The sequence below is a fragment of the Falco peregrinus genome, chromosome 3 (genome assembly GCF_023634155.1).
Source record: "Falco peregrinus isolate bFalPer1 chromosome 3, bFalPer1.pri, whole genome shotgun sequence".
In the NCBI taxonomy this organism is placed as follows: domain Eukaryota; kingdom Metazoa; phylum Chordata; class Aves; order Falconiformes; family Falconidae; genus Falco; species Falco peregrinus.
This window is the reverse complement of record NC_073723.1, coordinates 93,888,742-94,371,452: the sequence shown is the minus strand read 5'-3', so window position 1 is coordinate 94,371,452 and position 482,711 is coordinate 93,888,742. Positions and strand designations below refer to the sequence as shown.

Sequence of the window (482,711 nt, the reverse complement as noted above, 5' to 3'; positions counted from 1 at the left end):
ACCGCTCCCTGGATGAACATGGCAATTTCAGTTCAAACAAGGACAGGGCGGCAGAATTGCTTAGTCGGAGCCTTCCTTCCCCCCCCCCCCCCCCCCCCCCCCCCGCCTTTTAATTTATTTCTTAAAAATACGCTATAAATCCTCCCACCCTCCTCCTCCTCCCAACCCCCCACCCCGCAGCACCCCCGCTCCCCAGGGCCGGCGAAGGGGACCCGGCGCAGCACAGCGCGGGGGCGGGCGGCGCGGCGGGCCCGCGGGCGCGGTGCGGCGCGGAACCTCGGCGGAGGGCGAGCAGCAACCACCATTAAGGAGGAGGCTGCGGAGCCAAGCGCCGGGGCGCAGAGGAGCCCTTTCATAATTAATAAGGCAGCTCAGCCGAAGGAGCAAGGGGAAGGGGGGGACGGGGTATTGATTTTGCAGCAGAAGCTGCTCTAACCTCAGCTATTTATAGGCGCCTGATGCCTTTATAAAGAAATACACATCAAAGAGTAAACACGTCCTTTTTACTTATAAGGCGAGAGCCCAGCTGGCGACCGGGGGTGGGTGGGTGCGTGGGTGATGGGGAGGTAGGGGCCGCGAATTGGTTTGAGGTGATTTATTCCGGTGGGGAGCCGTTGCCTGTGCAGTAGCCCTCCTTTGCCAACGGGTAGGGTGGTAGGGTGTCTCTCTCCCTCGCCCCCTCTTCCTGCTCCCTTTCCTTCCCAAGGTCCGCAATGTAATGTGTAAGCAATAGCAAATGTAACAGTTCATAAATCAAACAGTGGGTCGCAAGCCAATCTGCATTTCCCAAACGGATTGAATCCCAGCAACGAATGCGCTCAGGAACTGGAGCCAGGCGCCTTTACCACTGGAAGCAATGTTGATTTTTTAATGATAAAATACATTATGCGTGTATTTGGGGGGGGGGGGGGGGGGGGGGCGGCTTTGCAGAGCTCAGCCTCTCTTCGGCAGGCACAGGTCTGCTTGCATTTCGTTTTCCTTTGCCCTCCCTCTGGACTCAATCCCCACCACCACCGAAGAAAAAGGAAAACCCTGGAGAGCAGAGCTTTGTTTAAATGGTTCGGGTTATTTTCCCTCCCCACAGAGGATCTAGACCTAAATTGATTTTTCTGTGCACATCTCTGTATTCATGAGGTCAGGCGCTGCTCTTATGACTTCCTCTAGCACGAAATGCCAGCTGCCGAGGAGAGAGGGGAGAGAGCGAGCCCTTGCTGGGGTGCCAGGGGCTCCGCAGCCTGCTCGCCCCGCCACCGGGCCGCGGCGACCTGTGGCCGGCGGCAAGCAGCCCTCTTGGCCTCGGGGTGCCCGGGCGCCGGTCCCGCTTGCTGCCGGCACCCCTCGCTCGGCACCGGCAGGCGGCCGGGGGTGCTCCCGCTTCGACCCCCCCACCTTCTGGCTGCCGGACGGGGCCCGTCCGTCGGAAGACGATGGGAGGAGAGAGCTCCCCCCCCCCCCCCCCCTTCCCTTTTCCTCGCCCCTCGACAGAAAGCTGAAGGTCCGTAATAAGGGGGCGATTTCCAGCTCATTAGTGGACTCGAGTTATCTTCGCGTGAGGTTGAATTGCTAATGGTAATCTCTCCGTAATTAGCACATCCCCCAATTAGCCCTCAGTTGAGGGGAATGATGAAACGGTGGCAAACCGGGGAAAAACAGCCGAGTGGGTCGGGAGGGGACCGGGGGCCGTGTCCGGGCCCCTTCCCCCCCCTCCCCTCCCGCCCCCCCCGGACGCGTCCAGGGGGTCTCCCCTTTCGGGCTCCCAATTATCGGCCGCGCATCCCCGGGGCACAAGCCGGTTACCGGCCCCCCCCAGGACGAGCCGGGGCGCAAGGAGGCCTTTGCTGCTCAACCCCCTGCATGGCACCCCCGGGATTTCCCGCACGGGCGAACCCCGCTCCCGCCGGCTCGGCTCCCTCGGGCGGCTGGCAACAGAAGCTCTCCCCGCCGGCAGCTCGCCAGTTTTTTTCGGGGAACACGATCAGCCAACAGACTCCCCCTCTCTGTTCGCTTTTTTAAGAGCCCCTCAATGCGCAAAGCACCGGTTGTTCCCCTTTCTGCTCCTTTCAGGGGTATTTCCGAAGCCTGAGTGCAGTGGTCGGGTGCTTTTAACCCAGGGGGTGGCTGCTCTGTCTTGCTTTGTTTTGTGGCCAAGAGAACACGAGCTGTGCCCGCGGTCCCGGCAAGGGACGGAGCGCAGTCGTTTTGCCTCATGTCGACTGGCACCTGCGGGCTTTGGGAGGGCTGGCAGGAGGGGGCTGCGGGGGGAGGCCGAGGTGTCGCTTGCCAGGCTGGTCCCCCTGCCCCAGGCACCGGCTGTTGTAGCAAAAGCTGGAGAGGTTCAAGCCTCTGAGCATCCCTTAACTCCTGGGCAAACGTGAGCTGGGGAGGTGGGGAGGGGGAAAAATGCAACAGAAGAGCATTTAAGCATTGACAGTAGCCACAGTAAAATTATCACTAAATAAAAGAATACACACACACAAGGGGACAAAGAACAATCATGCATAAACACAGATCAACGGGAAAAAAACCCCCGAGCTGAAACAAAAGAGAAGCCAGTGCCTTTCTAGCTGTCTGGCTGCTCGGGGGTGGGGGGGTTTGCAGCCATTGCGGCTCTGCCTGCCCTAATTCCAGTCCCCAGCTCCGACTGAGCAACCGCGGCCCCGCAGTCCCCGAGGGCCGCGCAGCGCCGGCTCCGTCCTCCCCGCCAGCGCGGGGGGAGCCGCGCTCGGCAGCCGCCGCTCTCTGCCAGCGGCCCCCCTGCACCCCCCGGCTCCGGCCTGCCGGGGGGCTGCGCCCCGCTCCCCCTCGGGCTGCCCTCCGACGCGGCGGGACCGCGCCAGCGCTGGGCGGGGGGGTGGCGGCCGTTTTTTTTGCTTTAAAGGGGGAAAAAAAAAAAAAGTCCCTTTCCCATCTGTTCCTGTTCAAAGGCTGTAAGAGGGAGATGGAGCGGGCCTGTGCTGGGAGCAAAAGCTTGAGCCAGGACACAAGAACCTGCAGAAAAACCTGCGTGGCAGTGAGGGCAAGCAGGTTGGTCCTTACGGAGGGATGGTGTAAAAGTAAGGTGCGGTACCCATATCCCACAGGACTTCCCAGTGACTATGTCTATGTCTCAGAAGCAGCAGTGAGATGCTGTTGGTCCCTGGCTGGTTTGCACAATCTAGGCACAAATGTGTCGGTGACTGTCCCAGCCCTCGTCCTTTCCAGGGCCTTGTTTAAACCCATGCGTTTGCTTTCCTGACCAGTGAAATCCAGTAGGCTCCATGAAGGGCTGACAACCCAAGGAGACAGAGGCTAGTTCAGCCTTCCTATTCATCGGGGCTGATTCATTAACGATTAGTGCCATTAGGTGCACTACAGCACTGCCTGAGGGCCCCAATTAAAGGAAAGTGAGCTTGTTAAATCCAGAGAGCCAGATTCTCCCTCTGTTACTCCCGCCTGCTGCAGAGGTAGTGCTTCCAGGGTGGGCAGCAGGAATAGCCCTGGCTTTCTAGGTAGGCAGCCTCTCTGCTTTCCCCTTCCCCCTCCAGCTTTTCCCTCTGCTTTAGCTGCAGATCCTGCTTACGGGCTGCTGCAGAGAGGCAGGTGCAGGAGGTGGCTAGCAGGACTCGCAGGAGGAAATGGGAAATAAGGTTATTTTTCAGAGCCACTTCATTCTTCATCACAAGGCGAAGGAGCAGATTTGGGTGTTGTTTTGTGGTTTTTTTTTTGTGGGGATGGAGGGGGACAGACAAAGTGACAGGGACTGCAGAGGAGTCTGTTACAAAATCAGATGCAATTTTAGCTGTCCTAAAGAGTTGCTTTAGGCTACAGGCAGCCTGATCGATGGTGCTGTTGGCAAATACACTTCCAGCTGGCTGCTGTCTCTGGTGAGGGACAGTTTCAACCCAAGGCCCATTGAAGTGGTGGTACAGCAAGGGGCTTACATTTGCTCTGGGCTAAGGATTTTCTGCTGCCCAGTTCCACCTGCGAGAAGAAAATCTGGAGGTGATGCGAGAGACACAGCACTGCTGTTGGTGAGTTATTGGCTGTGCCTTTCCCCACAAATCCCCACGGCGGGTCTCGGTTAGGGGATTTCACTCAAAGCCCCACACTCCTGAGCTAAGGGTTTGCCAGTGGGTGGGCAGGCTGTGCTGGCCTAGGCTCTGCCTTTCAGGAGGTACAGCAAAAATAGGTTTAAAGTATTCAAATGATCAGAACCCCAGCCTGTGGCCTCTGCCCTAGCTTTTCAGTTTTTATTGCTTGTTTTATTTCGTTTGTTCATTTGTGTTTGTCTATCTCCAAAGCCGATATGAAGGAAAGATGGCAACAGCCTGCTGAAGGTCAAGGTGAGGCTGACCATCAGTTCACCTGAGTGCTGGTATTCACCAGCAGAAATCCATGCCCACAGGTGCTGGAATTCTCCTCAGCAAGAGGAACAGCAGCGCTACAGCAGTGAAACAACTAGTCCTGACCTTCTTTACGCAGCCCTTCTCTGGGAAAAATTATCCCGAAATCAATATGCATTCTGCCTAGGTAAGGATTTTGAATGCTTAGTTTTGCCTCTGCCAGGGATGCTATCCAAATATGAGCTCCAGGTTCATGCCACCAAAATATGAAGGGCTTCTGTGTGCATCATACTTCACACCTCCAGGTTTGTTGCCTATGATATCACTTTATTAAGGACTGTGAAAAACTTACTAAATCTCCCAAGTATCAAAGATGAAATCTGCAGGGCATCTTTTTTGCTGTGAAGTAGCAGATTCAAGAGCTGATGAGCAGTGCATCCTTTAATACCACTTTAATACCACCAATTTTTATAACACTGTGGAAACAACTGGATATTCAACTGGTGCTCCCTAAGGCAGGGTACCCCAAACCCCAGCCAACCAAACTGAAAAAAAAAAAAGGAAGAAAACATAAGAAGAATACTCTCTGATATCGATAGGAATTGTTTTAATCAGGTTTATCTCTCTTTAAACCACTTATTTTGCTGCATACACTACCAGTAAACTTACCTCAGGACTGGCTAAGTACATGGTCTAATTCTGGCAAACGCACCTTTTCAAGAGTCAAAATGTGTATCTAGTACAGTGTCTCTCTTTGTCAGAATTTCTAGTAGTATCTTAAGAAGGAGAAGTTTTGCAGTAAATTGATAGTTTGGTGTTTATGCTCCTTTTAACGCATTTATTTTGACTGGGTAGTGAAAGAGGTCTTATCCATTCCTGTGCTCCTTTGGGGCACTTGCAATTTTCCAGTCCTCTGGGCACGAGCCACCTTTACAAAGGAATGATTCTGTAAAGCCACTGTCCCATTTAATTTCTTGTATTTCAAGAAATCCCTAAATTATGTTGTCAGGTGAAAAATCCAGAACATATTTTGTTACCATGGAGCATTGGTCACATTAGTTTTTGCGACGCCTTGTTTAAGGATCCAATATGTCAGAAAATTGTCCTACAGCTTTGCTTTTTATTGAGACTTAATAGGTGCCCTTGTCCCTTTTACTAGACCTGTGGTGCAAGACTTGGTTTTGTTCTGTTGCCAAGATATTTCATTTGATCTCCCTCACCCTTACTTCTACTGTCTATTAAATGGGAGTGGCACTCTGAGATCTTTGCCGGGTGAAAAATGCTACATGAGGAGGTAGGCATTATTAATTTGAACGATCTTATTTTATCTTTTAGCTTTCATCAGAAGAAAAACATCTGGATTGAAATGACAACAACAAATGATAGGTAAAGGGGTGCTTCCCCGTGGCTTCACAGATGTGCTGTGTAGGAGAAAACGTTCAGTCCTGGGCACACGAGAGTTGCTGTTCCCGTCTCCCTCCGAAGAAGCCTTGTTTTAAGGAATGTTGTAGCACACCAACCTCATGCAGATGCTGCACTGCAGGCATTTCGGGCTGTGAATTTTGGTCTGTGCCCTTGGTTAGGCTGTCGAGGGCAAGTAGCCATATCTGTCCTTCTTGCAGAGGTATTTCAAAAAATATTTCATCAATATTTCACTGAACACTCAAAGCTGCACAACTCCCCTGTCTCCATTTTAATGTCAGTGGTGGTTAGTTTGGGTTTTTTTTCTGTAAGCTGAGTGATTTCACCTTCTCTTTGAATCCCACCTTGTGTGAATACCTTGGTTTTCTCCATTGCTAGTGTTAACGAGGAACTGTGAGGAGTTTGTTCAGGCTGACTAGTCAGGCAGTCCTGAGGTGGCTGACTTCTAGGAAAAGCCACAGCAGGAATAAGTGAGAGCCAGCCTACGCACCAGGCACAGCTTTTGCTGGTCTTTAGCTGATGCTCCGACTCATGCTCACGTTGAATGAATTGCTGCTGGTAACTGTAATATAGACAAATGCAAAGAAAAGCGAGCTGGACACTTAATCATGGAGCTGCGCTCAGAAGTGATGGCCATTATAAGGCAGCGTCACCAACTGCGGCGGAGCTGTGCCAGCTCATGGCAATTTAGGACTTGCTCCGCTCCTGTTAGTCTGCTGTCTGAAGTTCCCAATCTCGTCCTCTGTGTGAACTAGATCATGCAAATGGGGGTACTGGAGTCACAGGGAAGTCGAGCAGAGTTCCGCATGAGTACTGTCGTGAGAAGGAGCAGCAATTAGCTCGAAATTCACTCTGCCAGCCTGCCGTTTCTGAGCTCTCCCCCTGCTGCTCTGTAGCTGGAAGCCTTGCGCTCTAGAAGAAGGGGAGAAGAACATTTTGCTCACGCTCCTACTAATCATGTTGTCTTGCGAGCTGCTGAATCTGTGAAATTGTATCTCCCGTGGTGTTCAGTGATAATGACCGTCTCCTATGTGGACTCTCTGTTGTCTAGTAATACAGTTGTGTTTCTGCAGTGGATGCACTCCCAGGGTTTTTCTGCTCTGCCCGCCTACGTTCACCACACTTGTAGGCAGCTCAAACCTTTAAGACTTCCATCCTCTGTCAAGTTTCATCAAACTCAGCTCACAGGCTCAAAAAATTATTTAGCAGGGACTGACTGGCACTTGCGCAGACAGTGTGATCTCATAAGCTTCCTTTCCTTGGGAAACTAGGCTACCAGCCTAGCAACGGGGGGGGGGGGGGGGGGGAATGTCATCCTGCTAGCAAAAAGGACCTAAACACCGTGAAGAAGGAGGGAAGGTGGGAGAGGAAAGTGAAGCTGTTCTGAAGAGAAAAAAAATCACTGCCTTGTGGCTGCAGAGCTCTTGCACACTTAGAGGGCTGACCTTGGAGAGGCATGCTGGAGAAATTATTATCCAGGAGATGGCAAGATCTCTTGTGAAAATTAATAGAGGAAAGAAATCACCTGGACTCATCTCACCACCAGGTATCCTAAGCGGATATTTATAGGGCAAGGATTGTGGCCGGTGGTACCCATTTCTCTCTGCTGACTAGAGGAAGACACAGACACACTAGTGTGCAACCTGCGTGCTTGCAGGATCTGAAGGGAGGTGGGTCCTATCCTAGCGGGAATGGTCACCGTACTGCTCTCTCTCCTTCAGAATCAAACTTTTCCACGGTGCTGCTGCATGGTTTTTTACTCCATGTACCACATTTGTATTTTAGAAAAGCTGCTGTGTGTTTTAATAGCTGCAGATGTGTGCATGGTTTTACTGGGCATTTATAAGCACTTATCCTCTGTGCACTAAACCCTTTCCTATCCTTTTACTTTATGGAAGAAAATCCTTTAAGTGAGCTTTAATGATTCCAGTACTACTTCTTCACAAATTAGGGAGCTGTCATCCTGTTTTTATTTGGTATCATACAACGTTTGAGGCTGTCAAAACTATTATATGGCATACTCATATAAATTTATATTTAATTTCAGTAATTATAATGTCACTAATTGTATTTTTACACCTGATACGATTACTGACATTCAGCTCTTGAGCTCTGCTTTGCTCTTTCTAGATTTAGGTGTTCCTTACTCTTTAATCGTCCCCACCTACGGTAGATCGTACACACAATGAAACTTGGAAATAAAAGCTCAGACTTTTCCATTAATTGCTGTGTGCCAAATGCATGGGATAGATTGAAACTCGGGGTGTGCCCAGAGTGCATGGTATGCTCAAAACCCCACTCCCTGTTACTATGCCATTTTCATGAGGCTTAGAGGGGATTGTCTTATCCAAATGTCGCACAGCGCTTAAGCGCTTATACTTGCCTATTGCTAAAGGCCTTCCATTTGCTTTTTTAAAGGGCTTTTTTGCTTGTAGCCTTTCACTTAACATACCCTGAGGATGCTGTTGCAGCCCCTTGTGCCTGGTATCTCAATGCTTTTCTCCTCATGGCCTTGCACTGGTGCATTAGTTACATGGTATTCCCTGAGTAAGGGTTTGCTTCCTACTCCTCAGTCATCCTTCTGTCCTCTTCTCTACCTTCTCATCACGCTGCTGTTGAGTTACAATCCGTAGTCTGTACTGAGATTCCCACACCTTGTCCACTTGGTGCCTTCTAGACTGGTGACTCCATAAGAGAACGAATATGACAGATAATGAGTAAATAATAGTAATTTTAATATATAAGTGTTACCTAGTTACAGATGTGTACAAGGCTTAGCAGCCAACAACCGTGCAACATTTGCACCTAATTACCCATAATCCAGTCTGTGCCAGTGTTGTCATCAGACAAAGATCACTGAAAGGCAACTTGAGCAGGTTTTAATGAAGGGTATAATTTTACCAGGGGAAAATTATAGAGGGTGGTTGTTGATATGACTGTGATCCTCTGCCGCACTGGAGCAGACACTCAGGAGAGGATGTTCACCTCAAAACTCCCAACTGCAACTTTTCTTGGCTGGCCACTGGGTACAATTTTCCTTGTAACGTTAAACTTGATGTATGCTATCAGCTACAAAACTGGTGAATAAAGCATGTGTTTTGTGCTTGTCAACCTGCCTCAACTTTCTCTGTGTTAAAGCCCAAAATAAAAAATCATCTGGGCCATGGAATTCCTGCTCTGTCCCAGCAGAGCTTGAGGTCAGTGATCCTTCTTCTCAAAGATACCTAAGGCCCATTGGCCGCTGGGTTATAGTCCACACAGAAACTTGTTTTGGTTCAATTTTATTAATAGAAAACCTTTTGTGGACAGTACATCTTTATTATTATTGCCATATGTCAATATTATTGCCATCTATTATTTCACTTTAGGAGTGGCTTTTATTATTTTAGCTTGAAAACTGTTCCCAACTGTCTTAAATTAAACCAACATAAATTTAATTTAACCTGAAGGGAATTATTACCTCCCAGCCAATTGCTGTGCTTCCCTCTGCTGCTAGCAGCACATGGTGCAGCAGGGTTTTGTGTCCTGTGACAGAGCCATGGCTGCATCTGGGCTGGAGTGTCCATGCGGCAATGAGCACTGACTTCACTCTGTCTTGCTCTTTTAGCTCATCTGCCAAAACAAGCCCTTTGACTGAGTGACCACCTTCATCACTTGGTACAAATGTATATACTCTATACACCAGATCGTAGCAGTGGGGCCTGAGCTGGATGCCCAGTGAGTGATGAGGTACCGTGATAGTGGATAGTTATTATGCAAACTGCTGCTTGTACACTTTTGCATAAACCCTTGTGTTCCAGCTTCTTTGGAGCAAAGACCAAGAGGCCTGCAAGAGATGCTGTCTTGGAAGAAAAAAACCCAAGACAACAAGAAAAGGTAATTTGCACTGAAGTGTTCAGAGGACTCAACCTTAACAACAAGGTGAGTAACCTAGAAGAGGACCTACAGCCCTTGAAACAAACACATCTGAACAAAAAATATTCAGCCTCCTTATGTCAAGACACTCACTGCCCACAAGTCCCAACCAGTGTCTCCACGACAGGCATCCAGGCAGCCATCAGAAACATGGCTTATGTCTAATGAGTTAAAAATCACCGGTGAGGGTGATTCCATACCTCCTCAGCCTCTGTCAGCATTGCAGTTTCTCCACTGTCAAAGGGATCTTTCTCTGAAACCCAACCTGAATTTTCCACCTCCAGCTTTAGAGGTGACTATGAACAGGTCGGCTGAACGTCTGTCAGGAGTGAAATGAGCAGACTTGGACATCAAGATCTCCTGTAGGCCTCTCCAACCCTCTTCTGTGACTTTCTAGAATTCCAGTGTGAAAAATGAACAGCTATAGGAAATACTTGTTCTTTTAAAATACTTCCTTTTTGCAGAATGTATACTTACAATTAAATAAACAATGTGTTTTGGTCATCAATCATTACCACCACTGAATTTATGAAAAAGTTTGCTAATCCATATAAAAGCAGGAGGGGTCAGCTTTTCTGAAGTCTTAATGGGGCAAAGACTTCCAAACAAATACATGAGGTTGTTCTTGCACTGTAATATGTTACTTTGGGATCAGAGAGATGGAGGAAGTCCCAAGACATGAAGCTGTGCTGGACATCTGCATACAGCCTGCTAAGTACATAAAACAATCAGCACTGAAACAGTTAGCAGTACTGCCATTCAAACTTGCCAAAATTATGCTTCAGAGTTAACACAACCTTAGATACAGCTATGCAGGGCAGGGGCAGTTGCAAGGAAGCCAGTGACTGATCTTGCTGACACTTGGACTAAAGGCTGTCTAAGCTTGTTTTGTTTCTTGGGGCACCTTATGCTAGTTGGTGACAAGTGAAAACCATTGTCCACTCTTTGGGCTGGCATCCCCAGGCTGATGCCCAGGCAGGAGAAGCAGGCAGCTGGCATGCTCAGAGATGTGCCTTGCAGGTGCCTCCTCCAGAGGTTTGTCAGCCACTGGCTGCTGCTGGCTTATGGCAGAAGATAGAGTAGCAGAGATACGGATCCTGCTGGGCAGTCTGACCTGTGCCAGGACTGACTGTGAAACATTTCTCCTCTGGTAAGTGTGGAGAGCTTCCCTGTGTTTATGCAATGTTAGCAAATACTCCAATCTCTCATGTGCCGAGGGAGGCACTGGAAAAAAATCTGGTATGGTATCACTTTAGGTATCAGCCATACAAGCACAGCCTCCCTCAGGCTCTGTCCCTTCTTGCCTGGTGGCACCCGTTCTCTACCAGGTCAGAGAAATATCTCTAATGAAGAGGGCAGGTGGTTGGTGTCTCTCAGTTCCTGGCTTGGGCAGAAAAGTCCTCTCAGTCAGATCTACCATGTCCTCTACTGGCCTCCCTTCCCTCCCAAGGCTTTTTAGCAGCACGCCTTTCCCCAGCAGCTTTACAAACTATATTTCCCTCACCAACCATAACTGTGGTCAGCTGAGACCTCCAAAAGTCAAACCCTAGACTAGAGACAGTGTCACCTGGGAGCACATTCTGGAGACCTGATGGAGTCCCAGCAAAGGGAGCAGATTATAAGGCAGCGGAGCTCTAGTGTTTTTACACTATGACAGGCAAACTTTTGCATCTCGCTTTATTTACAGAAGCTGCTTCAGAAGGTAAAGATGTAGGAGGAAACACCGTTAAGAGGAAGAGACTTACCCTGAGTATTTCCACTCAGTGTACAGGAAAGCTGCTTGGTGACATGCAGGGCTGCATCACAACTTTCTGTGTAAAGAGCACTTGGTTTTAGCATCTGGACTGCACACCTTGCTTGGAGGAGCTGGGGTCAAAACTGGCCTGCACACACTTTGCATTTGGCACCAAAGAAAAGAAGTTCTTGGGACTGTGGAGTCCTGAGACAGAGCTTTAAGTATGTATTTAAAGGTCAGACGCAGCTTTGGCAACTCATTTTAGCTCTTTTCCTCTAACACGTTCCTAAAATGGGCTTAGTCTCTGGATGCACCTGTTAAAGAGTACAGTGCGAATAAAATTTTTTATGATCATAAAAGTAGAGTTCCAAGTCACATTATATCTTCAGAGAAATATAGCTCTGGAAGACAAATTTAGAGAAAAAGAATACACTGATTGCAGCTGGGAGTATTGTGTTTGATAATGGCCATGGCCATGTGGAAGCTGTCTGAGGAATACACAGAATATATATTCCATGTATTATTTTCCAGGTCAGTGAAACTCCAAATAGAAAACGCAACCATCAGGAAGTTTCCTTGGGTTTGTGGCACTGATGGAAATTCTGAGTCCCTCTGGGCTGCATTTTCAAAAGTACCAGATCCTCTCGGTTCTCAGTGTTATCAGTTGGAACTGTGGCTGTTGATCTTCAAGCTTAAGCAAAGCTTGAGTTAGAGACTTCCAGACACCAATGAAATGCCTTGTTCTTCACCTGCTGTGCAGATATGGGTCTGCTGTCGCTTTTAGTCCCATGTTTTAACTGCCTCAGAGCTGGATTGATGGGAAAGTTATCTTTGAAAGAAAGAAAGGTATTAATGATCATGTAGAAAAGAAAATTGTGAAAATAGTCTCAGGCCATTTTGGGTTTGTTTTGTGCTGTATTCCACCACCTTCACCTCTCGTCCCTGAAATGCAGGCTTGGTTGTATGCACTTGTGTTCTCTGGAGCTAGGTTTTGTTCCCAGACTTAGCCAGACTGCCTTAGGTAACATTTTTTTCACTTGCATTGCCAGATGATTTCTGACACGGCTCTTCAGCAGGCGGAGGGGCTTGTTCTGAATCTGCCCTGCAATCAGCTGATGGGGCAATGCTAGATAATACAGGTCCCCAAGCAAGTTTCAGATGCAGGGCTGCAAATTATTCCTCAAGAAGTTTATCTTCCTGTTCTCCCTGTACTTGTCACCCCACACCCCAAAACTGTTCTGGCAGTCTGCTTCTGAAGCCCCCCTTCTGTACCCTCTTTTGGATGCTCAGGTCCCCCAGACAGGCTGAGCCCGGGGGAAAGATGCAGTGGGGCATCTTGTGAGCCAGAGGGCAGGAGCAACCCTCACACAATTACCTTCAGCCAGCTGCCCCCAACAGCAGCCCCCATGCTGGATCCCACCCCACAGCACACGGGGAAGAAACTCGCCCCCCCACACCTCAGGAGCCAGCACATGGGCACTCACGGACCCATGTCCAGCTGACACAGGTCCGGGTGGGACAAGCCTGCGTGTCCCCCTCAAGCACAGAGACCAGCCCTCTGGAAGCACCTGCTTTTCTCTGGGCACTGACCAGGAAGTGTCTGTAGTTGTCTCTGTAGATACCTACAATGGCCTAAAAGGAACAAAGTGTCCAGAGATGTCCTGAAAGTGTGAATAGTTCCCAGAGGCACCTTATTCATGGCAAGGATAGGGTGTTTTCCCACTCCTGCATATAAATTGGAGGTCAGAGACCTAATTTCCTCATACCTTTCTTTAACAGGCTAGTAAGTATTTGTTTTAAAGTGTTTTGGGTTAGGTTAAGAGCATGAAAAATATAGAGGAAGGCCAGATTCTGAGCTTTTTGTGTTTTGGTTTGGTTTTTTTTCTCTAGGGGTATTTTGCTGAAGGATGCCTGAGGAACGCCTGGTGTCCTCGGCTGCACAAAGGGGGCAGGCACAAGTCAGAAGAGTTCAACTGCTTTGCCAGTCGAGTATGAGGTTATGCAATGATAGATCCTCCCAGATGGCTTGTCAAGTACCTCTACTGAGCAGGGAAAATTACTAAAGAAGGGTAGCATCACTCAATAAAATTTGCAAAAGTGAAAGACGAGAAAAAAGCCTTTGCAACCCACTAAATGTTCCTTCATAGCTTTGTTGCCTAACAACAACTTGGTCGAGCAGCAATAATGTCACCAGCCACAGGCTCTTGTGGACAAGTCTCATCTAGCTCTGGGCTTTCATTTGCAGCTGGAACATTTTGTCAAACGCCTTTTAATTTGCTTGACTGCTCAACAGGCAAACACACCAGCCTTTATTCTTAGCCATCCTTTAGCAAAGCAGATAGCTCGACAAATACTAGTGGTTTAAGGTAACTGCTAGTCACCTATTTTAAACCACAGCACAGGCTTCAACATGTACAGTATTCACTGAAATCATCCATAGGACCTTCAGCAGCACTTGCCTGAAACGCTCTCCCGCTGTCACAAGAGCAGCTGGAGCCCTCTGGGAGAGGTTCGAGCGAGTGTGGCTGGTTCACCTACGTCACGCCTCTGCGCGGAGTGGTTTCCAATTGCCTGTCCCTTATTAACACCCCGTGTGGATGCCATTATTGCAAAACCAGAGTGCATTGTTCCTGCTTCACTCAACTCTTGAGCTGCTCTTAAGAAACAGCAACGGCACTTTACATTTGCGCCTTACCTTCATCAGTGATAACTTTCAAGTTCAGGCAAGTCCTGGCGTATATGATTCATTATCTTAGAGGAGTGAGAGCGATGTAATGAATATGCGGAGCATCCTTAGGAAGGATCTTCTATCCAGCCAGCTCATGGAGGGGATCTGAAATGAATTTTAGCTTGGAGGTTTTGGGAAAGAGAAACGGGGTTGTTTTTTCGCTTGATCAGTAAAAACAAAGGAAAGAAACTAAAGGAAATCAAACCAGCGTTTTGATGGGATATGCTGTTTGCATCATCCTTACAGAAGAAGTTGGGGAAAATACCTTTTGACTCTTATATAGATTGTCTCCCACAGACGTTTCTCACTGCAGAGTGCTGCCTGTTTTGGTGGCATTCATGTCTATGGCAGAGGCACTCATGGAGAGCAGTCATCCATCAGATCTACAAATGGAGAAGGAAGATTGCCAAGTTACACAGGCTCTCACCAGTCAGACTGAAGATGAGCAGTTAGATACTCACTCATGCATGAGAAATAAATTGTTCTGGACCAAACCTCTCATACCTCCAGTAGGGGACAAGCACCCAGAGGAAACTGGCACTTCTGGGAAGGGAAAAGAAGCCCACTGCAATTACGTTCCTTATCAAGTGTGTATGTGTGTGACTTGGCTCCCTGAGGGGGTCTACGAGCATCAGGTTTCCCTGGCCCTTTCCACTCTACATAAGCCACACTGTTAATATCCCTATAGCTGTCGGACAGTATTATCTGGTGTTTGTCCCTGGTTTTCTTCTCCATAATGACAGGACAAAGAAGCAGAAGCCAGTGCTGTTACTGCGAGGGCTGCAGTGTTGCAGGGGAGAGATCCTTTGGGCAGATGGACAAAAGCCACGGGTTGTGTGGGCTGGGGGAAGTTCGGTGCTCTTCTGTGCACCAGAGCAGGGTGAACAGTACAAAATCACTGCCACTTTGCAGGGTTTATTCCCTCTGTGCTTTGCTTTGTTTGCAGAAGGAGCCTGGGGACCTCACAGCAGCCGAGACAGATTGCTTGCCTCTCTTGCTTTTCTGAGCCATGTGAATGTCCATTTTTATGGCTGGACTGGTTTCTGAGAGCTGACTCACATCTGGACTATTTTCAGATCCATGTGGGGACTCTCCATGGCAAACTCCATGCTCCTGTACAGCTAATGTCTTTACGTCCTTCTGCTACTGTGGCTGGGGGCTTCCCTCCACTACCCCAAAGAGACCTTGTGCCGCAGTAGATTTCTCTTCTGAACATCTCTGTAGTGCTGATGTAGCCTGAAAAATTAAAAGGAGAGCTCTGGTCCTTGTGCTCAGTTTGAGACTCAGTGCCCTAACCCATTCATCAGTTCACTGAAAATCAGCCAGCCAGCCTGCAAGGTGAGTCTGGAAGGTCTTGTGATGGAAAAGCCCTTGATCCGTGCTCCATCTGCAAATCCCAAACACCGGTGTGTGGAAGGACTCTGGCCCCGAGAGCTCAGGAGCAAACTGTAGGCTCAGTAAGATGGGTCAAGCCACAATAACTAAAATCACTGACCTTGTCTCGTTTTCCTGTTTGTGAATTACCCAAGAACGCATTTGCTGTTTGCAAAGGGTATGTCAACAAGTTCTAACACCTAAAATTTGTGCTGCTTAGCTTTGCTGGTTTTAATGCCTAGAAGGAAGAAGCAAGGCATGGGAATAATAAAGTAGCATAACCACAAACACCATATAAAGCTCTAGTGAGGAATCATGGCAAAAGACACAGCAAAAGTCAAACTCCACTGTGCTTTTTTAATTTAAAATGGGAATTTTTGGTGTGCTTTTAAATGACCTTTGCTTTTGTAATGATCCCTCTTAGAGGAAAATGAGTGCACAGTGAGCCCAAAAGCTCTGTCACTATTCACTCTTGTATGACAGAAAGTCAATGGAAGTGGCTACTGCAAACCAGGACATGGTGGGCAGCGGGGTGGTGGGGGCAGACGGGGGGAAAATGCCAGCATCATATGTTGTCAGATCCCACTATCTATTCCCACCCCCCCATTTGTGCTGAGGTGGGTGCACAGGACCTTTGGGCTGATGACACATGACTTTGCAGGTGCAATGTCACTACTTTGATTTGCATCACAGCACTGTGTTTTTCAGCACAACCAGGGAGGTGGACAAGCATAGCAAAGGGTGGTAATGGGTTTTGTACTGTCACCTGGGACAACATCTCACCAAGTACAGCTTCAACCACAGGGACTTTGCTCACAGATGAGTCCACAGCTCCATTCCCTAGATACTCCTTGATGGGACATGCAATCTTGTTCCTTTCCCAAACACTACTCCCTCCCACGCAAGCATACACATAGAAGCGTAGGCAGGACTTCTAGGTCATCTACGGCCACCTGTTTTGTGCTGTATGGTTAGGATCAACAGTTTGGAGAGGGCACTGCAAACTGGAAATGTTTCCCTAGCAGAACAACAAGGGAATTTGTGATATCAGAAACAGCTTACTAATCTTTTTTACAAAATATCCCGGATCCACATATGATATCTTTAATCTATCAGATGTCAGGTCTCAGCCACATGTTGGAATTCAGTTTGGCTGTGCTTAGCTAGCTGGCATAAAGTAAATTAATTCTTGTTATTTAATAGTACAACGATGAAATATGGGTTACTCCACACTTGACTCTGTGTCCTAGATAGTAACGCATAAATTTTTTAATAGGATCCACTTTCCTTATATTCAAAATCAGTCATGAGAGAGATAAATGAGGCTAATAATAAACAAACATTGCAAAGGCCTTTGGGATCTCACAGAAATGAGGTTCAGATGGCTGCATGATGATGGAGATTCCCCACAGCTCACGTCGAGGAATGACTGCCAAGTGTTAGCAGTCACACAGCGGCAGCTCCCGGAGGGCATTTCTCCACAACAGCAAAACAGCCTCAGCCAAGGGAAAGGTATGCAACATCCAGGTTAGGAAATCCCACAGCTTCTCATTCTGTGATATTAAGATGTTCTTTCATGAAAAAAAATTACTCTACACATGCCTGATTTTCATATTTCTCCTCCCCATGACACTGCAATGGGCCATACTTGAAGACAGACTACTGGGATCATTACCCAGATCAGCTACTGCTGCTACAACTATCAGATGAAATAAAGGATGCAGAATAGCAGTCTCCTTGTTTTTGAGGTAATTAGTGTTGGAGAAGATTTATGACCATTGCATTTATCAACTGCTTAATTTATTGGGCAAATAGCCTTGTGACAGGAACAAATGAAACTGGGTAGAAGCATTCCAGTGAAAGATCAGGCTGGAAAATATCTTTCAAATAGCGATTTGCATGGAGGTGCAAGATTTTATCTTGAAAATGTCTTGTTCACCACTTCTGTAGTAGCTGATGGCATCCTGCATATCATATATCCCTGAGTCTGATCAGGCAACCATGGATTACAGTGGACTCTGGATCAGGTTTTAAGGCTTTAGTGCATATGAAAGGCTAAACCTCTTCCTCAGAAGAGATCAGGCAGCTCACAGGGCAAAACTATAGACCCCCAATCATTCTAGATGTAGAGAAAATAAAGATCTAGAATTATTAGGGACCATTAATAATTATTAGCAAAATCCATCAAAAATATAGGTGCAAAGAGATCTCCTTCCCCAATCTATAGTGCTGCAATGCAGCATCCCTCCATCTCAGGTCTAGAGGAAGACTCAGGGAAGGACAGGCCACTGGTTCCAGCCCCTTTAGACTGTTGCCTGGCATGGTGTGATGGATGGAACCAGAGTGCAAATGTCTCCTCCTGTAGCATTTTACATGTCCCTTCCCAACGGCTCCTAGGGCTAAGACAGAGGGAGCATCACAGGAAGCTTGCTCAGCAGCTGGTGCGTACTTGTGAGGAAGAAATGACATTTTGGAGTCAGGCATTTGGCAGGCTGGGATTTAAAAACATGAAGGGGTTATTGCAGGAAGTTCACAGGCACATGTCATATTCAATGTGGAAAAGATGTCACAAGATTATCGCTGAGGCTAGGTCATAAGCCAAGGGTGACATGTATTTTGGTGGATGATTGCCAACTGAAATGACCATCTGTGTCAAATCAAATCAAACTGGCCATCAGTACCCTTGTCAACTAAAAATAAAAAAAAAAAATCAAGGAAGAAAGACTTTATTTCCTGAACTGGCAGTTCAGTTCCACAACCCTGAAAACCTGGGCTCACCACCAAGTAGATGATGAGCACACACTTAACTTGCAGCATTTGGGCCATCTCTACAAGGTTAGGAGAACTACTGGTGTTCCAGAGATTTGGAATAAAGCTGAAGTGCTTTTGTTGGCAGTATGCTTGACAGTTGGCAGGATCAAAATCTTTCTGACTATTAAAAATATCAAATTCATGTCTATGGATGAACCCAGTTAAAAGTTGGTTTTGCAAGGAAAAGAAATCTTCTGAAATTTCTATTGAAAAAAGTCATTACTCTCAATGCAAAATATCCCACCCCATAAAAAAAAAAAAAAAAAAAAGCAGCTAAGTATTATTTTAGCAAAAGAAGGTTCTGTTTGGGGGAGGTTTCTAATTTTCTTTGACAAAGACAGAGGACATAGTTTTACAATTGTTCACAATGGAAAGTAAACATCTCCCACCTGCTCCTTTTTTGGCTGAAATTATTTCAGCCGTCTCTACTTGAAAATGTCTTTTCTTGTGAGGAATGAAACTGGAGGATGAGCTGTGCCAGCCTAGTCCCTGTGCCCTGTACCAGCCTCAAACCTCATGCCGTTGTTTATTGCTTTGGCTAAGTGGAGGTGCTACAGAAAGGGAAAGACTGCATAGTTCAGGTATTTAAAAGACATGTAGGTGTGGTGCTTAGGGACATGGTTTAGTGGTGGACTTGGCAGTGCTGGGTTAATGGTTGGACTTGATGATCTTAATGTTCTTCTCCAACCCAAACAATTCTATGATTCTATCATTCATTTTTCCACCTGAAAGACCGGGCATCCTTGTTGTCTCTTGGCCTAAGGAGCTGTGCATGGTGCTCTTTCTCTTTTGCCTCATGCGGTGAGGACTCCCCATCCTATTTCAGTCTGCTGAAACCACCACCTTTTCCTAGAGTGCTGGAATTAACATAGCTTAATGAGTTTGCATACATCAGCTAAACTTCCTTCAGTGACATTTAAACTAATGCAATTTATCTCACAGTTGCTGTGGACTAATGCACAGGATCAACTCCTATTGTTCACCTGGTGCCTGGTAATAGGCATTAAGTTGTGGCCACCAAATTCTGTGTCTGAGCCCTCAGGCCCTGGGGAAGTGGCCCCAGCTGTGCTGAGGCCAATGTGTTGCCCATCTTGTCTGATACTATCTTGCCAAGAGTGGCCAGGTTGAATACTTCTGTGGAAAATAACCTCACCCGAAACCTTAGGTATCAAACAGACTGCCCCTCCTGTAGGTCTCATTCTGCTGAAGTTTAAATCCTGAAATTTATGGTTATCTTGGTTTCAGTCTCCCATTTTTCAGGATTAAATTTTCTCAGTCCGGATATCCTTTCCCATCCTGGAAATACTTCCCTTATTGATATCTCCAACCAAAGGAGAATATTTATGTGACACCCCTGAGAAATGTGGGCCACCTGTCCTTGGCCACCAGCTAAGCCACTGCTTGGGCACTACTGACTTTCCACAGGCTTTTCAGGGGTGTACTGAAGTCTCAAGTTAGAGCTTAGCCCAGAATTTCAAAACAAGTTGAAATAATCAACAGGTATGAACAGAAACTCTGATAACCTACGTCTCACTGAAATCCTGATGTTCTCCTATGTCTTGGATGGGTACATTTATTGACCTCTTTGATTCTCCCAGCCTTGGAGGTGTATGATTTTGGTGGCCTGTGTGAGAAATGTATGTCCTGGTGTAGGGGAATGAAGGTAGTGGGTTGATTGACATTGATAATGCGCAGCTGTGGCCTTGCTTTGACGATGTGCAGCTGTGATCCTACAGCAAAGTGGTTAAATAGCTCTAAGGAGGGTAGGAGAAAAACCTAGATGAAGCAGAGACAAGGAGCAGTGTGGCCTGACCTCTGGAGGATGGAGAAACCACATGGACAGTAGAGTTTGACCAATGGTAAAGCTTTTTGCTGCTTGCTATTTTATTTGCATTGTGTTATTTCCTGACCACTGTAACTCAATTGCAATGTGCTGGCAACACAGATTCCACCAGTGGAAATTTTGCTGGGGTTGCATTCCTTGTAGCAAATCAAGTCCTGAATGCCAACCACCTTTCCACATCTGTACATATGTGCTTTAGGGTGAAAATGTTTCGTACTTGGTACAAACCCACATGCAGTTAGAAAAGTATAGGCAGCACACCCACAACTATCAGATGGCAGCACCCATGTTTTGCCAGCTCTGAGGATGAAAGCCTGTCTTCTGCAGAGGAGCAGTGCAACAGCAACATGCCTGTTAACCTAGGAGGATTTAGGGAGTGTAAGAATTACGAGATTCATTTTCTGAAAATACTCAAAAAAAATACTTCTGGGAGAGTACAGCCAAACGTATTTTCACATCATATCCAGGAATATTTGCTGAAATTGGATTTTGGAATGACTGTCAAAAAGTCAGACAAGACGGCTAGCTCTTGGTGCTGATCCCATCAAGTCAGATGACCCAAATGTAGCATTTCGCTGGGCTTGGTCCATGCAGTTTGAAGTAAAAATATACTTAAATGCCTGCAAAGCAATTAATAGAAGAATACTCCTGAGCTACATGGGGGAGATTAATTTTCAATAAAATATTTGTATGATAAGTGATTCATTGAAAATTAGCCTACACCATCCAATCACAAAGTGTTTCTTTTTAGGGAGTTAAGAAAATAAAGGGAATAATTCTCATTACAATTATGGCAAGAGGACTTTGAATGATGATGGACTGAAAAACTTCACATGTTTCTGCATGGTAAAAATTAGTCTCACCTTTTCCTCCTGCTCTTTCATAATTTAAAACTCACTTGCTTTTAAAAGTTCAAGCCTGTCATGTAGTTAATCCTCACCGAGAGCTGGTGTAGGTGACATGTTTGAAAATAATTGGTTTTAGGAATAAGAATGTTATCAGTGCTGAAATTCTCCGTCATCTTTTACTGTTATCCAACTCTTGCAAGTGGATTTAGTAAACACAGCTCAAAACTGTTCTGTTGTAATTTGACTAGAAAATCAACTCTCTTTTTTTATTGTTAGCTTGTATTACCTACCACTATACGAACTTTCTGTTACCTCAGTTGCGCAGAACCACTGACGAAAATCTGTTTCAATTGACCGTTCTTGCAGCTGCCTCAGCTACTATAGTCGAACACCTCTCCATGTTAAAAGAACCCTCAGACTGAAAACTCATGCATTTGAAGATTAGACAAGCTGAGGAGAAGTTAGAAACTGTATCTTTATGTTAAAATACAGGCTTCAATTATGCGGTGACACATTATATTAAAAACAAAAAAAGTGTTCTCCAAATAGCAATTATTCAATATTTCTTCGAAGGAAAACAAAATATGCAGCACACATGACAAACCACCAAACAGAAGATTATTTAATTTTCTCCTGGCTGTTTCTAACACACTCTCACCTTACTATCTGAGCAGAGCTAAAGCAATGATATATTTATTTCCACAGCACTGCTAGGGAAAAGTGGTAGAGGCAGTAAAGTCTTGCTTGTGAATTAAGCGATTTTGAACATCCAAGATGAGATATCTACAACTTCAGTATTCACATATTGTGTTCAAATTGTAGTTCTCACCTCAGAAAGGCAGCCCTGGAAGGAACCTCCTGGATCTTGCAGCCCAGGGTCCTGCACTTGCAGGCAATGGCTTTGTGGGTGTCTCTCACCACTTGCTCAAGCTTCACCTTAAGGCTAATTGGGTTATTCTGGTGTTACGGCACCCTGTAGGAGCTGGTGAGGATCTCTTCATTTTGATAGTAGAAAGAGCTTCTCATTTGCAGCCTAGACTGACTTCCAGGCATTTTAAAATCATTTGCTATCATGTTAAACCGACTTTTTAAAGAAACTCTTTTCTCTCTCCGAGGTATTTGCAGATAGCAATTCTAGCTTTTGTCAGCTTTTTCGTTGCTAGGCTAAACAAGACGAATTCAGTCTTCTCTCAGAAGGCAGCCAGTCTGCTCCCTCTGTTTCCACTGGTGTCCCTGCCCTGCTCCTGTTCCAGTTGAAGTGCCTGGCGTCTCAAATGGGGAAACCACGTCTGAACCTGTGCGCCCATCATATGGTCATCTTCCAAAAAATGTATTATGCTCAGGCTAAGTTAATAAAGAAATGAAACCAGTTGAGTGTGGAAAGGGTCAGGCGGCCTTGATATAGCAGGACCAATTTCACAGGTAACACCAGCAGTTCCAGAACAAGAATGGAGCTAGAGTCCCTGCTTGTGGTGACACTGGGCCACGGACCGGAGATTTGCAGAGACATCCAGTAGCTCAAGGAGCCAACCCTGACCCCAGCTGAGAGGAAGGGGTGAAATCCCCGCTTTCCCTTTATGCTCTTGATTGTTCCAAGTAAAGTCAATGGGTCTGTGGATTTGAGGTGGGGGAGCTGCTGCACTTTGGGGCCTTTTTCTGTTGCCTGTATGGGTTTTCTGACAGAGGAGATGTACAGGATGACACATTTGTATGGCATAGGACAAGAAAAACATAATCTGAAGAGGAAAAAAAGTCTTCCTAGATGTCACAGCCCTCTGGCCAGTCCTCTGTCTTTTTATCATCATCCCTACCTTGAGTCAGTTCCGCAAGTAAATGCTTTACTGTCTCTGTGTTTCTTTCCCTTTCTACACTGCTTTTGTAATGTTGTCAAAAAAAGCAGTCAAGCTTTGGGGATGTTGGGAAAGCAGGGTAACACAGGAACAGATGCATCTGCTGCCACTGTCTCTGTGAGGCCCCAGCAGCTTTTACAGCTCAGACAATTATCACAAGTTTGGCTGTTGCCAAAGCTTCTCTATTCATCATTTTCAATATTTCAAATGAGAAATGCATCCAAGCAAACATAATATCCTCCAGGATATAGGTACACAACAATAAAAGATCAGTCACTTAGAGGTAGCCAGGAAAGCAAACTTTTCTGGAGATGCTGCTATGCAGAACCATGCATAAACTCAGTCAAAATGTCTGACACATATAGCAGTTTCCAGGAAAGAGTTCCAGGCACTGATAAAATTGCTATACCCAGATCTCTTCTCTGAATATCTATTCATAGAAGTAAGTCCCCAGCTGCATGAAGCGTTGCCCCAGGAAGCAAAAGATGCATTGCAGAGATTTTGATCTGGATAGGCTGTTGCTCAGTCTCTCAGCATTTTCAGTGCTGTGAAAAATGCCCTACTTCATCCTGAAGGTAGTGGATAAAAGAAAACCTGGGTCTATAATTTCCATGTTAGCTGTTTATAAGTTTGAAACACATATAGAGGTTCTTCTGAGTGTACATGTATGGGTATAAATACATATACACAGGTCTTTGCATGTATGTGTGTATGTATATGCACATAGACATACGTAGTATGCATTGTATACGTGAGCCAAGTGTTTTATAAAAATTATATACAACAATGAACAGAGGAACTACAAGGAGCAACAGGACTCTGTATTAGGCTAAGTAATGCCAAATAAATGTCAGTAATGCCAGTGCTGACAGGTTGATGAAAATAAAGGTTGCTTAGTCACTGAACTGGATTTTCAAGTACCTACCTACCTGTCTGGCTGTCTGTCTAGATATGCAACAATTAAATAGGTCAACAAGTTACTTGCAAACCCTAATAGCTTTGACATGGGAAGCATGCACCTGACAAACACTTAATCAGGATACTTGCTAATGGAAAGCATATGTTTTGTAGTCAATGAGCAAGAATACAATGCAAAGGATTAGAAAGTGCGTTACATCCATCCTGTATATATGTGTCAAATGTATGTATTCTACAAGCCATGACTCATAGTGTTTGGGTTTGTTTGGGTTCTTCCTGCTGGACAGTTAGACTGGTAATTTTTTGACTGGCATTATAGCATGGTTCAACAGTTTTGATGCTTGTTACACTGACATCTCTGATGGTGAGCAGGGTGATCAGACAGATCAGAAGGAGAGGTAGATCTTGGAGGAAAAGCCAGACACATCCCTGCTCCCTGCAGGTGGGTGTTTGTAGGCCACTGCTGTAGCCCATACACTGGAGTTATTTTGCTGCTCCTTACCCTAGATGTACAGGTTATGGGGATGGGGGAGAGGGGCAGAAGGATTTCACCTCCTGTTATTCTGTGAGTTTGTTACCTCTTTTACTCACTGAGTCCCCATACAGATAGCAAAAGGAACAGGTAATGGCTATCTTCTCCTGCAGATAATGCAAAAGTTCTATTGTGCCTCAAAATTCATCTGGACAAACTTTGTGCCTCAGACAACAGACCTCCTACCGTGGCACCTCAGGGCAGCCTCTGATCTTCATTTCCTCAAGATTTGTCTCCTTTCTACCAGAGCAGCCGCAATATTTGTAGTTGGTGAAAGACAGTGTAAAGGGTTGCCGATACCTGCAGATGGCTACAAGAGTTATGGCGCAGAGCAAACTAATCAGAGAGATACGCACAGCAGATTTTATTTTCCCATCTGTGAGATGCACATTGGGCTCCACATTCCTGTAAAAGAAAACATTAAAATCATCCACTGTCTCTGGAAAATTGCTGCTTGACAGCATGGGGAAATGGGTGTCTCTCATTGACAGGGCTGTCAGCTAAATAAGAACTAGCTCCAGTCAGTGTTACCTGTGCTAAACAAGACTAGACAAGTTGACTATGTATGTGTTTGGATCCCCATGGTCAGGTGTAGCTCCTGGCCCTGGTGCAAGGAAGGAAATGGGATTCCCCCATCCAGCTGTTCGCTTATACCCTTCCACCTTCAGCCCAGTACCTGAGCCTCCCACATCCCTAGGTCACTGTGCAGCTGAATATCTCACACCCGAGAGACATGCTGCTCTATGTCTCTCATACACGCAGTATGGTAATCTGGTAAAATTGAGCATTTCATAAAATAACTGTGGTGCTCGGGCTTCTTACCATACAACTATTTTGCTAGCACTACTGTGATGCACTAGAGCTGCTCTTCAAGAGCCTATTTTTTCAGAAAAGGCAGAGCAGAGAGTGCAAAGCCTTTGTTGTCCCAAAGCAGATGAACTCACCTTCCACAAATGAGTCCTCTGAAAAAAACCCAGACCACGTTACCTCAGATCCTCAAATAAAATTACCATTTTGTGGAAGCCCTCATAACTTCAGTCATTCCATGAGAAGCAGCACCTGCATGTATAAGCACACACATACACACCAGCCGCTCTGCTTATGTGTACGCATGCATATGTACGCACAGCTACTGCATACATCTATGTTTGCGTGCTATAAATAGCTACAACATCTACATGCAGTCTCATAGTTAAATGAGCAATTTTTAATACGCAGATGTAGGTGTGGATAGTATGTGTGTCTCCCTCCCACGGGCATTTGTAACTGCGTGCCTCTCTTTGCATGCATGCACAGACTGTATCTGCATAAAAAGGCTAGAAGCTGGCATCAGCAGCATTCTGCTCTTCCTGAAGGAAGAGCTGATGTGTGTAATAGCTCCAACAGGAGCAGGAGCGGGCAGCTCGTCCCAGCAGTACACTGCAGTTTCCTAGGTAACTGAACTTGAAATAAGGTGATGCCTGGAACTGGGTTTTATCAAATCAATTTGCTGAAGGTGCATACATGGGGGGAAAAAAACCCATGTAGGATCCTACTCACTGTAAGAGCCAACAATATACCACTTATTTATTCTGGTAATTGAAGAGTTTGTTGTCTTTTAATGATCAGCAATGACATTTTCCCATTGAAGCCATCTGTGCGGGCAGGGACGTGTAGAAAATATGACTGTGCATGTTATGCATTATTTACACAAGGCCACAGCTATGTGCTTTGCAGACAAATGAAGAAAAGACATACCCCTGCCCTGGGGAGGCTGCATGATGAGCACAGGTCCCACCTTACTGGTTTCTGGTACCTCACTTTACCCACGTGAGCAGCCAGAGTACAGCAGCCAGGCAGATGCAGGCTAAGTTTCTTCCTCTGTCATAGACTTCCCAAATGATGGTGGGCCACGTGGTAGGGGCAAAGTCTACAAAAATATTTGTGTGCTTACCTGGAGCATCTGGATGAATCTGAGATCAATGGGAGGGAGAGTAATATCTGTAGGAAAATGTGAGGTAGCTTCTCTGGGTATAAGTCTGCCCAAGAAACCTAAATATGATGAAGGCATGTGCTTAGGATCTGGAGCACATTTACCTCTACTGTTGAATTATGTCCATCAGGCTCTTGGCGTGTGCCAGGTAGCACCTAATCAGACAATTCCTAAGCACTGTCTGAGTGTGGCATGGGCCAGGTGATGTAGGGAGCGATACCGAGTGTGCCACTTTAGTATGTGCTCTTGCACCATCCTCCAGCAGAAATTCTCCTCATGCAACCCTTTTGCTCTCACACTAAGCCTCAAATAACTCTGAACTCAGCATCACACTGCTAGAAAAAAATCACTATTAGGATCTGCTTTTTGCCATTTTTTTTTTTAACTAGATGAGACAACTGTACTTGGTCATAGCAAGACCAGGGGAGCACTCAACATAGTTACTCCTATTGTGAACTAAGAGGGACCGAGTTGAGCAAGAGTGGTGGAGTCTCACACTACCTGTTTTTACATTGAAGGAAAGGGAGGTGAGGCTTCCACAAGCCTATTGCCCAGAGCAGGGACAAAATAACCCGGCTAGACATGATTTACATGCAAGTATCCAGCCAGACCCACCTATTCACCAGGGATCTGACTCTAAACTGTTCCAGCTCTGTGAAAGAGGGACTGCCATCATGCCCCTTGACAAACCTGGACAAAGACCAGAGATCCTGCCCATCCAGGTTCAAGCACCCCTCTTCACAACCCTTGTGAGGAATGGGAGTCCTCTACAACACAGGTGCGGATTCAGAGGATGCTGGGCACAGCCCACCATTTCCCAACAAACGGTCTTCCATAGCAGCTGCTTCAGACAGAACAGCAGTAGCCTGGGACTCCATCTGCTCAACACCCCACTGTATCATCAAGCTAGGAACCACCTCTTGCCCATGCCCAGCATGTACATGGGGTAAATGGGATGTCTTTTCCTGGCTGAATATTGGGGAGTGTTTACCCTTCCTCTTTCCCTTCTCTATTGTTTCTATTTTCCCCAAAAAGTAACTTTCACAATGAGAACTGATGTATCCCATCAGCTGCGAACCCTGGAACCCTGCTAATACATCTTTGTGCATGTGAACATCTCAGCATCCTTTGTTGCAACACCTGGGACATTGGACTTCTACTAGTGCGTGATGTTTCAGGCCATCCAAAGGAGATATACTTTATCATTCAGGCAATAACCTACCAACGTGGCTAGCCAGTAAAGACCAGAGCAGCCCAGCACTCCTCGGAGTCATCAGGCAGCAGCCTTGCACAGAGGAATCTGTGTTCCTCTGACAGCATCCTCTGCTAGCTGGTTGGGTGCTGATAGCAACCACAGGCACTGCATCCCCCGTCTGTGTGCAAAAGCACAGTGACCCATTCCGGGAAAGACAGCCTGACATCATCCCAACCTCATCCTGAGACCAGTTAAGTGGTGCTGAGGGAAGAGAAAGAAAACCCAGAGCCTTGTAGAAGATGTGAGTCTGAGGTGACTGTAGCCAGCTAAGGAGAGGACCTATTTTGTAAGGCTGTCCCACAGAGCGATTGTGAGAGAGCAGTTTGTCCAGCAGCCTCCAACCTCCTCACTCCACTCCAACCCACCTGCTGAGCCCATGGTGTTTGTACCTGATCAGAAGGGGTCAGTGACTGCTAGTCCTCAGAGGTGCCACCTCTCTTCTCTGCTGGGATGGGTCTGATCTGACATAGCCAGCCGTGCCTCTGCTGGCTTCAGCCCAAAGGAGGCAGCTGTCCCCTTCCCCCTTGGCCTGGGGAGATAACAAAAGCATCAAAGACATAATACATTATGGGCTGCAAAAGCAGATGCAGCAGCCACTTAACCAGAAACTGCTAACCTGGGGGTGAAACCTGCAGAGCCCAGTTTCAGAGCCTGATCATGTCATGGTGCCTCATGCATGGGCTGGGGGAGAGAGGAGTGGGGGATGTGCAAGAGATGTATCCTGCCCTGGGGACATAATTTACGCCACAGCCTGTGCCTACTAACTTGTGGTCCCATTCAGGGGTGACCCCGTTAGCCATCACAGCCCACATGGTGCTTCTGGCCCTGGGGGCACCCGACAGCTCCGGAAACGTTTGTTACTATTATTAACACAGACGTGGTGTCTGTGCCCATCTGCAGCACTTCCCTTACCTCACCGGGGTGTCCTGAGGACAAGTACCTTAAAGGACTGAGTCAAATGGGGCATCAGAATAATGGAGATCATAAGAGCACTGGTTATAACAGCAGAAGATGATGACACATCAGTGCCTATCTTTCCATCATGTTTTGTTTAGTCTGATGTTTCTAATACCCATGACAGACGTGTGTCTAGGACAAAGGCCCCTGAGGAGGCTGGTACAACAGCACCAGGAAGGCTTTGTGCTGTGGCTGCTGCTGCATTCAAAGGGACACATGCAGTCTTTCAGCATTCTGAACATCCCACGTTGGTCTGCACATGCTCTGCATTTAGCCTCTGCCTTGGTGTGCCTGGCAGTCGTCCGGAGTGCAGAGCCACGCTGCAGTTTGGGCTTTGGCAGCTGCAGGACAGAGGAACCTCCAGAGCATCCCAGAGCATGGTCTACCCTGCATCCCATGCACCATGTGCCCCATAACTGCCTGACAAAGCAGTTCCCATGTGCTGGCAGGCAAATTGCTGGCATGCTCTGATACGGGCTGCCAGCTGTTCTGGAGGCCTTGCTCTTCATGCCCACATATTCAGTGTCTCTACAGCCCTTTAGTCTGGTATTAAGGACAGACAGCCTCGGGGCTTCTCTTAGCTTGCAGTATCCTCCAAAGCTACTCAACACCCCAGGGCGTCAGAAGTCTTTAAAAGACAGGACACTATCCAAGCTTATCCTGTGGCAAAGCAGGCTGGAGCAGTTTAGCAATCTGCAGTACCCATTAAGTGAGACGCTATGTGATTTCCAACGATGAATCCATGTTCCAACAGCTTCTTCCAAACTAAATTAGCTTTGCGATATATGATTGCAAAACCACAGCAATTAGCAGATGGCTCAGGATCAAGTCTGGGACCTGATGTGACCGCAGTCAAACGTGGAGATCGACTTCAGCTTCCAGTTTGGTACTGTGTCATCTTAATGCAAGTGGGGTTTTGGTTTTGCTTTTAACTGATGTCTAAGCCAAAAAAAAAAAAAAAAAAGGAGGGATCTATTTTTATTTAGCAAGATATGCAGAAGCGTTATCAGCAAAAATATTGCCTGCAGTGTAGAGATGTTACATTTCATTTCAGGCAAATGCTGCTAGGGCTGCCTGGGATGTGACAAAACATCTGACTGATTGTTCTCCAAGTGCTACTCTGTAGCCCTTGGAAAAACAACACATTAAGTTTTCACCATAGGCAAGCAATTAGGCATAGAACCATTCAAATGAAATCAAAATCAAATCTGGAGAGAAAACTGCAGAACATTTGCTTGTCATTTTACTTCAGGAAGTTTCGTTACTGCTGTGCTCAGCACCAGCATGGCCGGCCTTGGGACCAGCATCTGGAGGTGGGGTCCTCGGGGCCAGGCTGGAATGCTAGAGAGGGTTCAGCGCTGAGCCTGCAAAATTGTTCACAGGTTGCTGAGCATTCCTTAGGGTGGGATGTTCTGTGCATCCACCTAGCCCACCTCAGGTACACATCCTGTGATACATCGTCCTCATCCCCCTCCCATCTCCTTTGTGGAGGCAGATGAAGAGGCTTTCTAGTCCAGTCAGTTCACGTGGGTTTTTCTGGTGCAGAAGCAGAGCACAGACAGTGGTGGCAGGGGCAGGCTGTGTGTACCTCTATGTGAAATCAGGTCACAACCCAGACATTCACCCAGAACCAAGAGTTAGAGAGCTCTCATGGGTCTCCCAGTTCACCCTTGACTTTAGGGCTCAAGCAAGTTAGCTTAATAAAAGAAGAATCCATGCAGTGCCTTTAGTGATGCTCAGAGAACAGAGTTAGGATAACAATGAGCCCCTCTAGCCAGCATACCAACATGAAATATGTCAGACTGTCAGGAGACAAACCAAGATAAGTAAGAACAAGTAACATGTATTTAACAGAGAAAGGACAACTAACTGAGGGCAGCAGTGGATTCTCCCATTACATCATTTGTCTAAGATCAAGTTGGGGAGTTTCTCTTGAAATACCTGCTTTAGTCTGATCACAGCTCTTGCTCTGAAGTAGAAATTAGTTCAGCGAAGTTCTGAAGTCTGTGCTGTGGGAGAAGTCTGACTGATTTGCCATAATGGTCTCTTCTGGCCTTAAAAGTGGGTGGATCACTACGTTGTCCTTTCCCTTTCATCCAGCCTCATATTTCACTTTTGTTTCTTTTCCAAGTCGTTTTATGGCACTCTTATGAAATGTATGAGTACCTCACAAGCTATGAATCACTTCTGATTCAGACTTTCTTAACAAAGTCTGCCATCCCTTTCTCTCACACGCAGAACCAAAGCCCTGAACATGCAAGTCCCAACTTGCACCAAAACTCGGAGCTAAGGAGAAACCCTCAGCCTGTGCCATCCACTGCTGCCACCACTCCACCAGTGTGCCTCCAAGTCATTGCATCAAACTCCGTGTTTCCCCTTCTAAGAAGAAATTGCAAAACAAGCTGAACAACGTGTTTGTCTACGGTTTTTAATTGGGCAGCGTCTCTTCCTGACTCTTCACAACCCGTTGGCCCTATCAGAGACTGCCCAGATGCCCAGTTACCTCAGACAGGAATCATGGTGGGAAGGCACTTAGGCATTTTCTTTGCTCATCTTATTCCTGGACCCAGACAAAGGTTTAAAGGAATAAGAGGCTGAGCCCAGGGGAGTTGTGTGCAACATGCAGCCCAAGGGAAGCTCTTGCAAAGCAAGCAGAGATACCAGCTCTGCGGAGTCATCTTCCCATGGGCTGGTGCAGAACTCATGCCACACTCACAGTCTGGGAAACCCACTAAGTTTGAAGAAAGAACCCCTGCCTTGCAAGCACGGGGAGGAGGTAAATGACAGGCATGAAGGTGTAGACTGAAGCCAGCTGGACTTCCACTGGAATAAAGATGTGTTTGCCTTCATCATATTCTGCTGCAGCCCCATGCTCTGGGTTTGTTTATATCCACCTTATCAGCTGCAGAGGTGCTCCTAGAGAGAGAGGGTTTCTATTTATAGGCACCATCAGTACATCCCTTGGCTGTAGGGCAATCTGCACTCTCCAGCTTCTCCTGGCTGCTGACAATTGCTTCCCCGTCTGGGCCAGAGAGACACAGGCCCTCCTGCTTTCATAAGAGGAAAAAAGAAAAGGAGTTTGTTCCCAAGCCCCAGCCTCTATCCCTCTCCATAGGAGGATAAGCCATAATGGTTATTTCTATTTTCCTCATTTTTTAAACTCATGTGATTATACTTAATCTAGCCAACAACCAAATATGGTCAATATGCTGAAATGCACTAATACCTAACAAAAATGCTTAAAGCATATGGGAATATTTCATGTCTGAATAAAAAAAAATTCTCCTGTAGAGCAAGGGGTCTCAGCCTGAGCTTCAGACACCAGAATGCCAGGGTGGGCTGAAGTAGTTCCCACCTCAGGGTGTACATCTGCACTAAACTGGAATTGGCTTCCCCCTTTTTTATCCCTCACCCATTTCCCAAGCAGTCACTGGGAGCATTCAGCTAATCAAGACCCAGCTCACTGAGGGATAAATACACACAGCTGATGTTTCTGAAAATCTTATTAAGGATCAAAGAAAAAAGTCTGGGTATCTGCTCCAGCTACCATCTTCTCACAAAACCTGTCCCAGTGCTTTACTGTCACCAACACTGGAAAGCTTTTTTCTTTTACCTAGTATCAACCTCTCTTGCTGCAATTTATGGTTATGACTTCTTGTCCTATCCACTATAGTGGTGACAAGTAGGCTATATGATGAAGAACTGATAAAGTACAGAGAAGTGGGCAGTGAGTTGAACTGAAAACTGGCTGAACTGCCAGGCTCAAAGGATTGCCATCAGTAGCATGAAGTACAACTGGAGCCCAGTCACCAGTGGTGAGCCCCAGGGGCCAATGCAAGGGCCTGGACTGTTTAGCATCTTCATTAATGACCTTGACACTGGGACAGAGTGTGCCTTCAGCAAGTCTACAGATGACACAAAACTGAAAGCAGCAGCTGATATACCAGAGGGTCATGCTGCCATCCAGAGGGACCTCAACAAGCTGGAGAAATGGGCTGAGAGGGACCTCATGAAGTTCAACAAAAGGAAGAGCAAAATCCTGCCCCTGGGAAGTAATAAACCCATGCCCCATCAGTGCTGACTTGATGGATAGCAGCTTTGCAGAAAAGGACCTGGGGGTCCTGGTGGTCACCAAGTGTTGGTGGTCACACAGTAATGTGACTTTGCAAAAAAGAACGCCAAAAGCCTTGTGGTCTGCATTAGGAAAAGCATTGACAGCAGGTTGTGGGAGGTTATCCACCACCTTTGCTCAGCCTTGGTCTGTCCAGGTCTGGGCTTCCCAGTAAAAGAGAGAAGTGGACATCCTGGAACGAGTCCAGCGATGTGCCGCAAAGATGATTAAGGGATGGGAGGATCTGACATATGAGGACAGGCTGAAAGAGATGGGTCCATTCAACCTGGAGAAGAGAAGGCTCAGACAGATCTTCTCCACGTGTCTAAATACCTGATGGAAGGGAGTAAAGAAGACAGAGCCAGACTTTTCTTGGTTGTGCTCAGTGACAGGACAAGAAGCAATGGGATCAAACTGAAATACAGGAAATTCCATTTAAATGTAAGAACAAAACCTTTCTGAGGGTGATTGAACACTGGCACAGGTTTCCCAGAGAGGCTGTGGTGTCTGTCCTTCGAGATATTCAAAACCCAACAGGACATGGCCCTGAGCAACCTGCTTTAGCTGACCATACTTGTAACAGGTGCTTGGATGAGATGATCTCCAGAGGTCCCTGCCAATCTTGGCAATTCTGTGGTTCTGTGACTGTATTTCCTTCCCCTCACAGTAGCATTTTGCATTCTTGAAGGTAATTATGACATATCCCCCTCAGTTCCATTTAGCCCAATCTTTCTACCGGAGACATACCTCACTGTGGACTCCTGGACCTTCTTCAGTCAGTCTTTGCTCTTTCCAAGTGCAGCGTCCCACACAGGACACAGCACTCAAGCTGCACCTGAAGGACAACAGCAAGTTTCAGAGTTAACGGGCCACAGAGAATCAGGTGAGCAGATAGATCTGAGACAGAGAGAAGAAAAGGCCAACAAGCAGGCAACAGCTGTTATTTACATGCTGAATGCCAGCAGACTTGAAAAATTTCTGTTCTAGGCATTATAGGTGAGATATCTTCAGAAATTTTCCAGAACTTTATATTATGCCTGTTTGGGAAGGAATGTGTTTGGTTTAGCTTCTCCTCACTGTCCCACCCCTTTATATTAAAACCTTTAATTGTTCATTTACTTAAACAAGGATGGAACATCAGCTTTTTTGCTTTCCATATGTGTTTTTTGCCATCCACTCCCTTGAAACCCCCAGCAGGAGTTGGCAGCCCTGCCACCTCACCTGAGACCCAGTTCCCCCCGTGCACCCGGCAGAGGACTAGCTTTTCAGAGGGCAGATGCTGCTGCTGAGCTCCCCTGCCCTGTGCCTGCGAGCCTGGCAGGGGGTGGACTCTTCCCAGTACTCCAGAAGCCAGGACGGAAGCCAGGAACCGGGAGCAAGAGCAGCCAAAACAATCAACTTCAATGTGCTGTACTCGAAAAAATACGAGCATGTGTCAAAGTAGGGAGGCTCACAACAAGGAGCTGTCTTGGACCAGCTTGTTTATGGTTTCATCCCTCACCCCTGCCTCCTGCTCCTTTGTCTCTGTTGCCAAATGCAGGTGTACGTAACCCGTTTCAAAATACCGTAGAAACTAAGAGAAGAAAAAGTTCTTAAAGTCATACAAATATGAATTCCTCCCTCACAAAGAAGGCGACCCTCTTAGTACCCTGTCAGCCTATTATGCACGGACAGTTTTCACCCCTGCAGAGCAGGCACCAGATGGGTAAGGGAGGGGAGAAGTTGTGTTTTTCCTTGGCTAACAGCTTTATTCTGAAAACCTAAGGAGGCTGTTTTGAGCTGCTTATGTTTTCTGCCTGCCGTATTACTAAAGGAAACCCAGTGCACAGCACAAAAAGTATTAGGCCAACAGATTTCAAAATGGAGTTAAAAACTGGGAGAAAGCAAGAGAGGATGCTACCTGCAGAAGATGGCAGTAAAAAGTGACCCCAAGCACTCCAGGGTATTTATGGATATACCTGTGCCATTTCCATACAGTCCAAGATCCTACTGCCCTATTTAATCCGAGAAAGTTTTCAAACCTTCTAGCCTGCTTGGGCAATATCCTTTCAAACCAAAGGCTTGAGCCAAGCTGCAGCAAAGCTGCTAGGTTTTTTTTCTTTCTTTTTTTTTTTTTTTTTTTTTTAAATGTTTTTGGTTTGTTTTCTTGCCCCTTCCCCCCCCTCCCCCCCCCCCCCCAAGAGACAAAACAAAATGTCTCATTGTTTGGAAACCATTTAGCAATATGTTTGCTAAATTAGGAAGGGGGAAATCTTGTCTGAAGTCTGATATGTATACTCTGATACTGTACGTATCTTTGTTTCATGGCTGGGTTTAGCTGCAATTTTTCTCTGTGTGTTTATTCTGAATGTAAATATCTGGGTGCAGTACCAATGTGTACTTGTATAATACAAGAACACAAGATCTAAACACAATGTGGATATAGCAATCAAGACAAAAAAGGTCGTTATTTTGAATGAAGCACAGTAACAAAATCAGAATTAAAACCCTGTCTTGTCCCAAGTATCAAATAAACTAGTCAATTTTAAAGCTTTTTTCCCCCTCCCTAATCTTGCAGGCCTATTAACCTAGACGTCGTTAATCTTTCATAAGAAGGGCTCTTAGCTCTTCATCTGCTTGTTTGGTGACAGTGAAAGCACTTCAAGAGGTTAACCTTTTTCCTTGATGTGTAAACAGATTTATGGACATTTACTTCCGGTTCAAGCTTTATGGAAATTTGTGGATATTTATGGACATTTACTTTCTGGTTCAAGCTTCCATTGCACTCTACAAAGCAAAGATTACAGGGACCAACTGTGGTGTCCTGGATGGATCCAGGGCTCCATGTTACAAGGATTATCACTTTGCTCTGCCTGCTTCAGAGGACAGGACCACCTCCTTGACTTCCCTTCTAGGTGAGGTGATGTCTGTAGGGGTGTAGGTGACGCCCTGAGTCTTCAGCTTTCCTGAGAGGGCTGGTGATGCTGCAGCAATTTTTTTTCCTACTAAAATTTCCCAGCTTTATTGAGATCTGAACTCTGAGAGATGGTGATAAATGTAAGTCTGTCCTCTTCACTTTCCTTCCATTTTTACAGATTGCAGGCTAGGTACTTCTGAATTAGGATAGCTATTTCGAGAACAGCAACAATGGATTTCACTCTCTGATGTATTTAATGAGAAATTATAAATTAATAGCCAATCTTCACAGAAGATCTGTGCTAAATCCATGTGGGAGCCTTAGGAACTGCATAGTCAAAATAATTGACTGGCTGTACAGCTGTAATAAACACAATTTAATCTAGGTATATCAGGATGGTCTAAAATTTTAAAAAAGCACTAAAATCACATGGCAAAAGAATTTCATGTGTCCTCAGCAGACCTGGCTATGCCAAATTTAATTAAGGAGTTCTATTTGTGTCAATAAATTATCATCCAAGGTAAAATAAAAGTAATTCAGTTTGTTAAAATTCAATTTTATTTAGGTGCACAATTAGTGGGGTTATCCTATTGCAAAATAATTCAGCCAAGAAATCAATTTTAGCACCAGCAGAGTACAACTGAGTCTATAAACAGTCTCCCAATACTAACTGGATACAGCTATAGACAGGATGTTTTATATAAATGGCATATTTCTCTTTCACATACACACACACAGACAAATAGATATCTTTGTAAACTTTTCCTAAAAATCATTAGCTGAATGCTACTGTAGTACTACTAAAACTAATAACTGTATTTTCTTATAGAAATTGCTGAAGGCAGCTTCAGGAATGAGACAAAGTTAAAAAAAAAATACAGTGTTCATAACATTGTCTGTCTGCATCTCTCCATTTTTTTTAAAGACTATGCCTTAGTCCTATGTTGGCTTTGTACTGTCTTCCTGTAAAATGCGGATGAAATCAGATCAAGAAAATGGTACCAAGTACAAGGCAAAAGGACTTTTCCAAGTAATCTCTCCACCATCACATTGCTGCAGCAAGGCTGAAAAACATTTCCAATGCTGCCAGCTACACCGGGATGCCTGCTAACCTGTTGGTGGGAGAAGCCTCATGGAGGATGGGCAAGATGTGCTTGTGCATATTTTATCTAGGAGGCCTTGATAAACCCACCAAAAAGTGAATTGCAGCCCAGAAAGATAATTGCTATCACTGGGAAATTGTCACATAGCCTAAACCGAGACACCCACGAGGTAATTAAGGCAGTGGCTGCCTAATGTGCCTGCACCAGCAAATCGGGTCACTTCTTGTTTTGCCCAGCTCCACTGGTGACATGTCCTGTAAGCATGTTAACTCTCTTTGGGAGTGAGCATCCAAACGGAATCTCAGGCACCTCAAGACGACAGTGTCTCCAAGAGTCTGCAAAGAGAGGGTACTTGGAAAGCAAGAGATTTGGCTGTCTCCAAAGGAGACACTCCTACTCTGTGTCAGCAGACTTTGCTCTCTAAACCTTTCTTCTTAGGGACAGGGAACGTCATACCCTTCCTGTTACAAAAAGCAATTCTCTGAAGGCTGGAAGAAAAGCCATGTCATTAATATACGCATTTTGAACAGAGAAAACACCATGTATATGAGTGTACACATGTGTGAGCGTGTGTTTTTAATGTTTCAGCTGCTGTGCAGGAAGGCTGTGGTGACTCCAGAGCTTGCTAGGTTTGAGTGGTCAGGAATTAGCCCCTCCACACCTATTTGCCCTAAGATCTCTGCCTGATGCCACCCACAAAGACAATACACCTAGCAACAGCTTTAAGAAGCCAGTTCACTACAGAGTACATCAGGACCCACAACTTTAGGATGAAGAATGATGTTTGTAGGTGTTATATTCTCTTTGACCATGGTTATTAGCTCCTGGGGTACATGGAGGGTCGGTGGTAGGATTTGGATTTATGCTAACGATGCTCAGTTTCCTTCTGGCTTCTACAAAGCCCTCCAAATTAGGCAGAAAGACAGTATTAGAGACCAAGTCCTTCTTTTTGTTTTTATTGCGGTCCTCTTGCCACACTTAAGTTGGGATTGGAATTAGAGTGAGGACTGTGATACTTTCTAGAGGCCAGTCTATTCTAGAGGGCACAAAATGCTAGGAAAAGGACTGGTGGTGCTGTGACCAAGGCCATAGGTTGTTTTTTCCCATAGGGAAAGATCTCTTGGCTATTGGCAGGCCCAGGGGATGGGGTGGGCTTGGCTTTTGTAGTCCACTTTAATGAAGCATACATCATTGTAGGGCTTTCAACAATGTAAGGACAGCTGGTGTTAGCAGAGGTAAAATTATGTGCTCCTTTAGGAATGGGGGGTCACCTCCTGTCTGTGAATGACATTAGAGTTTGTGTTTGGCTTATAGTAATAGCTCGGAGAATACAAAATGTCAGAAGCATAACTACTTCTTGCTATATGCAAGGCCTACAGAGATAGGGAGAGGATTTGTGTTGAGAAGAGGAAATTCTCTTCAAGCGCTTTTATAACACAGATTGGTTCCCTGACTTATAACTGTGATCAGGGTCTGAAGGGTTTGGAAACCTTCATGAATGCAGCACACCTCTGAATGCTCCAGCATTTATACAGCTACAAAGAAGACAAAGGTTGGCAAGGGTCCTTCCTTCTTTTGCTTTTTACATGTTCTTTTACTGCAGGGATTGGTCCCCTGACATCAGACTTAGGGGTAGGGATAAGGTCTGCAAATGTTAGCCTCAAGTGCCCTGTATTACCACACTCTCCGCTGCCCAGAGGCAGAAAGCAGCTGGTTTCTGCAATGATCCATACATTTCCAGAGCAGGAAAAGCGTACAGCCTAAAGCATCAACGGACAAAATGGACAAGCTTGTTCCCACATGTGGCAAGATGAGCTGAGCAAAAGAAACTCTCCAGTGTGGGCATGACTGGGCAGGGGCTGGGGCCATTAGGCTTTGCTCTCTTCTTCTGCAGGGACTGATCACTTGGGGTAGCAATCATGTGAGACAATTTATATTTTTTAAGAGCCCTTTGTGTGTGGTGTGGCCCACAGTCAAGTGAGAGTAGAGACCAATGCTCTATTTTACTATGGGGATTGCTGCCTAGGGTACAATTAAGGTAAAGATTTGAGCTGGGATTATCTTTTCTTGCTCCCCAGCTTTTTTCTGCTGCCTTCCACAGCACTTGTGTGGCAGTTCATTCCTTCTGGAGTAAATCAATCATCTCCCTCCCAGAGGAAATCTGAGCATAAGCAATGGGGGAACAGCGCAGACAGACACTGTGGCCACAGATGCCATCGTATTCAGCTCTTCCCTCCCAGGACAAGCCCCAGCAGTGTCCTAGTAAGCCTTGCAGCCTCCTTCCCCTGTCCCAGGGGACAGATCACATGCCCATCACACAGGCATCAACCAAGGAGTCTGTGACATAAAAACCTGGCACTTAAAGCACTTCGGACGAAAAACCCACCCACATACATAATAGTGATCTTAATGACTCAGTCACAGGGTTTGCACAGTGGACAAGGCATGACTTTGGCCAAGAAGTATCCTGGCCACTCCATGCCAGGGGTGCAGGCTTGAGCACCACAGATGCAAGCCATGTTGCGCCAAGCATTGAAACGTCCCTCCATCACATCTTGCAGAGGCAGCAGTAAGAAAGGAATTGAACTGCTTATAGAAAAGAAGTTCAAAAGGAACCTCCTTCCTGCACCAACCACTGAGCCTACATTTGATGCTCAGTCAGGTGTTATAGATGTCTTTCTTCCCACAACACTTCCTTCCTTCACACAGTTCTCAATTTTATTTTCTGGTCCATAGTTACTTTTGCTGCAGTGTGATGCAAAATCATAGGACAGTCTATGTAATGGCAGGATAATTTGATCCAATAGAAAAGAGGGAAATAATATTCTTACACACAGCCCTCCCCGCCCAAAAAAAAAGAAAAAGGGAAAGAAAGTGATTAAAATTGTGACCTGACATTTGTAATGATTTTCAAGTTAAAACTACTCAAACCATTTCTGTGCACTGAAAAAAACCCTAACTTCATTTTTACTGTAATTTCTGCCCCAAATCTTCTGCATGCTCATCATGCATGAAACAAGTATCAACTCTTAACACCAATTCATCTGTAACACTTTGTGACCCAGAACTAGTATCAGGCACTTGTATTATTTCCTTCAGATGAGCAGTGTCTTTTAACTCATTAGGAACATTCCCACATGAGCAAGAAAATAAAGGTGCCTTGGGGTGAAATTCCAGCCATGGGTCAGAATCTCCTACTGACTGTAGCTGCTTCACGATTTCACCTCATACCACAGACACAAAGCCACCATGCAATAAAACAATACCAAGTCTGCCAGGCACAAAGGAGTTAAGGATCTGTTAAGACCAAGAAACGAGGTGACTTACCAAAACTCATGAAGGAAGCTTGTGGCATGACCTGAACACTGGTGATGCACATCTGACATTTACGTGTTGTGCTTCCAGCCCCCAAGCCACCTTTCCTATTGCTCCTAGACAGCTGTCTCCATCTGCATGGGAAAGAATGGGTGAGTTAAGGTTTATTCTGTTGTAAACCAGTTCAGTTGTCTGTGGTGCTGGTGACACTGGTGAAGAGAAGTTGCCTTTGAACACTAAGGTAGCTTTATGCATGCAAATATTCTTGATTATGAGCATCGGTTGAAAAAGAAAAGAGTAAAATCTTACTAGTTCATTCCTGCTTAAATCAGCTGCCTTGCCACCCTACAACATAAATCAGTATTCAGGAAAAGACATAATATTTACTAAGCTTTACAGTCAACCAACCTTTGCCGAATAGGTACCTCCAGTCTTTTAGACCTTCCACAGCTTTCTCGAACACCGCTGAGCAGGAGATGTCATTGCAACAATCCAGCAATGGGTGAAGCTGAAGCAAGAACCTTTTCTCTCTTCATCTCTGTAGGCAAATGTTGCTTGGGCATGCAGAGAAGTTATGTGTGTCTCACCTCCAGTTACATTCAAAATCCTTTAAAAAGGACATTAGCATCTAAGACCAGAGCCAGTCTGGAGGAAGCTTTCTGGTCACATATGCAAGGAGCACAGATATATTTTTATTTCTCTTTTAAACACTGATTACCAGGAAGCGGAAGTGTTTTTAAATACCTTGGTTCCAGTGTTCTGAGGTTTTTAATGGAAAGTGAAAATCATGAAGGTCATGTATTAATATTTCATTGACCACCAGTCAAAACAGGTTGGCTGGCAAATGTTTTATGCCTTCCCACTCATGCAGAATTGCCATTGCCCTCCATTAAGGACCTGATTCCCATTAGCTTCTTCCGATTGATGGTGGGGGAAGGGGAACATGTGTGTGCGGTGCTGGAATAGGGAATGAGATTTTTGCAACCTCTCATTTAAAAAAGAAATCCTTGGGGGTCTGTGAATGGCAGGTTGTACTAGTGATCTCTCAGAGCCATTCAGACCTAATGGCACGATGACACCAAAGCTAACCTTTCTTACTGGCCCCCTCTGTGTTGAGGATTGACATTGCTGATATCAGAAAGCAGTGATTGCTTCTCCCTTGGTTTACTCTGCTGAGGAACAGGCTGGTTGGAAATCACTGTTTTCTGTTTTGATTGAAAAACTCTGGATATTTCTTCTTTCTTTAAAAGCATACATTAGGATGTTGCCTATCTGGAGATCACTATGGAAAATATTCTAGCTGGGGTGGACTGCCTGCCAGTAAAGACTGATGGTTTGCTTCAGTAAAAGAAATTAAACTAAAATAAGATCTGAATCTGAAGCTCTGGCCACAGCCTGAGTTGAGATGTATTCATGTTTCTAAAGGACTCCTAAAGAAACTTAATTTAATCCTAAAACCAAAAGAAAACATTTTCTATTTGGGCTTATCTTTTTTTTTTTTATTTTGAACAAACAACATCCACAAAATGACAGTAGGAGATCTTTGACTTATAGGGAAGTTGGAAGAAAATACTAGCTCTCTCTGAAACAACTGTGCTTATGAGGCTGTTTGGCTAATTTTGCAGACATGAGAGCTGCAAATAATCACACAAAAATCAGAGTGCCTGATGTGAATCTGTTGCTGCCTCAGACCCATGTTGAGGTTCTGTAACCATAAGGGTGGGCACTTATCCAGCCAGCAATGTTTTCAAGAAGAGTCAAGCACCTATGTGAAAATCACACGTCTTTCTGGATCTGAGTTGCAGGAGTTTGCCCAAGGTTTCGCTCCACTCAGCCCTTTCACAGCACTGTCTGGGTAACTTCTCCTGCCCTTGCAGGCTTTGCTCACATTCTTGCAACCTTTCAGCTCATCTCTATCCCTTTCCAGGAGCTCATTGGTTTGCTGTGAACCTGCTCCCTCTGCCCAGCTTGCCCGTATGCACTACAAAATAGCTTTTCCTCCTGTGAACATCCCTAGGCAGAACATGGGAAAATTCTGCTTTCTGCAACAATACCTGCTAGGGTTCACCCACACCATAAAGGGACAGATGATGGCAAGTGACAGATAGAAAGGCTCCTGTGCTTGGCTGTGCCACAGAGAAAAGATGTGAGGCATCCTTTCATAGGGATGCCCCCAAAATTACCATGTACTGTGTTTTGAATCTTCACAACTCGGTAGTCCCTACCATCTCCACAGATTAAACAAACAGTTCTTGAAGTGAGGAGTGCAGGCCTTTTCTAATATTGTTAGAATAAAAATATTCTAAGGAGAATATTTTGCCTTAACGCTGTCCCATAGGTGTTCTACAAAATATACATAAGCAATAGCTCCTGTGCAACAGTGCACAAGAGTATTAGCAGAGGGTTTTGGACAAGAAGTGGAAAACATCTCTCACTTGAAACTCAAAAGAGCAGAAAAATAAGTCAGAAAAGTACATTTGCCCCAGAAATCATTAACATCAGAACTGATTGTATTATTATTTTTTAAAATAGATTAATAATTGGGCAGAAGGGAGAAAAAGGGGACAGCTTGTCAAACATCTTTAATGCTAGAAAATGAGGGAGACAGCAGGGAATTAATCCTTCTAACTGTTAAGGAAACAGAAATAAGGAAAAAATATCTATAAAAGCTTCATTTTTATTGTTTTTCTAACCTCATTTCCAGTAGTCTTCCTATTACCTGCTCTGTTTAGAGAACCATTCTGCTGTTCCTTAAGATGTTTTTCTCCATGTTAGTTTGCATCATATATTTTTATTAAATCAATTACCATGTAATTTACATCATATTGCTTAATTAAGGGAAAATTGTTTTGCTGAGGAGCCTGTTGGAGGATGAATGGAATCAATCAACTTTAATATAAGACTAGCCTCTTCATGAAGTCATTCATTTCCAAGTTTAGTCCTTGGGAAACAATAAATGGAATGCTATTATACTGACTAGAAAATATGACACTATGGTACATCTTAAATGTTTATGACAAATCTACCGCACTAAGCTGGAACAGGTTTTTTTATAACTCAGGTAAAAAAAAAAAAATAAAAGAGCCTATTTTAACAAGGGCTGGGATGCTAATAGGTGGCAATTCATTGTCCACAGATGATTAAGGGAAAAATGAGGCAGAAGAAAAAGTTCTCAGGCCATCACTTCTGCTGGAGCGTCAGGATTTCAAACACTAGTAGGAGTTAGAAGAAGGTATTGGTGAAATAAAAAGATATTTTGCTCATTTCCCTCCACTAAGATGTGAACTCTGCCATACTTAGTACAGCAGTCATGCTGGAAAACTGGTAATTATAATTCTACCAGTCCTCAGCATTTTATGAGTACCAAGTACAATTTGTTTCTGTGGCATCACGCAATGCTAGGCACTTGTAGATAAATGCATGGAGTGCTGCAGTCCTAATGTGCTTTTTATCTGCACTCTGGGGTACCCCAATGATAATTGCTTCCAGAAGAGGCATCATTGCCTAATAATGCTAATTTACAAAGTGGTGGAATAGCAGCTCTAAACCTGGTTTGGACAGGGAGCTCCTAAAATCTGCATATTCCTCCCTTGCTTCCTCCAAAATTCCTATCTCCTCCTCTCTCCCCTTCTCTACCATGCACTCTATAATAAAAACCTTGACAAGACCATTTCTCCTTACATTTAGAAACACGGGGGAAAAAAGGATGTTCCTCTGTTGTCTGCTTCCCACCTCCACTCCGGAAGCTTGAGAGAAAACAGTTTAGATGACTAGTTTGGCTCCACACTCCTGTGTATGAATTTTCTTAGTGCTGTTGGAAGTGAAACTCATGATACACAGAACAATGTTATGACCCTCTGTTGTCCTCAAGGCAAAGGAGAGTGAAACCACACGTGGCTCAAGGTAGCCATGGTGCAAATGGTGTGGGCAGGTGGTCAGGTCCATGCACACAATAGCAATGACACTGGTGTTGAACCTGGGACTGGGACACTGCCTTGGGAGCAGCCTTTCTCATCACCCTTCACACCACACTTTTGTCTTAGTGGTTTTACTTACCCTGTAAAACCTTTCCCATAGGTTGCTTTTCTCCTTTTTCTTCTTCTTTTCCACCCTCTCTCACCTTTAAGGCATTTTGTTGCTGAGGTAGTGAGAGTATTTTCTTAATGTGATAGAAAACAGGAATTTTTTTGGCCTAGTGACAAATAGCAATTGGTCTTCATTTTGAAGGCAATAAAAAGAAAGAAAGGAAAAGTGATGAAGCCTCAGTAGCCGCTAATACCTCATAACCATTTTTTTAGCTTCAACAGGCTCTTGACTAAAACAGCCTGCAATTTGATTTTGCAGCTTCTGCCTGGTACCTTAGTAAGCGCTGACAGCAGAGCAGAGTACGGGCTACACTGAAAACAGACACTCAGCTGCATATTGATAGAAACAGCACATCATAAGTGGATGTGGAGTTTTAATTCCAGCTTCTTTAATGACATTAACCCTCTGGGGCTCTATTGCTGAAGAAATATTCCTGATTTTGTATCATTTGTATTTCAGTACGCTGATTTTTCATTTTCCAAAGACAAGATGGGCATACTCACGAATTTTCCTTGTCTTAACTAGACATCTCTATTTCAGTATCTTGATCCATTCTGGACAAATTTTTTTAATGTATATTAATCATAAAGGAGAGGTTACATTTATCACAGACCTTATAGGCAATATGTAAAATCCATGCTAATCATGTTTGCCTGCATTCCCTGAGCAGGAAAGGAAAGAAGTAATTTAGCTTCCCGGAGCATCTGCCTGTCTCCTTGCCTGGGACTCCACTCATCGGCACACAACAGGTGAAGAGAAACTCCAGCACAGAGTGTAGTGTCAGCCTGTGCATGGGTTTTTTGAAGAACTCTGTGAGTACTGCCGTGCATGCTCTGTGCTCTGGCAGGGAAGAGAGTAGCAATGGTAGCACATCTAATCCTGGAAAAGGGTTGCCTTTTAAAAGCCTGAAGTTTCCTCACCAGCTAGCCAGGAGATGGTGGAGCCAATAGCCTGATATGATTAGATTGTGACCCCAAATGGGAGAAATTATGTTTCTTGCCACCAGAGAACTTAGGCCCAGCACCTGAAAAGATCAGCCTGTGGGTTTTAGAAAACAAAGAGAAGAAAATAACTTTTCACATGGGATAAGTTTCACCCATGGATCTCGTAGCCATGGATGCCAGCAGGGTAGGTGAGTTCAGACAGGGTCTAGACAAACTCGCATGCGAATGGGTCTATGGGTGGCTCCAGGCACAAGGAGCAGGGAAGACCATTGTCTTCTGGTCAATGGAGTTGGCCTTGGGCCCTCCTGGATGAGACATCGTGTATAAAACATTTCACACTGGCAATGCCTTGCCTCTGTTTTGGGAGACACACAGACACAGAGTAAGGACAGTCAGGTAGATGCTGCAAACATGATGTAAGCTCTGGGTTTCCCAGCTTGGGGGGGCGGGGGGGGGGGGGCGGAGGATTGGTTTGAGCTGACTTGTGCTTGCAGATGACACTCCTCAAGCCAGCGCTTCAGCTGGGAAGGGTAGTCACTTCCCCAGGTGACATGCCAGGTGCTGTCTGACAAGATATATAAGGTAGTGAAGTGTTCTTTTTTAAAGCCTTGTAATGATCCTGCAGTGAAGCCAGAATCCAGATTTTGATGTGTGTGCTCTGCCTGGTGATGGATGAATTCAGAGGAAAGCAAAGGCTGTCCCCTCTGGGGAAATATCTGAGGAGCTGTTGGAGTACACCATGATATACTGAACCCAGAGCTGGTCTGCCCTAATCTAACGCTGCACCGAGTCAGAGGCAGCTGCTCCTCCCTGCTCCCACACCAAGTACCTATATTTTTAATGCCTTCTTTTCTTTCCAACAGGTGTTTAGGCAGGGAAGAGGAGGAGAAATGAAGGAGAGAAAAGGAGGAAAAAAAAGCCCCCAATGCTGGGGGACTCTGAAGTCACTTGTGTGAAAGGAGAAAAATGCCAGTGACAATGTCAGGTCACTTGCAGGCAGCAAAACAACATGAGGAAACATCCATCCAGTGCCTCCAGTTGAAACTGTCAATGCTGAGGAGGTTTTAGTTTGCTTGTAGGTGAGAGAGGTGATGAAGACAAGATGGGCTCTTGCATCATTCAGGAAAAGGGGCAGCAGCAACTGGGTTATCTGGGACTTTCCCAGCTTTTAGCTCCAGGCATGGAAATTCATTCCCCTTGCAATTAGCACACCAGTGATTTTCTAAACAGAATCATCTTCCCCGCTTTCTTTAAACTGCACAGGACAGGCAAGATATAAATTTGGACACCTGTCCTAAGTCTTAAAAACTGTATGAAGAACATTTTGAAGAGTTGGATTTTGGATCAGCAAAATGTGTTAGTGGGCCAGCAATTGTTTAGATATTGGCTCTGTGAAACTGTTGCTCAAACCAGAGCAGGCTTTGCAAAATCTACTGCTAAAGACACAACACCTTGTTCTCATTTAGGTAATCTGAGGTAGGCTCAGGATTTACAGAGGCTGAGGTACAAATTAGTATAATCACGCAGTAACTCAGGTAGGAAGGGATCTCCAGCTGTCATCTGACCCTACCCCCTACTCAGAGCACAGCCAGCTTTAGCATTAGGTCAGGCTACTCAGGGTTTCAGCAAGCTGAGTTTTTAACATCTCCAAGGACTGAGATCCTGCAGTATCTCTGGGCATCCCTTCCAGTGTTTGACCAACCTTGTTGTGAAGTTTTTTCCCTTAAGATCTGTCTGGAATTTTCCAAGTCCCAGCTTGTGTCTTGCAGCCTCTTGTCCTGTCACTGTGTGCCTCTGGGAAAAGCCTGGCTCCTCTTTTCTACATCTTCCCTTCAGGTAGCTGCAAACAGCAATAAAGTTCCACTTCTGCAGTTTCTCATTAAGGCTGAATAAATCCCATCCCCTCAGAGCTACAGCTGGAACAGCTACAAAAGAAAGGCAGAAGCTTCAACTAATGGTACCCTGGGCTGCATTAGGAGGAGCGTTTCCAGCAGGTCGGGGAAGGTGATCCTTTCCCTCTGCTCAGCACTGGTGAGGCCACACCTGGAGTGCTGTGTCCAGTCCCAGGCTTCCCAGTACAACAGAGACAATGGAGCGATTGGAAAGAGTCCACCAAAGGACTGCAAAGAGGTCTGGAGCATCTCTTACATGAGGAGACCTGGGGGAGCTGGGGCTGTTCAGCCTGGAGAAGGCTCAGGGGGATCTCATCAGTGTGTACAAATATCTGATAGGAGGGTGCAAAGACAGCCAGGCCCTTTCCAGTGGTGCCCAGTGACAGGATGAGGGGCAATGGGCACAAAATGGAACACAGGAGGTTCCCTCTGAACATCAGGGAACACCTTCTTACCATGAGGGTGACTATGCACTGGCACAGGTTGCCCAGGGATGCTGTGGGATCTCTATCCTTAGAGACACTCCAAAGCCATCTGGACGTGGTCCTGGGCAGCCTGCTCTAGGCAGCCCTGCTTCAGCAGGGGGGTTGGACCAGATGACCTGCAGACATCCTTTCCCACCTCAACCATTATGTGATTTTACGAACTCCCTTCTGAGACAGCTGGGCTCTGGGTGCAGCAGAGCTTGCAGCCTGTCAGGGAGCAGTGAGAGCAGGGCTGCAGCCTGCGGGACAGGAGAAGCAAAAGCCCAGAGCTCTGGTTTTATGGGTGCCAGCAGGAGGGCACAAAAGGAGAATGAAAGCTGGAAAAAGCACCCTCTGCTGAGGGATGCTTAGTCTGTGGGAGGGCTGGGTTGTTGTTTTTAGGGCTCAGACTAGGGTGAGGGCCAACGTAAAGGAAAACCAAAAGCCTCCACCCCCACTGGACATGTGTCAGTGGGACTGAAAGAAGTTGCCCAAGGACATTGAGAGCTGATAGCAGAATCCACCTCTGAGGAATACGGAGTATCTGGACAGTGGGGACCTTGTCTCACAGGTAAGTCAGTGGCTAGGGTTGAGGAGTCAATGGCTGAGGTTAAGAGAGAGAAGAAAAAACCACCGAGCTACATTTGGTGTGGGGCTGGGCAGGGGCTGCCACAGGAACCTGGGGGTGGCAAAAATAATCAGCCCTCAGGAGCTTTTAATCGTTGAGAGGATGGGGTGCCTACTTTGAGGCCCAGAATAGGGTTAGCATTATTGTGGGGGTTGAGAGAAGGGAAAGATTTACTTTGAGTAGGGCTGGAAAACGATGCCCCAATAAAGCAGGAGGCTGATGCTAAATGCCTATTCTCACTGAATTTATGTTGTGACTTACTACTGACATTTTTGCTGTATGCATGAGTCAATGTAACCTTGCTTGAGATTTCTTACTGGAAATCCAGAATACTCCTGCTTCTACTCTCCAGACAAAACTCAGCCACCTGCCACTGCAGGGAGGGTTGTGTCCTGGTGACGCTGGGACCTAGGTCTTCCTAGTCTCTGCATGAGGCTCCCAGCTGCTCTGTTTGACATATGGAATAAAAAGAAAACAACATAAAGAAATCAAAACACTTTAAAACAACCCCTTAGGGCAGTGGTAGAGCATTTATGCAATAATGTTTTAAGTCAGAACAAAACATTAAAATAAATATTAGGGGTGGGAACTGGAGGCTCAAACCGTATTTTTCTCCTAGCACGTACAGTGGCTGCTGCTGTCACCAGCCATGTGCCCAGGGGAACATGGGTCCCTGACACGCTGAAACAGAGAGGCCTCAGCAACAAGGGACTGCGGGTGAAAGATAATTTTAAGAGATTTCATAGAGTTATAAGCCAACATTTTACGGTGTGGATCCCTCTACTGAGCACCTGAATTCAAATTGGATGTTAGATCCTGCAAGCATTTGCACACAGGAGTAGCTTTATGCAGGCGAGCGGGCTCACCAAACCCAGCAGGAATGCCCTTGGGGGTCTGGGACCAGATGATGCTTGCAGTAAGGGTGTGGTGACACCAGATGTTAGTGGCCCTCCAGTGTTTCTCAGCACTCCAAGGGCTCTCTGCCACCACACAGCAGTGGCTGCGGCATGGGAGGTTGGAGGTCTGGGTGTTTTCTTGTAACTTGGATCATTTCAATAACTGGTTTTCCAGCCTGGCTGGAGAGGAGTGCTGGGGCACTGAGAACTGCAGCACAGGCACCAGCAGGAAGGAAATACCCTGAACTGCTTTTTCCTCCAGGGAAATCTGTTGTGTCACTACCACCTGAGCCCTCACCCCTTCCGCTCTTTGGTTTGTTTTTTTTTTTTTTTTTTCTCCTTACCTTACCCTCTTCTTGTTCAGGCTGTTTGGATGCCATCCAGAGACCAGTGACATTGCAGTGACTTCCTCTGGAATTTAATCCTAATGACTCCTAAACCACCCAGATGGGGTAAATCCACATGCAGTATTAATAATTGTTACAGATTAGCTCGATACTTGCCACACTGACTGTGAGCTATAACATATTGTCACATAGATGTACCTCACTCACTAACCTGTTGCCCTTGGGATGGAAACAACAGTGATGTCTAAGCAGAGAACTGCATTTCAGTGGGAAATCCTATAGCTTTCAGTGCTCCCCCTGTACTGCAGAGTGGCCACATGTGACTGTCCCTGCTCCCAGCCATGACAATGGTGTGCAGCTCCTAGCTCAGCTAACAAAACTCATCCGGGAAGCTCCTTCCTATCTGAGATGACCTTGGTGAAAGCTGGTTTCAGATTAGGATTTTCCTAAGTGTGTAAATTGCAGGAGAGCAAATGTCTGACTAATGTTCAAAAGGACCAGAGTCTGTTTCAGAGTCTCACCCTCTCCCTCAGGTTTCTTCCAGCTCCCTTGCGTTGGATCCAGAGACACTGCAATTGCACTGGAATAACACCACTGGAAAATGAATCTTGTCAGGGGCATGAGGGTGTGTTTTTAATCACTTCATCTCATTAGTGGTTGCATAATGGTTCAATTAATGTAAGGGAGTTGGCAGAAAAGCAGCAGTGGGCCAAGGGGAAGGACACAGCTGTCCTTTCCACAGCAGCTAGCAACTTGGTCAGATTAAGTATGCCAGCAACCAAGAGACCCCAATTCACCTAAAAGTTTCTGAAAATCCTGATCACTCTTTTTTTTAATATTTATTTAAACTGATCACTCCTTTTTTTACCTCAGGTCAAAGTTCTACTTACAACAGTCAAGACTCAGAGAAGGGTAAAAAGATGCCTTAAAACCCTACAGCAAGTTTTTATGGCTCCAGACTAGGAGGTTGTGTTTTGAGAAACCTGATGAAAAGCCAAGATGTCATTAATGTCAATTAGTCTTTTCAAGGTTTCCTTTTACATAATTTTAATTAACTTCTGTTGAGTGTTGATGTTCATCTTCCAAATGGAAATACGTTAATTAGCACACTTATTAAATACTTCTGCTATACCATCAGTAAAGGCTGTTAAATGGGAAGGACCCTGAGCCCAAGCTCTAAGTGATGCTGTCAGGGGAGCTCTGCCCATAGGTGGGTGCCTGCTTGCCTGGTCCAAACCTTTCTCAATTACCTGCACCTGGGATAATGCATGGCAACGAATCTCCAAGGAGGACCATTTCTCAACTGGAGTTATAAACCCTGCAAAGGATGACATTTTTTTTTTTTTAACAGTGGGTTCATACTACACTGGGAAGAATGAGATTTAAAATTAAGCCTTGTTATAGAGCAGCACCAAGCGTTAAAATAAATAGTATGAATATACTTGGTCTGTTACCACACTGAGCAGTCACTGAACAGGGTGGAAGAGCCAGGTTGGTAGGAAGAAGCAGGTTTCAATGCAGCATTTCTCAGGGCTGGTGGCTTCCAGAACTCTCCATGACCCATGTGACAATGTGCCATGAAAATGCAGCCTCTCACACTGAAGCCACAGAGTAAAAGGTCAAAAGGAGATTCATCTTGGGAGGTGATTTAAAGATGGGGAAGTTGCCAGTGACCATACTGGCCCCACGTTGACAACCTGTGCCCTTACAGGCATTTAAGATCATTCATCTTGCCCCTCTATTCCACTCTGGTGAGTGCTGTGTCCAGCTCTGGAGTCCTCACCACAGGAAAGACACAGATCTGTTGGTGAGGGTCCAGGGGAGTGCCACAAAAATGGGCAGAGGGCTGGAGTACCTCTCCTGTAAAGAAAGGCTAAGAGAGTTGGGGTTGTTCAGCCTGGAGAAGAGATGGCTCCAGGGAGACCTTATTGCAGCCTTCCAGTACTTAAAGGGGGCTTGTAATAAAGATTGGGACAGACTTTTCAGCAAGGGCCTGTTGCGACAGGACAAGGGATAATGGTTTTAAACTAAAAGAGGGTAGATTTAGATAGATATAAGGAAGAAATGTTTTACAATGAGGGTGGTGAAATACTGAAACAGGTTGCCCTGAGAGGTAGATGCTCCTTCCCTGGAAACAATCCAGTCCAGGTTGGACAGGGCTCTGAGCAATCTGATCTAGTTGAAGATGTCTCAGCACACTGCAAGGCTGTTGGTCTAGATGACTAAAGGTCCTTTCCAACCCAAATTATTTTGTGATTCCATAATCTTCTAAATTTCAGAGAAGTGGTGCACATTTTTTGCTGCAGAGGTTACAGAAATCAGATTGGGCACCAGCAGCAAGCAAAAAGACGTTTGAGGAACTTCTCCCCTGAGCTCGCTGCAGGGTGATCCAGTGATCACCAGAGCTTGGGTTAGATTTCAATATGCAGGACATCTGTCAGTGACCTCCACCACTAATTTCTCTCTGATATTCCTCCACAGCCCCTGAAATTTCATGCACCTGGTCCTCAAAGGAGAAGGGACAGCTGGCCTGTGGCAGCAGGTGAGCCAGGGCTTGGGAGACCTCTTGGCCTCCCAGATGTGAAGGAACAACATGGCTGAGATTTCCTCTGATGAGTTGGGGGCTGAATGCACTGAGCTGGGACCAGGGGCTCCAGCAGGGCTAAGCCTGGAGCTGCTGGTTAAGCTGCACTGGTAAAGGGTGATAGGGAGTGCAGGGACCAATTGGGCTTCCCCAGACTTGCACCAGGGTTATGGCATAGCCCTGGACCACCTCTCTTCTTAAGGTACGATTTATGTGGGGCCAAGCACCAGGGCAGAATACAGGTAAGGTGGATTATCTGAAATGCTAAAGTCATGCCATGCAGAAGATCTCATCAAAAGTGGCTTCAGGAGAATATAAGGGAATTTCATTTTCTGTTGAAAAAACAAACCAGAGAGTATTAAACTCTAAGTTCGCCATGTATATCCCGGGTGACAAAATAGGAAATTTCTTGAGAGCCAGAACTTCCTCAGAGCCCCAAAGACAGAACCAAAATGACTGACATTTTCTCATACTGTCTGTCATGCATTTGACAAAAGCAGCATAATGCAATCACCTTTTACCTGGTATCAGGAGGGAAGGAATAGCCTGTATAATAAGGAGATAAAGAAAAATTGAAGGACTTACAAAGGACATTGGTGAATCCTGGAAAACCAGACGGTGTTCATTACCAATGCATCAAGACGCTCTTGAGACACACATCCTCAAAGGGGCCACATTATGAACGCTGTTGGGAACAATGACATTCAGAGCTCTAACTCACCCTCATTTAAAAATACCTTGCAAAAGCTGGGGAGGTTGTGTCTTTCTTTTCATTTTGATTTGCAAGAAGAGACCAATGCAGTTATGAACCAAGAGTTGCAAGGCTTACCTCGATTAAGCAATATCAAGTGGTTGTGTGACCTGATATTCTTAGATGATGTTTTCAGTTCTCTCAGCAATGACAGCTCCAAAGTCCCAGAAAATTCATATCTCCTCTGCTTGACTGTGTGAATTCATCTGAAGGAACATTGAAATGACTGCAAAAGTCTCATTCAGGCATGAACAAAAAAAGATGCTACACACTCTCTCTCTGCCTTTGTGGATGGATCATGTTACCTAAAGATACTTCTTGCAAACTAATTTTGCCATCCAGGGCTTACTTTTGTCTGTGGTATGATACCGCCTGAATGATACTGTGAGAACCCCCTATTCCAACATGAATTAGCCCCCTGCTTGCTTTCCAAGGAAAATTCCAGCATACCTGATCAGCAACTGCTTCATGCTATCCTAAATAAAATTAAATGAAAACAAAATTATTGATCCAGGCTGCACACTTGTGTAGACTGAACAAAAATATCAGATTTGTAAATTTTACCTAGAGGAATAAAGTAATTTTAATTTTATGTCTAAGAAAATCCTACTGGACTCAAATCCTAAACCTGTCCCGACTGAAGTCAGTGGGAGTTTTCTGTGTTGTTTAAAGAGCCTTTAATTACTGTTCCATTCCATCGGACTTCCCTGAAAGCATAAGGAGGTTAATTACTTTCTGAGTAGTATCTGCTTTATATTATTATAAATTATTTAGCAATTAATTATGAGGCATTGCCTCTCAGGGTTGTGTGTGAGCCGTAATAGACACCAATAAAGACAGCCTCTGCCCCAAGGAATTTCCAATCTCTTTATTTGTATGACCAACAAGATGTAGCTTCACTTGCACAGTAGCTTGACCAAAACAAATGGAAAATACAGCCGTCTGCCTAGGACTGAGGGACCAGAGGTTTACAGGATGTATATAAAAACATACATGGTTTTTACATCTAGGTGCCATGTTGACACCCCAGGGACGGGGAGCAACTACAAATATTAAACCTTAGATCACTGTTCTCTGAGAAACATACACCTGGCATTTGTTCACAAAATCTGCCTCCCTGGTGGCTGCCCTAAAGGGAATGCCCAGCTGGCACAACTGGAATTGAGCACAGGGACCAAACACCAGACCTCTCCAGACTGACACTGAAAGATGCTAGCAGGGAAAATTGTTGTCCATCCTACATCCCTGCTATGGTTCTGGTTGTGAGTTCTGACTGCTGAAAGGCTGTTAAAAATATATCTCTATCTGAGGAGATATAACAGAAATAGCTTCCAACTATTCTTCAGCTCCTGCCAGTCTGTGCTGCAGTCACACGGGGAGCTTCCAAGCAGGGTCTCTGCTCCACCGCCTCCTGAAGCCTCTCCATTGCCCACACCCTGATAAATGCAGAGGGTAAGCAGTGCGCTCACTATGGGGCTGCACCCTGAATTACAGAGAAGAGACATCCCAAGGGCTGTTCTTCTGCCTCTGAAACTGGTAGTGAGGAGAGGGGAGTTCAGATGTAACAGAGCAAGACAGCATACAGCAGACTGTCAGACTTGACACCAGCTAGGGATTTCACTGTTTAAATCCTAACTTCAGATTCAATCTGTGCAGCAACAGGCTGAGAATGAAGCAGCAGGCAGCTTTTTCCAATACTTTCAAAGTCCAGGTACCCAGCTGTTACACCCACTTGCTGGTCTTCTCTATTTTTTCTTCTGTGCAGCAGACAAGCAATTGAAAACAGCATCACAGCTTAAAAGCTTCTGTGTAAAAACAAATCTGCTCTTCTGCACAATTAGGAATTCACTAAATCAAAGTCACACCGTTGTGAGTCTGGTGCCCTTTTAGAGGGTCTAGCGATGCTACTCCCAGCTTCAGCACCCCGGTGAAGCAGAGACTTTTCCTTGGTATCATGACGTATGCAAAAGCAGCAAGCAGCCTCCTGTGCAAACGCGAGGCTGCCCTACTTTCTGCAAATGACTGCCCCTCAACCATCTTCACCAGACAGTCTGATTATATTTCTCATCTTGCAACACAGCTGTTCATAACTTGTCATCTGCATGAAGAACACTGGCCAAGTATTCCAGCTGTATAATAGCTTTTTATTGTTGATTGAAGTCTCAGCATAAATTGCTTTTCCTTATATCCTTGGAAGTCACACAAACATTGCATGAGGCAGAGTGATGCATTTAGAACCACCTCTGCAAAGTGCCACAGCAATGTTTAAACAAGGGTTGTCTTCCTCCAAATGCTTAGCAGCTCTCATTTGCCAGAGCTGCTTTTGCCGAGAAGATAGATGAGAGATGCTGTTCACTCATCATTGTTGGGCACACTTTTGGATTTGGAGGATCCTGCTTTCCCGGTTGGGAATCAATGACAAAAGGCAAGTTATTTTGATGCCTTTAATTGCTGAGTACAAGGAGATTGGAGGGAAAACAGAAAAACCTGAAAAACCATCAACAGAGGAAATGGATGCCTTTGTAAGGCATAGGAGTTGATCGGTCATTGTCCCTCCCAGGATAAGAAGCAGAGGACATTAAGGAAAACTGGCAGGTTCAAAACAAACACGAGGGAATAGTTTTCACCAAGTGCCTAATGAGGCTGTGGAAAGCCTTGAAATGGGACACTGTGGATGCAAATTTTTACATGGCTCAAAAAGGATGAGATGGCTACTTGGAAGAAAAATCTGTTGAGGACTGTTAAATACAAATACAATACGTCTGACTTGCAATTTGTTGGAGCCTGTGTCTCATTTTCCTGGGGTACATTTTCCTTGTTCATCCACTATTTCCACATTATCCTCTGTTGGCCACTGCCAGAGTAGATGCACCTTTCTTTTAATTCTGCAAGGCAATAGCTTTTGTTCTTGATGTGGATAAATCCAGTGAACATTAAAAAGAAAAAAAAGGTGTAACTCTTAGCTTACCTAAGTCTATGGTGCTTACAACAGTGATAGGAACCTATGTGCATTTCTTCTTACAAACTATAGTCACTGAGAAATCAAACGCAGTTGCTGGGGCTGGCTCTGATACCCTTTGCTGAACTTCTGGCAGATCACATTGCCAGTGCTGTGATTATGTCCATCACCAGGGACTGATTTCCTCAGCTCTAAGAAGAGTTTGCTCTGCACTTCTACTCTATGAAAGTGACACTTGTGGAAATAGAGGAGCTCACCCAGAAACACCTGTAATGTTTGGCCCAAGCTTTTCCCAGAAATGCCCTTGGGATTGAAACACCTCCTAGCAACATGCCAGATAGCTGCTTGGGTACAGCTATCAAAGATATTTCTATAATGATGTTTTATATAGTTCACAAGGATTCTGCAAAATGTGTTGCTGCACGGGTTTTTTTGTTGTTGTTGGTAGGCCAAGTTGGGATGGAGGAAACCAAGATCTGTTCCACTTCACTCTTCTTCAGTAGATTTACCACCACTGAAACATGAAGGCTTATTTCTCTAGCCGGGCTGAGAGAAGACTATATACTGCTATCCAGTGCACTAATAATTAAGACTTTGTGTATCCTATCACCTACCCTGTCTGAGAAAGCCAAAAAGCACACTTTTACTGCAAATTTTTAGACTTATTTCCTAAGGAAACCAGGTCCACTACTAAGCTCTCTGATAATATGTCTGTGTTCCTGTCACAACCAGTCCCTTCCACAATCACTTCTGGAAGTTGTTGCCAGGTTGACAGAGTGTGAAAGATTTAAAAAATCTGAAGTTCCTATATAATTACAGATAAAAGTCACTGAGTAGTGAAAACAAGCATTATTAATCACCTCACTGAGAGGAAAACAGCAGTGCCAATACAGCCCTTACTAGACAGCAGAGTTCAGTCTCTAGACAGGTCCTTAGGAAACTACATCTCATTGCTTCTGCTGCTCAGGGACATACTTTTTATGAGTTAAAGATAGTGCATTTCACCGCCTGCAATCCAAATGAAAAAGACCCCACCAGGCCTTGATTAATAATCCCCACTGACTGTATGATGAAATGAGAAAGTAGCAGCAAGGCTAGATCAGGGAATAAGCAGGGGGAAGGGTTCTCACTGCTGTACAGAAGGCAGAAAATGATTTTGCCCTGAAAAGCATAATAACGTCTTAAGTGAAACGCTGGAGGACATCTAATAAGAAAGAAATCTGACAGAGTGGGAGTGATTGAAAAAGTTAATTTAGCCAGGGCAGAATGGGACAATTGAGGTAAGATAATTAACGATAACTCTAGCAATTGTATCAAAAGCCTAGAGTAACCTGTGCTAAATAGAGTGTTGCTGAGATGACCCAGCTGGCTTTTTGATAGTTTGCCTGGGACACAACATGCATCAGAGACTCTGATGCTTTGGCTCTGATACAGATACACAAGACCTCCTCTCCAGCCCTCCATCAGTGTTTACCTCTACAAGTCCTGTGCATTTGCCTTTTCAAACTGTGGGTCCCCATTCAGCTGCAAGCTGGTACATGTAGCTGCTTGGCCACTGGTGGATGACAGAAGAAATGGGGCTTTCATCACTCACAGTTCTATTTCTTACCCCTCTCTCTGAGGAATGGGTGTCTGGCAACATAAAAAGAGGCCATCAGTCATGTGAAGCCTGACAAAAGAAAATTGCTTGAGAATGCTGACATTTTGCTCCTGGTTTTGCACCTTCTCAGGCAGAGGACTCACTGCAACCATGCTGGGGAGGCAGAAGCAGGATTGGGTAGGACTTCTCCCTGGTGGCAGGCATCAATCCAGCAATGCTGTCCTCCCCCAGCTGCAGACAGGAGGTATCCCTCTTCTGTTCCTACGGGATGCTCAGCACAAGTGTAATGGCAAGGTTTTTAGCCCCTGCTTCTGTGGCTTCAGTGTTCATTTCTCAGTTTTTCTAAAGTCTGTACCTTAAAATGTGCTCTGGTTTACCTGCAGTTTTCAAAAAAAGGTAATTCAGCTAATGGGTTTAGATGTTATCCCACTTCACTCCTGTAAGACTTTTTTTTTTTTTTTCCCTCCAATAAAATTTCTTCTTCCTCAGGCCAGTAGTACTGGAATAAGGACTCAACAAAACTGTCCGGCAATTACCACCGGCTATAATATCCTCTCCACTTAAAGGGTACAGTCTTCCACTTGGTTTAACTCCCCCATGGATAGAAAAGATAAACGTTCCCACCATGAAAGCAGGCATGTCGGCTGCACTGTGGCTAGTTTAACATTGAGTTAACCCCTGGACCAGCAACGATCACATTCCGATTACATCAGTGGAAGACCTGAACCAAAATCTTTCACCCTGTATACTTCAATGCAGCAAATTTGAGCACCTTTACCCCCTCATTTATGCAGTACGGTGCAGTCCAGAGACTCCTTCACTAGTGTCCCAGAGACTCCTTCACTAGTGTCCTTTGGAGCCAGCCACAGCCCCAAGCCTCAGTTAATAAGACTTGCCTCTCAGACAAGCTAGTCTGGTTTTGGCTGCCACAAGCACAGCATTTTAAGTTCCTGAGGTACCTTAAGGAGTTTTGCCCCTCACACTGCTGTCTCCAGGGGCTTTGTTGGCTGTGCAGGGGGTCCCTGACAATTCTAGGGACACCATGTATTTATGGCTGGATGTTTCAATGATTGAGCCATCCGGGTGTGAGAAAGGAAAATGAAGCCAAAACTTGAAAGAATTCCTGGACAGACACAACAGATGGATGAGAGGGGAAGAGGGTATGTCCACAGCCATTTACCCCAAGGAACAAGAATTGATAATCAGGGCTGAAATAATGGAAAAAGTATTTTCTAAGTCAACCAACTTAGTGCTTTGAAAAGGTGTTGCTGTCAGAAGAAAACAGAAGACTTCAGGTGCAAGCTAACCTATTTGCAAAGAATCCACAAGTCCTAAAGCTCAGTCAAGCTTAGAAGGGGTGTCATGAAGCCATTAGGGAGTCTTCTTAAAAAAAATTATGCATCTTTCTGCTTTTCCTAGTTCCCTGTATTTCTGGGCACACATTTATTACCTTTCACTGACAAATATTTCCTCGTAACCTCCTGTCATATTTGCATTTGCAGTCCTCTCTTGACTTCAGTGTTTAGTCCACATCCCCTATCTGCTTCATGAAAAACTTCATTTCCATGGTCCCTGGAAGCTCCTCTTTTATGATGGAATCAGACCCTTTGCACAGAAGATGGTGTGTGGCTATTTCTGTATAGCTGCATTTTTAGTCCCAAGCTTTGACTGGCTGGCATGAAGTAATTTGTAAAAGGACAATAACAAGCATGATGAATTCTAATGCTCTGTGTGTCATGGTGCTTAGATAGCTCATAGATAACTACATCACCAATATTTCACAAAGCTGCAGCAACTCAACTCTCTTAAAAAAAAAACAAACCAACTCACAAAAACAACACTTTATCATAATATTCGTGGACAGGTACCAAGAAAATCAATGGTTGAGGATCTACATCTATCACAGCTTGCAGAAAACCGTCTGTTAATATTGGGTCAAGGGAAGCTGCTCTAATTGTCTGGATTTCTATGTCAGCTCATATTCACCTGACACCACTCACTGGCATTAAAATAGATTTTCAGCCCCCTGCTTCATGTATCATAGGCAGCACAGAAAATAAATCAGCTCTTTTAGAGATAGTGTTCATGACAATGAAGCTGGTGCCACAGAGAGGTTCCCTCATTAGCTGTCTCCCTTGAACCTACTGCATTTCAAGTCCTTTGGGGATCATCAAGATCGCAGAAGGACTGGGGCACCCTGGGAGGTTGGGTAGATTCTGGTAAAACCCCCTGATATCGCTGATACCCTGATGTTCATATACGTATTTATATGTATATATTCATATATACCCTGATATTCACTGATATACTCTGATAGTCATTCCTTCCTTTCTAGCCTGGGAAGGTATCATGTCCCACAAGGTTTGGAGGTATTGAACTGTGCCATAACTTTGTCAGCCGATGTAAGTCAATCTCAGCACTGGAAAGTCACCAAGCATCACAGAAAACCAAGGGTTAAACAATAACTTACTATATAAACATCATTGTAACTAAAGCTTAAGAGCAATTAAATAATAGTGATGATGATGATGTAGTAATCACAGCAAGTACATATATCAAACAATGATGATAGTATAATAGAGACTGCCCAGTGGTCCTCCGTTTGCAGCAAGTCGTGCCTTCTAAGTACAATGTCCAGTGAAAGTGGAAGGCCTCCTGTACTCCAGAAATAATCATACCTCAGGCACATAAAGCATCTGATATTTGGTAGGTGCTGGGAATGTTTCTGTCAGTAGAAGGCAGACCATAAGTCCAAATGGAAAGGGACAGACATTGGAAGAGGAGCACATTTATAACTAGTGGCAGCAGCTTTACCCTGCTGTGGTGATGTGTTCACTAGCCTAGTTGCTACAGAAGGTCGTGAGGTAGTTTGGCCTCAGTCTTTTCACACTCAAAGGGACCACACTGTGGTAATGACAAGGTGAACACGGGAGGAGCCACCCCATGTTAGATCAGATATCCATCTATCTAAGTCTCCCCCAGTGACCGAAACCAAATGCCTGGGCAGGAGCATAGAAATGGGTCAAGCACAGAGTGATACTACCTCAAATATTTTCTAAGTGTTCACTCACTTGCAGCTCAGGGACTTCTTGAACCCAAGGCAAAGTTTTTGTGTGTAATAAATCTCAATGGATTTCTCTTCTGTGAACATGTTTCACGAAACCTTGAGCTCACAGGAACTTCCAGCACCTGCCCCCTCCTGTGGCAAGGAACTCCCACAGCCTGACTCTGTGTGGTGTGAAGAACTACCTCCTTTTCTGGGCTTTGAGCATGCCACATACTAGCTTATGTGTATGGCCTATAGCATGAAGGAAGGAGTGAGGAACTGTCTGAAACGGTTACAATTCTCCCCTCCACACCATTCAGGCTCCAGCAAGCCTCCACCCTATGTCCTTTCAGTCTCAGAGGCTGAAGACACCCAATCTATATATTTGCTCCTATTGAAGAAGCTAGTTCATATCTCTGATCACCCTTGTCATTTGTCCCTGCTGTGGTAGCCAGTCCTCAGTGTCTGGAGCCAAGACATGTCCTCTGGGAAGGAAAATGGAGAGGGAAATGAGCTAGGACACACCCTGGTAAAGGGACTGTGGACAGTCAGGGACCAGCTCACGTTGAAGGCAAAGAGCAGAACAAAGACCGTAGCAAACACAGCCTTCATCCTCTGGGATGGACACGGTGGAAAAATCCACATCTGAATTTGAAAGAAAGTGCAGGAGACTGATGGAGGAGAATTAAAAAGTACATTAGGACTCTCAAGCATGTCACCACAAGTGCTCCATTGACAAGTGCTGTCATACTCAGCTCAAACAATGCTTCAGGGAAGCCAGGGCACACTTCTGAGGAACTGCATGAGAGCCCTGTGAGATCCGTCTATTTAATACATTACAATGAATAGTTAATGACAGGGCACTTACAACAAATGGCAGTACCCACTTCACTGTGAAGCATCCCCTGGTGCAGAGGGAATCCATTGTCTCCCTGGCAATCTCACCTGGCTCCCTGCTTTGTTCCTCCTGCGGAGCGAGACACCTCCTGCCGCAGAAGGTGCTGCTGGAAGATGACACTCATTTCAATAGTCACGTAAAGGAAATTCCTCATGAAATATCTCATTTGCCTATTAAAAAGCAGCAAGGCTCTAACCTCAGGTGGTTTCACCCCTGCAATTTGAAAGCTAATTTTAACCTTCAAAGACTTTTATTTTTCCTCCCAGAAAATCCAGACACTTCTATTTTGAGGCACTCTCTGCTTAATAAATAGCTCTTTACAGAAAACTCTTAACATCTCAGCACATACTCTGGGTAAAGACTGTTATAGCTGCGGAATGAGGTGATGATAATGTACTAGCAGCACCAAAATCTTCTGCCCCCCAAATACAGCCTGCCTGGCTAATCTTTCTCTAACAGATATGCCATCAAGCAGGAGCAACTTTTACTAGGGTATAGAAAAGGGATCAGGGATAGACATTCCAAAACTTTCTCAACTGATAAAATGCCCACAAACAAATCTGTGCAGTGCTAGCAGTAGCTAATCTCAAGGCATTAAAGTCCCTACCATTTCTTAACCCCCCTTGTGCCACAGCTCACTGTCCCTGCAGCTCAGCTGTTGGTGAATCACGGGCACATTTCTCCCCTGCTTTTGTACCAAGTCCTCCAGGTTAGTTAAATCACCATCAGACAACATCTTACCCATCTTTGTGCTGGTGTATTAAGAGTGCTCACACAGTCTGCTACTGTACTGGAGCTTCTGGGAGAGTTATGGTCTAGCTGGCTGCAAGCAACTGCTGGTATGGGGGGCTACAGCCCCCAGCCATGGTCACTGATACACCCATGTCTGCAACATAATAGCCCAAAGGTCCAGGCTTTTCCAGTGGATTTGGCAGTAATTACAGGTGTCTCATCTGGTACTCCTCTAGCTGCAGGACACTGAACAGGCCATCCTCCCTCATTTTCCCTTTTGCATCTGAGTGGCAAAAGCACCAGGTAGGTAAGGTTTTTGCTCTCTTGGCAGACCCTTAGCCAGAGGAAAAACTGGCAGCAGTAGAAAGCTCTGAGTAGCTGTAGGGGAAATGCCATCAACCACAGGGATGTGCTTTTTCTTCTCTCTTTTGCTGCTCAGTGTTGATTACACTTCTGTCACCATGAATTTTCCTGGGCAGGAAAACTCCTCTGTGGCTTCTTTTTGTCTTGCAGCAGTAAGTGCATTAAGTAATTACAAGTGCGAAGAACTGAGCTGGGCCCTTCGTCAGCCAGGCCTGGAGTTAGAGAGTTGCCTGGAGTCAATCCTGAAGTTGCTATAGTGAAACTTTGAAGGATGGCACCACAGGGCTTTGTAAGTGTCCCTGAGTTATGTGATGCTTCTTGCCCATGAATCAGAGGATCATAAAGGACGCTGCTCCTAAGTACCCAGCTGATGACTTGTAGCCTCTCTCACTTAGCAGGCTACGTACGCTGCAGGTATCGGGGGCTCCAATCACTCACCCAGGCAGCCTTCTGCCAGCACACACAAATTGGCTCAGCCTGGCTGCTGACTCTTAAATTAAGCTTACACTCGTTAAGAAAAGTCTGATATCCCTCATCTAAATGTTTGCTTAGCAATGCGGAGTCTTCCCAGCTTACTGAATGCTTCTCTCTGTATTGGGCATCCAGACACACATGCACACACTGCGCTTGGCAGCTGTGGGGAGCAGTAAAGCGCAAGAGGGTCAAGGATGACCTGAGGGAAGAAAAAATTGGCTTTTCTTCCTTCCCTGATGGTCTCAGTGACCTTATGTATTGCAGCTTTCCAATATTTTCTTTGGCAGAGGGGTACAGCATTCTCTGATGTCTCTCTGGTTGTCACTTGTAGAGCCAAACCAAATCCCATGCCTCGGCTGCATCCTCACTCTGCATTCAAGGGTTAGGGCTTACCTGATTCTGGAAGAAGAAAAAAAGTGAACCTCCAGAGGCAGAACTGCAGTCTTAGCTTTCTACCTCCTCCCACAGGAGTCAATATAAAATTATTCCAAGTTTGCCAAAAGCCGGGCACAGGGTGGCTGGCTCACTGGGGGCTGTGGAGGGAGGGTGACACAGCTGCATTGCTTGTTTGGAAGCAGGGGAGACACTGGCATCACCGGCACCTCTGCCTTCCTCCTGTGGGCCAGCACTGCCCGCATATAGATTGGAAAAGATTTGCAGTGAAGTGGACAAAAACTGCTGGTATAAAACCCACTGCAGCCTGCTGAGAATAAATCCCTCCCTCTTCTCCTGCCCTTTCACAGCTAGGAACAATATTAAGATCATGGGACCGAGGATTTCCCAGACCCTGGAGGCAAGAGAGAAAGCCTGGAGAAAGGAAGACTTTCCCTTGGTCAAGGCGGATCACATTAGAGATCACTTAATCAAACCTGACACCCACAAATGCACGGGCCCCGGTGGGATGCACCCCAGAGAGCTGAGGGAGCTGCAGATGTTACTGCTAAGCCACTCTGCATCATCTTGGAAAAGTCATGGAGGACAGGAGAGGTGCCTGAGGACTGGAGGAAAGCCAATGTCACTCCAGTCTTCAGAAAGGGCAAGAAGGAGGACCCAGGAAACTACAGGGGTGACGGAACAGCTCATCCTGGAGGTCATCTCTAAGCATGTGGAGGAAAAGAAGGTTATCAGGAGCAGTCAACCTGGATTCGCCAAGGGGAAATCATGCCTGACCAGCCTAACAGCCTTCTGTGATGGAATGACTGGCTGGGTAGGTGAGGGGAGAGCGGTGGATGTTGCCTACCTTGACCTCAGCAAGGCTTTTGACGCTGTCTCCCGCACCTCCCTCACAGGTGGGCGCAGGCAGTGTGGGTTAGCTGAGGGACAGCGAGGTGGGCTGAGAACTGGCGGAATGGCGGAGCTCAGGGGGCTGTGCTCAGCGGTGCAGAGCCTGGCTGGAGGCCTGCAGCTCGCGGTGCTCCGCAGGGGTCACTGCTGGGTCCGGTCCTGTCCAACTGACTCATCAGTGACCTGGACGAAGGGGCAGAAGCGCCCTCAGCAAGTCGCTGACGATACAGAGCTGGGAGGAGTGGCTGATCCACCCGAAGGCTGCGCTGCCATTCAGCGAGGCCTGGGCAGGCCGGAGAGCTGGCGGAGAGGGACCTCATGGGGTTCAGCAAAGGCCCGTGCAGGGTCCTGCCCTGGGGAGGGACAGCCCCGCGCACCAGCACGGGCTGGGGCTGAGGGCTGGGAGGCAGCTCTGCGGGGAAGGACCTGGCAGTGCTGGTGGGCAGCCAGTTGCCTGTGGGCCAGCAGTGTGCCCTGGTGGCCAAGAAGGCCCACGGGACCCTGGGGTGCGTGAGGAGGAGCGTGGCCAGCAGGTCGAGGGAGGTGATCCTGCCCCTCTGCTCGGCCCTGCTGAGGCTGCACCTGGAGTGCTGGGTCCAGTGCTGGGCTCCCCAGTTCAGGGGAGACTGGGAACTGCTGCAGAGGGGCCAGCGGAGGGCCATGGCGATGGTGAGGGGGCTGGAGCACCTCCCTGGTGAGGAAAGGCTGGGAGAGCTGGGCCTGTTCAGCCTGGAGAAGAGAAGCCTGAGAGGGGACCTTATCAAGGTCTGCAAATACCTCAAGGGCGAGTGCCCAGAGGCCGGGGCCGGGCTCCTTTCAGTGGTGCCCAGCGACAAGGCAAGGGGCAACGGGCACAAGCGGCAACACAGGGAGCTCTGTCTGAACCGGAGGGAAAACTTCTGCACCTTGAGGGTGCCGGAGCCCTGGGACAGGCTGCCCAGAGAGCCTGTGGGGTCTCCTGCTCTGGGGACATTCCAAACCCGCCTGGATGTGACTGTGCAGCCCTAGGAGACCCTGCTTCAGCAGTGGGTTGGACTAGGTGATCTCCAGAGGTCCCTTCCAACCCTGACTGTTCTGTGATTCTGTGATTCTGTGATTTCCAAATTTCAAACATTAAAGTATTTTAACTGCACTTCAGGATAATTCAGCACGGAGCATATGAAACATCACAGGCAGAGAAAATAGCTACTCTGGAAAATGTTTATAATTTTCAGGGATTCCTTTTATTGTTGACTGCATCCAATTACTTCTGCCCTTGACTAAGTGCTCCCTGTTCCCCTGTGTCTCTTACCAGTCCCTGCAGTGACCAAACAGAATAGCACTAGAAAGAATAAACAGCCAAAGCATGAATATAAAATCCCTCAGTTAATTAAGGGGGCTTCTCTGCTTGCTGGTTTAGTACAAACAGGGCTCCTACGGGCAGGGCTGGCCACCGGCACATGCTGAATTGCAACAAGGACACAGAATTTGGTGGAGAAATGCCACTAATGCAACTTAGGGCCTCCCACTGCAGATATCCTTCCTTACGGCTTGCACGCCTTTGAGGGAAGCCCTGCTCAGTCTGAGTGTTGCCATCGATTATTTATGGACTGATACAAACATGTCTAATGCAAGGATTATTAATTTTTTTCCTTAGCACCTTAGGGGCTGTTAGAAGAAGAAGCAACCAGAAACTAGCTCCATTTTTTATTTCCCCCCCTCCTCCTACACACTGGGCAGGCACAGGCACAGCCCTTCACTTGCTGAGGCTCATAAACTGCTTTTCCTAGGGCCATCCAGAGGTCACCTTCTCAAGCTTGGTGACCGGGCTTTCACATCAACAGGTTAAAATGTCCATAAACGCCAGTCCGGGCTCTTTCTAAATGTTTGTGTTATAGACACTTGACATTTATTTTAGACTGACCCTAAGGTTTGGCGCAAATTGTTGTAGCATGGTAGCTTTCAGCTCTGTCCTCCTTGAGACAACAAGGATGACTTTTGACATGGGTTGACTCCTGGGTTAATCCTTGTGTAGATGGGGTAATTTATACTGTAGCTGGTAGCAGCTGGATAAAGCAAACCCAGAGGGCCAGGCAAGGCTTACCTCAGCTGGCTGATGCATCTTAGGGGCAAAGTTTGCCCTTTCCACACAAAGATGTACAAATCTGCTAACGCCACCTTCCATCCTAGAGAAGACAAAGTTTACATGGCTGCCAGATTACTCCTGTGATCACCCTGATGACCCTAAGTATCTGACAATTAATGAACCGAATTTTACACACATGTGAAGTGTACACACACATGCCTGTGCACACTCTCAAGATTTACCCTGAGGAGACTGCCAACCAAAAAGCATTTTAAAGAGGAAAAGGCAACATCCCCAGCTCAGCCTCCCTCTATATGGGCTTGCAGACATCACCAAATACACAGAAGTGTAGGTAGTGCTCTCTAGGTAGCAAAGTGAATTATTTGTGGCATGATTTCCTTTACAGTATAATTAGCCCTTGGACTCATAATTTTTCTGTAGCACACATCCTCTGTCCTGGATGACATGGCTTTGAATGCTGGAGCTTGGTTTCTCTGAAGCCCAGCCATGCCCTTTATTGACAGATATCCTCCAGCAACAAGACGTGTATGAATGGAGAACTCCTGACACGGGGGAGAGATACAGGGGATGTCCAGCCATTCCTGCGTGCCAGGGCAGGATTAATATATCTGACCTGTCTCTGGCAGACCTTCATACACTTGTTTAAGGAATACTATTACATTTCCCCTGCCCACGGCTACTTTTTGCCTTTTCTGCTCTAAACAAACAGTTACCATAACCTTTTCTTCTCTGTCAAGTTTCCTAAACTGTTAAACCAATATGACCTGCTCTTCTTTCCCGTACCTACCAGGCTTCTTGTCCTTCCCCCTGTTGTTTGTAAGTAAGTGAGTTGTAGTCTGAGCTATTTATTGGATGCCTCTAGCCTTGGAGCCAAGGAGAGGAAAGCTCACATCTGTATCGGTCCTTTGGGGCAGCTCTCATCACAGTGAAAATGGAGCCCTTGCCTTCCCTGCCGGCTTCCTGCAGCCATTCATCAGGCAGTGGGAGGCCAGATTACATTACTCCATTGTTTATTGCTCACAGGGTTCACATCATTCTCACAGTACTGTGTTTTGGTTTGTGTTTGTTCTTTTTTTTAAAAAAAGGAAGTACAGGCTACTAAAGGGCATGGAGGACTCCTAGTTCTGGTCCTGACCCGTGTCAAGGCAGGTGATTTCTGCCTTAGGATGGCAATAAGGCATCCAAGCAAAGAGGAGCTGAGGGCTCTGAACCGCAAGGAGGGAAGATGGGGATGGCTGCAATAACAGAAAAATAATAAAGGGGTTTCTCCTCCATAGCCATTCAGTAAGCTCATCATGAATAAAAATAGTCAAAATCCTTCCTCTCTAAGCCAATTTCCATCATAGTGCGCATTCCTTTGCATTCTATGCATATAAAACATATGTTTATATATGTATGTGTGCATGTATATGCATGTACATACACCCACGCATAAGAAATCATGTCCTTCATGGCATATCCTGCTAAGTGGTGATACAGAAATCCTGTTTCCACCACCATGTTTGACTTGCTCTTCACCCAGTTAGATTTGCACCCAGCCAGATGCACAGGCCTAAGACACCTACTTCTGGCTTGTTTTGTCATGTAAGACTGGGACACATTTAACAGAAATTATTGCATCCAGCTACTTGCTAAAGAACACTCACACTGCAAGTTCCCAATCATTTCCTCTCTTACCTTTGCAATACCTTCCCTCCTAGAAGAGCTGAGTAGCAGGAGTTTGTTCCATGCCATGGAAGAAGGTCCTGAAGCTGGAAACAGGAGATCTGGCTGGTGTTGTTCCCTTTGTTATGATTTCTCGTATCACCTTAGGCAAGCCATTTAGTGGATCTGTAGCATGCTTTGCCCACCTGGAAGGGAGCTACAGTAAGAACATCTGTACAGAAGGGTTGGAGGGCACATCTCTACCTATTCCATTTAGCAACTATTTATAGATATATTGTCCACAAATGTGTGCCACACAGAGAGTTGCCAGAGCTGCTTTAATGGGACATGTTGCCACAGACCTGAGACATGTTTCAGCTGATGTTCTTCCTCATCATGGTCTATACCTTGTTTTCCTCGCATGCACTGCATCAGGTGGAGGTGTGGGCAGGAAAACCCTTGGCTGTGCTGAGGAAAAGTGGAATCTCAAAGAGGGTCATGGGTGTAAGAAACCAAATAAGTAGTAATTAAAAATAAGTGGGCAGAGGTTGTACATTCACTTGCCCCATCTGGAAATGTAGTGGTGGATTTAGTATGCCAATACTGACATTTTATCTAACCACTCCTTCTAAAATGCTTTGTGGATGAAAGCCTAACACAGTCAAAATTATTATTAATAATAATACTTCTAGTAGCATTTCACTTTTATTATTACGTTATCATGCATTAATATTATATAAGTTTATTAATAATGACAATAGTCTGTCCCTTAATATGGGAAGGGACATCTTTAGCTCTTTTCAGAATAAAAAGACCAGTACTACTTATTAAAGACTTCCCCTATATGTTAGCCAATAATCACTTTATAATTTTGTCAGTGAAATTAACTGTATAGTCACAGGCTGGGAGAGTCATAATTCAAAACAACAACAAATACAATGCACTCCAGTAAATAGCAGCAGCCCCCCCCACCCCCCCCCCCCACCCCCCCAACTGGTGCAAAATACATAGGGGACCGTGTTGTCATAGTAACTGGCATTACAGCTTGCTTTCGATAATTAATGGACGGCTTTGCTATTACAGTATTCTTGAAATTTCACTTTCCCCTGTGCTGCACTGCAGAATGCAGTATCATTTCCCCATTCATAAATATTTCATTACCACAGTCTGCTGTGTTTCATCATCACTGATAACACTCAGCCTAATCTACCCATTGCTGAATTCATGTAGTCCTGTCGGTAGAGCAACTTTCATTTCCTCCTTCCAGTTCTGCAGTCTTCATTTTTCTTGTTCAGTTTTCTCCTGCTGCAAAACTGTCATCGTAGACTAAGTACAGAGACCTTTATTTTTCTTACTTTGAAAAATAAACATGAGTGGTAAAAGCTCTGCGCAAGTAAATAGCGCACAGACACATGCATGCACAATGTTTGTATCACAGGTATAATTTGTGTGTATTACTAAATGGAGATATTTAGATCACTGATGGAGAGGAGAATGGCAATATGTTATTGCAGAAGGAAACCCAGAATCTGATTCAGCAAAATAGAGGGGTACCTCTGTGCGTTGTCCCTCTGACGACAGCTGTAAGCAACAGAAGTGATACTCCCACTCAGAGGACCCGTTGGGGCATAATATGTTTTGTAAATAACATACTGGTAGAGATTACCCAAAGCCAGTGGGGCAAACAGCGGTGGTACTACAGTTGGCAAGGAAAAAAGACATGGAAAAATAGCTTAATTTCTTCTCTTAGTATCAAAACTCTGAATCAACTTAATTCTGATGCGCACACATACATGGTTTCCACTGATGCCCATGCACAGAGCACTTGAGTTTCCTTGCTGAGCCTTGTTTGACTTTTTTTATAATACGTTTCTCTTTTATGTTGCTATCCCTTTGAAACAAACTGGTCACTAAAGACTGAGAAAGAGTTAGCACTGGCCTCTCTAATGCCACTTGCAAGGTCTCTCCCCTGCAACTCTGTGATAGACTTGCCTTAGACTGCCTTTACAGAGGAGGAGACTAGGGAGACCAAAGGGAAGGAAATGCCACGTGTAATCTGTTAGATAGAACACTGCACAGAATCTGGCCTGTTTCGCAATAGGTATCACAGATGTGATGCAGTTTTCTTCTGGGAAGGGTTAAATCCTGAATAAGAAATCATGGCGTAAATGAACGTTAGTGGAGACCACAGTGTGCATCTCTTGACAGGCACTATATAAATGTACAAGGAAAATTTGTTTCATCTATTCTGCATGTAGCAGAAATAGCTAGGTAAAAAATTGCACAGCCCATGCAATAAATAGCAGTTATTTGCCTATGCCATGCAATCTGCAAGACCTGCTAGGATGTCATTTATGTTGACACATTTAAAGAGAGAAGCTCTGCAAATCCATATTCTTCCAAGCATCATAAAAAAACCTCTACATTTTTTTTCATGTATTTTCAATTCAGACTCTGTAGTTTCATGTAGCAAAAAGGGATCACTGGAAGTGCATTGAGGGAATCTTGGATACTATTTAGCCTTTTGCAAAATAAAATACAATAAACCAAAATACAACAAAATAAATTCAAATAAATTCTGCTAATACAAATTCCACTCCTTGCCAGGAACCGCAATGATCTTCCCTTGCATACTATAAGTTGAATGAATATACAGAATAGAGGAAACTACAACAGTCCAGGGATTTTTTTTCCTCTGCACGGGACATGGCTCTGGTGAACAAACTTTATTTTCAGATGAGCTGGTGGAGTCTTTCACCCAAGTGTGCTGTGTTGGAAAGTCTCATGAAGCCAAACAAATACCAGTCAAAACCAAGCATTCCTGTGCCCATATGCAGCAGGAAAGTTTACAGTATCAGTTAAATATAGGATGAAGACCCAAACTGTCTGTAGTCTGCTGTGTGAATCTTCAAGCTTATGTTAAGACATCATCCCTGGAAAGGGAGAGTCCACATGCTTAGCGTGAGCCCAAGATTTTGCTCATATAATCCAGGCAGACTATGCTGACCTTACCTGAGCATATGACGGCTCTGTTGCTCCAGAGACACCCGGAGTTTGGCCCTTCTGAGCAGAGCATTACTGCTATTGCCAACAGCATGAGCGACAGCAGAAGTTTCAACCCAACTGGGGCCACCCATCTTCATCCTGCTGCACAAAATCTCTGCGCAGCTCTTACAACCAAAAGGCATTAGTCCTGTGGGGCATCCTACGCCCAAGGAAGAGTAGCCAGCAGGTTATTTGCAACGATGCTCATTGCAGGCTGAACATGAGAGGTGGGAAACCCCCCAGCTTGCAAAGCATTTCAGGAGTGAAACGCACTGTGGAGCTGCAACCAGTCTCCCTGACAGCCCCAAAGGCAAAGGGGCATGGGCTAGAAGCCATTCCTGTGAGCAAAAGTGAGCCCTGCTTTCCCCACACAATCACCCTGCTGCCTCCCATTGCATTACTGGCATACAAATAGTTGTGTTCAGCATTCATCCATCCAAGAGCTGTCAGTGTGCAGCTCTTCAACTCCACAGTTCACAGGGGCTTTTTTCTTTGTTTCGTTCAGGTTTAGAAAAGGAGAAAAGCAGGTGGATGAGTTTGTGCAATATATCCCCCTTCTCTGAGAATTTGTTGGTAGTGACACGTGAAGAGAAATTACTCTTGACAATAAAGACTGTGATGTCTTTTCCCTGCTATTTCAGACAGAAAGATGTGCTTGAGTGCGTGGGTGTAAGAGAGAGAGCAAGAGAGTGAGTGCCTGTGTGGGCTTATATGCAATTGCCATTTTATCTTGTTTTTCTTTCAAGTTTCCCTATGCTTTCCCTAGTTTTTAAAGAGATTTCTTAGACCCCTGTCTTCTTCCTCCCATCTTTAGAAGCTCAGTCATACTTTCACGAGCAAGTGTGACCCACCAGGCATTTTTCGTCTTTTCCTTTATAAAATCTACAGCCTCCACCCTGCAACCATGTCCATTTGTACGATGCTTCATCAGCAGGAAAGCTCTTGCCAGTTTTCCCTCCAAACTATAAAACAAGAGCAGCAGAGAGCAAGGAAGTTCATGCCATTTAACATGGCACCCTCTAACCATCAACCACCTTTCTTATACCTTCCAGCTTTCCTTGAAGCAGTTTTTAGCATCTGCCTCTCAGCAGCTCTGCCACCACCACCGGACCATTCAGTGTGCTCTTCCAGGCAAGATCCCCATCACACAGCCCTGTGCCACCAAGGAAAAGGCTTCACATGCCCATCAGGATGCAGCACCGAAGGACCGCTGCATCCCCCCAAACACTGCTGCCAGCTGGAGAACCCGCTCCCGGCAACCTGCAGACAATCCTGAAGGCAGCAGAAACCACGCAAGAACATGGCCGACGTGTAAGGTGCCAACATGGCATCACGGGCCGGGGAAGTCACACCTGATGGCACAGCAGTGCCCCAGCGAGCTGCTGTGATGTGGAGGCTTCTCAGAACTCCCCCAGCAGTGAGCGTGCACTGCGCTGCTGGGCACCTGGGCTTCAGGCGGTGGGTTTCCTGCTTCACCACCACGGTAACGTTCACGCTAGGAATGTTTAGCGTAAAAGGGCAGTGACTAAAAGTTATCCACGCAGCACCCGCCCCGAGAGGTGCAGCTGAATTACATGGACACTTTAGCAGGCAGTTATTAGGCAGCAATACATCACATTGAGCTGGTTCTAGCACCAAGTTTCCTTGGTTACTGCTGCATGTTTCAACAGGCCTTTGGCAGCCAAGGCACCCCTGTTCTCAGCCCTTCCTCAGTGCAGAGGTACTTGATTTTGTCTCTGCACAGCCAAGCTGCACACAACACCACGCACCCTCCCCACTCACCCCCCACCCCACCCCTGCCTGTTTGTAAGACCCTGGCTAATTACAATGAAAACTTTAATAAACACCATGCTACAGGCGTCAGGGTACTGCTCCCCTTCCTTTGCTAAGCTTACTCAGAGAAACATGGGCAACATGAATGAGCCCTTCTGGGGTGGTGTCAGCTCTTGCTTGTCCTCTCCCCGGGGACTTCCTCCCATTGCACCAGGTGCTGGCTGCAAAACCCACCATGAAGGTTTGGGACCAGGTCCCCACAGGGTATGGCAATGCCAGAGCCCACTGCAAGATGCAGACCAAAAGACTTTCTCCATCCAAGGAGCCTGAACAGTGAGGGCATCCCTCCATGCTCTCTGCTCAGGGCTCTGTGGGTGACCGCTGTCCCTGGGGCTGGCTGAAGGAAAGGTCCTTGTACTAGAAATGTAGCTGACCGAGGGGCTAAAGGAGCACCTGGCAGCTGTATGTATGAAATGATGGGTGGAAAGTAGGCCAGCAGATGGTATTCATTAACTTTCAACACCAAGTCCTTGCAGAAGAGCTTCAGAGATGCAGATTCCCCTCCCACCTACCCTATCAACAAAAAAGCCAAGGGAAAGCTACCCTGCAGTTCTCTCACCATCGTGATTTTCCATTTTTTGGCCCATATTTGTTCATTGTAGGTGAGCTGGAGGATTCAGAGGGGAAATCCCAGAGCTCAGAATGTGTCCTGCAAGCTCAGACCCAGAAAACCAGAGATATTTAAAAGTGCAGCCTTGATGCTGTAAGTTATCCTTAGTAGAATACATCACTCTTCCTTCCTTGCCGAGCTAAGCTGTTCTGTCACCATGGTGACTGGCTGAAGTTTGGGGACTGTTTCCAGAGTAGCCCTTCTCATTGTACCACACCAGATACTGTAGATGGTCCCTGTACAACTGGGACATGCCGTGTTGTAAATATAAACATCATCTGGTTAAATACCCACAATAATAAAGCTGACTTATGCAGTGTGTTACCTCTAGAAGTCTCAAAACGTGGAAAAGGAAAACCGGCATCATCACTCCTGTTTTACAGACTGGCAAACTGAGGGGATGTGACTTCTTCATAGAATCATAGAATGGATTTGGATTGGAAGGGACATTAAGGATCATCTAGTTCCAACCCGCCTGCCATGGGCAGGGACACCTTCCACTAGACCAAGTTGCTCAAAGCCCCATCCAACCTGGCCTTGAGCACTTCCAGGGATGGGGCATCCACAGCTTTGCTGGGCAACCCGTTCCAGTGCCTCACTGCTCTCACAGTAAAGCATTTCTTGCTACTAATTAACCTAAATCTACCCTCTTTTTGTTTAAAACCATTACCCCTTGTCCTGTCACTACAGGGCCTACTAAAAAGTCTGTCCCCAGCTTTCCTGTAGGTCCCCTTTAAGTACTGGCAGGCTTAAAGGCACCCGAGACTTCTCTTCTCCAGGCTGAACAACTACAACTCTCGCAGCAGATGCTCCAGCCCTCTGATCATCTTTGTGACCCACCTCTGGACTGCAACAGGTCCATGTCTTTTTTATGTCGAGGGCCCCAGAGTTGAATGCAGTTCTCCAGGTGGGTCTCGTGAGAATGGAGCAGAGGGTGAGAGTCACCTCCCTTAACCTGCTGACCAGGCTTTTGCTGCAGCCCAGGATATGGTTGGCACGGTCTTCATGGTCTCACTGGTCAGTGGCACCGTGGGAAGTAAAAAGCAGAGCCCTTTTTGGTCAATCACACAATGTATTACTGTACTTACACCCTCTTGACTGGTCAGGATCTGCTCTGTGCCTGGATTTTGGAATTACATCCCTCTTTTTACTTAATGTGAATTTAGCATTTAAGTAGGAAACAATGATCTCTGATTCACTCATGCCATGTTTTTGCTGCTAGATCCCCGAGGAGGTCCCTTTCCATCCTTTTCCAGCCTCCTCATACCGGCAGCCATCAAGCAGACAGAGGGAAGGGATCTACAGCCTCTTGCCATCCTTCTCCCAAAACATTCATACCCAGTGAATGTTGTATCAAGTGACAGCAGCTGATGAACAACTCACAGCTTGAGAGATTTTCTATCATGTTATTAAGAAAGGTAGGATGGCTGAGATGCCTAAAGGAAAAAGAAATATGTCTTGTTCACAACAAAAAGAAGCCTAGAAACACGTGTCGTATTGAAAGGCAAATGCTACTCTACAGTCTAAGTCCTGGGACTAGTTGAAAGATTTTAGACAGAGAAATTTTCCATAGGATGGTCCAGAAAAAAATATCAAGCCATTTCAGAGGATCCTTGCAATTCTGGCAGCTCACATGGTGGAAGTTGCTGGTGTAACCATTTTTTCAGGTGCCTTGAGAACCCCAGATCATGAAAGTCTACAGTGGCTTTCAAGCTGACTTCTCACCAGCACTTAGGGAAGTAGCAATTCCTCTAATGGCTCTGAATGCCTCATCAATCTAGGGAGAAAAAAAAAAAAAAAAAAAAAAAAGATTATCTTATCAGTTGTTTTTAAATAAATGTTTTTTGAGGCTCTGATATTTTGGAAGCATGAGACTGGCAGAATTTTGTCTGAGGCCTGAATGTGTATTTTGTTTTGTTGAAATGCTAAAATTTCTGGTAGATAAAGTGAGAACTCTAAGTCCAACCAACCCCCACGAATAATAAAAACATTCAAATTTTGACTGATTTATGCATGACTAGCTAACAGCCAAAAGAACTAAATCTGTAGTGACTACTGAACAAAAATCTTGAATGCTGGATAAATCTGTCTAAAAAATAGAGGTAGTCAAACTACACAGTACCTCAGCTATTCAGTAGTCAATGGTACTTTATACAGGAATGCCTGCCACCTTCATGAACAAACAGATAGCATTTGATTTATTGTGAAGCTAACAAATATTACGTCAAAGATAGTGTTACAGATAGCATAAATGAGAACAAACAATTTTTAATGTCATGTGAGTCAGTTCCATGGTGAGCATGTGGCTCCAGAAGGATGACATGTTCAATATGCAAGTTCTCACCTAGCTCATTTCCTTCCTCTGTCAGCTGAAATGACTCCTCAAGGCTGTCGTATAAGTCTAATTTCATGGGTGATAAACAATGCAGAACATCTGTATTCTGGCCACTTTCTGACTTTTTCTCTTGGATTTGTGACTGCTTATTTAAAAAAAAAACAAACAAAAAAACCTGAGAAGAGTTGTTCACCACCTGAATGATAACCAATACTGTTTACTTTAAAATGGCAATATTACAAACAGTTAATAACATATTTCAGCTTCTCCAAATTGCCTTTTCTGGTTTCGTACACAGACTTTACTATTTCACATTTTCATACTTTCATTTTCCAATAGGGCTTCTTTGTTGCTTTTGCTGGAGTCCCCTTGTCTTCCATGAACTCAGAGCCTGGAAGTCAGGACTCGCAAGAAGGAGATACAAACTACACAGAGGCAGCCTTTGCCTATAGCAGCCACATTCAGGCATCAGGCCCAGAGCAAGATATTACTGCATGAACCAAACACCTATGGCTAACAGCCTGGAAAACACAGCATCTGCAAGAAACACTTGTTGAAAAGCCTCCAAGAGGTAAGAGCGTAAGGGTGATGTGGGCCAAGACAAGCAGCGACGTCATGACCAGCGAGTGACCTCGTACCTGTCCTTGATGCCAGTGGACAGCTCAGGATCATGCTAGTTCAGCAGATTTCTGCCCGCCCCCCCAAAAGCAACCAGGGAAGCCAGGTCAATATTGCCAGGCCCTTCTGCCTTAAAAGCAAAGACATGGTGAAAGGCAGTGGCAAAAGAAGCTCCTGCCTAGATAAGTCATCAGTTAATGAAATTCTGCCAAACCAAAACAATTCTTTTATAGTTACAGTTACGGAAGTTATTCTTTATATCCCATCTTAAACTGCTGCCCTGCATTGCTGTTTGCCATTAAACCAGTTTTTTTCAGTCCAGTGGTTCCTGTATTTCAGTGTCAGCTGCAGCATTGCATGGATTCGCATGTGCACACCCCCTGTATGAAATTTGCTCTTGGATCCTTCTGGACTACTGGGGCTCTATAAAAATAAGTCATCACCATAATCATTACCAGTCTAAAAATTTTCACCCTCCCATTTGCAATGCTATTTTTGAATAGCACCATCGGCCTAAGGAACTCTCAATCTGGCACTTTCCATGACTATTAAACAAGCCTACAGTTTTTTCTTACTTCTTATTGTTCACCTTTTCATTCAGTTTTATCTCCCTGTTACTCTCTGAGCTGAAAACCAGTCAAAACTCATTACAGAGACTATAATACCATAGCAGCTAGAAATTGAAAGGACCTATTAGATCACCACTTTATCCATCTGCCAATTAACGTCTGCTCTCTGGAGTACCTGTCCTAACGCTTTGTCCAGTCTGGCTTTAAGCAGGACCAAGCAGCTGGGTTCCTGCCCTTTCCCTTGGGAGATGGTTCCACAACAAAATATCTCTCACTGTCAGGAATTTTTACCTTACATTCAGCCTGACTGTCACAGTATTAGCCCTTGTTATATCCCTGCGTATCACGCTAAAAATTCCTCTCTTGCGCTCAGGAGAGTGGGAGGGTGTTCGTACTCATCAGAGCGCCACATGTCTCACAAACCACACATTCGTTAGTCATTCCTGAGCTAAGCTCTGCATCGCTTTATATTTGAGCTCATCTACCTGTATTTCCACCTCTCCTGATCAGGTTTGTCACTCTCACTCTCCTCCAAAAATTTTCCAGATTTATCAGTACCTCTCTGGTTATCAAGGGCCTGGTGTTGACTGTACCAGTTATTTTGGGATTTGGGACACCAGGCGAAGCCAGCTGGCAGGTTCAAACCAAACCAAAGCACGTAATCTTTTTAACACAGCTTAGTTAAACTGAGCTCCTTTCCACAAATGACAGAAGTTTGCATGGGTACAAAGGGAAACAGAATAGGTTGACAGAAGAAAAATAATGCACTGAGAGCTCTGACATACATGATCTTAAGTGCCTGGAGTGCCAAGCTATGCTCATCATATTGAGATGAGAAAAACAAAATGCTATTTGGTAAGTTGATGAAATGCTTTCGAGTAGGCTTACCAGCCTTTCACAAGAGGAAATGCGTTTCAGTCACCAGCACATGAGTCTTAGCTCTCGTGGCACCCTATAAAGATGCGTCCGAGTTAAGTTGCTGGGATGCAAGCACTGGCGGTGTACGCTGCCCTCGGTGCAGGGAAGGACCAGAGGGAGAAGCACTGCTGTTCTCTGCACTGTCGTGTCTGAAGCAATGCCCCTGAAGCACCAAGCCTTACCACTAAGCATTTTATCTCCCTCCTTATAGCATATCCAAGGTGCCCAAGAGCTCCTGATTGAGAATCTTCTGGCAGACCAGGCACATTAAAGCCCCAGTAGTGTAGCTCCTGTCACAGTTTCAATACATGCACCAGCTGAGGTCCTTGCAGAAGAGACACTGACAGAGGACCAAGGTCCTGTGAACGTCCTTCCAGTTGCCCCCTTAGCCTCATCCAATGTGTATTTTGAAAAGGAGAGAGGTTTGGGGAGGAGTGGGGAAAATTAAATGCCTGGTGACCCTCCTCAACTCCCAGTTTCCTTCCTTCATCCTTTGTCTCTCAGTCACTGTAACGCTTCTGTTTGATTTTGCAAATTCAGGTGGAGAAAACAGAGTAGTGAAGTGGGGTCTAATCTTGCCCAGTGCTGCAAGGATCAGGTAAAGCACTAAGGTCCTCTCTTCCTCCACTGCTGAGGGCATGCAGCACCTACAGAACAGGACTCTGGTACTGTATCAGAGAGGACCATGGGACACCTGGATTCAGAATTTAATCTGCAGCACCAGACAAGACCCTCAGCCTCTCCAGCCTTCAGTTCATGTGTCTGATAAACATATGGTTTGATCTTAATTTGAAAAATCTTTCAAGATCCTTAAGATCCCGTGGGAAAACTCAGGGTTATTGTCACTATTAAGAAAAAGTCTCACATTTATGACCAAATTTGCCCCTCATTTTTAGGTCTGTCATTAAGTGAGGGGGTTTCATAATAAGCCCACTCTACTCCATTTACAAGGTGTGTGCTCTGGCTTTACTTACAAAATAACTCAATGACGACATAAGAAAGGCCACTGGGATCACCGTGGCCTACTGTGGACCTCATGATCTATATAAGGATTGCACAGAGCCCTTTACTTTGAGGTTTTCCAAATCAGGAAGATTGCAAGGAGGCTTTTGGTTTGGCTCAACATCAGCCTGGACTGTGGATGTGGTTTCCAGGTGGAGATGGCCATGCATGATGCCATCTGCATCTACATCAGACAAACCGCCTCTTCCCTAGCAGCATGTAACTTGCTATCTGAACGCAGGGCTGACCATCTCATATGGATCACCTCACACCTACTCACCACTGGGAAATTTCACCACTTTTCTTCCTGTTCATCATGTCTCCATTGAAACATCGCTGCCAAGAGAGGTACCACTGTGCCTGGACAACCTCTCCTCCAGCTGATCTTCATAGCCCAGGGAAAGTGGTAGCAATCAACAGGCCCTGCAAGTTAAGAGCCACTTTCCCACCTGTTGCCCTGCCCTCTTCAAAGCCTTTTCCTCTTGGCAGGTAACAAGGTTCCTTTCAAAGATTTAACCAATACGTCTTACAGTGGCTCTCCTGAAACGTGCTGAACCCAAGGTAGGAACTCCTCCTCCCTGTCCCAACCATGTGTTGACATCTTTGGCCTTAAGATGGATCTTCTTACAGGTGTCATGGGCAGCCCACCCAACTGTCTGGACAGAAATGGGCTCACAGATGCACTGGGTCCTGCTCAGCTTGGCAAACCCATGCCCACACACAAGAGCCCTTGAGAAGTCCATGTTGCTCCTGCAGAACAAGATCTGAGGTGCAGGCTGGGCTGCCTGGGTAAGGCGGCTGGGCTGGCAGCTGTCCCGGCTGCGCAGGAGCAAGTGAGTAATGTGGAGGGCACCCCAGGAGCTGGGTGCCTTTGAAGTCCTGACTCCCCTGGTGCTTTACTTCACAGGAGCCCTAAGGATGCTTAACCTCAGCACTGTGAACAGTCAAGGAATTCAATCTGTAAAATACCACAGAAGTTGTTAGGGAATAAGCAGAAAAGGTGCAGACATCAACTCCAGATGTGTGACCAAATTGAAAGGAAGCCAGAAAACTACCAAGCAATTTCCCAAACGTGCATGGAAGAGCCTTTTGTGGCAATGCTGTCCTATGTGGGAGCCTCATGGGCTGCACTGATGTGGAAAGGTTACCACTGCACAAGCCTGACCCCTATTAAAGATCAAAGTTGTCTCATAACTTTTAAGAGGCTAGGATATTTTCTTTTTTTTTTTTAAAAAAATATTATTATTTTTTATTGAGGGCAGGTCATTTAAGTAATTCAAACTTATTTTATAAAGTTGGCCATTCTATTAAGTCACCTTTCTTCCTACAAGGTGGATAAAGACCTGCATTGTCACCAGAAGCAGGTGTTGCACAGGAGCCTAAAACAGATGCCAGAGAGTTTTTCAGGCTGAAAGGAAAACGTCTCAAGTGGGAAAGGGAGTTCTCTGCCCAAAATTTGATTGCTTTTTGAAGGGAGAGTGCTCAGAGGACTGTTGGCTCTCTGACAGCAGGAGGCATCAGAAAGTATTGAATTTTTCTTGGAAAAAGGTGATTTTCTGTGTATCGGAGCAAAGCAGCAGGAGAGAAAAGTCTCTAATCACACAGAGTATGGGGAACAACAACTCTGCTTTTGTATCCACAGCACAGAAACAAAGCTCACATCACCCACTCCAACCGATTTCATATGTATGTGTGTGTGTGCAGCACATGAACAACATCATTTGGTGAGGTGCTGAAGATCTCCTTAGCAATGCTGGGCTGCCCTCCTTGTTCAAAAATAAGAGGTAACGCTGCAAGACCACGAACAACAGGAAATCATTTTGTTCTTAACCAAATTCAGATTTCTCAGTTTCTAGCAAGCAGAAAGGAATGAAAAGCAATGCAGACTACATAGCACAAGAACACAGCAGCTTATAAACACACACGGAAGGCTGCTGTTATTATTTATCAAAAATACATTTGTAATCATTTTCTAGAAGTACGTGCAGGGGACCATGCTGGGCATCAAGTTCTTACTAACATGCTGCCTCCTCTGTCTGAACTTTCAGTCAGGATAGACTTATTTACGCTGACAACATTCAATACAACCTTTCTATTTCTCTGTCTCATCTTCTTAAGGAAGCAAGGGTGTGCACAATAGCGACGGGTGCCCATCCTTCCACTGTCAGTGACCTTCTCTGACTTTTGGACCTCCTGGAATAAACCCATCCATGCTAGACTTCAATGTCAGGGTATCCAAGGCATGGCATTCTGGCAAACTTTGTGAAGACCAGCAGCTGTGCTGAGAGGAGACACCCAAACATTGACGCACGTGCACAGGGATCATCAATCTGGTTTGCTTGGCCCCTTGGCCAGCCAGTGTGAAAGCCCTCCCAGCAAGCTTCTGGCCAGGCACTGTGGTAATAAAAAGGGGTGAAGAGCTGAGGTCTGGGGTCATGGGAGGGAGCTGAAATTGGGAGATTGTAGAAGCAAGGAAGCATTTCAGGGGAGGGCCCAAGGAGGTAGGCTTACGTGTCTTGTGAGCACAGGACAGAAATTTGAAGGTAGTCAGGCTCCACTGTGTAGGACAAGGCCTCAAGGACAAGAGTCCAAGTACTGATAGCCTGATGAACAGAGACTTGTTAGAACTTGTAGGGCACAAGCCCTGGGAGCAAAGGAACAAGCTAACTGCAGACCCCTGAGCCGTCACAGTTGAGGAGGCAACCAGACGGACAGAGAAACAAGTAGCCAGATAAGGGAACGGATGGCGCTGATATGTAATCAAGAAAGCTGCGTAGAAAGAAACTCCCTAACCTTGGAATAGAAATTATTGCTATGTCAAGATAAACTAGTAAGTTCCTATTGTTCTAACGGTGTGCCTTAAATATCAACCAATCAGTGTTTTTTACGCTTAAGATTTAACCAATCAGTGTGTAATATGTAGAAGGTAGAAACGTATATATTTGTAAGAAAATCACTAATAAATGGACACTTGCTTGCATCAAGCTGCGTCCCGTCTCTTCATTCGCCGCAAATTGGTGACCCCGACGTGATGCGTTTAAGGATCTAACACGAAGGGCTCTCGAATCGCCTATCTGAGCGACATGCAGCGAATCCCACAGAACTTTGAATCATCTGCTGAAAGGAAGCAGGAGCCGGCCAGAAATCCCTCCGGAGTTGAGAGGTGAGCTGTGGGAAATCCGTAACGGGGAATCAGGCTTCGTCCCCAGAAAGAGACATATATGGACTCATAAAGGGTCTTCTAGTCAGATCAGGGAGTCCGTGCCTCAGTCTCCTCAAATGGTGACCCCTATGGTGGTGTTCCGAAGCCTTGGAAGAATAAGGACGGAAAAAAGACAGCTCGTGGAAGAGGGCTGCGTTCCAGAGGAGACGGCTTGGCTGAACGATCGTCTTGCTGTCTGGACCAGGCAGACAACCTAAACCCTGAGGATAACGCCTGTATGCATCGAGACAGGTGAGCAGCCAAGAAACCTTAGAGATTTTAAATATTTGAAGAAATTTTAAGAAGCTTTAGAAACCTGTACTCATTGAGACAGGCGAGCAGTCAAGAAACTTTAGAGACTTTGAAAGAAATTAAAGCGGTCAGCAGACAATTGTATGATGCTGCCGCAGAGGGGAACTCTGTGTCGGGAATGCATTTAGCACCTTGGTGGCAAATTCTGACTCCTCTTTGCCAAGTGTGGACTAATTCTACTAACGGTGCTAAACCAGAGGAAGCTGTAAATTCCACCGACAGCACGACTTTTCTCAAGACACCGTCAGCGATGGCGATTCCGTCCACACCTCCTCTGCCCCCAAAGCTTCTGTCACTGACTGCAGCGACCCTCACAACACAGGACCAAGCATGGGAACAGGACAACTTGGACAATGATTTTATTGACACTGATAAACCTTTTGATCCAGGTCCTATAGATCTGGAAAAGGAGCTAGACCTTTCCCCCACCCCCTTGTCTCTCCTGATGCATTGATTGTATTTTTGGGGAGGGTGAAAGGGAGTCTGAGGGATTGGTGGCAGGAATGCAAGTGGGAAACACTTAAGTGAAGGGTTTTGGGAGTCGCTACGGCATGTTCAGTATTTTGTCAGACAAATCAACCTGCAGAGTGGCAGCCTGTGCAATACGAGGCTGTTAAAGAGTTAAGCAAAGCAGTGCGGGAAGGGAGGATTTATAATACATTTGCTATGTCCCTTCTTGAAGTGATGGCAGAGCCTTATACACTCACACTGCATGATTGGAAGTTATTGCTTTGTATGGTACTAACTGATACAGTATATGATGTGGTTATTTGATTTTTGCGAGCTATGTGTAGTGGCCTTGACTGAAAACCTTAATCGGCGAATTGCTGTTAACTATGAGCAGTTAGCTGGAGCAATTAACTGTGCCGATTCTGTGACTCAGGCAAGGTATCCCAGGGACAACTGTTTGCAAATGAATGAGATGGCTATTAAGGCAGTCAGGATGCGGGAGTCTTGCCACAGTCTTGCAGGGTCCTAGAGAGTCACTAACTTTAATACTAACTTGATTGATTGGCTTCAGAATATTTTGCAACAAGTCGAACATCAGGAAGTTCAAGGGTTGCTTTTAAAACAACTAGCTGTGATAATGCCAATGAAAATTGTAAACGGGCAACTTTCACAATCGCAACCCCAACATGTGTCGAATGATTGTAATGCAGAACTCACAGCAGACTGTAATTCTCAGGCTGAATTCTGGAATGCAGCATAACAGATTTTTGCTTCTCTAATCTCTTCTGTAAGAATAGTACACGCTCTTAACTTGCTTAGTAAATTAGGCTGCTAGCTTGCTAAACAAAGTAATACTACAAATACTATTTTTTTTTTTCTGGCTTATTAACAGATGTTGATTCTGTCCATCATATGTTGCTACAGAACCGAGTTGCTATTGATTTTTATTATTAGCACAGGGACACGTGTGAAGACTTTGATAGGATGTGTTATGTGAATCTGAGTGACCACTGTGAATTAATTTACAAAAGTATACAAAACTCAAAAGCCTTAAAACAAAGATCTGCAACAGAGCCAGGGGCGGGATGCCTTTGGTCTCTTCTCACGGCTGGGAAACTTTGGGCCATGACTCAAAAGTATTACAGGATTTATTATAATTATCTTTAACCACCTTATTGATGTTTGCCTTGTGTCTCCCATGCTTTTTTTTCCTGTATTCAGTGTTTAGTTGATTGTAACATAAATCGGGTCATGGCCACCCAGCTACACACAACCTTTGCCTTGTCGCAATTAACAAGCAAAAAAGAGGAGGATAGAGAATGTCTGAAGAGAGATGTAGGAGAGGAAGCTGGAGAATATTTGACCTAACAAGAGATGAGAGAACAGCTGGGTATTGTGAAGGAGACTAGGAAAGATAAACATGGTTATCTAGTGTTTAATAGGTGTCTGCATGCTTGTAGAGATATATAGCTATGTAACTACATGAACGATTTCTGCCCTGAGCCTGGTGGCGCACACAGCTGCGGTTTGTGTCCGGGCTCAGATGTAAATAGGGGCTTCTCTGTTATGGTAAAAGTGTCTCTCTTTGCATAAAAAAAGAGAGGGAATGAAGGGAATGACCTCAGAGGTATGTTCAGAGAAGGCATGCGATGTTTTGAACTTTTTGACTGAACCAGTTCTTGTTTGGTGTGCCCTTCCACCTATGTATAATGTTAATCCAAAAGAAGCTGATATTGTTTACACTTTGTCGATCATTGTCTTTCTGTAGATGCTAATGTAGTAGGAGGCTATGATGGGAACGTGTCGCAGCGGTTCTTCTCTTATCCAGAGTAACAGCAGGGAAAGCATTAAAGAGTTAAATCACCTTGTTTGGTAGGCAGTTAAGAATGTGAGTCAAAATTGCCACTGCTTTTTGTTGTTGGTTCAAGGACATGGCTGTGAGGATTTTGATGGTATGTGCTGCGTGGATTTTAGGCGCCCCATTGCAGAAACATGTTATCAAAATCTGAGAAAATTTCGGCCTTTTTTGGCATCCATTCACTCAATTGGCAGTATTGTTTCGTTTGCTATTGCCTTGGTTGCTGTCATGTTTGCAAGGGCCCTGCAGAACATGGCAAACCTGGTACTAGCTGTTCAAAAACAAAAAGGGGAAATTGTAAAATTGTACGGAACAAAGACAGTGGGTTATTTTGACATTGATAATATGTCTTAGTTGGTTTTTTATTTGTTCTATTACTTGTGCCTTGTTTTTGCTCGGTTTCAGGGGTTCTTTTGTGCAACAGGAAGGGGGAGATGTAGGACAAGGCCTCAAGGACAAGAGTCCAAGTACTGATAGCCTGATGAATAGAGACTTGTTAGAACTTGTAGGGCACAAGCCCTGGGAGCAAAGGAACAAGCTAACTGCAGACCCCTGAGCCGTCACAGTTGAGGAGGCAACCAGACGGACAGAGAAACAAGTAGCCAGATAAGGGAACGGATGGCGCCAATATGTAATCAAGAAAGCCGCGTAGAAAGAAACTCCCTAACCTTGGAATAGAAATTATTGCTATGTCAAGATAAACTAGTAAGTTCCTATTGTTCTAACGGTGTGCCTTAAATATCAACCAATCAGTGTTTTTTACGCTTAAGATTTAACCAATCAGTGTGTAATATGTAGAAGGTAGAAACGTATATATTTGTAAGAAAATCACTAATAAATGGACACTTGCTTGCATCAAGCTGCGTCCCGTCTCTTCATTCGCCGCACCACTGGTGTTGCTGTGCAAGGCATGACGTGTGTTCAGAGCCCTCAGTGCCCAGGCAATGGCATCCTGAAGGACACTGGGCAGATGCCTCTGGAGGGATGTTTGGTGATCTCAGATGGCTCCATCGCTCCTGAAAGCTCCTGCCAAGTGCAGAACACCCAACAACAAGGGCCTCGGAGTGGGTACATGAGGTTAGACCTTTGACTCGAGTTAAACCTCTGTCAATCCCCTCGTGATCTGGAAGACACAAACCAACCTACAGACCTACACTTCCACTCCTACAACAACAAGGGCCTCGGAGTGGGTACATGAGGTTAGACCTTTGACTCGAGTTAAACCTCTGTCAATCCCCTCGTGATCTGGAAGACACAAACCAACCTACAGACCTACACTTCCACTCCTACACTGATTTATTCAATTTCTATACCGAGATGTGTCAATAAAGACCCTGTGAATGACTATTAGCTTCTCTACCACCAGTGAGTAAAGATTTGGCATGAGAATCAATAATCCCATCAATTAATCATCAGTTACAACAATAACTGATGACCAAAGAGCCTGGCTGTGCATGCTAATTATTTACTATGTGCCTATGCAAAGGCAGGCAGCCAAATTCACATCCATGCCTCCTAGTAGCATGGTGGGAGGGAGGGTAATTCAGGACTTTGAGCCCAGGACATCAGAAGACAACTCCTCCCGCCCTGCTGCTCAGCTACCCTGTAGTCTCCTACAAAACCTGCTCCCTTCTCCCAAAATGATACCAGTGCCACCACGGTCACTGAGTGCTGGGTTACAAAATGTTTCAAGTACTAAACATTTGGACAGATGCCTAGTGGGACTTTCAAACCTGCACACACATTGACAAAATCGTACAAGCAGCTCTTTGTACCTGCTGGGGTCAAATAATTTTTTAATCCTGACCCTTGGTCTCAACGTGCCTCCCGTCTGTAGGCGGAGACGCAATAACCATTCACGAGCGCACAGTGATTCTACTGAAAAATGGCTGCACAGGCGCCGCATCACGAGATGCATCTAATTGATGCTTAGCTGCAGCAACTACCAACACAGTGCTGCGGGCTGTGTCACACTGCGATACAAGGGAAGCTGCAGACACTAAAACAAAAAGAGAACAATCTACTGCCCATTTAAGTGGCAGCTGCTCTGGATGACTGCAGTGCTGCCCAGCAAATTACTGAGCAGGCAGAGGCACAATTCCCTGGACTGCATGTTAATCACCTGCATCCAGAGGGTGAACACAGAGAGACCCTGCAGTAATGCGGTGTGGGAGCACAGGCTTTAGGCTGTGGTATAATAAATCTCCCTGCCTACAGCCTGACCCTGTTTCTTCACCGAAGTTATACAAAACTTGGATAGCAAGAACTGTAAGGGAAGGTAAGCAAAACTGAAATGAGAAAGCTGGGTCATAGCAGAAGTGATTTTAGGCACATTTTTCCAAGTATAGAAAGCAGGCTAAATCAGACTCCACTCAGTTAACAGTGGGCATAAATGGAATAACAGAGGCCATCTGACAAAAGCACAAAAGCATGAAAACTGCCAAACATGCAAGTGCATCAGATGTTAATGATGGTCAAACCTTATACAACAGATCCTGGAGAAGTCAGTGCCTTCACGCAGCATACGCCCCCACTCTGTGCTGAACTGCAGTCATCTCCTCTGAGATACTCGGCTTAAAATTTGGCTGCAATTGCAGTAATGTTTAAAAGCAGGTAGAGACGATGGCTGGTTTCTTGTGTTCCCTACAAAATTGTTCAAGGTGCTCACATGACTGCTTCAGTTCTGGTGGCCCTTCAGAGACAATGCTCACATATCTTAAAATTTGATCAGGATGTGTGTAATTGTCAGTGTGGCCTGTTCTGCACAGAAAGCAAATCTGTTTCACAGAAACAGACTTCTCTGAGTGAAGATGCACAGCAGACAGTATCCGAAGAGAGCTCTGAGCTTTAAAAATATGACTATTATTTCAGAGCTGAAGTACAAACCCATTTTCTCTCCCTGGTGGTAACAGTTCTGATGGAGATAGTTCGGTGATGTCACCTAACTGGCCTCAAACACCCAGCACGACCATTCTGTGCTCACACTGAATTTGACAGAATTTCCTTGTGCATAAAATTACTTGTGGGTGTATTGGGGGTGGTGGTGGCAGGACACAGAGTGCTTTCTGACCTTGCCTTAACTACTGAGCACCAGCCAAGCTTCAGTCAACCCACAGTGAAGACAAGGTTCTTTAGTTTTACCCAAATACGAACTCAATGAGATGCACAGAATTGTGCTTTTTGGGGCAAGACTCCCCGTGTTTACTTCAATGGGCCACCAAAGAGTTCTGTCTTGACCATGAGTTTTATCTGGGACAGCTGAAATGCATTAGTGACTGCAGATAAAAACTACCAAACAAACAAAAAGCCCCAAACTTCTTTTTTTCCATTTAAGAAAAAAAAGCTAACCCCAACATGGAATTATTCAAGGGCTGAGACCAATTTGTCAGTACTCGAGAAACCTGGCACAGCTGCGCAGAGTAAGGCGGCAGTAAATTCAGCGCTGCGGTATGGCCACAGCCTGCAGAATGAACAAGAGTAACACTCTGAACGGAAGGCAAATGACCACCACTGCCAATTTACTAATCTAGTTTGGATTCTCAGGACAAAACTGCTTTCAGATTTGTGCAACTGTTTGACCGTGCCTGGCAATAGTATGGCAGAGGTCACTGAAATCTCAAGGGTAAAAAACACAGAGCAATTTACTGCTTATCTAGCTTGCAACACTTCTCCATTGTACCGCCTTTAACGAGAACATCAAAACCAGGTAAGTCTCAGTGCACTGTAAATTTGCTGCCAGTTTCCTGGGAAGATCCCAAACTGGGTGTTAAAGCTAAATCTTTTAGTCTTCCAGGAATCACAGATAGCCTGAAAACCAATGGCAACAAAACCAGCACCCAGAATATTAAAAAAGGACGTTAACTGTTCAGTCACAGAAACCCCCAGCTAGTTCTCATGGGGACGCGCAGCTTCTTTTGCTACAATTGACTTTTTTTCTCTTTTATTAAAGGATGCTGTTACAAAACCCAGCAGCACACAAAAATAAACACAGACACTGGATAAGAACAAGAAGCAGGGCCCTGTGCCTGTCACTACGCTAGTCTGTCAGCATGCACGTTAATTACTCAAATGCTGCTCTCTTTAATATTTCCACAAGGCATGGTATCACTTCGATATTTAGGAGCTCATCCACCTTTACTAGACTTGTAGCCCACCCAAGATTGAGGGGTGTTCATGAGACAGACTGTGGAGCAGCAGAAACTAGCAAGTGAACTCACCTTGGCAGCTACATTGTTCTTGGTCTTCAAGCTAGTTCACCAACCTTTATGCCAAATATGTCAAGAAAAGCCAAGTGATAGCTGAGGGTAGCCCCTTCTTTGACAGAGTTGGTCAGTGACTGTACCATGGACCTTCCTCAGTCAAGTTTTCTATACTCCCACCAAGGATCAGCCCAGCCGCTGAGACAGTTATCATCATGTGTCTCTGATCAGCAGTAAAATAAATCGTGGCTATAACACCCTTAGATTCTCATGGGCTCTCAGTTGGTATCCACAAGGGACCATATGGCTTGAGAGTCTATTACTGCCCATAGCGAACTTCCCCAGTAAAATTCAGGTTAGGCTCGGAAGCGAAAGTCACACTTTCCAAAGGACAGCAGCATAAGAATGTAACTCTGATGCCTTTTGATCTGAGGTCTGCTTTGCTAGTGGTGGTGAATCTTTGCCAGAACAATAGGTCTTTAGAGTAGATTAATCCTTGAGTATATATGACAAAGGCTTAACTAACCTAAACATACCCAAGTATTCATATTAAATTGCTCACAGCCAGCCCATCTGATTTTACAGGCCTTTAAATCTTTCATATAATTGAATCACGCTTGCTCCTGAAGAAGCTGCTTGGTTTTTTTTTTTAATCTTAACGGCTTGCATTTTTGTCTGAAAGTTGCTGCTGTGAAAACACCTACTCCAGAAGATGATCCCATGAGAAAACTTTGCATTTCCCCTATCCTATCAGCCTACGAGATTAATCTTTTGAGTTTCAAAGAATAACGTTACTCCACCAAGACCTGGCTGGCGCAGGGAGTCCCTCCTCACCAGAGTGCGGGCAGTTCACAGCCAGACACATCAAACACAACTGATGTTAGTGGATGGAGACTGGCTGATTAAAAACCACCCAAGTTTACTTGCAAAGCCAGACATGACACTCTGCTGCTGCAGTGACAAAGGCTCATTGCCCAATTTTCTCCTTCTTGGGTTCCCCAGATTTCTCTGCCCCTAGACCCGACTGATCAGAATAACGGAAGAAATTAAGGGTTTTGGAAGCAGAAAAGGAAACTTCATTAATCAGTAAATTAAAAGGGGAATCTTGCAATCTACTCCACCCCAGATAGTCTCTTGTTTTCCCAAAAAGACTTTGTTCTTCCACACAGCAGGCAGGTTTTTGTACTTTCTGCACAGGCAATCCCATCAATTAACATCCACGTAATTTGCTGCCCCATGTAGCAGCATCGATCAGGCCCTGTCTTGGAACAATTACTGCTCAGTGCAGTTCAGGGAAGTGCTCCTCCCGTTCAGTAGTCCTCACTGAGAATCCTGAAATGGCAAAGGATGAAGGAGACAGAGAAACATCAAATGGGCTAGGCTGTACTTACGGATCTTAGTAGATCAAGGTTTAAAAATAACCAAGTAGGTTCTTCCAGTGCCTAAATGGCACCCATTCTTTTTGCCTTGTAGAAAGTCTAGCATATTGTTTTCATAATCAAGTTATTTGGATAACACAACAGACATTTAGATTAGGATTTGTTTACACAGCTAAATATGTTGAGTAATGAAATTAAAATGAGCTCTCTGCTTCTGTCACATCTGCAATAGTAACTGGCTTCTTATGGTTGAGTACAAGCCTGCTGCACAGATGTTTCTTGATAAGGTATAAATCAGTGTTAGATGCTGTTTATTGCAGCGCTTTTACTGCCTTCTTCCCTGAAGGAGGGAATGTTGCCTGCACAGCAACCGCCAGATGTGACCTGCAAGACTGTATGAAATACCATTACAAGCAAAAACAGGTCCCATATTCCATATCAGCATCTGAAATGGCTCATCAAGTATTTATCAGACCATTTCAACACTTCTACAGGTCCCAGCATCATACCACTGCCAGAATTTACTTATTATAACCTCCAATGAAAAAGCCAAGCATCCTGTAAAGCGACTGGTGCCTGAAACAGTAGGAGATCCCATTTGAGTTTGGTTTCCTGCCTTAAAGGTCAAATTTCTGAGAAGGCACTGCTGCTAGAAAGCAAGATGTGAGAGATCAAGGCAGCTGCTTTCCAGGGCATAGTAGGGAACAGTTTCTCTTTTCTGCCATCCTGCCCCACGTGGTATCAACCGTTTGATGGTGACAGGGGAACAGACTTATCTTGTGCTGGTGCCTGTGTGAGAAGAACGTAGACAAGGGAGCTCCTTGCCTGGGGGATGCGGCACAGCTCGGAGCACCTTGCTAAGCAGCTCTGCTCAGCCCTGGGGAAGCAGGGGGATCCAACAGGAAAAAACCCACCAATGACCCACCATTTGAAGACAGCTAAACTGGGTCCCACAGCCACGCTGGCTCCTTCTCTGTAACAGATGAAAACAATACCCATGTGCTCTGAAGGTAAGAGAGCCAAACTTCGCAAGCTGCAATTCTTGGAAGGTTTCTTGAAGCAAACCCTGACATCTCTTACTTAAAAAAGAGAGGGATGGGGTTTTCTTCCCTGAGATAATCTGTGTCTCTGATTTGCTTCACTTGTTACACGGACAGAAGATCCTGTCAACACAGAAATAATGCCAAATATTTACAGTCTAATGGAACCCAGGGACCAATTAACAACACAGAAAACCACCAGGCAGTGTATTTCTTATTGTAACAGGAGGGTAATCTTACGTTACTGCTGTTTCCCCATTTCTTAAAATAAAGCGCCGGCTCTTTGTCAATGATTTCTCAGTAGTAATGTTTATTATCTGGTAGTTTTACCATAGCCCATTTATCAATCGTTTTCCATGTGCTTGGGTCAGTCACAAAACCTCTCTCTTTACTTGTACCCCCCAACTCCAGAAAGAAAAAAAAAACCCAAATCAAACCCAACTGCCATTAGGGCTTCAGATCAGTGATGCTAGAACCTGCCCTCAACCCCAAGTTCTCGAACTGCTGATTCTTCAATAGCTTGATGAATGCGATGCACCTCGTCCTGCGTTAAAGTCCTCTCTGGGTGGCGGTAAATGATACGGTAGCAATGGCTGACCTTCTTTGTCCTACAAAATATAAACCAGAAGAGGACTCATAAATATACGTGCCTACAAATGCAAATACATGAGGCCAAACACTTACCCTCTGGATCATTTTTTATTTGTGGTCTAATTTTGTTCCTGTTGCTTGAAAATCACCTTAATGCTAAAACACACTGTCCGGAGAGGTGGGACTGAGCTGAATTTTAATTACGGCAGAGGACTTTGCTGAAGTCCACCTTATATCTCAACTCGTACTGAGGTGTGGTAGCTTCTTACCAGACCAAACAAGCCCAGGAGGAGGGCTATGCTAACACCGTGGAACTGCTGCTGACACCACAGCTCTCCCATTTTGGTGCTCATGAGGCTACCTTGAGGGAGCATTGTGCACACATACCCCCCACAGACCAGCGGGGCTGGTGGCGATGGGCATAAGGAAAATACCATCCAACCTCTGCACACTGGAGAGCACTATGTTGCTAGCTAATGCGGAGCATCTCACAAGCCTCGCCACCCAGGCTCCAGCCCGAGGGAGGACACCAAACACACAGCTGCAAGGGAGAGTAAAGCGTTTATTTTTCAATTCAGGCAACGACTTTGCCTTCACTGGAAATAAGAAACAGGGGCAAAACGCATCTAAATATCCATTTGTGGGAGAAGGACAGGGATGCAGGATGAGGGTGGCCGTCACTCCCAAAGCTGAATGGCTGCACCTGGGCATCGGCCACGCTGCCACCGAGGTGTGGGAGCAGCCCAGCAAACCTGGGAAGAAACGAAGGAAGACATGACAGCAGGCACACATGGCAAAATTTCTCACACCTTGCTATGGAAAGGAAAAGACAAAACAGAACAGGGAAAAGGAACAGAGAAGAGGGAATGATGGGTTACATAAATATTTCAGAGTTGCTGAGTTAGGCAAAGACAAGTTAAAGCAAACCCAGGAGCAAACCGGTAAGTTGAATATCGAGCAAAAAATCCTGCTCTCCATCAAAACCAGGCTGGAGTACACAGCTCTTGCAAGGGCATCTCTACAATGGCAGTGCTTGTATTACTGAATTGAAATGGCACTTGTGGCACCCTTTTTATTTTTAGTTTCAAATGGAACCCATACAACTTCTTCTTTCAAAGGTAAACACACTTCAGTGAAAAAAAGAAAATCTGAGGGGAAGAACAATGGGAAACCAGAGATCAAGTACTAGACAGAAGGATCTCCCAGACTGGCAGAAGTCGGCATTTAATGGCACACAAAGGCATTTCACAAGCTGCAGGTCATCTCTCTCCTGAAAGCTGTTTCATGTTAGAAACCATGCTTATTATGACTATTAGACTAAAATTCAGGTTATATGTGCTCATACACAAAGATAACTCTCAAGATACTCATTTCAACCTCAAATCCTACTAGAAATCGGTGCAGGAAGTTTTTATTTCAGAATTGCTATTTGATACCAACTTTGTCCCACCACACATGGGGGGGAGGCTTGCCCTCCTCCCACTGGCAGTTTACAACAAAAAGGTTATTTCAAATTAAAGATTCCTCCTCCTTTCTTGTGTGCTTTGACGATAAAGGAAGTTAAATCTGACTAGCATAGGAAAGGGCAAACTGCATTATCATAAAGTGTTAAGCTGACTGCAGTTCGTTAAAAACCAGCTAAGAGCCTTCCCCGGGTGCAGGTTAAACGCTGTAGAACAGTGATCTTTGAGAAAAGAGGTGGAGGTGTAACGATGAGGAAGGTGTTGCTCTGTTCTGCTCCACTGCTGCAAAGCAGTCAAAAGGACAGACCTGGGAGAAGCAAGTAAATGGAATCACAAGGGTTTGGCCAGATGCTACACTGTAAGAAGGACATTTAAGTAAGAGAGCAGGATCATGAATTTGGGCTCAACAGAAACACTTGTAAAACCAAGCTGGCAAATACCATTACAGCTGGTAGTAGTTCAGCTTTTAATGGAGCTCCAGCAATCACCTGATCGAAAACATTTGCAAATCGCTTTGGCTGAAAATCTATTTAGATGTTCAGTCAGAGGCTTGATCCTGAAGTCTTGTACATACCGGGAATATATCCCATGATGGAAAACTCATTACCACCATTTAATGTGATGTAAACAGACGTTTGCTTAATGTGTGTAAGCTGCTACAGCACTTTCTTCACTGGTCATGGTTAACTGAAGGTAACGATTTCTCTTGACCTACGTGTTTATGTATCCCCCTCCCTCCATCCCAGCAAGCAGTTCATTCTAAGGCAAATTAAATAGGTCAGAATAGGACGCAATAGTTTCTTGTGGGTGTTGTGGAAAACCAGCATCTTTAGGAAGCATTTAAATTAGGAAAGGGTAGAGGTCTTACAGAGCAGCACTGGACTACAGCTCTGTTAGCTGCAGCTGAAGTTAAAGCATTGGTGCAGGAGAAATAAAACAGGGGTTGCATTAAGTGTAATTAATCTAATTTTAATTATAGCCAAAAAATGATGGATCTACTAATACATATGGCTGGCTAGACATAACTCACATGGTTGGTATGTTACATTTTTCTCCCATCTTTTAGATAGGTTTATTTGCATCTTTGTTACTAATTGCAAGGAGTATAATGTTTCAGTGCTATTTCAATAAAAGATACACTGCAAGTTTCAAAACCTTTGTTTTCATAGTAGTATTGGCTAACTTTTCAAGGAAGATGGGGAAGAGTACTTCTTGGCTTTCCCCCCTGCTTAATACTTACCCCCCTGCCCCCAAATAAAATACTAAGACAATGCGATTAATCACTGCCATCAGCTGCAACTGAAAACAATTACTGGCAGCAAATAATACACGTTTGCCGATTCCCTTTCTTGCTTTCCTTTTGTTCGGCAGCATCACAGAGAATCTGCCTACCTTAAAGATGGCTGTGCTAATGCATAATGACCTCTCTGCTGCATGTCATGCTGCAGCCCGATGATACAGAAGCCGTAGCTCTCTATCCTCAGCAACAGAAAATTTGAGGCCAACACCTAGAACAGCAGTTTCACCAGGTGAAAAAAAAAAAAAGCAGCTTAACAGTGAGTGCATTGGGCTTTATTTACCTAAACTGCACCACCAGACAAGTCCATGCAGTTCGCAGTCACGCGGGCTCCTCTCCCATTAGGCTTCAGCTGATCTTAGTGTCACCAGCCTCCTCTGCACCAGCCTGCGGCTCTCAGGTAATGAAACAGTGAACACAGTGAAGCACTGCTCAAAGGGAAAAGGAAGACCGGGGTTTATTCTGACACCGCATGAGGAAACAAGGTACAGTCTGTGAACAAACACTGGAGTGCAACAATGCCTAATGCTCTTTCATACATTTTTTGGAGGAAAGAGCTTTGCCTCGTGATTTTCAGGAATTGGCATGTAGCCGCCTCCAAGTGCTAGGGACCTGCTCAGTGCTGCGTCAGAGCCGCTGCATGGGGCCAACCTGAAGGCCAGTGTATATATTCCGATATTTCAACCTGATATGTGAACAGGGCAAGAAATTAAGGGGCCTTAGTCTGCCACTAGTCTAAAAAAAACAAACATGAGAGCAATTTGACACTGGGACCAGGGCTAGAATGAAAGGGTATGTTAGGCGATAAAAATGAGTACCTGTGTGTTAGCTTTCCCTGCATGGAGGTCCACTGAAGGATGCTTTAAAAACAAATTGGTGTTGCAGTTTGACCCCAGCTAGCAACTAAGTGCCACACAGCTGCTCACTCCCCCAGCCGTGGAATGGGGGAGAGAATCACAAAAGTCAGAAAACTCACAGGTTGGGATAAAGGCAGTTTAACAGGCAAAGCAAAAGCCGTGCACACAAGCAAAGCAAACCAAGGAGCTCATTCACCGCTGCCCATGGGTGAATTCAGCCATCCCCAGGGAAGCCGTGCTCCATCACATGTGATGGGTACTTGGGAGGGCAAATGCCATCACTCTGAATGTGTCCCCCTCATTCCTTCTTCTTCCCTCCATTTTATACGCTGGGCATGATGCCTCATGGTCTGGAATACCCCTTTGGTCAGCTGGGGTCAGCTGTCCCAGCTGTGTCCCCTCCCCACTCCTCCTGCCCCCCAGCCTGCTCGCTGGTGGGGTGGGGTGAGGGGCAGCAAAGGCCTTGGCTCCATGTCAGCGCTGCTCTGCAACAGCGAAAACATCCCTGTGTTACCAACACTGTTCCCAGCACAAATCCAAAGCATAGCCCCATACTAGCCACTGTGAGGAAAATTAACTCTATCCCAGCCAAAACCAGCACACTTGGCTAGAAAACTGATCCCAGAAGCTACCAACAGCAGAACACCTAAACACACCGGGAAGCCTGTCTCACGTTAGATAAGACTAAGACACAGGCTCATTTCATAACCAAAATGTTGCTTAAAGAGTAAGTGCCTGGTACTGGCATTTGTCTCATCCACATGTAATACTGTGCCAAGAATGAAAATTTCTCCATCCTGTACTTGAAGGGGGAGATAAAAGGGGCAGCAGTGAGTGGGGAAAAGACCCACGTTTTAACTGTGTACTACCTTCCATCCATCTTAACCAAAGCACAGAAGCACAGAGACTTCTGTAGGGAGGTTATTACTGTGGTGAGGGCAACACAGAACCAGACATTGCTCTAGAAAAATGGATTTACTTTGAGGAACAGAAAAGCAGAGATGACAATCTCCCACAGCACCAAGGAGTGAAAAAAGTACCATATCTTTTGTACTCTGAGCAGTGCACTGAGCAGTACTACTCACCACCGTATCTATATTGCACCTTTTCCTACAGAATACTGTTTTAAATGAAAGATCTCTCATTTAAAATGAAAAGAGATTGTAGACAGGTGATGGCTGGTCTCTTCTCCCAGATAACAAGCGAGAGGACAAAAGGAAACGGCCTCAAGTTGTGCCAGGGGACGTTTAGGTTGGATATTAGGAAAAATTCCTTCACTGAAAGGGTGGTCAAGCACTGGACAGGCTGCCCAGGGAAGTGGTGGAATCACTATCCCTGGAGATATTTAAAAAAACATGTAGATGCAGTGCTTAGGGACATGGTTTAGTGATGGACTTGGCAGTCCTGGGTTAATGGTTGGACTTAATGATTATCTTAAAGTTTTTTTCCAGCCTAAATGTTTCCATGATCTACACACAGGGTAATGCAAGTATTTGAGATTATTTTCTCTCTGTTAAGTGAGTCATGTTAAATAGGTTCTTTGAGGGTCTCCCAATTCCTGCCACAGCAGTTTGTATCCCATATCCCCCCCAAAGATTCATCATGTAATTGCCTCACATAAACCTTCACACAGTACTCAGTGACCACTACAGGCTTCACAGAGATCATGTCATGCTCTGAGTATGCACGGAATGATCTTAGGGAAAAGAAAGCCTTGTTTTGTTTGCAACAATGTCCTGAAAGGGATGATGATGGGAAAAAATGAAAATACTGTCTCATGTTACTAGCATCATAGCTGCCAAGCCGTGCGGAGAGCACAGCTTTGGTTTTGCTTTGTGGCTCCAACAGTTCCAGAATGGTTCATGTTGTGATGGGGAGGAATATGAAACTGCAAGAAGACAACAACAATGACGTAATTACCTTTTCCCTTTTGTTTCATGCTTTCAAACCACATCTACCACTATGACAGTAGGTACAACTGCTAAATGTCCTACTATAAATTTTAAATTGACAAACAGCACTCTTTTCTGGGAACCACATCATGGAAAATGGCAAAAGGCTTGTGCTATATACCTTACTGTCAATGGCAAATAATTCAATTACCATGGTGATATGCACGTAAAATATAGCAGTAATTCTCTGAACAAAGGCCCTTCCCAAAGATGCATTCTCATCAGTCCTTTCAAATGCTAATACTCCATTTCTCTAGAAAAGCGTATTGCATATAACAGCATATTTTAAAAAATGGACATGTTTTTGTTTAAGGTGATTTTGATGCTCATCAAAGGCACTAGAGCACCTCCAGCAGAAAGAATTGTTTCAGACCCACAGAAAACAGGCAATAGTAATTTCTGTTGCACATCTTTTCCAGCTGACACCTGGCAGAAGGATGGTTCAGCTTCAAAGATGGTTCAGATCAACATAACCATGTTGAGACTGTCAACATTATGTGACCTCAGTGGATTTTTCCGGTGGCCACTTTAAAAGAGGTGCATGTTCACTGACAGACAGTTGGACCGATATATTGTTCTTCTCTTTCACAAATGGAGACCTAATGGACTTTTTGCTCTTTTTTAATTGGACTTGGTGAAATCTGTATCTGAATAACACACCCTGAACCTGCTTGGCCTTTTCATTATTTCTTTCTTTCTTTAATATTAATTCCATTTTAAGCTTTTCTCTTAATGTAGAAAAAAAAAGTCAAAATTCTGTTAATAGCCAGCTTACTGAGAGAGATAAAGAGCATGGTATGGGATGCAGTGGCAGTTAAGATAATGGAAGATAGATGAAAAATGAAAGCACTTGGAAACTTTTCAGCTTCTCAGTCACTGAGACACTGTTAAATAGCCATAAATAGGATCTAAGACATTGTCAAGTATCCAAAAACACTGGGCTGGTTAAAAAGTTTTGATCCCGATTTTCCTTTTCTACCTAAATCTACCACCTATCTTCTTCCAAACAGATATATACTAAAAAAAAAAAATAAAAAAAAATTCATAAGCATCACCTGAAAGGTAAGTCTCCTGGCTGTCAGATAGACTCACTAACTGTTTAGTGAAACAATTCAAGCAATTACTTTTGTTTGGCCCCCAACAGCTTTTTCTCATTTCAACAGACCACCTCGGTTTGGTGCCACATGCCAGCGAAGGAACAACTAGTGTGAGCAGCACAGGGCTCTCTTCTGCCCAGCTCCCAAGCAGAGGGAACTCTTGCAAATAGACCAAGCTACAGAAGAATCCGAGTGAGTATTTCCCTCGTGCACTGCTACAGTCACCTCAGTAACCAGCCAACGACAGTCACCCCATTTCAGATCCAAGCACTTCCCATTAAAAAGCTCTTAAGCCTCACAGCATCAAAATTAATGGAATCCATTACATGCAAGCAACAATGAAATACCACTAGGGTGAAGAGTAAGGAGAAAAATATCCTCCTCCATTATACCAAAATAAAATCCAAAGTCCCCACGGGATAAGCTAACTGTAACCTAGACTTTTGCTGCCACAGAAGGCCAGAAAAAAAACCTGCAAAGACTTGGGGTGTGGGATTATGTTTTTTTCTCATTTTCATTTTTAATACAATGACTCACTGATTCCTTGAAGAAGGCAGCGATCAATGGTTGTAAAGCAGGTATGAAACCAGTTCTCAAGGGGATGGATTCCAGCATCAGCGATGACTGCTTGTCCTCCAGTCTCCTTCTCTTAGGGAAAATCATCAAGCACAGGTGACAAAATTCCCATCATATCTGATCTATGCCAATACTGAGGAATCCATTCCACACGGACTTAAACTTGGATGTGCCTGAGAGCTATGGCTCTTGTAAGACCAACTTTGTGCTCTCAGTTCACACTGGGCCTCCCCATTTTTCAGGGGTTCACCACTCCACGTAGTAAGTCAGTTCAAAATCCTGCTCTAAATCCAAGAAGATGCAAGAGTAGGCTAGAGGAAAAATATCTTCAGGACTTGTCTTGCTGTCAGCATAGCAATCCTGGAGCACTCACCATGCCAGATAGATGCAACATTATGCACTTGTAATGGAATGCCTCTCTCAACTTACCAAGGCGGAGCCTTGCAGGAATAAAAAAACAGCCGTGCCGTGGGCATGCCCACAAAATCAGAACATGTGCAAGCCTGTGAGGCTCTGGATAGGGTAGGAAAACCTACTTTTTCTTCAGGATTATCACTATGACCGATACAAGGCCTGCACAGGTGGAATAGAGATAGGAAAAAGACAACTTTCTTATACACACACACACACACACATACAAAATCCAATTAAATAACTTCTACCCATTGCGGTGCCAAACGAGAGAAGGTTGTTTGGTAAAATACTTGAGACAATTGTATGTCTAAACATAGAGAAATAATTGGATGCTGAAAGTAAGAGAGAAAAAATGATAGTCTCAGCATCAGACAGGATCGAATACTTGTTCTGTGTACAGCATAGGGTTTTATTTCACTTCACTTTCCCTGGGTTTGACTGAAAAGGTGCCATGTCAAATGCTTTTCAAAGCCTAATCATGTTTTCACCAAAACAAAATGCAAGGGGTAACATTTTTTGTTATCTGTTGTTTAAAAATTGACCACTAGAGGCTTAAACATTCTCCAACCCAGCAAACAAAGAACAAAATAACTCAGTTTGGATATTGTGTCTCACGGGAACTGCCACCTAAGCTCCTTACTTTCTCCTTTCCCGTGTAGCTCAGAACCCATGGCAGGACTACATTTCCCATGACAGGCCAAGGCAAAAAATTCCTATGATGGATCTCCTCTCTCTGGAAAAGAAACTTGGCTGCCATAGCTAATGAGGAATCAGAGCACACTGAGGAGAGCAGAAGCATGCGATACCTGGAAGTCTGGCAGCTGAAGCATTTTGGCTACTAGCCAGAAAATTCTTCCAGTAAAATTTACATTTTCAGTGAGCAAAACCACACCAAATCAATATATTTTCTGTCATTGCTGGCTCTCCTGCTTTCTCCACATTTCTCTTGACCTCCTAAATCCTAGTAATTTAGTGATAGAATGAGGCAGCTCTGGCAGCAACAGGCTCTGTGGGTCTGGCAGAACTTCATGACTTAGATACCTCATCCACAACCCCTTGTGCCCTTCCAGGGCAACTGGCTAGTACAGGAGCGGGTCAGAGACACCATCTATTTGCAAAGAGTAACTCTGGAAGACACAGGGTGTTTGTAGAGTTGCTGTGCTTCTTGTGTGAAGCCATTATATTCATCTCCTTGTGAGCACAGCATACAAGTAGAGCATGTGGAAGAGGTTCTGGCCCTACTTCTGTCAAACAGCAACATTAATGATTCCATCACTGGTCATTAGCCACAACAGTATCGCTCTAAAGTTTCCAACCATTGACAACTGAAATGCCACCTGGAAGCACTTAAGAGTGACAACCTATCTCAATAATGTGAACAAATCCAACACGAGAGGTGAATGTGGACTCTTTCACATGCTATCTAAAATATTTATAGTAAAAATGTTGTGTGATACCTCTTCAGTTCTTCTGAGTGAAAGATCAAAGAAGAGAAGTATAAATATTTATCAGTTTTTTCCCCCAACTAGATGTTAATACTAAAGGCTACAAAAAGTATTACTAAAAATAACATTGCTGTCAAATTAAAACATATTTCATAATTGACTAAAGAGGGAATATATATGAGAATTTAAAACAATTAATTCTCCTATGAAATGAAGATGGATGGGAGTGACAGCTGGTTCAGAGGTACCTTCACCGAGTACTAGCAGAAATCAGGGTCTACAAAGTTAGATGGCATACAAGTGCACGGGCAGGACTGAATGCCATTTCAGACACTTGGATAGATTTCATGTCTGAGATTGCTGGGTTTGCCCTCACCATGCCCAGGAGCTACGTGTTTAAGCTCCCTTTACACTTGCTGAGAGTTGAGGTAAAGAGAAACACGGCTCTGGACTCAGATCAAGAACCTATATGATCTTTCCAAGGTCACATAGCGAATTAATGAGGGGGCGGACGGACGGACCTGGGTAAATGCAGACACAGACCCTTTGAGATACCCTTCTTTCAAGTTATTCTCTCTCACACACAACACACACACACACGTCCAGTCACCCTTCTTTTCTGCAAATTGTACAGCAGCCCTGAAAACAAAGCAGGCTATGGCAGGAAAATCATATGCGTATACTCATCTCACATACAATGGACAGGGCAGGGAAAAGTGCAGAGCCAACATCAGGATAACCAAAGGTGCTGTTTGTTAAGTGACAAACTAATCCCAAATAAGAAGAAAACAGGATGGGGAGAAAAAGAAGGGAGCAGGAAGAGATAACAGACCAGAAGACGGGAGGGACTTCAAAACTGAAAGAAGCAGTTAAAAGAAATCACTGTCCTTTTTTGCATAAAAGCAACAGACATTAAAAGCGCCTGCTCTCCCGGGCAGCCTGCAGGGCTAGAAAGTGACTTACAAACATTGGTACCTACGTCTACAAATATAGGGGGGTTCTCAGTGGGGCTGCTTACAGTATGTGTTAAAGCCGGTGAGAATTCTGCAGCTGCTTGCACAATTAAGTGTTGTTTACAATCTCCTTCCAGTCCATCCATTGTTCTTCCTCTCAGAATTGTCAGGTTTTACTAAGCTTATTCTGGCTAACTGGATTTGTTTTGGAGATGCAGAAATTCCCCACTTTCCCTCCCTAAGGGTAGCATGGTTCCACACAGACAGTCACAAGAAACCTGTTGTCATTGCTTTTCTGACAGTTGCTGCCTTGGGAAGACAACACGGAAAAAGTCCCCAAAGTAAGCATAACTACTGGCCAGCAAATTAAACTACTGTTAGCACACAGGAAAACTGGCTGTTAAACATTTCTCTTGCTGGATCGTGTTTGCACAAGTAATACATTAGGACCATGATGACAGACAAAGAGCCTGTGTCTTGTAGGTGAGGCTTGCCTGATTGTTTTGAATATAACAGTGGGGAAAATGTCACAGCACCATTGAAACTAGCCAAATGATGACAAGATATACCAATCAGGCACACTGGCCAGAATGTTTACAGCTGTCAAAATGAGCATTAGTTTGGAAAATTGACTGCCATGTTTGGCGTGTTGCCCCCTTAATATTATGGGTACTCTTTATGAAAAGACAAATGAAAAGAAAAATGTAAATGTGATAGGATAGGATGTATGCACAGTGGATGCCTCCTGTGGTAAGTTGATAGGAGCATCATACATTTAAACACCATGTGGGCACGAAGACTAAAAGGTCAGGGCACAAAATAAGATGCATCATCCTGTAAGTACAATGAAATTATTGGTCTGCCCCTCAATAAAGGAAATAAAGCCAAGGAGATATTACACTAGGAAGATCAAAATACCATTTTTGCTAAGACTTCACTAAAAAAGGCCAAGTGATCCTCCCACTAGAGCAGGAATTAATACCAGCAAAGGAGGGATAAGATTTCAGCTCAGAATGGGGAATACGCAGGGAGCACTAGAGTAAATCAAATATTCTCGAATTGTCCAAGAGATGAACTTTGCCCTAAGATACTTTAGGAATGAGCAGAAGAAATCTCAGAGCTGTTATGAGTTGCCTTTGAGAGTTCATGGAGGACAAGTAGGGTACCAAATGTTTGGAAAAGGTCAAACAGAGTGCTTATTTTTGAAAATGGAAAAAAAACCTAGGAAGCCATAGGAGCTATGGACCATTTTCTTTTACTTTAAATTCCTAGAAAGACTCTGGTGCACATAACCAAACCACTTTTAAGCATGCAATAGAAATAAAAAAGACCAAAACCAGAAAACATGGATGTATCCAGCAAATCTAGTCAAAACAACTCATTTCCCTCTATAAAAGGGCAACAGACTAATAAGTCAATAACCAATAAATTGCAGGAAGCAGCAAAACACCAAGGCGGGCAGCTGCACATGTAGGGGTGTGTATGTGCATATGGCACGTATCTTCAGTCAGCTAAACCAGATTAAAAAAAAATGGTCTAAGATCAATATGCCACAAAATATGGATCCATTGGCAGCTTCAAGCAGTTTCAAAGTTGAAAAAGCTTAGGAAAATTTTTTACAAAAGGTGAAAAAAAAAGAAGAAAAATACTAAATCCATTTCATAAAACCAGGTAGTACAAAATCCGTCTTTCTAAACGTTTCACCTTGGAGGGAATTGCATGAAGGTAGATGAGAAAACTGGTGATCAATGATTACTACTAAAAGGTGATATTCCAAATGGCTGGAGTAGCTGCCAATAACGTGTTGCTTCTGGAAGCAGTTATCCACAGTTCATAGCCAAATCTGAAGGATCATTCTTGTAGGGTTCTTTATCCTGGCTCTTGGATGATGGAATATTTTCATTAATGGAATAGGGGATGCAACAGAAGTGGGTTTTAACTGGTGGATTACATTAAGCTGGGTAAAACAGTAAGTATACCTGAGGACAAGATCAGAATAATCTTGACAGACTGAAAAAGCTGAAGTGTACAGTTCAACCAGGACAAGTGTAAGCTTCTGTATCTAGCCAAGAAAAAACGAGCTGCATGCAGAGAGGATGGGAAACAACTGGGCATACAGCAGTGCTGCACAAAGCATCTAAGGACCACACAGAATCAGGAGCTGAAGGTGAACCTGTGATGTTGTTGTGCTGCTTTAAGCTAAGCAAGCACCACTCCAGGATGAACTGCTGGAACGCAGCCAGAGCGACATTCTTCTGCCCTACTCAACACCGCTGCTGGCTCAGCTGAAGTACCCTCTCCACACCTCAAGAAAGATGTGAGGCAACTGGAGGCAGATCACTGGGGAGCAATGAGAACAAGCAGATGTCTAGATAACACAAATTATAAGGGAAGACTGAGAGAACACAGGTTGCTCAGCCTAAAGAAGAGAGAGCACAAAAACACCCTTCAAATAGATAAAATGCTGCTGCAGAGTTAGGTAATAATCTGCTCATCAACATTCACAAATGGCAGGAGACAAAAGTAATGAGCTCATATTGCAGAAATGTTCACATTGAAAATATGCTTGGAGAGGTGGTGGGGTCCCCATTGCTGGAAATCTTTAAGGACTGGTTATACAAGTGTCTGTCAGGAATGCTATAAGTAGAGCTGATCCTGTTTTGGAGTAGGAGGATGAACTAGGTGGCAGTACTCTTCAACTCTTTAGCATAAAATAATATAACGGTCTTTAAAATGCAGAAAGTGATTGAGCAGCAAAGATAGTTCCTTGTAGCTCCAACTGAATACACATTGTGTATTTGTTTATCCCATTGCATTAAAAGGACATCAGGAAAAAACCCAGTTCAGGAAGCCAAGGAGGTAGGAAATACAAACCATAGCTGCTATACTTGGAAAAAGAGCTCTATGTTACTAATACTAGATTCCCAGGAAATAAAGCAAGCAGTGAAAAACTTCTGAAGAGGAACAGCAGAGACAACAGACAGAGGGGAAAGGAATCCCCTGAAAATGATGTAACCTTTCTAGGGCAGCAACCCTTCTGTTAGCCTTACAGGCCAATGTTGAAATACAGCAGATAGGAAAGCAAAGAGCTGCTGAGTTACCTGTCACTGCCTAAAGCCAATCAAACAAAACCCCCAGAAAAGTCCACCCTGTAGGAGAGCATCCCAAAGGGAGAATGTCACTCAGCTGTTTGTCCCCTTTGCTTCAGGGCTGAGAGATGCCTTAGGAAAGCTCTAAGGAACAGCCACAGAAGATGCTGCACATCCTTGACAGGCTGAACTGCATCTTTCTCTTTTATGCTTTTCTGACTTTATATCAAGAGGTTAACCCTTTGCTTTCAGTTTCCTAAGTTCACATTTAACCCCAGGGAATCTCAAAATAAGGACAAAGTCTTTCTTCTAACAAAACAATGCTGCAACCAAGCCTGTTGGAAATCTGCACCCCAAGGCAATGTGGGGAAGTTCAGGGACTAGGAGACATCTGAGACACCAATCCTGGAGCGAAGGCGGGCTGACCCTCAGGAGGACAATCACTCTGGGGACTACGGACTTTTGACATAGAAACTGAATAACTTCATGCCCTGTTGCAAGCAGAGAGGCTGAAAAATACAAAGGAAATGTCTGAGGACATACTGAGATCAGCTAACGTCGTAACAGAAACACAGAAACAGAATAGAAATCTCATCTTATGGAGCCTCAATATAGTGCTCTGAATAACCAGCTGTGTTTCCCTCATGCATGTTATCCTGGGCTCCCCATTCTCACTCACTTGCTGTTCCACATTCACTTATTGCACCTCTTCCTTATGCATACAATAGCTGTGAGGAAGGAGCTGTCTCTCATTTTATCTGCCTACACTGCCTTTTGCAGGAAAAAATACTTCATATACTTTTGTAAGAATATGTATATATGTGTACATATACACATTCAAAGTCATTGCTGCAAAGCCTAGCTTTTTATTAACCTTTGCAAGTTTGCTTGGATTGATAAGATCACCAGTTTTGGGGAAATCTTGATGTTTTTACTAAATCTTTTTCAAGGATTGTATGTTGATCTCATAAAAGTTCCATTGCATATGTGTTCTTTCATTCTTACATGAAATATGAAGTTGCCAAGGAACAAATAAACTATTTATGACTTATGCCTGTACAGTAATGAAAAATGGCTTAATGGGGGCACGTACTACTTTGAAAGTACTTCAGTCTCTTGTTCCCTGAACTGGAGACTCCCTTAAACAGGTTTGAGACATATACGCTCCTCTCTCCCCTCCTCAAAAAGATCAAATTCTTGCTTATCTAAGTCATAGCAGAAAGACTGATACACGCCACAGGCTCCTGCACCACGTCCCACACACCTGCCTCACTTGCAGGTAATTCAGTGTAGGCTGCATACAGCTGCACCCAGACAGCACCTATTAATCTAGATAGCTAACTGAAATGAACTCAAGTTATTCGTACATTACTGACTTCAGAGGTATAGAAGAGATTGGTATTTAATAAACATAAGATGCAGCAATTTGGTGGCATGACCTAAAATGCCATCATTTCTGCTAGTAGATCTTCTTAATCTGAACTACAATAACAAAGAAGGAAAGAGATGCTCCTGAGATTACAGGTAACTGCTACACCTGAACAGTCACCTTACCAAGTGTCACCAGGAGGTCTTAAGATCAGCAGAGTTTGTTCTCTGCTTTGCCTATTTCTTGTCACACCTAGCCAGGACGGCTGGTGTTCTAACATTTGTGGTTTTAAATATACGCAGTACCAAAGAATATGAAAATGATTAGGCACCCACTGCTGACAGGGTTGCAAAGCTACTCATGCTCCCTTCTGAATCACCTGCATCCACTGTGTCTCTCCACTTTGCTCACACACACAGTCTTCTCCCCAGCCAGCGACACCACGTCTCTGCAGAGATGGCTGAACAAACTCAGGTGCTGGCTGTGTGGAATCGGTGAGGGAATACAGCTCCTTAAAATGCAAGAGATGACAGAGGAGACACTGTAGCCCTTAAAGAGGAAGAAGAGGGGGACTGCAATATTCCTGTGACATTTTCACTGTAGTCTCCACCAAAAAGTGAAGAGATGGAGACACAGTCTGGACATCCCAGTAAGGTCAGATTGCTGAGCAGTGTGAAATAGACAAAGGGAGAGAGACATTGCAGATGTCACTCCTGAAACCCACACACTTTTCATCCACAGGATTTAATCAGTATCATGATACTCGATGGTATTTTGATTTAACTCTAACATCCATATGAGGAAAGGTTAAAATGATCTAGGACAAACCCACGACAGAAGCTGAAGCATCAGCCCAAAGCATAGGCTGCATGGGGTTTGGACAATTATAGGATAGTCAAAACATTTTAAAATACTTCTAAGCTGCATGAGAGCTTTTTTATATTGCCAGCGCATCTGCACTGGCAGGGACAAGCTTAGTTCTCTTGTATCTCAACAGATCTCAGTTCTGATTCTGTATATCCCGCGATACATCACAGAAACTCCACAGGAAAGCAATGAAAGAATCTGGCTCAGGCTCAGCATTCACCTACAAAGCCCATGCTTAGATCCATACTGTGCTGGATCATCTTTAAGGGACTTTTTGTTTGTTTGTTTAAAGGTTGAGCCTGTATCTATTTTCTTTTCCTCAAATCCTGGGTGAGCATTTCAGTAGCACACAGGTGAGTCAATAAAACTGAGCAGCAGTGCTGTTTGCCCAAACCCTGCTCCAATCCTGTCTCCAAGGTGCTTCTCCCTGCTTCTCAGGTTTGCCCTGCTGTACTAACCCAGCACATCTGCCTGAGTGCCTGCATGTGTGATGAACCACACTAGCGAGCTGACGTGGTTGAAAAATGACCAGGTAGAAAAAGAAAAAAGACCTTAGATTCCCAATCTGGTTCACTGAATGGCCGCACCAGTCACTGTGCCAGCACAGTGCGGAGGTGAGAACAGCACAAACCAAGACTTACATTGCCAGGAAAAATCCATGTGGAACCAGGGGCTAAAATCACAAGCTGGTAATTCACTGAATCCACATAAGCACTAAAGCACATCCTCCTTTTTTTTCCCCCCAAGTTCATGTAAAAATATGTTATACATCATGTTCAAAATGAGACTCAGATATAAGGAAGAGGAAAAAACCCATCTGGCTGTCCCCAAATGCTGCTGAGTCCAATCTCCTGATCAACTGAAGGCAATGGGATGACATCTCTTTCTGCCAGCTGAGGATTCAGCTGACATTTTAAAAACATACAGGACAAGTCCACAGGTAGCAATGTTTTTAAAACTGATCAGCAGAAGCAGCCAGTTGGATCTGCTCTTAAAAATGATAATACACCAGTTTAGTTAGGAAATGAATGAATGCATTCAGGAGAGCATGAGAAGAGGTAAGCAAAAACAGCTGTGACAGCTGAATCTTGCAACAGTGCAAACTGTTTTGCCACCAGTTGAGCCTGAGGTCAGTGGTCTGAGCAGACCATATGTGTGTAAGTTCCTCCACAGGGCCTCTGCTCTAGCAGAAACTTCAGTCTATGCAAGTGAAGTTCTCCCTTCTGGCAAACATAATGCAGATCCTGGGAAGAGAGACCTGTGCTTGTAAGCTTGCTCTTTCAGTATTTCATCAAATACAGCAGCAACGCTTAAGAGGTTACTGCCATTAAAGATGAATCTGTTCAAGTCCATTGTCTTTAACTACTCCCCTGTATTGTGCAGTATTGTAAGCTGACTGATTGGCTTTTGGATGTTAAGAAGCAAGGCTGGATAGAAGTAGGGCGTGGGGATCGAGAGGAAGAAATACTAACAGTGAATCACTCCTTTGCCGATAGAAGGCATGGTTGCCTTTAATGAATAATTACATGGAGATTGTGAGAGAGTCTAAGTGGGACTGTTATGAAACTTAACTATGAGATGCTTTGAGTAATGATCTATAAAACTGCTAACTGGATTCAGTAAGTTGTTGAGTCATTACCATATAAGACTGGGTTGCTCTGCATGGCATACGAAATCCATATGGCTAGAGGCACTGAGTGGTTTGCTTTTGGTTAGAGAAGGAGATGGAGATGAGCATACATGTACATGGATTTTCAAGAATAAGAAATTAGTAATAAAAAAGTAATTAGCTGCAATTACATACCACCCACACTAACAGTATTTTGTCATTTACCTTTTAATTAAAGAAGTCCTGTGACTAAGAATTAGCAGGTATGAAATTAGCACGGATTTTTAATACTTTGGGGAAAAAAACCCCACAGGATGTTCTCCGCACCAATGTAACTCTTATGACATCAACTCAAAGTAAAATGAGGACTGGTCAGAAGGATGCTGGGTACTACATATAAATTAATGACCTTTCAACCTCTTAGAATACGTTTACATTCAAACTGAGATGCCAAATGAATTGAGCTCTTAAGACAAGAAAGAGAAGAACTTATGAAACCACCACCGCAGATACAATTCATTCTGGAGTAACTACTCAAGCAAAGACCCAGAGCTGAGCTAGTCAGACAACTCTACAATCTTTCACCTGAAGAAAGTGTGATTAGTGGAGGAAATGTCACATTTACAGTTAAAAATTGTTTCAAAGACAACTCACATCTTTTGGCACAACTCAGCCATTTAAAAAATATTGTAAGAGAGAGAGGCAGAGGCAGCAAAGAGCACTCCTTTTTATGATTTCTCACCCTTGTATTAAGCCACCAAATTTAGCTTGAATATTCAGTATCTCAGCAGTTGGCACTTCCCAGGCAGTGGTGCTGAATTGCTCTCTTGATCCTCAGGGATGCAGCGCTGGGGCTCTTGGAGACAAAGGTTTCCTGCACAGTACCTGCACAGCACCTACTGCCCCATGTAGCATCAGCCCACAGCCCAGCACGGAGCAGCAGGACAAGGAGCAACGGGGAACAGCAGCTTTTCCACTCCCTCTGCTGTGAAAGGGGAGAGGTGGTCTCAACAGCTTCTATATAGCATGCGGGAAGGGGACAAAGGCAGTCAAACTGTATGGGGGAAGCTTATTTACTAACAAATAAGCTTCTCCGGTGAGCTTCCTCAAAGGTGACATTGACAGCATTGCACAGAAAATGAGTACCTCTTCTGAAGATGACCTTGCCCACTCACCACACGAAGTATCAGAGCATTACTCCCAGCTGCAGCACTGTCTTGAGCAGTGCAACATTTGTGACCATTACACATGGTCACTCTACTGCCCTCATGGGTTTTGCAGTTGTTGGGGTTTTTTTGTGTGTTGTATTTTTTTTTTTAATGGCAGCTAGTCTCAGCCTTCTTTTTCTGGCTTTTCACTCTTTTTATCCCTTCCACTTTCGTTTTGGCTTGGCTTTTGCTGGCATCGAGCTGTGAATCCTGTACATGGAGCCAAGTGAAGTTACTTGGGAAATTCAAAGGAAAAGAGCTGTAGCAATTACCCGAAAAATACTTTTAGCACAGAGGTACCAACTTCATGGTCACCCTCACCTGTAACCCCCTGGAAACACCACGCAAACCACAGAAGCATAGGACAGACCTGGAGAGGATTCACAATTTCACCTCTCTGCCGTGTGTGTACTTGGCACCTCTCAGCTTCACATCAACAGCACCTTCGATATGTCTCTTTTTAACTTCCCAACACTTTTAAGGACCCTTGATAAAGGGCACATTTTTTCCTCCATTATATATCACTAACAGAATACCACAACAGATCAGCTTGGTCTGGATGAACTTGACCCATCCATATTGAAATGGAAATGACCCATCCATATGAAATTCTGATGGCAAATGATCGTAACAGTTAAATTTAGCTTATGGCATAAACCTCCCCCACCCCGCATCACTGGGCTACAGACATGCTAGTTTAAGTGTTGTGTGTCTTACAAAGGTTACCACTAAAAGAATTAATGGACCAGGACGAAATCATATTTTAATCAGGAAGTGAACCAAACCAGCGCCTTGCTGAAAACTTATCCTCTCTAGTGTTATAAACATATTTATGCACACACAGTAATCATGACATTCACTAGCTTTGACCCTTCTATTCAGGACAAGCACACCTGCCTTCTCTCTGTTTTCTCCAACGAGTACATACTAGGCATGATTGGTTTTAAAAGGTAGAAAGCAGCACTGAAAGCAGGCTCAAGGAAGCAAAGCACCGACAGAAATAACTAGCTGGTTTTCTGCTAGAAACCAAGAAGAGCATCTCAAGAATTACAGACAATGCCAAAATCAAATTTAAGTGTACTCACATACTGTGATGCTTGAGCTATGGAGGTTACTGTTACCATTCATCAGCTGAACTGCTGAAAGCAACCGTGTCCGTGTTTCTATGCATACCAACAATACAATAAAATACATTAGCTTAAACTGCTCCAGTAAGAAATATTTAAGAATGTGAAAACTTCCAGCCCATGCAGATGAGCAGAGGTGGCAATTCATTCAGCTACAAAAATGGGATCAATTCCAACGACATGTTAATACTTTATTTATAGCAGCCTGGCCTGCCTAAACTAACATGTTCGTCTCTGACAAACATCAGAAATCTCTGACCATGGCAGGATATCAGAAGGGAAAGCAGGGCTGATATGGAGGGTGAGTGACAAGGGCTTGCTGAATGTCATTCAATGAATCATTTAACTCTTTGCATGTGAAGAGAAATGCAGGCACCTCACTTAGCCTTCCTAAGAAGCTCAATTCAGTAGAAATTCCTGTCCAAATAAAAGGCTCTGCAATCCTTGAAGAATGAAATCTGAGCATTTGACATACCCGGATTTTGTATGCAGGACCAAGCCTGTGAATACCTGTAGTCCTGATGCAGGAATGCTCAACTCTTATGTGAGACAACGTGGCTTCTCTGAGGTCATCTGGCAGTGTGGAGTGGCAACACATACTAAGGAAAAACTCCTACTATGAAGCTTGGAAAATAAGGAGGGTAAAACTTTGTGCATAAATGCTTTACAATGTATTTATTGGAAGTAATATCTGTTTACTTTCTTCTTCATCAGATATATCAATACAGAATAGTCTGTTATGAAACATCTGAGCAGATCAAATGGGTGTTTTAGATTTCAGAACAAGGACTTGCAGTTGATCCGTCACCCTCAAGCTTAACAGGTAAAAAAGTCTGTTTCCCTTCATCCATCATAGTGAGGAGAGCAGGAGGTGCAAACACAAATATGATTAGTCTAAACTGCAATCTTTGATGTGGCAATGGCTGCAAAGGTTACCTGCAAAATTGAAAAGCAGTAACCAACAATTTTTGCATGAAAAGGACAATCTCCAGGAGAAGGTAAAGGGCATCCATGTGACTTCTCCGCTAGACAACCTGCAAAGCCACAGATTATTCTCTTCCTACAGTAAATATCACAGTTTCTTCCTCTGGAAAGAGCAGGCAGCAAGGTCTTCAACAGCAACAGGAGCTGAGGCAGCCCTTGCCCTGCTCGCTCCTGTGCCAGCAGCAGCCCTGCCTTGTGGCCACACAGCCGGCTGTGCAAATGATACCCGGGCGGCCCAAGCACACACTCCTCACCTGCTTTTTTTTTTTTTTTTTTTGGACTTGTTTTCAGCTAGATCAGTCCCCTGATTCAGTTCACTGATTTGGATGTCATAACACACAGGATGGCACAAGTGCAGAAGTGAAGACCAGGAACAGTTAATCAAGATGAAAGTTTTTGCCACAGCCTAAGATCGCAGTTCCAGGACCAAATCCAGAAAACCTGCCAGCTCAGCTCCTACCTGCTTTGGGCTCTCATAAGCAATTGCCAATGTGAGATGTGATGTCTCCAGTGGGACCCATGCAGGAGCAATGCCTGAAAGCCTTAACCTGGCCTTTCTTAAGTCTGACTGAAAACATCTGTCATATGCCTCTAATTTCAGTACGAAATTGTATCACAATGTAAATGATACTGCTGGCTTGTAACCCATATGAGAAACAAAAGAACACCGAAGGGGGTTCACCTTGCAATACATTCATTCTGTAAGCAATTTTTCTTCTGTTCCTTACAGTTGCAGAGATTGATGGGAGAGTAGTAGAGACTTGTGGGATTTGAGATGTTTGGCTGGCTGGCTGCACAAGAGAATCTGATTCACTTGTGTTTCCTTTCAGAAATGCAACAGCCACCAAAGAATCACAAAATAGAGCCATGATTAAACAACTGATTGCAGGAGAGCGTGGGGATGCCCACACACATCAAACTTGCTCTGCTCCTGGGGAAGTTTGCAGCCCATGCCAGGTACTGCAGTGTTAGACTGCTCCCTGTCCTCAAACTAGCTCATGCACAGGCTTTCTAAAAGCAAGGCAAGCTTTTTATTTATGTCTTCCACTTGCATTGACATTTTTAAAGAGATAACCGTGATTTTCCAAATAACTATTTAAAAGATCACAAAGAACCCATATAAACATTGGGATATAATTTGGAGGAAACAACTATGCATCTTGATTTAACTTTCAGGTAGACCTTTATACTGAAAAGCAGAGTAAGTGTAATAGGAAAGATGGAAATACAGTTTTAACTGATGTATGTAATTCAGTACATATATTCTGTAACACAACTATATGTTGTTGTATTTAACAAAACAGCACTCAAGTAGCATTCAGAAAGAAAAAAAAACAACCACAAGCACTTCCAATACTTTTGTTAGCTGAAAATTGCCAATAATTTTTGTTGCAAAAACATTTTCCTTGCACTTTCAATATTCCTCTGAGACAAGAGCGAAAATACTTTAACTGTGAAAATGATCCACTTTACAGGCGTCAAACTATTTTTAAACCCTACTCTTCAGTCTGCTCCTCTATGCCTAGATCATCAGTAATTTATTTGTGAAATTCCCCGAGGAAGGGAATTTGGAAAGGAAGGGTAGGTGGGAAGCAAGAAAAGCCACACACAGACACACAGACACAGAGAGAGAGAGAGAGAGAGAGAGCTATTCCCTACAGGGGAGGTTACTTGGTGCCAAATTTTGACACCTGACACAAAACAAGTACCACCTTACTATTACCATGCTTCTGCTGAAGTTGGTGAGATGCCCAGCACTACCATGGAAAGCAGAACCAAAAGCTAACGCTGAATGTTCAGAATATGGAGGGAGCAGCAGACTTAGCAAAGTGTCGTACCCATCTATCCCACGACATAAATCACTGTAAGGTTGCAGAGGAAAATCAGACAAGGTCTAAGTAGGAGGGCATGTCCATTGACTCCACTTGAGACGAAAAGGAGTAAGACCACAAAATTTGAAGATGGAAGCAGGTAAACTGATACGGGAGATGTGGGATGGGATGGCATGAAAAAGATCACTTGAAGCACTCCCTGAAGCCCTATGTGCTTAAGTCTTAATTTGGGAGCAAATCCAAGAGGGATATGCTTGGAGTCCTGGACTGGGGTCCTCCCCTATCCAACATCAGGTGATACTGCAAGCCTTTCTTTGCTGTCAGTGGAGGAATGACTGACAGATTCCAAAAGCTGCAAGTCCACCAGGCTTTGGTTCTCCTGCGGACATTTCTTTCAGCTGTACTGAGAATACAGCTGTACAGCTTTCTTCCTGCTCCTTACAGTGTGTCAGTGCTGCAGGGAGTATCTTTTGTGATAAGGAATTAAACATCCACTGCCTCAAAAGGCACAAAACTGCTACAGGATCAACAGCTTAAAGACAACTAATACATCTTCTTTTATTTTTTTTTTCAGTGCGAGACTTTTGCAGCTATGACACTATATCCAGGTGCAAAACAAGTAAGCGAACTGCACTTCTGAACACCCGAATGACTCCAGGTGTCATGCATAATGATATGCATACTTGCCAAATGTGGGTGTTAGAGGACTTGTTACGAGTACCTGCCTGTTGCATAAGGTGTTTCCCAAAACCCAGAAGGAAAATTTAGCGCAATACAAGTCCAAGCTCATGTTTAAAGCAGGAATTGTTGATCCTAACTCAATGGAGCACCAGATCTTCATTCCATGGAGCATAGAAAGAAATGCTAGTCAGGTATGTCTCTGGAAAACATGCTTACAGGAACATGTCTGCTTGCACATAAAGGAAGGGCCTACTTTTGGGAAAAGGGTGTCCCTTGAAGATCTCATACATCTGTTTTGATGAACTGCCCTGGAGATTTTCTGTATTGGTTTTTCCAGAAGAGGAGGTTGTACAAAGCACTGCCAAAGCTTGCCTTTCTGCAAAGGTTGCTACCTCTGCTGGAAAAAGACAGCACTGAATACACATTTTAATGTTACACAAGACACAGTTTAGACTACAGCAGCAAGATAGGCAGAGACACAGACATTTCAGAGCCCATGCTCTCCTTGACAAAGTCAAAAACCAAACCAAATATTGAAGAGCCAGCCCTGCTGAGTTCTCCTGCAATGTGAATTGTGGTTCTTCTGTCAGTGCCTAACTGAACAAGCCACAAACACATAAAATCAAAGCAAATACAACTGTTGAGAAAAGCCAGGGAGAATAAAAGTGCTCGTGTGGCAACTTAGTCAGCAATCCGACTCCAAAGAGAGTCTTCCCTCTACTAGTGAAACTCAAAATCCCAGTTCAGGGTTTACGGTCTGACCTTTGGGCAATGCAAAGCCCAGAGCCTTGCACTTGCACAGTGTCTAGAGGAGCCTGGTCTCAGTCATGCCCTCTTTACACGAAATTAAATCGAGCAAATAGTCACCAGCCTCCCACCCACCCCGGTGGGGGGTTACAGAGCTGCCAGTAAGTTCCATTTCACATTTTTCTGCTTCCCTCCTGCACTAGCTCGCTAACAGGCTGCTGTTTTACAGTGCCCTCTTTATGAAGAACTTACCTTCTTTTAGAAGATCACGAGGAATCCTTTTCCACAGGTGGTTGTGGAGACAGAGGCAAAATTGACAGTTAATGTGAGAATGTCACCTGCTGTTTGGCTGGGCTCGGTGCGCGTCAGGAGATGAAGTGTAGACACAAACTCGTGGTTGCTTCCCGCTCTCCAGCTCATCCACTTAAGCCCGTAGATAATAACAACATATTTACATGGATATCCAACACTTGCGCGCTTTTGTCTCTGCCTGCCATCCATCCCAAAGCTGTTTTATTGGCTCTAATGACATAACCTTCCTACTTAGCCATGCAAGGAAGCACACAGGCTATGAAATCGACTTTCACTGCTGGTTTGGATTCTTCTGCTAATTCATACAGTTTTTCATTCCATGCCCTTTAGGTCTATAATAAATATCACCCTTGATAAGTCAGAGCAAGAATTAAGCTAATATTGAAAGAATCTGTCGGACTACTTATTTATTGTTTTAATTTTATGGCTGCCTTGATGTAAATCCTATCAGACATTGACTAGGCCTAAACAGAAATCACTAAATCACCCAATGTCCTAATTCAATGGAAAAGCAGAAAAAGTAGTATATTAAGTACGTTACAAATGAAGTTGTTAAATGATTCATTACTCACTGGTTTTGAAATGCTTTTTGTTGAATAAAACAAAAAAACTATCCAATAATGCAATGTATATATTTTTAGGACATTTACTATGTCATATGTTGGACACACCTTCTGCACAATGGAAGCGTTAACTGTTTAGCATTTAGATAAAGCTTATCTAACATTTTCCATGCTGCAATGTTTTTGTTAAACACTTAGCTGAAGAAACGTAATTGTATTCGTATTCAGGAAGAATCTACTTTGTCCAAGCACAGAATTTTTACTTTCATTGTGGACACTCTGCATAACAATCTGATCTGCAACTTGCATCATCTTATCTCCCTCTATGTTCACTAATAGCTGAACGCGTGTATCAGCTCACAGGATCAGACCCAGAGCTGGACTTGGAAAATTGTTAAGAATTTTCATTTTGTTATGGTTTAACGCAGTAAACCCCTAATATTTTCATTTGTAAAACAGAAATACCACTCACCTAGGGGAAACATTTCTTTGCAAAGGTGCAATTGCGCCAATTCAAGTGGATTTACTGAATTAGATTACAGATGATATTCCCGATTAGCCAGTTTGCCATCCTGTGAGGCTGACAAGGAGCAAAGGACTAAGGAAGGAAAACAGATAAGGCTGCAGGTTGCATTTTAAACGCTCAGCTGCTATGGCTATTGATATTAAGAATGTCCTTTTGATGAGCTCAACATTTATGAAAACTCTATAGCCACACTTACATGCTAGTGAAAGCTGAGCTGCATTGGTAACATTTAATCTCTGGGGAAAGTCTTTTGTTTTGAACACTTTCATGACACTGAAAAAACACCATGTTAATACACATAAGAAAGAAAGAAAAAAAAAAAAAAAGAAAAAAAGGAAGACCCTTCAAAATGCCAGAGCTTGTTCCATAAATCTCTTTTTGCATCCTAACACAGAAACAGCGGCCAATCCCTGTTCCGGCTGGACCAAGGGGAACCCCCCTACAGGAGACTCAACTTTCATCTTTAAAGAAGAAAGAAAAATGAAAAAGAGGAAAAAGGCACCTAGAACTTTTATCTTTGTAATCAAATGAGGGAAACTACTCTGTGATCTATTAATACCTCTGTCCTTCCAGAGAGAGGATAAAAAGTTATTGAAGATGTTTCTAAACTTCTTTGTCACTGTTGCACTGGGGATCGTGTGCCCCAACTTTGCTGGCAGTTCGTTCAGGGAAAAAAGGAAAGCTGATCTCATCATGTCCTTGATGGCATGCTGCTCTGAGAGAGAAGGGACAGCACAGGATTTCAGTCTAAAATTACAGACCCAGATTTTCTCCTTTCCAGGTACTATTGAGACACACGCTTTCTAAACAGACTTAGTCGTGGGAGATTCCTTTCATTGGGAAGCACCCTGCGGTGAAGATACTTTTTAGGACTCCAGCACAGAACATGACAGGGATTAAAAGGCACAGGTAATCTCTGCTGTATTAATGGCCTTCACGGAGACCAGTGATAGCATGAGCAGCAGCATTACTTAGTGCAGCTGTCCCTGTTGGCCTCATCAAGTCCACAGCAAGGTCTGAGGAGAGGAGGTAACACTGAAGAGTCTACGGCTGCAACAGTGAGGCTGGGGACCCCCAGTATAACACGCTGGGGGTTGCTCTAGTTTACGCTTGCTCCCTTCCTCAGCCTCAACAATCCCAGCCCCTCATGTACCATGTGCTTGAGACCCCTATCTTGGTGGCCCTTTGTGGGACTTGGTTTGTCAATGTCTGTCTTGTACTGTCAAAAGTCCAAGTATTTGATTGAGCCTACCTTCCTGTGAAAAAGTATTTTAGGCTGGAAAAAAACCCAAATTCTGCTTTTCATTTCCATACAGCAGATGCTTCTGTATTTGAAAACCCTTACTGGGCTTTATGAGGGATTCCATTCTTTCCTGCTGCAGTGGGGTGCCTTGAGGCTCAGACTCTAAATTCAGAATAATGTGGGAGCTGTGGCTATGTTTTCTTCAATTTGTATCCTCACACTCTCCACTATATCTACATCACATTTATCTTTGGTTCTGTATCACCTTAACCATGCATACAAAATGCCAGCACTGTAATTTGCTACTTCTGCAACTGCTATTCATCCAACAGCCTTCACTTCAGTAAAAAGATAGCTTCCTCCTGAACAACCTTAACCTAGCTAGTGTTTCTTGTAATTTTATTGATTATTGCAAAGTTACCCAAAGATAAATCTAGCCCTCCGAGTTAAACTTCAAACAAGAACTGTGTGCTTCTTTGACCTGGAGGTAGTCATCTGCAAGTGCGTTAAAAATTAGTATTTTGCTAAGCCACAGAAAAAACCCTCAAATAACAAGAGGTGAAATATGGGGACTGAGCCTTAAACAACTTACAGTAACCAAAGGATTAGTGCTGTAAGATGAATCAACCACCCTCTGGTCCTTTCAAGCATCCAGCCCCAGTTCATTGAGAAAGCAGTCCCATGCCCAGTAAAGAACATTTCTCTGGTAACAAGCCAATGGAGGAAGATTTTTCTCATCCAGTAATGGCTGGTGTATGTACCAAAGCAGAATGATTTCATTTATACGTTAATCTTCTTACAAACCCACCAGAGCTCTTTTGCTCGAGATTCTTGTGTCAGTGATTATTTATGCACTTTTTTCATAAAAGATTTCCTTTTAACTGTTTTGAATGTGGTGCCTTCTAATTGCATTGGATGTTCTTGTTACATGCGCAAATCAGCAAGTATGAGCATACAGCCAGCCTTCTCTGCACTACCCATTATTTTACATTCAGCTATCATGTCACCTCTTATCTGTTTCCTTCCCAACCTAAACAGTTCTAATACATTTCACACATCCTCATGTCTTGTGCATTTTAACTTCTCAGACAACTTCTGCAGCCTGGATTTTTTTTTTCTTTTATGTCTGTCAAGATGCAAAGACCAGCTATGAACACACCTTCACATAAAGGGGACAGGCTCACTATATATATAACACCATCATAATATTTACAGCCGCACGCAACCATGTGTCACTTCCTTTAATGAGAAGAAGGAACAATCAAATGGATAGGAAATTAAATCAAAGTATACGATATATGACTTCTTCAGCTGAGAAATAGTTCTCCTGAAGGACTGCCAGTAAGTTGAAAAGACTACTCCCTCCTACATCAGCAGAACTACCTACACATACAAGCACTCGCGGTGTTATCTAGCATCCTTCTTTATGTCAAAGTCATAAACTACAGCGATCCAACTTCCTAGGCCATTAACAACAATTTGTTCCTAAAGTTACCCTGTATATTTAAAATTCATCAGCATGCGCCAGAACTATAACATATTCCTTTCTGATAGGCATTTATCCCTCTTTAGCCATGATCCCCAACAGATTTTATTGTTGTCACTGCTCTCCTGCGCAATGAGTTTAGCTCATTCTAAAATAAGGCTTAAGGGCTTGTAGGTTGCACAGGAGCTGCATTTCACAAGGGATTACGTATTTTCATTATCAGCACAGTCACTTTATTCAGTCTGAGTTTCCTTCAGGAATCCTAGCAGCTTGCTGCAATTTACAGGCTTATATTGCTCCAACCTCCTTCCTACTCAACACGTTTAAGCTTTATTACCCCTCCCAGAGCTACTGTTTGCAGGTATCTCTCTGATAGATGGCACATCTGCCCTACAGACAGCAGAGCAGTGCAGAGGTGTCTGAGCTGGCGGTATTAGACCTACGTTTGGAGCAGAAGCCAGGCAGTAGCAACAGCACAGTGCCTGGTGCAGTATAATTTACCCTACCTCTGCACAGGTAGACCGACCTACACATAGCGCAGTTTTCGGTGGCTAGGCTGTTGCCAGAACAAGGCGACTCACGTAAACCTGGCTGAGGTACCTGAGGAACTCAGAAGCGGATTGAATTGGATTTGCCCCCATGAGCAAATGAGTTAGCTATTCTGAAATATCCGAGGCATCCTTAACATCTCCCTGCTTTCATGGCTTACAAGATTTCAGTGTTTTTTTGTATTTTTATCAGTCTTACTAACACTGCATGTACGTATTCAGACACTCATTTTTCAAAGCCCCTGTCACGCTCTCCCTGCTGTCCACAGACATTACAGGTGAAACACCAATCTTGCTGAAGTCAACAGTGAACTGCTGCCGAGTTCTCCGTGGCCCACATTTCATCCCATAAGGTCATGAAATTGTTCAGACTTGTGACGGTACTGGTTCTTATAGCTCTCCCCACAGAGACCAGTGGGGGATATGAAGACATGGAAGCAGGTTTGACAATCAAGGCATCCAAGACACCTCCAAAGCCTTGCAACAGGCTGATACCAGAGGTGAGATTGGAAACAGTGATACTCTGGCAGCCCAGTGCCCTCAGCAGCGTGGCCAGCTGCAGCTGGGTTGCCTTGGAGAAATAAACCAGCTCTGCAGCCTCTCACCCAGCATCCTCAGAGCCCATAACCAGCAAGAGAGAGTCACGGGAAAGGCTGATGCTCATTAATGCAGAGACTATGACTTCCATTGGCCCCACAGACATTTTACCTATGAAATTTTTATTGCTATTTGTAGTAGCCAACATAGCTCAGCTTCTTCTGTAAGAGCAAAGACAGATGGTGCTTTTGAAGACAGCACATGCTGCCTCCTCTTAAGTGCCCTTTTCAGGTAAATTTTAAAAATGGACCAAGCTGGCACCTGCAGGTCAAACTCTGCAGTTCCTTCAAAATCCAGGAAAACTAAAGCATGTCACACACACAACTACTATAATTCCCCAGGCTGGCACTTAGTCATCAGTCAAAGCTACTCTCACAACACAGAAGTAGATTTCTTTCCTCTCCATTGCTCTCTAATGTTATTGAAATAAAAATAGATGGAACTGTGATTTTTCACATCTGATGCTGAGTCCTTCTCTAAGCACTAAACTTTAGCTTCTTTCAGAAGACGTGTCTTCTATAAAGATACACTACATCTGTGCTGGAGCTTTCTTCGTAATTCAAGCAAAAGTTAGCAGCTGTTACAGCTCACTACGCACACACTGAACCACTTTGTGCCACTTACCACAATGAAAGGTTCATTCACACCCTGTATTTTCTTTATGAAATAGCCTCAAATGGTTTTGCCAACAGCAACAATCGTTTTGAACCAGTCAGTCTTTCTTTCACAGTTGTACATTTTAGCTTAAGAAAGCACCTATGCTTCAAAACTTTTACAGTGCAGGGGAGACACTAGGGGACACAAGCAGCTGCAATGCTCAAAAACCTCTCTGATCCTTCTAGCATTAGCTGTTCTGCAGGGCATCCAAGTTTCATTATGTAGACCATGAAACATGACAGGTTTGTTGGGAAAAAATATATATAATGGGGCATGATTTTGGACTTACTGAAAATGGATGTATTTTCAGAAGGCCTGTTGAGAGCTTAGGAACATTGGGTCTGCTTTCAAGGAGCCTGAGGTCCAGAGGAATGTGCAAGTGTCTACATCCAGCTGACTTCAGAAGCATTGCTGACCTTAACTGATGGTAAAATCACTTTGGGAAACTTTACTCAGTATCACAAATGTAACTATTCCTTCACAACATCATTTCCTTCCAAGCAAATAAGGTACACAGTTCAGTTACCTACACCAAAGTAGTTTGAAACTAGCACATCAAAAAGAAAAATCACTTAGCTTGGATGTTATTACTAATGCAACAGCTTGATGAATTCTGCAGTGAAAAAAACCCAAAAACTCTTGGCAACTTTTTCATATATTTAAATAACTTTTTGAGAAAATATGGTGTTTATGATCACATGGGGAATCATAAAAATAAATACATAAATAAAAATTTGGCTTATAAATAAATTAAATTTAAATCAACAAATAATATTTAGTGATCATAAATAAATAAATAAAATTCTAGTGCTTAGGTTTCATCTGAAATTTGCTCTAAGCTGTTTTGGGTTTCCTTCTTTGCACAAGGCCCAGGAGATGTGGACCCATGTGAATGGGAACAAGCTTTACATGACTCCCCATGATCTGAAAACACCATGTTTTATTCAGTGTAATAAATACTGGCAATATTAATGTTTTGCCTGGTAGACACATTTACAATACTACAAGGATTTTATGAAAACATGTCACTTTCACCTAACCGATGACACTTTGTCTCAAAAATGCATTAACTTATATTCCTTGAAATTCTCTCATAACCAATGATTTTTCCTCTTCATTTTTGTCAGTTCAATCTGTGAATTTAATTTGTACTAGCTACTATACTGACACACTTGATTTTAATTTTACAGGTATGTGTAACGAGTTATTAGCTGGAGGTAGTTTGTCATACAAGCATACAAAAGCATTCAGTGAAATGCCATGGGCATTCAGGAAAGAAACACATCCAGATACAGTGGCTTTTCCTCTGTGACCTGAGGAATCACAATTCGGCCAGCATCCACTAGAAGGACATTTTGAAAGATCATGTTGAAAATTGACAGATCGATATTCTGACACAGCATCTCCCATAGTAAGAGCAGATAAAGCAGCACCTGCATATGCTGTAGGAAACCAAACCGCTCTTGCCTTGTACACGGTTCATTTTGCTTATTAGTTTTAACATCTGCAGTCTGTCTGTTCTCCTTTTCCTCAGGGATTCATCAACCTAGTCTGGCTTGGTCTCTGTGAGGCCCAAACCATGACCTCCTCTTAGGCTCCTGCTTCTTGTACTGTAGATTTCTTTACACCTCATTTTCTAACTGAACCGTCTGCTTACACCTGCACAGCCAAGTTCTGCATCAGGAGGTTGCCATGGCAGACAATCCTAAAAGTGGTAAAATTCTGGCTTGCCAAATAAAATCTCACTCTGAGTTACTTCAGGTGCACCTCTCTGGCTCAACATTTTGCTCATTTGCTCATTGACAGAAGCTTTTTAATTAAGATGTGGGAAAAAAGGAGCAAGGCCAAAGCTGTGTGCATTGAAAACACTAACTAATTTCCAGGCTGGGAAATCTGGCACTTCCAAGGCTTCTGATACCATATGCTGTAAATGCTAAAGAAACAAAGATCATTAATGATGTTGAGCCTCTGGTACCCAGGTCCTTAATACACCATGGGTCTACAGTGTTCCAGCCTCATATTTTTCTATCACCAATAGGACTCCATAAAGTCCAGTCTGTTTCCTTTGTCTTTTTATTACCTACAGCTAGAGTTTCCCCATCTTTCCTCCTCTCTACCTCTTTGTCCATGTGCCCTCTGTCCATTTTGACATTTGTACAGGTTACCTCACAACGAAGACCTGCTCTTGAACACCACCTTTGGATGTTATCACAACCCCACTTGATCCCCACAGCCTGGACAAGCAAACCAAACTACTCCTCTCTGTAGTTCCCGATGGAGGGAGGGATCCCCATTCAACCAAACTGCCATCCTAAGACCAATCAAAGGCTTCCCCACATGGAAGCAAACACTCAGTAAAAGCTGCACAGAATGGGTATGTGATGGCAGATATAAAGTCTTTGTCAACGTGGGGTTGGTACACAGAGTCTGAGCCTGGCGTGGTCCCACAGGAATACAGGGAGAACATTCAACTCCCTGAGAATGAATAGCTCAACAAATGAGTTATTAAGAATTTAACTACACAAATCCCGAGAGAAAACCACTGAAGTTTATTAAAAATGAATTTGAAATCACTCCTCCATATGGAAAAGACACTAAGTGCCAATGTTGCAGGACCTCCCTGGATTAGGAGAATATGTTTATGGGCCACTGGGAAGTTTCTATTCCAGGAAGCCCAAGAGAGCGCTGCTGAAAGAAGAGTCTGCTCCACCTTCAGGGGGAAGTGCCAGACTTGGAATAACACCTCCTGAAGTAACCCACCAGTATCAGCCAAGTTCTTATGGGTTTAAACTGACCTTACTAACATCAAAATCTGGCCCACAATAAGCCACAGTTAAGCAGCTTAAGAGCCAGATCAGCTTCTCTGATTCTGGAAGAAGTGCTTGCTGGCCAGGCCAATCCACTTGGGGTTACTGCTGTGTGCCAGTCTTTGGAGATGCCAGATATTTGGGGGCTGAAAAAGTTGATGATGCTAAGTGCATGGTGTACTGCCTGGTCCCTGGCACACTGCTTGGTACGTAGGCATCTGCAGACACACAAAAACCTGTCCCACACCTTCAAAGACAAGTTTTCTCTAGAAATAGAATGAAAACACCTACACTATACATGGTGATTCTCTCTAGCTAGTGTTTTCTGGGAGAACACATCATTCACATACAGGCACCGTATTTACTTTTCCAACCTCTACTTTTTCTTTCACCTCAAAACAGTTCTGCTTGAAAATGGTCTGATTACAGGAATGCCTACTTACATTCAGCCACTACACTAAAGACCATGACAAGCGCTCTCTGTGTAGTGGACTTCACGCCCTCTGTGTCACTCTTAATATCTTTCCTTCTTGAACAACCTCCCTCTGGGACTCAAGGATCATCTGAGGCTTTGCTTTGCCTTTGGGGTGGCTGAGGCTGTGATGGACTTCTGTATATTACAACAGCTTCCTGAACAAGCCACCTAGGTCCCCTGGCAAAGTTCTTTCTCTGTCCATTTTGAAGAATGTAAATTGAAGAATGCAGTGTATTTTTCAGGAGCAATGTACAGACATTTCCAGCAAGTGTTCTTAATGGAAGGTTCTTTGCCAAGTATTGCTTCCTTCCCTAGTTGTGGTTTTAAGAAAGGACATTTGCTCGCAACAGAAAACAGAAGAGCAGAACTTTCAGTCCTGTACACTTACTCACTGTATCCCCTGGTAGATGAACTAGAAGGGCTTTTTTCCCCCCAGGGTCTACACGTGTAAACATTTAGTAATGAGCTTATACTTACCAGTCAGGATGCTAAAACAGAGTGAAATTCAAACCAAAATCATTCAAAGTGAAAGCACTACACCCAGCAAGTTAAAATCAAGGGCCAAAGGGATTTAAGTGCTGCAGAAACACTTTAGAAAACTACAGGAAGAGCAAGATGGAGCAAGGAACAGAGGGGCTAAAATTGTGAGACGATCAGAATATAGGAAGCAGAAAAAGGTGAAGCTCCCAGCAACATTCCAAAGCAGAATTTAAAATGGCCTGTGCTGCTAACAAAAGATAGGCCATTTTTTTATTTACTCAACTCATATTGATTTTGAAAACTAGCAAGATTATTGCAAAATAATAATAAAAAAACATTTTGAAGCCTACATTTTGATTAGCTTGTGCTGTCATAATTTGCAGAAGCGCATTGACATTATGTGTGATGAGACTCAATAAACAAAATTAGAATAACATGGCTACCACTCAACATTTCCGTAACGTTTTATGCTTTCACACCGTTTTGCAATGTAAACTTAATAAATTAATCTCCGTAAGGTAGGCAAATCTGATTAGCCCTATTTTACAGATGAGTTAACTGAGGCTTGGCAAAAGTGATGTCACCAAAGCAGCACAGAGAGTTGAGAGGAAAGAGTAGCAATTAGTGGAGCAGTTTGTGGCCATGGAGACCCTGCCATTCCCTCTGGCCGATTATTGTGCAGGACTCCCTCATTCCTTCTGCAGTGTAAAATTTAGAGATCTGCCCATCTGTCTGTTAGCGTTTCCTTGTTCCCTCAAAGCATTATTAATGAACACATGCATGCAATCTGACTGAGGGACCTGGTTTGTGCTGCACAAACCCACACCAGGGCCTGCAACCCTCTAGCTTAGTCTGCCAAATTAACCTGGACAGAGAAAGTCTCATGACCTGCTCCAGCCAGTTTTGCACCTAGAAATCCAGGCAGTCCCAAAGACACATGAAAAGGAATAATCCCCAGAGGAGAACAGAAATGGTACCAGCAGCACCCCACCTCCCGCAGACCTTCCTCCTGTCAGATATCATGGTGGGCCATGCCCTGCTTCTCTGGAGGCACTTACACGTGTTGCCCTCTCACTGCTCGACTCTCCCACTGAAAATCATGTTTGAAACAATGACAGCTGCTTTGCCAGCCTTCTACCCATCCACTGTGGAGCCACGGCTTTCTGGATTCATGAAGGTGTTTCACTTTTCCCTGAAAGATTTATTTTGCCATTGGCATTTATTTTGACTAAATATCATGTCACATCACTTCAGTGGCAAGGAGAAGAGAGGATCCCTCTTAGCAATGGCATTTTCTATTATGCTAAAACAGCTGTTGAGGAGAAGCTACATCCGAAGGGAAAAAGGGGGACTTTCTAACAGGCATTCAAAACACCTGAAGTAGTAGTGATGTAGAATGACTTACCCCCATCCAAATATACATTTCCAGATTTTCACCTTTTTCTACAGGCACTAAAATTCTCTACAAGCCTTCAGGATATAAAAATGTCATCCACTATTATATTAGTCCAAAAATGTGACAGAAGTGTCGCTCAAGAAGTAGAAGTAAAAAACCTGCAAAGAACAGGGTTATGAACAAGCACAACATAAACAAATAAAACCTGAGTGCACCTCGCAAAACTGAAGTTGTAGGACAGAAACCACAACAGGTGGGTAGTCAGGTAAATACATGACTATCTGCAGTATCATCATTCAGAAAAGCAAACAAGAAATAACAATGTGATCCCGAGTTTTGCTTTTCTGCCCTTTCCCTCCACTCCTAAAATTTCCTGTATTCTGTTACAGCAACACCTCTTCCAACTGCTGCACTGGAGGCACAGAAAATGTGTGTTGCACACCATTGCAGTAAAGGTGACTTCTAAGAGCACAAGAACACTAAAACATTTGTTTTGCCTAGATTTTTCTCTATTCATGTCCCGGGTCATCTGCTTTTGTGACATATTAACAGTAGTCACGTAAGATTGGGGCTTTACTTATGTCCTCAAGGAAAAAAAATGGAAAGAAATAGATCCAAAATCTTCCTTCATTTGAAAGTCCCCCACTGTAGGTAGGGCAGGTGATTTACTGGAGATCTGTCAGAACTTGTGGACAGAAGAATGGAGTATTTGCACGTGCAACAGGGATAAAATACCACTGTAAAACCTAAGCTCACTTCTATCTGATCTCCTCTCTCTTTAGATTTGACTGCTGACGTTGGTACAAAACAGTATTTGGCAAAGACTATGTATTTGGTCATGAAATTTCACTGGAAAGATCCCAAATGGAGAAAAAATGTTACTGGAGATATATCAGTGGAACATTCTAATTGCTGATACACTTCACACATACACCCATACATTAGCCTAGAGCAGACAACCACCACAGTTACTTTTTGAACACGTTAAAATCTAAAGTAGGAGCTTAGGGGTAGTCTGAAATCATGGTATACATGGTATACAAGATGTATTATGCATATCTTCAATATGAAAAAGTCAGAACTGAAAAGCTGTGTCACGGGTAGAGTGGAATATGGACAGACTGGGTCATTTACTGCACACTTGAAGCAGAGGTCACTGCAAAAGAGAATTTACTTCATCAGAGCCCAAAGTGAACAAATATAAACGGCTGGGACTAGCAAAGCGATGGAAAAAAGAACAGATTGGATCAACTACCCCCATGGGAAAGAGCTTATCTTGAAATACCTCATCTGCTGGAAGCAATGTGACCTGGAAAGAAACTGCTCCACTCAGACCTAGGAGACCAGACCGGCACCCACATGACAGACTGCTGAAAAGAACTTACCCACTGACCTTAGGTCAATCATCTCAATAAAGAAGCAAAGGCAGTCTCTGAGTCTACAGCTGGTATCAGCTACACGAGTTACTGGCAAAGAGGTTTAGGGAGACATTTTGCTTGTCCAATACATTATTTTTTTTTAATTTTACAAAGAGATGTGTCCAAGTCAGAGGACCAGGAACTTGTTAGGTGTCAGGTCAGTCCGGTTATTCTTTTATCTTTCTGCAAACTTTGGAACCTGCACTTCTCATTTTTATCAGAGCACGATGGAGCTTGGTTCAAGCCAATCTCTAGAACGCCCCTTTTGCTCTTCTGTAGTCCCCCATAACATTCAGCAGCCTTGTTTATTTGACTTTTCTCTGTCTCTGGAAGCCAACAGCAGTTCCCAGATGATCAGCAGGAAGGCACGACTGCCTCTCAAAATGCTGAGAGAAGTTTGGTTTTTCTGCGTGATGAAACACAAAAAAGAATAAAGATTTGAAGTTTGCCTGTTAGGATAATCTTTTCTGAAGGAGCTTACGGCATAAGGACACACTCACCCAAACAGCATTTCAAATGCTTACTCACAACTTTCAGCAATTGTTAACATTCTAAATCGATTTATGACTTAAAGCTATAGCAAGCAAACATGGCTTGAGTGAACTGAAAACATCTCAAAACAGTCTGCTCTTCCCTTCAGCCTAAAATAAACTTATCCTGTAGCTGGTAGATTGGAAAGGTGCTGCCAGATGACTTAAAAAGAAAACAAACCCCAAACACTGCTTAGTGCTTTCTTGAATCTTCTGATGCAGACCTTACCTGACATGAGACGTGCTTTATGTCTTCCAAGTGGCAGTGCAAACTAAGTAATTAATCCTTACAATGTGGGACAGGTCAGTAGCATCATACTGAGACGGAGAAGTTAACATTAAAACTCAAAACTACCGCAGTGCCTCAAATGGCATCCTGGGCCCTTCTCATGTCTTAAAGGCTTCAAAATGAAATGCTCTTGTTTCGCATGTAATAAAATTATTTGATTTTGCGCTTTAAAAGCAGCTCCAAAAATCTCTGAGTGGGCTTCAAAAGAGAGAGAGGATTGCTTTCTTCTGTTTGTACATCCATCCCGCTAATCAAAGGTATGGAAGTCATAACATTTGTCTTGCTACTTTGTTTTCAGATTATGTTCTCAACACAACTTGACCTGCACAACTTTTGGTACTTAGCAGTCTTGAACACCAGGCCACTTATTTCTGAAGGCTGAAAATTGCAACTGACAGGTTATTGTAAATGAGAAATTTGTGCCAGGCAATTATGGGATGAACATTTCTCCTTTTAACTCACAACAGGTTTTTTTTTTTTTCACTCCCTTCAGGCAAAGTGTTAAAGTGCTGCTCTGCTCCTACCATCAACTCTGAAGTGACACTGCAGGATCCCAGTTTTGATTCCATCATTTATTAATTTGTCAGTTTGCAAGCAAAGACATTTTGCTAAATGCCAGGCTCCTCCTGGAGCCTCTTCAACATTTGTGTTATCTTTTCACATATCTTTCCCAACAATCCTGCCACTAGAGGATGGTACCGCTGACCATGCGCAACAAACAGAATCCAGCTTACCTTCCCACAGCTGTGCCACCTCCGTGGTGCTCGCCACATTCAAACTAAACTCACTGCAACATCAGGTCTGGGCTAACCCACTGGTGAGGGAAGTGCTGTTTGCAAACAGCCAGGCCAGGGGAAAGAGCTGCAAAAGTGGCTGAGTGAGTGCATAGCATAATGCGTTGGAAGAGAAAGCATAAAATTCTAAAGCTGTAAATTCTAAGAAATTCTGAATTCTCAGAAAACTCAGAGCGACAAGCTATCTCCAGATTGATTTCAGGGAAGGGAGAACAAAGCCAAGGACTTGATCCAAGAGAAACTACTGCAGAAGCTGCTAAAACAGGGCCCTTGTGAAATTCAGAAAATTTCCTACAGTTCTGTCTGGACCATCTTTCCCTGAACTTGTTGGCTCCCGGCTCTTCACTCTGTGCTCTCTTCACCTCAGCTTCACTCTGCCTCAGAGTGCTTTAAGTCATTCTAGTGTTTGTCATCTTCTCTTCTGCTTGGTCTTTAAAAAGCTTTTTCAAGCATACTTTCTTTTTGCAACAACTACTACCACGATGAGGCCCTGCTCTCGGTTGCTTCTCAGAGATTAATCTGTTATGTGTAGTCACCCATCAACATGGGTACTAATAAAATAAACTGTACAAATGCATTTGTTAAGTGTTAAAAACACAAAGATTGGCATAAATTAAAAGATACCGCTAAATGCTAAAGATGGTCTCATGTCAGCCGGGGTATTGCTTATGCAACCATGCACACGCTGAAACAAAAAGGAGCATTCCTGGGATGAGACTCCTTGGAAAGGCACTGGTGCAGTCACCGTCTGCCTGTCTGCTGGGGAGAACTGCACATCCAGCTTGGTAGGCCTGGTCATTATGGGGGACAGCATCTTTGAAAGAAACCTTTACTTTCATCCTAGTTCTTGCTTTAAATTAAAGACTTTTAGATGGCCTCCCAGATACCTGCTCAAGTTCCTTCACCCTACTGCAGGGTGAGGGAAAGGGTCATGCTGCGTACCCCAAATTCACTTTTCTAAGCATTGATCATACTCTAGAAATAGGAAAAGATGGCTTGGTCAGGAGACTGACAGCAGGACTATGACTTTTTGGCTCATTCACATCCTGACACAGTATGTCTTCAGCAAGGATGCTGAACCAGCTTGGCTACTCTTGGTCCTTCAGCTCAGCAGAACTACTTCAGAACTGAGCCCTGGAGGTGTCTTCTGAGGAAGGGGAAAACTGGTCTTAGCTGTGCTAAGCATAGCATTTTGATTGTCTCCTGAATTGTCTTCCCTGACAGAGGCTGAAGGTCCTTCACATTCCCACAGTACTGGTCCACTGCTGATCTTCAGTGTGTCACGCAGCCTCCTTCGTTGCTACCTGTCTGTTTTGATGTGGTCCCTCAAACTTTTGAGGCTGTTGATTCAGACCTCTTGATGTGCACAGTTTACTTATTCTCTGCTCAGCTCATTTGTTGGCCTAAAAAGACATCTCTTTTTAAAACAAAAACAAATGGAAACATTACTATTGATCTTTCACATTACAAAGCCTAAATTTCCAGCTAAATTGCAGCTGGTCATTTTATTTCAGGAGGAATTTTCCACATGGTACAAAACTGAGCTGAATGGTTCAATGCAGACAGTGATTATTAAAAATATATATATATGCAAGCAACCACATTGATTCCAATTTAGACTTGGCAAACATAAAACAACCAGAAAGATTTATGTGGATCCACATATGTAGACTAATGCACATTATCCTCTTTGGTCTCCATCCTCTCACATGCACTATTTGCTCTGGGATTTACTGAATCTCTGCTATCCATATCTTCGTGAAAGCAGAGCTATCATTTTTAACCTCTGTTACAATGCCTAATGAAGCTATTCACAAGGTTACATTCACCATTTTCACACTATAGCCATGCAGACATGCTCGTTTGCTTAGTCCTTGTAATTTCCATTCATTTAAGTATCTGTTCTTCTCAGGATGTATCACCTTACAAACAAACAGTGCTACCATCTAACCCAGTAGATTGATTCAGTTCTATTTAAAATTCCTATTATGGGAATACCTTTTTGCAAACTGTCTGGTAGTGGTAATCACAAAACAACTCTGATATAACCAGTCTCCTCGCACTATCCTCTCTGACACCATCAATAAAACTAAGCAATGTAAAATCCTAATGAGAATGAAGCAACATGTGAGAGAAAAGCAAGGATACTGACAGCTCTCTGTGGGGTTGCTCCTACGTATAGGTACGACGTTACATTGGGAATACTGATGCCATGTATGTGTGTTCATATGTAAATGCTAAAAAATTTTAAAAGTGGGGTTGAAAAACCACAGAATCAGAGAACTCATTCTGAATGTGAATTCTTCCATGCTCCATAGAAATCTGAAGTTATAAAAACTATACATAGGCTGAAACTGTGACTTCAAAGAATTGCTACAAATTCAAATTCATGCTGTCTCTGACAGCACACTTGGTTTCCAAATCTGGGTAATGCCAGTGTGCAGTTCATTCTTCAATAGATAATGAAAAAAGTGGGTTTTTTATCAGCAATAGCGACATCATCCTACAGTGCTGGAGCTAGGCATATGCTGCTAACTCAAGACAGGGTATTGACAGGAAACTGCTGCGACAGATTTGTTTCTCCAAGCAAATATGACAACAAGGTGATGATATCAAGCACTGCCTGATGCAGGGGAGTAAGCAAGAAAAAACCCCCACAAACCCAACCCAAGAACAAGTCCAAAGAATTGTGAAGTGTTCACAGGCTCCACTAGCTTTTCTATTTTAGGCCTCTTTGTTTGTTTGTTTGTTTTAATTGGCTTTTATTCCTCAAAAGGCTTTGGTTACAGCTAAGATTTCTTTACTCAGCATTCATTATATTTCATCTTTGATCTGAGGATGAAAAATTTTGCAGCAAATGCATTGAAGAATTTAACTCTAAGGCAGCTTCTCCCATTATCGCTTCAAACTCTTCTGAAATGCTGGCTTGTAGTTTTTCCTTATGATCCCCTCAACTGTGGATCAAGGGAATTGTTCCTACCACTTTCCAGTTTCTGATGCTGGGGTTCCCCCTTACACTCAGGATCCTCCTCTTCATACTTACCCTATGTAACAAGTCTCAGCCTGAGGACCCAGAGGCTAGAGGGATGCTCCTCTCCCACAGGGAATAAAAATCAGCTCCACTGAAGATGCAAAATAAGTCAGAACCCAAAGGCACAGACAAATACAGGCCTTCTGTGCCTTATACAAGATCATGACCCACGAGATCAACTGATCTGGGCTGTAGAAGTGCCTAAACCAGGCCATACAAGTCGACATGGTAATTAGCGCTTTGCTCAGTCCGAGAGCTGAGCAGCAGATGGTACAGTTGAAGTTGGAGGACCCCAAGAAGAAGTGGGGCCACAAGTTAACTGTACCACAGATGGCGAGACATCAGAGCTGGCCCCACATCAGCAGCGAAGGCCCAGATGGGTTTATTTGCTCAGAAACAAGACTGCTGAATGCAACTTCACTGCTTCCAGGGCCAGTTTGGCCGATTCAGGCAGCGCTGGGTGTTAACAAGCCCTTGCAGACCCGGGCTGGCTCTGCTCTGCACTGCAGTCCACATCACCCACAGGGTGATCAGAAACCATCTACTGCTTGAGGTGCTTCTGTCTCCAGAGCCACAAGTAACAGAGAGCTGGTTATATACTCAGTTCATTGCATTGCTCCCTCCCCTAAACAACTCTGCCAGGAACAGAAATGCGTCTGTCTGCAGGGAAGGTTACTATACCTCTTATAACCCTTTTTTCAAGGTTCTTTAAATATTTTTTAAAACATCATTTTAAAATAGAAAGTATATATAGCGTTATAACTTTAAAAAACAGTCAAAACACAACTACAAGCGCTCCTACTCTGCTCTATGCTTTGAAAGCACCAGTGATAAACAAACATGCTGGTACCGTGTCTTCAGCAAACTAGCAGCTGGGAGGAGTGCACATATTAAACAGCAGAGCCCAAACCCTACTGCTCTTAACCCTTTTCAAAGGCCTCTGGTAGAACAGGTCCAAGGGCGAAATTAGCCCAGATGCCTGACAGACGAAATGCCATCTGTGCCATGAAACTGAGCCTTTCATGCCTGGGGCTAGTAGTTTGAGTAGTAAGTAAAGGTTGTGCAGAGCAGGAGAATTTCCTGCCTAGAAATGTGCTTACCGTAACATGGAGCCTTCCTTCCCTCCTTGCCCACATGATTTATATTCCACCTTGGAGAAGGGAAGTCTTGCTCCTTCCTGAGAAATAAATATGCCTTTCTACACCTTTGATAGACTCACATTCATCACGCAGCTTAAGGTATTCTGACAGTAACACGTGAAATATAATTACATGCCCACAGGCCAGGTGAAAATAAAAGGAATTAATGGACACTACCTGCCCCCTGGGCTGTGTCCTGTGCTGCGCAAACAAAATGCTGAATCGCTCAGATTCGTGCACATGGAAGAGCGAGACTACAGCTAAATAAATAACTTAGTTTTTCATAATCACAAAAAAGTGCCAGTACTGTCTATAAAAGCAGGTAAATTCAGAAAACATAAAAGATAAACTTATATACCAATTATTTATTTGTTCTACTTGGACCATTCCAGGTTTCTTAGTGGTTGACTTCCAAGTTCAACTTCACTGTGGTTCAGCCACAAAGATTTTAAGTGCAGAAGCATCAACAGGCCCCACACTGCAAATGCTTGGGTTAACTGAAAAAGCTCCGCAGAAAACAGATCACTCCTTTCTGTGCCTTCAGACCTAGAGGCTCAGATTAAAGTCTCTCTTCCCTTGTTCAAAATACTAAAATATGTGTTACTAAACTAAAAGAAAAAAATTTTGAAAATGAAAGGAAATTAAATCTGCTGAGGGACATATTTATTTTGCACTCTGGCAATTTTCCTGAGGTTTTACTTCTAATGTTTATTGTTTAACTTCATAAAACTGAGTAGCTAGCATAACAGTACCTCAAATGCATGAGAAACAGCCCATTAAAATATGAAACATCTTCTTAATAAGAATGCACCACAACTCCCCATAAGCTTGTGTAGTTTTAAGGCTAGCAAACATTTCTAACGAACATCAGCAAAGCCAAGTTTTCTTCAATGGTTTGTTACATCACTTCTCTCAAAAAAGGTCTTGACATCACAGTTAAGCAAAAAAGCAAAAGAGAGAACTTCAAATACGGCCAAAGTGTTTCATAACCTTCCAGGGGCTTGTAGAGTGAAGATGCAAGAAAATCCCGGCCATAACACCATGGCCTTCGTCCTCTCATTGACACTTCACTTCTGCTACACCAACCTGGGAGGCACCGGCAGGAGAGTTTCATCCAGCACAAGACAGAATGGAAGAAATGCACAGTTTAAAAAGAGAAAACAAGCATCTCAGTTTTAGGTAATGTTATGTTCCAGCTACTGGTGAACATTTTGAGGAAAAAGGGGACTAAAGACACTAAACAGTGTAATTTTTTTTCTCTGTTTTGTTATCTCCAGATCTGATGTGCAGCACGAACAAGATGAAAAGATTCTTACTTGTACCATGTCTCTGATGGACCAAGAAGACCCTTCAATTTCTTTTAGGTTACCAGCTTCATCAGTTTGCCATCACAGATTAATTCAGCAGACTGAAAACTTTGTTGCCACTGAAAACACACCACCACACGTTTAATTTTTCTTGCTATATAGCAAAAGTCTGCTGAAGATGAGGAACTGACCACAATTCCCATTTTCAGGGCACCACATCTACACAGTCATCAGACAGATGTCTTTTCTTCCTCACAGGTTTCCAGGGAACAATATTGTGCAGGGCACCCGCAGAGCACAGAACAATAAAACACATGTACTCAACGGCAAGTTTAAGATACTAGACCCAGAGAAGGAGAAATCTATTCTCTTCGCTGACCAAAGACATAGGCTATAATGTCTAACTTCAAGGCCCTGAAGTGAAGCATCCCATCACAAGATTGTAAAGACTAATTAACTGATTCCCTGCATGTCTTTGGTTTGGATGTCAAAACAGACTTTTTTTTTTTTTTTTTTAATGTCTCCATTGTCAGAGGTCTGCTGCTTTTCAACCTTCTGGGGAAAATAGAAATCAGGCTTTTTTAGCGTCGGCTGTATTTAACATGTTAAGTTACAAGCTGGTTCCTGAGGTCTTTAGAAAACTTGAGTCCTTCTCATTATTGATCTTTTTGTAGAAACTTATTTCTTCTTCTTCTTTCTGGTTTATTTTATAAAGAGATTGCTTCCAATTCCTCCTGGAGTCATTTCAGGTTAACTCACTTTACTGAAAACACTTGCTTAAATACAACTCACATTTGAAGGTCTTCTTTGAACATGGGCTGGACAGAGAAATTCAAGATGAAAAGAACAAAACTCCAGAAAGTTTAAGATTCAAAATAGGTTGTCTTAGGAACAAGGTAATTGTTTCTCTAAAAATGACAATCTCGCATAGTGGAATCTATAGTTAATTGCAAGAGCAACCTTATCTAAGCCTCATTTGTTTTATACCTCACATAAACTTTTTCTAAAATATGCTATTTCTCTACTGAAAGTCACTTTTCAGCAAAATGACCTTGTCTTGAAATCTGATCTTCAAATTAATAAAACTTTTATTTAAAAAACACACACAATAGTGTAAATGGCCAGTAAGTCTCCCCACAGAAAACTAGATAACTTCTCCAGAATAATCTCTAACTCAGTATAGTTTTTCTATAATTCATTTGGCTAAGACTCTATTTGTAATTCACAAAAAATGTTTGAGCATTCAAGATAATGTTTTGGCTCCATTTCTAAACAAGTATTAAATGTGAAAATTAATGATACATTTCAGGGACATATCAGCTCCTATCTACCTACTCCTATCACCCTGAAATTATCCAGGGACTTTATATTCGAAGTTTGCAAGTTGTCATGGTTCAACCACAGCTGGCAACTCAGCACCACGCAGCCGCTCGCTCACTCCCCTACAGTGGGATGGGGGAGAGGATTGTAAGAGTAAAAATGAGAAAACTTGTGGGTTGAGGTAAAACCAGTTTAAGAAGTAAAGCAAAAGCCGCACATGCAAGCAAAGCAAACCACAGAATTCACTCACCACTGCCCATGGGCAGGCGGGTGTTCGGCCATCCCCAGGGAAGTATTGCTCCATCATGTGTAACAGTTACTTGGGAAGACAAACGCCATCGCTCCGAACATACTCCACTCCCCTTTTCTAAGCTTCTACTTTATACGCTGGGCATCATGTGGTCTGGAATACCCCTTTGGTCAGCTGGGGTCAGCTGTCCCAGCTGTGTCCCCTCCCCACTCCTCCTGCCCCCCAGCCTGCTCGCTGGTGGGGTGGGGTGAGGGGCAGCAAAGGCCTTGGCTCCGTGTCAGCGCTGCTCTGCAACAGCGAAAACATCCCTGTGTTACCAACACTGTTCCCAGCACAAATCCAAAGCGTACCCCATACTAGCCACTGGGAAGAAAATTAACTCTATCCGAGCCAAAGCCAGCACACAACTGAATGTAAATCAGATTCAGTGTATGATATTAAAATGATGACTTAAAGACACCTCAAAGGATAATTGAAAGTTGATTCATCTGAATTTTGTTTCCTTTTCCTTTGTGCGCTGAAAGTCATCACAGCTTCCTGCAATTGCTGCTACGTGTTTTTCAAGAATGTATTTCTCTTTGCTACATTTTGCAGTTAAAAAGAACATGATTACAAAAGTAGTATAAACTAGTATAGGCGGGTGGAAGTTTTCTCTTCCAGACATACTTGGAGTTTACAACCGGCACATTTAAAGACAGATTTACCAGTAATATCCTATTCTGTACCCATCCCTGCAGCCCTCTCACCAGCTGTCACCTGCTGGAGGCCATATGCATGCTCCAGCCATTTGAGAGAGAAGTTCCATGTTGTACAGTCCCATCCCACACATTGCCTACATCACCAGCTATCCTTACTCATTAGGAAAGCTTTTCTGATTAGGTCAGAAGGCTTTGGAGCACTATACATCCTACACACAGTTGTTCCTAAGTGTGTGTTTCACAAGTCCAAAACCACCATCCTGGGGTCTTTGCCTGACTGCCATCCACAGCATAGACAAGAGAATTTCACCCAGCAATAACTTGCTCTGAGATCACTGACTTAGTGTGTTATACTAAAACATCATTTTTCAGGTAATATCTAAATTTGAGTAACCAATCTTTTCTCTCCGCTAAGCTTATTTTCAAATACATAGTTGCCCTTTTCCTTTCTCCTTGTCCAGCTGCCTGATACTGGATGCAGGAACTTTACCCATTTGCCACTGCCTGTAACAGCTTTTAAGAAAAAACTGGCCACAAGACCTGCTTTTCTGATCTAATTAACAAAGAAAAAACATCTGTAGGTTTGCCTTTGCTTTGGATTCTCTTCTCTTAGAGGGAGGTGTTCTACCCAGTATTTCATGGTCTGTCTACAACAAAAAGCAGAAAACTCGAGTAGAGGATTTTTCCTCCTCTGCTACATTTTCAGAAGCCTGTGCTGCTCCAGGTGCCATCCAGAGTCTCACGCTGTACAGCTAAGTGTGCAAAGGGTAATTTTAGCATGTGTCTTCTATTCACTAACTGATCACATAACAAGTGGCATGTTTCAGAGGCCATGAGAGCTCCCTGAGCTGCAGGGCTGAGTGTTCACACACAGCTACACTATGCATAACACCAGTGAACATCATGTCATTTGTCCAATTTTTACATATACTGCAGCTGAATACTAAAAAGGGAATCAAGAAATCACCCGCTTTTGTTTGCAATTTACACAGACATATAAGTACACACAAGCAGAGTATACATCCATAATAAATACATCATACAGCAATGTGAAGCGCAGATCAGGCCACATGAATCAAATTATTGTCATTTAAAATGTTCCCATCCTCAAAAGGATCTGAAAGAAACAGAATGCAGTGAGACTTTACTAATGGGATAAGTTCCCTCAATACAGAAAGTTTTTTTCTGCTCCAGCTCCCTTCTTTATTAGTGCTGAACATCCAAGCACTTGGTCAGCTGTATCACAATTTTGACTGTGTGTGGTTTTTTCCAGTGTACATCATCTCCAACTACCAATAAGCTGCCTGAGCAGATGTGCATTGTCAGTCCATCTTTATTCCCTTGTTTTCTGCCCCAATTCTTCTTCAAAGGTTACCTGAGCAGCAGAAAACATGTAAGCAGGACACTGTCTGCAGTTCAAAATAATCACTGTCTAGTTCCTGCAATGCCAAGACAGTAGAGTAATACAACAATCATTTGTAAATTAAAATTGCACTCTATAGTGCCGTCATAGCACAAAATGAAGGCAATCTCGGTGCTTTTCCTGGCAGGACTGTATGACAGAAGCAGAGGCAGGAGCAGACCAAAGCACTGATCACCTGGAAGAGAATTTAGACAGGATAGGGCAGAAGCAGCAAACAACTGGTACTGAGAAGATTAATACAAATTGACATGTCACCCATACTTACGCATCTCACTATGTACTGCAGATCAACAAAACCTACATAGTTAAAATGCATACACAATGCTTACTGAATATACAGCATTTGGAATTTACAACTCTGATCCATTTTATAAGATGGCTGTGAAAAAATATTTTAAATTTATTTAAAAAGCAAATGATTATTTCAAAAGCAGGATTTTGTATGGAGCCTCGAAAAAAATTTTTTGACAAACTGCTTTATTCCTCCACAGCAAATTACTTCAGCTTTATTTCAGCAGAGGCTATTTCGCAAACGCAAAGAATAAATGAATCCCACAAGCATTACAAAACTTCCGCTGTAAAAATGTAAATTGATTATCCCTCCATTAATATCTCACTAAACAGCAACACTTTAGAAGCAATCATTCTTCTGTTGCTCGCAACATAAAAGCCAAATGATATTTTCTCCATAAATCATCTGGCTATTACAAGATTAGTGTAAAAAGGGGTTGGGTCTACGACAATAAAGTCTTTAGATCATCTTGCAAGCAGGTTTACAAATGCCACACTGGTGTTTTCATCTCTTCTGTGCTGGAAGTAACACCCAACATTTGTTCATATGACTGCTTAAGAGAAGAGCAGGTTTCTGCACTAGATTTTAACTGCTACCACCAGCCTGTGTCTACTTGATTTTCATATAACAGTGATTAAAAATACAAAATAACTTTTAATATTCTTTTATTAGCTGTCCTGTAGCACATCTTTATGGAAGTGTTGGGCCTTCTCCTAGAGTGGATCAAGGCCAATAAAAACAGAATGAAGAATAACAGTGTTTTAAAACATATTTGTGACTTTTTCAGGCCAGCATGAAGATAAATTTCTTTACAGAAGCATCAGTTCCAGCAAATAAAAGTTGCTACCCTAAATACACCACAATGGACAGCCAGATGTCGACTTCCATGACTTGACTAAACTACATGTCCCTCCAATGTTAATCCCCCCTCCAGTGAAATGAAGAGGGAAATCTCTTCTCTTCCTATATAATTGATCTAGTTAATTTCTGATCACCCACCTTCCACTTCAGTAGTATTTTTGCATGCCTGTGCCCAAAATTAAGACATACATTTCATCTCTACTTTGAATTGCATTAACCTTCTGATTTGTACATTCTGTGTCCTCTTCTCCCTTTATTCTAGGGTCATGCATTGGACTTCATATGCATGTTGTATTGCTACACTCAAAATTCACCTCACTTGCAACACAGGCATTATTTTCCATAAAACTGTGACTGATGTGAGGATGTTTAAGCACGCACCGCTTCACTCACATTTATGTATATACAAACAGCCAATTAATACACACAGACACAAGCATGCAGAAGCCTCTGCCTCCGCTGGGAACTGTTGCCTTTCTTCGCTTTTCTAGATTTGCACAATCCTCAGCTCTGCCTTTCCATGCAGCAATTAAAAAAGGTAAAGTATTTCAGGATCTAACTACTTGGAGAGAAGCCACAACACTTATTAATTAGATCAGTATCCAGCTGAGGTCTGTGCATGCTCAGTTTTACAGAAGTATCAACACGATCACGTCAACTCCAGCACCACAGATATAGGTCCTCTGCTGTAATTGCTGCAAAGAGGCTCAGAGTCACTCTGTTGAGGGATGAGGGCACAGTGCTGGCAGACCTGGGTACCCATCCAGTCGTGGCCTAACTCTGCCTGGATCCAGCCTCCCAACATATGTTCGAGCACCATGGATACTGCTCTGACTTGTACCAGCAGGCAGGAATCAGCAGAACTAGGGAAACCTAAGCTATGCTCTCTCCCCATATTCATCCTATTAACACAGGCCACGGAAAGAGGAACGTGTCCCAGACATGATGACAGAGGCTCTACGCTATCAGGGAAGCTGCATACAGCTAATATAATGGAGCAACCTCCTAGGAGCTGACAATGCCGCAACATATTTGTTATTTGATTCTTCTATATCCCTAGTGGCACACTTAAAATACTAAACACTTTAAGCTTCCAGTCTCTCTCGCTTATAATTTCTCTATAGCCAAAGAAGTATAGTCTCATCCAATACTATGCAGTATTTTGCCATGTAATATAAAACTGCTGATCATATCTATTTGCTAGGTCAAGAAAGCTAAGTTACTTCTGCTACAAATGCAGCACTAAATCAGTCATGCATTATAGTTGCATTTTCATCTGCTTTTATGCATCAGTCAAAAAACTGCTTGCAAAGTTCTGAGTACAAAATATTTGCTGATAGCGACACTCAAAAAGAGGAAGAAAGCACATATGTTGATTTTAGATCACAGGTTGACTGTGCAGCGTAGGGAGTCTCTTTAAGGCATAAAAATTGTCTCTTTAAGGCATAAACGGAGGAAATTTGATATGCAAGTCACTGAGAGAGAACCTTACAACGTCATTTTTACAGTCACTATTTCCTGACTCACTTTCACTGGACAAATGCAATTATCTTTACATTGTAGGATCTTTCAGATCACATATATATATTTGGAACTACCTTCTTGGAAACTTATGTTTCAGATCCTTGAAGCGCTGCAAACTTTTCCTAGACTACTCTTTTTACTAATGTTTCTGGACTCTCTGAGCCTTTTCTCAAAACTAGGCCATATTAGAGTTGTGATCTGATGCTCTAACTCATGCTGAGTGGTTCTTTATGCATCAGTGGCCTAGTGTATTCCTTCAGTGAAGAAAGTTAAGGCATCAGTGTCTGACCTTCAGTTGCCCCCACTACCTCAACTGATCACAACACCTTTGCATTCCAATGTCCATGTGATGAAGCAACAAAATTCTCATTTTGAGCACTGATTTTTTAACAGTGCAGACTCAAAACAGGTAAATTCTTCCAAAATTCAACTGCTTACTTACTGATAAGGAAAATTGTATCTCCTTACCTCCACAGTGCTGTCAGCCATCACTGGTTCTGAACTGGTAATCTCAAAATAAATTTTTTGTGGCGTTTCACTTGTTGATTTGTGTGGTTCCCTGCAGCACTGATCAGGTGTCAGGGCTGCTCTCCTGACTCACACTTAATGACAAACTTTGAAAAAATGAAATCTACAGGGACTCCCAAAATTTTAAGATAATTGCTATTCAAGCACCTAAAACCAATCTGAATATTATAAAGACAGGCTGACCTGCTGTTTAGACACCTGGTGTTACACAAGGGTAGAAGGCTGATAAGAAGTAACAGTCTAGTCCAATTCTGTCTGGAAAAAGAGGCATAAACACAGAAATGCTAATGTGAAATGTTGCAATACATGATCTCTTCTGAGATTAGGACAGACCTATCATTACACAGTCATGCGCAGTCTACCTCTGCTTAAGCATACCTCAGCACCCTCCCTGAACCTTCAGTTCTAAGCCTAAGCCACAAGCCTTTCCATATTTTAGTATCACACTAGGTGCCCTAGTTTCTCCTCTAAAAAAAAAAAAAGGCATATCTCATAGACAATACATAATTAAGGCTTTATCAGTTGAAGGTATACCCAGCTGCACCGCAGGTCACCCATTCTGCAATACTCTGCACACTGTATACAGCGAGTCAACAACATGCAAACTATCCTGAATAATTTCTGGAAGAGTCTTTCCTTCTAATGTCCCTCTGCAAGCCACCAGAATTCTGCAATCTGGACTGCAATTCTGCCTGCCTTAGTGAGATGTCCATGAAATCACGGTCGGAGTGACTAGTTTTCTACAGACTTAGGCTGTTACTTTTACAAAGGATAAGGACAGTGTGAAAGAAGATGCTCTTTCCCAGACCTGCTCTAGAAAAGATGCCCTGCCATTAGCTCAACCTGGCAACTCCATCGTGCCAGCAATGGATTATTTATATTCTATTGAGGGCTGCTGTAACACAGCCAATTGGAAAATAACATCAAATCCATTCTTCATTAGCCGCAGTGCACTTTCTAGTGCACATTACTTTTATTCATCCTAGCCAGGCACCCTGTCCTGTACCACCACACAAGCTCTGTTACACACATCGCCACGTTATTCCTTGCTCCACTCTAGAAAAAATCATTGATCCAACACCCAGAACAGGTTTGCCATAGATTGGATCCCAGTAACCAGAAGCAAACTACACAACTCTAGCAGCTGGCAACATGCACATGAACCTGCATAAAATTAAACAGCTGACCTAATCTCTACCCCATGCTTCAAAGGAACCATTCCCTTCCCTCTCTTCTCTCTAGACACAGGAAAGGTCACCTTACATGTGTGTTACAGTCTAGTTGCAGGCAGTGCCTATTACACAGCACATGGGTACAATTTAGTTTTGTATTCTTCTGAATAGATGTCCACATGCATCTACATATCTCCTCTGTTCGCTTTGGTTTATTTTTGCTGTTGCGGATTTTAACATCAGCAGTCTGGAATGCACTGTTGAGACTGAGAATTTAGCTCTTTAGTCCAGATCACTTTGGTTTCATGTAAACAAGTAATGTGATTTGGATTTCATGACAGGCAAACCTCTAAGATGAATAATCAGCATTGATGTTTAGACTATTTTTGGCCACCTGCAAGCCTGTCAGTTCTGACTGGAGGGACCCAGAATATAGGATATACCAACATCAGTGTCCGAAGACTCAGTCACCCAGTCCATCTGGAGTATGTAATTTTTAATGGGATCTTTGTGTTAATAAGAGCTTCCCTTGTTACTGAAGACTAAACGTACAGACTAAATCAGATTAAGTGCTTCTGAAGAATTCAACAGACAATTTGGCAAAAGGCAATTTTCATATTCAGAAGTGAAATTCCAGCTAGAATACTTCTGTTATGTCCTAAAATGTTTCCTGTAAAACTACATCCTAAATCACCTAATGCGTGGTAGTGAGACTTATAAGTGAAGAGGTCATTCTGCCTACGCAGGTGTCCCGATATTACTAGCTACATGCCTTTGAGCTGCTTTATTTACAGATTTCTGAAATTAGGAAAACTTAAGAATCTTGGACTCTGTGAAACTACACATGAACGACACTTGTAGGCATGATTCTTGCAAGACTGGACACAAAGGTGTGCACAGACACCAGAAAGCCTACCTGTGCCACGGAAGGTACCACGCGCAGCCATCCGCGGGCTGGAGCACACCGCATGCACCGTGTGAGCCTACTGCTTTCCGCACCTACCAAGCTATACACCAGCAGAGCTCCACTTCATTCAGGCATCGCTCCACACCCCCTTGGGACTCAGACTTGGCAGCTGGGAAGGAGGCTCAGCAGCCCCAGGCAAAGGCATCGCCGCAGCTCCTCTCAGAGTCCTCCAGCTACTAACGGCCAAGGATGTGCTGCATGTAGGAATCTCTACTAGCTCAGGAGTGGGAAAGTCAGTTCAGGTAAGATTGAAACATAACAGCCAATGATACTGCCATGTGCCTTTTTATTGTCCCCCTCCCCCCACATCCTATGTTATTTAAAAATTTTAATAGATGATTTGGTAGAGAAAAGAGATCATATTTATCTGATGAGGCATTTCCAAGTCAGAAGCAGATATCAAATGAAAAGCGTATTGTATACTCTCTGTCAAATGAAGGCGTACATAATTATTACTAGATTGTCTACTGCAATTTTTATTAAGAAACTCCTGAAACTAAGTGGTATCATTTCTAGATGGAAGTTTAAATTTGCCATAATGAAAGAGTTGTGAAGTTTAAAATAACAAAGAAAGGAATACATTTAACACCTGCTGAAGGAAGTTAAGCAGCTGCAGAATAATAATCTTTCTTTTTACAGAATTTTTAAGTGTGTGACAGGATGAATCACATTTTGATTACATCTTTATCAATAAAGTTTCTCCCTAAGTCCTGATGAAAATGTTTGCAGTCTAACACCTCAAGGGAAAAAAAAAAAAAAAAAAAAGGCTGAGCAGAGAAACTTCAGTTATTTTTATGGAATACAAGTCAGACAAACAGTGAGCCAAGATTTTAGAAAATTGATTCTGTACTTTCACGCTTGGAATTTTAAAATTGGCAAGACTCTCAGCAAACACATGCTAAATTTGGATGGCCATAGTGATAAAAGCTCTGGGAAAAAAATATCTGTTGATAAAGCTGGTTGGCAAATTGTGCCATGTAGGCAATCTCCTATGAAAGTGGAGATAAAAGCTTCAGAGTAAAGAAACAAACTTACCATGATTTGATTAAGTCTAGCACCTACCATTGTCTACAGAAAAAAGGAAAGCAAAATTTTGAGGCTGGAATCTCTCTGGCACCTCACAGATGCGCAGCAGGGAGCAGAAGCTTGTTTTAGCACAAGTGAAAAGAACAGCAAGGCAAGTGAATTGTGAAGGAGCACCAAGCCTTCTGACTTCTGACTTTTTTAGTTAGTCATACACGGGATTTGCAACTAAGGCACTGGTTTTTAATCTGTAATACTGTACGATTTTCAACAGGACTAAGTCTTTCTGCTTAAGCCAAGAACTGGCAAGTACCTGTCCAAAGAAACATGGGAAACAGACATTGACACCAGCCACAGTACTGAAAGAAGTCCTAGAGGCACAAACCACTGCTGACGATTGTGAGGTTTGCGGACCTTTTTTGTTTTTCCTTGTATACAGGGAGATTCACTGCATAAGAAATGTGGGGAATAAATCCACTGCTGCCTTGACCATCTCCTCAAAAAAGGGAGGTTTTACAGGTAAAACACAGAACTAGCAGTCCCATCTCTAGAAGTCTGCACTACAGATTGTCCCCAGTACTGCATGTCCTGCAGTAAAATGGTTTCCAAATTTATAAGCTGATTGGGACAGAGCTGCAATGGAGGTTTAATATTAAAAGGACTCATCATTGCATCACTATTCAACTATCAAAGGTACCTAAGTGAGAAGAGAAGAAGGTTTCTTAAAAAAATTAAAGGCAGAACCAAAGTCCTATTCAAAGTAATAACAGTAATCACAGAATCACACCTGACAGTCTAATTTGTCCCTGAATTCATAAATAAAATTATTATTTTTTCATTCAGCAGTAACCATTACTAAATATCGCCATTTACAATTAAAAGCACCATCATAACTGAAGAGAAAAAGAGCTTTAAAGTAAGATCTTGAGAGAAATTGTTTTTCAAAGGCTGTGAGGGGAGAAAAGCTATAAGAGAGAAATTTTGTAGCTGAAGAGCCTAAATAAGAAACCCACTATCAGAGTGAGGAAGGGGAATCCAAGAGGAGAAAGAAAAGTGTGAGCTGCTAGCGAAGTAGGGGCACGCTGGGTCAGCAAGATAAGAGAGGAAAATGCATAACAGATTTTGAAGAGGGTTTTATTAATCCTTTACAAGTTAGGTGTGTTTGTTAGGAAGTGATTAAAATAAGGCAATATATAATGGAAAAGATTATCTTTCAATAGTTTGATAGGTTGTTGCATAGGTGTTATATCCATTAATTGCTTCAGTACTTTCAATGGAGTTTACATGGCTCAGAAAAAAATATACACCTAGGCAGATGCAGAATACAAAAAATGCACCAGGGGAACCTCAGCATTGTGAGCTACTAATTAACATGCTGTCACTTAAGAGGTGCTTAAAGCCTCCTCCTTCCCTATGACACTAAAGGATTTCGCACAGTGCTTCTGCAGTCGTTCAGCGGAGTGTCTTGCAAGATCAAGGCCTTTGCCAATAAAGCATATCTGTTCGGTAATAGTACTTCTTAGTAGAGCAGTAAGTGTATTTCCACCTCCTGCTGACTACACTGCCTACATAACCAAACCTGCATTCCATCATGTGGAGAGGTGCGAAATAAAGTTGAGAACGTGACAAAAATGCAATAGCTCCTCCTAGGTTTGAGGCTGGAGTTGAGTATGAAGGGTGGGTATGGTCAGAAGCCTGAAAGGAGGGAACTCAACCAAAATCCAAACTGCAGCCAGGAAAGCCTGGCAACTTGTGGTCTGGAGAGCAGCTATGGTTTTTGTCTGCTTTCCTTCCATGGGCAGACAGACTGACTCACACACATACATTCCTTTTATGTAGGAAATAATTGATAACCACTCACGGGTCATTCTGAATGACATTTTGATCTTATATCAAAATCATTCATCTTGATAGAAGAAAGAAATTCTTTTACATTGAGAACAATCACTTACTGGAATAACTTTTCCAGGGATGTGATAGAGTCCCCATCAGTGTAGATTTTCAAGGTGTGATTGGACAGCGTGCTAGATAACCTTATCTGGGCTCCCTTTCCCACAAAAAAAGTTGGACCAGATGATCTTTCAAGCTCCTTTCCAACCTGGGCTGCTTTACGATTTTCAGCAAAATAAGAAAACCACAGAATTAGAATTGTAAGAGATGTTTTCATGAAGGTAAAGTGTAATAATTGAGAGAGGTGTGTGGGATGATCAGCGTAACCAGCTACAGGACTTTGAGTTAGAAACGTGATTTCTGCCTCTTGCCGAGTTCTCCATTTGAAACACACATTATTCTCATTTAGTACACTATGAGGATTAGGGTAGTGTCGATAGTTATGTCTCTCACAGGATGTTGTGAAGACTGATTTGTACACATACATTATTTCAAAAATGCAAGACAGAAGAATAATGTTATGCATCATTAGCACTGGAGAATATAATACAGTTTTATATTAACTCACCATTCCACATACAGCTAGTAAATTGCTACTCAAAAGGTCTCTTCTCCTTCCAATGTTCCTCCCAGATTTCTTCCAACTCCCAAACTGGTTATTGAGCAAGTTGTAATGTCATTTTAAAAGACTAACAGCTTCCCTAGGGGAAGAAAAATCTGAAGACAAAACATCACAAGCAAGTTCTCCCATGAAAACACTTCCATGCAGATACTTAGAAAAGCTGAAATAAAATTACAGCAGAGACAATGGCTTTTCTGGTACATTCTCAACTGTGCTTAAAATGACCAAGAAATGTAACCCTATACAATAAAAGAGGCCAGCTTTATGGGACTGTCTCCTGATTGAATTAAAAAATACATTTGCCTGCTAATGAGAATCTACAAAACTGAAAAAAATACTCTTTCCCCCTCATATGCAACACATTTTTCAAGCAGAAAACACAAGAAATACTGTGCCATTAAAACTATCACTGTGATAGGTAATTACCTGAGCATCATAACCAATAGAACTCCTCTGTGTCATCAAAAGAAATAGAAGACAAAATTAAACCCACCATCTAGCCATAATTTAGTGTTTCATGATTAAATTTATTGAGCCCTTTTCCACAATTGATTGATATACCTTGATTTCACAATTAAATAAATTAAATTATTTGAAATGCTAAGCCATTTTCTCCACAGGACTAAACTGGCATTGTCACCCTGTTTATTTTCACCCTGTTCAGGCTGGTAGAGAGTCTGCGCTATGGATTTTCTGATCCATCTGCACCCTTCTAGCCCTTGAATAAAACCACAGCCTTACACAGAAACGATTAAACACATGTGCCTCCAGGTCTCATACAACAGCTCAATCCCTCATTTTTAAGCCAGCTGGGCTCCTGTTTCATTGTAATCACTATCAGCTCTTCTGCCTATAGGGAAAACAGGACACAGATGACCCCATGCCCAAACGAAATGAACTCTTCTGAAGCCAGGACTGTCTTCTGGCCAAGTATTTTATTTACATCTCATTAAACTAATAGGCATTTCAGTTCCCATTTAGTTCTCCCCAGTTTTTCAGGTGCTGCTGTACTGTGCTGCTAATACTAATGGGCCAGTTCAGATTGCTGACCTCGCCAGCAGTGCCACCGCTCCCTCACACCTGGTGCCACAGGTTTGAAACACCACAGAAGTGTTGTCTTTAAGCCACAAAAGTTCCAGGTCATGCTCTCTGTAATGATGGATTGATCTGACTGATCAAAAATGTTGACTGTAGAGAAAAATGCTCAGGTAATTGGACTCAGAGATCAGCACTGATGGCAAAAAAAAAAAAACATTTTTTTTTTTTTTTTAAAAGCTGGGTAGTGATGGAGAACACAAGGAAGATGGAGGCTAGAGCACAGGCCCTGTGGGGCGGGACACAGCTTGGAGGACCTAATAGCTGCCTTCTAGTACCTACAAGGAGGTTACGGAAAAGACAGGGTCAGCCTCTTTACAGCAGTGCACAGCAGGAGGATGAGTGACAACAGTAAATCAAGACTAACTGAGGTTCAGACCGGATATTCGAGAAGACTTTTTCACCATGAGGAATAGTCAAGCAGTGGGGCAGGTTGCCCAGGGAGGCTGTGAGATCTCCATCCTTGGAGATTTCCAAGAGCAGACTGGATAAAACCCTGAGTGAACCAGCCTGAAGTCATTGTCAGCTGTGCTTTTAGCAGAAGGTTGGGTGACAGAACCAAAATCAGGACCAGGTCTTTAGCTTCAGGGCATGGGAAAGGCTGGAAAACAAGTCAGGCAGGGGCATGAGCATGAGCCAGCTGCAGCAACATACCTTCTGGAAACAGGGATTTTATCTAGGCTTGAAAGAGTACAAAGAGAGGAAACTTGCATAAAGAGTTTGAATAGTTTAAACAACTTATTTTAATGGCAATACTAGGCAATACAATTCTAAGCACAAAGAAATAATCTCAAAGTCTTTAGAATTTTATTAGGTACAAAAATAATCAAGTTATAGAAACGTATCAATGTTCAAAGATAATCACTTTAAAGAGTCCACAATTTAATAAAAAATGTAATACAAAAGTTTACTATACAACTTAAAGTCATTGTAAGTCTGGTTTTTTGCTGTGTAAGTTCTACCTGAAAAGATTATTTTGTCTAAGCAATTTTATAGGAATCGTACAGAAAAATCTCCCTCAGTCATGTTTTCTCCCAGGTTCATGACCAGCTAACTTGCACTCACATAACAGTGTCTGTTTCAGAAACACACCTACCAAATTTTCCAGGCATCAGAGATGGCTCTTTGGTTTTCTATGAAATAGTGCTACGCTGGAAGTTAATAGTAAGTATCATCACACACAGACACATACACTGGTGATAATAAATATCATCATACACAGGTGATGACATAAACAGAGCTCTTTCCGATTGAAAGCATCAAGCAGTGGAACACTCATTTGTGAAGTGGTGATTAAAACAGTAAGAGGATACCGCCCAAAGCAAATACAAAGTGAAGTCAAGCCATACGCTAAGGAGTTTCCTTAGTTTGGTTGATTCTAGTGTGATGGAGTGGTTGCAGCTCTTTGGATCTTGTATAAGAAAAGTTAACAGAAATCAGCAGCTTTTGAGAAAACATAGTGAATATGGAGCTGAGACACCACATGGACAAGTCAGGGGAACACAGTTCCCACTGGGAAGATGGGTCCAGAAACCACAAGCAAAGAAACTGCCTCTGTCTCTACTGTGTTTGCAGAAACTGAACTCTACAGACTGCTGCAGGAAGAAAGGTCTGGCACAGACCCTGGGGCATCTTTCTAGGACAAACAACTCAGCAAGGTTCCCAAAGTCCCCCTTTTTCAGTCCAAAAAGAGGCAACACAAAAAATGACCTAATTCTAAATAGTTTATTTTCTAAATTCTGAATGTTATAGGTTTACTCAATGCTTGAAGAAGCCAGTAAGTTCTGGAGTCCATTTTCCTCCAGTGCCCATACAAATATCCCCAGCTTCTCAGAAATGCTGGCATATGAATCATTAATAATTTAAGGGAGAAGAAGGAATTTCATCAGATAAAGCAGGAGGGAAACACCCACTATTTTGTTCATTTTATTATGTTCAAGAAATGCACAAGTCCATTTGGGAGTTTAGAAGAAAACCGCAATGGAAAGTGATTCTTTAAAAAAGAAACCACCACAGATTTCCCATTGACATCATAATACAATCCATGCCATTTTATCTTTTTTCAAGGGTGCTACTGCATCATTGAGCAACAGAATGCAATGGGGAGTTAGGTGCTGGGGAGGAAAAGGGGGCAGTGTAGGGACAGCTACTGACTGTTATGACAGCTATTGATCTTCTGCACACAGGCATGATGGCTGTATACAGTATTTTTTTGGTGAAGCAGTTCATCTGTCATTTATTCCTCAATCTAATCTCCAAACATACTGCCATTACCCAATTCCTATCAAGCTGTGCTAAATGACTCTTTCCGCAGGAGCTTACAGGGCATGACCTACTCCTCCTCTGGCAGCACCGCAGGCATGTCTCTGTCTGTAGCCCTGACAGCTTTCTGCAGCCATCCTTAGCATCCTTTCAAACCAAATTCTTTCTGTCTCCTTTGGAATTGCAGGACAGGCAGACAATAGGGAAGTGGGAAGATGCTAATTGCAAATTAGCTGTGCTGCAAGTCTTCCCCACCTCATTTTTATCTCATCAGTACCTTCTCACCCCTTGCTTTTCTGGCTGCACTAGACTGTGTCTTCACTGAATTCACAAAAATGCTTGGAATCATTGCTGGTGTGACAGACAAACAGTAACCATATTCTTGGCTTGAAAAAGCAATTTCAAGTCTCTGTGTCCTAGGCGTTTCTCAGCTCAAGGAGCACAAAGTGGATGTAAACACTCCCTTTACAGCACAAAATTTTAATGCAATCAGCTTTCAGAAGATCTGTTTTTTTAAAAAAAGTCAAACAACTGTTTGCAAATATGGGGATACAGGGAAAAAAGGGCAATAGCCTGCAGCAAAAATGCCCAGATTTCAGAGCCCTGAAAAAAAATATATTCTCAAGTTACTGAATTACACCACACAAGAACACATGAACAGCTGTTTTGGGCCAGACCAAAGGCCTATATAGCCCTGTCCTGTCTGCAACAAAAAATATCCCCCTACCACACAAATCCAGACACACAGTTAAACAGTGTTGATAAATGGATACCTTAAGTTAGAAAACAAATCAATGTGCATGTGTATTAGCACAAACCTCTAATACCCTCCTGGTTTCCAATCTGTTTTCAATACAAAGCACTCCTGAGATGCATGTTGCTTCTATGTATTTTTCATGTCCCAGTATACTCCTCCGCATTAACTCATCCAGTCTCCCCACATGAACTTCTGGCATCTTTGTCACCCTCCAGCAAAGATTTTCTGCTTCTGTGAAACTGGTTCCTAGTGGTTTCATTTGAAGCATGCTTCCTTCTTTACTAGAAGGCCTGAAACCATCCTCCTCCTCTACCTATCCTCCTCAACCCGGCCATGACTGTCTAGATCTCTACCATAGATCTCTCCCAGAACTGGTTTCCCCTGAATTTTCTCTGAACTTCCTGCATATCCTTGTTCAAATGGAAATCCTAGCCTGTGTGTAGGCTTTCAGCCTACACACAAAAGGCAGCCTGAAAGCCCACAGCTTCATCTCCCTTCCCACACGCCATTCAAGGACTGGTAAGGTGGCAGCAGCATGGTGGAGCCACAACTTCCTATCCTTGCCACTGGGTATCAACTTTCCAAAGACGAGAGTGGAAACAACACAAGGCCTACGGCACATTTATATCAAGTGCAGCACAGAGTAAACCATTCTCCTGACAAGTGTCAAGGTGGGGGCTGCCCTCCAGCCTTCCCCCTCCAGTGCTAACCTGCCCCAAGGCACCAGAAGTGCCATGCGTGCTTTGCAAATGCAGCTCTGTTCCAGGGACAGGGCGGTATGCACACATCTCTCTCCCTGACTATGCATCCAGATCTGTCTATAGATCAGAAATCATGTTTATTTATTTCAAATGAGAATTCCAATTATAGCACCAAATTATTCTGAGGGGGGTAACAACAAAGATGCTGCTTTTGGTCCAACATGGATTTATTTCAAAGCGATTTCCAACATGATGCTAAGCAGCAGAAGTTGTAGAATCGTACAACACAAGGCGGGCTGCCAACGCCAAGCTCTCTGCAGCTGAGCAGGCAGAAGTTCAACATAAACAAAAATAACTGAAAAGGAAAACTGGAGGGAGAAGGTGGGAAAGGGGCTAGGCAGACAAACAGCAAAGGCCAATCCTGAGGAAAAAAACCCAAAACACCACAACAAAACCACAGAAACATTCTCAGCAAGGAGAGAGTACACCCCCTATTTAAAACACAGCACAAAGAAGCATCCCAGAATGGGCTTGTTTCAGCACTGCTAGGAATTGTGAGAGCCAGCAGAAGATTTTAGGTTCAGCTGCGCCTCAGATAAGCTACTTTACAGGCTCAGAAACTGGGCACACATTTTCAGAAGGCAGGAGGTCAACCATCAGTGTGGCTGAAAGTGAAGCACTCAGGAAAGCAGGAGCAGAATTAGCAGCACATTTTCTAACTCTTATTAAAAGAAGAGCATTTAGTTCACAGAGCTAATTGTTTAAAAATTAAGACAAACTTATTTAGTCACATTTGCAGTTGGGACTCTGGCCTCTCCGGTGCCTGTGCCACTCACTGGGAAAGGCCACAGCACTGTAATTTCAGAAAGAATTTGGAATTAGGAATTTGTGTGATCCACACCCATCAAGTGGCAAACTACAGTGGAACAGGTCAGGTTTTGCAGACAATTTACTTGGTTTATTTACTTCAGAAACATCTGCTATGTTGATACTGTAGTCAAAGCTAACACCTCGAGTGTTTGCTAGAGACTGCTCCTTGATGGGTTCTGCAGCCACAGCCCAGGAAGATCAGCTGCTAAAAACACTGCTGGAAAAGATGGAGAGATGGACTCCTCTAGGCTAACACCGTGACCAAGGGCTGATCTGAGGTGGTCACAAAGAACCAAGCTCTCTTCAGTGCTCCTAGGCCAGTAGAACAAATGCTTTGGTAACTTAAGGGCAGTTTTTACTGAGCTGTTATCATTAGTTGCTATTTTGTGTCATTAATACATTGCACCTTAGCAGGAGTTCAATGGAATTTCAGGGAAAAGGCACCTGAAAAGGCACTACTGCAAATGAGGATCCAAGCTGAGCTCAGGGAGCACTGGAATGAAAGGTCTTAGGTCATTACCTTAAGGAGGTGGTAGGAACGTCTCTTAAAAATGGCTTTGCTACCAGTTCCATGTATGATTTAGATAGTGCTTCTAGTCTGTTGCCCACAAATCACTGAAGTGACCAAAGGAAAAAAATAAGCGCTTACTTCTACGCACACAGAAACAAAATGAGAAAGACCACCCTGCCCCCCTGAAACTAGGTATTCAAAGTATAGTCCAAAATTTTTCACAGAACTGGAGTATCACAGAATGGTCAGGGTTGGAAGGGACCTCTGGAGATCACCTAGTCCAACCCCTACTGAAGCAGGGTCTCCTAGGGCTGCACAGTCACATCCAGGCGGGTTTGGAATGTCCCCAGAGCAGGAGACCCCACAGGCTCTCTGGGCAGCCTGTCCCAGGGCTCCGGCACCCTCAAGGTGCAGAAGTTTTCCCTCCCGTTCAGACGGAGCTCCCTGTGTTGCCGCTTGTGCCCGTTGCCCCTTGCCCTGTGGCTGGGCACCACTGAAAGGAGCCCGGCCCCGGCCTCTGGGCACTCGCCCTTGAGGTATTTGCAGACATTGCTAAGGTCCCCTCTCAGGCTTCTCTTCTCCAGGCTGAACAGGCCCAGCTCTCCCAGCCTTTCCTCACCAGGGAGGTGCTCCAGCCCCCTCACCATCGCCATGGCCCTCCGCTGGCCCCTCTCCAGCAGTTCCCAGTCTCTCTTACTTACTTTTGTTGACAGTAAATGAAAAAAACCCACTTGGGACAACACTACCCAAGATGAATGGTGGCTTTATCCTTCCTTCCCATCTCTTGATCCCTGCATCTAGTCCAGCCTTTGACACAAGAAGTACTGGTAAGAAACACAGGGTAAATAACCAGATTACAAAATTTACTGCCAAAAATATAGGCAGAAATAAAATCCAGCATCATAATAGAGAGTTTATGGCAGGAAAATCCATCACATCATCCCCCAAAAGATCAAGAAATTTGCTCAGCCTGAACATGGTAAACAAAAGCTAGAATCTTCCCATAGGAACAAGAAAAACAAAACATTTAAAATATTATAATACCAGCATAAAAGTCAATGCCATGTGCTCACCTTGGATACAGGCTCACTCTGATCTCCACACCTAAAAAATATATGGAGGTAATAAAGGGTCCTGGAGTCAGGCAGCAGAAGTTATTAGTCAAAGACAGACAACTGAATTAGGAATGACTGACAAGATCGGGGCTGTTTATCTGAAAGATAACAACAGGACTGAATAAATATACACAATATAGTGAAAGTTAATTAAGAAGTATTTTTTACTTGCCCTCCTAATACAAAGACAAACAGAACAAAATCACACTTCAAATTGATACTTTGTTTTTAAAAAAAGTGGATGGATAACCTCTGGAACTCATTGCACACAAAATAATAGTGATGCCAAGAATCAAGGGGATTAATCTGCAATTGGATATGTATACGGATAATCCCTGCAGTTCCACCGTAAGAAATCACTAACAGACGGAGATTAGGGAGACACTCTGTAATGGAGATCTCATTTCCCAACAGTTTAGGGAAGGATTTCACACACCACCTTCTGTAGCATCCTCGACTTGCTACTGCTGGCTACGTGACATCCAGCTGTAAGGATGCGCATAGGATTATTCCAGCACTGTGTTTCCATGGGTGTTCTGCTACCAGAACTGTTCAGTGGCAGCAGGTACTAGGTGCATGCCAGATTTTGCGTCTGAACAGATGTGCATATCCTTTAAGGCATGTTTGGGCTGTTATCAAGCAGCCTTGATTGTAACAGTCAAACTTCTGCAGTTAAGGCGAACTTTTTTGTAATGTCACATACAGCCCTTCCTAATGCTTAAGCAAACTAGTCCTCACTCTTCAGTCTTCTGTGAGTTTGTTTTCATTCTACCATCACATCTTTTAATTTCATGTAAAAGTTATTAATCTTGTTATTTTTTGAGACCCAGGAACAGACTGTAGATAAGAACAAAACCAAGAACAGTACACCTTGATCGCATCTTTGTGACACTACATAAGCAAACTCACAGAGCCTCTTGCAAAGTAAATATGTTCCTTTTTAAGACAGGCTCTCCTAAAAGCAAAAAGATCCTCTGTAAAGAAGGTATCTTTCAGTAATGGAAATGCTGATAGCCCTGTCAGCACCCCTAAATGCCTGTCAATGGCAAACAATAACCCAAACAACGAGACGAAGGAACCTGTTTCCTAGCCAGACAAACCAGGCATGACTGCAATACAAAGTGAAATATCAGCTTGGCAAAGTCAAAGTCAGCAATGGCTAGTTACCTCCTCCCTTCCCTCCCAGCTGCATGCTTGCCAGAGGTGACATTGTCCTATCTAGGAAAAAAACCCCTTCTTAGCTACAGCCTCAGTTGCTTTTTCATGTTCTATACCTGGTTGGTCTGGTGCTACAGTATAAGAAAAATTGATAATGAATCTGCATTTTTATGTGTCCTTAATAAAGTTAGGGATGATCGATTTTTCAGTCAGAGGTGAGCAGTTTTCATTAGGCATAAAAATATGCTAAAGAGAGTGCAGGTGTATTGCTACAACATGTAGGTGCCCTCTTTAGTTCCAAAATACTGGAAAAGTGGAAGGACTTCTGAATGCAACTGTAATGCAAATCTCATTATTAACTACCACTTTACCCTACTGAGCAAATATCAGCATGTCCCTCCTGAATAACAAGAGTCTTTCTAACAGCAATCATCGTATTTCTTAATGGAGAACTGAATTCACTGGCAATAAAGTCCCGGTTCCGGGAAGAGAAATGACTCTGTGCTCTCTGTAGACAGACTGGGTTTTAATGAGCAAGGGAAACACAAAGGGCCTGATCCTAACCCCACTTAAGTCAATGGGATGTTTTCTACTGACTTCAACGGGCTTTGGATGGAGCTCTGAGGTTCTGATTTTGCCTCTGTCACACTCCTAGCTTCACTGAAACCAGCAGGGAGTTTCAGCATCCCTCAGAGATGAACGGTTCTTCAACAACTAATATTACCACTTTCTCCAACATGGAAAATGCCCCATTATAAGCAGGAAAAAATTCAATTGCTGAGAATCTCAGATTGCGTTTTCAAAAAAAAGAACTCTTTGGGATGACACTCAGTAGGCGTATCTTGTCCCAACCCTGATTGTGAAGCAAGTGCACTTAAGTACTCCAAATGTATTATAATCTTTTCCACTTTCACTTACAGGTGCCCTGCTGACAGCGTATTTTATCTTCAAGTCTACTTACTTTAGTAATCGTGTTTTCCAGCACCAGAATGATCTGTTCATGTGGAACTGGTGGAATGTATTTGAACAAACTAATACATTGGAATAATAACTTCCCATGGATGACAGGTTTCACAGGACTTTTTAATTTTACAATATATAATCCCCAGCTTAACAGATACAACCTTTTCCTGTCTGTATGGTATTTTCCTTTCTACTGTTGTGCTTTGCAAGCCATTACTTCAGTGTATGCTGCCTGACCTACTCATCAAGTAAGTTCTTTAATGACCGTAATAAATTACTTGTAAACTTTATATTAAGGACACAATTCTTCAATTAAAACTAATAGTCATGACTGCAGCATCTCTTTACGGTGCTGCTGCACTCTGTTGGCAATACACTACACAAACACAGCCAGGGTCAACGAACAAGTGTTCTTCAGAACTGTTTCATGGTATTTCCTCCATTTGATGGTCTGACCAGTCACAGATTTTATCTCTTGCCCATTAAACTTGCAACAGCTTTGGCTGCTTGGTTATCACAGAATGTGTGCATATATATTCCTTTCCTGTGGATACTTGTTTTTATTCATAATTACAATGAAAATGACAAGCAAACGGTAGATATTCTCTATAACAGGATTAAAGAGTAAGTCCAATTGGTTTGAGTTTACAATTCAAAGCAGATGCATTTTTAAGTAGGATTCCTTTCCTACCAAAAATAATCAACAAAAGAGTAAGAGTCAGAGACTAACACTTGCTAACTTCAAACTGCTACAACTTCCAGTCCCAGCAACCTTCAGGTTTCTAAAGTATTGTCACACTGAAATCCACAGCAGAATTCCTGATTTAAGGACCAAGATTTATCTCCTTTGAGATACAGCACATTCTTGGTGTGTAGCACAACGCTTGACAAGACTGCTCGCCTGCAAGCCGCTTCACTCAAGGGAGGAATGCAGACAGATTAGGAAATACCTGGGTAGGCAGTAGCTCTGCAGGGACAGCAGTGGCACCTGAACACATTCTGAAGTCTAATTATGTAGCAAAAATCATGTGCATAAATGTGGTCATAGTTATTTCTCATATGCATATTTTTTAAACTCTCAGCCAAGATAGAGGTATTTGGTTATTCTTCTTTGGTCTCATTTTCAGAAGTGCTAAACATCAACTTCTGAGAATCATAGCCTTTTAAAGCATCTTAATTCAGTTACCCAGAAAAGTCACCAGTCACGCTTGAAGATATTGGTCTTTTTTTAGTTATGGTGCTTTTTCCCTGTGTCTTTTTTTTCACACCTTGGCTTTCCTTCCACTTTCATTCCTGTCTTGCCCAATGCTCTAAGCAGAACTCAACAGCAGCAAAACCACTGCTTTTAAGGCAAGAAATTTCACCTTGTGAACACATGGCCGTACTCAAAAACAAAACTGCAAGTTGAAAGGCAGTGGAGAAGCGCTCTGAATCCCTGAGCCATCTGGAGGCTTCAGCTAGCTTGCGTTAGTGGATAGGGTCGTTTTTTGGTTTTTTTTTTTTTTTACCTTTGAAAAATTAATACCATTAGTAACAAAAGAACCTCTGCTTTAATTTCTTCCACGTACAGACATTGTTGCATCAGCTAGAAATCAACCATTTTACATCCTGCTTTCTGTGTGCTGCTACAAGGATTGCAGATACGGAAAAAGACAGAAAAAGAAAGAAAAAGAATAGGTGTTGAAACTGGATGTAGGGGGGGGAAAGATTGAATGGGGAAGAAATATTAATTACACAGAAGGTAACTTTAAAGCAGGTATTGAATCCATTCGGTATTTGCCTAGGTTGATAGTTCTCCCTGTAGTACACAGAAATGTTCTTTTCTCCGGAGATATAATACAGTGTATATGATGGAATTGACCTCATGTGACAGAGGAAAGATTAAAGAGAAAATAACATGGGTTCCAAGCAGATTTCAAACCCATTAGATTCAGAACAATTATATACTAGTGAAGCATGTTAATTTACTTGTACCAAACCAGCTTAGAAACTTATCTTTAAAATATTCACCACTGAGCTGAAAGCGGATTTACTTCAAAGTCCACGCAAGGAACTGGGTTAGTAATTGGGAGGTTAGAAGACCTTGAATTTGTGATCTTAAACATCTACCACTTTAGAACTGCACAAACACACATTCCACTTGGTGGCTTGTAATGTGTATTACCATGAGCTACCAGGTTCCTATTCAATTTCAGAAATGGTGTGTAACTGTAATTCCTATTTGAAATTGGACTGTAAAAGCTCAGGAGAACCCACTGAGGAAACTACTGTGTAAAAAGGGAAGTTTGAGATCTTACAGATATTCTATGTACTTAAACATACAAGAAATAGATAGTGCCACACTAAGGTATAAGACGACACCATTTAATATTGTATCCTGCCAATAGAATTGTCTAGTAACAGATGTTTCAGGGCTGTATGAAATACAACAGTGATTTCATAAATACTGCAAGTCCATAATTCATACTGGGATTTCAACATGACCCCAGGCAGATGTCACTTACGTTCTGAAGCACAAGAATTGACAGCCTTTGCAATTTTTGTGTAACCATAGAGGTTTATTTACCTGAAAGAAATCCAGTACTGCAGACTAGTATTACTACACACCACGCTGCATATTTAGTTAGCTTTTTGAATGTTTCCTCTTGGACAAATGCAACAGAGGAAGATGTTCCTACTGCTTTCTGCCACCATCTTCAACTTTTTTAAACACCTCACATGTATTCTCTTCCCTTGATTCAAATGAAATTACATTACATGCAATGACCTTTTTTCTCCTCACATCAGAATATCATCTTCCTCCAAAAGCTATGTATTGAAATACTCACATATCTTTACCTCTTAAAACACTTTGAACAGGGGAATTAGCATTATTATCAAAAATAGCTAACAAAGCACAAGAGATGGGAAAGTTGACTTTTCATACTGTCCCATTAAATCGTGGACATTGTGGCTTTTTGGATGCTCTATGAATGATAGCAAGGGCATGGTTTTGAAAGGTTGGGAGTTCCCACAGTATCCAGTGATGTCGGCGGGGATTGCTAACACTCAGAAGCTCTGAAAATAAGGACTCATTTTATAAAGCCAAACTCAGGAATATCTGCATTAGCAGACAGTAAGAAAAATGTCTGCCTAAGTGACACAACCCACATTTGTTTAACTTGGTGTTAAACTTGGTTAAAGCTGTTGTAAAACACCTGGCTTTACATAATCAAGCCTAGCCATTTACTTCAAGAAAAACTTGAATTCACTGCACTGTCCTAGTTGATTTTCACTTGCTCAATACAAATCCCATCTATCCAACACAACTGAAGGCAACGTTCTTTCCTAAACTGTTAAATTTCCATTGTGGCTTGTCTGGCATATCACTTAATACTTTGGCCTCCTTTGTTTTGCTGGTCCATGGGATGAGGGTGGCAATATCTCAGCTGAGGACCAGGAGACCTTCATATATAAAGGTAATAAAAAACCCCACAAGAACTACGTTATATCAGTCTTCATCTATCTCCTTTCTGGTGTTCATTCACAAAGTCTGAACACAAACTATTCAAATGCTGCAAGTACAAACAGTCATTCATTTCCTTACTGTCCATCTGTCCCACACGTGTACTAATAGGTATGAAAATACTAAACATAAATCTTTGCTTCACCTTCAGAATAATTTTTAAAGGCACCCTTCCCTTGCATTTCTGTGTTATACTTGATAAATAATAGATCAGTTGTATGATGTTAGTGTTAATATTAATGTTACCAGACAGCATTTGAGAGAAGCTGGACAGAAACCTGAATTCCAAAGGAATTTGGAACAGCAGCAGTCACCATCCAGATATATGTTTTGCAGCTCAGGTCCATCTCTATAGTATGCACACCTTACGGGATGCACAGTCCCATGAATTTCTACTCAATTTACCCAGAGATAAGGATGCTTAACACTTGATAGAACTTGGCAGAAATTTTCTTAAATCAATTATTTAAAGTTAACTTGTAGATTAAAATAAAATATCCATCATGAACAAAACAAACAATAGGAAGATACTGTGATCAGTTTCAGGAATGTTGACATTTTTTGTTGTGAAATTAAAGAAAACCTTGTTTCTGCAGTCTAAATACTGACATTTTTCAGCTTGGAGGTAAATAAACTTTGAGCTGCTTAATTTTTTGACTCAGCTTCAGGAAATCCTTCCTAACTGTACAGTTTTTTTCCCTACAAAAATGCGTTCTGGATCCATAAAATATGAAGAGCAGGATTAATTATTTAGTGCTAAATCCATCTCTCTTCTGTGCAGTAATACTAGGAAGTGAAAAGGGGCGTATAAAGACTTCTTCCTCTCATCTCCCATCTTGGTGGCTTTACAGGATATATGTTTGACTGAATCTAGACTAAGAATTAGGGGCCTGGCCACCACATTACCAGCCACAACACCGTTCTGTGAAGGCCTTGTCAAGAGATGAGTGCAAACATGTGCAGGCACCACACACGTGCAGTTCTCAACACACAGAAGACAGCGATGTCCTTCATCATCCTAAGAAATGCTTGGTGAGGCTGTCTCAGTATGGTGGCTGCTTTCTGTGGCTAGAAAGATCCTTGTAAAAGATAAGCAAATGGTACCATCTCTACCTTCCCATGCAGATCTCCATGCAAGAATTCAAAAGAGTTTGAGAGAAACTCAGGATCAGCTACAGACATGTTGCTTCTTCACAGTACTAGCACACTGCAGAAAACAAACATACCATACTTACACACTAAATATAATTTAAAAGCTGATTAAGGAGGAGTGGGGCAAAAGCTATACCAAGGATGTGTCTATTGTTTTAAAGAAAAACTAGCTTCAGATACAGACCTGAGATCTAGACAAAAGAAATCTCCCTCCCTTGCCCATATTCCCTTGCAGGGATTTCCAGCCTGCAGCGTGGGCATCCGTCACTGGTGGCCTTGAGAGGACTGGTCCACCTTGACTTTGACTTCCCAGACTGCTGAGGTAGGATGGCCAGCTACGGTATTACTGGGGGAGAATGGATGGGCAGGGTCAGAGACCAAGAAAAGAGGTATTGCATCCCACCCTCAGGCAGAAAGCAGTGCAGAGTGATGAGCATCCTCGGCAGCAGCAGGCAGGGACAAAGCAATGGCACAGGCAGAGAAAACCATTCCAATGTGAAGTAGAAAGAGAGGGACAAAGCACCAGGTGAAAGAAGGACTCCACTTCTTACACATAGTGAATTCTTCCTCCACCCTAGCTGCTGAGTAGAGCACTTTCAAAGGGCACTGCAAGATTAAACTGATTTCAAGATCTTCAGAGAACACAGTATTTACCGTCTAACGGATGTGATTACAAAAGCTCTCACTCTGTCTCTGACATACTCACCGCCATCGCAAAGCTTCTCAAACTCTAATACGCTCACTATTACATACTATGAAAAACAGTTCTGCACAGTAGTCAGCTCAACCTCTGGTCTACAAGGACAGCAATTCACTAGGATTTCCCCGAATTCAGAAGCACTCACAAGCCCATTGCCATCCCCTGTGCCTCCTGTGGCAGCTGACTCCTTAGCCATTTTTCACCGGCCTGCTGCCTGCCAATAAATCACTGTGCTAATTCCTGTGACGCCTCCCCTGAAGTGCTTTGGGAATTGTGGCGAAGATTTCTGGGCTGCATCTGAGAACTGGTGGTGAATGGCTGACTCCAGGTTGACATGATGAAGAAAGGTTAAGCTCTTGAGCCGAGCAGCCTCTTAGAAATGATTCATTGTGACTTTAGCTATGCCTTTTCTATACAGCAAGGCTATCCTCTGCATGTGCCTGAATACATAAGGGAGTTGACATTTGTCTTCTGTGTGGCTCACGTACTTAAGTTTTCCCCTCTTCTCATTACCCGTGAAGGGTGATTACATTTCCTATGGAATATCACTGGTGATACATCACTCTTCAGGGCTATGTTCCCCCCCACCCTCTAATGGGAACCTGTGGTTACTTCATCTTTTTCCTTTCTCGAATACCAATCCTCCCACAAGCCTGTGAGTTAGCCACCAGCCTCCCACCAAAGAAGAATAATGGGACTCCTACTGAAGCTCATTAATAGTAAATTATTTTCAGTTAGTGAAGACTATTTTCTCGGTGAAGTCTCTGAAGAGCCAGGGACGGTACAGCAGAACACTGTCTACCCCACAATTGATTTGAATACAGTGGTTTGAAGGAAACCTCAGACTTCAATAGCGAGCCATTAAGAACAGCTATTTGTATGGTGCCTGTCTGAACACTGAGGATAGGAGGGAAGGTGGAGTCTGCCTTTCCTAATCAGTTTATTCTTTTTTTTTTTCCCCACCAGATAGTCTTCAAGTAAACACTGGCATCAGAGGTCTGAACTGGCAGTCACAAAATGTGTAAAAAGCTGTAAGTCGCAGAACTTAAACTTTATTGTATAAGGCAAGGATTTGAATTTTATATATTTTTTTCTTTTTCTTATTTTGTCAAACAAAGTCAAGGCATTTACTAGTATTTCTCAAGTCCATTTTTCTGGCTGGTGAAGCAAGAAATGCCCAGCACAAGCAGATGCTAAAGAGTTCAAGGGCACACTGTTCCTACAAGATAGACTTCTCTCATAGTTCTCTATGAACTCTTAGATTTGGGTAGGGAACTGCTATTTGGGAGACTTTCAAAGCAATCAGAGGGAATTAGGTATCTGAATCCACACTGGAATTCCAAAGCTCTAGGCCAAGCATTTAAAAAACTTTGAAGCTGATGCTTAACAAAAATATGCAGACAGATTCCAAGTCTACACATGTATACATAATAAATATTACACTGAAAAGATCTACTTCCATATCGAATATCAATGTCACTTTCTGGCTTATGCTATGAAAGTGCATGCTCATTTTTGCTATCTCTGAATTCACCCAGTAGGTACTATAACGAAGCTGGAACAGTGCTGGTTGAAATTCAGAATTTTTAAGATATCTGGAAAAGTCTTTTTTTAAACAAAAATATGTGCATATTTACTCAATTAATTATCTATAATTAATTTAAATCTGGAATGTTTTTGCTACAGAGGAAAAGGAGGAATTAAAAGCTTCTTGGTTTAATTTCCTCAAAAATAAAAACTAGCAGATGGCTGCCCTGTGCTCTGTGAATGCCCCTGCTACTGTGCAGCATGTCTGGGAAAACTCATCTCCGACAGTCTCAGTTGTGGTGGGGGACAGCGTGGCATCAGATTTCTAGAAAGTGGGAAGTGCAAGACATCCTAGAGCCATGTATCAATCAGCATGGCAACCTTGTAGACATGGAGCCCAAATCTGGGCTCCTTTAAACCTCTAGGCAGCTGGGATGAAAACCTCAATGTCTCAGCCCTCAGGTGGTAGATTACCTGGGCTTTCGTGGAACACGTGTAGATCCCATATGTCTTCCTAAAGCACATCTCCCTGGGCAGCCCAGCCTTTGGTCTAAATGAATCTGGCCAGAAAGACCCTGACCACCTCTAGGCAGGAGCCACTGTGAGAATTGGAGCTGTTATTTCTACACAGCTGCTGTTCAAAGGAGAGAAGGCAGGGAAGAGGAAGAAACCAAAGAGCAGATGGGGCCCACTGACCGTGAATCAAGCAAACACCACTGGCCGTTGGGTTGGGCTGGTGCACTGGGGAATGCCTGACATGCACACGCCAGGAGTGAAATGCACTCTAAAGCAAGCAACCTCAATTACAGGTATGTTTTCTAAACTGAAGCCCGTAAGCCAAAAGAAACAACAGAAAAGGTTGTCATTCATAAGAGGAAACAGGTGGCACTGCTCCTGGTTGGATAAAAGAAGGAAAAGAGAAGAGGGAGCAGGGGTACTACTGTGCTTTAACTAGCCACTATACAGTTATGCTCTAATATGACAGCTGAAGAAAGGCTCAGAAGTCAACCAGCATCCACTGACAGAGCCTCCCATGAACAGTCAATCTATTGCAAAAATACTAGTGTTAAACTCATTTGACCAAACCAGAGGAAAAAAGTCCAGAGCTGGAGAAACAGTTCATTAATCGGAACCCGATCCTCTGCTAGCTACTGTCAACCAAGCTACATCTGGGTTGTTTCTTCTGCAGAGAAGCTATTGCTGGGACTTTGCCAGTTCAGCAGTTAAAGGTAATCTCAAAGAACCCCTCAGCAAATTGTAAAGTGCTCAGGCTGAGAACAACAAGGTGTTCAGGGACTGAACTGATTGTTTTAATTTGCGTAATACTAGCAGCAAGCAGTGCTTCAGAATTATTCTGCTTAATTCACCTTTTCCAGAAGACAAAACCACACCAGCTTCAATAAATAAACCAGACCTCAAAGTATTTGATTTGATCTCCATCTAGATAAGGAAAAATGCAACGGATCTGGCAATAAAAAGGTTATTACACTTTTGTAATGTAAAAACCAAAACAAAACAGATGTTATTACACTGTTTTTTCTATATCCTAACAAGGAGCTAGGGGCGTGCACTGACACAACACAGCAGTCAACAGGATCTGACTCTTCGCTATCAGATCTGCTCCTTTTACTGTTTGGAAAAGAAGAGACACAGGTCATCCGAGTACTCCCAGAGTCTCTAAAGACGGCGCCACTGTGCACCTCCCTCCCTCCCTCCTTCACAGCAGCCAATACATTTCCCCTCACTTATTTAACAGACTGTTACAAATGTGCAGATCTCACCCCAGAAGTGTGCAAGTAATTCACTCAAAGGCAAGAATAAATCCTTTCCTACATAGTCCTCACTTATATTTTTAACAGCGTAGCTGTCAAAATGCAACAAATCAATTTTTTCTCCCCTTACTGTCTCCACACTGCCTTTTCAGGGTATTTTTAGTTGTTCTGATTAAAAATTTACCTTTTAAGTACCACTGAGGACACAGTCCATTTCTTGATTACAGTTTTGTATACTTTTTCTCAGCCTACCTACGTATCTTCCTTACAAAGGAAGATGTGGAAGCATATCCTCTTCCTTCCTTTCTCTTTCTAACAAAAAAGGTATTTATTATCAAACTTTAAAAAATCAGGTCCCAGACCAGTAGAGAAACAACCTCTCTGCAAAATGCAGAAAATACTTATTCAGAGTGAGGACGTGAGGCCATCACACATGACAGGATTATGCAAGGTACCTAGGAGAAGACACATGGCATGCTAAGCTGAAAAAAAACCAAACACATTTACAGGGCTTGCCCAAAGCAAAGATAAACAGTCTCAGCATTTCTGGATTCTCTTTGTGATGCTGCATTGTAGGGGACAGGTACTCACTCCTGGACTCTTCTGTCTGTCCTCTCGATCAGGGACACCTCAGGTCACAAACGTATTGTGCCACTTCTACCCTGTATTCTACCATGTGTGAACAGCCAGTATTTTCTCTGTTACAGTATGCTTTCACTATCATCCCTGGAATTCCGTGTGTGTGCAGTTGTAAAACTTATCTGAATGTCTTAGAAACACAAGATATTGCTCTTACTGGGATTCCGTGCATGGCAGCAGTTTTGATTTGCTTATTCAGTGGGCAAAGACCTTTCTACCTTCCCACTGCCGTTCAGCCAGCCTTTCTTTTTCCCCTATGAAACCCATTTCCTTTCTGAAACTGAAGAAGTCTTGACCGCTGAAAAGGAGATCACTTTCTGATTTAATTTTTGAAGGTCATTCATATTGATTAGACAGCTTAGACAAGTTGAGTAAAAGATATGAAGAGTTGATCAGCCACTGCAAAAAGCAAGGAACACTCCACCCCACCCCCACCCCTGACTTTCTTTTCCCCTTTCAGTATCAATACAGTCCAAAACATTCTCTTTGTTTTTGCAAATGTTTGTTCACTAGAATGTTCCAAAGGGAAAAATGTCAGCCACAAATCCTCACTCATCATGTATTTGCACAGTAACGCTTAAAGGTCCTTAAAGATCTCCAAGGATTTGGAAGAAATAATTCAGGTATCAGAAACAGTGCCGCTGCCTTCCGGTGGCTGGTTGCACGGATCACACAGAATAGGACAACTCAAGGCAAGTCACAGAGGACTGATTTTACAGACCACACGCAGAAAAACATGTTCCACAAACCAAACGTATGAAAATCTAAATGTTTGCAGTTAACATATCAAGCAAAGAGAGCTTAAATCCACAAGATACACAGTGGAAAACATTTTGCTTACTGCAAAGGGACATTTCTTCTCTATTCTACTTGCCCGACAGGCATCCTGCTCCTGTTCTTGCCATAACCACCAAGGTTTCATCCAGTTTCCTTAGCATTTCAGCAAAGCCACAACTTTTTCTTCATATCTGCTGATTTATTCTTTATATGCCTGAATAACCAGTGTGTTACAGCCACATTCTGCATTATTCATCTTGGATGACGTTACACCTTGACTGTGTTATGAGGACAAGCATGATACAACATTTAGATTCCAGGAATATCAGAAAACCCAGGTGACAGCGGGCCTTACTTTCCCATCCACATTCAGTTGTACAAGTCTGTGATGGCTTTTTACACTATGGGCAGTGGGAAGGTATCAACGGCTGACAGGATTATCCTCTGACTCGTTCAGCCTCTTGTACTACTCTCCCTCCTTCCCCCAGATGCATATTCTGAACGCAAGAGCCATATATCTCACACAGGTTGTGTTCCTCTCTCATTCAGGGATCCCCTATTCCCAGATTTCCCAGTTTGACTGTGGATCTAAACCCCCGGGGTGGCTGCCTAGGGTCCCAAGTGCTGTTTGGCAGCTGAGAGCCACCTGCCATCTCCTCTCATGTGATACCTTGGCAGGCACACTCTGTAATGTGGAGAGGCAGACATGTGGAAAGTCCATGCTCCTTTTAGTTCAACACTTTTGACCCAAAAGGAGTATTTGCAGCAGGTAGACCTGTTTGGAACTGCTTGGATGAAAGCAAAGGGAGGAAGTTCTTGTGGATTAGAGGACTGTTGCTGAGCATCCCTACAGTTATCCTGGTTTCCAGAATCACTTTATGCAAAAGCTACCTACCTCAACTTAGTTGCTAAAGCTCAGTTCTCTGCTTGGATCAGAGCAAATGGATTTCTTTGCTCTGTGAGGTCTACCTGTTGCACTGGTGAACAGGAATTTACAGGAATGACAAAATTCAACAGAAGTAAACAAAGAAATGTCTTCATGTCCTAACTACTGCTAGTACATTAGTTGTAACAGGGAATACTTATTTCTCCATCTCAAAGCAACATGCAACTGCAGTGTGAAATAACTCTCTGCTTGAAACATTCTACAATTGATCTAGCCTCACTTGGCTGGCATCCATTACAATTAGTTTCAGTTGTAAGGAAAAGAAAATAAAATTTTTGCAGACTAAACTGAACGAAAAAGTTTATTTTCTGGAAAGCCTTCTTCACATGCTGCACATTACTCAGTTTACCTCAGTGCTGTGTCTTTTTTAGTTAAGTTTACCTAAGATGCATTTAGGCTGGAATGGTTCTTAATTACCCTAGCACAGTAACTTGGCATTCTCCTTAATTTGTGCTTTTCAGCAATGAGAATCCTTCCTGCTCTATCTTTTAATTGCCTGTGCTTTCCTGGAAGATATCTCAACATTATCACCTTACAATGCAGATAATCAAGATTTACTGGTTTTTTTCCAAGACATCTCTTCCTTGTTTAAACAATTACTTGTCTCATGCTTTTTTCTCCCCCTTTCCTTTTCCCTGTAGAGGAATACATTTTTACTGCTAATATACACTGTAATTGCAATGTACTGGAGCATGGTTATCAGTCCAAAGCCCAGTGGAACCTTGAACGGTTTCTGAACCACAGAAAAGTCTGCAAGGTAACTACACAGTATCACACAGCCTCTATAAAGGATCTTAATTAAAAGACATCTTTCTGTGTTCTAAATTAGTTTTATTTATATTGCATTTTCTATTTTCCAATCTTTATAGTCCTATAACTAATAATGGTAGTTTAAGAAGGAAAATAGATGCCAAATGTCCTAATCCCTCATGAAACTTCTATTTTTTAAAGGATTAAAAAAGTCTGAATTTTAAATTCTGGAAGTGACTAATTACAAGCATGAACTTACTCATCTGCTTGTAAGTAAATAACACTGAAGACAGCACTGCAGGCTTCCCTATCCTATACACTTCTCTTCTATCCTCCACAACAAGATTCACTAATAATTCAAAATAATGATTATAAGTGTCTAGATCTGTAACATACAGATCCATAGCAACACTGAGGATCTCTTAGGTTAATTTATGTGTCTAGAGGCTTTTCTGCAACACTGAATTAAAAAAGCCACTATATCGTTTCTGTAATAAGACAATTAGCTTGGAATTAAGACTAAGCAAAACACTCTTCTCAGTCAGTCAGTCTTCCAAAGGCTGTAGAGAACAGAAAAAATAACTTACATGGCTTATGTCATTTGTCCCCAAAAGTTGCATATCTGCCCACACCCTGTTCTAAGATGAAAGGGTGAAATAACCATTATGTTATAGTCTTTATCTACAACTCTTTTTAATGAGGTAGATCATCTCCTTGGAATTACTGGTTTTTAATGGGGCATTAAAAAAGATTTATTTCATTGTTGTTGCAGTTGAACAAACTGAGAGGACTAAAGTATTACTTATGAACAATCCATTAGTGTTACTACCCAAATTCTTCAGACATGAAGGTGAGAAATGTTTCCTCCTTGTAGTGTCAAAACGTACTTGGAGGTCCCCTGAGTGAGGGTTTAATGGCTTTAGAGGACAATGCAAGGGAAGTCCTAATCTGTGTGGCAATTCTCAGTGAGCAGTCATCCTTTCTATCTATTTGCAGAAGTCACAAAGGGAACCAGAGGTGTATTCCTTGCTGATGAAGAAATGATCTTGTACTGAACAACTGTCCCCCCGGTATATGTTCAGGATGTGTCAAAGCATATCAAAGGAGGAAAAAAACCACAGTAAGAAATCCAGAGCAGTGAATCCTGTCCCTGCCTCATCACTCTACTAGTATGGAAGATAATATTCTCAGTAAAGAAGAGGAACATGACCCTTGAGCTGAGCCATGACTGATGCTGTGCTGCTGGTGAGGCCCTCCCAGTATATGCGGATTCCTCCAGTGGACTGCAAAATTAATCACAGAGTAATACTGCCTCTGTCTGAGGGAGCAGGGAACCAGATTTCTCCAAACCTTCAGCCTTGGAACAGCTGCTTACACTACACACAGAATTTTCCCCCAAGAGAAGATGTAACAACGAAGATGATTGCATGTCTGTTATCACCGGGAAGAATGTAGACAAAAAGTGGCTATGAACACAGAGGTATTATACATACAGTAAACATTCCACATGCATGAATGGAAAGGACCAGTTCCAAAAGGGTCTAACATCTCAGTTTTCATCAAAAATGTTGATAGTACTGTATCAGAACCATTATGATAGAAGACAATGAAATATATTTTCAGCAGGATCTGTGTGAGCAGCCTTCAATGTCTATGCACTTGTCCTAACTGATACTATGGTTCAGCCTAGGTGACAATAAGAAGTTATCCATACCTGCAACAAACTTGCTTTTGAATTTCTCTGTAAGATACAGTCTTGTTCTTTACAATGAATAGTACTCATTATCTTATCCGAGCCTATATTCCCCTGCTGGAAACATTGTTTTGAGTATAGGGTTAAGATCCTTTCGCATGATTTGCATGTGAGGACCACTCTAGAATTAACTGCTCAAAGCTTTCAGATGCCCACACAAACTCCATTGGCATTTCTGTTTCTTCACACACCAGGAACAGTCTCATATAACACCACACAAAAAGGAAAAAAACCCTAATAAATATTAATCCATTGAACGACCATGAACTAGGCCATACAATAATCTATCCATCTGATCTGCGACACACATCAAGTTAAAAAGAACAGGGTCAAAGAAAAGTTGTCTATACGTGATGGAGCACAACATGAAGCATTCTCCTATCATCTTCAAGAACCACTGCAGTTAGTTTTACTACCTGCCTTTCTTTGGTACAAAAAAAAAAAAAAAAGTCTCAAAGAAGAGAAATTATTTTAAACCCCAGTTTCAGAAAATTCAGTAGCCAGCAGCATTTTTACTTTTTGATTTGGAAACAACAAATTGAAAAACAGTGCATATGTAACCGCTGATACTTGTCAGTTTTTGACACAAATGATAGTATCATTTGGAAAAGTAACCTCTGCACCAGGTGTCATGTCAGTGTGGCTATATCCATAAGAAAGTATTTTGAAGCCCAAGGGATTGTTCAACAGCATAGATAAGTGTCAAAAAGAAAGGGATGAAGTTGATTTTTTTTTCTGCCCCTTGAACACCAACACTACTATTCTGCAACAAATCATTATTAGCCCTGACATTTACAGTAAAGGTATACTAGTAAATCAGGACTAGAAAAAGAAAGTAAGAGAACAAGAAGACAAACACCAGTCACTCAGTGAAGAGCAGGACCAAAACATCAGACATGTTATGGAAAAGAGTGTCATGCACTGGCAGACGCATTGAGGAAAACAGTTGTTTACAGCTGCTGTGATTAACTGAGCACAGCATATTGGGGTTGTGGTCTGAATAGCAGAAGTTCAGTAGTAGTACAAAACTGAAATATAAGATTTTTTTAAGTAAAAATATTCTTGAAAGTGTTGTAAAAATGTTTTGGAGCTAAAAAAATGAAATGTGCAAACTGCCTAAGAATCAAAAATTTCTTGGTATGTAGAATGCAGATATTTATATTCTGGCCACAGGAACAATGTGTTAAAAGTTGTACTTACTTTGGATGGGTAAATTCATCCACTAGGACAACCTTTTCTACCACGTCTCCACCAATGGTTCGAGCCAAATCATAGAAATCATTCTTCGAGTATGTCTCAGAAGGCAGCCAGAAGGAGATGTCATTGATCAAAGGTGGATATCTGCTGAGTGGCTAAAAAAATTAAAAAACATACATTTGTAAGTGGCTGGACTTGGTAGGTATATCTATAACTGTTTGGAACTTGTGAAACACACAGAGCACACATTTTAGAAGCTTTCTGAAATGCTTTTTGAAGTGCAAACTGACCTCATAAAGAACTGAGATGCAAGATTTTATACTACAAGATGTCTTTTAAAGGTCCCCTCATAACCACTCTGATTCATTCATTCAGAAGAAAAAACTTGTTTTGTTTGCTAAAACCAGCATTTATGAGCCTGAATACACTTTTGGATCGGAGCTGTTTAAATGGAAGAGATCATTTCAAGATGATTATACACTGGGTAAAATTGTACTTTTTAAAAGCATTTTTCAGATTTTTTACAGATTCAAGAATTCTTATACATTCAGGTATAAAATTTGTATGCATTTTACAGCATTCTTATATAGCACAATATTTATTATTGGTACTATCCAATTTCTAAGAAAGTCTTATCAGTAAGTGACTTCTTATTAAAAGGTTACAATACAAAACAGTTTTCTTATAAATACAGATTAGTTCGCTTCCCAATGTTTTTTATAGGCATCCAAACATCTACAACAACAAAAAAAGTATTGCTATTAGCATAATTATTAACTCCATAAGTACCCCAGTGGACTCTTAAACATAAAGGGACATCCTTGCTGCAGACAGAAAGACCTCATCTTGTGTCAGAACAGTGCAAGTCGTTATTTGCAAAAACAGGAAGAGAAACAGAAACAAAACAAGACAATTATTAATTTTTCAGTTTTGGTGAAACTTCCCTGGAGTCACTGGGTTTGAGATCTCTGCTTTTCTGAGATATTTTCCCACTCTGAAGAAAAGAAAATGGTAATGCTCTTCTTTCAGGCCCTCTGGGTCATGCAATCTCTTACTTTTGCCTTCCATTAACACACTTAAGTTGAAATAAGTACTTTTGCGTAAGATTGCCAGGCCCTGCAGGAGAAAATATCTTTTCTTATTTTCCTTATATGTATATGACAGCTGATGTGTACACCTTGGTCTATACAGTGTATTGCCTCACTCAAAAATGTATTCCATGCCTGGGAATGTTTTATGATGGAGCAGTGAAATCCTAAATTATTACCTGCTAAAGCAATAAACCTGTTAAAAGGGCAATTTACAGCACGCCGATTTACTCAAATCCTGTTCTGTACAGTGTAAACCAGTCAATAAATATCTGATAAGGAATACAGTGCAAGTTTTAAATTAATACCCCCCCAGCGAATAAAATTGTGAATCACAAATGATTATCCAACTTGTTAAAGAACTTGTCAGATGAATTCATATTCTGTACACCAAATTAAAAAAAACCTTGCACAATAAATCTACCACACGAGTTTCTGATAAAACACTAATGAATGAAATGTAAACATCTCCCCTGCTACACAAAATTCACAGCTGCAAATGCTGGAGATACTCCTCAGCCAACAACCTGATACATGTGTTAGCACAAATAAAGTTACAGTCCTGCAGTAGACCCCTATATTCTCACCTCACCCCTGTTTACCACTATTTTACCACTGTCGTATTTCAGCAACCTCCTGAACACACTTCAAAGCTTGCGGGGACTAATCCAAAACTCACTGAACTCCCAGCTTCAGAACATTTAATTATTCAACCAGAAGATGTGGCGCATGAGCCTAAGCACAACCACTCCATTTGGGCAGGTGCCTACTTTCATGCCCACAGGTACAAGGACACTAAAGAAAAATAATTACGTGTTCAAGTAACTCAGTAACATCCTAAACCCTGAAAGAAGCAGAGTACCCACAACTCATAGTGAGTGAGTATTTGCTATCAATTTCAAAAGCAGCAGGATTATGTCAGGCACATGAAAACAGCACTCTCTTTCCCACTTAAAATGAGATGTACACCTGGAACAGTCTGACTTACATTATCACTGTCATCAAATTCCATGTGAGCAAAGTTGCTCAAAGATGTAATAAATTATAGGGCCCAGCCCTCTTGGATTATTGAGTCTATAAGAAAATTGTTTCTTTGACTCAATCCATGGTGTTACTAGCCTGGACACAGAAATCTCGTAATTTTGTGTGTGCATGCCTGTGTGTATGCTTGTGTGTGTTACAAAGACTAGAAGGAGAAATGCTTAAAACAATAAGCATTTCTTTTTTTATTTCTAGGTACCTACTTTTTCTCAGAGCCTTATAATGCAGAAAAATCTTTTCGGGTAACAAGCAAGGCAATAATCCCATATTGTACTGTCCCTTCACCACCTGGCTGCAACATCACTGCAGTAAGTATTGTATCAACACTAAAGTTAGTATAAGGATAAAATTCCTTGTTCTCCAATGTATTGATCTGATTGTGGTAGAGCTATATAAGCTATATAATTATTCATTAGCTACACATAAAACGTGAAGAGGATACGACAAGAGTCTCCAACTGGCAGGTCAGAATGAAGTTACTAAGTTTGTATTCAGGCACCTCAGCAGATACATACCATGGGGTCCAACAGACCCCACTGCCATCACTGTCCTCCTTTCCTGGCCTCTCCTGCCCGTTAACAGCAGAGCTGTCTAAAGCCCATGGACTTTGATCCCTTTCCCAGTTCAAGGCAGCAGCCCCGAAGAACATTTCCTTATGAACTTACAGACATTTTAAAGGGTTCTCTTGAGAGCAATGTGTTCTTCCAACTACATTTTTTGCTCTACTATCACCTCCAGCCACCACTTCCAGCTACGTTCTCTTCACAACTTAGGCGTGCTCCAGCACTGTGCTCCAAGAAGTTAACAGGACACCGGCTGGCTCCACTGCCTGTGTGTTGGCCGACTCCTAGCATGCTGCCCAAGCCTGGAAGCCCCGCTGTCCCTCCTTCCACGGCCCGGGCACCTCCCTTCGGTTTTTGAGGAAGTGAAAAGATGCTTAGGGAGAGGTAGAGCTGATCCCACCTGCAGAATGCTGCAGCAAAGTGCTGGCCAGGCCTGGCAGACAGCACTGCCGACGCACAGACAACTCTGCGTCACTTCTTTGGTCCCATCAGATCTTTGTCACTACAGTGCCACTTTAAATGTTCTGTTTACTTTCCATTTCAAACACTGCAGTGCACTATCTTTGACATTTTTCAACAGCCTAGGAAAACAGGAGTGCTTTCCCAGCGATTACACTATCTATACGACTCCAGTGAGCCCGCGTTGTACGGAATATTGCAAATAATGACACTGCACTTTTCAATCATCCAAGGTGAAAGCATTTAGGAGCACTAAATTACTACCATTTTTTAAAATAATAAAATGGAAGCTTATAATGGTCCACCCTCAATGATACATGTTTACTAGTCATTAGTCACATTTCTTTCTCTGGTTAGTAACAAAGCCAAGTGCTCACTAAAATTACAAGCTTTTCTCTCTCAGGATGCTAATTTTATTGCAGAAATGAGTAGCTGGACACCAGTGCTGTATCCTGCTCTGCCAGCCTACCTTGTCCATACCTAGATGCTTCCGAGGGGAACATCACTGAAAGCTCAGGGCTGTGACTTTTCTACATGGGTTTGTGACAGTATAGGGCATTGCTCATCCCCAGCCCTCTTCTCTACCCTCCTGTCCAAGATTATTGCCCCTGCAGTAATCACATCCATAAACATGATAAACCAAACATAATAAAACAAACATGTTCCTGTTCCTCCATGACTGCAGTTCACAGCCTGCTGTGGCCAGCTGAAAATTGCTCCTCTCAGTGTTTTATGCTAAAATATGTTGAAGTATTGCAGCAGCTTGAGGCATTGGGAGACAGCTGTCCTAAACAAGTTCCACCAACTCATCTGTCAGCATAAAACAGCAGATACTTGGTCTCTGCATACACTGCCACACCAGGGCACTACTCTGCACACCTTGGCAGCAGGAATCAAGTGGTAACTGTAAGAATAGTCTCTGTTCATCCACACAGAGCAAAGGATCACCAGCTAGCCTTGATCCAGAAACCACACAGCTGCACAGGAAAGAAAATACAATACGTGGCAGAAGCACCCATCTCCAGAGGAAAACTAGTTGGGGATAATGCACAGCCAGTGCCAGCGAATAAACCAGCACAAGGCCAACCAGTATCTTTAGCCCAGAGTCCCAAAAAATGAGATGAACCTCGGCACTTTCCACAAATATTTGGCATTAGGAAAAAACCCCAACCATACATTTTCTCAGATGCAGTAACCATGAGTGTAACATGCCAAGTGGACAGAAGTTTTGTGCTCTGGCTGTTGCCTCAGTTCCCTCCCTGCTGCCAGCTGCAGATGGGGGGGACACAACAAATGAGCGACAAACACGGCGGAGAAAAAAGCTGTACTTGTATTTTGACAACAGTGACACAAATACAAGGTTAACGATGACATGTACTAAAAACTGGGTTAGCAACTCCATAGCAGCCAAAAAGCCAGCCACGCTTTACTGCCATCACCAGCCTATGTCAGAAAAATATGAGATTTAGCAGCATCGTGGCTGTCAAGTTTTAACAGTCCTGCATTGCCCATGTTTGGGAGAAATATGTACATAAACTATACAGTTTTAATGCAACGTCATATTCTCATTGAAATGAAAGCTACAGTGCTGTAGTAGCTAAGCCTTTCTTAATATATTCCATGGTGAAACTACATTAATTCAGTGTTATCATACAAAATTTAAACACGTAACAGGCATGAAATTCAAATTTGCAAATTTACAACTGCAACTTAGCCCCCTTGCACATAATGAAGTTTCCTTTATTAGTGTGTATGCTTCTAGATTTACATTTTCATACTTACGATCAGCATAGACAAATCACAGTTGCTGCAGGAAACATAATTTTGAATTTCTTGGCTGTCATGGCTTGAAATTTGCAGTCACAATGTTGCATTATGATAAGTTTTCTACCATTCCCTTCACCAAGTCAATTTTTTTCTTAGTTATATATAGTAAGTTCTACATATTCGTACAAGTATACACACACACACATATATATATACAAAGGAGAAAATGGAGAAATTTCAACAGAGAACTTCCATAAAGTCTGATAAGCAGATATACGGATATGTTCTGGGATTAAGTTCTTAAAACCAAAGCAAATGGACCAGTCTGGGATTGATGCACTGCTCTGTCCTCCTGTGGGGAATGGCAGAAGGGCGTCAGCCTCCAGTGGTGCTCCAAGCTTCTCCAGGAATGAACACACGAGTATAATCAGCCCTTTTTGGACGGCAGCTTGCTCCCCACAACACAGCCCTCCACCTCTGCAAGCTCACATACAGGTACAGAGAACACCCTGGGTCTACGGGAACATCATGTGCTCCCTGGATTTCAGGCACTCTGCTTGTACATGGAAGACTCCGAGTGGAAGAGATTTTCTTTGCTCATGAGTGAGAATGCTCTGTCCTCAGTTTGAATATCACATGAGTGCCTTCGAATGACCCAAATGCCTTCAAAATTAATTCAATGTGGGAAGGGAAATGCCCTTCCTTATTTCTCACAGAAACAACGGGAAAAGCGCAGGGAGAGCAAGGGAGACATCAGGTTTCAAATGAACTAAAGGTGCATTTTTGCCACACTCTGCATACCTGTGCTGGCTTTGGCTGGGATAGAGTTAATTTTCCTCACAGTGGCTAGTATGGGGCTATGCTTTGGATTTGTGCTGGGAACAGTGTTGGTAACACAGGGACGTTTTCGCTGTTGCAGAGCAGCGCTGACACGGAGCCAAGGCCTTTGCTGCCCCTCACCCCACCCCACCAGCGAGCAGGCTGGGGGGCAGGAGGAGTGGGGAGGGGACACAGCTGGGACAGCTGACCCCAGCTGACCAAAGGGGTATTCCAGACCACATGATGCCCAGCGTATAAAGTAGAAGCTTAGAAAAGGGGAGTGGAGTATGTTCGGAGCGATGGCGTTTGTCTTCCCAAGTAACTGTTACACATGATGGAGCAATACTTCCCTGGGGATGGCCGAACACCCGCCTGCCCATGGGCAGTGGTGAGTGAATTCCGTGGTTTGCTTTGCTTTATCGATTAAACTGTCTTTATCTCTTACCTTTACAATCCTCTCCCCCATCCCACTGTAGGGGGGTGAGCGAGTGGCTGCGTGGTGCTGAGCTGCCGGCTGGGGTTAAATCAATCCTATGTTGGGTGCCAAGAAGGACCGTCATGGTTTAACCCCAGCCGGCAACTCAGCACCACGCATACTCTCGCTCATTCACCACCCCTTCCCCTCCAGTGGGATGGGAAGAAGAAAGAGAAAAAAGTAAATAATAATAACAATAACAACAACAATAATAACAACAATGAAAAGGGAGATAACAAAAAACAAAGGAGGACTAAAACCCAGAAGAAACAAGTGATGCACAATACAATTGTTCACCACTCGCTGACTGATGCCCAGCTGGTCCTCAAGTGGCTCTCTGCCTACTGCCCCCCAGTTTATATACTGAGCACGATGTTCTGTGGTATGGAATACCCCTTGGGCTAGTTCGGGCCAGCTGCCCTGGCTCTGGTCCCTCCCAGGTTGTGCACCTTCTCACTGGCAGAGCATGGGAACCTGGAAAGACCTCGACTTGGGGTAAGCACTGCTCAGCAACAACTAAAACATCAGTGTGTTCTCCACATCAGTCTCACACTAAACCCAAAACTAGGAAGAAAATCAACTCTATCCCAGCCAAAATCAGGACAATACTATAACTAAGGATCTGTTACATGGAACCAGAAGGAACTGAACAAATTCATGGTGGACAGATCCTCTAGTCACTACCAAACAGAGCAATCCAACCGCATTTTTGGTTCAGCAGCTTGCTTATGGCTTTAAGCAGGATCAGCAGAAGTAGAGAGGGATCACACTGTTACCATACCTGCTCTGCTGTTTGTGCACTTGCTGTTTGCCATCATGGGAGACAGCATACTTGAGCTGGATGGTTAGGTACAGCATAGGTCTTTTCTCTAAGAAAATTGCTTCTTTTGTGGCGTTGTGGTAATGACAATATTACCAAACCAAATCTCCTTTCTTCTTCTAGTTAGTGATTTCTCATTTTAAAGCAAGTATGAAGAACAGCATAAAGATGCTGAGCTACGGAAGAGAACTCGGTCTACGCTGCCTTAGATACAACTCCTCTTAGGCATGGCAGCAGTACTATGCAAGCCTTCTGGGGCTCTAGGGCTGGGGGAATGGGAAGGATTGCCCAAACATTCCCACAGCCATCCCTGTTTTCCTCCAGTTGTACTTCCTAACCAGCCTGGTTCCTTTCCATTCCTAGAGGTTTTAATTTGTCACGGCTGACAGAAATGTTTGATGTCCAAGCTGTGTTTAGGAGCCCTGGTCCCAGCCCCGCTCTTTCATTTGGGATGAGAGCCCAGGCAAAAGCCACCACTGGCCACAAGGAAGATTTGCCTACAGACAGTGCAGCTGACTGGACTCACCAACACACACACACGTTGATTCTGCTCTGTGCTTGACTAGTCAAAAATATTTTCTCATTCCCACTTAACAAACAGGACTCACAGAGAGAACCACCAAAAGTGATGTCTCTCTACTACTCGCTCCCGTATCTCAGCTTCATAAAATCTTCTTTTGAAAGCACCAGTGTACAGAAGAGATTAGCCTGACATGTTCCTATAGCAGTTCCAGGTCTACTGTGGAAAAACACACGTTCTCCTCATGCTTCTTCCCCAAGCTCCCAGTCAATGGCTTACTGAGCTAGCTAGTTTCATGGTGCTAATCTCCTCCCATTTCAAACACACATGTATCACTGGAAAACACCTAAAAGCCAAGAAATGCTTTTTCTGGTATTACTTTTCCATCTGAGCAGTTGCTACCAGAGAACCATTGTGACACAAAGGGGAATGAATGGGGCATCCGTTTATTATGTTTTGGTGTTCTCTATAAACAACAAGCAAGCTTGTGTCCTGGGGAAGGAATCCAGTGATTTGGAATCACCAAAATGGTAAGTAAAGGGGATTCTCACACTAAACCTAATAACCAACACTTAGGACGGCGTTTTGCACGGGCTGTCCATATTCTGTCTGTCATTCCTATCCAAATCTCCCACCCCACAGGCAGAATCACTCTGTCAGGTTTATTTGTAGCAGGGGTAAAAAAGGCAGAGAAGACACAGACCTCAAAAAACAAACCATCAACAAACAGACTGCATCTACCAATCATGCACTTTTCTAAAAAATATCTACCATGCCTGCAAGGAACAGGCAATAAACCGGTATAAGTCACAGCAGAAAACCAACTTCTCAGCAAATACTGAGAATTTCTTCTTGAGCGGTGCTGAGCACCTGCAATTCCTGCAGAAGGCACTGGTTGCTGCAGGCACTCAGTGTCTGCCATCCTCAGAAGTCAGGTTTCCTCCTCCTTTACGGTTTGGTTTGTATGGTTTTTCTCATTATGCTTAATAATAATGCCAAGATAAATAGCTCAGTTGGGTAAAATACTGCACACATCAACAATTCATATAAAAGATTTATATTAAAATAAAGAATGCAAGTATGTGGAAAGAGACTGCAGCAATATGAAGATGTATTTCTTCCAAATACATAGCATAACAATGGAAACAAATTGCACCCAACATTTTATTTCAGCTTAGACAAAAAAATCTCATATAAAGTACTGTTGATTGTATTTCCTTTTCTGCTCATTAAATCCACCATTCCAAAGAGTTATTGTTTAAATAGCAGAATCTCCAGAACACCTGAATATGACTAAAGCCAAAATAAGCTGGCATCACAAATCTTACAGACACACGCAACACCTGAAAGTGTTCTTCATCCTGCCTAACAGGCTGTATTTATTTTTTTCTTTCTCCCTCCTAAAAAGCATAGAGATTTCCAAGACAACAGCAATGATGCTTCATATTTCTTGGCCAAGTACAACTGCTCATAATGACCTGGACATTGCTGTGCTACAAAGGAATGTCCTCATATTTCTACGCTTCTTGGACTTATGAGCTAATCTGTATCATCTGGCAAATGCTACTTAGATAGTGCATCATGAAAGTCTGTGCTCCCTAGGAAATGAAAAGATCCCAACTGCCATGTACAGCAATTTACCTAAGCAGATTTCTGGTGGTTTTGAAACAGTCTTCATGCTCTCCAGTGCCACTTTAAATTGCTGGGTTTCCTTCTTCACTTGGGGAAACTGCCTGAGTTGCAGTGATTCTTCGTGAAATCCAGTACTTTACTTTCTAGAGTAAACTTCACTTTTTTCCCCTTTAAGTACTATATTATATAAATCATAACCCCAAAGTGTAAAACAAATAATGAAACACCAGGGTAGTGTAGCAAGGTAAAAACAGTACCTAAATTTAAAGAACAGTAGGTAAGCTAAAGAGAAACAGAAAAGAAAGGCTCTACTTACTTGTCCAATACTCAGAAGAGGGAGAAAAGACTTTGATTTTTCCTTTCAGGCAGACCCTGAGCATTCCTAAAGCTATACACTTGTTAAAGAGTAACAACACTTAGAAATGGAAAACTACAGAGAACCCAATAAGCCGAGAACAGACGAAGCACAAAAAGTACACTAAGCATTTAAGTATGGAATGACAAAATGTAAAGAACACTTAAACCTCCACAAGCAGAATCCTTGTGCAGAACAGATATTTCTTTAATGCCTTTCCTTATTTTACAAGAATCAGAAAATGGGTTCACTGTTGGTGATTCAGGATGACAGGTTACACGTACGAATAATTATGCAAACTGAATTTAACATGTGAGCAGGATGCAAGCAATTGTCAAAAGAGGTGATTTCTTCCTATTATTAGTTTTTAGAAAATTGCAAAACCAAATCCTCTGCAGCATATGCACCCCAAAGCATTACTTGTCACATTTTGTTTTAGGCTGTCACTACTATGGTCTGTGTGTGTCTCACACTAGCAAGATGAGGGAAATTGAGGATGGGTATGATAAGAATAAGATGGTTCTTCCCAACTGTGCCTTCTGCTGTTCAGCTATTCTCTGTAGCCTAATTCATATTCTGATCAGAGAAGGGGTAGCTGCAAATCAGGGTTTTTTATTAACACCATGTACTTCAAAAGGTGCTCATGTTCACACATATGCACACATGTACTCAGACTGTTCTCCCCAGCCCTCATTTCCTAGGGACACTCTACAGCTGAGCTGCAATGGCTAATCACGATGCAAATGATGACTGTAGGAGTTTAGGTATGATTTTTAGGGACCACTTTACCAAAAACACTTTGCAAGATGTATCTTTTGTGTGTAAAACATAGGTACAAATGTTAAAACAGCTATCAAGTAAATTCACTTATGATAAACCCCATCCTTTTATCCAAAACTGGTTAAAAAGAACTAGAGCATATTTCCTATTGGTTTCAAGATCTCTCCCCACCCCCCACCCCCTTTATATTGCTGTGGTTGCGTATGCATACTGACACATACCTGTATCTCCGAAGACACATACTTGCATAGCAAGTTGCTTAGGCACATTTGAAACGGGAGTTTATTCTTACATAAAATGCATAATGTACACTCACAAAGATGCATTTAACTCTGCTGTAGGCATGCAGCTATTCAGACTGTGATAATTACCTAGGACTGCCAGTCAGAAACCAGGGTCCCACTAGGTAGATGGAGCACAAAAAGACAGCCCCTGTCCTGATGAACTTTCCACCCTAGAACAGTGTTGGAGAAGACATACTGAGGCAGGAGGCACAAGACAACTACAACTGTAAACTGCATGGAAACCACAATCATTGAGTAGTAAAATTTGAGTCACTTCTCAGGTCAGGGCCAAAGACTAAAGTCAGGATAGTTACTGTACTATCCCCTCCCAGCCAGAATTCTATTCACCACACTGTAATTGAACCGATATTGGAAAAAAATATTGGCAAAAGTGTAAGGGTTACCCTCCTTAACTAGCTACATACTTTTGTAGAGACAGTAAGACAGAGCTCTCAACATCTGTGGATTCCTGCTGAAACCACCACCAGCTGGTTCTTGTGGCTTCACATAACCAATACAAAATCTATTGTTGTTTTAGATTTCCAGTTTTACTCCTTCACCTAATATTAATTTAATGTGGTTTCAGCATATATATCACCGCTGGAAATTGCTCCACGGCTTATTTAAACGCTTTGTATAACCATTATACTTCATCATTTGGGATGCAATAAAGATTGGTTGATATATTCAGCAGCAGAATTACTCATTTGTGAGCTATTTGTTTTAAAGAGCCTCAACCAGTATATGAGGTTTAGAGATCAGAGGAAAGCACAGTAACACATGCTTTTTGAAGCTTATTGCAGTTTTTGCTAAGTAATCATTTAAATGGTATCTGGTGTACTTTGACTAGGTTGCATTGACTTTTGCCTACAAAAAAAAAGACACTAGCAGCAAAATGATTCTACTTAAATATAACTGTATATTGCAGCAGCATTCCTGACTGGAAATTCCTTCTTTATTTTCATCATGTTGGGGTGAGCTCAAAATTCAGTCAAGGCTACAGTTGCTCCTTTTTGTTTAAAAACAAATTGGAAGGACGTCCCTGTTTCCAGTTGTTAGGAATCTCTTTCACTTGTATTGATGATAAACCTGCTGGGGGTACCGCATTCTCTACGTATTCACCTGTCATTCTTTAAACCAGTAACATGCTCGAAATTCAGCCACACCTGAGATGGACAGTCTTGAGGCACTACTGGTTTTTCTTTCGCTTGTACCAAAGCCTTTTGTGGGATGTGCTGTGAATATTATCACTCCTGAAGATTCGTGAGAGGCTGGGTTTCTGTTATTTCATTCCAACTTTTAAGACTACAGAGAGACACTTAAAAAAAAAAAGAAGTTATCTTGACCCTTTCATTTGTTTTTGAACAGGTAACATTCCTTTTTTTTATGTGAAAATATTTTTACCTTAATTGCATGGAAGGACAATGGCAAACACCTGTTTGGGAAGATATGGAGAGCCCAATTTGAAATCCACAGGACACATCTACAGGTTCAGTGGCCTTTGGATCTCGCAAGCATTGCACAGTTGTGTTTTGCTTGAGATGCCACTAATGGAATCAAAGTCACAAAAAACTTTCAACAAGAACAGCTGTATGTCTTCAAGTTACTCTGTCCTTTCTTCTCTAGTCACTGAATTTTCTTTCAGTTACTTCTGGGCTTCTTCCTTTTTTCCCCCAGGACTGAGGTTCTGGTTGTCCAAGATACATGGAAGGAAAAGGTAGAAGACTCCCAGCTAGCAAAGGCTCCTCTTTCCACCCTGGCTGCTCACTTCCCTCACCGACCCATAACCTTTCCCTTGTGCTGCTTATGCATGCGGGCCACAGTGCTGTGACACATGATCCAGCGGCAAAGCCACCTTCAGGTTTTTTCCTCCCATCCTTCCTCAGTCACTTCTGAGTTTATCCTGCCTCCAAAAAGAGAAGTGCTGTCTCCTCAGTTCTGCTGAGGGGATGGGGCAACACTGAGAAGTAGATCAGGGAACTGACAATAGCTTTAAGGAACTGCAGAGAAAAAAGGGTCCCTGATCCACCTCACAGCGTAGCCACAAAAGTAGCTGCTGCAGTACAACTGGAACAGCAGAGCAAAACAGTACGTGGGTACATGGGAAAGAAGAAAAATTAACTTCTCATCCTCATGCTGGTGACAACCAAGGCTCTGGGAATAAGTGGTACAGACCAGTCACAAAACCACCAAAATCCTTCAAACAGAGAGAAGTTTCAACTGCTGTCTGTGACTGACCTGAAATCAAAAGAGATGACATCTTCCAGGTGGAAACACTGGTATTTTACATTGCAAGCTTCCAAAAGCCCTCGTGGCACTCTCTAGGTTTGTTAGTAAAGCCTGGACTTCCCACATAGATAAGAACTTGAGCAAATCATCCAGGTTTTAGAATTATCTGCCATGTCATAAAAACTCTATTAGGGATTTAACTGTGTGCTAGCATAGAAAACTGAAAGTAAGGATGCAATAGTTTGTTCTTTGTACATACATATACATAGAAACACACACTCCACCCACTCTAAACAAATTCCACCGGGACAGTTGTGTACAAAGCAGAAATCTCTTAATGTCCAGAAAGAAGAGCTCAAACAGCTATTTTACTACAAGTCACCACCAGCAAGACCAAATCTGCTATTGGCACGTGACAACTTAATGGAGGTGAACATCAGAGTTTTCAAATATTCTAGAACTGTGAAAACAACCTAGAATTTAAGTATTTTCAAGGAACACAGGTGAAGGGGAGGAAAAGAGCTATAGTTTTGCTAATGAGTATCATAGCCTCCTCTGTACATCTGACTATTATCAAGGTGGCTGCTAGATGGATGACATGTATTTGCTTCATCCTTTGGTGCTCCAGCAGACAACAGATGGAGACATTATGTAAGATAAATATCACTAACTAATCTAAGCACAAAGGGCTATTGACCTTTTTCCAAGTACAAGCAGAAAGGAATTAAACTATTGCTGATTTGTCCAGGTTCAACTGGAGGCTATTAGTAAGACTGGGTGTGTGGAGGGATGGAAACAGGGTATGAGTGAAAACCTGTATCATTGGTATTAGTTCAAAGGGTAGCAGCTGGATTGCTGGAAATCACATCCCCCATCCATGGTTATTTTTACCAAGAGTTTCAGTAATATCATCTCAGTGCAGCCTTAGTCATGGGCCTGGGTTCTGGCACACTAAGTGTTCCACAGATCGAGAATCAAAATGTGGAGTTCAGTGATGGTTCCTGCCCCTAAAAGCTGATACTAACTGTAGGACAAATGACAACAAGCAGGTGAAGGCTGGAGGTAAAGTCTACTGGAACCATGGAATGAAACTCACAAAAATGACAGACAGGTCTTTCAGCTCTTCACCACCTCAGACAGGTACTGCCAGCTGTTGTGGTAGGCACCACAAATAATTGGGAGCTGATGAAGGTGAGGCTTGAAAGAGAACAGGGAAGCGGGTATCAGAGAGAGCACCTCCCCAGTGTGAGAAGCAGTATCAGAGAAAACTGAAAATGCTGACATGGTGTCCTGTTTCAGCTGGGATAGAGTTGATTTTCTTCTTAGTAGCTGGTACAATGCTGTGTTTTGGATTTGGTGCGAGAATAATTTTGGTAACAGATGTTTTTAGTTGTTGCTAGGTAATCTTTATACTAAGTCAAGGGCTTTTCAGTTTCTTAAGTCTGGCCAGTGGGGAGGTTGGAGGGGCACAAGAACATGGGAGGGAGCAGAGCCAGGACAGCTGACCTGAATTGGCCAAAGGGATATTCCATACGATAGAACATCAAGCTCAGTATATAAACTGGAGGGAGTTGGCTGGGATGTCCCAGTTGATACTCAGGGACTGGCTGGATATTGGTCAGTCAGTGGGTGGTGAACAACTGTATTTCTAACTGTGATATTGCACATCACTTGTTTTTGCTCCCTTCCCTTCAGATTTTATTCCTCTCCCCTTCTCCATCCTCCTTGTTACAATTGTTGTTATTATTAAATTATTGCTTTGTGGTTTTTTTCCTCTTATTTAATTATTAAATTGTTCTTATCTCAACCCTTGAGTTTTACATTCCTTTCCGATTCACCTCCCCATCCCTCTGGGGAGATGGAGGTGGAGTGAATGAGTGGCTGCATGGTACTTAGTTTCTGGCTGGAGTTAAACCATGAAAAATGGGGATTTCACAAGTAGGAAGAAATGCTGAAATCACTGTGCAGTTTGATGCAGGCACCAGTTTCTGCATAAGGACTAAGAACTGCTGGTGAGAACAGGCTATGAAGAGCCTTGACAGTGAAGAAAAGCAACATCTCCATGATGAGCCACAGAAGGTGTAACAAGAAAACATGCAAAGAGAAGAACTCGGCTCTGCTGAGAAGGACCGGGGGGCTCCAGGTGGGAAGCGATTGGGCATGAGTGCACCCTGGCAGCAAAAAGAGCACAGCCAGGAGATCAAGGGGAGTGATTATCCCTCTTTACCCAGTGCTTCTTAGACCGCATCCAGCATGCTGCATCCAGTTTCAGCCGCCTCCCCCAGCACAGGAAAGACATTGACAAACTGAAGCAATTTCGGCAATGGGCCACCAAGAAGATCAGGGGTCTGAAACACTTGCCCTGTGAGGAACGGCCGAGGGAGCTGGGTTTGTTCAGCCTACAGAAAAAACAGCTTCAGGGGAACCTAAAAGCAACCTACAAGTACATATAAAGAAGTCATCAACAAGATAGACGCAGGGTTTTCACTCCTATGCACGGTGGGAGGATGAGAGGCAATGGATGTAAGTCAAAACAAGAGAATTTCAGAATGGATAAAAGAAAAAACATGAGGACAGTCAAGCAGTAGAATAGGTTGCCCAAAAAGCTTGTGCAGTTTCCATCTTTGGAGGTTTTCAAGATGCAGCTGGATAATGTTCTGAGCAACCTGGCCTGACTTCAGAGACGACCCTACTTGGAGCAGGAGGTGGGCCTAGACATCTCCTGAGGTCCCTTCCAACCTGAATTAGCCTTAGATCCTAACACTATGAAGATGAATGAAAGCCAGGCTGTGGGGGGAAGGTAAGGCAGGTTTTGGTTCCCATATTGCTGTTTCTAGCACACTGAACTAATACAGGTAACATTCGTCAATACCCTCCCATATCTGCACTTCTGTACAGGGTGAGATACAATCTTGCTTTTCAACAAGAGATGGACAGGTTATAGAACGGCAGCCGCGGAAAAAAATCCTCAGTTAGGTTTTACTTGGGGAAATAAAAGCTAAGAATAGCCAGAGAAAACACTGAATGTGTTTGGAAAATTCATTACATTGAAATGCTTAGCGCACAGGTCCAGTTGTGCTCCAGTGAAATTCCATGCATGTCTGAGCATCTGTTTACTATAACGTATGATGGAAAATCCACTATATTACTCATTTGTGGTTCACTGGTATGTAAGCTGCTTGTTTTTCAGACCTGGACTTAAAAAGTCCACAAAATCAAGTTAGTGCAGAATAGCATTGGATATACAAGTTTTCATCTCTTCTGTTTTTGAGTTTTGGAGAGCTGCTATAGATGTTTCAGTCATTACTCTCAGACAACACACTCCTTGCTTTCAACACCACCCTTCACTGAGACTGGGGATAATACATTAAAGTACAGAATGGCTTTGATAGTTTGTGGTCATAATTTTTGTGGTCACTCATACTTCTTGATTTTCCAAAAAGAGACCAAGAGTAGATACGTACAGTACAAAGTCTGAGAAGACTCTTGATTGATTTAGAAAAAGACTTTTGCACCAGTCTCAACAGTTTTTTGACTTAAAACTGCTCTCCTTTTCTGTGCCTTTTTCCTCTTCCCCTGCCCCCGCTCATCTTGTTTAAATTTTCTGTTTGCCCGCAGACTTTTTCATATTGTCCCCAATGCCCAAAATACAGCTTTTTTCTCTTACTTGGTCTCCTCTCAGTGGTTTGTTTTTTCTTGTATCCAATCTCCTCATTTCTGAGCCCCTATTTTCTTCTTGCCTTCCTTTGTTTTAAGCCAATTGTCTTTGATTGAGAATGGGAATCCAAGCCCTGTTTACTCTCCAGATGCTTGTTTGTTGACTTTCTTTACCCAAGTGTTGATCAGTAAAACTGGCTTGGATCAAAGATTTTGCAAATGAAGTTTGTGGTTTATCAGATTAAACTCTCATTGCTCATAACGGCCATTTTGAAAGTTTCTTCTGCTTCAGTCCTTCAAGTTGGTGATCACTCTATCTGGATCCCCGGTAGCATGGAGATCTCTGACCTGAAACTATTTAGGCATTCAGCTTATGTTTGAGTGAGCACAGGACTCATCCCATTGTTTTAAATGGGACTGCCTGCACGTTTAAAGCTCAGCATGTCCTTCAGTACTTGCCTGACTGGGGCTAGAGGACGCAGGTTCCTAGAGCTTCAGCACCAGCACTGTCTACAAACAATATGAGATATAACATCCTGATAAGAGAAGACTTGATGACCAAGTGATTTCTAATCCAATTGTGCAGCTTAGTGCAGCATCTCTGCAAAGAAGATATTTTTCCATCTTTTCATGGCTATCCAATACTAAAAAAGGGAGTTTCACAATGTTCTGCAGAGTATACAGACAAACCTGAGATGATGTACAGCATTGTAAAGGTTTTATGGATATTCACTTAGGATGATCTACGTAAGTCACTCATAAGAAATTCAACCTTCCCAAAGTCACGCCAATAAAATGTTTATGCTACGCCATCATCTATTCTCTGTTGTACTTCCACAAGCATACACACACACTATATATCTTCAATTACAGTAAAAGTAATTAGACAATAAATCACAGTTGAGGCTGTACCTCATTTGTTCAGACATCCAAGTTAAATTTACATACTAATGTTGCGTATTTGCCTTTAATAGATGCACTATTAGAAAGTAAACATAATAAATGAATAACCATTTAAGCATGGAGTTACCTAATCTGGATGAAAAATATCTGAAAATGTAGCAGCCGGTGAATCTATTTACTTTTTTATCGGAAAATAAAGCTAATCACAGACTAAGAAGATAAATATAAATTATATGGAGTAGCATACTAATGATGGATCAGACAGACCCACCCTGTGCAGTGAATGTAATAAGATCAAACTGGTTGAAATGGCTGGCTTATAATTTTGACGCTCTCCTTCTCAAGCATGGAATAAAGGATATAGACTAAGACATTTTAATTTGCAAAAGTTTCCCCTTGGAGATGCCAGTGAATTTTATTTTCAGCATCTTCTAAGGCTTCAGAACAAGCTATATGTCTCCCAGCAACTCCCAGCAATGAGGTATGTGCAGAGGAAAGATGCACAGGGATGATGACTGTCTCAGAAACCCAAAAAGTACACAGCAAGGTAAAAAAGTTGTACTGTGTAACTGTGAGCAAGAGGGCTCACATACGTAGCAAACAGTGCAAACTGGGCTACGGATAAATCCTCTGCCATTGCAATAGGGGCTTAATTCCTACGGCACGCCAAGCAAAAGCAAATCGGGGTGAGTGAGGCCCAGCCTTTGCTATATTGCACAGGAGAAAGATGAGATGACTTTGATTTCCTTTCCCATATAACGAATCGCTTCTTTCCACACAATTACATCTTTCTGAAGACACACTTTTTCTCATGTCCGCTAACATTGACTCCTCACTTTCCGAAGCAGAGGCAGTCTCCTAGCTTAGGGCCACATATGCCATTCTGGCTGCATCTGTGCCCGAGGTGAACAGTGCCAATTCAAGCTGCTTGTCAACTCTCCTCACTTCACTGCCAAAGGTTACTACTAGTCCCTCAGGTCTCCCAGCAGAGCTGCTCTAGGAGCTTTGGCTATCCTGGCACCATCAGAAGGAGCAGCACCCAGAGATGATGGAAGGGAGTGGTAAAAAGTGGGTGGTGCTAGGCTTACTGCAGATACTGCAGAATATTACAGATATTGCAGAAATGAGGAAAAGAAGAAAGCAACTCCCATAATCTCACAAAGGGAGTCTGCAGTCCACTAGGAATCTGATCCAGATTCCCTCTGCACCAGCGTGCTTCCCTTTGAACAGCATAAACATGCTTCTGTTGACCTCAGTTCCAGCCACAAGGCTCATATGCAAGTGAAATAAATAATTATTTAAACTACAGAAGCCACAACTGCCAGCAATATCAAATGAAAGTGAATTCGTAAGGAGAGAATGCACCAGCAGTCAACTGACATGACACACTGCTTGCTCGCCGTGGCAGGGAAATGATGGAGGTTCCAGGAACTGTCCTGCCACCAGAGCCCATTCATTTTAATCAGCACCTCTGGGCACACCTCACTTCATTTGAACGATGAGTGCCTTCCTTCCCTAAATGTCATTTCATTTTTGTACCTTTTCTTGAGAGTTTTCAGCCCATGGACACATCTCTTTGTTTTTTTTAAGAATGCTGGCTCAGCATGAACCTGAAAGTGATTACATGCACCTACGCTCAGAGCCCTGACAAACACACATGTAACACAGTGTGCTAAATCAGATCCAAGCCATTTGTTTTGTTCCATTACTCCTTGCAGGTGCTTAGTCCCTCCTGCCATGCCCGTCCTCAGCCTTTCGTTTCAGGCTGAGCAGAATGCCTACACAAGTGATTGAAGGCAAGTTACCAGCCTCTGATCCCCTACACTGCTGTGACTTGTGTCAAATTATAGTTTGGTAATCCAAACCAATGCAGTAATTTGATCTGTGGGGAGCAGCACTCTAACACCACTGTGCTGAGTGGCCACAACGGTACAAGCACTGTCAGCTTTTCCCAGCAGCTTTTTGACCTGCTGAAGCCTGCACACATACACTGAGCAACTGATGACAGAGGGAAAAGTCTGACATGTTCAGGCTGTTAAAAGGCACAAAACATATACTTTAAATCCCAAGAAAATGCTCCAATTAAATTCCATTTTTGAACAAGAGTATATTTAGCCCAGCTATTATTGAAGTTTACTGCTATGACTTCATGCATTTGAAGAACATTTTAATGAACAGAAAGAAAAATATTTATGATAGCGTATAATATTCAGATTATACAAAATGATGGCAGGAGTATCCAAAAGCTGAGAGGTCTGTCTCAGTTAGGCACATAAAGAATGGACATTTACCCAGGACTTCTGAGGCTGAAGGACTCAATGTGTGTAATGAAAGGCTCTCAGAATACCTGGTCTGTCTTGCTTCAGTTGAGTCAGGCTGAAAAGTACTGCATGGCCTTGCATGCAGAAAATCTGACATTTTTTAAATATCCATTGAGATTTCTTGCAACATCAACACTGGAGGACAGGCTAAAAGTTTTCTTTCAAATATGATATGAATTAACCATGTGATTAATTATGACTCTTTAGAAAGTAAGACAAGTGGAGAAGGTCTGCCAACTTGGTTTTACAGCACACGTTAAAAATAACAGAAAGGAAAGAAATACAAATTGTCTTATTAGCTCCAATCACCCAAGACCTTATGGTAGCACCAAAGATTAATTCATGGTATTCTCACTCAAAGGGTCATTAACCTTTTTGGTCAATTGGTCAATAACCAATGCTAGTATGTAGTAGAAGTATGTACAGAACTGACCTTGAAAAAGCTCTATGTCAGATATCAGATGAAAGGTGGACACAGACTTCCTATCAAACAAAAAACCAAGCTTGCCTCTAGTCTCTTATATTCAGAGACAGAGTTGAAAAATATGAACTAAGAGTTAGGGAGAATTATTTTACCAAAACTGAAGGTGGGATATCCAAGTGGGTGTGTGTATGTATGTGTTAAAAGGAAAAAGAGAAAAAAGAAAAAGAAAAAGATAAAAGGTCCCTAAGAAATGCTTGATACCAGAGCAAAAATCTGTTTCTAAAGCATTGGCTATATCCTTTCTTTGGAAGAGAGAAAGACTGCAAACAAGCCAGCTTTCCGCTTCTGCTACCCCTCTCCCACACCCCTCATTCTCCCAGTCTGTATACTTTTCATTGGCCTGTTTGTTAGGATACAAGGGCAAACACGTTAATGCAAGAATGGTCTGTCAATGGCCTGGTGATATTACTCCAGTCTCTTCCTTTGGTCTAAGTTAGAGCACAGTGTCAGCTTCCTTGAAGCCCCCCATCTATTGTATCATACCTCCTGATTCACGTTATTACTTCAAAATGTACATCGGCCAGCAAGCTTCAACTTCATGACTCTACAACATCATTTCTGGGTTGTAGAGCTTTTCTCCTTGTTCCAAGCTGAACCAACACCAGCTGAAACCAAAGCTGCTCAGCAAGAAGAAATGCTTAAAAGAACTACCAAGACATTGTCACTACTCTCCTATTGATGACACAGTTACCCAGCAAAACAGTGCAAAACCATGTGCTCCTAGTGACTCCTGCTTAGCTGAGGTTTACCAAACAGCACCAACTAAAAAAAGAAAAAATATTTCCGTCACTTTTAGTTTTCTAGAAACCGTGTGCTTTCCTCTGAGTCTATCCACAGTAAACTATGCCTCTGTCACCTTCAGATTGGTTCACTACACCTGACTTCATTTGAAGTTAAACATGAAAATGATAAGCAACTCAGAGAAGAACACCCATCCCTCTCTTTGGCTCACCTTCAACATCAGACCATATCATTCTGACAATCTGGGCTTTTCCTACAAAAAACAATCTGCTGCTAATATCAGTTTGAGATGTGGATCCACAATTTCAAAGCAAGTAAGAAATCTCATCTTAGTTCCATCAGAGATGAGACTGCAATCTATAAAACGGCCACAATCTGTGCTCCTCAAGAGCAAAGCCAATCCGAAAGGTATGGGCTGAAAAGAAGGAGACTTGAGAACTCCTTATTGAAAAGAATAACAGACATTCTGTAGGAGATCAGGGAAACCTACAGGCAGGCCCACTTTCATGAACAGTGACAAAAATCTGTCTTTCTGTAGGTGGTAACGATAATCTGAATACCCCAATGCCACTAGCAGCAAAAAACCTCCAAACAAAAAATGAAACCAGAACAAAAGAAAAAAACTAACCAAGAAAACCCACCCTATCCCTGAACCTATCCAAACACTATTTTGACTTTTTGACTTTACCAGAGATGTGCCAGAACTGCCATGAATTAAAAAATGGATGCTGCTACTGATTTCATGTGGAGACTACACAAATACCATCTAATATATGAACAATTGCCATTGATATCAAATATCATCATCTATCATTGTTTTCCTCTTTTACATTTTTCAATTCTTTATAAACACAATCAAGCTGTTTACAAACAAAGCAAGTAAAATGGTAAAAGGCAGCAGCGAAAAGTGTTTTGCTGCTTTAGCACTTCAGAGTTTTTCAAGCATCTACACAGCTATGTCAGCTCAAGTCCCCTGAAGACCAGTGATACCTCCTGACTTGGACCTTCCCATGCTCATGCTGCAGAGTATTATAGCAGTAGCATTTCCACTCAATCCAGTTATGCTGGATTACTTTGTAACTACAAAAAGTAACCTAAGGTTGCTAACTACAAAAATCACCTCAGCAGAGGAGCTGCAAAACACATACAAACTGAGCCTGCACTCTCCCCCCACTATCACCTGGAAGAAGGAGTTGACATACTGAAGGTGGCAAGGCACGTTCACAAAGAATTTTGCCAAAGTTTAACGACGCAACTCACATTGACTCCAATGACTGTAAAGTGAAAACAATGGAAAACAATTGGGAAGGTGTTATGATATTTGAATGTTCAGTATCAAGCACATTTTTATAATGAAACAGAATTAGGGACACAATTCAAGAACATACCCAAATCAGACAAAGGTTAAATCAACCCCTATTCTGGATAAATTTAAGAGTTAAATATATACTTACTATATCACTGGGTATCAGCAGCAACTCACTATTTTACCTGGTTGAAAAAGATGTTATCATCTAAAGCTGGATTTTATTGCAGTATATCAGAGAATCACGTGTCCCATTTTCAGCTAGGATAGAGTTAATTTTCTTTTTAGTAAGCTGGTGCAGTGCTGTGTTTTGGATGTGGTGTGAGAACAATGTCGGTAGCACACCAATGGGTTTGGTTGTTGCTACGTAACATTTATACTAAGTCAAGGACTTTTCAGTGAGAGGGCTGGAGGGGCACAAGAAATTGGGAGGGGACACAGCCAGGACAGCTGACCCAAACTGATCAAAGAAATATTCCATACCATATGGCATCATGCTGAGTATATAAACTGGGGGAAGAAGTAAGGGAGGGGATGTTTGGAGTGATCTAGTACCCATCACGCGTGATGGAGCCCGGCTTCCCTGGGGATGGCTGAACACCCGCCTGCCCATGGGCAGTGATGAGTGAACTCCTTGTTTTGCTTTGCTTGCACACGCAACTTTTGCTTTGCCTATTAAAACTGTTTTTATCTCAACCCACGAGTTTTCTAACATTTTATCTTCTGATCCTCTCCCCCCTCCCACTGTGGGGAAAGTGAATGAGTGGCTGTATGATGCTTGGTTGCCAGCTGGGGTTAAACCATGACATATGATAGCTATAAAGCTGTGCTTTAAAAGCTAATCTGTTAATAGCACAAAATTTTAATTATGTGATATTCTCTGGGGCTACATATACTTCTTACTGACAGAAAACCATTATAATATATATTATTTTACCTGGAATTTTATTTTTTGCCAAATGTGAGGCACAATAAACTGTTTCAAGAAGCGTTCATCTTCACTCCAGAACAGTCGAATGTCAGGGATATTGTACAGGATCATGGCCAGCCTCTCCAAACCCAAGCCAAATGCCCAGCCAATTTTATCCTGAGCACCAGCTGCAATAAACAAACAAACAAATAAACAAGATAAAAATTCAAGAGCTTAAGTTCACAACATGAAAAATTGCTGTTAAAATGTTCACCTGTTTACCAAGAAAAAAAAATATAAAAGTGAAGTTGCAAAACAGAAAAGCCTACAAGGTAACTGCCAAATGAAAGATTTGAAGATTACAAGAACTGCAGCAAGGGTGGACACATCACTGAGAAACCAAAAATAGTATTAAAATAAAGCCACATCCTTGGCAATTTGTGTCCAAAGTTTCAGATAGACTTTGAGAAATGCTGCATAATGCTATACACCACTTACCTTTATCATCCTTAGATCAGAGTACCTCCACATCTGACTCCGTTGTGTTTTATAAGAGAGGTACACATTAATTTCCCCTTCAGAGTATTTCACTTGGGCTGACAGACCAGGCCAAGTCTATGCAGTATTAACATCATTAGCAACATTTGAGCAGATCAAAATTGCCTCTTTTGAGACATCTGGAAGAAACAGAGCAATGGGATGTGAGGCACTGCCTCATTAGCATCACACCTCCAACCAGGGAACTCCTGGGCTGCTGCCCCTGGGAAAAGCCACTGCTCCAACATGCACAAGCCTCTTTTATGCAGCATTAAATATAAAAAGACAAGAATACTTAATACAGGAGAGCTGTACAGATATTAACAATGCAACATTTCTGTCAGGAAAGTAAATATTCATACCTTCCTTCATTTACAGGGTAGCAGCACAGTCATTAAATAGGGATTTTTCCAACACCAGGAACCGACTCCATGTTTAGCCATCATCCTACTGATTTTGAAATAAGTTGAGAGCCCAGTAGCTCTGGAAAAGGCTCAGAGCTTTTCAAAACTTTAAACAAATGCCTAAATAAACACACTTATGCTGAAAGGATGTGTGCCTGTGTGACAGATTTGACTCTTCACCATCAGCACCGGCAGCATGCTCCTGCGTCATATAACATCACTGTACAACTCACAGCTACCCAGGCAGACCAAGCCCATACCTGCCCCCACCAGTATGAATTTAAACTCTGATTTTTTTGGAACTTTGAACTCAGCAGCTTGCCCACCATCATGTAGAAGGCTGGAGGCAGAAGTCTACTTTCAGACCCCTGCCTCTGCTATCCAAAATGAGACAGCTCCCGTTATTTGGGCACTGATCACATCCTGAAGTATGCAGTCATGCTCAACGCTGAGACAAAACAGTCCAGAGCTCTGTTTAAATAGAGGCAGGCACAACAAGCTTGGGAAAAGATCACACAGTCATGGCTTTAATTCTTTCAATTAATTTGAATTAATTGATTAATTTGAGTTAATTTATAGTTCTTCACTGTGAGAGCGGTGAGGCACTAAAGCAGGTTGCCCAGCGAAGTTGTGGATGCCCCATCCCTGGAATTGCTCAAGGTCAGGCTGGATTCAGCTTTGAGAGACCTGGTCCAGTGGAAGATGTCCCTGCCCATGGCAGGGGAGTTGGAACTAGGTGATCTTTAAGGTCCCAACCCAAACCATTCTATGATTCTATGAACCTTCTTATTTATCTGGAATATCAAGTCCTTATAAGAACTCCTCTGTGCCTCATCTGCAACCTCAGCAGTATTTCACTGCCATGGGAATTTGGTCAACTTCACAACAGTACTTCCTAGAGGAGTCTGGATATCCTGCCTTGTCCCTTGTGTGCCCCTAGGCAAGATTTTGCACTTTCTGACTTTTGAAAGTAGTTTATCAAATGAATAGTGGAAGTCCCCAGGAACTTGTCTTTTAGATGATCCTCATACAATTATCAGCCTTCAAACCACAAAATTCTCAAGTGTCCACAGTCAAAGTCCTAGCAGTGACGAACTCCCTCTTCTTGGGGGTGGGGGTGTGTGGGCAGGGAGAGAAGAGAAAAAAACATAGAACATTCAGGTAATTAGAATTCCTTCTCAAATCAGCACTGGCAAATCTCCAGTGTGCTCCACATCTCCAGTTATTTAGTTTCTGATCTCTTCTCCAACTTCCTATTTGTAAAGCTCCAAGTCAATGTAGTATGTAGTGTTGACTCAAAGCATCTGAAGAACTACCTTGGGGAGCTCCAGATTAAAGGACCCTTCTAAACACATTTGTGACTGGAAATGACCAGGTGGCTTAGAAGTTAAATGTGCAGCTAACCACCTTATTGAGTGAGAGAGCAACCCAAAGCTTTTCACAGCACGCATATACGTTTAAATACACTGAATTTTGGCAAGTACTATGCAAAGAAGTCAAGTGAATGTGAGTCAACATGACAGAAAGAATGAACATAGAACAGCTTTAAATGTGGCAAAAAACAGGTTGAGGTTCTGATGGAGACCTGGCCAAAGTAGCAGATTCCAGAGACCTGGTGGGGCAATCATAGCATCACTGCTTGAAATAACACAGCCCAATGGATAAAGCTTTCCTGACATACGAGCTTTCCCCAACTGGCCCTCAAAGGTTTGCATGCTGCCAGGCTCCTGCTGCCTCACGTGAAAAACTTGACTACCCACCAGAAGAAAATTGCTGGAAGCTTTGCATGTCAGGTAGCTAAAGATGGAAAACTAAAGGGTAAAATGGTTTGACTGGCTTCCCACACTGGAGGCTGAGACAGTCCAGTCTGACTCCAGAAGGTTCCATCACTACAGCTGTCTCTTACAGGGGAGCTCGAGTCCTTATCTTTCTTGAGAAGTCATGTCTATCTGTCCTGCTCTTAAGCTTTGAGCCCAGATGAAACTGTTTACACTTAAATGTAGACCAATCAAGCTATTCTCAAAAAAATGTTGTTAAATGAAGGTTAAATTTGATCAGCCAGGATGGGAAGCTTTGTAATTACTCACTGAGGCATATATAATGACTTGCCAGAACTCATGGATTATCTGAACCCTCAAAATACCCACAGACAGAAATGTTTACTTTCTCAAGTGTGAGGCAAGGTCTTTTGCACTGTACAGAATTTTTAAGGGATATTTTTTAACGTAGTGTTAGGAACAGGTTGACAAAACTTTTTTGTTATACACTCCAGTCACACTTATTTTTATATCTATGCTGGCTTTTATTTAACAACTTTCGCTGCTCCTGTAAAACTGCCAATAAAGAAATCTTTCTTTCAATAGAGCCTAAATTGGGTCTTCAAATTGTTATACTCAGCAGTTACTGAAAAGTGAAAGAAATTAAATTTTGATCTTGGATTGAGGCAAAGTCAGGAGCATACAACAGCCTGCATACAAGGTGTTCTTCACAAAATACCCAAAAATGAATATACCCAAAGGGCATGTTGCTGAAAGCTGGCATGAGTTCCACAAGCAAAGACCTGAATTTGATCTGCTTTCAGTCCCAACCATGGATGTCAGTGGAGCAAGTTCAGGAATTAAAATGGTGGGAAGAGGGGTGGTCAGATTCTCAAGTATACACAGACTACACATCATGTTTTATAAATCAAATCAATGTTTTAAACACTGTAGAAAGTTATAGACATATTGAACATGTAATTTGACACATAACATCAGAAATTCCTGAAACAAAGAACTATGCCCACATTTGAGCTCTATGTGGTTAATGGACAGCTTATGAACAAGGCTTTGAAGAACAGCTTCTGCAAAATAAATATTTACTTATTACTACAGAATAGGAATGCATATTCTACATGAGGGCCACAGCAATGAGGTAATCATTTAGGTTGGAAAAGACCCTTAAGATCATAGAGTCCAGCTGTAAACCTAACACTGCCAAGTACGCTATTCGTACACTGTCAGAAGTAGCAGCAGCAGTCACCTCATCAATTTCAAGAGAACAACAGTCTTTCAGCATTTCAGTCTTCTTTTTCAGAAACTCCACAATATACTCAGTAAGCCATTCTTGTGGGCCATCTTATGTCCAGCCACTTTCAGGATCCTCTAAAGAAAGTGCTAAAAGCTCATATAAAGGAGCTAAGTCAGACAACCATAGAATCATTTCAGTTGGAAAAGACCTTTAAGATCATTAAGTCCAACCATTAACCCAGGACTGCCAAGTCCATCCCTAAACCATGTCCCTAAGCACCTCATCTACATGTTCTTTTAAATATCTCCAGGGATAGTGGTTCTACTCTCCCTGGGCAGTCTGTTCCAATGCTTCACCACCCTTTCAGTGAAGAAATTTTTCCCAATATCCAACCTAAACATCCCCTGGTGCAAGTTGAGCTGTTTCCTCTTGCCCGCCACTTGTTACCTGAGAGAAGACACCAACACCCCCATGCCTACAGCCTCCTTTCAGGCAGCAGTAGAGAGAATAAGGTCTACCCTCAGCCTCCTCCTCTCCAGACTAAACACCCCCAGTTCCCTCAGCTTCCCCTCACAGGACTTGTGCTCCAGACCCTTCCCCAGCTCCGTTGCCCGTCTCTGGACACGCTCCAGCACCTCAGTGTCTTTCTTGCACTGAGGGGCCCAAATCTGAACACAGTGTTCAAGAAGCAGCCTCACCAGGGCCCAGCACAGGGGACAATCACTGCCCTTGTCCTGCTGGCCACACCGTTTGGATACAAGCCAGGATGCTGCTGGCCTCCTTGGCCACCTGGGCACACTCCGGCTCATGCCCAGCCGCCTGTCAGCCAGCACCCCCAGGCCCTTTCCCACCAGGCGGCTTTCAGCCACTCTGCCCCCAGCCCGCAGCGCTGCGTGGGGCTGCTGTGACCCACGTGCAGGACCCAGCACTGAGCCTGGTTGTACCTCACACCGCTGGCCTCAGCCCATCGGTCCAGCCTGTCCAGATCCCCCTGCAGAGCCTCCTGCCCTCCAGCAGATCAGCACTCCCCCCCAGCTTGGTGTCATCTGCAAACTGACTGCGGGTGCACTTGATCCCCTGGACCAGATCGTCAATAAAGATATTAAACAGAGCTGGCCCTGGCACTGAGCCCTGGGAACACCACCTGTGACCGGCTGCCAGCTGGAGGTAACTCCGTTCACCACCACACTTGGGGCTCGACCATCCAGCAGCTGTTCACCCTGCCTAGAGCACACCTGTCGCAGCCACCAGCAGCCAGTCTCCAGGAGATGCTGTGGGAGACAGTGTCAAAAGGCTTTACTAAGGTCCGGGCAGACAACATCCACAGCCTTTCCTCATCTACTATGTAGGTCCTCTTGTCATAGAAGGAGATCAGGTTCATGAAGCAGGACCTGCCTTTCACAAACCCCCGCTGGCTGGGCCTGATCCTCCTGTTGTCCTGCACGTGCCGCATGATGGCACTCAGGATGAGCTGCTCCATAACCTTCCTGGCACGGAGGTCAGGCTGACAGGACTGTAGTTTCCCAGATCCTCCTTCCTGCCCTTCTCGTAGATGGGTGCCACACTGGCTAACCTCCAGTCTTCCACGACCTTCCCAGTTAGCCAGGACTGTTGATAAAACAGTGGAGCGTGGCTTGGAGAGCTCCTCTGTCAGCTCCCTCAGTACCCTCAGTAAAACCAATGTTTTACAAAAGCTACATTTACCTGTGTTAAAAATAAGCCATTTAAAACTATTTCCTACTTCAGATAAAACTCTTGTATGTTGGGAGTCAAAGGGTTTACATGGAAAAAAGAATACGCAGGTGTCAGTCTAATCCAGAAGACCTTCTGAATGTTCAGGGTCAGATGCCCGGGACGTTAAGCAACTGAGGCCCAAAAGCTTACTGAAGTTTCCTTCTGAACTACTCTCTTCAACAAAAACAAAAATCAAAACTGTCGTATTATTCTCTAACTCCCTTAAATTGATGCATTCAGGCTCCCGTGTGCAATTCAGTTTAAATTACCTCCTAAAATAAGGACTTGGCTTTCAGACTATGCATGCTAAGTGAGCCACTCCTCAAGAAAAGAAGTAAACATTCAATTATGCCTATTCTGTGGAAAAAGAACTTATCTTTCTAAATCTCGTATGTGGAATAATTTTCTAACAATAATAGTCACTCTGAGACCACAGCTCTGTCTCCTGGGTCAGACTGATCTGTGCTGTTTGCTTCACTTGAAAACTAAGCAAAAGCACTAAAGGTTTTGATTAAGTTTTTAATATGTATGTTTATTTTTGTTCCATAATCAAAGTAACTGGGTATATACTAAAGGAACAGCATATTTAAAAAATTTCTATCCAGGGAAGCCATCTACCATATTCAACTTTCTTCTAATATGTAATTAACGTACATTGTACTATTCTACCAATATTTTAGCAGGCCAAATAGCTGCCAGGAAAACGTTTCTGACAGGGAAAAATGGATGACCAGAGCACAAGAGGACAGGAAAACCAGATTAGCAAGAAGAGGAAAGAGTGAACTAAAGCAACAACAAGGAAGAACTTCCTCTATTTTTTCCCCACCTTGGACTGACACTTTTAGTTTCCAATTCTTTTATCTTTCTGCTTCTGAAGTTATGAATTCCTCAGTTCTCCCTCCTCTCTCCTTTCCATCTTCCTATCTTCGCCCAAGTCCACTTCTCCCATTCGCACAAGCACTCCTAAGCATTCACATCAAAATCCATGACAAAACCACCATTAAACAGAAACTCACTTAAAATTTCGTTTCAAAGTTCACAACCATACACTGCAATAATATTCAGCCTTTCAAATTATATACGATAAAATATCCACTTAACTCCCAAGAGCAATACAAAATATCAGTCCTTAAGTACAAACACTTTTATGGTATATGGTCTTCTTTTTTCTCTGTACTTCAGCCTACATATCTGAACAAATGGCTTGCTTCATTTTTGAGTTGTGGTGTTTTTTTCCCTTTATCCCTGCATATCTCAAGACTGGGCATTCTCCATGGAGGAAAGTGCAATTTGCTGTCCTAATTTATGTCACACAGCAAAAAATGAATTGACTCCTTGGGTCTATTTCCCCTAGCTCTGCCTATGGGTTCCAGTATTGCTCTTTTCGTTCTGTGTGGGTAAAAGCAAATTCCAATTCCTTTTATAATGTTTTGTTCATTCAGGCAAAGTTGGATTTTGAGGTTTTGGGTCTTTTAATACCATTAAATCTCCCTAGACGTTGGGGTCATGTAGATTTGAAAAAGTAAAAGCCATAAAGAAATACATGAGGGGCTGACACTTGGCAGAAAGACCATGTCTACAGTACAGTTCAAAAATTCAATTACAAATCTCATTTTTTCAGGGGTATAAGTACAGCTGGACAAATTCACTCCACATATATTCACTGCCCCCAGATGCAACTTTCTTGGCAAAATTTCACCAACACCGAAGTTGACTGTTAAGGGTCTTACGAAATGGTCTTCTCTTCAATAACAACAGGCAGAGCAATGAACAAGAGCACAAAGACCATCACAACGTGATACAATCTTCAAGGGATTAAGACATCTTCAAAAGATACAGAGGCAGCAGTTTATATATCACAGCATGGGATGCTATTAGCATCTGTTTGATATTCCTGTTCAATGATCAGAATAGCTGTATATATTAAAAGGTTAAAAACCGTATTCAGCTGGTAGCAGCACAGTCTTATGGTTACTTTGAAAGCCTGACACTGCACAGTAAATTTAACTTTTACAGGCAGGGACTGACACCGTATTTTATGTTTCTACAGCACCTACCATAAAGAAGCCTTGGGCTCATGATGGGGGTTCCTTGGCTCTACAATATTCAAAAAGAACAGACAGATAAGGTTTATGATTTAACATCTACACTCTTCTGCCACAAACTCATTCTTTGGAAGAAACTCATCAAAAGCCTCATGATCACATAGGCATCACTGGCCTTACAACTGGGGCTGGGATAACAGTCCTTCCTTTCTTAGAATTGTTTAGGTAAGGCACCTAATAAGTGTAGAACACTGAATTTCAAAATGTTTCTGTCAATAGTAGTTCAGCATTCTCATGATAAAGCAATAAAAAGATTTCATACTGAACTGCAGCATATATATACTCCAACACAATGAATTCCATTATAATCCCACTATAGTGTAAGTTCTGACAAGGTTCCAGGTACACACAATTCAGTAATTTCAAAAAAATCACAGCATGAAAGGTCCAGGTGTACCTAAATGTATTGTCATATAGCAGAGGCTGGAAAAATCTTTGTTCAGAAGCACTATCCCCAGTTTTCCTTTCATCTAACTAGAGAACTACTCCACCAGCCCTCTGTTACAACAGCTTGAAGGGTGTTTCTCACTTTTGCTCACAAAAGGCTCTTCAAAGCATGACTGGCTTTCCAAGCCATGCCTTCTTATTGATCTCCCATCTGAAAAAAAATTGACCATTGCATGTTCCTGGGCAAAATAATTTCTGTTAATATGTCTCACACTATTCAAAGACACAGATATGCTTTAAATATATAATTACAGGAAGTCATTACTATATATGAGATCAGACACTACCAGTGGGGTTTGCAGATGATATCACAAAAGGACTTTTAGATTTCTCTCTACATTGCCCCCGAGTACAGTGTTTCCAGTTGGATTTGCCAACCTGGCCACCTGCAAATTTCTTTATCTGCATCTATAATATACCTATGGATGCTCAACTAGTCGCCTGGTACATTCTGTACACAAGGCATGCATAAAAAGGAAAGTATACAGCAGTAGCACTAACAAACACCTCCAGAAACTCAATTCTGTGCCTCAGGAAAAGGCGTAACGAGCCACGACCTGCTCTTCTGCCTGGGCCTAAAATCTCCTCCATTTTCTCTCTCATGCCCATGTTCCCAGGAACACTAAGATGGAGCAAAACCTGAACTTACAAATAAGTTTATTTCACTTGAAGCACACTGCTTGACTTCTGTGCAGCCACGACCCTTTGAACTGCATCACCTGGGAAAGGACTCGAGCTGTGCCTAACCCCACTCCTGCTCAGCGATGCCGTGGAATGGCACTGCCGTGCCCAGCACTCTTCCGGGGCAGGAACCTAAGGGTTTCACTGAAGGCAGAAAAGTTCTCCCTCCTACTCAGTTCCTATTTTGAAATTGTACCTGGTCATTAACAGGTCGATGGCTATTAGCATATTCTCTCTGGATTTGGGGAGACTTCCAAGTGGAAGCAGAGGCATCTGCAAAGAGATGCTGAGCAGAAGCCCAATTCCAGGTGACATCACTGGCTACTGCACCACTATGCATTGCTGGGTATCTGGTCTAAGCCAGTCCCTTCACCTCTACCGTAAACGGGGAGAGAGAGAATCACAGATAATTATTTACTCCGTCATAAGACATGTACAGACAAAACACTGAAATTTTAGACAGGTAAATCAGAATAGATGAATTTGACCCTATGTGTCCATTTCAGCTTCAATTTTTATCATGAAATAAGCATTCCTGTATAATTACAAGGAAGAGACAAAAACCTTTCATCTCTGAGTAATCACCTCACATTAATTTCTCTTTTGGATTCCTTTCTCAGATTTCTTTTAATTAGTTTCATTATTTCTAGTAACCTCTTTCATGATTTAGGAACTCATATGACACAAATACAATAGAAATTACGTTTTGACTACTCTCCTGTCCTTATTCTCCCTTTTCCTGCACTGCAAAAAGTGCCTATAGCCACTTTTAAAAATTTATAATTGATTTCATTTATTTCAAATAATCTTATTCACCAGTAATACTACAGGATCACAGCCAGACCTCCATGTCTTCTTGCTTACAAGTAGTACATTTAAATTAGAGATTATTTTTAAGATTAACCCACCACCTCCATATGAAGTGACAAAAAATATTGAAGAGGAAATAACTGTTCCTTAAAAGTTCAAATTAACTTTTTTTCCTCTATTTTCTAATTTGTACAAAATTCCTGAGTTCTGGCAGCAGCACATTTATTTATGAAAAATAATGATTTCTTAAAAAGTGACAAACTGTATTACAATTTGGCATAAAGTGGTTGAAGGAGTTTCACATAATACAGTATTACCAGCTTCTACATTATCGCAGTTTGAAGAAATGTCATTGTGAAGTCCCATATAAACTATACAAGAAGATCTTAGGAAAAGACACAAGAAGAGTTTTGTCTGAAGTCCTGGAAATAATCTGTGGAAGCGCCGTAGCTGTACATTTTGCAGAGGCTTCTTGCGCACTCTCACCATGCAGCTGACAAGGCATGTAAAAGATGATGGACACAGGTGCACAAGGAATAAAATATACAAGTGAAGCAGTTTATGCTCTGCAATTCTTCCTAGCAAAATGGCATGACTACAACAACTACAGTAAATGAAATCAATAGAAAAGGAGAAGAATCCTACAAGAACTTGCTTTCCCCTCAGGGACTAATATCTTGGCAAGATATCACTGCTATTTTATACGTTCAAAATTAAGTTTATATGTGGTCTTTCAATGTACACTTTAAAATCCCTGTTTTATGCCATCTATCTCTAATAACATTTCCTAGCAAAGTGTACCAACAGCAAAACGTCCCATTTTACATGTAAGGCTGCTTTCCCAGGCATGATGGGCATCCAGGGAAGTACATGCTTTGCTAAAATGAAAACCAAACTATTACCTTATTAGACAACATCAATGTGTCCGCAACAGAGTCAACCAGTAAAACTTGTTTTTCTTTGGAAAGCTCGAAGTGATTCTTCTTCATGATGTAACTTTTCATCAGCAGAAGGTCTGTGTCAGTGCAAGTCCAGCAGCAAGAAGCTGTGCTGCTGGTATGAAGCACATCTACAGCACACCTAACCTGGCTGAGCTGTCCTGTACTGGGCTGGGGAGGGACACTTGCACACCTGGTGTGCATTAACACTATATTATGTGTTAAACTAAGTTACTGATACACTGATGACGTCCAGCTGTACAAATGTGCTTATGTAAACATGTTGCACCCCACAACCAACCTCTCAATGTATTAATGGAATTAGGGTTGACAAGCAGAGTTATACCACTAACAGCCTGAAATGAAGGGAATGCTCACTGCAAAAGGATGGACTGCAGGATAACCCCTTAACTACCCACTCCCTAGGTGTACGTATTGCATGGGACAGTCTACTCTCTCACACAGGGACCAACAGCACAAAACAGAACTGACGCAGCGCTATCAAAACTAGCCAGCTGCAACAAGGCTTTTACCGCCCCACACCAGCCTTCTCATGCCTTGGCACCACCATCAGTCTCACACAAGGTCCCAAAGGATCATCTACTGTCCGTGCTGTTTCTTCCTCCTCAGGCCAGTCCACACTGCTCCTTGCTGCTGCTGCGTCCGGGTTCTTCCTTCTCCCAGCTCCTCTTCCAGCCAGCCTCTCCTCATCTGGGCCCCCTGCTTCTCCCAGGGCCTCTCCTTGTCCCTCCTACATCTGGGGTGCTCTTTCTTCTCCCTCTGCTTCTTCTGGGTCTCTCTTCATCCCGTGCTCCTCTTCCATACCCCTTAGAGCTATTTCACTACTTAGCAGGAACCAGCCACAGCTGTACATTATCCACGTCAGCCAACCCACCGCCTCTGAAGCAAGCCCACAGCTGTATATTATCAATGTTAATTAACCTGCCTTCATTCCTCTATAATTCCTCTACACAGAACAGCTTTATATACCTTTAAAGGAGGAGGTATTTTCCTCATAAAAAGCATTCAAAGGCAAAGACTGCCACATAAAGCACTCCAGCTTCCAGAGCTGTTTGAAAAGAATCATGATTCTCCCACTATGTTCATATAAACTCTCAATTATATCTAATATTTTTGTATGTGTAATAATTATGGAGGTATATACACACAGAATTACTCTACAAAGCTTGTAATTATATTACACTGATGACTCATAAGAATGTGGTGATATACAACATAATATCTCCATTTTTCAGTTTTCAATTTACAACAACCAGGAAACGGCCCACAAAAGTGAGCCTTAACACAACACTTGGTGTTTCAGTGAAATATTCAGATATTCTGAAATTCTAGAATTAAGGTTGCCTGAGGAACACTAAGATGCTCTCATCTTAGAAATAAATTATGATGTTGTCTTCTGTGAGACAAACAAGTATCAATCTTTCCACACGACTTTGCTCTGATCAGTACAGAGAAGAGGCAATGGTTAATGATCCCTGCTTGCACTGCTGAACACTTACCCCAAGTGCATTACCCACTGAGCAATATTCAAGCACAGCTCTGAAGACACATTCTTTCTTTTATGAGCTTCCCAATGAAGCATTCAGTTCCACAATATTTAAATGCTTGAAAAATACTAAGGACTTTTTTTTTTTATTCTTCCACATGTCTCGGTGAGTCGAGGAAGTACTCCTGCCTCCTGTATTGCAGACTGGGAACTTGGGCACAGAGACTTTAATACCAAACATATCTATTACTTTTGCTGCTGTCGTGGTTTAACCTAGACAGTAACTAAGTACCACGCAGATGCTTGCTCACTCCCCCCTCACCCAGAGGGATGGGGCGGAGAATCGTAAACGAATGTAAAACTCCAGGGTTGAGATAGAAACAAGTTAATAGGTGAAGCAAAAGCTGCACGTGCAAGCAGAGCAACACAAGAAATTAATTCACTGTTTTTCATTGGCAGGCAGGTGTTCAGCCACCTCCAGGAAAGCAGGGCCCCATTGCACATGATGGCTACTTGGAAAGACAAATGCCATCACTCTGAATGTCCCTCCCTTCCTTCTTCCCCCAGCTTATATACTCAGCCTGATGTCATATGGTATGGAATAAAGGGTGGATACTGTCCTGGTTTCAGCTGGAATAGAGTTAATTTTCTTCTTAGTAGCTGGCGCAGTGCTGTGATTTGGATGTGGTGTGAGAACAATGTCGGGAGCACACCGATGCGTTTTGTTGTTGCTATGTAATGTTTATACTAAGTCAAGGACTTTTCAGTTCCTTGGGCCCTGCCAGCCAGAGGGCTGGAGGGACACAAGAAATTGGGAGGGGACACAGCCAGGACAGCTGACCCGAACTGACCAAAGGAATATTCCATACTGTATGATGTCATGCGGAGTGTATAAGCTGGGGGAAGAAGGAAGGGGGGTTATTCAGAGTGATGGCGTTTGTCTTCCCAAGTAACCATTATATGTGATGGAGCAGCCCTGCTTTCCTGGAGATGGCTGAACACCGGCCTGCCAACAGAAAGTAGTGAATCAATTCCTTGGTTTGCTTTGCTTGCACGTGCAACTTCTGCTTTGCCTATTAAACTGTTTTTACCTCAACCCACGAGTTTTCTAACTTTTTATCTTCTGATCCTCTCCCCCATCCCGTTGTGGGGAGGAGTGAGCAAGCAGCTGTATGGTACTTAGTCACTGGCTGGGATTAAACCACAATAGTCCTTTTTGGAAAATAATAGGCTGAAACCAGGACAGCTCCCAGCCTGAGATACCTGGGATGTGACATTGCCCAACACCAAGCAATACACAGTGTTTAATATGCTCAAAAGTACAGCTTCCTATTATTACAGCTGCAGCTGTGAGCACTGAATGCTTCTACAGATCAGAGCCCATGGTCTCAGGTCAGGCACTGGGACAATAAAAAAGCACCCAGTTAGTGGCCACATGTGAAAAGTCTGAGTTAGGAGATGTTCCTACACTCAACCAGGAACTTTTTCCCTCAGGAAGCAAGAGAAGGCAGAGCAGGATTCAAGCTCGCAGACTGTCCTTTCCTGCTGTCACTAAAGGCACCTGTCCCATTCTTCCCAACTACTGCCTTAACGGGGCAGACGCTTGCAGGAGCAGAATCCTCCACCCAGCAGTCCCAATTAATCCACAGAGGAACGATCATCCTGGAAACTCAACCAGATAGTGGTCCTTCCCAGGATGAGTAGTAAATTTAGCAATGTCCTTTGCCTCCTAAACTGCCCTCCACCCTGCTCCCCCCAAGGACACCAGCTTTCCAACCAAGAAGGTTTCTCTCTCAATCTCGCTGAGACACAGCATGGAGGTTTCGAGTTAGCGAGCCTCCTGCATCCTGGGAAGGTGTTGATGGATGCCTATAGCCCTGGACTGAACTGCAGAGAGCCTGACTCAGCCCGTGCCCATCACAGGGTGCACCAGACAAGTTCAGCTGACAGCAAGTCATGGTACCAGTGAGCCCGCCCTAACTGCAAGTTGCCAGAGGAAGCCAGAGCAAAACAAACTCCTGTGGATGAATGTGCCTGAACCCCTCGCCCAAGCAGTGCTGTACCTTATTCACAGGCACAGCCTCTGAGAAAGAGTACTATTTACTGAACACAGGTACACACCTCTTGTATGCCTTTTTCCGCTCCTCCTGACACAATGGCCTCCTTCAATGAGCAATCAAAACTACAAATAAGGTGGGTTAAAGATGAAATTAGACTTGACTGGAAGTTGACTCAAAACTACAGGAGGATATAATCTGAAGTCCATGGAAGGCAGAGAAAAAAATCCCACACAGACTTCATTAAGGTAGAGGAAAGTTCCTTCCTCACTGAACACCACCTTGTGCCATGCACAGGGCAGAGGCACAGAAGACAGACCCCTGCCTTGGTGGGGAAAGGGTGGTGTGCTCAAGTGTGTAATTGGTATGCACGAGTATCACAGCACCTCCATGGGACAGATCCAAGCTTCATTCAGTGAATTTTGCATCTTCCTCAAGGACTATAAGAATGAAAATATTCTGATATACATACAACATAAATGAAAGGTTACTGCTTTGATTACATGGTATTTTAATTCACTGTTAAAATATTTAAGTGAATTAACAGAAAAGACTATTCATCTACTTTTCTTTCTGGAGGAATGAATATATTAAGAAAAATAATTTCTCTTGCTCAGTTGAAGAACTGCAATTTAAACCTCCTTATTAAAGAGATTCCTTTCTCAAAAAGAGTTGCTAGTTCTCTAGCTAATGTTCCTTCTTCACAGTTGGTAATTAATCTGTTGTTATGCACCAAACTTAATTTTGGAAAAGTAATGCCACTGACACTTAAAGAAATGAATGACAAAAGAAATGTTAGACCCCCTAATTCTATAATTTTATGTAATAACAATGAAATACTATTTTCCACTGGGAATTTTTTTAAGCAACAGATAAAGGGGTTCCTGTGCTTTTAAGATTTACTCTCATGATCAAATTGTGTCTCTTATAGCTATCAGAAATACAATTAAAAGGCAGCTTTTCCTAGAAAATAGACCTACAGATAGTTTTTAATTACATCTTGTTTCCTTCACAGTCTGAAAGTTGACAGCAATTGCTATAGAAACTCATAACTGTGTCTAGTAATTTTTGCCCTGCACTCATTTAGAGAAGTCCATCTTGAATATCAGTCCCACTTGTCAATAGAGGAGAATCTGAAATATATTAACATTTAGTTTTACAGGACAGATACTAATTGGGCTGTTATTTTGTCACTGTGTAAATTTTCAGTGACCTTTCCAAAAAAGAAATAACAAGTCAATAGAAACTGTTTCTTCTTGGCTTTCTCCACCCCCTTTTAAATACTTTTTTTAAACAGTTATCTGAAGTTTCTTAATCCCTTCCCAGCTACAATCCCTTCCCAGCTACATAGTTTCTTTTTTTTTCTTTTTTTCTTTTTTTTTTTCTTCTTTTTTTTTTTAAGGTTGAAAGGATAATAAGGTGCTTTTGTTCTTTTTTCATTTTGCATTTTAATGTTAACAGAGGTTTTCTATGTTATCTCAACTAACATACTCCATATTTACAGCAAATAACACATCAAGTCTTCCAGCACAAAGTACCCTAAGAATTCATTCCCCTCCTCACCCTCCCCATCTCCCAGGAAATGGGAAAAGAAAACACAACAAAATGAAAACACAGAGGGGCCAGCTTTTGGCAATTGATGCACCTTTCTGCATTTTGTAAAGAAATATCTGAACACACATAATGAGTTTATGTGCATCTGTCCACAGAACTTACTGAATAACAGTATTTGTAAATACGTGTTATACCAGCACAGCTTGATGATTGAATTGAATGAAGATTGAATGAACCCAAGTCCTATTACTCACTCTGCACTCTACTACCATATGCTCAACACCCTTCCCTCTGGTGGGCAAGGGGTCTTGCTAATATTAAAGACAATTCAAACCCACAGCCATTTTAACAGGTGGTATGGGCCAGCTCTAGGAATACTCCGCCTCTCTCCTGAAAGCGAAAGAAGATTGAACACAAATGCATGCAGCATGGGAAGCAAACAGGAGAAATTAAAAAGTCTAAGTGCCGCTGCAGAGCCATGACCTCCCTGGGATTACAGTGATGGTGGGACAGCTCGCTTTACTGGAGTGACAGATGGGTACAGGTTTTTTGGGGAGAGATTTAAAACTTGACTGAACCAAGCCCTGGGCAACTTGTTTTGCTCGGACTTGCTTTGATCAGGGGGTTGGACCAGAGATCTCTGGAGGTGCCCTTGGACCCTACCTGATTCTGTCACTCTGTGTGTGGGTGCATATAATTCTTTGTAGGAAAATCACACTCAGTCTTTGCTAGGGAGAAATTTTCAGCTAGGAAAAAGCCCCAAATACTAATTGCAACAGAAAACTTCAAATATAGCTATTACACAGGATTTCAGTGGGCTTAAAAAGATTTAAAAAAGAGGAGCCTGGAAGACTGTGTCATAACATTGCCAAAAAAATGGAGGTAAAACATGACAGTGTGATATTCTTTCTTGACAGATTACATTTTAAACTAACACATACTGAGGTCATTTACAGGCAAACTCCCTGTCAATTCTTTCAGCAGTGAATGGTTAAGCACCTAATTTTGGGTGCATGCTTTTTACATGGCAACTTTTACAGTAGGATCTTTGGCTTACCTTCCTTGTGAAACCACAATCAGAAGTTCTATAAATGTCACTTGTCATTTATGGAGCACTTAATTTCAAGACATAGCAGACAAACTAATTAGTATTTAACACAGCTGCTGGGATGATGGCACTACTTCACAGATGAGAGGGGGGGCTCTGACGTCTCTTTTAAGAAGAGGTGCCCGATTTCCAGATGCCCATCCCTGGGCTTTGGGGGATTGTGGGACCTAACAAGCTCCTGACATACAGGTTACGCAAAGTGGCTATTAATCTAAGACACACTCTTAGTCTTGCAACCCATCACTCAGTAGGGGCTTTTTTTTTTTTTTAAATGAAAACAAAACTTCATACATGCACCCACACCCCCCTTTAACAGTACTGCAGTGAGATGCTTACAGTCAACAAAATAAAAACATGAGACTTCAGGGGTTTCTACAAGTTCCTAAAGATATAGGATGTTCAATTGCACAAGACATTAAATTTTGCATAGGATTAGCTAACACGCTGAACTGCTGAGCTTCCCATCCTGTAAAATCTGTGCAATCCCTGCAAATATGTTAAATAATATTTTTTGCCTTCTTTCTTTAGATTTTTACAGATAATTATTTGGCTTTTAACTTTAGTATGTTAGAAAGCAGAAACCTCTGCCAATAATACAGTATTTCACATCATAATCCTGGGATAAATCAATAGATCCTCATGAAAACAAACAAAAACTCCAGGTCCTCTCAGTTGTTCAGCAACCACTGCCTTGACTTTGATGCTATAATTTCATTAATGTTCTTGTTCTGAAATTTTCACATCACTGACAGTAGCTAGATTTCTGCTACTGAAAAAAATATGCATAAAAGGATATGTCCTAACATATAATAAAAAATCAAATTCGAGATCTTTGGAAAATGCCTTACCAAAAAAAGACAAAGCAACACATCCTTTTGTGCTTAAATTCCCTTGACATTTCTATAATCTTGTCATTACAGTCTGTTAGAAAAAAGAATAAAAGCCTGTAAAGGTACCCAAATACTAATTAGCAATGCCATGTTTAAGTATCTATTTGTTACTTGGAAGCTGGCCATTTCTGTACTGTGCAGTGAGTTTGGATTGAAGCTAAATATAAGAAATGTTAGGAATTACAAAATCAACATACAGGTACATACAACAATCTAGACCAAAAGGAATTACATGCTGCAACTCCTCCATTACTAATAAGGGATTGGAAAATTGATAATGCCAAGCAGAAAACTCCCCTACAAGGCGACCTCACCATCTGGCTTATCTCAAACCCCAAAGGGAATTAAACAATAAAAGATAATAATTTTCCAACAGTGATGCAGCAGTGCAGAGTGGAAGACAAGAACCAGCCACTGCCTAAAGACTAATGTTTATGAAGCATTTTTATAGCACAGCTCTTCATATTTTCTTGCAAACATCAAGCCTTAAGGAAGTACTACAATTAACCTTAGAAATTATGGAATCTGAAGCATACTAGTCATTTCCTCAAAGAAACCAAATCATTAACTAAGTGGACAACACAGCTTAGAATTATGCATTTCTAGAATTTACGTCTGAATCATGAAAATACATTGCAACACAAGTTTCTGTATTCTGCTCCAACTTTGCTAAGCTTCTGGACTTCCAAATGTATTACATTCTATGTGATGAGGCTGCATTAACAGAATTGTAAGGATGCAGTTTTAAATTACTTCATCTAATCAATTACCTACTCCTACTGTTTGTGAGGAATTTGTAATAACAAACTGAAAACAGGTAAGAATCTAGGACATGAATTTAAAATGCTTAAATAGTCCATTTTATCAGAAGACACTCAGCCTATAAAACTTCCTTACTCTATATCTCAAGATGAGCCATATATGAAAAAGTTACACTTAATAAAATATAAGCTTGTGAGTGTGCAGTATACTGTATACATGGGAAAATAAGCAACATCAATTTTTGCCTTGTCAGCTAACTGCTAAGCATTCCTGGCTAGAAAGAAATATATGCAATATTTGGTTATCACACTTTTTTACTGTAGGTTTTTCCCACATGTTTCTCTGATACAAATATTAACTGGTTATAGGACAGAACAGTGAGAAGCTCAGCTGGAGCACAGAACTTGCTAAGTTTCGTTTAATCATTTTTTTTTCATTAACGTACTTTTAAAATATGCATACCTTCAAGAATGCAAACCACAAAATATTATAAAAAAATATAGTTGCACATGCATGACTTGGTATTAAAATATTATAAACTCAACAGAATCATCACAATTTCATTTTCCTTGTCAGCTCCTAGGATGTCTTGTGCACCAGTTGCACATAATTATAAGAGGTTTTTAGTTTCTGAGCACTGTTTCCATCATGGTCGCCTGCTTTCCTTAACAACTGAAAATGTCACCAGCCATTAAAATACAATCAGATTAATCAAGGTGTCCTTGGATAATACCATGTGAAGTTTGCCCATATGTTAACATAAGCTTTCTTTCTACAAAACGTATGTAATTCTGCCAAGTCAGATAAGATAGGATATGCTCCAAGGCATAGCAATGCTTGCATGAATGTAAATCCTTCCTACTTTTTGTTGTCACAATGGAAACTCTTCTGCCCAACTCTTAAGACTGAATCACCATCAGCAACAGACTTCAGTACGTATTCATTCGGAGTCCTCAAAATTCAAATGAAATAAATAGGGCTTAAATGTATTCAGCTATTAATATTAATTTTTGTTTTTCATAGAGAAAGAAAGCTAAAGAAAAGTACAAATCCTTATTTTGGATTTCAAATAAATCCTCTACATATCTAGGCAACCTAGAATCAAAATTAGCAGGCTTCCAGATTCGTGTAAAGAAGCTCTGCTCTGAAACAGGCTCGTAGTTTATGTGCAGTCAATTGGGCAGAGCTGGAACTTGCACATGGGAGGCAGAACAAAAGATCACCAGGGACGAGAGCACAAGATGGAAAACAGAATGAGAGGTAAGGAGAAAAAAACCACCTCACCCCACACTTGCACAGACTAGACTGCATAACAAGCTCAGCTGGTGTGAATTAGTACAAAAGCTCCTCCAACATCAGCGAAGCTGTGCCAATTTAGACCAGATGAGATCTAAGCTGTCATTAGCCAAATGGCAAAAGAAAAAAAATTTAAAAAAAAGGAAGAAAAAAAAAATCAGACCAGTTCTTATTTATTCCAATTTCCATGCATGCACACACAAAAATACATCATTGGCTTCAATGCTGTTATTCCTAGTTTCCCACAGTGTAAGTAGAAGAATTAGAAGTATTGTGTTGCCACAGGTTTGCTCATGAACATCTACTGACTGCACAACCACTTGAGCTATCCAAAACATCATACTGTAACAACATTTCAGATAACATTAAATTCACCTTATTTCAGATTTCATAAAAAACCTGAGCAAGCCAGGCCAGACAAAGCAGGAGGATTCCTGCCAAGCTATAATTTTTATTAGAAGCCATATGACTGGCTTTGGAAAACTTCACCCTTAAAGGAGTAGAAAAAATTCAAGGGTTGTAAGCACACAGAATGAACCAAGAAGAGCAGAAACAAGAAGCCAGTGCCAACTCCCTCCCCAGCATGGGGAGATGGAAGAAAGTTTGAACCAGCACCTGCACTTCATCACTCTCCAACTTCTCAAAAGACTGTCCTGCCATTACACGGTTCTGCACAGTTGGTATTAACCTAATCACAGCACAGAGAGGAAGCTTAATTCAGTAAAACTGCTAGTCACATTGTTCATTCCTTGTTTTAGCTTTAGTCAATATTTACAATACAGTTAGACAATCCTTTCAGGCAAACAAAATAGCCCCTTTCCTCTCCCACTTTTGCTATCACAGAAACTGCAAGGATGTCTACGTGGAGCACAAAGGCTAAAGGTATACAGGCCACTTTTTGAACGAGCTAATTCAGCTGCCAATTCTGGTCAAGTCAGCTCAATAGGAAGTTCCAGGAAGAGCAATTTATCCCACTTCTTTCTTGCCAAGGTAAACCAGCCAGCTCTGCTACAGCTAGTCTGTTTGTGGCAAACATATCTTTAAGGATTTACTCATCTGCCAAGACTGTAGAATGCACCTGCCTCTTCCAGTGACCTAAAAACTGGAGTGCTATTCCCCAGTCTTCTGCTGCTTCAACCACTAATCTCAAGATAAACTCATCATTATGTCAGCTTTATTAGACCAGATTAAATAGGCAAATCTGCCAGCTATTATCATAGAATGACAATTACGTTCTGATCCGTGCAAATTTTTGAGCTCAAAATTCACATAGTCACACAGACATGCTATGATAGGAAAACTGCAAAGTCTGCCTCTATCAGCCTTTCCTCTTCACATCCACATAGTTCAAGTAAGAAAAGAAGGTGAATTTGCACAACTGCACTTCAAGCAATGCACACAAATTATTATGAAGATGTACTGTTCTCCGGCCTTAAACTACTCTGTATTCTATGGCCATGAAGACTGCCAGAAAAACCCAAAGCTACCAGAGCAAAATATGGACGAAAAACTTTGAAGAGACTACATGCAAGCACCTCTCCTCCCAGCTACCACTGAAAAGAGAAGGTACAGACTCTTGAGTTTGCATTGTAAAGTTACTCTGCTTGCCCGTATGTGCCAAAACGGAACACAGCACTAGAAGATGATTAGACAAAAAAAGAGTAATACGTTGCAGGCAGAGAGCTGATGATACCAAGTTTGCTACTGTTTGACTGAGCCAAGAAACATACACTTGGATCCTCAACATCACCAGAGAGCTCTTCTGTGTATTCACCATGGTTGATACATTTGCTTTAACACTTCTACAAATTTGAACTTAAAGATTAATAAAAAGTAAGGCAAGTGAAAATGATCAATAAAGATTTAAAAGTATCCCAAAGGCTTACAGTGGTCTCTTAAGGTAGCGTAAGCATAGGTTTCACCAGTAAAATAGAGGCACAAGGCTATCACTCAGGTTGCTAAATGGTGCCTGTCAAAAAGAAGCCAGGTCTGATTATTTCAACAACAGCAGCCAAATCCATCTGGTGCTCAGTGACCATCCAGAAAGCACGCACAAGCTTCAAAGGACTGAGTTACCATGGCACATCCTCAAGATACATACACGAAATCACTACTAATCAATTTTTATTTTGTATGAAGTTTTTTTTTGGCCTTCTACCTTAAAGCTCAACTGGGCAACAACAATGGTTTCTTGATGAATTCAGAGCAAAATGGTGCTGGGGGGTAGTTCTGAAGCCAATGGTAAACAGTCTGCACCCAGAGCCATCCTTGTTCTAATTTTGTGAGATTTGATTTTACTGTTCAATAAAGTGTCTTCCAACAGCTGTGCTTTGGGGGAGCACAGACACAACAAAAAGCAGCTGCACATCACAGCAACCCTGGTTTCACATGCCTGATGGTTTCAAAATTCAGCAAATGTTTATTTTTGGGCATCAGCTCAGCTACAGTCTTGCAACTAGAAGTGCCCAGCAACTGGGCATCACTGAAACTGATGAAACTCTGAGATGGGTAACTACAGAGACCTTGCAGGAGTAGGACCATAATGATTTAATTATCACATGCAATAGCAGAACAGATCCCAGTGGAACATAAAAGTATCAAAGCACCAAAGGAAAGAATTCACTGAAGAACCTCTTTGCAACACACAAAATCAGAGAATGGTTGAGGTGGGAAGGGACATCTTGAGACGATCTAGTCCAAACCCCCTGGCTCAAGCAGGGCCAGCTAGACCCAGCTGCCCAGGACTGGATCCAACTGGATTTTGAGTATCTCCACAGATAGAGTGATACAGGTCAATAATCCCTAGCTAAATTGGCAAGGACACCTTGCCGCCTTCTTCTTCTTCCTTTTCTTGTTTCATTGCTTTAAGTAACAATGAATAAACCAAAAAAGTCAAAACCTTGAAAAAGATTGCATTTTATATGCTTGTTGAAAACCTTAAGCCCCACAGAGCAATTCCTGCCTTCTGAAAACAAGATGGGAAAATACATCCACACAAGCCACTATTCTGGATCATAATAACCACAAGGGACAAGTAATTAAAAAATAATGTATGGCAATGTAAAAAGCAAGAAAGTTGGCTTCTACAGGTAAGGCACAAACACTGTTGCAGAAAGCCTTAAATCCTTTCCAAGGATCTTCAGCTGTTTGGGATTCCAGGTGGACAGGACAAAGTAATTAGTCCTCTCCATGGATCCTGTTTGACATCTTAAGATTTTCACCTTTAGGAAAAAATCCTTTAAGCAATAAAAAGGCTGTAACACCTTCATTATTTAGGAACTCTGGAAAACATTAGGAGGGCAATACAAAAAATTTCCATCTTTATGAAAGACCTCAATAGCAGCCAATGGCAGCCAAAAGCAAAGCATTACTACACACGACTCCCAGCTGCTCTTACACATCAGAACAAAAGAAGATAAGAGAATATTATTAATCTGTCCTTCCTGGCAGAAAACACACAAGCTGATGTTTCAAAAGAATAAACAACATCTGTTTTGGACGGGGTAGATGGAGAAAACATCATGAGCCAACTCACAGGTAACCTTAAGTGCGTGGATTTATAAGAGACCATGATAAATGTGTGTTGATTATTTGCTTAATACATCTGGAATATATTTCCCCATTTATGCAATAGTATGCTGGAGGTTTTTTCCCCACAAAGAAAGATCCTCCACTGGGACTCATAAAGGCAGTAATATTTTAGGAAGTTACTATTACACTAAGAATAGTAGAGACTGTCTTGCATTTTCTTGTTCACAGCTTTATAATTAACAAAGTAAAAATGTAGGCTGTTATATTTGATGGAAGTTTCCCCAGAGAGATCAAATAATCTAAAGCAGCAACAGCTTTCTACAATTCTGATTATAATTATAAGAGTGAATTTCTTTTAATGATGTAATAGTCATAGTTAAGTAGATGGGTCTTTGTCATTGCCACTTGCATTCCTAAGGGCACCTGCAAGAAAGTCAAGTTGCTCTCTGCCACGTCTTAGGACAGTTACTCAAGTATTACTGTTAATTCATGCCATAGTAAGGAAATGCATGTTTATAGGTAAGGGCACTTTATGATCCACATTACAATGCTGAATCTAGAATCAGTATTGCACATTTAAGGGTAGGTCAGCAGAATAACAAGGACTGAACAAATACTTCCACAGAAACAATTTTTCCAAATTTGGCCCTTCTTACCATAAAGTAAATAAATACAGAAATAAAATCTCTGCTATGCTTAGTGGAGTTGACTGTGTGATCACATATACACAACAATGCACATGTACATATTTACATAGAGATAGATAGATGTGTATACACCACACAAAGACACACCACATCTTTCTGAACTAATATTTTCAGAGTCATAAAGAAAAAGCTTTTTCAGCCCAAATGGCTGATGAAACACACAACTTCTACTTCAGGGCAGTGCTTAGTAGAGATACTCTAGAAAATAACTGTACAATACAAAAGCTGGAAGAAGCAGCCTGAAGTATAATGCCAAGAGAGGAAAAACAACATGCATGCCCTGGTGGTCTAAAAGAACAGTAAAATAAACCATGCCACAGGTCTTTGAAGTATGAATTGAGACTGCTACAAAGCAAGAAAATAGTGCCAGCATTTCTTCTTCAGTGCTGAAAGGGACGTATGCTCCTGCAACATACAGGACCAATATCAAAGATGCCCAATATCTGCTATGGTTGCAGACACCACAGAAGCTCCTCTCAGCCTGTAGCTCCTCAACAAGATTAAGTTTTTTCTTAGCCACGCACAGCTGAACAGCTCTTTCTTTCACACCACAACTCCCTCTCGCAGAGATAAATCCTCCTACACAAATAATTTCTAAGCTTTGAACACCCTTCCACCTTGAAATTTCATCACCTGCCCTTCTGGTGACTCCTGCACTTTCTCTCTCATGTTCCACCTCAACTAAATGCAAACCACTGCCTGGAGAGGTGGTGGCTGCTAGCAGCACATGTTGGAAGCACAAGCATTAGATAACTGTACATTAACACTTCCCATTTTGCTTGCTCCCTCTACTCTTTGGGTGGATAGTTCTTTTTTTGGTGATGTAACATGACAGCTATTGAGACCTCCAGGATTTTCAAACACAGCACAAACCTTTGTTCACCCATTCCATTACACATTATCTCCACAAACATGCACACAGTTTCGCAACAAACTCTTTAAAATGTATTACGACATCTAGATACACGATCAGATTTCAAGCAAAAAAAAGATAAAACACCTCTTGTTCACATTGTTTTCAAAGGAAGTTTTGGTATCTGGCCCCTTGAAAAGAACAATCTTTTCATTATGGGCATCAGCAGTAGGAATCAAAGAGTGAAAAGGATGGCCCTCTGATCTACACCTCTTTCAAGTACCACTACCTATGCAATCAAGAACATGTAAGCATGAGATTGTACTGCGTAGTTCCAGTTATGTGTGTCCACTAAGACACTTATTCGTTACTCATTTTTACTACTTATGATTATCACCACTCTGCAGACACAAAATGCAAATTATTCCATGAGTTTCTTCTGTTGGAAATAAAGGAAAGATATACAGATCTGTTCATTTTTCTTCTGTGGTTCTTGCTTAGGAAGCAACTGTAAAAACACAACTGCCTCAACGTTCCCTCATGATTTAGTCAGGTTTTAGCAAACTCTGAAGACATGCCTAAATATAAACATTTCTGATACAGTCAGGCATGGAAACAATCCAGACCAGAAGAGAGGCAGGGAAAAACCCTGGAAAATGGTAATGATATTGGGCATAAAAATCAGAGAAGACTATAAAGCAAGCCAGTAGGATTCTACCTTGATCTTACTCCTGGGACCAAATGCCATGGGTAAAGGTAAGAAAGGGCTACAGTCTCATAAGCATCATCTTAGTCACTCTTTTTCTGTAACATAAACCCTCTGTTGCCCCTGAGATTCATTCAGGACAGTGGCCACAGAGGAAAGTACGGCTACCAAGCAAGGAAATAAACAGTCCTTTGTGGATCCCAAAGATCACACATTCAAGGGTCTCTGCTCCCCAAGTACTCTAGAAGAAATACACTGATGTTCTGTTTTGTACTGCTTAAGAATATACTTGCAGGAGAGAAAAAAAAAAAAAAAAAACAACTAAGGTAAGTGATCATGACATAGGCCCTTCTTTCATTTAATATGGAATATCTGTAAGCAAAACTTCATTATGGTACAATGTTCTTGCATCATGTGTGAACGTGTTACTGCCTCTGGAACAGCATGAATAAGTGATAGAAGAGCAGAACAGAGTATTCAGCGAACACCTAAGGAGACCATCACATTAAATTCCGATTCATCTGGGAAGGAACTACGCTACACTGAAAAGCATAACTATGCATTTTGTCTTAATTAAGTATGCTCTTAATAATATAACAGAAAGTGTCTATGCTCTTTTCTTGGCAGTGGCTGTGCAGATAATACTGAGCTTAGAACTAATGGGGCCTATTTGCCAAGTATAAAGTTCAGTACATTTTGGTCCTTTTGTTAACCTGTTATTCACAATCACGCTGTTTGTGAAGCATTTACCATGTAATACATGCAGCAGGTGAAAAGTATCCAGAACCAGTGGTGATTCGTACATTCAGTCATCCAACAATTTGAGCATCTTCAGTAGAATACATGAATGCGCACACGTATTTAATAAGAACATGCACCACAAGTTTTGTATATAAAGAATTGCTAGAAGGAGGATTGAAATCTTTCTGAAACCTTCAGGGCTTTTTCCCCCCACCCTGAGACTATAATGTAGCTAATTTATTATACACATTTCAGCCAATATTTATGTGAAAAACTGACAAATGCCATCTTGGTAGGACTCAAGAAATGATTTTGCTATTCCAGCATCCTATAAAACTGTCATACAATACCAATCCTGTCAATCAACAGTGCCAAGTTTTGAAAGCGTCTCTGTTCTGACTGGTATGTACTACTGCATTTTACAGAAAAAGGTTAGCCAGGTTATATTTCAAAGATGACCAGCTCTTAAGATAATCTGAAACTTCAAGCAGCAGAGAATAGAGACTGTTAAAGAGTGTAGCCTGCAAAATAAAATCCTTTGTTGAGAATTCAAAGAGGGTTTTTTTTCAGTAGGAAAAAATATAAAAGCATAAATTCTTTAAATATACATTTAGCCTCTTGGCCTTACTCCACAAAGCTGCTCTTCAGCACCAAGAGCACAGCCAATAATTTGTTGTTAAAGCTTGGCTTTCCTGATACCATTTTGCTTTTGAACTTCTAAAAGGGTTTTAAATTCCCAAATAGTCTAGTGCCACTTCATGCAGTCTGTTCCATTTTTGGAACATAATTACTAAAAATAGCCTTAATTAGAATTCAGAGCAAGGCGGGGGGGGGGGGGGGGGGCGGGGAACCTAATAAAAAATTCAGAAGAGTTATGTAAATCTTTGGCACTGACTGACAAACAGTACAGCTGATCCATCAATAATATCTGAAGCAAACTGTCTGAAGAGAAATGTCAATTTCAGAATCAATCAGAAACTGTTTTTGTAATCGGTTATAATCATAAACAGGTAACTAACAACACTGAATTCAGAGGTGTGGCCAGCTAAGGAACAGAAAGGTAAGAAAAGAAAAAATGAATTAGCATCAAGATGTAGCATGTCTTTCTCCCCTTTCCACTGAATATCCATGCTGTGTTGCCTTCTCTGAAAGTCAAGAACAACGTATCCAAGGCATTTTCACGCTTTCTTAATTAACATTGCCTAAATGCTTAACTTCTAGCCCAGAAAAAGTGCTGTTTAAATTACCTGTCAACTGGATAGAAATGATGAGACATCACATTTGAAGGTCCATATCTGCTTGCACTACCTCTGCCAGCTATGTACACTACAGCAGGTCTGCCTAATTATTCCTCAGTACATAATGGAGAAACATCTTCCTGATGTCAGGGGCACCAGTTTCATTTAGGAGCAAAAGAACTGCTAGCCCTCAGAATTTACTCTATTTGTTGTACATTATGACTGTTATATAGATCAAATGAAATGAAACTGTGCCAAAGTGATAGGTTACTTTGAACAACTATCTTTATCTGGTTCTCTACTAAAATCTTAACTCTTAATGGTTGCTAGAAGTTAATTGCCACAGTGTGGGCCAGTACCCCACTAAGCTTCTTCTTTCAAGGATTGCAGAGAAATGGGTCATCCTTTTTCTTTTCCTTTTTTTCCCTGCTACTATTGACTTCTTTCCTGCTAGTATCACCCACTTTTATCTCCAGAAATACCTCTTGCAAAATTGAGGAAGGTGGTTAAACATCTTCCAGCCAACCCACTTCCAAGCCTGAAACCAGAATGAGACTGGATGCAATTCGACTGATTAAAGTGAGAGCTCTGGGAGTATTGAAAAAGCCAAATAAGTCCTAAAGAGCACCTCTGCAAGCAGACAGGTCACACATGTAGTATCTGGGGATCCCTTCCTATTTCAGATATTCCTTTAGCAAAAAGTATGAAACAGGTAATACTCTCTCTCAGTACTCTCTCCTTCACAGCATGGCTGCAGTGGGAAGAGACATCTGGAGACCGTCTAGTGCAACCCTTCCTGTTCAAACCAGCCAATTATAGCAGGTTACTCAGGACCATGTTGTACAGTTGAGTTTTCAGTATCTCCAAGGATGGAGATACCACAACAAGCCCGCCAGGCAAGCTGTTCTAGTGTTCAACCACCCTCACTAGTAAAAAAGGTTTTTTCTTATGTTTAAATGGAATTTCCTGCATTTCCGTTTGTGCTCACTGCATCTCCTCCTGTCACTGGGCGCCACTGAGAAAAGTCTGGCTCCGTCTTCTTTACTCCTACCCATCAGGTATTTATATACACCGAGAAAATCCCCCTGAGCATTCTCTCTTCTCAAGGTTCTCTCCCCATATGACAGATGCTCCAAGTTCTTAATCACCTCTGCGGCCCTTCGCTGGACTGACTCCAGCATGCCCATCTCTCCCTTGCACCAGGGAGCCCAGGGCTGGATACAAACCTCCAGACATGGCTCACCAGTGCTGAGCAGACGACAAGGATCATCTCCCCTCATCTGCTGGCAACACCCTTTTTCATGCAGCCCAGGAAGCTGTTGGTCTTCTCTGCAGCGAGGATGCACTGCTGGCTCACAGACAGCATGCTGTCCACTCAGCTTTTTGGATAATAGATACCCTGAGATGCAAACTGTATCTTTCCCTGTCCCTCCCGCAACTGATCTCATCCTTTCTCTCGAAGACCTTGTATGAATTTCAAACAAGATGAAACACTGTGTTTCTCCAAGTAGATTTTGTTGCATATGGAGCTGGATGGCACTCTATTCATTCCTAAATTAACCTCACCCGAAATACCCTTAGTCTTTGGTCTGTAATAACTAACCTCATCAGCTGGGACTGATCTTGGCATAGCACTCATATAACAAGACTGAGCTAGCAGTCATGCAAAACCAAAAGATCGCCCTAGACAGATTTGTGACGGTTCTTCAGTCAAAGTGTGTTTCACGTATTTCCTAAAGTCGACACCTGTTGGGAATATAACATAAGGCTCACTTTACCAAGATTACTTATTTTTCCATAATACACTATATAGTCAACACAGAAAATGCAAGACAGGATACAAGGAAGAAAGTCAGAATTTGACAATGCCTGTGACAAGCATGAAATATTCAAAACCAGAAGCTGCCTTCTTCCAGCATGAAGATTGAGAAATAGGTCCTGATTATTGCTTAATGGTGGAGTTTCTTCTCCATGAGTGGGCATCATGTGTTAACATCCTAAATTGTCCCCAGCAGTTTGGCAGAAGTCATGCCTACCAATTCATGAAATCACCACAACTTGGGCTGCATCAAGGAGACACCCCAAAAGTATACCAGCCCACTGTGAAGAGCAAGGTGCTTGGAACTGCTGCTTTGTCAATGCATGCAGAACTCAGGAGAGACAAAAATTGCAAACAGGTGAAACAATAGAACAGACGCAATTCTGTCTGACACCTCCACTTCATTTTTTGGTGTCAGAACAAGATTTCTCCTGTACTTCTAAAGCTGAGGGTTTATTTTGGCAAGCGTTCTTACTGATGCAACACTGCTTCAGAAAACCATGCCTTGTTCTGGTTATAGTTGATGATTTGTGCCTTTATTGAAAGAACTATGGGAAACAAATAGAAGATCAAAGGAAATCTTTGACATCTTGATGATTGTCTTTGGAATTTCAGAGCATGCCGCCCTTCATTCCCTACTAACTTTGGAAACCTCTTAATGTAATAATTTTGCTGATGGCACCATGTGTGAAGCTATATTAAGCTTGAAAATACATCTCTTTGATGAATGAAAGGAGACCCTGAAGTGCTAATTCCTCCAGCACTCTTTTCTTCTCATTTACCATTCTTCAAGAAGCTGACTGAACAGTAGCTAGGAAAAATGAGTTGTATCACTCTGCAATTTGCATGCAGGAAAAGGCTGTGGGACATTTACTTTACACGTTCTGATTGTTTTATTAACACAAACTTTTTAAAAATTAAGTATGGCCATTAGAACTCATTTTTGCTTATCACAATTTCCTGAATCTAGTTACAAAATACAAATACTGTATGTGGGCTCTCTTCAGTCTGGGGGTTCCTTCGCAACTCCAGTCCTTTGGCAGTACAAAGGTAACTTCATTTGCATGTGGTGACACTTCATAAAGCATGCCACCTGGAAACCTGAAAGTTGCACCTACCACTTCGTACCATTATTACACTCGGGAGTTCTGGGATACAAAGAGACCAAGACCTGTTCATAAGAATTACAAAAATGGGAGTAAATAGCAAAGTGTTGATCCCAAACTCTGTTTCACTCATCAGCGAGACAAAGCCCAATTTAGTACCGCAAGACTCAAATAAACAGCAGCTACTGTGCATACAGACAACTATTCCAGCCTCCTCTGCTCAATAGCTAGAGAAATCTAAGTCATTAAGGAGGTAAGAAGATCCCTTTCTGTAGCAGTCTGAGTTTTGTTTCTCTTCAGTAAAGAAAAAAGAAAAACCCAGAACAAGCAGATCCAGAAAACCTCAGTCCCTTCATTTCTGAGGGGAGAGAACAAGAATTGGAAGAAAAAATTCAAAATAATCCTCTAAAAAGATACTAGTCATCATTTCAAATGAAACAACCCCTCTATGTCCAGCAAATTCATCATAACTTCCCTGCTCAAAAAATTCACCTACAGCTGGCAACCTCGTTTTTGCCAGGAAGCTAAAAGAAGCCTGTTCTATTAAGTCCTCCTAACAAATATTCCTTGTCCTTTTTCACTATAACCACAGCCCAGAATGACAATTTTGGATGCAACTGAAGTTAAAACACATCTTGCAGCATGTACACACAGTTTCAGGTATATGGCTCAGGCTTTACTCCTTCAAAGCTTTTATTCTGGGGATTGAGCTTTGCTTCTAAGAAGCAAAGGATGCAGGATGAATCGATTCTAGATCTAGGAACACCTCAGAAGGGTGACTTCAAATCTCTAATCCAGAAAAACCAGAAAATGGCTTTCCATGCTGCCAGCTCACTTAGCTACACCAAATCTTTCCATATTTAGCAGACTTGGTTTTTTCCCCCCAGATTCTGACATGAGAATCTACAGCTTTCAGAGGTTTAAAAATGTTTAGCTCTTGTGGCAGTGTAAAAATATGGCTTAGAAGCAGAACCAAAAGAAAACCAAACCCACGCCTAACATTTTAAGCATCTTTTTTTAAATGCTTGGCATCGTCTGTGATGTCTTTGACTACAATTAGCATTGCTTCTAGTGAGACTGAGATCACGGAAAGGAGCTGGAAGCAGCTGTATGACCCAGGTGTAAAGTTTCAATCAACAAGTGTCTTCCAAATACAAAAAGTCAAAAGAAAACTTTTCAGTACCAAGTTGCAGTAGTGCAAATTCAGAAACATTTGACAGAGATTAAAAATTAACAATGCGGAAGCTCTACGAAATTTACTATTAAATGCACACTCAGCTTTTTAAGCTTTGAAATAATGAACTAGTGCCACTGAGGTCTCTGCACTGAACTGAGGTTTTGAAAACATTAGAGCTGACTAATTTACACACTTGGCAAATGGAGAGGGGAGCGAAGAGCAACACACAGAAACACACAGAGCTATGAAGCTACTCCAGAACACATATCGCTTCAACACACTGGCTGAAATAAGAGTCCCTTGCCTGTTCCAAAGGTCTGTCACTATTTTCCCGAGAAAAGCCACTTTAAGCACACATATATGACAGTGCAACTTAGTTGCCTGAGGCAGCTCTCAAGAAAATGCTAAATGGCTCTCAAGTGAGCCCAGACATTACCTTCCCTGCTGCTCCAACACTCAGACCATATTAAGTAAATATTGCATACGCTTTGCTAAAAACTATTCAAGAAATTCCAGACACTGCAGGCAGTTCTGATTGTCTTTACTACCGTGATGGCCTGGTTGAAACAGATGTCCCATATGGGACTGCACACCCGTCTTCCTGAGCACTCCATAAACCAACGCTAAGCACTCCAAAGAGGTTACAGCCCAAACAGATGAAAGAAGCATTGGTAATGCCAGTTTTCAGATGAAGAACTGAGTCATAAAGCAATAGAACACATGCTCCACAAAGATGGTCAGGCCCATTCGATGTGCCTATGTGCTACTGGACAGTCCACAAAGAAACATTTATCTCTTGGTTGCTCCATCATCCTCAGCTTTTAAAAAGCACCTAGAAACCAAATTTCCCTCCCTTTACAGGAGCAAAATGCTCCCACAGCTCCAGGGAACCAACTCGATTAGGCACAGAGCATCACAGCACCCAAATACCTCAGGACACCTTACCCTAAATGACGTAGATAAAGTCACACAAGAAGGCAACAGCAGATCCAAGACTTCCTGACTCTCTACTCACAACACTGCTATGGTTTTGGTGGTATTTCATGGGTAATGTTTTTCACTCTTGCTATATATGTTAAAAATTATCTAGCAAGCTGAGAGGGGACACAGGATATTGAAGATGCCATCACTTTAGGTGAGCTACAAATCAAAGTAGTGTCTGTGTCCTTTAAATATGGTACATTTCAAAAAAGATCAGAATAGTATCAATAAAATTTCATTTTTGTAGCGTTACCTTCTGCTTTATTCTTTTTTCATTCTGCATTTGTCCCACACCACTGATGTGTCCTGTTAAACAGCTTCAACACTGCCAAAAAATAGCCACAATCAGCAACCTAAGAAAAAAAACCCTTGTACTTTGTGTTTTAAGATCAGAAAGGATTATATAAACAACCGCTTTGCTTATTTCTGTAGCTTTGCCGATTTCTCTGCATGGAAAGGTAGAAAAAAATTCTAAAATAAACATTTCAAAACCAAGTCAAATTAAAAAGTTAAGCATTCAATGTTTTACATTGCCGTTTCTTGCTTTGAAACTGCTTCTGCGAGGGTTAAAATCCATAAACTTCAGTAGAATTACTGCCAATTTCCATGCATGCAAATCAAATAGGTACATTCAAGATTATCTTTGATCCCTCTGTTACTAAACATGACTATCATCTTCATCGAGAACACAAGAATTTGTGGATGCCATTCTGGTAGTAGTTTTAGTTGCTTAGAACCGCACTTTTTAAAAAAAAGTCTTTTTTAAAACCAATGTTAAGTAATTAAGGCATATTATTTCTAAATTGTAGTCAACTTCGGCAGGGTATGGGGAAATAGAATGAAGACAAGTAATTTGATTCCAAATGCAGCAACACGAAATAAATTATTGGGTGGACAGATCTCTGAATACTGTATTAAAATATTTATTAATTCTCTATTCTTGGGAAATACACAATATAGTCATTAAAAAGTTTTCTGATTTTTTTTTAAGAACATATAATTTCTCAGATTCAAAACTTAGACAGATTGGTGCATTATGCTGAGCATTTAAGAGATATTAAGGGAACTGAAAAAGATTTCAATGATGCTAGTGACATTCATTTTCAATGTTAATAACCTATTTACCATGATAGCAGCTTAATAAGCTTTTAACTAGCAGAAATGAAATTACCCTGCAATATGGCATTATTATTAACATTATGAAGAAAAAACCCCCACAGTTCCTTGCCCTCATCATTCAGATATTTTTATTCTGTATTTCAGGGAGATCATTAGGAGACATTTTCTCTCCTTCCACCTATGCAGGAAAATTCCAATCCCATTTGTTGGGATCTAAAATCTACTTAGACATTGCAACAGGTGCAACCTGCCTCTTATCTTTGCAAACCTATGCTCCATAGTAGCCTTTTATGTCTGTCACTCTGCACAAAACCACAAATACTAAATATCACTGTTATGATTTACTGACCATATAGGAAGCTCCAGCTATACAAAACAATGAGTCTAACCCTCTCCATTGGAATTAGAGGGTTCAATTCCTGCCAGGTAAAAAGTTCACCTATCTTTGAAATCCTGATCTATATAACATGGCTGGATTCACTCTCCACTATTCTCGTGTGTCTTGCTCTTACTGTCTTGTAAATCTTATTGCAAAATCTGAAACCACAAGTAGCATCTCCATAAAACACTACCACCATCTACTTCGCCAATGCAGACAGAATGCTCCACTTTACTGTTGGCAACCTATCATCTCTGCCAACTGTCTAAAACATCTCTGCCATGAAGAGAAACCACTATACAGAAACCACTATATAAATTGCTTCCTTTGTTCACGTGATCAAAAATAACATTTTCCCCACTTGTCTCATAGGTGCAACTCAGCACACGTACCATGTAGTGAACCCTTGAAGACAAATGCTTCCTTAAACTGAAAAAGAAACATCTTTCCTTATCCTGTAAGTGCAACCACTTCATGTCACTAAGTACTTCAGGAGAGAACTAACACGGGTTCATTCAAACTAAAATTTCAGTAGCCATGTCTTAAAATGAAAAACATCCATCCAGACAACTTTAAAATGTTTGTGCAGTAAACATTTGTATAACCTACCCACCTGAGCATTACACCATTTTAATACTAGCTTACAGTATTTCTAATGGTTTTCCTTAAAGTTTTAGAGCATGTTACCATAAGTAAGGACATGATGGAAGTTTCCTATTTAATGAAGCTTGATGTGGAACATTTTCTAATTGTTCTGCATTACAGATTGTTTCTGAACATAGGTACTCAGCTGACAAACCCCCCTCACCAAGACCACCTGCATACAGCAGAGAGCCCATACATCCAAGTCGGGCATGATGAGAGCTTCTGGCATCACTCTTTTCTTGGGGTGGCACTTCTACAAGAAGGACCTTGATTTGGTTTTGGCCTCCCTGAGGTAAACACCAAGCGTATCAATCACTGCCAACTGTTCCTTGGGGGCTGGTGATACACCCTGCAGGGAAATACAAATCCAGTTCTGCACAAGTCACTGAGCAGCAATCAGGCAGTGATTTTTGGTCACTACCAACCTGGGCAATACACAGACTGGCAACCTGAGGGTGAAAGGCTGTGAACCCAATTACTAATCCCCTGAGCCACTGACTCCCCTGACTCCTTATTTGTCACAACCTTGATATTTATCAGAAAATCGAGAGGCATCAGTACAAAAAATAGAAAAGTTTTTGATATTTCCAATTCCATTTTTAATTACAGAAAACCCCTGGCAAGGTTTCTAGCCCCTTTTTCACCGTAACAAACTGTTGCTCCTCTAGTGTTTGAATTTACAATGAGGAAAGAAAACAATCAAGTCTGTGGCTTTTGATTACACAGAAAATGAAAATGACAAATGCCACAGCACAAATGACTGGATGCTATAGCTTTGTACCTTGCATGGGTACATTGCACTGGATCCAAAGCAGTAATGGAAACTTTCTGGGACATCAGAACATGCTTGACAGTCCTTCATGTCTACTGCCTATTCTACTCTTTGTCCATCTATATGTTGGGTTTTCTCAAGTCTCCTACTGGGAGAAAGTTCATGGCATATTCTAGAGTAATCTACATTATTCTGCCAAGTCAGAGCTCTATAAAACTCTGCAAGCTACCATCAAGGATAGGAACTCATCTTAGCTGTGATTTAAATCCTTGCTAACGCAATACAATTATTCCAAGGATCTATAAAGAGAGATGCTTATCACCATCTCTAGTAGTATTTAAAAATGTGTAGATATGGTGCTTAGGGGCATGGTTTACTGTTGGACTTGGCAGCCCTGGGTTAATGGTTGGACTTGATCTTAAAGGTCTTTTCCAATCCAAGTGGTTCTATGATTCTGTGCTATATCCCTAAAACAAGACAAACTATCACAAAATCATTACTAGAGATGTAGGAACAAGTAACAGCAGGCTTAGGAAAATGAGCCACTAACTTTTCAGGACTGAATCTACAGCAAGACTGCTCAGGTGTTGAAAGAGATTCTCAGTTGCCTCATGGTAACAGTAACAGTTTCAGGCCTTTTAACGCAGGAGGCCCTGATCCCCTGGGATTCACCTGTTCTGGCAAGAGCCCTGGACCTCCTCAGGGAGGTGCTCATCAACCTAATCTCTCATTTCCATCCTGTTCACAAGAAGTAGAATGCAAAGCTATCTTCTTGAGAAGACATGAGCACTGCCCACACATTGCTAGCACCCCAAAGGAGGTAAGCGATGCGTTAGTCCTCTTGCTTTCCCACCCACTCAGTAAGCATATATGATTCTTGCTAGGCAGAAGAGAATGATCTTGCTAGGCTTCTCAGACTCATCTGAGAGCAAACAAGCTGAGGAATTCATCAAAATGACCTGCCTAGGAAGAGCATCAGAACTTCTGATTATTATTTTTTGTGCAGGGGTGGGTCTGAAGCTTCTCCTTTCCAGCACTGGAAACCTTCCCCCACTACCATGCGAAGCAATTCTAGTTCAGAGCAGCAATGAAAGATAAAGAGAAAAAATGCAACAGAAAATGAAAGGTATGAAAGTTGTGGCACAGACAGGGAACGAGGAAAGTATCATAGCACCTGAGATGAACTAGCAATAATATGAAAGGGATGACATAAAAAGGTACCATAAGAGAAGCTAGTACAGTAGGAGCAACGATACAAATGAATGGAGGGGACAATCAAATGGATGTCTAATTGGATTATCAACCTCCTATTACAGAGATGGGATATATTATGTAAGGCCCTAATAAAGTGTTTAAAACTTTCAGGCAGAAAGAGACCTAGTAGAGAGACATGCCAGTTTCAGGAACTCTGGGTAAAAAAGGAAAAAAAATAATTCACCACTAAACAAATTACATAAGCACAAGGTTGCAAAAAAGAAAAAAGTATTAACATAAATTGGTTTAGCTGTACAAGATTTATCAAGTTAGAATAAAGTATGTTTTCAGGCTACATTCATTCGAGCTTCAATTATATCGAGAAAGGCACTGAAATAATCAAATTATGAAGACCCAAAAGCATTTAATAATCACAAAAATGAAGCAGATGCACTAATAAAATTAACACTAATAAACTAGGTCAACATCGAGAAAAGAAAAAAGAATGATGTAGGAGGAAGAGAGCTCCACCCAGAGATGCCCCTCAAGGGTGCTGGCTTTGGCGCTGCACTCCCGGCACAGTGTGTGCAGTAATGACTACAGATGATGCAGCTCTTTGACCTCTTTAACACAGACATTGCTCACACTGTCTCCGTAGAATCTCTGCTTGCTGCAGCTAGCATCCAAATGGCTCCTTAATATAGAAACCTGTGAGGAAATGCTCCCTCTATCAGTAGTTTATCAACAACGGATTAGGAAAGAGGGCCTTTCAGCCTCAGAGGCTTATCTGCAGTACAGCAGGAGTCCAGAGAGGAGAGCAGAGAACAGTCAGGAACTTGCCAGCTCTCAAGTGAACCCACAATCTGTGGCTCAGGAAGGTAATTTCCACACAATAGATCTCAGCTTTCCTCACAATGAGTATTAACACCACCTGCTCACCTGGCCTAACGATTAGAGAGAGAATGAACCTGAATCCAGCTGTGTCACTCCTATTCTGATGCCCCTTCCCAAAGCCAGGCAAACATTTGTGCTGAGAACAGCTCCACAAAAATCAAAGGAACAAAAGATAGTCCTCAAGTTCACAACACTTTGGCTCCCGCTGTTATGACACATAAAACGCTATGTACAATAGGAGTTGTCATCACTTTTCAGTGTCTAGCCAAACCAGCAAATGCAGTGGAGAGCTAGAACTGCTCTGCTCCATCTCAGAATCTGACCCACTCCTGTTATAAAACAGATGCATAAATGATTACAGTCATTATGCAGGGGAGCAAGATTATGCAAGTGCTAAGCACTGCTGTTATAATACAGATACACAAACGAGTATAAAGGGGCCTAGGGATGTGGCATTTCTCTTTAGCTTTCTCAGGAAGGCAAAGAAAGAATGAGAAAGAGAGGGCTAGATAAACACAGTCAGAGGGAATTATTTAGGCAGGAAAGACAGAAATCCTGTCTTTCTGCCAAGCACTCCCTTGCTCACACAGGGAAAGCTCCAGCACAGCAGCAAAACAGCAGAGGTAGAAGCACAAAAGCAAGGAACTAAATTGTTCATTAAAACTCAGGATTGGAAAGAGCTGACAAGCACTGTAGTGCTGCAGAAGATCATTCTTCTCAACTTTCTGGCACAGAAGAATCAGGAAAAACTGTCATTAGAAAAAAGGAGAAGAAAAAAACCCTGACTCAAGGACAGAGGAGCAAGTCACAGGCCAGCTCTGAAGAGCAGGGAGGGGTAGCAGAGGCACACAAAAGCTGTACATTTAAGTGTGGTGAATTTGGAAGCTTGCTTCTGTTACTACAAATCTGACATTAAAACAGCTGCTTTTAAATCACCCTCCCCAAATGAAGGTGAACATGATGTTGCAAAGACTCTAAGACAACTTTGGATGCAAAAGCAGAGCATTTAGTGATATGCACAGAGGGTAAATCACTAGCAGAAGCTCTGGCAAGTAATTCTAGAAACAAGGCTGGCTGCAGGCAGGCCTGTCATGTCATACTATTATGTGCCAGCGCAGACAGAAAAGGTCAGGACAATCACCTACAAAAAAAAAAAACCAAACCAACAAAAAAAATTGAGCTCATTTAATTGTAATTAGTTCCAGGGCTGTTTTTGAGAAAGCTCAAGAATACAAACCTTCAGTCTCAGTAACAAGAGCAAGCTCAGCAGTAGCCCTTTATCAGAGACACAGGAGCCATTCCTGCTCCATCGTCCCCACCCAGTGCCTAGAGGCTCCTCAGCTACCCCCTCGGCCCCCAGGGAGCATGGCAGGAGCCAGCCGGCATTGAAGCACCAGCCTTCACCGCCTCACTACGAGCTTCTGGGCAGGGAGTTGCACTGGATGAGATCAGGAGGCCCAGGTTACCTCAGCCTTCTGGACCTGGCCATCCATTCGGCTCTGTGGCTGAGAGAGGAGGTCACTGTCCCTCAGGCATGCATCCTGGCCGTCCCCCTGCACGTGCCTCAAGCACAAGGTACCTCCTGCTCTTCTGCCTGCGTCTGCCAGCACAACTCTGTGGGTTGTGGCCCTTAACCAGGGGAACAGCTTGGTCCACTCTACAAAATGTACACCTATTGCCTCACACATTCCAGCCAGGCCAGAGACTGGCTTGAAGGAAAATTGGAAGAAGAGCTGGGTGGAAAGGAACCTGACAGAGTTCAACAAAGGATCCTGCCCTGGGGAGGGACAGCGGCGGGGCTGAGGGCTGGGAGGCAGCTCTGTGGGCAGCTGGTGGGCAGCCAGTTGCCCGTGGGCCAGCAGTGTGCCCTGGTGGCCAAGAAGCCCCACGGGACCCTGGGGTGCGTGAGGAGGAGCGTGGCCAGCAGGTCGAGGGAGGTGATCCTGCCCCTCTGCTCGGCCCTGCTGAGGCTGCACCTGGAGTGCTGGGTCCAGTGCTGGGCTCCCCAGTTCAGGGGAGACTGGGAACTGCTGCAGAGGGGCCAGCGGAGGGCCATGGCGATGGTGAGGGGGCTGGAGCACCTCCCTGGTGAGGAAAGGCTGGGAGAGCTGGGCCTGTTCAGCCTGGAGAAGAGAAGCCTGAGAGGGGACCTTATCAAGGTCTGCAAATACCTCAAGGGCGAGTGCCCAGAGGCCGGGGCCGGGCTCCTTTCAGTGGTGCCCAGCCACAGGGCAAGGGGCAACGGGCACAAGCGGCAACACAGGGAGCTCCGTCTGAACCGGAGGGAAAACTTCTGCACCTTGAGGGTGCCGGAGCCCTGGGACAGGCTGCCCAGAGAGCCTGTGGGGTCTCCTGCTCTGGGGACATTCCAGACCCGCCTGGATGTGACTGTGCAGCCCTAGGAGACCCTGCTTCAGTAGGGGTTGGACTAGGTGATCTCCAGAGGTCCCTTCCAACCCTGAACAGTCTGTGATTCTGTGAAAGAAAGAAAACAAACTGCTGGGGTCAGGGACCATTTCAGCTAGCACAGCTCAGCTGTAGGACGCGGCATCACCAGAGCCTTCAGCTGAAACGTCCCTGAAACTCTCAGGGCAGGAATCACCTTGGTCCTGTGTCAAGGCAGCATGTGGGGCCCAGCTCTCACATGGGTATTTTAGCAATAGAAGAAGATTTCTCTCCCTTCTCTCTTTTCATTACAACTATCGATGGGTTTTAGGAGAAAGAAACCAATAAGGCACTACCAAAGATTACACAGTATTTATTGGAATTATAGCACGTTGCCTCAAAGGGATATGAACCTATTTAGGCAACATAACAGAAGATCAGGAAGATGTATTTTAATTCTCACCCAATATTTTCAGTGCTGCTGCTCTTGAAAGCACACACTCCTTGCATCTTACAAGCTGCATGGTCTTGGTCCAATATGCCATTATTATAAATCCACATTTTCAGCTCATTTTTTTCACCAGTTTGATGAATGGTTTTAAATCATGCCTAAAATAGCACATTTTTAATATTATATTGTATGCAAAGTCAAATTAAGACATTTGCACACAACTCTGGTAAATTAGAAAAAATGGCTTTTCTGTTCTATGAGAATTGTCAAAAGCCCTGCCAAAATCCCCCAGTGCTTCCCATCGTGAATCCCCCCCCATTCCCGGTAGCCTAAGCCTCAAGCCCAGCTGACTCCTGCTGTGACAGAAACCCTGCTCTGTAGCCATTTTGTCTATTAAAGAAAAAAAATTATGGATAAATTAAGAATGAAAGGCAACACATTTGACATGAACTCCTACAGTACTGCTCTTACCCAAGCTTTTAAGATTTCCTTCTCATTCCTCAACTTGCCCAACCAAATAAAAGGTTTAAAAAATTAATGTGACCCAAGACTTTGCCTAACTGATGTTGAATGCCAGAAGCAAAGCCTGAGGTGAAATACAGATATATGGAAAGACTAGTTCGGACAGGCTTTGTTATGGCCACTTTGGTAAGTCTTAATTTACTGCTCATATCTTTCTAGCTTTTTTCCTCATAATGAAGACTTACATGCCTTGGCTCCAAAAACTACCAAAGATGCACTCTCAACATGTGTAAATATACCTGTAAGCCACTATGTACTAGTTTTCTGGATCTGTTTAAAGAATGGCATCTTGTTAGTAGATCATTCATATACCTGTTTTTATACTGCAAGATCTTCGAAGAATCTGATTGTCATTTGAGACTGTTAGGCACCTAGCAATGCGTGGGTGCCATCAGAAATATACTAAGGTGTCATAACGCATCACTGTCATTATTTATTGTCCTTGTTTCTACAGGTTCAAATAACATCTTGTGTGTAGGACAATGCATTTAGTTCAATTAAAAATCACTAATTTTTTTTATTAAGTTTTCAGCTACTAGCAGTATCAATGGATTTTAGAACATCTGCACCCCTTAAAAGGACATCTCAAGGATGAACCTAGAAAGGATACACTAATTTTCCTCCATGTGAGAACTCTGGAGATAAACATCACACACCCTTTGCCAGGGAAAAAAAGGAACATTTTCCCCACCTCCCTCCTGTTAAATTCAACTTTTACAAAAACTTTTGGTCCATGGAGGAAGAAAAAGGTTGACAAGGTAGTATCTTTGGCAGATCACCTAACTGAATGGGTGATCAAAAAACCTCAAATCTAACCTAACAGAATACAGAAATCATTGAACCCAAAGGGAGACAGTGTTACAAGTCGTTTAAGTGAAAGCGTACATGTCAGGGATTGACTGATCTCTGGGTATTTTTCACTAATACTATCATATCAGTACAAAAAGTACTAGGTTTTGTGCTGCTTAAGAGCCAAACAGCCTCAAACTCCTACCAGTTTGGAACCTGGGGGATTTTACATTACATAGGTCAATGAAAAAAAAGCTTCAAATAGACTTATCAAATCTGAGGTAGAAGGCAAAACTAAACATTATTTTCAATGTGCTGCTGCAGTGAACAGGGGAAGAGACCCTTGGACAATTCCTGTGCATAAAATTTTATGGCATACTCAATGGGAAAGCCGGCCAGAATATGGGAGAGCACTGCTGTATTATATAAGCAAGGGGACTTTAGTCAAATCAATCAAATAAATATTTGCTAGATGCAAACACTGAACACCATATTTATATATCAACTAACTGATCTGCAACTAGTAATTCTTACTGTCCACTTTTTTTATTAAAGCTACTATTCTTTTCCATCTTTAAAGATATTAAGTGCAGCTCTTTTGATTCATTCACACCTTACAAAGGGGTCAGCTGCAGAGCTACATCTTCTCTACACCTCATCTCTTTTGTCTAGCAACTTCAGCCCCCAAGTAGATGGATGTGAATCTTTCAAAAGACATTAATACACAGTACACCTGAAGTCTTAAAGCATCCCTTCCCTTTCTCATTCAGGTTTGACAGAATTCTCCTTTTTGCTGCCCAGCTCTTTTGTTTGCTTTTTTTACATCAAAGTGTCCAATGATTTGGTATAATGTTACAGTACTCTGGGGCAGATCATGATTATTTCACAGCAACTCCTTCAGACTGTCCCAGTAAAAGCCAAGAACGCAGAGGAGCAGAAAAGATGCCTTGTCCTCATATACTGTCATATAGGATAATAAAACCATTCAGGATGGACGGGACCTCAAGAGGTCCAACCACATGAGTACTTACATACTGTTGTTTCTCTAGGGCTGCTCCTCCAAACAGTGATATCAAAATCTGTCATTCAATTCATAATAAAGTTAGTTTTTAAAAGCTTTTTTCAGGATGTCTTCAAAACAAAATTCAGGAAATGTGATATTTCACCCCTCAATACAGCTTACAATGAAAAAAAAATTATAAACATCTCATGTCAAAAAGCATCAAAATGGATAAAACAGATATTTCTGGAACAATTTATCATGAAAATTTCTCAGAAATCAACCAGATGCTTTTTACAGGTTTCAATTTTGAAGAAAAAAAAACTTTTTCAGCTCAAAACAACATTTTAATGAGGACAATCCCTTAGCAGTCCTAAACCTCGTCCTGTCAACTAGTGTTTTCACATGCTGGAAGCTGTGCATGCTTGGATGCATAGCTGTTTCTGCTGACGTCTAGCAGCAGCAAAGCCCTTCAGGGGCCACTTATTCTCCCTGTACTTGGGCCTTCCGGCATCATTACTTCTGCCAATCCAAAAATCAAAGTGGAGTCTGGCTGTTAAGCAACCAACAGCACGTGCACACAGACAAAGGCCAATTGATACAGCTCCAGAGGACTGTAATTCCTTTATGAACAAAAGTAAAATACGAATTTACTCAAAAGCTCAGGCCACAGAATATTCTCCCTCATGATCTGAACATTTTTCTCTGGTCTCCTTAGACCAGGCTTTTCACCTCGTCTCCTTAGGCTGAACAAATATTTGTAGCTGATAGCTCCATGAATTATCGCAGGGCAAGTAAGGTAGCAGCTACCTGAATATGATGTTAAAAAGGTTGAGAGATGTAACAGACAGACCCATAATCTTCAAAGCAGTTTTACATGGGAGCAAACTAAAGCATCCAGGCCACTCATGACTTGTCAGCTAATAATGCAATCACTTCTCATTCTAATACTGTGCTGTAGTACAAGCCAATCGTTTATTCTGTGAGTCTTCTAGCAAAACTGCATAAACAACAATAACCCTCCTCCCAACATGACATTTTTTATTTTCATGCTGTACGTGAATTAATTCAAATTCAAATGCTTTCTGCATGCACAGCTGGAAGCTTGTCCTGTCTCTTAGCAAAGTGTGCATTCTAGCAACCAAATGCTACCATGCTAAGTTGTCAGATAAGCTAGGAAGGAAATTCCAAATAAATTGTTTTTGAGGCACGGTCTTTATTTTAAGTAAGCAAGAAGTATTTATGCAGTGAGTCCTTAGCTACAGACAAGCCTTCCTTGAAGGAAGAACTCATTCCAACATATAGTTTCATTTATTTCTAGATATGAAAAAATAAAGAAAGCATAACAGAAAGGAAGTTTTCCACCTGAAGCTGCTATAAGGCCATATAATACATGGGCTGGAGTGTGACATTACCATTAAACTGAGCCAAAAGTTTATTTCAATATGTTTACCAGCCTCTACCCTAAATGCCAATAAAGCTGGAGGGGCAGCCAAAGTTTCTGCTGTGGGAGGTAAACCTGCTCCAACACTAAGTGAAAAGCTGAGCTGGGGCTGATGGAGGAGGTCCTTGTGCCTGCTGGGGGCACATGAAAGGCAGGGGATAGGGGAAAAGCAGAAGTGTAGGCTATGTCTGCCTTTTCTATATTGCAAGCACAAATCAGGGCTGGAGGAAACAATCATGACGAGAAGGGAGGGCTGCAAACCTACTCCCCCTTCATGTGGTGAGAACATACACTGCACTTAATGGTACCAGTGGGGATGAGATAGTCGTCCTCTTTTTATCTCCCCCGCCCCCCCCCCCCCCCCATATATCTGTCCATCAGCATCAAGGAATCTAGTTTTAGAACAACTGTTTACTAACCCATTACAATCAACCTGCAGCAAGCAGACAGGCCTCAAAAAGGAAATAAACTAATTCTCATTTAAACAAAGAGTGAAATCTTTACCTAGACAACACTTGGCAAAATACTGTGTTAACTGTTAGATAGCAGAAATACCAATTATTGTCATTCTTACTATTGTGAATTGATTTATTTGAGGGGATATTTCCCAAGAATAAGAAGTCAAATAAAACAGTTCACAATTTAATCTCCTATTTAATGTGGCTTTTTTTTTTCCTCCTTAGCCTGCAAGGCATGGAGAAAATGGGAGCACAATTGAGAAAATGTGACTGAACAAAGAATCTAGAGTATGCACAAACTGGATACTCAGAGAGGACCAAATTGCAAGACCATAATGATGAAATGGAAGCTCTTAGAGGAAAAAGAAAGAACTTATTCCTACAGGAAGATTAAGATTTTAAAAGTCAATTAGCAGTCAACTGAAAATTACTCATCCTTAATGAAAATCACCAAAAAACCCCACTAATTACCTTGTGTATCTCCAGTAAGTTGACTTTAAACCAACTTCCTTGTGGAACACTACCATATTACACATGCAGAACTTGTGTTCCCTGCAAAACATCTGAAAAACATCATTTGCACTTATACCATGAGAGATACAAAGAACCCTAGTATTGTTGCATGTTCCGCCACAACAGCAAAACATCACTCACTTGTTCAGTTAAGCAGGGACAGTGCTGGATAGAGAAGAGCAAATGAAAAGGCAGATGCTCAGCTTGTGCAACATGTCAACCGGGTTCATGACAATCCGCACCAACCGAAGATCTCTCACACACACACTTACACATCCTTTAAAGATCTGCCTTGTGCAAGCCAGGGTAATGGAGGAGATGAATGACATCTGCATCTTCCTGTCAGGTATGGCAGGTTGTGACATTTCAGTCTGGAAAGTTTTCACAGACTGGAGATGAAGTATTAGATCTCTGAGTAACGCAACCTTGAGGGGAAAATCTACAAGGGACAGCAAAAAAAACCCCAGCTACTTCTCATGCGGCAGCTTTACAGAGATTAGGAGAAAAGCTGCCAGCTAATACCTGGGGTAAGTGATGTAAATAAAGTTTCAGCAGAAATGAAACTAAGGGGCAGAACACAAGTTATACACTTGCAGATACAGTACATAATGTAATATGTATTGCATTATTTTTCACAATGAGAACAACCAGCCATTGGAATATCTCCCCAGGGAAGTCACAGGTTCCCCAACATTGGACACTTATGATTCAGCTGGACGGGGTGCTGGGCCATTTTGTCTAGACCACGCTTTTGCCAAGAAAGGTTGGATGAAATGATTCTTGATGTCCCTTCCAAGCTGGTGTTCTATGACATGTTACCATGTAATATAAAAATATCAAAGCACCTTCGCCCACGGCTCTGCCACTCATCTCTCCTATGTGCAGTTCTGTCCATTGGTCACAACAACAGATCTGCACGCTCTTCAATCCTACACAATGTCTGTGCACAGAATCATAACTCTCATTTTATCATGAAAAGCAAAACCAGAGACCACTGAAATGATCTCACTCATCCTCCCAGAAAGAAATGCATGCTGCACAACCTATTTCAAAGCACATAGAGAATCACCACTTTCTACTCCACCACCTACCAAGGATGACGACTAAAGGTGTCAAAATCAGATAGGGGCCTTCTTGCAGGGTATCAGTCTAATAGCAAAATTATTTTCTCTTTCATAAACAAAAAAATAATAGAAGCATTTAAAACATTACATGTTTTTTAGCAGATAAAAACTGCCTCAGCTTTGGTCCCTTCTGGGATGTTTTCTTCCTTTGTAGAAAAGAAAGTGAGCTAGTAATTACAACATGCAGCTCTAAGACCAATTAACAATCTGCAACATGCCCCACTTCTTTTATCCTCCACTGGTAATGCTACAGGCAGCATTAACTGTCTAATAAATAGGTGAGGGCTGCTTAACACTTTGCAAGGTTTCAGCATTTCTCTTCACCCCTGGCATCAATTCTCTCTTTCCCTTGGCTATTAGCAGATCAGTCTGGCAGTATGCAGATGCTATTCTGCAGTGTGCTCCAAGACACACACTGCCTTTAGGCTCCCCTGGGCTATGAAAGGCAGGTGGCGTATTCACATTCTGAAAAGAAAGCTTCACTAATGACCTCGCAAAGGTCTCCAAGAGATTTTTTTTCCAAGCTAATCAGCCAGACAAAGAATTTACTTCTGCTTAGAAAGAGTGGATGTTTGTAAGCCAGCTATGAGTGGTAAAGGGCAAATGTTAAAAGTATTTTTAATATACTTACATTTCCTGAGAGCTAAACAGTTCCATGTGCTGTACTGTTCACGCACTCTGTGTATCAGGCTGTTTGGGCACCAGTACACAAGCAGTGGTCCTATACAAATGCCTGAACTAGATAAGCAACTGTAATTTGTTATGTCTCAAATATACATGCCCAGTACCTTTTTCTACGCTGTAGTACTTGGGTCCTTTTAAAGCCAACGTGGGGAGTAATGGAGCTGCACAGACAGTCCAGAAGCATGCAGGTGGATTACCTAGTGCTCACTGGTACCACATGATACTGCTGCTACCAGAAAAAGCTGCAAAGGCAGATCTGTTTCTTCCAAGATTCCTACTGGGCAATATATAAACAAGCACCACATATATATTTTCTTCACCTATAATAAACAATTCATACCAACACAAAATTGACTAGCTCATCATCAGTGTGACAGAAAGCACAAAAAGAGAATCTTTATCAAACAGTATATCACCTGAAAACCTGCATCCTATTTATCAATGTCTTCAGAAAGCTGTAGCATATACAAATTAAGCATCAAAAGTATACACTGATTTTTATATGTTCCTACAAAATTTAATAATAGCAGTTTTTCTGTAATAAAGCCACATATGAATAAGCAAGGCTTTTCAGTCAAATACATTAGTTGGTCATGCACATTAACGTAAGTAAAAACAAAGAGATAACTTTCAATACATTGTTTCTCTTTCCCCTCTACTTTGTTAGTCATCTGATTCCACATACACATTTTAAGAAAGCCTATTACTAACACCCACAGTCTTTATTTGGATTTTATCTGTAGAAAATGTTTCTGGTACTTCAAAAAAATTGGAAAAGTTTGTGCGTGCATGTGTGTATGAACTCAAATATATAAATGCATACAGACGCACACAAATAAACATATATCTACATACTTTTTATATAATGTCTGCTCTTTAACAATGATTTCAGAGGAATAAAAAACAATCACTGCTCTCAATTTTCCTGAGCAGCCTTGTTATTGAAAGATCAGGTTCGGGCTGTTTTGCCTACAATCTGCTCTCTTTCTCTGTTGGCTAAAGAAAAGAGAACTTTATGAAAGTTACTGGCTGAGAACTTGGTCCTTTACCTCATTGTTGGCTTCCTATATCCCAAAAGTATCACAAGTACACCATGGAACCATGAAGTAAAATATTATACTCTTCCTTTTCATTCACCTCATCTCTACCCTTGTAGATCATATTCTGTACTTGTAGATACACTAGGGTCCACCGATCATGAAATCTGTCCAAGTTCTATTTGTAAGAGTTCAGATAAAATAAAGACCATATGAAATTGCTTTGCTCTACCCCAAGGAATAGCAGTATCATCCTTTAGTCTTTTTTTCACATGGAAAAAAATTGCTTTAATTACCACCAACTCGTTGCCCAGAACAAGATAAAAAAGCAAGCTCTTCCAGAAAGAGAAACCTCCTGTGTCTCCTACTTCTTCCCTGGGTCAAATTCTCCTCAAATTAATAACAATACTCCAGCAACCCAAAATCCAGAAGATAAAACTTACCAGCAGAGGCACTGCCAAATGCTAAAATGTCTTACTAGCTTCCAGTCTGGAGTTGGCTTGCAACTACCAGTGAGCACACAGCCAAAGCTAACACACCGCTGTCAAATACAGGCAGCCGTACTTGGCTCAATATAGACAATCCTATCTGCTATTCTTCATAGGATGGCCAAGCATGTGAATAATGCAAAAAGACCCTTCTGAATTCTTATGCATATATTGCAGAAAAGAACTATTAATGCTGCACCAACAGAAGCATGGTATTTTCTCCACATATTCAATCCAGTGCTTGTTCTTGTCACTTTACTTTCATTTGACCCTCTGAGAAGAATACATCACGTTAGAATACGTTCCGGTGGGGACTCAGGTAGTATTTTGTTGCCAATAGACAAAGAGAAAAACACAAAAAGGAAAATTTTGGTTCGGTTAGGAGGGGAGGGGGGGAAAGCGGAACGTGAATGCTCTATCAACAGTTTTAATTCCAAAGGTTTGGGTCCTTTCAGAAAGATGCTGGTCTCTTTGACACTGAGGTACCTCAAGTAATTCTATTCTCACAGCCATACTGAGATATTTTTAGCACTTGGGGTGTTGTGTTATTCCCATCCAGTTCCATGTATAGAAAGGGAAATGAAAAACACATATTGGGTCAGAAGGCAAATGAAATAAGAATTGTTGCTCTTTGCAGACCATCGCTTGAACATGGTCTAGGGAGGAAACATCCACATTGGAAAGATCAGAAGGCTCACCGTTCAGGTTTGGGTAGCAGGGAGATCGCCGTATCACCCTCAGGTTCTGTGTACTCAAAAAATCTACTCTACTGTTGGCAGGCCTCTTACCTTGTCTCTATTTCAAGCTCATCTCTTCTGCCAGTGAGCAAACATGTTTTTGATTCATACATTGATCCAAGCAATCAACATACGCACACACTCCACCCTGCTCCTTGACCCCAACACCCCCACACATAGTGCTTAATGATGCTCTTGCTCACAGGTTTGGTATGCTTTGCAAGCACTGTCACATGTGAAGCGTCCACTTGTAACTTTAAGTGTGCTAATAGCACGTACTGCTGTTGTAACTGCACAACGAAGCTCAATTCTTGTTAACTAAACTAAGCCAAGTCACACTCACACTATTTATAATGCAGACACAGCAAATCAGTCTGATGAATCTTAATTAAATTTAAATAAACTTTGATTGGTGTAAAATGTAATGCGTATTTGACCAATGGACCATGCAGTGTAAGAAGCTCTGAGCAATAATATTTTAATGCATCATACTCCTGTAATTTGAAGTTGCAGAGAAAATGAAACAAAGTTTGCTTAAAAAATACATCTCAAAGCATCTCAACTATTGGTGTTATGTTAATAGAGTCTACATAAATGGTCTCCTAATCACTTGATAAATTGCTTAATAAAGAAGTAACTTCCACAGTTGTCAATTAGTTACATAATCAGTAAGTATTTGCTATCCATCAAACAGCAGCAGGAAATTCAACTGCAAAACACCAGACTATATCAGGGGAATGGGGGAGCAGAAAGAAGATAAGGGAAGAAATTAAATTCATATTGTTAGCATTTCATGTCACCTGTACAGACAGTATTTTGATATTGATGTAAAGTCAATTTTATCCCTGTTGCCCAGCAGAGCTAGCAATCCTCTACTACAGCTTTATAATACACTCAATTCCTCTTCTGAGCTGCCAAAAGATAAAAGAAGGTCAGAACCTAAAACTGGTCTCACCACATGACAAAAGAAAGAAAGAAAAAATCCCAAACCAACCACCACCACCAAATCAAAAAAAAGAAACCCTTTTACTATTGCTTTGGACATTTTGACAGTCAAACTATGCCAGATCAGCCCTAATTATCCACTAGTTACTATGCATCTATCAGAACCCAGCATCAGCATTTGGGTAGACGTGGATTTAAACCCTCCCCATTCAAAATGTTTTTGGTTATTTCCCCGGAAATTTTCAGTGTTGGGCAGAGAGTAACTGTAACCAAATCCAGACGGACACCAGATGCAGAAATATATAAAGTGGGAGAAATCACTGAATGACATCATGAAAGCAGCAGCTCTGACTCAAATTTGGCTTTATTTGGTCTATGATGTCCAGTACTACTGCTGAATGTGAGTCTGAGATTCTGACTAGAACCTACTGCAAATTTTCTGGCATGCTAGAAGTACCTGGGCCAATTTCTTTCAACCTTCATTTAGGATGTACTATTCTATCCCTGAATAGGATACTCTACCACATTGCAGTGTGCTACCTTTGCATGCAAACAGACACAAGAAGCAAAATTCACACCCTCTAGCTTCATGCACCTGCCCCTGAACCACCTTTTGAAAGCTACATTGTAAACAGAAAAACCAGGTTCCTTTGGGTGCTGAATTACATATAGAGGTCACTGATATCTTGATCGCCCACTGACTTCACAGGACTTGCTCATTTCTTTGTGGTTAAACCCACAGGTCAGAGCAGCAGTACAGATTGTGTTCTCTGGCAGCAAGAGGACAAGAACTATCATCCTTAAAAAAAGATGGTTCATTCAGCTATACTTCATTTAGTGTTTCCAAGTTACCGATACATAAATAGAGGACTCTGGATAAAAAACTTGACATTTTAAACCAGTAAGGATTTTACCAGTCATTTAAATGGAAACACTTATGCCTTTAAGTCACCTTGTTTAAGAACACAGTTAAATATCTCCAGTTTTGTTCACTTGGTTTTTAAAAGCCATGAAAAATGAGACACAGACTAGCATTCTTAACACTTAGTAATATTAAGCATTGCAGACTACAGTATTAATGTGCTGCAGTAAAACTGAATCTTTACAGCTTGCCTAGATACATCTCTTGAGTCAACTTGAGTTCAAAGTTAAAACTTCTTTAGAGGTTACAAACATCTAAATATTACAAAAGGGTTGCTTTTGGTCCCTCAGAAGAAAATCATGCGCACAATGAGAACCACCAACAAACATGCATCAGATTTTACCTAATTGCAATATAAATGCAAAAGTACAGCATTACTTGTGTGTCTGCATGTCTGGCTGGCTGGACAGACAGGCAGTACTACACCTACCCAGTGAGAATACTGGGTGAACAAATATTTATTGAGAGTTACTCAGCTGTGATACAGAAGGGGATTCATGGCACGGTGCATCTGGGCTCTGCTCATTTTTTATGAGATAATTGCGCGACGGACTACCTCAAACATGGCATGACTGAAGGATTTGCCTTTTAAATTTAAAAACATGGAACGGACAGGAATTAAATCCGTCATGCCTCCGTGTAGCACACAAAGGAAGAAGAGTATAAATAAACAGGCAACCAGAATGGTGCAATAAGAATGGGATTAATCCAAGTGTGATTAATTCAGTGTCAGATTAAAATTGATAGTGCCAGCTGTATCAGGTCCGTTCTGCCACATTATTCTCGCCTGTCATTTCCCCCCCCCCCCCCCCCCCCCCCCCCCCCATCTTCTTCCCATCTCCTCGGTGGATAAACCTGCAGGAGAGTTAATTGTCACATACATGGATTTAATCACATTGTCCACAGCGTTTGGGGGCCTTGCCTTCAGCGATCCATGACTAATTGTTGTGGTAATTTTTCAATCATTAACAGCATCGCATATGCTGCAAACAAATCCCACGACACCCACTAAAGCCCCAGTGGCAAGCAGCGCACGCTCCTCCATGAAAGCCCCATGCCCCGTCCTCCTCCCCTCTTGGCCATGACAGAGCCGTGGCCGGGCGGCCTTTGGGAGGCCGGGAGCGGGGCAGGGCGCTCGCTGTCACCGCCTTTAAGGTAGGCGCGCTGCAGGAGGAAGGAAATTAAAACTCCATCTGGGACGGCGGAGGGGGGGTCTCGTCCCGCGGGCGGCCTGCCCCCCCTTCAGCCCCCTTGGAGGGCCGTGCGGCGCGGAGGGCCCTTCCCGCCGTTCAGCTGCACCAGCCATCGCCATGGCAACGGCCGGCCCTCAGCTGCCGCAGCGGGCCGCGGCCCTACCGCGCCAGGCGGCCGCGGGCGGGCTGGTGGGGCGGGCCCCGCCCTGAGGGAACTCCCGCCAACCGGGCCGCGCGCTAATCACCTCAGCGCCAGCCGAGCCGGGTCACACACACACCCGGCGCTTTTCCCGGCGCCGGTACCTACACACGCCTTTCACAAGAAATAAAAAGGCGACCCAAAAGCTCCTCTCTCCCTTCAAAGCCACATAAAATCCAGAAACAAACAAACTGCTGCAGCAGCAGCTCTGCAGCGGCAGAAGGGATCGGTGCTACAGCGGTGTGTGGGAGCCATGAGGATTACACACAGGCCGCGGCCTGCCCAAGCTGCCCGAACTAACTGGCCGCTGGCAGAAGGCTTGCCTGGGGGGCGAGGAGGCCTCCGGTCCCTGTCACCTCTCCGACTTCTTCTTCTCGGATTAATTTATTCACCGGCATGCAAGCCAGCCTGTGCTGAGGCGTACAGCACCCTCCGATGCTGTACGCCCGGGTGCCTGGAAAAACAGTATTTGGTTTAGCAGCTTTGAATGGACCGCTTGGATAATGTCGTGTTCTCACCCTCCCTCACCACCCTGTTCCCTAGAACATTAACATATTATGCGGTTTCACGCGCCTGCTTATAGATGATGCATATCCGCATTCTCAAAGAAGGCTTGAATGGGTAAAGAAAAGACCAGATGAGATTCTGCAGCATCTCTGCTTTGTAGAGACCACTTTAAAACAAGGTGGCGTTTTGGCGATCAGTCAGGTGCCTTCAGAAAACGCTGATAAAACATTTAGTTATCGAAAGCCATGGTAGCAGCAGTAGTGAGTATCAAAATGTAAATGCAGGCAAAGGAGAAAAAGAAGAGAAGAAAAACCAGAAATAAGAGCTAAACAAGACAGGATTAAACAAAAGCAGGAAACCCCTGCTCCCTCCGAGTGAGCGAGAGAGAATCCCTGGCTGCGCAGAGGAGTAAACAACAGCATCTTAGACAGCTTCTGAGTCAAGCCACAAGGAAGCAGAGGGAGGGAAAGAACCCGTCCGTCCCGCGTGTTTCTGACAGTCACAGCACCGGCACTCTTATGCAACTATTACATAAGTTTTGACAGGACCAGCACCTCCACTGCTCCCAGCAAGCCGAGCTCCTGCTGCCTCCCCAGCCACTGCACAGGGTGGGTCACGCTCTCCTCTGCTCATCCCTGCGCTGCAGATGTAGTGTGATACAGAAATATATAATAATCCTTTGCACTTTTATTATTTTTGACAGCTCTCTCCCACTATCCAGCAGTTGCTTTCTGTGAGGGTGGGGGAACCCTTAGTGGCACACCACTGAAATAATCTTTCTTGCCTTTTTCCCCCCTTCTTATCACAGAGAACACTGTCCTCTTAAAGCTAAAAGGGTGACGACACGTAAATAGTTTCTTAATTAATTTCTGCATGTAGCAGTGTCACTGTTATTACCATGCTGCATCAAGTCAGTGTCACTGACAGAAGAACCACACGAAGTTTATGGAACTGCCTAGAGCTTACCATAGACTACAAAAGATCCCAGCAATGGCAGATGGCATGTGAATCACTCTAAAGGCAATTAGCAGCTAACTGCCGGATTTTGACGTGCTGGGGAGGACAGAGGGGGTTTTCTCTGCTCCGAGCAGTTCTCACCAGAGGGGCTGGAAATAGGCATTAGTCTCACTTTGCCCCCACAGAGTCTTTGCAACCCGTGTTGCTGGCTTTGAGGCTGCTGTTATCGCTAGGTACCTATAAGCACCCAGTGCAGAAAGATTTGCAGCAGCAATAAAAATGCTGTCTTTTTACCTTGATGGGCACAAGTCACAGCTGCTGCAAGCAGAGAGTATTTGAGCAGAGTTTAAAAAAAACCTACCTATGCAGCGAAGGACCACAGCCACCAAGCCAAGTGCTGTGAAAACATTACAGAGTGCTGTACGCAGTGATTGAAAATGCATCAAAAACAGCAAATGCTTCTAAGCAACAATGACAAATGGATTCTGGAACTGTTCAAGTTGGATACCTTTCAAAATTAGTCTGTATGGTAGACAACGGTCCTAAATTTTGATCAGAGAGCTGAAGTAGAACTCTTCAGTATGAGCCTTGTCAGCATGCATCTTTATCTTGAAGTCAGTAAAAAAGAGTAATATAGAAATAATGCCCAGCAAAGGTCTCATTTGTGTGGCTGCAGTGCAGACCTTAACACCGAAGCAGGGACATTGTTCTGGGCAGTCTGACAGCACCGTGACCGTTAACACTCAGAAGGCTACTTACTACCTTAGTTAGGAAGACCAAGGTGACAACTTACATAAGTTTTCCTACACTTGTTGATTTGTCTGCTTGTTATTCTCCAGGTCAGTGCTAGTTTTTGTGAGCTCTGCAGTGGAGATTCTTCTGTACTTTTTATTTGCCTAGTGTACGCTCAAGAACAGTAATCCTTTTTTGGGGGCTCCTTGTAATTGTTGGAATTAATAGCATTAACAACAGCCTCACAGCACAAGTGCTCTGCCTCTGGAAACACACCATCTACTAACCCTTTTTACTGAAGGAGAAGCTCTGTCAGCTACCTCAGACACCTGGACTAAGCAAGGCTGTCCACTTAAGAAGGGCAGCATACCAGTTTGTATTTTTGCATCCCAAACTAAATGTGCTGGTAAGTATTCAGCAGAGGCCAGATCATGCTACCTTTCAAACAGACAAGATGCTGTTAGGAACCCTCTCATCAACATCTCTCTTCTGCATCAGACCGCTCTTCCTACAGCCTGCTCAATTTTGCATTTTCCAGGAGTCAGAGGCTGTGCCTCTCTCAGAAGTCCATGCTCACAACATTATGTCAGCCCTACTGCACACCATTACAAGCCACCACTGGCATCCATGCCATGGGTTGCTTACTCCTCACTAAAATCCAAGGCTGGGCAGCTCTAGTTCTATCAGCTACTGCACTTACTGACTCCCAGGCTACTTGAACTTGCTGACTGAGTTCCATCAGTAGGTATGAGAGCATTTTGCAACTACTAATCAAACCTGAAACAACAGTGAAAAGTCAATAGGTCATTATCTCCATTTTGTACACAAGTAAATTGAAGAAGACTGAATGAAACAGAGATGTTAAGTTCAAGCAAGTCCTATTCAATAGTTTTAACACAGACATCAGTCCTTCCATGTGGCTGACTACACAACTTTTTTGTGGAAAGCAAACACCAAATCAAATATAACAATTTTTAGCAGTAATTGGGCCTGAGTTCTAATCTTATTCAATGCAGAAAAAGTGCTACATACTATATGTACAAGATTATTAATTGCCAGGACAGAGACAAATAACATATTACTATATGAAATTGCATACCACTCTGCAGATAGAACCAAGAGTAAAAATATATTTAGAAAAAATCCAAATGTTTGAGAAGCTAGCAATTTTATCATATATAGGAATCTTCTACAACAGGACCAGCCCTAAGGATCTGACTGACTGCTTTGGTATTTTGCCAGCTACAGAAACCAGAAGCTGTTAATTCTGCAATAACGTGGCTACAGGTGATGTTTTAGCACCTGTAACTCAGGTAGTCAGTGATCATCTTGAAACATGAGGACTCCTACGCCACGTACATTTTGAGCTTGCCTAGTTTGACAGCATCTAATCATATTTACTATAATGTAGCATGTCGAATTTGAGTACCATTGAATTCCAGAGAAATTGTTAACATGCAGTTTTGGAGGGTTTTCCAAACCTTTTGTAATGCATCAGTCCAATGATGGACCAAGCCAATCGTGTGTTACAGGAAAGGAGAACAACCCTTGCTAAAATAAGATCTGTGGCTATGAAAAAAGCCTTGTGAATCTCAGGGAGTTTTTATGTTCCGATGTTACGTGCTTTACTCAATGCTTACAAGCTGCTCAGGTAAAAACAAAAACAAAAGAACGGCCCAGCGCTAACAAACTTTCTGAGCCAAAGATCAACGTTCAGAATTAATTGAAGTGTTCAGAAAAGGATGTTGTAATGAAAAAAGCGTATAAAAAGAAACACAATGAAAAAGCATATAAAAGAAACACAGGAAGCGAAGAGTTACCTTCCGAGTGGAAGGTGACAAGGTAGTAGTAATGCTGCCCTTACTGAGGACAAACAACAAAAGAGGGCTGGTCTCTCTCCAAGTGGTTGGTAAGGTGACATAGGACAAGTCACTACTCTGAGTTGTGTCACAGTTTTCCGTTCTGTAAAACATGTTTAATAATATAGTGTTTATTAAAACTATTAAGGCATGCTGCTGAAAAGTGCTAGGTAGCACCCCACCACTATTATTATCATCCAGCAGAAGGCATCTAAGCAGAACAACAAAGATTTCCCATGCTTCTTTAACTCAGGGCAGCCAAAGACAGTATTCCGCTCAGTTATGTTTTCTCCACGTGCCTTAAAAGGCAAACAAAAACCCCAACAAAACAACCAACCACCACCAAAAAAACCCAATGCGTTCATCAAACAGAGGTTTCGCATGTACTTCAGCAGCTGAAGAGGACACAGTGCTAGCATATCTATACATGAATGCTTTCTCAAAGCTATGACACCTACAACAAGTGATCCAATTCTGGATTGGTGCCAAAGCATCACATCTTAAAGGTATTTGCATGATGGCCAACCGTGAGTGAGGAGTTTTCAGTAAGGTAGGACTCCACCGCAGGAAGCTTGAAGTCTAGTAAGGCTATGGAGTAGTGGAAAAGGAATGCAAGCTCTTGGGAAAATTCCTTTCAAGCCATCAGACTTTAAAACTTACCTTCAGGTTTTTCAGTTGACACATACTTAAAAGAACACCACCACCACCGCCCCCAATTTCATTTAGGGGAAAAAATACCAAACAAAAATTATAAAAGACAGTATGATTCCTCAGAACTTTTCTCTGTTTCAGTTACTGTGTCTTAAACGTCACCTGTCAAGAAACAGCTAACGTATCTTTTTTTCCCCCATTTTCATCAGTGCTCAACTCATTCCTAATAGAGCATTTTACTCCGGTCCCACCCTCAGCCTCAGCATGACTCCTCATCATGCTTTTCTGCTCTCCCAGAGGAAGACTTCAGCTTCCATTTCACAGCTCTGCAGACATGGCAAGTCCATATGCCGGATTATCAAACTAAAACTGTCATGCCACAAGAACAGACTGGGAGTTGAGCAAGAAGATCACAGTCAACGGACCAGTTCACAGGCCCTCAACAGAGGCCTTCAAACACCTGTCAAACACCTTTCCTGTTCAAGGCATGCATCCAGAACCAAGAGTAAAGCAACACCTGGAACAAATGCTAGCCCTCCAAATTCAGTGTCTTGCACAAGACTTCCACAAGTAGCGGAGAACAGAGCTGATGAGCCCATGCAGGCATCTCCCCTGCTGTCACATTTCCTTGACACAGTTTCCTCAGCTGCGGTTTGAAAATCATCTTGGGGTTGTCCTTCAGCTGCCACTATCCTTGCTGCAATTACGCTCTTCTGCTAGGAAGCCTTTTGGGTGTCTCCAGGGAGTCTGGGAAGGCCCTGTCAACTCTGTATTGCACAAACGTGCAGAACACATAAAAGAAATTACAGATTCAGTGACCCTTGGTTCACCTTCCTTAAACTCCACCTGCAAATTGTACAGTCACAGAGCTTTTCCCTAACTTAAGGTGTATGCATTTTTCTTCAAGCCCTGTGAGAACAGAGATAATGAAAGGAAATGGGAGTAAAGCAGCAAAAAAGTCACTGTAGGGGAACTCTAGCTTTTTAAATTTGAGCCTTTCAAGGAAAGAGTTGCTGATTTTCTCTTCCTGTAGAGTATCATAAGGCAGCAAGAAGGTCATTGCAGGGGTACAATGGCTTTTTCAAAGTTGAGCCATTCAAGGAAGGAATTAATTATTTTCTCTTACTGCCGAGTATCACACCTGCAGGTGTGGTGGAAAGCACAGAAGACAAGAAGCTATCTGTTGAAAGTTAGTGAAGTAAAGGATCTGCATTTTTTTTGTATGATTGTGACTGTGTTTCCACCTCTAAGAATGAATATGTTAATTTGGACTTTGAAAACAAAGCCAATCGGATCTCATGCTCTGGGCGTGCCTGTTTCAAGTGGCTGCTGTTCCTTCCCTTCCCCTGAAAACTTTTAAATCCAATTGCCAATTTAATGAAGGGGGAGGCCTCTGATGGCTGTTAAAAAAATTTGATCAAATTTCTGACCCATGAAGATAAGGCAAGAACATGTGACCCTTCTCTGTCCGATATCAAAGTGCCCACAGTGGTCTATAGGAAATGACTGGTAGCACTAACCCTGCAACCGCTCCTAAACTTGGTTTAGGATGACCCAGATTCCCACGTGTCCCATCTTCTAATTGCACTCCCTCTTGTTTTAAAATACTGTTTTGTTAAAAATTTCCGGTAGAAAACTCCAGAGCAATGTCAGTATTTATGAATGGTCTGTAACATAACAATAAAATGAATGTAAAAAAATCGGTTGCCAGTCATGTGTACGTAAACATTATGCCCACTGATGATCTTGCATACTCCCCTACTTTTCCTCCCCTATTTTTAAGACAGTGCTTCTGTAAAAGACACAAAGATAACAAATACAGAGCTACTGATGGGGCACCACAAAAAATCACTTTATTTTCTTTTCACTGAATTACAGTCATATAATATTGAGTCCTTTCTCTCCATCCCAGGATGTACAGGTTTGCTTCTACTGAGATCATTTTGTATTGATTAACGGTAGAGAAACAGAAAACAGCACAAATTATACTTTTTTGAGCTAGAAACAACTCCTACTCTACTCAGCATCACCTGTGGCCAAAACAAAGCAGCAGCTTGTTCCTTGTCCCACTAGGACAGCAGCTGATAGGGTCCATTTAAAGAACCCAGATACTCACCAGTGCATCGCTCATCACCTGGCTACTACTATAAAACCACATACATGACACAGAACAACTTAGGAAATCTACAGAGGGTACTACAACATTTTTGTAATGTTTGCTTACAGCTCCTCCAATCAGCCATATGCAGAACATGGCAAATGCTTATGCACAGTCTGCTCCACTTCACTATTGATGTGTGAAAGCTGGTAGCAATGTAGGCACAATAACTTTCATTTTAAACTACTCTGTGATTAAGTGCATCTTCAGATGGCTTAAATGAACTCCAGCTTCTTGTTCTGGAGTGGCTCTAGTAAATGCCCATTTGATTTGCTCATATTGCTTATGTGCTTATGATGTGCAAGAACTACAATCCAGCTAAATTATTAAACCTCCTCCGAACATGGCCAAAATCTGAGACTCCAAGGAACGATACAAATAAATAAATAACCACGAGAGGGCAGACACAGGACAATCTACCCCTCACGGGCAGAGCACCCTAAAGAAAACAGACACTCCTTTATAAGATGAACTGCCAGCTTTTGTTAAATAAATATAGCGGCAGCAAGTGCCAATACAGGTAGAGTAGTTTTCCTTTCTAAGATCACCAGCTTTTATTCAATAAGAATAGAAAGCAATTTAGCACTTGTAATAGCAAGTAATTCTGCCCCTGTCTTGGTTGTGATAGCTCTGCTACTATATTGCAACCCGTGGTATCTTGGCAATTACAGTTTCTGGTGTGACCCATGCAGTAGTACTGTATTAAGAATATAGTTCCCCAAGATGAAAAAAGGAGTCCAAGTCAGGAGTTTATCTTTGACTGTCACTTTTGAAACATGCTAAGCAAGTCTGAACTAATATGAGAAAAGGATTCTTCTCACTGTACTTGTTCTTTCGGAATAATTCATTAGCTAAATATATTTCAATCCATACAGTCAAAGATTGAGTCCTAACTGGAGTCTCTTGCCTTATTTAAATGGATCCTACTAACTTGTCTATTACAATCCCCACTGCTATTTTGCATCAATCACTGTTCTAAAAGAAAACTCAGTAAATCCACTTTAATTATACTTCTTTTAAAACAGGAAAAGCTCTGAATTATCAGAGATGATCTCTGTCATTAGCATAAAGAAGACTGGTACTTTTGAATGAGCGGCTCAAACTTCAGAGCTGGAAGGTTGTTCTTCTGTTACTTTCTCCTGTCTCCTCACAATTTTAAGATAAAGAGGAAATAAAAGTTATTGCTCATTGCAGGGTAGGGAGCTGAAAAGCTCTAAAACTGTAGCCAGAAGCTTACGGGCTTTTTGTTGGGGTGGTTTTATTCTTCTCTTTTTTTCTTGATAAAGCCAACATTTTGACCTGGACTTGCCAAGATTTTCAAATATTAATCTAAAGTTTTTTAATAATCCGAATGCCCTCAAAAGCAAGGAAACACACAAGCCCCTTCTTCTCTCTACTGTCCATTCGGCCAAAAGAAAATAGGTTGTTACATACAAAAGTTTCCTGGGACTCTGCCAGAATATTTAGGATCAAACTTATTACTGATGCTCACCACACAGTCATCAGAATACATAATTTATGGCATCCGTTCTGTTCAGGAAAAAGGAGACATTGCTTTAATATCTATTAGTAATCTGTCACTGTTATTTACATGGGGGAAAAGTGTTAATAAAGGCTGGCATTCTTCCCTGATTTCAGGTGCAGCAGCAGATCCTGCTCAAAACTGGCTGGTACACTGCTTGAAACAGGCTGTCTCCTCTCCTGCGATCCCTCTCCACATCATCTCCGCAAATGCCTCCCAGCAGCACGGAGGTGCCAAACCTGTTCTAGACTCCGTCCTTCCTTCTAGAAACGTGATCATCCTTCACAGCATAATCATCTCCTCCTGAATACCTTTTTATTCACATGTTGTAGGTTTTATCCCCTCTACTGCTCGTAGACACTGCCTGTTTATGAATGTTGAACAGAAAAGCAAATACAGGTATCTGAAGATGAAGCCCACGCAAAACTGAAGCTAAGTTATTCTTTGTAATACAAGCCAAAATGGCACCAGTGGAGCTGACTTACATACTTTACAAAGCTAGAGTTTATAATAACACAAAAGGTTGTTCTGTTGGCAGGCAGTAAGGACCACGAAGCAGTGGCCAAACTCCGGCTCTTGAGCTGTTCTGTGTTTGCTTACATGCAATTCAAACAAAGGTTCCCAGCCAAGGCTCGCCCACGTGGTCAGCAGTGGATCAGTATACACTGGGGACACAGACAGCTGGGCAATCCGATCTTCTCAGCCTCCAGCCGAAACGAGCCATGAGAGGCTGGTGCCACTGGCTTAGCCTGGACTGCTGCCACAACCAGGCCATCATCACTGGAAAGCTGCTGCTCTCCCTCAACTGTGCAACACACTCGGGTTTCCCTTACCCACTCAATGCCCTCTAAAGACATCTGTCTCCTGACTCAACTGGCGACTCTGATAAACAGTATGGAGCTGGGAATGCTGACCACCCATACGCTACCACTAGCTTGTAATTTTCTTAGTACAATAGCAGAGCAGACAGGGGAGAGGTGCGGGTTCAGCCTCCAGCAGTCATGTAGGAGACTCGCGTTCACCCATTTCTTTCACCAACTAGAAATCAGAAAGACAAGAAATGATGCATGACAGAAGCATCCTAACCAAAACCTCCCCCTGCAGAATGAGAAATCAAGTTTGTATTTGCGACCTAGTGAGGAGAAATACTTCCCAAAATGCTTGATCTAATCTCAGCTGAACTGAAACGATCTCAGCTGAGCTTTTAGTAGCGGAGTCAGGAACACTTAAGAGACATGCCTGTAAAATCCCTTCTCCAGCCTTAGCTGGGTAGCCCTGATAAATGTTCTGTGAACCGCAAAAACAAATATTGCAATGCAACAAAAAACCTGCAGGGTATCCTAGCCTGATGAGGATTTATATTAGGCTCATTGGACCAACTCCTGGTTGATTAAAAACATTCAGCATTCATCACATAACAGTGTAGTAATTCAATGGTATTATTTAGCTGTATTTTCATTTGCATAAATAAAGCCAAGGGAAACACCTTTCTGTGCTATAAATTGTTGCTCTTCAAGGGTCTTGAGTAACACTTTCTTTTACTTGGGAGCTGCTTAATAAACTACATCCATCATTATTTAGCTGTCTCTTGTGTGGGGTGCTCTAGTCCTCCTGCTGGATCCCAAGGAGACAAATCATAGTGAATTACTAAACCTTTAATTTACTGTTGATTAAAAAAAATAAAGGGAAGGTGAGACAATACACACACAGGCAAACTGCTTCAAATGCAATAGAAACTTCAGAAGATGCAACTGTGCATTCTCCCACCTCTTTTTTTCTTTTTTTTTAGATTCGAAATGGACTAAAATCAGCCTCATGTATGCTAGGGAGAAGCATACATGATGGGAAGATGTACCATGCACCAGTCAGTCAAATAACTACTTTTGCTGGTTTCAAGGTTACTGTTAGACTGAGTTAATCCTTTTTCACAGACATTTTTGTGCAGGAGAAAATGAAGCATGAAGACAAAGTAGTTTTGTAAATTGTGAAGATATGGAACATATATTCCAACTAAAAATGTAGTCTTGCACCACGAAAGGGAAATTATCCTCTAAATCCATTGACAGTACTACTCAGCTGGCAAAATCATATGGACCCACAAACTCAAATGGTCATCCAAGTTCTATAATAACTACTTACTTCAAGATTCAATCCTATACTTATTCTCCCACAAAATACCTCTGTAAATAAATAACTCATTTTGCAGAAATAGGTGTAATAGAATTGTCATAAAATGGAGTACTGTGTTTGTTCATTCCACACAAACACATACAGATTGGGAGTAAACTTCTATTAATTCTTCTGAAGAACACCAACTATAACATACATAATGAATCTGGCAAAGGTAATAAAATCAGAGAAAGCAACATTTCAAAAATGTTATGGGTTCCTTCTGGATGAAAAACCACTTTTAAAAATAGAGCGGTAAATAAAGTAGAAGACAACAGGCAAATTACCTTGACAAGAAAAAGGGAAGGGTGGAGGAAAGGTATAACTTTATAACACAACACACACATCAGACCTGGTGGTGTAGCCATGGGTAACAGAACAAGAGAAACAACAAAGAAAACTATGTGCCCTTGGACTGACTGGAGCATCGCCTCTATGCAACTCATTTTTGTGTTTTGGCTTACTTATCAAAGCAAGACCCAGACTTCCTTCCACTCAGTTCAAAAGAAACCAAAACAAGATCAAACCCAAAAGGCAATCTTCATCCAAATGTAGGAAACTATCTCTCTCTAATTCCTTCTTTGAGCGGGATGAGAGGAGATAGAAGAAATAGCTTTTCTAGATAAATCATCCCAATTTAAAAATACATGCTCTTTCCAAACTTCAACCTGCGAGGTCCTGAGAGTCCAGAACTAGTTCTGCCGAAACTTAAAGCACAAGTGTAAATATGTAACAGTGCTGTATCTATTCCCTTTGGCAGGCTGGGATGCCTAGCAAACCATCACTTAGGTCTGCAGTCATGAAGGAGCCTGGCATTAATTGTTACTCTGAAGATGCTGAGAAAAACAGCTGGTATTTCTGCTGCCACTGGCAGCGAGCCATGCTTTTACAGCCAAGCGATGTGGTAGTCAACTAAGGACAGCTAATTGCCCCCCACCCCCATCCCTCAACTCACCTGTCGAGGTAAGCCTATCTGGGCCTTTATATGAACTATTCAAAGGTTAGAAGTCAAGCACATGGTTAACCATTTTGCTGGTAGCCACCCAGGTGACTACAATCACAGCTCCTCTCCTTGTACAGACAGGCTTGATCACCACAGATTTTTAGGGAAAATCAGGTCCTCTGCCATATCCCCTTTTGAACTGGTCAGCATTGTCTTAAGTACACACTTCTTCATGTGCCATGTACATACCTTTGTGGGTATCTGTATAAAATGCTGCAGAATACAGATAAAAATTCAATCACATCTTTCTCTAAAACCCACAACTCCACACCAGCTCCATATTTGACTGGCCAAAGCAAAATTTCAGTCACTGCCAGATCAACAGAGCATCCCTCAAATTAGCCAGCTGTGACAATGTTTTTCTGTTTACACTGTGTGCTGAAAACAACACACACAGAAGAATCAAAAGAGGCCAAATTTGTCTCACTCTGTATTTATTTAGTCACTGATTTGTCTTATTTGTCTCACTCTGTGTTTATTTTTATACATATACATATATATGTATGTATATAATACATACATGTGTATATATATGTATGTAAGTGCAAACGTAAATCACCAGGATGAATGGAGACAAGAGGTGACCCAGGACCTGAATACAAAGCTTGGATTCAACTCCAGTTTCTGCCACAGGCAGCTTCTGAGACCCTTGGGAAGTCACTCAAACTCAGATGCTTCCTAATTTTCCATTAATTTCACTCAATTTGAGACATCGTCTCATTGTGGTATAGTCACTTAACATTCAGGTACCTGCCTAAATTAGGAGACCAGGCTCCCCCTGCAGCCAGTCGTAGAGAGAAGCCGCCCAGCAGACTGAAAACAACTCCATACGTTCAAAACTCACTAGAAGACCTTCTTTCTCTGTTGCGCATATAAGGACTGCAGGAAAGCCAACTTTAACTACGGCAGCTAAAGCCTTTGCCTGCAGCGTGCGTGTACATGCGTGTCAGGCTCCTGTGCACATCAGTCAGCTCCAGCCCGTAAAAGAGGAACGATGCTATCTCCTAACAGTCTCCAGAGAATAAGCACAAGAAAGGCTGGGACATGTCAAGGTAACTGCGGTGATGTGGTGCACAGGAGGTAGACAGTGACCTAAAAAGAACAGATTTTAACCCCTGAAATGTTTGTGATGGGGAGCTGTGAAGCTTACTCAGCAGACTTGAATCACTTTGGATGTACTGTACAGGAAGAACCAGCCCATCCGACAGCTTTACCTCGCATTCTTGGGAGGCCCCAGGTGCTCAAGACACCGATACCTCTGTAACTTTAATTTCACCTTGAAGAGTTGGAGGAATGTATTTTAAATGCATTATATTTACCCTTATACACTACATCCATATAGACACGTGCAGCGTTAACTATTTCAAGGTCCCCACAGAGAGCTGTTAGCACAGACAGAACATGGGTCGGCATACTATTTAAGCCACATGCACCATCTGCTGCAAACATTTTAATGTAATTTACCAGGCAAGAGCTGAGCAGGAAAAAAACCCTGCTAGATGAAAGATATTAAATTTCCCCTTCCCCAAAACACCCCCTGCTGCTTGATATATGAACCTAGCTCATCCATAACTAATATTTGATTTAAGAACATATTAATAAATTAAAAAAAAAAAAACAAAACAAACCAAAAGCCAAGAAAAAAAATCCTATGTCTGCAAGGTAACAGTGATGTAATTTTTAACTACTCATCTGCTGCCCATGGAGAACTGCCCAAACTGATAACCCTTTTGCCAAAAACAAAACAAAAAGGAGTGGACAGGTTAAGAACTTAAAATTGTTACTTCCCCTCTGACAGTAATTTTGATGATCTTCAATAAATGTGTAAAGGAAGATTTATTTACTGCAGCATTGAAGCCAAGCAAGTTCTACATGTTAAGACTTGTGTTTGGCTGAAGGTGGCAGCCCTGGGCCAAGTACTATTTAAATTTTGGAAATAAGTCCTGCAACTGATCTGTAAAAGGGCTTCCAAATGGGAAAGACTTACACTTCAAGAATCAGGTTTCACCGAGGAGTACACTCATGGCAAGTAAGCTTCCACCTTTTAAAACAAAAGCAATGATTTGCAGAAGTTATGACAAACTCCTTTTGTCACGTTTAACAGTGTTCATGAAGATGTTTAGACAAGGTTAGCAATTTTTTCTTCATTAGAATTACACACAAAATTAACAAGAAATAAAGTACCAGGAAAAATACCTCTGCTATAAATTCAGGATATTGCACACAATTGAAAGACCAAGACTGCCGAGCAACTTTTAAAACTGTAGTTGTATGCAAGCTGTTGACAAGAAATTCCCTCCTTAGCCTTACTGAAAGCCCAGTGCCTGCTCATCTCCTTGCTAATGCCATGACAATCTCCTACTATCCACGCTGGAAAGCTGACATTTCCTCTTCCAAACCCCTATACCATTCCTTACTACATTCAAGCTGACAAAGCAATATTAAAAAAATAAAACAAAATGGGTTTCTTAAGACAGTAAATACCAACATTGCTTCCTGGTGTGGAAGGTGGAGGAATCTACAAACAGCAGGAAAGTCTTACTAACTCCTTTCACTGGTAGCCGAAATACAGCTGCCTTCCTGGTTCATAATCTTAGGAAAGAAGACCTCAACCTGAGCTCCCACCCGGAGCTGAATGGCTGGCTGGCTGCCAGGATGTTTCAAACCACCAGGCAGTGATCAAAAGAATCATCTCCGGCAGTTATCGTACCAAAACCTCCCTTCATTTTTCAACTCAAGGCTCATTAAAGGTCAACACAGCAAAATGAATTTTAAGTACCAGAAAAGGAAAAGAGAAAGCAAAATCTTTATGCCAGTGTACGCAATCACTGTATGCCCATAGCTTGAACATTACACGCTGACCTCCTACAGCAGAAACCTAGAGAAGATGCAGGCAGGGGTGATGGAGACTATCAGAACGCATGGATCAGCTCCCACATAGGGACTGACTGTCTGACCAGGACCCTTCGGTGACAAGAGTTACAACTGAGACCTCAACAAATCCTGAGTGGCTTAAACAAGGAAAAAGAAACAGCTACTCACTGTATCTTCTCACGAGAGAGGAGCTCTAACCATAACTTTAACTTGTTGGTCAAAACAAAAAGGAAGTGATTCCTCAGGCAAGTTACATTATGCAATTCCTTGCTACAAGACACTGTAGATAGCAAAGGTTTAGTGGGACTCAAAAAACACTTCGACAAATGGATGGATGAAAATTCCACAATGACTACTGAAAACAAATGTACCACTTTTAGCTCAGGAAACAGACAGCTGCAGGAGTGTATCAGGGAAGGATCAGCATAACCATGCCTGTTCTGCTCATCTTTAGGCACCTGCTTGGGATGCACCATGATACAGGAATGTCTCAGATTTTGGTTTGATCTGAGGCACCACCCCTAGGTTATTTTCTTGTATGCTTCAGGAGTTCGAAAACATCATGTGACGTCTTACCAAAAAGTCATGGAATTAACTTTTATAGGGTTTTTTGTTTTGTTTGTGGGCTTGGTTGGGGTTTTTGGTTGGTTTTCTTTGGGTGTTGGTTGTTGTTGGGGTTTTTTTTGGCAGGGGGGGTTGTTTGGGATTGGTTTTGTTTTTAAATGATTGGGGTTTACAGTCTCTTGGTTTTGGGGTAAACTACTTTAGTCCAATTTTCTTGCTTCCATCCCAGCTAACATACTCTGTAACACTGAGCACTGAGAACATTGCCATTGATTTCAATCAGCAAAGGATCACACCCCTAACTGCTTCCAATTTCACAGGTACTAAGCAACACTATGTGATTACAGCCTGTGAGTAAGCAATATCCTGTATTCAAAGGTTTGATTCATATGATTCCATACAGACCTGGGAACTTCAGCACCTACCAATGAACACCAGCTTTGGAAATCTTGGATAACAAACTCCTGAAGCACAGAAATAAATACTTTACATGCTGTTAACTGATATTATATCTACTGAACCATACAATTTCCTTGTATCCTTGTTGTGGACCTAAAAGTGAGAGTACTTCCTACTATACTGTAAAGTTTCTATATTTTTCCCAGATTTTATTTATATTTAACCAGAATAAAAATAACTTTTCTTTACATCAAAATTCATATATAGCATTCCTATTGAAGTTATGTATTCAGGTACAGTTTAAGATTAAAAACAAAGCACACAAAAATGGAAAGTTAAACAGTGCAATAAATTAGATTTTATACTTCTTATTGAACAATTATTATAATAGTGATCTTCTATGTACACATTTTGCCAATTAATTGCTCTAGTTTAGCACAGTCAGCCTTAGGGGAACATGTAACATCACTCCTTACCATTCAGTGTATCTTTGCTGTAGTGCATAATTTTTTCAACAACTATATAAGAACACTGTCATAAGGTATAATTTTTCCTTTAAAAAATAGCAATTATCACTCTTAGAAAATACTAAACACTACCATATTCTCCATTTTGTTAGTGGTAGGAGACATCCCTGAATGCAAACAATTCTTAAACAATATTCAAGAGTTGGATTGGCTTTAACGGAAGTAGTACTTACAGCTTTTATCAAATGTTATTTGCTCATCCACACACCAAGACAACAGAAATCTTGCATGCTGTTAACACAGAAAATCTGAATGGTTCAGAAGACTGGATCATCCCTACTACCCAGTGAATGACTAAGGATGAAGCTGGCTGTCCCTCCCTGGCAAATCCTGATTTGGTTTAACATTTTAAGAATGTGAAATTTCAAGGGTGAAATGAAGCAGTATGGACTTCCATACACACTGAAGTTGCAACAAAAAGTGCTGTTTTATTCTGTTGCCTCTGTTATCTGAGTTCTTCACCACACCTGTGCTATGGAGATCTGTCAGAAACTAGAAATCTAGTGTTAGCATTTGAATCATGCAGAAATAAAAAAAGAAAAAAGTGCCACAGAGATTCTTCACAGACCTCAAAAGGAAAAAAGAGCAGAGTAAGAAAGCAGGTGATGAAGCGTACTATCAATACAGTTGAACATATTTGTCAATTTTTCCCTATAACCAATGCGTTTCTATTTACATGTACTAAATATCTGTATCCTGTTCTATTTAAAGGACGTTGGAATGCAAGAAAGGCTCCTTCCTAAACATAAGAAGGCACCAGAATAATTCAATAGGATATTGTCTTTCAGAAACCAACAACGTAACAAATTTAACACTGATAGCGTGGGGCATGCTACAAAAGAATTTTTCACCCACGGCCAACAAAATCTTAACGTGATCTGTCAATACCAATAAAATTTGCTGCATGAGGAAAGTTAACTTCCAAGGAACTACAATGAGGTTGGTTATTTTGGGCAGGGAGTCATCATCATAAGGCCGGCCAGTCCAATGGAAACTTTTCTCAACATGAAGAAACAGCTACTTAGGGCTAATATCCTGGCCCCTTCCCAGCATGGACCTTGTCTGCTCATTCTTCCACAAGGCTTCTTCAGTTCTTCTGCAATTTTGTTGTGTTTCATATATACTCATATATAAATATATATTTTCAAGAAATCAAAAAAGAAAAAAATACCTGAAGTATCATAGATAATTAGGCACATCCATCTTCTGCTTTGAGTGACTTTCCAATCGCCCAACAAACCAGTCTTTCGTATTCAGCCAGTAACACACAAAGCAAAAAGACTCGGGGGTTTTGAAGGTAAAAGCTCTGTTCCTTTCCCTTAGGAAAATATTGTCTCATGGAAGGAAAAGCTTGGGATAGCTTTGGAAGGCAGTTGAATTCTGCTGGCAAAAAAAAGATGAAGGAGCTAGGAAAGAAAATGTTCACCTTCATCCTTCTCCTCAGAGCCTCTCCTTCCTGGACTTGTGGATTTTCCATTTTAGGCAAAAGCAGCTTGCTGCCATAACACACTCAAAAAAAAATTTAATCTATAGGTTAGTAATAGCAAACTTGGATTCACCATAAATAGACTGAAGTTGGCACACCAGGAACACACTAGGGTTTTAAATCACTGCAGAAGAGGATTAAAGAAGAGAATACTCAGAGCAGCTGTAGGCAGGGAAGGCTGGTGTGTGACTCCTTACCTGACAGAAAATGTGAACTACCTTGTCTTGTTACTTTAAGCCAAATAAGCTACTCATTAGCCAACATAATTATTAACTATGCTTTTTTCTCACTTGTAACAGATTACAACTCTTCAATAAAATCACACTGAGATACATTAGACCTCCCCTTTACAGCCAAGTGTTTTTGTAGAGCTACTGGAGGGAGCAGAGAAAAAAATCAACTGTGGCTACATAAAGTGCAATTCTCTCTGAATTTAGTGAAAAATGATTGGCACTTCCACAACTGAGTTGGCACCTCTAAAAACACCTTGCTAATAAAGTGAAAGAATCTCTTTTTTTGTTTTAATAATATGGGTCTAGAAGTCATTCAAAAGCTAGCCCTGAGTTACTACATTCACGAGTTCTTGCATGATTAGAATGACAATGAGTAGTTAGGACATTTTTGGTGTAGAAGGGATATAATTTTGAAGACCATAATTCAGAAAGGTGGAAGAGAGCTGATGCAGAGTAAACTCGAAACTTTGACGGCTGTAGAAACTGTTGGTGGTTCATGTATATTCATTCACGTTCACGAACAAATGCATACAGTAATTGTTCTGAGGCCACAGTTCAGCTCTTCTCACACACATTAAAAGAACCTAAATATTAGAACTGAGCAACATCAACGCATTTCAAGAAGAAAACCTGGCCGCGGGTGTGCTACATCTGATGGAAACAGTATGACACAGTAGTGTTTCACTTCTGAGGCTGATCAGAAGCTGTATTATATTTACCACACCATGAACATAATAACCTGAGAAAGAACATTAGCATAAACTATTAACCCATTGTGATGACACTCTGGAAGAGAGTATCTTTTTAAAAGGAAAATGATCACATTAAAATACATGCAAACTTTGAGGAAAACAAGCTGTGCCAAGTAACTGCAGCCAAAATTGAGCCATTCATAGTTACACTTGGACTTCAACAGGAAGAATTTAGAGCACAGGAAAGTACAATAGCTTAGGAAACTAACTGCGAAAAAGATCAGCCCAGTGTATCTTGGCTATCTGAAAGCACACTTGTGAGAATTAAACGGTTCATATTCCAGGTCTCCCATACCTAATAGATAGTACTGGAAGACACAGAATAACAGAGGTCTGAGTACATGCAGTCTGCCCTGTGCTTACAAAGAATTGCCTATTCGCAAATAATGAAAAAAGAAGCACGTAAAATTCTCTATAAAAAATTAATCAGACCCCCTCCCCCCAATTTTTCCTCTCCTTTTGTACTTATGTGCAAGTTTTTAAAAGCAAAATCATCAGGTGACATTGCTCTGTAATCATTTCAATTAAAACACGTGATGTTGCTCTTAACACAGTTTACAACTACATAAATAACCAACGTGAAGAGAACAGAAAAAAAAACCCAAAAGCAAAAAGCAACCTATGACTTACCCAGCAACCATATAGCAATATGAAAGATACCACATTCCTCTTTCTGTATTTCAGAGATACAGGACCACTGTGATATTCCAAATATTAGGGGATGCTATTTGCTTATGATACTTTTAAATCATAACTATGAATGCACTTGACATTTCTTGGGAGAGAAAAAAAACCCACACAGGCTAATTTGTGAGTTTCTCTTTCAAAGCTGACACCTGCCTGTCTCCTTACTGCACAAAATAAAAGGCAAGCTTTCTGTTAGCAGGTTCCACATCACGCTCTCCGTTGCTACCCTCAAATCACAGCATGCAGGGGCTGTAATTCCACCTGAGCACTATTTGTGGTGGCTGCCGCGAACAGAGATGTCTGTGCGCACCAGGGGAGAAGAGGCATTTCAGACTGTGAAGTTGATTGCGCTGGAAGTGTTTGCTAACAGAGATGTCAATGAAGTAAAGAAGTTTCGGTACCTGAGTTAACTAGCTGTTGCTCCATGACTCCGCAGCCCAGGACCTCCAGCCATTCTCCTTGGAAGTTGATCTCCATCTCAAAGGAAGGGTGAGTAAATGGGAAGTAGCAGTCTACCCATCTGACTTGCAGTCCTGCAGCAGTGTTTAAAAAATAAACACGAAGGCTGTATGCTTAAAAGGCCATCCCTCCAACCATCTGTAAAACTTGCCCTTCAATTAATAACACCAATTACAGCAATCCAGAGAAAATAAATAGCAAACAAACACATTTACATCACTTGTACAAGGCGATAAATCTTAAAACTTGTGGAAAAAAATGACCATGTCTTTTCTAATATGAAAAATGCTTTGTGCAATTCAAGCACCCTTTGAAACCAAATCAATCATTTGTCAAACTCTAGCAACCACCTGGCATTGAACAAAAATGAGCCAAGATCACGGGAAAGTCAGTAATTTTCTTATTTTTGGCACCAGGAAATTACTTAACTGCTCCTCACAGGAAAAACTAAGTCTTTAATTTTTACTCAGTATCTTATGAATCAGCTAGGTAATTAATTTTTTTCATCAGAACCTATTTAAAAGACAAAGCTATTCCTTCTGTATATGTTTAAACATGAAAGTTTAAAATTGATACCAACACACACAAATAGAAATACATATAGCCAGAGTTGTACGTTATTAAAGTATGCAGTATACCAACAGAGTATTCTGGACCCGGCAGACAAGAGTTTAACTTTGTGTGGATGTTAAGTGCAAGATAAAAGTGCCCCTGGGTAACTCCCCCTCCTCTCCAGCTCAGCACTTTGCCAGTCCCACTGCACAGCGCAAGGAAACCCCTGGCATCTCAGAGCAGTGGAGCCAGGTGAAGGCAAGGTCTACAGTGCCACCAAAAGCAGCGTTGTCAAGGCCCTCATTATATTTGATGAGTTCTAATTCTTGTAATGATTTAAATAAGCTTTGTTTCGCTGATTCTTTTTTTAGCCATTAGGTGTCAGGAAAAAAACCAAAAAAGTCTCAGAAATGTGAACCGTAAAAACCTGAAAGAGGATTGAACTGCAAATTCTGTGAGCTAACACCTTAACCCCAAGCCCATCCTCCCCTTCAGTTAGGCCAAATGCTAATCAGCGTTAGGATCATTAACGATCAGGCAGGTCCAGTGTTGCAAATAAGGGGCAAAGCAAAAGTTGTTTGGGTGATGGTAACTGTTAACACCTCTGGTTTCTTTTCAGGCTTTTTTGGGGGTTGTTTCATAAAAGGAACTTAGAACATGAAGTTGCATGATTTATACTGAAAGTTTTTCAATTCAAAACACTTTCTGTAGCCTCAAGGATTAGATTTTCTTTGATTACTTCTGAAACATTAAATGTGGCTATAGAAACTAAACTAATAAATTACAACAGAAGTGTACATACATAGCCAAAACATTAAATACCTAATAGTTATGGGGAACTTTTCTGCATGCTATGAACTTTCAAATGCAGAGGCAGGTTTCAAAAAAACCCAACACTTCTAGATTTTCCTTTCTTTCTTAAAAATCAACATCACAAAGTTACATGGATGATAAAAAAGTGTTTTGATAATTTTACACACAAAACTGAAAAACGGAAGCGTTAGTAATTATACCATTCATAACTGTATTGTGACTTACAGCAATCAATTTATAACAATAAAAAAATTACATAGATAAAAAGGTCATGTGATATACAGCAGAGCAGTATGGTGTGTGGAAAACATTCATTTACTGATCTTGGTACAAATGCATTTTTAATCCTAGGGCTGTACAACTCTGCATTCACTGTAAAGCCATGCACACATAAAATATCTTCATTTAGCTTCCAAAATTTGCAACTGCAGCAAGAATGGCATTGAATATTCAAGCAGTTTTGTGTTCATTAACAACATTCAAATAATGTTCAATTTTTAATCCTCTGACTACTTCAAAATAAAGCTCTGGGAAAAGAAGGATTTCTCTGCCTGCTTTTTGTTCTTAACTAAAATTAATTTTAAAAGTTAAAAAAAATAATTTAAAACTCTTAATTTTGAATCTTAATGTCTATTAGTACTTAAGAGGCATTTGTTTTAAATGCAAATAAGCAAGCAAACAAAAATCTGAATAAAACCCCAAATTCATAAGGAAGAAGCAACTCTCACCTTCATTCTGTTCTCTAAGTTAATAGTTAATCCCATATACCACAATAATTTTATTCATACAGTAGCTGGGACAATTGGGAATACCTGTGTAATTTACATTCAAGTGTTCTTTCAGACTTCTGGCTCTGGAAGACTTTACTGAAAAGCAGAGGGTGCTCAGCCTTCAGCAAGATTAAGCCTTCTAACAGCATTTCTGTAGACTGTCACAGAATAAATGCGTACTTTTATTATTTAGATATCAAATACTGTCTTGGTGCTCAGTATATTCCCATGGAATAGAGGGCACTGCTCACACGCAGCATATTAAACCACTAAAGACCTGAAAGGATTATGAAGATTAGGCTTCCTGTAGTACTATATAATTTACCTGATTAGGCCTAATTTATTTCTTCACATACAGCCTATGAAATGATGGCAAAAAGGATCTTTCCTAGACATTTTAGGAGGCCAAGAGATGCATATCTGCTTAAAATACAGAGGCACTTATAAGACCACAATGATGAATCTAACAGGACTGATCACTAGATACAAACTCAGCTCAAAGAGATGATTTTTATTAGCAGAGGACATCTGCTTGCTTTGCAGCCTCACAGTGTTCACCAGACTCTTCCCAGCAGGTACAGGTCCATCAATAACTGTGGTGGGGTGACGCTGGCTGGATGCCAGGTGCCCACCAGAGCCGCTCTGTCACTGCCCTCCCCAGCTGCACGGGGGAGAGAAAATGTAACCCACGGCTCGTGGGTCGGGATAAGGACAGGGAGATCCCTCTGCAGTTACTGTCACGGGCAGAGCAGAATCAGTTTAGTTTATTACCAATCACATCAGAGTAGGGTAATGAGAAAAAAACCCCAAACCTTAAAACACCTTCCCCCTCCTCTCCCTTCTCCCCGGGGTTAACGTTACCCCCGATTTCTGTCCCCCCTCCCCGCCAGCGGCGCAGGGGACGGGGCATGGGGGCTGCGGTCAGTCCGTCACAGCTGTCCCTGCTGCTCCTGCCCCTCGGGGGGCTCCTCACCCCCTGCCCCTGCCCCGGCGTGGGGTCCCCACGGGCTGCGGGGGGGGATCTGCTCCCCCGGGGGCTCCCCGGGCTGGGGGCACAGCCTGCCCGGCCGGGGGCTTCACCGCGGGCTGCCGGGGAACCTCTGCTCCAGCGCCTGGAGCCCCCCTGCCTCCTCCTGCCCTGGCCTGGGGGGCTGCAGGGCGGTCGCTCTCCCAGTCTCACTCCTCTCTCCGGCTGCAGTGGCAGTTTTCTTTCTCCCCTTCTTAAATATGTCACCCCAGAGCCGCTGCCACTGTCACTGATGGGCTCAGCCTTGGCCAGCAGCGGGTCCGTCTCGGAGCTGGCTGGCAGGGGTTCTGTCAGGCATGGGGGAAGCTTCTGGCACCTTCTCACAGAACCCATCCCTGTAGCCCCTCCGCCACCGCAACTTTCCCAAGCAAACACAATACAGTAACTTACACGACACATCTCCAATGAGTAAGGAAAAAGTGGATAGTTACTGTTATTTCTGAGTACTGAATTGAGGTAAGGAATTGGTCCTAGCCTGCACTCAGAAGTAATGGTGTTACAGCTATTAAGCTAAACAAGTATCAGTCAGTGCTAGCTTGAGTCTCACAATGAAAAAGGCTTGAGCAAAGGCACTAAAAAAAAAAAAAAAAAAAAAAAGGAGAAAAAACCCAACACATTAAAGCAGCCTATTGCCACGCTACAGCACAGAAACAACAAAGCCTGAGACCCAGATGGTCTTCACTGACCACAAAATTCTCTTTGTTGCTGTGAGGATTATTTTTAATAATTTTCTATGGGATTTCTATAGAAATCTACTTCTATTTCTCTAGAAAATAGTAATTTTCTATGGGAGAAAAAGGGAAAGGGCACAGGGCGGGTGCTGGGGAGCACAGAAGGTTTGAGCCATGGCCACCCAAGGGGTGTCTCAATGTGTAAGTACTCTGCACCGCACTGCTTCAGCTAATTCATCTCACTTGCAGCAGACAGAAGCTGGCTGCTGATAAACCTATGTTAGCTCACATTTTTCAGTAGTTATTAGCCATGTCCTCAATAAATGATTTTTTTTTCCTTTTTAAACTCCTCACACTCATCTATCTCCATGCACTCAAAGGAGGTATCAGTACAACAGAGTTAAGAAGAGAAAGCAGAACACCACGTTTGATTAAAAAGACATCCAGTGCCTGTTCAGTGAGAACCAGCAGTGGCAAAACCACCAGTCAAAGCACAGCACTGCTCACCCTTCCTGCCTTCCCCTACCAGTGCCTAGGAACTGGGTAGATAAATTTGGGACAGCAGTGAGTTCTGGGTCATTTAATGTAAAGCAACAAATCACAGATGCAGCACAGAGTCATTCTTTTTTATTTGCTATAGTAAGATTACTTCTGAATCTCTCAGGGTCCAGAAAGCTTTTGGCAGACTACGGAAGGGTTAGAGAAAATAATGCAGTTGGGAAAGACTGACTAGCTTGGTGGAAAACTTAAGACAGCTAACCTTGGAAAGCCTCATTACGAGGTAACTAAAATGGACAGAGCAAACTTCCTACATGGACAGATCTGCATGTGGAGATGGAGGTGTAAGTTAAATTAATGGATTTAAAGTGTGCACCTATCTGGAGGTAATAGAGGAAAACTCAGAAGGGTGATCTCTGGGCGTAATATTTGAAATAGCTTCCCGACTGCAAAATCTCATGAAAGATATTGAAAGACAATCACCTCTAGAATGCAAAATCAGACATGGCGTGCTACTAGAAAACATCACAAAAAGAACTCCCTTCCACTGTCTAGTATTTAAGACAATGGATTGCAACACTCCGTATCTTTTTCCTCCACTGGTATCTGTCATTCTTTTGCCTGCTGGCAAAGCCAGGAAGAAATAAGAAGACAAACCTTGGGAATAAATGCAGGTGCGGATTTTTATGAAGTCTTTGATCTTCCTCGTGACAACCTAGTAGTCTTTAAGCAATTTTTCTTATTTGTTTACTGGCACATACAGTCAACACTGAAGCATCCAGATAACGTGGGATGACTCAGGTAAAGCAAAACAGTCTCCTTAAACATTATGAAAACTAACCTAGAACAAAGCAACAACAACAACAAAAAGACAGGTCAGTGATCTGACCTTTCTGCAGAGATCCTGCAGAGATCCTCGATCTGTCATCAACCTGAGCTGGTAAATTCCCAGAGAAGCACTGCAGAAGCACAGCTATCCAAGTCCAGGACTTCAAGCCTAAGCTAGTTAATGGAAAAGTAATTTGCATAGTAGACAATCTGCAATCCAAACAATCTGCTTGTGAATAACAGTTGACTGTATGACAATGCAACATTTCAGTAGCTTACTGCAGCTGTGATCCCGCTATCCTGCTAGAAAAGATGTGCAACTTCACTGCAATATTCTGCTGACAGCACAGGCTGTAAAGAATACAACTGATGTGAAGTATAAAAGGAATGAAACTTCTGCTTTTAGCAGAACATGAGGCTTCATGGAACATGCATTCAAAGGAAAACTATACAACTTTTCCAAGAGCAATAACTGCAGTAAAATAAATTTTAGAACTTAAATTAAAATCTACAGGAGTTGACACAAAAAAGTAATCAGAAGTACTGTGTAAAGTCAAGAACAAAATGAAAGTAAAAAGATGACAGCTGTCAAAAGACAAATTTAATTATGTGTGCCCCAGGTCACTTGCACTGCACCCATCTCACAGCCTAGCAGGAAGTTTGCTTCTTTGAATATTACCTTCCTGTTTGTATTGACAGCTTACAAGAAGATTCGAGAAGGTGATGGGGAGAAAGCTTTATATTTCCGTGTGTGTGTGTGTGTGTGTGTAATTAAATTTAAAGCATCTTAAAAATAAAATTAAATTTAACTACACCTTGTCTTTCTATTTCAGGAAAAATACTGGGGTGACGAAATAGAAAATCCCTACAGTAAGAAGGCAGCACCTACTTCTAGCCTGCAGGTTTACAATCATTTAAGAATATATTTTTTAATGTCTTGCTAGGTACTGTGTGGACTGTGCAAGAACTAGTAATAGCCAACACACTGAAGCTTAAAGTGCAGTATCTGTCAACAGCCAGAGAAGGATGTCACTGCAGTCTCAGATATCACTAATAACTCCTAGAAATTGCTCACTTTAAACAACATCCTCAGCATCTGAAGTTGATCTAAAAATCATTCTTACTATTACTCACTTTGATCCTTAATTTTTTATGTTTCAAAAGGCCACTGTTAAGTAAAACACAACCACAAGAATATCTGAACTCAGGAACTTAAAAAACTTCTGTCCAGATGGAACAGAACAAAAACTGGTAAAAAAGTTTTGCTCGCTGTAAATTCAACTTCAGAATTTCAGAAAAAATATTCAAGAAGTCACATATAGGACTTGCTACCATTATCAATCCACTCTTGGAAGTACTGCTCAAAATGCAGTGGGCATCTTAAAAGAGCTTTGAAAGTAGCCAGGATACCCTATGCATTCTAATACTATCCAGTATTTCCTCAACAGAAAAATGAATCAGTTCAGAAGAGCAGCCTTCTTGCCAGGAAATAGCATTAATGTAGCAATTTTGACTCAGGCCATTTATAAATTCAGCTCCTGAAACTGAAAGCAGGTATTTCTGAGGAGAGGATATTTCATTCATATACACAGACATTCATTACCCTCCCTCATTCCACTCTAACTACCGAAACCCAATTATTTTTCAGCTTGGTGCAAACCTAGCAAACACCGTCTCCCCTCAGCTGCAAGGTTTAATTTATCTGTGCAAGAGAACTGCTCAAGGCACTCTGTGTCCACATGCAGCAAAGCAGCACAGGCACGTACCCCCTCCCTCCCCCCGTCAGTCTCCGTGCTGCCGGTACAAGCCGTGATCACGGCCCTGCACCCTCCCCCCCAGCAGCATCCCAGCTCTAATGCATCCCCAGATGTGATGCTGCAGCCAGGCGCTGTCCCTCTGGGGACACGGGAGGCCCACGAGGACAAGCAGACTGGGTCCTGCACAGCTTTGCACTGGAGCTGGAGTTGCCTCTCCTCGCAGGACGCACAACGGACAAGGACGTGGCATTCGCTCTAACACATGGCTTCTGCGGGTCAGCTGCCCGTAGTTAGGTCTGGCACATGTCCCTGCCTGTCTTCATGCCCACCACGTTACCCTGACATGCTGCACACCAAAACATTCGATTTAACATAGTGTTGTATGCACCAGAAAAGGAGGCTGAGGGGTGACCTTCTCACTCTCTACAACTACCTGAAAGGAAAGCTGCAGCAAAGCGCGTGTCATTCTCTTTTCCCAAGCAGCCAGCGATAGGATGAGAAGAAACAGCCTAAGTTGCACCACAGGAGGTTTACATTGTGTATCAGGAAAATTTTTTTCACCCAAAGGGTGGTCAAGCGCTGGAATAGGCTGCCCAGGGAAGTGGTTGAGTCACCATCCCTGGAGGTCTTTAAAACACATGCAGATGTGGCACTTAGGGACACAGTTAACTGGTGGACTTGGCAGGGTTAGGTTTATGGCTGGACTCGATAATCTTAAAGGTCTTTTCCAACCTAAATGATTCTATAATTTAGGAAAACCAAGAGGGAAGTGTGTGTGGCCTCCTGGGCTGTGCTCTATAATTTTATAAGGTGTGGAAATAACAGCATTAAAGAACAATAACACATAAATACAGGTCACAGCTGAAAGGTAAACCAACAGCCAGTTACTCTGACATTAAAAGACACTGGAATGGTACTCTGACCAAACTTAACACAAAAACATAAAATAAAAGAATATGAATGAAGACTCCTAAAATTACTGTAGAAAGACCACCCACACGGCTGTTTCAGTATACTGGCTGCCAACATCACCCTTAAGCCTCCTGTTTTTATTAGGCAGCGAAATGTTTCTCAAAAGTCTGGATGTCTACAGCCATCAGCAGTCCAGAAAAAAATGTACAAGAACCTACCATCACCAAAGATGTGAGTCATGAGCTTTGTGAGCACTTGCTTCAGGTTGAACTCCACCAGCGTCACTGCCTCCATGGTGTGACATTCTTGCTTGTGTGCAGTGCGATGACCTTGCTCGAACAACTGTAAGCCTTCACCATCTTTAATGCTGGAGAACAACTAGAACAAAACCACAAAACCACCAGTGTTTTGCATCAATGACTTTCTAAATGAAAAGAGAATGAAGTTTTATTGATTTAAGTGGGAATCTTACCTGCAAGTCTGCACACCATGAAAAACAAACGCAAAGACTGATTCTACACAAATTCTGTTCACTAAACAGAGACAAATCATCACAAGAACAGAAACAGTCAAACAATGAGATTTGGTTTATTTCTGTACCGTATCTTCAAATAATACGATTATCCACAGGAAAGTACTAATTCATAAAGAATGATTTCTTTTTTTCTGATTCTATTACTTTGAAAGTTATAACGCAGAACAAAGTAACACTGCACAGTATATGTAAATTACGTCCGCAAAACTACAATACATAATGGCATTTAGCACATCAATTAATAAAAAAAGTTGAAGCTGTAAAAGAAATACCAAAAAACCCCCCATCACTTTTTAAAAGCTGCAATCAAATGAACGTTAAAGAAAAACCCTAGAACACATCACAAAAAAACCCCAAAACAAAAACCCAAAACAAAACCACCCTGGCAGTTTAATGATACCTACCAGCAAATCTACATCCTCTCAGAGAGACCAATAAAACACTCTCACTAAGCCACGTTATTGGAGGCTCTGTGTCTTGGGGAGACAAGCAGGCAGTTCTACACTTGAAAGAGAATTTTTGTTGAAAATCCTTACAGCTGTAGGAAACCCAACTCTGTTAAGTCTGGAGGGTAGGGAGAAGAGCTAGTTGTGGAAGTGTTTCTAGTGCCCTTTCCTAACCCTCCTCCTCCACCTTCCCAGAGTCAACCAAGCACACACAGATGGAAAACACACACATTGAGATTTTCTTCATATTAAACTTCCCAGCATAACTAGCACTTACTCGGGAGATGCCACAGTGTGTAACCTTAACAACTCAGAGATGCCAACAGACATCGTTTTAATTGCAGTTTGGTGCCTTCAGTACACTAAATGCTCTAAAAAATGTTCAAGTGAACCTCTGGTAGCTTACAAATGCTGGGCACAAGTAATTAAGACTAGTTTCTAGCTCGTTCCATACAGACACGATGCGTGCAGAAGGACTCTGAGTTTAGATAGCACTCAAACTAGCAGCAAAATGGATTGAGGGAATTAAAAAAATCAAAATAATTTTTAAAAAATCACGTGTAGCATTTACCTCTGTATTGCTAGTTAGGAGACCTACCTAACAGATGGAGGAAATATCTCTCAAGTTAATCTCCTTAGTGTAATGTAGAAAAATACAAAATAAAAAAGGAAACAAGAGAAATATCGAATAAAACCATTATCCACCAGTCTAACAAAAATGTTTTTACTAATCAAAAGGCAGCAGCTTGACAAAAGTGGGCATTACACTTTTAAACAACAGATTGTTTATTTAAGTGCTCACCTGGAAGATTAAATGCCCTTCTTCCTCCTGGTAGTATTTCCGCACTGGCTAGAAGAAGCAGATGATACCCACCCTACAACTACTTTATTATCAGCAGGGCAGATCAGTCATCCACAGCATGTGGTTTGAAAGCCTCAGGGCATGCACAGAGGCCAGCGTTAGCCCAAGGCAACTGTCTTAGGCTCACTGGGTGGTCAATGGACAGACACAGGCTCCCTCAGACAAGCACCTGGAGTGGCTACATTGGGCTCCTGCCCTGAACCCCCCGCTATGAGTAGCTACTTTTTCTTTCTCCTGACTGAAGAGACTCCCTCAGTAAGCCAGAAACACCCTTCAGACCACAGCGATGTTCCGCCTTTGGGCTAGAGCACACTGCATTTAGACTTCAAGATGTATTTGTTATTTTCCCCACCAGCAGTATTTTAGGAGATTAAACTCTCCTCTTCCTTTTCCCCTTCATTCCTCCTCTCACCCCCCAGATTAAAACTGGGTCCTCAGACCGCTGCAAGCAACAGATCGTCTGGACACTGCCTTTAAAATACAGCATTTGCATCAAGTACACAGAAGTACTTTTTCCTACCGCTGCGTTATTCCTGAAATGTTGATATTGCAATTACTGCCTGGCAAAATTCTATTTCAGTAGATTACATCAGATGTGGCAAGAAAATATTGCAAGAACTGTTAAGAGTAAATACATTTAGTCATCGCCCAGCCCTCTAACCTGCCTGCCTCTCCATCCTGCCAAACCAGCCTTACGCACCACCTCCTCCCCCGTGCCAGGACACGTGCCCGTGTGGTGCTGCACTGAGCCAGGCTGGGAGGTGGATCCCCATGAGAAGTCACCCAGGCGAAGGGAAGAAACTGAGGTGATCAATTATCAGCATCCTGGCAGCACCAAGAGATGCGCTGGCACGCAGGGTAGGGCTGGGCACGCTGGCACAGGCACGAATCCGTGCCCGCTCGCACAGGCTGTGAGAGCGCAGCCCCAGGGGAGTGCCTGGACGACAGACAGCAGCGAGGGAATATCCCCCCTTACAGCCAGGCACCCAAAGGCACTCCGATACTCTCCACAGAGGCTCCATCAGCTCCTGTCGACTCCAGCACAGCTGTGGACAGGGTTATATTGAGGGAAAAAAAAAAGATGTCTTACAGTTGTATGAGTATTTATTCCTTTCTTTCATTCACTGACATTGCTATGTCAATATGAGCAGCTTTAAACTGATACACCAGTTTCACTATTACAATGATTGAACTGTGTTAAGTACATGATGTGGATTAGAAACACTTCAACATTTCCATATACATAAAGCCAGGAAACTCAAAGCCTGAATAAAATGAAGAATCACCTACAGTCACTCCTTTTTGATGTCAATTCTTCTCAAGCACATACCTGAGCAAATGGGGGGGGGGGGGGGAAATCTAACAGTCTTGCATAAAACACTGACACATCCAAGACGCCACAACTTCACGTACATTTATTTCCTCAGTGTAGTCTAGAATAAAACGCACTATTTTACTGTACCGAATATGATCAGTCACTACTACTACCAGAAAAGAAATCTCCTATAGTCATAAATCGAGCACGGATGTGTCTGTCTAGTGTAGGGACAAGACGTTTTTTCTTTAACTGAAGGTGTGTAAAACATTTAATATTGTGTCATCATGCAGTGGTTAAAAAAATAATTACCAGGATTTATCAGCGTATCTGACTGATGCTGCATTACAACAGAGAAGGAAGAAAAGAATTGAATTTCACCATGTGGCATAAAATTTACTCACAATTTAGCATGTAAGAATAAAGTCAAATTTGGTAACCTGTAATGGCCAGAATACACAGGTTTTTAATTGGAATTAAAATATGAATGGAGCTACAATCCTTTAAAGGCACTTCATGGTATTGCTCAGCCTGGCCCAGAGGGCAGAAGTCACACGTGTGATTTCAATAAAGACCCCAACAATCTTGAGACGTTTTTAAACCTCATATCATTTCATTATCCGTACGTTTAGGATTCAGTACAAGATGAAGTGTCTTTTTACAGGATGGCATTCAGCGTAGCCTTCAGAGGAGAAAGAGCTGTAACTACACCCTGTCTTTCCACAATGCAGTTGTGTATTCCTCCTGCCAGTCATGCATACATCAGAGCAATTAAGATAATGAATACATAATGCTCATGTACTTATATCACAGACAAACCAGCTCTTAAGATTAGTTCTTTATCAGGATCTCCGTGTGCCAACACTCAACCTCACCACCCCAAATACATTTTAACTCACTGGCCCTGACAAATATCCCTATAAATGCACAAACAGCTTCACGTTAAATCCACTTACAAATACCAAACCATGTCCACAGCATTTCAAATGTGCTGTAACACTCAACCAATGGATCAGGAATGATGAAGATGATGCCACTTGAATATGGCTCATCAAAAAGAAAACCTAATGCTGGTCCCAGTCAGCCTCCAGTATGATGAAACCCGTGAGGTGCGCTCCCATCCAGACAGCTTCAGGTGCCAAAGAGATACACAGCCCATTGTCCTCATGACAGTACGTTCTTTATTGCATATTGATAAGCATTTGTTTTGGGAGAAAATGGCAAAAATCACTTCAAGCAGGTCACCTTAATTTCTGGATCATTCTGTTTTCAGTCCTCCAATTATAATGAAGAAAGTTTATTTCTGTTTGCCTTTTTTTTTTTTTTAACCCCATCAAAAGTGTTTCTGAAAAAACCCTGAAATCATCACCATGTTTAAGGAAAAACTATACAGATGTTTTTGAACAGCAAAGAAAAAGCAACACTGCTACACAGATATCAGTTATGATGAGACATATATGATAAGACTCGGAATTCTGTTCCTGTGGTAATAGAAATTCCTTTATTTTCAAGCACCTCAGACTTCCCAAATATATCTGTAAACATTTTGCCTTTTTTCCTGCACAATTTAAATATTGCATTGAATAGATTTAACCACTTTATTCTGAAAAGCATTGTTTTTAGCTGGATGAGGTAAAGCAAGACAAAATTTTAAAAAATATTTCATACAGTATTTGCAGTAGCAGCTTCCAAACTTTCTAGACCATGGACCACTGTGAAAATCTCACAGACCTTCTGACGTCCTTTGCTGTCAATTTTTCAACTAAAAATAACAGAGAATACAATGTGGGTCCTCGGACCAGTGAAGCTCTATTTATGATGGCATGATTTATACACAACTTGGAAAATACTGAATAATACAACAGTCACAACTCGGGCAGACATCCACAAGAGTGAAGTCAGTTCCACCTGAACTAGTCAGGCCCTTTATTCCTACCACTCAGCCGAACTGCAGCTTCAGGAATAAATACACTTCAGAATATTCTAGCAAAGCAACACTGCTGCTCTTTTTCTTCATGTGGTGGATCTATTCCAGGCACCCCTGCTCCTCTACGCTCCTCCTGCTCCCGGAGTGAAGGGGGACCATCCATCAGGCTCCGTGGGACTGATGCGCTGCTCACAGCCAAGTGAGTCTCTCCCTATCCTCAAGTTGCAAAGGACTAAGAGCAGTCAGTACCTCTCCTGCACCACTTAATGCACTTTTAAATAGTTGTTCCTCGATGCCCAGCTAAACATTGCTATTATGACTCCCAGTTACGTATACAAATACTCTCTCTCTACTGTAAATGCTCCAAATCACTCTATATAATAGGTAGATCTCAGGAACACTATCCATTTATTTAAATTCCTTTACATGTGAGGATTAACAAAGAGACTGAAGAAAGGAAGGAGATTTCCTTTGACACAATGTCAGAACAGAAGTTTTAGGTTTAGGTCAGTCAGAACAGAAGGTTTAGGTCAGTCAGGTGTTCACACCATCCCTAAAGAAAAGGATAAAAGCAACCTTTTTTTTTTTTTTTTTTTTTTTTTTTAACAATACATAAGGAATATGGCCAAGGTACACAAGTATGAAAAGATGAGGAAAGGTTTATGTAATTATATGAATAAAGAGAAAAACTACACTTCTATTACCTAGGACAAGAGTCTTTACATTTCAGGATATAAACACTGTGAATGTACAATATCAAAACTATTTTTGCAATTATATATACTGCTTTGGAGGAACAGTCCTTATTTTTAATTGGAACACTTGTAGTTTTCCATTGTATCCTAACAAAAAAGTTGCCATTCACACCAAAAACATTTCAATGGAAAATAAAGATGTATCCCTACTACTTCCTCCCAGTCTCCCTATTTATAATTTTCAGATGTTAGCACAAATGAGCCTGATGAGAGCATCATTTCTTCATCCGAACAATCTGATATTGGCCTCCATTGGAACAAGGTTAATAAATTAGAGGTGCAATTTCTATGTTTTCACATCTGTTCCCCTGAAAATTTATGTATAATTCATGACTGACTATAAATTACTTTATGAAGCCTCCTTCCAACGTGTAAACATTTGTTGTCAACTGAAAAATGTTCTGCCATTGCCATTGGGTATATATTGGCTCCCTCTCCTGGCTAAAATGCACAAAGTGTAATTTATCGGAGATGTTTTCCCCCCTCTCTTCCATAAATTGTGGTAAGTAAAGAACTGAACCAAAGACCACATGGATAGCACAGAAATAATTTCTTTTATAATCCACCCAGGGAAGTTCGCCAGTTCAAACCTGATTACAGCAGTATCAATACTACCAACGCAAAGGATTAAAAAAACAGGCATGCTGGCACGCTGGTGAAAGAGAATACAGAAGAAATACTATTTGGGGGTACTATTTAAGAAGAACAGTTTATTTTATGTCCAGAATTTTGAAGCCGATCTGGGAAGCTATTTTGGCATTGGTTTTAACTATTGCTATTAGTTACGTTCTAACTCTTCTATATATTACATTCAGATAATAATTACTTAAAATATTTTTAAATATACTGAAACCATAGATTTCCAGATGTTCTTTGATAGCAGTCCAGGGAGACTTTTTAAAAGCGTATGGAAAATTTCAGCATGAATCTTTCTAACTTAGCAATGAGTTAGTTTGGAATATGGGAATGTCTTTAATATCTGCGTTCATACAAAGCTGTATGTATCAGTTACCTGCTCATCTTCAAATCACAGACTACTTTTCTCTCACAAAAACTAATTAACCAACCATCATGAAAAATAGTATAGCCAAAGAAGCAAATAGCTCACATGTATCTCACGAGTAAAATGCTGTAAAATTACCAAACAAAATATGATCTCCTTTTCCAGCTCTTACTTCCAATGTATTGATTTTAACTTTGGTATGAAGAATTATACTAAAGGTTTCAGTCACAGAGCAGGCTTTAACCTAGCCCTGACTACAGAATTTGATATTTTTGAAGGAGAGATATTTTCTCCATTTTTCTTATGCTGCCTAAAATTTCAGTTAAGGATGAACTGACCTTCTTCCCCTCCTTCCAAACTGAGATGAGATGTCAAATTCCTCTAAAGTCAAGTTCCTATAAAATCGCTCGAGGTTTTGGGTTTTGTTCTCACCTCCCCAGTTCCGTCATCACTTTCACTGAGAAGACAGCAGATGATAAATATATAAATCAAATGAACAAAAGCAGAGCAGTAAAATTGACTACAGCACATAAAATTATTGTATTGGCCATAAGATGAAAGGTGCCCAGGGCTTGTAGCTAAGAGCTAATGGTTTTCCCCCTTAGTTACAAAGATTCTTACCCTTGGTACTGTGCAAATTTCTTCTCGCCAGAGATTACAGTCTGATTATGAATGAAAAGTCTGGGAGAAAGATAACAGGCCCTGACATTCACACATTTCTGCTCACTGGGTTACAACTTAAACATGGTATAAATAAATTAATACAAAAATATTTCTCTCATGTAGTATTACCTCCATTTAGTCTTTGTTCCGCTCAGACAGTTCCTTCTGGAATTATTTAAATTTGAGTTATTCTGAACAGGCAACCAGAATATAAAACACAGAAACAGTCTCCAGTGAAATTTCAGAATTGCACATTCAATTTTTTCCACAAGGTTCTTGTGATGATGATTGTAAGAAGTTTTACATATTGCAAAACTATCAGTATTTAATCTGCAACTGCAGATTAAACAGGTTTAGAATTTATGCACGTTGCTCAATTAACAAGACTTTACACATTGTATGCCACACCACTACTCTTTCTTCATGAGCACAGAAAGTCAACTGGACTTACATTCGTTAAGAGAGACAGACATACTTTCCAGCACATAGCCAACCTCAAACTCATCAGCTATTAACATTCTCCAATAACACTGCAACCATTTTACTGGGGAAAAAGAAAGATGAGAAAAAGAAACAAGCAATCTACAACGCAATGAATCAGGTTCTTACACATCATGTATTTCTAGACAGATGATGTCAGCGAACATTTCTGAAACTCTATTCTCAGCTATTAAAATCCTATTATTACTATTATTTCTATTATTAAATTTGTAGAGAAGAAAGAAATAGCCTGTCATTAGGACAAAAATTTCTTAAGAGGCATATCATTAACAGTAATTTCAATCATTAAATCAATCACACATAAGTTTGCAGAAATTCCATCCTGCAAGAGATCCTTTCCATCTGAATGCCTGAGCAAGTAAAAAAACCCCAATGTTCCTGAACATAAACCAATAAGAAATGGCATTTTCTTAACGTAGCATTGTACATTTTTCTCTTGCATATACCCTGACTGTATTCATAAACTGGCCCATGGGAAAAGAACAGCAAACAAACAAGACCAGATAAACCTGCAAGGTTTCTGTTTCTTGTTTACCACAGCAGTGCTGGAAGCTGTGCTGGACACCACCGGCTCGCAGGACATCTGCAGCAGCAGGTATGTTTTCAAAGTGGAAGAAGCAGTGGCCACATGGGGTGGGAAACACCCGTGCAGGCAGCACAAACCCCTTCCACCAGCAAGAAAAGCAGTGCTCTACGATTACCCTCGTTTTCCCTCTGGCATCCAAACCCATCAGGCTTCCCTGCCAAGCTCCTGTCACCCTTTGGCAACCACATTAAGAATGTCTACATCTCAGTATTATTAAATAAGCTAGTTTTAGTTATAGAAATATGAATATGGCAGTATTGCTACAAGCATACACAAATTATACAAATCAATTACTATTTGGAAAACAAACTGGCTTGTATCTACTGCTGATCAATGATACAGCAGAATACTTAATGACACCCAAGCATTTGCAGAATATGCAAGCTGTGCCAACAAAATACATAAACTCAAGAGTCTTGGACATCTACCTAGAGCTCTTTAGCTGATGCCTCTGGACTCTGTTAAGAGTTTACTGTGTATGTATCACACACACGTAACTCTCAGCTCCAACAGATGAATTCTTCAATGCAGCTTTAGGATGAGATGAAGAACAGAACAATTCATTTAAAAAGACATTCATTTACAGCAGCTTGGAGCTATTGAAAGAAAAAAGACGACATAATAAAAACAGCACTCTGGATGTAGCTGCAACAACTCACATCCACGAGTCCTTCAAGTATTAACATGACGAAGTTTTTGGTAAAGTGACCTCACTGGAAGAGACTTGTGATAGAACTGGAACTGAATCATGCAGATCATTACCTGAACAAGCTGTTTCTTTTCAGATAAAGTTTTATATTGCTAGCTTCCAAGAACATAGTTTTTCCATTTTTTCCATGTTTTTCTGGGGAAGTTTATACTTGTTTTCAAATTCAAAGTTTTCCACCTATACCCTTTCCAAATTAGAAGTATTACTACATGACCAATCACTTGATCATCATCAATATACAACGTAACACGTGTTGCTGAAACATGTTTATGTGCGTGCACTTTGCTTACAGCAAATACAAGATCATGCAACTTAACCAAAATCTCTTTCATCCCAACCGGAGAATTCCTACCTCATGACAGGAGAAGAGCCGAACTCCCTCCAGCTGATGGAAGACGGGGTAGTGGGTGTTATCAATTGTATCACGGCGGTAGACATCTCCCACTGCCAGAAAGGCATCTAGGCCAGAGTGTATCAAGTCCCACTGATGAGCTGATGTATGTGCTCTTAACATGTGAGCACGATTCAAGTAATAGTTATCCTCTTTCCTTCTGCTGGCATGGTTTTGTGGGATAAGCAAACTATCAAAATTCTGCTGTACTGTAACCACTGGAGAAAGACCGTCATAGACAGAAAAAAGCGGAGTCCCACGGCGTCCTGTGTATTGTTTGTAAAAGTGGTCCTTCACCTGCTCCTTGATTAGCCACAAGGGGTGATGCCTTTTGTTGTGCAAGTTCTTGCCCACCTTGGAAAGAATCTTCTCTGTGACATTGCTGTAGTCATCCTGAGGATAAGCTTTACCCAGCAGTTCCACAGTAGTTGAGCAGGGTGTGCTGGCAGAAAAATTTGAAGGTACAGACTTGGATGAAGAATGCCTTGAACGGGTGGGAATTGCTCTCAACTTCACTTTTGGTGATAATGCTGTTTTGGAATACTTAGCTACTCTCACGAATTTCCAGAGCGTTGCCATTGCAAACTCTTTTATAATCTAGGGAAGAAAAGAAGAAAAGAAAAAAAAAAACCACCACCTGGGTTACAAACTGCAGTTTTGCTGCAGGAATTGCTAGTATCTCATGTATAAGTGAAATCCAACTGTCTGATTGATTAATATAAAAATGATCCCATTATAAACCACTATTTTGACTTCAGAAAAGGGAAAAATACCCTTGTGATCAAATTTCAACTAAGACATCTTATTCAATTATCAGTCTTCTGCATCACTGCAGCAGTATCAATGACTGTAGACCTAGCCTTAACCCCATTCCAGATACTGCTACTCTTTACAGATTAATAAACATCAGGCCTTCTTTGAAACAGTATTTTTCATCTGGTTAAAATACGAGGCAATAACCAAATACTAGTTACGAGAAACCCAGAAATTTTACAACGCCCTTCAGCAGTCAGGGACTTGCTCATACTAAACCCCGCAAGCATCCACTTAGTGCCGTATCACCTCCCCCCATTAGCAGAAGCTATGGAAGACGTTCCACACCAGCCAGATGCAGCCGGCACACACTATGCAATCGTTGCTAATTCCTACTTAATGCCAAACAAAACCAGTTTAACTTTTCAAACCACTGAACCACTGTCACAAAAACAGATGGCCAGACCACGAGGCATATATTTATACATAAACAGCATATTAAGTTCACATATGAGTATTGCACAAGATTCACAGTAAAGGCTCCATATAGTCAGAAGCAATGTTAGCATTTTGGGGTGAGCACAACAAAACCCCTTTTCCATATGTTCCCAGAAAGGCTATTTTCATGGCTTACACTGCTGTTCCGGGGCAGGGAGGCTTGCCAAAGACTGGGAAGGGGAATGAAATGATGAGATTCTGCAAGACATCTGAACTGAACATCTTGTTTCCTATCGAAGGGCCACCTTTACACATCCACCCTGTTTACAAAGAGGCTTTGTGGTTCACCTGTACACGGCTGCTTTACTCCGTAGTGTTCAGAGATGATTCCAAAAACAAATGAGTTTTGAGGATCACGAGCCCTTCAGTCACAGCAAATGCATAAGCCCATTCCAAGATGCAAAATCATTAAAAAATAGCTGGCCTTCACAAATAATGGCACAGGTTACAACTTGCTTATTATGGGATAGGAAAGCAGAGGCATTAGAAGTTGACTGGGGAAAGGCATCTGCTCCAAACAACAAACTGGTTTGTGTTCCTCTATGAACCAAGAAATCCAGGGCCGCAGGTTTCCTGGGCAAAAGCATTTCTTGTGAAAGTTTTCTTGACAAATGGAGGAAGAAAGAACATCAGCAACAGACCACAGTCTTCAAGGGATAGCTTTGCACCTTTATGCCGAGGATTAGCCTGCCCTAGCAGCCACAGACCGACAGTGGGGCAAGCCACGGACGTTATGATGGAAGGAAGCTGCGTCAGGGGAAGTTCACATTGGACATGAGGGAAAGGTTCTTCGCTGAGAAGGTGGCTGGTCACTGGAACAGGCTCCCCAGGGAAGGGGTCATGGCACCAAGCCGAGTTCAGGGAGCATCTGGACAATGCTTTTAGTCACATGGTTTAGCTTTAGGTACTCCTGCAATTGATGACCCTTATGGGGCCCATCCAACTTGAGATAGCCATATACTATAATCATAGAATCATACACTAACTTTCCACAGGAACATAAGAAAAAAAGATTTCAAAAAAGAAAAAACAAGCTATGATAATTTTTCATACTCTTAAGCTCCAAAAATACATATATGCAAAGAGAATAGACAGATTCCAGAATACAGAGTCGCCAAGAAACATATCTGTAAAAGATAATGGGTATGTTCATACTTGGCTTCCTTTCTTCTGGCTTGGACCTATAGAGAACATCCAGGCATATTTCCTGAAGTAATTTTATCTCAATAAATCAAAATAAAGGCAAATTGCGCAGTCAGAAATTAAATTTGGCAGGGCAGCGTAAAATTACTAAATATTTGGTTTAATCCTTTTTTTGGCTGAATACTTTAAGAAAAAAGAGCAGCTATAACTTTTATTAAGTTCTGAAACTTAGTAAGCCCTTTTTGAGAGAGAGAGAGAGAGAGATTGCAAAAGCATTTCACCAAATCAGTTCTTGGCCAATATTGATAAGGCTCTTTCATAAATGAATTCACACACACACCAGAAACCCCCTGACACAGACTAAACGAGGAACAGCCTTACATTTTGAGAAGGGGCTCCATTTTCCCCAAACATACGTTCGTCTTCATGAAAAGTGAGTCCTCGTTTTCAAACAGCTGCTTGAAATACCCAGTTCTAGTCAGATAATGAATTCAGCTTCCCTTAAGTAAATATCACCATCTGCCCATACATTTATTTTTTTAAAAAAAATTATTTAAAACTTATACATAACTGTAATGTATGAAAAACTCTCATGATTATGTTGTGAGTCTCGTGATGTTTGCTGCTTTCCTAAATACCATTCCTCTAAGAATCAGACAACCATATCAGAAGTTTAACTTTCACATTAACAGTTCTTCTCATTATTATAATTTTATGGACAAAGAAATTAGAATGTGAACCATAAGGGGGGTGCGAGGGGGGGGGGACTTTTGTATGTTTTCCGTATTTGTAATGAACACCACTGCTATCAGTTTCTGGTAGTTCAGAAACGCTGATTTTTCTGAGCACGTGATATATGCTCTTTATAAACTTGTACAGGAGAAAAACCTACAGATGAACTTGTATCACTTTTCATCCTAACATTATGTTTGTGCCTTAAATAGTTAAATTGCATTACTATCTGCACTGCTCTTCTAAAGCAAAATCTACTATGAGCAGTAAGGAAAAAAAGTTAGTTATTATTATCCAATGTCCAAGTACTGCAAACAAGCAGTAAAGGAGCCACTGACATGGCATCACACAAGAGCGCCAGAAACTCTGAAGTACTTCACCAATCCACTTCTGCTCCCCTCTCCTACTACAGACTCATGTACGCTGCTTCCAGGATCATTACAGAAAAATGCTATTGGACTTAGTTCAGTTCAACTGGTGATAAATGACATTTGGGGAGAGAAGCCATAGAGAAGGGAGGAAAAAGCCATGTTTGCTCTTTACACCATATAGGAAACCTTCAGATCAAAGAAATGTTTACCAGGGTGGAGAGAGATCTCTTTATCTTTCTCCTAGCAATAAATTACTGATGTTAGGGTCATACTAATTACTTATATTCACTTGTAATGAATAGACAGTTATTACTAGTAGACATCTATCTAAGGGTCTGAAAAAGCACAGGTTAAATTTATCATTTTCTTCCTTCATTTCCACCATGCTCATTATTTGGCAGTAAAACAAAACTGATTTCTGTGCACAATGACAAAACCTGAATCCCACAGCGAAGACTGCCAGCCAGCTAACCACTGCAGCAAGCCAAGCAGCAGCTGTAGGTCCTGTAGCTGAATACAAATACATAAATGGGAAATAAACATCGAACAACCACCACTACTGGCATCTACAAACCAAAGATGGCAAAGTGCTCCACCAGCACTACCAGTGGGTCAGATGCCCGGGGCTTGACAGTGGCTCTGACTCACAGCTGGGGGCCCAGGCAGGGTTTTGGAAGCAGCTGCCCTGCCAGCAGCTCCCAGCGGGGCTTCTCAAAGCACTGCAAGCACCAGGCCCATCTCCTATCACACTCATTACCTTGATGCTGCCACATTCCTGGGTACCTCAGCAGCTCCTCTGAAGCTCCACAGGCCTGTCCCTGCACCGCAGTCTCCATACTGAGATGTCTAATGCAGCTGCAGGAACTCGGATCTTTGAGAGCAGTGTTGTACATTATGTTTTGGCAATACACTTGCAACTGTGCCTGCAACGTGGGTGTGAGCTTTTGAGCAGCTTCAAGGTAGACCACAGAGGGCAGGAGGTGGCACCCACGCCACGCAGGGATGAAGGCATCGGCACAACCCTGTCCGTGCTGTGGATAGATGAGGCAGATGTGAACACTGGCCAACATCAGTCCTCTACCACAGACCCCACGTCATTTCTACAGCAGTCTCAGTCCATGGGCAAGGCTGCTTTATCCCCTGCAGAAACAAACCATCCCCCATGCAGCAGCACAGCAGACATTACACATGCAGCAGGCACACCACAGTCAGGAGCTTAACAACACGGAAACAGCAGGCGGAATACCAACAAATACCATGGGTTTGGAGCACATGCAGAAGGCAGTTTGATGCGGTAAGGGATCATACTGCTGTACTGTTAAGGCACGTCCTTTCATGTCTAAATCCAGGTTTCCATGTCACAGTGCAGCCAGGATTAAGACAGCATTGTCACAGCTGCAGTGGTGTTTGTCACAATTCCCCTCTACTCCACTGAGGTTTAGCAAAGAATTGTAGACTCAGTGAAATTCCTCTTTACACCTGCCTTGAAAAAGGAGGAGAAAAGAGGGTTAGTTTAGCAGCGTTAGTTGCACCAGCGTTGTTTTATTCACCCATCTCTCCTAGAAAAATGGAAGCGAGAGAAACGCTCTTGTTTGAACAAACTACAGCCCTCAGTGAACCAAATGGGCATTCTTTCAGGGCCATTTGCTCGGTATTCCTGTCTGAGAACCACGGGCATCCTCACTTTCACTGACCGCTTTTCTGTATGCTCCGTGCTTTTTAATGTTTATGGCTGCAGAAACACAGATGGGCTACTGCACACATAAACCGAAGTACATGATGGGTTTGAAACCAAAATTCTACAAAGATGAGAGTCTGTCTACTATCCAAGAATAGCTAATTAATGCAAGACTCTGAAGTGCCATGGAAAATGTTAGAAAAGTTGGGCTGCCACCATTTTGTGATGTGACAGCTTTTATCTACCGTATGTGTGGGGAGGGGAGTTCAACCAACATAGCATATGTTAAAACAAAAATTATAAACATATGCTAGGCTGCTAAAATTGGACATTTACCAGTCTGCTTGGCAATTTAGCTAAGCATTGAATTTTAGTTTTGAAAACTATGTAGGCATACAGCAGCAAATATCATTGTATTGCCATGACCGTCTCTATTGCCTAGGATATAACAGAAATTACTTTACATGCAGTACTAATAATGAGCTCAGTTTTTTTCCAAGCTCATTTTAAAATGCAGATATATTGTTGCACACCAGAACAGACCTACGCTCTTATTAAGCCCAGAACAGACCTATGCTCTTATCAAACATGCTGAATTTATGTTATACACACATACCTCTGAAATAGCCTTACAGATAACAGAATGGATCCATTTTAGAACCTGACCTTCCAAGAGCAGAACATTTTGAGATGTCCCTGATGATGGCTAAACACGCAATGGAACAAAATATTGCATGCATCACAAAGCACCAGGCAACGTAACATAGCTGTCAAGTATTTGGCTCTTAATTTTTTCATGTACTTGGAGTTCATCTACTTAATAATCCATCAGCAAGTTCTGAGAAACATACAGAACAAGTTCTTTTTTTGTTATTTCTCTTAACTGAAGCAAAAGTGTGTCATAAGCCAGCTTGCTGTCTGCTCTCTAATAGTGATACGTTAACCATGATGCCACCTTCAGCAACACTTTGAGGCTTGCAATACTGAGAGAGAAAATTAAAAAACCTTTTCTGGGATAAGGCATGACCGTGTTTTCTCTCAGTGTTACACGTAAGACCTTCTTAAATATGGAACAAAAGGTATCAACAACCATGCCTTTTTCACTGATCCAGAAGCTGCCTATTGTCTGAACAAAGGCCGGTATTTCATGCCCTGTCTTACATACATAAGCACCTAAAACAAGCACAGAAAAACATGGTCCATACTTGGAGGCACACCTTCAACCATGCGCACCATTCTTTAGGGCTGCAGAATGGGCTAAGAAGGTCACAGTGGACAGCAAGTCTTCGGAGAGGGGAACGCACTTTTGCAGGGACCTCTGGCAAGCACCAGTTTTAAAATGTTTTGAAACATCACTTAAGTACACTTGCCATTCAGATTAGATACTGCACATGATGACAGCTGTCATATTCACATCGCACTGCAACAAGCCTGAGCTCCCCACGCGGTCCCTCAAAGGCTGCTACAGGCACTAGTCTCCCCGATACACAGCATCACTTCCAAGATTGTTCAGGTTTATCCTTAAGTTTTGCACTTATTAAAAGGCTACTATTTCTCAAGATATATATGATTCAAGACAGGTAAAATGTGTTTTGATATCCAAAATACTTACAAGCTCTGTAGCTGTGCTGCCTAGGTGGTATAAGACTATTTCAAAGATTGACATAATCAAGTTTCAAGATATCCTGTAGCAAATTTGGTTTAAGCGGTTCAGTATCCACACACTGGAATTTGTGATCAGCAACTTAATCAGGTACATCAAATTACTGAATTATTCAGAGAGTATATAATTTTTTTTTAAAGAAAAAACTATATAACGTAATTGATATTAGAAATCAAAGACCAAGGGCAAACACATTCAGGCTTCTGCTCCTAGAAGATAGAAAGACATCAAACTCTACAACAGGCGAAATTCAGAAGTTTAAGGTGAGCAGTCCAATCATACTATTTTTGGTTCAACAGAAAAAGACAGATTAATAAAAACAAAATAAACAAATACAGAGGAAAGAAACTAGCAGTGTAAAATAATAATAATAATAAAAAAGTAGATTAAATTAGGGAAAATAACCCCTGCTCAGAAACAGTATCTAATTGTCTTTCATTTATACCTCAGTTATTCCCTGATTTTCTTTTTCACAAACTAAAACACAGCTTGTTTTTTACTGAAGAAATGTCAATTAAGCCCTTTAGTGGAAACTTTCCATACTGTGTGATGACCAAGGCACACAAAACTACCGAAAATTAAGCAGCTGTGACCTGACCCCCTACTGCCATACCCGTGCTCTTCTCTCCCTCCACAATGAGACGGAACAGCTAATAGTCAATAACATATTTTAAGGGAAAATCCTGATTACACAAACGTATTTTGAATGCATTACATTACAAATTACTGGCAACAAAAAGGCAATGCAGAAATCATTCTTGAATATGCTCAAATGTGCCTCCTGCTTTTAAACACATCCATTTTTCAAAGGATACAATCTGAAAAAAACACTATTTTTGTCAGCTGAGGGCGTATTATTTTTCCAATACCTTGAAAATGTTGTCAACTAGCTTTCTTCGTTAGAAGACATATTGTAAATATGACATATATAAAAATATGAATATGTCAGATGGAAAGGACAGAGACTTTTAAATACCTATAAAGCCCTCACTGCAGTCAAGATTACCACTACCTCTTCTGCCTTCCTTTCTCCACCAATATCTGCAACTCTACTATCTGTGTTTTTCTACTGAGGTATATGCCATCAAGAATTTTACTCCTATGGAGTTTTATCCGAGTGAAAATTAATTTGTTTAGAAATTAAGATATTAGCAGGATTAATGTGAAGTGATATACTTTCTTAGTTTGATTAACCACACCATTTGGACATAATAAAACCATAGAGACCTCATCCTGCCTTAACAGGGAGAGGGAGTGATAATTTTTTTGCAGCCAGTCAGGAAATGCCAAGAACGAGACAACGTGCAGACTGGGTAATAGTGCAAAGGACACAGAGGAAGCATAAGTAATTAATTTCAAGTATTAATAATTTCCCTGACAGTAATCCAAAACACTACACCATCAAACGACGACTCCACATCGTGGGGGGAGATAAACGTGGTACTGCACTCCTGGAACAGCAGAACCTCCTGAACTTCAGCACTGCTGCTCACCTGAAGACAGCCACCGCTAAGTGTGTCACCACATGTCAGTAGTCTCTGTGGGATGATGACATGCTCTGCAATACGCTGCAGAAAACCATAATGCAAAATTTATTCCATTTATTTTTACAATTTCAGGCAGAGTAGCTCAACCGCAGCCACCAGAAGAGCTGGATCCTGCTGGTGGAGCCAACTGGGAAGCTGCAATCTCCCTTCTGGAGAAGGGCTGCACCTCCCTGGCAATGACCACAGCAGCCCAGCCCCCTGGAGATGCCTGTGGTAGGCAAAGATGACATCCTACAACTCAGAAGGCATCATCCACTGATCAAATAATGATTGCCTGCCTCATCCAGGGAAAAGGCAGAAAGAAACACAGCACCATATACACCAGATTCCATCACATGCTGCCTCATGGAGTAGGATCTGGGGAGACCTTGTAACAGCCTTACAGTACCTAAAAGGGGGCTAACAGGAAAGCTGGAGAGGGACTTCTTACAAGGACATGGAACAGTAGGATGAGAGCTAATGATTTTAAACTGAAAGAGGGTAGATTTCGATTTGATATCAGAAAGAAATTCTTTGCTGTGCTGAGGCACTGGAACAGGTTGCCCGGAGAAGCTGTGGGTGCCCCATCCCTGGAAGTGTTCAAGGCCAGGCTGGATGGGGCTTTGAGCAACCTGGTCCAGTGGAAGGCGTCCCTGCCCATGGCAGGGGGTTTAGAATTGGATGATCTTTAAGGTCCCTTCCAACACAAACAATTCTATGAAAATATTCAACATGCCCAAATACCCAAGTTTCAGACACCTCACATAGCACAGTGAAAAATTAGAACTTGAGAAACAAACCCGGCCCACCCAATACTAAGAAAACCAAATGACATAGATGGGTCATGCCAGAGGAGGTGGCTAACATGAATTACTCAGTTCACCCACAAACTAGGAGAAGTCTTCAGCTTTATCTGCTATCTCCTGGTAGTACTTTAATTCCCACCATCTCCTTCGATTCTTAAAGAGAACTGGAGAAACCTGTGACTCACCATAGATCTCCAGCTGACCTTCTTAGTAATACCACAGACATCATGCTTGTAGTTTAGAAAAATAATCTGAATATTAATATGAAGTGATAAATATAATTAAAATTTTAAACCAGTGAGTTATTTCATGGTTTTAACACGTATGTTACCGACATTTAAATCAAACTAGCTTTTCTTATCAAGTTTCAACCCTCAGTAGTAGTGGTGCTGTAATTTTTGTTTCACATCAATTTCCTTCACACCAAGCTCTTAAAGAGATCAGTTTCACATATTTGCTATCATTCTGAGCCAAAATATCACCAGAGATCCACATCTCAGACCTTGCTGCGATGTGAACTTCATCTCAACTCAAACTCTAACTCAGCTGGAGTATCACACCTTGGTCTGCATCTATTATAGAAACAACAAAAATCTGTGAACAGACAGAGCCTTTACCAGGACTACGTATTTTTCAACAGCCAATCAAAAGAAGACAGACAAATTTCTCTACGGATTGCACTTCGGAATCAGTAAGTCTCATGGACTTCAGTATGGATAAAGAATAGAAAACGTAGATGTTCGCAGTGGAGACTCCACTGCAGTCCAACACCTCCCAGTTAGAAAATGCAGGATCAAGCATGCACAAAGAAGCGATCTCTGGTTTGAACTACACCATGTTCATTTATCTGTCACCGGCTCTGACAAAGCATTTAAGGAAAAGATTAGAAGACTCCTAAGGAAGGAACTACATTTCCCTGCCTGAGGCATACCACTTCTCTGAGGTTGGTAGGAATGGGGCTGAAATACTAATGAGTAAGCCATTTGTCAAGAAAATTATGCAGGGAACCTTGGCAGCTACACAAAGAGGCTAGCAGTAAGATACCAAGCTTGGGCAGTACAAACCAAGCAGTTAAAACAGAAAGGGGAAGAAAAAAATGATTAAAAAATCACTTTGATTTGCTTGTCCACACTTGTAAGCTCTGGAAGTAAACAATAAATGAATAGATGAGAATACTGAAAGATAAAAATTCCTCAGACTCAGAATTAGTAATAACAGCTACTAACTTTGAAAAGGAACTATGAGCTGCTCCAAGATCTAGAATGCAAGTTTTCAAATCTTGATTCCTCCAAGAAATTATTTCTAGTGATATTCTTTGCAAATAAACAAGATTACTATGTAGCATGTGAGCTAAAAGGTGCTGTCATGACGGAAGCCCTTTAATTATTGAAAACTCACAAGCAAATGCCAAAAAATAAATAAAAATGAAAAATAAAATAAAATACCTGCAAGGGGCAGATACACAAAAATGAAAAAATACACTCTTGAGGTTTCCTCACAAATCATAATGAAGAAAAAGATAAAATTGTAACCACGGTGTCAAATCAGATTTTAAAATCCATACGCCCTAAAAAGACCCAAGAACTGAGTAAGTTCCAGGAGTTTCCAACTAGTATTTATCCATAAAAGGAACCTGCAAAAGAAAAAGATTAATAAAAGATGCAACCAGACTCCATATTCGTACCATTTATTCCCATGGCTTATATTTATTCATAATTTTTAATATAATTTTAATATAAGTATGCTTTTAGGGCCAGGTATACTATAATTTTATGTAGTACTCTTTATATAATAAATTTGAAGGCTTAGTTTTTAAAGGGGCATTGCTAATTTTTGGTGTAAGCAAGTTTGAAAACCATGCAAAGCTTCATCATGTATTAAAAAGAAATCTAAAACTTTCATTAAAAAAGGCCACCCGATTGGCAAATAAAGCAAATTACCAATGTCTGCTGATTTACCAAAACATAGCCATAGTCACCTTGCTAAATATTAAACATGTCCAACAATGTGATCCATGAATTTGCTCACCGTTGACACCCATTGGACACACTGACACATATACAGAAGAACAGTGTTGTTCTGCAGCATTTAGACTTTCATTAAGCAGGACTCTGCTCCCAGATAACGTATCTCTACACAGGATCTCAGAGTGCTTTTCAGCCATTAACCGATTAAGCTCTACAATACCCCCATGGGAAAAGCATTGCATTATTTATACCCATTAAGTACAGCAGTACTCCCAATTCAAAAGTGCTGTATTTCAACATCTTGGCTTTCACTTATTTTTTCTTTCCAAACTGTTTTGATTATGTTGCCGTTTTTATCCATGTTCAGAGTTTTTTTGTTGTTTGCAATGTCATTTTATGAAGAATTTAACAAGTACAACAGCTCCTGTGAATAGAAGCAAAACATTTCGAAAGCAGCTTGCCAAAAATCGCCTATCAGGAATCATGCTGAACAGTTCAGCAATTCCCAGCTATTACCACTGAAACAACCCTCTCCCTCAATGTGCAGATTTTTAAGGCTCAAACCTATGTCCCTTAAGCAAGAAGTACAGATTCATTGCTCTGTTTGTACCGTGTCTCAAACTCCATAGGCCTTAACTTTATTGTAATTATAATTACGTACCTAGTATGATCAGGAGAGATCATCTAGAGGCAGAAGACATTTATGGGAGATGAGAAGGTAAATAAATGAAGCACTGCTGAAGCAATCAGAAAGAAGTGCGATGGCAATAGTGACAGACACCACATTAGTGCTAAATAATTCTAAATTATAATGTTTACCATGACCAGAGGGCAGAGTAAAAGTGAATCCGCATTGCAATTTAAAAGCCTTACAGGATGATTTGAAACCAAATCCTAACTGAAAGGAGGGGCAGGAGATGCACATCTCAAAAGCGCAAGGAAGTAGGAAACAGTGACTTGCTGAGGCCAGAATCAACTACATGGGACCTGAGAAGGTCACAAAGAGTGAACTTTAAGGTAAAAAGGCACAGCCACCACCCCTCTCCTTTAAACAGATAAACCCCAATGACTGTTGCTATAGTGAGCTGCTACAAAAGGTGAGGGCAATCAGGTCTCACTCAAAGGAAAACATAACCAGCATCTACAGAACATCAGACTGGGATAGTCACAGATTGACCTGTCCTAACATTTTTTAGTACGAACCTTTTGTGTTAAATTCCTGGAGTTCCAGGTACCGCTGCCCAGAGCTATTAAATAAAAATTATTGTTTAGACTTGTTTTATTCTCCATATGTACTAGCTAATTTTCAAAGTTAACAATTTCCCAACCCACCACCCCGTAATTATTATTACCTTATTGGGTCTTAAAAAAATTAATTTCATTTTCATGCTGGTACTCTATCTATACTCAAAGAACCAAAAGAATTACAGAAAATTTGTTCAGATTGCTATTTGATAGAACAAAATCTGGCCTAGCACAGCATATCACCTCATTTTTTAGACAACATTAAAATATGAACATTTGACTTTATTTTTGAGGCTGAGTAGACAAAATCATATTCATCGTGTCTGATGAACCTAATTTATCTGCAAATCTACTGAATGACCAAATGTGAACTAGTAATTTACTCAAAAACTTGTAACCAAACCCACAAAGATTTATGTGCCTAACTGTAAACATCCAACTTCAGTAGTTATAAAATTAATCTGCATATGGTGATCTCATCTTTGTAAAGTCCAACTAAACCTTTCCAGCTGTTTACATATTCCTAACTCCAGCCCCCTCCAGCCACACAGAGGTGGGTGCTCAGCTGGATGATGTTGTGGGATTCTGTTCTTTTCTTACCTCATACCACATGACAGCCCAAACATATCTGAGACTGTTTTGGGGTCTATTCTCAGCTAAGCCAGACTGAATATCATGCACTGCTTAACAAAAAAAAAAAAAAAAAAAAAAAAAAAAAAAAAAAAAGACTACTCACATGAAGCTAAACACATTATTTCAGTGAATAACATAAGAGACTAAAATCATTCCCTAAATTACCCGATCTTTTAAGATTCAGCCTAAAGTATTTGGCATTTGGGTTTTTGTCATTTGGCTCTTGTTTGGGGTGGGGGAAGGGGGTGCTGGTGTTTGTTGTTTGGGTTTTTTTTAACAACAATTATTTTCTTTCACTCCACCATAAAAAGCCGCACGCCCAATTGCTGCCTTTATTTAGACATGGTAGAACAACTGAACTTTGTTGGGAAGTATCTCCATAAAATCCATAAAGGAACTAAGCCAAGGATGAAAAGTCTCAGGATTAAGTTTTTTCAAGTCTTGAAGTTAAAAATGCTACTCTGGACCTTTACGACATTTAATTTTCTGCCATTCCAATATACACATTGGCATCTAGGCTGAAAATTCTCCTTTTCCAATTCTTCTTTCTGTCATCTGCTGGGAGGCAGAGTAGAATAATTAGATTGACTGAAGCAGTTGCTGATTGCTTTCAGTGTGTAGTTCATTCCTTGACACCACAGAGAACAGTCTTGCTAGATAAGGATCAATGGACTGGATACGAATGTTTAAATTTTCTTCAAAGCTGAAAAGCAATGCCAAGAAAAATGAACTTTTTTTTAAGGCAAGTTATTTGAGTGGGGGGAAAAAAAAGGAAAAAGTTGAGTGAGTTTTCTGCATAGCAAAGTTTATGAGAGAGATGTGAAGAACAGAATTTAAGCAGAATGAAACTGAAGTCTGTCTTCTCAATTCTCATTTACTTCTTACTACAGAGCTACCGAGAAGCACAGCTCAAAGGAAAAGACAGCAATCAAGCCACGATGTTAACATTTCAACATCAGTTAAAGAAGAATTACATCCAGTGAAGGGGCCTTCAACCACAGACTATTGCAAAATTACGTATAAAATACACCATTACAATCCGTACCTCTGTTCATAATTACAGGAAAAGATCAAATACTGTGTAAAGACAGACAGAAAGAATAAAAAAAATAATAAAAAATGACAACCTCTTGCTTCCAGGCTGATGCTATTTAATTAAGGCGGAAGCAGGGGAAAGGTAGCTTCCTGCATTATCACTGCTAGCATAGGCCTGTTGCAGGCATTCAGTTGTCTTTACCACTACGTGAATTTAAAATAAAATAACTATAAATCACTCGATAAGACTTTTTCTCCTTGAAGTCTTAAAGCCAGCCTCTCCTCACAACAAAGTAGCAAACTAGGGAAAGCTCTTTTACTGTCTCTTTTATACTTTCAAATGACTTCTCTGCTCTAATGTTTATTTTGCTACCATGTGGGGTGGGTAAAGCAAAATGTTTCATCAAATGAAGATCAGCTAAATTTCAGTGGTCTTATAACCTGGCTGTAGTTTTTGTTGCACTTCTGCTAAGTTTGCTGTAAATTCTGAAATAAATGATAGAAAGGCATCTGCTGGTGTACCCAAAGATGACATATGCTCACGCTGCAGGCTGAAATTCACCACTTTGGAGAAGGGTGGCACCCGACTCATTGCCAGGTAGGCCTTATAAAGATAAAATATAAAATCATCTACAGTTCTGGTGCCTGAATCCAGCAGTAGATGTATGTCACACTGCAGGAATTTGCAACTTAAGGCCTGAACTCAAATCTGTTTATTAAGAACTTTAGAATATGGCCTTCGTATGTAGCAGGTACACTCAGAAATATTTTGTGTAAGTAACATTACATTTCTATATGAATGTCCTACATTCAGCTGTTCAAATAATTACCACGTTCATCTCCATCCTAATGATATCCACATTCTACTCAGTTTAAGTTCCACATGCATCAAATTTAGTGCACAGTACCTCTATCATGCTAATTTCTATCATCTCTCTAAAAAATCAGTTTATTATTAGCAACATGTGCGCAATTAGTATAATTATCAGGAGACTTGGATTAATCTTAATCAGTGTTTGTTTCAATTCCACAGGCAAACAAGACATCACCAGTTATGAATATCAATGACTTAACATCTAGCTATAGTCATGCTGCTGCTTGGCCCTCTCTCTCCATAAAAAACAATTGACATTGAATTCTATGTACATCTCAGTATGTGACATAATGCCTTCATGACACAGGATTTAGCTCATGACATTTCCTTCTGTAGATACCAATGTTATAAGAGTGTATTATATAGCGACATGAAATGAAGAAGGTGAAATGTAATTTTTGAACACAAAAGATTATTCTTTGATACTTGAAAGGCTACTTTCAAATCCGGCTCTTTTCTAGTAACTGTAATCTGCACTATTAAAAAGCATCCAGTTATCACAGGAGTCCAACGTAAGAAAACATAGGCCTGACGATGACAGCACCTCCAACTTTTTTTTCCCCCCTTTTTGTGCTATGAGATCATTTCTCAACAGTAAAGTCCTACTTTGCACATAGGAATAATTAGTCCTATTTCCTATGCACCATCAAATCATTAACAATTACAACTTTTATTCTATCCCACTGAGAAACGGTGGGGAAAAGACAGCACAAGCCAGATACCAGGAGATGCCTCATTCCCTGTTGATGCTTTCTAGCTTGTATTACCAAAGAAATGGCAGGTGACTCCCTCACACGTCCTTTCTTATAAGCAGGTATTTTCTACAGGAGATTGCTAATGAATGAAGGCAACATCTCTTGATTACATGACCCACCCACCACTCCCCCCCAAAAAAAAAAAAAGTTAATAGCTTGGTACCAAAACCAAAAAGGTGTACTGAGTAGGTTTTTGCAAGGATCTGAACTTGGTTTAGTTTCAGGGAGCATCTTCATTAGCAACCTACATGAAGCAGAGGACATGCTTCAATCTGCTGACCATCAGGAGCTGACTCTGCAGGTATGCTGGATAACAGGGCTGGAACTCAAAATTATTCTGTCAAACTGGAAAAGTGGTCAGAAAAATAATAGAATGATTCAGCAGGGGCAAGTGGAGGTTTCCATACTTTGGAAGACAGTCAGCTGTATGCCCACCGCACAGCATGGAAGCAGCTAGACAGCAGCTTCTTCGGAAGAGAATCAGGGGTTATAACAGACCGTGAGCTGAATACAAGTTCAAAATGTCATTTTTTAATAAAAGAAACCATCATACAGGAATGTAAACACAAGTATATACTCCATAAAATAGGAAGCACTCCTCTCCTTCTGTTTAGCAGGAAGGAATAAGAGTCAATTTTTTGGCGTAACATTTATCAAAAATGCAAAGCAACTGGAAAGAGTCCAAAGATAGTAACAGGAATTACCACAAGTCTCAAAGGAGGAACTGAAAGAAAGGCTGAATATACTAGGACTATTTAGACTAGAGAGGAAAAAAATTAAAAGGCATTTTCATCATCATCAGATCTGAAAGAAAGTTGCACGCACTATGGAATAACCTTGTCTCCACTGTACCCTGGCTAGGGCAAGAAGCAATGCACCTACCAAAAACAAAGTTAGAAAAATTTATACCAGTAATTAGGAGAAGTCTTGCTACAAATAGGTTGACATATTGTAAGAGAGGGCTGTGCTGACCCCATTGTAGTTTAATAATTTCATGCAGATTTCTAAACAGCTGTGCTTAAAAAACAGGTATAAAATTCAGCCTGCTTTGGGGGCCAAAGAACAGATTAGTAAGTATCTCAAGGTCTTTCCAGTCTTGTTTTGGTTTGTTGTAATTTCTATGATCATTATGATGAATTTTTTAATGAAACACATAATAGGGAGTTATCCCTTAGAGGTCTAGTCAAGTCTTTCTTTCAGGAGCAGTTTTAATGGTGCTTATGGCTGTACGCCAGTTATTTTGCTGAAAGCTTAGCAGGTGATGTATTTGCTTATAGGCACTGTCATATTTTATCCATCTCAGCATCTATTTAGTAAGTGCTTTAACATTCTAGAATATGGCAGGTGCTATATAAAACACAGCATTGTTTTCCATATTTTATTCCCCGCATTGGCATTCCTACTCTCAGATTAGCTGGCAAGAGTAGAACTATTCACAGCAATTTTAAAAAAGAAAGTTTCAGCACACGCTGACAGCCACAGTTAGCTGTGTACTATCACTAAACAAAACAAACCACAACACAAGTGTTCTTTTCCTGTTACAAAAAGTTTCTCAGCAGTTTTTTGTATAGAAGAAAATATGATGGTAGACAAAGTACAGTGGTTATTCAAACAGACACAACCTACTAATCATATGCTGCAACAATGATTACTGATCGCAACCTGATTTACTTAAAATGTATTATGGTTGTACTCCAGTTAGTCCCTTCATCTTGTTACATAGCATAGGATAGGCAGAAAAATCCATTTGGATTAGGCTTTTCCATTCACAGTTTCCTCCTACATGTGTTTAAGATTTCTAGGTGGTCTAGATACAAGCTCCCACTGAAATTAATGGAAAAACACTAGAAACATCTGTGGAAATCATACTGAGCTGACAAGATACTATTTTTACTCCACTCTTCAAACTGCAGTCATACATATTGCAAGGTTTTAAATTTATTTTTTTTTGTATTCCTTCATACAAAAGTCATAATTTCCATCACTTAGGTTCTAAAGTAACTTCTACCGCCTTCTCTTTGATTGCTGTTCATAGAGAATAAGCGGACTGAAATTGAATACAATACTCAAGATTCATTATTTCAATTGGTATTGCTGAAACATACAGTAACTTTGGGAAGGCCATCTCCTTCTCATATCCCAACATTTTTCTTTACTTACATTTCATCTTGGCTACAGTCTGGAGTACAGTGAGATTAAACATTAAGTACAATATGAATCTGCATGACTTTAGTGCTCAAAGGACTTTAAAACATTTCCCCTTTCTTAAAGCAACAAGTTTTTAATCTTTGGTTTGTTATTCCAACACCTCTAAACAGATTCAAACAGAAGTGCAAGGAACATATCTGAACTTTATTCACAAAGCTTTATAGTGATGGACAAAAGTGAAAACAGGAACAGTGGCTCCTACCTAGCTACATCTGATATGTACACCACAGTGATTCAGAAATTATACTGTTGAATTTAATGCAAAAAAAGTAATATGGATGAACACTGGAAAAAGCAGAGGGAAAAAAAAGTAGTTGTTTTTCCTCTATTCTGTGGTATTTAGCAAAAACTTTTTTTTTTTTTTTTAAATGATACAGCACTTGAGTAACAGCTGCCTCCTAAAGAAAAATGCTCATAACCATGGAAAAGCTATGCAAGATGTCAGATATATAGTACAGGCCAATACATTTCATGTTTTATGTGTGTTTCAGAGACATAGAAAGTAAGGCATCTGAAGACAAATTTTAAGCAGGACAACTGAAAAACTTAAAAATTCAAATGTGAAAGTGGAATTCTTCTCACTGCGTTGCATACCACAGAGTGCTCCTCCCAGTGAGGACAATGTTTCAGGGTGCACTTCTACATAATCACAGAACCTACTACGTTAGGAGTAAAATTACTAATGTAGCATCTCAGCAGTAAGGGTGGAAAGGGTCAAGGCAAGATAAAGTACAGGATATCATATTGGTTTCCCTGAAAAAGGCTGTTTCCATTAGACCCACGCTGTCACAAAAAGAGGTCAAGGGCAGTAACATTTAGAGGCTGCCTGAATGAGGCCAACATACCTATTAGCTGTCAGCAAAGGGCATCTTAGAGTACTGTACTACTCAGTAATTACAAAAAGAGCACGACAGTAGGAAAACTAAGCTTAATTGTGAAAAGAAACAGCCTGGCCCTCTTATAAAGCAGTTTGAAATCACCTCCCCACCCCACCCCCACCCCCCGATAAACAAATCAAATACAGAAGAAATTTTAAAATGCCCATCATGCAAAATCCCACATGATTATTTAATGCATTTTGCAGGACAGAGAGCTCCAAGACAGACCTGATAGTGAAATACATAGATGTCAGCACACTTAACCCTTCCTTGAACAAAGGCCAGGTAAGTGGAAACTAAAAATGCAATCAACACCCCATCCAAATAATTTCCAATATGCCTTCCAACATTTTTTTGTCCTTTCTCCTGGTAGACTTCCCACTGATCTTTCCATCAGAAACACAAATATCAGATAAAAGGTATCCATCACAAACACTTTCAGAATAGAAAACCATCCTTCTCTCCTCCTATCAGTTCTATTAAGTAGAATAGTCTCTTTTTAAATTGCATATACAAATGAAAGAAAAGCAGTCACTTGGCAAGCAGATTGCTTCTTGACTGCTAAAGCAAATTCCTCAGGTCATATTCTTGTTTCTTATAACATCCCATCATTCTGAGGTTTTAACACATCCATCTTCGTCAGGCAGGTTCCCAATATGCTCAGGCAAGAAGTGCAATAAAACAAGCACAAGAAGAAAAAATCTCCTCCCTCTGCAAAAAAACCCAACTTTCATTACTCCATCCAGAATAAACACATCTTGTGTTGCTCAAAACTAAAGCACAGGTCTCCAAGCGGGATGTTTTTTGGGTAGCCCTGAAGACAAACTGTGGATCTAATGCTTTTTCAGGACAGAGCCTTCACTTGGGAATGGAAGGAAGAAAAAAGAAAAAGACAAAAAAAAAAAAAAAAAAAAAAAAGATGGAATGTAGAAATCACTGGTAGCTGATTCAATCATATGAGCAGCAAGGTGTCATCCAGTCCCACAAGACAGCACACCAGAGAAGACAAGACTGTGGATACCCTGTGACCCTGAGCAGAAAAACCAGATACAGTTTTCTTGTAAAGGATGGACCAGACATTGTGCACAGCATGCTAAGCACAGCCTTAGCGCAATGGAGATGTATTGTCTCCAGAAATCTGACAGTCCACTGAAGCTCTCCACCTATGTAACGAGTAGAAAAATCACATCTGTGTTTCTCCCTACCCTTACAGATCCAATGGCAGTTTTGAGGTCCTGAGGTGCAGTCTCATCAGACCTTACTTCTACTTGTGTCCCACAGCAATGTGGTTATGCGCAGGTATGCAACGTCTAGTCAGTCAAAGGAAACACTGAAAACGAATTAGGGGTATTTAGGTTGGAGGAGTACGTTGCAGACCATGCTTCATCCTGCTCTGAGTAACCCTATAGGAAAGGTTTTAAAATAAAAAATTACTAATGCACAAGTGGCTTAAGTTACACAAACTAAGTAATCCAAGAAAACTATTTTAAAGCTGAGAGGCTAAAAAAAAAAAAGAAATTAAAAAAAATACAGGAACTGACTATGCTTTTGGTATTTTTTAACTGATTTCCCACCCAAATACAGATCTGAGGTGAATGTGTGACTTCTCCGTTAGGTAGTATCAAGTGAGACCTCCCACATGCTTCACGTAATGCGAGTTTCTAAAAGTCCTATTCATCTACCTTTTTGGAAGATCTTTACTCTAAAGAGTATGTAGGCTACGACTCTTGGAAACCAATTAAACCTGTAATATTTCCAAATCTTCTTAGATGTTCAAACTTCTTCAAATAAAGTTCATCCAACTCAGGTATAAATACATGACTTGTATTATGTAAATTTCCTGACCAGACAGCCACTCCTCACACAAAAAAAACCCCAAACCAAACCAAAACCACCACCACCAACAAAAATACACAACCAAAAAACCAAACCAAAGCAAACACCCCCACAAACCAAAGAAACATAGAATTTAAGGCTTTTCTCTTTCAGAACTATTCTGACTTTTGGAGCAGGACAGGCAACATTATAAATCATGAATCTGTTTTAAAATCTTGTATTTTTCATATGGGAAAAGGTGGATTATCACCCTTCATCTGCTACAGAACACATGCTTTTATTTCCTATAAAGTTTCAAGGTAGTAAATCTTAGGAGCACTTTGTTTAGATACTGAATTTTACTACAAGTAATTCTTACAGACTTCTGATATGTAAATTAAAATATCTTCCTTTCTCAACTACACACAGCAATGAAATAACTAAAGAGTAGATTTACAGAAAAGGGAGATGAAAACTACCTACAATAAAAATGTAAAACCCTCTAAACTGTTAGTAAATAAACTTCTTTTCTGTAAAACATTTTTGGTGTACTGTATATCAAACACGACGGTGAGTGCATAGCATAAAAATTTTACTGATGCGATTTTAAGATTACCACTTGTAACTTGCAAGTAACAGCAGTCATCATACTAATACAAACTACCAAAGTGATGGTAAAACTTTTATATCTTACAACATAAGCCATCACTATTCTGCTGACCAAAATCTTAAATGTTTTATTTCCATTGATTATACAATTAATAAAACCACACAGACACTTGGGGAAAACTACATTACAATTTAACGCTACACTGCTCCACATAACGTAACACCAGGCATTTGTTCACAGGTCACACAAATCTCAAATCTCCCTGAATTTCCATTTGATAAACAACCATTCCCTTCCTCCCCTGCCAAGTCTGTCTTGGCATCAGCTTAGACCCTGCTTGATTTTTCACTCTTTCTGTTAAAATCATAAACTCACTCAGGTCTGCTCAGCATCCCAATGCACAAGGCCCTTACCTGGGCTTCCACAAGGTACCAACACGGGATAAAAATGAAGCTAATTACATACTAAAGAAAAACGAGCCTTTAGCAGTACAATTTGCAAACTTACTGAAACCCCAAAGAACTTAAGACTTGCCCCAAAGTCTTGCCATCTCACAGTCTTTCAACTTCATTTTAATTACTGGACTTTGGATTAAACTCATGCTTGATTCCACTGGAATCCAAGCACAGGCACAAACTCGAAGCTAGTCAAGCGCTGTTGGATCCACCACACTTCACTGGAGCCTTTTCTGGAGCTGTGACCATGTGCACAACCCCGTGGAAATTACCAGTCACTCACGTCCTCCAACACCACGTTGTACAGCAACTTCAACCATATGATTTAGCTGCAAAGCAAGAGTTTCACGTCAATAGCAAAGGGTGAGGGGGAAGAACAATCCACTGATTCTAACCTAAAATATATTTTCTTAGGATTTTAAGTATATCTGAAACCCTTCACTTCCTCTGCACATTAGGATGATACCAACTTGCAAAATAACTGTCCGTGCTTGATGTACCTAAAATAGCGTTTGCAGAAAATGCAAAAAGCTGTTTTCATCCGTGAATACCAATCCGTGGCTACAGCAAAATAAACGGAAAAAGACGTCCAGCAAATCTCAAAAAGCATTTCCCCTTTTAAAGGTAGACTCCTAGATGAAACTTGGCACTTTGTGGAATGGATCTAACGTTGCACAGGATCTTCTCTTTTGAAGGAGGAGATAAGGAAAAAAAAAATTGGCAAGGTTAAGTGATGCACAGATATTTTTTTTTGGATCTCTGCCTGGTAAATTCCTGTAAAAATTGCGTAACAATTCAATAGTTCAAAGTTCGATGAATATCCTTCTTTTGCCAATTCTTAAAGTAAATTTCAGTACAATAAGGATAAGAATTGGAGGGAAAGAAGGGAAAGTGATCAGCCACCATTGCACGAAACAGTCACATGCACCTTTTCTTCTTGCACCTTCTTCTTTATTTGTATAAGTGAACTGCACAGAGCAGCCACGTTGACTTTAGCAGCACTACTGAGACAGAAGAGACCTGACCTCAGAAGACTTACCAACAGATGATAAAGCAGCAGTAGTGTTCAGAATAACAATTTACATTAAACACTGAATGCTTTCTGATGTAGTTGCCAAGCCACTCTCCATGATACTTGAAAAGTCATGGCAGTCAGGTGAAGTCCCTGGTGACTGGAAAAAGGGACCAACCTGTCAGTCTCATTTCTGTGCCTGTGAAGATTGTGGAATAGATCCTCCTAGAAACTATGCTAAAGCACATGGAGGACAGGGAGGTGATTTAAGACGGCCAGCATGGCTTCACCAAAGAAGTCCTGCCTGACCAACCTAGTGGCCTTCTATGATACAGTGACTGCATCAGCGGACAGGGAAGAACTATGGATGTCATCCATCTGGACTTCTGTAAGGCCTTGGTATCCCTCCCTTATAAATTGAAGAGATATGGATTTGATGGATGGACTGCTCAGGGGATGAGGAACTGGTTGGATGTTCACATTCAGAGGGCAGTGGTCAATGTGACCAATAGTGTCCCTCAGGGGTCCGTACTGTGACCAGTACTGTTTAGTATCTTCATCAATGACTTAGTGGGATCAAATGCACCCTCAGCAAGTTCGCAGGTGACATCAAGCAGCGTGGTGCAGTTAACACACCTGAGGGATGGGACGCCACTCAGAGGGACCTGGACAAGCTTGAGAAGTGGGCCCATGTGAACCTCATGTGGTTCAACAAAGCCAAGTGCAAGGTCCTGCACCTGGTTTGGGGCAACCCTGGTATCAATACAGGCTGGCGATGAGCGGATCGAGAGCAGCCCTGAGGACTTGGGGGTACTGGTGTATGGAAAGCTGGATGTGCGCTGGCAGTGTGCACTTGCAGCCCAGAAACCCAACCATATCCTGGGCTGCATTAAAAGAAGAACAACCAGCAGGTCAGGGGAGGTGATTCTGCCCCTCTGCTCCACTCTAGTGAGACCTCACCTGGAGTGCTGTGTCCAGCTCTGGTGTGCTCAGCACAGGAATATGCATAAAACAGAGAAGATGCATAAAAATGATCAGCGGGCTGGAGCACCTCTCCTATGAGGAAAGGCTGAGAGAGTTGGGGTTGTTCAGCCTGGAGAAGAGAAGACTCTGGGGAGGCTTTATTGCAGCCTTTCAGTAAAGGGGGCTTGTAGGAAAGGTGGGGACAGACTTTTCAGCAGGACAGAACAAGGGGCAATGGTTTGAAACTAAAGAAGGGTAGATTTAGACTAGATATAAGTAAGAAATATTTTTTTTATTTTACAATGAGGGTAGTGAAACAGTAGAACAGGTTGCCCAGAGAGGTGGTAGATGCCCACGAGATGGAAACATTCCAGGTCAGGTCGGACAGGGCTCTGAGCAACCTGATCTAGTTGAAGATGTCCCAGCAGGGGCGTTGGACTAAATGACCTTTAAAAGGTCCCTTCCAACCCAAACTATCCTATGATTCTATGATTTTTACTGCAGTTGTTGAAAACTGCCAGAGCAGAGTTTAGAACAGTCTTTTACCATCTGAATGGCATCTGTTCATTTAATCAGCTCAGGTCTTCCTGCATGTCAGATTTGGCCACACCAGTATCATCGGTATTGAATACATCTGTACAAGACATCTGTTTTAAAGCTTATCTGTTAATGGCTTAATAAAAGTACTCAAAGCCAAAGGCTTTCTGTTTGTAGAGGAATCAAAATAAACAGGTCCTACATAATGTTGTAAGCCATGCGTCCAGAAGTTTCTAAGAATCACTTCCCAGAGGCAAGTCCTCATTCCCCTCAGGATCTCCATCATTCAAACGCATGCAGGCATGAATGCCAACTGGTATGTTCCGACACACACATGCACACAGTCATTCAGAAGTAATCTTGAAAGGATGATGAATTTACTCATCTTGGGAATGATTATTTCCCCCCCTCCAGGCAAAAAAAACCTTTGACAAAAAAGTCCAATTCAAAAAATTGCAGACTTCACAGGTTTGGGTGAAGGAGGTAGGTGCCTTCAGGCAGAAATGGAAAGCTTGGGAACTGCAGAATCATCTTCCCCCTTCTAGCAACTAACCACTCATGGGCCATTTCATTCAATTCTCAGTAAAAGCACTAAGCAACAAAGGTGCAATTTTTTTTTTCTTTTAACATTTAAGTTGAAATGCTCAGAGCACACATTAGAAAAATGTATTTTCAAACCATGGCAAGCTACTTTAAAGCAGAACATAAACACTTCCAAAGGTAACAAAAAACATCCACATGTAACAGCTTTTCCCAGAGCTGGAAGATGCTGCAGGCACCACCAACACTGCAAAGAGAAAAAAAAAAAAAAAGGGGGGGGGGGGGGGGGGAGAGAAAAAGGTAAAAGGGGAAAAAAAAAAGAAAAGGCTGGGAAACCCTACAATTTAAGGTATCCTTGATGAACCAATCTCCCTAAACATAAACATATAATATACATGCTGTACATGCACTTTAGCAAATGTTATTGCATACTGCTATTAAATCGGTTTGAAGGTTACAGACCTCCCATGCAAAACCCAAATACCACAAGTTTTGACTCTTCAAATATCTTAATTCTACTTGCATGCTAAATTCACCAAAATACAGAAATAAGTTTTCAGTTAGTAATATAAGTAAGTTTGCAGCTATCTCTTAAAAGCCACTTTAGTATGTGAGCTGTCAGCACTTACATTAACTATTGCATATTACATTAACCTTTCAGACACTGTACATTCTGGAGGAGATTTATAGAGTCATATATTTATACTTTATTCTATTATTCTTTATTTGCCCCTATGCAACCTAGGCTTAATTCATCATCAAAATAAGGCAGTAAAACAGCACTGAAGGCAATCACATTGCAACAGTCATGGCTGATTCCTCCTGAAAGCTGGATCATCTTGGGGTTTGAGTGCATGCAATGGATCCCAGGACACAGATCTACTGCACTGGTCTGAATTTCAGATGGTGTGAGGTTTGAGGTAGCCTGTGTTTTCTCATGTAACAGGAAGAGACAACCCCACAGCCTTTTCCCTGCCATGTGTCCAGGCAGGCTGTGTGATGACACTTCCGATCTGAAAGGTCGGACTTGCTGGCTCAGGCATCACAGACTCAAATAATGTAAAGGTCTCCTTACTTGAGAACAGCTGACAAGGCAGAATTTAAATGAAAATTTGTCTGAGGCATGTTAAGAAAATTTATGTTCCTTCACTTAGCGCAAGTATTATCATCATCATTGGAATGGAGGAAGCCTAGATCAAAGCCTTGGTTGAAGCTTGAAGTCTTACCCTAAGCCCTGAATGAACATACACAGTCCTCATCTCACACAACCCACAACCAAATAGACAGGAGCAAACATGTCAAAATGAGCAAGATAAAAAAAAATTATGCACTTAATTCTTAAATCATTAATAAAGCAAAACTGTATAAAAAACAAAGCTAGGGGACACTAACTTTCTCCATAGCAAAACAAGCACCTGCTAACACCTGGGATTACTTAATTATTGTAATAAAACATAGATCAGAATAACTCTCTAAAATAACATGGAAGATAACATAAACACCTTTTTGCCACTTCAAGAATCATATGTCACCATACGCCATGAATAACTGCTCCCAGAGAAAATTGTAACAGGTTCGTCAGACCAAAACCACCTGTATCTTTCCTTCTCAAGATGATATACATTAATTACAAAAACTAGAAGGCCATGATATCCAGAAACAAACTGCTTAATTCAATAAAAATACTGCCTTTGTTTAGTCTATTCCACCAGTTTTGACTGTGGAATATGTTTTGGGGGACAAGTTTAAAATGTTAGGCTTCTGTATTTGTAACTGAACTCAAATTTCCATCCAAATGCAACTGTACATGTCCCAGATCAAAATTAATTATTAGCTGGTAAACAGGAAACGTACCAATTGTTATTTTATAAGATAAGAATGTGTAAATATTAAGAAAATAGCTATATTTCTGTTAATTGCTTAAAAGTACAAAATCAATGCTCATTTTAGCATAAAGGACTAATATTATTTACCAAATGACTTATTTTTTTGCCAGCCATTGACAACGAAGCATTTTCAAGGAAAACAACATAAAATGCACAAAAGCTTCCCTATGCCTTTAAAGAATCCATTTGTAATTACGATTTAAATCAATTCAGCTTGACTGATGTCCTGTTTGCTCCCATCAGTCCACGAGCTTCCCCTTCCATGACCAGAATGAATGTTGCTGTTTTGAGCTGATGGGGTAGTAAGAGCTGCCAGCTCGCATGAATGATTTCTCACGCACATCAAAGGCAGGCCTTATCAGTGCCTTCCCTAACAATCTCCTCCTGATGTCTTCAGGAAAACTGGTTATTCTCTAAAGATGGTAGTCTGGAATAGAGTTCCAACTCTCAATTAACCTGGGCTGGTTCCAGATAATGAAGCGGAAGAAAGGACAAAAACAATTAACAAGATATATTATACTACTTTTAGTATACAACCTTAATTTTTATTTGGTACAAATACAACCTGCTTCCAACTGTAAGGTGAAAATTTGATCAACAAATAGGAAAGTTAAATTCAGTGAACAGTATTATTTTCAGCGTCTAAGGTAAAAGTGTCTTTACAAAAATATCAAGCAAGTTACATGAAGAAAAGGTAACTGCAATCTAAACTTCTTCTCTAGGTAAGTTTAGCTGAAAACAGATGGGAGAAAAAATGTCAGTCTTACCTTCAAGGAGGTCAAGCAAGAGGATCTGGGGAACTACAGGCCAGTCTGCCTCACCTCAACCCCTGAAGGTGGTGGAGCAAATTAAAAAAAATGCCAAAAATAACTTTATATGTATCTTAAAAAAAAGCATACCGCATTATCTATGCTAACTCAAGGAGTCAGGAGAAACTCACCGAGCCGGTATCCCCAAACACCATCTGGAAGGTGTAAACAGACAGTGCAGCGAGTTGTCAACAGGAAGGGATGGAGACACCATTTGAAAAGGAGAGAAAGTCTTCACTTACTCCTCTCAGAATTCCTGCAGCATATAAAACATCTTCTGGTTTACCTTCTTTCTAATCCGCACTATATCCCCTATATATTTATTACACACTTTCAATGCCCTATTTAACTCTGTGTTTGTTTTTTGCATTCTTTTTGCCAATATCAAAAAAAGAAACGTATTAAGTTTTACACTGTTCTCTTGTGTCATTATTTCTTTTCAACCTTTTAATCTGATTGAGGTATGCTCCACAATCTATTTTCTTCCCTTTCAATGCAACAAACTCATACACAGCCACAGGCACATGTGATCACACTCTCCTACAGAACATCCTTCTACACTTTATAAACACCTTATCTTCTCTGGCCACAGCCTTTCATTACTTATTTACAATAAATATATCCCACTCCTCCCTAATCTTCCTCTAGTCTCTCGTTCCCCACCTGTAACTTGGCATGTGATCTGACACCAACCCAGCAAGGCATTTATACTTTTCAGTGTCTTCATAATACTAAATTAAACATCTCAACTGCTTCAGCAGATCAGAGCAGAACACTCAGCGTCCTGAAAAAACAAAGTTTTTCTTCTATCAACTAAACAGATTTTCTTCACTTGAGGCACCTGCTCTGAATCACTCCCTAGAGAAGCTTACAATACATATACACAACCAAATACACATATACACAACCACAACAATACAATACACAACCAAAATAAAATGAAATACCAGAACAAAACCACAAGGCCGTTCTTGCCCCATCAACTCATAGCACCCCAAGATTTAATCCTTCTGTTTTTTTGGCCTCAGATTAACCTGTAACACATAGCACATGCACAATCAACCAGAATAATTATTTTGGTTCATCTGTTTTCCAGCAACATGATACTGCTCTCTGTTTATTACAGCAGCCTTCACACAGGTCCTGATTAATTACTGTTCTTCCCTTTATTTGGGAGTCTATCAAAACCCCACAAGTAACTAGTAATTTAATTCCCAAAGTATTAAGAAAACAGAGTTATTTTCCTGTTTAAATACTACCCATATCTAATGAGCAGTTTACCGTTTCTTCAACTCTTACAAGACAAGAACAATAGCTGTAATGGTTTAATCCTTCAGGTTAATTAAAAATCTTCCAAGCCTTTATCTACACACCATAAACTTCAATAGAATTGTCTTCCATCATAATTCTCAGGTTTAGGAAGCTATGCACATGACCCCTAAACTCATCCAGATTACTTCAAAGAGTCTGTAAAGTTATCGAAGGAACAGTGATAACACACTGGCATAAAATGGAATAATTGTAGATATTAAAAGAAAAAATAAAGAAAATCAGCTGATTTTTTGTTGTTTATTTGTTTATGCTTAGGGAGAGAAGAGTATGTCTTTGTGATACTTGGAGGGGGTGATGGGAAAGTCACATTTTCTTCATTGGAGGTATTTTTTCCTGTCACCCCTAAGAAACCAAACAGTTAGAAGACAAGCATCTTAAAGGAAGCTTGTGTTTTCCTGGTTTTTGAGACTATTTTAGTGATGCACAGATACAAAAACTCTTCCCAACTGAGATAAAGTAAAAAAATAAAGCAGAGGTCTCCACCCATGCCTGCCCTTTATCACATTTTTATAAGCATCTCATATCACGTGGCATTCTACTTAATGTCTGCAGCTTCTGGAATGGGAGGATGAGAACAGAAAGCAAGCTTGCATTTTATAAGCATACTTTCCTTGTGGAAGAAGCTTAGAAATACAAACTTGTAATTTTCCAAGCCCAGAACAAAGGTGGCTGGTAAATGCACCCACCAACATAAAGACTTTAGTTCAAATACACAAAAAAATAAGTCATGGTTTGAAACTATCAGCATACCATTTAATTTGCTTTACCACACATGAATTAAAAAGGAAGCTCTGACAACAGGAAGCACAATTAAAATCTGTTTACGTTTCTTGCAAATGAAGCATGTATGGTTTGTAATCTTGATTTGAATATACAAGAGCACTTTCATCCCTTTCAACATCTGTGAGGAAAGGTGAGAAAAGCCCAAGTCACACATACTGTGGAAAGGGACACACCTGGAAAGGAAAAAATACTACCTTGGGTGAAGCTGGGGTATGGAACAGGGCTGAAATAAAATTGTTCCCTAGTCTATCAACAGGCCTTGATTTAGGATAGATCCAACCCAGCAGCTGGTAACAAATTTGCTGCTTATCGTGGATAACCTGTCATGTCAGTGCCATTTTACATATGTGTGCATACACACATACAAATTATATATATAATGTATTTGATTATAAGCCATTACTTGTTTATGCTTTTCTCTAGTTGATTGAGGAACACTACTATCCAATCTCTTGCTCTTTGAAATTACCTGGGAACATGTGTGATACAATTTCCATTAACCAAACTATTTACACTGAGACCGAACACGTCTCGGAAAGATACGCCCTTCCCTAACCAGGAGCTATGGGACAGAATAGATGAAATCCCTCTGACAGTCCCACTCACACTGTCAATCTAGATAATATAATGCTCCTTCCTATTTTCACATCAGTAATGATTGAACTTTGCTATTTTATGTTAAAAACAGTAAGGAAAAACCCATAGATTTTAAGGATCTATAGAACTGAAGATTCATGCGCATTTCCCTCTACTTACCTCCTCTCTAGATGACCTTTCTTAAGGTGTATTTCTGAGCAGGGTGAAGTTCTAAAATATTTAGTAATAATCCATTTATTTTTTATTATTTTCACCTCTCCTTTTAAAAAAAAACATTATTTTTATTCTAAGATGTCCCACATGCATGCCATCCCCTTTCCACCATGCTGCAATTCTCCTGTAGATGATAATATCAATATCTCAGTCCTTTATGAGAGCACAAGACAGAACACCAACCTATGGGTCAGATGCCTCATGTAGCTGCACTGATTTACCTGACAGTAGGATTGAGCCCAGTTGCTTACGAAAACACTAAGTAAAAGATGAAAAGGAGGACACTTTAAATAAAGACGTGCAACAGCTGCAAGGGAAATCTAGAACTGACACTCTCTTTCAGATTTGCCTCAATTTGAAGGGCTCTTTTGCCTCAAATGAGGCAAATGAGTAAGTTTCACCACAAAAACTGTTAAAAATTTGCACTCACAAAGCATTTTGGCTAATACCTACACTTTGACCATATTGTTTTATTACTCTCTTAAAACACTGTTATGTCTACATTATTAAATAAATGAATGTACGAATGCCTCTGTTATTATCCACATACATCAGCCTTGATTCAAGGAAGTAATTCATTATATATGCCTTGCACTAGATACTGGGCCATTTGTACTGTGATTTAAAACAAAAGGGACACACCTGTTTTTCCAAAAGACAGCCTTATTTTATATCCACTAGCCAGGTTTCTCTACAGGTTCAAGCTGGAATAGAAAATGAATTGCAAGAAATGAAGTAGGATGAGAAACAACACAGGGTCCTCAGGGGTCACATTCATTTAGAGGTTTTTTTGCATTAAAATCTGATTTTTCTTTACCAATCTGTTCTGTGACTTGAGTGCTGCTTCATTCCAGAGGTTAGTGGAAAGCCACAGAAAGTGACTCCAAACCTTTCTGTATCAGCAATATACCTTGAACTTGAGATGGGGGACTTAAACTACTGAAATAAAACCAATATGGACTGCAGTGATGAAAACATATAGGTTCTCCCTCAAGCAGTCCTGGCTGACACAGATGGAATACTTATCGCTGCTCACTGTTTCAGACCATCACTGTTGAAACCCAGATACCTAGGCTGACTTCCCTTTGTATTGAAATCCCTTCTGAAAATATCTTTTTTTTTGGGGGGGGGGAGGGATTGACATTTGTTGGGGGGGGGTCAAGTTCAAACTAAATTCAACTGTGTTCACATGGCTCTCCATCATAACAAACTACTGCTATCAATGCTTCAATCTGTTTCCTGTAGTTTAAAGCTCAATATTACAGAAATGCAAAGTCAAACAGAATAATTGTGCAGGGAAAAACCACCCCAACCAGAAGAGTTCAAAGCCATGGATAAAATACGTCATTCACCAGAGGCAAACTGGCATGCAGAAAAGTTGCAAGAACACAGTATGAACTCTGTAAAAATGTAAATATATGTAAATATCTATAAATTTCACTCTTGATTACCCAGTAGCTTTATCACTGTGGATTACATCAGTTCTCAGTGGTCTGAAGCCATTACTGATTGAACTGATTATAATAATCTATTATTAGTATAAATCCCAGAATAGATATTACACTACCACTCAGAAAAATAAACTGTAAAACCTCACTCTGACAAAACAAAAAACCCACATCTGTAGAACTTCACTCTGCCTCCTCAAATCTATCATCCATCATTTATCTCTGTCCTTTCTGTACCACTGACAGTTGCTATTCATTAAAACAGCAGAGCAAGAGGAGACGTAAGGACGGGTTATGAGAAAATAATGCAGTAACCATGAGGACAGCAGAGAATTCACGGTCTGCAGGTACCACATTTCCCTCCAGGGTCTCTCAGGGCGAGAGTGCACTCCTCATCCACACCGAAGGAGCTCTGCCCTCCAAGGCAAGGGAAGGAGGATGAGTTTGCAAGGAAGAAGAGTAGGAAGCCGTGGGGAAACAGAGCCGCAGCACAGTGGCCTGGCCCCTCAGCCATAGAAGCTGTTTGGTCTGGTATCACACAGACACCTTTTGTCGATCCCATTCTCAAATCCAGCCAGGCCATACATTTTAAACTAATAGGCAGCAAAACTGCATATATTCAAAACACTTCCTAAGAAAATGGAGTGCACTTATCATAACGAAGATATCCAAGTGGGGAGACTTCAACCTGAATATGGAGCAAGTGGGGAAAAGAACTATTGGGCTGCCTCAGAGAAGCACGCTCATGATGGGTGTGGGTTAGTCCTACATGGTTAGCTCTAAAGGCAGTCTAGACAGTCTCACACACTCAAAAGAAGAGGGTTTTGATTTTAGAAGATTTCAGAATCATGTTCCCTATCTCATCCCTTCAGAGAAGAAATACATTCTTGATTAAACCTTTTAAAATGTATTTTTATATAGATGAAACTTGTGTTTTAATCACTTGCATGACAAAATTCTGTTCTTCCGTTCTCCTGCGACGAGAGCAAATGCAACAGAGGATGGATTCTGAATTGTTCTTCATTCTTTTAATATTTCAATGTTAAAAATGTAAGAGAACTGTTATATTAATAATGAAAAGTGGTAGAACACTCCACTAAGGACAAGCATAATTCAGTGGTGCATGGATTACTTCATAAAGACAGGCTGGGGAAAGTGAGACTCACAAGATGGCTACAGAGAAGATGACAAAAAGGAGACATCCTTAAGCCCAGCAGCCAGCAAACATACAAAGACTTTGCATCAGCCTCTATTGGAGATACCATAGTGAGTTTAGAACACAGAACAACCAAAAACAGAAACAAAAAAAATCCAGCAGATGGCTTTAAAAGAGAAGAGAGACAGGTGACGAACTAGTCTGAGAGAAATAAAAATAAAATGGGAGCAGTGCCACAGCATTATCATTTTTGTTGAGCCACCTGGAGAGGTAGCAGGCTTATCAATGAATGCCAAAAATGAGTAGTGCCCATCTGCTCACCCTAATAAATATCCCTTACTAGAAAAAGTATAAAATAATGCAATTCCTTCAGCACTACTCCCATGCTTTCAGCAGACCTGTTTGTTTAAAATATTTACTTGGGTCTTACACGGCTTAACAACTACTTGCCGCAAACACAATAATGCTTTAACAAGACCCTTGGAAGTACCTGGTTAAGTCAGTAGCTGTGAGAATTCATGACAACAGAAAGCTCCAAAAACTTCCTTTTAAATAAGCAAAACCTCTGTAATTATCACCGCCTTCAAAATGCCTTCAGAAAGGTATCTCAGGCCAACTGAGCAGACTGATGGCAAAATCCTAAATAAGAGAGGCAGTTCAGAATGTGAAAAATTAGTACTCCTCTGGAGCTAACAGCAGCAGAAAGTACGTCCATTCAAAAAGAAGGGTAAGAGCCATGGTACAAGCTTAGTTTACCTCCTCTAACGGTGACAAGTACCATCCTGCCGATTCTAAACGTGGATTGAGAAAGGAGGTCAGAGTTGGCAGAAGGGGAAATGAGGAATGCTCAGGTGTCCCAAAGTGCCGCTACAAAAAGAAATGGGGTGAAAGAGAAAACTAAAACACACAGGTTGGTTTGCCTCCCTGAGTTTGAAAGCAAAATGCCTCTTCTTTAGCACTAACCTTTATCAGCTCCAAACATTGTCTTTGCAGTGAACGAAGGCATAACAGTTTGAAGCAGGAATTCAAACTTGTTAAGACTGAGTTATTTCTAAGCTGGCCTTTTGGTTCAGAAGTATATTAATTTTTATTTAGAAGTATATCATAGATGACATACACAGCTGGAAGAAAACCGTTCTGTTTAACATCACTGATTCTACCACCTCAATAAAAGTGATCTAGTCACATTAAACTACTGGATTCACACAAAGTTATTCAGAACAGGGCCGGCGTTCATACATTCACCACCATCTTTGAAAAACACACTTGTGCGTGTTTTGCACTAAATTTTGCCTTTCATTTGGCAAAAATGCATCAGATCTAAATTTATGCTTTCATAAACATGTATTAAGAGGAAGGAGAATACAACAAAAAGCACTTCTGAGGAAATACAAAACACAAAATGAGCAAACATATCCACACAGGCCAGTGTTCTGTAAATGTCTGTACGTATGAGGCCAGAGTTCCTTCATAGTTACTACAACAGATTTTTAAGAACTTCCAAAAAACCTGTAAGTTTTTAAAACTGCCCATAGTAAAACAAAGCAAACAGATACTACACTACGCGTAACGCAGAAAAGCTATGTACCAACTGAAAGCTTATTTCTCTCTTCAATTCAATACTCAGGAAACCATTTTCTTCAACATTAAAGTTATTTTAGTTGTGTAAATTCCTTTAAACTTGGTTGTCTTCAACATTTTGTATCATTACAAAAAGTCTGCCCAACTGTCCCTGGGACTAAAGCAAGACACTTGGTTCCTAAAGTCTCAAGCACCTTTACCAAGCACCGGTTACAAAGCCCAGCTCTTCCAGCTGAAGCACAGAAGACAATGCTGTAGCCACACACATTATTTCCACTGTTCTGTATTCCCTGCATTAGCATGAACTCACAATCAAGTAGTATAAAATGGCTAACGTCATTTGGTTCATCAGCGAACTGGCCCACATTTTTTGAAATAATGTGAGTTAAAGAACTCTCAGATACAGTTCAAACAGAAGACTGTTTAAGTCCAAATGACCAAAGCCTTCCACCAAAGTAAATAAGCTCTCAAGGTTGGATCACAGGATATTAACTATTCACATTTGATTCAATACAGGTAGCTAATAAGAATTACTCTACCTGAGACCTGAAAAAATATTTCAGCATTTTAGAATTTGGGCTCAAAAAGTCTTCCTGGAAGAAATCTTTCTGTTTGCCTCAGTGGAAGCAGGACCAGGTTTTGATCGAATTCCTCTTGAAGATGAAATTTTACCATACATAGCAAACAAACTGTTACAGCTGTGTTCAACAGAGCTTTTTCTTGAACCTACCCAGAGTTATTCGGTATCTGCTCATCACAATGCAAAAGCAGGGTGTTTCTTCCCTTTCCTTTCCATTGAGGATACCAGACTTAGTAACAGTTAGTGCCAGCCTCCCTGAAAAGAACTTGGTAACTAGCCCGCCCATAACAATTATACTTCTGGAAACCATCATTTATAGAAGTACAACCAGCAAAAAGATCCATTCAAATCTAAATATCTGAAGGGCCACTAGTTTGAAAAAGATAATTACTTTCATATAAAGAGAACAATCAATAGGTCAATGACACAGTAAGTACAAAATCTCATTTTGTCAGGTACCACTGAATCTTTTTAATAAACTCATTTTAGCTTATTTCTACACAAAACCATGTATTTTGTGGAAAATGGCTTTAAAAGAACATTTACCTGCTTAAAAAGATTCCTTCCTCAGAGAGTGAACATCTGAAACTGATTTTAGCTACATTGGAAGAACAAATTAAATGCATGAAATCTTTGCTGATGCTGGCACCAAACATCAGAGCCTTTCTAGGACAACAGCCCTAGTGCTGACAAAGTGCAACCAGCCTGCTATCAGCCAGGTGAACTCTATTCTCTGTCCTCCTATACCAGAAAACAACTTGTGACAGCTGAATCGGGGGGGTGGTTTTGTTTTTAAGCTAATCTGTGTATCCACTCTAAGGGTATTAATCTAATTATCTGACCTTATCATAGCGTGCTAGGGAGAGTTTCATTTAAATAATTCTGCTGGTTTTCCTGGCTGGCTTGGAAAATGAGGGAGCTTCCATGAGCAAAGCAAACAAATGAGCAAAACAAACCAGATGCTCCTTCTGGTGTACAGTAGATGAAAGTTTCCAGCTACCCAGATTTCCTTAATTATTTTCAGCAAATAAGTCATCTGGGTAAAGTTGCTCATTGTAGTAAAGGTTGTGCATTCCTCTGTTGAGTTAATCTCATCTTGGAGCACTCTGCATTTCATTGAGAAAATAAATAGTACATTTTTTTTCTTGCAATAATCCAAAAGACAGTAAAGGCATGAAGTGAATGTAGCAATATCTTTTCCTCTTTCATATAGAGAAGCCAAGAGAGGGAGGCGTCAGTTTTTTATGCTACCTGTAAGACATCCTGTTGCTACTAAGCAATGGCAATGAGCTGTCTTGGCTGCTAAGGTCCACCCAGAGCTTTTACCCTCTGTGCACCTTTATTCAAGAATCAGCTTTTTCAAATTATTTATCACCTCATGTAAAAGGAGAGGATAATGATGATAGAAGACACAATGATCACTTGCATTACATAGCAGTCATCAGTACCTGGTACACATTGATTCCCCAGGGTGTAGTTTATTTATCTCTAGGTTTTTAGTTCAGGATCAACACAGAGAATCCTCAAGAATTTCCAGATTCTTTCTACAGACAGGGTGCTTCATATCTTGCTCTGTTTATGCTCTGGCTTCCTATGAGGGTAAAAGCTACAGAGCCTAGTTCCAAATGCAAATCACAGGTTAAAAATATCAAAAGGTGCTGGACAGGCCATCAAAAGGGAACCTGTATTAGCAACCATCAGTAGGAAATGCCACCATGGTTTTCTAAGAATTCTGTATTCATATCTGGTGATGAGATCATTACATATCATCAGTCAGGCTCTGAATTGGTACAGTCTGACAGCTGCAAATCTTAGGTACTATCGGACGTTACATTCTAAGAGTGATGTATAAGGTGACACCATTTCATGATGTAAATATATTACCTAATATATGTTTGCCAGACCAGCATCAAGGACGACCTCTAAAAATACTACTAGCTTGTCATCTTATTTTTTATACAGCACGTCACATTTGAAGCAATGGAAAGCAATTCAATTTGAAATCTATTTGAATCTTTTTAAAAGTCTAATTTCTTTGAATATTTCCAATAACACAATAAGGTCACCTAAGCCAAGATGCTGCCTTGACCATGCACACCTGAGGCATGAACTCCCAAAGGCAGGCTGTTTGGTTGCAATGAGCATAATGTGTGTTGATGCATGTATGCACAAGGGGAATGGGGACTGGAAAAATGCATCCTGCTTTGTCCAACCACTTCAAGTTGCATAGAGGATTTTTCCATGTACTACAGTGCTCAAACAATCTAACTGGCCTCAGATAGCCCACTGCATTAATTGTTCAAGCATACTGCCACTTCTCCAAAAATCTTTAATAGAAACAATGGGAAATGGAAACAGAAAATACAGCAAGAGTTGTATTTCTCCACCAGATTTTGGAATTGCAGTAATTTTCCCTGGAATAGGAAAAATGACTATGTCCAGTTCTCAAAATGGGTAATTAACTACTACTGTTACTGTGGTTGCCTCTTGCTGGTCATGGGTACCACAAAAGAGCAGCCTTCTCAGTACACATAGAAAATTAGAGAAACTGCGGGGCTAAGCAAATGAGCAGTATAAGGAAAAGAGTTTGTGTTAAATCTTGCTCTCAGGATACGTGAGCCCTCTCCTTGGGTTCAGTCATTCCAACTTAGTTCACTCCAAAAAAGTCCAAAATCCAGGATAACATGATCCAGAGACAAAGAACCCAGTGGCTTAGGAACTGGAATTCTCCACGTCCCAGTTCATCACAGCATGCACAACCTTGTTTAAAATCTGTTACAAGTTCTCCACAGAATTAATGCATCAGTTATGGACGGCGAAGGGCTATCTCCCACTTTCTAATTTCTCATGACTGATACAGTCATGTGACTGAGGAGCAAAACCGCCCACAAGGAAAGCGAAGCTCAATGACAGCAAGAGATGGACAGTCACAGGGTAGGGCTTAGGGATGACAGGACTCAACATTTGCTGAAGATAACAATAAAGCCCAGGACCAGCCTCCTTTAGAAGCAAATACAAAGTTTACTTTCGTAATTCATAGAATTACAGAATCATAGAATAATTTAGGTTCAGAGAAACCACTGGAGGTGCTCTAGTCCAACACCCTGTTCAAGGTTGCCCAGGGACTTGTCTACTTCGGTTTGAATGTCTCCAGGGATAGACAGAATTTCCACAGCCTCTCCAGGGAACGTAATTGTAGCTGATTTAATTCTCTCCCCCCGGAGTTCCTCAGAGACCCACCCAAAAAATACACTTGCTTGCTAACACATGAAATCAACCTGCTAACTCATATTTTCAAAAAGGGAGAATGGGCAGAGACTACACATGCAAAACCAGGGAAAGATTCAAAGGTGCACAAGTTTCTTGACAAGTCACACAAAGATTAATCTCACATTTATACATCCACTTCTCCGGCCTTAGAAACCTACCTTGCTTATGCCTGACCTGAAGCACACAATGTACTACAAATGCCATACTTTTTCTTTTCCTTCTGCATCTAGCTACACACACAACATACTGATGGGCTTCGCAACTCTATAAGGTAATAGAAAAAGGCAAGACAACAGAATTACCTCTATAAGGTAAAACAACAGGATTCTCCTGCAAAGCTGCTTACCCACAGTGCTGAGAATAAACAAAATATAGTGCAAGACTTCTATGATTTCTACAGTGAAACAAAAAATAAGAATTTTAAAAAGTTAAATTGATTTCTTGGACTTCTGTTTGTAAAATGATTTTTCCTAGTTTTGGATTTATATTCCAAACATTTAGAATATTTCTACTTCAGAACTGAGTTGTGGCATGGAAGGTGTGTGTGTGGTGTGGTAAAAACCACAAAATGAGAACAGCTTTTATCTAAAAATAGTTCATTTAAGATCTCATACACCACCAATGGAGATGTTCATTTGAGTAAAAAAGTTGATACATTTATGACAAGCTATCGTGTGCTTTTCCAGGTGATGGCAACACGCTGACAGCTTTAAAGAAGTAGACAATAAACTTTATGGTAACACGTCTAAGCAGCCTTCTCCCTCTGCAACAATCTAACAGTTTACATTTACAGCTGATTACCATTTCTATGAAATTCCAACATTTGCTAATGATCCCCAAGACTAAGAAAAATAGCATCTTCTGTCTCAAGACCTCCCCTATAGACACACTATTCTTCTAAAATAGTCTGAAAGGCAACGTATACACTTTTTCATAAAGCATTCACTCTCGGTTCTTTTAAAATATTTCAGACAGCACCATTCTCTTTTCCGCTTTTGTAAGATGTGTCAGCCAATGGAACATAATTCATCCTTAGGGTAAGGAGTTTACAGTAAGCTTTTTTTGCAAGCAGCAGAACCACCAAAACTTTATTTCCTCTGTGTCTGGAGGCAAAGCTCGTTTTGCAGATTCAGTGGGAAGGGAAAAATTCATCCTGCTACTTCTGCTTTAGCTGAGGCATTAACAGGATCTCTCTTCTTTATTAAGCCCTTTATTCTCACACACCACATGTAACTTGCTGTCTTCGGCAATCTGGACATTCCTTGTGAATCTGAATGAAGTGGAAAAAAAGAGGGCTTACAGATGATGGACAAATACCATCTTACAGCTGTCATTTCCTTAGGAATCTGTGCTTAAAACCTGGAATTTTTAAGAATAAATATTAAACTGAACCCAACAGTGTCTTCAAAAAGTGATGGCAAAACGTTGCACCCAGCAACACTTCAAACAAAAGTAGCACTCTGGTTCTCAAAAAACTACACAACTTGAGTCTACTCTCACTGATAAAGGTCATTGCTAAAGAACACACAGGCAATCTGCCACTCTGTGTACACGTACATCCACTTTGCTTCTTTCATATCATTCATACATGATACTCGCTACTTTCACTGGCCTGCAACACCTTTAAGTGTGAACAGATTGATTAACATCCAGAAATCTGAAACAAGCTGCCATTGCATTTCACTGTAGATGTAGAGGGATTACTGGAGACTGTGGAGTCAAACCATACGTGCACAGAGGGACTGTGCAACACAAACCACACATTTCTCTGCAGATGATCCTGGGCCAAAGACCAAGAGACACTGCTTTTTGAAGGTCTGCTTTTTCAAAGGTATGGGGAAGCGTGACGGCAATGATGGGAATTTTTTGAAACAGCAGACTACACAGAAACAATAAGCTACATCAGAAGATCTGACGCATTCAAACACAAGAAACCAAATACTAGTTTCTTCTGAGTGTAACAGGTCAGATAACTATTCTATAGTTACATCCTTGAGAATCTCGTGGCAGTCATCAAACAGCAGATTTCTGATAGAGCAAGATCAGTTTTCTCAACTTGTACAATGCCCATATCATTTACCTATGTTGTTTCAAAATATATAACCAGCAAAATATGGTATCTTGCTTCACAATACATTAAATATATTAAACAATATTTTTCTGCTTTCATCTGTGTTTAACACCAAAAAAGTAGACCATATATAGGTTTTCATTCTCCTGTTTCAGAGATTTGTATCTTAAAAGTATAGTTCCCCTTCTAAAAGGGGTTATTAATTTTTTGAGAACCAAAGGCAAGAGATAAAAATATTTTGCTAACCTATGTCCCTTCTCAAATACAAATGGAGAACTAGCAATATAAGCTCAGCAGCAGCTAAAGACAAAGAAAAAAAAGGAAAGAAAAAAGAAAAAACCCCAACTTCTTAGATCACCTACTCATCCCTTTTCCAAGGTCTGGATCACTTCCTAAAGCATATAGATATTTTTGTAATACATGTCCCACAAAATCACTGTAAGTGATAGAGAATCAAACATCATCATGGCCTGAGCATGTGTCATGCTTATTTAAGAAGGTAGTTTCCCTCAAAAGTAATGTATGTTCTGTGCTATGTTGCAGTGGCTACAGAAACTTTTTTCCTGCAAAGCAGCAGAGAAAATACCACCTAAACCCTCAGCATTTTGTTGGCATAATATTAAATGTTGCCGCAGTAACTCTTAAATGCCCCTAAAAAGAGGAGGAAAAAAAAATTAAGATGGCTTTTAGTATTTTTTCACCAACACAGACCTAATCTTTCTAGCTTAATTTTCATTGACAGGTATACAACAGATACCTTAGAGAACCCCTGTTTATTGTGCTAGAAATTGTGTGCAAACTATTGAAAGTATAAGCAAACCCAAGTGACAGATTTATGGCTAGTTACACCAATGCTAAATTGAGAAAGGCTTGTAAGCTAACACCTCCCTTTCTACCTTGGTATTTATTCCTACTATTCCTGTTTATGCCACTAATACATAAGAAGCCTAGTAGCTTTCATGAATTCTTAAGACTCTAAGTCATTCAGACTCACAACAGGGTCTGCCAGTATTTGCAAAGCAAACTCAGGACACATACATGGAATCTGTGTCCAGCGTCAACATCCAAAGCCAGCTCCCACCACCGTTCCCCCCTCACCCAAACAGTATCTCACCTTCATGAATTGCCCCAGCAAAGGTGTTGGGATAGCTCACCTATAAGGTACAACACAGCACAGATTAATGGGATAGAAATCTGGTTGAGGGTAAAAATGTAACAAATGTTCAGATGAGACATTTGGCCATTCTGAACCATGACTGTGCAACAGCTTTACCTACAAACCTGCTGCAACCCCGCCTTTAATGCAGAAAGGTTTCCCATAGCTGCCCCTCAAATTCTCACCAAATGTAAAGGCATCTCCCAACACGAAGCTACATGGCATTACAGAATTAAAAAAACAAAAAACAAACCCAAAACAAACCAAAAAACAAATCCACAACAAAACCCCCACAAAATGATGGGATTACTAGAGATATCTTCAATATGATCCATGATGAAAACATACTTTATTGGACAACTCAACATTTGACATTACAGAACCTCCTTTTTGCTCTGAGGTGAAGACAACCTATAAAACACGTGCATTTTTAACCCTTAATGTTAAATATAACTTAAGGGGTTTGGGGATACGTTTAAAAAATAGACTTAACAATAGAGTTACAATCTGTTCCCTTTTTTGGCATAAAAATACTTTCAATGACATCAAAATAGATTTGTGTTATGTGTAATAGAAGATGATCAGATATGATGTTATAATCAGCAAGAAGAAAAAAAAAAGGTGGGGTTAGCAGTAAAATGTCTAGCTTTTACATGAAGATTCAGCACTAGGAAAGCGAACTGTGGGTACTTTTGTACTTGCTGTATCGTAGATATATAAATATATTGGTTTATATAATTACCAACTCAGTAGGTAAGACACTAGAAAAGCCAACATACCAGCATTTCCCAAGCTTGCTACTAATTAAATCATATGCATACAGGTTCAATCCAAGGATGATCAAAGTTAATGAAAAAGATTCCCATTTAATTCAATGAGCTGTGGATCAGTTCCAGGCAGCTAGCTGCTACTCCATCCGCTTTCTTCTTTATCAAAAGCATTCCAACAGTGTGAAAATGAAGAGGACTCCATATGAGTCTACAGATTTTGTATCTCCCCTCAGATCTGAGTTTTAAATTAATTATTTGACAGCTGACAACATAAAGTAATCTTTTCTATAAAGCTATATTAGAGGCTACTCCACGTTTTGAAGGAAAACAGACTACTATTATTATTGTTACATCAATAGCCTTAGAAGATTTCAACTATTTTCTTCACATACAGGTTTACCCTCATAATAAATGTATTTATGTGCCACACTGTCCACCACTGCAGCAATATATTGCCATATCTGAGCATGGAAAATGTCAATCCAGTGTATTGGAAATAGAGCACTAAATTTATAGTGCTTCCTAAGATTAACAGAAAGATAATCTGAAGTCAAAGAAATAAGGAATGAATCTATTTTTAATTGCATTTCAAGTGCAATGTCACAATTGTTGAACAACTTGAGTAAACCGAACATTACATTTATGAAACCTATCTGAAAAGCCTTTGGTTCAACTCGTTAACAGTGCTTTTTCCCATTCTATTTTTCACTAAATGCTTGTATTAAAAATGAGAACTTAATTTCAGCACCTCAAAATTCAGCTCCCACTGCTGCACAGATGCTTAGCTCTCTCTCTAGTCAGGGTTTCAGCAGATGTCCATTCAGATCAGCCTAAAGGCTCTCATTCGTTTAAAGCAGAGCTGGACAGGAGTTGCTGTAAAAGCTTTATTTGGGAATCCAATATATGCATCACTGCTACTAATGAACATTGCATAAGAAATTAAATAATAAAAAAATAACCTTTTCTGTTCAAGAATCAAGAGTCAGTTAAATGAAAACTGAAGTTGTCAGTTTTCAACAGGAGAAATAGTGTTTATGTCTAAAACTTGACATTCTGTCTATACAAGGACACAAGCTTAAATGAAAAATGGTGCTCAGTCATAGTTTCAAAACTTGTGTATGCAGTGCTGCCTAGTTGGCCACCTTACACCCTTCCTAACCTAAGACAGATTTCAAGCATTTCTTGTTGGAAAAGGCATTTGCTTTGATCACATCCATCACATCAGAAAGTTTCGTAGGTATAACCAAAGAGGTCTACTCTTAGCAACTCCTTCATGTTCAAGAACCACATTAGAAACAATGGAAAAGGAATGGTGTTACTACAGCCTTTATTACCACACCCCCAGTACCCTTTGCTATAGGTACTTGGAAGCTCACTGGGAACCTTGTGACCTGGGAGTCAGAGCAGCAGGATTTTATTCCTATGCAGTGCAAAAACATCCCTCATGGAGCCCTGAAATCCAGAACTGGAATGTGAAATGATCTCCCAGTCTGCATGCCCCTTCTCACTCAACCCCTGCCTGAAACTAAAGAGATGTGTCAGAAAGTGATGAATGAAATTCCTACCATCTTTCTTCTGCTTTGCCAGAGAAGATTTCTGCAGAGCCACTTTTAGGCATCCAATTAAAAACGATGCTGGCAGGTTTTTTTGACTGGGTCCAGACGTGTAAGAAATGGTTCTAAACTCAACTCTTGACTGAGTACAGACATAGCTGCAGGATAACACAGCCTATTAGAGTTTAAGATACAATGAGTAAAACCTGACTCCTATAAATTTACCCAGGTGTTAATGCTGCTCTTGAAAAACACTGGAGACTTTCTTCTAGTTTAAAACACTGCTGTTGGCTTACACTCCTTAATAAGGGCCCATTATCTCTGAAACATGTAAATGGGACCTACAAGTTATACTAAGAAGTAATAATCTACCTTTTTTTTTTTGCAGAAGCCCCTATTGCTTTGGTATGATTCCTTATCATAGAAGCCATTTTCTGTTGACTGAGTGAAACAGAAATCAATGACCAGATTTATTTTCTTTTTAATTCTTCCATTTCTGTGCTAGTGATTTAGACTGTTGTGTTCCCTTACTATTAACAGGATTTAGAAGCGGAAGACCCCTTCATCTCTCAAGAACTATTAACCCAAAGTCTTAGGCTAGAATTGCAAATATCTACTATGTTAGAGCAAACAAAATCTGTTTAGAAACTCTGTATCATCATTTACATTCGATCCCAAAGCACATGGGTTGCAAATACTAATAAAGAAGGAAAAAATAAAAAGTCTAGGAAAAAGCAGATAGCCTACACAGAGTGCAGTATTGATGAGCATGTTGTAAAAGGAAAAAAAGACAACCCACCGCAGAAGTTTCTAAATGACACTGTTCATTCCAACCCATTTAACCTACACAAAATGCCGAATGCACATGAACAGCAGGATTTGCAAACAATACAGACAGCTCTGCCAGCAAGTCTCATACAATCACAGTATCTGTCCCAATACAGTTAGTCTCACAGCAATACAAATTTCAGAAGGTAAAACAAAAATGAAGATAGCACTGCTAAACATTTCCAGTTTGGTTTCCTTTAGCCTGGCCTTTTTAGCAAATTTATTATATATACGTATTTATTTTTTAACGAACTCTGGTGTTATTTCCTTGATTCCAGCACTAAAATTTACCACAGGTGGATGGATAATGTATTTCTCAAAAATCCCACATGATTTTATCAAGCCTGTGTGCTGCCTCAGTCTCCCAACACACTGTTGGGCTGCAAGATGGAAAACCTTAATCTTTTCAGAACAAGTGTACTCAAGAAGACTTATAACAATTAACTGCCTAGCCAACCTCCATTAACAAGCTTTAAAATATCACTTTGTATGTTTTACAGCTGTCAATGTACACAGATTACCAAAAGACAGAAAACACGATCTACAAATATTCTACTTATATTATGAAAAATTTTCTGTAACTGTTGCTAAAGTGCATTAACTATGTTTAAAGCTTATGGGTAAAAAAAAGTGAAAGTATTTTTATAAAAAAATACTAAACTGCAACAAGTGACACTTATATACAATACTGCTGAGAAATACTCACGTGAAATTTTATAATAAACCCCCTCAATTTAAAGTTCTGCCTATTCAAATAAATACAAGTCAAATTTGAAAATGGATTTGTTTTTTCCCCGATACAGCTGTGCTCTGGTTCAGTTCAAGTTTGCAGCTTGGATTAATTCATACATATTCAGGCACACCTACCTCGTCACACTGTATTTGAACACTACTACCTTCACAGTGTTCAAGAGGTGCTGACATCTAACTTGTTAAAGGACTAGTTCCATGATACTCTGTAGCAAGCAAAGCAAGGAAGTACACCTTAAAATATGTTTAAATTGTGTTTCTGTCCAGTCCTGCTACCACAAGATAAAAAAAAAAAAGTTTGAGAGTATTACAGTAACAAGAACAAGACTACTATCACCAACTTCTTTTGTCATTAATGTTGGAAAATAGGATATATATGAGTCCAGGGCTCACAGCACCCTTAGGATACTGGGCTCCCAAGCAGCTTCATGCTTTATTATCTTTAATGTTACCATATAGCATATCATAGAATCATATCTCCTATAAGGCTTGCTAATGTCAATATCCTAATCCCAGATAAAGCACAGCACAAAGAACAAAATAAAACCTTTGTTTGAAAGGCCTTGAGGAAGCCATATATTTTAATTATGTCAAGAGAACCCTTCCATGGCACCAGATACTTTAAAGTCACACTTCCCTCCAGAGCAAGCCTCAGTGAAAGAAAATGTAGATAGAAAATTTAGAAAGAAAATTTAGATAGAGCTCAGGAAATCACATCTCAAACTATGGCACAGAGAGGATTTCTCCATCCAGTCCTTAGATAACAAAAGGCAACATCCCCTCATCTTGTATTTTGAGGCAAGATATACACATTAACTGGGAGGAAGAAGGTATACAAGTTAGGAGGAGAAAGAAAGTAAGAAAAAATCAAATCTTTATTATTCATGAAAAATAACGTGTTATGATAGCTCAAGGTCATATATGACAAACCAATCTTCAGTTAATGCCATGTCCATTACGCACAGAGAGAATCAAAATTTAAACATAATAATTGTTCTTATTTTTTCTTTAAAAACATTTGTAGAATTGATCTTTCAGCATGTTGCAAACTGCGAGTTCCATACAGGCCCAGCAGGCTCTGTCACTCAGGGTATGGAATGAGAGCAGTCAGGGGACACTGGGGTCAAGTGAATTCCTACTATTAGGTGAGGAAACAGGATTTGGTAGAATGTGCAATATGTCTTAAATGGTGTTTATAATTTAAAAAACAAACAAACATAGGGAGTCTGATAAAAGAAACTAGAATAAACATGATGTTCCTACATACTTAGCTCAAGTTTTCATCTATCCAGCAGAGTTTCTGCTTGTAGAATTAATATAATACTAAGAATATAACCTCCCACAAGAAAATGTTGACAAAATGGCAGTATCACAATAAGATACATTGGGAGTGGAAGTGGGGGGGGAATAAGAATCACAATCTATGCACGGAGGGAGAGGGACAGAAAGGAAAACAGAAAAAGCTAACCTTCATCAAACATCTTTATCTGTTCAGAACAACTTGCTTCCATAAAACTTGAAAAAGCTATTGTGCCAACATAAAAAGCAAGTAGATTTCTAAGTTCAACAAAGCTATACAAAGCTGATATTTAATTAGCTCCTCATTATCTGATAATTTTACATGTGCAATACCATATCTGTCCATTTTAGAATATTATCTTCCAAAGGGAAGAGCTGGTATAATGAACTATGCAATTTTTCACCCTGAAATTAATTAGTATAATAAAATCAAAGTTTAAACAAGTGGTTCAAAGAAAGCTACGTTTACAGCCAAAATAAGTAAGAAGACAATAAAAGTTATGTTAATACACTCAAAAATAAGAACACTCTCAATGAAGGTCTTGAACACTGTCTTGAACAGCAAACCAATTTTGAAATCATACACAAAAAAAATTAAGACACACCATTAAGTCTCTGTAATAACCCTGATAATTTGCTCTGTTTATCTGTTTTTCTCCATTTTAGATGTAGCACACATACTTCACCAGGAATCATTTCCAAAAAAACCCAAACCAAAACAAACCCAAGACAAAAGTTAAACAATTATGAAAGTCACCTGCATAAAAATAAATAAAAGGAAACAAAGAATGTATAGTGCCACAAGAAAAAAAACCAGCCAACCTGATCTTGGGCAAAACTGATCCTAGGCTACATAAGCATACCTGAAAAAGCTGATCACAGAAATACAAGGAGATACTTAATCCAGGACTTCAGACAGATGAACTTTCAAATCTTCCCAGAACAGTACTTAAAACTATTTCTTCCCTCATTCCTCTTGTGTCTTTCTGCAGAAAGTGAAACCCATCCCTATAGGAAAGCTGGAAGCTCCATTTCATAGGTTTGCATCCCCACCTTAATCCACCCTCATCCACAGTTTAAGCTAAGACACAAAACTTTATGAAGAGCCATGAACACCCATTGCCTTTAGCTTATTCTGCTACAGGGACAGGAACCTAACAGACTGGAAGATTAATGGCAGGGTTTGTAAGGCCATTAACTATTGTCTCTCCAAAGAGCTCACTGGCATTCATCAGAGCATCCTATGCTGGATTCTAATTTGTTTCAATTAAAAGTGATTGGTAAAGTAAAGAGAACCTAATTCTGCCACCTGTTCTCACACTAAACAGTAACATAACTGCTTAGGTAGCTGGACAGATTTCAAAGGGATTATGCATATACTCCCATATAAAGGTGCTAGAATTTGTCCTTCAGAAGAGTATCATCTTCTACCTATATACCTATTATTATTATCTATCTACCTTTATATCTCAAGTCTCATTATTTTCTTCATGTGAATGAGAAAACACATGAATTCTATCTGGAAAGCAAAGTCAGTTAGCACACCTGGTTTGCACACGTCTAACAGTTGCTGAAGATGAACAGATATTTTTTTATTATTAAAATGGGAAGGACTAAAAACTTGTTACAACCTCAAAAGGCAGGCAGTGCTGGTGTCAAAGAGAGATTCAGAAAACTAAATTTATTTGTAATTACATGCCCACAAGCAGAGATAATTCTCAGCTCTGCTGCCTTTGCCCATTACCTTCAGTCAGTGCTTTTGTTTCTTCTCTTCAGGCACTGGCTGAAAGACAAATTTTGGTACAGCCACCCCAGATATAAAAAAATTGAAATATAAATAAAATAAAAACAAAGTTCTGTCTACAAGTGTGAAGGCAAGTAAGAAAATTCAAGAAGGAGGTTCTGGGAAACTACAGTCCTGTCAGCCTGACCTCCGTGCCAGGAAGGTTATGGAGCAGCTCATCCTGAGTGCCATCATGCGGCACGTGCAGGACAACAGGAGGATCAGGCCCAGCCAGCGGGGGTTTGTGAAAGGCAGGTCCTGCTTCATGAACCTGATCTCCTTCTATGACAAGAGGACCTACATAGTAGATGAGGAAAGGCTGTGGATGTTGTCTGCCCGGACCTTAGTAAAGCCTTTGACACTGTCTCCCACAGCATCTCCTGGAGACTGGCTGCTGGTGGCTGCGACAGGTGTGCTCTAGGCAGGGTGAACAGCTGCTGGATGGTCGAGCCCCAAGTGTGGTGGTGAACGGAGTTACCTCCAGCTGGCAGCCGGTCACAGGTGGTGTTCCCAGGGCTCAGTGCCAGGGCCAGCTCTGTTTAATATCTTTATTGACGATCTGGTCCAGGGGATCAAGTGCACCCGCAGTCAGTTTGCTGATGACACCAAGCTGGGGGGGAGTGCTGATCTGCTGGAGGGCAGGAGGCTCTGCAGGGGGATCTGGACAGGCTGGATCAATGGGCTGAGGCCAGTGGTGTGAGGTTCAACCAGGCTCAGTGCTGGGTCCTGCACGTGGGTCACAGCAGCCCCACGCAGCGCTGCGGGCTGGGGGCAGAGTGGCTGAAAGCCGCCTGGTGGGAAAGGGCCTGGGGGTGCTGGCTGACAGGCGGCTGGGCATGAGCCGGAGTGTGCCCAGGTGGCCAAGGAGGCCAGCAGCATCCTGGCTTGTATCCAAACGGTGTGGCCAGCAGGACTAGGGCAGCGATTGTCCCCTGTGCTGGGCCCTGGTGAGGCCACACTTTGAACCCTGGGTTCAGATTTGGGCCCCTCAGTGCAACAAAGACATTGAGGTGCTGGAGCGTGTCCAGAGACGGGCAACGGAGCTGGGGAAGGGGCTGGAGCACAAGTCCTGTGAGGGGAAGCCGAGGGAACTGGGGGTGTTTAGTCTGGAGAGGAGGAGGCTGAGGGTAGACCTTATTCTCTCTACAGCTGCCTGAAAGGAGGCTGTAGGCATGGGGGTGTTGGTGTCTTCTCCCAGGTAACAAGTGGAAGGCAAGAGGAAACAGCTCAACTTGCACCAGGGGATGTTTAGGTTGGATATTGGGAAAAATTTCTTCACTGAAAGGGTGGTGAAGCATTGGAACAGACTGCCCAGGGAGGTGGTAGAATCACCACCCCTGAAGATATTTAAGATAACGCATAGATGCGGTGCTTAGGGACATGTTTTAGTGATGGACTTGGCAGTCCTGGGTTAATGGTTGGACTTTATGATCTCAAAGGTCTTTTCCAGCCTAAATGATTTTATGAAATATTGACAACTCCTCTTCCCTTAAAAATGCATCAGGAGCATAATACATTTAGAAACATGCCCCTAATCCAGTACCATTAATGCTGGCCAGAGCTCTGGGGACATAAAATTGATAGTATACAAGATGAAAAATCAAAAATTTCAAGGATCACTCAAAATTAAGTTATCAAACTCTAACATTACTACGATTCACTAGTATGGGTATATCATTTTCCTCATTTCAATGAAAATGTTGCTCCAGTTTCTTTTCTTCTCCAGAAATACTCTCTTTAGATTTCTTTGTTTCAGCTTCATATTTAAACTCTTGGGTGTTTTTTTTTTCTGGACCAAAAGTCCAACCTACCAGAACAAAAAGTCACATAAATGCATAGCATCATATAAAATGAAAATGCTTTACAACCAGGAAATTATATTCCCCCTCCCCTCATGACAGTCAGAAAACTAAACAGATAGCCTGCTTACAATCCACTTAATCCTTGCTGCTTTACACATCCATTGTAAACCAGTTTTCTTAACCTTTCTTTCCCTAAAAAAATAAAAAAAATCTGTGACCTCCACATGTCCCATTTTATTTTACCTTGGAAAAGGTGTTTTCTTACATCAGCTCCACTTCACCTTACAGCAACGTGATACTTCTACCCTCACTGATACTCTGTTCTAGGAACTGCTTTCAGGAAATAATCACACAAGATGTATTTATAATAAAATGCTTAGTGAAGTGGATTTTCAGGGAAGGACTTAAGCCACAGCTCATGACTTCAGTGGAGCTAACCCCTTGTATTGTCTGACAAGGGAGCCCATGCCCACAATGTGGTGAGTAGGAAAAGAACTGGGATGCACCTAAGCAACAGGCTGCCTTTGATTTCTCATACCTGGGAAAACCAGGGTAACCAGACAAAAACCCACAGCACCGTTGGCTATGCACAAATCCCCAAAGCTGCAAGACTGAGAATCTGGGATGAATAGCATGACCCTTACCACCATGACAAACTACACACATGCTTTTATACATATCCATATGCACATTCATATATGACAAAAATAAACTCAAGAGAAGAAAAAACTTAGCTCTAGCAGGACATCTCAGATGCAATTATGATCGTGAAATAAAGGTTGACAGTACATTTGTAATCAACCTGGCAAAATGGAAATAACAAGTCTACAAAAGACACAATGGTGGCTACCAAGAGATTCTCAGTTGCTCTTAAACAAAATATCAGTCCTTGTTTAACAGCTAAGTTTGCTTTCTAAGCTAAAATATTCAATATCCACTAAAATGAAGAAAAACAAAAAATCAAAATAACTAAATGTTAGACAGGCTAGGTGACAGCCATTGAGAAATATGATGACAGTGTAAATCACAGAGGAGGGAGAGGAATTACACAGCATGACTAAGGGGCAGAAATTACAGAGTGGGAGAAACTTTGGGAAGAGAGTGGCATAGGCTGACCATCAAGAAGCATTTAACAGCAAGATACAACATAAAGTAGAATATTTTTTCCCATGGAAAGGAAAGTTATTTAAGACTAAAACAGATAAAAACACTACAAAGTGCACCAAAGAAAGCATTTCTGAATTGATGAAGTCATGGATGAGAACACTTAATAAAGCCTGTCTTTCCTGCTTCTCATGATTAGGTTTCTGAGTAAAATTTAAGTATAACAACCAACCACACAGTGAAAATATGTTCATTTCTTGTTGGGTTCTTGTCTTGAAAAATAACTTGGATTTCCATCAGCATTAAGGTTAGAAGTGTCATTTGCATTTAATGCAACCATTACACACCAAACTACTTAAGCATCATTCATAATTTTAATCCCCTATTACTTATTCTCTTGCCTACTGCTGTAACATGGAATTATCCTTTTAATTCTGAACTTTTTTGTAGCATTTTTATTTCAGGCATTTCAAAGTACTGTACCAACACATGTGCAGTATCAACGTCTTTCAAAACTGATACGGTATATATATCAACATTTCTTGTCATTGATCCAGAAGTTACCCCACAATTGCTGAACTTAATTGTCCAGCTTCTTAGCATGATATATAATTAGCAGGGAACATAATGCCTATGAAGTCCTCCAGTGTTGCACATGGCCACAGAAAATTAGAGAATTAAAACTGAGGGCAACAAGGAAAAAAAAATGCATTGTTTCTTTCAATTTGATGTCTGTAGCATGAGAGATCATAAACCAGCAAAGGAACACCAACAGTATTCCCCTTACATGACCAAGTATTACAACAGAAAACACCATGGTTTGGGGGGGGGGGGGGGGTTTGTGTGGCGGTTTTTGGGTTTTTTTTTTGGGGGGGGGGTATTGTTTTTTGGTTTTTTTCCTATTACTACCATTCTTACAATCTTACTTTAAACAATACACAACATTCTGCAATTCAGTTCAGAAAGAGATGGGGTAACTCACAAAAAGTGACTAAGAGAGAAGTTCTGTCCCGGTTTTTTCTTCCCTCTGATCTCTTAGGTAGAATTTTCCAAAACGCACAAATAATTCAGGAGCACAGCTGAATTTGAAAAACAGAAGTTTCTCCTCCTGATTAAAATGTTCTTTTCTACAGGGAAACCAAATAAATATATATTTCTAAAAAAAAGCAGAGTTATTCAAGGCCTCCTTTTGATCCTGTGGAAGTCATACTATAGGGAATGGTTCAATTATAGTTTGTTACATTTGTGACTAAGAACCCAACATTCTTGTGATTTATAGTCCTTATTTTAAAGGTCCTTCTCTACACTGGGTAGACTCTAATTGCGTACAATGCTGTCCATCAAGAACTAGAACAGAAGAGAGAGAAACTACACCACAGCAGCAGGGAAAAGTTAGCACGTTTTCACAAACCAACAAAAAAATTAAAAGAAACTATAGTATCACAAGAATCAAATATCATTCTGACCTCCAAAGAAAAATAATGAACATGAACAGCAGTGTAGCAGGAAAGCACATGCTCTCTTTAAGTGCTGAGTGCCATATCATAAAGCTGAAATAGCGTACCACAAGGAACAATTCAGCAGCATATGACAAAACATCCAATATATACTGGAGAATAACAGCTGTTTCCTTTCACACCAGTCCACAGTTTCTGCAGGTATTTAATCCAAATTCCTTCCCCTCATTTTTATTTTTTTTTTAGCAGCTACATATTTAAAATATTAGTAACTATTCAGATAGTGATATTACATAATTATCAAATGACATATCATTATCAAAGTCCTTATTTACCCCAAGAAATGCAGAAAGGCAAGGCACGGGCCACTCTCCTTCCTCAGACCAAATGCCAAAAGCAGACTTCTGTACAAATGAACATCCACCAGCCCCCTTCAACAATGATTATATGTATTACTGCAGGTAAGGAAACCATCTCCATAAAATGTAGCAATAAAACAGCACTGAGTTTTAAACCAGAGAAGTTTGGGAGGGGTGAAATCATCCCATGTCTTGATTGGTCCTAGCCTGGTATCTTAAGTTAAATTCAGGTGTGGATTCTTCCCTGGGAATGAGGAGGCAGTTAATAAAGTGATCATCACTGTCTCCCCACACATGGGCTCCATCATCACAGGATAACAGTGGTCATTTGGGCTATGTCAGTCCTTCAAATTCTCTGCAGGCTTGTAGTGATGCACTTAAACAGAAGTCTAGCAGAAACACATGTACCCCAGTCACAGCAGAGGCAATGTCCACCTACTGCAGAATGACAGGACTTCTGAGACCCAATCCATTGTTTCCCAGAAAATACAGTAACAAAATACACTAAAAAATAATTTTGCCAGTCAATAGCACCAATCCAACTGCACAAACAGGACAAGTTTCTGCTAAAATTTGTTCTTCCTTCCCTGAGTGTAATAAAGGTTAATCCAAAAAAAGGGAGACAAGAGCAAGGACTTTTTCCTTTGTTATGTTAACTTTGCATTTGATAGTACATTACATGTGCTTATTCTAAACATAAGAGGTTCCCGTGCTTCTTTAAGAGAAAAACTATGGTTATCTAACAAAAATAATAATTTAAAAAAAGTATCACAACAACTGTCAGGGGGATTTAGGAACAAGACTAGCAACTGAGGCTACTTCAAAATAATTTGTAATTACTGAGCAAATATTAAATCAGTAGTGTTCTTGTAAACAAAGTTTGCTTAATCCCTTTTTCTTTCTTCCAAATTACTCACTCATCATTTAGAGCTGAAGACTCAAGCATCAAAACTATTTCTCACAATAACAGAGAGGGCTGTTGTAAAATTAGATAGAATAACTGCCACACTCATCAACAGAATGATTTTATGTAACTTCACTGAACTCTCAAAGCTAGGTTTTGCTCTGTACATGATGAATCCGTATCTTTCAAGCTGTCTGAAGCTCATGAGCAAAACAAAGGGCAGGGTTGCCGCTGCTGCTTTCAAGGAAGATGATAAATCTGCAGACACAAACCAAGAGTTCAGCCTTAACACGTATTAAGTGCCCCAGCCACCAACAGCTGCTAAGATAGGGGAGCACAGTACCTTAGACCGACTCCACTTCCTGTGTGGCAATCTGCATCAACAATATGGCTTGGGCTACAAGGAGAATTCGTTTGGCTCCACAGGCAACTGAAGAGCATGCCTACTTTGTATTTTCCTATTTTGGCTTTCTGACTGCCAAAAGCTAGCCCAAAACACGTGTTTTGTAACATACAAGGGAAGGCCTCAAAAGCATGACACTTACTGTTTCAGTTGCTTACCTTTTTCTACAAAAATATAACATTTCTAGTTTTGGTTTTGATAAAGAGAATAGCTAAGAACGTTGCTATGTATGGAAAATTCCAGTTTCCTGACCCTAAAAAGGCTGCTAAAACATAGCACACTTGTAAAGATAAGTTCAACTTAAACGCTTGTGTGTCTATACTACTTACATCCAGAAACACGGTATTTATATTCATGACACAGAACTATTTCAGTGCTATGCAATAAACTGTAAATTGCATCTGATGTACAACTGGCACAAACAATACTACTCAAAGTGCATATACAGTAAGTTCAATTAGTAGCAGCAATTGAACCACTTTTGCCAGAGACATGTTTACTGCGGAGAAAGAAGGAACCATGTAAGGATTATAAATAAGTCATATTATTGATAATATTTTAAAATCAGTATTAAGTACAGCTAGGGCATCATACCTGTAAGTTACAAAGTCACATTTATTCTGCAATGGCAAAACTTTCAGCAGAAGATGCTAGTATGTGCTGTTTCCAGCAGCAACAGGATCAGGATGCCTCTGGCATGCGCAACAAAAGAAGCACTTAAGTAGAAAAAGAGCTCCAGCCTCACAGGAGAGAAGAACAAAGACCAAGAACAGGCAGAACCTACTCTTTAAATGGTTCAGGTAACCAGTTGTTCTGTGCACTGCACGGCACAAAGGCACAGTGTACACTCATTCCTGCCTGGGTACTGCCCTCTTCGAGGCCAGTTTCCACACATGCGGGCCTATGTGTTAGATTCACCCAACACAGCCACTTGTTTTCTGAAAACCTGCACAAATGGGGAACCTTAGAGGAGGACACTGATAAAACCCATATGGTCAGTCCTCAGGGCTGTGGAAAAAGTAAGAAAATAGTAAGTATTTAAATAGACACTTCCCATTGAAAATAAAAGCACAGAGACAGCAAATGCTTGCTAAGCTCCATCAGACCCTCACTACTTAAAACAGTACTGAAACTGTAACTACACAGGTCAAGTTAGTTTAAATAACAGAATTCCACATACAGCAGGATACAGAGAGCGGCACAGCACACCCATGACAGTATCACACCGGGCCCTGGCACACCGGCACCGAGGAAGGCTCGCTGCAGACCCGCACCGCCATTTCGATGCCACCACCAGGCACACATCACCTGTTGCTCTTTCCAGGCCCCGTCCCAGCGCCGCCCTGCCAGCACCCACCTCCCCACGCCACAACCACGGGTGCACACAACCACGCCACCATCACCGACCAGTTTATTAGCACGATGGTTTGCCTTCCCCTGTGACCCGGCCCTTCCAGCCCATTCCCCACCCCGCCAGCGCTGGGGCCAGGCACAGCGGCCCGGACCGAGCCCGGCAGCCCCCCCCCTCCTGGGGACGCGGCGGCAGCGCTCCAGGGCAGGCCAAGGCTTGAGCAGCGACCTCGCAGCGGAGGGTAAGGGAGGGAGGCCCGGCGGAGCCGCCACATCTGCGGCAACGGACGGGGCCGACCCGGCGGCCCCGGGCCCTCCGCACGGACAGGCCACCCACCGCCCCTCAGGGCCCCCCCAGGCGGGAAGAGCCTTTTCCCCCTGCGGCGCGCAGGACACGGCCTCGCCCCCGCCCCGGGCCTGGCCTGGCCCAGGCCGCGCAGCAGCCGCTGCCCCTCGGCCCCGCGGGCCGCGCCGCTACTCACCGCCGGGCCGTGCGCTCCCGCTCCTGGCGCGGCTGCCCCCGCCCCTGCCTGCCCGCCGCGGAGGCGCGCAGAGAGGCCGGCGCGGGTGGCGGGAGGCGGCTCCAGGGGCCGGCACGGCCTCGGGCGCTCCGGGCGGGGAAAGGGGCCTCGCCGCGGGAGGACCCGCCTGGTGTTGACAACATGGCAGCATCCAGCCGGGCCCAGGTGCTGCGGTTGTACCGGGCCCTGCTGCGGGAGAGCCAGCGCTTCAGCGGCTACAACTACAGGTGCGCTGCCGGCCCGGGTGGGGATGGGCTGCGGGGCGGGCAGCGGCCCCGGCCCCGCTTCTCCCCGCGAGGGCGCGGGGGTGGCTGCGGGGGGTGAAACAGCGGCGGCGTTTAGGCCTGGCGGGGGCTCGCTTTTGGCGGGCGTGGGGGAGCCGTGACTGCCGGGCACCCCGGGGGTGGCGGGCGGCCGCCCAGGCCCAGCCGTGCCTGGGGGGCGGCAGCGAGGGCCCGGCCCGGCTGCGGCGGCAGCCCGCGGGGGTCGGGGCGCAGGGCAGGGGCAGCCCTCGGTCCCCGTGCCTGGCCCCGGGCTGCCTCAAGCACCGGGCGATGGGCCCTCCCTGTTGTAGGAGAGGGGGCTGGGACGGAGATTGTCCCAGCCTGAAAAAGCTGGTGTCTGGTGTGGACGCAGCCCTTCAGTGGTGAGGGGGAGCGGGGGCCAGGTTGTGGCCCTGGTTGTGCTGGAGGAGGCTGGCTTCCCTGCCCAACCCTGGCACCCTGGCCGTCCGAGCTCAGGGTGCTGTGTGTGACGAGGGAGCAGGCATTGCTCATCTCGCCATGCGCTGTGCCGCGCTGCGTGGCAGGCTGCCTTCTCTGGCAGCTGGCAAAAGGCATGCACCGTTTTCTGGTAAACGTTTTCTGCCTGCGTGCTACAGGTATAGGCCTGGTCTCCGCTAAATAGCTGCTATGCTCACAGGGGGTGCCTCCCCACCAGCACTGGCAAAATTGTGTTACCCACTGGTAGTTTATTCACTTCACTGCTCAGTTGGACCCACAGGCAGAGTCATGTGAGCTACTTTTGCTGTGAATCATCTCTAGCCTGGCAAGAGCTGGGAACAGAAGCCTTTGAACTTGCATAACTGTGGTGAGCTCTGCACTCTTCAAGGCATAAGTATTCCCCAAACCTTCTGTGTGATGGAGTGCCCTTAAAAGAAAGTCTGTGGGGCTGAAACAGAGCTGAATCTAATAAACACTGCTAACTCCACATAGCAGCATGTATGTGCGTCGTGTTCCCTTCCTCCTCCTTTTGATCCCCTGCTATCAAGGTTTCGTCGTGCTCTTCGCTGTCCTGAGTATCCCAGCTTGCCATTATTCTGGCTAACAGAGAGGACTGTACGTAATGGGGATGGCTTGAGGCCTGTGAGATGTACAGTTGGTGAACACTCAAATGTAGCTCCTGGCTGGGCCACAGCATGTTTTCAGCAATGGGTTTGTGGTGGGGGGTGATCAGTGAGGAAGCTGACTCTGTCCACAACGGTGTGAGGAGGCAAGCCAGCACCACCTCACATTGGTTGCACCAGTAATTGGTGACAGCAGCCTCACAGACCACATGTGGACCGCTTTGCCCAGCCCCTTGCTGATGGAGCACGGGGAACTTGGGAAATCGCTTTCATTGCTTCTCTGTAAACCATATCTGGGACCCAGCCCACCTCCCCAGGTCCCTCAGAAATGAAGTATGTACCTGCAGGTGTCTTGGTTGTATGGAAATTTTGGCATGCAGCTCAAATCAAGGCTAACTATCGGGCAATGGTGCACTGATGAGTTCTCTGCTTAATGCAGCATAAAGCTTTTCATTCTGTTTCTTTTACTGGTTTTTGCACTAGCAAGTTTGGAAGGATGGAACTCGGTAAGGTATATGTTTACCTAGGCTATCTGATTTTTTTGGACACCTATCACGGTGCAAGTTTTCCTTTTCCTTAAAGGAAACATCTCAGTTTTTGATGGGCCTATCCTTAGATAAAATCAGCAACTGTATAAAATCTTGTGGTGTATACGCATTTGTGAGCACTAAAAGCAATAGCAGTTTCTAGCAGGAAACAATCAGCAGCTATTATATCTAGGGGTCTGTTGGGATCACAACAATTCTGCCTTGGTGTTTATGCCACACCAGTAGTTAAAATGGAGACGCTGCTAGCTTCTTTGGTGCCACGATAAGCAGTCCTGCTATGTCCTTGGGGCTGCTGTAATGTGATATGGTACTACCCCGGAGTAAACCGAGTGACTTTGTAAAGAACCAGCTTGTAGGCAAGTAGAAACTGTTAAAGGTTAATCTTATTGATTCGTTATTTCGGTTAGAGAATTTCAGACATTTATTATTGCAAACAGTATGTATTTGTAAGTGTACACCTGGAATATGATCAGCTGGTTATTGTCTCCTTATTTGCTGCTGTGCTTTTTCTCAAATGTGTGCATATAGACTGTGATGGAAAATTCAATATTTTTGTTTTGTGACTTAACTAGTAAATGTATTATATATGTCACCTGGTAGTACCAAATTTTCTTACATCGTGCAAAAGGACTTTTAGTGCCATAACTGTGAAGAATAACATTTGTGTCTTAAAGTAACTGGGGTCATCGCTGACAGCCTTCAGAATAACAAGACACAGGAGCGTCTCCAGGGTCCTGCAATAAATGTTATGGAGTGTTTGGAGGCCCAGATGTATAGGCCAGGTTTTAACAGCAGGGAGAGAGAATTTAGTAGACTGTAAGTAATTTCATGTCTGCCCTTTTGCCCTGTTACCCATGCAGACAGCCTGAGGAAGGAAGAGTGCTTCGTACTGGAGGAAAATCAATACGTGAAGAGCAAAGATGTTAGGTTTTGAGTCGAAAAAGGGGTTCTTAATGAGCATACTGTTTTCTTCTGCTTGGTTGCCAAAAAGTACATCCTCTGACAGTTTGTAACATGTCTGGAGTACAGTCCCAACTAAATTGATGTAAGGGATAATTTCTAAACAGAATTTCATTTGTAATTTAAATAGTGGGTTCATGTTGGGTCTCTTTTTTGGTGCAGAAAACAAAAGAATTTATAAACTTGTGAAAGCTGTTATAAACACATCTAGTAGCAAATAAGGATAATAGGAACTTTAAAGTTTGTTTAATGTGACTGAAGCTCAGTGGTCAAAACACATGGAAATATGGTGAAGAGGGTTTTCTCTGGACGGCTAGCACAGGACTAGAGCGGGTCACCCTGAGGGATTATGACATCTCTGTTTTTGAAGGTTTTCCTGACAAGTTTAACCAAACAGCACCATGGCTGACCTACCCGTGTTGCAGGTCGGCCTGCTTCAAGTGGGAGGTTGGCTTTGATAAGCTCCAGAGATTCTAGCTAACCAATATTGATTTTCAGGTCCCTGGCCTTTCTTGGCCTGTAAAGATTGTAACAGTGGCTAATAAGTTCTGGGAAACATAATATGACGTGCTTATGGCTGGTCTCCTTTCTAAGTTTTTGATTTCTAGTTGTTAGGAGCAATGTCAGAAGCTTTAAGTCTCTCTCTTGGAATTTTTCTGCAAATAGTTTCTTTGCTGGTTTAAGGTATTTCTTGATTTATTATATACTTACTTCAGTTATCCATTATGTTCTCTGTTAACTGGTAGATGTTGTGGTTTGATCTATAGATACATTTTTTCTTGTCTGTGTAAATCACATTTTAATGGAATTTGTTTTTTCTATTAGAATGTGCAATATTATTTGATTTAATTAATGAAACTACCCAGCATATAGAAGGATCAGGGAAGAAAATTTGTCAAAACAGGCTTTGCATTGGAAACAATTTAATTGAATGCATGCAGTTTCATCTGAGTCATTTCTTCAAGGTTTTAGAACTAGTAAATCTGATTTTTGCAAATCTCTGCTAACCTAAGAACAAAACCGAGCAAAGTTAAGCTGTTTTTTCAGTGCCAGCTGCTTTAAACAACTTAACTGTTGATCTGATTTTATGGAGTCGTAGAACAGCCCAGGTTGGAAGGGACTTCCAAAGATCATCTGGTCCAGCCTTTCATGGGAAGGGGAGCCTAGGTGACATTATGTAGCACCCTGTCCAGTCATGTCTTGAAAACCTCCAATGACTGGGCCTCCATCACGCCCCTAGGAAGGTTATTCCAGTGACAGGTTGTTCTCACTGTAAAAAAACTTCTTTCTTGTGTCCAGACGAAACATCTTCCAATGCAACTTGTAGCCATTGTCCCTTGTTCTTTCCATGTGGCTCCTTGTGAAGAGAGAGCCTCTGTCCTCTTTATAGCTGCCCTTTAAGTACTGGAAAGCTGTGATGAGACCTCCCGAGTCTTGTGTTTAGCTTGTCCACCAGGACCTCATCTCTTTTGGGAAGGTTGCTCCCCAGCCACACATGCGCTAGCCTGCGCTGGACTCTAGTTTAATGTTCTCACAGGTGCAGGCCCTTGCACTTTGTTAAACTTTCTACACATTTTGATTTAGTCTTTCTCTGAAAGGTTTTATCAACATGTAGAAAAATTTCATTTAACAAATCTTGATGTTCTTACAATAAATGTGAGCTTTTTTTGTTTTAAATGAAAGCTTAGGAAGTAAAAATTCAGGGATTCCACTGTACAGGGCAGAGTATGTTCTTAAGGTGTGTTTAATCTTTTGGCATTGAAGATGATGCTCTGAAAAAAAAGGTTTGTGATTCCTGTGTTTTTGCACTAAGCTTAGTATCTGAATTTAATGTAAAAGTTTGGTGAAACGAAGTTTTAACATTAGAGCTTAACATTACTACAGTTTGAGGTCTTGTGCATGCATGAGATCAGAGCAAAGGATAATTATAATCACTAAAATAAAATGCTTGCTTATTTTTTCTTCATGGCAATGAGTGACTATTCCCATAAGTCCAGATGGGTCTGAAAAAAGAAAAAAAGGGGGGAAAAAAAAAAGGCGTTGTTCATAGTCCGTGTCATTAAATTTGGCACAGATTGCCATGTATTCTGTGTGTGTAGAGGTGGTAACTCTTACTGATACACATTTAAAAAAGCGCTGACCTGTGTTTAAGAAAATACTTGAAAATACTTCAGCTGATGGTCATTGCTGAGTATGCAAAACATACTCTGCTTTTTGCAAACAGGAAAATGGAAGAAGGCACAATGTCAGATGCCAGCTGCTGTTATGCAAAGATCAATCATGACTCCTGATTAAACACAAAAATAAACCGAGCCATGTTTGGACAAGGGGTCTGGTTTATCAGTGCAACATTTCTCATTGTTTCTGTTGCTGTTCCACAATGTCAGTCTTTTCCATTTTGAGACTTCTTGCTAACTGCTATCCAAATTAACATCTTGCTCAAATAGTCAGTGTGCTGATCAACATTTTAGAATAAGGTGAGGACATAGCAGTATATTGGCATGTGCTTTGTTATTTTAATTTTTCTGCATGCTTAATGGCAAGATTCTTAGATGCTCTGGAAAAAGATCTGAAACTGTTACAGGATACTGTTTGAACATGAATTTAACAGGAAGTATTAAAAACAAAAATTTAAATGTGTACATCCTCTCATTTCCCGGATGGAATTCCAATTCTTTATTTTTTAAGAAGCAACATAAAAAGTCATTTCATGTCTGTATTAAATCCTACCACAGCTTTCTGCTACCTTTGTTTTTATTTATCTTCCAGGTGTTTATGTTTTTCTAACAAGCTCATTTTATTGCCATCTGTAGTGTCAGAGTTGTTATTAGTTGTTTGAGAATTAATGCAACCTTTTTTCTTCTTCCCTGGCAGCTGGGCACAGACGCTGCATCTAGCCCCCTAATACCTGGTGTCATTTGGAATGAAGTGGACTTTTGGTGGAGCGTGAATGCACAATCACATTATTGTAGTTGTTTCTTTATTCCATTCCTACATATAAAACCTGGAAGCTTTCTTACATGTTGCAAATTGATTCAGTATATAGGACCTTTATTGGTCCTCTTGCACTGTACCTATTGTAGAAACTTGTATGTGTGGTTATATGGGGTAAAATCGTTGTCCTTGGATGAAATTTTGTGTTGTCCATTTAATAAACTAACTTTTCTGATGTTGCTTTGCATGTCAGTCTAGCCTATAGTCCACTCCTCTGGGAAAGAGCGCTGGTAAGAGCTAATCAACTAGGTCGACTTGGCAGGCTGCAAGGATGTGCTGCTCATGGGCTATGGGCTTGAGGGGTTTATGCTCTTGGATTTCGGCAGAGGCTTCTTCGGGCCATGCCAGGTGAGCCTGGGCAAAGAAGGGAAGCTGTTTAGAAGGTGACTTCTACTGCTGTGACAGCAGGAAAGAGGATGTCCAGGAGTAAGCTATTACTGCCATAGCAATTCAGGCTGCCTGCTTCTGCGTGGCACCCGTCTCAGTGGTTCCTCAGGGAGCCAGGGAAGGAGCAGGCTATGGGAGTAGTGAGAAAACAGGTGCCAGTTCGGAATGTTCACGAGAGCACCTGGATTTCTGCGCAAGGATAGGTTGAGTTGACCTCTAGTTGCATAATGTCCTGTTCTTCAAGGAGGCATAACGCTTTTAAGATTCTGCTAGCAACTCTTTCAACAACATAATTCACGCCAAGTAAAATTTTAAAGAAACACGCTTTTTCAAAAAGGGTTTCTTTCTCTTCCTTCCAACATACCTTATTTGGTCACTTGAATCAAAAAATCATACTTTGCTTTTAGTCTCTGGTATATAGAATCTGATCACTGGTTCTTTTTGCACTTTTATGTCTCAGGTAATTTAGTAACCACATTAAAATTTTACATGTGACAGTTATCCAAGCTGAATAAGCCTTTTTCTCTCTGGTTCTCCTGATGGAGTTTGTGATTGACAAGGTCTGCCAGCAGGTTGTCAGTTCTTGGTGCTATGTTTCTGCATGTTGGGGAGGAAAAAAAGACTAAATGGTGATTTATTATTTTGTTTTAAATCCAAAACGATAATGAGAAAACAGAGACATGCCATGTTATAGAAAGTACTGTGTTCTGTCCAAAGTGGCAGTTTGTAGCTGACTTAAGAAATGCAGGAAAAAATAAAATGGTCAATTCAGTCCACCAGAGCTGTCTGACTTCTCTGCAGGAGTAAGGTGACTGAACTGCAGATTTACAGCATCTGTTTTTTCCTTGGCTGTGCAAAGAAAGCGAGTAACTTATTTTTCCTTCTCTCTCCATAATTGCTGGCTGTTCTGAGTGATAATAAAGTTAGGAGGGTTTTTTGAGTTAATTTCCCACATGATGAGTACGTGGCTATCTCTGTAATCTAGTTGTAAAGTACAAAAAAGTCAGGGCTGCAAGCAGCTGTGATATTCCTGAGCCCTGAGGTGCAGGGTAGGTTCCATCCTGTGGTGCTGCAGACACTCGGTTTGGCCTGGCAGCTGCATAACCCAAAATCTTGGGCAAATGGACACTGCACATGTGCAGATCAGTTTGGTAAACATTCATACACGTTTGTGGTTGGCCTTATTAGTATCTCTTTCTTGGGGGAGTTTTAATTTTGGCCATGCTGTCAGTGACCATATACCATGCAGATATTTTCCTATTATGTTATTTTAGGATCTTTTTTATATATTGCCTTATTCTATCGGAGTCATGTATGGTTGAATAAAGATGTCGATATTTTAAGAGCTCTGGATGGTGCTCAATCTGATGATTAGGGTGGGAACTGAGAATGTAAAGGACTGAGATGATTATACTCTGAATTGTAGTAAAACATCAAAATGCATGCACTTTTGCAGAAAATCTAAAGCCATAAGAATATGATTTTGGACTGTTAGACTTTGGATCTGACAGTACTGAAGTATTTCCATTTGACTTCAGTATTCTATATATAAAATATTTTGGAAAGACAGCTAAAGCATTCTGTTCCAAAAATGTCAAAACATGATGATTAGATACCATCAGAACATACTTCTCTGAAAAGAAATTTTAAACCAAATGGAAACAATTTTGCCAGATGTTTTGATTTTTTGGTGGTCCTGTTGATCATTTCCATTAGGAGTTGTTTTCCTAGGTTCCAATATACAACAGTGGCTGTCATCTTCCAAATACATTCACTTTATCCTGATGAAATTATGCTCTTTGTAAACAATAAAAGCATATCTACACATTGGTTTGATGTGATTTTCTTTACTTCCTTTTTTTTTTTGACAGAGGAGAGTTTTGAATAGAAATAACTTGGAGATAGAGTTGGAGGACATACATAGCACACAGAGTTCTGGAAAAACTGAAATTTTATAGTTGGAAGATGAATGAGTGGAGGTTTTCTCAAAAGACAGATTAATGGACTTTTTTATTATTTTAGTAAAGGCACCCAAATTGAGTGTATCTGATGTGGTTGTTGTCCAAGACATTATTTGTGTTCTTTGTATAGCACAGTAGAACAGGGTTGTTTTTCTTTTTATGTAAGATTTAATTACCAGTAGAATTTGTGTGAGAATTAATGAGAGTAATAGAGCAATTACTGCCTCTGGCAGTGATTCATGCCAATAGGCATATGCATAGGATTTCTGGTAAGTGCTTTGTAATGTGGTAATAGTTGTTAAGTATTGAAATGCTGTCCTACCTCACCTTCTTTCCTTACTCTTAAATGTGGCTTTAACATATAGTTCCTCACTGTATCCTTCTGTATGTTGCATGATGACCTTATAACATCAAGACTTACTCAAGACGCAATAGACACAGACTGTTATTTCAAGTGTTCTTTAGAAGATCAACGTTCTGCATTTCAAAAAAGTCAAAGTAATTTTGGAAAAAAAAAAAAAAAACCCAAACAAAAAAACCCCAAAAATCCAACCAAAACACCAAAACCAACCTGCAGGCAATCAGGCAATATTTAGAACCGCTTGCTGCAGCAACAGATAGCAAGGGTGCTGTCTGAACTACCTCTTTGATAAAGCCCTTCCCATGGTTTTCTGACCAAGAAAGTACAGTCCTAGATTGCATGTGGTTGTCTGCTTTTCTAAGAAAAATGGGCATGAAAGAAAACTCTTGGTAGCTTGCTTGCACGTGTGAATACTTGAGCCAGCTGTTCCATGACTGTTTTGCACAGAACTCGGTACAGAGGATGTCCTCGGTGAGGAATATTTTGGGGGATTCTTCTTGATATTCTTTCTTCAGAATGAAGATTACACAAATCATATAGACAATATTCTGGCTAGGGTGGCATTATGGAAAATGTCCCTCTTCCCTTACCTTTTTTTTCTCCTTTTTATTCAATTCTATTCCTTTTCACCTGATCGCTGTATAAAATTCTAGCCTTTTTCTCAGGATGTAACACACAACTGAACATTTAATGTGATAATAGTGAAAGAATTCAGTTGTGTTCAGATGCTGTCTTCCTTTAGCAGAATGCGTATAAAATAGAATCTTTGAATTATTCTTCAAGAAAATTTGAAGGTCCTGTGCTGTGAACGGCTACATGCCAGGCTTCTCTGGTATTCAGAAACTCATAATACTTAGACTAGACTTTTCTTCAGTGTGGTGTTTGTTATAAAGTCTTGGGGAAAATATATACATATATTTAACTTATAAAATGAATCACAATAAATCACAGTTAAGTAATCTAAAGAAAAGAAGCCTGTGCACAAAGTAAATCCTATGTGTGGGTATGTGTGCATGAATGTATTGGTATCAAGAGGTCAGGAATTCACTTCTGCTGCAACCCAGTAATCCTTTTTCAAAAATCCCTGTTTAAACCAAGCTCCAAGAACATTTTACATCAAATCAGCATGATATTCAAAATGTCGTGTAGGATTATAATATGGTAGCAGTCAGATTCTCCGCAAACTTCATTACCAGGTCTCGACAGTCCTTCTGAATCTGCTTGTCTGGCATATCCTAGTCTGGAACCATTAAAGACCTGTTTCTAAATCATTAGTCTGTATAGAAGAAAGATTGTCTTATTTTAGCTGCTAGAGAAAGTATGTGTTTAAAAGAAAATTAAAATCTTTCCCTGAAACTATAATCAGTTATAATATATTGGCAATAATCACTAATCCATGATGGTATTGAGGCTTACATAATTGAACTTAGTTCTGTGACTTTAAGTGCCTATGAGCATCATTTACTGTACCCTGTGAGGTCAGTCTTTACAGAGTTGTCTGCATCTTTCGCTTGCACAGCATATAATTTCTGCCAACTAGTATTTGTTTGCAGGATATTTTTGCTTGGCAGTATTTATTTACTGATGTTGTTTGTTTCTCCAACAAACATATAGGTTATCACAAAGCTCAGTTGTAGTCACGGGCAGATGTAAAAATCTGTTCCTCATTTGCATAAGTAGGAGAAATGTGGACACAGGTTTCCTCAGAGCCTTGGTGTTGGAGAAAATTGGTTTAGCTTGGGGATAGCCACTGTTGGTAGTTACATGTTCAGTGAATGTTAAAAAATTTTCTGCAGACTATATTAGAAAAGCAGTTTAAAAGTTAAATGTAGAGGGGAGGGGTGGAGGAAGTTTTCAGAAGCCATCGTTTATTTGCATTGTTAATAATAGTGAAGAACAGGGGAGCTGAGTGGGGAAGGGGCTGAGGTACAAACCATTACATTTCATCAGGTTTTGGATTGAATCACTAATGGAATTCTTTGTGAAACAATAATTCATTATTCACCAAAATCTGCCTCCTCTTGTAACCAAGCTTTTTATTTATTTAAAAAACTGTCAGACTGCTTCCTTCTCAGGAAGGTGTTTTAACATCAATATAACTCAATTGAAGTGCTTAACACATAGTACAAGCCACACTATGTCCTGCAAGTTTATCGTTTGAATTATGTTCTGGGCATCAAACAGAAGCATGTTGTGTTGCCTTGAAACTAATCTGCTACTAATTTCCAGAGAACATCTTTGACTCATGTAAAATATCACAGCATTTTTCTAGTCCAATAAATCAGCAAATAGGTTTTCAAATTAATGGCTTTATATGTAAACTAGTTTTGAAGGGAGGAACATTGATTCATTGATTGAAGTAGTTTTATCACTGTCCAAAGTAAATTAGATGTCTCATAATGCTTTTTCCCTGACCTGACTAATTTACAATGTGAAAATAAATGTTCAAGTGGTTTGTTTACAAAACAATAATAAGAAATCTGTTTCATGTAGATCTCTAAATACGTTTCCTGAAGTCCAGAGCTATTAAGCACAATTCTTACTAAATTTGTTAATTTATGCCAAAAATTGCTGTCTTTTATTTGCAGGTTTTGAATCTGAAGATGAATATTTATTAAACTGGTGGTGGCATCTTCACGTCCAAAAGCAACAGGTTGAAAAAAGTCCTACCAGCTACAGTAATACAGTGATGGACAAATAAGTATACTGTACTTACATACTTGTACAGAACTCATTGTTCTGTGAACTAGTGGCAGTACTTACTAACTTATATGTATTTTGAGGCTTGCTTGTGTGGCTTTATTTCCCAGCACTGTGATGGACTCCTTGAAGGAGAAATTCTCTATCAGTGGGAGTTACTGCTACCATTAGCTAGGGACCTGGTGCTTCTGCAACTTCTGTGGGTAATTTATTCCGAGATTGGAAACCTTTTCTGCTACCCTGGGGAATGGAAGGTCACATTGTGTGTCAAAGGGAAGGTAATCTGCCCTGGTCATAAAATGTTACACTGAAAACATTGTTATGATAAATAGGCCACTTTTTATACCTCTTTCCCTCTCCTTAGCCAGTGCTCACCTGAGTTATTGAGTTTTAAGCCAGATGTTAATTCCACATTTAGAGTAATTGTTATCTGAGAAGAACTTCTTACAGCCACGTGCTTGTAGAAGGGAAAGGAGTTAGTGTTTGCTGTATGGTTTTTTCTTACTCACAGATAAAGAACAAAAAGTGCTGCCATCACTCATGTAAGTGAATATTTGCATGTGACTTAATTAGCTATTAAGGACTATCTGTGGGGTTTTGTAACACATTTTTGGCTTGAAATGCAGAAGCTTTTGTGATATATAAATGTACCAGTCTAAACTTACTCTTGTTCAACAGAATAGATAGATAGATATTACAGAAATAGAGTAAGATGATATTTTTTTTCCTTCATCGTGTAAGCCTCCGAGAGAGCATCAAGAGATTGACTGGAAAACTCTTTCAAAATTACTGACCGTAGCTTTATCTTCACCTTGAAATTTTAACATCTGAACTTATCTTACTTAGGCTTGACTAGATTAAAAGACAATATGTTGTCAATATTTCTCTTCTTGGAGAAAGAAAATTGATCTCCCTCTTCATCTTCCTGAATATTTCTGATCTCTATTTCTGTTAACAGTGGTTAGATTAAACTGCTTCAGGGCACAAAAGATCTGTTGGCAGGTTTATTGAATGACTTCTGTTCACTGGACTAGCATAGCTTAAGTTTTTAAATTTATCTTATTTTTTCTGTCTGGTATTAAATATAAAAATACATGTTGTCTGGTTAGGTGAAAATATTGCATTGTGTGCTGGGATCTGCAGTCTGGAAGGTTAGAGTGTGTGCGCCACAGTTTTAGAGGTGGAGGCCATACACAGCCCAAAAGAAACATTTTGACTGGTAAACACTCTTAGCTTCCTAAGTGGCAGATAGATCATCCATCCTACATTGTTTTTCAGAGTAACTGTAATGAAAATAGTAGGAAAACTAGTGTAACCTTTTTTCTTTTCTTTTATGTGGAGTAGCTTTCAGGTATGTTGTATTACTTCACTTAGGATTTAGTATTACTTTAATTCATGTTACTTCTGGACTCCAGAAAGATATGTAGGTGATATAGGTGCTGAGAAGTTGAATTTACTGTACTTGAGCTAATGGATGTCTCTGCTATGTCTTTAGCTAATCGTCATGCTCCAAAGATAAGAGCTGTGAGCTTATTGTTCCAGATCAGGCTTTTTTCAATGCTTGTTGGTGCTGATAGCACCTGGGAGGTGCAAGGAGTGGAGAGCCATACAGTGCAGAAAGCCATGGTGCGTAGTTCTGGCACATCATGCTTGATGCATAGCAGTGCTGTGTAATTTATGTGGATGCAGATCAGCTGTGCCTGCCTGAAAACTTCAAATCTGCTTCTCTGACATGGTCAGTCATTCAGCTTTGCCAAGCAGAGTATTTTTTTCCATTCAAACCTTGGCTCTGTTCACCTAGTTCCTTCTGCTCTTCTATCGTATAAGAAGCTGCATCTGATTTCTCGTGGGGATGATGTGACACCCCGTGTTTATACCCATTGTGTTTCTGGGTTACTGTTCCACTGTTGGCTGAGGCTGGGGTTTTCAGCTCCCCTTTCTTTTGCGCTAGTGTTATCATCTGTAGAGCTTGTGAAGACTTCCATATCCTATAACTAATTAAATAGAAAAAAATATGGATCTAGTTCACTTGACTTTCCATGCCTTAGGTAGCATTCACGGGTGTACAAAACAACCTGCATTTATTTTTTTTCTGACCCTCTGGTAACATAATCACAGTAGTCTGTCTGTATCTGAGCTTCCTGAAATTTGTGTATTGTCCAAAGGCACTATATTTACAGTCCCAAATGTCTAAAAATAATATTCAGTACTCTGTTGTACACACAAAGTGGGATGGTGATTTTGTTATGCATTCCAAATTAATTTTTGGGGGCTCTAGGTTTGACTAATAAGCTTTGCATAAATTAGAATTTTCTATGCTGCTAAGTATTACATTGTAATTTCAAATATCTATCATTGTTGTCAAAATTGATGTTACAGATTTGCTGAACTGAACATGCGGTGCTTTGCTATAAATGAGGGAAGGTCATTGAGCCATATGGTGATGGGAGGTCCAGCAGGGGATGTTTGTCACTACCGACTGAGGTATAAGAAACAAAGATTTTTGGATAAGCTGTAAAGCTGATAGAAATGGATGAGAGGATAAAGTTTGGAGAATAACTCCAGTATTCCAAATCCTGTAACTTCTATTGTGTTGTCTATAAGCAGGCAGAACAGGTGGTCTGTTGCTTCATATGGATTGTTTAGTAAATTATATTTATGATTTATTGTTTTCTTTGTCATGAGATGACTAGATCCTATCTGATTTCAATGTAATTTCTTTTACTAGATTCATTTTGGACCTGTGATGCTTAAATTCTTTTTCAAAAAGTGCAGGTTTACTAGAGCAAAAATCAAGAAGCAAAATAAATTGGATTCTAGTAATAAAGACAAGGATCACTCTTGCAAAGGGAAACTTGGTTAGAAGTTTGTTCTGTACGCTCAAAATTACTAGCCTGTCAAAATGACCAACAAAGCTTCACCTCAGATAACCTGCAGAGAACTGTTTCTTAAAGTCTTTTGTAAGTCAGAATATCTCAGTTCTTATCTTAAAACTGTATGCTGTCAGCACATTTCTGATACTTGATCTCTTTTATCCTCTAAGGAATTGGCATTTTTATCATTTCCATATTAAAAGAATGAGTGCTGTAACTAGATATTTACTAGATAGAAATCTTTCATTTCAGAAATAATGCTGTGCTTCAGAAATACCCTATCAAAGACTCATCGTCATCCAGACCAAGCACACTGCAGTCCAAGAAGTTAGAATATCCCAAGGCTTTATGCCTTGTTGCTTAATTAAGTGGGAAATACTTGCATCCAGCAAAGCTGCGGAGCACCCAGTGGGTTTCTAAAGGAACAGTTACAGTTACCAAGAGGCGCAATACCATTAGCCCTCTTCAGGGTACCCAAGGCACAAGCTAGACTATGCCTTTTCTTAGAATGGAAGGTAACTCCTAGCCATGCTGAAGAGAGAAATGTTGACCGCAGCACTGGACTAAAGCTCTAATCTTTCCAGAAAAGTGTATAATGGAATTTGTAATGGCTATTCACAGCAGGCCAGGCCTGTTTAAAGAACTGTTCAGAAATAGCAGCACAGCAAATGGAGCGGTATATATCTGCTTCGAAAGGAAGAAATTGGCCTTGTCAGGATAGAACTTGTGTTTCAAGGCATTCCCCACCTGGTAATTGGGCTGCAGAGCTAGCCGAGTGTCCTGGCAAGCAGTTGGCAAGGGTCTTGGCAGTGAAAACTTACCTATTACAGCTGTTGGCTGTTAGCTAAAACAGAGAGCTATTAGTCATCTCAGGCCATCAGGACACTTTCCTTCTGTGGCAAATTCTGGTTGTAGTTCCTGCAGCACACACTTGACTGGTGCCTCATTAACTGAACAGCTTGTTTGATTGGGTCCTTCACTGGTAACCCTCTTTTTTTTTAACCTCTTCTGCAATATAACGTTGCAGTTGCAACTCCAATTAAGATTAAAAGAATACTTTCATTTGGACATCTTTCCTTTTTCCTTTTAACCCTGTCCTTCTGAAAAGCACTCCCTTTTGCACAGAATCTTTACGCTTAGAATTGAGCCAATAACTATTTTTATTTTTAGAAGTACAGGACCAAAAATACATGTTTCAAACAAATGCAAAAATAATCATAGTTAACTACTGATACTACTGAATAGCGCTGATAGTATTCTGGGACTATGAAGAAGAAGGTGTTTGGGAACTGAGGATAAGTCATGCCTGACCAACATGATTGCCTGGACTTGTGAACAAGGGGGGAGCAGTAGATGTCATTTAACTCCCATTTAGGGAAGCTTTCAGCGATGACTCCCACAATATTCTTGTATCCAAGTTAGGACTCGGTGGTCTGGATGGGTGGACAACCATGTGCCTTTAAGATTAGTTGAATGCTGGGGCCTAGAGAATGGTGGTTAATGGGTCTTCAGAGGTTGATCCTGGGACTCATCCTGTTTCACAACTTTATCAGTGACCCAGAGGAGATAATTAAACTTGCAGCTGACACCAAACTGGGGAGCCAGTGTGCTCAAGGGCTTGGAAGCCTGAAGGAAAAAGCCAACAGCAACCGTATGAAATTCAGTAAGGACAAATGCAATGTCCTACATCTGGGAAGGAGAAGCCACTGAACAGACAAGGGACTGACTGGTCAGAGAGCATCTCTTCGAAAGAGGGGCTGGGTTTCCCAGCAGACAGCTAGCTGTGTGCCCTGGCAGCAAGGAAGGCCAGGAGCGTCCTGTGATGATGTATCACAGTTGCTCAGGACCACATTGAAGGCAGCAGTTATCCCCCTTGGTGCTTGTTAGACCGCACCTGAAGTACTGCATCCAGTCTTGCCCCCACCCCACCCCCCCTACAGGAAGGACATGGATAACCACCATTTCAGCAGATGCCACCAAGGTGGCTGGGGGCTGAAGCACTTGGACTGTGAGAAAAGGCTGAGGGAGATGGGCTGGTTTAGCCTGGAGAAGAAACAACACTGAGGGAACCTAAGAGCAATCAGTACCTCAAAGTATCCAGAGGTGCTTGACGGGAGGACAGGAGACAGCAGATGTAAAGGAAGAGAGGTTTTCAAACTGGCTTTAAGGAAAAGCTTTTTTCCCCTCCAATAAGGACAGCCAAGCAACTGAGCATGTTTCCCAGAGAGGTGGTTCAGTCACCGTCCTGATTTTCAAGACCTCACTGGACAGAGCCATGAGTAGCCTGGTCTGATCCCATTGTTGACGCTCCTGTCAGCAGGAGGTGGGCCTACAGACCTCCAGAACAGCTTTCCAGTTGTGAATGATGCTGTGGTCCTGTTGATCAGGTGGTCATCCATGCTGTCTTTGAAATGGGTGCAGGCACAAACTTGTGAAAGGATACAGTCAGAAAAAAAGTCCTTTTTTCCTAAAAACAGTCACGAGTGTGTCTGTGTGTATATATATGTATCTATCTATACATATATAAATATGGGGAGGCATTTTCAGTTTTTAGATTGATATAAAAAAAAATGAAAGGAAACTCTCTTGAAACAGGCTTGCATATTAGAAGCTTTTTCTCTTTCTCCTCTAGGGCAACTTGTACTGAAAAGGATGCTCTTACTGCAAGTTTTGGGATGTGGGACACAAAGTAGCAAGATTTGCTTTAGAAATAAGTTACAAATCCTTGTATCTGATCATACACCATGTATCATACCCACTGGGTCACAGTCACCAGCTCTCCAGTGTGTTTTATAATGTTAGTCAATTTTTATCCCTCTCCTCTCTTCTTCTGGGGTAATCCTATCACAAAGTATCTCCAGTTTTGTTCTCTTCTGGATGTACTTCTTGGCAACTCCATTGAAACTCATATTTTGTATATTAGCAGAGAAATCAAGTAGTGGCTTGTAGGTTTCGTTCTATAGGCTTTTTGTGAAGACTGTGTAGGGACTCTGATTAGAAAATTCAAGGAAATCATACAGGGTTAATGCCACCCCCACTCCCCCAAGCAATTCCTGGTTCCAGGAATAGGCTTTGCTTTGATTTTAGAAAGCAGGCTGGTGTCGTTGTGCTGTAACTTGTGGTGGCAGTGCTGAAAACGTGTCTAGTGATGGAGTTTGAGGAACACCTTGCTGATAAAACATTGCATCCCATCCATCACCCTTCTATTGTTCCTGTGTTTAATTACACCCTTCTATTGTTCCTGTGTTTAATTAGACAAGTCATAACTACTTCCCTGTGGAGTACTTACTTCTCAGTCTCAAACACACATGTGTTGTCAAATGTTTCTTTTGTTAGTATTAAATGGTACTTGCACGCAGCTTTTGCCTCATCTTTATTGGTGTCTTTTAATGAGACCTTTGTAGACAAAAGAATGTAAATACATACATATATATGGAAATATGTATGTGTACACATTATATGTAAAAATAATCATTCTCTCTGAAGTAATTCTGTACATGGAGACATCCTCACTAATGCCAATAGAAGTTTAAGGTAAGCTAAAACTACTTTTCTGCAGAATTTTTTTTATATAAAAACTTTCCATTTTTTTTTTATTATATGTATTTCTGAAAATTCAATTAGGCAATCTTATTTGGTGCACATTTTGCTAGTAATAATGGGAAATTCTGAAAATTCATGCTGTTGTTAAGTTAATAGATGTAAACATTAATTGGAATGGAGAAGTGGTAAGAAAATACAGTTAGTGAAAGGAAACAATGACCATTTATAAAAAGGATCCCTCACTTGAAGTAATACTGTATTGTAAATCAGTATCTCACTTTTGCACGTTGTATCCTTAAATAAAAGCATCATATTCTTCATTTCAGAATTATTAACCACACTGGGCTTCCTAGCTGTTGGCTGCTGATTACTTGCCTTGATTTTATTAAATACAACTTAAACTAGTAAGGAAAAATGCATGTTACTTTATACCTTTTTTGAAAGTCTTGAATATTCTAACCTGCTGGCCTCTTCTTGTAGTCTGTTCTGCTTGCACAGGTTGGGTACCACAGTCCTTCTCTTCTATCTTTGTGCATGTGCTCGATGACTTGCAATTTGTAATAGCTGTGATGTTTCGCATATGTTGCCTATAAATGTGATGTGATCTATTAATACATTATATTTGTTCACAATCACAATGACAATATATCAACAAGTTTGTAAAGCTGTCCTGAAAAGATGACTTAAACCTTTAGCATGTTGTGATAGTGTTAAATGAAAAGTGATGCTGAGAAAAATACTGCTTGGCTGGGTTTGTTTTGAAGGCATTGTACTGTGTACTTACAAGCAAGTATGTCTGTCTGGTGTTTCAGTTTGTTTTCTTACTCTCTAGTTTAGCAGAGCACAAAGATATGAGAGTGAAAACTTGAAAAAGGACCATATATTTTTTATTTTCTGGTCAGTCATGACATAAGTAAACATTTTGAAATAAAAATATCTAAATCCCCAAGCAGCTATTATTTTCTGAAGTACCACTGTTGCGATTTCATTTTTCCTTAATAGCCATTGTTTCAGACTTCGCTTCTTGTAGGCTTCATTTTTATGAGGACACATGTAAGGTTTTCGATTGTGCTTCAGGGAAGGAAGATGATGAACTCTTTGAAGGTAGAGGTGAATGACTGAATATTAGGAAAAAGACTTTTTTCTAACCTAACTCTGGTTTTTACTATTGTTTGGGGGCACTGTTGCCTCTTAACATTAGCAGGTAGTGTCCGTCCCCTGTGAGTCTGTGATGTTTTGGCCCTGGCGTTGTTCTTGAATTAACCCCCAACCACTCTTTGTATTTTCTACTGATGTGCATCTGTTACCTTGCATAGCCATCCACCTGCAGTGGCTTTGGTCTGAAGCCATGCACTGAGTCACATACCCATTGAGTACATACTTTTCATTTCATTGGGAGTTAATTGTGTGACAGATGCACATAAGTAGGGATCACGAAAAGTGTTTCGACTGTCTGTATGTAAAAGAGTACGGAGTGAATATACTCAGCTGTACACTCTTGCTTGGGTTCTGCTGTCACTAGCTCTCTGAAGGTCTTTGCGGAAGATAAAATCAAACATGTTCTCTGTTAAAATTTCGGTGTGCTTGGATGACAAAAAAAAAAAAAGAAAATGCCTTGTTGCATCTTTCAGCCATTTTTCAGTGTCTATTTCTGAAGAATGGTGAGAAAAATAGTAGATTGTGAAATGCAGTCAGAGTTTTCATTTGCAGTGATGCTTCTTAATGAACACTGTTGCATTCCTAGGACCTTTCCCAAAGGTCTATAGGAACTGTTTGAGTGTACTGTATGCAGAATTGCTTTCCCTTTCTATTTCTCTGGAGAGCTTGGTACCTTCTTTTTGAAGAGTCCCTTTTGTTTATGCGACTGTCTCAGCCTCTCAGAGTGGGATCCATTGCAAATTGTATGCATCTAAATCAGTACTGCTGTATTCCCTCCTCTTCAATGCTAATGTTCATCCAGTTCCATGCAGAGCTGATGGAGCTTGCTAATCCAGAAAAAAACACAAAAACAAAAGAATCAACACCACCAAAACAACAACAGAGAAAAAGGTTCATTATTTTAGTAGGTTGGCTTTCTGTCAGGTTACCCAGTTCTTCTAGCTCACTTCAGGACCAAATACCAGACTGGCAGTGCTGGTCTGAAGGAGGCAGAGGAAGGGGGGTTGTGTCTACCAGGGAGGGCGACAAAACTGCAGCCCTTCCACTCACATTGGCTTAAACTTGTTGCAGTGCTCTATGTCTTCAGTTCCTTTATGCCAGCTTGAGTAAATAAATCATTCATAATGTACAGCATCCATTTCTCTTGCTGGAATGCTTTTCATCTGTCACTCTGTCTTAAGATTGTGCTTCTTTCAGGTTAATGTTGTAAAGTTTTATGAAGATAGCCATATATTCTCTGCCACTGGCACTTCAACCTGTGCCTTCAAATAGTATATGATCAACTGTTCTGGTGTTTACACTTACTGAAGTGAAAGTACACACCGTTAGAGTAGCTAATCAGCTGATCAGTCTGTTCATCAATGAGAAGGTCTTATCTTACTCTGATAAGATCTTATCAGGGTAGTGCTCTTAAAAAAAAACCAACCACAACAGATATATGTCTGAACAAACAAGTTCTTTTCAAAGCATGTATATCTTTACTACATGTTGCTACCCACGTTACTGTACTTTCAAAAGAGCTCAGTTGGTCACAGACTTCTAACGGTATCACAGCCCTAATGTTAGTACTGGCTTTTAGTACTTACTCAGTTCAGAAACTCTTGAAGTGTAGAGTATTGAGGTTTGGACTGACACTGCTCACAACTGTTGTTGCATATAAAAAGATGTTGTTTAAAAAAAACCAAAGCAAACAACCCCCCCAAATCTGACAGTTTGTTTATATCTTGACTTAACAGTTTTTACATAATTTTGAAAGAATTTGGGTGTTGGCGAAATGTTTCCCTGGCACCTCTCAATGGGGAAGAAAGGATGTTTTAGTCATTATAGTACTAGCTTTGAGCTTTGAGTTCAGCTTATCCTTCTTTTAAGTGATATATTTAATGTCAGTGTAATCTTAGTACAGAGTAGTGCCACGATGTAGGGCTAGTTTTTGAAGTGTGTTTAGAGAATACCGGCGATGTATTGATTTAGCTGTAGAATTAAGATTGTGTTAAAGCCTATGTAAAATAACTTCGTTGGGGTGTTAATGATCATAAAGTTTTAAATAAATTATAAAAGAAAAAAACAGCACAACTTTATGACTATAGATGAAAACTGTTCTGGTGATGTTTTTTAAATGCACGTTTTCTTTCTCAGCAACTGTTGGGTGTAATGAAAGGAAGAGAGAAAAAGGAACAATTAATGCACCATATGTACAAAACAAAAAACCAGTCTGTAGGTGTTATACTGGACGTTAATTTGTTTTAGTCCCATGTATCTTTTTTCTGTAGCCAGCATTTCCTCATTTGTATTGCATTTTGAAAGACTTGTACCCAGTAATGGATAGTTGCTGTTCGTTGTTCTTGTTTTTTTCTTCTAAGCTAAAATGTGTATATATATATACACACACACAGTGTCTTTGTTTTGGAAACCCTTTCTCTCTTGCAGAAAACACTCCATTTCTTCACAGTTTAACCCTACTTACGGATATGGGATGATTTGAAATCCATCCATTATTAAGCAACAAAATTACACAACATCTTAATGATTTGGGGCTATTTCTTTTCTAGAAGAAATAAGCAGTTTCCTCTTCAAATCTTGCTAGGACAGCAGCTGCAGATGAGAATGAGCTTCCATATTTAATACATTCTATTAACTTCACACATACAAACACACACTCACTCACTCACGCACCCAGCGTCACATTATAGGTGAACAGGCCCTAATTAAAAGCACACACCATCTGCTGGTGTGCGGCAGCAGGGTGGCACTCCATAACCATACTGATTCCTGTGATTGAAATGTATTATTTATGAGCTCAAAGAGAAAATATGCTGCTTGGCTGGTGGAGGCTACATTAGGAGCTGGATAGCACCATCTAATGGTATGGAGTGCCTCTGGCTGTTCATCTTCCCTCTTCTTCCTCTCCCATCCTCAGTCTCCTCCCCCAATATTTTTGTTTTTGAACGTTGTCTTTGGAGCGTTTTATGATCATGTTTCAGTCAATTTTGTGTCTCGTGTTTCACTTTTATACAAGATTGAAAATGGTTGTTGAAATATTACACTATTTGTGGGTTTTGCAGCAGCATTATTTATTTTTTTTCCTTCCAGCGCCACACAGGGTTTTAGTTTCTGTAGTAAAAATGATACTGATGTGATGTGGTGATAGAGAAGTGGGACATTATCAAGATAGCTGAGCAGGATCACTTTATTACCATTTCTCCTTCCCCTCTCAAGCATGCATGTAATGAAAGTATCTACTGCTCAGCCTGAAAATTTCATTTTAGTATTGAAATTGTTGTTTTGTTTTTGTTTTTGTTTTTACTGAGTGGTACACTACAGACTGCGTAAAGGTCCTTTACTGAGTTGAAAAGAAAGGGGAGAGATTTGGGGGTAGCTGTAGCATTGTACCATCCTTCCTGGTAGCAGAGATCATGACCTCTTCCTGCTTGTAGAGATTGTGTCCTGTTATTGCTGTTTTAGTTAGTGGGGAAATGCATGAGGAGGTGTTGGACTGTGGACTGAGGGGTGAAATACTCCTTATCAGGAGAGGAAAGGTGTGACAGGGAAGGAGCCCTTTCTGTTATGGTTGGTCCATCAGTCTGCCTTTATTGGCTGCGGGAGTACAAAGTCAGAACTAGTAATAACATAATGTATTTAGTGGTTAGTTCAGTGACCTTTAGAGTATGCAGAGTGACAACAGTTGCACTGATTCAAAATAATTTGGGGAATATTTTTTTTCTTCTTAGGCTTTTTGTTATGTTCTTGAGTTTTGCAGTATCCATGCCAGGCATCCAACAGTATATTTACGGCAGTAACAAGCATGAGGACTGGACTGATATGTGATATACAAATTTTTTCTACAATAACTTCCAGTAAAACCACTTTTTTTTTTTTTTAATTAAAGAATCTGGTCACTCTTTCAGCTGGGGCAAGACAAGACCCTAAATAAAAAGATATATGTATAAATCTGGCAAAATACATATATCTGTGTGTGTATGTGTATGTATATTTATTTTAAAAAATCAGCATGTTTTAAAGAATGTTGAAATGTCATAAACTGTGGCACATCTATGAATACATGTTGTCTTATTGTTTGTGTTTAGAATGTATGCCATCAGAAGGATAAGAGATGCCTTCAAAGAAAACAAGAATATAAAGGATTCTGAAAAAATAGAAGAATTAGTGAAAAAAGCCAAAGCAAACCTAGAGGTTATTCATCGGCAGGTATGTTTATTTCTCTCATTTTATCTAAGAGTTGTACACTTCTTAGTCAACTGTCCTATACCAGTACAGATGGAAAAAATAAATTCTTGCTCAGAACATCTCTAGATGAACAGTAACTGTTCTTGCATGTCTGAGTCTGAGACGGTGGGAAACATCCGTTTCTCCATGATGGTTGCTGTAGGACATTTAGGGATGTTTGTTCCATTAGCAAGAACAGGCCTTGCTATCACACGTTTATATGCTCTTCTGTTACCTTTTCAGTTGTTTATTTTACCATCTCTTCACGCTGCTTCTCTGCCCTGCCCTAATTTTCCTTTGAATCTGCTTCCTCTAGCCCATGTGTATTAGATTGCTTTCCTCCTTCCATCGTAGGTTTAGAATAGTGGCTGTGACATTCACTCCAAATAGGCTTGCCCTGTGTGTTTGTTTTTCCCCACCTCTAGATACAGTGTTAGAACAATAGCAAAACAAGAAAATCCTAAAGTGAATTAAGTAAATGCTGGCTAAATATGTCCAAGCAGGGTGACAATTTTTTCTTTGGAAAAAGTTGAGCCACTGGCAATATTTTTCTTGACCTTGTCCAAGTAGCATTTGTGGTATCTTGGTTCCTTCCACTAGCAGCATATTTAGACATGAATTATACTTCGTTGAACTTTAAATACTTCATTACTTCTCATACATACCCACTGTCTTATCTGCAGTGACCGCTGGAAATTTGAAGAAAGCATGTTTCTATGGCTGAACTCTCTAAGAGCACTTGCAGTGCTTAAGCTGTCCCTCCTTGCAAAATCCACACTTACTGACACCGGTCAGAGCTGAGTAGTACTTTTATTAAATATCAAATTAATATGTGCTCCTGTTCCTCCATGGTCTGTTTTAACATTAATCTTTTAACAACCAGCAGGTCATTTAGCTGGATTCTTACTTCAGTAGAAAGCTGAGCCCTTTGATTTGGCAATTGAGTATGAATGTTTTGGTGCAAGTTTAATTATTTCTTTGGAATTTCTTCTCCCGGGAACAGGTGGTGTTTTGTGCTACCATAGTTTTGCCTTTTTTTTTTTTTTTTTTTTTTTTACCCTAACACTGCTGTTTTTGTATTTTGAAAGCGTTTCTCAAAGAAGCAATTCAGTTTGGATTGATTCAATGCAGTTATATTTAAATGTTGGGGTGGGGTTTTTTTCATACCTGTAGGTGATGTGTAGCATTTTCAGCCCTTTTTTTTGAGGTTTTATCTTAGAGAGCCTTGATATCCAATATTCTCCGGGGAAATATTAGAGGCTGGAGAAGGCAATGAAGGAGGTGTTACAGGAAGAGTCAGAGATCACTCAGATCTGAGTTAGTAGTTTATTGAGTTATAATCAGTAAATTTAGGTACGTAAAGTATTTAGTAAGTACAGATGGATTGGTATACTCTACTATTTACTACACTTTAAGTTAGGATGGGATACAGAAATTATTGCTTAAGCTTAGTTATACTATCTCAAATGTTACATACATGCAAAAAAATGTCACTTACCAGCCCGTTGATGTCTGGTGTCAGGTAAGGGATCTTTCAGCCTGGAGGGGTAACCTTGAGAGGAACCCCTACTCAAGGGGAGATCACCGCACCGCAGCCAGCTGCTATGGAGGGAGAGCTCAACTGACACTAACGGCTGCAGATACTTATAGTGTAAAGTGGTTGATTTTTAGTCACGTTTTCTGCTGTGTTAATGCAGTTTCGGCCACTTATCGGCCCATTCTCCAGTGAAACTTTGGGTTTGGTGCTCAGCTCTTCCCTGACAGCCTCACACAACAGATTAACTTTGGTTAAGCCTACTTGCTAAGCATCTGCCTGGACCAAAGTACAGTTAGTTCACACAGGAGAAGTTCATCTGTTACAGGGGTGGCAAAAGGTAAGCATGCACGGGGTCAAATTCTGCCACTTACAGAAATCTGCATTAAAGAAGTAACAATTCGTGGCTGTGGGATGTCCCATAGTGAAATGCTACAGAAAATCTCTTCTAGATTGCGGCTAAGATAAATTTCTGTCAGCATGCCTGAAAATGCTCTGTGATGCTTGCAAGTAAGAATGTAGACATTGTAGCTTTGATAAATAAGGAAAACATTAGTGAGGCTACCACAGTAAATGTTTTCCCATGAAATGGATGACTGAAGTGTACTAAATTTATTTTGAAATATCTTAACTAGGACCTGCTTGGCACAAGTCTTCTATAATACCAAGTACTTCCTTATTCTGCAAAAAGTTCAATTTCAAGGTACCAAAGCACTTGACATAGGTGGGAGATATTGTTCCTGCTTTATAGATAAAGTATCTGCGATGCTGATTTGTAGTACTTTAATGTTCAGGTTACCCTGACCTGATGTGACTATGATTTGGCTCTTGCTGGTTCTGTGAGCCTAAATAATAAAAGGAAGTTCTAAGTCAAGCGGTGGGTAAGTTGTGTTAAAATAAAAGCTTTCCAGCTTTTCTTTTGACAAAATGTGGTTCTGGTGACTCATCTAAGCCGTAATAAGTCTGGGTTAGACTTTAAAATAGAACTCCTGTCTCCTGTCTGAGTCCTGTGAACACCCAGATTACCGTATTACTGTAGACCCTGAAAAAATCTACCATTTCTCTAAAACAGACTCCTGACAGGGTTGGACTCTTGTGGGTCTTGTCTTGCACCTTTTAAGAAATTTTTGTTTAGCGTAAAGGTTGTCCCTCAGCATCGGATAGGTCTTTCAGCTGCCTTGGAAAAAGTAGGAAAAGCAGGCAGGCTTGGTTAATCTCTGTCTGGTATACCCACTTACTGTCCTTTGTAAAGGAGTTTAAGGATACTTTGTGTTCGGAGGTTGCTAGTGAACATTTTGATCATACATAAACATACATGTACATGTGCCTGTACATACACAGCTATCTCTAATAAGCCTGCACATGAGCAATAGGTAATTGTTTGATATACCAGTCTGTATTTTGCACTGCTAAAAATGTTGTGCATTTAATTCTTCATTCAAGAAAATGACAGCGATAAAAGGTTAGACAGGATTTGTTATTTTCTCTTAGCATGGATTCTGCTTTTTTTCATTTCACCAGCAGAATCATTTTAATCTGCTACTTCGTGCCACCCCCACCCCACCCCTTTTGCTACTTTGTAGTAATGGCAAAGAAATTTTGTAAGAAATCTTTCTTGACTGAAGATTGAGAGACATCATTGCGAGCCACATTTTGCTCTACCACGTAATACATAAATCTCGCTTTAAAATATTTTATATGTAAGTGTGAATTTTTCAGCCGGGAAGATGTTCAAAGGCAAAAAGGGCTTGTAGGGTTCCAGTTCCCTGGAATAGCATCACTTGAATTTTCAGAATATGAAACTCTCCACATATGTTTTAGTTTTGTAAACATAGAAAACTAGTATATCTTATACATTATAATCAAACTGTTGTGAAGCAAACTACATTAAATACCTATCTTTCTGTTATGCGTTTGTTACTTGGAGGGTGTGTTTGTCACTGCGACATACCAAAATAAAGCAGAATGACCTGGGTTATTGCTAAACTTGCAGAGTTTTGCTTGTTTGTTGTTTCAAATCTTAGTTATTTGAAGGATTCTCCCACATGTGAAACCATTCTGCTAAAGCTAAAGTAGTTTTAATTTGAATCATATTTTGGTATAATTCCATGTAAGAATTTAGGGAAAATATACTTTAAAAGTAAGGAATATTGAAGTCTGACACAACCTCCCCTTTCTAACACTGCTAAAACAGTGAAACTTACGTTGAAGTGTCTCTTCTATGTCACACCTCCTAGAAATTTTCCAGACAAAGTGTAATCATGCTGTATTCAGTTTTGGAAGGAAGTATGTGTTTATCTTACATGTTTGTGGGAGCAACAGACAGTAACACACATAGTAACATAATAGGCAGTGGAACTTTTAACAGAAAATAAGCTGGTAAAAGAAAATTAGTTTATCAAGAGAATGTGTTGACACATGAGTCCCTGCAAGACTTCATGTTTGGGTAACAAGGATTGTTTTTTTCTGAGTCGTTCCTCCCCAACGCCCCCCCCCCCCCCCCCCAAAAAAAAAAAAAGTGTTTCTAAAAAATTTGAGAACTGTTCTTTGCAGAATTTCTATCATGTTTCATTGTCATCTGTCTTTCAGCTGCAGAGGAAGAAATAAATATTGGAAAAATAGCAACACTGTCTTAAAAGTGAGGTTTTCAATAGAGCTATTAAAAACCTTAGCATCTAAATTTATATTCATATTTACTTGCTGTCAAATTTAATCTTGCTCTGTGGAAAAACATTCATTCTTGCTCCCTGTTTAATTGAACATTTAAGTAATGAAGTCATCTGACATTATTAAGACTTCATATTATGCTTGGTTAGTTTTAAATATAAAGTGCTTTTATTTTTAAATGCAGAAGCACTGAAGCAAATGTAAGATCTAGCATGCTTCTCTTTTTTTGCCAAGTTTGGGGTTTATTATGATGTAGCACATCTTGGTATTGCTGACTTTTACATAGTGTGTCGATAGAAATTAAATAATATCCCACTTTGCTGACAATTTGTTGTTACTCTGAAATCAAATTTATATTCACTTTACATTCTAATTTATGGTTTAGTCATCAAAGTGACCATTGAAGTGTAAGGTTCATAAATAACTATTTGAATCAGCCTAGTGGGAAATGTGAAATAGTGACAGATTACTGTCATTTTGTTCATGTCAGTCACTGTACAATTTGCTTGAATGTTATAAAAGTAGCTTTATAAAGCTGAAAAGCATGGAGGAACATTAATCTCTGCCTTAGTTGTCCTCTGCTTGTTATTGGTTTCGATTTAAAAATAGTCTGGCTAAAGGAAGGAACAACTGATTCCTTTCTCAACGCTGTGAAGATATTTTTTGTGTGTTTACTATGTAAACAGTACAATTTGTGGTGTCTTCCCTGCAAAGGACATTGTGAGAAATGCATTGTCACAAGTAAGTTTGAAATAGAAAGTCTTAAAAAATTTTGAGGCTGTCTTGAGGTCCTTTGAGGATTATTGTAACAGCTGTTCCCCAGCTATGCTAATATGACTTCATTTGTGAGTTTCCATTGCTATTGGAATATGTTAGTGGTAAGAGAATTTGCCCTGTAATGTTACTGCTGTTGCTGAGATTCAAGATTTATAGAAGCCACTCTGAAATTAGGAGAATACTTAGTGTTTTGAAGTATTCGCTAGTTTTCTTTGTGTCATGCTGTCTCTCAAGTATTGAACTGAAAATATAAAAGTGAAATTCAAAAGCTATATTAAGACCTGTGTGCTCTACTGAAATCCATGTTTTAATTTATAGGACATCTCATTCTTATGTATTCCTCCACAGTACTTTCTGCTCAGCTTTAGATTGTGGCTGGAAACTACCAGTCATCTTTTTGTCGCACTAAGGATTACTTTGGGTTTACTGGCAGCTCTGAAAGCTTTGTTATCAGTAGTAATTTGACATCACACAACTACAGTATGCTTCGGTAAAACAGTTTTGATATTTTGCAGCCTTTATTTGTCCCTTTAAATAATCCAAACTGATGAGAATCATGGTTTCCAGAAACTTTTAGCAATGAGACAAAAGATGCACCATGTGTGCTGTGTGTGGATCTGCTTCCTTTACAGCTGGATAGTCATCAGCATTTTCTCAGGGAAGAGATGAACTTTTCTTTTTCATTGGAGTTTGAGTTATTCTTCCTCAGTCTCCATATATCTTACTGCTCCCTTCAGATAGAAGAATGAAGGAATGTGATTTTTGAAGTATGAAAACTCTATTAAAAAGGTTCCACTGATAATGATAAATACTATTTGCAGCAATTTTCATGTTTGCAGCATGTTGTAAGTACATTCTGATCCTTGCAATAATGATTGATTATAGTAATGTTAGTTCTGTTTCTTTTAATGAAATGCTTTGTGACCACGCCTTGATAAAAATCTGTATCATGCTTAATGTGAAATTTCAGTTTCATATTCTTGTGTTTCTCCGTATTTGCCATTTCTAGTAAAAATAATTAGTATGGTCTTGTTTTGAAATTTGTATAAAATAAGAACAGTTGAACAGCTCTGAATTTTTTTGGTTTTTAGCAAGCCCAGTTGTCAGGGCAGCTGTGTGTATCCAAGTACTGTGCCTTCTTGAGGGTTCATTAACAGTATCTCCTCTTAGCAATATCAGATTCAGGTAACAGTTGAATAGACGTGGAGATTATACTGAATGAATGTACTAATACAGCACTCATCATAATATGAATTGGTAATAATATAGCCACAGCATAAAGAAGCATATTTCTGTTAATCAAAATAGTATAAACATTAAAAGACATTTAATAAATATTAGCAAGACAAGCAATTTCAATTATAGTTGCTCTAAAAACTGACAGAAGTACCTTAGGTTACTGCGCCTGCTCTGGATTTTATTGGTCATTGTTTGTGGCTTTAACAGCAAATACTCCCATTGTTTTTCATAGTTCACTTCTGTAATCTAGTACTAGTAAAAGTAAGATTGATTTGCAGCAAGAGCAGGTAACTTAGTAAATGCCAAAGTGTATGTATTTCTGGACTGAAAGCATATTGTTGAGCATTCAGGGGACTTGTACCAGTTTACACAGTTGTGAATGACATTGGAATTGACTGTCTCAAGGAACTTGTCAACCTTCAGGAAACGTTCTGTGTGTCTGAAGTTCCCTGTGTTTATGCTGCAAAGCACTGGGGGGCTGGATGCCCTTAGCAGGAGAAGGTTCGTTATGAAAATTCTTACTAGTAGTTTTAGTCTTGGGTTACAGGTCATATTCTGTCTTAATTTTTATGAATACATAAGAAAGTTGCAAAATACTGTGTAATGTATTTGATTATGTTAGCAACACTTTTGAAGCCAAGAGGAAAGAATAGCTGGAAAAGCTCTTCAAGCACTCGGTACAGTGTGCAGCACGCACACTGCTGTTCAGGAACGTATATGATATTGGCAAGTCACATTGTCCTGCTGGCAGCCAGTTATGCTGGAGCTCTAATATGGTTTCCTCTTACCAAGTTTGTCTCTGCAAGGAAATTTTAAAATCACAGATTAATTTACTGCTTCTCTTGAAAAGCTTCTTGAATTATATTTATTTTTTTTTTCCAGCTTCACAATGGCATTTTTCTACAAAAATGTATTTTTTCTGCAAAAGTTTATAGACTTACAGCTCTTACGTAACAGGATTGTCCTTGCAGGTTTGCTGCTTTTTCACTAGTGTCATATATTTCTGTTTATTACAGCTGCACCTACTGTTCCTACCGGATTAAAACAATGTTATACTCGGAGAGAACTACTCTTACCACTAGAGCTATTTAGTTTGTTAAAGCAAGTAAAGGCACAGGAAAGAGTTTTCAGATGCCTCGTTCACAGAAAGAGCAGGAAGTATATGGCATAATCAAGCAATGGGCAAATATCCTATTAAAACAGTTTTAAAAAGTCACTGCATCATATCAATTTCTCAAGGCAATCAAGCATCTATATGCTTCTAAATAGCTGCAATGGTATCTGGGATTTAGCAAATGGTTGGCATGAGCCTCTTGCATTTCTCTTATTGCTAGCCTGTTCCAATACTGGTAGTCAGAAAAAAGAAAAAAAAATGTAATAGGAGTGACTTTGAAAAAGGTTTGGTAAATTTGAACAGATACCAGGTGAATTGGAACTTGTCCCGTTGCAGGGCATGTTAGCAGTGAGGTCCACTTCGGCCAGCCTTTTCAAGTAGGTTTTTCATCTTGGCATGTATTGTAACAGATGCCAAAAGCCCAGAGCTGTCATGTCAGCTTCATTTCTAGCATCTGAGTCCACAGTAAGTATAATGGACATTTTACCTGTCTTCAGCTGGCACGTCTCTCCAGGTTACCCCTGTGTGAGTCTCCAGAGCGGTGTTACTCCTTAGGTTTTCATTTAACTCTCCTGATGGAGAGCAAGATTGTATTTTCAGACGGGATTTGCTGCTGTTTGCCCTGCTGATTAAATTACAAGTGGCAGGTTTTGCCTGCAGTATTAAATACCAAAGTAGACCCTGCATTGAAAGTAACCTTTAGGCTACAAGCAAAGGCAATTCAGATGTGGAATGAGGCTTTGTCTCTCTGATCTAAGAGCCTTAGTGTAAAACATTTGATGTATGCAGTAACCTTTCCTAAAAAAAAAAAAAAAAAAATGCTGATGAGTGTTGGCAGCTGCTTTTAAAATACTTTAATTATCTGTCATAAAGAGGTGTCATTATTTTTGTTACATGTATTTAGTGGCTAATCTGGTGAGGTTGGGGCCTTATCATAAGTAGTAAGTAGTTATATAACGCATCCAGAGCTCTGAGCATCTGATGCTGTGCACAGAGTAGGGCTGTCTGAAGGACAGGGAAAGGACTTACGCTATACTGAGCAATTTGGCATGGCAGGATGCTGTATCTCATGAAGTAAATGCTGGGTGTAAACTTCCACATGGAAAAGAGTAAGTTTCGTCAGCCTGGCTGCTCAGTAACTTCTTAAAACAGTTAGCAGCACTGACTGAACTGGTCTGTGCTGAAGAAAGCTCCAGAAACAAGGGAAGCTCACGTTTTCAGGGAGATGTGTTCATCTGCACCCCCCTCTTCATGCTTTCTCCTTTTCTGTGTTTGGTGTCTCAAGGGCCACTTGCCCAGTGTGGTGATGGATGTGTGAATGAATATGGTTCTTAAGGGTGGCTGTTGCAACAAAACTTCAAAGGGATCCTCTTCCAGCTGAGGTGCGTAACTGCAAGTGTGTGTGTGTCCTAGTATAAATATAAAATGTTGCCAAGAGAGGGAAGGTACAAATAAGTGCTGGTACTTTTGATCATGGCTTAAAGGACTTCTGCCATGTTTCTAATCTCACTGTGTTGAGTTGATGCCTGATCTGGTTTGTACAGGTTCCAGTTGAGGGAGGGTTTGAAGACTGAGTTTCTAACCATTAAAGTATATTAACCTTTGAGCAACTTTGTCTTTCTTGCTGTGTGATGTCTGCTGCAGAGCAGAACATTTGTAGAGGATCTTTTTTTTTATGCAATAGGAAAAAGAGAAGTATGGCAGTTTTGTGTGTTATTTATGAAATATATAACCTTATAAAGGCTTGCATATATATTGTGACTTATGTTCACATCAGAACATAGATCTCTCCTGAGCATCCCTTTTCAGTGGTGGTATCATGGAGTAAACCAGTTTTAAGTACAGCTAGACCTTGAAGAAATGAAAGGGATTGCTGTTTTGAGGACTTTTGAAAAAAGTAAGAGAGACAAATTACAACAGTGACTTCTGTTTTGATCTCCTGCAGTTTGATGGTGTTTTTTTAATCTGGTTTTGTTTTATTTTGCCTTCATTTGCTTCGTTGGTTTTGTACTGCTTTTTGAAAGGACACAGTGTCAGGTTCCATGGCACTGCAGCTGAGCAGGCACACTTCCCTCCAGGAGGAGCTTTGGCGCTTTGTCTGGTGCCTCAGATTCCCAGGACTGTGTTCTGCTGCCCTTGAACTGCAGTCTGTAATTCAGGATGACAGTGTTGGTGTTGATGCCCTCACTAAGTCACCTAGTCTTGTAGCTGTGGCACAGTGTTGGGTTTTTTAATGACATTTTCTTCCCCCATGCTCAGTCATCAGTCTCTCTGCGTATTAGTGAGTTTTCTCCTTTACAGCTAAGGAAGGGAAGACGGAGCGTTTTAGCTCCTCTTCAAGCTACTTGCATTCTTTTCTGCCCTTTCAGGTGGCCATGCTTCTCCTCTCAGCACAGTGAAAACACAGTATGTAAAATCTTCCCCTGCTACTCTAAATTAGATTCCTTTTTTTGTTTCTGCCACAGATAGTTTGTCAAGTCTAAAGAATTTATTCTCGTCTTCATTCTCAGCATAAGGCCAGCCTGCAAAGAGCTCTATTTGTCCTGTTTGCTCCAAGAATCTGGCTTCACGAGTGCTTTTTATTTCCCCGTCTTACTATCATCATTCTTCTTCTGTTGGTTCAGTCACTAAAACTTCCATTATTCTGGTTGCAGAGGTGCCAGTTGTTTTCTTATTTTAAAATCGCTTGTCAAAATTAAATGTTTATAAGCCCCACCAAATGTTAACTGTCATTTAATAAAAATCTGGGGAAAAAGTTACTGAAAAAAAAAAAAGAGAGAGAGAGAAAAAAAGAAGCCTTCTTCAAGGTTCTCTGTCTGGTGTGTCTGCATCTATTGTAGTCTTCTGGGGGTCCACTCTGCGGGTCCATTGAATGCCCCTGCGGTTTAGCATAGCACCAGACATGTCACTGTCACTAATACTGTTTGACTGAATTTTCAGCCAAGTAAACTCACAGTGATCTAGTTTTACTTTGACAATAAACATAAACATATATGGCCTTCACTTAAAGCTCTTTCTAACAAAGAAGCTTTTATCATCAACATGTTATGTTTCAATTATATCTTTTGCAGTAATTTTGATTCTCTCTAGTGTCTCTAGTAAGCTGCTTGTATTTGAGGGAAATGTTTGATCCATGAAGTTGTGATGAAAGGCCAGACTTTAGGAAAGAAAGTTGCTAGACTCCAATATCAGCATGTCTGATCCAGCCCTTGGAAGTTTAAGCAGGGAAAACTGTTTTCTAGACAAGAATGTAGTGAGAAGTTTAATTAGTGTTTACGCAGTCTCCTTGGTACTGGTGCATTGCTGCTGTCTTTAGCTCTGTGCTTTCTGAGGTGAGCCTGGTTTTTTTTGGCCGTTAAAAGCTATAGCTGCAGTGCCCTTCATCTTGGTGACAGGCATTATGCCAGTACATTAATTCTGAAAGCAAGTAAAAAGAAGAAGGAAAAAAGGAGCCCAAACTCTTCCAGTCACATTTAAATCACAAATTGACCGATTCCTGTTGTTGTTCTCTCTGGGGTATGTCAGATGTATGCTTTCCCCCTTCGAGGTATAGGCTGCCTGAATGTCCTTCCTAGGCTGTGTGCTTTGTAGGAAGTGAACCATTACTAAGCAGAGTTTTGAGTTCACCTTTATAATTTGATCAACTGTAGAATGTACCTAAATACATACTTTGAAATAAAGATCGGCTGTTTATCCTGTAAACAAGGTCTTGTCCCTCGCCAGGGCAGTTCTGAATATTGCAGTGTAGTGGCTAAATAATACGTTCATAGTCTTTCTCCTGTGAGCATGGCTCACTTGCTGAGCAGTTGCTTTGGTAATTTTTACCCTGTTTTGATCTGAGTATATGGTTAATGAGAGTGTTATGTTACCTAATCACCTAGCCTTTCACATTAATACAGATATTGTTTGTAATTCTGTTGGTTTTGTTGTTGACTCAATGCTTTGGTTATATGTTCAAGTGATCTTAATTTTTATTGAGAGTACTTTTTGTCTCACAGAAGTCTAATTTCTATGCACATTTGTCAGTAGTGAATACTTATGGGGGGTGATTACTTTCTTAACTGCTTGTGCCAGTATACCTCTGGGAGGTTAATCAATCTTGTGTTTTTTAATTGACATCAATAATGTGTTTACATTTATCAATATTTCTTAATTGTCAAGTTATAACAGTGGAACTTCAATAATAAATCATGCCAATGGTTAACTTCATACATTAGACTTTTAAGAGTCTCCTTAAGTAGTTTGATGGGTTGTAAATTGCTTTTAAATGATTTGTGCATATGCTCATGGAGGAAGAGGAGAAAAAATTGGTATGCAAAGTTGTGCTGTAGAATACTGAAGAACTAACCCATTGACAGTAAAATACCTTTACCATATGTATGGTATGGTTTATGGGTTAAAAAAGGACGTAAGTCTTTTCAAAGTGCTGGTTTTATCACTAATAATTTTGTGAGTATGACAGTATATGTACATTGGTTGTGCCATCCCAAGGGACTTGTCATGGCTGGGCCTCTTTCCCCTCAGCTTTACAAGCAAGGCAGAGGGCAGAGAGAATTACTAGTACCACTGCTCCTTCACAGAGGTAGTAGTGAGGTCTGGGAAATGAAGGAACCCTGATTTTAACTAGGCATTTCACAACATGCCCGTCCTTAAGATACAGAGATGGAAATGAAGGAGGCTACTTCTGTTTAAATTCAAGCATATATTTAAAGACTTTGGCACATAGGGAACTAAATTGTTTGCCCAGATCCCCAAAATATGCTTACAGCAGGAATTAAAGCATGGTGTTCCAAGTCTTACAGCACTGGCTGTCTCTGTAGGTATCCCTTTATCATCTGCCTCACTCTCTGCTTTTCTCCCCTTTAGATCCAAGTAGCAGTAGACTGGAGAAGAATATCTGCTTAGAAGGCTGGCAGGATGCTGACCACATTGTTTGACAGTCTTACCATGTTTTATGGGCCACACTGAAGACAATATAAAAATTAAAACCCCTGCCTAATGAGCAGTGAAGAAAGACTTAATGCTGTTATTTTCCAGTTAAGTGAGAGCCAGTGTGAAAACCCGGATAGGAAAAGAAAGAAGTAGGGAAGCAGCGCTCTGTGGTTTTTGCAATTTTACTTGCCTTTTTGATTCAGATCCTAAAGGTGAACTGCGTTTTTTCAAGTAAACATACATATACATACAAAAATTCAAAAAAAAGTCAGTAACGTTGTTAAATATGATATTAAATTAATTATTTTAATATCATACTGTGTAGGGCCTAATTTTACAATGCTACTTGCAGAAGGAACTGTTGACTAGTTATCTGAAATGTTGTAGAATTAAATACATTTTACATGGAGTTAGAGTTACACCATTTGCTTAATTTGAAAATGAGTTTAGAAAAACAAATGCTTATTTTAGGAAAGAATAACAAATGAGGAGTTGGAAGAGCTGGAGAATAAATATGACTAACCTCTAATCAGTTGAAACAGTAGGAAAAGAATATTTGTATACCTCATGTTAACAAACCCCCTTTATCAAGAGGTGAGTAAAAAAGTCACCAGGATCTCAGTCCTAGGAAGCAAAAAGATGATTTAAACTTCCAAATCTTGATGCAGGTAGCAAAGTTCCCTGTCATTTGAACTATTCAAGATTAGATGTGTCTGCATCCCATTACTCTTGCCTTTCTTCTTCTCCATCCTGGATCCATCCTCACATCGTACTCTGGCTTAGTACTCTAAAATACTGTATTTCTATGTATTTCAAGTACGATACTGTTAGTTGAAAACTATTGTTAATACATTGATAGTTTTTCCTTCACTTCTTTGATCTTGTATGAGAGGCAGCTGGCAAACAGGTGAGTTAAACAGTAATATGAAGCCTGACACTGTCCTACCCAGTGTCATGACTGAAATTTCTGTAATTCCTGTCCTCCTCTTACTAACTGAAGAAATCATGTGTTGCCCAGGTCCTAAAAATATATATATCAGGCCCAGAGATTTTGTTGTCAGTGTACAAATGTCTGTTCTCTAACATCAAGGCTAGTTTTATATGAAAAGACAAAGTATTAGATGTTTCCGTTTTAGTCTAGCAGCCATTTTGTTGACTTCTTGTAAATGTGAAAAGTAATAAATTAAGCCTCTCCCTTTCTTTGAATGAGGGAGGACTGATAAGACACAGCTATCTAACAAACAAAATTACAGTGGTTACCAAATCAAATTGCATTAAAGCAAGGATGTGTAATCAATCTCTTTGTGAAAGGTTCCGAAGCAATTCTGAAGAAAAAACCATCAACGCTTTATTTAGCATGGCAGATGAAGTACGTTCATGTTGCGTGTAGAGGGCTTTGCAGTAGGGTGCTTGTGTGAATAAGTTATATTCCGTTTCAAAAGCTGGCATCCCGGGGTGCTGCTGATACAGATTGTCAGCCCAGACACTGCTGCACAGGTTCTGAGTTACTGGTTGTCTGCATCCATGTCTAGGAGGCTGAGCTTGGGTCAGCATATGAATGTATGAGCACGAGTCTTTAAGAAGTGGTGACCTTTCAGTGGCATTCAAATTGTATTTGCCCTTTTGGTTTCAAACCTGCTAAGATACCTGAGGTACATGAAAATAAATTTAGTTTGGCTGTGTGGTGGGATGACGCTGGCTGGATGCCAGGTGCCCACCGGAGCCGCTCTGTCACTGCCCTCCCCAGCTGCACGGGGGAGAGAAAATGTAACCAAAGGCTCGTGGGTCGGGATAAGGACAGGGAGATCCCTCTGCAGTTACTGTCACGGGCAGAACAGACTCGGCTCGGGGAAGTTAGTTTAGTTTATTACCAATCACATCAGAGTAGAGTAATGAGAAATAAAAATAAATACTTAAAAACACCTTCCCCCCACCCCTTGCTTCTTCCTGAACTTAACTTTACCCCCGATTTCTGTCCCCCCTCCCTGCCAGCGGCGCAGGGGACGGGGCATGGGGGCTGCGCTCAGTCCGTCACAGCTGTCCCTGCTGCTCCTGCCCCTCGGGGGGCTCCTCACCCCCTGCCCCTGCCCCGGCGTGGGGTCCCCACGGGCTGCGGGGGGGGATCTGCTCCCCCGGGGGCTCCCCGGGCTGGGGGCACAGCCTGCCCGGCCGGGGGCTTCACCGCGGGCTGCCGGGGAACCTCTGCTCCAGCGCCTGGAGCCCCCCTGCCTCCTCCTGCCCTGGCCTGGGGGGCTGCAGGGCGGTCGCTCTCACAGTCTCACTCCTCTCTCCGGCTGCAGTGGCAGTTTTCTTTCTCCCCTTCTTAAATATGTCACCCCAGAGCCGCTGCCACTGTCACTGATGGGCTCAGCCTTGGCCAGCAGTGGGTCTGTCTCGGAGCTGGCTGGCATGGGCTCTGTCAGGCATGGGGGAAGCTTCTGGCACCTTCTCACAGAACCCATCCCTGTAGCCCCCCTGCTACCAAAACCTTGCCATGCAAACCCAAACCCAATACAGGCTGTTAGCATGAAATGTGTAAAATCTTGTCTGAATCAAGTTCAGAAAAGGTTATTTTCATGCACTGTCCCCCAAAAAGATACTTTAATGCCACCATAGCTGGAACAGTAGGTTAAACTCGTTCAGTTGCCAGGTTTTCCAGTACTTTTGAGGAAGGCTGAAATTGCTGCTACCAGGTCATCAAGTAGGATATATTTTGAAACCTAAGTGAGCCTGGTTACAGGAAACTTTTTTAACCTTCTTAGCTCAGACAGCTTACATTGGGGGAATACTGAGGCTACTGAGAAAGTAAGGAGTGTAAAGAATATCCAGAATATATGTTCCTTTTAGGTTGAAAAGAGAGGATGGCTGTTTCCTTCAGAGTATACCTTCGCAGATTGATAGCAGGGATCTGGACTTGTGCTCACACATTTCTGCTGACTAATACGAGTGTTTAAGAGCTCAAGGTACTCTGGAAGTCACTAGAATGTAAGCTGCAATATTACATAAGCACTCAGTAACATGAGCTTTTTCCCTCTAATACAGTTTCATATTTGAAAAAAATCAGTACAGTGTTAAAGTAGAGCTTGTGGTCTTTTGGTAAAGCTCAGGCCATATGTGTTTCTCTTTCCTAAATCTTCAGCTAAAAGAAGAGTAACTTTATGCAACTATCCTGCCAGTCTGTGGGCCACACTTCCTTCGGGGAGTTATTCTTGAGCTACACAGTGTGCTTTATATTTTTCACAGGTGCTTGGTATATGCATCTTATGTTGTAAAGCTGAAAGTTCTGGGTAGGGGAATGATGGGTTTTGAAGAATTGCCCAGTAATCGCTGCACTGTTGTGCTTGCTAGCATACAAACCAGGAGCCATTGAAGCTCAGCTGATCGGACTTCAGTGATGGTACTTACACTTTCAAAGCTTAGTGTTCGAGGGTTAAGAATTTGTTTTTTAAAAAACGCCACACAGCTTTTACCATTCTGTGCAAGTCAGTAGTAAGTTCATACCTAACTCCTCTGTCATGATGACATTTGCTCTGGAAGTAGTGGCAGGTAATTCAGTGAAGATCAGGTTATGTGTTTTGTATATCCATGTAAGGTGGTAAAATCTGGCTGTATAACACACTGGTTTCATCAGTGCTGCTTGACTTTCGTTTTCATTTTCAACTTTTCATTTAGAGTGAAGTTCTTTATTTGACTTGCTGGCTAAGGCTTTTTAAAATATAAATAGCAGTCTTGTACCTGTAATACAGAGTGCTGCAAAGCTGAGAGAAGGAGAGTCTGACCTACTCTTACAAAAGAAAACAAAACTGAGAAAGGGTGGAACATAAGAACAGAGAGATCCAGGGTTTCTCACCATATAGTAATGGATATGACCTTTAATACTGAGGCCTTTGGATCAAATTTAAGTTGGCATTAAAATTTTCTAATAAATTCCCTGCTGAATCTCAGAGGTTTTTTCCTCAGATTTAATTCAATAAGGTCACAATAAAGCAAGTGCTGTCTGTGCTATTGTAATTGCTCTCAGCAGGCTGATAATATTATTGCAGAGAAGTGCCGGCTACTGTGCTTTTATTTCTTTCTTCAAGCACTCTGCTTCCTACACATTTGCTCCCCTTGCTCTCAGGTCTACCCCAAGTAGGAAGTGAAGCTGTTTTAAATGCCATTTGCTTCTCATTTTAACATGTTTTTACAGTAATGCTTTCCTGAGTCTCTTCAACAAAAGGAATAAAAGCATAGCCTGTCTTAATTGCAGAATTACTGGGGGCTTTATTTCCCTTCCTTAATTCTCATCCAATGTTTATGCATTAGATTCAGCCTCTAAACAAGCAATGGTTAGTTCATTTTGGATTAGTGCTTTTAGGGTTATAGAATAGATGCACAGCTAAAGGGTTTTCTTGGGCACATGGGGAGAGATGCTAAATACCCACTGTCCTATGTTTCACGAAAAAATGACAAATTGCAGCTCATCACAGTGAGGTGTATGTACGAAGTCCTGTACTTTTAGGTTGATACCACATCTTTTTTTTGTAGCATGACTTTCAGAACAGCATTGTTACTGTGATGTTTCTTGTATGAATGCGAATTTATGCTTAGCGTGCTACTGGTAGATCTGTTACTACTGTACTGGAAGTAGTTCAGTACAGTAAATAAATGCAAATGCAGAGTGCTGTGATCGTGGTTGTCCGTATAATTCTATGTGACTATGAGAGACCCAGTGCAGCTTCACCATCAACTCTGTGTGAGTTGCACTAGCTGTACACTAAATTTCTAGATGCAGTTTCCTCCTTTTTCCAATGGGACCTGCTGTCTAAAATACCAAGTTTCTGTTTGTAGTGGTGGCATGTCAGGAGCTGTGTACATCATGGCTGGTCCTTCTTAACAAATGAAGAGGTAGTTTAAAACATTGTAACTGGATCACATGATCGGTATTTTGGGGTGACTATGGACCAGTCTTTTAGGTGTGGTGCTAGACAGGATTTTTTGGTTGTGTACACAAAGTATTAATTCATGTTCCCCTACCTCAGCACAATTGGTAGCTCATGCCTTTGCAGTTTCAAAGGACCAACCTGTCTATAGCTGAGTGCTTCTGCTTGGTATTCCCATCTGGCTTCCCACACCCTGACTGACTTCACATTTACCCATCTTCTTCACCCTCCTGGTCCATTATCTTCCCCTTGACGCTTCTCTGTCTTTCTCTGGGGCCCTGTATTTCTGAAGTGTCATGCATGGGGTATTTTTTGTCTGTCTCCAGCCACATGCAGACATTGACAATTTTCCATGGCATTCATTGCGGACAAAGAACCCAGTCTCTGTACAGAAGAAAATTACTGGCATGGATATTCAGCTGCTTATTTGCATACTCAGTTAACATATGTACAGTGGAATATGTCCTCTCGCCCACCTGCAATTGACTGGAAAGGAGGAGCAGCAAAAGATGTTTTACAAAGGCAATGCCAGTTCTGAAATGCATGCAGCTGTATTCTGCCCACCTTCAACCTCCATGGCAAGCAGAATTCCATCAGGGCTACCCTACAGCATGCAGGCAGTTTTGACATTGCATGGGATTGCTTGCATACCTGTGCTAATTCTGCTTCAGTAATTAAAAACAACAGATGATGATCTTCAGTCATAACATTTCACCCACTTTAATATTTCTCATAATTTCTTTTTTTCTTTTTAATTACTCTCGATATGTCTACTCTGAGCCATGCATCATATGGTGCTGGTGGGATGTATACAGCGATGCCAGCACACCTAATGAACTTCAGTGATAAAAACCATGACTTCTGCACTGTGTGGAGTTTCTCCCATCCAACATGCAAGCATGTGGAAGGAGGTCACTCCTGATCAATAACTGCTCATTGCTTTTTACTTATGACATACGGATTTTAATTTATATTTCCTGCTGCTGCCAGAGGGAACTAATTTCTGATATCAGAGATGCAATGCAGCTGCTTTGAAGCAGAATGGTCCTGAGATAAAATGATGTTACTGACCTGAAACACTTCAAAAAGCTTGATTCCGAAGCCTGCTGTGGTTTGAGCTTGCAGTTTCTGACATAGGTTAATGTTGCTCTGAGTCATTGTGAGACATGATCAGATTGCTTTGTAAATTAAATAATGAAACATTTGTGTGTGAGAGTTCCTACTATAATTAATAGTTAGGCTGTGCTTTGAAAAGATCAGAATGTACATCACACGATGGTAGGATCTGGAATTTGCTTTCCAAACTTGACTTTCAGTTGTAGAGATGTGAAGTTTTCCAAAATCCAGGTTTGATTTATAATGCTTTGCTTGTGCATTAACCGTAGAACATGGGATAAATAATCAGATAGCCCTTTGGTTATTGTGACTTTTTTTCAACTAAACTAATAATCTGACATGAGTTATTTAGAGAAAAGTTCTGGTGTTTGAGATGACTTTTCCCTTAGTTCTCCTGTAGATCTCAGCTTTGAAGTAGTGATAAGTTTCTTTCAAGGGTTTTGGTAAAACAGCAAAAGTAAAACCTAGCATTCTTGCCAATTCTTGGAAGTTTTTGTGTATGAATTGCTAGTAGCCTGAAGCTTCTGAAGTGCTGTATGAATTGTAATAGTACATGTGAATCAGTCTGTTTTCAGATCCGTCAAATGGTATTTAACACTTACTAGCCTAGATACAACATTTTGAAACCCTGCCACTCTTGCAAAAATGTTCAATTCCACATAACAATTCTACCCTAGCTATTACAACCACATGTCAAACTACACAACGTGGGATATGAGATAGCCCAATGGAGGATATGGATGCAATAGTTAGGCAAACTCACTGAAGTTAACATCTGGGCTTTTTGGAATATGGAGACAGAAATTTAGCATTAAGTTTTTTAATTTCTAGGCAGACTGTCCCTCACTGTGGTAAATAATAGAAAGTTTCATCTCTTTTTCCTTGCACAGAAAGTAAGAGTTGAGTAGATTTGAATATGGGATTAAAAAGACTCGGTGTTTCAACCTGATATTTTAACCTGTGGTATTGTTAAACTTACTTGTAAATGTTTTGCTTGACACTACTCTCTGTGTTGTTAAGAATGTTAAGAATGGTGTTGAACAGCTGCTTTTGTAGTAAAAAAACATTAAATATTTGCCAATCCCATCTAAAATTTTTGGAAGAACTGAGAGCTTGATCTCCTGATCTGACAGAAAGAAGCTTTCAGTGCCATTTCTTCAGAGTAATAATGGGGGCATTTCAGATTTCTATCTGTTTTCTTTTGGTAGTATTAGATAACCAGGCAGTTGGTAGAAGTCACATTGAGGGGGACAATGTAAATTCTATGTTATCAAGAGCCATTTAAGCAGTATCTGTTCTGGAAATAGTCCTATATTGAAAGAATCAATTGCAGATATTTCTGATTTGGAAATGCTAGGCTTTTGGCCAGATAAGGGATGAATGTCAAGTCCTGCATCATATCTTCCACTGGACTTTTTTACCTTTGGTTTCATGGCGTGATTGTTAATCCCAGGATCAATCGGAAGGTAAAAAGCAAACAAAGCTGTAAACATTTCACATGTTTTTTGCGCGCTGGATGCTGATTGTGAAGACTGCACAAAGAGGTTTTACCTCCACTGGAGCTGCTCTTGCAATTCTGCTCATATCTTAAATGGCTTTGGGTAGTCTGTTCTTATTTAGGTACTGTGCTGTACTGTCCTTTCTTTTGGGTGTTCCATGTATGTGCTTATCCACCTCCAAATTATTTTAAACCTTAATCTTAAACCTTATTATCCTTCAATCAAAGTTTTAAAAGAGAAGAAAATAAAAAGTAGAAGAGCAGCTTGTGGTCAAAAGAAGGTTTATGTAAGAGGCAGGGCTGAAATTCCTGAAATATGAAGCCATATCTGCCCAAAACTTTTCCTTTGAAATATTGAAAGCCATGTGTAAGGACCATGCCTCTATAACACAACTATAGATTAGTTACAGGTGTTTCTGCAGTAACCTATACTAAATGGTAGCCGTCAGAGAGAGGATGCATGGAAAGCAATGTCATAGATAAAAAACAAATGTGAAACACATGATACTGGGAAGAAGGTCTCTCCTGAGATGAAAGAAAACATTTAAGTGGTATTAATAAAACTTTGCAAGAGTAAAATAATGTAATGCCTTTGCCCTATAGCTGAGTGGAAAAGTGGTGTGTATTTATGCATGTTTGGGTTTTGATATCTAAGAAACTTGCAAAGGCTTTGAGATAATCCAGTGTTTAGTTTCAAGGAACAGAAGTTTAGAAAAATCACCTTTTAATTCTGTGTCTGCCACAAACTTCAGCAGTGTAGAACATCATTTATCCTTTTTGTCTTTACCTGTTGTTTTGGATTCTACCTTTTTAAAACAGGTAATTCTTCAGTTGCATATATGCGACGAAGATGGTTTAAGGGTCGCTTAGTATGAAGATGCTTTTTGGTGTTGAGTGCTGTAAGTACATTTTTCTTCTAGGAAATGTCTTTTACCTTTTCAGCTTTGCTTTAGAGCACTTAAATAGTTTGGATTTAAAGTTCATAAATTTAGGGCCCTTGAGAACAAAGAGTTTGGTTTACTTCCTGTGTAATCTGTGAACAAACTCATGTTTACTTTGTCCTTCCTCAGTTTTGAGTTCTGCTTCCTTTAAGTTTCTGGGGATGGAAACCCTAATAAGCAATAGACACCTAACAAATAATTCTAAAGCTTGTGAGCATTGCTAATGAATTCCCTGATTATTGCTGAAAAGCACCAAATGTGGAAAGATTTTGGCCAGACATTACAGAGACACAGTAAGAGTTTTCTGTTTGTGTAATACTGTGTAATATTGTATTCTTAGTTCTGTTGGGAATTTGTGTAGAATTGAATATGAACCTAAATTTCAGCCTTTGTTATTTCATTGGCACATAGTCTTTGTAAAACTTGACTTCATGCAAATGTCGAGAAACATAAAACTGGAGTACTGTATAACATCAGAGGAAAACATATTGCTGTAGTCTACCCCAAAACCCAAGGTTTTTACCCAGTTTTACATAATAGAGGTCTGTTCTATTTGAATTGGATATATTGGGAATAAGAAGGAAATTAAAGCATTGTAAACCATACTGTTGGTCTGGAAGAATCAACAGTATCTTACCCCTGCACAGATAGTATCAGGCTAGGAATGTTACTCATTTTCTTATTGATCTCATGTGTAAAGCTAGTTTTCAGTTGACCTCAGTCAGAAGATGGCTGAATTTTGCCTCCATACAATGTTCTGTACCTGAGGTTTCTTTACGCTTTATCAAAGGATGCTGTAGATTTGGGCATTAGCTATCTGTCTAGCCCGATTATTGAGCACAAGTATGTTACACCTCTATAGAAAATTGAATCTACTTTTTCCCACCAATTCAGCTTTCATTGCACTAAGAGGATCTTAGAGCTCTTACTGTTGTTTTATGTATCAGTATTTCAGTAAATCTCATTGTATTGTGTGTATGTAAATGGTAAGTGATTTTAATTTTTTTAAACAGTATTTGATGTGTAAATTCTATTGATAGCACACTGCAGTTCAGCCTTCTGGAATTTGGTAGGGCTTTGGGGGCTTGTTTGCTCTTGTTAGGGATTTATTTTTGTCCTTTATAAATCACTTTTTCATTAATTTTACTTATCATGCTGTGTCAAGGTACTTGCAGGCCTGGTGCATTCTCTAAATCCAAGGGGGGTGTGTGTGTATTCTTAATATATGAGCCTGACTTAACACCTAAACAGTCTTCTAAAGCTGCAATAAATTTTCTGTAGTTTTAGAAACAACTATTTTGGCTATCAACAGTAGTTTTCTGCATCTGGCTATGAAATTCCTCTAACTTTCTTACCCATGTTCCTGCCCCTGAATGTGGTTTAGATAGATTTAGAACGTGGTGTGTATATTGGATGTATCTTTATTTATCAACAGAGAAATCTCATTTAAGAAAAACATTTGGGAAAAATTAGTGGCTCTGTTTTGAAGGAATGTAGAAATGGTATGGGGAGTAGCAGAAACACCTATGAAAGAGTAACAAAAAGTGGCAGGAACACCTTCTGTTTCATTCGAAGGAAAGAATAAATGATTGGCTTAACAGGAAGTTAATATAGTCTGTTTTTTCCTTTAGAGAAGCAAAAACTCTTTGTAATTTTTTTTTTAGGCTACATGACATTCTTCGTCATCAAAAGACTGACTCTTTGCTCTCCTATGACATCCTAATATTTAGCATACTAGTGAGACTGAATTCTTGTAGACCAAATTATGGAAAGTCAGGTAAGTGGCATTTTTCTTTATTATATTGCACAGCTTTTACATTATACACAGTTGGTGTACAGATACACTGTAAAACTTATGTAGGAGAAATACGCAATATAATAATATTAAAAAGCCACTTACCCACCTTGCTGTTTGTGCTTCCACTTCCATGGTGCAGTATTCATTGTATGATGGGCATGAAGTCACCTGTACAGTGCATACTGGGGCATGTAGCTGCTAAAGAGTTAGTTCTTTCTTCTTTTTTTGTGTATCTGATGCACAAAAGGATGAACACAAAGGGCAGCTGTTACTCAGCTTGTGCATAGTGAGAACAAAGTGAGATCCAGTGATTGTTCTCTTTGGTATTTGACCATTGCTGTTCAGTTTGCTTTTTCTTGAGGTTGAGGGCCAGTTGACATAGGTTGGAAATTGCTGCAAACCTAACTTGAATTACTAGGGCTAATACTGTTTTCTGCTACCATATTAACAAGCATCAGCAGTGACTTAGTTTACAAAACTGAAAGCTGCTCTTAACAGTAGTGAGTTAAGGACTTTATTTTTTGTTTTGTTCTTTTACCTGTGCACTCCGTTCTTTTACACAGGAACTGGTTACAGAGAAACTTTACAACTACTGCAGCAAGCTAAGGATATCATTATTGTATAGATGAACAAAGACCTAGGGAACCTGATAGGAGTAATGCTGTCTGGTTTTATTATTATATAAACAAATTCCAAATGCCAATGTTGTTTAAAAAGCAAATTCTGTGTATGTAAATTATACAGAGCAGAAAAGCAGTGTTTAGTTTGATCATGGTATATGCTTGCCAAACTGTAATTTCCATTGTTCTCTCTTAAAAGTAACCATATGACTGCTCTCTGATATATGTGCTGCAGATTATTTCTGGTGTAGAAAGTGACATTAAGTAGTAATAAGCAGAGATTTCTATCCTTGTCAGCTTTCAGATTTTAAACATATTTGTTTTAGCCTTATTTTTTAAGATCAAAATATTTAAAATCTTTTTTTAAATCAAAAGGATATTTTTATTTATGGGTCTTTACTGTATTTCCTACTGAATCTAGGAAGGGTCTTGCTCTTACCTCATGGGAGAAAAAACTGCTTTGGGAATAGATAAACACTGCAATGTCAATCAGCATCATGATTTTTTCTGAAAACTTCTGCAGGGTGAGAACAGGAATTGGACTAAAACAGCTCCTTTAGTCTTAGCTGTTGTAGTGCACAGCACCTCCCATAAGAAATAAATAAAGTTGTGAGCATAAAACAGCAGTGGATCCATAAGGGTATGCCTGAAGCCAAAGCTGTAATTCATAAATTGTTTCCACAAAAGTCTACTTGGGTTTTTTTCCAATTAGAGGGGAAATTAACATGTACGTTTGAACTTCAGTTTGTGGAAAGCTGTGCGTGTTTCATCCCAGTTGCAGGGACAGCTTTGACAAGCCAGGAAGAGTGTTTTAATATCACCTTCAGTGCCACCCTTGCCTGTCATAATGAGAAAGATGCCTGTTTGGTGACTGCTTTTTCCCAGCCCAAGCCAGCTGCCTCCAGCTAGACCTTTCCTTGGGAAGATCAATCACAAAATTGCATATATATCTCTTGGGAAATTCAGTGTGTGTGAGCAGTAAGCACAAACATCAGTGGAAATTCCCCATTTCAAAATTTTCACTGACTTTGAAAGATTTCCTAGTGATCATGGTAATATTCAACAAACATAAATAAAGAGCGCTCTTTATAACTTAAATAAACAGCAAAGCATTTTTACTAATTATTAGGCATGAAAATAAATCTCTTCTCTCACATCTAGGATTGGTCTTCCAGATAAGGTTATAAGTATGTTGTCCTGACAGTGTAGGTAATTTATGGTACAGCCAGAGGTGTAATTGTTCTGTGCATGAAGAGAGGCTTTTAGCTTCCAGGGATATAAAGTATTTTTCATGAATATTAAGTAAACTTTAATGATTGAAGGAAAGAGCAAAGTGGAGGACGGTCGTTTGTATCCTGTCTGAACTCGCCTGCAGCCACGTTAATGTTTGTAACAGATTTAGAGTATAGCTGAAATAACAGTAAGGATTTCCTCTTTCCATACCCTTTTCACCATTTTCTTAAAAGCTACATATAACTAAAAGGGTGAAGGGTATTTGCTTATTTACTCTTAATTTACAGGAGGTATTAAAGAAAAATGGAAAGTAACTGTAATCAGTGCTGTTTGAGAAGTAGTGATAGATGGCAATTGAATGGTTTGAGGCTATTAATTGCAGTGAGATTATACTAGTTGAGATACCTTTGATGTCAGGTGCTTGAAATATTAGTTATTTCAAAGACAAATTGGATTATAAATTATTAGTAAATCTGTACCAAGGTGATTAAACCCACTTGTAAACTGTCAAACATGGGTACTATTTCAAGTTATAGTTTATTCAGTTTATTCAGCTGGAAAGGGAGTTCAGAATTGAGTTTAGGAGTTATGTGGGAATATGTGGAGTAAGTGAGTTACTTTTGAGACTGGGCTATTCCTGTGCTTCCTTAATGAATTTTTGTTCAGCTTTGAACTTTCCTTAGTCCACCACTAACCTTTTCGTCTGACACTGTAGAAGATGCTCTAGAGGGAAGAAGCTGCTTCTCTAAGGCAGACTTATGGACTCGCTTGGCCACTTGGGGGAGATAAAAGCCAGCAGATCTGTACAGCCCTCAGACAGACCACAAATACGGTAATGGCATCCTCGAATTCCCACTCTGAGGGTCTACCATTGCTAGGCAGTACTGTTCTCAGTAAAACTGTTTTTTTTTTCCAGTAGGACGGATAAAATATGTTGCACTGCATGGGTCTTCTTGGTAATACCACCCCATGTCATTCTTCTTATCATTAATCAGATGATGTTTATTGAAGCAGATAGAGAATTCCTCAGTGGTTTGGTATTGGATATATTGAGTTTTGAGGAATGAGAAACTGAAACAGTGGAAGCTGAGGAACAGTTCAGTAGTTTACAAGTCCTATTAACTTGTTTGTGTAGCTACGGAATTTTGCTCTATGTTCACTCCGCATGCACACACAAACACTCAGAGGACTGCGGTCCCCTACACAAAATAATTAAACAAAGCTCAAAGGCTTGACAATGTGTACATCCAAAGCAGTGAAAGGGGGGAAAAAAGCAAGAGGACATCTTTTTCCATTTATTTTTCTCCCACTAATGTTGTTTCATTCCAAGCTTGAAGCTTTCTCACTGAGATGTTGTTTGTGGTGTGTGGATATTTGCAGGCGGGTGTTAGCACAGCTGCAGGCATTTCAGATGACCATTTTTTACTCTTCAGTTTTTTACATAAAATGTTTGTTGTAGTCATGACAAAACTTGGCATTCTAGATATTCTGTTATATGTACTCTCAAAAAGTGCAGTCATCCATGGGAAATGTTGTCCAGCAATGTCCTGTTGGTAACTATAATAATAAAGAGGTGTAGTTTATACAAAGCAAAACTTCTGTGATGAGCATTGTGGTTCCTCTCCAGTGCCCTGGGCTGGAGCTAGGGTCTGGGGGCAGGAGGGCTCCGGATTTCATTCTATTTTGATTTTTCTCCAGTGATCTTTCAGTTTCTATTTCTTTTCAGCCATTTCTTGTAGTTGAGGAGCAATTCCTTCCTCCTCAGTCCGGCTGTGTATCTGGCGTTAGGTCTCCGCTCAAATGCTACTGTCTTGCCAGAGGTACTTCCTGCAGGCTCGTTCTCAGGCATGTTCATGCTGGTTACCAAGATTACAGGGTAGGTGTTTTCTTAAGTGACCTTGCATCCTCCTGTGCTGCAGTGAGTCTTGGTCTGCTGGGATGGATCCCAAGAATGGGGTTTTCCATCCTGGCCTTGCTTTGGGACTTCATGACCCTGCAAGTTGGCCTTGTGAGGTTCATAAGCCTTGAGGCAACTTGAGATCTTACCCAAGCTGAGTCAGTTCTAATAAGGAAGTTGAAGGACCAGAGGTCTTGTCACTCTTCTGGCTCACTTCCAGCTTGATAGCAGGACCACAAACACTGCAGGATCTTGTTCCTTTCTTCCGTCTATCAGCACTGTTCTCCCCCTTTGTTCCAGCCAGCTGGTGATGGATAACTGTCGCACCCAGAGGAGATGGAGCTAGAGCACTTCACCATTCTGTCAGTCAGTCCTGCTGGACTTACTGTTAATGCAACCCCTTGCACCATCAGTGTACGAAATGTTGATCTGCCTTATTAGAGCTGCAGTAGTTTGCTCTGTTGCTTTTGTGCTTTTTTTTTTTATTTTTTTATTTTTTTTTTTCATTTCGCAGATCGCTTCTCTGTCAAAGCTGAAAGTGTGGTCTTCTTCTGGCATTGCAACTTATGGCCTACAGTGACTTTTTCCCTTCCTCACTGGGGCCTGGCATGAGTCTTTCCTCTGCTGCTTGTAACAGGCAAGATCGCCTGGCTGCTTGCTGGGAATATCTGAAGCATGCACAGGACATGTTGGCTCCTTGTCAGAGATCACAGGCATCAAACCTCTACAGCATCATAGAGCTGTCTGTGAGTGATGCCACGTTTGGCAAACCTGTCCTGCAGATGCTGTTTACCTGGAAACTCCCAGGATCTCCCTTCCACATAAACTACTTCCTCAGGTCCCCCACTGCAAATGCGTGTAGGGCAAGTTATTGAAAAGAAAAAAGTTGTTGATAAACAAAGACTGATAAGTCTTTGATGTTTGCAGAGATGGGATGTCCATAAAAAAATTCATAGCCTACCCTCATTCTTCTGTTCATTAGAGAACCTGCAGTATATATTTCAGTCATATCATGAAACTAGTTATCTCTTCAAAGGACTAAACTTTACAGTTATTTCAGATAGTTCTCTCAGCTAAGAAAATAAATGTTAGCTCTGTTAAGTGTTGTGTTATTTATACATGCTTTTAAAAACAAAGAAATTAATTAAAATTAGGTGCCACAGAAATAATTTTACATCACTTAATCCAAAAAGCCAAATATCACACACTTCACATAATTCACATGTGTGAATATTATTTTCAGATGTTTTGAGAGGTGACTTGTTTCACAATATGGCTGTGATGGAATTAACAGAATACTGTGCCCATATGATTTGTTATGAGGATGGGTTTTGGTTTGTTTTTAGACATTATAAATAGCCATATAAATGCACCTGTCAGGTATTTTTACATTTTTAAAAACACTCCATTACTTCCAAACTCAAAAAGTGAAAAAGTAAAAACGTTGCATCCTCAGTACAGACTTAACATCCTCAGCCTTGTTTTGACTTCTAATTCCCTGTGTGGTTTTGCTTTCTTCTTTGCTTATTTAGACTTATTTTCCACTCAAATATTTTCTGGCTTTTAAATTCTAATGGCAACAGGTATTTGAGCTGGTAAGGGAACCGTTTATCCTTCAGTGTTGTTCTGTTCCAAGCTTCCAGCAAGCATTTAGCATCTGTGCTGTGCAGGAGTTCAGCTTCCTTATACTCTGTAGGGGAGATAATCCATTCAGCAGAAATAGTTACAGAATAAAGAATATTTAATATAGAATATTTAATTTCCTGAAGCCCCTGCAGCAAAGTAAACATGGCTGCTTGAGATGGGAGGGAAGAAAGGACAAAACAACATACTCTACATTTAATACGTTCAATAGTTCCATGCCTGCCTTCAGAGGGTGCAGCATCTGGCTGTTGCCCCTCTCTTTTGCCAGAGGGATTTCAAGCATTTTGTGTCACTTTTACTTGCTCCATCACAGAACCCTCTGATTGCATCCTCAGTCCAGAATCTTTTAAGCTGGTGAGGAAGCATCAGTCATCATTCATGCCTTTACAATCTGGTGTTTAGTTGGAAGAGCAGTGTCCTTGGAAGTTGTAGCGTTTTGCCAGTGCCCAGCTCAGGAAGGAGCATCAGAATTTCACCACTTCCTTTTTAATCTTGGTCACGTTTTCCTTAATGCTGTACAAAAATTCCTCTCGCTCGTGATGTTCAGTTATAAAGTATGTGGTATAGATGACATTTCACTTAAGGAGGGATATGTTGGAACATCGTGGTTTATTCAAGTGAGTAATTACACTACATATGATTTTAATGTTTTCTTGTGGGTGAGAGAAGAGCTTTTGGCTTTTTAATGTTTTGTTCTTATCAATTTTATTTTTTTTTAAAGAGTTGATTCCCAAAGCCGTAACAAGAATTATAACAGAGGTTTGCTGCTACCCTGCTATTTGTCTTGCAGAGCCACCTACCCCTGTTTGAAGTGGGTGTAGCAGGCTGTCTCAGTGTAGGTGAAGCGTTCTGAATCGGCAGCATTTCTGCAGGCACTTTGTGCAGGCTCAAGACTTGGTAATGCAAGGTGTGGCTGTAAATAAAGCCAGGCAGGGGAGGGTGAAGCTGGCTGAGAATTTCAGTCTAAGGTAAAGCTGCTTTCCCCACAGCACACCATTTGTCACTCAGGAAGCAGTTAAAGGCTAAACTGGGAATGAAAAGTTGTATTCCAAAATAAATATGTAGAGGGGAAAACAAAGAACAGTGTATTTCATTCTCACCATGTGAGAAAAGTAATCACAGCCCATGCTTTTGTTTGCTGAAAATAGGTTTGAAGGGTGCCTCCTTCGCATTAGGCAATTTCCTGAATGATCACTTTGAGTCTATTTTTGCATTTCTGCAAAGAAGCAAAATACTGTTCCTTGTATATGTAGAGAACAACTGTTTGTTCCAGTAGACAAGAAAGTTAGCTAGTTCTGCACACTTCTTCAAAAAGCTTTGGTGTAGAATAAGGGATATAGCACAGGTAATGTATAGCTCTTTCGGTGAGTTCTGACAAAAGCTTGCTGACCTTGTGATGATGTGTGTATAAGAGGAATTTGTTGTATTTATTATCTTCTGTGGAATGACTGTCACTTAGGTCATGTCCATGCAGGCAAGTATTCCTAATGATGCCCAGGCTGTGGTGTCACCTTTTGGGTAGCAGGTGCTTGGAAGAATGGGGAGAGTTGTGTGTTCTTTCACCAAGCCTTTGTTCCTTGCTGTTATCTGACATCTGTTGAAGCCGTTGGCAACACTGAGCTATTAGCTGATGATCACCCAAGTTTTTAATAGGTGTGCAAGCCACCTGTGCTTATTAGACTACACATATTGATGTTGCATTATCTGCTGCCACCACTAGGTATATCCCTAGTGACCTTTTTAAGAGCAGGGTCACTTTCTCCACAAAAATATTTGCGTCTTTTTCAGTTGGTTATTGTGTGTGTGCATGCATTTGTTTTTGTAGTTCTGCAAGAGCATTCATGTTTCACTTCACAGATTGCTAGGACTACATCTACTGTGTTTAGATCTCAGTTTTGCTTGGAGAATCTCCTGCATCCTCTACATGTAGTAACAGTCGTCTTCTGCTTTATAGAGTGTGTCTGTAAGTAAACAGCAGTTTTCAATAAAGCCTCCCAGTCTACCCCATTCTCTTTATTATTATTATTATGAACAAAATTTGAATGCATCATAGCCCAATGGTGTTTTAAGTCAGCTTTACCCTCTGCAGTAGGATTGTGTTAACCCTTAATGACATCTGAGAAAACACCTGTTAATGGAGCTATAAAGTGGTTCGTGACAACCAATGCTAAAAGGTTTCTACAGTCTGAAACAAAATACGCTTCCAACTTGAATGGGAACAGGTTCAGAGATCTGCTGTGGCATTATAGGATCCTACAGTGAAACCTGTGGTTGTTTCTGATTGTAAAATAATGGAGGATTCTTCACAGTAATGGTCATCACATTGGCGTAGCAGTAGCTGCTATGTGCACTGTGGCAGTGAATTGTGTTTTTTAAGAACTGTAATGTTACATGAAAAGGATCATTACAGCTGAACAATCCAACCAAAACACCCTGAACAAATGAAGCTGCTTGTTTAATAGCAGTCTGTCAGTCAGTGCTGTATAACTGCTTCGTGGTTTCAGTCTGGAAGGGCATCTCTGAGGACCAGGGAATTAGGCAGAGAAACAGCGCAAGAGACTCGAATAGTTGCTGGACAGCGTGCTAATGTAAACCCAACCTTATGCAGTTGTTTTGTTTTCTGCGTGACAATTAAGTATTTTAACTTCTCTGTTATGTAAAGCAAGAAACCAATAAGGTTTAATTTCATGAGTTTGTACTCATACTAATAGAGACAACATTCAGTAATTACCTGCACTTTTTTTTTAAATTCCTAAGCAGAGCAATCCCTTTTGTTAGACATGCCAGTGTATAAAGAGGCTTTTCTTCTTTTTTTTAAGATTGTATGTTTGCTCCTAAAACAAAGTTCATGCAAAGAACAATTATTTATAGGAACTTGACTTACTCTTCATTATCTTTAGTATGAGATGACATTGTATTAATTAATGTCACCACGGTGATAGCAAAAGTATTACATTGAAAATTAGAATTAAAAAGAGGTACCATCTGTAAGTTTGGTGCTAGACTTTGCTTGTGATGGTGAAGTAATTCAGTTACTAAAATTACTTAAATGAAGGATAAGTTTATAGTTGCCCTCTGATTCATATTCACTTTCTATTTTTTTGTAGGTGACTTCTGGCTCAAAAAAGCCTGGGCAGAATACTTTCTTTTCCAAATACATAAGTATAAACAGGAATGGCTAGTATACCTGTTGCAGTGGATTTATTTTTCTTTAATCCTCTGAAAGTATATTGCTAAAGCCTGCCATTTGTGGCTGGGTCTCCTTCGGTCCTTTGTTGTTGAAATTTTACATCAGTGTCCACAGGTCTGTGGAATCACTCACTGTTTAAACTTTAGGGGGAAACTATGATGTCTTCAAGGTACTGTTCTAGCTGGGGATAGCCCAGTCAGCATCTTTATACTGGGTTGCAAGATGATGAATTGAACATACAGAAGGAGGATGTTGGAGGAATCTTCAAAATCTTCCTTATGTAACTATTTGGACATTATCATGTTTCTATAATTTTCTCTGGCAAACCACTTTCAAGGAGATGGGCAGGGGAAGTAGCCAGTGTATACAGTTACTAGGCAGTCTGAATAGCAGAAATCTGTATTTGTATCTTATTTTTGCAGTCAGAGCTTCCCTGAATGTTAGCAGGGAGCAAGGGGTCTCATACAAAGACCAGAACATGGCAGAAAATTCTGGGGAGAATGTAGAGCAATTTTGGGGAACTATCCAGATGTATTTAATTCTTGCTGTAATTAAATGGTCTTTCAGAGCAATGATTAATGTGGAATCTAGAGGTTCACTGTGGGAACTGTTTCCTTCACATTTGTATGTTGATTGAAACTAAATTATATGGCAGAAGGTCTAAAAATACAAAATGTGCTGTAATCCCTGTTTAATTCAGCAGATAAATGTCAAGTCATCTTTTATGTCTTTGATTATGCATTTTAACATTGTTTTAACATGTGGCATTATGTATTTTATTCTATGGGAAAAAAGAAAAGAGAGGCTTTCTGGGCTTGTGAATTTTATACTGCTAGAATCAGAAATCTCTCCTGAATCTGCCTTTTCATAACAAATTAGAATAGCAGTCTGTCTGATCTCTTGGGGCTTCTACTTTTTTTTTTTTTTAACTTTTTAAGTCTTTACTGAGCTAGTATTTGAGGCAATACAAAATTTAGAAATGCAGCCCATCAGCAGTTTGCTGCATTCTAGTTTCTGCATCCAGAATATTAAGGAAGTATCAATGAAGTTTAATAAAACACATTGAGCCGTTATGCAACTATATATTGCTGCAGCAAAAACATTCCAAGTGTTTTGTAGAAAATTAAAGGCTATCATCCTATTAACATGAAATAAAATGTCTTAGAATTCATAAACAAAATTAATTATGAATGCAAATATATGGAATTTAAGGAAGGAAGTAGTAGGATGCATGTTTTTAGCGCACCCTTTTTAGTGGTTTTGCCATACAAAAAGTACAAAGGAAAAGGCGGCATTAGAAGATGCAAGACAGAGTCTCCTCTAGCTCTCCTTTCTTCTCCAGCACCTCTCCCAGGCTCTTACACGTCCTGCTGAGAAGGGGTTGGTGTGTGCCGCTTCATGGAGGAAGTTTGTTTGGGAAATAAAATGTTAAAAGGAAGTAGTTCACAACTGCTGCTTTTGGAAAGGAAGAAGCCTTGTCAGCAGGAGAAATGATGAAAGGAAGAGAAGATTTAAGGGCACAAGGTTTAAGGATGAATTAACAGAATGAAGCAAAGTGAGAAAGGAAAAATAAGTATTAGTTGTTACTGCATTCCCCCAGGTACTTAAGATTTTCACCTCCTGGTATTATTTATGTGGGTTTGACCACCATTACATATAAACAAAAAACAGAGAGATGCAAGTCTTTCCCAATTAGTGTCTGCCTAAAAAGTAACCTACTTTTTAATTATGTCTCTGTTTCTTATAGCTTGCTGTCCTGAATCTGTCAGCTTTTACCACCTCCTTTGTAAATTATATGCCCTGATGTTAGGCAAAAAAATGTAACCTGTTCTATAGTTGATGATTTGATACAGATGCAAAATCACATCAATGTTACAGAGACATTTTGCAGCCTGTGGTAGTTGCACCTATTCTGCCCATCCTACTGCTGTACAAGATGTGTTAAATAAGAGAAGGTTCTTTAAGAAACACTTTTGTGTTTCTGCTTGAAGATGTACGTTAACTTTGGTACATAAGTAAAATGAAAAAGAAGGACCCCCACCAGAGTGTTCCTGTGCTATTCCCCGGTGTAATTAAGGTCTTGTGTTGATTTCACAGTTCAACATATTGGTGTTGGTCGATGACACTAACTCTGTTAGAAACCAAGGGAAATTGGAGTCTTTTTTTTTTTCTCCCCTTTTTAAATTAAATTGTTTGGCTGATGTGTCCAATTAGCACTGGTCCAATTACAAGGTACCCTGGTGAAGGGGAGCAGGAAGCAATACATCTCGCTTCCGAAGTAGAAACTTCATTTTATTTTTAATCGGTGCTATTAAGGAAGACTTCCTTGGGAGTAGGCTTCACTGAGGGTTTGTTCATTATCAGCTCAAGGTAAAGCCAAAAGGAACCTTTCTCATTTCATACCAGAATTGATTTTTTTAAAAAAAAAATAAATAACAAGTGTATGCACAGGGGGTCAGTGCATGTATTTAAAAGTGGAGTTACCATTGGTAACACAGCTGATTTCCTTTGTTGGAAAAGTCATTGTTCATTACTTACCTGAAATGAAAGGTTAATGCCCTGTAGTGATCTGAAGAAACCCCTACAAAAATGCGCAGCAAGGATCTAATGTTATTGTGCAATAGTACTTTCCACATACTTTTCTTCAGGTAAGACGGACACAGAAAATAGCTGTTGCTGTTCTAATAAATATATTTGATGTAAAGTAGTACCCGGTGTACTGGAAAATGAAAAGGCTCCTGCTACTGTCAAACAGAGCTGTCACCAAGGGCACAAATTTTGCTTTCTTTATTGATGTTTGCAAAACATGCTGGCTATACTTCGTATAGAACTGCTGTACTTTTTTTCCTTAAAAAGCATCTTTGTTGTAGTAGTAGTAACTTATTTTGTAATGTAGCTGTTGCTTTAATTGCTTTCTCGGTAGCTTAAAACTGTTATTTTGGCACATTTTTTTTCTTCTTGCAGTTTGAACACAATTGCAAATGAGATCTTGTGTAGTATATTTGATATTCAGGTATTCTGAAGAATTTTGTTGGCTTTCAAGCAGAAACTTCAGCACTTCAGAAAGATCAATTGGTTGCCTCACCGAGACGTACCTGTGATGTAGGTTAAACCAAGTCACTCAGCAGCTCAGGGAAGACAACGCAAGATACGTGTTTCAAACCAAAGTATTTCATGGGGGTAGATTGCAACCATCAGTCTGTAGTTGAAGAAAAGCTTTAAATTGGCACTGCCACAACAGTCCTGCCTGGTCCCTTGTGTGGTATGAGTAGTGGTGTGGCACAGGGGAAAGGGGATCAGGCTGGCTAGGAAGCTGTTTTTTCCACACAGGTACTAAAGTGGTGGTGGTGGTTAGCCTGGCCACTTTCCCAGTCACTTCACCAAACAGCTGTACAGATGTTGGTGTCAGCAGGAGCAGAGTGGGGAGGAAAAAATACAGGAAGGGGCATGGTTGCTTTTTTTGAGTGACAGTGATAGCCAGTAACGGGATAAAACGTGCATCAAATCACAGCCACTGGTACTTAAAAGCTGCAGAATAACATCTCTCAGCTTCTGAAAGATGCAACGGGACCTTAATCAAAGGTATGCAAAGAGCATCTTTCAGCAGTAGATGTTCTGTTCAGCAGTTCCACCTTAGAGAAACAGGAGGCTGGTTTCTGGGCAGCCCCCAGACCAGAGGACCAATCACTTAACAAGCAGTTCCTAGCAGAGTCAAGCAGCAGAGGGGGAGCCCACGGTAGACTGCACAGAAACGTCAACCCAACCACACGAGTGAGGACAGCTTCAGGGCTGTTGCTTCTCACAGGTCAAAGATAACAGGCACGTGATCTCCGGTGCTTCTGAGTAATAATTCTGCCAAGACTAACTTGGAATATGTGCAAGAAAGTTTTCTAATGATTTAATATGCGGCATCACTCTCAGATTTTCCTCTCATGCTGACCATTCTCAGCTGGGCCATAGCCTGCGAGGAGATAACATTCCATATTAAATATGTATCAGCAGCTTCAATTTATTTAGTGCCAAATGCTGCCAAAATGTCTTTTTGTCAATGATATTAGCATAGGTATTGGAATACTGTGTGAAATTTCTTTTTAATCTGCCCCTACCAGTCGATAACTGAACGTTACCATAGATCACAGTCTGCTGAACCTAAAATTATTGCTTCAGTCTAACTTTTCAACATTGAGCAAAAACTTCTAGAAGGCACAGATCTTTGCTTTGATTTACTTGAGTGATATTTGATGAATTTGCAAATTTAGACCATTTCAGTTAATGGAGATATGTATTTTCCTGCCATAATGGACAATTTTTAAACCCAGTTATCTTCTTCCTTTTTCGTACTTGCCTTCCTCCCCAGTCTTCTTCCTTCCCCATTATCCTCATTTCACTTACTATAATTTTTTCCTTTCTTCATGTTTGGTAGTTTTAGCTTAATTGTTCATAGAAGGCACTCTACAAATACTTAAATTTTGTTACTGTACTGAATGAGAGATGGGGCTGGGGAAGAGCTTTGACGTTATAGGCAAATGTGAGCAGCTGAGCTAGGTTTGGTGCAGCAGGTCCTTCTGCTGACAGTTGCTGCTACCTCAGCTGAGATGCAGTAGCCAGCTGCAGGCACATCCCTAGCCTGCTGCAGCACAAATAAAAACTATGGGTACCTAAGTAAGCTTACTTAATTTTGCATCCTGGTAGACTAGGAGCGCAGGTGCAGCCAGTTGCTGTACCTCAGCTGAAGGGTTAGAACTTCTTAGGCCACTCTGATGTGTACTTACAGTTGTCAGGCCACGTGTTGTGCTAGAAATGCTCCTCGGGAATTGGTGTGTGAAAAACAGCTTGTAAATTAGCTTTGGGAGAAGTCCTCAATGACAAAGCTTGTGTGGTGAAACTGTTTGCCCTAAGGCAAAGTGGGGAAAAAAGTACACAACTTATCCAGGAAATTGTGAGGAAAACCGCAGGCTCGCTCAGCACCATTGCAGCTCACAAATACATCTCTACCAAAGCGATGAAACACACCGTTTGTGTGTGACAGTTGCCTTGTACAGAATTGCCCTCCAGCTCTACGTATTAGTTCTGGTTTTAGCTGCTGTTCTTTAAAGAAACAGCATAAAAGGGAAGAAAAAAATCACTTTATTTCCCATATGTATCTGTAAGTCTTTTCCTCCTAAGTAATCCTTTTCTACTGCAGTGGATAATTGGTCAATCGTGTTGCTGCTACCTGTGTTAGCCTTCTTTTGACTTGTCAGTTTGCAGCAGCCTTTCTCTAATTATGTTTGCAAATAAATTTGGGTGTGCTACCTCAGATAATACTGCTTATCTGCATAAAGGTGTTTGCTTTCTGTTTTTTCCCTTTTTAGTTTACATGCTATTCATTTTGCTGAACTGGTGAGAAATGCAGGGAAGGGAGGGGAAATAGTAGTATACCACAAAGTAGAACAAGAGTTGACATCAGGTTACATATTAATAGAGAATAATAATTTTCAACCGCAAGAACCTGTTCCAAAGAGAAACCTCTACAAGGTTTTGTGATCTTTCTGAAATCATTGTTAGTTGAACTGGTGCTTTTCACTCTGAACTTCCAGGCTGTGTATTGTGCCCCTGCTTTTTGTGCTAGTATTTAGAAGAGTCTCTATTGTGAATAGATTAAATGCTGTAAATATTATAAATTTAAATTTCCTGTCTGTTTTTGAAGGTTTTGTGGCACTTTTATGTCTGTGCTTCTGGCCATAGTTCGGTTGACATGTTTTCAGTGTCAAAACAAGCAGCTCCTCACCTTTGTTGTGATAGTGTCTCCGTTTGTGAAGCCAAAATGGTTATTTAGATGAACAAAGCTGATCCAGCTGAAAGGTAACTTGTTCTATTGTTGTGGAATAAGAGCAGTATCATTCACTCCCTGGTTTATTTTTTAGTGTTTGTTAGAAAGTTATCTTGCTCACCTCCGGGCCATGAAAGCAATTATCATAATAACGAAGAAATAATGGAGTGGTGGTGGAAGGACCTGCTGAACTTGGTACAAGCAGCATGACTGCCAAATAGATGTGGGCTCAAACATCACCGTCCCCAAAAGATACAGTCTGTTGGGGAGCTGAAAAAGTTGAGACAATGTCTGCATTAATGCATAGAGCAGATCTGTAAAACATATCAGTAAAGCAGAATCCTTTGTGTGAAGAGCCTGATGTCTGCATTGTATATGCTTTGGGATTTGATTTTTACTGTGGACTAGCTGTTGTCTAGTCCTGACAGCTTTGTGCTCAGTTACTGCTGGGGCACACGCGGTGTGCTTCTGGAGAAGATCTGCAACGCAATTCAATCAGAGCAGAATCCAGCCCATGTACTCTGAGATGCTGGGCCACCACGTGGAGCAAAGCATGGAGGATGAAGGAATTCAATTTAAAAGTGTGCTCCATGTATAAAGTAAAAGCTCAGCGTAGATGCACTCCAAAAGACTTGTCCACAATGACAAGAGCATGTGTTTGAACAAGGAAATTAGCGATGGCTTTCTGAGTCCTATCAACGTGTTATAACTTGTAGGTGAGCTTCCTTCTGAATTACCTTTATTACTGAGAGAAACCTTAAAGTAGAATAATTAGCAGGCTTCAGCTGTACACACAACTGAATTGTGCTTCTGCCAGTGTGAACCCTTGTTCAGTAGTTGGTGCTAGTGACACTAGTGTTACATTTATTTGGTGTGTTGATTCTAAGAAGCACGTGATGGCATAAATTACAGGGACTTCCAGTACAGTTTTGGCAAACCTAAGCTGAAAGAAAAAGTAGTACAGATGGCTGAAAATAGTAGTAAAATATTCCATTTCATGTCTGCAGAAACCATTTAGTGATTAAAGAGGTGTTATTAATGCATCAGATTCACCTGAGGGATTGCGCTTCCATAATGTCCACTAAAACAATGATACTTCTATTTTTGTTTTTAAGTGTAGCCCTTGCCAAGTGCAGGCATGTTTCTCTGCAGCTATGAAATTGATTTATTGACAGTAAGGAAAATGCAGATTCTCTCAGTGGCTTCTGTTTTCCTTCTGCCAGCTGAGCACAGTAAGCAAGCAGTAGCATGGCTGTCGTTTTCTGTCCACCATTGCCAAAATTCAGTCTTATGAGTCTTATGCAAAGTAGCGTATTGATTTCATGCTGACAGTAAAGAAAGATGGCAATTTTTATACCTTAAATAAGATCAAAATGTGACCTGCCTATGACATGTAACACACCACTGGCTCAAATGCAACGTTTCGTAGTAAGTGAACCTTAGAAACTTTCTGCAGCACTTAGGAGAACTCTGGGCTGTACAAAGCTTTGATCAAGACTGTTTTTAGAGCACGGTACCTATGATTAGCCAATGTTTCATGATTGGTGGTGAATGCTTCTTACATCACTGCAGGAAACAAGGCAAAAATCTCTCAGGGTTTTTGGTTGCAGAGGTAAAAAGCAGGGCTTTATTGCAGTGTGTGACAAAGTTGCACAGCACTGATGGGCCCTGTAATCGCATCTTCTCTGGAATGCTAACAAAATCCTTTACAAGCATCACTGTAATAATGCAGGGTCATTTATTGATCTTTAGTCTCCATGAAGAACCACAGTCTTATCGATTCATGTACCATTTACAAGCCTCTCTCTTGCTCTTAAAACACCTTTTTATTGGTACAGTTTGGTAGTTTCTGTTTGGTTTATAGGTGTATTTCCTCAATTCTTCAGTGGCAGAGAGGTAAACAGATGTGAGTAGGAACCTTATAAATTGAAAATTTCCATGTCTCCAATTAAATTTATTTTCTGGATACATGGGTACTTTTGAGCTTGCTGAGGCAGCCAGTTAGTGTTGAGCTGAAGAAGCCTTTGTTTCTAAAAAAATCTAAGAAAGGATAATTTGAATAATGTCTTTTTAAAAATTCTTTTCTCTCTCAGATTTAATAAGTCATACTACCAAATTAAAAAATTATCCCATTAAATAAAGTGTGATCCCACCTAAAGCACATTGGACTTTTGCTAATGGATTCAGTGAGAACAGGATTTAACTTCCACATTTTCCTCCACTAAGTCTATAGAACAATGGTCTTCCTGAAGAGAACATCTTTTATAATAATGAATATGCAGATCCATGAACTGGGGATTTAGTAGAGTTACACCATGACTGTTACCTGTTCTTATGTATCCTATAAAATGTTGTGTCCCTGTGATGAGTGTGCTGGAATCTTGGCCCTGCAGCCACAGCTCCATTTATGTATTATATCTGGCAGGTTCCAGCACCAGCAGCTGTGTGATGATCCTTGGTAACTAGAAATAAACTGAGCTAATGCTGCGCCTTGCACCTCCAAGGACAGAAATGCTGTGGTTTTCCTCAGTTTAGATGGATGCATTGTGTGTTTCTTGTTTTATAAAGAGCATGCTAGGAGAAAGGAAAATAAGAGCTTGTGGAAAGATTTGTGTGTTGGTGCCTCTGTGTAGGCTTTGTGTAAAATAGGTGCTGAGTTTGGTCAAAGGCTTACTTATATTTGGCGTGAGCTTGAGTCTGTTTCTAATGGATGCAAATGTGAATAGGCAGTTTTCTCAACAGTCTCAGGAGTCAGAGAGTAGCGTTTGTGGTAGTAAAGGCAGACTGAAGCTGAAACACAGTTCTTCAATTTTTACTTTGCTCCAAAGGACACGTGCATGTTGTTTCTTAGGATATTTAAAGAAGTAATGTGTTGAGAGATGAGCACCTGAATTTCAAAATGTTTGTACCTGAAAAGTTCTGTCATCTCTTTCATTTACAGTAATTTATCTCAGCAAGTGGCAAACCTCTAATATTTTTTTATGTTTTGAAAAGCATCATTGCCATGCTTTTGGCCTGGATGCCTTACACACACACACTTTGGAAAGTGTCAGTATCACTGCTGAGGAATGCACTTTCTGATAACAAGACTGTTTTAAGTTACTCCTTTTTCAGAAATGTGTATGTTCACCCTCTGGTATGAAGTAATTTTTTACTACTGTTATGTCACCCTTGCAAAAAATACATATATTTATTCAAATCATCCTGGGGGATTAGACTCCTTTTTGCTAACTAGAACAAGATTCAAACAAGCCTTAGCTTTTTTCCCCATAGTTAAAACAACTGTGTTGCATTTGCAAATCAGTGGCTTTAAATCTTTTTGAAGAGCAGATCCATGGAGATGCTTCAATGTTTTGTTTAAGTTGCTGCCTTTTGTGCAATATTGAAGCTGATGCTTTACAGGTATGCACTGGCAATCAGTAACTGCAACGTTGCTCTTTTGGGAGTGTCAAATTCTAGCAGATTCTGTGCATCATTGTCCAGCAACTCTTTTTACTTTTAATTTGGTTCTCTATAAGGGTTTTACATTGTAAGTGAAGAGCTTAAAATGGTACTTGTAGTTTTTAGATTGTCATTTTATAGATAGTGGTCAATTTGCCAAGTACCTTCCCCTCTAGTACCCTTTCCTCCTGATCTGCTTTTCTGTATTAATGAGTGAAAGTTTTATACGTTGGTCTGCTTGTGATAAATAGTTTATAATTTCATTTCACGAGCAGCATACACAATTTGTGGATAGACAGAACAAGAGGAAAACACCTTGTGCAGCCAATTCCCACTGTAAACACTCTAGACTAAGCAATAAACTTTTGGAGGAGCAGGGGTGGAGAGCCTGGTTTTTTGAACTCCTTAGCACTTGTAAGCAGTTCATGCATGACTCATGTCATGCAACCAGCAGCACATTTTGTCAAAACCATGGGCGTTGAGCAGGCCAGCAAACCCGCAGGACTTGTGAAGGTTGTTCAGGGATGCAGTTGAACTCCCAGCTCTGTCACCATTTTTCTCTGTTCAGCCTGGTACGCAGTGTGTGCATCTTTAGCTGCAGAGTCTTGTGGGACTGAGCTCATTAGCTACCACGCCTGTACCAAGTGCCCGGCTTTCTGGAGCTGCTTGGATTCTAGCAAAGTGAGTATCTTTGTTGTAGCATAGGAGGGATGTGTAAACAAAAATATGAGCAGTGATAGCTGATAACATCCTACTTTCAGGTAATCTGTGACTGTACTTCTTCCAATAACACTTAATGTGTTTTTAAATTTTTCTACATATACTCTTCTGACTTTTCACAGTTCACAAGTTGATACTCAGGTAATTAAGGGGGAAATTTCCAGTGGGTACTTTACAAAATATTTCAAGTGACATAGAGGTAGTAAGTAAAAAATAACCAACCTATTTATTTCCCCCTTAACCCCAGAAAACTGCTTTTTAAAGATGAAGCCATTAGTACCATCAGGTTGCCCGGAGACAGTATCACAGTTCCCACAGTATTTTTTATTTCCTTGTCTTTGGGACCTTTTGCATGTCACTTCATAATCTTCTGTCACAAGTTTTTTTAAGTCCAGGTGTTACGTCAGTACATATTTCTACTCCAGTTGTTCTAGTTTTGTTTTTCTAAATACCTTCTGCTAGCTTATGGCTGTGAATATAGTCTAATGTGAAGGTCTGTTCTGCATATTCTATATCTAATCCAACCTGTGTCACCTAGTCCTCATTTTCCAATACTTATCTGATCAATTCCCAGCTGTTACTCGGTTTCCAATTTCTGCTGTGAAATTCAGAAATGGACAAGCTATTTCTGTGCTTTATTTACAGAGGTTTACAGAAAATGGCCAGCAGGAAAGTACAGCAGTGAATTTCCCTTTTCCTTCAGGACTGTTTCAGTCCAAAGGGCAGTAAAAACCACTATGAAGAGCATTGCGATTTTTGTGGTTGTACAGGATTTCCAATCTGTTAGTTGGATACCATTACTAAGGAAGGTAAAAAACAAAGCAGGGAATGGGCATCAATGGGAATTGGTTTCTTGGTTAGAGGTTTGGAGGTTTTATGGAAAAGCTTGTCAAACTGTAAGATGGCCTCAAAAAAAAAAAAGTAAGGTACTTGACCTTTCTATCTTTAACGTTTCTCTTTTGAAGTATTAAGACAACAGTGACTATGATCTTGTCCTTTCTTTCTTTCCTACTTGTAATTCTTTGTCAGAAATAACTCATCTGTCTATGTATATTTCTTGTTTGATCCTTTCAAAGACAAGAATGAAATTCACAGCACTTTTGCTGAGATGGGTTTCCACTGAGAATGTGGATCAGAGACCAGCAAATAACAATATGTATGACAATAACAAATAACAATACAGGAAACAAACAAGTTTTTCTGTATTTGTAAGAATCAGGCTTTAACCATGAAGACAGTAATAGCCGTTTTGCTATTGTGTACAATACTAGGCTGAGCACCAAAAATCCTAGAAAACAACCTTCAAAAGGCAGGCATGTTTTCTGCTGTCTTCCCTTGTTAACACTAATAGATGTTGCTTTTGGGTTTGTATGTGGTAGAAATCTTCCTATTTCATCTACGTATCTCTCAATAATGGGTGAAATTCACTGTCAGCCAACTAAAGCAGCAGCAGTCATTACGAATTCAGTTTGTTTCAGAAAGATACTTCTTGCTTAAATAATCCCATTGAACATTACGTTCAACCATGTTGTGAAACTGGATGATAATAATTCTTTGTTCAGTAAAAGCTCCCTGTTCATCTACTTAACAGAATAGGGTCAACCGCAGAGTCAGAGAAGAGCAAGATATGATCTCGATGGCTCTTAAAGAATCACAACTGTTATGGAAGAACAAGATTTTTTTCAAAACTGACTAGGTGTTCCAAAATAGTGGGACCTGGAATGTAATGATACTACTATATAAGCTGTGCCATGTAAGACCACAACAATAGAACCTCTTCCACACTAACATTTCTATTATTTAGTGGCTACAGCAGTAGCTAAACATATATTCTAAATGTTGGTGGTGCAGATGGAAAGGTGTAGTCTTCTAGGTCTGCACAGTGTTAGGTATATCAGAGAGAAAAGTACAAACAGAATTACAGCTTACATCCTAATATGCCCTTTTATTTTCTCATAAGAAAATAACTTATAATGCTTCTAAATCCTGTTGCTAATTGCACTGTAGAGCAGTGGCACAGTGCATCCAGACAAGCTCGAAGTGAAGCATGCTAATTTTAGTCAGTGGTGGCTCCAAAGGTCAAATCTTAGCACTAATGTATAGAAGAGCACCCACTCACCACCACCACTTCTTCTCCCATTTGGAAACCTCTTTTAGATGAGGTTCTGTTATACTATTTAGTACACAAAGTGGAGTTCATAGTTTGAATATGTGCAGAATTAGTTTGTTTTTGTGAATCGCAAATGTTTTGAATAAATATTCCAGGCTTGATATTGCTGAAGAGTGGTTTTACTATACACTTTATGTTGGGGAGTTGCCTAGCAAGGTCAGTGAAATGAAAATATTTGCTCTGGCATTCAAGCAAGTTCTAAAAGAGCTTAGGCAATATTTCTGCTGCAGAAAATGTTGATTTAGATCTGCCCAAGTTCTGCTCTAACTTGTGAATCTGATTTTTATAAAATAAAATAAAGTTGTTTGGTTGTTTCCTGCTTCTCCTTATGTGCTGAATTCGAATACCATTATCAGATATGCTGCACGGTTCTGTGTTTTATTGCTTTGTTGTGGGTTGGTTTGGTTTTTTTATTTCAATGCCACTTTATGCTTACTCAGAAAATATGGCAGGGAAATAACCTAGGGTATCTGAGCTGTGTATTAAAAATCACCTATTAAATGTAACCTGCTTTAAATTACTCAATTATATATATAAGAAGTAGATTGGTGATTCTGTTTTGCATCTTAGATTATGTGCGCAGAAAGGAACCTGTACAGATATTTGTACTTTCTGCAGCCACGGTCTCATGGTGATCAAGGAAGGTCAGTGAGGTATGGGGACCTAATGGAGTTGTGACCCCTGCATTTCCTTTACAAAGATTAAGAAGATTAGTGTTTTCATCAATATGATATTAATCTTTAATATACTTTGCATGAAATACTAGTGTTTTACAGGGTTAATTTTGTTAAGTTTTACGTAATAAAATGCAGCTAGATTTCAGGGCACCAACATTTGTCATGTATTTGACACACAATATAAAAGTTAGAAGTTAATATATTGAGGTTTGCTTTGCTGAAGAGAGAGAGATTGGATATCCTTCATTGCATAGAGGTGGGGTGAGTGGATGTGTACCCAGTAATGAACCAGCTGTGAAAACAAAGGTACTTTGTCAGGAAGGGGGGATGCGGACAAAAGCTGGAAACCTGTCTGCTACCTTGTAAGGGAAGGAAAAGATGAGATGAATGAGGAAGAGAGGTATTTTTGATGGAACCTACCTCAGTATAGATAGGTTAATTGTTTGGGGTTTTTCTCTTATTTCTAAACCTATGTCTTTAGTAAATGTTCGCATGTTGTCAGTTTGAATTTTATGAATGAATAACTGTATGTCCTCTTTATTGTAATTTGGATTGATGCTGAATAACAGCAAAGCATAAAGTGAATCTGCAGACCAGAAGTGTAGAACACTTCACACGTCCTTGTCCTCTAGCGTATTTTTTTGTGATACCTGAAGATCAAGAACAGCGGATCCATTTGAGCCGCTTGAGCCACGTGATGAGTTTGCACTGCAAGAACTAGCTGAGGAAGCAGGAGTTTCTTCTACTGTCTGTTGGTTATATTCCTGGCATGGATCAAGGTGTTAGGGGGCACACTCAAACACCAAAGATTGTGGAGAAAGTAACCCTGTAAAAGCATATTCACTTTTTTTTTTTTTTTTTTTCCCCCTCTCTCAACCTGAGAGACTGGTGGGAGGTTGTATCAGTACATTGTAACTGAGAGAAATGGATTGTTTGTTTTTTATGACGAATAATGGCAGTAGTTCCACTTGGATCCAAGTTGTGTTTTTGAACCATCGGTCTCACGCCAAAGAACTGGAACTTGCAGTAAAATATAGTCACTAGATACCTAGCTGCTCACCTGGGATAATACCATATGGAACAATGCATGCTTTGGGAAGCCAGAAATTTCTAATAACAAATGCAGTCATTTCCCCATTTCCTGCCCATAATACGTCATCCTTTCATAGCTGCAGTTTGGAGAATTGGGTGGGGTACATCGTCTCCTTGTACATGCACAGCCTCTGGCATTATTCATCCACAACCTTTGTCTTCTACAGGAGCTGGAAGTTTTCAGTATTTGAGAAGTCTTAGCTGCCAGTGTGGGTGCATAACCCAGCAGCCATGCTTAAAGTCCTGAGATAGATCTGGAGAAGTTAGTTTTGTTTTGCATGTTTTAACTTCTTTCAAGGTTAGAAGAGGATGTCTGACAGGACTGTGTGCCCGGAAGGTCCATGTCTAAGCTGTTTCCTTCCTGCAGACACCACCAGTCATTTTTACTTGGTGCTTGCTCTTGCAAGGCCTTTGCATTCATGTTATTGCAGTCGTGGTTGTACTACAAGAGAACATTTTGAAGTCGCTTTGCAGCTGCCAGAAAATACTGTATAGGAAGCTTCTCGCTGGCATTCTTAAAAAGGTCCCCTAAGTATACCCACATTATAACATTCAGTAACAGGACAAGGAAAATGAGGTAGTGACCTGACCAGATCACTTGTCTTCAGTTGTTCAGTTGTAAATCATCATCCATTAGAAATTATCAGCCTCTGCCTTGTTCTCTTGCTTCCTTTGTATCAGGAACTTGCATCAACAGGAAAATCTGTAAGGACGAAAGTCATAATTGGTAATGAATAGACAAAATATTAACATTTCACCTTCTTTTGTGCACTACTTGGGCCCTCTAATTCACTTTTCTCAAACTTCATCAGTTTACCTTGTATATCTTGACTCAGAGGCAGCAGCATGGATCTGATCAGCAGGAACTAAAAGTCGCCTGTGAGTGCTGACGAGATTCTTCTCGATGTCAAGTGGACCAGATGGCTGAAAAATCATTTTTTGTTTACATGCAAATACTCAAGTTTTCTACCAGACGTTTTAACCAGGCAGGGGTTAAAAAAAGTTGGTATTACTGCATTACATCACAGCAAACTCGTGAAATTTAACTGATCCATTTGGCAAAATGTTTTTAATTACCTGTGATGAAATGTGCTATTGCATAACTGAACATATTTTTTCCAAATTACTGATTTAAGAAAAAGTTTGCAGTGCTGAAAGTACTACACAGTGTTTAGTACAAAACACTGAAAAAGTGAGACTTGCAGTAACAGGTAGGAATCAGTACCCAGTCCATTTCAGTTGTTAAAACTGTACTGATTATGACCTAAAAACTGCTTTCTCTATAAGAATCTACTTACCTAATTATTTTTAAGTAGATAATATTTTATTTCTGTTTGCATTATTTGCTGCCTTATTAATTAAGTCCATGCATTTACCTGTCCTTTGTATTTCTCAGTAAATTCTCCTAATTAAGGAACGTAAGTCAAGGTTTTTCTGGTAAGTAGCTAAAGATCAGTACAAGCAGCTTGGTGCTTCCATTCAAATTTAGGAGTTTTATTAACAGTCTTAAGGACTCTCTTGTTAGGTCCTAGATGACCTTTGAAGCTACCATTCATGTACAGAAGCAAATTCCAATAGATCTGGTTTTCATCATTCATCTTCTCAATAACATCGATGAAAGGAAAACAAAACCATACCGAAAGCTAAAACAGTTCTAAGGGGAAACTTCAAAACAGCTTGTTGAAAGCTTACACTGCTACAGCGGTACTGGCTTGCTGCAGTCTGTAGGAAGGTGGTGGTGGACTGTAGGTGTGTGCCTGGTCCAGCCTAGAGCCATCACCCAGAAACTCCCCCAGATCAGCTGCCCTCTGGCTGCTGTTCTCACAGTTGCCTGTTGTTGACAACAGGGAGAGACCCAGTGTTTATCAGCTCTTGACCAATGCTGCAGGCCGTATAACTCTTCATTAAATGTCTTTTACGGCAGGTCTGCTTGGGGTTGTACTTACACTGGCAGTCCCCCTGGTCTACCTTTTGCACTGGGACTTAGAACAGCTGTGCTGCCATGGGGAGAACCGAAGCAGCATGGGGTGGGGTTTTTTTCTGGAAACTTTCTTGGGCCACATCTTGTACATATACAGTCATAGCAGGGTTTTAATACCTCCCGTAGCCTGCCCCACTAGTTGGTTTTGACTCTGTGAGTGATGCATTTTTCTGGAGAAGCAAAGGAGTCAAGATCCTGAGTCTTGGTTCTTGCAAGTGGGAAGGAAAAGTGCCGGTGTACAGTTTGCCTGAGGTACCGTTTTAGAGTCCGGGCTATGTTGTATTGTGTATATGACTCACAACAAGCATCACGGACGTGTCAATGTACCTGCAGCGCCATCTGATAACCCTTAGCATCAGGGAGTGGCGGGCATGGAGCTGCTGTGCATGGGCTCCATCCCAGCAGTGGTGCCCCAGGCCCTGGGGCTGCTGCTCTCCAGCAGTGAGGAGGGGGCACGCTCCGGCACCCAACACTCAGAACTGGCTGCTGCTAACACCAGCAGTGCCAAAAACCCCTTTAAAAAGAAAAGTGGGCGCAGGAGGGTGAAGTGTTCCCAACTTGATGTTTAGACAAACATGATTTGTTAAGTGGCCTGAACTTTGGTAGGTCTCACTGCCTTCCACAGCTTGGGACACTTGAGGATTAAGGTACTCGCTTGTATGCTCAAATAGGAACTAAAGCCTCTTATACACACGTTTCTGGTAATGCTGATGCCACCGCTTGCTGTTGTCCTGTTGATCTTTTTTGTTGTTGCTGTTACACAGGCTGTTGGTTTTTAATCTCTTCAACAGCTGACATACTGTTTTACCGTTTAATCATTCTGCCACTGTCCTTGCAGACCTCACTGTTTCCATAAGGCGGCAACTGTCAAATATTAGCCAGGATTTAGTTATTTACTTTAGTTCTTTACATAAGGACTTACTTACAGCTAAGACATGCTTTTTATCTTTCCTGAAAGATACATTTACTTTCAAGGAAGTATGGATTAAAATGTGTTCTTTACACTTAAAAGCCATTTGCTCCCTCCTTTTCAGTGAGTGATAACCTAGCGATGTAGGTCGGTCCTTCAAAGAAATGGGGGGGGGGCAGTGTTTATGAGGGGGTGTCTTATTTTTGTACTAAAACATACGAAGTGACAAGAATCTTCCACTAAATGATCGTTCTGGGTGCTTCATGAGTGTTTAATCTTTTATTGTAGAAGGTGGCTAACATTTTATTTCAGGTATACTTGTGCAAATGCAGAACCTAAAAGACTTGAAGGTTCTGTACCTTAAATAGTTAAAGTTTTGTCTTGGGAACTACTGGCAATACTGTGGCTGCTTCAAAACAGAAGGTAATGTTGGCATGTGGTGCTTGTCCCTTCAGAATTTAGTAGTGTCTGTTAGAGTTAATGTTACAAAGAGTGGAGTTCTTTTTGCTATTTTAAACAGTCCACTGACTGTAACTATCCTATGGTTCCTAGGACTGAAAAGATGCTCAGAATTTCCTGTTCATCTAAAAGAGATGGAGAAAGTTCATTTTTATGAGAGAGAAATCTGGAAAAAATTGTTGACGGGATATATTTTGTATGCTGCATGGAAAAGCACTAACTTTCTGTCATTTGGTTTTAAAACTGAATTTGGACCAGGTGGCTGTTCTCATTGATAGGAAAAGCTTGTCAGCTAGACCTTTGGCACAGTTTGCTTTGTGCTATGAGTCTATTCTACTTCGGGGAGAATTTTCTGAACCAGACAGTACGTTGTGACAACAGTATAGTCACATCCCTCTCAAGGAGCACTCGGTGACTTGCTTGGCAAGGCAGCATTCTAGAAAGGATTGCCTCAGCAGGATTCAAACAAAAATTATTTAAAACATTATCTACTTCACCTCAATTTATATGCAGGAGGGTATTTTCCTTTTGTTCAGATTTTATTGCTATATCAGTTAAATTTTTTATTATTCAGGACTAGGTTTATCGGCTCATATTTCTTAAGCTTGTAGGAGTGAACATTGTAAAATCAATGTTTCTGCTAATTAAGGTGTTTTTTGGGAGTGGATAATCAAGCAGTATAGTGAATCATTAAAAACTTACATACTAATATTGACTAACATTATTGGCACAAAGAGACCAAATCTCTATGCCAGGGACTTTTTTCCTTCTTATATTTTTACAGCAGAAGCAAAACATATTCAGTAAAAATTGATGTTCTCGGCGTTTACCAGTGTAGGGATGGTCCTTTATGGATATAAAAGCAAACGCAGTGTGTTAAAATTCTGGGCATTTATATGTAGCATTTTCTTTCCCATCACTTAACTTAGCAGTAAATGGTGTCTGACTTCAAGGGGTCTTACTGTGTTTTGAAATAGATGGAATGCGCCTGCCTCTTACGAAAATAATGGATCATTTCTAATTTATTGTCAATTTTTGCCAGTATTTTTTTATCCTCCAAAAGATTGTTTCTTCTTATCTAACATTGACTGATGTTTGGTTTTGGTTTTGTTTTATTTGTTTACATTAGCTGTGGCCTACTAGTACTTGCCCCTGGCCTTCTCAGTGGGTGTTCCTGAGCAGACCTGTGATTATTTGCTGTCACATTAGCGTAGCTTCCCTTCTCACAGTTCCCTTAGCAGGAAACCAGTGACTGCAGGTGGGACACTGGATACTGTTTAACACCATCATTTTATTGTATGCATTTGACTGACTTTTGCCTCAGAATCCGATACTCAACAACCTAGTAGGGTCCACTGTCAGATCCAGACTTTGCTTTCCTCCTGGACCAGATTCTTGCATGAACGAACTGCTCAAGACCCTTTGTGTAAGAGCGACACCTCTTTGGCGGGGTTACTTCAGGGCTGTGTCGTGCGCAGGAGCTACACCTGTGTTTTTTAAGAAAGCAGAGTAAGACAAAAGACTGAAAATACATTTATTCACTTTTCAGGTATAAAAACTTAAAAGTAGAAAACTCATTAATCTAACTTGAGGCAAGCCAAACATTGCATCTGTTCAGACTATTTTGCTGTGTGCTGTTTTAACTAGTCCGTGACTTAAGGAGTTGTTCTGTAGTTAGTTCTTCATAGCCTTTGTAATGAAAGGAAACTTGGCATCACTGTGGAACTGTGGCGTCAGAGTATGGTGGGAGTATGGACACCAAGTACCTGCTAAAACCACCTTGTCGCTCCCCTCCTCAGCTGGGCAGGAGAGGCAAAAATGTAACCAAAGGCTCGTGGGTCGGGATAAGGCCAGGGAGATCCCTCTGCAGTTACTGTCACGGGCAGAACAGACTCGGCTCGGGGAAGTTAGTTTAGTTTATTACCAATCACATCAGAGTAGAGTAATGAGAAATAAAAATAAATACTTAAAAACACCTTCCCCCCACCCCTTGCTTCTTCCTGAACTTAACTTTACCCCCGATTTCTGTCCCCCCTCCCCGCCAGCGGCGCAGGGGACGGGGCATGGGGGCTGCGGTCAGTCCATCACAGCTGTCCCTGCTGCTCCTGCCCCTCGGGGGGCTCCTCACCCCCTGCCCCTGCCCCGGCGTGGGGTCCCCACGGGCTGCGGGGGGGGATCTGCTCCCCCGGGGGCTCCCCGGGCTGGGGGCACAGCCTGCCCGGCCGGGGGCTTCACCGCGGGCTGCCGGGGAACCTCTGCTCCAGCGCCTGGAGCCCCCCTGCCTCCTCCTGCCCTGGCCTGGGGGGCTGCAGGGCGGTCGCTCTCCCAGTCTCACTCCTCTCTCCGGCTGCAGTGGCAGTTTTCTTTCTCCCCTTCTTAAATATGTCACCCCAGAGCCGCTGCCACTGTCACTGATGGGCTCAGCCTTGGCCAGCAGCGGGTCCATCTCGGAGCTGGCTGGCAGGGGCTCTGTCAGGCATGGGGGAAGCTTCTGGCACCTTCTCACAGAACCCATCCCTGTAGCCCCCCTGCTACCAAAACCTTGCCATGCAAACCCGATATACAGAGTTTAGCTGGGTGGTGGGAAGGGGTGGGGACCTAAGGAGAAAATATATCAAATATCATCTCAGCCACAGAAAATGATAGATATGCTGTCACTGTGTTTCCTAAGAAAGTTTCTCACTAAAATGATTAATACATTGTTATTGCCTATTCAGATATTCAAAGGAAAAGCTTTTTTTGATGAAAGCACAGTATTTCTCATTCTTGTCTCTAAGATTAACTTCTTCAGTTTGCAGGGGAATTTTTGTAATATTTGCATATGGACTCAGGCAGGCTACAGTAATTAAGGCAAGTTTTACTCTGTCTCTTACAGTTTATTTTAACAACTCAGTGTTTCCCTCTGTGACTTAAAAAAATTGAATTCATGTCCATTAACACCAGCTGGGACGAAGTAACAGTGAATACAAACTCTTGTGGCAGGTGCTTCCAGTTTATACATGTTGGAGTGTTTGTCTCCAAACTAGAGAGAGGTGGGCAGGTATTTGCCACCCCATGGGACAAGCTGCAGTGTGACTTTGCAGGAAAGGAGTGATCTCAGTTTGCAACCGTCATCTTGCATGGCTTTTGCCCTGTGTTTTAGCTGGGACTGGAAATGAGGTACCTAGCTACAGCATGGGGAGAAACACCTGGGAGTTAGCAGTGACTCTGAATACACCTGCCCTTATTTTGTGGTAGCTTGATGGTCTGTCCTATCTGAACTTTAAAAAGACAGTTTGTGGACATGAGAATTTAGGAAATCCGCTTTCCTGTGTTGTTGGTTCTCATGGCTCAATTATTGTGGTGCTCTCCTCACTTAAAATGTCTTGTGTAAGCTTACCCTGTAGTTGAAACATGTACAATGTCCCCCTCCCATATTGAATCTTTGCTGGCTAAATGGAGAGACTTGCACTTAAGCTGTGGCCTTTCCTCCAGAGAAACAATTAATTTGTTTTTTTCCTGGAGGTAGTGGCCAGGTATCCATAGGAACTTGTGAGAACTTAATATCTTTACTCTGCTGTAAACGTCAGTTGGCAGCTTCAGAAGTTACTGCCAGCACAAACGCAGACAATATAACCATAAAAACCTAGTAGGCTTAGGAAAATGGTTTATATATCACTAGAAAGAATTTTCCTATAACTGATTATGCAGTTAAAGAATACATTTATGGAAGGAAGAATATACATGCTCAAAAATCAACATTAGAAGGTTTTAACTTCTTAGTGAAATTTGATTTGCATGCTTGCAATTTAAAGGCATTCCTAACTGGCTAACTCCTATTTCTTCATTGTATTTTTTCCTTGCTGGTATATTTTAATGTAACTATTGATCGGATTGTGAGCTTGTAACAAAGTGAGAAATATTAGTCTATAAATGCAGATTTGTACAGAAGATCCTGTGCACCAGTTTGCAAGGTATTTTTTTTTAAGAAACTTAATTCTTACTGATCTGAGAGCTTTTACTTTTACTTGTGAGCAGTAGGTATTACTGCACCTCACACAGATTTGCTGTAGGCAGTGTTGGAGTACCTTGAAAAATCTGTCAAACCACTTCCAGAAATGGCAAGAAGTTGTCAGTTAACCCTGGAATTATACAGCAAATTAACAGATGTAGTATCTTGATGATAATACATTTTCTGTTGGTCTACTTTTTTAGTGAAAGTGCGTAGAGAGCCTCAGTGATAAGCCCAGTGTTTAGGACTGAGAAGTATTGTCACATAATTAACTCTTTAATTTACCCAGGGGGGTTTATCAGCCTGTTTTAAATCTGCCCAAGTGACTAGTGTAAAGAACATCAGGTCAGGTGTGTAGAAAAGTCTGGAGAAGTTGGCCATCTGTTTCTCCTTCTGGACAGATGTTGTCAGTGGGGAGCCTCCAGCCTGAGGGAACTGTAAGGATGAGCTTCCCGCCTGGTCCAGATGCTCTGTGGTTGTAGGTGGGTATGGCTTAGGAAGTTGCTCTCTTCATAAATAGTTACCAGTCCTATAAGCAGTGGAACAACAAGGGAAAACTTGAGAGACTATGTTAGTGTGAAGTCTACCACAAGTCTTCTCCGTGTCTGTGCAGGTAAGGGCAGGATTTTTGTTTGTGGTTCTTTCTGACTGTAGGTTTGGTCTTGAAGAGCAGTGAAAGCTTGTGGCATGACCACAGTTATCACCACTTCTATAGTATGTGAGAAAATCCCCTTTGGCTGGTGGCTGGATTAAACAATGGCCCCAGCTCACATGAATCAGCAGCAAGCCCATTAAAAAAACTCAGAAGTAATTTATACCAGTTCTTTACAATGTGGATTTTGAAACAGTAGTCATCTTCAAAAAATCCCTTGTCTTTGGAGTTAGTTGTAATTGCCTTCTCTAAAACAAACACCAGATACAGTATGATTTGCTTAGAGATGACCCCACCTGCCTAGTGACAAGGTCCTCCCTGAGCCTCCTCCTCTCCAGACTGAAAACGCAAAGTTCCCTCAGCTTCCCCTCACAGGACTTGTGCTCCAGCCCCTTCCCCAGCTCCATTGCCCGTCTCTGGACACGCTCCAGCACCTCAATGTCTTTCTTGCACTGAGGGGCCCAAATCTGAACACAGTGTTCAAGAAGCAGCCTCACCAGGGCCCAGCACAGGGGACAATCGCTGCCCTTGTCCTGCTGGCCACACCGTTTGGATACAAGCCAGGATGCTGCTGGCCTCCTTGGCCACCTGGGCACACTCCGGCTCATGCCCAGCCGCCTGTCAGCCAGCACCACCAGGCCCTTTCCCACCAGGCGGCTTTCAGCCACTCTGCCCCCAGCCCGCAGCGCTGCGTGGGGCTGCTGTGACCCACGTGCAGGACCCAGCACTGAGCCTGGTTGAACCTCACACCACTGGCCTCGGCCCATCGGTCCAGCCTGTCCAGATCCCCCTGCAGAGCCTCCTGCCCTCCAGCAGATCAGCACTCCCCCCCAGCTTGGTGTCATCAGCAAACTGACTGCGGGTGCACTTGATCCCCTGGACCAGATCGTCAATAAAGATATTAAACAGAGCTGGCCCCAGCAGTGAGCCCTGGGGAAATCAGATCCCATGTATTCAGTTGCAAGGGCAAAACAGCCAAATCTTACCACAAAAAGTGTCTGTCTTGTATGGGTCAGGTTGCCTTCCTCGTCAAGCACGCTCATGATGGTAGAGGGTAACAGATGAACACAATAAATAAATAACCAAATTTCTTTTCTCGCTAACACACAACTGGTATCCCCTACAAATCGCAGTTCAATGCAGGCCAGGCAGGCCTGTAACATTTTTGAGTTGCACATGAATTTCCTGGAAGGCAAAACCATCGGGGGACCCAGTATTATCTTCCTGCTGGTTCTATGGCAGTCCCCAGCACTGAGCCTCCCAGGATACAAGACCAAATACACATCATAAATAAGGTGGTGAAGGATATTTTCCTTTGCTTATGAGCCATCACACTCCGAAGTTCACCACACGAGGTCATGCTGTATTTATTCCAAGGGTCCACTCCAATACAATAGACTTTCTGAACCGGAGCATGGCAACTAGACACAGGCGGGCACTCAGAAATACTCTCCCTAATAATAGTAAGAGCAGTCAGTCAGGTTGCCTTTTCCTATTGGAGCTGGTTTTTACTGTCAGATTGGTTGCAGGTGCCAAGGTGCTCTCCCAGCCTGTTCAGAAATGATGCCAGTTATTAGTCCTGCTTTCTCTGTCCCTGACTGCATGGATGTTAGCTGGTTGAGTGCTTCTGATGTAGGCCATTATCCTCCTTCCTGGTATCTGGATATTTGTACACAAAGGAACAAATCTTTCCATGAGAAACTTGCCACTTTAAAGCTCTCCCAAGAGAAAAATATTGCTGAGGAAAATAAAAATAAGAGTGACACTTTTTTACTGTTTTACAAGGTCTAAAGAAAATGATCAGCCGTCAAGCTGGAGGGTTCAAAAGAAGTACAAAGAGCATGCTTATTATGGTAGAACTCGTTGCCGCAGCATGCTGGGGAGGCAGCAGATAGATGAGTCCAGACGGGGATCAGACAAATCAGTCAAGTCTGTTAAAATGGTGGCATGGTTGTAGCTACATGCCCCTGAAGTTGACAAAAAGTTGTGATCACTGCAAGCAGAGGTGGCTATTCCAGCAGAAGGTTGTATGCATGTGTGTCACATCCATGCTCCCTTTCCCTGAGGAACTGCTCGTGGCTGGTGAGGAATACAGTGGAAAAGATGGATCATGGAATTGATGCAGTACCACAGTGCTTATCTTCCCTCTTACACCTTTCTTTTCTCTTTGAAATGCTTTGGGGCTTGTGACACTTGTCACCCACCTCTACAGATGCTGCCAGAAAGGAGGCATTCATTTTTAATATTTAAACATTTACAGTAACACTTGTAACTTCATAAAGGGATGGAAGAGCCGTTTTTCTTGTATTCTTCTGTGTCTTTAAAAGTTACAATATGAATACATACAACTGGACACTGAGAGTGCACTATTGAATTTAATTAAGAGCCCTTAAGGTAAGCAGATGCAATTAAACTATCCTGAAAGTTGTTTGGTACAATACAAGGATTTTTAGAAATTCCTGACAAAATGAATACCACAGCAAAACTAGACCTTTTCTTAAAGACTAAAATAATAAGGAGCAGTGATATTTAAGCTTTGTAGAATGCCTGAGACTGGAAGGGGCCTCCAGAGTTCTCTGGTCCAACCGCTTGCTCAGAGCTGGTCAAGGTAAAGCAGGTTTACCTGTAAAGTAGCGTGCAGATAGACTACTGATTATTGCAATGCTAACCTCAGTTTAACTAAGTTTGTGTATAGAATACAATTCTTAAATTCCAGAATTTTTCCGTAGATGCATTCTGCAAAATGGTTTCAAGTTTCTGTGGTTTTAGCAATACAGAGAACTGCTGTGTTGTGCAAGAAACTGTTGGATTGCTACAGTTGTCTCATCCCCAGCTGTGATGGCATATCAGCAGTTTAATTGAAAGAAAATGAAAGTATTCATAAAGTATTTCAGGCATAATACCTATTCTACTGTAGTTTCTGTGTGGCAGAAAATAGAACCATCTGCATTGCTTGTAAATCTTGTGTATGATTACTTTTTAGGAAATAATTTTCAACTAATCACATCCTTTCTGGTATCCCCTTGATGGCCATGGCTCATGGGACATTAGTCATCAAATAAGGATCATCTTTTTCAAAACTGGGATTGTAAAACTAGCATACAGAGCTAATTGGATTTGGGAACCAGAGCAGAGAAGATTTGTTTCAGGGCTAGTATGACAGTGCAGCTACATCGTGTGGTTTTGTTTCTTCAGTTGTGCATGTGTAGCATTGAGCAGGAGCAAAATATTGCATTGGATAAGCAGTAAATGGTTAAACACAGTACTTAGGCTTGCAAATTTTTGAAGTGGAATTTTCTGGAATGTCTTTAGAAGTGCCACAATGCCATCTACTGGCTCACTTTGTGGTCTTTCCCAAGAGGAGTTTTCCTTTGTACACAGGTTTATATATACGCAAGGTTTATACAGTATTTTTAAATAGCAAAGTAAACAAGCTGGCATAGAATGTGCAAGATTTTTTGGATGCATATTTATGTTAAAGGACATAATACATTACATATATTAAAGAATCACTTCTAATTTCTTGCCAGTTCATCTTGCTCTCCTTTTGTTAAAAGTAACTCTGAGATGATTAGTACTGAAAGATAACGGAGGAATCTCTGCTTTCCGTTCATGTTCCTCATAGCAGCTTTTCTGCAAGTAGCTTCACTGTTTTCTTTCTGTAGCAGTCAGTTTCCCTTTCTGTTACAATGGTTTTATACAGATAAATGGAAAGAAAATGAAGAAATATGTAAGCTGTCAAGCCGTAAAACCTGGGAAGTATTGTATTAGAAATTATTTCTGACAGGATTCTTCACTGACAGATTCCTAGATTCAATACATTCTCCTTAATTGGCTCCTTCCCCCCCCCCCCCCCCCCCCCCCGCCATGTGTGTTAAAACAGTCTTTTAAAGGTTCATCAACAACCTTCCAAGGACCAAAATTCCATAGACTTTCTAACAACTGTTACGGACAGGCATGCATTAGAAAATATTATGCTTGGTATCAGGCTGCTTGTACCATAAATGAGCAGCAGGCAGTTATATGAAGTTTTGATTGTTCTTGTTTTTAATCAGTCTGCCTAATATTATCTATAGGAGTAACCCTCTGTCTTCCACTTGCTGCCAAAAGAAATGAATGGGCAAATACAAAAGTAATGTCCTGAAAAAACAGGAATTGTAGATAGAGGTAAACACTGTTACTTGCAGTCTCGCTGCCTGCTTTTTCTGGAAGCTATCTGGCAAGTTTCCTCATTAACTGGTTATTTTGTTTGTCTTCATAAAATATTCCTTTAGTTTTCATTTGTTTTTCTCCTGCACATTCGGTTTTTCCTAGCAGAAATTTTTCATAATCCTGTCTTTCTTCAGTTTAGTTAGGAGAAAGAGAAACATTGGTAATGGCTTGTAACACTTTGGATTGTTTTTTAAATAGATTTGTAACTCACTCAAGTACAGCTCCAGAGTCATTCAAAACAAAACAGCTACAAAAAATGTCCAGCTGTTTCCTAAATGGCTTATAGTGAAGGTAAATACAAACATCTGTGCCCTTCCTGGCCTTTCACCCTGTATCTCACTGACATTCAGAAGGTCAAGCAGATCTTGCAAGCCCAGTTTTTATCTGGTAGGAGCTGTGTCTTGCTGACAGCTGTGGAGCATTTGCACATTCATGTCTGTGCTGGTGGAAGAGCCCAAGTGCTTTTGGCTGGCTCACATGGAAAGGAAGGTGTCCGTGTGTTAAAGTTAGTGCTTGTTTGTGGCAGTGGGTTATTACACTGCAGCTGGCATGCGGTACGCTGGGAGCAGTGAAGCTGAAATGATTGTACTTGGCACTGCTGTTGTTTTTTGTCATATAAATGATTTGTGTCAGAGGGGTTGCACTGGGGAGTGGGTCTCAGCAGCTTGGGCTTCCCAGTCCTTGCTAAACAAGCCACCCACAAGCCGTATGGTAGCTCTGCTGAGGGGAAAGCCCTCTGTGGTGCTCCCGTCGTTGTGCTGTTTGGTTTTGGCCAGGGTGTTCTGTTTGAGGAATGCTCTGCTCTGTCCTGTTCAGAGGAACAGAGGTTGCTCCCTGCCTATATTTGGAATAAGTGCTAACCTCGCACTCCTACTTATCTGTGCTGGGAAACACCAGGGCAAGCCTCTGTTTAGTGTGACGTTAAATAAGGGAGAATTGGCAAAACCGTAAGGGCAAACAGGATTATTTTATGCCATGTCTCCTGTTGCAATCTCAATTTTTTCTTGTTTACTTCTGCGAACTGGCCTGTGCTATTGCAGAGAAGGAAGCACTAATTAAGTCAGTTGCTGAAAGTGTTTTGCCACCCACACTACTTAAAAGAACTATTTGTACAGAATTAGCTCTTCCCAGCTGTGCTAAACCCAGTAATTTATCTTTGGGGGTGAGGGGGAAAGAAATAAAAACTGCTGCTATAGTTTATTCCAATTAAACAAGTTAATGTAAGTTATGTATACCCTATATCTGCACAAACACAGATATCTCCTGCTCAGAAGCTGGAGGGTTTGAAATAGTTATTTTCTCCCTTGTTCATTCTTCTTAGCATTTGTAAAAACTGCTGGGCTGGGAAGCACTGGGAAATTAACTTCCTTGTGTATGGAACTGGCTGAGCATGAGCTTGCCAACTGGAGAGCAGTTTAATGGCGGGACACTGGCCTGAGCTTGGGCAGGTTCAAGCACAAGGGCTTGGATTCAGCTCGGTGTGGTGCTGCAAGCGGCGTTTGCCTCGGTGCCTCGGGGCAGGGGTAGCGATTCCTGCCCAGGGGGAGAGGCTGTAGGAAGACAGAAGCCCACCCGCCTTCACCTGGAGTATCTTCAGGATGGACGGAGTCATTCACTGTGTTTGCAGTTACGGCTCCCTGGAGGCTGTGTAACAAAGTAGATCAAAATCGCGTTTTCTGACCAGGGTGTTGGTTTGGAAGCTGAGCTGGACCAGAGAATTGATCTTAAGGTGTCCATGATACAGTGACAACTCACAGTCACAAACCTTGACTGAAATTCAACAAATCCATCCTCAGTCCTAAAACATCAACGTCCTTTCTTCTCACCTGCTCCCTACTCAGTTTTTTGAAGATGGTAGATAGCTTGAGCAATGCTTTTTTCCAGCTGAAATTCCAAATGCTGATGCCTTTGATTCCCAAGAGCTAAAGGGGCTACCTCTGTTCCCCTGAGGGTGTGAGAACGAGGATTACGCTTTCACCATAGCTTTTCAAAAGGGGGGTGGGGGGTGGGGGTGGGAGAAAAAAGCTCTTTGAAGCTTGGGTCACTTTCAGGTGTGGGATTTGGAGGTACTAAACCAAGAATGATGGCTGAGCAAGACAAAAGAAATCCTTGGATATCCTCCATCAGAGAAAGTCAGATAAACAAGGAAATTATCTTTGTGATTCTGTAAGGAACAGATGACTGTAGTTTAGCAATCTGTTAGAATTTTGCCAAAAAAAGGAGATCTTGTTAATGTAGAAAAACAAAAACCTACTCCTTATGCACTTACAGATCAGCTAAACGCTGCAACAGGGACTTGACATGTAAGCATTTACACTGATGGGGTGCTCCTTTCTGGGAAGATACAGATTGAACCAAAACATCCAATACAAAATTTATCTTTGGAAATAAAGATATGTTTTCCAAAGATAAATTCAGTTAGTTGTTGCTGCTCTTTGAAATTTAATTTTGCAATTTGAATGTGCAACAGAGAAAAGCTCAGTCCGTAGTCTCATCTGAGGTGTGTGTAAGGTAACATCAGTGCAGAGAAAGAGACCTGCTAGAACCGTAAATTGTTCCTGCCATAAAATTAAGTTTAATCCTTGAGTTTAGCCTTCTTGAAGGACAGGGAAAAAAGGAGTTTCTGTGTGTCTTATGTCTTGGAAAAGTTTGTATGTTACAGGATTGATCTTTTATTTTTCCAAAACACTGAAAGGCTTGTTACTTTAAAATGATATTAAAGCACCTGGCAGTTTTACGAAATGCAGTGTACCTGGTGCCGTCCATTAACCAGCACTAGGAATCTTGGTTTCCATGCTGCCAAACAAAATACGTTTTCTAGAGCGATCTGAATTGCCTTGTGCCACTGCGCTGACAGCATTTTCTTCCTCAAAGAACCATCAACTTTGGCTGTTCTCACCACGCTGGGCTTGCACACTTCTGAACTGCTTTTGATTTTGGTGAGCCCTGACATCTTCTCTGGCATGTTTCTTGTACATAGACCCTCAGATGCATTTTCCCAAAACTACAGCTAGCCAGTCTTGCTTTTCAGTCCTTGGGACTTCGGTGCCTGCTCTCTCAAGATGTCTTAGCTCTTGAAGTTCGGCCTTTCCCAATGCATATACTTCGATGCCTTGCATTACTTCATGTATTGTTCACTTAAAAATACGGTGAAGATAAAGCATGCAGGCTTTTCAAGGCTTTAGCCAATCATCATTTAGACAGGTAAATCTTAATTAAAAACACTGAAAGTCCATGTGCCATTCACTGTCTTTGGAACTTTCTCTAAGTTCCAGTGGCTTGGGATAAAATTAGAAATTTTGCAGAAGTTTGCTAGGACTAGGAGGGAAGGGTAAATGTAGAAGGTGATATGCTGTATTAAAAAAAAGGGGGAGGGGGCACTGGTGGAAAAGTAATTTTCTGAAAGACATTAACCTACGAACATGCCGTACACATACTTGTGTAACTGTTTTTGCAGCTCTTCCCAGCAGTCACATTCCCCGGTTTACATGAGAAGAAAGGCTAAAGTTGATTCTTTCAGTTTTGTTTTTGGTTTTGTTTTTTTTTGCATTCCTAGCATCTAACTTCAAATACAAGTGTTGTAAAAGGTGGTCTTTAAATTATGACTGTTGTTGAGCATAAAGTGGCAGCTCATTTTAGTTCTGCGGTAGTTCACAGTATGAAAGCCTATTAGTGCTACCAAATTACTTTATCACACTTCTCAGTAAGCATATTTATTATTTGTTTATACCTGTCTAAAGGACTAGATTTTCTTCAGTGTTACATTCCAAAAGTCTCTCACAGTAATCCAAGAGGACACTGCGGAGTGAAATATTTTCTAATGACAGTTGAGTCTTTCTGTCTGTTGTGGAGCTACTGTATCTGTGATACACAAACATTACAGTATTTTCCTGGACATAATGCAGAATGTGTGTTTTGTGACAGTGGCTGTTGTATTATACTACTGACAAAAGTAAGGCAGGCACTCCCACTGGCTTTGATGAATTCTGCTTATGTAGTTGCTACAAAACATAGGGTCCTCTGTGAATGGTTTGGGCATTTACATACCAAATGTCTCAGCATTACTAGAGTACCTGTTATACCACACTCAGCACAATGTTATCCAGGTCTTTGTCTCTGTGTTTTCAAGTACTAATGTTTTGTATTATTTTCCTTGCCACACTCAGCATCTTAACTGAGTAGTTTGTTTCTTCTGCATGCTATGTTGAGAAGAGATCAGCCTGTATTAAGTTTCTCCTCTTTACCCACACGGGACTGACTCTTTAGCGGACCTGCTGCTTCTGTGTTTGGCTTTCCAAAGAGTTTGAGCTGGCCTGTGGAGGTAGATGTTTTATATGTAAATGAGAGAGAAAAGGCAAGATGCTGAAATACATTAGCAGGTAACAAACAGAAAGAGGAGAAGTGGGAGCCTGGAGATGCCAGGATGCTGAAAGCACATAAAGATCACACCGGGTCAGCGTGTTACCACTGCAGATCTGCTTCCTCTTTGGACGTCTTGTATCCAACCTTCACCTGCCGGTTCAAGCCCAAAGGTCGGTCACTGCTTGCTTTCCTGTGACCCACTGTCAGACATCTTTGTAAGGTTACCTTTGCAGCAGCAGAGGGATGCTGCTTCCCCTTCGCAGCAGGCTGCTGCCTGTGCCATCTGCTGTTGGCCCTGCATACTTCTAAAATGGCATTTTCCTTGTCACGCTCCTTTTTTCTGTAGGCTGAGAGGCTTGCAAGAAATGAGAGAAGTAAACCAGTGTGACTTCACTGAAGGACTGCATGATCTTGTCCACTGGTCTTTGCAGTGTTTTTCTTTCTCTGGTGGGGACCCTTACTTGTTATTTTGAGCTGTATCAAGTGTGTAGCTATTTGGAGCAAAGGCCATGTCTGTCATGCCCATGTTGTCCTGTAAAGATAGTAGCATGTTAGTGTAATTTAAAAAAAAAAAAAGGAGGCTGTCTTAGCTGAAGAAATAGTCAGCATTCAAAAAGAAGAATCCCTTGCTATTGTAGATCTTCCTATACAAATACACGAGTGTATATGCTTACAGTATTTTCTGTGTTAATCATTGCTGGATTAGATTTGATTCTCTGCTCTTTTCACTGAAGAGTATCTCTTCAGGGAGACCCACAGAATAAATTAATAAGAGTGTTAAATAAATATGTCATCTTGCTTCTGATAGACTGAATAATGGTGTACCAAGATACAGTACATACGGTTCTAACAAAATTATATAGCTTACCGTTATTAAGAGAAATAACTTTCAGACAATTTCTCACCTGTTAGCTAGTTTGGTTTACTTCATGCCTTCCTACTTAGTGAAAGCTAAACAAATGGTAGCTATAAAATGATTTTTTCTGCCTTTTTGAAAGCTTCATGTAGCATGGCTGTAGAAGATGTTTTGCCACAAAGAAGAAAACAGCATTTGCAAAACAGGCAGAAGTAAAAAATACAGAAGAGTACTAACTTCTCAGCTCTGTGCTTTCCTTCCCTTCCTTTCCCACTCCTGTGTAGACAAGTGGAATTGCTTAAAATAAGGGAAGTGTCTCCAAAATCATACATTTTTTTCCATATTGATTCCAGCTCAGAAGAACTGGAGTAACCTATGTATTTAAGGAGCCAACTGCAGTTTTTCAGCATTCTTTCCTAAGTAAAAATAAATAAGGCTGCTGCTACAGCATTTAATACCAACACAAAGATGTGGCAAAGCGCTGAAGTTACTGATGAGTTTTTGGTTCCATTTGAAGTTTTTTTAAATCACTACTTACAACATTGCTGTGTTTATTATTGCAGTCTATGATCATTTCAACAATTGCTGTTCATACACATTTAAAAAATATGAAACTGGCTTTAGTTAATATGAAAAATATTTATCATCAAGTATGCTGTGTATAGCATATCTGACTATGGGCATGGTGAAAAAAGATAACGCTTCTTAAAAAACAATAACCACTTCATTTACATTTGCAATAGAAGTGCAAATTGGTTGGCATCATCCAACAGGAAAGATAGTAGGTAAACAACTTACAACACTGTTGCCAGCTCTTAAAAGTAATCGTTATTCCTGTACATTTCTGTTCTTGTCAGCATTCACTTAATATGTATTTATACTAATAGTGCAAAAAGTTAGGAATGGGCAACTTCATATGGTGATAGAGTTCAAGCTCAGCAGCAGCATACATGATATGACTGCCGTGTCGTCGGGCATTTCTCTTCCTAGTTAAGATTCAGCAGTGTGCCTGTGAGAGAAACCTGTCAACTTTTCAGGTGCAACAGGACCAACCAATCTGATTTAAAAAAAAAATAAATATATATATATATGTGTGTGCGTGTGTCTGTATGTATGGTATAGATATATTAATAAAAAGGACTTTTTCCTACTTCTCCACAATAAAGAACCATGAAAATTGATATATTTATATGTGATCCCTGGCTGTAATAAGGTAGCGGTTTCTTCCCTGCAAGCTAATTTGCAACGAGAGAGAGATGTCTGTGTTCATATAAAGACTGGATTTTTAATACATTTTATATACATTTATATGTGTATGTGTATATATATATAACAACCTATATAGTTTTTTTACAAATGTAAGTGTGTTTAATATGTAAAACCACCTGTAGTACCTCAAATTTAGTTATCGTTTGCATTTCTTTAAGAAAAACAAGAAACATCTTTTACTTCTCTGATGACCCTCTCGGGAAATCAATTTTTAAATCATTGAGAGCTAAAGGAATTGCTGCCTTACGATGTTTTCATATTCCTGCACTGTGGTGGCACTTTTACATGTTTAAGCCTTCCCTTTGCCAAGGAGGTGATCCTACATAGAGTTAGTGTTGCACCATCTCCTGTTAGGCTGCTCCTGCTTTTGTCTGCCATCAAAAAATAAACACTGGCATGAAAAACTGGGGTTGGTTTGCCTTTGAGGGCAGAAAATTGTTCCCTAGAGATTACTTCGGAAACTTTGAGGGGAGACTTATTAAATAAACTGACACTGTTGATTTTGTTGTGTTACAAACAGGGTAAGACATTGAAGGGAGAGAAAAGGGAAACTCCTCTGTACGACTCTTATATTGACTTAGCTTAGAAAGTGATGGTAAAAGTATCGTTTTGAGGGTCTGTGGTCATACTGCATTGATTTACGTAAGAACATACCCTGATTGCCATTAGGAAGACGATGTTTCTGCGTGCTGAGGAACCCAGGATATGTCACCAGCTGTGCAATGTGCTAAGACTCTTTCAAGGGCTGAGACAGCTGATGTCCTCTGTGTCCATCCTGCAAAGAAATATTACAAGCCAGATTGCTTGCCATCTTGACTTTGTATTTGTTTACTGAAGCAGTGGACATCCTTCTTCAGGTCCACCCGTGTGGGTGTGCGCTTTGGCTGTACGTAGCCCTTTCCTTTCAGACAGCCTCTTTCCCCAGGTCGGCCACCCAGCTACTTACCTGAGTAGTTTTAGGGCATTCACACTGAAACTTTGTCAGCGAGACCTCACACAAGCAGGTAGCTAATACTTCAGAGATTGTCAGGTTTGGGAGGAAGATAACCATGAGCAGTTCAGTGACGGTGAGAAAAAGTGTCTTCATCGAGGCTCAGCAGGATTTGTTAGAGCTCACAGGTTATTCACCATGGAATTACGGTTTTGTAAAGTAAATGGGAAAAAGAGGTGCCTGGCCACCTTTGTACTGCAGAGTCAACACAACTAAGGAGGGGGAAATGTGGTGGTTTAAAGAGGACAGACATTTTGAATATATAGAGCTGTCAAGGAAAGATGCCGTCATAGTTTTCGGAGCAGAACATGCACTCAAAAATGAGTGAGGCAAATTAGAAGAATTTTTAAAACACAGTCACCTTGTTTTCAGCCCTGCAGCAACTAGGAGCAGTCTCTTCTGCTTCAACCCCGAGCTGCAAAGTAAAATCTTCATATGGGTAAAAACCACAAGACATACCACATACCTTCAAAAGCTGACGAAGATCTTCTAGTCGTGTTTTGCAAGCAGTGGCAGTTGGCCTGCAGGATCTACTGCACCGGCTGTGTCAGGTAGGAAGGCAGCCCCTAGGACTTGGGGGCTACTTCCAGATCACCACTGTCCCATTGCAGTTGTAGCTATCACGTGGCTTGGCACAGAAGCTACACATAACGTGGTCACCAGCCACAGGTGTCCCGAGAGTCAGGCACTGGCCAGCCATAGACCATTTGAGAGGACGGAGCTCAGAGCACATCTCTGATATTGTTATCTGGGGAAAACCTCTCATACTTGCTTTTTTCCCCAGTCGTGGTAAAAGATTCCATGAAGTGGCTTCTCTTTGTGATTGCTGCTGCCAGCTGCAAGGCAGGAAAAGTGCTGTTCCCATGTGAACACACAAACACCTCATAAGCAGAGAATGGCTCGGTTGCAGGATGGACCACTGCTTACTGTTCAGTAATTTCTTTTTCCCCATTTGTTGTCTCACTTATATCTGCTGATAAATCCCATTCTGAAACCCCAGTCTTTTTCCTGGATTCAGATGGCAGGCAAGATTAAGTTTTTCAAGTTCACAAGAAAAAGCTGACTGTACAGAGCTGTACTAAATCTTTGAACAAGGACAAACTGTCAGGTTTTGAGGGTTGGACTTGTCAGACTTATTTTTAAATTTGCAAGCAGAATTTAAACACCATCTAATTCAGTAACATCCGAAGAGCAGCCTTTATATTTCTATCTGTTGTCTTCTCCTGATGACAGAGTGGTTCTTTATTGCTCATTTTGCCCTGCAGAGTTTAATTGCAATGTGTTACCTTACAGAGGTAAATAGAATTGTGGGTAACAAAGTTGCTGAGCAAATGGTAGAGCCTGTTTCCACAAAAGCTTCCTGTGATTAATGAAAATACCCTGACATTGACCTATGCACTGGCTTCCAGCCACCTACCAGGCGAGTAAATGGCATACAGTGTGCGAGCTACAAATACACGTGATGAAAAAAGAACACAATAGATAGCCACTTAAGTCTTTTAATTTGGGAGCATCCACAGCCGTGCTTGCTGCTTAAGTGCTTTCTTTAGACTTAGTACGGGTGAGGACACCATAAGAATGCTGTTTTGATTCAGGGGGTTAATGAGCATCAGCATGTAAATACTGGTGCGGTCCTGCTGAGGCAGTGGATGTTTATAGATGTGAATTTTTCAGCAGCTATAAACGGAAAGTCTGTTTGTTTTGTCTAAAGTACATGGGAAAGGCTTGATCGTAACGTTACAAATTCAAGGCTAATGGTTTGAAAAAAAAAATAAAATCCTGAAGTTTCAAAGTTCAGTTTAAAATGTCATGGCAGGGCTTCTGGAAGGGAGGCAGGCAGTGGAGCAGGCAAGCTGCAGCAGCCCAGCAAAGGCAGCCAGCACACTGTGCTCGATGAAATGCACGTAAGCCCATGGTTTACTAAGGAAGCAGCTCGACACACACATCTATGATTTTACTGCGTTCTAGTCAAGAGGTACAGCAGTAGATAATAACCCATGTTGGCAAAGGGACAGCAAACAACAGCTCGTACCTTTCTCCTACAAAGCCATCTGCCCTGGCTGAATATGATTGACTGAGAAGTCACGTACTCAGCCTCATCTATCTCCCCAGTTGGTGGAGAAAAAAAAAATGCAATTCAGGTTTCAGCATTTTTGTAATCCCTCTGAGCCTCCCATTAAATTTGCTCTACTGTGTGGGAAAGGATTAAATATTCTTTGGGCTCCAAAACACAGTATACAAAAATTAAGTACTACAGCATGGTTTGTGGTAAGGCAGCAACTAAAGTGTATAGCCTGCCACATAACCCAGAGCAGCGAGTTCTCTTTGATAAGTAACACTTGTTGACAGCTTAAAATTTCAGTTGGTAACACGTGCCGCACTTGTGTACAGCCTTTTTTAAAAATATTCTGTATGCAACATACTTAATAAATGATTTTTAAAATAATGAAGTTGTTCATATGCTGTTACTAACTTAGTTCAGAGTCCCCAAAGAGGGGAGTACTTGCTGGCGAGGAGAACTTCTGTCTGTTTAAGAATGGCTCATAAATACTCCCCTGTAAGAAATAGTTCTAAATTAAAAAACATTCAAAAAAAAACCCAACATGTTTCAGACAAGGCTGTTCATGAGGATCAAATAGTTAATTTCCTAGAAGGTAGTATTATTTACATTTTGTGTGAGTTTGGGCATAGTTGAGAAATTTTTATTTAAGAGCCACCAGGATATTTTCCCCTCAAAAATGGTAAATGAAAACTGCTGAAAATTTTCTTTCTTTAATTTTTTGCTATTTTGAGAGCCTGACTTGCTGTCACGCTTAGCGTGCAGTATTAAATTCTACTAAATATATTGTACTTAGTGTAATTAAGCATCTAGCCTTTTTTGTCCTAATTCCATAATTAAATATATGAACTTTTTGTGTGTGTGAAAAGGACACAGAGCTACTGTGTACCCAGGCCTTGGGGAGAAAGTAGGGATGTGAAAGGACATTACAGATACTAAAAATTAGGCTCCAAGATTCATACATTTAAAATAAATGTCTTCTCCTGCTTACGTTACCCTACTTGCATGAAACTTCTTCCTTCCACATCTCAAGTGTTAAGCAAAGAGCTGTGTGTGACTGGCGCCAACTGTGCATCTGACTACAATTTACCAATGGTACGGTGCAGACTGGAAAGTACTGAAGAACAAGAGGAATCAAAGCTTCAGTGTTGCATTTTTGTCATTTTTCTTTTCCTTATTGCACTAGAAAGCACAAATATATGAGGTGTGAATGCCTTCTCACGAACAAGAGGTCCGTTCTAGTGTGTGTGTGAAATGTTACTGCTGAACTAACTGTGTAACAGGTTTCACCATTTCTAAGGCAAATTAGATTAGGGTTCCGGAGGAACTGGAAAACAGTGCAATACCATGCAATTTACATCTAGGCTTTCCACGCAAAAAGAATTAACAAAAAATATCTGCTGACGGTATCCATCTTTTTATTTGTCATATTCATCTTTTCATTTTTCTAAGCATCCAGCATGTGTTCTTTTCCTCTGTAGTAACTTCTAATGTTAACTTTTAATATGAGCCTTTGAACAGTATTCCTCAATGTTGTTATTTCAAGATTTTATATATGTAGTTATTTTATGTATTGGTTATTTTTCTTAAGGTATAGGCTGATAACAGTATTATTTACCCAAAAAAAATGCTTATAGAAAGAAAAATATCACTATGAAAAAGCTTTAATATATGGGTACTCTGTTCTTCAGCTTTTTTTTAATCTTCTCTTGTGAAGCTGAAATAATAACCTGTTTACTTTCAGGTTTCAGCTTTCTGATATTTTGGTTTTATTTCAGGTTACTATTGGCCAACTCTATTCCACACAGAAACTGGTTATTGAGAGTCCAGGAAACACATAGCTATGAGAAGACCCTGATCCTGAAGCAACACTGGACCATTCTCAGCATCCTACAGTGCCACATACAGATGCACAAACTCACTGCACATGTCTGAGCTTTTCTGTTCAGCAGAAGAAATGCCTTGAGAGACTGTTTTTGGCAACCAAAGTACTGTTTTCTAATGGCTCACCTGTTCTGAAATATATTGCTGTGATTTATAGTAGCATGTTAAGGTAGTTTTGAAACCTGTTGGCTTATATGTCCCATGTGATGGAATAGTTCCTCCTCTACTTTGACAATAAAACTTCATTAAACTACCTGTAACCAGATCCATTTTTCTGCTGCTGACCTTTTCTCTCACTGAGCACGAAAGATGTGTTAGATTTAAAACCCTTTGCCTAATTGTTAAGACTTAAGTTCTTATTGATCCTGTTTTATTTAAGTATGGACAGCATCTGAAATTAAATGACTAAATATATCGTTCATTTTAAATATTAAAACCATAGATGAAGAGAGTTTTCATCTCCTGGACCTTAATACTTATAAGTATCACACGCTGCATTGTGTGGTTTCTTTGAAAAGCATCCCTTGACATTTCAGGAGGTTCTTCCTTTAGTTTCCGAGAGTTAATAACCAGTCTTATCCTACTTTTAACAATTAACTGATCAGAATAGCAGAAGGTAAGACTTGCATCACTGAGGTTTGGGAGCTTTAAAATATATTTTCACCACCGAGTCCTTTTCTAAATTTGTTGAGGTGCAGCTATTAGCAGAAAGCAGCACATCACTTTATGCAAGTTTTCCCTTTTTCACAAAGCTCCCGAATTTTGCAGGAGAAAAAGAACCTAACTACAACAATAACTCAAGTGCTTTAAGTCATGAATAGGCACCAAGCTTTGCCTAGCAAAAAATTTTTATCAGATTCTGTTCAAGTCATTGCTGTGCTTGAATTTGTTTTCTGTTTGAAATTGGCAGAAAAATTAAGCAGTGCAAAGCGTTTTTAATGGCATGCAGACAAAAGCTTCTCCCCCCACCCCCCTGGGGGGTTTTCAGAAGAGAAACAGAAACTCAAAACTAGTTCCATGACACTGTAGCCTTTAAAAATCTCCCGTTATTTTTCTCGCTTCCCAAAAGTCATCTTTGTTTAGAATTTCTATTGTTTCGCCTTGTTCGTGCTGTGTGATAACATTATTAAAGCAGAGGATAGATAAAATGTCTAATTTAGAACTAACTCCCACTCCTCACTACCATTTAAAGTGTATTTTATGGGTTTGTACAGTTAGACTGAAATGTATAGTAATGCATTCCATTAACAATATAGTATACAGAGCAAGATACCGTGACTGAGACTACAAATGTAGCTTCCATTCTCACTTTCAAATAAATGGCAAATATAGTAATAATTCTCCTCTTATTAGGTGTGTAAGTATTGCAATGTAAATTGTTTTTGGTGAACACTTTATTAAAATGGAATTTAATTATTCTGATAGGTAAAATATGTCAGGTTCTGTATTTTAAATCTATACATTCACAACTGGATAATTAAGTGCACTTAATGGTAGAAGTGTAGGGGAAGAAAGGTTTGATTACTTCCAGTGAACTCAAAGAGATGTAATAACATCTTACATTTTTAGAGGAGACAGGCTTGGGAAGGGCTGCCAGTTTTATGCTCAGAGCCTGGTCCCTAAAACAGTACATGAAAAATCCTCATTTAAAACAGCTTAATTACTGGAACAAGCACCACGTACCATTTCAAGATCTGAGAATGTATGCTAGGAAACAAAATAAACATGCTTATAAATAGTGTAGTCCTAAATTATAAAGAGGGATGCCTCTGTCAGTAACATTTTTACTATTTACATCTAAGCTTTCAACACGTTTACAAAACAGTAAATTTTTTTTCAAATGGAGGCCCTTTCAATGTATAATCATTTCATCCAAAATACCAGTACCTTTCCAGTGAAGTTCTCAATCGTTGTTTCCAACAAGAATACAGCTGTAGATGGCACATGCTGTCATATAGGCGTCACAGGAAGGTGAAATATCTTGTGACTTCCCTCAAAAGTCTGGAGGAGATTACTTCTCCATTAATGCCTGAAAATTCTGTTGTTAAATTGTGGTGGTAGATAAAACACTACTGCACTCCTATTCATACCATCTGCTCCTACTTTCTGTCTCAAGGTTACCACTCAGATTATCTCTCTCAGCTATTTATACGTGCAAAGGAGCAGTAGTAACCTTCAGGATACATTCTACAGAGAGGACCCATCAAGAAAAAAAAAAATTAAAAAATCCAGGCTCTGTAATTTCCCTCTCTTCCCAATCCATAGTGCAGAGGTTAAGACAGCTCACTTTTTCATCAAGGAAAAATTAGTTCTAATTCCAAATTAACCATAAGCTTAGCAAACAGTATTTATACATGACCTGTTAGAAGTAACCTAAGAAAACTTCTGCTGCTAAGGACCAAAAGCCTGTGTAATACCATCTAACCTGCTAACAGTGCAAAGCTAGCAAAGGTAGTAGCATATACTACTCAAGCCCAACACAATCGCTGCATTTTAGATGTCTGTTCCCTCTGTGTTTCCTCTCCTTACCAACACACATGTAAGTTGCGCCCTCCACTAGTGTCAGTTATGCGCATATCCATTGTCTGGGATTGGAAAATACCTAGAAATATGGGTTTTTTTCCTTACCTAATGTCCATTTCAAGTAACTTTGTCGTAACATACCCGGTTCTGTATAAAAACATCGCTTGCCAAATGCTTTATCGTTGAAATCCTACAAGCTACAGAACGGAAATCCTTAGAAACCGCGTCTGGCTTGGGAAGTCCAGTGCAGAGATAATAGTTGTAGGCTGGGATGGCTTTAGTATTGTGTTTGTCTCCACTTGCCCTGTTCTTTCTCTTGGCTAGGCATGTGCTCACCGTCACCGATGGAGACAGCGCATGGGGAGCTGGCACTGTGGTCCAGCCTCGGAGTTGCTGTGCTCTTACAGCTGCACCTTCTGTGCTTCACCAGTTCCGTTTACGTTGCAATACTCATTAAATCTCTCTCTTGGCACGCTGTCAGGAGCTTTGTTGGATTTTGTAAAAGCAGTGTAAACAACAGGAATAGTTAAAACACAAAGGAATGATCCCGTGACTTATGTACAATGTCCACTATTATAAAAAGTATATCCTTTTTCCTTAGAACAGAAGGGAGCTCAATAAATACCTTTACTAAAGCTGCAATGTCTTAGCAAAACAAGCTTGCTTTTGTATTATATTAAAAATGTTTGTCTGTTCCCGATCTCAACATTTTAGCAAACCATTAACCTCAGCAGCATGCACCAAAATTTGAACGTTTTACATATGATGAAGTTTGTCATGACTTTTACAGTATAAACTTGGAAACAGCGCTCTGAAAGAAAAAAAAAAAAAAAAAGAAGAACAACAATTTGTTTAATATTAGTAACTTTTAAAGGACAGGTATTTCTGTTGTGTGTTACAGCTTCTCCAGAGATTATACTGCAATTGAAAGCTCAGTTTCAGAACACCCAGATAAATGAGAGGTACAGCTGTCCTGGAGGAAAGAAACCCAAGAGTAGCATGTGAACACTTTACATAGTGTTGAAATAGGCCAAGAAGGATTTTAACTTACTAGTCACATTTCTAAAATGGTATTTCTATATAAAACTTCACCAAGTTTCCAGGCATTAAAAGCATTACTTTCACCCTCTAATGTCAGCAGGTAGAAGAATAATTCTATGGAGAAGCACCAGCCCCACCACGTGCTTCCTGCAATGCAACATAAACGCATCGCTCCAGATACCCAGCACAGACCATACGTACACATGAACAGAGCCATGAAAGAGCTGTGCACCGACTGTTTTCCTGAGTTTTCCATAACGATCTACAGTGAAATCCTGGCATTATTCAAGTCAGGAGTATACTGAACGCTTTGTTCCACGGTTCTTAACACAGGCATAATTATTTCATACTCTTGGGAATGTTTTGCTTGACGACCTTTTTAAAAAAAGAGGGAAGGTGTGTAGCTCTTTTACTGAGGCTTTACATACATTCTTCTTTCAGTATTTTAGAATATAGGAATAGTGCATGAGCCCTTAATGTGGAAGCAGAAAAAAAGAGAGAGAAGCCAGTAATTCCTCCAAGGCTGGGTATTCCCTACAACCCTAAGAGGGAAAAAATCGGAACTCAAACCTGTTTCACAAACGTACACACCTTCAAAGGATTCTGGAGCTTACACAGGAAATTAAATAGCATCAATGTGTTGCAAGAAATGCTTCTTTCTAAACTACGTACCTTTTTTACTGTCAAGCCCAGTATCTACTGAAGCTTTACAAGAGGGGGAAGTGATGGTAAGCAGTGCATTCAAATGACTGCTTTTCTGTGTTCAGAGTAAGAGAACTATGGAGACATGTGAAGAATGTACAGCCTTTCTGTTGAAAGAGTGCACCCCATAAATATTTATACTGGTCTTTGGCAATATGCTAATCCAAGGCAAGTAATTTTTCCTCTCTTAAAAAGAATCGTGAAAGACAATTAAGGTGATTTAATTACTGCCACGCATAGACAGCAGATTTTGAACTCTTGACAGACATTCATCACAGTGCCATGTTATCCTAACCCCGTAACACAAGACTCTGAAGAGAATAGACAATTAAACCTAGACCATTTCCCCTACCTTCCTGCAGTACTCTGGGCTGCATCCAAATCCCAGGGAAGCCAATGGGAGCAGAAGCCAGGCTTTTCAAGTACTGACTGAAAGCCCCAGCTTGAAATAAAACAGAAGTAGTTTGCATGCAAGTTTGCAGTTCTTCATGACACCAAAGTAAATTTAGCTTCACAGTCCTTTTCTGAATCATTGAAATCTGAATTTAAATGTAAGTGCAAGCAGCAAAAACATTGCTTAAGGAAGATTTAACTTTCATGTCCTTCACAGTTACCCACTATAGAGTTTCAACTGTATTGAACTTTTTGGTTTTATATACACCTATAAAACCATTTGGCAGCTATTTCTCCCTTAAGCTCTTAATCCAAGGGGAAAAAATAAATAACAAAAAAGAAATCTGCATAAAACAAAAATGTTTGGAGCTGGAGTTTTTTCCAAGAGCACTAATAAAACTTTATAATTTTTTATTTCTTAAGTTAGAGGAGGGAGGGAGGGTGTTTATGAGCACATACTCCAAGTTATGCTCTAAATCTTTATAAAATACTACATTAACAGCAATGCAACCAAACAAGAAGAGTGCTTCACTTAACGCTTTACTCTGTTGGGCCTTTTGATTTTATAGAATTAGAACTACTTCATTTTGAATATATTTCTTTGAGAATAAAGATGCAGCCATGCTCTGACTGCAAGCAGCAGCCCTGTGCTTTGCTGATGCGGGCTTGCTAGCACGCGGTGTACGCGTGGTCCAGTTCTGATTTTTACGTGGCTGCCCCATGTAATCTTTGGCAAGGGCTTGCATTTCTGTAGCCCCCAGTAGCCTCACCTATGAAAATACAGAGATCTGTGTATATGCAGTCTTTGAAACCTGCTTTGGAAATCTATGCTTCCATAAAATCTTAAAATCTAAAACATCTACCTACCAAATGTACTGTCTATTAAAAAGTGAGTATGTTTGGGTTTTGTCTGAGAGAGGTTCTCCCTTTTCTTTCACAAACAGTAGTTCTTAGTTATCAATAAAAGTACTTTACCTCTTAACAAAGCACAAAAATGCTGTGCTTTAATTAACACAATTTGCAGGATTTTAGATCGGCGCCAATGTTTTGAAGCACTCAAAAAACATTTTACGGTTTAGCCTCAGCAAATCCATTCTTGCATTTTGAACTTCAAATCACGCCTCTGAAGAGAACACGTAAATGTTACGTTTTCTGGATGTCAATGCTTTACACCCATTGCCCATAGTTCACAGCATACCAGGGACCATTCCTGGCCTTCCCCCTCCATCAAGCAACACAGCTAGGTGGGATCCTGCAAGGTACCAGCTCCGCACCTCTGCCCTGAGAGAGCCATCAGAATATGGCCACTCCTTTAAATTCCGTTGAAGGAGAGCTCCCTCCCCTCCCTTTTCTTAGCAATTCTTCCCTGAAGCAATTCATAAACAAAACACAGGATAAGGAATGGGCTCCAGGAGCCCCAAATATTACATTGTACTTAAATGAAGAATCGGTGCTGTGGGTTAGCATCACAGATCAGCTTAGAGCACGCTGTTGCACTGACACAGCTCTCTGAAGAAAGGCTAATGCTTACCAGATTATTCCATGTAATATCCTGTAATCCCGTAACGCATGATCGTTTCAAAACAAACTTGTGTAGGGAAGTAGTAGAGTTCACTAGCCTCCTTTAAAACCTTTCGTGCTTTTGGCGAGAGTTTACCTGTAACTTGGAAAGCGACAGTAAGCACTCCCGTCTGCGCCCACAGAGCTTTGACACCCTGCGTTTTCAAAGCAACTGGTCCTAGTCTCACAGCAAGGCCGTTTCTGAAGGAATTAAATGCCTCTTTCTGTTTGGCTGTATTCTCACACTGGAGTTTACGTATGGGTTTTGAGGGGGGAAGCAGGGCAGGCTGTCCATCAGAAGCAGTACATATGTTTTAGCAAAACGGCAGGAACTTTAGCCTGAAGCTCCCTCTGCTTCATGACTTTTCCCCAATAAACGCCCTGTGGCAGCTCTGACCCTGTACCAGCTCCCACAAGAGGCACGTTATCTGAAGACGTATTTTCCAGCTATGGGGAATTTTATAAAGCAGCAAATTTTTCTAATGTGCTCGCAATGGGCTTTAGGATGGTTTACATCTTCAGAGGAAAGGAAGACCTGAGAAAACTCCCTGTGGAAAATGATCTTCCAAGGTCTTGCTGTAAGAACATACACCTGCGTCAGAACATTTTCTGCATTCTAACAATGTCTTACCTACTTATTTTCTCATCCAAAAGATCAACCCAAATTTTGAGATACTGTATCAGAGTCAAATCTGCAGAACAGCCGGAACAAAACTTGACCGAAACCCGGCTCTTTTCCACCCGCACCAGTAAAGCTTCCCTCACGTCGCAGCTCGGCACCAGGTGCCTGTTACGGGAGCGTACGGGGCCGTCGTGGGCTTACAGGGCCCTGCCAGGATGACAGTCACTTTCAGCTTTAGCCCTGAATGCTGCTTACGGACAGGCAACAGCCCTGGCTATGGCGAGACACACCGGCAGCTTCAGCCCCTCTGCACATCACACGTGTTAGGGTAGGGGCGCAACCAGGCTGCAAAACTAAGGACTATCCCATTATGTTTTGCTATACAGAAAAAAGATTTGTAACGGTGAGCTTTTTAACTTTTTTTCAAGCTTTTTTTATTCTTACAAACCCATTTTCATTGGTACTTTTTGCTTAAGTTTCAGGACTCGGGACACCAGTAGTGGTCAGCCTCTAGGCTTGCAATGCAAGAGCAAAGACGGTAGAAATCGTTTCAAGTGTCCAGCGCTATGAAGTCCAACTGCGTGCACAACAAACCCCTTTCCCAGCAACATACAAATACTGAAAAATATGTAGCAAAGTAAGCCGAATAAATCATAAATACTTGAGAAGTGTGGTGCAAAATGTAACATAAGGAGAGCTGAACTAAGGCACTTGTTTTCATTCATTACTGAGGACACCCTCTCTTCATCGCATCGTCACTCCTCAGCGAGGTCATCCAAATCAGTCGCTGCTCCCCAAATGTGAAAATGCAGCACTGCGTGTGAGACAGACACCACCTTTTACTTCACAGCACATTACTCAAAGGTGTTACCGAAGTTCTCCTGATAAACCCAGCATCAGCAAATATTTTAACTCCTCCTTTGTCCTGGTTTTAGACTTGTCAATTGTGTGAAAAGAAGTCGCCAGTCTATTTTGAGCAAAAACATTTTTGCAGAAGTCCCTGCTGGCTGCTATTAGCCAGACGGGATCGACACACGCACGCCCAGGGAAGGCGGGGAGCAGGATCAAAGTGTGCTAAGCGACAAAAACCAGAGCAGCCCCAGTCCGGCCCCAGATCCAGCCCCAAAAGAGCCTGCCCGTTGTTTGGAGCCGCCACAGGCATGGCAAAGGTGGAACGGGCGTGCAAGCCTGTCAGGAGTTTGACAGGTGCTCACAACAGTGAATCGTATTGTTACGGAGTCCGTTGAACTAAAAAAAATATAGTAAAAACAAAACAAGGTGAAGTGAACCGCTGCTGCCGCAGTGCCGTGCCTTTGAAAGGGATGTGAGAATGGGAAAACGGGGGTCCTAAGTTAAATCTGTAGCGAACACGCCGCTAAGTTTTCACACAAGTGCTCTGCACATCTCTAACCGGGGAAGTGCAGTCAAGCCCAAACCAAGACCTCAAAAATTCACTTCAAGAGGGGAAAAGCCAAGCCCACGCTACTCAGTCTCCTTGTTCCCTCGCCACAAAAAAACCAAACAACAACAAAAAACAAAACAAAACAATACAAAAAAAAAAAACCCAAGGAAAACGACTCCAGAAGCCGCAGCCGTGCGAGCCTACGCGCGTCCACCTTCAGCCGGCCAAGCCGAGGGACCGGCACCGGGAACGGCGCCCCGGCGCGCCCGCTGCCGCCCTCCCGAGACGGGCCCCCGGCCGCGGGGCCCCGGCCGCCTCCCCCCGCCCGGCGGCGGCTCCGTCAGTAGCGGGGGGCGGCGGGGGGCGCCGGGCTGCCGGCGGGGGGTGGCGCGGCCCCGGCCCCGGGGCAGCCGCAGCACCGCAGCGTGTAGTTGCGGCCGCCGTTGTTGTCCCAGAACTCGCCCTGAGGGCTGCGGTAGCGGATGGCGAAGTGCAGGGCCGAGCCCTCCCGCAGGCTGGGCGGCACGCACAGGGTGAAGCTGTAGCGCTCGGCCGGCGGGTCGGGGGGCAGCGGGGCGGCCGGCACGTCCACGAAGGAGAGCCACTCGTTGAAGGTGTAGCGCACCGTCACCTCCCGGGGGCCGGGGCAGCCCAGCGCTCGCACCGTGCCCCGCACGTCGGTGGGCGCCGCCGGCCGCCCCAGCCGCTCCAGGCAGACGCGCTGCCGCCGCAGGCGCTCGGCGCTGGGCTCGCCGCCGTCGGGGAAGTCGGGCACCAGGCGCAGGGCGGACGGCGGCGGGTCCGCGCCGGGCGGCGGCGGGTCCCGCTCCTCGGCGGGCGGGCTCTGCAGGCGGCACAGCGCGGCGGGCGGCACCTGCGGCTCCTCGGCGTCGCTGAAGTGCTTGACGCTGGCCAGGCTCAGCCCCAGCGAGTCGGCGAACTGCACCCGCTTCTTGCACTTGCCGCAACAGTCTTCGCCCGCCGCCGCTTCCTCCTCCTCCCCCTCCTCTTCCTCCTCCTCCCCCTCCTCCCGGCGCTCGCCGGGGCCGGGGGCCGGCGGCCGCCCGCCGCGGCTCAGCTCCAGCAGCACCAGCCGCTCCCCCGCCGCCTCCCGCTTGGCGTCGCGGGGCACCGTCGGGGCCGCGCCGCGGAGCCGCCGCTCCTCCGCCGCCAGCTCCTGCCGCGGCCGCGCGGGGCTCGCCATGGCGGGGCGCCCCGCTGGGCCCGTCCCGGCCGCCCCTGTGGCGGCAGGCGGACGGGCCGGCACCGCTTTATCCGGCGCCCCCGCCGCAGGCCCCGGGCGGGGGGCGCGCCCCCCCGCCGGGCCCGGAGCCTCCCCGGGGGGCTGGGGCGGCCGCGGGCGGGGGCGGGACCTCCCGGGCCGGGCAATACGGAAGCGGCGGCGGCCGCGACGGGCGGCCCCGCACGTCCTCCCGCCCGCCGGGGGCCGCCGTTACCGCGGCGCGGCGGGGACAGCGGCAGCCACGCCGCCAGGAGACCCGCGGGGAGCCGGGGAGCGGCGGCCGGGGAGCCCCCCGCCCCCCCGGGGTGCCGGGCCGCCCGAGCGGGGCCCCGGCAGTGCAGGCGCCGGCCACCGCGCTCTCGCCGGCAGCGGGGCGTCGCAGGCAGCCGAGGGAGAAGCCCCGCGGGTCGGGGCCGAGCGGGCCGTGGCCCCGCACCGGGCCGGCACCGCCGAGGGGTGGCCGCCGTGCTCCCGCGGCGGGGGCTGCGCCGGGGCCGCCCGTGTGCCGCGCTCGCCATCATCCGTCCGCCCCCGGCAGCCTGCGAGCTGCCCCCGGCTTTGGCGTTTAAAGCGGTTTCCACCCACCCTGACTGCAGAGAAAAAGCTTTGAGACCTGAGCTCGAGGACGAGACCCCACAGGTAAAGGGCACGAAGCGGGATACAGGTGTGAGCAAACCTCTTTCACCATTTTTCACCCCCGCTTGGTACCAGCGGTGCTCGTGGAAAAGCAAGTCCAAAGGCTCAGGGGGCACACACATGGGCACACGCACCCTTCCCGAAGGTCACACTGTCTTCAAAATTCCTGCTTAAAAAGAAAAAGAAATCAAGGCAGAGAAACAAAATACAAGCTTTGCCTTTTCCACAAATAAAAAGAAGTAGAGGCCCCCTCGGTTTTATTTTCTGGCCATGATGTACAGCAAACAGCATCCTCACAACAAGGTGCTTTTGTTAGTACGGAGAGATCTGTATCTGAGAAATTTCCAAACTTAATTCTATACTTTGTGCGTGCTGCTGCTATTGTCTGGGGTCGATTTGCACGGATGGTTGCAAAAATGCTACATTGTTAAACTTCCCTCCCTTTTTTCTATCATGGAAGAGGCGCCAAAAAGCCTATGCAAATAACACGGTATTTTCTGAAGCAATATACTGCCACTATGGATTTATCAAGGGGTTTTTTGTTTGTTTGTTTGGGTTTTTTGCACAGTTAGTTTTATTTTTAGCATCAGCCCGGTTGCCAAAAAGCAGCCTCCCAGCGTGAGCAAATACAGCGCAGCTCAACTGAGTGTGCAGTCTGGCTCGCGCAGAGGAATGACTGTCAAAGCTGCAGAGACATCACTGACCGGTGCTCTTAGCAGACACTGCTGCGAGGGGGTTCTCGCTACAGCTGGACCGAAGAGCTGAGCAGCCAACAGTCACTCAGGAGCACCAGATGATCTGACTCCTCTGGCTCCTGGTCTTGCACTCAACCTTTGTTAGTCGTTCAGTTCAGAGCATTGTAAGAAGAGGGACGAAGGACAAACATTGTCGCTGGCACCGGCTGTGCTAACGGAAAACGTGACGGATACCAGTTTGCCATCAAGTGCTCATCGCCAGCGCCCTGCAGCGAGCTGCCAGGCTCGGTGGGCTGCTGGGCCAGCCCGCCACAGCAGCGCCTTTGCCCGGGCCGGTCGGAGCGAGCTGCTTGCCACCATTTCAGCTCTTTAAACTAACCAGCCTCCAAAGTACCAAAGCACAGCACACGCTCCTGAGTCACTCAGCTGAAGTCTGCGCTGCAGCGCAAGAAGAACGATGGCCACCTTCCTGCACACACCTGCTGGCAGGAGGGCACCGGTTTCACCCGCTTTCGCCATCGCTCCCAACCTGCTGGTGGCTGTGAGAGCAGTGGATGCCAAGGCTGAGCCGCCCTCCTGCTGGCGTTCACTTTGGTGGGAACAGGTTACACTGCGGCGCTTTCTTACCTCTGCCTGGGGATGTGACCTCACGACCCACCTGCCCCAGGCTTGTGGCACCTCAAATTACCAAGCTGGAAAGAAGAAAAACGCATAGATGATGAGCAGGTAACGTTGCTTAGCACTTACAATACTTCCAAGATTCTTTAGATAAAACACAACACGACTACTTTACTTTCTCGAATACCTATTTTACAGTGAGGAAAAACAGAAATGAAGAAACCAGCCCTCACTTCCTCATGTGGTGTTTATTCCACTAACACGTGCTTTCTCAGCTTGCCAAAATATTAACGAATGTTTTAAGCAGCAAAGGGGGAAAGCGTGCCATTTGCTGGTAAGGCAAAACCATTTGGACTTCTAGAAATTACAGAGGAATGTGAAAGGTTCAAGCAAAATAAGGGACAGCAAAAAGAGAAGCTTACTGTAAATATCGATAAAAGTCAAGTAACTGAAATGTAAATTAATACACATTTCTTATAGATGCCATAACTCTGGGAGACAGGCCTGCAAAAAAAGGAGTACTGTTCACAGAAATTAAGCAAAAGCAGTTACGGCAACAGCAACCCGTGTGGCAGGAAAAGGATTCAAATCTGGCAATTAACGGCGTACAAAGGGAAATCGGATTTTTAGTGGTAATCAATTGCTGCCATTCTGAGAGGGAGTCATTTAAAATCAGATAAGCCTTTACAACAGGTGTTCAAGTATGCGACAAACTATGCTGGCGGACACTAGTCAGGGGGGCATTTAGTGTTGTCTCTTCTGTATTTCAAAATGGATTCTCTTAAAAGAATGGGAGTATTTACCATGTTTGTTGCTAAAGAAAACGTTGAGATAACAGTGGAAGGATTTCCTAGTAAAGGAGAGACAGCAGGTTCGCAGTCAGGAGGCTTTTTGCAAGCCCTGAGCTTTGACCAGTTATGTTGAAGGTCATAAACTACACACAGGATCAACACAGCACCTTCTTCCGTCATTTCCACCCTTGTTTCCTGACTGCCCGCCTTGTCCCCATCCTGCATTCAACATGCACATCTTGCAGGAGCATTTGCATCCTAGGATGGCTACTGATCAACATTAAAAATAAAAAATAAGACACGCGGATCACTGCTGAGCGATCCATAGCATTGCTTTCTCAATTCTCACTGGGACTGCATGGGTATGTATTTCTCAGTACTTGTCAGATCAGAGATTCTGGTTTGGAGCTCTAGTTGATGTGCAATTTAATAAATTGGTCAAGCAGCTTCGATCAATAGTCATCATCATTTGGACACAAAATGAACATGAAAATACTTGTTTGCAGACAACCAGAGTCAAGTAACTGGAGGATTCTGTTGATTCAGCTGAAGCCCACAATGTACTCCAAAAGCCCATTCAAACACTGTTCCTAGGTTCCTTTTATGCACTTTTAACATTAACTTCAACCTTCACACCCAAAACTGGCAGATTTTCCAGTTAGTGCAAGAGGAAAGTATTCTAGTTCTGGATGTATCTAGTTCAAATATGCCAAATCTCCCCAATTTCCCACTCAAGCCTTTTCTAAGCAAATCTCCCGTGACAGTAGCTTATCAGAAAACGTGAATGAGTAATAACTCCTAAGCACTATGAAACAATTTACAGGGACTTAGAAATACGCAGGTATTATCACAGTTCATACACAAAATTAGTAACACCTTTTCTGAAATTGCAGCACCATTCATTCAATCTTCTTGCTTCACTTTGAAAATCATGTAGTTCTTCATCCTAATTTTAACAGTCATGTTGCTTGTACAAAAATGGCAGGGAGGATATTAATAGCCTCTTCCTCAATTATTAAAAAAAAAAAAAAAAAAAGAATGCTCACTGTCCCATGGGAAATTCTTAGTTTCTCTGTGTTTTTAATAAGGACAGGATTCCAGTTTACTGTGTTTGTGAGGATGGTCAAACGCTGACTGGAAAACTCAGTGGGTCTCTACAATCTGAACAGAAATTAATCAGAAGTTAGATTATTCAACCTAATTTTCTTCTTTATGCAGGAAGACCAAGCAGCTGCACTCCAAAAAGGCATGCATTAGATCTGTAATGGAAAAAGTACTGAAATGGAAACAAATATTTGGAAGTCTTTTTTAGTCTCCAAATCTTAAATATTAAGGTGTAAACCGAATTTCTGCCGGATGCTCAGCAAGCAAAATCCTTTACAGCTTTGAGCCTCGCAGACAATCGCTTTTAGAGCGATATATTTTGTCTTGTCTCTCAGCAGACTTGCATCTGATATTCCTTATGGGACACAGAGGTTACTTTAAATATATGAAAATATATTTATTGAGTTTTCCTGAATTACAGCAATGCCTGTGTTTCCTGTAATGATGTGAAATATCCTTTTCAATTACTAATAGCGAGTATTTGGCAATAAGGCAAGGACTGTCCCTTCATTTGGGTGAAATGCTAACCTCTTCGGAGGTGGAGTTTTGTAATTTATTTCAGTAGGTCCAAGATTTCTCTGCGTCTGGCATAAAATCGAGCCCATTCTTTGTGACAAGCAAATATATAGTCATGGTACAAAGGATTAATCTTTTTCTCCTTACTCTGCTTTGCAGAAATTGTATGGAAAAGTTTCCAAGTGCTTGAACAAACACTTAATTCAGACTGGAGTTGGCATTAACTGTGACAAAACCATGTTGCAGAGAAACTCCGTTCACTAAGATTTCTGAAGTGTTGCTTGGTTCCTGTGGCAATTAGAGGTGTCAAGATTTGGTTTAACACCTTTGAAATTTATAAGATATTAATCTAAACTTTTTATATTCATGTGGTACACTGAAAACCTTAAAGTCATTTATCAGACTTTTAATCAGTAAATTATATTATGATAAAAACCCCTCCCAAGCTACCATCCTAATAGACTTACTGTTTCATTTCAACAATTTAGCCAAACAGTCAGTCTTCAAAAAGGAAAGATTCAGATTATCAGTGAGAAAAATGGTTTCAGCTTCCAAAATGTATTCACAGCACAGGAGTTGAAAAGGGTTTTGTTTTATGGGGTTTGTTTGTTTTAATGTGGATCTCCAGAAAGGTGCAGAACCACATCTCTTTCAAAGGTTTCTGGTGAACACTATGATCCAGGTTCTCACATGTAAAACCTCTATGTTTATGTTTATGTACATTTTATTTAGCAATCTAGGAAAAATATAATTTGGATTAAAATCTTGCCCTACATTATGCTAGTATATTGCTTTGTACTTCAGTGAGAAAGATGCTCCATCTTATCCAGAGCAGTTTGATATAAAAGGTGTTCTACTCCCAAAACAGCTGCTGGGCTGTTCATTTTTTTTTCTTGCCAGCTGTCTTAAATTGCTGGATTTTGCTCCTGCCCTGTCACCTAGCAGAATGCCTCTGGAAAAGAAAAAAACAATGTCTTCTGGAAACTCTGTAAGGAAACTTATTCAGGCAGAAGGTATGTTTACCTCTTGACTAAGGACACACCAGAATTCCAAATGCTTGACATACCTTCCAAAATGAACATGAATAACAAAACAACACATCTCTAGACCACCTTTTTGAGTTGTTAGCACATGAACATTAGATGTCTGAGGCATTAGATTTGTTTTCTCTTCTACACACATTAGAATTTTTGCCCATTGGAAATGAACACGGAAAATGACATGAACTTGTACCCACATTAATTCGGTTTTGTATTTCTGTGTTTGTCACAAGCAGCAAGCCATGTAGCTCACTCAAAATCAATAGTGGCATGAACTCATTTGGACTCTCCTAGGACAACAGAATTGGTGTGCTGGCAAAACCTCCACAGTCTTTGGAGTTGTGTTTGATGTGACATAATGGAATGCTAACCTGACCTCATCAGCTCAGATACTTCCCCGTCCTTTGGGAAAATAGAGTTGTGCAATATAGCCTGTTCTAATAAATCCTGGCAAATTCAGGCCAACCTTTTCAGTCCAGCAGTCACAACCAGGTAAGTTGTACATCAGTCTCATTTCTTTCACTTGGGCTAAAACACAGGAATAAGCTATCCAAGTAATCTTGCTGTACAAACCCTACGTTAAAAATTGTTTGCTTGAATGTGTATTTTTTCAAACTGTCAAAAAAGGAATAAATTTAACCCTGCCTCTTTGTAGTTTCCCAGGACCACTTCAGTTACAGTTTGTTCTCAATAGCAAACCAGGTACCTGATAGAGTGCATCCTGCAAGACAGGGAACGTTTATCACGGTCATTTATATCGACTCCCATGACTTATGAACATCGTAACTTCAGTTGATATATATGTATTCCAGCAACTATAGACCTATAACACAATACAATACCACTACAAGCACAAAAGACAACTTCAGAGTTGAATTTCAGTGAATAAAATAGATGATGTAGTGGCCTGAACATACAGAGATTTGCATTTCTAAAGAATGTTAATAGTTTTTACAGTAAAAAAGAAAGAAAAAAAAAAAGAGCAGAAATACATCTTCCTTTAATATTACTATACCGTTCTAACAAGTAAGCCTATACTTGAAAACTCTCAAGTGCATGACCAGGACATAGGACTGCGTGACACAGCCTAACCCTGCAAAAGCAAAGGACTGGCACAATAGCTATCATTAACAGTATACAAATAAAAATCACTGAAATAGCCATATATGAATGCAGGGATGCTCAGTCCTGCATCAGCAGAAGTAAAAAAAGAGACTTTTCTACTTCATTGACTATCAATACAGTTAAGTCCCACAGTCCCAGTGAATTCAGTCCCACAGTTTCAGCACCTTCAGTGGGAAAGGCAGAAAAGAAGCTCCATCTGGTGGTGTGGTTGATTGTAATTGCTTTTAAATTTCATTTCATTGCAAACACATTCCTCTCCAGCAACAAAATGAAAAATTGAAGTAACGTGTAAAAGATCACCTGTCCTACAAACTGAACCAGCATTGTCTAACACTTGAAAACCAGAAGACACTTTAAAATCAGGACCTTCTAGCTGAAGCAAACCTTCCATACAAGACACACGTGATCCTGCCAGGGAATTAATCTAGAATAGAAATAGGTCATCAAACAAAAATGAACGGGTGCATTAGCACGCTTTAAGAGGTAGCCTGCTGCAGCCTGGGGTGTGGAAAAGGGAAGGCAGGAATCACTGGTTACAGGGTAAAGGAAGAGGAGGTGTGTGAATGTGAACTCAGGGCTGTTGCTGAACCTGTCATATAAAAGTTTATGGAAAGTTTACAGGGGTATTAAAAAAATTATTGCTGTGTCTCACAGTAAGGAAACCAACCATTCTTCCATTACTTGTTTTTATAAAAAAACTTCACTTTCCTCAGTGACCAAACGGCAATTTTGTTGGAAAAGATGCTGTTTCCTGTCTTCAGAAAATCTTGAGCTCTTCTAGCTGTAACATCTTAGAATGAAAACCAAAGCAGATCCTTTAATCATGTTTTCATGTAATAAAATGACTACCTTTTAGGAACCTGGTTTCTTCTTTCTTGCCTCCGCTACACTCTTATCACCTGAGCTGTGAAAATGGTGACTTCCTGAGTGCATTGACAAATGTAGGAGAGGAACCTGGATGCACAGAACAGCTTAGAAGAAATGAAGATCAGGCTGACCAAGACCTGTGCTGTATATTTGCACAGAATTGCTGAACAAACTGCCGTGATGCTGGTGGTCAAGTAAAATAATTTGACCTAAGCCTACAAATAATTTTAGCAAGTATTTAATTGCAAATATATGTGTAGATGTAACATCTGAGTAATTTCAGTGAAGTCACTGCTTTGCAGGATCGGAAGATGTGTTCCTCCAAGCTGATGTCATAAAATGCTATAAGCATTGTAAAATATAAAACTAATTAGCTAAATGATACTAGGTTTAGCCACTGAAGTTCTATGCCTAATTTTATGTACAAACTCGTGTCTGCTACTGCTCCTTGAGTGCATCCATGGCAATTTCTCTCAAGACAGTATCCTAGCCAAAGTCTGTGCTAAACAACAGCAATCTTGAGCACAGATATACATAAACCTTATCCTGCAAACTCAGGTAAATAAAATATACTTTGTCTGTTCTTTTGTAGTTCCCACATTTCAATGGTGATATATGCTGCATTTCATCAAATCAATGCATCCTTACTTTTTTCTAAAGAGTTGAACAGAGCTTAGTATTAATTACCCACAAACGAATCCATGTTAAAAGAATGTGGAGAATACAGAATCAAGCACCAATACGCTAGAGATTGCCTGAAGTCACATCGTCTTTGTAACCTCAGTGCAGCCTTTTTGAGTGTATCATTTAGGTTACAGCCTTTAATTACGCATTCTTAGGCCATTTTCCCCTCTGGACTGTCTCATTAAGCACTCAAGATAGACAGCTACTCAATGCTGGTGTCATTGCTTTTCTCTACATTGCTCAACATGTACCTGTAGGCCTTATTTATTGAACAGTATTCCAGTCCTCCTCTGGAGATGTGACCGGATTTCCTCATGGGATCCTCCATGGTGCTCAGCACCACCACATTTCCCAAGTGCTTCAGAACCAGTAGGCTGCTATGAGATGAAGCATTCCTGATTCTACCGTTCGAGAGTTGAGCTGTGGAGTGGTAAAGTAAAAAGTGTTCATTTATTCTGAGTGCTCATTTTGGCAGTACGCAGTTTAACTTTTGAGGTTGCTTATCAGTATAGAACATTTTCCATGGGTTCAGAGCATTGCTCCTTTTTATTTCAGCTTGAGCTGTAAGGGCTCGGTACCTCAGAAATCTGGTTGCTTGGGTTCTCAGGGCAGAAAGTCAGCAACATGCGATAGGTAACCAGGTTAGTTTAAGCAATTTGCATAGCACTGCTGGGTGCTCTATGCCAGCAGCAACAATAAAATTTAGTCCCTTTAGGCTAGAAATCACTTGCCTCCACGGCAGGACCATCCTTTCCCTTCCTGCATTCTTTGCAATTGGAAGCAATTCTTTGCAACTGGAAGTTGCATTCTTTGCAACTGGAAGTCCTCCAGCCATGTAAGTCGTATGTGATCGTGGCATTAAAGCTGTATCTAAGAATATTGTCATGATTCATATTGTCATGAATTGGGATTGCAACCTTAATAAAGTTCTTTTAGGCTCTTTGTTCCCTCTACTGGCTTGGCACAATTCAGGACAGTTTCATTTATGAGCCATCTGCAAATCACAAGTAGTGCATGTTATCATACAGTAAATATTTAAGAATAAGTTTAGCTAAATATGTTTCCTTTGCTGGTATCTGGACTACTAACCTGCTGTAGCTCTGCTTCTGTCTCCATCTTCATATCCAACTAGAAGAAAAAGACAAATCCCACATCTCCTATTTCTCTCCCACTCCCAAATTCATCAGACATTTAAAGGCTGCTGCTTCCGTGATTCAGTACATCATTTCTAATGTCCCAATAATACGATAAATTGTAAATGCAACCTAATGGTGCCAAAACTGAGTTGTTTATCTTTTTACTTGGTGAACTCACTTCAGTTTGAAAATATTTCAAGAAGAAGCCACACTGTAAGGAGTTAAAAAATAATTCAGTTGAAAGAAGACACTTTGTTTTCAAATATATATTCCTGAATAAGAAGTGGTGCTATTCACACCTTGCTCTGTCTCCCACCCAAACAACAGAAGTGCATAAGCGCAATCAAAGTGAACAGAAAGTTCTTATGGCTCTATGTTATCCCGTTCCCAACAGCAGTAAGTAGGTCACTGTCCACTCATCACATTGAACTTGTTGCTTTATACCACAAAAAACTTGGTTGACATTCAGGGCGTAACTCCAAACTTACGCCGCTGTAAAAGAGTGTAGGACATAACCCTGACTCTTTTAAGTAAATCATAGACTGTAAAGTCTCAATTACGAATTGATTTCTGGTAGCTAATGCCCCTCTCCCCTGCGTACCACTATTTCCTAATCATATAAGCAGTTCTACCCAAATCTTTTCCACCCCAGCATCTTACTTGCAGACTTAAGGATAACTCAACAAGATCAAAAGCAGCCAGGCCAGTCTTAGGGAACCAAAACTTGGGGCCCTCAGTTATCTTGTGGAGTCATTTATTAATCAGGCTGGAGTCACGAGAAGCAGCTGAACAACGAAGAGGGAACAAGAACTAATGAACTGAGCAAGAGTTTAAGAGCAATGGATTCGTTCTCATTCTGAATATTGAATGGCTTCAGTGATTAAATTAAGTTAAATTACTTCAAAGGCCTATGTCAACAGTAATATTCTCTGCATCCCAGTTTTCCTTTTTTACCCATTGTCCTGAAGATTGCACTTAATTTCACTTAATTTTATATGCTGTTTTCTACTTATCCCCCCAAGCGAAGAAAAAATAGCCTTTCTCACTCCTCCCACAAGAAGGGTGCATCCATTCCCCAACAGAAATTGCATCTTTCTCACTCCAAGAACAAAAGGTTTATCTCAGCCAAAGGCAGAGTGCTTTTATTTAACCGTGAGGCCTGTCTTACATTCAAATCCAAAGATTACTGACTCTATGTAAAATTCTATATTATATATATAATATATATAATAGGTATATATAATACCGCCTGCCGTATGTTCAGGGGGTATCATACCATTATGGTTTACGACCGAATCCATGTAGTCATCATTCCTTGATTCATGTAACAGAACAGGAATACCCGTACAGTATTGGCACTGAACTGCAGCAAGATGCAAGTTGCTTTCTTGATTTTTCACATTTAAGTGCAGTGGATAAAAGCAGCGAGGTGGTGACCTTTCAGTACATTCTGCAGACAGCTCTAATCCTCCAGGCAACCAGTGAAGTCTAAAAGCTTATTTGAGATGCTGTGTCTTCACACTGATCTTATTTTTGCTGTTTGGTTGATTGAATGGATGGTGCAGTTTCGTGTCTGGATTTTTCATCTGAAACAAAATTCCAGGCATGTACAAAGGCTTGCCTGTTCCCTAACACGTCTGGCCAGAAGCAGCAGCAGCAACTTTGGCAAGAAGTTAATCTGAACACAAACTGCTAGCTGGCAGAATATGAGGACACCAGCTCTAAAGATAAAATTAATTTTCCTTCCCATCATGGCAATTATCAACTGGTTTTCTGTGATTGGGTTGCATATCAAATGATGCAGAAGCGCCTTGGACCTCAGGTAAAGAGCTGACCTGTAGTGGCACAGCTTTTATTCAATTTTTTTCTCAGTTTATGCATGAAAAGATAATGGAGGAAATTTCACATTTTGCCCAGATGTTTGGATAAAATTGCATATATAGGAAACACAACTGTTTTAAACTCACCAAAATTTAAATTTAAAGCAGAATTCACAGATACTTGTCTTTCAAAGTGGTATTTTTAATATTTCATCAAATATATGTACTTAAAACAAGAAACAGAAAGATCTTAAAGTCATTCTGAAAAAAAAAAAGGGGGAAAAAACCCCAGTAAATAAGACTCTGTGTGTGAACATCCCAGGGCAGAACGAGAGGAAAAGGAAAGCAGACTAGAATAGTCTACTCATGTAACATCTTATGTGCATCCTTCATGGAAAGGTGCTTGGGAGACTTCCAGTCTTAAAAATCATGGGGATCAGAGGAAAATGATAATGCCACATCCGTAGTTGTAGGCTTCAACTCATATATATATGCACACATATATGTTTATACTCTTACATATGCTTCTGTGTTTTCATATATTGCAGTCTGTGTCTATAATTGCAAATATAATAAAATACATGTTTCTGAACAACTTGGTATGCAACTATTCTTAATCCTAGTAACAGGAATTAAGTGAAATGGGAAAAAGAGGATTTGCTCCAAAGTAAGTGCATTGAAACAGGGGCTTATGCGCAAAGAATAATTCTTAACTAGGTTTTCCAGAATAACTGTTTTAGTGTGTTTCTAGATTAAAACTTTGAACCTTGCTCAAATCAATGAAATGTACAATTCTAAATGTAAACTTGTGTCCTTCACTTCTAATAATGCCACAGTAGTCCCTAAATCCTTAGATCTTCCTGAAAAGACTACTCTTACCTGGGAACATGCAGCTTTTTTTTTTTTTTTTAAATCCTGGGTTATTTTAAATTACTATACATTTAAAATATATATATACAAATCATATGTGATTTCATAGATAGTATTAAAAAGAGAAATCAGGCACCCAGGCAGTCCTGTAACTGCTTTTTGACTACCTGTGTGCAGGCTGGGTGGCTGAGGCGAGCTCACCATCCGGCTGTAAAGAGCCTCCGCTCTCTAGGGTTTTCTTCCTCTGCTAGCACCATCTTCAGCTTCTCTTTGCTCGAAACAACATGACTGACGCTGCATGGCAAAAGGATGACTGAAATTTTACTGCGCTAAACTTGCGGGGCCACTTTGCTGCCCATCCTCAGTCAAAACACCTACAGCCAGCGCCACGCAGGTTTGCAGAAGCGTGAAATGCAGCACGGGACCTTTTATGATTTGGGGGTGTAAGAGAAACAGTTTAGTGGGGAAGAATGCCAGTGGCCTTGCAATCCAAATACTCATTAACAACAGGCATTAGCATACAAAGGATAACAGCTACAGGAAATATTACTGATTTATTGGTGGGAATGGGAAAACCTCTCCTTGAAGCAGACTGGAAGCTTGAGCTGTGACGGGAAGGAATTACTCTGCACCGATCTTAAGGGAAAATGCACCTTACTTTGAATTTTTTTTCTATGCTTTTTTTTTCTTTTAAAGGTGTTTACAGGAGGGAATGCTTAGTTTTATTTTCTCTTTGCTTTGCATTCTGTATCTTCATGATGGTGCACTACAGTTACAGTGCGATCTGCTGCAATCCCAGGAGCAGCGCTAATGTTACTAGAAAACCTGTGCTCTAAGGATATTATCAAGGCAATTTTTGCAGGGATAGCTAATATCCTTTAGCAGAACAATTCATATAATTGGAAATAATATGTACAGGTTAAGACCAAGACTGCTACAACAAGTTTAACATCATCATGTTAATTGGTTAGTGAATTTGAAGAAAAACGGTGCTTGTTATCTGTAGAGCTGGGGGAGGAGACTTTAGCAATGGAAAAGGCAGCAGCATTTCCCTGTCTTGGGACAAGGAGAGGGACATATATTTATTGCCCATGGAAGGTCAAGGTGGGTATGGAAGTGCTCCTTAGGAAGTTTGCCAGAAGATGAAGGAGCAATCAAGGAAACACAGCCACAGTTTGTTACCTTCTACAAGGACATGTGCATAGAGAACAGATTCCTGACTCTTCCTCAAACACTGTGGAGCAGATTGCCCCAACAGGCATCTTGTAAGAGTGCACATGCCTCATATCAGCCATAACGTGAAAGACAATTGATCTGTGTGGACAGAGAGAGAAAGTGCATGAAAATCCTCCATCACCACGCAGAGCCCAGCCAAAACCTCATCCTTAGGACGTAGTGAGGACTCTGCTTGAATATAGATCAAATACACCCCTTGCTCCCCAGAACCTTGTCAGATGAATTATCCTTCTCATTTCTTCTCCCACTGCAGTATCACAAAAGTGGGTGTGAGGTTCCCCAGATTACAGGGGGTTGTAACACTAAAAGAAACACATCAGGTAGTTGGTGGTTTGGTGTTTTTTAAATTGCATTTAAACCAAATCCAGCAACTCAGTCCATGGTTACCATACACTATTCTTCCTGGCTTGAACAGCTGTTTTGGGGAGTAACTTGGCAGCAGCTTTGTTTGTAACCTCCTTGAAAAACAAGTCTGAGAGCAATCTTTCTTACAATCCATCACTGCTCTGAGTATTTGGACCGAAGTGTGTAAAAACAGGATATAAACCTAACTATCTGCATCTTTACCATCCTTCCATTTTCCTCAATGAAAAAAATTAACACTGATCAAACAAATGGCTGGTTTGCAAGGTATTACACACTTTATTAATAATTTCAGGTGAGAGAGCTGTTTGTTTCTGTTCTGTAAAGTACCAACAGCCAAGGTTCAAAGATTTAGGCAACTTCTTTCCTCCTCTTCTGCAGTCAACAATACTTAAGAAAGAAAAAAAAAAAGTGACTGAAAAGAAAAATGTTGTCATTCATCTTAAAGACACAAACCAGTTTCAAAATATCTGTGACAAATACTTGTTTAGACTTGATTTTATGAAACTCTAGGTATTTTAATAGTATTATTTTTAAAAAAACAGAAAATCTGGCAGAAAGAATGAGTTAGGATTACTCTTCAATAGTGAAGAAAATACATGAAAGAAGCAGCTGGACTTTGCAACTACAGATATTGTGCATGATGTGAAGATCAGACTTTTCTTTCCAAACTCAGTCATTTTATACAAAACCAGAATCAAATTTCACCAGTCCCAGGAAATATTTTAGAGATCCTTCCCTATTCCAAGCTATTACCACAGGTTGCCTCAAGACACTGCTTTCCCCTTGACTACAGCCTGTAACTCTCTTCAAGCATGCAGAAACTGAATTGCTGTAAAACTGCGTTACCCTGTCACAGGTTTTAAATCCTTGGGAAAATTGTGATAGCTTTACAGAGGCTGTGTCACTTAAATTATTTAAAGTTTAAAATGTCTTTTTTTTAACAATATGCAGAAACCCCATACCCAATTACTTACAAAACTGTAACCACCACTATAAAAATGTCAGCATTTACCAACAATTAGTGTACATATACATATATCCCATTTAAAGATAGGGAAATTCTGTATGTTACAGCACAGACTACTGGACTGCTAAATGTTTGGGTTTTTTTAATGCAGTTCAGTATTTTCAGGGAGTTCTCTAAAATGCTCATACTCTATAATAGCACAGCCAACATATATGAGTAAGGATGGGTTAAAATTAATTGCCTGATATACGAACTAAACTATCTGAACAGTGATGTAAATTCTTCAATGCTCCACTGAGCTGCAGTGAACTACACTCCAGCCAAAATCCCTAAAATACTGACTGAACTCTGAATACGCAACCATGAATCTTGACACTCTTGACCTTTCCCCAACATATTTTTTCCTCATTTCTTTTCCCATCCATTTGTATCCCTAGCAGAAAGCGTAAATCGTATTAGCTCACAAAAAAAAAAAAAACCACCCACCCAATACCAAAACCAAACACCCAAAAAACCCCAACAACAAAAACCCAAAAGAACAACCACCAACCACAAAGCGCAAAAAAACTCAACTCCACAGGCTGCTTTGAGTACAGCTGAATTTCCTCTCTGGATCTCTGGGCTTATTGATCAGAGGCTTGAACTTTTCACCCCTTTAGTAGAACAGGCTTTCTCATCATCACAGTTTGATGCTCGTCTGCACACAGAGGCTTCTGCTTGCAGGTATGATGATAACTAACAGCCTTTTTTTGATGCACAATAATCCAATTAATCCAATTTACACAGGCAACATAAGTGCAGAATTCAGCCCTCCTCCACAATCGTTAATGAGCCAGTGACATTATGACGTGTAGCGTCATCTCAGTCTCACATGTTGGAGGATACAAGCCACTGAGTTCAGAGCAGCAAGTGACTTGATGTCACTTCAGTAAACAAGCACTGGGAAAGCACCTCCCCTGAAACAAATGGGTCTGAATCAGCCTAATGAGACAGAAGTGCTGAACTTACTAACGCCTTGATAGCACCACTCCTTCCATCAGGCAAGCACAGTTCTGTAACACAGACCTTGTAAGGACCAGCCTTTTTACACTGCTAGCTATTTATAGCTATTAAGTCAGCAACATCAGGCAGACCCAAACAGAGCGCTAGAAAAGTGCAGCTTGTGCTAGAAGCAGTGCCTGGGTGGTGCTGGAGCCGTAACAAAAATTCACCAGAATGGAAATACAGATGTAGAAAACCTATCTGCCACCTATGTATCTCAGCCTAACAGCCAATAACCGATCAGGTATTAAACAAGATTGCTTGAGTTATAGCATCAAACCACCAAGATACATAGGTGGTGAATGAGAAAATCATAGGAAGTTGATGGTTCATGTTTCTGTAACATTGCAGTTGTTGAACAAATGACCTTACCATAACCTCTACTTTTTTATACTAAACGAAGTTCCTGTACTAATCTATACTGAACAAGCTTTTCCTCTTGGCACCCAGCCACCTAAGGGAGATAGATAATCAAAGTCATGTACCCCTGAGCATTAACATTGAACTTCTCATCTAGAAAGAGCAGGTCAAGATATCCCTAGGGCAAGCTTGAGATCTCTGAACTACTGTAGTCAAACTGGCATCAAAACGAGGCATCTGGTTTTCCTGGTTGACGGACGTTTGGTGAACAGCCCCAAGTGGTGTTTTAAGTTAAGGTTACATACAGCCTTGTAGTCACCTTACAGTGTACAGAAACAGCAAATACCAAGAAAGGTGCTTGGTACCATTTTAAACTAAATTAGGAGCTATGAAGCTAGGGGACAGGGAAAAGAAATACTGGAAAGAGGAAATTGTTTTACATGCTTTATGTAAAATATACAATGCCCAGAACGAGCAGTGAGATAACACATGGGAGGCAGGGCCCAGTCCCATGGCTGTTGCGCACCATGCTCATCAACCTGAGTGGTCCCATTTGGAGTCAGAGCAGACACAGCATCTTTTCCGTGATCTTGTAAAACTGCAGCTATTACTACCAATGCCCTCAGAGATCTAATGGACCACAAATCTTCAGCGGGAGCTCACGCTGCCCTGATGAAGCTGGACAGTGCTTTAGCAGTGGCCGGTCTCAGGCCGCACACAGCGCTGCGGCCCCGGGGGTTTGTGTTATCGCTTGTATTTGCTGCAGGGCAGCAGAAAGCGGGTCGCTCTTGAAAGGCTGCCCAGTGCCATCAGCCACCCCAGGGCATCCCAACACCGAGACACCGCCTCCCCGGTTTATCCCTCTGAGCGTGCATCTCTCCTAAACCCATTCCCTGTCAGAAAACGCGCCCCGGGGCCTACAGCGCCCCCCCTCGATGCCGCGGGGCCCGGCTCCCGCCGGCAGAGGCCTCACGGCGCACGCACACGCCCTAACCGCCCTGAACCACGGCTCTGCGCCCCAGAACCGGAGGGGGGGGGGGGCGGGGGGGGGAGGTGGGTTGCCCCGGACCCGGAACACGCACCGGGGGAGGAGAAGGGAGGAGAGCCCGGCCGGGCCGCCCCCGCCCCCCGCCCCGCTGCCGCGGCGGCTGCGGCGGCGCTGCGGAAGCGGGCGGAAGTGACCTCATCGCGCAGTTCCCGCCCGCCCCTCTCCCTCCTCCCGCCCCGGCGGCGGGTGGCGGGTGGCCGGTGAGTGCCCCGGGGGTGCGGCTCCCCGCGGCCCAGCGCAGCCGGCGGGGGATGGCGGCGCCTCAGCTGCGGCGGCTGCGCCAGGCCCCGCGGCACCTGCTGGTCTGTGAGAAGGGCCACGCGCGGCACGCGCGCTCGCGGCACGCGGCGCACGTGCGGGACCACGCCTATAACTGCCGCGTGAGTGAGTGCGGGCGGGGCTGGGGGCGCGGGGGGTGGCGGTGTCCGCAGCCCCGGCGAGACCGGAGCAGCCCCGGCCCGACCGGAGCAGCCCCGGCCCGGGCGGGGGGCGCGGTGCCTTCCCCTGGCGGCGGTGGGGCGCCTCGCTGGTGCTGCGCCTCGTGCCAGGCCCTGTTCTGGAAGGTTCCGCCGGCCCGGCCAGAGGGGGCCCGCGGGCCTCACGCAGGGGACGCAGGGACATCAGCTCGGTGGGCTCAGGCAGCGCCTCAAGGAGCCAGAGGCCGTGTGGGCGCGGGCTGAAGAGAGGAGGGAAGGCCGGGTGGTGGAGGTGCCAGTGCCCTGTCAGCGGGGCAGGGGAGCGGTGAGGGGCTGGGGGGCTGTCCACGCGGAGGAGGGCTCAGCCGGAGCCTGGCTGCAGGCGGGCCCTGGAGGCCCTCTGACATCCTGGCCCTGCTTCTGCTGGTGTGTCGTGTCTTGCCAGTGTGTCGTGTCTTGCCGTCGTCACCTGCATCGCTTTGGACAAGTTAACGTTACGAAGTTTGCTTTTGCCAGCTCGCCCTGCTTGCTTTGACTGTTGCAGGTTTCAGTCAGCTCATCTTGCTGTTCCCCGAGTGATTTTTTTTTTTTTACCAGCTAATCAGAAAACACGTTACTTGTGTGGCAGGTAGCCCATCTCTCAGTTGTTACCTCTCTTGCATGTGCATGCAAAAGGAGATGCATACCTGTTCTCTTGAGAGCTTTTGGAGAAAAGTTGTTTGAGCGATGAAGGGAGAAGGAGCAGGGGGACAGGCTTTTAGGCTGCATGGGCATGGTTGTTGGGAAGGTTGGTATTTGGCCATGTAATAATCTTGTTTTACCTGGTTTCCTGGACTTAAAGAGTTCTCGGGGTCTACGAAAGGCTTTAAACAAAAAGGAAATTCAAGGTAGGCAATTGGACCAAAAGACTGAACGCTGAGCTTAGCAAGAAGAGCTAGGTGCTCATCCCTCTTGAAAGTCAGTTTCCTGCCTTAAATTAGAAGCTTTCTACAGAAGTTGGAGCCTTAATGTGTGCCTTGCAGCTTTTTTTGAAAATTGTAAGCCCATCTTCAAGTTTTGTTGTGATGATCTGTTCAGTTGTCTGACCTCCGAAGTACTCTGCAGAGGAAAACGCACGGATTCAAAAACTAGTTTAAATTCTGCTTTGGTCTTTCCTACTCAGATTACATAAATGCTTAGCCTACATTTGTAGTTATAACTGCTTCTTGCAGCAAGGGCTGAACTAAATGTTCCAGTGTGACGTCAAGCTACATTTATAATGGCGTGAAACAAGGTCTTTAGTGAATTCATGTTATGTGAAATCATGCCTTCGTGTAACACGTCATGCTATTGTATAGAACATAACATGCAAAAAAACACCCAAACTCAAACCTAAATAATCTATTTAGTGTACCAAGAACCTTTCTGCAGATTGTTACATCTTGAAGATGTCTGATACTGTTTTTTTCTTCATCTCATTTAGATGTAATATACTGATGTATTTGAAAAGTAGAATTTTTCTTCTGTATTTCTTGTTTTTCTTCCAGAACAGATTTTACAATATGATTTACGTTACAAATATGTTCCTGACAGGTGTCGTTTTTGATTCCTGAATGTGGCATATTACCTGAAGTGCTGAAAAGTACTGTTGCAGATGTTGGAGAGTACTACCTGGTGAGGAGTTTACCGGTTCATGAATTGGTTGCTCAGGAATTCATTGATGCTTTTGTGAAGAAAGGTAAGGTGGAAATCAGAACATAACAGATGCAATAATAGTGTATTTTTTTTTCATAACACAGTAACATCCATTTATTATTTATTTTGAAAAGTATTTTAAAGGAAGGGAAGGAAAAGTACAAAGAAAATTATGAATTAATTTCTTTATCTGCTTTTTTTCTGCTTTGTGGTGTGTCAGCATTTATTTACACCCACTGGGTCCAAAACTTCTTTGATTGTTCCCTCTTCATTTCTCCCTATTCCATCTTAATTCTGCAAGCCAGCTATCAAGAGGGCTTCCATGTATCCTCACATCTGTTTCTTCTACTCCTTATGATTGTGCAGATTCCTGCAGAAATCAGCTCCCTTCTCCCTTTCTCATTCCTTCATATTTCAACACAGAGTTGTGTTAGCTGTGTTCTATAGCAGGCAAGAGAAAAAATACGTTTGCTCTTTGTTCGTTTTTTGCTAGTATAGCTGTGATGGCTCATTCTTACACAGTAAGAGCAAAGAGGATGTAAAGAAGGATGCAGCCTCTGCCCAGCCAGCTTGCTGCTGCATGTTCGGACCATGCTGTTTTCATGTAGCAGGAGCCACTTGTTTGGCTTATGTTAACTAGTTGTACCCTTCAGATGATTGCCAGGAGAAAAAAAAGTGTTAAAAGGAAAAGAGAGGACACCAGAGAACATGTAGATGAAACGGGAGGATAAGAGATCCATTACTTGCTAAATGTGGGACTCTTTTCTTATTCCCCTCAGTCTCATTCATGTGTTTTTACGCCAGTAGTTTTATGGAAGCAACATTTGTACACAAGAGTTTACAGGATCTGATGCTTGTGTTTTAAAAAACAAAATTGGCTGTGGCAGATAATGCTACAAAATATATTTAGTAATGTGAGCATCTTCCACCTTGTTCTTGTGTGAACTGATAATAGAAATCTGTTTCTGGAAAAAAAAAAAGGTTTTTTTCCATTTGCTGAGTGCAGAAAGTTGCAGGTGGAAAGAAAGCATTTTCATATTGGGATGTATTGTTATCTGTATTATGGGTCCTTTAAAATAGTGCCAGTCCGAGGTTTATAAAAATAATAACAAAACGCTACTTTGCTTGAGAAGATGGAAGAAAGGTAGTTGATGAAAACACAAGGGTTTAGAGTCATTCACATGGTATTTGGCATGTTTGGTTATCTTGAGGTGAGTCTTTCATATTGTCATGTCTGTCTTTAGAGACTGTATATTCTTACGGTTTTCTGCTTTACTGTTAAAGGTTCGTGCTACGCACTTAGCTATAACACAAAAATTGATCAAGATAATACTGCAGCTCTGCTACCAAATGGTATGTTTGGGATTTTTTTGTTTTTAGTAATTCATATTGATTATGGTCTGGGGGGGGGTTTCATTTGGAGTGACGTAAACTGGAAAATGTAATGCTTACTAAACTTGCCAACTTTATTAGAAATATGTTTGAATTAGGAAAATACTCGTTTTGTCTTTTCATTCATGCTGTTGATTTATTTCTTCTAAAAAAATCAGCTTCACTTATGTATAGTATCAGATTGTCAGTGCTTCAAACGAAATTGGAATTGCTACAGAGGATTATTTTTGTGAAAACATTGCATTCCAGCTTCTTATTTTCTGCTGGTCTCAGTTTTCTTTTTTGGTACAAATTCTGTCTTTATCAGCACTGCTTAGGAACACTTTTTAAATAATCGGTGTTTATTCTTTGAGAATTATATTAAAATAGTCCATTTCAGTTCCATCACAGTTTTATGACAAAACGTCATAAACCACTGCTCATCTTAGGTGGGATTTTATATGCAAAGGAAATAACGCTGTTTTGTGCTTCAAATATGTCATCTTATTTCCATCTAACAGTAGATAGATACAATAGAAACGCAAATTGGTCTAGCAGACCTTTAGCCTAAGACTCTGTAATATGTCAGGTGCCTGTAAGGGCACAGTTCTAGCAAGATGGATACTTGGTAGTGACTGCGTTTCTGTGATACAGTGATTACAAGCTATGCACAATTAATGCAGAGACAGCGTTACAGTTCCTGGTGATGTCACCATCTGAAATCTTCAGCAACAGCCTTATTTGTCTGTATTCTATATTATACTGTTGTACGCTAGAACCAAAAAACTGCAGTTGAGAGCTGTTGTCTGAAATTCTGTACCAAGTGGTAGATGTCAGATTTGGTTTATGGATATGGAATGGGAGTCCCAGGGCATATCTGCTCATCACTAATAAATGTAGTTTACTCAATGTGAGTAGTCCCACTGGAGCTGGAGGAGCTGCTTTTGTATGTGTAGTTGAGCAGTGCATGTGTGAATGTTTACTAAATCAGGCCGTGTTGTAATGTAGTGGTCAACCAATGACAGAGCAAGTGCTGGGGGGGACAAGGTGAAAGATTGAGGCAGCGAAGTGAGGTAGTGCAGTAAAAAAGGTATGACTGTCTCAGGAATAGTATTACACTTCTCTTGTCTAGTTCATTAGACCTCTGATAAAAAAAGTGAGTTACATTTTTAAAGGGTTAATTGGGTAATGCATTTAACTGGAACTAAGGAGTCTGGATTACATTAGTAATACCATTGATCCAAAACTAACATCGTGTGAAGTGTACAGTTCTCAGAAGACTTCAAAGGCAACTAGATAGAAAATAATTTTTATTAAAGTTTGTTTTGTTTATAGGAAAACTAATTCTGTCGGTGGATAAGGATACTTATGAGGAACTTGGACTGCAAGGTCGCCCTTCTCAGTATTCTGGCAAAAAAGTAATGAGATATAGTAAGTATTATTTACAACAATGCTTATTTCAGATCTGTCTGTGAAGTGCCTTGTTAGGATGTTAAATCAGCAATGCTGAAACTTCCCTTTCCTTAAAACTGGGTGTTGTCTACATTGTATTTTTCCAGATGCAGATACAAGGACAGCATGAAGAGAAAAAATACTTTTACAGTGTAGTAAAGTAGCTCTAAGGAAACAAATGTTTGATTTTTTTTTTTTTGGCAATGCTGTAAAATTTGTAGCTTCCGGGATTTCATTGTGTTGTTTATACTGACGTGATGTGGGACTCAAGAATGTTTGTATACTGTGCACAGTATCTATGGCTTCCGATCTAAATCGGAAAATACTAAACTGATTAAGGTAGAGGTTGAAATTTGCACACTATACAAAAAAAAGTTCAGTGAAGAGACTCACCCAAGGCTGCTTGCTTGAAAGGGAGAATTGTATTATGTTTGAAATACTTAATATGGTAATGTTGATATACCAAGTACTTGGAAAATGCTGTGGTTTTTTAATAGCTGCAGACAAGACATCCTGAGTGTGATTTTTGTTCATTTTTTTGATAAGTAAGTAAAAAACTTGGAACACCATGCCATGTCAAGTGTATTAGAACTTGCAGTAGTTGGTAAGTAGTTACATAAAAACTTTAGAAGGGGAAACTTCTTATCTATAATAAGAATTTTGGCAAAATGAGACATTATTTTACTATTCAGTTTGTCAAGTAAAATGTATCATGAAATTTCCTTCTGAAAAATAAATATAACTTTCAGCCTGGGACTGATTAATCTAGAAAAAAACAGCTGAAAAAGTGTCATTGCTATATACATTGCTTCTGATGTTAGATATTTGAGCTTTGTTGGTGCTGATAACTTGCCTAATTACCAAGGTATTTTTAAGGTGCTGTTTTGGGACTTCTGGCAGTGCCATTACAAAAGGCACTAGAAGTTAGTTCCAGATTATATCAAAATAAGGACAGCAGGAGGTGAATATTTATTTACATAATGGGGAGCCATATTTGCATAATTAAAGATTTTGTAAAGGCGCTGTATATGTGAAAAGGAAGCTTAATGTTCTTTCGTTTCTTTGTGTTCTTTTAGTTCTTAATGAATTTAATGTTTATTTCAATTGAGTAACAGTGGCTTTTGTACCTTTTTGCAGTTATAACTATTGACCTGACTGATGCTGGCTTTCACCCTGATAGCAAGAAACATAACAGAGTGCTCTGGGCCTTGAAAGAAAAGAAACCTTTAGAATTTGACTTCCTACTGGCTTGGTATACAAATATAGGTAATAAAAAACTAAATGTAAAACTAAAATGTAACTGACATGAAGTCTAAATATTTTTAGTTTACTGTTCTTTCTTAGTGATTGTCCAAATGTGTTTTTAGTGGAGGGAAGAGTTATATTAAAATGTGTTTGGGTAGGATTTTTTGTTTGCTTTGTTTATTTTTTGGGGGAGTGTCTGTGTAACTTCCTACACAGCAGAACGTTTCAGTTCAGGAACACAACAACGATTCATGGGAGATACATTAGTTATTTCCTTTCCTTGTCTATGTTGCACATACTTTCTGTCATAACTTTGCCTTTTTGATAGTGCTGCCTCTTTTTTATAAATTTTTGACCTATATAACCATTATTAATACAATTTTTTTGAATTTATTATTAATACATGTAAGTTGCATATTTGGTGTAGGACTTGAGATGGGGAACTTCCATTTCATGAGTAGTTACAGGACATGTACAGAGTCCCTATTTCTGTCACGGGCCATCTACACATACACACAGAGTTTGCTATTTTACAGTTTTATTCTCAAGCACTTGTTTGAGATTGGAGCAGAGTAAGAGGCTGTTGTTCCAAGAAATTGTCTCAAATCACCTTTCTTTTGGTTATCTACTGTTTTCTAATTACAGTAGTTTTTCTTCTGGGAATTAAGTGTTGTTCTTCTTCTGAGGGTCATTTTCCAAAGTCCTCAGTTGCTTCTGTTACCTCAGAACAGGCTGTATCTAGGGATATGGAGCATTTGCATAGAAGTGACAAAACCTACAGGAGTCTACTGCAAAAAAATGTTTGTCTTCATCATAGCTGTGTAGCTTTCAGTGTGATTCTGCTTTGAGTCTCCACGCTAGTGAAGGGGATGTTAGAGAGGTCCCTGAGGATGCCTTCCCATCTGCTTTTTGCATTGTTACTGTTTCCTGGCACTTCAAGTCTGAGAGGGAGTTAACTGATCTGAGGATATAAAGCTGCTTACAAGCTTCTTTAGCAGTATCCCATGTTTCACTTCAGTCCTTCATGTTTCCCCTCCCCTTTTGAAGTACTGATCATATGACAAGGATCCTTCCTTGTTTGTCATACATAAATTGTTCAAAGGCTTGCAATTCCCATCCTTGTAGTCTTTGGGAAAGAGTCACAGTGAAGGCTGTCGCTACCATAAATGGTGACATAAATCCCCAAGGTGGTGATCTTCAGGCTGAGCTCGCTTGGATTTATTGACCCTGGGTGGAGTGCAAAATGCTTCTAGGGCCGGTGTGTTTCTTATGTTTGTTGCTGCCAGTGTTAGCAGCATTCAGAAAGAATAGCATTCCTTTTCCTCACTTTCTCTTATATCCAAAAAATGGGTCAGGTCAATCATTTCCTGAATATGGAGTTAAATCTTAATGCCTTACTGTGCAGGAATCTTGTGCTTATAACACAAAAGACACGTCCTTAGTACTGACAAAAATAAAACTTTTACAGATTTTTATTAATAGACATGAGGCATCATGTAGAATTCTGCTGGAAGGGGAAGGGGGGCTGTATTTTGTTGAGAGAATTCAAGTCCTCCGTGAACATTTTGCTTGCAGCCTTCCTGCCAGGAACTGCTGTTTCTTGCTATGGTTAGCACTGCTGCAAACTATAAACATTCACGTTGCCCTCCAAAAGCAGGATTTTTTGGTTTTATACCTGTTTTTCCCACTTAATGGTTCTGGCACCAAGAAGAACAAAAAAATGGGAGCATGGAGTGTCTCATGTCTTCAGTGACAGAGGCAAAGCAACATTTTCTTCTCGTTTCTATTGCTGTAATTTCTACGACAGTTTTAAATGTTTCTTGGCTGAAATTCACTCCAAAGAAACTTTGACAGTGTGCCTGGCTGCTGTTGATGTGGAAAGTTATGCTGTAGCTAGAGGAATAGTTCTGTTGGAGTCTTGACTGTAGTCTTTGAGATTTGCTGAAGTTAGAGCTATAGCTGAGGCTTCCACATGCAGCATCCATATAAAATGTATAATTTTTTTATATTTGACTAAGAATTCTAGGGTAGTATTATACACTCTTTGAACCTCTTAGACTGACAAATGCCAATAGGAGGTACAGGCTGAAGGAAGATCATCATTCTAGCAGAATTCAGACTTAAATATGTCTATATAGAAATATTAAATTAACAAGAATTCAGTGGCTGCCTGTCTTTGTCACTGTGCTCTTCGGTACTTAGGCAGCTTCCTCTGAAGGGGTGACTGAAAAGGATCAGGTTAGCCCTCCTTTTTCTACTCCCCCAAGTGATTATCATTGATGAGATAAATATGGGTGATGGAGTTTAGGCAGTCCATAATTTTTGATAGTAAGTTTTGGAAATCGAATTCTGCAGTGAACTGTATCCTATTTTTTAATTTCTTCTCTTCATACGTGCCTTTTCTGCAGTATTTAAATGCTGTTCTGGACTTCAGACTTCTCATGAACAAGGTATTACTTCTTGGTCTCCTAGAGACCCATGGTTACTTTATGAAAACAGAATTACGTTATCTGGAATTGCAGATTTAGGAGAATTCATTCCATGTCAATTATCTTACTGCTTCAAAAAGGAAGTTGGTTAGTATCTCTCAGTTAGCAGTATGCTTGCTTTGGTTAGGTTTTTAGTCTAGGTTAGGTTTTTAGAATTTTACCTGCTGTTTTGGATCACATACTAGAGTTGGAGAAACGTGGCCTTTCCCACAAGTCCATCAAGGTACATCGAACAATGTGGTTTAGTTTCTTTACCCTCTCCCCTTCTTCCTCTCTTCAATCCTTGTCCACCAGACTATCCTAGAATTCATCTTGACATCATTGATAAGTCTGTTCTCCAACCTGCTCGCTTTTCCACTGTTCAGGGAAATACAGTGTCCTGGGATGGCAGACTCCTTAGCCAGATGAATAGGAGTGTCTCTAGTCTTGATGACTAGATGACCTTCCAACTGTATCTTACTGAAGGTGATTTCTCAATTTATTGTAAATCAAGAATTTTGCCATCACAGCTAGGAAGTCACATACGTGGCCTTTAGCAATGGGATAAAACCTCTCAGAAGGTTTCTTACGCGTTCTTGTCCTCAGTTGAGAGAACTAAGAGATCCGCTAACCTGACATGCTGGATAGAGGACTTGAGTTCCTTTTAGGACAATGAAATGGAAAACTTTCTGCAGTTATGAAGCCATGTTCCAGAAGAGTTTAAATGACACTATAGCTTTTTGCAAAGTATTCCTGAGATCTGCAGGTATTTATTCTGTTGGAGTTGTTTGTGATTCTAGAAGCCATGCTGTCTCTAGGAGGCAGTTGTTAGTGAACTAGTGATTCCGAGATCCCTCTAGACACTGAGCCTAGGGAATACTGTCTGAATTCATGTGAGCTTAGTTCCCTCTCCTGATCTTAGAGATGCGTTGTCCTTGTGTACGTCTACCTCTCAAATTGCGATGCCTGAGGAGTTCCTGGAGATGCTGGGCTAGAGATGACCTAATGGTGTAAGGCGTGCATTGCCTTTCTACAGCAGCAAGTACCTGTGCCTGAGCACGAAGGGAATGTATGTATGGGCACTAGTAAGGCAAAATGTTCTCTGGCCTTATGTGTATAGGCACGGGTATACTTGCAGCATGAATGCATTTGCAGACTATTTTGTCTTGGGGAGCAGTTAACGTGTTCCTGTTGCCTGTAATATGCTCCTTTTCAGGAACACTCTGAATTACTCTAATGGGTTCGTTTTATTACTTGCCCAGTTAATTCTGCGTGAATTTTCTATCGACAGATCTGTCCTTGCTAGTTAAATAGTAAATTTACTGAGCTATACTGCATTGCTGGATCTTGTACTAATTTTTATTTCCAAGAAGATAAGCTGAAGGTTCTATGGCTTCTGCCAAAGATAACACCATGTAAGCAGTTTTACACACTGCATTTTCTTGTGTACATATACAAAGGTTTCATGTATTCAGTGTTCCTTTTGTTTAGTAGTTTCATAACATGTTTGTGATGTTGTGTTTTTAAGGTGCAGAGGGATCAACGTTGATGTCATACTTTTCAAAAAACCAAATACAGGCCCTGAAGCCAAAAATAACATTCAGCACGTTAAGGGACTTGCAGTGTCCGGTGTTACAAAGTAATGAACTACAGGGAAAGCCAGATGAGTCCTGCAGTACAGAGGAACTGTTTGAATGGCTGGGCGCTGTCTGGAATCAAGTTAGCTTGTAAGTATTTGAATGTGTTTGATCTTTAAATACCTTTTAAGTACGGAAAGCCACAATTAGTTTTAAGGAACAGTTACAGAAATATATTTTTCCTAATTCTTATTTAAGTGGGAAGTCTGTTACGCATTTAAGCATTTGTTGTAAGTCTTGAATAATTTATCTGTGGTTTTAGGATTTATGTACTGGTTAGGTTGAGACAGAATTAAGTTTCTTTGTAAAGGTTGGTGTGGTGCTGTGTTTTGGATTTGTGACCAAAGCAGTGTTGATAACAGGGATGTTGTAGCTCTCGCTGAGCAGTGCTTACACAGTGCCAAGGCCTTTTCTGTTTCTCATACTGCCCTGCCAGCAAGTAGACTGGGGGTGAGCAAGAGGCTGGGAGGGAACACAGCCACACCAGCACACCCCAGCTGACCAGAGGGGTATCGCACACTGCGTGCTCACGTGCTCAGCAGTAAGAGCTGAGGAAAGGAAGGGTATGAAATGTTCAGAGTTACAGCATTTGTCTCTTCAAGTCACAGTTAGACATGATGAAGCTCTGCTTTCCTGGAGATGGCTAAACATCTGCCTGTTGATGGGAAGCAGTGAATTAATTACTTAGCTTGCTTTGCTTTCATATGCACCTTTTGCTTTACTTATTAAATGGCCTTTATCTCAACCCATGCATTTTCTCACTTTTACCCTTCTGATTCTCTCCCCCATCACATTAGGGGGAGTGAGTGAGCAGCTGTGTGGTGTTTAGGTGGTTAGCAGGGTTAACCCACAGCACCGTGGTGACATCTTGTGTATTAATTGCTTGGCCATTGGTTGCTTTGGTATTGGATGATATATGTAGATACTACTTCTTTGGTACAAGTTTTGATAACTAAGATTTCCTGTAGAAGACTTAAAGTATATTTTAATTGTTTTTTGGGTTTTTCCAGGGACAACACATCATCTAGCTTCTTATCAACCTATTGCTGTCCTCAGCCCAATGTAATGGTGGAAAAAGCTTTTCTGTGCACAATCACAGGCTTTATAATTCCTGAGAAGATAATTCAGTTATTGGAGCAGCTGTGGTAAGGACTGACAGGAGTACATTACTAATGTACACCCATACTCTATAACACTTTAGTTTTAGAAATCACTTTTAGATACTTCTTTTCAGTAGTGCTGTAGGAGGCAAATAGCAAAACACACAAAATGAAGAATTGTTTAAATTAGGAAATGAACTGGAAGCTTAAAATTGGTATGTAAAAAAAAAAAAAACAAAACACACCAACCAAACAAAAAAACTAAAAAAAAAACCCCAAAACCCACATCAACAATACAGAATTCTGGATACTTCAAATTTGAAAATGCCTGTCCTTTATTCGAGTAATTACTTTTTGCTTTTTATCTTAATTTCTAAGGAACAGGGGCTCTGCTGAGCTCTGGCATCTTTTCAGATTCTCCCATCTATGAAATTCAGATGCTGTCAAGTATGTCTGATTTTTAACGAGTGATGGAAAATATGATTGAAATACCTTTTTGATACCAGAAACGGTGTCAAAGGTACTTCAAAGTTGTTATGGCATTACAATAAATTAACTTATATTGAGTTTTTTGAATCAAGTATTGTAACACTGGATAGTGATGAAGGGGGTAGCTGTAGTTCTAATTCAATGCCAAACTACATGATACTAGTGTATCATGGATCAATGTGGTACCTGCCTGTATTTATGTATTGGTGCTACTGACAGCAGGTTCTGGAAGCTCCTTGCTTCATGTCTGAGACAGTGCTTGAAGTGCCTGGTGGCTAATGATTGTAGCACCCACTCATGACAATGTCGCTGCTGCTTTATCTGAAATATGTTCATTACTCTTTGAGCAATTTTCAGGTCTCATGCAGAAAGCCTCCCTAGGCTAGGGCTGGAACACAAGTTTTATTCTCTACTTAAGAGCAGTGGGTAATGTCTGGCTTTGATTATTTGTGATCCTTTTCCTTTCTGGTGGTAAAAGTATTTGTGTCAAGCATAGCCTGACTGTGTTTCTTTGTCTGATCTCTTTTTTTGGCCCTGATAGCAAATGCTCTTGGTAAATGTTCTATTTTTTTGAAAGGCAATGCATGCTGTAGGAAATTCAGAACATCCACTTTACAACTTAGGACTTTTTCTAATTGCTGTAATTGCAGGTTTGCTATTTCTGAATTTGGTGGGAATAATCAAGAGTCAATCTTCTTTCATTTCCTAATGTCTTCTGACAGAATATTTTCTTTTGAAAATTTTTATTATGTACTAAAGCAGGGTGGTTTAACTGTTAATTACAAATTTTCACTAAAGTGCCTGGTTTTGATTTTTTTATTTATTTATTTAACATGCTGTCTATTCCATTATAATTATTGATTACCTTGTCTTCTTCCTTGCAGTTGCTATTTTGGTGAACCAAAACTGGCATACTGGCTGACCTTAACTGTACATGGTTTTGCAGACAGCCCTGTTTCCTGGAGAGAAAGTGAACATGGTTTCCACAAGGGAGGAGAGAACTTGTACAACTTCGTCATTTTTAGAAATCTGGACTACTGGCTTCAGATGGCTGTAGGAACTAATGATGATTGTCCTCCATAAATCTATGGCTACAGAAGAAGTTTTCTAATAATCCCATGTTACACTATAGAAACCTAATAAGATAGGTTTTTTTTATAAAAGTAATTGGGTAAAAAGTTATGTACTAAGAGGCTGTATATTTTTTCCCCATAATTTATAGCCCTTAAACAATGACCTACAATGGAAGGAATGGATTTTTGTTACTTCACTGTCATACAGTGCCTTCTGAAAGACTTGACAATTCTAGCTTTTAAATGTGGTTTTGAGAGTTTAAGGTCTCAGGAATTGACTGTAGGTGCTTTCCTTTTATCCAAAAGTAATTTTGGAATTTGAAACCTAGTTTTACAGATAGCTAGCTAAAATACTGGGGAGGCAAGCTCGTGTTGGGATTTAGTGTTTTCTTTCTTTACATTAAAGATCTGTAAAACCTTCACATTCATGTTTAAGACATTTCAGCCTGCATGTAGTCAAATAAAAAAAGGTGTTCTCCAGAATTTGTAGGGTGGGGAGGAGAAAAAAGGTGAGAAGGAAGTATGTGACAGCGGGAGGAGCACCCATTAAACATGGAAAAAGTAAAGGCTTGCTGACCCACTTTTTGGATTTTACAGATCACAGTTGGTTATCAAAGAAGTTAATTTATATCAGTGGTGCAAAAGGCTGCTACTTGCTTTCTTAATTGACCTCCACACACTCACACTCACACTCACACCCCCACCCCCACCAAATGTCTACTTTTAGAAGTAGCTTGTTCTTGCTTACAGGACAACTCACAGAGCCAAGATTTCACTGTCACATTATTGCAGATGCATTTTTGGGAAGAATGCTATGGCCAATGCAGATTAAGTTAAACTGGTTTTGTTAGCAATAATGCTGGGAGCATAGGCAGCTATAAAGAATCCAGGTTTACTCCTGTTGAAATCCATGAAGGGTTGGATGGTGGTTTGGGGAGGGTTGGGTGGAGGTTATTTGGTTTTTGTTTCATGGAGCAGGTGTGTATCATTAAAGTACCAGTGCAGCGCTTAACTGGAAGTTGTTCACTTGATGGGGTGAGAGATTGGTAGTGGAATTTAGGGCATAGCTGTAGCGGAAACATCAAGATCTTGCATCAGGGTGAGTGCCACAATCATGCAGAAGAAGAAGGACCATGAAAAGCAGTTGAGCTTTCTTTTTTTTGTCTGTTTATTGGCGCTCTTCAGTGAGGAGAGCCATCCTGGATGATTTACTGGATGGTATTTGTTTGTCACATCCCTCTGCTAAACAACCCCTTTTGCACAAGTTTTGTTACACGTTTCATAAACACAACTCTGACAAATGAGTAAACAGTTTTCTAAATCATGGTGTTGTCTTTCAAAATTCTCCTGCTGTAATATGTTTCTGGTAGGTTACCAGGAGCAGAGCTGCCACCTTGTCACATGTACAGACATAGACTCAATCACAAACCAAATGGACAAATCTGGGAAAGTTCTTGGCTTAACGTTCCACTAGTAAACACTTTGCGTGGCTGCCTCAAACATTATGTTTCATTACTATGCCTCAGAAACAAATGGTTTCAGTTGTTGGCTAAAGTCCACTTTTGAAAGTGTCTGTTGAGGGATTATGCCATGTGTCAACTTTCACAAAAGAGACTAGTAACCAGAAGTGTCTTCTTTCTTCCTCTTGATCAGAAAGTTTCTTAAAAGCTTGGGCTTTCCTGGGAGTTAGACTTGCAGCAAAAGTTCTAATACAAAGTTAAAAGTCTTAAATCTGTGAAGAGTTGAATGAAGTCTGTAGCTGCTCCAGTGAATGTGCTTTTCTTTGTCAGATTCTGGTAAAACCTTTTCCCTGACAATGTGTATACCGGGATGCAAACGAGTGTAGTACGTACTGCTTGGGATGTGGGGGGAATGCCATGCAGAAGTGAAAATCTTGTATTGGTGGGTTTGTTTCCCTTACTAAATGAGAGAAAGGAGTGGAAGTCTTATGCATATACTTCATAATAGCCCCAGCAGCAGGAGTGCAGCAGCTGTTGGCCTTGGCTCCGAAATGGCAGCAATAGGACCAGCTGAAGTGATTTTTCTATTTGACACCTGGTTGCGGAGCACTGGGGGGTCGTTGGTGAAGTAGCTGCTGCAGCCATGCTGGTGGGACACAGCGACAGCCTCGCTGAGACGGTTCTGGAAGGCAAGCTGAGAAGCAGGCATTTCAGCTCTATCAGCTCTCCTCGGTATGTGAGTATTAAGGTTAATCTTTTATGGATATCTAGGGAAATCTCATCACATTGGTCAACAGTTCCCTTTGGCTCCTGTCTACATAACAGACAAACATTTCTCAAAGCTCAGAGCTGTAGGCAGGGTCATTTGGCCGTGCTGCTTCCTACAGTCCCGTTGTTTTCTAGCGGTTGTTTCAAATGGCTTTTCCAGCTAAGGAAGGGATTAAAATACCGTCTCTGAATCCTGTAACTTGAGGCGCTGAGCACCTTTCTAGCTTTCATCTGTTTTCTTTAAACCTGTACAAAGTAGCATTGAAAGCCTCGTGCTGTTGATAATCACTGCAGATAATAATCTGCTCTTGGGCTGCGTGAGATGATGCTGCATTCGCCAGATCCGTGCCTTCCTAGGCAGCTCGGTGCTTTGCCTGCCTTTTAGGAGGCTTTCCTGTGCTTGCTGAGCTTTGTAGTTGCCCAGAAAAGAAACTATGGGGTGCAGTTGGCTTCTTTCTTACCACCTGCAAACAGCTGTGACCCGAGGGAGGACTTTTGCTGGGGAGGAGGGACAGCAGCCTGTTCCCTACCACCTTTCAGGGCAGACAGAGCGTTGTCCCTCCCCAGGAGGCTCCCGGGCAAGTGTGCTGAGAAAAGGAGCAGGAAGGCATTGCTCACATGCTTGGGGAACGGGTTAGGAGGAAAGATCTGGGCCAGGGCCAGGTGAGCAATAATTCAAGGAAGACTTGGGCAAGGCACATGAGCTGGAGATAAAAAGTTTTTGCCTGAGAATGAAAGATTACTGCTGGTGGTGTTCTTGCCCTTTGTGCCGGCCTGTGAGGGAGGACAGGAAAATGCAAAAGGTTCCTGAGAGCTGCAAAAGTAATGGGGAGCAGCTGTGCACCAGCTGCTTCTGAGATCAAAGGGTTGAGTGCTTACTAAGAAGTTTTGCCTTTGGGGAGTGTTTTATCTAGCATGGGGAAGGAGAGCCAAGTATCTGAATGCAGAGACAAGCCTGGGGCAAGCTGGTTGCATGAGGAGTAGAGGCTTTTGTTGTCCTGGTATGCAGACGCTGATAAGATGCTCCTTGAGAGCTAGGGAACTGCTCTGCTTTAACCTCAGCCCTTCTACAGAGTTGTGCATTCCTGCCTGTGTTGGTGGAAGGAGAGGGGATTTTGTTGAGAGGTTACTGGGAATGGGCCACAGAGATGGCATGCTTTTCCAGCCACATGTTTGAGTAAGTGGTTATGTGTATTCAGAAATGGGTGGGTGTGGAACAAATAGAGAACAAACTTTCATGTTGACAAAGGGGAGATAAAAGTTGAGGCAGTTGGATAGCGTGTGTTATGCAAAATCACTTTTAAATAGAATGTATTTGTCTTTTTCGGTTTGCAAATGCTGAATGAGTGAGTCAGGAACCCGTCTGCAGAAATAAAGGTATGTATCCTGTAATGGCAAGAATGGAAGCCTAGTGGTGGTGATCGTGTTTTGTGTGAGGAAGGGAATATTAGCATGGGGGGACTCAGAAGGTTAGAGATAAGAAAAAGAGCTTGCACCATCAGATTCTAGAGATGCCGTGGCTGCAGAGGGAAAGCAGCAAGATTTGGCATGCCTTAGATCTGGGGAACGCAGGAGAGAGCGATGAGCGCTGCTTCAAAGGGAGGTGACAGGGCTTAAAAGAAGGAGAAGCATAAGCTTAGATTTGGCTGCATCATGCTGTCGTTTACTGGGGAATATCCATTTTGGAGAGGCTAGCCAAGATGTAAAGTTGGATGTCTGGAAAAAAGCCAGCAAGAAAACAGGTTCGTATGTCATCAGCCTGAGGTTTGCATAGCAATCGGGGGAGTGAGATTGCTCAAAGATGGGCTATAATGTTTTTGTTGGAAGTAGTTTGTGTGCTTTTATTATCTGTTGCTACAGGCTTCATCTTTTTGGTTAATCTGTAAGGTTTCTGAGGGTGTTATAGAAACACCAAAGATTTAAAACCGTCTTGAGATGGGTTGGATGATGTTGATATTGCTGTTAATTGCAAATAGCAGTTGGGCTGCTCACCCCTGCAGAGCCAGTGTGGAGTTTTGCACATGTAGAAAGCACCCCTATTACATCTACTGCAAAAATAAATGGGAAGGCAGGCAAAAAGTGAAAGGGAAAACGAGGGGTATTTCTTTTCCGCCTCTCATGGGAGGCGCATAGCAAATCAGTGGGATTTGGGAAACAAATCTGGGATTTGGGAAACAAATCTGGGATTAGAATGAAGGATTTTTGTAGCTAGTCCAGTACTCTAGCTACTAGATTACAGTTCCTCTGATGCTGTTAATTAAAGATTAATGCATGCAATTGACTCTGGCTTTAATATTTCTGTATGTGGTAGCAGTACTGAAACGTGCTTGAACTGTTTCTCTTAATCATTTTTATTCACAGAGTAGAGCTTAAAGAGCAGAACTGGAGACTAAATTAGTGGGCTATTAAATAACCACCTTCTGAATAGTTACAAGAATTTCAGAAATATCTGCTGCAAACTAAGGCAGCTCTTCATAAATGAGTGGCCTCTGTTTCATCTTCGGAAGTAGCTTCCAGCACTGCTTAAAAAATACTTGTTTTAATGCAGCCATATACAGGAGCAAAAAGGAGGAGCTAAAGTTGCTTGGGCAGTTTTCAGCTTTCCAGAGAGCAAGGTGCAGGGTGCCTTGGCCGTGCCAAGTTTTTTTTAGCTGGCTTTATTAGAACAATTCAGTGGGCTTGAGTTATTAGAATATGGATGTGGTTTACTTGGGTAATTGAAGAATATCTTAAGCAGTGGTATATGCTGTTCTGCCCCCCCCCGCCCTGTAAAATATAGATAACTTGAGATTATTGTTGTTAATGTCTAAGCCAGATGTCTTGGTTTGCTAGATACCAACAGCCTTTCTGCGTTGTATGCCAGTAGGGTTGCAGAGAATGCAAAGGGGCTGTTTAATTATGTGATTGCAGGTGAAAAATAGTGTGTTTACTGATTTATCACGAAGGCGAGTATTTCTAATCTTTGTTACTGTTGAAGTTTGTACCTTTCTTCAGTGCTACCAGATCGAGTATGCCTTTTTAAAAGGATGTAACTTCAAGCTTTAGAGGAAGCCAGTGCTATTATACTGCAATTTTCAAAAGTTTTTGTAGTTTGGCATGAAATAAAAGCCTTGCTGAACTAGGCACCACACTGGATCAGGGCAACACTGATTGTAATTTATGAAGAGAGGTTTCTTCTTTGTTACTGAAGCAAATCACAGTTTAAATGGTCAGCTTTTGCAGGGCAGGCACAAAACCAATCAATGAAACATTGGTTCTTGAGTCTGTGTTTTGGTTAGATACTAAATCCAACTTTAGAGCTCCTGGTGTCAGAAGAAGATGTTGTTGCCCCGTAAACTTATTTAAATATACTCAAATATTTTTATAACTGTCATGAATGACAGTTTGGTATCATTTGTTTTTGCGTAGTTGGTCCAAATACCTTATGATGTGCTTGTGGCTGGTTTGACAGAAAGGTGGTTCTGTGTTCCAGATGTCACTGAAATGGGTACTGCTGTGCAGGATGTCGTGACTCACATCTCTCACATTAAATGCTGTGGAATCACAGTCTGAGACCTGTGGAACAACTGTACCTGTCCTGGTCTTAAAGGTCAGTAGGAATAGCAGCCATTTAGCAACTCAGATTAATGGATGCCTTGGCCAGATGATTTAAGGTATTCATGTGACCAGCAGGATTTGCAAGGTCTCTGAATTAAGTCTTCAAAATTATGTGGGCACCACTGCTTTTTACAGATCTAACCTGAGGGTGCCTACGTAATTCTGAAGACTTGTAAAAGTCTTTTGAAGATCTGTAAAGGCAGAGCATTGTGGTGCCTACTTGTAGGCAGTTAATTCCCCAGTGGCATTAACAGCCTTCCAGCTGGATACCCAGTCCCAAAAAGCACATTTACTCTTGTGCTCAGAACAGAGATCTAGAAAAGTCAGCATGCTGAGCGGTGAGCTACCTGCATTAGCTAGTAGACAGTGTGAAGGACTACAGTGCACCTTCAGGTTCTGGTCAGCCTGCTCTAGTGGAAATGGGGGTTTGGGGTTTTTTGGGGAGGCAGTGGGCAGGCAGTTTGAGATGAAGGCAAAGTTGCCTGAAGAATTGTGGTAGAGACATCTGAGTTTTACTTGTAGCTCCAATAACACGTTGCTGGGTGACCTTCTACAAATAACTTTGCGGTTCTGTGCTGGTCTGACACTTGCCTGTTCAATGCCACAGACTTAGAGATGCTATTTGCTTTGTAAAGCCCTTTGAGAGTGCCATAGGTTATCATTTCATGTTCACAGATTTTACTTTGGAACCTAGAATCAGCTCTTGCCACATCTGTTTTCCCCTGAAGACTGCTGATCAGTGAGGGGTGGTTTTGACCAGGGCAAAACAAGGCCAGTCTTTACCTGCCTGGAAGGTTCTGTAAGTGAAGGAGATGGTATGGGGTTTACTCTGCTTAAGGCAAGACTGTAATGTGCTGGAAAACATGACTGCGTTTAGTCGGCAGCATTGTAGAGAGCAGAGGGATGAAGGGTAACTAAGGGTAACCTGAAGCATTTGAGATATTTTTAAAAATAATGTGAAATGGCTTTTCTTGTTAAGAGAATGGTTGTGCATCATTAAAGGCTACAAAAGCGAAGTGGGAACATGCTTTCCAAATCGGGAGGAGAGCAATACTTAGCAGTTGCTAATCTATTTATGTTCCAGTCATGCTCAAGAGTGTGGCTTTGAGGTCTGAAGCTCTTGTAATTGCCTGGAATATGCCACTCTGCAGCAAGAGTCATTGTTCCGCTCTCCCTCAGAGGAAGGCTGAGATTTTTAGCTGTAGGACTTCCCTTTCAAGCGAGCAGAGAGACATGGCTAAATTCCCATGTATTGTTTTGTTGAAACATAACTATGGCATGTGTTATAAGCATGTCAGTTCTATGTGATCTAGGCAGAAATTGATGCATTTGGTGGGAAGTAGCCAGAGCTTTGTTTTGGGGATTATACATGCGTTTTTAGGAGCCAGGTGTTGATCCCTGTTGGTAGAAGTCCCTTAAACTTTGCAGGATCAGTAGGATGCTTGTTTGGTTCCCTGATTTTTCAAAGGATCGGAGACCCAATTTTTCTCTCTTCTATTTCTCGACTTGCTGCCAGGTTTCCTTTGATATTCCCCAAGCAATGCTCAAAACATTTAGACATTAAACACAATTAAATGAGAGTGAAGCCAAGGCTCCATACCCTGCATGAAGATATAGAGGTGCAAGATTCAGCAGGGACTGAACGCATTCTCAGGAAGCTATGTAAGATGTGGCTTCACAGGGGCTTCCAGCCCAACCTCACCCACGTTACTTTGCATGGGAACCTCTCTCCTTTGTGCCTTCCCTTAAAGAGAAGTGAGTGCATTTTTATATAGCGAAGAATTCCTGTAGCTTCCTTTCAAGTCCCCAGGGTACTGCTGGCCTTGGGAACCTCTTTATATAGCTCCTCTGGAACCAGGAACTTGGAGCGTAGCTGTGACACTTCCACATAGGAAAGCACACATAGTCTATGCAAAACTCTTCCCTGGTGTTGGTAGACTGGATGGAAAAGCTCATTTTTATTCTATAGATTAGTTTCTTTTGTGAATGACAATCTATGCTGTCTTTTCCTCCCTGGAGGATGAAAGTGGCGTTGCTGCCAAGATTCAACTAAATACAAGACTTCTTTAGATCCAAGTGCTGTTCTCGCTGCTTCTCTTTAATGCCTGGCTTGATCAAGTGAATAATAGGCTGAGGACCTCCAGGGAGGGGAGCTGTGAAGGAAATATCTTTCTTCATGCCTGTCATGCGAACAGAAAGCCCCCAGCACGGAGAGCTCACTCTCCACTTTCACTCACAAATGATATACCTCCAAGGTGGTGCTTGGTTTTCCTTTTCCTTCAGAGATCAGTCATTTCAGGAATACCTGCTATTTTCTGTAAGACCCAAAAAATGCGATTTGGAAACAAAGTTAAGGGGTCGAAAACTGCAGTGGTAACATAGGACAGATCTTTGGCTGAGGCTTTTTCAATAGTATAGAAATTGCTTCGTGAACCACATTTTGACCAAAATCTCATAGGTGCTTGTCCTTGTAAAATGTGATAACGTGGTAGGAATACCTCAGGTTCTTAAAAAAAGTGTGCCAGCTCATGCAGTTAGTACTCTAAAATGGCTGAATTTTGTTGAATTCAATTTCAACAAAAAAGCCAAAGTGGATAAAGAAGAAGACTGGAATTTGGAAATTGGTCTTGGACTGACATATGAAAACCTTTGCCTTGGACCTTTTAGATAGTAATATAGAAAAAGATACAGTATTTTAAGACTAAGCTGAGGCTCTGGTATGGTTTTTTTCTGCAAACTTGGTAACGAGTCTTGTGGGCAGAAGAGGACAGAATGTATTAAGATGGTTGATTTTCAGTGCAAATAGAGAGCTCCCAAGTTCTTCCAGTGTCTGGAATTTGGTAAAAACATGGGGTTTTTCTTCCTAATGAACAAATAGCTTACTGTGCCAAATACCTCTTAAGTATGTTTAGATTTATTCCATTCACGTTCAAACAAGATGAGATACCACCCTATTCCAAGAAAAGATCTACAAATACCAGAATCTGTGCAAAAATCAAGAAGCTGCTCAGCATTATAAATAAACCCTCTTGGTTTCTTGCCCTTGTGCAATGATGGCAAGAAAAAAACCACCTCTTGATAAATGCCTATGAAAGACATTTACATTTTTTTGTTAAACTACCTGCAAGTATGCTGACTTGTAAATAAGTATAGTTGTGGATGGCATCATCTGGTGATGGTGGCCACTAGAGCTGTGTCCTCCCAGTTCTGAGCTGTTCTGTGTGACCCTGAGTGGGGGCATACTGAGTCAGATTTTTCAAAGAATCCTGTTTCCATTTAGAAGTTGAACTAAGTAGCAATCACCTTGTGGACTTGTTTCTCTTGACTTCACCGATCTTCAGTGTGATGGTTTTTTTTCTTTTTAACCCCCACAGTTGTTTCACTGTGACTGTAGTTTGAAATTACTACATTTTTATTACAGAGGCAATAAACTCGATTCCTATTGTCTAAAATCTTCCTGCATGAACTTTCTGGATGTTCTCGGTGAAGGATTCACTGTTGTTAGTAGCACATTTAGAGGGAAACTGCAACTTCTGAGCACTTCACTGAATTTCTAACTAGTTCTCATACTGAACACACAATGCTGTAACAAGCAGCATTACATCAAGTGCTGTACTAATGGTGTAAAAGGAGACCATCTTTGCCTTCCAGTACTTCCAAACTTAAAAAAAAAAAAAAAAAAAAAAAAAGTTGTGGTGAGAAGTGGCGAAGTTGCACAGCAGATTTTGCTGTTACTAGAAAAGGGAGGCTAGAGAAGAGAGAAATGAGCTGCAGACAGTTTCACCCAAGCTAATGCTTTTAAGCTTGATCGGTTGTTCTCAAAGTTCAGAAAGTCTGTTCTTGCCCCACGGTGCTGTGGTTAGATGTGTAGCCTGTTGAATTGTGTCTCTGTAGCTGTTCTGACGGTGTTCTTGCCAGCAGAATAATGTCCCTGTTTGCCAGGTTTTGGAGGTATTGGGGAATTACCAAAGGGATCTGTCACTCCATGTTTTTTCTTCTTCTCTCCCAGTAGTGTCTGGCTTGCCTTGGTGATGGAAAATGTTGGTACATGGAAAATCCTGAGACAGACTGTCAGGAACAGTAACAGTCTGAGATAGTGAAAACCAGTTTCAAGATACTGTTAAGAGCTAGAGGCTGCTTTCTGGGGAGGGAATTGAAGCCAACTGAAGAGAGGTCTGGACTATTAAATTAATTAGCCTGTCATGAGGTTTTTGAAAGCAAAGATGGAGCTCTATTAGCATGTTGGCTTCATGGCAAGTTGCGAGCTGGCTGGAGCCTGTTCATCTGCATGCATTTTTGGGATGAATTGAAGTCTTAAAGCCTGTGGGTTTCGTTGAAAAATGACATCTTGAATGAGGCAAGTTGGCTGCTAGGAGTCAGAATCACAACAGAGCCAAAATAAGCTTCATATTTCTTAACCCCCATGTCACTGTGAGGTCCAGATTATCCCATACGATGTGCAAATACACAAGGACTGAGCATTGTGAGCTGCCAGGTTTTAGTGAGAGGCGGGAGAAGGAAAATAAACTACAGTTGTTCATTATGTAAATACATGGCAGGTATGAAAAAGACCGAGTTATTCAACCAGGTAATGTTTATGAGGAAAGGGAGGAGACAGCTATAGAATAAGGAAAAGAGCTAGGGATATGAGTAAACTGAAAACTCTGACTGTGACTTCAGTGTTTGGCACAAGTCAGAAGAATAAATAAAACACTGAGATGGTAGGGGGCAGGGAAAAGAGAAGTGTCAAGAGCAGCAGAAAGATCAAGTCTTGAGTCAGTGTGCTGTGCCTTTTGCTAGTAGGCATCAAGTTAGAGTCATGGGAAAGATGAGTAGCAGCAAAAGAGACTAAAGGGTTTGAATGAAGGTGACCACAAGATTGCTGAGCTCCAGTCATTTTTGTATGCTGGCATGAGTCGGATGCAGCTCCATGGGACTTCAAAGAAAAGTACTGGCATAATGCTAGGAGAGGAATGGGCTGTCATTTTATTAGAAAAGATGCAGATTAGATAAAATTGTGAATTGATATGATTCCAAGTATGTGGGGAGCTGGCATCAAGGGCTGAGAAACTAGCAAATTAAAAAGGCCCAAAGAGAAATGAACTGGATCCCCAGGGACTGCTTATTCTTTCCTGATAAAAA

At 41.6% G+C, this 482,711-nt stretch overlaps 4 protein-coding genes across 14 annotated transcripts; 2 read left to right on the top strand and 2 right to left on the bottom strand.

Moving 5' to 3' along the window:
- Window positions 1-91,245: 91,245 nt before the first annotated feature.
- FARS2 (phenylalanyl-tRNA synthetase 2, mitochondrial) lies at window positions 91,246-340,792 on the bottom strand. 7 transcript variants are annotated; one of them, XM_055800779.1, is made up of 8 exons: window positions 340,661-340,785; window positions 311,761-311,885; window positions 284,199-284,834; window positions 274,763-274,922; window positions 266,659-266,790; window positions 194,613-194,773; window positions 171,435-171,586; window positions 91,246-91,563 (listed from the first exon to the last, which is right to left on the bottom strand). In XM_055800779.1, the coding sequence occupies exons 2-8, from the start codon at window positions 311,782-311,784 to the stop codon at window positions 91,425-91,427; spliced, it is 1,404 nt and encodes a 467-aa protein (XP_055656754.1). In that variant the 5' UTR covers window positions 311,785-311,885; window positions 340,661-340,785; the 3' UTR covers window positions 91,246-91,424. The 7 variants fall into 7 exon arrangements, with proteins under 7 accessions (XP_055656754.1, XP_055656755.1, XP_027644843.1 ...); XM_055800780.1 differs by lacking the exon at window positions 340,661-340,785 and adding an exon at window positions 339,613-340,275; XM_027789042.2 differs by lacking the exon at window positions 340,661-340,785 and adding an exon at window positions 311,588-311,649 and having other exon boundaries at window positions 311,761-311,884.
- LYRM4 (LYR motif containing 4) lies at window positions 340,702-432,678 on the top strand. Of its 5 annotated transcripts, XR_008746683.1 has the most exons (6): window positions 340,702-340,926; window positions 354,335-354,439; window positions 363,615-363,735; window positions 384,372-384,451; window positions 386,158-386,270; window positions 432,308-432,678. XR_008746683.1 is itself a non-coding variant. In XM_055800785.1 (5 exons), exons 1-4 carry the CDS (start codon window positions 340,841-340,843, stop codon window positions 384,420-384,422), a joined length of 363 nt encoding a protein of 120 aa, XP_055656760.1. In that variant the 5' UTR covers window positions 340,702-340,840; the 3' UTR covers window positions 384,423-384,451; window positions 432,308-432,678. The 5 variants fall into 5 exon arrangements, 3 of the variants coding, with proteins under 3 accessions (XP_055656760.1, XP_055656761.1, XP_055656762.1); XR_008746684.1 differs by lacking the exon at window positions 384,372-384,451; XM_055800785.1 differs by lacking the exon at window positions 386,158-386,270.
- Window positions 432,679-440,856: 8,178 nt separating this feature from the next.
- PPP1R3G (protein phosphatase 1 regulatory subunit 3G) lies at window positions 440,857-442,009 on the bottom strand. The gene has a single exon (XM_055800784.1). It carries the CDS (start codon window positions 441,858-441,860, stop codon window positions 440,997-440,999), a length of 864 nt encoding a protein of 287 aa, XP_055656759.1. The 5' UTR covers window positions 441,861-442,009; the 3' UTR covers window positions 440,857-440,996.
- Window positions 442,010-458,971: 16,962 nt separating this feature from the next.
- RPP40 (ribonuclease P/MRP subunit p40) lies at window positions 458,972-473,068 on the top strand. Its single transcript, XM_055800265.1, has 8 exons — window positions 458,972-459,199; window positions 460,808-460,952; window positions 462,194-462,262; window positions 463,616-463,711; window positions 464,870-464,998; window positions 468,974-469,172; window positions 470,093-470,227; window positions 471,556-473,068. Exons 1-8 carry the CDS (start codon window positions 459,071-459,073, stop codon window positions 471,752-471,754), a joined length of 1,101 nt encoding a protein of 366 aa, XP_055656240.1. The 5' UTR covers window positions 458,972-459,070; the 3' UTR covers window positions 471,755-473,068.
- Window positions 473,069-482,711: the final 9,643 nt, after the last annotated feature.

What these genes read in the sequence shown, in the direction of transcription:
- PPP1R3G (XM_055800784.1), bottom strand. Translation starts at nt 441,860, where the DNA reads ATGGCGAGCCCCGCGCGGCCGCGGCAGGAGCTGGCGGCGGAGGAGCGG.
- FARS2 (XM_055800779.1), bottom strand. Translation starts at nt 311,784, where the DNA reads ATGGTGTTTGGGGATACCGGCTCG. An exon ending in TGTTTGGGGATACCGGCTCG is followed by an intron (nt 284,835 to 311,760) that starts GTGAGTTTCTCC and finishes TTTCTTCCCTAG; the next exon opens with ATTATAAAAGAGTTTGCAAT. An exon ending in GGCAAAAAATAAAATTCCAG is followed by an intron (nt 171,587 to 194,612) that starts GTAAAATAATAT and finishes TAATTTTTTTAG; the next exon opens with CCACTCAGCAGATATCCACC.
- RPP40 (XM_055800265.1), top strand. Translation starts at nt 459,071, where the DNA reads ATGGCGGCGCCTCAGCTGCGGCGGCTGCGCCAGGCCCCGCGGCACCTG. An exon ending in TGATGCTTTTGTGAAGAAAG is followed by an intron (nt 460,953 to 462,193) that starts GTAAGGTGGAAA and finishes TTACTGTTAAAG; the next exon opens with GTTCGTGCTACGCACTTAGC. An exon ending in GGCTTGGTATACAAATATAG is followed by an intron (nt 464,999 to 468,973) that starts GTAATAAAAAAC and finishes TGTGTTTTTAAG; the next exon opens with GTGCAGAGGGATCAACGTTG.
- LYRM4 (XM_055800787.1), top strand. Translation starts at nt 340,841, where the DNA reads ATGGCAGCATCCAGCCGGGCCCAGGTGCTGCGGTTGTACCGGGCCCTG. An exon ending in TTCAGCGGCTACAACTACAG is followed by an intron (nt 340,927 to 354,334) that starts GTGCGCTGCCGG and finishes TTGATGTTACAG; the next exon opens with ATTTGCTGAACTGAACATGC. An exon ending in GTTTGTCACTACCGACTGAG is followed by an intron (nt 354,440 to 363,614) that starts GTATAAGAAACA and finishes GTTTGTGTTTAG; the next exon opens with AATGTATGCCATCAGAAGGA.